Source organism: Manis pentadactyla, chromosome 5 (assembly GCF_030020395.1).
Source record: "Manis pentadactyla isolate mManPen7 chromosome 5, mManPen7.hap1, whole genome shotgun sequence".
NCBI lineage: Eukaryota > Metazoa > Chordata > Mammalia > Pholidota > Manidae > Manis > Manis pentadactyla.
The window spans coordinates 141,876,657-142,364,243 of NC_080023.1; the positions used below are offsets into that span (position 1 = coordinate 141,876,657).

The 487,587-nt window shown below is 39.1% G+C and overlaps 2 protein-coding genes and 2 long non-coding RNA genes across 13 annotated transcripts in view; 2 read left to right on the forward strand and 2 right to left on the reverse strand.

Moving 5' to 3' along the window:
• The window catches only part of LOC130683858 (uncharacterized), a 50,737-nt gene extending 25,101 nt beyond the window's left edge, over nt 1–25,636 (forward strand). The window contains exons 6-12 of one of the 3 annotated variants that reach the window (XR_008997893.1): nt 4,387–11,501; nt 15,049–15,184; nt 15,579–15,700; nt 15,814–15,850; nt 21,328–21,472; nt 23,425–25,337; nt 25,478–25,636. This is a non-coding gene — a long non-coding RNA (uncharacterized LOC130683858). The remainder of the gene's footprint in view (nt 1–4,386; nt 11,502–15,048; nt 15,185–15,578; nt 15,701–15,813; nt 15,851–21,327; nt 21,473–23,424; nt 25,338–25,477) is intronic. The other 2 variants (XR_008997892.1, XR_008997894.1) reach the window with 2 other exon arrangements.
• Nucleotides 14,996–38,433, reverse strand: ANKEF1 (ankyrin repeat and EF-hand domain containing 1). 7 transcript variants are annotated; one of them, XM_036880096.2, is made up of 10 exons: nt 38,296–38,433; nt 33,751–34,124; nt 31,299–31,498; nt 30,423–30,572; nt 29,214–29,337; nt 25,072–25,894; nt 23,409–23,635; nt 22,032–22,195; nt 20,653–20,790; nt 14,996–15,679 (listed from the first exon to the last, which is right to left on the reverse strand). In XM_036880096.2, the coding sequence occupies exons 2-10, from the start codon at nt 34,094–34,096 to the stop codon at nt 15,521–15,523; spliced, it is 2,331 nt and encodes a 776-aa protein (XP_036735991.2). In that variant the 5' UTR covers nt 34,097–34,124; nt 38,296–38,433; the 3' UTR covers nt 14,996–15,520. The 7 variants fall into 7 exon arrangements, with proteins under 7 accessions (XP_036735991.2, XP_057358714.1, XP_057358716.1 ...); XM_057502731.1 differs by having other exon boundaries at nt 33,751–34,119; nt 38,296–38,406; XM_057502733.1 differs by lacking the exon at nt 33,751–34,124 and having other exon boundaries at nt 38,296–38,408.
• Nucleotides 38,434–46,436: 8,003 nt separating this feature from the next.
• Nucleotides 46,437–83,010, reverse strand: LOC130683859 (uncharacterized). Its single transcript, XR_008997895.1, has 3 exons — nt 82,385–83,010; nt 58,384–59,484; nt 46,437–48,373 (listed from the first exon to the last, which is right to left on the reverse strand). It is a non-coding gene; the product is annotated as an uncharacterized LOC130683859 (long non-coding RNA).
• A 139,690-nt stretch (nt 83,011–222,700) lies between these two features.
• PAK5 (p21 (RAC1) activated kinase 5) lies at nt 222,701–487,240 on the forward strand. Of its 2 annotated transcripts, none has more exons than XM_036880104.2 (10): nt 222,701–223,021; nt 342,804–342,951; nt 397,679–397,893; nt 445,836–446,621; nt 461,486–461,977; nt 464,130–464,263; nt 469,417–469,543; nt 481,084–481,209; nt 482,797–482,931; nt 485,055–487,240. In XM_036880104.2, the coding sequence occupies exons 3-10, from the start codon at nt 397,690–397,692 to the stop codon at nt 485,208–485,210; spliced, it is 2,160 nt and encodes a 719-aa protein (XP_036735999.2). In that variant the 5' UTR covers nt 222,701–223,021; nt 342,804–342,951; nt 397,679–397,689; the 3' UTR covers nt 485,211–487,240. The 2 variants fall into 2 exon arrangements, with proteins under 2 accessions (XP_036735999.2, XP_036736000.2); XM_036880105.2 differs by lacking the exon at nt 222,701–223,021 and adding an exon at nt 223,052–223,518.
• Nucleotides 487,241–487,587: the final 347 nt, after the last annotated feature.

Genomic DNA, 487,587 nt, shown 5'->3' on the forward strand with positions numbered 1-487,587 from the left:
TCCGGCCCCAGGGCGGCGGCCCACGGGGGCGGCGTGGTGTCCATAGGCTCGCCCTCCGTGACAGAGTCCGGCCCCAGGGCGGCGGCCCACGGCGGCGGCGTGGTGTCCATAGCCTCGCCGTCCGTGTCAGAGTCCGGCCCCAGGCCGGCGGCCCACGGGGGCGGCGTGGTGTTCATAGGCTCGCCCTCCGCGTCAGAGTCCGGCCCCAGCGGCGTGGTGTCCATAGGTCCTTCGTTTGAGGCAGGCATGAGAATAGGGTACGAAGCTAGGGAGAGCTTCCAACTCCTTCTCAGGCCGAGCGCGCACTGAGCTGCCCAGCTAGGGCAGCCTCTGATAGGTCAGCCAGGGGACGCATCACAGAGCAGCCGCCCCGGCAACCGTGATGTCACCCAGGGGGGAGGCATCAGGGAGCCCCCACTGCCGTGAGCACACCAGCCCCACCCAGAGGAGACCCTGGCCCAGTGTCACAGGGCGTGGCCCCAACGCCAACCCCAGTAGAGTCCCCAGCCCCCGGGACTGCCCGCCGAGGGCCGTGCAGGTGTTTGGGCCAGCGAGACCACCATGCAGACCGTTTAGGGCCGCAGTGCTCGCGTCTGTCAGAGCTAGGCCCGCCCGGGTGTCGGCTCTGCACGCGCTCGGCACCCGGGGTGCGGCGGCCAATGCTGTGCCCCCGCGGTCCCTGAGGCCGGGGCTGCCGGGGCGCCGCCCGCCCTCGCCCCGGGCCTTCCCATCTTCTCTGGGAGGCCTGGAGCCAGACATGCTTCCTCTGCCATGGCCAGCCAGGCGGGTGACCGATTCCGAGGAGGGGACCGTCCGCGTGACTTCCCTTTCTAGCTAGCAGGCAGGTTCTTTCTTCGCTTCCCAGAAAGCGTAGGTCAGGGACCACCAGGTTTCAGCATAGCAACATTCCACGTCCTGACTGAGCCTGGCAGCCCAGATTTTCTCTTTGGTCTCGTTTTGGGGCCTGTGTCTGGTATACGAGTAACACAACACAGTAAACTGGGAAACACTTTTTACTTTCTTACTGTTATTTTTTTATGTTTACTCATTTTGTTGTCATTAATCTACAATTACATGAAGAACATTATGTTTTCTAGACTCCCCCCTTCACCAAGTCCCCCCCACAAACCCCGTGACAGTCACTGTCCATCAGTGTAGTAAGATGCTGTAGAATCACTACTTGTCTTCTCTGTGTTGCACAGTCCTCCCTTTGCGCGCACCCCCCCCCGCCCCACCGCCCCACATTATACATGCTAATAATCGTAAGGCCCCCTTTCTTTTTCCCCACCGTTATCCCTCCCTTCCCACCCATCCTCCCCAGTCCCTTTCCCTTTGGTAACTGTTAGTCCATTCTTGGGTTCTGTGATTCTGCTGCTGTTTTGTTCCTTCAGTTTCTCTTTGTTCTTATATTCCACATATGAGTGAAATCACTTGGTACTTGTCTTTCTCCGCCTGGCTTATTTCACTGAGCATTGTAATAATACCCTCTAGCTCCATCCGTGTTGTTGCCAACGGTAGGATTTGTTTCCTTCTTCTGGCTGAATGATACTCCATTGTGTATAATCTGTACCACGTCTTCTTTATCCATTCATCTGCTGATGGACACTTAGGTTGCTTCCATTTCTTGGCTCTTGTAAATAGCGCTGCGATAAACATAGGGGTGCATCTGTCTTTTTCAAACTGGGCTGCTGCACTCTTAGGGTAAACTCCTAGAAGTGGAATTCCCGGGTCAAGTGGTATTTCTATTTTGAGCTTCCTGAGGAACCTCCTCCATACTGCTTTCCACAGTGGTTGAGCTGAGATTTACATTCCCACCGGCAGTGTCGGAGGGTTCCCCTTTCTCCACATCCTCGCCAACGTCTGTTGTTGTGTGTCTTCCCGATGGTGGCCATCTTGACTGGTGTGAGGTGATACCTCATGGTGGTTTTAATTTGCATTTCTCTGAGGATTAGCGGTGTGGAGGATCTTTTCATGTGCCTGTTGGCCACCTGAATTTCTTCTTTGGAGAAGTGTCTGTTCAGATCCTCTGCCCATTTTTTGATCGGATTATTTGCAAAGCCAATTTGTTTTTGTTGAATATTAGTCCCCTGTTTTCCAGGTTTTTTCACTTAAGCCATACTACATGTAATACCTGCTTTTTTCCAATTTTTGTTTTTTTTTTTTAGTGGCATGCAAGGTTAGACACTGTTGGAGCAATCTTGAGTGTAGGATTCTTTTAGGTTTTTACTTTCCTCACTCTCCCCATTGTTCTGTAGTTATCTCTACCTCCCACCTGTGGTTTATTTTTTTAAACAAGTGGCTTTCATCTAATCTGTCAACTTTACTTTTAGTAACAAAGTAGTTACTAAATAGTAACTCATATTTCCTTTGGTTACATTCTGTTTAATTAAGGTATATAGCTAAAATAACATGTTTAAGTAGCATAAACATTTCTGTGATTAAATTGAGCTTACTCTTAGTAAACATGTGGCTCAGCTGAGAGCACAAGTGTGGACGTACTCAGTGCTTTATGTACTCACAGTGCTTTTGGGCATTTGGAAGGCCATAAGCATGTTTCCTGAATATGCATGAATGTGTTTCTATTCTATTTTCCTCAAGATAAATTATTTTTAAATTTCTTGATCATCCTACCCACATTTCTTCTCCCCTTAGACCAGTGATCTTCCTAATTTAGAATGGGATAGGAGTAAACCACGTTTAGCTGTCTTCCTGGTAACGTTCAGGTGTCTATTTCCCAAGGAAAAATATGAAATAATTGGGGGAAAAAAACAGGTAGCAAATATAAGTGGTCACTTTATTATAAGAATGTTCTAAGCATAAAATAATGGCAGAGTGTATCTTAATTTCTCTCCCCTTGAGTGTGATCTGGATTTATGACTCACTTCCAATAGATCGAGTATGCAGAGGGAAATAATAGTTTTGTTAGTGGAGAAACCTAGCAGATACCACCTACCAAGTGATCAAGGTTTCTGTCACCCGTATAGTAGAGTTAATCACATTGATAGCATATCCCCTCAGGATGTGATGAGGAGGGCCCTTCACTTCTTAGGGTCTTCTTCTCCCAATCCCATAACCACAGTGTAATCTTCAGAAAATGTCAGACAAACTTAAATTGAGAGATATTCTGACCAGTGCTCTTCAAAAATCTCAAGGTCCTGAAAAATAAGGAAAGATTGAGAAACTGACAGAGACCAGAGGAGACTAGGGAAGCATGACTCAGTGCAGTGTGTTATCATGAATTGGGTCTTGGAATAGAAAAAAGAGGCATGAGTGAAAAACTAGGGAAATCCAGATAAAGTCTCTCATTTTGACAAATCTTCCACAGTTGTGTAAGATGTTAACATTAGGGAAACTGGGTGAAGTGTATGTGAGAGCTAGGTACTATTTTTGTAACTTTTCTTTAAATCTAAAATTACTTCCAAATAAAATGTTTATTAAAAATAGTAATGTGAGAAATCACTGAAGAACGGATTAGGTGATTTGAAATTCAAGACATGTAAACCAAATTAAAAGGCAATAACACTGAGAAAATATTTATTGAAGATGGTAGACAAGGATGAATAATGTAGAATATATTTTTACAGAATAATAAGTAAATACTAATATGTCACCTCATTGGAAAATAGTCCTTGATCATGATTCACAAAAGAAGCACAGTGATTAATAAATATGAAAACCAGTTCAATCTCACCAGTAATTAAGAAATTGTTTATTAAAGTAGTATTGAGAAAATTGTCACCTATTACATGGAAAAGTGATATTCAATTCTGAAGAAGGTAAATGGAAGAATTATAGTTTGGTTTAACCCTTCCAGAAAGCAGGTTGCCAATACAGGTGTTGGGTTTAAAAATATGCATATCATTTGTGCTTGTAATCTCACACAAAATTTTTTTCCCAAGGAAATAGATACGTTCACAAGTTTTCTAGTAGGAGTGTTCATCTCTGGGTTCCTAATAATGAAAGACTCAAAAGCCAAATACCTAACCAGTGAGGGAGTGATCTGAAAAGTTTTGGCCTACTTACAGAATAGAATGGAGTTGTTGAATGAAATGACGAGAGCAAGAGGCAGTTTGTGTATATCCTCTGATCCAGACTTCTGAGCATGTGTACAACTGTGTCTCTTGAAAGGATACCAAGTAAATACATTTGCAAAGTAGTTACTTGCCCTTGGGTAGTAAGGAAAGAAGGATTTTTGTTTTCTTTATATCTCTCTTCATTTTCAGAACTGTGTGTACTAAGTGTATATTACTTTAGTAATCTGGGGGAAAACTAATATGCAAGTAATGCAGTTGAACAGTTTCTTTCATTTCCTCATTCTGATTTAATTTTTAAAATGCTACATTTCTGTTTTTTTCTGTAAACAGTAGATGTTCCTGTTCCCACTAGGAAGCTCCTCCGGGTGCTCCTGTTGCCGAGTGAGAACTGGGGAACTCTAGTTGGAGAATGGTGTTGTCATCCCCTTTGCTAATAACCCACTTTATCCGCAAGTGAATGACTGTTTTCTTGGAGACACTTTCTTCTTGGTGAATTTAAGAAGTGACTTGTGGCATCCAAGACCTGAACTAGCCCCAGCGGAGATGCACTTCTTTCTTCCGAGAACCATTTTAAAAATCGTTGCCAGAGAATTTTCATGTTAACATCTGATTATTGGTAGTAACAAAAGTATTGTTTGTTAAATTTCATTTAAAACTCATTTAATTTTTGTAATGAGAGCTAAGCTACTGCAGGAAATCCTCGGCACTTGGGTAGCTGTTTGGTTGTAAGTTAGTTTATATTATTATTTTCTATTTTGAGGAAGATTAAGGAAGTTCATCAAATACTAACATTAAGTTGTTATCAGAATTATTTAAGTGCCTTATTTCTCACCATAAACACAAATCCCTTTATCTAAGTATGGTTCATTTAAAATAATATTACTTTAGCCTTACATATTTTTAAAGGATAAGTGGTAAAAAGTTAACATATTTAATATAGTTATATAGTAAAATCATATTTTAATCTATATATACTAATATTTTACTGTTTTGTGTTTTTTAACTTTCATTCTTACCAGAGAGTTATACATTTTAAAAATATTTAGAAGGTATAAATGGAAGAAGAGGGAAGAAAAATTAAAAAAGAACACATATTTCCCTTTTTAGGCAAACTTTGCACTCTGGAAATACAATCTTCATATTTCTGTCTTTATCAGTTATGTGATGCCATTGATAAGAAGTTTTCTTAATTGTGAACAATCGTCCAATGTGTTAAAGGAAAGCCCGTCATATTAAGACATAATGGTTTTTAATATCAAGGACACTATGGGAAACTACTGTTATGACAAGATGCTGTTGACAAGATTGTTTTCAAGTTAGCCTAGACGGAAGCTTCACTTTAATTGCATATTGCAGCAGGTGGAAAGAGTATGCCTGTGACCAAAATAGTAACATAAATTTGGAGGGACTGCTTAAACAGTGTTCTCAAGGCTCCTGTGGGAACAAGACTGCTCTGTGCTGTTGAAAACCTATTTCTCCTGTCACCCAGTCTAGCCACCTAGCAAGGGTTTGAATGTCACATGGTGACACAGCATCCCAATAGTATCTCTTGGGAAACATTTTTTTGTCAAGACAATATCAAGGGTCCATAGAAATTGAAACAACACAAAGGAAAATAAAACTGAGGACGGGAGGCTAATCCACCTCTCTGAGCAGCAGTGCCGTCTCTCAGATACACTGATTCAATAGACCACAGCAATGTCTTTCTTTGATATTTGCTCCACAGAGTTCCCACATCAAGCTATTTCACTGCACAGCTTGCTTTATTATTTCTTTCAAACAAAGGTCAAGAAAATGCATTACAAGGCAGTTTCTCTTTAAACAAAATCAGAAGTGTTATATATTAATTTTTAAAATACCTGATCTTAGGAACAGTGTACACAAGCAGAAAGCCCGACTCTTACTTCTTTCCTTCAGTCCCCTAGAGTGTACGGTATGTTCTTTGTGCCTCTGTTAGGGTGCCAGTACATACCTTTTGCTTTTGAAAGATATCTACTGAAGATTTCCCTGTTGCATTTGCCAGTTATCTCTTGTGCTATTTTTTTGTGCCTACCAACATTATAAAAATTGTTAATCTTATAATAGGATGACGATGGCACCTCAGTCTTTTATAAGATTGATAATATTGTTCTAGACTTAGAAATATAGCCATACTATGACTTCATCCTATTTTTTAAAGAACAAATGAAATTGAACTTTGATTATATTATACCTGGCAAGTATGACTATGTTTTTTTTCTTTCCTGGGGTACTTAGCAATAGTTTTTATCTTAGTAATTTGTTTTGTTAAATTCTTAAGTATATCTTTTTCATTTTCTCAGAATGTGTTGAACTTTATAAATATTCACAAATATAAAAAGAATAGAATTATGAACTTCAGTATACCAACCATATTGATTCATAAAGTATGCTTTATCTTTCCCTTTTACTTTTATTTTCTTGCTGAAGTGCTTTAAAGCAAATCCCAGATACTATGTCAGTTCATCCCTATGTAGATTTTTCTTTTTTAAATAACCACAGTGTCATTTTTATACCTGGCAAATTTAACAATTTCTTGATGATAAAATACCAGGCCACATGCAGATTTTGCCAGTTGTGTTAGAAGTGCCTTCTACTGTTAGCTTGTTTGAATCAAAATTCACACATTTGGTTGTTGGAAGTAATTTGCTTTCATTGATCAGATTTTAAAATCCTTATTACCCATGTGTTGAGAAGGTCGAATCTTACTTCAAAACCGAACCAACAAAAACTACTTTTCCTGCTTCCTTGAAAGACAAAGCAAAATGTGCTGTAAGAACTATTATAAATGAAATACATAACAGAGCACCTGATGAAAAACTTTCTGCTTCAAATAGAAAAATTCCTTCTCAAACATTGCTACTCCAATACCCTATATTAGTTTTTGGTAAGATTTAATGAAGATGGTCTGATGTAGCTTGTATAAAATAGGATCCTTTAAAAAGTGTCTTTAATACCAATTTAGAGCCATACAGATAGATTTTATTGTAAGAAAGCATGAAGTGGCTAAAATGTCAAACATTATAGTTGAACATTCCTGGTTTCTGAGCTGTCTTCCTAACCTTGCCTGGACCTAAAAAAATTGATACCTCTCATGGTTTCTCTGTCTGTGGCTTTTGATATTTTTTTATCTCTAATTAAAGTAAGAAATATATTTTTTAATCAGGATCTGATAATACACACACAAACACACCTCAACTAAAAGTTTCTTGAAGCTGTACCCTGTAAATAGCACGGTGATATTTTCTATTCTATTGTATTTATTTATATGTATTCTTTTTTAATTGTAGGCTATACTCACTGAGTTGATTTTATGAATTGGTTGGAAAACATGGACATAGTGGTTAGAATCATATTTTTAGCATCTAAGGGACCTGGATTCAAATACCACGTCTGCCAGTTACTAGCAGCACCTCCATGGATCTCAGTTTAAATATGCTTCTCATGCAGGTTTTCTGGACATAAGTTATTTGTGCTAAGGGAAGTATGATTATCCTCAAACTTCTACCAGTATAATTAATATAACTAATGAGTCACTCCTTAGATTGATACATACATCACCCCACATCAGTGTTTTTCCTCTCTTAGACTAGCACTGCTCTGCCGTTGCTAGGAGAGGTTACCTGAGCTGTCCAGAGATGCAGAACTTCTCTGTGTCCACTATTTTTTTTTTTTGGTATCATTAATCTAGTCTTTATCCAGTAATACTGACAATAATGGCTCATTGCCAAAGGGTGTGTAAGCTTTAGCCTCGGCAGTAGGCCAATTACATCATCAGGTAGTTTAGGGTCAGGTGAAGATCCTGGCTGTAGCAACTTCCATTTTCCCTACAGGCACCCACCTGGGCAGTGTGCCAGGAGGGTTTGAGGGACAGCAGGAAGGCCAGTGTGAAGCCAGCAAAGGGGAAGATAATAGAAAATGTCAGGATAATGGAAGCAGGGACACAGTCTGTTGTTAAAAACAAGACAACATGCCCCAAATGGATCTGCTTACCCAAAACGGAGCCGCGTATCACTGAATCAAGACTTAATTACAGTTTGGCTCTCAGAGCTGGAATCCTAGAGTAGTCACTCAGAAAACACCAGCTCTAGCTCAGGGACCTGCCTGACAGACGCTGGCCAACTCCTACAGGAAAGTGACCGTGCAGTAACCAGTCCTTTTTTTGTTTTCCAGTGTGACTTCCTTGTTCCTGAGCCCTTCAGCTTATGAAAACCTTTCACTCTGTGCAGCTCTTTAAAGCTACTTTCCACCTGCTAGATGCGATGCTGCCCAATTTGTGAGTCATTGAAAACAGCCAGTAAGATCTTTAAAATTTACTCTAGTGGAATTTTCTTTTTGAACACTATGGAGGGTTTTCTGGCTCTTACTCTAAGATAGAAATGGAACACTTACTTATGTTCCAGGCATTGAATGGGTGCTTTCTTATGAAAATGTTTCCTACTGCTACCAAACAGATAAAAAGTAGCTCCTTTTCAGAAGAAGCAAGTGGAGCTGAGAATTAAATGTTAGCCCCAGATCGTACTGCTACAAAACGGAAGAACCAAAGAATGGAGGCCAGAGTCCATGAAGGGCAGAGCTTGAATGCATGCGTCCTGGAGGGCAGGTAAGAATCAGGAGCCTTGGGTAGAGTGTAACCCACTGAGTCACAAGGCTGCCGAAAAGCCATCCTGTTGTGAAACACTGTCATAAAGTGTTGCCATGGAATAGTTACATCTCTCTTAGACCCCAAGTTTCACATGCTCTGAAGCAGTTTAAATTATTCATAGGTTCCAAAACAGGTATGTATGTGAATCACTTAGGGAATTCTTTTGAAAATTCTGATTTCAGAGCCCTGCCACAGATAACTGAATCAGGAAATTACAGTCCCCCAAACTTTCTGATGATGGAACTAGTTTTTCTTGTAACACTTCATAGATAAAAGCATAAAGGAGAAGCCATTTCGGAAATGTAAGCACAATACAAATCTTCTTGTGGTATACAGACTTAGATGCCAACCAATTAAAGGAAATAAATAAAAATAAAAGCCTTTAGTTTGGCCTGGTTTGTTGTTGACTTAACGGATTTATTTCTTTATCCAGTTAGGTTTACATTCCTGAATCATAGCTATGCAGTGTCCAGTGTGCTTGTCTAACATGTTTTTGAAATAACCTTTGATCAATGTGACATTTTAACCTATTAAAAACAAATATGTGAAGCCAAGAAATACAATGGGTTTAAACTACTAGAAAGCTTTCATTACTTTGCCTGTAATTTCACCATAGTTATAAACAGAGAAGTAAATTCTGCTTTTTCAATAATTGATAGAATAATTTCCCAAGGACAACCAGGATCAGCAATTATTCTAAAAATCCCGACTGATGTACCTCTTTATGTTTCTTAACCAAAAATGTTTTGTCTTTTACGCTGATAACGATATGGCTTTGCCTTCTGGATTACTGAAATAGTGTCTGCTTCCAGTGGAATTATTTGCTTATGCCATAGGTGACCTGTCATTATTGTTCAAACAGTAGGAGGTGGAAGCCAGAGCTTTGATGGTTCACACTGTGGAGGAACCTGGAGATGTATGTGCCCTGAAATTGTCATGACCCTCATGCCTCTCCCAACCCCATCCTGCTGCTCAGTGGCCCTTCAGCAAATGAGCAACAGTCTCTAAGACAGTCCCCACCAATCCACTATGGGAGAATATTGGGGGCTTTTTATTTATTTTCTGTCTTAAATATTTGTTGCTGTAAGATCACATTGTGCTGCTTGACACAGAGCAAACATTCACAATCCCTGCTGATGAAAGATCAATGAATATTGTTTTCAAAATCAATTCCAGATAACATCTCCCACTTAAAATTTAAAAAACAATAATGTATCTTAATCAGAAATGATTAAAATCAAAGTGACACTTTTCTACTAAGCTGAAGGAATTTTAGCTTATAAAAACTATTTCAGTAAAAGAGTTATAGAAGTCACAGTTCAGAGTCTGAAAATAAACAGCAGTCTACCAAGAGTCTTAAGTGTGCCTGATACAGATTTGTAATACTCACAAAGTACAGTTCTCCTTCTTTGCAGTTAGGCAGGACCTGTGCCACATTCTGGTTGAGACTGGTGGATTGAGAGCGGACACATTTAACTGTCCAGGAAAGTCCTCCCGCATTCTCTCCCCTGATGCAGCAGTCAGAGCAGGTAGAGGTGATGGAGTCCTGAGATTGAAATAGATGAGTTCTTGGGTGACCATATGGAGGACAATTGTACAATAGCCCTGAAAAAGCAATCAGAGTTTCAACAGATTTTGCACAAATGAAAAATAACACTTTTGTTAATTAAGCCACTGAGATTTAGCTGCTATTTGTTTTTGTACCATAACCTAGCCTAGCCTGACTAATACAGTATGGACTGCAGGAATATGCTTAATAATGCCAGCAGTTTAACATCACAATAACCTCGTTATAGAGGATTCACCAACAAACCCTCTGTCCACTTAGGCCCTACTCACCGCCACCCCTTTTTTTTCCGATATCTGTGTATGTGGCCTAACATTTACAGTGTGCTTTTTTCATTGTCATCTCTAAACAGGTTCAACCTACACGTATTAGGGTTACAAAAATGTTCAATCTTTCTGGTCCCTTACTCCTTGATCCACTATATCATTACCAATCTCACAAAACCAGTCATTGATAAAACTGCGAGAGGAGCCGCATTTCTCAGGGGCCATGCTCACTGCTCCGGGTGTAGACCAGGCTGTCTCCTCACAGTTACATGAGGTACAAAAGAACATTTTCCTGGACACATGTTTTTAAAAAGCATTCAAAGGCAATAACTAAAAATCATAAAAATCTACCTATCATAGCTAGACAGTAGTTCAAAATACACGCTTATATTACATATGAAAAATTTTTTAAATTATATACTAAAAACAAATCAAGTTCACATAATCAAATCAAGTTTACTGACATTTCTTCTCCCTTTAATGCCTTAGCTCTTCAATCAAGTCTCCTGTCAGCAAAAGTTGTATCTTCTTGTTCATAAACTGGTTGGTAAGCTTTAAGCAATTTGGGGAAATTAATTAAATCAATGGAATGGAAATTTTTCTCTTTAGGTGTTACTTATTAAATATTGTAAAAAAAATTTTCTAGTCAAAGTCTTTAGCTAGAAACATGAAACAGTTACAAAGAAATAACCACTTTATATGTATTCTTACCTCCTGCAGGTGTTATATTTTGTTTTTCTAGGTTTCTTTTGAGGAATTTCCCATCATCCGAAGAACCCATTTAATAATGAATATAACCTTCAGAGACTTCACCCAGTTGATCACCAGAAACTAATTTATAAGAAAAAGTAACCGCCTAAGGGAAGGATGTTACTTTGAATTTTGAATGTGTTGGTTTTAAATTACCCCAGCTTCAGCTTGTGCACTCTTTTAAAAAATGTAGCTGATTTTAGTGAATTATTCCTGAAATGGTAAGCACCTCCATGTATGTATTAAAACTACCAATAAAGAGCTGCTAATTGTGATCTGAGGTAATTTTTTTAATGGCCACTCCTGGCAATTTTTTATGACTCCCAAGTGAATTTTAGTCTGAAAGGGTTTGGAAATCAAGGTGATAAAGAATATGTCTAATTGTTGAGGTGCAATTTTACACACCCTTAAATTTTTGGTTTCGTATCATTAAAATCTTATTTTTAAATAAACACATAACTGACCCAGGGCAATTGCCGATGCCAGTGACATCCCAGTTAGAAGAAAGGCCTGGTACCTGGGTGGCTGGAGCGGCACCTCCAGAGTTTCTCCACTTCTCGTGGGGACCTGCTCCATTCCTTGAACCAGAGAAATACAGAATGTACCTTGGGTAACAAAGCTTGAGTTTGTTTCTTCCCATAAGTGCTACCTACATTTCAGCTTTGGAAATAATATCTTTCTGGAACAAAAACAATCTTCCTTTTAAATTTATGACCTCCTTTAAAGGGCTTGATTGTCAAACTAAAGGTTAGTTCATGTCTTGGCTTCAATAAAACTTGATTAAAGCTGAAAGATACAATATTTACAAAATCATAAGAAATAGAAAAGTGGCATTAATTTTTAGCCTAAATCTCAGCAAATATCTGGACCAGGAGGATTTTCCAGAAACAAACAAATGGTATTTATTCCTTACACAATATATTTAAACTGTTTTATAATTCCCCTGCTCCAGCAGAAAAATTATTTTTAAGTTAGAAAAAGGCAAAAGATATATGTTCATTGTTGTTTAAAAGAAAACTCAGGGGATCATGTTTTGTAGAAAATATCTATTAAATAAACCATTTTGGACTTCCACTTAAAAATGTATTACGAATTCCCACATTCCCACACTTTACAAATAAATGCTATATTAGCTGGTACTTAGAATTATCATGTATATAAATGTTGAATCACTGTGTTGTACACCTGAAACTAATGTAATGTAATACTGTGTGTCAACTACCCTTCAATAAAAAATAATTATCTAAAAAAAAAAAAAAAAAAAAAAAAAAAAAAAAAAAACCCAAAAACAAATAAATGCTATATTATCTTGGAAGTTAAAACCCCAAATTTAGTGGGAACTGAAAGAGAAGCTGAGATTTTCTTTCTTTTTTTTAATGAACCTACTTAAAGTTTAGAAAAATGCATCAAATTAAAAACAACCCTCAATTTAGGCTGCAACACAAAACACCTACAGACCTCAGGAAATCACCAGCCTCATTCACCTTGCCCTTTGACCTCTCACACATTCTAACATTTAGCCTTCTTCTGTCCATCTGCTTGAACCATTAGTAAAGTTCTTTTGCAATGGCTAGCACAAGTCAGCTGTCATCAGAGCATATTTAAGCTCTGCCTCTTGGTTTCTCCTGAATCATGTGTTTGCCCACAGGTCTCATTAAATACAAGGAAGGGCAGTAGTGCAGTTTCACAAAGCTCTGGGGAAACAGACCATCTATATAGAAGTGTGGTCCAAAGGCCCTTAGACTAATTTGCTTGCTTGCTTTCATTTCCTTTTCAATCTACTGAGGAGATTTCTATGGAGAAATAAGACAAATGAGAAATACATGCTAGGTGACCTATAGCAAAAAAGGATGATAAGTACATTAGGAAAGAATAAATCATTCCTTTAAAAATCAACTTCAAAAAATAGTAATAACTCTTGCACGAATTCCCATTGCCTGATTTGATTTAGGAAATAAGTGAATTGTTCATGCTAATTTCCTATTCTTGCCACCAAGACTCCAGTAGAGGAGAAAATATAAGAAAATGGTTAGATGCCAAGTCAGAATTGTCAAACAGTGCTCAAAGGTTAATTGAACTGTCTTTAGTAAAGCCCAAAAATAAAAATGCATCCACTTCCTTACCATGAAAAGGACTAAAATGCCAGTCTTCCAAGTGAACAGGATATGAAATTTCAAGGTCCATTCTAAGGAGTAAGGCCAGGAAGCAATTAACACCAGGTAAACCAGGAAATTGGAGTGGATATCAGGGCATTTGGGGTTCCATTTTTCATAGGTGCAGTATCGGTATTTTGGCTGGTTTCCTAAATACCTTTCCTTTTCACTGGCATCAGTCCACTGAGACTAGGGTCAGACTGTAAAATCAATCATGATGAATATTAACCAGGGCATACTCTGCTAATGCCAGCCCATCAACAGAATGATCAGAAACACAAATCAAGTAGGAAGGCTAAGAGATTTGCGTGTGCGATACTGGAATGGCCAATACAGTCTACTTCAAAGGTAAAGTTAGTGGTATTCCCCAGGTCCCTGTGGGTCATACACAGCTCTAGTGGAGCAAGTTACCTCTCTTGGGCTCTCAGCTTTGGGCTCTCCCTCTTTGCCAGGCTCACTCCTGTATTAACACATCCCCAGTGACAGGGTACTGCAAAAAATAATGTGTCATTCATGTTTTCATAGGGAATTTTGTTTCACTTAGAGATTTTCTCTGTGCTAGACACACATTTTAATTTGAACTCTGTAGTTGTTTTGGGGGGTTTTTTTTTTTTGTACACATTGTTTTTCTTGATGACTTTTGGGATAAATCCTCAGTGGGAATTTTCAAGACTGGTTGGCAAGGGGGACCTACTTGTGCTCCTTTCCTCACATTTAAGCTTCTGCCCTTGAAAGCTGCACCTACTACGGGAGTGAGATAGCCATAGAGAAGGGAGATTTTCTCCCCTTTCTGGCCTTTCCCTACTTCAGAGAGACTGAATATACAACAGACAAGGCACAGACCATATATAAAAATAGAATTCTGACCCACAACCCACAGCAACCTTCCCAAGAAACCAATCTCTTCATCTGTAATAACCAGCCAGAAAGCCGTCCTGCTGTATGTTAGACTCGTAGGAAGTCAGATTGTTATTGCTACAACAATCCAGGAAACCAAACAATAACCCCTATAGCAATTGGCCTATCATGGCCAGGACTCGATTAATAACTCACAGCTTTTGTAATTTTTGTCTCTTTTTCCAACTTAGACCCAACCAAAGAAAGCCAAATATGCAACCCTAACCAAATATGATATTTCACATCTGTTTAGCCCACCTCCAGTCTCCCCATGCCAACAGCCTTCAGTCTGTCTAGCTGGTGTCCTGACTAAAGAACATTTTCCTAGTCTTTTCAGAAAAAACTGAATTCTTATAAAAAAAATAAGATCTATGTTCATTTCTTTTTTTCCTGCATGTTACTCCATCCGCTGAAAACCTAGAAAGGAGGAAAAGGTTATTCATCCTTTCCATAGATGCCAGAGGTACCTGGCATCTGAATGGGACACCATTCATTCACACATTCAGAAAATATTTACTGAATATATGCAACATGCTAGATATTGTTCTAAATTCTGGAGATAAAATGTTGAGCAATAACAGTCTTTGGAATGACAGACTTTGTAACTCTTGAGGGAAAATCCCAGGGCAAAATACATCTAAAAATAAATCAGTCAAAGGGAAAAATAAAGTTAAGAAATTCGTTTATTTCTTATAGTCATCCCATCTCTTTTGACCAGGCTGCAGCAGAAGAGTGCTTCACCCGACCTCTATGGTCCAGATAAATGCCCTTGTGATTACCTACTGATATATAAATGGGCTACTTCTCTCCACCCCTTGGAAACACCTATTGATATGGAGATGCATGAAAGCCAGGTGAGAGATTCTGGAAATACTGCAATTTTACAGACAGCCCACCCCTCCAGAAATCTTGCTTCAAAATCTACACATTCTCCATTTTCCACAGTGGCCCCTGGGTGAGAAAACTGGAGCATTATAACTATACTAATAACATAATAGGAACAGCAATAAAATCATGATAATCATCAACCCAGAGGCTTCAAAATATTTATAGTTGTTAAGGCAAAAGCAAAGATTTGGTTATAAATTCTTAATTTGAGGACTGCTTTGGCTTTGATGAAAGTATCTACTTTCTCCAAAGTTTGGTCTCTGGGCCTTGAAATGTTTACCCCAAGAAACAACTGCTGTGATTTAGGTCTTGAAGGTTGCTTCCAAGGCTTGAGCTTTCTCTGTGATGTTCTTCTGAAAGGGCATCATGAAGTCATCAAAGTCCACATCGTACGAGAACCGCTCCCGCCGCAGCTCCCTTTTTCTGATCAGCTCTGTTGTCGTGGCTTCTGGAGTCCAGAGCTTAAACAATGCAGAGGAGGTGTGAGTACATTGGCCAGTCAACATGTCAGGGACCAGACAGTTTTCAATATTGTTAATTTAAAACTATCAAATTTACTTCTAAATCTTTATTAATTTATTTTTCCCTCTTATAGGACATCAGCGGTGACCTGGACATCACTACTGCTGATGGTAACTATTTGGACAACGGAATTCTCTTAAGTTACCTCTGATGACCCTTGGGGTGGCTGTTGTTCATTTTTTCTTTTTGTTTCTTTGTTTTTTTTGCATTTTTGTTTATTATTATTTTTTTTTATTAAGGTCTCATTGATATACACTCTTATGAAGGTTTCACAAGAAAAACAATGTGCTTATTACATTGTTACATTCAACCTTATTATCAAGTCCTCCCCCCCATACCCCATTGCAGTCACTGTCCATCAGTGTAGTAAGATGCCACAGAGTCCCTATTTGTCTTCTCTGAACTACACTGCCTTCCCCATGACCCCACACACACCATGTGCACCAATCATGATACCCCACAATCCCCTTCTCCCTCCCTCCTTCTCCACCACCCCTCTTCCTTGGTAACCACTGGTCCCTTCTTGGAGTCTCTGAGTCTGCTGCTATTTCGTTCTTTCAGTTTTGCTTCGTTGTTATACTTCACAAATTAGGGAAATCATTTGGTATTTGTCTTTCTCTGACTTATTTCACTGAGCATAATACCCTCTAGCTCCATCCATGTTGTTGCAAATGGTAGGATTTGTTTCTTTCTTATGGCTGAATAGTATTCCATTGTGTATATGTACCACATCTTTATCCATTCATCTACTGATGGACACTTAGGTTGCTTCCATATCTTGGCTATTGTAAATAGTGCTGCAATAAACATAGGGGTGCATATGTCTTTTTGAATCTGTGATCTTGTTTTGTTTGGGTAAATTCCTAAGAGTGGAATTCCTGGGTCAAATGGTATTTCTATGTTCAGTTTTTTGAGAAACCTCCATACTGCTTTCCACAATGGTTGAACTAATTTACATTCCCACCAGCAGTGTATGAGGGTTCCCCTTTCTCCACATCCTTGCCAGCATTTTTTGTTGTTTATCTTTTGGATGTTGGCCATCCTAACTGGTGTGAGGTGATATCTCATTGTGGTTTTCATTTGCATATCTCTGATGATTAGCAATGTGGAGCATCTTTTCATGTGTCTGTTGGCCATCTGAATTTCTTCTTTGGAGAAGTGCCTGTCCAGATCCTCTGCCCATTTTTTAATTGGATTATTTGCTTTTAACTTGTTGAAGCATGTGAGCTCTTTATATATTTTGGATGTCAACCCTTTATCGGATATGTCATTTATGAATATATTCTCCCATACTTTAGCATGCTTTTTTGTTCTACTGATAGTGTCTACAGAAGCTTTAGTTTGATATAGTCCCATTTGTTCATTTTTGCTTTCATTTCCCTTGCACAGGGAAGTATGTTCATGAAGAACTTGCTCATGTTTATGTTCAAGAGAGTTTTACCTATGTTTTTTTCTAAGAGTTTTATGGTTTCATGACTTACATTCAGGTCTTTGATCTATTTCGAGTTTACTTTTGTGTATGGGGTTAGACAATGATCTGGTTTCATTCTCTTGCATGTAGCTGTCCAGTTTTGCCAAAACCAGTTGTTGAAGAGGCTGTAATTTCTCCATTGTATATCCATGACTCCTTTATCATATATTAATTGATGATACATTCTTGGGTTTATATCTGGGCTCTCTAGTCTTTTCCTTTGGTGTCTGTTCTTGTGTTGATACCAAATTGTCTTGATTACTGTGGCTTTGTAATAGAGCTTGATGTCGGGGAGAATAATCGACCCCTGCTTCTCAGGATTGCTTTGATGATTTGGGGTCTTTTGTAGTTTCATATGAATTTTAGAACTGTTTTCTCTAGTTTGTTGAAGAATGCTGTTGGTATTTTAATAGGAATTGCATTGAATCTGTAGATTGCTGTAGGCAGGATGGCCATTTTGACAATACTAATTCTTCCTATTCATGAACACAGGATGTGTTTCCATTTATTGGTATCTTCTTTAATTTGTCTCATGAGTGTCTTGTAATTTTCAGAGTATAGGTCTTTCACTTCCTTGGTTAGGTTTATTCCTAGGTATTTTATTCTTTTTGATGCAATTGTGAATGGAATTGTTTTCCTGATTTCTCTTTCTGCTAGGTCATTGTTAGTGTATAGGAATGCAATGGATTTTTGGCATTAATTTTATATCCTGCAACTTGCTGAATTCAGATATTAGATATAGTAGTTTGGGGGTGGATTCTTTAGGGTTTTGTTGTACAATATCATGTCATCTGCAAACAGGGACAGTTGAATTTCTTCCTTGTCAACCTGGATGCCTTTTATTTCTTTGTGTTGTCTGATTGCTGTGGCTAGGACTTCCAGTACTATGTTGAATAAAAGTGGGGAGAGTGGGCATCCTTGTCTTGTTCCTGATCTTAAAGGAAAAGCTTTCAGCTTCTTGCTGTTAAGCATAATGTTGGCTATGGGTTTGTCATATATGGCCTTTATTATGTTGAGGTACTTGCCCTCTATACCCATTTTGTTGAGAGTTTTTATCATGAATGGATGTTGAATTTTGTCAAATGCTTTTTCAGCATCTATGGAGATGATCATATGGTTTTGGTCCTTCTTTTTACTGATGTGGTGGATGATCTTGATGGATTTTCAAAGGTTGTACCATCCTTGCATCCCAGGAATAAATCCTACTTGATCATGATGGATGATCCTTTTGATGTATTTTTGAATTCGGTTTGCTAATATTTTGTTGAGTATTTTTGTATCTATGTTCATCAGGGATATTGGTCTGTTATTTTCTTTTTTGTGTTGTCTTTGCCTGGTTTTGGTATTAGAGTGATGCTGGCCTCATAGAATGAGTTTGAGAGTATTCACTCTTCTTCTACATTTTGGAAAACTTTAAGGAGGATGGGTATTAGGTCTTTACTAAATGTTTGATAAAATTCAGCAGTGAAATCATTTGGTCCAGGAGTTTTGTTCTTAGGTAATTTTTTGATTAACATTCAATTTCCTTGCTGGTAATTGGTCTACTCAAATTTTCTGTTTCTTCCTCGGTCAATCTTGGAAGGTTGTATTTTTCTAGAAAGTTGTCTATTTCTTCTATGTTATCCAATTTTTTCACATATAATTTTTCATTGTATTCTCTCATAATTCTTTGTATTTCTGTGGTGTCCGTAGTGACTTTTCTGTTCTCATTTCTGATTCTGTTTATGTGTGTAGACTCTCTTTTTTTCCTGATAAGTCTGGCTAGGGGTTTATCAATTTTGTTTATTTTCTTGAAGAACCAGCTCCTGCTTTCATTGATTCTTTCTATTGTTTTATTCTTCTTGATTTTATTTATTCCTGCTCTAATCTTTATTATGTCCCTCCTTCTGCTGACTTTGGGCCTCATTTCTTCTTTTTCTAGTTTCATTAATTGTGAGTTTAGAGTGTCCATATGGAATTGTTCTTCTTTCCTGAGGTAGGCCTGTAGTGTAGTATAGCTTCCTCTCAGCACGGCCATTTCTGCATCCCACAGATTTTGTGGTGTTGAATATTGTTGTCATTTTTATCCATATATTGCTTGATCTCTGTTTTTATGTGGTCATTGATTCATTTATTATTTAGGAGCATGTTATTAAGCCTCCACGTGTTTGTGAACTTTTCTGTTTTCTTTGTGTGATTTATTTCTAGTTTCATACCATTGTGGTCTGAGAATCTGGTTGGAACAATTTCAATGTTTTTGAATTCACTGAGGCTCTTTTTGTGGCCTAGTATATGATCTATTCTTGAAAATGTTCCATGTGCACTTGAGAAGAATGTGTATCCTGTTGCTTTTGGATGGAGTGCTCTGTAGATGTCCATTAGGTCCATTTGTTCTAATATGTTGTTTAGTGCCTCTGTGTCCTTACTTACTTTCTTCTGGTTGATCTGTCCTTTGTAGTGAGTGGTGTATTGAAGTCTTCTAAAATGAATGCATGGCATCATATTTCCCCCTTTAATTTTGTTAGTATTTGTTTCACATATGTAGGTGATCCTGTGTTGGGTGCATATTTATAATAGTTATATCCCCTTGTTGGATGGACCCCTTTATCAATAAAGGAGACGAACCCCTTTATTATGTCATGTCCTTCTTTGTCTCTTGTGACTTTCTTTGTTTTGAAGTCTATTTTGTCTGATACAAGCACTGCAACTCCTGCTTTTTTCTCCCTATTAGTTGCATGAAATATCTTTTTCCATCCCTTTACTTTCAGTCTGTTTATGTCTTTGGGTTTGAAGTGAGTCTCTTATAGGCAGCATATAGATGGGTCTTGTTTTTTTATCCATTAGTGACTCTATGTTGCTGTTCGTTTTTAGGATGTCCAAACAAGGAAGCAACAGAATGACAAGATCATTTGGGATTGCTACCTTTATGGGGAAACCAAAATTATTTTCCTAACTGAAGACAGAGGGGCTGGTAGTTTTTTATTCAGCATGATTGAATAAGTGGTCAGCAACAAGACCTCTCTTATTCTCCAAAGATGTCTCCACCTCTTAAGTTGTGAATATTTTAGGAAGCCACTGAATAAATCCAGTCTTGATTGAAACTCCCATGTAAGGTGGTGTTAGTGAGTACAAAGAGGAAGGATTAAGCCTTTGAAGTACCAAAAAAAAGTATCTGTAGAACTTGCTGCTAAATGGCTTTAGGGAATGTCATTGACCAAATATTTCAGTCTTTCAAGGAAAATTAAATATCATTGTAGAAATAATAGAGAGACCCAGATATTGGGAGGTAAATAAGTTCAACTTACTGAGTTAGAAGTAACAGGATCTAATAAAGGACACCTTCAAATAGTGACTATGAAAGATAGCCTTTGGACATTTGTTTACATGCTTTACATAAAAAGTATTTGAAAGGTGACATTATGAGTTTATACCATGTTATAAAGATCTTTCCCAAGTTCTTACCCTCTGTGGAATAAATGTGATATCCACTTTCTTGGTATAACCTCTGGTAATCAACGAGTTGAGATAACCCACATTATCCTTATGCATTTTCTTTTCCTCTGATATGGTTGGTACAGTATAAGTTGTTGAAAGGGGTTCCTGGGAATGAGAAAAAACTATCAATTGCAAAACCCTGTTTATATTTTCTAATATTATTTGTTGTTCTACATCTTACCCTGATGCCATAAAAAAAAAAACCCTAAGAATTCTACTATACAAATAATTTGAAATAAAATAGAATATTACCACTACTTTGAGTGGGGGAGACATAATTAGTTTGCCTGGTTCCACTCTACTTAATTACAAGTCACCTAAGTCCTTGGCCTGTGGCCATTCATTAATCAGAAGGATGTATTCCTGCTAAAATGATAATGATGTCTGCAGTAGGGTTTTCAGCTGATTGACCGTCCCTCACCTCTGTCCAACCTAACTGCTGTCCTCCACGTTTATTACTCTCTACTGTCTGCCTACAATCCCTTACCCTCCTCTGGCCAACCTAACTGCTGTCCTCCACGTTTATTACTCTCTACTGTCTGCCTACAATCCCTTACCCTGTCCACTTCCTCCCACCTACATTTCTCTAACTTTTCCAACTTGATAATATTAAAGCTTTTCCTTTTTGAATTTCATCCCCAGCCCTTTGTCTGCCAAGAATCTCCAGGGACCCTTCTGTTACCTAAAGGAAACATCCAGCCTAGAAAAGCACTTGGGCTTCCCGGCTAATTATCAAAGTCTTGGTATCTCAGTAATCCCTGTGGGCAACTATCTTAACCTTCTGCTGGTAGGTTGGAGGTACACAAATCACTCCCATTTACCAGGAATAGTCAGTTTTGTGCCTTCAAAACCTTCTACAATCATTTTGCAGGATATCCAACTTAAAAGTGGCCCCATATTCCACAGTTCGGTGGTAGTCATTAAAATTCCTTGCTAGGGTTATAGTAAGGTGGGTAATGAACTATTAAAGACCAAAATGAAGGAAAATCATGCTTTACTTCATTCCTCATACCCCTCTTCCCTGTCTGGGACATTTCATTAAATCTTTTTAATACAGGACCACATATATGCATACCCAATACTTGTTCTTTTTTTCAAAATTCTAACTGTATTTGGCTGAACCAACTTGGTTTTATGTGGACTCTGCTTGCCATGAGCACTTTTTAGATTGCTAGATTTCTTTGAAAGTATTGCAAAATGTTGCTGAAAATATAGATTGATTGCATATTATTTGCTTATGCTGTGTACAAATACGTAAACAACGCCATTGCCAAACACTCACTCCCAACCCAAACAAGTTTTTAAGAAGTTTGAATCACTAATGTGGGACCACTTGCTTTTCTCACCTCTTTTTTCTTAATTTCAGGGCCTTTGCTCTTCATTTTAAGAGGTGGCTTGCCTTTCAGTTTTTGATTTTCTGTTGGTTTTGTCAAGTTATCTAGCTTTTCTTTAATCAAACCAATTACTCTGTAGTCAGCATATGCCTCTGCAATATCCATAGCACTATGACCTGTTAAGAACAAATCGAGTTACAGTAAACTGTGAAATAATAAACCACATAGGAACATCTCAGTACGTCGGCCTAGAGCATGTGATAGTGTGAGTGACTACTGCAAATGGTATGTGTAAGGTCACAGAGCTAGATCAAACATTCTCTAAGATAGACCCAGCTCTAAAATTCCAATTTCAAGGGCCATTTACTAGCAAAACAACTTTTTCTTGTTAATTTTCTTTGGAGCATGCTTCTTAAAAAGTTGACAGGAAATATTGATAGGATACATTTGAGTATTTGAATGATGATTTTTTTTCGCACACACTGTGACCATTTCCTGTTATGTGACAGTTTTATATTATCATCCTCTTTCTGTGATTTAAGGAGGCATATTCAAAAAGTCCTGGGAAAGTGGTCACAAGTGCTCTATGCAGATGGCTGGGTATTTATGACACCTGTAATATATTCTTTAGGCCTAACATAGAGCAAACCCATGACTTAGAGGAAGCCTGAGGTGCCAGAAATATTAATGCACTCTCAGATCAAAAGGAAGCAATGGGTTCCACTATGTGAAAATAACACCTCTAAGCAAGAAGGTCAAATATTTATTCAACTTTTATTTATTCTTCATGTGTGATATTTACAACACAGGTAGGCCTCCATTTACCTCCTAGAGAGAACCTCAATTGAGGAATTACCTTATCTAGCTTTAGAAAGAACCCAAAGTCTATGGTTTTTAAACTATGCCAATTATTAGGAACTGGCAGTTATAACAATGTGGTAACTCAGGATGTGATCTACAAACTGGTTCAAGTTCACAAACTAATGGTTATTGGGCTACAATGAAATAAGTACAGAAAATTAAAAGTGTTTAGACATTTTTATAGTAATTGATAGAAGAATTTTTTGGCATTTTAATCTAATGATCAAAAAAAGTTGGGGTTTCTATTTCATGTTTTTTTCCACTTCATTTTTCTAGTAAATTACTTTTTATTGCATTTTCCAAAACTATCAGTCTACAACTGATTGCAAACATAAAAAACTGGTCCTTTCACACCAATGATTTGAGAAGCACTGAATATAAGAAACTTCCTGACATTTAACTCAGACTTGTGTTTGCAGCGGTAGCTTGGGGAAAAGATGTTCCTACAAGACTAGACTAAGAAGAGATTTGGAATCTAAAATAAATTCTCCTTGTCCAACCCTAACCATTGGTAACATGAACATATACCTTTTCTATTTTCCAGCTGAAATTTAGCACCAATGTCAAGTAGATATTTTACAGTATCAAGTCTACAGCTCTCAATGGCTCTACTTAAAGGAGTTGAGTTGTTGATTGACAGTGCATCTATCATGGCTCCAGATTTAACAAGAAGCTCAACAATATCTTGTTGTCCTGCATGGCATGCAAAATGAAGAGGAGTCCACAGAAAATTATCTGTTGCGTTCACGTTAGCCCTATAAAATGAGGTAGAAGCACAAGATAAAAATATGGGTTGTCCCAAGCATCAGAAGCTAAAATTGCAAAGTAAGATTTTATATGTTTTAGAGAGGTTTTCATCTATAAACCAGGGAAGCTCTGAGTAAAAAACTGGGCCATAATTTTTCTTGACTCGTGTTCTGCATTATCTGACAGCTTTAACTTTCTTTATGTATATGTATTCTTTTAGTTTTAAAAGGCCCTTCAATCCTAGGGGTTGCAATTTTTGCAAAGGCTAAGGCCAAGGAAAAGTATAAAATTGCATCGAAGGAAGATAAAAACTGACAGGAAATATAAATGTTACATTATTCCATTTTGTATCTATTTTCTCTGTATGTTATGAATTTTAAATGCACTTTCATTATTAAAATTCTAGGCAGTATAATGCATTATTTAAAATTTTAATCCTTTTTAAAAATTCACCACCCCAAAGTTCAAATTCTCATTACTTTATACTCCCTCTTCATAATATACAAATTTGAATCCTTTTTTGATATTAAACAAACATGGCAGTAATAACAATACCCTTTATATCAAGTATGCAATTACTGTGCTAGCATGTGCTCTATGTATTTTAACTCATTTAATCTTCAACAAATTCTGTGAGCTGAGCGCCATATAAATGTGAGAAGACTGAGGTACAAAAAGGTTAAGAAACTTACCAGGTTATTCAGCTATGGTAGAAAAAGGAATTAAACCTGAGCACCTGCTTTAGATTAAAAAGTTAAATCAAAATGTCATGCTTTGGTATTTTAAAGATATTTTTACAAATGAACCAAGGAAAAGACTGCTCCCTCTGAAAGAAGTAATGAAACGCTGAATGTTCTTGGTCTAATTTATGGCCACCACCCTGCTTATTTGAATTTTTTGGGGCACACAAAAGAGGCAGATGAAAAAGCAACTCAATGTTAAATGAATATGTTCTAGAGACCTGCTGTATAATATTGTGAATAATATTAATATTATTAATATTGTTAGTTAATACTGAACTGTATATGCAAATTTGTTAAGAGGGTAGAGGTTATCATTCTCACTACAAAAATAAGATTTTTTTAATTTAAAATAAAAGAAAAAGTGACTCCACATCATTTAGGTAGAGCGTGAGACCAAATTAAATTGTCTCGGGAGGCTAGAGATACCCATTCAGAAGGCTTCTTCTACCCCCAGAGTGAAAACTTCTTGGCCTTCACTTTGTGCACAGTAGTTATTGAAGAACTATCTTTGTGTACACGCCACTTCTATATTCCCATTAGCCTGGGTACCCACGTATCAGCTGTCTGTGACCTGGACTTTAGGAATGAAGCGCTTTCTGCTACTAGGAGAGTTCTGCAGATGAATGTATCTAAACCTTCCTTTCCCTTCTTTGCAATGTGAAGACATGAAAATTTAAGCTTCTGTCAACCAGAAAACATACCCTTTTTCAAGAAGAAACTTGACTGCTTCTATGTTTCCACTTGCACATGCCGTCATTAGCGGTGTTTTGTAGTAATTATCCTGTATATCCACAGGCATTCCTGACTCAAATGCCTTTTTCAGAGAAGCCAGGTCTCCCGCCTTGGTGATGAAATTAATGTTTGAAAATACCTTCCCTGGATCATCAGTGTACCAAGCCGAGTCATCCTGAATGGGATGTTCTGGTGGATGGTCTCTGTTAAACCGACTGCAGTCAGTTACGTTCTGGTAGGTGTCAATCATGTAATAGGGTGGCCCACCATTGCTCCAGTGTGGAAACACGTGGTCTGGGATGATGCAGATTGGGAGGGGTAAAACAAACGTGCCTTTCTTTGCTTTTTTGGCCATCCCTTTTTTCTTTTTCTTAGGCCTATAGGATCCCAAGACAAAAGACTTGCTTAAGTATTTGGTTCCTTTGAAGAAATCGTTAATGTTGACCCCAGCTCCCAGGATTTTTTCATGAAGTTGAGCGACCGCAGCCAGCTGTTCTGAGGTCACAAACTCTTGCCTCTCCTCCAGGGTCATCACAAAGTCCTCCTTGCTGACTGTTCCGTCGCCCCTATCCACAAGCGAAAAGGCTTCCCAAAGGAAAGCCTCACGTTCTACTGACCAATCATGAAGTCTAAGGGCCCAAAGTGGATTGGGATTTTTGGCTCCTGGCCTTGCTAGTTTATCAGCGATTCTCTCCGCCCGCCGAATTTCTTTGCTTGCCGCTTTGAAGCCGCCTTCCTTAGCCAAAGCCCTGGGTGTTTTGTGGTTTAAATTCCTCCATTTCAGCTCACATCCTAAAACAAGAAGTGCCATTATTATGAAGGGTCCTCAGGCATCTGCATGGTTCTACAAATCACATTCATCTGTTTTCTTAATTTTGAGTGATTACTCTTAAGTTTGTCCCCAAATTGTTCATATAAAACAATGAAGCTGTTTAAACTATTATAATTGCAAATTAAGCTGTGGTTTTTTTTTTTCTCTGTGAGCTTCACTTTGGTAGATTCTGAGGGAGATATGCCCCCAAAGGACTGGGACATTAATCCCTATAGTTCTTTGAAATAAATGTCATACTGGGATACTTGCTAAGGAGACTTCATCTAATCAGGAAAAGAATAAGGGTGACATTTGAATTTGGAAGCAAACTGGATTCAGATATCTTATGTAGGGATTTAGGAACTCAGGATGCCGAACAACAGCTGCTGCTTTGTGAATGATTGTGACTGTAAATTTGTACACAATCTTAAACTATATTTTGTTTGCTCCATGAAATTAATGTAATTTATGTTGAGCTGCTGTTTTGTGGTGAGGTCATGTAAACAACCTAAGAGAAGAATAAGTAATTTGGTCATCAATCTGAAAGGATTCCAGTATTTTATTTGTGCAAGTTAGACATTAAAATTCTTTTTCCTTTTTGGTCCTTTACTTAAAAATGATGAGACTAACATTATATGTTAGTATTCTCCAAATAAAGTTTTCTGAACTCATCAGGAGAGTCTTATTAGTGATACTAGGAGGGCTATGTTGTCTGTATTAAGTGTCTTGAGACATTAAAAATCCATTGTATATAAATAAATCAGACCGTGAAGAAACTCTTCCTAGTGTTTTGAATCTAGAAGGCTCTTGTTACTCTGCCAACATCACTTAATCAAAAGAGACTGCTGCCCAATCAGCATCTCTGGCAACTAAAACATATAAGCAGTTGTATTAAAAAATAAACATGCCCTTTCAACACTTTATAATATTATTCCTTGTCAAAAAGAAAATCACCAGTGCTGTCAAGATTAATCCTTCCTTTGGTATTGTCAATAATTAAAATTTTATTCTAAAGCTGCTTATATGACCAGTGAGAGAAAAACTCAAGAAGAATATTGGAATAAAAAAGGATTTTAAAATTTCTATATTAGACAGTTTTAAGACCGGTAACTTATTGAGAAAGGGACCTTGAGACTGGTCTTGATAGTGTAATTCCATAGTAATTACAAGTATGCCATTGTTACTTAACTTTTTTGCTTGTTCAGGTTGCCCTGGGGGTTATCTATATTCTCCCAAGCCACTCCTTCAATAATACCCTGGCACTAAGGAGCTAAAGACTTTAAAGCTACTTTGTCTTGCCTGCTTCTACTCCTAGTTTCCTCCTAGTTAGAAACCTTTATGCAGATGAAAGACTCCAACATCCCAGCTTGAAGATCTGAAGGATTTTTCCTCTCCTTTTGACTTGGGACTTTTGTCTCCTCCTCTATAATTAGTAAATAAAGGTCTATTCATTCCCTTTGTGATTTATATTCCTCTGTGGTTAAGAGACCCAACCTTCAGGAGACTGGTGCTGTAGAAGCCTGGGGTCCAGAGGCCCAGGAGGAGAGCTACCCCAGTCGCCTCCTCTGCCATGGATGCGGTGCTCACGCTACTTAACACTGACTTGTAAGTTGCTCCAGTAACAGGACTGGAGCAAAAGAAGAGCATATCAAGGAAGGTAGTTTCAAGTGGGAAAAGTATACCTTACATGAAAGTATGGAAGAGATTAGAGCCAGGGAGCGTACTCAGGAACAAGCATTTCATTGCTAATGGTTTCTTGCTGCTCTAACGGCCTTTAAGATTCTACAAGTGGAAAAGTAACTTTAACGCTTCTGCTCTGGAATTGGACCACCCACATATGATCTGGTGACGTGGTTGTCCTTCCCGACATGCTGCAGTGTTCCTGACATCTTCAGACATTTGTTTTAGAAACACAGTCCATTCCTATGATTCTGCCAGGAACGTATATCTTTTCTGTGTCACTGAGCAAGGCCTTTGTCATGGCCCAAGCTCTGGCCCCTTGCTTCTCAGTTTGCTTTCAATGACTTCTCCCGGGAGTACATACATGAATGACAGAGTATATGCTTGGTGATGTTTGTCCCAGTTGGAAAGCAGTCAACATGTTAAAGAAGCTTGTCTCAATCTGGGCAGATCTTTAGTTTGTAGCAATAGCACAATGTTCAAAATGAAATGTCAGAATAATGTCTGAGAGTGACAGATTTGAGAAGAATGATGAGATGGTTTGTGAAGGCAAAAATTGCATTTGTAGTTTATATTTGCTAGAAGTATTACTTTGGGGGATGGGGAAAGAGTATGAGCTTTGTATAAGTTATAAAAAATTAAAGTGGATCCATTACTACACTTCGAATTATGCAGGCAGACTAGTCTTATTTATAATATTAGTGGTTACAGTACAGGATCTCTAGGTCCTGGTGCCTTTAAAATCCTGTGCCTGTGTTGAAGACAAAAACAAAACCACTTTCTCTGCTCTATTTTAGAACAAAAGATTAAATTAAAATTTAATTTGGTTAACTAAATTTGAAATTCTATTGAAAAGTTGTTGGACTGAGTTCTTGCCTATTTCTCATAAACTGGGGTGGGGAGAAACCCACTCCCATAAAGTCCAGCAGAATGCAGTTCCATCTCTAAAAAAACAGTTAAGAACTTTCAATGTACATTCAGTTAGCATGGAATTAACACCAAATTGATCCATATCCTTAAATTTAGCTAAGATTATCATTTTAAGGAACATGGTAAGCTATCCATAACATAGCTTATATTCCTAAATTCACAAAGTTACTTAAAAGCTACAGGAAAATCTAAAATAATGCTTACTTACATTTCAAATTTTCTATGAAAATCTTCATTTTATTTCCTGTTTCTCCTCAAAATATTTCCCCCATAATCCCAAGTGATCCAGAAGAGTTATCTTTGCACTTGACACACAATATTTTTTTTAATAAAATAACTCAGACTAAACGATGTGGTTTCTGGTGTTTGCCCTTCTTTAGATTGATGTTGACACTTTTTAAGGAGTTTAATAACTCTAAGTATTTTAATAATTGGTTGACTCATGAAAAATCATCTTTAAATGTTCAACCCAAACCCAAAAATATTTGTAAAAATGGGTTTTCATTGCTTCTAAACCCAGATTCATGATTTAACAGACGGCAGATTAAGAAAAAAAATTTCCAGTTTCTTTCTGTATCTATGAGTGAGGCTGGCTCACTTAACTGACAAGTGACAGGCCCATATTCTCTGTTCTCTATGAAACGAGTAAATTACAAATACTTTAAGCATAAAATTGCTAAGCAATTTTACCTCGCTGAGCTATGTATTTACAGCAATCAGTAAAACCGCCCATGGCAGCATAATGAAGTGGTGTGTTCCCATTCATTGCAATCAGCCCCATGTCTCCATTATAGGCAAAAAGCAGCTTCAATATCTGCAAAATAAAGAGTGGATACTGTAGAAGAAGAGGAATATACATTTACTGAGTAAATACTGGCATGTAAGCTTGTGCTGTCCAATACATGTTAGCCCCGTGTGGCTATTTAAAATGAAACAAATGAATTAAATAGAAAATGAATTGTAAAAATTTAGTTCATTAGTTTCATTGGCCCTATCCAAAGTACTCCAAAGCCACATGTGGCTCCTGCATTGTACTGTATCATGCAGCACAGATATAGAACATTCCCAACATTGCCAAAAGTTCTATCAAGCAACAGTCATCTCGAGTACAGAAAACTTACTCAACCGGGCACCACCATGTTGGTGAATCTAGGCAATTTTAGAAAGCATCAGTCTATGGCAAACATTATCAGGAGAGCAGATTCTTTATTTTGGAGGGATAGGGAATGAGCTCCCTATACATTCATAAAAAGTAAAATGGATCAAATGTGATTTCTGTTGTGACACATACTTTTATTGCCAGGAAGAGACTCTGACAAAAGAGAAAGATGATTTGTTAAAACTCAAAGAAAATTGAGTAAAGAAATGTAATGTAATCCAGAATTTTAAAAAATATGATAGCACTGGTTCTAATTTTATTTCTACAATGGCCTGTACCTATGAGATAATCCTTTGCTGATATGCCCATATCTAGAAAGACTTAGAATTTAAAATTTAGGTGAGTCATCTGCACACAAAAATCAAAAAAATCAAAGAGATGAGAGCATGTTAGCATTATTCTCCCCACAATTAGACCATATTTTGAAGATGCTAATGTGTAATGGAGGCATAAAATAAAGTAGTCCTGGTTGGCTAAACTTTTTAATTATTGTAGTTAAGACAGAAAAAGCATTATTAGTCATCTTAAATGGATAAATTAGCAAAGCAGATAAAACTGAATTAAGAGCTAAAATATGTTTTCAAAAATAATATTTGGTATAAGATACAGTTTTTAGAATTATTTAGGGAAATTAAGATGGTAACTCTGAAAAAATTTTTATCACCTACACGATATTTAAAAATTTTGAGGAAATGGAAAATTTTCAGCAATAAATTTTAAAGCAAAGAACAGGTCATTACATCGAAAAAGCCTCCTTTGGCAGCAAAATGTGCAGCATGATGTCGGTCATTGTCAAATGCATTCACTTCACCTCCTCTTTCCAATATCCCTCTTACTAGTTCTACCACTCCTTCTCTTGATGCTTCCATTAAAGCCGTGCGGCCTGTGACCTAGGCATGAAACAGATCAAATGCTGTTAGATCCTGGCATATTAAACAAAATAAAGATGGTCTAAATTGGCCTTACATTCAGAGGAGTGACATATTTACTTTTCTACATTTTTATCAGTTTCATGTAACAAATATGACAAATGAAGCCGGGACCATGTCCAAAATGTAGAATTTCAAAATCTGTCTCAAGGTCACCCCAGATGTCTCTGAGAAAATCAAGCTAAAAAATGCCTTTCTTGCAAAGAAAAAAAGCAAAATGGAGAAAAAGGGATGAAGTATATACTGAAACTAGATTATGGGTATTTTCTAATGAGAAGAAAATCTATTTTGATGGTCTGAAAATGGCAATTAAAAGATAAGAAAACAATAAAATTAGCCAAATGAGAGGAAGCAAAATGAATAGAGACATAGCAGAACTAAATTATTTTCTTTCTAAGAAGATAATTTTTATTAGGCATCATTGATATCTTTTATTTCCTATAATGATCTTTTATTACTATCTTGTTTATTATGCATAATAAATACCGATTTCCAAATATAATTAGGAAATACACTGTGGAGCTGTGGCAATATAAAGACAATGGAAGTATATCATCTTAAAGCATTTTGAATATAAATGAACAGTCTATAGGCGAATGGGATACTTTTGCCATATATCAATGCAAAAATTAATATGATTCTATAATTGATAATAAAGAATATTTATAATCACAGGAATAGTCATACTGAGTTGATAGCATTTGGATTGGCTCCTTTTTCCAAAAATGTCAGGCACACGTCTTTAACATCATGGGCTTCTTCGCAAGCTCTAAGGAATACTGGCTTTCCTTCATAGGAAGAATTGTTGATGTCGGCGCCATGTTCCAGGGCAATCAGAGCACAGCGATAATGCCTCTTAGTAGGTAAAATGCAGTAAAACAAAATACCTGTAGAAAAATAGAATTCCCAAAGAGTACTTCATACTTTCTACATATTTGAGTCAGGAAGGAAAAATGAATAATTTTAAAATCCACAATTAGCTAGTTGAAGGTGGTTGAGCAAAGACATATACCTGTCTTGGTTTTCCCTCTGAAACCAAGACAGAAACAAACAAAAAAACTCAACCTCTGATAAGAGTTAGAAAGCAGACACAACCAGATGTGATAGGACCTGGTTTAGGAAAGAATCTGAGGGCCGGTATGTGAGCCCGTCCACCCCAGTATTTGGCATCTTGCAGTCTATACCTTAGGCATCCCTTGTGGAAATGTGTAGGACTGTGTCCCAGAGGGCTACTGGTGGGGGTCGCTCTGTTCCTTCTGAAACTGCAGAGTGGCAAAGGAGATAGTAGTGTATAATGAAATGCGCAGACTGGCTGAGTGTCTATGAAACAGGCTGTCAGCAGAGTAACTGTGAGAAGAAAAGTAGGTGGCCAGCAGCTCTGCCATTCTGGCAAATTGTTTTGTTCCACTGAAGAGAGGCACTCTCCACACCCAGGACTTCTGACATACGTGGCCTTGAAATAATGCATATTAAAAGTGTACTCCAGATCCGCTGTATTCTTATAATTCTGCAGAAGAAGTCAAGTAAACAACAGCCAAGTTCCACACTAACTTTATAATGGCCTCCCTCTAGACAGAGGCTTCTTTAAAAGAGGTACAGTAGCTAACAAGAAACATGATTTAAGCAAAAAAGGATGCTGAAAGAAAGGAAAGGCACCTGTTAATGAAACTAGGCAAAAAGTATACACTAGAAATATTATACCACATGAAAATTATTGACTGACCCATTTCCCAGATAATAAAGAAATGACAATTTAGCTTTAATTTCACAATTTTAGATTTTCATACCACAAAATTTCTCAATTTTTCTTTGTGATTTATATCTCTGTTTCAAATTCAAGGAGGTAAAGTGTTCTCCATTACAGTGGTTTCCCAAAGTATATTCCACAAAACTCCAGGTATATAAGATGCCATAAGGAAAAACTTTCATGAAGAGAATATGGAAAATGTCACTGTCTTTAGTCTTTCTGACAAATGTGAAATCAACATGTCTGCATTTGTTTTATCCAATGATTCTCTAATGAATTTGACAGTGGAACCAATTTTGAATGTAGCCCTTATCAACATCCCAGGGACTAAGGGGTCATGGAACACACTTTGGGAAATGATATTCTATAGCCCTTTGAGAGGCTTTTTTCACCCCAGAATTTAACATTTTAAAAGACATTTGACCTCTGAGTGCATCTGAAGTTTATTTTGTTATGTGATACCATTGAGTAATCAAATAATTCTTCCTTTTCTTTGAAGCAAGTCACTTATCAAATACTAAGTCTGGAGAAAATGACAAAAGCAGATTTTGTTCCTGGCAGAAATCATTAACATAATAAAATGGGATTTAGGTCTCCAATGTAGGACTGATGTTAACGGCTTTGCACTTGAAGCAGCTCTTTGGAACAACTGACTACATCTACTGATTTATATTAAGCCTGGTGGTAAATTTCTTAGTGATATTCCTGAGGTTGTGTCACCTCCTGCTGGAACCTTAAATTGTTTGGACAAGAAGTTCCCAGACTGTGGACCTGAGACGGGATAAAGGAGAACAGCATTGAGAAGTACGACTGTCTCACCTGAAGTCATGTAAATGCCCTGTCTCAAGTTTCAAGCCGTATTTCCAAATACACTTAAAATAACCCCAGGAAATTAGAGTTTCTTTCAGAGTCTACTTAAGTCCTACAAAGCCCCAAATGCACCTCCTTCCTCCATCAGACTGCTACTGAGAGGGGAGAGGAATCCTGAGTCTAGTACTACTTGAGGTTCTAAAATGTGGAAAAGAATAAGAAATGCTCTACCTCACCTTTTGTTCTAAGTAAGAATTCATATTTTATAATACATGGTTATGATCACAGTGATACATGTGTTGAAAATTCTCCATACCTGGAAAAAAACCCCAAATGCAGATTAATCTAATTCTAATTTTCTTTCTAAGTGAGAAAACTCTCAGTACTACTTTCCCTAAGATAGCCCTATATCGTTTTCAAATTATGGGGGGAGTGAGTCCTTAGATGCAGGAGTGAGAATCTGGTCTTTCCCTTGAAACCATGAGTAATTCACATGTACAGTCAGAAAGCAAAATGTCCTCTGCACAGATTTCTGGCCACCAGGTGAATTGCATCTGTGAAATAGAATGTTAGGATTTTTACCTTTTCCTTCATTATCAACTATCCTCATATCAGCCTTGGCCTTGGCTAATATTTCCATGGACAATTCATGGCCCAGTTCTGCTGCCCTCATCATCGGAGTACAGCCCATCCTGTCCTGCACGTCAGGGTGAGCACCAAGGTCAAGGAGAAAGCTGACCATATCGATGTCATTGGAAATGGAGGCTAAGTGCAGAGCACTGTGTCCACTGACGGGTTCTGTGAAATTGATTAGCTCGGGGTATCCAAGCCTGGTTAGCTTCTCTATCTGCTTCTTGTCTTTGTTCCGAACACACTGAAGAACTTTGTAGACCTGCAAGTTCTCAAGTCTCTTATCTGCTAAAGCCATACTTCATCAGCTTCTTAAAAATGCTTTTCTGGACCAAAACAAAAAATATAGCAGCAGAAACAAAAACATACAACTCAGAATTAATTTTGTCATCTTTACTTTGATTAAATACTACTAATAATGTAAGCCTTCCCTAAGAAGACAGGCTGTTCTTTATGAAACATTATTATTGTAATTTATTGCAATGATTTCATGAAAGCATAAATTACATAAAAGTACAAAAAATATTCAGCTAGCATGAAATTAAAATATTTCAAAACAAATCTCCCCTTGTAATGAACACTGGCCTTGTTATGCGGTTTTCTTGTTACCTCATTTAACATTCCTTCCTTGACACAGCCTTCACATTTTACCCATGAAGAAGGAAGGTAAATTGCCAAGGTAAGGACTTGAGCTCCTATTCTATGTCTCTGTACAGCATGCCCCCTACTATGTAGAGACCATACAGGTCTTAGTAAAACATGTAGAAGGCTGAGGTGCGGGAATCTACAGGGCTCTGTGAGATAGCAGAGACATGATGGAGGATTCCTGTGTTTCTTAACTGGGAATGATGTAGGTGAATAGTTGAGAGACAGCTGGAAATTTTCATAAATATGAATATTCATAAATATAAATATCTCATAAATGCTTTTCATTGTTAATTCTATGTATCTCCTTTTGTTATTTATGGATAAACAATCTTATGAATTGAGAAGTCAACCATGCTAGGTATACCCAACTTGTTTTTCTTTTTTCCCCTTTTCTGGGAAAAGAACCCATCATGCTGGGAACTCTTTTGGGGAACAACTATCCTAGGCCAAATCATTGCCACAGCCTTCCAATTTGTCTGCCTCCACAATGGCCCTCTAAGTTCCTTTCTCTATTCGGTCTTCAGGAAAATCTTTAAAAATGTAGATCAGGTGAGACCAAGCAAGCTTCCACCCCTAGCATCTTCAGTGGGGCTGCCCCTTCTATCCCCTGCGATGGGAATGAGACCCAGGCTTAGCCGGACTAAGTGAGTCCCCTTCCCGGCTAGTGAACGTCCCAGCATATGCTCAGCTGGTCAGCATCCTACAGGACCTTTCTGTGGAAGTAAACATGAAATGGAAAGACCACTCTTTCTGCTGTAGCAGTTAAGCATAGGGTGAGGGACTCAGCTGCAGGCAGCTGTCTTGGCTGTCATGAAACAGCCCGTAATGAAGGAAGACTCAGAGAGAGGCTCAGGCTGAAGGTAGCAGTCGCACTCAGGACTCAGCTGTGCTGGAATTCACCCACCACTTTAACGTGTATGGTTGCATAAGTAAATATATCCCTCCCCCCACCTTAATGTAGCACAAGCTAGTTAGCTGAGTGTCATTTACAGAAAAATTTCATCTTATGGAAATGAAACTGTACCATCTTCTTCCCACTACAGCCCTGCTCCCTCACCTACATTGCCTGTGGCCAGTGAGTGGCACTGTTGGCCACTCCTTCTTTGTGTCCCTCTGGGCAGCCCTAGCATCTCCATTGCCTGTTTCCTTCCTACCTCCTTCTCATTCTCCTTTGCTGGTCACCCCCCTTCCCCAGAGCCTAATTGTTAGGGTGCTAAACCTAGGGCCTCAGGACCCTCCTCTACGCTCATACACTCCCCATGATCTCATCCCATCTCATGGACTTCATCCCAATTTACAGCTGCTGACTGTTTACTCTCAAATAAACACAGCTATCTCTGGCTCTCCCTAAGCCAGAGTCATCCACCTGTCACCTTTTCATCCCCTTGTGGATGTCTAATACGTATCTAAAAAGTAACATGTCCAGAGCTGAATGCTTGATCTCACCTTGACCTCCTCCAGTTCTCCCATTTCTGAGAATGGCATCACCATCCACACACCTCCTCAGATTGAAATACTAGAAGTCAATTCTCCTTCTTTCCTCCCTTTACCAATTCTATGCTTTAAATCCATCAGCAGATACTGTACTCTGTCTCCAGAATATATCATGACATCAACTCCCAGTGGAACTGTCCTAGTAGGCCAAATCATTGCCACAGCCTTCTAATTTGTTTCTGTTTCCACAACAGCCCTCTGCAACCCAGTCTCTATTCAGTCCCCAGAAATATCTTTTAAAAAGGTATATCAGACAAGATCAGACAAGCTTCACCCCCAACATTTTAGCATAACTATGTTTAAACATAAAGAAATGCGTAATACCCATGTATCTACCACTGAGATCCTATCCTTGATGCTTTGTTATCCATACCTATGTATGTATCCCTCTATCCATTAATTCATCCTATTTTTTGATCCATTTCAAAATAGCTTGCAAACATTCTCTACATACATATCCTTAAACAAAGTTCAATATCTGTTTAGCTTTTTTCTCTTTGGTCTTTTGAATACATAATGATATGAATAATCATTAAATATACCATACCATCAGTTTTCACTAATGCACACATCTATGCAGCCCAAACCCCCCTCAAGATATAGAACATTACTTTCATGCCAGAAAGTTCTTTCCAAACTATCTCTTAAAAGCTTTCCATCAGAACCAGAATAAATTCAAACCCCTCATGATGATCCCTTAAGAATCCTTCTTCTGTACCTGACCTGACTTCACTCTAATATTGCACTGGTTTAGTGATCTCCAGACACACTGACCTTCTATTTATGCAACAAAAGTTCATTCCTGCCTCTTGAGCTTCTTGTTCCCTCTGCCTGGAGGGCTTTTTGCTCAGATTCCCACTGGCCACCACTTCTCACCATTCAAGTTGCAGTCAGCTGGTTACATCACCCCTTCATTTTATTTTCTTCATAATGAAATGAAACATTTCTATGTATCTATGCCATTTCTATAGACATGCAGATATAAATATATTCAATAATTGTGCATCTGCCCCACTAGAATATAGTCTTCATGGAACAGAAGACTTTATAATTTCCATTATTTCTCCATCACCCAGAACCTGACTCATATCAGGCATTCAATAAACAGTTGCTCAATAAATGATGACTGAAAGTTGAAAGAATTGAGGAGTGGAAGGAATCTGGAGTTTTCTGGTATGGACTAGGAAACTGGATGACACAGCTGTCAGAACCATGTGTATAAACCGGCTCCCAATACGTCCTGAGCTGCCTCAGAAGTCATCCACCTGCCTGCGCCATGTGGCTTGGTGGTATTATTTTAGCAGGTGCTTAAGGATAGTTTTTATTATTACCCTGGCACCTCATATGTACAGACAGAGACATCCTAATCAGACACTTCAGTGTTGTCTCTAAGGGCTCTCATCCCTGACATACAATTAGCAACATGTGGCTTGTCCACTCAAGCTACAATGATGGATTCATTTGTCAATGGGCCAGTTCTGTGGATCACACCCCTCCCAGCTAAAGCCCCCAAATGCTGTGGATAAAGCAGTGTTCTTTGCGACCAACTGCCAAGGCTGACCAGGATCCTCACCCCTGGAGGAAATAACAAGTCCTGCCTCCTTGTCCTGGGCTCTTTATAAATTGGTAGCACCTCTGGTCCTCAGGAGCACCACCACACAGACACACCCCCGACATGGATACTTCATCTCAGCATGGCCCTGGGGCTCCTTGGCATAATTCTCATCTAAACATCTATATGGGCAATTTCAAAACACAGTGGAAAAGAACAGGATTTCTTAACATGATGTCATGTTTGGGTCTGATTACTCTGAAATCGTAGAGAAATGTGTGGGAGGTGGGGAGGTGTCCAGGTGAATTTTCCCATCGGGAGAGAGCCATAGAGTTCATCAACTTCTCAAAGAAGTCTGTGGGTAGTTTGTTGAAAAGAGGAGCAGAAGGATACACTATGTACTTAGAAATAGTACGTAATAGCTTCTAATTTAAATAATTTAACAGTGGGGAGAGTACGGCTGCAGGTGGGGAAATCTGCTGTTTGTGATATGCCTCTTCTGCTTCATTATTTATACAAACTGGGTGGATAAATAAACCCAGACGCATACCTTCAAGGAGTACCCTTGAGGCCATGTGAATAGAAAATGAGGGATAATCCTTGTCCTTGGCCAAGTCCTTCAACACGGCTCGCTATGAATAAATCAGACTTGGGTGGATTTCAATTCCCCCCAAAAGCCACTTTTACATTGCCGGACCCTTTACTGTCCCTTTCAGTTTTAAGTTTCAAAAATAATCTGACGGGGTGTGGGGGTTAAGGTGTAAAGGGGAGGCCAGGTGGCAGGACCAAGGTGCTAAGCTCACCTCTCAGCGCTGGGGATGATCGGGGGCCTCCACTGCGCGCGGGCGGGCGGCCCCGGCTCCGGTTCCCCACGCCCGGCGCGGGCCGCAGCCGCCACCTCGGCTCCTGCAGCGCGGCCCGGGCGCTCAGGAGTGGCTGGCGTCCCCTTGGGCCGATCAGGCGAGCGGGCGCGCGGGGCAGCAGAGAAGTGGGTGTGTGTGTCCATGGGCCCCGAGTCAGCCGAGGGCCGGCGCGCGGCCAGGTGGGCGCAGGGGGCGGTGTGGCCGCCGCACAGACAGCGCCAATTGTGAGCTCCGGCCACGCAAGGCCCGCTGCCGGGGCAACGGCCCAGGTGCGCGGCGGGCGGGGCGGGGCTCGTCTCCGCCCACAGCCCGCCCCGACAGGTGGCAGTGTCCCCACGCTCCCGGGGGCCGGCCGGACCAGGACGCTTGCAGAGGGCTCAGCACACAGCACTCCCGGGATGGCAGGGGCGGTGCGCCCAATGCTGAGGTCTCCTGGGGCCCTCCTCTCCCCCTCGTCACCCACCTCCTGCTCCTGCTCAAAAATAATCCTAAGCTTTTTTAGAAAAGCTGCATAGAGTTCAAAAAAGAAATGTAAAGTAGTTTAAAAAGTAAAATTAAATGAAAAAATACAATAAATTATACAGAAAAATGGGAAGTGGAAAACTACTTGTCGGAGACAACGGCTATAGATTCTCTGAGTATATCTTCCCAGAAAGTTTCTTTGCATAAGCTAGGATGCAAGTATACTGTATTTCCGGGCCCAGAAATGTGCCCTTACACTCCAGCCCCCAAAACACACAGTTTTGGAGACAGATTCTGAAAGCTTTTATTTGTCTAGGTGAATGTAAAACATGAATGCTTTTAGAAATAGTACGTAATAGTTTCTAATTTAAAGCAAGTTTTTTCCCTCCCCAATCTATTGTTTTTCTACCCACAGACTCTGTTTAAAAATATTGTGAAAAAGGACTTTTCGTGAACACAAAAGAATATACTATATAACAAATGGAAAGTATGCATACCATACTTTCATAAAAAAAAAAGCATACCATGGCTAGAAGGAAGTCTGCCTTTACTGCTGTACTCCTTGTGCATTTATTTCTTCCTTACACTTTAGCCTCCCTGTCCTGTCCCCACAGTTAACCACTATCCTGAATTATGTATTTATCACTCCCTTGCCTTTTAAAAACAAGTTGATTTGTGTCAATGCTTCCCTTAAAAAAAGTGTATTTAGTATTGCATATTTTTAGAATTTATAAAAATGGAGTAGAATGGCATGTATTGCATTACTGATTTTTTTCTTCCAATCTCTTATCTTTGAAATAGATAAGAGATTTGTTTGTTGATATATATAATTATACAGTTGACCCTTGGGGAACAACTTGGGGGCTAGGGGCACTGACATTTGAATATCCACATATAACTTTTGACTCCCCAAGAACTTAACTATTGATAGCTTACTGTTGACCAGAAGCCTCACCCATTACAGTTGATTAACATGTGTTTTGTATGTGTATTATATATTGTATTCTTACAGTATAGTAAACTAGGAAAATATTTTCTCAAATTGTAACAAAACTCTAAAAAATTTTCCAATGTAGTTTTTGAAAAAATTCTGTGTGTGAGTGTACCCAGTGTAGTTCCTTTATCTTAACACCTGTATACCATTCCATTGTATTCCCATTCCATACTCTTTTAAAATCAACTCTACAGTTGATGGACATTGGGGGTCTCCAGTACTTCCTATTATAATTTATGCTGCTATAATCATGTTTTTCATGTCTTTATATATACAAGTTCAAGAGTTTCTCTGGGGTATATGCCTAGGAGTGAAATTTCTGGATCATAGGTTATTTATGACCTCAAAATAATGTCAACTTGTTTTCCAAGTATATTTAGCAATTTAGACTCCATCAACAGTATGCCTTAGCCAAATCTTAGTTTTGCCACACTTTAAACTCTTTGCCAATCTAGTGGCAGTAAACTGGTATTTCATGATTTCATTTTGCATGGTATGATTACTGATTATTAGTTTGAGAGCTCAACTCCTGCAGGTTGTTTGAGTGTAACCTTATTGGAAGGCTACATTATTCACCTTCAAGTACTTGCCACATAACTCTTTTAGATTATTTTAACAGAATAAGGGCACCATTTCTTTGAATTTCTGCTTCTCAGTTTAAGCAAAGGCTCATGTTTGAATCTGATCGTTGACCTGTGGGGTTTGTTGATGATGAGCAAGTCTCTTAGGTTACTTGGGTCTCAGCTTGTAAAATCAGAATAACATGAACTGCCCTTACAAGTCATAAAGGAAGTAGGTTCCATGCGTGATCTCATCTTGCCCATGGTGTACAAATGTGATTGACTTGGGGGGAATGCTTCTGTAGATGAACAGTTCTAACTCTGCATTACAGGTCATCAATGGATTTTCGTACTGATAGTCTTCCTCATTTTGGAGACAAGTTTGATGTCGATGGCAGCATTGTTTAATTCTGGAGAAAGTGCCTAAAGTTATTGGAGGAGCCCATAGATTTTGGAAGAAACACATCTAGAAGACTGAAGGGAAAATATTAGTAATGTGTAAACTACACTTGGATTTATCAGAACTATTGGTGCAAATATTTTGAATATAATTTAGGTAAACGTTTGTTAGTTAATTGAGACCTTGGAGATAAGCAAAACAGACTGACTCTCTCCTAGTTTTGTTTCAGGTACATATTTTCCCTGAAAAGGTAATTCTATTAGTTTCATAAAAAGTGTCTTTGATTTTATGAGCAGATAGCTGAAAAGTAGTCTTGCAATAATCATATTCAATTTGAAAGTTTTGATAGTCTAGGGAGGCTAGTTATGCTGAGATCTTTAAATGTCAGCTTCCTACTAATTAGGGGGCAGGCATAACATGGGTAAAAGTTTAGGAATCCCACAGATCAGTAAATAGACACCACCTTTCCCCTCTTTCACCAGAGGTGTTAAAACACTGCAATGTTCTTAACTTGTAACTTTACTTTTTTTTTTTGCTCATAACCATTTGGTAGTAGAATTGTCAGAACTTGGGCAACACAAAGGAAAAATGGGCATAAAGGGTATTAATAGTCCTACTGCTTAAAACAAAGTGAATTGAAAAGTGAGAGAAAAGTTTATGCAGTTCTTACCAGCACAAACTATGAGACAAACTGATGCACAAGCAAAATTCTCTATCACAGTTCTAATTAATGTTTGCATCTTTACTGGTAATAAATAAAATTTGATCTTTGAGTTTCAACTATGACAAGAGGCTGTACATTCAGTATTTCTCCCATAGTCCCAGGCTTCCGCAAAACACTTAGTAAATGAAAGTGATTCTGTTGAGCTACTTCACACATCTTTATAAAAATTATCATTAAAATCCAGAATTAAACTGCATTAGCTACCAGAGCTCTTAAGCTTTTATTTACTGACTTGAAAGGCAGGCCATAGAGTTGTTCCATAGCAATAACTGTATTAATTACATGTGAAAATAATTGAAATATGAATTAGTAACTCATATGGCATTCCAGCAAGTGATGGTACGTGTAATTGGAAATAAAATTTGTTGAATCATTATGGATCTTTTCATAAGACTGAGGCAAAATTAGTAGAGTTTTTGTTGTTACCTGTTCACACTTACAAAATTCATCCTTTATAATGCCTGATATTTTTTCCCTCTAAAAATAATTGAATCTTTCAGGGTGCCTCTGTGTTGGGAGGAAGGCTATTTACTATTTTTCACTGCATGTTGACTTAAAGCTTTATGTAGTACAAGTAAATGTTGGATTGATAACAGATACTGAGTTGTTCCTCTCCAAAATGGAAATAAAAACATGTCAAATAGCTTTGAAATAGGAAACAAATTAGTTGACAATAAAGAACACTGCTTAATACTTCCATTAAGGACTTATATTAATTTTTTATATTGTAGCAGTTACAAAACACCTCTTGAATAAATGAATGTTGAGCATCTATCTATTCCTTTAGAATTTGAGCTGTTTGTGGATAAATGTATCATTATAAGGTCTGAATTTTTTTATCTGGCTTAGAGTAAAGCCTTCTAAAATCATATGGGAAGAATTTTGTGGGTCTGAAATAAACATCTCAGAAGTCCTCTTGTTTCTGAGCATATTCTCATTATTTGTAGGCTATTGTGTATTATTCAGATTTCCTAAATACTTGGTGATTTTTAAATTTACTGTATCAATTTGATTCTTAGAATGTATTACATCTTCCACAGTAAGTATATTTTTTCAAGTTCTTATGTTTCTAGTAATTTTTACTGCCATACTTTTGTGCATATAGACTTACAACATATCTGATTTCTATTTTGCTTTTTATTGTTACATAATGTCTCTCCTTTTCCTAGGTAGTGTCCATAACCTTTAATTCCTCCTGGTCTAATATTAATTTCTTTTTATTTTTTGCCTTGCCTCCAATGTCTTATTTTTAAACTTTTATTATCAATTTATTTGGAATTTGTTTATTATAAATACTGTAACTAACTTTCTCTATTATTTAATCCAATTTGTCTCTGTTTTGGTGAAGGAATCTGATATATTGACATTCAGTGTAACAAGTGATAGGCTTGATTTTAGTCTTTTAATCTTATTTATTGCTTATTTCATTTATTCTATGACTTTTTTTCCTGATTTTTCTGGTTGGCTCAAATTCTTCCTGGTTAACTTGGGAAATCTGATGAACTTTTCCATCCCATTAATAATCAACTTCCATCAATCTAAAAAGAACATGTTCATTTCTTCATTCTACTCTTCCACTCCTTCATTTTAGGAATGTTACATCTCTCCACATCTCTTCAAAGAATTGAATCCAACTCTTGAGTTTGGCCAGGACAATTAAAAGCTTCTAATTCCAGACAATTATTATACTATTACAACAGTATAAATCTTCCATGTCAGTGCATATGACATATTCCTAGGAAACCAATCTTTCTTCATTGAAAGGAATTAGATAGCATTGACGGTTGCACAATTTCATGAGTATACAAAAAATCTACTGAGTTGAACACTTCAAATGGAAGAATTTTATGGTATGTGAATTATAGAAATGCAAGGCTGGAGTGGGCCGGGGATTCTGGTTTTCTAAAAGCTTTCAGGTGATGTTGAGGTGCCAGGGTCACAAGTCACACTTGGGATAACAAGGGTTTAGAGAGCTCGTCCTGAAGGCTGAGTGGGGCATACAGTACTCTACTTCTGCACAATATTAGGGATATGTAGTTGTATTTTGCTGGAAAGGAGAGTCCCTCTTATATCTCAGTGTTAAAGTGGTAACTCTGGACAACAAATCTTGGGTCAGTGTGTGATGTATGTATCTCACAAAGGGACATAGAACCCACCTCCTTAAGATGGTACGTATGCCACACATCCTAGCACCCCACCCATCTCTATTTTTGAGGATCAGTCAGAGCAGGCTCTAGTGAATGAACCTTAAGGATGTTGCATCTGGGAAACTACACAGTATATTAAGACTGTATCAAGTAGGGCCCTACCAGTGAAACAGAAACTGCAGTGTATTTAACACAGAGGAAATTTTACTGGGAACTGGTTGCACAGGTGATGTATGAACTGAGATACCAAATGGGATGGCAAGATACTCCAGAATTCAGCAACAGTAGAAACTACTAGGTGCCCTGGCTGGTTGGTCAAAAGGAAAAGACTGTATTAAAGTTGATGGGCCACCTCATACCCAGAAGCTGGAAGCACAGTGAGTCTGTCTCTCTGTCTTGGCAGCAGCTGGAGACCCAGATGGGACACAGACAGAGCCACTGCATAGGTAGGGAGAGTGAAGGGGAAACAACCTGGCTTCCCCCTTTCTCCCACTCTCCATGTCAATGTGGGCTGCTATAACAAAAATACCACAGACTGGGTGGCTTACACAGCAGACATTTATTTCTCGCAGTTTGATGGGCTGGGAATTCCATCATCATGGTGTCAGCTCACTCAGTTCCTGGTATGAGCTCTCTTCCTGGCTTACAGACAGATGCCTTTGGGTTGTGACATCCCAGGGCAGAGAGAAAGCTCATTTCTCTCCTGCGTCATCTTGTAAGGACACAAATTCCATTCACTTGGACTCCACCCTCGTGACCTAATTGCCTCCTAAAGGCCCCACCTCCAAATACCACCACATTGAGGATTAGGGCTTCAATACACAAATCTGGGGAGGACATAAATACTCAGCCCACAGTACTACGGGATCCTGGAAGGGCCTCTCATTGCCTGAAGTTCATTGGAAACCTGGCACAGGAGTGTGGGAAACAGAACCTATAAGGAGCAGCCCTCTGAAACGCACAGTGCAGAGTAGGAGAAAGAGGAATAGAGGGGAATGGATCAAAGACTGGCTAAAGTGTAAATTTGTAGTTTATCATCATAAACTCCATAAATTTTGATCAGATTTAATTTTAATTTAATTAATAAAGTAAAAACCAGAAAGGCCTGGTTGAAAAGCTTTTACCTTTCTTGCTCCCCAAATTTGGCTGGATGTTACTTAGAATCACCCAAGAGGTTATCTAAAATTCCCCCCAGGCTGTACCCCAGACCAATTCCACCAGGATAAACGGGCTGGGACCTAAGCATCCATGTTTTGTTAAACTAACCAGGAGATTCCAATATGCACTGCGGCTAAAGTAAAAGTTCTTATGGCCAGAATTCTCACCTGGCCCTGGGTGGCTATAGCTCACTAAACATATATATGTGGGCAATACATGTTTATTGACTCTATATTAAGAGCTCCACCCAGTGCTCTGGCTGACATGGTGGCACAGCCACAGGAGAGCAGGAACTAGAGTGGTGGCAGCTCCAAAGATGGCTGTGGTGGCAGAGAGGCCCAGAGGCAGAGACCAGCTTGCTGCATGCAGACTCGCTCTGAGTGGACGGGATTCTAGTGATTGACCTGCCACCATGGGAATAAAGTTGGATATAAACCTTTCACCCCAAGAATGTTCCACTGTCATTGTTTGGTCTCATTGAATCTATAGTGAACTTGTCCAGGGACGAAACCCACTGGCAAGAGAGCAACCAAGATTAAGAACCACTACTTTAGAAAATGTGATTGGGAAAATAATATTTTATGTAGTTTGGCATTAGGAATTATGATAATAGAAGGCATCATTTTTCTGTCAGCTTTGGATTCCAGTAGCAAAAGAACTGGAGCAAGAGAAGGAAGGAGATAAGGAGGACAGACAAGGAAACTTGATAAGTGGGGTCATTTTTATGATGACCGTAACATTTTAGAAGTCTTAAAGGAGAGCAAAGTGTTGACCTGGCAGTCTTGATCTGAGTGAGCAATTCAAAGAGAAGTCTGGTTAAGGGGAAGGAAAGCAGGGTGTTAGCCAGTGGGAAGAAGAGACATTAAAAAAATGAGAAATTAGACAAATCTGCAGACAGAGCCATAGCACAAGAGGCAGAAATGGGGAAGGGACTGAACTATTTTGATCATAAAAGTGAGGTGATCTAAGAGCATAATAGAAAAACTGGAAGTAGGTCCCTTCGATGGGCACAATGCTGTGCTGCTTCTGGTTTCCCAGGCAACTAGAGTCCTTTCCTCATTAATGACAGTATATTGAGGAAAACCACATGTAAAGGTAGGTCACAAATAATTAGAGGTGAAGTCACACCTGGTCCAGGGAGCTCCCTTTGGGGAAGGCTAGGTGGGAATTGGAGTGGGATTTCTGTGAGAGGTTGTAAAGGAGATGGATTAGATTTACATGTGCAAGCAGGAAGATGAGGCCTCTGTAGCGTGTGGATAATAAGGAATCGACCAGGTGGCTACTTCGCCACCTTGTCTCTTGATGCTCTGAGGAAGTTCACCTGGGAATGCAGAATCCAGACACCTGGGGCATGGCTGGCTCACTGCTCAGGAAATGGAAACGTTGATTTTTGATATAGGAGGAAAAAAATCACAATTCACCAACTTCACCCTCCCCTTTTTGAAGTATGTCAATGCCATTTTTTTGTTTTGTTCTAACTCAGTTGTCTTGCCTCCCTCATTACCAAACAATTCTAGTTTTATGTTTAGGTATGTTTTTAATATTGTGAAAGGATTATCTTCACAAATTATCTCTGGTATTTGAGGATCCTTTCAAATACTTTTCACATATTAGGAAAGACATTTAAATAAATATTTCACTTTTTAAATAGTTTCTTTTTCTTGACTTAAACCAAAATAAAAAAAATGCTTAATGGTTTGTAACTGATAGATAAAGCTGGGCATCTCTGCCTCCATATGGTATTTTGTCTCCTTTGCTGCCTTGACCTTTGGGCCAAAAGGAGGAAAAAGCAAAGCCCTCCTGCAGAGCCCTGCAGCCCTGAACTTAGGCTTGTTATTCATCAAAAGGAATTTTGCTTATGGTTTGAGATTTCTGCAAATAACTCCTTACCCAAAGCTTGCCTCCTCCAAGAGATATTGGGGAAATATGCATACAAATGATTGCCCTGTTTAGGAACATCATGACAAGACCTAGGTCAAGGAGAGTCAACTAACCAAGGACACAGACCTTCTCTGCTCTCCTCGGACCCTCATTGGCACCAGATGTCTGTAACCTTCCATCACCCCCTATCCTGCTCCTCCTTCCCTAGCATGAAAGAAGCTTGCAATCAACCCTGAGTTAAGATGTGGTTTTAGGCTGTAAGTCAGACTCTTCTTGGTCTGCTGGCTTTCTGAATAAAGTCACTTTCCTTGTCCCAACACCTTCTGTCTTGCCAATGGGTTTCAGCCCCGGGCAAGTTCACTATGGAGTCAGTGAGACCAAAGAAATGACAGTAAAATGTTCTTGGGGTGAAAGGGTTTATATCCAACTTTATTTCCAGGGTGGCAGGTCAATCACTAAAATTCCGTCCACTCAGAGCGAGTCTGTATGCAGCAAGCAGGTCTCTGCCCCTGGACCTCTCTACCCGCACAGCCATCCTCTGGGCAGCAGTCCTCTGGGCCTCTCTGCCTGCACAGCCATCCCAGTCTCTGTTCTTGGTGCTGCCACCACTCCAGTCCCTGCTCTGCTCTCCTGCAGCCATGCCACCACGTCGCCCAGAGCACTGGGCAAGGCTCTTTATATAGAGTCAATAACAATGTATTGTCCACACATGTGTAGTGAGCCAGCTAACCACGGCCAGGTGAGAATCCTGGCCATAGGAACCTTCCTTTTATCCACACCTGTCTCTTGCCTTATTTGCATGTTGGGCAGGGAGCAGCATGAGCCTGGACTTGGTAACAGTTTTAGAGAGATGTTTCTCAAACTTTTCTGTGTATGTGAATCATTGGGGATTTTGTTACAGATTCTGCTGTTCTGAGATGAGGCCAAAGATTCTGCATTTTCAACCAGCTCCCAGGTAATGCCTTTGCTGCTGGTCCAAGGACCTCACTTTGAGTAGCAAGATTATAATTCATTATAGTGGTTACCAGGAAATATAAATGAGAATTTGGCACTTCAATGTTCACTGAATATATTTCTGTTTCATGAACTTTTTCATTTGTGGAAACAATTTTTGTCAGGCTTATTTTCCTTTTATAAACTATACAAGTAATTCATACTTATATAAAATTCACTAATTATAGAAGTGGATGGAGTAAAAGAAAAAATCCCTCATTTTCCACCCTTCTCCTCCCTCAATCTCTTTGCTCCTGTGGGTAATGAATACTTTGGTATAATAAACATTTTACATATGTAAATACAAATAAATGGGAATAGTATAGTGGATCCATCAGTGTTTGTTGATAACATTTATGCCACAAAATACTACATAATAAATTCACCCCAAAATTCAATGTTTAAGACAGTAAACATTAGTCCTCTTGCTTGGGTGGAGAAGAATTGCTCTCACCTTTGGGTGCCTCCACCCTGCTGATGACCCGAAGCCATGACAAGTACAAGAGAATCAAAACACCCCTGATGGTTTCTTCCTGTTCATACAGGAACGAAGCAGTTGTTATTTAACATATTTCGGTGAGGTCCTTCATTTAGAGGCCAATAAATATGTTGATTTCCTTTCCAATTTTTTCTTCAGTAACGCTAAAGGGGTGTTCTTTTTAAGGGCTCTGTAGCTCCTAGCAGAAGCAGGTTCCTGGCCTGGGGTGAATAAATTGAAATCAGTCAAGGGAAAGGATAGTTTAGGAGAAACCCTTTTATTGTTCACAATGAGGCCTAACTCGGTTCGCGCACGTGCTCTCTCCTTTCTCCCAGTCCCTGCCAGCAAAAGCCCGGTTGGTGCTCTCCATCTCTTGCAGTCAGGGCACACACAGCACCCCCTTGCCTCTCCACCTGCCCCTTCAGGGAGGAACTCCTCAGTCTGGTTTCAGCTACTGATAGGTGCCAGGCCAATTATGCAATGGAGGAGAGGAGAAAACAGCCTCTCTCTACCCCTGGCCCCAGCAGGCTGCAGAGGTAAATACCTATTAATATGTAAATGGACTAAGGTCAAGAGGGAGATTTGGAAATATTGCAATTTAGGCACAGGCTCTAATGCTTTTTTGAAGTTTTTGTCCGGAAAGTGAATAAATCATTTCAGTTTCCAAGCTAATTTTAATTGCTCTAACCTTTTCCTAATTAACTATTCCTCTTTCTGGTTAGATGCCAGAAGGAGGTGGTTGCTATTGTTTTCCTCCGTTTTTGGACATTGTCCTTTGCAAAATAATCTCAAAGTATTTAGTAGAAGCTACTGATGCCCCAACCTATATCCTTTCAGCCAACTTCTGACCTCACTGCAGCTGGGGTGTACACCCATACCACCACCTCAGCCAACCACACCTCTCTGCTTATTCGCTGCAGGAGGCTTTCTTGGCACTAGGGGAGCTGGCACTGCCTGCATGCAGGGCAGCTTGGATGGGGAATGAGTTTTATGTTCCCAGTAGTTACCTTCATCTAAGGAGAACTGGAACCTATGCATAAACATCCCAACTTCTCTGTCTCTCAGGGAACACCCTCACAGAAAGACTAGGATGCCAATAACCTGCCCATGTTCACACTGCCTTTCCTTCCATACCTCATTCCCCACGCCTTGCAGCACTTCCTGGGGTCACCTCCCAAATAAACTACTTGTACGCACATCCTTGCTCCAGGGTCGGCTTTTGGGGCCTATGAGCAGAAAAAGCTGAGAGCTTTTCCTAAAATGCAGATAACTCAGAGCACCTAAAGCAATAACGTAACTTAATTTATGTGCAGATAAAAAAAAATGACTGGCAGGTAGCATTACTCTGGCAAGTTAAAATATATAGCAACAAAAGAACAAAAACATAAATCAATAGAAAGAAAAACAAACACTTCCTTGTCTCCTGAGGTGTTGGTCCATATTTGGACCACAAAGAAGGTGGATTTGGGTTCAAATGTGCCCACAATGCCTAGGCTTCTCCCATCTCCACCCCAACTAGTTTCTCTCTCTGGCTGCCCTTGGTCTGAGTGCCCCTTTCTCTGACTGTCGTCCAGAAGGGATGGGTATGATCCTGTGCTCATTATATCCAGAGTGGACAGATTTGCATTAGACTCAGGTGCTTCTAGATCAGATCTAGAAGCACCGGTTTGGTGAAGGTGTCACCTTAGAGCTCCTTACATCAGTGGTAGCACCTACATCTTGCTTTTTTTTTTTTTTTTTTTTTTTAATAATTATTTTTTATTGAAGGGTAGTTGACACACAGTATTACATTACATGAGTTTCAAGTGTACAACACAGTGGTAGAACATTTATATACATAATTCTAGGTTCCAGCTATCACCCTACCAGGCTGTTACAATATCTTGACTATATTCCTTATGCTATACATTACATCCCGGTTACTAATTTATTTTACCATTGGAAGTCTGTCCTTTTTTTTTTTTTTTTTTTTTTTTTTGTGAGGGCATCTCTCATATTTATTGATCAAATGGTTGTTAACGACAATAAAATTCTGTATAGGGGAGTCAATGCTCAATGCACAATCATTATTCCACCCCAAGCCTAATTTTTGTCAGTCTCCAATCTTCTGAGGCATAACAAACAAGTTTTTACATGTAGAACAAATTCTTACATAATGAATAAGTTACATAGTGAACAGTACAAGGGCAGTCATCACAGAAACTTTCGGTTTTGCTCATGCATTATGAACTATAAACAGTCAGTTCAAATATGAATACTCATTTGATTTTTATACTTGATTTATATGTGGATACCACATTTCTCTCTTTATTATTATTATTTTTAATAAAATGCTGAAGTGGTAGGTAGATACAAGATAAAGGTAGAAAACATAGTTTAGTGTTGTAAGAGAGCACATGTAGATGATCAGGTGTGTGCCTGTAGCCTATGTGTTAATCCAAGCTAGACCAGGGCAATAAAACATCCACGTATGCAGAAGATTTCTCTCAGAACGGGGGGGTGAGGTTCTAAGCCTCACCTCTGTTGATCCCCAATTTCTCACCTGATGGCCCCCCTGCGACTGTGCCTGTCTTAGGTTGTTCCTCCCTTGAGGAATCTTACCCGTCTCTGGCTAACCAGTCATCTTCCGGGGCCATACAGGGAAATGTGAAGTTGGTAAGTGAGAGAGAAGCCTTATTGTTTGAAAAGGTTAGCTTTTTACTTCTTTGCATATTTATGCCCTGTGGCTTCTATGCCCAGCATTTGTCTTGAGGTATCTTTACCACTTGGAAGAATTATGATACTCGGTAAATTTGATATGAGGCACGAATTCTATTTAAGGGTTGTAATTAGGAAGGAAGAAGAAAAGCTATAGAAGTAGCAGGCGGCAGAAAACATGGAAAGATTGATTATTTCTTTGATATATCTTCTTGTAGAGTAACTTCAGCATGTATAGGTTTTAAGCTACTACTTAAATTGCACACACACATTAACATAATAGGAGTATAGTTACATAACCAAAGCATATCTGTAATTACCAGCCATCTGCAGTGAAACCAAGAAAACCAGTTAGGCACCTTAGGCATTTGTGAAAACTTATCTATGATATGGTGGATATTGTCCAAATGAACTTGAACAGTCTGAGAGAAATCAGACAAATTAAAACAACCCATTCCTGGGGACTGTTCACATGCCATATGTTCTTTTAACAATAAATAGTTTGTAGTTGTAAGACTTTGGAGCGCTACAATTTGCACTTCTCCAAATTCTTGGTTGAGTTCCAACAGTATAGATCCAGTCCAATTTTGTTGTTTTACTGTATGCACAGGCCAGCTTAGATATCTCCTTCCTCATTCCCATGGCAGGTCCAGGAACTGGTGGGATGAGTGCATCTACAGCTGTAGCAGTGCGTGGATCTTTGTTGGGGTTTTTTGATGATCATCTTCTGGCATGAGTCTTCCAGAGGGTGCAGATGTTGGAAGTTCTTTTTCATATCGTATCTTAGTTCATTTTCGGGGTAGCCCAATTAGGCTTTGATCCTCTGTATAAACACAAACAGACCCTTTGCCTACACTTTTATATGCCCTTTATACCCTTGTGTAGAACTCGTTGGAGGTTACCACACAGGAACTGCCCTTTTTTTTTTTTTTTTTTTTTTTTTTTTTGCTATCACTAATCTACACTTACATGACGAATATTATGTTTACTAGGCTCTCCCCTATACCAGGTCTCCCCTATAAACCCCTTTACAGTCACTGTCCATCAGCATAGCAAAATGTTGTAGAATCACTACTTGCCTTCTCTGTGTTGTACAGCCCTCCCTTTTCTCCTACCCCCCCATGCATGTTAATCTTAATACCCCCCTACTTCTCCCCCCCTTATCCCTCCCTACCCACCCATCCTCCCCAGTCCCTTTCCCTTTGGTACCTGTTAGTCCATTCTTGAGTTCTGTGATTCTGCTGCTGTTTTGTTCCTTCAGTTTTTCCTTTGTTCTTATATTCCACAGATAAGTGAAATCATTTGGTATTTCTCTTTCTCCGCTTGGCTTGTTTCACTGAGCATAATACCCTCCAGCTCCATCCATGTTGCTGCAAATGATTGGATTTGCCCTTTTCTTATAGCTGAGTAGTATTCCATTGTGTATATGTACCACATCTTCTTTATCCATTCATCTATTGATGGACATTTAGGTTGCTTCCAATTCTTGGCTATTGTAAATAGTGCTGCAATAAACATAGGGGTGCATCTGTCTTTCTCAAACTTGATTGCTGCATTCTTAGGGTAAATTCCTAGGAGTGGAATTCCTGGGTCAAATGGTAAGTCTGTTTTGAGCATTTTGATGTACCTCCATACTGCTTTCCACAATGGTTGAACTAACTTACATTCCCACCAGCAGTGTAGGAGGGTTCCCCTTTCTCCACAGCCTCGCCAACATTTGTTGTTGTTTGTCTTTTGGATGGCAGCCATCCTTACTGGTGTGAGGTGATACCTCATTGTAGTTTTAATTTGCATTTCTCTGATAATTAGCGATGTGGAGCATCTTTTCATGTGTCTGTTGGCCATCTGTATTTCTTTTTTGGAGAACTGTCTGTTCAGTTCCTCTGCCCATTTTTTAATTGGGTTATTTGTTTTTTGTTTGTTGAGGCGTGAGAGCTCCTTATATATTCTGGACGTCAAGCCTTTATCGGATGTGTCATTTTCAAATATATTCTCCCATACTGTAGGGATCCTTCTTGTTCTATTGATGGTGTCTTTTGCTGTACAGAAGCTTTTCAGCTTTATATAGTCCCACTTACTCATTTTTGCTGTTGTTTTCCTTGCCCGGGGAGATATGTTCAAGAAGAGGTCACTCATGTTTATGTCTAAGAGGTTTTCGCCTATGTTTTCTTCCAAGAGTTTAATGGTTTCATGGCTTACATTCAGGTCTTTGATCCATTTTGAGTTTACTTTTGTATATGGGGTTAGACAATGGTCCAGTTTCATTCTCCTACATGTAGCTGTCCAGTTTTGCCAGCACCACCTGTTGAAGAGACTGTCATTTCGCCATTGTATGTCCATGGCTCCTTTATCAAATATTAATTGACCATATATGTCTGGGTTAATGTCTGGATTCTCTAGTCTGTTCCATTGGTCTGTGGCTCGGTTCTTGTGCCAGTACCAAACTGTCTTGATTACTATGGCTTTATAGTAGAGCTTGAAGTTGGGGAGTGAGATCCCCCCTACTTTATTCTTCTTTCTCAGGATTGCTTTGGCTATTCGGGGTCTTTGGTGTTTCCATATGAATTTTTGAATTATTTGTTCCAGTTCATTGAAGAATGTTGCTGGTAGTTTCATAGGGATTGCATCAAATCTGTATATTGCTTTGGGCAGGATGGCCATTTTAACGATATTAATTCTTCCTAGCCACGAGCATGGGATGAGTTTCCATCTGTTAGTGTCCCCTTTAATTTCTCTTAAGAGTGACTTGTAGTTTTCAGAGTATAAGTCTTTCCCTTCTTTGGTTAGGTTTATTCCTAGGTATTTTATTTTTTTTGATGCAATTGTGAATGGAGTTGTTTTCCTGATTTCTCTCTCTGTTGGTTCATTGTTAGTATATAGGAAAGCCACAGATTTCTGTGTGTTGATTTTGTATCCTGCAACTTTGCTGTATTCCGATATCAGTTCTAATAGTTTTGGGGTGGAGTCTTTAGGGTTTTTTATGTACAGTATCATGTCATCTGCAAATAGTGACAGTTTAACTTCTTCTTTACCAATCTGGATTCCTTGTATTTCTTTATTTTGTCTGATTGCCGTGGCTAGGACCTCCAGTACTATGTTAAATAACAGTGGAGAGAGTGGGCATCCCTGTCTAGTTCCCGATCTCAGAGGAAATGCTTTCAGCTTCTCGCTGTTCAATATAATGTTGGCTGTGGGTTTATCATAGATGGCCTTTATTATGTTGAGGTACTTGCCCTCTATTCCCATTTTGCTGAGAGTTTTTAACATGAATGGATGTTGAACTTTGTCAAATGCTTTTTCAGCATCTATGGAGATGATCATGTGGTTTTTGTCTTTCTTTTTGTTGATGTGGTGGATGATGTTGATGGACTTTCGAATGTTGTACCATCCTTGCATCCCTGGAATGAATCCCACTTGGTCATGGTGTATGATCCTTTTGATGTATTTTTGAATTCGGTTTGCTAATATTTTGTTGAGTATTTTTGCATCTACGTTCATCAGGGATATTGGTCTGTAGTTTTCTTTTTTGGTGGGGTCTTTGCCTGGTTTTGGTATTAGGGTGATGTTAGCTTCATAGAATGAGTTTGGGAGTATCCCCTCCTCCTCTATTTTTTGGAAAACTTTAAGGAGAATGGGTATTATGTCTTCCCTGTATGTCTGATAAAATTCCGAGGTAAATCCATCTGGCCCGGGGGTTTTGTTCTTTGGTAGTTTTTTGATTACCTCTTCAATTTCGTTGCTGGTAATTGGTCTGTTTAGATTTTCTGTTTCTTCCTGGGTCAATCTTGGAAGGTTATATTTTTCTAGGAAGTTGTCCATTTCTCCTAGGTTTCCCAGCTTGTTAGCATATAGGTTTTCATAGTATTCTCCAATAATTCTTTGCATTTCCGTGGGGTCCGTCGTGATTTTTCCTTTCTCGTTTCTGATACTGTTGATTTGTGTTGACTCTCTTTTCTTCTTAATAAGTCTGGCTAGAGGCTTATCTATTTTGTTTATTTTCTCGAAGAACCAGCTCTTGGTTTCATTGATTTTTGCTATTGTTTTATTCTTCTCAATTTTATTTATTTCTTCTCTGATCTTTATTATGTCCCACCTTCTGCTGACCTTAGGCCTCATCTGTTCTTCTTTTTCCAATTTCGATAATTGTGACATTAGACCATTCATTTGGGATTGCTCTTCCTTTTTTAAATATGCTTGGATTGCTATATACTTTCCTCTTAAGACTGCTTTTGCTGTGTCCCACAGAAGTTGGGGCTTAGTGTTGTTGTTGTCATTTGTTTCCATATATTGCTGGATCTCCATTTTGATTTGGTCATTGATCCATTGATTATTTCGGAGCGAGTTGTTAAGCCTCCATGTGTTTGTGAGCCTCTTTGCTTTCTTTGTACAGTTTATTTCTAGTTTTATGCCTTTGTGGTCTGAAAAGTTGGTTGGTAGGATTTCAATCTTTTGGAATTTTCTGAGGCTCTTTTTGTGGCCTAGTATGTGGTCTATTCTGGAGAATGTTCCATGTGCACTTGAGAAGAATGTATATCCCGCTGCTTTTGGATGTAGAGTTCTATAGATGTCTATTAGGTCCATCTGCTCTACTGTGTTGTTCAGTGCTTCCGTGTCCTTACTTATTTTCTGCCCAGTGGATCTATCCTTTGGGGTGAGTGGTGTGTTGAAGTCTCCTAGAATGAATGCATTGCAGTCTATATCCCCCTTTAGTTCTGTTAGTATTTGTTTCACATATGCTGGTGCTCCTGTGTTGGGTGCATATATATTTAGAATGGTTATATCCTCTTGTTTGACTGAGCCCTTTATCATTATGTAGTGTCCTTCTTTATCTCTTGTTACTTTCTTTGTTTTGAAGTCTATTTTGTCTGATATTAGTACTGCAACCCCTGCTTTCTTCTCACTGTTGTTTGCTTGAAATATGTTTTTCCATCCCTTGACTTTTAGTCTGTACATGTCTTTGGGTTTGAGGTGAGTTTCTTGTAAGCAGCATATAGATGGGTCTTGCTTTTTTATCCATTCTGTTACTCTGTGTCTTTTGATTGGTGCATTCAACCCATTAACATTTAGGGTGACTATTGAAAGATATGTACTTATTGCCATTGCAGGCTTTAAATTCGTGGTTACCAAAGGTTCAAGGTTAGCCTCTTTAGTATCTTACTGCCTAACTTAGCTCGCTTATTGAGCTGTTATATACACTGTCTGGAGATTCTTTTCTTCTCTCCCTTCTTGTTCCTCCTCCTCGATTCTTCATATGTTGGGTGTTTTGTGCTGTGCTCTTTCTAGGAGTGCTCCCATCTAGAGCAGTCCCTGTAAGATGTTCTGTAGAGGTGGTTTGTGGAAAGCAAATTCCCTCAGCTTTTGTTTGTCTGGGAATTGTTTAATCCCACCGTCATATTTGAATGATAGTCGTGCTGGATACAGTATCCTTGGTTCAAGGCCCTTCTGTTTCATTGTATTAAATATATCATGCCATTCTCTTCTGGCCTGTAGGGTTTCTGTTGAGAAATCTGACGTTAGCCTGATGGGTTTCCCTTTATAGGTGACCTTTTTCTCTCTAGCTGCCTTTAACACTCTTTCCTTGTCCTTGATCTTTGCCATTTTAATTATTATGTGTCTTGGTGTTGCCCTTCTTGGATCCTTTCTGTTGGGGGTTCTGTGTATTTCCGTGGTCTGTTTGATTACTTCCTCCCCCAGTGTGGGGAAGTTTTCAGCAATTATTTCTTCTAAGATACTTTCCATCTCTTTGCCTCTCTCTTCTTCTTCTGGGACCCCTATAATACGGATATTGCTCCTTTTAGATTGGTCACACAGTTCTCTTAATATTGTTTCATTCCTGGAGATCCTTTTGTCTCTCTCTATGTCAGCTTCTATGCGTTCCTGTTCTCTGATTTCAATTCCATCAATGGCCTCTTGCATTCTATCCATTCTGCTTATAAACCCTTCCAGAGTTTGTTTCATTTCTGCGATCTCCTTTCTGGCATCTGTGATCTCTTTCCGGACTTCATCCCATTTTTCTTGCGTGTTTCTCTGCATCTCTGTCAGCATGTTTATGATTCTTATTTTGAATTCTTTTTCAGGAAGACTGGTTAGGTCTGTCTCCTTCTCTGGTGTTGTCTCTGTGATCTTTGTCTGCCTGTAGCTTTGCCTTTTCATGGTGATAGGAATAGTCTGCAGAACTGGGACGAGTGACGGCTGGAAGGACTTCCTTTCTTGTTGGTTTGTGGCCCTCCTCTCCTGGGAGAACAGCGGCCTCTAGTGGCTTGTGCTGCGCAGCTGCGCGCAGACAGGGTTTCTGCTTCCTGCCCGGCTGCTATGGAGTTAATCTCCGCTGTTGCTGTGGGCGTGGCCTGGCTCGGGCAGCTACTCCAAAATGGTGGAGTCGCGTTGGAGCAGGAGCTGCTGGGAGGCTATTTATCTCCGTAAGGGGCCTCCCTGCTCCCTGCAGCCCAGGGGTTAGGGTGCCCAGAGATCCCGGATTCCCTACCTCTGGATTAAGTGGCCCGCCCTGCCCCTTTAAGACTTCCAAAAAGCACCCGCCAAAACAAAACAACGACCACAAAAAAAAACAAGAAAAAAAATTTTTTTAATTAAAAAAAAAAAAATTTTTTAATAAAAAAAAAAAAGGTGGTCGTTCGTTTTTCTTTATTCTCCGGTGCCAGCCTCAGGCCTCTGCTCACCGGTCTTTCTGCCCTGTTTCCCTAATATTGGGGTCCCTGTCCCTTTAAGACTTCCAAAAAGCGCTCGCCAAAACAAAGCAGCAAAAAAGCAAAAAAAAAAAAAAATGGTCGCGCGCTTTTCTTATGTCCTCTGTCGCCCAGCCTCCAGTGCCTGCTCACTGTTCTTGCTGCCCTGTTTTCCCAGTATCGAGGGCTCTGCACTCTGGCCCGGATGGCTGGGGCTGGGTGTTCGGCAGCCCTGGGCTCCGTCTCCCTCCCGCTCTGCCTGCTCTTCTCCCGCCGGGAGCTGGGGGGAGGGGCGCTCGGCTCCCGCGGGGCCGGGGCTTGTATCTTACCCCCTTCGCGAGGCGCTGGGTTCTCTCAGGTGTGGATGTGGTCTGGATATTGTCCTGTGTCCTCTGGTCTTTATTCTAGGAAGGGTTGTCTTTGTTATATTTTCATAGATATATGTTGTTTTGGGAGGAGATTTCCGCTGCTCTACTCACGCCGCCATCTTCCGCCCCAGTCTACATCTTGCTTTTTAACCTGGAACTTCTATTTTGCTGTCTGTTAAGATGCCTTCTGGAAACGATTCAGCTGTTCTAAAGCATGTACAATCCTGGAAATACATGTTCATGAACACCTCCCGGGGCAACTCTTGACCAATGGCAGAAGAAAGTTGATGCATAATTTTTCGTTTGTCCTCCTGGTGGACAATTTGGAGGTGTATTCCACACAGCTCTCTGAGCGCCCCCTGGAGGACTGATCCCCAATTGCCACAGTGTTTAGCTTGATAACCCACCTTCGTTTTACTCTCTCGTCTCCCACTCCAGTTCCTTGAGATGCAAGTACCCGAAGTAAATTTCCTGCATACACACCTTGTGTCCAGCTCAGCTTTCTGAGGAACTCTGTGCTGTTGAGGTCTGCATTCCAGAAAGTCAGCCTTCCCCTTTTTCTCCTTTTCCAATGGCTCTTCACACACTGGGATTTCCACTCCCAGCCCAACTGCTCTTCTGATACTTAACACGGTCTCAACTTTGCTTCCAATGAACAAAACTAGAATTTTGCTGCTGATTAATCACTCTTAAGGAATTAACCGTTTGTAAAGATATGAATAGATGTTTAGGAATCTAACTTCCAGACTTTCTCGTGGCATTTTTGAGAACGCTGATAAAATCATTTCTCAGCCAATGGTCCTCCTTTAATTTCTACTTTTCCTTGGAATATACAGTATTTATACCTGTATATATAATGTATATGTATTATATATTATGTGTATGTAATATGTACATGTGTAATTATAGATTTTATGGGGATTTATCGATTCAGAAAAATATTACTATTCATGGCACTTGGATGGACACAATTGAGAATACAGAGCAAAAATGTAACTTAATTTATGTGCAGATAAAAAAATGGCTGAAAAGCAGTTCCTAAAGTTTAAAAATAATCAAAGGATGAAATAGGAAAAACTTTACAAATAACCAAAGAAAGTCAAATACATAATGTGAGAAGTGTGATGAGCACAGTGTTGACAGGGTATTATGGTGGAAAGAGAAGTCACATTTAGTCAAATCTAGAAGGAAGCATAGACTTCACAGGTGGGGTATAAAGGATGCCCTACTTGAGCCATGCTAGATCAGTAAAGGCTCTGGTCAGTTTTGCTACAGTGACAAAAATGCTTACGTTTGGTTGGCTATGTCACTTTGAAGAAATATTTTCCAATTTAATTCTTGAACAGATTGGTGGCTCCGGGTATTTCAAGCTCCAAACGCAGCTCGACAGTTTTACTGCTATGGTTGAATAGCATGTTTATCCTCTCCAAGGTCGAGCTTTTAGAGTTATGAAATGTTTTCTACAGTTGTAATGTTAAATGCATGCATTTTTGGAAGCATTATGACTCTTCATGCCTTCTGAGTATTTCTGCTTGTTTAGGAGAATTTCTTTGTAATTCATGTGTAGATGGCAGTTTGAATGACCTAGAAAGAACAAAACATTTAAAAATGTTTACATAATTCTTGCACTCCCTAATTAACTATGCTTTATTTTCTAAGAGCTACAGATGTTGTATTACTCATAATAGTCTGTTCATCTATTATTTATGTCACACAAATTGGATGTTTGTTAGCTTGACACACTTAAGCAAATTCTGTGTGTTTTTTTTAAATTACTAAAGTGAGTGTCAGGGTATAGTAACCATTTTTTGTGTGTCTATAAAATGAGGAGCAAAATTAGTTGAGGGCTAAAGCCTTCCTAACTTAACATGTGGTCTTCAGACCATCTGGGCTCTTAGGAACATGGAATACTGGGCCCCACTCCAGAACTACTCATGCAGTATCCGCATTTTAACAAGATGTCCTGCAATTCAGAAGCACTTTATAGTTTGAGAGGTCCTGATCTGTTCTCTAGAGCTATAACTCTGCAAGTTTTAAGAGCTAACTTTGGCCTTAATTGCAATGATTTCTGACACATGGGACACATGGTAACCATGGCACTTAGGGTTTAGGATGTATCAATATGTTTGAAATATTAATTTATAGTAAGGATAATTTTGCTCCTTCTGTCCTGATCACGTAAGTGCTCCTGATTCACAGAGGAAAGTTTTAGATTTTAGACCCTTAGAACCCTGTTAGGAGTCATATATTGGGCATATTTCTTGAGGAATAAAAGAATGTTTTTCATATCTGCCCAAATGATAAATGTCCAAGCAGTGTATTTAATATTTAGAAAATTTTAAACTATTTTTCTTCTAAATATAGGAGTTTTTCTAGCCATCAGATTAAGTAATAAATGGCATCATTACTCCAGGGTTTTAGAAGGGGAAAACAGCTTGATGTACAACTGGTAAAGATATGATTTGACCTAAAATTTTGGGAAGACATATCTAACTTTTCTGTGGGCATACATTCTGAAAGAAAAGTTCCACATTAGAAATGTACTGTACAGATACATTTCCATGTGTTTGTAAAGAAACATGTATTAGAATGTTCAAAGCACCATTTTATATAAACATGAAAATGGTAAACCAACGAAATGTCTATCAACAGCAGTCAATGGTTTAATTAATTCTAGTGTGACCATACAGGAGAATATTACATAGTTATTAAGAACAAAGAGATAAATTGGTGTCTAGGATATATGTAATTAGATTCAGATATGTATAGAGATTACAAAAACAGATTTAGATGAGATAGCTCTATAGGTCTCTGCAGAGAAAATGCTTTTAAGGATAGACACCCAGCTATTCACAGTGGCTGCCTCTAGGAAGTGGTATGCTGGGAGAATGGAGGATTTTAACCTTTCTGTTATCTACTGTTCATTTTTTTTCTTTATTAAGGTATCATTTATATACACTCTTATGAAGATTTCACATGAAAAACATTGTGGTTACTACATTCATCCATATTGTCAGGTCCGCCCCATACCCCACTGAAGTCACTGTCTATCAGGGCAGTAAGATGCCACAGAGTCACTACTTGTCTTCTCTGTGCTACACTGTCTTCCACATGACCCCCCTCCCCACAACATGTGTATTAATCATAATACCCCTCAATCCCCTTCTCCCTCCCTCCCCACATGCCCTTCCCCACCCCTCCCTTTGGTAGTCGCTAGTCCCTTCTTGGAATCTGTGAGTCTACTGCTGTTTTGTTTCTTTAGATTGGCTTCGTTGTTATACTCGACAAATGAGGGAAGTCATTGGTACTTATCTTTCTCCACCTGGCTTATTTCACTGAGCATAATACCCTCTAGTTCCATCCACATTGTTGCATGGTAGGATTTGTTTCTTTCTTATGGCTGAATAGTATTCCATTGTGTATATGTACCACATCTTCTTTATCCATTCATCTACTGATAGACACTTAGGTTGCTTCCATATCTTGGCTATTGTAAATAGTGCTGCAATAAACATAGGAGTGCATATGTCTTTTTGAATCTGAGAACATGTTTTCTTTGGGTAAATTCCTAGGAGTGGATTTCCTAGGTCAAATGGTATTTCTATTTTCAGTTTTTTGAGAAACCTCCATATTGCTTTCCACAATAGTTGAACTAATTTACATTCCCACCAGCAGTGTAGGAGGGTTCCCCTTTCTCCACATCCTCTCCAGCATTTGTTGTTCCTAGTCTTTTTGATGTTGGCCATCCTAACTGATGTGAGGTGATATCTCATTGTGGTTTTAATTTGCATTTCCCTGATAATTAGCAATGTGGAGCATCTTTTCATGTGCCATCTGAATTTCTTCTTTGGAGAAGTGTCTGTTCATATCCTCTACCCATTTTTTAATAGGGTTATTAGATTTTTGGGTGTTGAGACATGTGAGTTATTTATATATTTTGGATGTTAACCTCTTGTCAGATACGTCATTTACAAATATATTCTTCCATATTGTAGGATCCCTTTTTGTTCTATTGATGGTGTCCTTTGCTGTACAGAAGCTTTTTTGTTTTATGTAGTCCCATTTGTTCATTTTTGCTTTCGTTTCCCTTGCCTGAGGAGATGTGTTCAGAAAAAGTTGGTCATATTTATATTCAAGAGGTTTTTGTTTATGTTTTCTTCTAAGAGTTTTATGGTCTCATGACTTACATTCAGGTCTTTGATCCATTTTGAGTTTACATTTGGGTATGGAATTAGACAATAATCCAGTTTCATTCTCTTACATGTAGCTGTCCAGTTTTGCCAACGGCAGTTGTTGAAGAGGCTATCATTTCCCCATTGTATATCCATGGCTCCTTTGTCATATATTAATTGAACATATGTGCTTGGGTTTATATCTGGGCTCTCTAGTCTGTTCCATTGGTCTATGGGTTTGTTCTTGAGTCAATACCAAATTGTCTTGATTACTGTGGTTTTGTAGTAGAGCTTGAAGTTGGGGTGTGTAATCCCCACAGCTTTATTCTTCCTTCTCAGGATTGCTTTGGCTATTTGGGGTCTTTTGTGGTTCCATATGAATTTTAGAACTATTTGCTCTATTTTATTGAAGAATGCCTTTGGTATTTTGATAGGGATTACATTGAATTTGTAGATTGCTTTAGTTTAGGCAGGATGGCCATTTTTTACAATATTAGTTCTTCCTATCTATGAGCATGGAATGTATTTCCATTTATTCATATCTTCTTTAACTTCTCTCATGAGTGCCTTATAGTTTTCAGGGTACAGGTCTTTCACTTCCTCGGTTAGGTTTATTCCTAGGTATTTTATTCTTTTTGATGCAATTGTGAATGGAATTGTTTTCTTGATTTCTCTTTCTGCTAGTTCATCATTAGTATATAGGAATGCAACAGATTTCTGTGTATTGATTTTGTATCCCACAACTTTGCTGAATTCAGTTATTAGTTCTAGTAGTTTGGGGTGGATTCTTTAGTATTTTTTGTACAATATCATGTCATCTACAAACAGGAACAGTTGAACTTCTTCCTAACAATCTGGATGCCTTTTGTTTCTTTGTGTAGCCTGATTGCCATGGCTAGGACCTCCAGTACTATGTTGAATAAAAGTGGGGAGAGTGGGCATCCTTGTCTTGTTCCTGATCTTAAAGAAAAAGTTTTCAGCTTCTCACTGTTAAGTATGATGTTGGCCATGGGTTTGTCATATATGGCCTTTATTATGTTGAGGTACTTGCCCTCTATACCCATTTTATTGAGAGTTTTTATCATGACTGGATGTTGAATTTTGTCGAATGCTTTTTCAGCATCTGTGGAGATGATCATGTGGTTTTTGTCCTTTTTGTTGATGTGGTGGATGATGATGATGGATTTTCAAATATTGTATCATCCTTGCATCCCTGGAATAAATCCTACTTGATCATGATAGATGATCTTTTTGATGTATTTTTGAATTCGGTTTGCTAATATTTTGTTGAATATTTTTGCATCTATGTTCATCAGGGATATTGGTCTGTAATTTTCTTTTTTTGTAGTGTCTTTGCCTGGTTTTGTTATTAGAGTGATGCTGGCCTCATACAATGAGTTTGGAAGTATTCCTTCTTCTTCTACTTTTTGGAAAACTAAGGAGGATGGGTATTAGGTCTTCACTAAATGTTTGATAAAATTCAGTGGTGAAGCCAACTAGTCCAGTGGTTTTCTTCTTAGGTAGTTTTTTGATTACCAATTCAATATTGTTACTGGTTATTGGTCTGTTTAGATTTTCTGTTTCTTTCTGGGTCAGCCTCAGTAGGTTGTATTTTTCTAGAAAGTTGTCCATTTCTTCTAGGTTATCTAGTTTGTTAGCATATAATTTTTCATAGTATTCTCTAATAAATCTTTGTATTTCTGTGGTGTCCTTAGTGATTTTTCCTTTCTCATTTCTGATTCTGTTTATGTGTGTAGACTCTCTTTTTTTCTTGATAGGTCTGGCTAGGGGTTTATCTATTTTTATTATTTTCTCAAAGAACCAGTTCCTTCTTTCATTGAATCTTTCTATTCTTTTATTCTTCTCAATTTTATTTATTTCTACTCTAATCTTTATAATGTCCTTCCTTCTATTGACATTAGACCTCATTTGTTCTTCTTTTTCTAGTTTCATTAATTGTGGGTTTAGAGTGTTTGTATGGGATTGTTCTTCTTTCCTGAGGTAGGCCTGTATTGCAATATACTTCCCTCTTAGCATGGCCTTTGCTGCATCCCACAGATTTTGCAGTGTTGAGTTATTGTTTCCATTTGTCTCTATATATTCCTTGATCTCTGTTTTTATTTGGTTATTGATCCATTGATTATTTAGGAGCATGTTGTTAAGCTTCCATGTGTTTGAAGGCTTTTTTGTTTTCTTTGTGTAATTAATTTCTAGTTTCATACCTTTGTGGTCTGAGAAGCTGGTTGGTACAATTACAGTCTTTTTCAATTTACTGAGGCTCTTTTTTGTCCTAGTATATGATCTATTCTTGAAAATGTTCTATGTGCACTTGAGAAGAATGTGTATCCTGCTGCTTTTGGGTGGAGTGTTCTGTAGATGTCTCTTAGGTACATCTGTTCTAATGTGTTGTTCTGTCTCTTAGGTAAATCTGTTTCTAATGTTTTGTTCAGTGCCACTGTCTCCTTACTTATTTTCTGTCTGGTTGATCTGTCCTTTGGAGTAAGTGGTTTGTTGAAGTCTCCTAAAATTAATGCATTGCATCATATTTCCCCCTTTAATTCTGTTAGTATTTGTTTCACATATGTAGGTGCTCCTGTGTTGGGTGCATAGATATTTATAATGGTTATATCCTTTTGTTGGACTGACCCCTTTATCATTATGCAATGTCCTTCTTTGTCTCTTGTGACTTTCTTTGTTTTAAAGTCTATTTTGTCTGATACAAGCACTGCAACTCCTGCTTTTTTCTCCCTATTAGTTGCATGAAATATCTTTTTCTATCCCTTCCCTTTTAGTCTGTGTGTGTATTTGGGTTTGAAGTGAGTCTCTTATAGACAACATATAGATGAGTCTTGTTTTTTTATCCATTCAGTGACTCTATGTCTTCTGAAATGGTACATTCAGACCATTTACATTTTGGGTGATTATTGACAGGCATGTACTTATTGCCATTGCAGGCTTTAGATTTGTGGTTACAAAAGGTTCAAGGGTAACTTCATTACTATCTAACAGTCTCGTTTAACTCACTTAGTATGCTATTACAAACACAATCTAAAGGGTTTTTTTTTCCTTTTTCTTCCTCCTCTATTCTTTATATATTAGGTATCATTTTCTGTACTCTTTGTCTATCCTTTGACTGACTTTGGTGGTAGTTGATTTGATTTTTCATCTTCTTAGTAGTTAATTGTTTACTTCAGTTTTATTTCCTCTGGTGACAGCTATTTAGCCTTACGAACACTTCCTGGAGCAGTCCCTCCAAAATACACTATAGAGCTCATTTATGGGAGGTAAATTCTCTCTGCTTTTGCTTATCTGGTAATTGTCTAATCCCTCCTTCAAATTTAAATGATAATCTTGCCAGGTAGAGTATTCTTGGTTCAAGGCCCTTCTGCTTCATTGCATTAAATATATCATGCCACTCCCTTCTGGCCTGTAATGTTTCTTTTGAGAAGTCTGATGAGAGTCTAGTGGGTTTTCCTTTGTATGCGATCTTTTTTCTCTCTCTGCCTGCTTTTAATACTCTATCTTTATCTTTGATCTTTGCCATTTTAATTATTATATGTCTTGGTGTCTTCCTTGGGTCCCTTGTGTTGGGAGATCTGTGCACCTCCATGGCTTGAGAGACTAAATCCTTCCCCAGATTGGGGAAGTTTTCAGCAATTATCTCCTGAAAGACACTTTCTATCCCTTTTTCTCTCTCTTCTTCTGGTGCCCCTATAATGTGAATATAGTTTTGTTTGGATTGGTCACACAGTTCTCTCAATATTCTTTCATTCCTAGAGATCCTTTTTTCTCTCTGTGCCCCCACTTCTTTGTATTCCTGTTCTCTAATTTCTATTTCATTTACTCTCCTCTACTTCATCTAATCTGCTTTTAAATCTTTCCATTGTATGTTTCATTTCAGATACTGTGTTCTTCAATGTTTGTATCTTATTCCTGAATTCCTCCCTGAGTACTTGAATATTTTTCTGTAGCTCCATGAGCATGTTTATGATTTTTATTTTGAAATCTCTTTCAGGAAGATTGATGAGTTCAGTTTCCCTTGGCCCTCTTTCTGGTGTTTGTTGTATTTTGGTTTGATCTGGGTTTCTTTCTCATTTTATATTTGTATGTGGCACCCTCTAATGCCCAGAAGCTCTACTCTCTGGAGCTGCTTAGCCCCTGGAATGATAGTGGGGGTTGCAGGTGAGTGCTGGTGACTGTTGGGAGGAAAGAGCTCTGTCCTGTTTCCTGGCTCAGTGCCTGTCTCCACTGCCAGGGTCAATGGGCTGAGCAAACAGGGGTAAGCCTCTATGCTTTGCACTTGTAGCTGCTGTAGGCAGTGCCACCCTCTAGGTGGCCTGGCGCAATGCTGGGGACAGCCGGTTTGTGAGCTGGTGCCATCTTGGGAGAAGGTGCAGCAGGCTGCCTATTGCAATGGGGGGCCTCATAACTGTGTTGCCAGCCAGGAGGATGGAGCACCTGAAGCTCCTGAAAGTTCCTAACCTGCTGGGCAGAGTGAAGCAGGACAATTTTGTCCATCTGACCTTTCTCCTGAGTAGCAAGCCCTGTGCAATCCTTGCCCCTTCAGCAGCCCTCTCACTGTTAGAAAGTCTCTCAGACTGCCCACCTTTCTACTGTCCCAGAGTGGCCAGATGTGAATCCCTGTTTTCCACAAGCAGCTGGAATCTCAGTCTCTCCAAGTATTCCACCTGTCTTAGCTTTCCAATCCCACTAATCTCCAGAGCACCATGTAATGTAGGTTTGTACTTCCAGAGCAGATCTCCAGGGCTGGGTGTTCAGCAGTCCTAGGCCTCCTCCCCTTCCCTGCTCAGTTTCTCTTCCTCCCTCTGGTGAGCTGTGTTGGGGTAAGGGCTTGGGTCCCTCCTGATCATGGCTTTGGTGCTTTACCCTTTTCCTTGAGGTCTTCTGGTTTCCCCAGGTGCAAACAGTCTGCCACAGCCTTCTTTCCTGTTGCTCTTACAGGATTTGATTTGTTTGCTATATTTTCATGTTATATGTGGTTTCTGGAGGAGGTTTCTGTCTCACCTCTCATGCTACCATCTTTAATCTCTGTTCATTTAAAAAAATGCATACTTTTAAAATAATTATGTTTTTCTTCTGAATGTCTTCCTCTGAGCCAAAAGAAAAAAAGTATACACAGCTACATTGAAAAGATAGGCTTATAAATTTCAGAGCACATGTGCCACCCAAAGAAATTGAGAAAAATTCAAGAATAGTTACTCAAGGAAAGATTTTTTAGCAATTCTCAGCTGTAGGGTTCCTGAGAAATGTGTGAGTTCTGAATTGTTTTCTCTTACTAGATTCAGTAAGTTCAGGTAATTTTTAAAATGCAAGTTGGCAAGAAGTTTGTCAATACTAAAAAGGTACTGATTTTCAGCAGTCATAAGTATGTACACATATAATGAACCTGGAAAAAATGTACAATTTTAACTGGAACAATCAAGTTTCAGTCTGATACACACAGCCTAGTAACCGTTTTATAAGGTAAGTGTATACATATTTCAGAATAAGCATGAGAAAAAAGTTGTGAAGGACAGATATCAAGCTCTTAACAATGGTTACCTCAAGGGCAAGGGATTCAAGAACAGCGTTTTGACTTTTTCCTTATAGGATTTTTTTTAAAATGACAATATGGTAGGATTTATTTTCACTATTTTCAAATTTTAAAACTGTAAGAGACCTCATGAAATTCATTAACTTAAAAACATACTCTACATCTTTGTCATTATTCACACAACCCCTCCTGAGTTTCAATCTCCTTTTGAGAATAAAATAACAAAAATAAAAACAGAATTTTCTCCTTGTAATTATTAGGTTTGTGAAAAAGATGTAAGGGGTGAACTTGGGAAGGGGTGTTTATCTTTGGTGCCTACCAAGCTGTGAACAAGGAAGTGTGTGGAATTCTGCACTGTATTCTCATTTCAAATTAACGGCACATGGAAGGGGGAAAAATATTAAGAGAAGAGATACAATATTGTCTGTTCCTTGATTCATGGGCATATTTTAAGTAAATAACTACTATCTTGAAATACTTTTATGGCACCCTTTTGAGGAACATATTTCAGAGTTCTATGCATTGGCCTTTTTTTTCCTGGGAGCTTTGATTTTAAAAATATTTTAGGAAATTAGATGCTTGAATCTGGAACTGGGAATAATGAGGTAAGGAGAAGCCGAGCCAGGACCATGACTCAAATAATTTAGCAAAAGATTTAATTTTTATTGTAAAGTAGGTTCTTTTAAAGACGGAAAGAGTTCTAGGACATTTTTACCTTTTAAGACACCTAGTGTATTTTTTTAAAAGGAATGAATAAATGACCAAATTGGGTTAAAAATTTGGGTATATTTTCAATGTTTACTTTCAAGAATCCAGGTGGTATTACCTCTCACCCCTTCTGCTCTGTCTGTGACTGTACATGTAAATATCAGGAATCCAAATACAAGGTCTACAATGAATGTGAACCTGAGACCTATCCCCACCCTCTGGGTGACACAGACCCTGATGGAGAAGCCTTACTATTTCTTCCATTGAGATATAGTTATACCCAACTGGAAGCAGTGCGCTCAACAAACTGTGCATGCTCTTATTCAGAAATGTTTGCCAGTATTGGTTTCCATATTTGCTACAATTATGAGACAAATAGTATCCTTGTATCTCACTGTCCCGAGAAAGAAAAAGAAAAAATAAGTCAAATGAAATGAAACATTCTTACCTGTTGGGAAAGCTAAGAGCAATATCCTATATAAAGAACCTGCAGATTTTTCTTTCTTTCATCTTCTATTGAGGTGTAATTGACATATAACATTACATTAGTTTCAAGTGTACAACAAATTGCACATTTTTCTTTCACAGATAAGCTGTAAGTTTTCTTAGGGATAAAGGCAATGATGAATACATAAAATAGTTTCACTTTTTAAAACACTTTCCTGGGCTATTTATGTGTCTCTAACATAGTGCCTACTAAATTGACAGGTATCTAAAACAAGACTATAGATTGAGAAGATAAATGAGCAAACATATGATGTGATTTGGAAGAGAGAATAGTTTGATTGGCTAACCAAGGGAATAAAAATCTGTGTTGGAGTAGGTTATTAAAATCTTATTTTAAATACAATATGCCTGTAGGGTATTTCTTATTCTTGGATATAAAGGAAAGCTATATTAGTTATCATGGCAGACAAACAGATCACCTTGGGGTCATGTGATTCATTCTTTTTCAACATTCAGTACTTCTGTTTCTCACATTACTTATTTGGAACCCAACTTTAGTCATATATATATCCACATGCCAGATGAAATGAGGGGTGAATTGGCATGTTTCAAACTGTGGCTCTCATGAATCAAACCTAATGGGAAAATCTAACTAATATTATTAATAAGGAGCAATTATTCCCATCAGAAAGATAATCACCCTGATGCATTAAAGGTACTTTAATTGACTAAAATTTGGGGTAGACCTAGCAAAGTTAGGTACTATTACAATCACTGTAGTCCAATATTGAATGCATAGACCAAAGTTTATAATGTAAATAAATTCCAGTATGACCTAGAAATATTTATTATATATTTAATTTCTAATGCATTTATCTTAATTTTGTTTTTAAGTCTACAACATTCTAGAGGCAGCAGATTCCTGGACCTGACCCTTGAAGAACCCATGGTTTAATGGGAAGAGACAGGGGGCAAATACAATCACAGCATAAAATTAGTGCTATGCTTAGGGATGTGAATGCACAGCTGTGGTGGAGATTTAATTTTGCCTGGGGTTACCAGGAAAACCTACCCTGAAACAGAAGTTTCATTTAATGTAAAAAATGATTTTGGACCTGCTGCAGGGAGAACAAGCTGGATAATAAACCCTGTTGCTCCAAGAACATTCTACTGTCATTTCTTTGGTCACATTGACTCCATAGTGAACTTGCCCAGGACTGGAACCCATTGGCAAGACACGGGTTCTCATTTGTGGATTATTGGACTGTTGTGTCTTGCCTTCTCTCTCATTTCCCCTCCTCCTGGTGCCTCTGTGTCCAGTTCAAAATCAGCAGGAGCTTTATGCTATGTGGAGCCTTGTGGTCCACTTTCTTCAACTGCAAACTGGAGAGACCTAACTATATAACACCTGCTTTCATCTTCCCTTCTGTGGTTCCACATTCCTATATTTGAGGCAAGTCATTTGAGTCTCTTCTTAGACATTTGGATATACAGACACTGATGCAAGGGGGAGAGGCCCCAGAGAAGACAGCAGAGTCTGGGTGATGCACCTGCAAACCAAGTATTTCCTCAACCACGAGAAGCTAGAAGGGGCAGGAAAGAATTCCACCTACAAGCTTCAGAGGGAGTCTGACCCTGCTGCTGTCTTGATTTCAGACTTCCAGCATCTAAAAGTGGTTTCAGTGACCTGCTGTCAACCATCGTCCATAAGCAGACGATCCTCCTTCTGATGTATGGTCACAAGGACAACGGAAGCTTAATGCTATGTCACAGTGCCTATGTTTCACCTCATTTCATCTCCTCACATAGACATTTTATCATCTTACATCACCACAAGAAGGGGTCCAGAAAAAGCAAAGTGGTAACTCATCTCTCTCTACAACGGTCAGGTCACAGTTGGAATTTTTATTCAGTTTGGAGTATTATAGCATCAGATGAACTTAATGAAACAGGAGTGGCCACTGTGATGAAGGGATGAAAAAGCTCTGCCACCATCCTCATTTCCACCCACGGCATCTCACTTCCTCGTTAGAGTTAATAGCCTCCTGCCTGGGCCCCCTGCCTCTGCTCCTTGCCTCAGTGTGGCCTCCCCATGCATTGTCCACCCTGCAGCAAGGTGCTCTTTCCAACACTACTGTGCTCATGGCATACCTGGCTGTTGTATCCCAAAGCCTTGGAGTGACATTAAAACCACCTATTGAGGCTTCAAGTCCTCAAGTTCTTGTACCCATTTACTTACACACACACACACACACACACAGCAGGATCTTGCAGATTCTTGCCTCCTATTCTTTGGGCATGAGACTTACTTTAGCAGGTCACTTCCCTACATCTGACTTCCTCTACCTACAACGCTTTCCCTCTACCCAATTCCTGCCTGCTAATTTCTGCTCATTCTCCTTGGAGTGACCTCACGCTTCACTTGATCTTGAAAGCCTTCCTTGACAGCTCTTGCTCTAGATTTCAGTTTGTGGGCTCTTTCATCATGCTTCCATAGCACCCGAGAGCTTGCCCCTGCCTTAGCACATATCAACGATAATTTTTTTTTTACTAATAGGAAGTTATTTGAGAACAAGGACAAAGTTTGTTTTCTCACTATTTTACCTCCACTACCAAATACAGTACTCAATGGATAAGTGCGCCTTGAAAGACTTCATTCTTGAATGACAGATGGGGGAATCTGAATAGAGTCAGGGTATTTGCAGATAAGAGTGTGAAGGCCATTTCCAGGGTACCAAGCAATAGACACTGATTTTTCATTGCCACCAATGGGTAGAAGTGGATTGAAAATGAATTTTCACTTAATACAGAAGAACTACAAACAATTAGAATACTCTGAAAATGTGGCATTTTGGCTTTAGAAATACAGGATTCTCTGTCATTGAAAATGTTCAGGTTGAGAAGCAGTTCCATGGAAAGCTAATAGGATACATTTTAAATGCCAGTAGATAAGTTGGTGGTGTTTTTAGAGATAAGAATGAGTTGAGAATGAATCTGAGATTCTGTGTAGGATAGGGAGAAAAAATTATTCAATTGATTATCAGTGTGTGTCAAGAGCTTTCTTAGGACTGAACAAAATATACAGCAATGTTCTTTATCTATCCTTCTACATCCCTGCTTCTCTCTTACCCATCACACACACACACACACACACACACACACACACACACTTATAAAATGAGAGGCGTAACAGGGAGACTATCATTTCTTCAGTCAAAACTCAGTCCTCTTGTTGGCTGTGCTACCTGGAAACTTATTTTGTTGTATCTTTTTTGAGTTAATGGGAAAATTTAATGTCCACTGTCCTCTCTTTTAACTGGAAAGTGGGAAGCTCATAATAGTTGGCACATCCCGATTCATTACTGCTTTGTCTTTAGACAGCAGAAAAGAGAAGGGGTTGTATAGCTGTGGACAGAAAAGATATGCTAGAAAGTCATGGATTCATAGGATACCCAAAGGCTCATACCTGAGCAGCAGCACCCAATAAGATTAGTAGATTTTGCTAAACAATGGGCTTAAGAAAAAAACAAAACAAAACAAAGCAGGAAGACAAGTCTCAGCACATGATATTTAAATTCTGCAATTCTTCAGAAAAGAGGCTAAAAGTTCACATTTTCCTAGTTAAGGCTTCAACTGTCCCCTGGTATTAAGGTACCATTCTGGGTCTCTGCATTTTGTACATTAAAGAAAGATCTTGAAGTAGTTAAAGAGAAGCTAGTTTATTAGTTGTGATGCTCTTCTCCTGTTAGCACTGCCTTCTCTCACCACGTTAATCTTTGGTGCACCACTAATGTCTTTTCTGCATCAAAGTCAGGAGGCCCAGCTGATGCAGGGGTAGTGAACTGTGAAATGTTTGGGTGGGTAGTATACTGGCTCTGGCAGCCACTCTTCAGAGGGAAAAATAAATGGGCTCCTTTCTTGCTTGTTGGGAGTATTAAATGCTTGGATGCAGGTGCAGTGGATAGATTTGACACACAACAAATATTAAACAAATGCTAGTTGTTATTATTGTCATATTATCTTTATGTACTGTCAAGTGTCAAGTCAAGGGCTTTGCTCTCAAAGTTCTACTTCTAGGACAATGATAGGACTTCAGTTTGTAGTTTCAGCACTAAATTAGCCAACACAAGGAAAGGAAGCAGCATCATTTAAGGACCAGGTACAGATTTTGGAACCAAATACTTGCATTTGAATCTCGGTTCATCTACTTATTTAGCTATGTGACCTCTGGCAACTTATTTGCCTTCTCTGACCTCAGGTAGTGATTGGATTAAGGTAAGATTTTGCATGTAATAAATCCAGCACAGTCCTTGGAGCATAGTTAAGTGCCTCTATTTGTAAAATAAATGTATTTAAAAAAAAAAGAAAAAAAAATGATTTTAAATTTGAACGTGGATTGGGGTTTATTGAGTAAAGGGTGGAAATGGACAAGTGAGTAAATAAATGTCCTGCTCATGAAAAACAACAAGAACAAAGACACGGAGGAATGAACACTCATCATGAGAAAAACCGAAAGAGGACACAATTCATGTACGGTTCTTCAGTGTCAAGTACTGCAGGCCATACGTATCTATTTGGCTTGTTTAAAATGTACTTTCAAATAGAAGAAACAACACAATTGTATTTCCACTACTCTGCCTCTTTCTGAATAAGGAACCGGCCCTTTCTCATCTCCTGTTGCAGAAAGAACAAAGGGGAATGATCCTGTTGGTGGCATACACATGCCCAAGAACAGGGAGCCCTCCATCAAATAATTTCAATACTCAGTTATTTTAAATATTTGGATTTTTTTTTGCCAAAATCAATTAAGTAAACATTGAAAAACAAACAAACACTTTATAGTGCATTTTGGAACTAAAGAGATTCTGAGAGATGGCCAGTGGGGTACCCGAGGAAGTGCTCTAAAAGGTGAGAGAGTAAAGGTAAGCCTCACGCAGGCCTGCCTGGATGCCTGGAGGTGCTCCCTGCCTACCCCTGGGACTGTTTTCATGCAGGTGCCCTGTGTGGACTCTCCCCTCCTGCTGGCTGGCCGCCACCTCCTGCAGCCTGCACCTCTTGGCTCAGTCCTTGCTTCCAGATGAACTTTGCCCAGAAGCCATCTTCTGGGTCCTTTGCCTCCCATCTCCAACTGCCACCACACCCACTTATCTCCAACCTGTGCCCTCTACTGGCAGTGTCCCTTTTATCTTTTATTTTTTGCCATTTGCATTAATACAAAGAAATACATAATCTCATTTCCTAGTGAGCCCAGAAAATAGATACAGATATGTAAGTATACATGATTATGGGTAAGGTAAATGAGCACCTCAGACTGTTTTAGGGTCTTGAGCATTTTTCATTAAAAGGAAGACAATTTCATCATTAAAAAAAAATGGAATGAAGTCTATTGTGTAGCCATTCATTTGGGGGCTTTTAAAATGTGTTGTCCTATGCCCTACGTCAGCATTTCCACTTTCAAGTTTTGAGATGGTCTTAACTCTGGGAGTATCGAAAATGTTTACATAGCATTTATGAACTTTGCAACAGTCTCTACTTTTCAGACTAAAAACAAATTCGAGAAAATTAATATTATTTCTGTATTGGTATTTATAAAACACTAGTATAACTTTGGAAAGATGGATTTTACATAGCTACTGATAGGTTTTATCATAGTCATGTCCAATTTCAAGAATCGTTCCTTTTTTCTGAATGATTATATGTCTGAGATTTGTGAGCATATACAAACAGTCTGATGATCCCATGAATGTTGTGTTTATGTTATTTTTCTTGATCATTCTATAGGCACTCTCCGGTTAAAAGAACCTAGCTGTAGAGGGCATAGCCCTTAAGAATAAAGACTTTCCAAAAATATTTGTCTAAATTTGGCAGGTCTGTTTCAGAAACAAATCTTGTTTCAAAGATCTGTGATTTAATTCTTTTGAAATTGTCAAGACTAAAAATGACATAAAATCATAATGTTTTATAAAGATGTTATTTAGGAAAACTTCTAGAGATCAAAACTTGAGGTGCAAAAAAAAAAATACCCAGAAAGTATGCACCAGTCATTTTGTTCCTATTCAGCAAACCATTAACATGAAAAGGGAAATGGAGAATTCTGGCAATTCTTAAATACTTTGAGTGCTATCTGATTGAATTTTACTAAGCCTTAAATTATATATTGGAATAGCTATCACATATAATAAAAATGAGGAAAAATTTCTTGCTTCAGTCCCTCTAATCTCTAATCCCTCTAATCTCCTTTGTGGTCAGTATCTGTTAGGTGATACTATGAAATGGAAATTTTAGAACAATTATGGTATCCCATATTATTAAAATCAAATTTAAATAATTACCTAATTGATCATTTTTATTATAATCTATTTCAGTGTTTCTAAGAGCAATTAATTAACACAAGAATGTTATTAGCTATTTATCTATATATAAAAAATTTTGCTCTGCTCTTAATGACACCAGCTACTAACTAAAGACAAATGAAGTAAATAAACACAGTGGAAGGGAACTAAAAACCTAAAGAGACCGTAGTCTAGACAAATTGTAAATAAGGACTTTTATTTTCTAGTTAATATGTGAAATGTACTTCCATTATTTTCTCTCACCTAATAAACACAGAAACCCATTTGTCAGCTTGGGAAAGTTTTAGTAAATAAACTGTAGACTTGTGAGTTTATATGGCTTGCCCAAGTTCAGAGTCAGTCTGTGGTAGACCTGGGACATTGCCTGCCCCAAAGCTCCTGCTCTACCAAGACAAAACTGACATTTGGCCCCATCTGTGTGCACATCTGGGGTAGCTGAGCCAGCAGCAGTTATGAAGGAGGTAGAAGAAGGAACTCAAAGGACACATGATAAATAATTTCCAGCCTTGAAATGTTGTCTGCAATTATTTTCTGCTGTCCCCACTCTGGTTCTCTATTGAAAGGAGCCTTGAAATGATGCCTTTACTTCATTGTTTCTTTTTTTTTTTTAATTTTTAATTTTGTTATCATTAATATACACTTACATGAGCAACACTGTGGTTATTAGATTCCCCCCATTATCAAGTAATTGTTCCTTAAAAGTGTTTGAATGGCCTTCCTAAGATTTAACAACATCTGAATGTCAAGTGATTTATTGACTCATTTGTGACTGAAAGCACACCTAATAAATATGTTCTTTAACTCTGTGGTGAGTTGTTTTCAATTTATGTAAGAATTTAAATTACTTGTTTGTAGGATTTCCATGATGGGGTTTAACAATATTGAATTCTTCATTATGCAGAGATAGCCAATCAATGGGGGAGGCCCCATGGATATTAATGACAAGAACAAATCAAATGATCACTGGCTAATAAAGGTAATTCAATGGTGGAGAGCCTAGGGAAATTGTTCCCAATTCTGATCACACATTACAATAACCTGAGGATATTTGTCTTAAAAGCCATATTAAGGCTTCCCCCGATGAAAGAATGATTATTTTTTACAAGTTCGCTGGGTGATTTTACTATGCAGCCAAGTACATATGTTTTATATACCCAGATGGGGCATATATGTTTTATGCAGTTTTTTAAAGCCAAATAATCTAGATAGCATACCTATAAAAAATGCCCCATGAAGAGCTTCATTTCTTATAGCCAAAATTTTAAAGCCAGGATAAAAACAAACCAAAATAAAACAAAATAAATTCACTCTAATGTGCACACTATTATAAATATTGATTCAGAAACAAAATACAATTATCAGATTGTGCCAATGTTACAATTCATTTCTTTTTTCTTTTTCTTATTATTTTTAATTGTGGTAAAATACACAAAACATAAAGTTTACAATCCTAACTATTTTTAAGTGTACAGTTCAGTGTCATTAAATATGTTCATATTTTTGTGCTACCCTCTGTTCACAGAACTCTTTTCGTGGTGCAAAACCGAAACTCTGTACCCCTTAAATAGTAACTCTACATTTCCCTCTAACCTTGTTCCAGGCACCACTGTTCTACTTTCTATCTCTATGAATTTGACAATTTAGGTACTTCATATAGGTGGAATCACAGTATTTGTCCTTTTGTGACTGGTGTATTTCACATAATTTAATATCCTCAAGGTCCATCCATGTGTAGCATATATAAGAATTTCCTCCCTTTTTAAGTCTTAATAATATTCTATTGCATGTACATACCATATTTTGTTTATCTATCCAGCTGTCAATTTACACTGCTACCCCTGGGCTATTGTGAGTAATGCTGTTATGTACAGGGATGTACAAATATCTCTCTAAGAGCCTGCTTTCAATCCTTTAGGAATTAAGTGGAATTGCTGGACCATGTGATAATTTTATTTTTGCATTTTTTAGGAACTGCCATACTGTTTTCTACAGGGGATGCACCATTTTGCATTCCCACCAAGAGTGCACAAAGGGTCCAGTTTCTCCACATCTTCACTAACACTTGTTATTTTCTGGTTTTTAATGTTAGCTATCCTAATGAGTGTAAGGTGGTATCTCATTTTGGTTTTTTGATTTATATTTCCCTAATAATTAGTGATGTTGAGCATCTTCTCATGTGCTTATTGACCATTTGTGTATCTTCTTCAGGTCTATTCAAATCCTTTGCCCATTTTATAATCGGTTTGCTTGTTTTGTTTTTTTTTTTCCTTGAGTTGTAAGAGTTCTTCATACATTTTGGATATTAACCTCTCAGCTGATACATGGTTTATAAATGTATTCTCCCATTCTGTAGGTTGCCTTTGCACTCTGTTGATTGTGCTTCTTTGCACAAAACTTGTCTGTGTGCGTATGTGCAGTTCAGTTTATTTATTTTAACATTTGCCCCTGTGTTTTTGTGTCATATTCAATAAGTCATTGCTAAACAATCCATTTACTTTTAGCAAAGTCTGTCTTCTAGGGCACAAAGATAATTTACAATGCAAATCAGTTGGATAACCTGGATTAATTTGCTCATTCAAAACACAGGATGTTAAAAATGAATAAAATTAAAATTGGCAAACTCTGAGGGTTTTATTGACACTTAAGCTTTTGAGGAAGCATGAAATTTTATTTGTTTAATTAGTTGATTACTTTGCCTAAGGCTTCTGATTCATGTCAATATAATGAATTCCTGCAAACTGAAACATAAAGGGACCACTTTTGAAGTCAAAGTCTATGTATTATGTGTTTTTGTTTTGCCAAATTGCCTAGGGGGTGACAAATACTCAGTAAACTCTTAATATAATGAAATACTAGCTCAGGAGTAGCTATTGACAGTATTTACACCATGTATTTGTTTAATGGATGAACAAATTGAGATCCTGGAGGAAAGGTACTCTAAGAGATCAAAATCGAATACAAAAGAGATGACTTGCTTTCAAATACTACTAAAATGCATGGGGCTTAGAAGTTTGGACAGCCTGTCTGAGCTGTGGGATGCAGGTGTGCCTATGATGTCACTCTTTAATTGTGAGCAGGTGGCACAGTAGGGACATGGGGATAAATTTTAGGTCTCTAAGAAAATTTATTCCAAGAGTTTTTCCCTCAGTTCTATAAATGCTCCTGAAACCCATCACCTTGTCTCCTGGGGGTTCCCACATTTTAGGCATCCCCCAGTTATTAACAAGACATTGTGAGAGATGCTAAGAAATCATTTGTACAAATTGCCATTTTGGCTGACCAAGTTCCGTATTTCTAGCTCGTTTTATTTTGTAAAATGTTCAGTGCTGTAGACCTGATGAAACTTTCTCAGTCATCGGGCTCGCATCCCCTTCCTTTCAGATGGGAAAACAGAGGCCAAGTAGGAAAGCAGTGATTCGACAGAAATAAACCACCCATAAGGAGCGTAGTCAAGATCCTAACTGGACTCACACATCCCAAAGCTTATATATCATCAGAAATGTCACTGGAAGCAGAAAAAAAAAGGAGCAATAGATATGTGTTTCAGTACTTGTGTTCTCTCTTTGTCTCATAGCTTCTGAAAGCCAGCTATCCCACTAAGCCCGAAAACCTTTGGCTCCCCAAACTCCTCCAAACCTGGGAACGAAGCCCTGGAGCTCCTGGCCATGGGAACTTCCCCTCACCGGCCCTAGACACCCTTTAGCTGTTCCCACTGCCACGAGAAATGAGACTGCTGGACCCTTTCCAACTTCTTCCCCTTTCAGCTATCTTTGATTTTAAAAGGGGGCCTCATTCCATAAAGTGTTACTTAACATACTTAGTGTTGCTGCTTTTGTATTCACAAAAAATTGTATTGACAAGACTGCCAGTTTTTCAAAATGTTCAAATTCATCTGACCTTCCAAATAACAACATCCACTGGAAAATTATTGGACATCTGGAGAGTCATCTGGGGTTGAATTAACTTTTTGATGTGCTGTGAAATTGGGTCAGTGCATCAGAATCACATTCTAATAGTTATGAATGTGCCAATAAAATGCTGTTCTTCAGCAAATTGGCCACACTCCCAGATTTCAGGAAGCCTTGGAGAGATGAATTTCAAAATTTCTGATTAACAAATATGTACAAGAAGTCAGAAAAGACAAATTAAGAATCCTCTATTAAAGCACACAAAAACCCTAGATTTAGCTTGCAAATTTATTATCTTAAATGGGGACTGTTTGTACTAGAAAGGGCAACATTGTTCAATGGTGTGAATAGCAAGTAGAAAATTCATGAAGAGAGAAGCTCCTTCTTAAAATTTGTAATTCTTTAGAATTTGTAATTCGTAATTCCAGTGAATTCATTGCACTTAGTCAACTATTTTGGAGATTGCTTAATAGAGCAAAAGTAGGACAAAGAGTTGGGAGTTGTGGGGACTCAGATTTCTGTTGGGTATTACAAAGAACTTCTGAAAAACATCTTGTGTGCATCTACCTTGTGTATCTCACAAAAAATGCTTAAACAGAAGTCGGACAACCATCTTTCAGGGTTATTGTGGAAGATATTCCTTAATTGGATGAGAAATGTACTCAAGGGCTTTCAAGGTCCTTTTGAATTTTAAGACTGATTCTCCATCCTATAAAACAAAGCCAAAGGGAGTCTTGGTTGAATAGCTGGTATATAATATCTCTTAAAAATGAATTCTCACATAACAGCATTTAGAACTTAGCTACACTAATTCTAAGTTTCTGGAGCCCACAACGAGGCTGAGGGAGAGTCATAGCTTTGGACATGAAGAGGAGCCGCAGCAGCCAGGCAGGGCTGTACGCTCAATGCCCTGCAGGGCCAGCAGGTTGTCTGAGAGCCACTGTAAGACAGGCATGTGGTGCAGGTTGATGGCAAGCCTCAAAAGTTATTCAAAACGTAACGCATTTTGGTTTCCTTTCTTATCAAATCATTACCCATGACCCTAAACCTTCATGCTGAACATGATGGAGAGAAGAGAACACTGGGACAGAAGGTAGGGATTGTGCTAGCAAAAAGCTGTGGCCTGTTATCTCTGAATGTTAGCACTATTGAGTGTAGACGTTTCTCAGGCATCCAGAAGCTTATTCAAGGCAAAATTGTATGCTTGCCTTGCTACCTTTCAGTTTTCTCACACCCAAGGATCGCATGCCATGCCCTCCTCCTTTTCTCCGGGCTCCTCTCCCTCTCCTCTCCTCTTAGCTCTTCCCCAGGACCCCTGACTTCAGGCGATGCCTCACATTCGAGACTTGTTCTTCAGCCTCCTCAGAACCAGAAATGACCTGAGCTGCATTTCCATCCCTCTGTGTGTTCTAGATATGGTCCTGAGTGAATTAAGAGTTAAAGACAAGTAGGAACATACTCTGTGTACCTCTTCCATGATATTTATAGGACAGTTCAGTTTTCCTAGAATTGAAAAACCATTTCACAAAATAATGCTTCTCTAACTGGAAATTCCATGCAGGTGGTCTACGGTCAGGAGCAGTAGTTTAAAGCATGGTTTCATCGTACACTGCACATCTCACCAGAGAGGTCATCCACTCTACATCTGTGTATAAAGCTGGAAACTATGTAATGGAGAATTATTTTTAAATCCCTTGCTATAGTCTATACTCATTCACAAAAGTGTATCAATCTATTCTGTGTAACAGTTATTATTGTATTTTTGAATTAATATCATGACTAAAATGTGGATACTATTATTATACTAAAAGTTAATTCATTGTTTTCTAAAAGTTTGAGTATTTTTTTTCTTTGTGCTTTTACTTATTTTAAGTTTTTGCTATTTTTTTCAGCTTTACTAATTAGAAACTGTATATTTAACAACTTGGTGTTTTATATGTAACATATATAATAATATAATTGTAACCTATAACATTGTATATAGTATATATTTAAGTATATACCTTGTATACATTATGAAGTAATCAAGTTCGCTAACATATCCGAGACCTCAAATAATTACCATTTCCTTGCTTTTTTCTTTTTCTTGGAGATATCTACTAAAGTTTAAGTATTTATTGTCCCCATGACTAAGCTTATTATTTTTCATTATTGAGTGAAATTTTGCTACTTCCTTTGTAAGGAGATCATTTAGAGTTACCTTACACATAGACTGAAATGATTTTCCAGTTTGTTCAGAAAAATTATGTCAAAAAGTTAAGATGTCAGAAGTCCACAAGGCAATGGATTGGAAGTAGGTGGACAAGGGCTTGATTTTAGAAGTTGTAATCACAACGGCTAGAACTGAACCAATTAACCATAGTCTTCTGCAAACTAACAAGATACTGTTCCTGGAAAAAATGTATCTACATGCCATAAAATATATGGATTTATACAGTAAAAATCCCAACATAGGGTATCGATGGTGGCAATATCTGTACAACACTGGGGACATACTTGTCACACCACCACCTGTGGTGGTGACAGAAACCAAGGCAGGACTGATCATCTGATTCCCTTGGATGAAAGCAGTGAAATAAAAAAATGAACCAGGTAAACCCAAATGAGTTGTTTTAGGATTTGAAGCGTGAACGGTTACATAGCCCTGAAAGTGTTTTCCCTTACAATCTCTAGTGCTCCCAGGACACCCGACCAAAAAGAGTTAAGTCTCCTTGCTGCCATTTCACATGCTCAAACATTGTTTCAGCTCCAAGGACCATTTTGGAATTACATTTCCCACTCAAGGACAACCACTTGATGTCAAGGAAAGAACCCATAGATAGAAAGAACATCCACTTTCTCAAGCTTTCTCTTCTAACAAGTCATTTAGTCAAACTGCTGGGGAAGACCCAAACAGAGGTCTCCACTCTTCTTTGACCTGTGTCTAACCAGAGGAGAGAAATAACACAGGTAGGATTCCCTGATTTACTGGGCAAATAGGCTTTCCAGCTGAAAACCAAAACTGTTTGTAGGCCCTATAGAGCTGCCAACTCCACTTTGGAAAAGTGGAAGGCAGTGAGAAAAAGCATTTGATTTTCTCCTTTCTCTTCAAGCATGCATGTTACTTTATCTTTCACAAACAGGAGCATTAAACTTGAACATTACCTGCTTTCACCTTAAGGATACCTCTCATATAGAAGAAAAGACACTGCTTGGTCCAAGTTCACTGATGAATAAGATATAATATTGTGCAAGAGGTGCCTTTATTTAATAAAAGGATATCACTCAGCAGGGGTGAACCCAGGGTTAATGGGACCAGAAGCTTATATGATTTGGGGGGCAGGATGTCTTTTTAAAACATACCTCTCCGTTGGGTGGGTGCAGTGTTCTGGCAAGTCTTCCCAGGCATGTCCTCCACCGCAGAGAGCTCGTGATTCTTTAGAAGAGAGAACCACTTTCTTTGGGCAAGAAGCCCCTTCTCTTGCTGCTGGAAAGGGCGAGAAGCATCCTGGAGCTGCTGATGTTGCCTGTAAGTGGCTTCCCAGGAGCATTGTTAGAATCCAGTACCCAGACACTGCCCTTGCTGAAGTCACAGTTTTTTTCCATCCCCCCTTTGAAAATATAAAGAAGGACTGAGATGAAAATACCTATGATTGCTATTAAGTAAACAGCATATAGGATAACAAAAATGGCAAAAACTAGTGTTAGATCCACAACGAAAATGATTAACTTTGCCAACATGTCTGCATTTCTTCTGGTTCACAGAAGATATCTAAAAATCCCTAAAGGCACACACCATGCAATTATGTCTGTACGATGTGGGCAGGAAAAAGGACATTTCTACACACATGCAAGAGTGTGTTGTAATCCCTCCAATTATCTACCAGGAGGGCTGTATAACGAAACTTTGATTTCCCAACTTACACAGAACAGTGGCTAAAGGTAAAGTATGAAATATGGCTTCACCATGAATATTCTCATGGAGAGAAGTTCAGGGGCTTATGTTATACCCAACTTGTAACCGATTCAATGGGATTGTAATTTCCAAGGGGTAGGGAAACACCAATGTACATGCAAATTTTGTATAGAAATCTGATGTTTCTTGGAAAATTAAAATATACCAGTCTAGTGTGAAAGGAAAATAAGGCCATTTTTAAACATGCAAAGACTCAGAAAGTTTGCCTCTCTTTCATGTGTTTGAAAAACAAAGAATTAAGAGAATATAATCCAATTCTTTATTGAAAGAGAAATACTTGGCATATAAAAAACCGTGAATTTAACCAAGAGAGCAATGAAATTAAATCCCAGAATCACAGCTCAGATGCAGACATACAGGGTAATAAATTCAAATTAGAAATGTAAGTTGTGGGCTATCAGAAACAGTCATTAAGAAGAGAGTCACCTTCCTGTATGAAATGGCATGATTAAAAAGCATGGTGATGTAAAAACAAAATTGCCAGGATATTTCTTAGTTAACAAGGTGAGTGAAATTTTAAAACATTTAAATAATTTAAAAAATCCAAAAGAGCATGAAGTTGACTAATAAAGTGATGGTCCTCAAATGAAGCAAACTAAACTGGAGCATAATTCTGAGTAAGTCATGAAATATGAGAAATGTCAGTCTATTTGTTCCTAATATTCAGGAACCTTCTGCTCCAAGTAGCTCAGAATAAGTGTGAGATTGTATTTTCAAGGGTTTAATCACACTGCTTGATTTTTCAATGAGTATTTCCAAACTCGTAGTATTCTAAATGTTCTACACTAGTTTTACATTTCTTTTATAGAACCTAAAATTTGACAGGAAATTTTAATGTATTATAGTGATAAAACAGAATGTATACATTACAAACCTTGACAGTTTAGAGCTGACAAAAGTTTGGAGGTATGTGAGGGAGATGGTCAGACAAAGGAATATTGATTTCCACATTTTGCATAGTTGGAATTCAAGGAAAACCTAATATGGGTGTAACAAATAAAGATTAGGATAGTTTTATAAATAATAAAGACCAATGGGAGAGCCAAAAATACAAATTTATCATGATTTGTAAGATAGAATGGGTAATAGAAAATGTTAAATTCTTCATTTTTATGGCAGGAAATCAACAGATACTGTTTAAAATCGCTAAATAACAAACTAGATTTTTAAGTATATCATCTAGACCTATGCCGTCCAGGATGGTGGCCAATAAGCACATATTGGTTATTGAACATTTGAATTGATATGTGTTCTAAATAAGATATACACTTAACATAAAAAAGAATTTAAAAAGTACCTCATTCATAGTTTTCATGTTGACTAGCTGTAGAATAATATTTTGGATATATGGGATTAAATAAAATATAACATTAAAATTATTTTCACCTTTTCCTTTTTACTTTTTTACATGTGGCTACTGGACTAATTAAATATGACTCACATCCTCCTATTGAAGAGTACTGGTCTAGAATTTTAGGGCTAATCGCCCAGAAAACCAAGACCATAAAATGTTAAAAAAGTTCTCTCTGGAGAGTAGGGTAGATGTCAGGGAGGAAGAAACTTGATATCTTCCTTTTGTGCCCTTTTGAATGGTCTGAATTTTTATTAGTAAGTCCATCTATTATTCTTTAAATAAACATCTAATGAAATACAAATAAAAGATCATGTACAATCAATAAAAATCATGACACATTTTTTAAAGAGTAGAGTAGATGAGTAGACTGGAGGCAAAAATCAACAGAATGTGAGGAGAGTAATTTGGATAAAATGTGAAAACTACATACCTTTCAATATATAAGAATGAAAGGAATAATAGGTAATTATAATTGGGGAGGAAGGTTAAAATTATAAAATGTAATAGATTGATTGATAGTGCTCTTTTCTGCTCAAAACTCAATTTTAGGAACCATTGGGTAGTTTCCTGCAGATTATATTAAATAATAAATGTAAAATAGCTAGTAGATGGTGGCACTGTGATTCAGCACAGGTGTATCTAGCTTTATTCTTAAAGTGATACATACCTGCTCCAGTTTAACAAAGAGACAGACTTGGTTGGGAATGCTCGCTTTACCAAAGAAGCTTATCCTTAACTAAAAGAACCAACAAAGAACTTCAGAATCAAACACACTTAAATATTGTCTCATAAATTCAACCTCCTGATTTTACAAAGCTGCTAGAGAAGTAACAACATCAGGGAAAGAATTCAGATTTTCTCTTATAATTGCCTTTACAGATAATTTAATAAAACTAAGTTTACAAGCAGTACTTAATAAGATAAGGTGTACATTCAGAATGTCTCAGGCACATCAGTTACATGAAATTAAACTAATTTTAGTAATAATCAGAAAATAGATGAGTTCAGTTTTCACAGTGGAGAATGTTTTCAGAGATCAGATTGGGAGGAAAATTCCCTCTCCCCTTAAGAATTTGTTCCATCAAAAATATCTGTAAAGTTTTTAAAGGGATGAGCAACAGTGGAACATGAATATGAACCAATTGTCCTCTTTGGATCTTTGCTTTTAAATTTTCTCCACTGTGTGATTTTATAAAAGAGGGGAATATATCCCACTTTTACTTTTAATTGTCTTTAATTTCCCATTAGACTATCATTTATTTGGCTAGAATTTTGTTTTTTATTAATATTTGCATAGCACAGCTTATGCTAACAGATTTAATTTCATGTCATTGAGGTATTGAGATCTGTGTAAATTTTAATTGAAATAATTTATTTTAAAGAATAGGTTTTAATAGGAAAAGAGAAAAGGGAGAGAGAGGCATTAGAGAACATCAGGAGATTCAAACAAAGAAGGATTACAGAAAGTGTTGGGCTCAGAGAAGATAATAGCAAACCTCAGTTACTTACAGGTTTAAAACTGACTGTGCCTGGCTAGTGTGAGACCTTGAGGGACTGTAGCTTTTCACATCCCTTGGTATAAAACCTGGGATGGTTTTAAATATAGATTGATTCATGCTTAAAACTAGAAGGATCAGAGAAATTCTTTCATCAAACACGAGATTGTTTCATTCTGGGTTCTTACCCTAAGGTAGATTTATGTAACAATCAGTAGAGTTAGAATTAGTTATAGCAGAGAACAGTGTTTTAATATATAAAGAAGTTTGCTGACATACTTTTTATCAATGCAAATCAGACCTTGCTTTGGCTGCCAAAAATCACATTCAACTCTTCATCCTAAGGTGCCCTGAAAATATATTTTCAATTATTTAAAATGCATTTCAAACCAGCAGCAATCCAGGTTTCATTCGATTTAAAACTACTGTAGTGACTCCTGAAGCTAAATCATATATTTAATATCACTTACCTTTCAGAGCATCAAATCCCAAAAGACTCACCATAAATCTTTCTACTTCCACCCCATAATGACTTGGGCAGAAACATCCTGAATTAAATAGTGTTATGACTTGATTTATGACCATCTGGACTTCCAACCCAATGGCTTCCCAGCACTCTATCAATCTTTATAAAGTCCTGGTAATGTACTTGAAAAGAACTGCAGTGCAGTTCACCTAAAATGAGGCCTGGAGTTTTGCCAGTGTCACAAGATAAGAAGCGGTGTGACCTGGCCCGTGTGGTGCAGCTGGTCCTGGCAGAGAGATTGGACTTTGAGCTCAGCAGCCTCTGAGCTCTGCTGTTTGCCCTCACAAGTCAGTCACCACGGCCTGAAATGACCACTGCTGGGAAAGATTGAGAGAAGCTTTGACACTTGAACTTGTTTAATATTTCTTTTAAGATGTTAAACTGAAGCTGCTAGAGCTTGCTTGCATTTTCACCCTATTCACTTACTCAGATAGGAGGCTCCCTGAGCCTAATAAAATACAATGCAATATGTCGGATGCTTATATTATTTTTCCCAATATTAGCTAACCATTTCTTCCTATCAGACCTTCCAGGCCTATTGACATCAGGATCTTCCAGGCTCATTGACTTTAGGCTTGGCCACGTGACTTGCTTGATGAATGAAATGTGATCAGAAATGCTAGATGCCAATTCGGAGCAAAAACTCAAAGAACGACTGTGTGATTTCACCATCATTCTTTTCCCACAGCTACTGAGCTGACAGGTCCCAGGTGGCAGCTGCTCATTCAACCTATGTGGGCTCCAGATAGAGGAACCAAAGCCAACCTATGAGGGCATGGAAAATGGGCAAGAAAGAAGATCTGTTGTAGGATACTAAGATTTGGGGTAGAAGGTTTTGATCCAACAAAATCAGCATCCTTTAAAGAAACTGTAAGAAATGTCTGAGCATTAATAAAGCAGAAAAAGGCCAGCCAAGCTTTTGCCAATGAGAGTGGTATCTTATTTCTTGAGATATTTGGTCTTCTGCACTCCTGGCCCACCCTCGTTATTTGTCCTTTGGAAAACATTGGAGACTGGGTGTGTTACTTTCTGGAATGTTAAATGTCTATACTTGAAGGGACCTGATCTCCCCTTTCCTTGACAGAAAGGAGATAGGCTTGGAGTCTTAAAGACTGGAGATCTTGATTTCCACTTCTTCCCTGAGGGCAGCATCAAGCCAGCCACAGTAGACTTCTCAAGTGAGAATGTATGTCTGGGAAGATTCTTGGGAGAGTGGCTGCCTCAATTTTTAGGGGAACCTACAGAAGTCAGTGAGCATGAAATGCCAAAGGGCATACTGGTTCAGTACCTACTGTGGTAGACCAGCTAGGCTGGCACAGTCTAGATGGCACTTCTATTCAAGGGAAATGTGATTTTTGACGAGTCTGAGATTGTCCAAATCAAAATGGGATGGAACTGGGGGAAGACTAGCAGGTCACAGATCGTTAAGAACTTAGTTCTAAATTCAACACCACTTTTAATAGTTTGTTATATAAACTTTATTGCCCATTTTTATCTCTAAAAAAATGATGACTTAGTGACTGCAGGATCTTTCAGTCTGTCTGGGTTTTAATTCCAGCCATGCTGCTTACTAGCCATATGCCCTTGGGAAGCTACTTAACTTTTTTGTACTTCAATGTCTTCTGTTGGGAAAAAAAGGGGACAGTAAGAGGACCTACCTCCTGGTCATTGCAAGGATTAAGTGAGGTAATAGAGGTAAAATGCTGAAATAGTTCCTTAAGTACTCAATTAATGTAAGCTAACATTATTAGCTACCTTGCCTATCTCAAAAAGTTGCCAGAGTATCAAGTGCCTTAAAAGAACTTTTTAGACTTTATGAAGCATTATTTCTGTCATCTCCTATTTCTCACTTTGTTGTACATCATGACTTATTTTTCTTTGCAATTCTTTGAAGGGCAGCAATAATTTAGGATGCTTAATGGACTCATTTAATGAGACAGGTATCTTCTTGTGAGACCACTGGAGTAAAAAACAATTAGTCTCCCCAAATCAGCCTTTAAATGCATGTCAGATATGGTCAAATTGCCACAATTTGGTTGATTCTTTGTGTTAAATTTTTAATCGCAAAGTGACTTTGTTTCTACACCTGGACCTCTTTTCAGACCATGAAGACTGATTTCACAGAATCAACACTAAGATAATGAATCCCATCACAGAGATAAAAGAAAAAAAACCCTTCTCCATGCATAAAACAATGCTTTAAAGATTCTTTACTTTTTATTGACTGTCCACATGGTCCTTTTCCTTTAACATGGCCAATGCTCCTTTGGAGAACAATTTTGAATTTCAAAAAACATTGAAAATTACCTGTTTTAGTTTAGGAAATAAAAAGCTCTTTTATTCTACTTTTCCAGAAAGATTGCTATATGGAATCATTCTACCAAAAGTTGTAGAAATCAGATGCACTCTGAGAAGCTTTCCACTATGCTCTATTTTTAAAGACCTCTGTCTTAGAGGGTATTTACTTTTGCATGTGGGTGAAGATGTTTTTTTTCAAGTGAGTTGAGAAACATCAGAGATCTATTGAATAGATATCCTTCACTTGTAACATCCATATGAAAAGGACGTATTGACCACAGGTCTGGCGTGGGACACAAAAATTAAGGACTTCATGCAACTCAGTGAGTTAATGATAAGTGATGGTTCAAGCTCAGACAAGACAGACAGAGAAATGACACAACCATCTCTTGAAGAATTCAGAAGCTAGGGGTATGTTTTTGTCCTGGGTTCTTTTTGGCAAATATTTTCCCCCAGCATTTTGACTTGTCTCTTTTGGAGTATTACACATAGCAATAGCACCATCTGTCGGCACATTCTATTTGTTTCTCTGCAGTGGTTATTTTGGTAACTACTCACCTGACAAGTAGGGAAAGTACTTCCGGGAGCTTAGGATTCACTTTTCTCTCTCAGTTCTGGTTTTCTATTGAGCAGCTTTGTGGTACAGCAATTTTATAGTTAGTCCAATAGCTCCCTGCTATTAAAAATTAATTTTAAGATGAGCAATTTCTTAGCTTCTAAACTCTCTCTTCTAAAATCGTTAAGTTGTGTAAATACCATAAATAACAAATTTTTATTAGTTTTTCAGTACAGTGTAAAAGAGCCATCTTAGAAGACACATAAAGTTAACTGTTTAATAACACTGGCTAATTAGCCTAATTCAGTTTTATTTCCTTAACCAAATATGTTTCTGCTTGCAGGAATTGACATAATAAACCTTGAGTTATGAGTTCATATTAACATCTTATTTAAATGGAACCAGAGAGTATCCTTGCTACTTGTATACAATATAATTTCAGAATAACTTTGCGAATATGTTATCCAATTAAAGATCTCACTTGCAGATAACATGGAAATTCTGTCTTATTCCTGTTTTTGCTGAATCGGGATATTGATCGACCAGACAAAAATACAAGATCCTTTTGAAGCTGGATGTAAAGATCTCCACACCAAGACTGAATTCTAAATAAATAATTAAAATGAATGTTTAAAGTCTTCACCATAGCTTCCTGATGTTTGCTATATAAAAAGGACATGACTCACACAGTGTAAGGGATTGAGAAATATTTGAAAAGCAGGAAGGGGAAGAAGGAATGAATTACAAGGACTATCAAATCACAGTGCATGTAGGTGAGGCTCAAAGAAGAGTGCGGGACAGGGCTTCATGTATATGTGATGTACCAAGGCAGAACTCCTCAGGAAAAACCTGTAATGAAGAGGACAAACCAGTAGAGCAAGGATGTAGTCTTAGGTAAGGTCCAGCCTCAGCCAGATCCCATGTGGGAGTTCTGGAGTATAAACCACATCACAGATTTGTACATCCCAATCAGTCAGTCATTGGCAATAAGTTTGTCCCTGGTTGCATAGGGGAAGACATAACTTCCCTGGCAAGACATCTCTTATTCATGGAGGGCAATGCTCTGGAGAAGGAGCAGCTGATAGCCATTCGCATCTCATATTTATAACGAATGGGAGATGGGCACTGGTTCATCTGGGGCAAATGGGTGGGGCTCTAAAAGTGTCCTTCCACAGTGTGCTGTTTTGGTCTTAGTTTCTTGTTTAAATACATCTAATATTCACCAGCAAATATTTTATTTTAATTTTCTATTCCTATGTTATTTTTGTTTATTGAACTCTGAGTTGCCTGGATTTCATCTCAAGTATTTCCTTTTCCCAAAAAGAATTCATGAGCATGACAGCTTGTATACCTGAAAATGTTTGTTTTGTCTTTACATTTGAAGGATAGCTTAGGGGGTATAAAATTCTTCAGTCCCTCTTTTTTCTTCTCAGAAGTTTATATATAGTGTTCTAGTCCTCCAGTATTGATTATTTCTGGAGAGAAGTATGAGGTAAAGTACTTTTTCCCTTGCAAATCGCTAACCTTTCCCACCTGTGACACCCATGAGATTTTAATTTTTTTGTCCTTGAACCTCTGTAATTTCAACAGGATAGATGTTGGGTCTATGGTAGGCAGAGTAATGCGACCCACCCACCCAGAATATGCCCACATTCTAATCCCTGGAGCCTGTTGTCTTACATGGAAAAGGACTTTGGTAGATGCAATTAGGGAATCTTGAGATGGGGAGATTAACTAGATTATCCAAGTGAATCCAATTAAACATGAGTCCTTTAGGAAATCAGAGGAGTTGTGAGGATACAAAGTGAGTCAGAGGGAAATTTGAAGATGCTACACTCTGGCTTTGAAGATGAAGGAGGGGCCATGAACCACGCAACTCAGGCATCTTGTGTAAGTCAAGGAAATGTTTCTCCCTTAGAATGTCCAGAAGGAATGCAGCCCTACAGACACCTGATTTTAGATCGATGAAACCCATGTTGGACATCTGATCTCCTGAATAGTAAGATAATGAGTTTGTGTTGGCTTAAGCCGCTAAATGTGTGATGTTTTGGTACAGCAGCCATAGGAAGTCAATTCAGTGTCCACCATTACTTCATCTCCTTTGTGTGTCTTGGGTATTGATCAGCTCTGTTCCAGTTTGTTTTGCATGATTTTCTCAGGCCTGTTCATCACGATCCCAATTACATGTTTAGTAGTGACTTTTAAAATTACTATTAATATGCCCTTCATTTCTGTAATACTTGTAATGTTTCTATTCCATTTCTTCCTGAAGTTCAGCCAACTGATTTTCATCAACTTTTGTTGTCTCCCAGTATCTTTGTTTGAATTCTTGTATATTTTATTGGATTCAATGCTCCTCACCAAGGGGGAGGGGACATTTTTCTTTTTCATTTTTTTTTTGAGTCAACATAGTGCATGTCAGTTCTTTGAAAATATGGAGAACTATATGCTTCTCTGGGATTCATCTTGTGATTTTTTTTTCATTTACTTTTTACTTATGTCATTTCCTTGCTTCATTATTTGATAGTATCTATCAGCAGGTGTCATGACTTTGTTAAATTAACATTTATTAAGTGAAGCACGGGATGCCAGTGGTAAGCTGTTCGACAATAGACCACAAGAGAAATTGAAATAGAGAAGTTTGTTACTCCAGGGTATGAGAGAATGTGCACAGCATGCCTCAGGGGGCTACACACTGAGGTCAAGGAAGGGTACAAAGAGAGAGGCGGGACCTGGGGCATGTGCTTTTATAGGGTCTGTGGGTGGAGTGCTTTGGAGTTTCCAGGCTAAGGCTGGATTGGTCAATTCAAACCAAGAGAGCAAGGTTTAGGTTAGGCCCTTACCTAAGGGATCTAAGACATACAGGTGCTGGGAGGCAAGGGAGACTGTCCATCACAAGGGCTGTTGGAGAAGTTTAATTAGGAACTTACATTTGCTTGTAATTCTGAGGGCTGATGTCTAGTGTATGTGCTTTCATGAAGGACTAGTGCCAGTTTAATGTCACTGCAGGCCACTTGACCAAACACAACGGACTCTGAGGCAGCAATACCCTGGGGAGCTTAGATAAACTCTCAAGAACAGATCTCAAGCTGGTTCCTAATCAACACTCATTTTGAACAGGGACAACTGTGTGATGGCTAATACTGGAAGGGCATAAAGAAGCAGTGTCCTGGAGGCCATCTGTGGTTCTAAGATGATTTGGTATTCCCAGCATTCTCTTAACAAATGTGTTTTGTCCTTGGATCTTACAAGTCTATCTGTATTTTTAGTTTTCAAGAAATTGGTGTGTTTGACAACCAAATTCCTGAAATCTAAGCTATCATTTGAAATTAACAATTTTTTTCTCTCTCTCCTTTAGCATTGCAACAGAGTTCTTGCATCTTGTTTCATGACTGTAATGCCTTGTCAAGTTTGTGTAGATTTCACTGTTTGGGGCATTATATTTCATAGTCTATGATTTGAGATTATAACTCCTCTTTTTTTTACATTAAAAAATATAGATATATAATTCACATATTATAAAATTTACCTTTTAAAGTGTACAATTTTTTTGTATATTCATGACATTGTACAATCATCACCACTAATTCCAGAACATTCTATCACACCAAAAAGAAGCTTTAGACCTGTTAGCAGTCACCCCCATTAGTCTTCCTCCCCCAAGTCCCTAACAACCATGAACCTGCTGTCTATATGGATTTGCTTATTCTGGACACTTCATATAAATGGAAATGCTTAGTATGTGGTCTTTTAGGTCTAGCTTCTTTCACTTAGCATGTTTTTAAGGATAAACTGTGTATCAGTACTTTATTTTTATTGCCAAATAATACTTCATTGTGTGGGCATACCATACAGTGTAGAAATGTTGAGTGAATGAAATATGTATTCCACTCATCTTCTGATGGACATTTGGGCTGTTTCCACCTTTTGCCTATTATGAAAACTGGTGCTATGAACACTCATGTGCAAACTTCTGTGTGGACGTGTTTTCACTTCTTTGGGTACTCTTTAGTCTTTGTAGAGGGAACATTTTGCCCTCTACTTATCATTCTTTCTCTGGTGTGTTTCAAGAGGGAGGTGAAATAAAAGTGCTTTTACTCTTCCATCATTAATCAAAAACACCCTTATCTTATCAAAACCATGGATATGAAAACCAAAGTAAAGGCTTACATAAATTGCTCAGGGGCACCTGCCAGTTAACAAGAGAGCTGAGAACAGAAGTCTCTTTGACTTTATAAGAGCTCTTTATTCCCATTCTCCCTTATGTTTCCATAATACCTTGATTCATTTTTTCCCCCTAAATCTTTTGGTTAGCTGTGGCTGCATAATAAAATACCCCAATACTTACTGATATAAAACACCAACTATTAATCATTTCTCTTGAGCCTCCAGGTCATCTGGTTTTGCTGATCTGAGCTGGGCTTGGTGGGGCCCTGCACTCATCCTGGTCAGCTGTGGGTCTGCTAGGTAGTTTATTGATTGTTGATCTTTCAGACATCTGGAATCTTGCTGGGACAATTTATCATTGCTTCTGGTGACTTCTGATCGATCCTCCAGCAAGTGAGCTTGGACTTGTTCTCATCGCAAAGGCAGGGTTCTAAACAGAGAAAAAAGTACACAAGTTCTCTTGAGGCTCAGACCTGGCACACAATCACTTCTGCTATATTGGCTCAAACAAGTCACAAGGTCAGGCCCTGATTCAAGGGAGAAGAAATAGATTTCCCCTCCCAGTGGGAGTTGCTGCAAGGGTGGGCATACAGGGAGGGGTGAAAAAATGGAGGCATTTTGCAATTCATCTGTCATAGCATTGTACCAAGAATTATTTTGCAATAATTATATGAAAGTTGACAGAGAAATAGCAAAAAGAAAAACAGTTCAGAGAAACATAAATAACACTGGGTTTAGAGTTCTTACTGGAGTAACATACTATTCAAGGTTTTCTATGAATACTTTCTCCTAGATAGACTAGTATACATGCTCTCTTTCTCCTAGAAAGACTAGTAAGTGTGTTCTCTTCAAATGTACTCCCCAGTTTTCCGGTCTCCACCATTGTTTTGATGTGAGTGTTCTATGGTGTGGCCTTTCTGCCTTTCTAAATTCCTCCAATGCTTTGAGAACCAGCTTTGTATTCTCATTAGTAACCAGACTATTCCCTTTATAGCACATTTCTATAATAAATTTATTATCTGCCCACCATACCCTTCCCCACTGGACTGAAAGCTATTTGAGGACAGGTCCATTGTGTAATGCAACTTTATATCATCCAGCTAAGTGCCTACCACATAGAAGCAGCTTAATAAATATTTATAGAATTAATTAACTGCCTTCTTCAACACAATGTGCCTTTTCTCAGATGATTTATTTTATGAATTATCTTTATCATTCACTTCACACTTTTCCCTTTGTGATATTTTATGCAATGTGTGTGTGTACATTTATACATACATATACATATGGAAACACATATATCTTTGTGTATATACATATGAACACACACATATTCTGTCTTATATGGTTATATGGTTATATTGCTGTTTAGCTTAATTAACTACCCAATAATAATTAATACTCTTTTTTATTGAAGTCTAGTTAATATGTTGCAGGTTAGGTTTGTTCTGCTCAGTTCTTGTCCCTGCCAAAACAAAGAATTGAAAGGCAGAGACACAACAGCAAAGCAGAGTGAAAGTTTATTTGAACTCCAAGAGAGAATATGGCTAGAGTTAAGGTAGACAAAGGCCCCAGTCTTTTATGGGTAGGTCTATTTATCATGTCCTTGCTGGGAGGTGCCTCTTTGATTGACAGGGTGAGGTCATTTGATTGGCAGTTCCAGTTATACACCCATTCCTTTTGGTGCCATGTCTTTTCCCAAAATGCACACAGAAAAGCCCACAGTGGCAGGTGGAGAGGGGAAAAACCACCGTTTTATTTTAATGAGATTATGATGAATTGTGGTTTTGGTGGTTCTTAGTTTTGTTCCTTTGGGCCTGCATTGGGACCTGGTTGGGACCCATCTGGCCTGGTCCCAATAGGCAAGAAGTTATCTCCCTGCAAAGCCTTTGTTGTCTTCACATGGAACCCCCTAACTGGGTGATTTTTTTCCCTTGTACCTTATTTTCCCCTTCCCCCACTGCTCATGTCTATTTTTTACCTAACAGATGTATAATATTTTATCAGCTTCAGGTGTACAACACGATGATTCAACCATTATATGTATTTTGAAATGATCACCATGAAAAGTTAGCATCTGTCACCATACAAAGTCATTATGTTATTGACTATATTCCCTATGTTGTACTTTACATCTGTGAGTTATTTATTTCATAACTAATTCTTAATTTATATTCCACTCTTTCAAAAAAAGAATTTTAGGTAACATGTTTTTCAAAAAATAGTTGAAAAAAATGTTAAACTCACAAAATAGGCCGAGTACATATTGAAAAGAATGGAGAAACCATTTTTTATATGGCTTCTTAGCCATTTCTCAAGCTATCCTCCAGTTAAACTGGAAGTATTAAACCACAGCTAATGAAGGTTTTTCTGTGGAGAGCTAAGCTGAAGTAGTCTAAGAGGACTTGTTTCTGGGATATGCCAACTCAATATAGTGACAGAATCTTGAGACTATAGGCTAACAAGGAATTGTTAAGTATCTGAAAATTTTGCCCTCAAGGGCCTGAAACCTTACTTGTCATTGGAAGGTTTCCAATATTAACAGATTTACCACTGAACTCCTTTAAATGTGCCAGAAATACAGGTTTTCATCACTGACAAAAATATGACCCACAAAAAAGCTTACACACAGATTATTAGGAAATAATACTGACGTATTTTTATGAAAACGAATTTCATGAGAGAGGGCTCACTGAAGAATATAAGAGAGTCAAGGAAATGCTTCCAAAGTATCTTTAACCAGGTATGTCCTCTCACACAACCAAGCAGGTGATTCTCTATTTGCCCACCCTCCTCCCCCAACCAGATCCATTTTCAGTCTTTTTCTGGCCAGATCTGCACCCTGGGGAGAGGGGTAATGATTCTTATGGACTTCCTGGCCCAATCTCTGATCTCTTCTGGATTCTGGGTGAATCTGGAAGATTGCAGCAGCTCATAGGACTGTAGGAGGAAAGTGAGAGGTCAGTGGATCCATTCCCCTGGCTCGCTCCATAATTTGCCACAGTTGTGGCAGTGATTGCCAAAAGGACCCACGTGCATTAAGCTCTGTAAATGCTTCTTCCTCCCTTGGCCACTTCAGGCCTAGGCGGCAAGAGCTTCCCACCGTTGCTAGTCCCCTGGAGGCTGTAACCTCCCTGTGGGTTCCCTTAACCCTGCACACACCTCTGTAAAATTAAAATCTCTTGAACAATCTGCATTGGCTTCTGTTCCCCAGAAGCATCTTGACTGATACAGTTGCTAACCCCTGTTCTTTAACTTCCCCTGAAATATCACCCTGATGAAGGAGATTTGAGAATGTCTCCAGGGCCCTGTGTATCCTACTCTGGCACTAATGCTGGGCATCCAGATGCCCAAGAGGTTTTGCATTTGGCACCAATTTTCCCCACTCATTCCCACTTCCTGAGGGCTTGGCTCTGTCAGCAAATGGTTCTACCCCTCACCCAGTTGTTCGAACCCAAAGGAACCACCTTGATTATTCTAGTTCTCTCAATTTCTACCCCCTATTCTATCAAGCACAAAGTCCTGTCCCCTCTTTCTCCAAAGAATATCCTGAATCTGTCCATTTCTCATCTCTACTGCTAACAACTTAGCCCGAGCCTCCATCATCTCTAACCTGGATTATTTCAGTGGCCTCTTAACTGTTCTCCCTATTTCTTTCCAATTTATTTTCCGCAAAGCAGCTAGAGTTAACCTAGTTAACAAGTAACAGACTACATCCCTCCCCTGCATCCTCTAAAGCCTTACATGGCTCTTAGATTAACATCAAAGTCTTAGCCGGAAGGAGAAGTCCCTGCATCATCTGGGCTCCCAGATAACATCTCTTACCTCCTTGTCTTTTTCACTGGGATGCACCAAGCAGGCTTTCCTTCCATCCTAACAGCATACCAGGCTTGTGTTCTCAGGGCATTTGCTTTCTCCTTCCAAATCTCCTTCCTGTCATTCAAGCCTCCATTTAAATGTCCATTTGTCAGGGATTCTCATCTTGTTCACCCACTATAAGTTACCATTTCTTCTCTGTTACTCTCACATCATGTGTTCCTTTTCTTTACTGTCTGGAATTCTCATGCATGCTTCTGAAGTGTCTTTGTTCTTTTATTAAGCTCTTGCCTCTCCCATTTCCCTTGAAATCTGTATTCCAAGGGAGCAGAGGTCTTTGTCTTTTTCACCACTGTACCAGCAGTGCCAGCCAGAATAAATGATCTATAAATATTGGTGAAGGAGTGAATAAGTAAATATTCTATAAACTAAGAAAAAGCAGAAAAGGAAACTCAAATAGCCAATCAGTAATTGGAATGAAATGCAATCGAATTAGATGTCAGGGAAATGCAAACAAAACAAAAATAGGGACAAAAAAAAGCCATTTCATCTGATGGGGAAAATTTTTAAAGTTTGTCAAAACCAAGTCTTGGTAAAATATTAGAAAAAAAGTGGAACTTTCAAGCATTACTCCAAGAATGTCAAATGATACACCCATTTTAGAGAGCAATTTGGCAGCATAAAATTTAAAATGTTCTTAACATTTGATTTAGGAATTCTTCTAATAATCCATGTTAGCTTGCATATTTGCATAAGCAGATATTATAAGTGTCTATTACAAGATTTTTGTATCAATAGAAAAGTTAAAGTAAAAAATTCTATTAATGAAAGAATAAAGTGTGACACATTCATATCAGGAAATACTATACAGCAGCCTGAAGAGATGCCTGTTATGTGTATGTGCACAAATGTACAAATACACATAAAATATAAAAGTCAAATGGTTACATAAAGTAAAAAAGAAAAGATGCACTTTGACATCATTTATGTAAATAAATCATGCAAACATTCTAGTCTAGACATTGTTCAGGGTATAAAACATGGAGTGGAAAGAAATTCACCATTGAGTCTTGTTACCTTTGGGAAAAGGGTTAGGGAGTAAGCCCGAGGGGATTTCTGATGGAAAGGGACTATGTAATGTTTTGTTTCTGAAAATAATTACAACCCATACTAACAATTCCTATTTCTGCCTGGCGACTATGTATGGGTTTTCCCCTATTATTTAAGTCATATTCAATAACTTTCCATTTCTAATATTTAAAAATCAAATAATAAAAATGAAGTCAATTATTTAGGAGCAGAGAAGCAGTGACCAAGCGAGGGGCTGAGTCGGCCTGCCTGCTGTGTGTTGAGGGGGCAGAGATGGGATACTGTTAGGATCTGTGCCTCAGTACCCTGTGCTGGTTGGCCCAGGGCTCCTGTGACCCTCTGTTGCAAGTGTTGGCTGCAGAGAGCTTCTCCTCTCCCCTGGAGAAGTGCCTCATGCCGCAGGCTCTGAGCTGTGCTGCAGACTGCAGCCAGGCTGTTCTCCGTTGGTTACTGTCCTCAAGGCCTGTGCAAAAGGCTGTTGGTATGACCATGGGCATCTTGACCTCAAATACTTTATTTCCCTCCAGTACTTAAGCACCATCTATGAACTTTTCCTGAGAAAAACCTAACCAGTAAATTTTAGAGGGAATAATTAGATTAAAAGTGGTTCAAATGATTAAAAATAAATCCTACACCAAAGAAGGGACAGATTCCCTACTCTTACCATATGCCCTCATCCGATCTCCACTGGCTGAGTTCCTTATTATGAAATAAACACACTCATTCTACAACTTGAACAATAACAGACCAAGGGTAGAATGCCAAGACCAAGGAGATGTCAGCACACTTAATAGTGTGAATCCACTCTTGCTAAAATGCGTGAATGATCCCCTGATGATCCACGGACAGGAGATGTGACCCCTGCAAGTGAGCTGGGCCCTGCGTGTGAGGGAAGCTGACTGCACTGCCCAGTAAGGCAGGCTGCATCTGCCAGAGACACACTCTAGATCATGTTGCCAAGGGCAAGCCCAACACATCTGTAATGCAAGGGGAAGAAAGCTGTGTCCAAGGGCTCCTCATCTTGCCTGGGAAAACATAGCAGGGAGCACATGCAGAGGTCCTCGCCTCTGCCCAGATCCATGATTATTTTGATATGGTTTAAGGAACTAGCAGAATTGGATGGGATTCCCAGTTCCACCATTGACGAGTCCCCATTGAGGGCCATGAACAAATTGCTTAGCCTCTCTAGCCTTTCATTTCCTTACACATAGAATGGGGTTACTGGCAGATTTCAATGAAATCATGCATGTCATGAGGCCACAGGAGGCACATAGTCTAGGTTAGAGCTTTTCCCTGAGCTAACCACAGGCGTGACTTGGCCCTGGTGGCAGCCCTTCCGCTCTATCTGGGGCCCACCTTCACGCTGAGAGGAGTGGCCTGTAGCAATGCATGGGCTCTCCCCAGCAGAGCACCCTGCCTTCCCACACTCACGAGGGTCCTAGCTTTACACCTGCTACCGACAGCCTTCACTACCATGGAAATGCAGCATGCCTAGGAGCCATGGCTAAAGGGAGGCTACAGTCTGTTATTTTGAGGCCATCCCCCAAAATTTCATCTCTTAAAAAAAAAATTTTTTTAAATATGTGTCTCACCAATGGAGAGCTTATAGTTGGTTTTGTACTCTATCCATATATAAAGTAGTACATTTGCTATAGCTTCTCACCAGCAGAGGTCAGAAATAATGTCTTGGAAAGAAATTCAGTTCTCTGCTCTCCTCAGCCCATATTCCAGTGCAGCTGCATGTTTGCTTCATATAATACATTTGGGGACAAACTGGTAGATGGAATCTAAGGTAATTTCGGGAGATTGTTTCATTAGTGGCTCAAATGAGAATTGGCTTTTCCATCCCAGTTTGTCACCCCCATGTTTACCCCAAATGTTTTCACTTTCTTCCTGTTCCATTCTACTCCTTTGCTGGAAATACTTTGACATTTCAACTTCCTGGCAACATGGATATTAAACATGCACATTTGTTTTCTCTCCCTCCAAGGTCCTATTAACATACCAGGAAAGCACTTTTTTTTCAAAGAATAAGACCTACTATACCTATGAGTACAAAGGGCAGGAGAGGCAACTATGCCACAAGATGTTGGAAGATGGAAAATGGATGGATGAGAGGAGCCTGACTTAGCAAACCAAAGAAGGTTAAACTATAAATCTGAAGCAGAGAAAGATGAGAAACAATCCAGTTAACAACCACTGGGCTCCATAGGCTCAGGAATTAGCAGAATTAGGTGCTCCTGTAAGTGGGAGTGAAGACGGTCCAAAACGGGATTGGTTGGAAGTCTCCTAAGGAATAGTGATTCCAGACCCTATTGTCTAGTCTATGGAGCTGGGCAATTGCCCTTTTACATCCTGGTAAAATAAAAGGTTAGCTATGGGAGAGAGTAACTTAAAGTCCTCTGGAGTGAAGGGCTCTAGGCACATTTGGGAGTGAAGGTAGACATCATAGTGAAAACAGAGAGCTTCAGACCCTCACCTGGCATTTGCAGAGCCCAGAGCAAGAGTGACCATGGGGGCCATGGTTCCTGTCCTGCGATCACCGTCTCTTCCCATCTCTCTTAACATTGTTCCTTGTCTCACCATCAGGGGCCTCAAATAAGCACCTATGGAGACCTAGCTCTCCTGTTCAAGCACTTAGAACCTGCAAATGGCTGCTTCTTGCCCATGCCTTGGCTTCAGGCATAAATGTCCTGGTGGGTATGATCATTCACCCTAAGGAGGACAGATTAAGAAGAGAGGCCTGTACAGTCCCTGGAGGTGGGCGTGAAGTCCTTTGGGCAGGAATTCTGAAGCTTGATCTACAAATGATGGACAGGTACCTTCAACCTTGGGGAATGACATTCCAAAGAAGGGCCAAAGCAGGGTCCTTTAAAGAATGTTTTCCAGGCTACAGTGATCAACTGTCCCAATCTGATTTTAGCACTGAAAGTCCCATATCCCAGGAAACTTCTCAGTCTCAGGCAAATCGTGAAGGTTGGTCACCCTAACAGGCTTAAGAGTGGTGTACTGTATTTGCATGCTTAACCTCTGAGACCCCCAGCCCTCTTTTCCTATGAATTTCGAGAGTACTGGCAGCAAGGTCTATGCCTTCCAGGCAGGACATTAGAAGTCTTCCTCTGAGGAATCCACTCTGCCCCAGAAGAAAAGAGCTGAAGACTCTGCCATTAATGATTCTCCCAGAGAACTCCCTTAAATGCCTCTAGAATAAAACCCAGTGTCAACAAAGACCACCCACTATCTTTAGAACATCCAATCAGCTTTTCAGAGAATTAGGCTTAAATATAAGCAGATAGTCAAGGATCACCAGACATTAAGGAAATCCTTAGTGTGAACAATTAAGAGCCAAAGAAAGAGGAAAAAAGAAAACCTATTTAGAGAGAAATGTATCATGCCACAAGAAATTTTAAATCATTTACATCAATATCTTCAGAATCATAAAGGAAGATATTACATTTATGGGCAAAAGAACAGGAGTTATAAAAGTCATGTTCAAGTAATAAAAAAGAGCTCTTAGAAATTGAAATGCAAGAACAGATATAAAAACTAGAAGTACTGGAAAATGAAGTTGAGAATATCTCCACAGAAGGAATATAAGGACAGAGATATAAAGTAAGAAAGAAAAAGAAAAAGAAACTGAAGTGCCAATGTCCAAAAGGCCTAGAAGAAAAAAAGTAGCGATTTCAGACAGATATCAAGGAAGCAGAGAAGGAAAACATAATTCAAGAAATTCCCCAGAATGGAAGGACATAAGTATTCAGATTGAAAGTATCCAGCAAGTACCAAGCACAATAGATGAAAATATTACTATGCCAAGACAGTGAGGAAATACTAAAGATGTAGGACAAGAAGAAGATACTGTATGAGAAAGAATACAAGTTGAGAACACTCTTGAACATCTTATGACCAATGCCAGAAGCTATAAATAACACTTGAGGCTGTAGACAACAGAAAAATGCCCTCAAAATCCCAAAGGAATTTGTCTTCAACTTAGCATTCTATTCCCTGGAAACGTGTTACTTAATGTGAGGATGAAGTATTTTCATACATGCAAGGTGTCCAAAATTTTTCTTCAGGAGTCAACTGGAGGATATGCATCGCCAAAGTGAATAAATCAACCAAGAGAGAAAAGATACAGGGTTTAAAAAGCAAAACTCAATGTAAGGGAGCAATAAAGAGAATCTCCAGGAGGATGATGACTCACCAGGCTCACAGGACATCTCTCTTGATGAAAGCATGACAGAATGCTTTGGAGAAATTTGTTAGAAAAATGAAATTATTGAATAATGATATATATGGATATGTGAAGAGGAATCTTATAAGTAATTGGCAGAGAATTTAGGGTTGAGTTGCTAAAAAATATACATGGAGAATTAAGGAAACACACAAAACATGATTATTAGTTATAAACAAAACAAAAAGTTTGCGAGAAATGAAAAGTCTATCAATGGATTAGCTGTGGATAGCATTTGTATAATTGCATATTATTCTAACCTAAATTGGGATACAACTATCCTCAAAGAATGAAAAGAGGGAAAAGGTGCATTTGGTGCAGAAAGGGGAGCAGGAAGTTACAGGAATCATCACTTCCGGTAATAGGGAGTAGATAATGCCCACGACTGAAAATTAAGAGGGAGCAATATAAACATGCAATTTTAAGCAATATGGATGCCCAAACCAAAGGAATAGTTGTGAAAGTTTGGAAATACTTGCCCATTGGAAGAGGGCCATGGCTACAGGAGCATAGAGGACTGCTATTTTTCATAACAAACAGTGGAAAACTATTTTTCTTCTTAACTATGTTCCTGTATAACTTCATAAAATTACTCTCTCAAAAAAATATTAGGGAATTAATTCTAAGTTATAAACTGTCTTCCTTATTTCATGCCTCCTTCTCATTTAAACAAATTAATACAACCATTGGAATATTTTTTTTATGTACATGGATTCAGTGGTATTGACAGAAGATCAGAATGGTAATGTTTAGCTTTAGATTACATGTATTTATTCAATAGAAAGAAATCCAATAATGTCATTTGAGCTTTTCATTAGGAAAAGTACTTTTTTTAGTGAAGTGTGAAGTTTATTTTAATTAGTTTTATGTTCATGAGCTGAATACAGTGAAAATTTTATTTATTTACAATTATAGGAAAATTAGACCTAATTAATAGAATATTCTGATTTTGTAAGTGTAAAAGATGGGATGTAAAAATGTCCCTAATTCTTCACCTTTCCTATGTGCATTTTCTATGTAACATGACTTCATAACAACTCCCACTGACAGGTGGATCTATTTCTCCACCCTCGCATCTGGACTGGTGCTGTGATTTGCTTGGCCAATGGAATGCCATGGAAGTGGTGGTGTGCTAACTCTGAGGGAACCATGTCTGTTCCCACACTTTCTCTTGGGCCCCTACCACTGCCATGAAAACAAGCCAGACTGTTTGGTTGGAAAATGATAGACCACACAGATGAGAACTCGGTAGGCTTAGTTAAGGCCACATTAAAATATCCTACAGTCAAGCATATGAGGGAGCCTGGATTAGTCAGTAGAGCTGTCAGTCAAACAATTGCAGATGGTAGACAGGAGTGAAATTAGATAAGATCATAGCTGCCTAGCTCACCTGAGACCTCATGAGCAACAAAGAAATGTTTGTTGCTTTAAGCCACTAAATTTTGGGGTGATTTGTTACTTATTACTAGCCTACTGGTATACTAAAAGTCATCAATTTGCACCATAAATGAATATTCAATTTTCAAAGAACTAGCATATGTATATATATATACATAAAAGTAGCCAAAGAAAACTTCCAGAGCATATGTTTATTTGTTTTGAAGACTTCCAAGTGACAGAATGAAATTCTATTTGGGAAGAACATTATGTTTTCATTTTAAACTCTCTTCATTTGTTATGACAGTTATCTGCCTCTAATCAATATATTTTTGCATTTCCACCTAGTTTAGAAATTAACTTATTAAGAGGGTTCTTACCCTGGGTTTATGCATTTGGGCTGGGAATTATCCAGTATATCTTAAACTCTAAATGGCTTGGATAGCTCTTCTAATCAGCTTCATAGTAAAGATTTGTAAAAACCAAACAAAACTGGATGTTGCTCTTTGAAATTATCTCTCTCAGGCTTTGATGAGAGCAGGAACTTTGTCTATAATGATATGGGCAATGTTATTTCCAGTGACATCTGTATTTGGTAACTTAAAGAGCAAATGGCCCCAAAATTGCATTATATGATATTCATTCTCATCAACTACTCAGGAACAAAAATAAACCAAGGTGAGCTGCAGGGAAAGCAAAAAACAAGTATAGCCTCATTAGCTATTTTTATGATTAATTTAAAATGTCTAGCACAAATTTCAGGTCATGTTTACTTAGGTCAAGGAGTAACCAAAATAATTCCCCATTTCAGTGAGGTTTGTATTTCAGCTCTTTTTTGGTAAGCTTCTGAGCAAGACTTTATTAGATTAGAATTTAGCAGTAGCATTCATTAGCACGTGACATCTGTTGCCAACTGGAAACAGAGCACTATAATGGGCAAAGACTACATGTGGTGTGGTGTGGACAGGCCCTAGGAATGATATCAAGGTCAATTAATTTAACTTGGAAGTTTTGATGATTATCAGACAGGCAAATCTCAAAGATTTCACAGGCAAGTTTTTAGGCCTCAAGGATATATTCTATGATATTAATCCTGGAAATTATTGTTGACAGCACTTAGAATGAGGGTTTTAAGTAACAGTTTGAATAACTGTTGAGAACATTTTCCTTGGTACATCATGCACTTTTTAAGTCACAAGAGCATTGTAACTTGTAAAATATTCAAACAATGTAAAAATATGCAGGGTAAAAACCAACATCTCCCTCTCCCCAGTCCCATCATCCTGGAGTATTTGTTAACAATGTAGCGAATATCCTTTCAGAATCTTACACACACACTCAAATCAGCAATGTAGATATTACTGGGGGGTTTTTTTGGAGAGAAATGGGGACGGATTGATTATATTTATTTTTTAATATTTTAAAAATGACATCTCTCATTTCTATGGTTCTGCAACTTGCATTTACTTTTGCTGATTTTCATGGGCTTTTTACATGATGGTCTTTATATATGTAGTTCTAAAAAAAATCTGCATACATTTCTATAAAATGATTGTTTATTGCCTGTCTGATGAACACTTATGTTATTTCTAATTATCTGATATGAAACCATGACACAATAATCTCTTTACACCTATTTCTTTTTGTAAGTGCAGATATTTCTGAAGGGCAGATGATTGCTGGTCGAAAGACTTTAAATGTTGATTTCTGATAACAAGTTGCCCTTCAAAAGTGGCAGGGGGAACTGTGTAAACTTACTGTCACACCACAGGTCAATAGGTCAATGAGAATTCCTTCTTCCTGCCATTATTAGGTATTAATTTTTATTTCAGCTAATCTGATTGTTTAAAAATTAGGTAAAGTTATTTCTTGATTGATAGTGAAGAGGAACATTCTTTTATAATATGTATGTTGTTTTTATTTCTTTTTCTGTGAATTCCTGTATAACTTCATATCATTCATTTAATCAGTTCATTATCCTTTCCTTATTAATTGATAGGCACTCTTTGCATATTAGGGATGGTGGTGGGTACAGTGGGTAGACTCATTTAATTTTCATTCCAACCCATTTCTGGCATGCAAATATGGAAAGGTAAAAAACAGATTTCCCAGATTTTTTCTGAAACTTGGCTACTGAACTTAATTTAGGAGCCACCAATTAGACACCCTTACAAAATACTTTGTTCAGAAGAGAAGGGAGAGGCAGGGCCCAAGTCAATTATTTCACAGATGTGACTTCTGGCAGAGGTGGTATGGTTTTGGAGTCAATGGCTATTGTGTCAACTTTCCAATCTGTATGCAGCTTCTTTATCTTCTTCCTTCATTAACGAAGGCATTCTCCTGATTTAGACAAATGTAGCATGAATTTCTCTTAGCAATAGCAGCAGGTACAAGGCTTGTTAGCTTCCTGCAGCAGCCATAGAGGCAGCTTTCCTGATCATATGTGGGGCAGAGTAGTTTTGAGGCTAGAAATAATTTCTATTTTTCTAGTTTCTATGTTGATTTTATTTGCATTCTAGTCCTGGTATTAGATTTTTGTGTGGATTTTGTTGTCTGCAACTGAAAACTGAGCATTACAGAAATACTACCTGTTTTTAATTGTTCGATATGTTATGCAGATTTTCTTATCTGTCACTCATCTTGTAAGTTTACATTCACATTACAGAAAGTTCAAAACATTTTTAAATAAAATCATATCTGGCCATCTTTACCTTTATAAATTTTGAAGTTTGAGTCTTATATAGGAAGAACTTCCTAATCTCAAGCATATTCTGCTATATTTCCTTACACTTCTATGTCTTTATATCCAGAAGTGTATTCCACCTAGATTTCACTTTTTCATGGAATATATAGGTAACTAATTTTATCTTATTTCCCAAAATGGATGGATGGTTGGCTCAACAGTAATTTATTTAATAGTCTAACTTTTCCCCACTGAATTGAAATGTCATGTCTAACAAATAATACTTTCTCATTTATCATGAATTTATTTCTGAGCTCCATCCCATTAGTTTTTTTATTCCTGCTTAAATATTACACTGTTTTATTATAACTTTACAATATCATTTTCATTTTTTAATTTAGCTATGATAAAAAATAATAACCATAACTTTAAGTAACTACTCAAGTAACTAAACTAGTGAGAAGAACTTCGGTGTCTGAAAGTTCCTTAAAGTCAATTCCACATTTTATTCATATGAGTCCTCATAAAGACTACAATGATGCTGGCATAAAACAAATATTTTTTGGATTAACAAATCAAATGACTCATCTCATTCATATAAACTGCACAAAAACTATAAAACTAATAGTCTGATTATTGTTAGTGACTATTTTTTGCAGCATGTTTTATACCAAGTGCTGTATTATCTGTATTTGTATGATAATCCAAATCACACAAGGTTCATTTCATCTTTGGTTCAACCATGCCATGTGTTAAAAGGCAGAGTTTAGAAAAGCTTCATGTATAAATTTGGATGAGTATCTTTAAAAGTAAAACCTCAAAGAGCCAATAATAGAACAAGACAGACTTAGTGTCTATCAAAGAAAATGGAAATTTATAACTGTTGGATGCCTCAAAATTTGTAGTATTGTGGTGTTAGCAAAAATTTTGAAGATAATTTAGCAGTGCAAATGACTGTGATATGGGATTAGGTTAAAAAAAACACCGGAATATGCTATGATATAAATAATATTTTTCCCTATATCTAGCCTTGCTTAAAAAAGGAATCTAAGGAGTCATTGCTGCAAAATTTTGTATCTATATAGAAGAGCACTAGAAAAGAAAATTGGAAAATAATGGGCTATTTGTTATATAGAGGGGACAAGACTGTGTAATATTTTATTTTATTTTTACTTTAATTAATACTAGTTTAATAGTACTTATAAAAAAAGCCTTTAATCCTATTCAAGGATGTTGATTAAAAAAAATAGACAATGTCATAGCCTGAGTCCCATAGAAAATAAAGCCTGAGGTGAAACATGTGCTAATGCTTCGTGATGGACTGCAAAACTGTCCTTAATTCTCTGTTCCTCATATCTGCTTATTTGCGACATTTCTGCATAACTCCCTTCACCCAGGGGTAGAATTTATTCCTGTACCCTACAAGTCCAGACTAGCTTTGTTAGGGATTTTTTTCCCAGGGAAATGTGGTAAAATGATATTTTGGCTGTTCTAGGGATAGGCTTTAAGAGGTCTTGGATGCTTCTTGCTTTCTTGGGCCCCTGCTCAGCTGACATGAGGACAAAGCAGGACCAGCCTGTTGGAGGGGGAAGGTACATGGAGCAGTAATGAGCTAACCTTCCTCAGCCAACTTTTAGCCAGCGTAGCAACTGACTGAACCGGAGACCCAAAGAATTGCCCAGATGAACCCAGCCCATATAGCCGACCCATAGAATTGCCCTAAATAAATACATATTGTTTTAGGCCACTGCATTTTGTCCTATAGCAGAAGCTAACCCTTCCATGCTTTATTGGGTGTGAAAAATCAGTGATAGTGAGAGAAGCAAAGAGAAGGGAGGCAAGGAAAGTGAGAAAGAAAGCACAAAGAGGTGTATTTGGGAGCTAGCCAGTTTCAAAAACAAAAGAAAACCATGGTGACTTGGCCACAGCATCCGTCTCCAGAAGGGACCTTATGGAGACACATCTTGGAACAGGCTGTCGGAGGGAACGAAAAGAATGTATTTGCCAGCTGCTTTCCTCTCCTGTTTGGTCCAAGTTAGCTCCTCTGGGCATCAATACCCATGCATTTCTGGATTGTGTTACACTGTCCTTCTGGTAGTCACCCTGGGGATGCCCCAGCTTGTGACAGTAAAGATGACAGCAGCATGCTGGGTGAGTATGGCATACCGATTACAAAAGTGGCCTCAGTCCTCTACTTGGCCTGATGTTTATACACTGCACTGTGACTGTGCAGCTCCTCCCAGTAAGTGGTAGCCCCTGTTTCCCCATGCCTTGAATTTGGGCTGACCTTTTAACTTTCTCTAGCCTATCGAATGTAACAAAAGCAATTTTGTGCCAGTTCTGAACTTAGACATGAAAAGGCCCTGCCTGCTTCTGCTCTCTCTCTTCAGGCCCTTGACTCTCTGTGTGAACAAGCCAGGATTGTCCTGGTGGCTGATGACCCAGCTGTCCCATTTTCTACCAGCCAACACCTGGGCACCAGCAGGAAGCAGAGCCACTGAGCTGGTCTACTGTTGAGGGCACCTGTGTAAGGGCGCCCCGCCAAGACTGGAATAACCCCTCAACTAAGCCTCGCCTAAACTGCTGACCGACTGATCAGGAGCTAAATACGTAACTCTTGTTTTGAGCTACTAAGCTCTGGCGTAGCTTTTACATAGCAATTAATTACTATTTTATGCAGCAGTAACTGATAGAGTGAGCTTACAAGCCAGTGATTGGGTCACATAGCATCAAAACTTGAAAAGGTTCATAGTTTTAAAGATTCAGGGCACACCAAGCATGCAAACTTGCCTATGACATTGTGTCTTTGAACTGAAAGGTGTTGCAGATTAGTTTTCTAATTAGTCAAGTTCCAATATAATGAGTTTTAAAACAAGTCTTTCTTTTAAAGGTTATATATGGTGCTGGCAAGCAGCTTTGATTGCTTTTTGTACTGAAAAAGTGTTAATAATCTGTTCTCATTAATTATTGCTTGATTTTCTGTGCAGTGGGGTGGATTGTTTTTTATAACAATAGTATCTGATGGAAACATGTACTTAGATCTGTCATCTATCATCCCAAACAATGGACACATGTTACTTGTTTTACAGGCAGAGAGGTCTGATGCTCCATGTCGAAAAAGCACACACTTTTGGGAAGAATTCTGACTTCTTAGTTTTATTAGTTATAATGGGTCTAATAGTAGGGTAGCATAATTAGGAATTTGAATCAAATTGCTTCAGTGTTTTCAGAAATGGCCCAAAGTTATCCTTTTGCTTTAGAACTGTATGATGAGGTTGAAGCTTCTGACTCCTGGCAGGGGAGAGAAATGAAAGCCAAGTATGTGAAGACCCAGTTGAGGGCCCTAGGGAGATCCCTTAAAGTGTTCTTTCCAGTTAGTTCTAGGCAGACAGTTAAGGCAGAAGAGCATGCTAGAGCAGCTGCTGAGAAATGTTAAATATCAGAGATGAACTCTATATTTTCTTCTTATAATATAGCAGAATATTTACATGGATATTGATTAACTTAGCCTCAGCGATGGAACAAATTACACCTAAGTGTTTGCATCTCTTTGAAGCTTGCTCCAGATCAGGGCTTCTCAGTCTTGGCAATGTTGATGTTTTGGGCCAAGGAATTCTTCATTGCAGGGACTGTCCTGTGTATTGTATGGAGTTTAGCAGTGTCCCTGGACGCCATCGGCTAGAGGCCAACATCCCCTCTGCACAGCTGTGACAAGAAATGTCTCCAGATGTCCCCTGGGATAAAAAGTGCCCCTCCTTCAGGATCACTCCGTGAAACCAGTGTCTTTATGCGGGCTCCAGGGTTGTGTTATGGCTCCTTGGGGGCTGCCGCACATCAAGGAAGGGAGGCTCCAGGTTCCCTAGTCTGGCTTCAACCACAGGAGCTCTAGTCTTGTTTGTTTAGTGAACCAGGTCATATTATAAAATTTGCCTGAAAATAAATTGGTGCAAAGTCAAAAGTTTTTTTTGTTTTTAAAATCGCTCTAAATCAGAAACAATGTTAGTACAGAGATTCAGATATCAGTAACTAAAAATCACTTTTCTAAAAAGAGTTCCTAAAAAGCATGCAAAAGCCTGTGCATCCTAACACTGTTGGTTTTACTTATGAGGAATCTTTTGGCCCACAAAGTTGTGATCCAGCTTTACGGCAGCAGCCTCATTTATGGTCAGCATCTCTAGGAAGAAATATAGTGACCTCTTAGATATTTGAATTATGAGTCCCATTCTGAAAAGGGAGACCACTGGCCACCAAACAGGCAAATCAAGAGAGTATGGAGGTTAGCAGAACCCATGACATCTGCCTCTACTGTGTGTTACTGGAAAAAACTTGAACCATACTCCTTTGTATGACTGAAAAGAATTAAAATACCCATTTCTACAGTGAAATTCAATCTGATTTTAGCTACAGACCTCCTTTCTGAATGAAATTTTATACACAATTTTAATAATATATAAAACAGATAAAAGAAGAGTTTACAGACTGGAACGGAAAGTTGTGTGCCCAGAGGCTCAGCCAGGCACTTAACCTAAGTACAATATTGGAAGATGGTCTCCACGGAAATATGGAAATGAATAATCTATATCAACATTTATACATTTGGATGATGTATAGCTAGGATCTTTACAAGGCACTGTGTATGGAATGGGTCAGTTCACTCTGCTAGAGCTGCACACCTGTACTCTATGCTTATTTGATTGTCTACAAAGTTTCACAGTGACTTTTTCATGAATTTTCCTATACAGGACACAAAATTGAGCAGTATTCCCAGTACAGCATACATAGTCCCCAACATTTATTTAGTGCTGTGTGTATTTGGATCATATCTGATCCCTTTCTGGCAATATTCTTTCCAGTTATAAATCAACTTTCATTCTTTATAATCAAAATAGCAAAGCTAAAATTATTCTTGAGTGCCTGTTTTTTTAAAATTGAAGTATAATTTACATAAAATGAAACATAGTTCTTAAGTGTTCAGTTTTGATGAGTTTTGACAATTGAATTGGGCTGTGTAACCACCACCCAAAATAGGATATAGAATATTGTCACTGCCCCAGTAAAGTTCTTTTGTGTCCCTTCCTAGTCAAATTCTTTCCCAGAAGTGATGGCTTCCTGAATTCAATCACCACAGATTAGTTATAATTGTTCTAGACTTCATATAAGTGGAATCATACAGTATATATTCATTTGAGACCATTTTTTTCCTTGTTGCAATGTCTGTACAGTTTATCCATGTTGTTGTGTGTGCCAGTAATCGGTTCCTTTTTATTAGTCAATAGTATTGAAAGGCCCCATGCATCCTTAAAAGATTCTCTTCATACACTGATTTGTGTGTATGCAGAATGCATTTTAAGAATGTAAAATCTCTACAAAAGTGGGAGTTTTGAGCAATCTTCATTCTGGTATAGGCTTCATATCACAAACACCCATTTAAAGTTAATTGAGCACTAAGAAAGGCTCTTTGCTTTTTTTTCCAAAAGCATTTCAAAATTACCTTTAAAAATATAAAGACACAAAATCTGTGCTTGTGGTTCAATGGTAAACATTTACACAATTTGTCACTGTCCTGATAAAATCGTCATCAGCTTTTAAGGCAGTTAGGCTGGCTAAAAATAACCAACATGAAAAAAGATAAATTCACATAAGTTGGTCTTCAAAAGCACTTCACTTTTGCATGACAATGTGATGTGGGCTTAATCAATAGATGTGCCTAAGTGAGAAAAATTCAACCTCTTTGAACTTGGGGGCAAAAATTATTTTGATACCTCACTTGGGACTGCTATAAATTTCTTACTGATAAAATGTGATGAAACCACATAGATTTGTAGGAACAGCCTGAATGTTATTTTGGGGACAAGTACTTAATCCAAACATTAATGTTGGCAGTGTCCACTTGTGTAAATCTGTCTTTAGGTGTGTTCATTTTGAGTCAATTGCTCAGCAAACATTTCTTGGTTACTTGCTACATTCCAGGCCCAAAGCTTAACAGATGTCAATAAAGATCATTGAGTCAAGGTTAGTGATAGATATCTATAAATTTGTTACATGTTACTTTTTAATTCACTTATTTTCCTCTGTGTAACTACCGAGGCCGTATTAATGTACTTAAACTAAGTAGAAAGCTAAGGTCCAACAAAAATTTACTATATGCCCTTTCTTTTAAAATTCCTGCTTACTTTATTTTCCAAGGAATTTGTAAGTAAAAATACTGTGTGTGTGTGTATGCAGAGGAAACATGTAGTTATTGAGCACAACATTCCTGGGAAAGAAGACGAGAAAACCAAATATTGCTAGAGACAACACAGACTTTGCAAATAGGATGAAAGCGGAGTAAGCTATTTCCTAAAGCTTTCTCTCCCTCTTGCAAAATAAGATTTCTCTCCCTCTTCAGAAGTAAAGAAACCAGTAAAGCCACAGATGTCTAATTTCAATACCCAGAAAATAAGACCAATCAGGTATATTTTCTAAAGCTAACTGGGGCTGAAAGACAAATCTCTGCATAGTCAGATTCCCATTTCTTTCTTGCCCTGAGAACATATATTTAATTCATTGAATTCTTAATTGTAAAAGGCACTATTTCATTAGATTTCTAAACATTTAGCATCTTCATGGCATATAACTGTCATCTTAGCAGAAAAAGACTACCCTCCAAATTCTTAATTTCTATATTGTTTATTAATCAATTGAGCAATAGTACCAATAATGAAATAATAATACATAGTAATACTATTGATCGGTCGACAGATGAATATAGAAGAAGCCATTTGAATTAGTTAGCTATTGCTACCTAACTTAGTGGCTTGAATTAAAAATCATTTGTTATTTGTCAGGAGTCCATAAGTGGGCTGCGTGGTTCTGCTGATAAGCCCAAGGCTCAGCAGGGCTCACTCATCTGTTGTCTGGTGTCAGTCATCTAGGCGGTTCTGATGATCTTGGCTGGACCTTTCGACATGTCTGGACCTTGGTTGTACTGAGGCAGCTCAGCTCGGCTACACGAATCTCTCATCCTCCCGCATGCTGGTACGGGGCATGTTCTCCTGGTGAAGGCAGAGTACTATGAGTGAAAGCGGAAATCCGCAAATGCTTTTTCAAGCCTCTTCTTGCCCCTATGTGTGCTAATGACCAAATGCAAGGCATGTGATTGAGCCTAAAGTCAAGGTCTCGCCAAAGCCAATGGGTACAGGAGATGATGAGAAAGAGAACTGTGACCTTAAGTGGAGGAACTTGGGCAAGCTGGAATTATTTTGACCTTTTCCTTCTATGATATTGAACTGGTCTCTCTCATTCCTTTAAAGCCCTTTCTCCAAAGTTCTCCCCCGCTTCCTGTCATTGCCCTTCTATGGTAGTTTGGGTTTCCCCACAACCAGGCCCTGAGACAAGAATTTGTGTGCAGGTACTTAATTTCAGAGGTGAACCTAGGAAACAAATGAATGGGAGTGGGAAGTGTGACAGGAAAGAGAAAAGCTGATAAAAGGTGCTTTCTCAATAAAAACACATTGTTATTATATGCAACTGGAGCTCAGTCCAACTTGGGGCTGAGAGACAGTATAGGTTGCAGCTCAGAGCTGTCCCAGCTGAGTGGGAGAAGGCTGGGTGTCAATCTACCAACACCTCCCAGTACTTGGTGGCTGAGGGCTTTTCCTGGGGACATTAACTCCCTAACATTTCCAGCCCTCTCACGGCCACTGTGTTGCATAGATAGAATGACCTCAGGAAAAGGGAACAAGTGCCAGCAGAGGAGATATGAAAGACACTGAAAATATCTGCAAAAGTCCCCTTCCTGCCTTTCCTTGTCTTTTGCCCTGTACTCATGGTCTCTGCTGATGTACCTCAGAAATGGCCATGCCTTCCATTACCTTCTTGGTCCTGAAAACTTCCCAATCTTTGGTTTTCCTCCTGTGATCTGGATGCTTATATTCATCTGCTTACTGTCCATCACCTTCTGGGGGAGTTTATGGTCCAGAAAATCACCCAATGTCTTCCTCCTCCCCAACTATGTACCTCTCCCTTTGGTGGCCACTTCCACCCCCAGCTTGGGTAATGGAACTGTGACTCTCCCTGTCCACTGTCCAGAAATCTGGCAGTCACCTTGGAGCCACCCCAGCATCACTTCTCAAGGTCAGTCATTTATTAAGACCTGTTCATTCTCATTCTTTTTTTTTTTTTTTTAGATAATTATTTTTTATTGAAGGGTAGTTGACACACAGTATTACATTACATTAGTTTCAGGTGTACAACACAGTGATTCAACATTTATATACATGATAATTCTAGGTACCAGCTATCACCATACCAAGTTGTTACAATATTTTGACTATATTCCTTATGCTATACATTACATCCCGGTTACTTATTTATTTTACAATTGGAAGTGTGTACTTTTTTTTGGTTGTTGTTGTTAGGGCATCTCTCATATTTATTGATCAAATGGTTGTTAACAACCATAAAATTCTGTATAGGGGAGTCAATGCTCAATGCACAATCATTAATCCACCCCAAGCCTAATTTTCGTCAGTCTCCAATCTTCTGAAGCATAACGAACAAGTTCTTACATGGAGAACAAATTCTTACATAGTGAATAAGTTACATGGTGAACAGTACATGGGCAGTCATCACAGAAACTTTTGGTTTTGCTCATGCATTATGAACTATAAACAGTCAGTTCAAATATGAATACACATTTGATTTTTATACTTGATTTATATGTGGATACCACATTTCTCTCTTTATTATTTTTAATAAAATGCTGAAGTGGTAGGTAGATACAACATAAAGGTAGAAAACATAGTTTAGTGTTGTAAGAGAGCAAATGTAGATGATCAGGTGTGTGCCTGTAGACTATGTGTTAATCCAAGCTAGACAAGGGCAATAAAACATCCACATATGCAGAAGATTTCTCTCAGAACAGGGAGGGTGAGGTTCTAAGCCTCACCTCTGTTGATCCCCAATTTCTCACCTGATGACCCCCCTGCGACTGTGCCTGTCTTAGGTTGTTCCTCCCTTGAGGAATCTTACCCGTCTCTGGCTAACCAGTCATCTTCCGGGGCCATACAGGGAAATGTAGAGTTGGTAGGTGAGAGAGAAGCCTTATTGTTTGAAATGGTTAGCTTTTTATTTCTTTGCATATTTATGCCCTGTGGCTTCTATGCCCAGCATTTGTCTTGAGGTATCTTTACCACTTGGAGGAGTTATGATACTCGGTAAATTTGATATGAGGCACGAATTCTATTTAAGAATTCGTTGTAATTAGGAAGGAAGAAGAAAAGCTATAGAAGTAGCAGGCGGGAGAAAACATGGGAAGATTGATTATTTCTTTGACATATCTTCTTGTAGAGTAACTTCAGCATGTATAGATTTTAAGCTACTACTTAAATTGCGCACACACATTAACATAATAGGAGTATAGTTACATAACCAAAGCATACCTGTAATTACCAGCCATCTCCAGTGAAACCAAGAAAACCAGTTAGGCACCCTAGGCATTTGTGAAAACTTATCAATGATATGATGGTTATTATCTAACTGAATTTGAATAGTTTGAGAAAAATCAGACAAATTAAAACAACCCATTCCTGGGCACTGTTCACATCCCATATGTTCTTTTAACAGTAAATAGTCTGTAGTTGTAAGATTTTGGAGCGCTACAATTTGCACTTCTCCTAATTCTTGGTTGAGTTCCAACAGTATAGATCCAGTCAAATTTGTTGTTTTACTGTATGCACAGGCCAGCTTAGATATCTCCTTCATTCCCATGGCAAGTCCAGGAGCTGGTGGGATGAGTGCATCTACAGCTGTAGCAGTGCGTGGATCTTTGTTGGGGTTTTTTGATGATCATCTTCTGGCATGAGTCTTCCCGAGAGTGCTGATGTTGGAAGTTCTCTTTCATATCGTATCTTAGTTCATTTTCGGGGTAGCCAAATTAGGCTTTGATCCTCTGTATAAACACAAACAGATCCTTTGCCTACACTTTTATATGTCCTTTATATCATTGTGTACAACTCATTAGAGGTCACCACATAGGAACTGCATTTTTTTTTTTAATCATTAATCTACACTTACATGACGAATACTTTGTTTACTAGGCTCTCCCCTATACCAGGTCCCCCCTATATACTCCTTTACAGTCTCTGTCCATCAGCGTAGCAACCTGTTGTAGAATCACTACTTGTCTTCTCTGTGTTGTACAGCCCTCCCCTTTCTCCCACCCCGCTATGGATGCTAATCTTAATACCCCCCTACTTCTCCCCCCCTTATCCCTCCCTACCCACCCATCCTCCCCAGTCCCTTTCCCTTTGGTACCTGTTAGTCCATTCTTGAGTTCTGTGATTCTGCTGCTGTTTTGTTCCTTCAGTTTTTCCTTTGTTCTTATATTCCACAGATGAGTGAAATCATTTGGTATTTCTCTTTCTCTGCTTGGCTTGTTTCACTGAGCAAAATACCCTCCAGCTCCATCCATGTTGCTGCAAATGGTTGGATTTGCCCTTTTCTTATGGCTGAGTAGTATTCCATTGTGTATATGTACCACATCTTCCTTATCCATTCATCTATCGATGGACATTTAGGTTGCTTCCAATTCTTGGCTATTGTAAATAGTGCTGCGATAAACATAGGGGTGCACTGATCTTTCTCATACTTGATTGCTGCATTCTTAGGGTAAATTCCTAGGAGTGCAATTCCTGGGTCAAATGGTAAGTCTGTTTTGAGCATTTTGATGTACCTCCATACTGCTTTCCACAATGGTTGAACTAATTTACATTCCCACCAGCAGTGTAGGAGGGTTCCCCTTTCTCCACAGCCTCGCCAACATTTGTTGTTGTTTGTCTTTTGGATGGCAGCCATCCTTACTGGTGTGAGGTGATACCTCATTGTAGTTTTAATTTGCATTTCTCTGATAATTAGCGATGTGGAGCATCTTTTCATGTGTCTGTTGGCCATCTGTATTTCTTTTTTGGAGAACCGTCTGTTCAGTTCCTTTGCCCATTTTTTAATTGGGTTATTTGTTTTTTGTTTGTTGAGGTGTGTGAGCTCTTTATATATTCTGGACGTCAAGCCTTTATCGGATGTGTCATTTTCAAAGATATTCTCCCATACTGTAGGGTTCCTTTTTGTTCTATTGATGGTGTCTTTTGCTGTACAGAAGCTTTTCAGCTTAATATAGTCCCACTTGTTCATTTTTGCTGTTGTTTTCCTTGCCCGGGGAGATATGTTCAAGAAGAGGTCACTCATGTTTATGTCTAAGAGGTTTGTGCCTATGTTTTCTTCCAAGAGTTTAATGGTTTCATGACTTACATTCAGGTCTTTGATCCATTTTGAGTTTACTTTTGTATATGGGGTTAGACGATGGTCCAGTTTCATTCTCCTACATGTAGCTGTCCAGTTTTGCCAGCACCATCTGTTGAAGAGACTGTCATTTCGCCATTGTATGTCCATGGCTCCTTTATCAAATATTAATTGACCATATATGTCTGAGTTAATGTCTGGATTGTCTAGTCTGTTCCATTGGTCTGTGGCTCTGTTCTTGTGCCAGTACCAAATTGTCTTGATTACTATGGCTTTATAATAGAGCTTGAAGTTGGGGAGTGAGATCCCCCCTACTTTATTCTTCTTTCTCAGGATTGCTTTGGCTATTCGGGGTCTTTGGTATTTCCATATGAATTTTTGAATTATTTGTTCCAGTTCATTGAAGAATGTTGCTGGTAGTTTCATAGGGATTGCATCAAATCTGTATATTGCTTTGGGCAGGATGGCCATTTTGACGATATTAATTCTTCCTAGCCATGTGCATGGGATGCGTTTCCATCTGTTAGTGTCCCCTTTAATTTCTTTTAAGAGTGACTTGTAGTTTTCAGAATATAAGTCTTTCACTTCTTTGGTTAGGTTTATTCCTAGGTATTTTATATTTTTTGATGCAATTGTGAATGGAGTTGTTTTCCTGATTTCTCTTTCTGTTGGTTCATTGTTGGTATATAGGAAAGCCACAGATTTCTGTGTGTTGATTTTGTATCCTGCAACTTTGCTGTATTCCGATATCAGTTCTAGTAGTTCTGGGGTGGAGTCTTTAGGGTTTTTTATGTACAGTATCATGTCATCTGCAAATAGTGACAGTTTGACTTCTTCTTTGCCAATCTGTATTCCTTGTATTTTTTGTTTTGTCTGATTGCCGTGGCTAGGACCTCTAGTACAATGTTAAATAACAGTGGGGAGAGTGGGTATCCCTGTCTAGTTCCCGATCTCAGCGGAAATGCTTTCAGCTTCTCGCTATTCAATATAATGTTGGCTGTGGGTTTTTCATAGATGGCCTTTATTATGTTGAGGTACTTGCCCTCTATTCCCATTTTGCTGAGAGTTTTTATCATGAATGGATGTTGAACTTTGTCAAATGCTTTTTCAGCATCTATGGAGATGATCATGTGGTTTTTGTCTTTCTTTTTGTTGATGTGGTGGATGATATTGATGGACTTTTGAATGTTGTGCCATCCTTGCATCCCTGGGATGAATCCCACTTGGTCATGGTGTACGATGGTTTTGATGTATTTTTGAATTCGGTTTGCTAAAATTTTGTTGAGTATTTTTGCGTCTACGTTCATCAGGGATATTGGTCTGTAGTTTTCTTTTTTGGTGGTGTCTTTGCCTGGTTTTGGTATTAGGGTGATGTTAGCTTCATAGAATGAGTTTGGGAGTATCCCCTCCTCTTCTATTTCTTGGAAAACTTTAAGGAGAATGGGTATTATGTCTTCCCTGTATGTCTGATAAAATTCCGAGGTAAATCCATCTGGCCCGGGGGTTTTGTTCTTTGGTAGTTTTTTGATTACCGCTTCAATTTCGTTGCTGGTAATTGGTCTGTTTAGATTTTCTGTTTCTTTTTGGGTCAGTCTTGGAAGGTTGTATTTTTCTAGGAAGTTGTCCATTTCTCCTAGGTTTCCCAGCTTGTTAGCATATAGGTTTTCATAGTAGTCTCTAATAATTCTTTGTATTTCTGCGGGATCTGTTGTGATTTTTCCTTTCTCATTTCTGATACTGTTGATTTGTGTTGACTCTCTTTTCTTCTTAATAAGTCTGGCTAGAGGCTTATCTATTTTGTTTATTTTCTCGAAGAACCAGCTCTTGGTTTCATTGATTTTTGCTATTGTTTTATTCTTCTCAATTTTATTTATTTCTTCTCTGATCTTTATTATGTCCCTCCTTCTGCTGACCTTAGGCCTCATTTGTTCTTCTTTTTCCAATTTTGATAGTTGTGACATTAGACCGTTCATTTGGGATTGCTCTTCCTTTTTTAAATATGCTTGGAGTGCTATATACTTTCCTCTTAAGACTGCTTTTGCTGCGTCCCACAGAAGTTGGGGCTTAGTGTTGTTGTTGTCATTTGTTTCCATATATTGCTGGATCTCCATTTTGATTTGGTCATTGATCCATTGATTATTTAGGAGCGTGTTGTTTAGCCTCCATGTGTTTGTGAGCCTTTTTGCTTTCTTTGAACAGTTTATTTCTAGTTTAATGCCTTTGTGGTCTGAAAAGTTGGTTGGTAGGATTTCAATCTTTTGGAATTTACTGAGGCTCTTTTTGTGTCCTAGTATGTGGTCTATTCTGGAGAATGTTCCATGTGCACTTGAGAAGAACGTGTATCCTGTTGCTTTTGGATGTAGAGTTCTGTAGATGTCTATTAGGTCCATCTGTTCTAGTGTGTTGTTCAGTGCCTCTGTGTCCTTACTTATTTTCTGTCTGGTGGATCTGTCCTTTGGAGTGAGTGGTGTGTTGAAGTCTCCTAGAATGAATGCATTGCATTCTATTTCCTCCTTTAGTTCTGTTAATATTTGTTTCAGGTATGTTGGTGCTCCTGTATTGGGTGCATATATATTTATAATGGTTATATCCTCTTGATGGACTGAGCTCTTTATCATTATGTAATGTCCTTCTTTGTCTTTTGTTACTTTCTTTATTTTGAAGTCTGTTTTGTCTGATACCAGAATTGCAACACCTGCTTTCTTCTCTCTGTTGTTTGCTTGAAATATCTTTTTCCATCCCTTGACTTTAAGTCTGTGCGCATCTTTGGGTTTGAGGTGAGTCTCTTGTAAGCAGCATATGGATGGATCTTGCTTTTTTATCCATTCTATTACTCTGTGTCTTTTGATTGGTGCATTCAGTCCATTTACATTTAGGGTGATTATTGAAAGGTATGAATTTATTGCCATTGCAGGCTTTAAGTTTGTGGTTACCAAAGGTTTAGGGTTAGCTTCTTTACTGTCTTACTGTCTAACTTAACTCGCTTGTTGAGCTATTATAAACACAATCTGATGATTCTTTATTTCCCTCCCTTCTTATTCCTCCTCCTCCCTTCTTCATATGTTGGGTGTTTTGTTGTGTGCTCTTTTTAGGAGTGCTCCCATCTAGAGCAGTCCCTGTAGGATGCCCTGTAGAGGTGGTTTGTGGGAGGCAAATTCCCTCAACTTTTGCTTGTCTGGGAATTGTTTAATCCCTCCTTCATATTTAAATGATATTCGTGCTGGATACAGTAGTCTTGGTTCGAGGCCCTTCTGTTTCATTGCATTAAGTATATCATGCCATTCTCTTCTGGCCTGTAGGGTTTCTGTTGAGAAGTCTGATGATAGCCTGATGGGTTTTCCTTTGTAGGTAACCTTTTTTTTCTCTCTGGCTGCTTGTAATACTTTGTCCTTGTCTTTGATCTTTGCCATTTTAATTATTATGTGTCTTGGTGTTGCCCTCCTTGGATCCCTTGTCATGGGAGTTCTGTGTACCTCTGTGGTCTGAGAGGCCATTTCTTCCCCTAGTTTGGGGAAATTTTCAGCAATTATTTCTTCAAAGACATTTTCTATCCCCTTTTCTCTCTCTACTTCTTCTGGAATGCCTATGATTCTTATATTATTCCTTTTATATTGATCACTCAGCTCTCTTAAAATTCTTTCATTCCTGGAGATCCTTTTATCTCTCTCTGCATCAGCTTCTCTGCGTTCCTGTTCTCTGTTTTCTAGTCCATTAATGGTCTCTTGCATCTCGTCCATTCTGTTTTGAAGTCCTTCCAGAGCTTGTTTTATTTCTGAATTCTCCTTCCTTAGTTCTTGCATATTTCTCTGCAAGTCCATCAGCATGGTTATGACTTTTGTTTTGAATTCTTTTTCAGGAAGACTGGCTAAATCTATCTCCCCAGATTCCTTCTCAGGGGAAGATGTAGCAGATGCCGAAGCTGTCTGGGTTAGTCTTGTCTGGATCATATTTTTTTGCCTTTTCATGTTGACAGGTGCTATTGACTGTCAGCTGGGAGGGCCAAAATTTTCACTTACTACTGGCCTTTCTTTACTGGGGCAACTGCGACCCCTAGTGGCTTGTGTTGGGTAATTGCGTGTAGAGTGGGTCTTTGTGTCTTGCCTGGCCGGGAGGGAGAAATTTCCCTTTCTGTGGGCGGAATTTGTCTCAGGCTGCTTCTCTGCTTTCGCAGCGCCCGGTGGGGTGATGGATGGGGGGGCTGCTTGACTGTTTGCCTCCGTGAGGGGTCTCAGAGCTGTTGCCCAGGGGGTTAGTGCACCCGGTTTTCCCTGTAATTTCCAGCTGCTGTACTGTGACCTGGGTTGTTTCCGTCAAGCTGTTAAGTCCCTGTCCCTTTAAGACTTTCAAAAAGCCCCCGCTTTTCTTTGTCACAGGGGCATCAGCTTCAGCACCTGCTCAGAGGTCTTACTCCCTGTTCCCCCAGTATCCAGGGCCCCCTGGGCATGTACTGTGTCTGCGCTCTGGCCCGGATGGCTGGGGCTGGGTGTTCGGCAGTCCTGGGCTCCGTCTCCCTCCCGCTCTGCCTATTGTTCTCCCGCCGGGAGCTGGGGGGAGGGGCGCTCGGGTCCCGCCGGGCCGGGGCTTGTATCTTACCCCCTTTCACCAATCGCTGGGTTCTCGCTGGTGTAGCTGCAGTCTGGCCACTGTCCTGCGTCTTCTGGTCTCTCTTTTAGGGCTAGTTGTGTTTGTTGTATTTTCAAAAGTATATATGTTTTTGGGAGGAGATTCCCACTGTCCTACTCACGCCGCCATGTTGGCTCCGCTTCCCATTCTCATTCTTTAAAAGCTCTTTAATGCATCTCTTCCACCATCCTTGTTATTTCCTTAGTTCAGGTTATCTATCATCTTGACTACTAAAATATTCTCCTATCTTGACCTCTTTCTGCCTCAATTTAAACTTCGTCCACTCTATGCCCTATGCAACAGGCAGAGTGATCTGCAGGTATAAATCTGGACACATCACTCCCCTTTTAAATTCTTTTAATGATGCTTGATTGTTCTACTCATTTTTAAACTCTTGTTTCAATTTCTCATTTATAGAAAGGCAGGCTTTTCACTTCTGGTAGTTTCTGGAGAAAGTGGTAAACAATAGGAATTAACCATTTCTCAAATATTTGGGAGATAATGCTTATAAAAACAGTAAGACCTGGGGTGTTTGAAAGAAGAGGTCTTTGACAACCAAATTAATTTCTTTAATTCTTACTGGTTCATATAGCTTTTCTTTAGTTTGATTACATTTGCAGTTACTTTACTAAGAATTTTTTCACTCCATCTAGGTGTTCAAATTAATAGAGTAGTTCATAATATTTTTTATTTTAGGTTTCTGTTGCATGTGTAGTCTTTTTTTCACATATCAACAATCTTTTTTATTTGTATTTTTACTTATTGAAGTATAGTTGATATACAATATTATATTTATTTCAAGTATACAACACAGTGACTCAACAGTTGCACACATTATTAAATCCTCACCCCAACTAGTGCAGTTACTGTCAACATGGAAAGATGTTACAGAATCATTGTTTATATTCTCCATGCTACACTTACATCCCCGTGGCCAACTTATATTATGATTGAGATTTTGTGCCCTTTTATCCCCTTCAACCTCCCACCCACCTACCCCAACCCCTCCCGCATGATAACGACCAGTCATTTCTCAGTGTTTATGAGTCTACTGCTGTTTAGTTCATTTTGTTTTGATTTTAGATTCCATATATAAGTAAAATCATATAGTATTTGTCTTTCTGCACCTGGCTTATTTTACTTAGCATAATACTCTCTGGGTCCATCCATGTTGTTGCAAATGGCAGGATTTCTTTCTTTTAATGGTGGAATAATATCCCATCATGTATATATACCACATCTTCTATCCTTCACTTTATAGATTTGTTTAGTTGTAAATTCTACTCTACCCATTGCTTCAAATATTTCTTACTAAGCTTTATAAAGAGCCAACTTTTGATTCTGCTTACTTATTGCTATTTGCTATTATTTCTATTATTCACAATTTCATAGATTTCTGTCATCATTTTAATATTTCTGTTGTCTTCGGTTTATTGGGATTTGTTCTCTGCTATTTTTCATATTTTTTATTTGCATGCTTAGCTTAATATTTTTACCCTTTTTGGTTTATAATATATGTAATAAAGCTATATATTTTCTTCTAGGTACTGTTTTTACATCCCTCAGAATTTGACATGGGAATAAAGGGGAAAACTTCATTTCTCTGTTACACATACCTCTGACACCAAATGTGGGTTTTTTTTCCCCATACAACAGCTAATTCTCTGACACCAGTTGAGTATGCTACAATTCCATTCAATTCTGACACTGTCTACCTGGAGTTAGTGTCAGATCCTGCAAGTTATGGATTCTATCTGACAAGACTGCCCCCATTTCAGATGCCAGTCACAAGTCCAGAATGCCCATACTTCTGATGGACTGGCTATAAACCCAGGTTTCCTGCAACTCCCTTATTGTTTTTGATAATTTACTTAAATGGCTCTCAGAACTCAGTAAATCACTTTGCTTACTATTATCCAGTCATTTAAAAGGATTTTGGAGATCCTAAGGGTTTTGGAGCTGTGTGTCAGGAAATGGGGTCAGATACCCAACACATATTTATCATGTCACAGGTGTTTCACTACTATTCATTTATAAATGTTTCTTAATTTAGATGTATTGTGGAGCAGGGAGATGGGGCTGCATGACCTAACTTCTTAATTCCCTGAATATTATCAAAGAAAGAATCTCCTTTGAGGTGAATTCCTTGAGCACAAAGCAAAGAGATCATAAGAAATACTAAAAGCTAAAATACAAATTTCATGTGTTCCAATGGAAGCCATGTTGATTCTCTATCTCCATCCCTGGAAAAGGAAAGAAAAGAAGCTTTGAATGAATCAAGGGTGACAGTTGAGTGACTAATTCATTTAAATGTTCACTAGACTGTTTCCTGGAAATATTGCCTTGTTCTGGTTACAAATCAGGGATAAAATTCCGTGATACTTCTTTCACATTTGTTGTTAAATGAAAGAATTACATTTCATCAAATAATATCACTAGCTATTTATCTTGATTACGGTAACCTTATCTGCTTTCATCTTATAAATGTCATATTGTTTCTCATGCAATTAAAAAATTAAATTATTGCTGGTTGTCATATCAATTTGTTTTTAACAGTTTATGCTCTTCTTTTAAATTAAATACACAGAGATAGTTTGATCATGATAGGTAATGAAATTTAAGAAATTTTCTAATTTTTAATTCCTAAGTCTTATTTAATTATCCTCAAAAACAGAACACCAGAATACCAAACACATACACATACACACACAAACCCACACACATACAAACATATATTTCAAAGAAAGACTATCCTTTGTATCATACTCCTTGTTTCACAAATAATCTATTTGTTAGCTATGTTTAATAATTACAGATTAAGTAAAGAGAAGCAGAATATTGATTTATCTTGTTTTTATAACATCATAAAAAGAATAAATTTTTATCATATTTCAGTAATATGCCTTACAAGATGCATTCTGTAGGGTAATATTTCAATATGCTTCATTACATATCTAGTTGTATGGAAAAATAATGTCAGATAAGGTGGGTTTGGCTGATGAGATTAAAAATGAGGGCTGGCTTTGCCAAGGTCACTCAGGGGACTTTTCCATGAATTGATGTCTAGCTCTGAGATTTTCATTTAAAAGAAAACTGCATTTAATGCACATAATACCTTAATACCTGCTATAAAAGTATTTCATTTGCAAAGGTGTATAAAAATCTGTAGTACTTTTATTTCCCCAGAATTTTCAGAGCATGTCTCTAATTGAAAGAGTAATAAGCCTAGTTAGTAGTATTTGATTATTCTTGGTATAGCCGTTTTGTTATTCCTCCCAGAAACTGAGAATTTGTAAATCCTAGTGATTGAGATAGATCTTTTGCAAGTCGGGGGATTTCCAATCATAAGCTTTCAGCAAAATTGAAGGAGGGGTTTGTCAAGTTCATAGCTAATAGAATTATTAAAAGATTTTTATGATAGATTACAATGTGATTTTGGCATATATTTAGAAAGTTCAAAAAACAATGCCATTGTTATGAAACGCTTGTTTATGAATATGAAATTCATATGCTTGCTTATGAAAACAAACTTTCATAGTGATTATATATACAAAAAAACAATAGAAATGAAATCCATGGTGAGACCCATGTCCTTTTAGCAATAAATATTTATGTTCTTCATAAATATCCACAAATACATGAATTGGGAAAAAGTCTCATTCATCTCATTAAGAGATGCACTTGCAAAAAGATTTTACTTTTATGTTTAATACTTACTTATCAAAAGTTGTAATAGATAAAAAATGTTTTATCAATTGTGAATTACCAATAATTGCAATGATATCAATAGATTTTTAACTATATTAACCTTTATGGAAATAGAAAAAATTTCAATTGATTCTACATATTGTTGGTGCTTAGAAGAATGTAAATGATCAATGAAAACTTTCAAACTAAAACAAATTAAGATAAAATTCTTTAGGGGAACCCTAATGAAAATTTGATTTCAAGCAGTAAAATAAATGTTGTGAATTTTCTATCATGGGAGAATTTCTTCTTTCTAATGAATGATCCTAAATTTCAAAATGCCATTTAAATTGAGATTCCTTTGACTATACTTGAAATATGATGTAACAGTGTTATTATATCATTGGATTCAACTTAAAATTTGTGAAGGGATCTATGGATTTTCAAAATTAGTTTTGGGATGTGGCAGCAACGCCTTTCAAGACCACTGTCTTGGGATGCCACTCGTAGGGGATCAGGCTCAGGTGTGGGCAGCACAGCATCCCAGCCACAGCGCAGTAAGGATGCTTTGAAACTGGTGTGAGCCTGGTAGAAGTCAAGGCAAATATCTCAGAAAAAAACCTTTGTCCAACTAGCTGTCAGCACAGCTAACCTCTCATCTTAACTAACATGGCTCTTCCAATGAAACTCCAAGTCCCTGCAATTCATGGCTTCTGCTATTAATGAAAATTATGCAAAACTTTGTCTTTTTGTGTCATAATAGAGTATTCTTTAACAAGCCTACTTAAGGTTTACTTTACTCTCCAGGGAAGTATGGTCCAATAGAACTGTCTGTGATAATGGAAATGTTCTGTATCTGAGTGGTTTAATATGGTAGCCCCACTTGAGCATTTTTGAAATACATCTTGTGCAACTGAGGAACATAACAGTTAACTTTATATAAGTTTAATTCATTTAATTTTAAATTTAAGTAGCCACAGGTGCTTTCCCACCATATTCGAAAGAGCTGTCATATACAGAGTTCTAGCAAACATACCTTCATTTGACTTTCTATTTACTGTTGATCAGGGCCTGGACTGTCCAAAGCTAAATGTTAATTTCTAAAAGACTGATAAGTTGCAAATTATTTCTGTCCTTTACTGCAGGGCAATAAGACTGTTTTATTGCCCTGTAATACATTAATATAACCAACTTTATATTTAATTAACAATCTTATTTCAATATTTTTTTCTTCCACTGACAATATGGGCTTCAGCCTTTTGACCTCTCCTTTGAACTACCGTCACCATTCTGTTATTTCTGCCATCAGTGATTTTTTTCTGCTATTAATTGACATATGCTCTCTATATATTTGTGAGAAAGAAGTGCTTTTGACGTTTTTGAAATTATACTCTGATGTTGCTTTCTATCTGACTTCATTTACTGCTTACTGAGTTCATCTATCCTTCAGCTTTTGTTCCTGGATATGATCCAGAAGCACCCTCTAATTATTTAGCTATTGTAGGGAAAATGGAAGTTCCCTGGCCAGGATCCTCACCGGACCCTGGTCTGCTTGCTCACTGCGTGTGTGCAATGCTGGCAGGTGTAGGCTTGTACACACATGTGCAATGAGTTATTATTGACTCTATATAAAGAGCTCCGCCAAGTGCTCTGGGGCTGCAAGACAGCACAGAGGCCCCGAGGCAGAGACCAGCTTGCTGCATGCAGACTTGCCCTGAGGCAGACGGCATTCTAGTGCTTGGCCTGCCACTACAAGAATAAAGCCGGGTATAAACCCTTTTACCCCCAACATTCCGTTGTCATTTCTCAGTCTCACCAAATCCAGATGTGAAACCTTCCAGCGAGACATCTATGTTTGGAACCCAATTCCTATTCGTATTTGCCAGAGGAAAGAACATGGATTTTAGAGTCAGATAGAGTGGCTTAAGACCCCAGCTTTGCCACTTACATCACTGTATAACCTGGAAAAAGCTATTATGGTAAAAACAATAGGAACTACTTGTTTGGTTGAGAATGCCAATGAAATGCAGGAGTCCAGATTGATGACAGCAAGGTTTATCAGAGGACTTCACTACAGAGGCAGCAAAGGGCTGAATTGGAGACTACAGTGCCAAAAGGAAAAAGTTTTGGGGTTTTATAGTAATCATTCTTTAGCCGAGTGGATGTCCCCAAGGGTCTGAGCAGGACACAGGTGAAATAATCTCCATCTCTTGGTTGGCAGGACTTGAGCCCCATGGATGTTTTCAGGGTCTAGGAGGATGTTTTCCAGGTCCTCTCCAGGCCTGCAGTTTCTGTAAGAATTAAACTCAAAATACCACAATTAGTTTCCTTGTTTCTGCCTTCCGAACACTACCTGTAAGGTTGTTGTGAGGAACAAATGAACCATCATAGCAATAAGCTCCGTGGAGTGCTGACCAATAGTCAGCTTTCGATTAAAACTAGTAGCTTCCCTTGTTTGGTTTCTAGCTGTCTCTCTTTCTCCATATTTACTGGCCTTTAGCCTTACAGAGCTGTTCCAGTTCGGAAGCTTTTGTCTGTTCCCACCCTTTACTGTGTGACATTCACTAAAGCCACCATTGTGGCTGAATGGTGTCTCTCAAAATTCATACACTCCTACCCCAGAACCTCAAAATGGGGCCATGTTTGGAGATAGGTAATTACCTTTGAAAGGGTAGTTAAGTAAACATGAGGTCATGGGTGGGGGGTTCCTAATCCAATATGAGTGACATTACCAGAAAAGATTGGGACATACACACATCCAGAGGGAGGACCATGGGAAGACACAAGCTGAAGACGGCCATCTACAAGCCAAGGAGAGGCCTCAGAAGAAACCATGCCTGCTGATGCCTTGATCTCAGACTTCTATATTTAAGAACTATGGGAAAATAAGTTTCTGCTGTTTTGCTTTCACCTAGTCCCTGGTACTTTAGTACAGCTGCCCTAGCCACTTAAAAACTATAAATTTAGCCACTTAAAAACCAAACACCTATCATCTTAGTTAAAATATAGAGGTCCCCAAAGAAGAAAAATATTTAAATCTTCTGTTAGTCTTTACCACTTTAGCATGAATGAAAGCCAAACATTGGGGAGACCATACTGGGGACTTTGGTATTTAATGAGTGGCTGAGGAACTACTATTTGGTTGGGAGAAAAGTCAAAGATAAATAAAAGAGACAGGAGCACCAGGTATATGCTTGTTACCAATCGCTGGCTCAGCATTCTAACTCAACATAGCATGGATTTCTCAAAAATACTATTGTATTAGTTAACTATGGCTAAGTAACAACTATCTAAAATTTAGTAGCTCAAAACATCATTTCTTTATTATTTCTAATGCATCTAAATTCAGGCTAGGTGGTTCTGATGATCTGAATTGAACTACTTCATGAGAACCTGGTCTATTGGTGGGTCAGCTTGAAGTTGACTGGTGTGGGATGGCTTTGACCTGGAAAATTCAGCTCTCTTTCTTAGTCTCTCATCCTTTGGCAAGCTATCTCAGGCTCCTTCCCCTGGTGGAGGCCAGGATCTAAGAGTGAGAATGAAAGAAAGCATTCTCACTGAATGTGAGAATTCTCTCAATGAAAGTGAGAATGCTCAGAATTGGCATATCACTTTTGCTTCATTCTCTTGGCTCAAGTCAATCCCAAGGGCAACCCAGAATCACTGGGTAGGGGGCTGCGTAGGGAGATCTCTTGATAGAAGGAGTAGCAAAGTCACCTTGAAAAGGAAGGGGCAGGGAAGTTGAACCATTTTTATAATATGCTCAACTGTAAGACTAGTTTATATTATATTTTGATGTTTCTGAAATTTTTGCACTTCATTTTTTGCATCACTGCCTTCTTGGGTTATCTTTACAATGTCCTCAAAGCAGAATTTGCATAAAAAATGCAAAATGTGGGAAATTAACAGTTACACGGGTTGAATTGTCCTCTTTGGTGTTCACCTAATGCAAACAGTTATTTTAAGTATAAAATAATACAAGAGGCAGTTTCTGTTCTCAGAGCTCCTACAACACTAACAGATCAGCCAAATAGATTTCCAAATATATATCCTCTCTGCAGGGAATATATCAATATTTGTGCATCACCTCCTTTTAAATGCTGCACATCTGACTGTCATCTCCCACCATTATCCCCTCTTCTTCCTTATTCCTCAAATGAGGCATTCCCTTTCCGGGACACCATGTTTAACTGTTCTCTTTAAACAACACACTCACATCTTCTCTGAGACAGTGCATCTTCCATTACGTAACAGTGATCACAAAGTATTTACAAAGCAATCAATGGTTACAAAATAAAAGATACAAATACCCCAAATAAGAAATATTCAAAATTTACATAACTGTTTTCAAATGATATGATTTCACACCTGCAACCAATGAGAACTTCAGTTAAAAATGCTAATAAACTTATTGAGAAAGCTCAGTAAAATGGGCGTATACATGATAAACATATATAAAAGTGTGTGTGTGTGTGTGTGTGTGAGATTAATTCCACCTCTAGTTAGAAACTCCATGAAATTTTCATAGACATTGGAAATAATTATCAATATAGTCAATGCTGCTTATTATTCAATTGTTATATGTTGTTATTTAATTTTGACCTTAATGATTCCCAGACTATAAGAATTTAATTAAATCTCTCATTACATGTATGGTCTTTTGACTTGCTACTCATATTGTTTATTTGTCTGTCTTAGGATTGACAGTTCATATAATCATATTCATGACTGTTATGACTTTCATATAAAACAACATTGTTTTATTCTGTAATTTTCACCATTAATTCTAATGTCCAGATACTAAAATTCCATTGTTTTCTTTTGTCAATATATATTTATCCACTTCTTTGCATCATTAACATAAGGATGTTTCAACATTAACATCCTTAGTAAGTATCTTATTTTTTTAGATTGAAGGGGTAAAAACTCACTTCAATAGATAATTCTCTCTACACAAATACACACACACAACTATTAGTCAACTAGAAGTAGAGGATTCTGCCCTAATTTGATAAATGGCACTTCCAGAAATATGTAATAATCATTACATGCTAGCAGTTTAGAATTTAACATTTATTCCACAGAATAAATTCTTGGAGTCTCATTGACCATTTGTAAGCCTATAGTTTTACAAAGCATTATCTAGTTTTCCAATTATCTCACAACATATGAAAGATGGAGTGAGTCCTGACTCTAATCCTAAAAGTGGGGCTGAGTGGAGGGCAGGCTGGATGGGTCTAAAGGGAAAGGAACTCAAAGGGAGACACCAGTGGCTGGAAGCCCTTAAGATGGATCCTGTTGTTTTACCAATGAGGAAGCTGCTGTTTGTGAAGCACAGGTGGCTTCTGCTCTCATGCAAACGGAGGCGACATGCTAGACAGGCCTAGAGACTTCACAAAAAACTCTGGAGACTTTCCTAGGGCCTGACCAGATGCAACTCCTGTCCCTGGATCTCTGTCCCAGTAGCATTTTCTACGGTTCTCCAACCTCACCCCAAGTCTTCTGTATCTCCACTCTTCCTCGCACCCTTGATTTTAACCCTTGATTTAACCCTATGAGTTTAACTGCTGCTCTGTGTTGCAGTTCTAACTGCCAAAGGATTACTAAATGAGGCAGAGTGGGACTGGGCATTTCTGGGCTGAAACAATGTTCCATTGAGAAATTAAGAATGTTAACGTGCAAAGACAGAATGTTAAAGCCCAAAGAGGTATACAGGAGATCAGAGAATGACAGCATAGTCAGGCACCATCCCTCTGCAGTGGAGCAAAGAGTTTCAATTGCTTTGATGAAACTCTAGGGCAAGGAGTCAGCAAACTGTTTCTATACAGCACCAGATAATAAATATTTTTGGATTTGCAGGCCATAGGGTCTCTGTTACAATACTTAATTCTGTCCTTATAGTGTGAAAGCAGCCACAGAAAATACATAAACAAATGGGCATAACTGTGTTCCAATAAAACTTTATTTACAAAGATGGTTGGTGGGCCAGATTTGGCACATGGGCTGTACTGTGCCAACCCATGCTGTATATGAACATTCTCTCACAGTCACTGAAAAATAAGAAACAACTTGGGAGACTCCTGGAATTGAAAACTCAAATAAATGAAGTGGATGAGGATAATTACCCAGCAGAGGAGAAACTAATAGGCCACCAGAAAATACAGAAATCAAGCTAAGAACTATTTGAAAGGTGATTCAGGCCTATTGAAAGAGAGATTTGTTTCTATGTGCCCTAAGAGACAACAAATACCGGAAAAATTCCAGAAGAGTCATGGTGTATTTTAGATGTGGAGAAAGTGATTCTTTCAGCCTACATAGGCCTGAAACACCAAATTCTGAGATGCTACAAGCTATGTTCTCTGGAGTGTGGGCCAGATTTGATTTTCATGAAGGGCCTTATGAGTCAATAAGTCATTGTAGCTATTGAGAAATTGTTCACTAGCTATTTTGTTTAGGAGAGGATTCCTTTCCATGAAGAGATGTAGATAAGTAAATGATTTATAGAACTCTAAAAATACCTTAAAGTAAATAAAGTTGTCAAATATGAACAGGAAAGGAAGGCAGCAGAGATTTCGTTTTTTTATGGGGATAAAAATCAAGATAAAAATTAAACATCTCTCTGAGGAAGAGAGTACATAAAATTCCCAATGAGAATATTTAAAAAAGGAATTGAATAGTAAATGCTGGTAGAAATTGTACAGGTTTGGGGAACCATAGAAAGTATAAAATACAAAAAACAAATGTACAACAAGATCAAATAGAACCAGGCATTGGAAGACAAGAGGTCTATGGAAATATTATAAATATTTTCAAGGAATTTTGTAAAACTTTCAAAGTGAAAAAAAACCTTAGGGAAGCTAAATTCAGCAAAGAGATGATGAAGGTCTCACTTCTGGCAGGTTCAAGAGAAAAACAATGAAGACCTAAGGAGAATATGGAAGCAGAAAACCAGAATAAGAGGACTAGTTAGTTGAGAGACCCAATCAAGTTAGTTTATTACAAAATTCATAAAGACCTCTAGAATCTCTTATTTACCAAAAAAAGGAATTTGAAGTTTTCAATAATTGCATTGGGCAGCTTAACTAAAGGGGAAATCACCAGAGTGAAAAGGTAAAATAAATCAGAGATGACAGATGATATACATATCTCCTGGATATAATTTTGTTAACAATAGCTGGAAAATATTGAGGTCATTTCCCATCCAGACTGAGTGATGAAGTGCCAACGACGCATGAGCTGGAAGAACAAATCAAGAACATGAGATTTGTTCACTATGTTGACTGAAGTTCTACTGGAAAATGCATGCAAAACCTTGCAGCACTACGTAGGGATCCTGAATGCATATAAAGAAGCTCTGTAAAAGCTGATTCAGGAGGAGAATAAATGGGGGGAGGAAGAGCAAAAGCAATTGGTTGCAGAGGAGATGAAAGCTTACAGGCAGGGAATTCAAGAAATAGAGGGAGAATTACAGAAAATGCAATTCATGTTAAGTGTGGAGTAAATGGAAGTTTTCACCCTGAATTTCCCACCTGGCCTTAGTCCACTTGCATACCAATGGATGTTTACCATAGCAGAGCCTTCAGTCCATCTGGGGCAAGGAGTGGGGAGAAAATGGCCATTCTCTCTTCCCCTCCATTCTTGGTACCTAATTGGTATGGTGCCCATCAGTCACCATGGACTCACCCATGGAGTTTCTGCCAGAAGGGGTGGACAGGGGGATCAGAGCATGCATCAGGGTCAGAGGGGACTGAATGTGGAGCCTGGCTAGCAAACCAGAGCAAGCTGTGAAAAATAAAACCCCTAACCCAACCTGCCCATTCCCTTGTCTTACTTCAGTTTCACCAAATTCATAGGGAAATTGTCCTAGGAGGGGAAACCCGCTACTCTGAGAGCTACATTAAGTAAGGCCATCACTGCTTAAGATTGAAGTTAATACCACTATATTAAAAGAGGAATGTAGGGGGAGTGTGGCACAACACAGAGAAGACAAGTAGTGATTCTATAGCATCTTACCACGCTGATGGACAGTGACTGTAATGGGGTATGTGGGGGGGACTTGGTGATGGGGGGAGTCTAGTAAACATAATGTTCCTCATGTAATTGTAGATTAATGATACCAAAATAATAATAATACTAATAATAAAAAGAGGAATGCTTCAAACACAGGGACTTAAAACCAAACCCAGGAAGACTTGGACTTGAAACAGCCTGGAAGAAATGTTCTATATTGGTGAGCAAACTACATCGCGCATTAGAATTACCTAGAGAGCTTGTTGAAACAAACATGGCTATACCCTATCCTTGAGTTTCTGATTCAGTCCATCTAGGGGTAGACCTGAAAACTAGCCTTTTAACAAATTATCTGGTTATGATGATGCCATTGGTCTGAGGATCACACTTCGAGAAACACTGCTCTAAACCAATCCTAGATGCATATTAGAATTGTCTTGGCTCCTTGTAGATTCATTCAGTTAGAATCTCTGTGTGTGGGGGGCTCAGGTACTGGTATTTTTTGAAACATTTCAGATGATTACAACACAACCAGGGTTGCAAAACAGTGCACTTAGCCAAGATGGTGTTTTCCACCAGTTCACTGACTTTGGCAACACACTACCACTCACCCTTACTCATGATGTTTTCACCTTAGATGTTTTTCTTTTCTATTAACAGAAGAGATTTGTCCAGAAATGAACAAGACCCAGGCATAGGCCTCCACCTAGTCTCAGGGAATAATCTAATCTTTCCATAGAATTGTAACTACCTCTTTTTGGATTCTGATGAAGCTTCATTGAGAAACCCATGGGGTCATTTTGATGATAGTTCATAGGTTTAATTCTGGTGCCAGAGGCTGCCACTTCCTCTTCCACCTCCTCTACTTCCTGGTATGATTTCACCCATGGAAGGATGCCCCCCACCCTCTGGTCCATTTGGACCACTACCTGAAGTCTGGGGAATTCCCTTGCTTTTTCTCTTCCTTCCAGCTCTGGCTTTTACTATGCATTCCTTTCTAGACCTAAGTAAATTACTGTATCTTTCACCCAGATTAAGGAACTTGCCTCTTTTGACTGTGCAGACAGACTTGGGCACCCAAGCTTTAAAATAATCAAACTCTCTGTTCAAGAAAGAGTATCTTATCTGGTCTCAGATAAAGAACTCTACCTTCATCCCCAAACCAAATCCAAGTAGCTCTTCACCTCTAGTTTCTGCAGGTGTATTCGGCTTCAGGTGTATTAACACCCTCACTACACATACACAAAAATATGCATGCACACAAACACACTTACTGCTCACAGTAGTGCACGAGACAATTCATAGGCTCTTCTCAGGCTTTCAGTGCAAGACAATGAGCAAACTAAAGATTTCACTCATTTCAAAATCTACATTTTTCACTTTTACTGAGGTAAAATTTATGGGCAGAATAATGCACAGCTCTTAAGCATAAAATTCATTGAGTCTTGACAAATGCAACATCACACAAATATTATGTAAGTATCACCATAGAAAGTTCCTTTATGCCTCCTTTCAGCCAGTCCAATAGCAATTCCATCCTGAGCTCTGTCACCACATATTAGTCTCACTTTTTCTTGAACTTCACTTAAATGAAAATCACACACTGTATCCTTGTTTGTGTCTACCTTTTTCTGCTCAGTGTAATGACTGTGAGATTTAGTCATGCTGTTGTGTCTTAGAAGTTTACTCTTTTGTGTTCTGAATGGTATCCCATTAGTTAAAAATAACAAAATTACTTTATTTGCATGTTGATGGACATTTGGGTTATTTTCAGGTTTGAGCTGTTGTCAGTAAATCTTCTATGAAGATTCTTATGCAAGTCTTCTTGTAGACATATGTTTTCATTTCTCTTGGGTACATTCTCTCCCAGGAAGGCAATTACTGTGTCATACCCATAAATATTTAACTCTATGAGAAACTTTTTTCAAAGCTGATTATACCATTTTACACTCCAAACAGCAATGCATGAGGTTTTTTACCAACATTTGGTATAACCAGTCTTTTTCATTTAAACCATTCTAGTAAGCTTGAGTAGTAACATTTACTATTTTTGCTTCCTTTTTTATCATTGTACGCTCATCTGAAGTTGTCCATATTTGAGCTGAGTTATTTAATTCTTGGGTTTGTATTTAATTTTTAAAATGTTTGCTACAGATAGAAATCATCTTTTGAGCTGTAGTCTCCTATAATCTTACCAGACTAGTTTATTTTTAATTATTTAGATCATGTAATTTTAGATGATTTACAATGTTATACAAATAAATAAATCCCTTTTAAATAAAAATAATTTAAATGACTAGAAAAAGAAATACTGGTTAGAAGAGAAATTTGGAAGATAGAGTGTGGATGGCCTTGATTTGTGGTTAGAACTTAAGAAGGAAACTGAAAAAAATTAAATAAAGGAAGGTTATGATATTCTAGATCGGTATTTAATAAACCACTATTCTGAGAATAACTGGCAAGTTTCTCATCAACATTTAGTACATAATCCAATTGTGTACTAAACTTCTTCTGTAGTAAAACAAAATGAAATACTACTTTTTCATTAGAAAAATACTTAAATTGCTTCCACCATTTTTTTTTTTGCAATATAAGCTTTTGATTTTCTTTTATTATTGTGTTTGGAATTAACTTTTTGGAGTGATAAAGGCATAAACACTTTTTCATAGGTGTTCTGCATTAAAAAATTGCCCAAAATATATGAGAGAAACTTGGTGTGTATGTAGCAGTTCAGTGGGTGTGAGAACTTGGTAAAAATGCAAAGTCCCAGGCCCCCTGTGCCATTTTGAGACACTTGCTCATGTGGGTCTTTATTAGTTCTCTAGGTGATTCTGAGACACACCGAAGTTTGATAACTACTGTTCGACAGCATACCTGAGCATGAGGCCACATTGAAAGAAAACAAAATGACTTAATTATGATGTAGTTGTCAGCAATGACCAAAAGGTGGCTCACTCGATCACAGCACTGTGTAGGGAAACAGGAGTTGGTTTGCGTATCAGTACATTTCCAGGCAAGTAAGTAGCAAATGGACCAAAGACTAAAGTTACATCTGCAGAATAATTCAAATGCCTTTCTTCTTCAATGTCTTTGAATGCATGACTCCTAATAAGTCTTCTAGAAAAACATGTAGAAACTTCCATTCTTGAATCTGAAAATATTTCTTTAGGCTTTTTTATGTTAGCCTGCATTCATTCTTAAGAAAAACTCAGTTCTGTTAAGAAAAAAATGATCAAGAAAACACTTCATATGTTATACTGCACATGACTTCACTAGAAGGCCAGGAACTGATTCATTCTGCTTGTTTTGTTATAAGGATATATACTTGGTAGATATCCTTAAAGGTTCACACTGGGAATTACTTCAAAGATTAAAAGTCTGCCTCTTAGGCTTAGATTTATTCACAGCTGATAAATTGAAGCGATTCTGGCTGCAAAGTTGGATTGTTTTGAGTTTACTGAAAAAAAAAACCATGCAATTTGAAATTGTACAGAGTATTCTTTCTGGATATCGGCTAATCAGGGATTCTAGTTCACTCAAATGCCCCCAGTCAAGGTGACATATTCCAAACAGGTAGTGATTTCTCAGATCTGTGCCTACAGGTAGAGCTTAAATGCCCAATTCAACTTGGATTTATTCCATGTGTTCACAATTTCCAAATAAATGGCTCCAAATAAACCTTGAGAATATACTTCATCACTGGTCATTGGTGAACATTTATTGAATGCCCACTCTGTGCCAGGTAATGGGTAAGGCCTGAGCATTAAGAAATAAAACATACCGTTTAGACTTGGAGACAGACAAATGGTCAACCTGTTTGTTATGTAGTTATATAGCTGGAGTTGTGTGATGCATCACACCTATAATTGTTGGTTGGCTATGTGCTTTTCTCACTACTGCACCCTTATTGCCTAGCACAATGCCCTGCCCATAGTATCTACTTAATATTTTCCCAACTATGTAATTAATAGGCTGGTAGAAGTCATCACAGGTCACTAAGAACATAATGGTCAGTAACTCAAATGAGGGAGAAAGATCTTTGGAGAACTTTCTTTGGGTTAATTTCCTTTGGCTGGATATGTTTACAGAGTAAGTTGTACATTTGGGATTTTATAGCAAAACTGACATTACCCTGTTCATCTTTCCTCAACATTCATTTCTATGCTTCAGGCAATTTATGGGGAATACCTATAATACCTATTATACCTATAACTCTCACCACCTGAGAGCTTTATTCTGGCCTTGGAACATACCCAATTGCTGTAAGATGTCCCCACAAGAGCAGCCTTCAACCAGAGCCTTCCAGGAGTGGGTAAATAAATATCCCAGCTTCCCTGCTTTACCAGTGAGGTAACTCTGAAGTTTTTCTACACTCTTGCTTTACCAGTGAGGTAACTCTGAAGTTTTTCTACACTCTTGCTTTACCAGTGAGGTAACTCTGAAGTTGTTCTACACTATTTCTTAGAGTTCCTTAGTGGGATAGGTTTTCTAATTGCCCATAGTGGTAACTGGCATGGTAACTTTTACTAGATTCTTCCCATTCTCTGTCTCACTTTCCTTTCCCCTATTGGTGGTTCCTGGCATCAACACCCAAATAAAACCCTACCACTCAAATCTTTGTTTTAGGAGCTATTTCTGGGAGAACTCACCCCAAGAATAAACATGAGCTGTCCATGTGCAGATGGGAGAGAGGTGGGGAGCAGTATAGGTGACATGTGCACAAACATGGAAGCATAGGGGAACTTGAGGCTGTGAATAGTGACAACTAATGGATCAGAGGGCACAAGGGGTGGAAGTGATGATAATGGATCCTGTATGCTAACCTCAAAAACCTGCTTTTTATTTTGAAGGCAGTAGGGACCCACTAAAATATTTTTAAAAGGAGGGGAAGGGAGCATATTATGGCCTAGGTGTAAGACACCAGTGTATCTGCAAGTTTAGATGAGGATTCAAGATTGAAAGATATCACCCAGGACAAGGGAATACTACATTTAGAGTCTGATAAAAATACAAACTCATCCACATAAAAATGCATATAAACACATACATACAATTCTGCAAATGAATTTCCAGGTGTTCACCAGTGTCCTTTGAACCATAGCCATGGACCTCCTCAAGGTTTCTGGAACAGTAATGAGGAGCTCCAAGTATGGAGTGAGAAGATAAGAGGGTTAAGGAATTGGAGCCTTGGGAACAATATTATTTAAGCACAGATGAGAAAAAAGAAGGTAGATTAAGAAGCTGTCTCTGGAACAAACAAAGACCCAAAACAGAGTTTTATAGGGAACAAAAAAAGATCCTCTTGGTTGAGCTATTTTTGATTAGCAGGAGAAGACAGACTGTTGGTCTCTAGTTCTTCCCTTTCTTGTTGTTCACTCAAATAGGAAACAATAGAAATAACCAATAGGAAATATTCCATGGCAGAGGATCTAAACTGAAGGTCCTCAGGTGAGTTACTTAATAAATATAGTGCTTAGTTCTGACAATGTTAGTTGTTTGGTTTTCTTTAAGTTAGTTGCCAACATGTAAAACTAAAGAAATTTATAGATTTTCTTGAAAAAATAATTCAAGACATCTAGACCAGCATTCCCACCTATTTTCTACTATCTGATTAGTTGCTGCCTCTGTAGGGTATTGGATAGTCTCTCCAACTAGCCACAACTCTTTCACTCATTTATGGTATCAGTCTGGCCCCAATACATCTTTAAATCTTTTGAACCTTAGGACTCAGTAAAATTTCATATCTCAATACTCACCTTCACTAATCATTCAGTTATTTATTAGCATTTATTGAATATCTGCTCTCTGCTGGGAACCATGCCAGAGGATGGAAATAGAAAGACAAACATGACCATTGCTGTTGCTCCAAGATATTCATAACACAGCCAATAGAAGGAAAAAAAATGTGGACTTAGAGAAATTTTAGTTGACAATTGTACAACAAGAGGGTCCCAAGGTGCTATCTTTAAATTATTATGCTTTGTTCACAAAATTCAGAGATCTATTCTCTCCTGATAAGTCATTGCTCATTCATAGAGTGGGTCAATTATTCAAGAAATAATGCAATCGTTCATATCTTTTAGGAGTAAAACAAAGAAGAGCTGAGTATTAAAGGAAAATAAGGGAATTGTGAGAGAATACTACAAAAGAAGACAGGTAGAAGATTTTCTGGATGAAAACAAGAAAGGAGAATGTGGTCAATGCTTTTGGATTGCTACTATCAGGCTAGTATATCCATGGGCCAGTGCACCCGTATCCCAGCTTCTTTAAATATTACTTTCTAATGGCTCACAAGCAGCACAGAATTGCTCAGTCAGTGGGACCTATCTTCTACAGTAGGTTGGAAACCTTTCTTCTAGGGAGGAGGACATCCTACAGCCAGTGACTGATAGACTGATAGAAAGACTCGATGAGAATGAAACAGCTCATGCTCCAGAACTCCCTGTAGGATCAGGCTGAGGTCAGATTCCAGGTGAGACCATATCCTTCCTTCCTTTTTCCCATATTCTGACCTGGTTTCTCTACTCCCTTTCTCTTGAGAACTTTTCCTCAATTAATCACCTACTTCTGAATCCCTGCCTCAGTTTCTGCTTCTAAGGAATTCTGACAAACATAAAACACAAATACCAATAAAACATTTATTACTAATTGTCTCATTAACAGACAATAGCAAAATATCACCCTGCCAGGGTGTGATCAGATTTTGCCAAACTATATCAGAGAACAATGATGTAGTAATGGCACTTTATGATTTATATATATATCATAAAGTCAAAACTCAGTTTGTAGTATTCTTTAGAGACAACAATATATTGATATTGCAAGTACCTACAAGTATTGATAGTTCCACATTGGAGATTAGAAGTTACTAACTTTAATTCCAATGATAAATATTAACAGTCATGATAGGCTTCTGAAGGATTTCCTGTGAATGATAATGAAAAGAAAGTTAGTTTCTGTTAGTTTTATGCTAGGCAGATGGATTTTAGTCCCAGGGCAAAGCCAAGGACTATTAACTCTGGACTTCTTATTTCTAGAAAATGTTTAACCTACAGATCATATGGATTCTCATTCATTCAGATGAGAAAAATGAAATCAAAATGGAAAAGGTTGCAAGTTTGTGTCTTTAAACATTGAAGGAAGTCTTCTTACACTTGTGCAAAAACTTTAACAGCTAAAGGTTTACCTTTAGCTTCCTCATTAACTTAATTTCTAAAACTTTCACATTGCCTCCTACTTCTCTTTCCACCTCCACTTATTTTTAGACCACATACATTGAGAATAATGTTATGCCTTGCATTTTAAGAGGACTGAGACAAATTAAGTTAGAATATTTGGGAAAATCAGTCTTTTGACAAAATAAATATCAGGATTATATTATCTATTCCAGCCCCCATTTTTGTACTTGCCTATCTGAGGTACACACCTATACCCCATGCACACTCAACTATTCACATTCTCTTCTCCAAGTTGGTTTTAATAATGTGTGATCCCATTTGAAGAAAGGAATAATTAGACTCCTGATGGAATGACACCACAATAATAGCAGAAGGCAAAGAAAACAAAAAGCAAACCAGTTATTGTCCATTTGAGATTATTGGACAACAAATGCTCAGGCAAGTCCACTGAAAGTTTTTCTAGTTCTCAAGAATACTGTAGAACCTTTTCAGAAATGTATCAATATTTTGTCACCAGGATATATGTTCATTCCCAAACTAAAAATGTATGTTGACAGCCATATATGGAAAACACACATTTCTTGATTTGTTTTCTCACCTGTTTCAGGCAAGTACCCCAGTCTTGGCAACTCTATCTTCTGTAATTATCTGACTTGCTATTTGTTTGTTCATTGTCTGTCACTCTCTCTCTTTGGTCCCAACAACTAACTTGTTCTGTGCTTAGTAAATATTTGTCAAATGAATGCACACAGATAATGACATTTTCAGATGAATTGCAATTCAGCATGCATTGCAAATGTGAAAAGTGTGAAGTACAGGATTATCAATAAATTCCTGTGACAGTATTCAAGAAATATCTTGAGGGGATTTCTCAAGATGGTGGTGTGAGTAGGGTGGGGGGAAATTTCCTTCCAAAACCATATATATTTTGAAAATACAGTAAATACAACTATTCCTAAAAGAGAGACCAGAAGATACAGTACCACAGCCAGGCTACATCTACATCTGTTAGAACTCAGCATCTCACGAAAAGGGTAAGATACAAAGCCATACAAAGATACTAGCACACTGGTGGGAGAAAAGAATCAGAGTGGGGAGGGAGTGGAAGCACGGGACTGCTAAATAACCAGCCCTAGTAATCTGCACCAGGAGCACAGACATACGTTACATGGTGTACTGGATATTAGAGAAATGGAAAAGTAAAATCTAAGATGGAGACTGCGAGTGGGTCCCACAGCTGGCTCCCTTGGGACAAAAGAAAAATGGGCACTTTAAAAGTCTTAAAGGGACAAGGGCTTAACAGGTGGACAAAACCAACCTGGCACACTCGGACCAGCAGGCTGGGAATTTTAAAACACTTCAGGCACCCTAACCCCTGGGTGGCAATGCAGCTCCAAAACCCCTCACAGCAATAAGCAGCCTGCCATTCATTACCCCCCCAACCGGCACTGCAAGCAAACTGGCTGACCTGCCATTGCTGCAGCCCAGCCAGGGAGCAGCCCAGCCCACAGCAACCACACAGAGTCTTCTCCCAGCATACAGCTAACCAGGACAGACCCAGGGGCTACTGCCTATGTGCAGCTACCCAGCACAGGCAGAGGAAACCAGTGCAAGGTCTGGAAGGCATGAAGGGGAGCTGTTCTCACAGGACAACACATGCCACTCATCTGGAACCCCCTGCAGTGCCCTACACCATCCCAAGGGCCACCCTACCCATGGCAGCTCAGGGAATTATCTCTGATATTTCTCCCTGTGTGTGGCTAACTGACACAGGCAGCAGAAGGACAAGGCAACCAGCAAGCAGGGGGGGACCTTGTTCTCCCAGCTGACACATGTGCTGCTCATGGGTGATCACTTCTATCACCAAGGCAGAAGAATCTGGTCCAGTCCAAAATCACACGGGCACCAGAGAGAGGGCTGGATGAGATAGATATCACCAATCTTCCTGAAAAGAATTCAAAATAAAAGTCATAACCATGCTGATGGAGCTGCAGAGAAATATGCAAGAGCTAAGGGATGAAGTCCGGAGGGAAATAACAGAAATGAAACAAGCAATGGAAGGACTTAAGAGCAGCCTGGATGAGGTGCAAGAAACTCTTTATGGAATAGAAATCAGAGAACAGGAATACAGAAAAGCTGAAGCAGAGATAAAAGGAGCTCTATGAATGAAAGACTATTAAGAGAACTGTGTGACCAATCCAAACAGAATAATATTTGCATAATAGGGATACCAGAAGACGAGGAGTGAGACAAAGGATAGAAAGTGTCTTTGAAGAAATAATTGCTGAAAACTTCCCCAAGCTGGGGAATGAAATAGTCTCTCAGACTATGGAAGCCCAGAGATCTCCTAACACAAGGGACCCAAGGAGAAAAACACCAAGACATATAATAATTAAAATGGCAAAGATCAAAGACAAGGACAGGGTATAAAGGTAGCCAGAGAGAGAAAAAAATCACCTACAAAGGAAGACCCATCAGGCTATCATAGACTTCTCAACAGAAACCTTACAGGCCAGAAGAGAATGCAATGATATATTTAATGCAATGAAGCAGAAGGGCCTTGAACTAAGAATACTGTATCCAGCAAGGTTATCATTTAAATTTGAAGGAGGGATTAAACAATTTCCAGATAAGCAAAAGCTGAGGGAATTTACCTCCCACAAACCACCTCTTCAGGGTATTTTAAAGGGACTTTTCTAAATGGAAGTACTCCTAAGGCTATGTATATATCACCAGAGAAAATGAAATCACAGCAAAGAAAGCAGACCAACCAAATACCAACTAAAGGCAAAAAAAAAAAAAAATCAACTTTCCACAAAAGCAGTCAAGGAAAACAAAAAACAGTACAGAATAAAACACTAACATATGAAGAGTGGAGGAGGAAGAATTAGAAGGAAGAGAAATAGTCACCAGACTGTGTTATAATAGCAATAAAAAGTGAGTTAAAGTTAGATGGTTGGATAGTAAAGAAGCTACCCTTGAACCTTTGGTAACCAAGAATTCAAAGCCTGCAATGGCAATAAGTACATATCTATAGATAATCACCCTAAATGTAAATGGAATGAATGCACAAATAAAAAGACACAGAGTAATAGAGTGGATAAAAAAGCGAGACCCATCTATATGCCGCTTACAGGAGACTCACCTCAAACCCAAAGACATGCACAGACTGAGAGTAAAGGGATAGAAAAAGATATTTCATGGAAACAATAGGGAGAAAAAATCAGGTGTTGCAGTACTTGTATCAGACAAAATAGACTTCAAAACAAAAAAGTAACAAAAGATAAAGAAGAATATTACATAGATAAAGGGGTCAGTCCAACAAGAGGATATAACCATTATAAATATCTATGAACCCAAAACAGAATCACTGACACATGTGAAACAAATACTAACAGAATTAAAGGAGGAAATAGAATGCAATGCATACATTTTAGGAGACTTCAACACACCACTCACTCCAAAGAACAGATCCACCAGACAGAAAATAAGTAAGGACACAGAGGCACTGAACAACACACTAGAATAGATGGATCTGACAGATATCTACAGAACTCTACACTCAAAAGCAGCAGGATACACTTTCCTCTCAAGTGCACATGGAGCATTTTCCAGAATAGACCACATACTAGGCCACAAAAACAGCCTCAGTACACTTATAAAGATTGAAATTCTACCAACTAACTTCTCAGATCACAAAGGTAAAAAACTAGAAACAAATTGTACAAAGAAAATCAAAATTCTTACAAACGTGTGGAGGCTTAACAACATGCTAATCAATGGTTCAATGACCAAATTAAAACAGAGATCAAGCAACATATGGAGACAAGTGAAACAGCACAATGCCCCAACTTCTGTGGGATACAGCAAAGGCAGTTCTAAGAGGAAAGTATATAGCAATGCAGGCCTATATAAAGAAGGAAGAACAATCCCAAATGAATAGACTAAAGTCACAATTATTGAAACTGGGAAAAAAAGAAACTGGCCTAAAGTCAGCAGAAGGAGTGACATAATAAAGATCAGAGAAGAAATAAATAAAATTGAGAAAAATAAAACAATAGAAAAAAATCAATGAAACCAAGAGTTGGTTTTTGAGAAAATAAACAAAATATATAAACCTCTAGCCAGACTTATTAACAGAAACAGAGAATCTATACACATAAACAGAATCAGAAATGAGAGAGGAAAAATCATGACAGACACCACAGAAATACAAAGAATTATAAGAGAATACTATGAAAATCGATATGCTAACAAGCTGGAAAACCTAGAAGAAATGGACAAATTTCTAGAAAAATACAACCTTCTAAGAATGACCCAGGAAGAAACAGAAAATCTAAACAGACCAATTACCAGCAATGAAATTGAATTGGTAATCAAAACACTACCCAAGAATAAAACCCCTGGACCAGATGGATTCACCACTGAATTTTATCAGACATTTAGAGTCGACATAATACCCATTCTCCTTAAAGTTTTCCAAAATATAGAAGAGGAGGGAATGCTTCCAAACTCATTCTATGAAGCCAACATCACTCTATTACCAAAAGCAGGCAAAGACCTCACAAAAAAAAGAAAACTACAGACCAATATCCCTGATGAACATACATGCAAAAATATTCAACAAAATATTAGCAAACCAAATTCAAAAATACAACAAGAGGATCATACACCATGATCAAGTGAGATTCATCTCAGGGATGCAAGAATGGTACAACATTCAGAAATCTGTCAACATCATCCATCACACTAACAGAAAGAAGGACAAAAACCACATGATCATCTCCATAGATGCAGAAAAAGCACTCAACAAAATTCAACATCCATTCATGATAAAAGCTCTCAACAAAATGGGTACAGAAGGCAAGTACCTCAACATAATAAAGGCCATATATAACAAACCCACAGCCAACATCATACTTAACAGCAAGAAGCTGAAAGCTTTTCACCTAAGATCGGGAACAAGGCAGGGATGCCCACACTCCCCACTTTTATTCAACATAGTACTGGAGGTCCTAGCCACGGCAATCAGACAACACAAAGAAATAAAAGGCATCCATATTGGTAAGGAAGAAGTTAAACTGCCACTATTAGTGGATGGTATGATATTGTACATAAAAATCCCTAAAGAATCCACTCCAAAACTGCTAGAACTAATATCTAAATTCAGCAAAGTTGCAGGATACAAAATAAATACACAGAAATCTGTTGCATTCCTATATACAAATGATGAACTAGCAGAAAGAGAAATCAGGGAAACAATTCCATTCACAATTGCATCAAAAAGAATAAAATACCTAGGAATAAACCTTAGCAGGGAAGTGAAAGACCTATACCCTTTAAACTACAAGACACTCTTATGAGATATTAAAGAGGACACTAATGAATGGAAATTCATCCCATGCTCTTGGCTAGGTAGAATTAATATTGTCAAAATGGCCATCCTGCCTAAAGCAATCTACAGATTCAATGCAAACCCTATCAAAGTACCAACAGCATTCTTCAACAAACTGGTACAAATAGTTCTAAAATTCATATGGAACCACAAAAGACTCCAAATAGCCAAAGCAATCCTGAGTGGGAAGAATAAAGTTGGGGGAATCTTGCTTCCCAAATTCAAGTTCTATTACAAAGCCACCGCAATGAGGACAACTTGGTACTGGCACAAGAACAGACCCACAGACCAGTGGAACAGACTAGAGAGTCCAGATATTAACCCAAACATATATGGTCAATTAATATATGATAAAGGAGCCATGGATATACAAAGGGGAAATTACAGCCTCTTCAACAGCTGGTGTTGGCAAAACTGGACAGCTACATTTAAGAGAATGAAACTGCATTATTGTCTAACACTATACCCAAAAGTAAACTCAAAATGGATCAAAGACCTGAATGTAAGTCATGAAACCATAAAACTCTTAGAAAAAGATAGGCAAAAAATCTCTTGGACATAAACATGAGCAACTTCTTCATGCACGTATCTCCCTGGCAAGGAAAACAAAAGCAAAAATGAACAAGAATGACTATATCAAGCTGAAAAGCCTCTGTACAGCAAAGGACACCATCAATAGAACAAACAGGCATCCTACAGTATGGGGGAATATATTCATAAATGACATATCCCATAAAAGGTTGACATCCAAAATATACAAAAAGCTCATGCACCTCAACAAACAAAAAGCAAATAATCCAATTAAAAAATGGGCAGAGGATCTGAACAGACACTTCTCCAAAGAAGAAATTCAGATGACCAACAGGCACATGAAAAGATGCTCCACATCGCTAATCATCAGAGAAATGCAAATTAAAACTACAATGCGATATCACCTCACACCAGTTAGGATGGCCACCATCTGAAAGACAAACAACAACAAATGTTGGCAAGAATGTGGAGAAAGGGGAACCCTCCTACACTGCTTATGGGAATGTAAATTAGTTCAACCATTGTGGAAAGCAGTATGAAAGTTCCTCAAAAAACTAAAAATAGAAATACCATTTGACCTGGGAATTCCACTCTTATGAATTTATGCAAAGAAGACAAAATCCCAGATTCAAAAAGACATATGAACCCCTATGTTTATCACAGCACTATTTACAATAGCCACTATATGGAAGCAACCTAAGTGTCCATGAGTAGATGAATGTATAAAGAAGATGTGATATATATACACAATGGAATGTTATTCAGCCATAAGAAGAAAACAAATCCTATCACTTGCAACAACATGGATGGAGCTTGAGAGTATTATGCTCAGTGAAATAAGCTAGGCAGAGAAAGTGAAGTATCAAATGATTTTACACATCTGTGGAGTATAAGAACAAAGAATAAACTGAAGGAACAAAACAGCAGCAGACTCACAGAACCCAAGAATGGACTAACAGTTACCAAAGGGAGAGGGACTGTGGAGGATGGGTGGGAAGGAAGGGAGAAGGGGTATAAGAGGCATTACGATTAACACACATGGTATGTGTGTGAGGGCACAGGGAGGGCAGAGAAACACAGAGAAGACAAGTTGTGATTCTTTAGCATCTTACTATGCTGATGGACAGTAACTGTAATGGGGTATGTGGTGGGGACTTGATAATGGTGGTAGTCTAGTAACCATAATGTTGCTCATGTAATTGTACATTAATGATACCAAAATAAAATTTAAAAAAACGAATATCTTTATCATATTTCCTTATTGTTTGGGGGTTGCTGATGTATTCCCACTTTCTAATTGCTGGATTTTCAAGGAAATCCTGGGAAGTGTTACTTTAGTACAGAAAACATACATATTTTTTCTTCTCAATAAGGGGTTCATTCTTGCAGCCCAACTAAGCAGAACCTGTAATGTACATATTATGCAGTTAGGCACTGAGGATAATAAGAAAATAGAACGTTGCCTAGGATCAAATCTTGGCAATATCTCTTCAAAGCTGTGAGATGTACTTCAGTTAGAGTAAGGCCAGATTGAGTGAAAGAAAATTCAAAATGCCTGAAATAGTATATATTCATTTATCTCTCAAGTAACAGAAGTTTGCAGCTAATAGTTCTTGAAAGTACAGCTTCAAGGTCATTAGGAACCCAGGCTCTTCCTAATTTTTTAACCATGCTAGTGACCTTCATTCCTAATATGGCTGCCAGAGCTCAGGGCCATGGAGGGGTCATCAGGGGCCTGCAGAAGGAGGAAAATCAGAAGGGTGACAAATAATTATATTTAAAAAATGCTTTTCTCCTCATAGTGTCAGCTCTCTTTATGCATTCTTAAGTTCTATACCACACTTATGCTTACATCTCATCAACTATGTCCCAGTACCTAGCTCCAAAAATGCTGGGAAAGGTCATCTTTTTGCTACTTGCATTGCTGTCCGAAATGGAACTGTGGTTTTAATACAAGAGAAGAAATGGAGAATGGGTGGCAACTTGTAGTATCTGATATGCCTCAAGTAAGTTCCTTATCCTTGTTAAGTCTCAGTTTTCTCATATGTGAAACAGGATATAGTAGAGTTGTGAAAAGTACTGCATGAAATAATGCATGTAAAGTCTAAGGTTCGATGCCTGACACATAGTATGTATTTGATTGTTAATTGATGTAGTTTTTATTATTACCATCTTTGACCTCTAATACTGTAACATTTTCTAGGGGAGACAAGTCAATCAAGGATATGCATAAACGATGGTGAAATTTAGGAGAAGATGATATCTCTAAATCAATAGGGCAAGTGAAAATTACAGATATAAGCAGGGACCATGAGGTTGGGAAGGATTTTAGCTGTGCCATGTGAAGTAGGTGGAGTGTAAAAGGCAGAGAAATTAAATGCCCTGAAATTTTTTCAAGGCACTTTCCATACACTTTTTAATTAAGGTATCATTAATATACAACCTTATGAAGGTTTCACATGAGCAACAATGTGGTTACTATATTCACCCATATTATCAAGTCTTCCACACACCCCCTCTCCAGTCACTGTCCATCAGCATGGAAAGATGCTATGGTCACTATTTGTCTTCTGTGTGCTATACTGCCTTCCCTGTAACCCCCTGATATTATGTGTGCTAACTATAATACCCCTCAATCCCCTTCTCCCTACCCACCCCCATCCCTTTGGTAACTGCTACTCCCTTCTTGGAGTCTGTGAGTCTGCTGATGATTTGTTCCTTCAGTTTTGCTTTGTTGTTATACTCCACAAATGAATAAAATCATTTGATAATTGCACTGAGCGTAATACTCTCCAGCCCCATTCAGATTGTTGCAAATGGTAGTATTTGTTTTCTTCTTATGGCTGAATAATATTCCATTGTGTATATGTACCACATCTTCTTTATCCATTCATCTGCTGATGGACACTTATGTTACTTCCATGTCTTGGCTATTGTAAACAGTGCTGTAATAAACATAAGGGTGCATGTGACTTTTTGAATCAGGGATCTTGTTTTCTTTGGGTAAATTCTTAGGAGTGCAATTCCTGGGTCAAATGGTATTTCTGTTTTTAGTTTTTTGAGGAACCTCCATATTGCTTTCCACAATGGTTGAACTAGTTTACATTCCCACCAGCAGCGTAGGAGGGTTCCCCTTTCTCTGCATCCTCACCAGCATTTGTTGATCCTTGTCTTTTCAATGTTGGCCATCCCAACTGTTGTGAGGTGATGTCTCGTTATGGTTTTAACTTGCATTTCCCTGATGATTAGTAAAGTGGAGCATCTTTTCATGTGTCTGTTGGCCATCTGAATTTCTTCTTTGAAGAAGTGTCTGTTCAGCTCCTCTGCCCATTCTTTAATTGGGTTATTTGCTTTTTGGGTGTTGAGGTGTGTGAGTTCTTTATATATTTTGGATGTTAACCCTTTATCAGATATGTCATTTATGAATGTATTCTCCCATGTAGGGTGCCATTTTTTCTACTGATGGTGTCTTTTACTGTACAGAAGCTTTTTAGTTTGATGTAATTGCATTTTTTCATTTTTGCTTTTGTTTCCCTTGCCCAAAAATATGTGTTCGGGAAAAAGTTGTTCCTGTTTATATTCAAGAAATTTTTGCCTATGTTGTCTTCTAAGAGTTTTATGGTTTCATTACTTACATCCAGGTCTTTGATCCATTTTGAGCTTACTTTTGTGTATGTGGTTAAACAATAATCCAATTTCATTCTCTTGCCATGTAGCTTCTCAGTTTTGCCAACACCAGCTGTTGACAAGGCTGTCATTTCCCCATTGTACGTCCATGGCTCCTTTATCATATATTAATTGGCCACATATGGTTGGGTTTATATCAGGGCTCTCTAGTTGGTTCCATTGGTCTATGGGTCTGTTCTTGTGCCAGTACCAAATTGTTTTGATTACTGTGGCTTTGTAGTAGAGCTTGAAGTTGGGGAGTGTAATACCCCCAGCTTTGCTCTTCCCTCTCAGGATTGCTTTGGATATTCAGGGTCTTTTGTGGTTCCATATGAATTTTAGAACTATTTGTCCTAGTTCATTGAAGAATGCTGTCACTATTTTGATAGGGATTACATCGAATCTGTAGATTGCTTTAGGCAGGATGGATATTTTGACAATATTAATTCTTCCTATCCATGAGCACTGTGTGTATTTCCATTCATTGGTGTCTTCTATAATTTCTCTAATGAATGTCTTGTAGTTTTCAGGGTATAGGTCTTTCACCTCCTTGGTTAGGGCTATTCCCAGCTATTTTATTCTTTGTGATACAATTATAAATGTAATTGTTTTTGTGATTTCTCTTTCTGCTAGTTCATCATTAGTATATAGGAATACAACAGATTTCTGTGTATTAATTCTGTGTCCTTCAAATTTGCTGAATTCAGATATTAGTTCTGGTAGTTTTGGAGTAGATTCTTCAGGGTTTTTTATGTACAATATCATGTCATCTGCAAATAGTGACAGTTTAACTTCTTCCTTACCTATATGGATGCCTTTTATTTCTTTGTGTTGTCTGATTGCCGTGACTAGGACCTCCAGAACTATGTTGAATTAAAGTGGGGAAAGTGGTCATCCTTGTCTTGTTCCCGACCTTAGAGGAAAAGCTTTCACCTTTTCACTGTTAAATAAAATGTTGGCTGTGGGTTTGTCGTATATGGCCTTTACTATGTTGAGGTACTTGCCCTCTATCGCCATTTTGTTACAAGTTTTTATCACGAATGAATGTTGCATTTTGTCAAATGCATCTGTAGGGATGATCATGTGAATTTGTCCTTTTTGTTTATGTGGTGTCTGATTTTGATGGATTTTTGAATATTGTACCATACTTGCATCCCTGGGATAAATCCCAGTTCATCACGATGGATGATCTTTTTGATGTTTTTTTTTGAATTTGGTTTGCTAATATTTTGTTGAGAATTTTTGCATGTATGTTCAACAGGGGATATTGTAATTTTCTTTTTTCATGGTGTCTTTGCCTGGTTTTCTTATTAGAGTGAAATTGGCCTTATAGAATGAGTTTATAAGTATTCCCTCCTCTTCAACTTTTTGGAAAACTCTCAGGAGGTTGGGTATTAGGTCTTCTTTAAATGTGTGATAAAATTCAGTGGTGAAGCCTTCTGTTCCTGGGGTTTTGTTCTTAGGTAGTTTTTTGTTTACCAATTCAATTTAATTGCTGGTAATTGGGTTGTTCAAATTGTCTCTTTCTTCCTGGGTCAGTCTTAAAGGTTGTAGTTGTCTAGAAACTTTTCCATTTCTTCTATGTTATCCAATTTGTTAACATATAATTTTTCATAGTATTCTCTAATAATTCTTTGTATTTCTTTGTTGTCCATAGTGATTTTTTCTTTCTAATTTCTAATTCTGTTTATGTGTGTAGACTGTCTTTTTTTCTTGATAAGGCTGCCTAGGGGTTTATCTATTTTGTTTATTTTCTCAAAGAACAAGCTCCTGCTTTCATTAATTCTTTCTATTGATTTATTCTTTAAAATTTTATTTATTTCTGCTCTAATCTTTATTTTATCCCTCCTTCTGCTGACTTTGGGCCCCATTTATTCTTTTTCTCATTTCATTATTTGTGAGTTGAGACTGTTCATTTGGGATTGTTCTTCTTCCTTGAGATAAGCATATATTGTTGTATACTTTCCTCTGAACTGCCTTCACTGTGTCCCACAATAGTTGGGATGTTAAGCTGTAGTTTTCATTTGTCTCCATATATTGCTTGATCTCTTTTTATTTGGCCATTGATCCATTCATTATTTAGGAGCATGTTGTTAAGCCTTCCTGTGTTTGTGGGCTTTTATGTTTTTATCACTCAATTTATTACTAGTTTCATACCTTTGTGGTCTGAGAAGTTTGTTGGTACAATTTAAATCCTTCTGAATTTACTGAGGCTCTTCTTCTGTGGTCTACTGTGTGATCTATTCTGGAAAATGTTCCATGTGCACTTGAGAAGAATGTGTATCCTGTTTCTTCTGTCTGGAGTGTTCTGTAGATGTCTGTTAGGTCCATCTATTCTAATGTGTTGTTTAGTGCCTCTGTCTCCTTATTTATTTTCTGTCTGGTTGATCTGTCCTTTAGAGTGAGCTGTGTGTTTAAGTCTCCTAAAATGAATGCATTGCATTCTATTTCCCCCTTTATTTCTCTTAGTATTTGTTTCACATATGAGATGCTCCTTTATTGGGCACACAGATATTTATAATGGTTATATTGTCTTGTTGAACGGACCCCTTTATCATTATGTAATATTCTTCTTTGTCTCTTGTTTTTGATTTGAAGTCTATTTTGTCTGATACAAGTACTGCAACTCTTGCTTTTTTTCTCTATTGTTTGCATGAAATATCTTTTTCTCTTCCTTCCCTTTTGTCTGGGTATATCTTTGGGTTTGAAGTGAGTCTCTTGTAGGCAGCATAAAGATGGGTCCTGTTTTTTTATACTTTCAGTAACTCTATGTCTTTTCTTTTGCATTCAGTCCACTTACATTTAGGGTGATTATTGATACATATGTGCTTATTGCCATTGCAGGCTTTAAGCTTGTGGTTACCAAAGGTTCAAGGGTAGCTCCTTTATTATCTAACAGTCTAACTTAACTAGCTTATTATGATTCTACAAACACAATCTAAAGGTTCTTTTTTCCCCCTTTTCTCCTTTATTTTTCTTTCTCCTCCACTCTTTATATGTTAGGTATCATATTCTGTACACTTTGTGTATCCCTTGACTGACTGTGGGTAGCTGATTTAATTTTGCATTTGCTTAGTAATTGGTTTACTTCATTTACTGTGGTTTTCTTTTCTCTGGTGACAGCTATTTAGCTTTAGGAGCACCTCCATCTAGAGAAGTCCCTTTAAAATACACTGTAGAGATGGTTTGTGGGAGGTAAAGTTCCTCAGCTTTTGCTTATCTGGAAATTGTTTAACCCCTGCTTCAAATTTAAATGATAATATTTCCAGGTAGCATATTCTTGGTTTGAGGCCCTTCTGTTTCATTGAATTAAATATATTATGCCACTCCCTTCTGGCCTGTAAGGTTTCTGCTGAGAAATCTGATGATAGCATTATAAGTGATCTCTTTTCTCTCTCTGGCTACTTTTAATACTTTGTCATTGTCTTTGACCTTTGCCATTTTAATTGTTATATATCTTGGTGTTGTCTTCCTTGGGTCCCTTGTGTTGGGAGATCATATACTTCCATGGCCTCAGAGACTGTTTCCTCCCCCACATTGGGGAACTTTTCAGCAATTATTTCTTCAAAGACACTTTCTATCCCTTTTTCTCTCTCTTCTTTTCTGGTACCCCTATAATCTGAATATTGCTCCATTTGGATTGGTCACAGAGTTGTCTTATTATTCTTTCATTCCTACAGATCGTTTTTTCTCTCTGTGCCTCAGCTTATTTGTATTCCTGTTCTCTAATTTCTATTCCATTTACCATCTCCTCTACCTCTTTTAATCTGCTTTTAAATCCATCCATTGTATGTTTCATTTCAGATACTGTATTTTTCTATGTTGCCGTCTCTTTCTTTAAGTTGTCCCTGAGATCTTCAATATTTTTCTGTAGCTCCATGCACATGTTTATGATTTTTATTTTGAAATCTTTATCAAGAAGATTGGTGAATTCAATTTCACTGATCCCCCTTTCTGTGTTTGAGAGATTTTGGTTTGTACCAGGTTCTTTTGCTGCTTCATATTCCTAATGAATAATATGGAATAATAACTTTGTGTAGGCAGCACCCTCCAGTGCCCAGGAGCTCTCTGTGTCTGCCCAGCCCCTGAAGCAATGGTGGGGTTTGCCAGTGAGCAGTGCCAGTGCCTGCCAGGAGGACAGAGCTCTTTCCTGCTTCCTGGCCACAGTGCCTGCTTCCACTGCCAGGGCCAGTGGGCCAAATGTGCAGGGAGGAGCCTCTGCATTATGTCATACAGCTGCCAGGGGTGGTACTGCTTTCCAGCTGGCTGGCATTAGGGGTGGTGGCAGCAGGTTTGTGAGCAGGTGTCAGCCAGGTGGGAGGAGCAACAGGCTGCAAGTTGCAGTGAGGGTTCTTGGTGCTGCATTGCCAGCTAAGGGGATGGACCATTTGAAGCTCCTGAAAGTTCCCAACCTGCTGGGCTGAGTGTGCTAGGACGATTTTGTCCACATGTCCTTTCTGCTGAGCAACAAGCTCTGTGTGATCCTTGCCCCTTTAGCAGGCCTCTCACTGTTGGGAATTCTTTCAAAGTACTCACCTTTCTTTTGCCTCAGAATGGCCAGTTGTGGGTACCTGTTCCCCCGAGCAGCTGGAATATCATTCTCTCTGAGTTTTCTGCCTGTCTTTGCTTTCCAACCCCTCTAATCTCTAAAGCACCAGATAATGCAGGTTTGAGCTCCTGGAGTAGATCTCCATGGGTGTGTATTTAGCACTCCTGGGCTTCTACTTCCTGCCTACTCTGTTTCTCTTCTTCCTGCCAGTGAGCTGGGGTTGGGGGAAGGGCTTGGGTCCTGCTGAATCGTGCCTTTCCTACTTTACCTTTTTCCATGAGGTCTTCTCTTTTCCCCAGAGGTAAGCCATCTGATGCAGTCTTCCTTCTGGTCCCTCTTTCAGGATTAGTTGTATTTGTTCTATTTTTGTGTTATATGTGGTTTTGGGAGGAGGTTCCTGCTTCACTTCTCATGCTACCATCTTTTGTCCATACACTTTTTATGCATGTAATTTTGATTGCTGAAGACAATTGATTAACATATTGCCATTGATGGGAGTCATATTTTCATTTCCAGCCAACCAGCAACCACTTTGTGGTGGATAAGAAGAAAAGTGTCATTTTGCTGCATGGGTTTCTCTCTCTGATTTATTCTGATCTCTAAAAGGAACAAAAAATAGACAGTGAGGGAGTTTCACTCAAACAGGGAATTTCTGTCTAGAAGGCAGTCATAAGAATAATTCGTATAATTAAGAGCCCATATTAAACAGCTGTGAGATATTTCACTTTGATAAATGATCTACCTAGATCCAGATCAGTGTTACTCATGTGGTCTATGGACCAACAGTATTGGCAATACCTGATATGTCATTAGAAATGTAGGTTCTCAGGCTTCACCCCAGACCTGCTGAGTCAGAATCTTCATTTTATCAGGATGCCCTGGTGACTTGTATTATTTTACTTCGAGAATAATATATGTATAGCACACTCCTGCTCTCTGAAAGTTAATAATACTTGGGGAGAAATAAACTATAAACCCAGTAAAATGAGCAAAACAGTGAATGCATGCAAAATTTCAAGTGATTCTAGAATAACAAGGAACTTGATATCAAACGTATGTGAACATTAAAACTGTGTGTCAGCCCAGGGGAATTTCATTAAGAACAGCTGTTTTTGTTTGCCTAATAACCCTTACTTAATCTGATAACTGTACCATCTCCTTCTAGCAACACTGGCACTTAATCCACCCATGTTGTCCTCATATTATAATCAAAGAAACTCTTTTATCTTACCTAAAATTAAAAGTCCCCAACCCTGTTCATTATACTTTCTAGGATGGGACTGTCTTTTGGAGAACATTCATTCATTATGATTAAGAAGTGCCAGGTCCTTATTGGTAGCTTCTTCTGACTTTATTAGTGTTACTTTCAATCCAAGTTACCCATGATTCCCCGTGCCTGCCCCAGCACCTACATCCAAATTTTGAGAACACAAAGCACTGAATTGTAAAAGAAGACTCACACAGTTATAGATCCTACTCAATACCTAAACTTACTGATAATTCAAAGGAATTAGAAAGTCAATAGTCAGTGGTGAAACATTCATTTCTTGGAGAAATCTAAGACAGTGAGGCACATATCAAAAATATAATTTTTCTCCCTAATGTAATTGAATTTTGGCTTCATGTTTAAATAGAGAAGATTCATTCTGAGAAATGTATATGTATATATGAAGGTACTACTCACACAAAATGACCCATTTCCATTTTTAGAAAAGCCCATTTTATACTCTGTTAATTGTAGTCTATGGCACAACTTTCTGTTCTTCAGCCATCCATGCCCTATAAATCCATAAATTCCAGTTTTGTGTATAGTAAACAATGAAGAAGGCATATCTTGTAGAAAAATTGATAGGTAAGGACTCCCTGGTATTCTTCATCCTATAAACACTATTAGTATGTTTACAAAGATATCTTGTCTTCAGGTTATTACTGCATTTAAATGGAGATTTGGCTGAAATCACTACTTCCAGATATCTCTGCTAAGAAGAGAATGGGTTACTCACCTGGTATTGTTTCTTGTCCACTAATAAACCTGTTTGAACTTCTGTATTTTTCATTTATCAGACAGTTTTGTCAATAATCTAACCTAGAAATATGAAAGCCATCCTCAACTCCATCTTCTTCTTCTCCATCCACATTTAATAAATCACTCTGACCTATATCCTATATCATGCTTGAATCTATTCTTTTTTTCATGATCATTGTAACTCAAGCTTTCAAGCTCTCTCAACTAAATATTGTGATCTCTTGGGTTGTCTGTCCACCTCTAATCTCTTCTCTCTCAAGTTTATTGTCAAAATGGATTCCAGAGTGATCTTTCTAAAATATGTAACTAATAAACTGTTCATCAGTTTCCATGATTTCTGTATGCCTAGCTATTACTGCAAAATCAACTGTCAAAAACTAAGGGACTGGACACAACAATAATTTATTCCAATAGATCCTGAGGCCAACAATGAGCTGGCCTCATCTAGGCTTTCTCACGCATCTGTGTTTCAGTTGTGGGTGCTGATTTAAGCTAGCTTGGCTGAGATAGCTTAGGTGGAGCAACTTCATTCCACTTGTCTTTCAGTCCCCTCCTGGGACCAGCAGACTGATTTGAGCATCTCTTTATGACAATGTTGGCAGCACCAACATTGTTCACAAGCTCCAATGTTCAAATTAGTCACATACCTCTGCTTACCTTATGTGCATTAATCTTCTAGAGTTAAGGGATGTGATGGGTGACTGCTTTCATGAAGTCATGTCAAAAAGTATACATGGGAAAAATATAAATATTGGGGCTGATAATGCAATCTATCTTCTAATAGCCAAAGGAAAAAATTCAGGCATGATGCTTATGTAGTCATTGCACATGGAAATTTTGTCATCTCCATGTTTTCCTCTCAGATGGTTGACTACTCCTTCCTCAGAGCCACTTCTCTCTCTGACTAAGCATATATGCTTAATTCTTACAACATACTGTTGTAGTGTATTTATACATCAGTCTCCTCAACAAGACTAGGAACTCCTTGAGAGCAGTCTTATGTCTCAGTAATCTTTATATTCCCAGGCTATAGTATGGGACCTGTCCCTGAAGTTGCTTAATAAATCTTTGTTGAGTTGAATTGACTTGAGTAGAATTGAAAGTATGTCACCTAGAGTCTGAACACATTTTGTGTTGTACACAATGTTTCTAGCAGGTCTGAGAAATTTAACCAGGTATCTAAGGAGTTGATGGGTTTCCTGGGGAGAAATCCCCAGTTCTTGGGAACTTTACTTATAAGGGGAAGTCAGATTCTCAGGTCCTAGAGAGACTTGACTATCAGGCAGTTTTCAGTGACACAGAACAACATGAGGCCCAATAGAAATAACTGGCATGGAAACTGGGAACCTGGCCTCAGGAAATAATTGCAGAAGTCCAATACCATTCAGATATAGAGCAGGAAGAATTTGACTCTAAGCACCAGAGAGTTCCAAACATTTTGAGTATCTTTTTTCTGAGGTAAAAATTGGCTCTAGAGGACTGACAGTGAACCCAAATGACCTCATCTCTGAAAAGAGGAGGCAAGTAGAGAAGACAACCTGATCATTTTATGGCAATTCTTAGAGCCATGATATTTATTAACCTTGCCATCAGCAATAACAGATGGTCTAGTGCCAGGGAATAAGATCAGAATCAAAAGTAATAAAGATGTTTGATGGCATGCAGAATCTCTGGTTGGCCTAGGGGTGAAATATGATCTACACAACATAGTTTGCCAATTCAGTAATAGAGAAAATAGGACTTAAAATAAAAGTTTTTTCTACACATACATATCTCAAACGCATTTTAATGAGATGACCTACGGTAATATGACCAGTTGGGCTTCCTGAATAGTATGTGGAAAAAGAAAGAAGAAATCACAGGACTTACCAAGTATCCATTAAATAATTTAATTTAATTATCATTCTAAAATATAAAATGGAGGAAAATAAGTCTTAATAGGAGGAAGGTGTCAATGCTGATCATTACTTAAAATTAAAAGAACAAAACACATATTACAGTCTTATTTATGTTACAATATTTAACCAGTTCTTTCTTGAGTTTATTTTTTTAACACATTTCTAATGGCTTTTTTACTTCCTAAGACATAATAATGAAATAAGAAGCTAGCTGTTTCCTTGGAATGAATTAATTTATTTAGATTACTGGATCATTAAATCCTTCCTGTGAAAAAGTAGTTTTGTAAGGGAAAAGGGAAGCAATTCACACATATTTTATACCTACAGTGTTGTAAACACTGTTCTACATGCTTTACTAATTTTGTTTCCTTTTAAACAGCTTTATTTTAAAGAGAAGTGATTTTTAAGTTAATTAATTCACTTTTACAAATAAAATAATGGCCTTTTTTTGAAATGCATAACCAACCAGAAAGGTGGCTCTACTATTAATTATATATGCAAAAGACTATAAGGAGTTCTAAGTAAAAAGAATTAAAATTGTGTCCTTCTTTCAGAGCACTTATAGTCTAGCAACAACTGTAATGTAGAGAGAGAAATTAACATAATCCATGAGAAAAAGGAACATGTTTTACAAATGAATATCTCTGCAAGTTCAGTAAAGTGAAATATGCCTTCTAGCTTGCAGTGTGTCAAGATTGATGTCATCAGACAAAGGAAAATTAGATTGACTCAAAGAATGAGTTAGATTTGGACATGAAGCAAATATTTCATTCAAGTCTGGGAAAATATATATACATATTTATATATATATTCACATACATAATATATATAATGTATGTTCATATTTCTATAAATATATATAAATGCAAATGTAAATATGCATACATATAAATACAACTGTAAATACCTATTTTACATGTATATATATATCATAGTTCTGTGCATGGAAAGGACCTGAAATCAGTGACAACTCAGTAGCAATGAGCACACCAAATGCCCAGATGTTGGTTTCTAAACAACCATTCTCCAATAAAAGGAATCAAGGCTCCTTATAAAAGTGGTTGATTCCATGGCTAAGGCAGGGAAAATATAAGCTTCCTGGAGAAAAGCCCAAGTCCTTGGACTACCTTGTAGTATAACAGTAAAGAAGAAGACATTGGGATCCTCAAGATGGCAGCCTGAGTAGGGTGGTGGAAATCTCCTAAAACCAAATATGCTTTGAAAATACAGCAAATACAACTATTCCTAAAAGAGTGACCAGAAGATGCATTATACCAGGCAGGCTACATCTACATCTGTGAGAACTCAGCGTCTTATGGAAAGGGTAAGATACAAAGCCGTGACCCAGCGGGACCTGAACACTCCCCCAACCCCAGCTCACTGGCCAGAGGAAAGGAATCAGAGTGGGGAGGGAGTGGAAGCACAGGACTTCTAAATAACCAGAAATTCAGGTGCCTTAAACCCCTGGGCAGCAATGCAGCACTGAAGCCCCTCATGGTGATAAGCATCCTGTTGTTCATTCCCCCTGCAGGCACTGCAAGCAAATGGGCTGATCCGCCATTGCTGTGGAGCAACTGGGGAGCATCACCACCCACAGCAAACACACAGAGGCTTCTCCCAGCGTGTGGCTAACCAGACCAGACCCAGAAGCTGCCCCCTGCCCTCAGTCAACTGACACAGACAGCAGAGACCAGTGCAGAGTCAGGAAGGCACAAAGGGGCTTTATTCTCATGGCAAACACACTCTGCTTGCCTGCAATCCGTGCCAGTGCCCAAGACTATCCCGAGGGCCACTCTGTCTGTGGCAGCTCAGGGGATCAATCCAGAGGCTGCCCGCTGCGTACAGCTGACCAGCACAGAAAAAGGAAGCATGCGCAGAGTCCAGAAAGCATGTAGGAGCTCTGTTCTTGGGATGAACATGCACTGATCACTTGCAAACACTGCCAGACCCCTAGGTCATTCCAAAGGCCACCCCACACAGCAGCTCAGGGGACTAACCCAGAGGTTTAGTGTGGAGCTGTGCAGCTGACTAGCACAGGCAGAACAAACTGGTGTGGCATCCGCGAAGCACATAGGTGCTCTGTTCTCATGGCAAACATGCACTGATTGCCTGCAACCACTGCCAGTGCCCTAGGCCATCCCAAGTGTCACCCCGTCCATGGCAGCTCAGGGGACCAACCCAGAGGCTGCTCCCTGTGTGCGGTTGCCTGACACAGGCAGCAGAAACTGGCAAAGTGACCAGCAAGCAGGAAGAGACTTTGTTCTTCCAGCTGACACACACACCACTCACTGGGTATCACTTCCATTGCCATGAAAAAGCAGAAGAACCTTGTTCAGTACAAAATCCCTCATACACCATAGAGAGAGCCTGGTGAGACTGAAATCACTAATCTTTGTGAAAAAGAAATCAAAATAAAAGTCATAAGCATGCTGATGGACCTACAGAGAAATATGCAAGAGCTAAGGGATGAATTCTGAAGGGAGATAACAGAAATTAAACAAACAATGGAAGGATTTAAGAGCAGACTGGATGAGGTGGAAGAGACTGTTAAAGAAATAGAAATCAGAGAACAGGAATGCAGAGAAGCTGAGGTAGAGAGAGATAAAGGGATCTCTAGGAATGAAAAAATATTAAGAGAACTGTGTGACCAATCCAAATGCAACAATATTTGCATTATAGAGGTACCAGAAGAAGAAGAGAGAGAAAAGGGTATATAAAGGGTATTTGAAGAAATACTTGCTGAAAACTTCCCAAGTCTGGGGAAGGAAATAGTATCTCAGGCCATGGAAGCCCACAGATCTCCCAACACAAGGGACCCAAGGAGGATAATGCCAAGACATACAATAATTAAAATGGAAAAATCAAAGACAAGTCCAGAGTATTAAAAGCAGCCAGAGAGAGAAAAGATCACCTACAAAGGAAAACCCATTAGGCTATCATCAGACTTCTTAGCAGAAACCTTACAGGCCAAAAGATAATGGCATGATATATTCAATGCAATGAAACAGAAGGGTCTTGAATGAAGAATACTGTATCCAGCAAGACTATCATTTAAATTAGAAGAACGGATTAAACAATTTCCAGATAAGCAAAAGTTGATGGAATTTGTGACACACAAACCATCTCTACAGTATATTTTAAAGGGACTTCTCTAGATGGAAGTGCTCCTAAGGTGAAACAGATGTCACCAGAGAAAATAAAACCACAGCAAAGAAAGTAGAATAACCAAACATTAATTAAATGCAAAATAAAATCAGGTATCCACAAAATCAGTCAAGGGAAACACAGAAGAGTACAGAATAAAACACCTAACATATAAAGAGTGGAAGAGGAAGAATAAGAAAGGAGAGAAATAAAGAATCATAAGACTGTTTTTATAATACCATAATAAGAGAGTTAAGTAAGATGGTTAGATAGTAAAGAAGCCACCCTTGAATCTTTGGTAACCACAAATCCAAAGCCTGCAATGGCAACAAGTACATATCTATAGATAATAACTCTAAATGTATGGACTGAATGCACCAATCAAATGACACAGAGTAATAGAGTGGATAAAGAAGAAACACCCATGTATATGCTCCCTACAAGAGACTTATCTCAGACCCAAAGATATACACAGACTAAAACTGAATGGATGGAAAAAGATATTTCATGGAAACAATAGGGAGAAAAAAGCAGGTGTTGCAGTACTAGTATCAGACAAAATAGACTTCAAAACAAAGAAAGTAACAAGAGACAAAGAAGGACATTACATAATGATAAAAGAATCAGTCCAACAAAAGTAAATAACCATATAAATACCTGTGCACACAACGCAGAATCACCTACATATGTGAAACAAATACTATCAGAATTAAAGGATAAAATATAATGCAATGCATTCATTTTAGGAGACTTCAACACACCACTCACTCCAAAGGACAGATCCACCAGACAGAAAATAAGTAAGGACACAGAGGCACTGAGCCACATCCTAGAACAGATGGATCTAACAGACATCTACAGAACTCTACACCCAAAATCAGCAGGATACACATTCTCCTCAAGTGCACCTGGAATATTTTCCAGAATAGACCCCATACCAGGCCACAAAAACAACCTCAGTACATTTATAAAGAATGAAATTCTACCAAACAACTTCTCAGATCACAAAAGTATAATACTAGAAATAAATTGTACAAAGAAAACAAAAAGCCTCACAAACACATGGAGGCTTAACAATATGCTCCTAAATAATCAATGGATCAATGACCAAATTAAAACAGAGATCAAGTAATATATGGAGACAAATGAAAACAACAGCACAATGCCCCAACTTCTGTGGGACACAGCGAAGGCCATTCTAAGAGGGAAGTATATAGCAATCCAGACCCAAAGACAGGCCTATATAAAGAAGGAAGAACAATCCCAAATGAATTTGTGTCTAAAGGCACAATTATTGAAACTGGAAAGAAAGAACAAATGAGGACAAAGTCAGCAGAAGGAGGGACATAATAAAGATCAGAGAAGAAATAAATAAAATTGAGAAGAATAAAACAATAGAAAAAAATAATGAAATGAAGAGCTGGTTTTTTGAGAAAATGAGCAAAACAGATCAACCCCCAGCCAGACTTCTCAACATAAAAAGAGAATCTACAGACATAAACATAATCAGAAAAGAGAAAGGAAAAATCACTACGGACACCACAGAAACACAAGGAATTATTAGAGAATACTATGAAAATCTTTATGCTAACAAACTGGGTGACCTAGAAGAACTCGACAACTTTCTAGAAAAATACAACCTTCCAAGACTGACAAAGGAAGAAACACAAAATCTAAACAGATCAAATACCAGCAAAGAAATTGTGTCAGTAATCAAAAAACTATCCAAGAACAAAACACTGGACCAGACGGATTCACCACTGAATTTTATCATACATTTAGAGAAGACATAACACCCATTCTCCTTAAAGTTTTCCAAAAAATAGAAGAGGAGGGAATACTCCCAAACTCATTCTATGAAGCAGCATCACTCTAATACCAAAACCAGGCAAAGACACCACAAAAAAAGAAAACTACAGACTGATATCTCTGATGAACATACATGCAAAAATACTGAACAAAATATTAGCAAACAGAACTCAAAAATACATCAAGAGGATCATACACCTCTTGATCAAGCGGGATTCATCTCAGGGATGCAAGGATGGTACAACATTCAAAAATCCATCAACATCATCCACCACATCAACAAAAAGAAGGACAAAAACCACATGACCATCTTCATAGATGCAGGAAAAGCATTTGACAAAATTCAGCGTCCATTCATAATAAAAACTCTCAACAAAATGGGTGTAGAGGGCAAGTATCTCAAGATAATAAAGGCCATATATGACAAACCCACAACCAACATTATACTTAGCAGCAAGAAACTTAAAGCTTTTTCCTGAAGACTGGGAGCAAAACAAGGATTTCCACTCTCCCCGCTTTTGTTCAACATAGTTCTGGAGGTCCTAGCCATGGCAATCAAACAACACAAAGAAATAAAAGGCATCCAGATTGCTAAGGAAGAAGTCAAACTGTCCCTGTTTGCAGATGACATGATACTGTACATAACAAACCCTAAAGAATCCACTCCAAAAACTACTAGATCTAATATCTGAATTCAGCAAAGTTGCAGGATACAAAATTAATACACAGAAATCTGTGGTATTACTATACACTAATGATGAACGACCAGAAGGAGAAATCAGGAAAACAATTCCATTCACAATTGCATCAAAAGAATAAAATACCTAGGAATAAACCTAACCAAGGAAGTGAAAGACCTATACCATGAAAACTACAAAACACTCTTAAGAGAAATTAAAGAGGACACTAATAAATGGAAATTCATCCCATGCTCTTGGATAGGAAGAATTAATATTGTGAAAATGGCCATCCAGCCTAAAGCAATCTACAGACACAGTGAAATTTCTTTCAAAATACCAACAATATTCTTCAACAAACTGGAACAGATAGTTTTTAAATTCATATGGAACCACAAAAGACCCCGAATAGCCAAAGCAATCCTGAGAAGGAAGAATAAAGCAGGGGGGATCTTGCTTCCCAACTTCAAGCTCTACTACAAGGCCACTGTAATCAAAACAATTTGGTACTGGTGGTACTGGCACAAGAACCGACCCATAGACCAGAGGAATAGAATAGAGAGTCCAGATATTAACCCAAGCACATATGGTCAATTCATATATGATAAAGGATCCATTGATATATAATGGGGAAATGACAGCCTCTTCAACAAAACTGGACAGCTACATTTAAGGGAATGAAACTGGATAAACTCTAAATGTATCAAAGACCTGAATGTAAATCATGAAACCATAAAACTCTTAGAAAAAAACATAGGCAAAAATCTCTTGGACATAAACATTTGCAACTTCTTCATGAATATATCTCCCAGGGCAAGGGAAACAAAAGCAAAAATGAACAACTGTGACTATATCAAACTAAAACCTTCCATACAGCAAAGGACACCATCAGTAGAACAAAAAGACATCCTATAGTATGGGAAAATATATTCATAAATGCATGTATGATAAGGGGTTGACATCCAAATTATATAAAGAGCTCATGCACCTCAACAAACAAAAAGCAAATAATCCAGTTAAGAAATGGGCAGAGGATCTAAAAGACACTTCTCCAAAGAAGAAATCCAGATGTCCAACAGGCATGTGAAAAGGTGCTCCACATCACTAATCATCAGAGAAATGAAAATTAAAACCACAATGAGATATCACCTCACACCAGTTAGGGTGGCCACCATCTGAAAGAACAACAACAAATGTTGGCGAGAATGTGGAGAAAGGGGAACCCTCCTACACTGCTGGTGGGAATGTATATTAGTTCAACCATTGTGGAAATCAGTATGGAGGTTCCTCAAAAAACTAAAAAAAGAAATACCATTTGACTCAGGAATTCCACTTCTAGGAATTTACCCTAAGAGTGCAGGATCCCAGTTTGAAAAAGACATATGTACCCCTATTTTATCACAGCACTATTTACAATAGCCAAGAAATGGAAGCAACCTAAGTGTCCATCAGTAGATGAATGGATAAAGAAGAGGTGGTACATATACACAATGGAATATTATTCAGCCATAAGAAGAAAACAAATCCTACCATTTGCAACAACATGGATGGAGCTATAGGGTATTATGCTCAGTGAAATAAGCCAGGCAGAGAAAGACAAGTACCAAATGATTTCACTCATCTGTGGAGTATAACAACAAAGCAAAAACTGAAGGAACAAAACAGCAGCAGAATCACAGAATCCAAGAATGGACTAACAGTTACCAAAGGGAAAGGGACTGAGGGGGATGGGTGGGAAGGGTGGGATAAGGGGGAAAATGGGGAATTATGATTAGCACACATAATGTAGCGGGGGGGGGCATGGGGAAGGCAGTACAACTCAGAGAAGACAAGTAGTGATTCTATAGCATCTTACTACGCTGATGGACAGTCACTGTAATGAGGCATGTGGTGGGGACTTGATTATGGGGGCAGTCTAGTATCCATAATGTTGCTCATATAATTTTATGTTGATGATACCAAAATAAACAAACATATAAATAAAATAAAAAAGAAAGTAAAGAGGTGCTGAAAAAGAATGGGTCATATTAAAAGACCACAGGAAACACCTGGATGAGCAACCCATAGTCAAAGACTGAAGTAGCTGATATGATCATATTGCATGATATTTAAGTATATATGTAAATGGGGGAGTAGGGTTAGTTCTTCATTATAATATAATTAATACTGAATTATCAAACATATTAATGTATATTGTAAATATACATTAATATGTAACATTTATGAATGTTAATTTATTATCATAATATAATAATATCATAATTAATAAATGTAGAAGAAATGGTGGAAATGCAAAGTCACCATTAAGCAAACACCACAGTCATCTTTGTTGCAGGCATAATTATTATGGATGTTAAAATTAATGGGTGAATGTTGAGAAGAAAGGATTTCTGCAGAGACTTAAAGCATCCCCTCCAAGATATTCATTAATTAAAAGAGGGAAAATAGTAACTTTATATAGTAGAGGACAATCAGTACAGATGCGTCTTGTACACAAAGGTTCACAGAAACATTATTTTTAACACTCCTAGCTCACCTTGTAACTGGTTCTCCAGAACTTTTTCTTAGTTCCAAAAGCAAACAAACATATTTCCAAAACATTCTTTTTTAATGTAAGGTAGCCTTACATGGTGGTTCCACCACGAAGCCAGCCACCCCAAGTCTCCCATAAGGCATCCCACACAGTCCTGCCCTCTGTCAAAACATTTCATTTCTGCACCAGCAAGCCTTTGGGTACTGCAACTCCTGCTTTTTTCTGTTAGTTGCATGAAATATCTTTTTCCATCCCTTCACTTTTCGTCTGTGTATGTCTTTGGGTTTAAAGTGAGTCCCTTCTAGGCACCATATAGATGGGTCTTGTTTTTTATCCATTCAGTGACTCTATGTCTTTTGCTTGGTGCATTCCGTCCATTTACATTTAGGGTGGTTATCCATAGGTATGTACTTATTGCCATTGCAGACTTTAGATTCATGGTTACCAATGGTTCAAGGTTAACTTTCTTACTATCTAAGAGTCTAACTTAACTCAATATGCTGTTACAATCACAATCTAAAGGTTCTTTTTCTCCTCCTTTTTCTTCCTCCTCCTTTCTTTATATATTAGGTATCATATTCTGTACTCTGTCTATCCCTTGATTGACTTTGGGGATTTTTCATTTAATTTTGCATTTGCTTAGTAACTGCTGTTCTACTTTCTTTACTGTGTTTTGTTTTTTTTTTTTTACTTCTGTCTGGTGACAGCTATTAAACCTTAGGAACACTTCCATCTGTAGCAGTCCCTCCAAAATAGACTGTAGAGATGGTTTTTGGGAGGTAAATTCTCTCAGGGTTTGCTTATCTGGAAATTGTTTAATCCCTCCTTCAAATTTAAATAATAAACCTGCCAGATAAAGTAATTTTGGTTCCAGGCCCTTCTGCTTCATTGCATTAAATATATCATGCCACTCCCTTCTAGCCTGTAAGGTTTCTGCTGAGAAGTCTGATGTTAGCCTGATGGGCTTTCCTTTATATGTGATCTTATTTCTCTCTCTGGCTGCTTTTAACAGTCTGTCCTTATCCTTGATCTTTGCTATTTTAATTTCTATGTCTTGGTGTTGTCTTCCTTGGGTCCCTTGTGTTGGGAGATCTGTGGATCTCCATGGCCTGAGAGACTATCTCCTTCCCCAGATTGGGGAAGTTTTCAGCAATTACCTCCTCAAAGACACTTTCTATCCCTTTCTCTGTCTCTTCTTCTTCTGGTATCCCTATAATGTGAATATTGTTGTTTGTATTGTCACACAGTTCCCTCAATATTCTTTCATTCTTAGAGATCCTTTTTTTTTTCTGTGCCTCAGCTTCTTGTATTCCTCTTCTCTAGTTTCTATTTCATTTATTGTCTCTTCCACCATATCCAACCTGCTTTTAATACCCTCCATCTTGCTCTTCAATGATTAGATCTCCAACCGAAATTCATTCCTGAGTTCTTGGATATCTTTCTGTACCTCCATTAGCATGTTGATGATTTTTATTTTGAACTCCCTTTCAGGAAGAGTCATTTAAATCTTTCTCCAGATTTATATTAATTTTACTCTGGAGCAGGTTCCTTTGGCATTTCATGTTTGTATATGGCACCCTCTAGCATCCAGTAGCTCTACCCTCCAGAGCTGCTCATCCCGGGAAGCAATGTTGGGGGTTGCAGGGGAGTGATATTGGATCCTGGGGGGAGGAAAGATCTGTTTCTTGCTTCCGACTGCTATGCCTGCCTCCACTACCTGAACCAGTGGGCTGAGCACACAGGTATAAGCTTTTGTCCCAGAGCAGCTGGATATGGATCCCTGCTTTCCACAAGCAGCTGGAATCTCAGTCTTTCCAGGAATTCTGCCTGTCTTAGCTTTCCAACCCCGTAATCACAAGAATATCATGAAAGCACTATGAAATGTAGATTTGTGCTCCCAGAGCAGATCTCCTGAGTTAGGTATTCAGCAGTCCCAGGCTTCCAATCCCTCCCTGCTCAGTTTCTCTTCCTCCCGCTGGTGAGCTGGGGTGCAGGAAGGGCTTGGGTCCTGCCAGCCACAGCTCTGGTACATTACCCTGTTCCATGAGGTCTGCTCTTTTCTCCAGGTGTATGCAGTCTGGCACAGTCCTCTTTCCTGTTGCTCTCTCAGGGTCAGTTGTATTTATTATATTTTTGTATTATATGCAATTTTATGCGGAAGCCTCTGTCTCACCTCTCACACTGCCATCTTTAATCCTCCCATCCATGGGACTTTCACTCAGCGAGCCCCTAGTGGGGAACTGGTCCAGGGTAAAGCATTTCCTAGATGGTTGGACCCCTCCAGGAAGGGTGGAGACACCAGAAGCTGTGGAATTAGCCCTGCATGAGAGAGAAGACTGCTTAGAGGCCCTGAGTGGCCTTGTGGCACACAAGACTGTGACATGTTTATTTCTTGAGATAATGGAAAGGGTTATTGAGGAGGGAGACAGACTTTGGTTGCTTTGGAGGACCTGGGTGATGACCTGTGGAATGCCCTTAAGAAAGAGACAGTTATTGAGAAGGCAGATCACACTCCTGAAAGATATGTTAGCAGTGAGGGAGGAGGCATCAAGGAGAATCTGCATGGCAGCAGACCACTGGGGAGGGAGAGGAAGGAGTGGCGCCTTCAACCCCTGAGATGGTAGAGGAGATATTAGGTGGAGGATTAGGGGGTGGGGCCGAGGGCCAATCTGTTGCTGAGGCCACCACCCAAGGCACCAGCCTCTCCCACATTAAAGGCTCACCTGGTTGTAATTAAGAAAATGAAAATGCAACACCTGTAGGCTCCTCAGGGGAGGAGCAGCATCCTCCCCAGGTTGTGGAGCACTCCATGCTCTGCCCCTATACCCGGGATGAGGTGGTGGACATGAGCATCCAGTTTTGGCAGAAACCATCAGAAACTCTGTCTCCGTGGCTTTTGCATCTCTGGGATATGGGTGGAAAATGTTTTAATATTGGGTTTTGAAATGGATAGACTGGCTTCCCTAATGACTCACCCTTCCCTCTGGCAGTGATTGTAATGTGTTCATCATACCTCAGGGAATCAGGTACTTCTGGATTGGCTGATGGCAGCCATCAGGGAAGTTTGGCCTAATCAGAGTGATTTACCATACTTACCCACTAGACGGGAAACATATGTAGAGCTCCAGCAGGTGCTGCAGGAGCTGGGCATGATAAATGTCACCTATAATATGGACCCCCCAGGACCCCAATGAGGAGTTGTTCACCATGGGAATGCGATGTCTGGTGATCCATACTGCTCACTCATCTCTCTTTGGGTCCCTAATGATCATTCTTGCCCCCCACATAGGGCAACCTGTAAGTGAGGCTACTAATACTTTATCAGATCTGGGGAAGGTTGAAACAATAAGAGCATGGAGGGAAGTATGGGCTTTGACTAAAAGGAGAGGTGCAAAGGGCCCATGAATGTCTCAAGGACCAGATGTAGGTTGATTTGAAAAGGCAGGGGTAGTGAAAGAAAAACTTGACGGGCAGCCCAATAAGATCTTGTTAGAACTGTGGCACCAATTAAAGCCAGACCAGGAGTTCCAGCTGCTGAGGGTCAGGACATGGAATCTGGAGGCAAAGCCCCATGTCCTGTGTCCCTGCAAGACTTCCTGGAGGACAGCGCTCAGGCTCTGTATGGGCCTTTGCTCCCAAGGGAATACAACTGGGTGTTGTGGTCTGACTAAGGTTGGGGTCTAGGCCCTCACCTTGGGGGATGTGGTGGGGACTGGAGGCCACATGTAGAATTAGCAATTCATTTGTCCCCGTGAATGTACAATGTGTCCTTCACTGGTGGACAGAGGAACTGAATGTTCTCTGTTTTCTGGCAACCCTGAGCATTTTCTTGGGACTCCTGCTGTGATAGATGGCTATAGAAGGAAGGCAATTAGAGTGAAGAAAGCCCAAATCCCAATGAGGATAGGGCATTTACCCTTAAAGGAGTATACTGTGTGCATTTCTCCAATCCCCATTTTGGGGGTGGATATCCTGCAGGGCCTGTGGTTAGAGACCATTGCAGGTGAGTTCAGACTGAGGGTACATGTGGTGAAGGCAGTTCTGAGGGGACATGAGAAGCACCTTCCTGTAGCCATGCCTATACCCTGGCAGGTGACAAATACTAAGCAATATAAATTGCCTGGAGGACACAAGGAAATTGGAGAGACTCTACAGGAGTTGGAGAAGGTGGGCACCATAAAAGTTGCTTATAGTCTTTTAAATTCCCCAATATGGCCAGTGAAAAAGCTGGGCAGGTCCTGGCGTATGACTGTGGACTATTCAAAACTGAATAAAATCACACTCCCATTGCATGCTGCTGTGCCCTCTATAGCAGCCCTGAGGTTTACCCTCAGTCATGAAATAAGGACGTATCATTATGTTGTGGACTTGCTAATGTATTTTTCTCTACTGACATAGCACAAGAAACTCAGGAAAAGTTTGTCTTCATGTGGGAAGGCCAGCAGTGGACATTCACTGTCCTTCCACGGGGATGCCTCCACAGTCCCACCATTTGTCACGGACTTGTAGCCCAGGACTTGGCCACATGGAAGAAACCACAAACAGTGCAGCTGTATCACTACACTGATATCATGCTCACATCTGATTCTCTTGGAGATTTATAAGGGGCAATTACTAGACTGCTACAACATCTACAGGAGAAAGGATGGGCTGTGAACAGCACCAAGGTTCAAGGACCTGGTTTCTCTGTAAAATTCTTGGGGGTTGTCTGGTCGGGTAAAACTAAATTACCACAGAAGCAGTCATAGTCAAGGTCGAGGCTTTCTCTATCTCTACCACTGTTGCAGTATTACAAGATTTTTTGGGTCTTTTGGGCTACTGGAGAGTGCTTGTCCTGCACTTGGCACAAATTCTTAAGCCCTTATAATGGTTGGTATGAAAGGGCATCAGGTGGGACTGAGATGACACATGTGCAGCTGCTTTTACTGCTGCTAAGTGAGGCCTTGAGTGTAGTGGACTCATCAAGGCCCTGTGAGCTAGATGTTCATGTAACTGAAGATGGTTATGGATGGGGTCTTTGGCAGCAGCTTGAATGGATGCACCAACCTATTAGATTCTGGTCACAGCTATGGAAAGGAGCAGAGGTCCAGTACACCTTGATAGAGAAGCAACTGGCTGCTGTGTACCATGCCTTGCTGGCTAAGGGGTCCATCACTGGAATAACTCCGACCAAGGTAATAATCACCCATCCCATCACAGGGTGGGTATGAGACTGGACCCAAAGACCACGGAGTGGCATGGCATAGACACCTACATTGGCCAAATGGGGCACATATTTACAACAGCATAGTGCCCTCTCCAATAGCCCCTTAAGTGGAGAACTCCAATGCTTATTGGGGCCAGTGATGTATACCCATGGAAAGCAGGAAGAATCTTGCTTTTGAGCCATTGATAGCTGAGACTCCTTATCAGGAGGGAAAAGCTCCTATACCTGAAGATGCTTGGTATACAGATGGCTCTAGTAGTGGGCAACCCCCAAGTGGAGGGCTGTGGCTTTCCATCCTAAGACTGAGACAATATAGATGGAGGATGGAGAGGGGAAGAGCAGCCAATGGGCTCAATTGCGGGCAGTATGGCTCATGATCACCCAGGAGTCTTCCCCTATAGTTGTCTGCACTGACAGCTGGGCCATCTGTTGGGGCTTGACTCTGTGGCTACCGACATGGTATCATGCCAACTGCATGGTTGGTCACTGGCCCCTTGTGGGCAAGAGTTGTGGCAAGACGTGTGGGCTTCTGGTCAGACTAAGACTGTTACCATACATCATGTGACTGGCCATTTGCCTTTGGCATCCCTAGGGAATGATAAAGCAGACACATTGGCCCAGGTGCACTGTTAGAAGGAAAGCCTGCCTCTGCTGTAGCCATATGGTTACATCAGTGTTGGTTGCATGCAGGGCAAAAGACAATGTGGGCTGTAGCCCATCGGTGGGGCTTGCTTTTGACCTTTGAAGAAGTCAGCAGAACCCAGAAGGAGTGCTTTGTGTACTATAAGAGGGATTTACACTGAGTCCCGCAGCAACATGGGACAATAGTAAAGGGGACGGTACCCCTTATCAGGTGACAGATAGACTATATTAAGCCTCTACCCATATTAGAAGATATTGGTGTGCCATGACTTGTGTGGACACAGCTACTGGACTGTTGGTTGCTTTTCCTGCATGTCATGCAGATCAGCAAACCACCAAGAGGGGCCTAGAGCGTCTCTTTGCTGCGTTTGGCCAGCCACAGGTGATTGAGAGAGAATGAGCCACCCACTTTACTGGACATGCATTACAAGAATGGGCACAGCAATTAGTAATAAAGTGGAAGTTTCATGTACCATATAACCCTACTGGGTCAGGCATGATAGAGAGGTACAATGGTTTACTGAAATCTGGCCTAAAGTCAGACACCAATAGTCTAAGGGGCTGGTCAGTTTGCTTATGGACAATGCTACAGCATTGGAATGAAAAGCCCCAAAAAGGAGCCTTGAGCCCTGTGGACATACTAACACACATTGCAGCCTCTCCTATACAACTGTATGTGCAAACAAAAGAGGAGTTATTGAAGTCAGGATATGACCAGCAGAGCAAAATCCTGCTGTCAGCCACAACTGCATTAAATCCTGGGGACACTGTTGAGTGGATGTGGCTCTGGACATTTTGACACATGAACCAGTGATGTGTGGCCCTTCTGCCACCTTGGGGAAAAGGCCTGGAAGCTGGCCTTGTGTGTGTTCCTGGAGTAACAGCAGAGTGGCCCCCAAAGATCAAAGTGGTATACTCAAAATGTCCAGGAAGTAAGAGCATCTTATGGGGATGTTTTGTTTTATCTTTATGGCCAGTGCATGTACCTCCTATAGCCCTCTGTATTGACCCATCTGTAACTCTCACAAGGAGGGGGGTAAAAGTCTGGTATGCTAGAACAAGAAGAGATCCCATTCCTGCCTATCATAGGACCACTCTCTTGCATGCATCCTACCTGATGGACAAGATTTCACTATGCTGGTATCATTAAAACATGTATCTTATTGCCCTTAATGTTATTTTATTCTACAGTCCCTGTGTCCTGGACCTACCCCCTGGCGGTAGCTACCACATGATGATTACTCTGAACTCTACCCATTCAGCTACTGACTGCCTGTGGAATGGGCGAGCTATGTACTAAATCTGCAAAGGACTTTGAACATAGCTGGACCCTCCAGCTTTAGGATTATCATGATTTTATTGCTGTTATTGTATGTTATTTGTCTGGTTACAATGCTCCAGTTCTCCACACAGGGGCCAGTGTGGAAGATGGGGATCAAGTAGATTGTGAGGTGAGATTCATCTAACAGTTCCAGAATCTCTCACCTGGCCTTAGTGAATCTCCATATCAATAGTTGTTTCCAAGGGGTGGAGAGAAGTAGTCTATCTACATATCAATAGGTACTTACAGGAGGAACGAGGGCATATCTGGACTGGAGTGGTTGGGTGGGATCCCTTTTTGCAGCTGGGTCATAAGGGACATGGGCAAGCAGCAGTACATCACTGCTTGTAGGCAATAAGTGGGTTTTTCCCACTTTATTTCTCTCTTTGATTGATTTGGGCTTCAAAAGTTATTTGCCCCAGGCTGGGAACATATTGTTCCCCTGGAGTTACAAGAACATACAGAGGAGGTACTTGAGATGATGTTGCTGTTCATCAAATATTAGTTCTTTCCCTTGCTACTGATACATTTATTTTAAGAACATTTTTCATAAGAGTTTTCATGAAGCCCACTATTCAAAGAAAGTCTGTTACTTTCCTGTTAAATCAACTTAATGCATTACCTAAAAATATTTTTTATGATTATTTAGATAAAAGAATACATAGCAGAACTTGTAAGTGAAGAAGTATTTAAGTTAGTTCCATAAAAGGAAGACAAGAAAATGGTGGAAAAGCTGTTCACCCAGTTGCCAAAGACAGGAATGCAGTACCATTTATATGCAGAATTCAGTTACTGTACTTTTCAACTCTAGAATTTCCATCTGGTTCTTTTTTATAATTTCTATTTCTATTTTATATTTGATGCAATGTTGTCATTGTACCTTCTTTTACTCTTTAATCACAGTTTCCTTTAGTCCTTTGAACGTATTTGTAATGGCTATTTTGAAGGCTGTTAAATCCAACATTTGGTTGGTCTCACAAGTACTTTCAGTTGTTTGCTCTTTATCCAATGCATGGGTCATACATTCCTGTTTCTTTACATGGCTCATAATATTTTGTTGGATGTTGGATATTTTAGATAATATATTGTAGGCACTGTGGGTACTTTTCCCCATTCCCCTCACCCTGCCTGCTTCTGGAGCTTGACATTTCTGTGTACCTTTTTATTTGCTTAGTGACTGGATGGATAATTTTATTGGTGTTCATTTCTCCCACATAAGTGTGAAGCCTTTGATGATGATACTCAGGTGTTGAAGCCTTGGATAAGCCAGTTTCAACATGAGAGGACAGAGATCTTAGCAGAACTCTCCATAACTTCCTTTCCAGACCATGCCCAGCTGTTAAGAGCCACGGTTTGCAGGCTGATTGCTCTATTGGTTCCAAAATGCCCTAGGGCATGAATGGCTCTACAAACTAATACTACCAAATGCAGGCTCCTTTGAAAGGGCAGTTACTGAAGTCAGTGTTTTAGATTTGTTCTGACCCCCAGAGGATCCCACTTCTCTCTGGCAAACTACCTCTCCCATAGGTTAATCCGGGCATCCAGAGAAACTATCTCTCTACCCACTATTACCTCCCACCACAGCCTCCACTGTTTTTGAGAGCACCTGAAAGCTTGACCTTTTCTACACTTTGTGGCAAATGAAGTCAGTTCCTTTGTGAAGAGATTAGGAGCAATCTGTTTTAAAGCTTGCTCTGTTCGTTTAGCAATATGCCTGAGTTTAGACTTTGGAGTTGGATGTACCTTTCTTTGAGCCATCCTTGTGCCTTAGGAACTGAACTCTAGGTAGATGGGAGGGCCATAGTCTCAGGCCATCCCAGCTTGCCTCTTCTGTCATGGAACCATGGCCTGGTGAGCTGAGGCATGGGACCCCAATATGCTCAGAGGTGCTGTGTCCTAGTAGAACCTCCCTCTCAGCTGGCAGAAGGAAGGACCCCCACCTCTTGAGTGAACTCTTCCAGAAATTAGTCTTAGCAACAGGTAGCTGAAGGAAGCATGAGAAACACTGACATCTTGCTCCTTCCAGTAAGAGCCCTCTAAACTGGAAACTGCAGGGGATTGCCGAGGGAGTCCTGTATTTTTGGCTGCACTGTTGCCAGGCAATCCAGTCCAGAGAGATCTCCCTGAACACTATGTGAGACCCTAACTGGGGAAAGTGTTCTTGACCTAACTGAGAAAGAACTTATGAGCAGATCGAACAGGTACAGCAAAGAGTAGTTTAATAAAGCAAAAGTATACACTCATGGAGGGTGGTGTGCTCCAGAGATGAGCAGCCCTGTGGGGTTTGGGTTGAATGGTCTTATGGCTGGAGTTTAAGCAGGGGGGTAGAATATTCATCAGGATAGGTGGGGTTTTCTTCAAATAGGGAGGGGATTTCTGATAAATAGTGTGATGCCCTGTTCTTCTTCTTAGATGTTCTGCCTCTGAACTGTCATGGTGCCAAGGGGTGTAATTTGTAGTATGCTAATGAGCATATAATGTATTTTGAGGTTTAACCAGTGTCAATTTCCATGATGGAACCAGTCAGTTTGGCAGGTCTGTTATCTATACCCTCATTCCCTACATCCTGAGAGAACAATTTACATGGAATATTTAGAATTTGAACAAACATCTAACTGAATATATTCCTGGCCTAAGTTCCCACCCCTCTCTCTGCTTATGTCTGGTTATCTACCTACCATAATAGCACTAGTTTGGAGTGAAGTTTTGTTTCCCTAAACTAGAAGGCAGAGAGGGAGTGGTCTCAATTCTAATACCACGTTTTTCGGTAGAGTTTCTTAAATAGATATTTCTTCTTTTGCTGTATACACTTGCTATTTGTATAGACTTTAAATATTGACAAACACACACTCTCACACAAACACAAATATTTCCCTGGGGAGCAGGTCCACAGAGTTCCTCAGCATCTCATCCTGTCTTGCTGGAATATAATCTACCTTTTATCTAATACTTTTGTCCATAAATTCACCTTTGTCTGATATTAATACTGTGAATTTTTCCAAATTAGGTTAGTATTAACTTTTTTATTCTTTTGCACATTATTTTTGTTATCCTGTTTTGGATCTATCTTGTATATTTTGCAGACAGTTGGATTTTGGTTTTTGATTCTAACATATAACATTTTATTTTCAAATTTTCTTTATATTTTCTGACTGGGACCATACCTGGCACTCATTAAAGGAAGGTTGTTTTCTCTCCTGAGGCCTGGGTAGGGAAGGTCCTCTGTGGCCCTGGGAGGAAGGGGGTTCCCCTCCGGGACAAGTTCCTTATGAATCCAGTGAGACCCAAGGAAGACAAGGGTGAGAGTTTGGGGAAAGGGTTTGTTTTATTTCTCATGGCTCTCTCTCTCTCCTGGCGTGCTCCCAAGCCTGGCTAGCAAGTCTGCTTCAGCAATCCCTGCAGCTGTTGCATGTGACCCACTTCACCCCAGCTCCTATCTCCAGGAGGAACTCTGTAGGTGAGTCCCTGGTGACTGGCAGTACCTGACCAATTACATACCAGGAACAAAGGGGAGGAGAGAATGGTCATTATTCTCCACCCCTTACTCCAGATGGACCGGAGGCTCTGCTAGTGGTTAACATCCTATTGGTATGCAAACAGACCCTTATATGCATATCACTCAGGGCTAGGGGAGGAGACATTCTGGTTGAAAACTTCCATTTACCCCACATCCTCCCAGAGCCTCCTGGGAAAATCCCAGTATTTGCCCAAATCCTGTGTCATTCCTGCTGGAAGCTGCTTAGGGATTACTAAGATCAGTCTCATTTTTAAAAAGTAAATTAAAAAGTAAATTTTACTGAGAAAAAAACACACATCTTTACTGAGGTTTAAATGGTACACAACAAATGGCCTATATTAAAGTATTTAATTTGATTAGTTTGAGATGTGTGTATACACCAGGAAACAGTCACCACAGTAAAGATGGTTAACATTAATTTTGCCCAAAAGTTTCCTGACACCCCTTCAGCTTTCCTGTGTTCCTTCCCCCAAAAGAAGCATAACTCTTGCCATCATGCAATTTATGTTCTAGTGTTTTTGACCATGATGCTTCACGCTTTATATCTAATCAGGCCCAGCTGAAGAAAACCTTTGTCAGAGATATCTGGCCCTTCAGTGTCTCTTGCTCTGTTTTATCCTCCTGTCACGGGAGGAAGCTGGAGACCCTAGCCCTTGGGCCTCCATCATAGAGGAGGGTTCTTGGTTATGCACCAGATAGAAATCAAATGCGAACCAGGTACAGCATGAAGCAGACTTATGAACAGGTAGAAGGTATAGATTATGTAGTCAAGTGAAGCAGACTGCTCCATAGGCCACTACCTCCCATCTCTCTTAACTCCCCATAATTTGTTAGTTCTTTTATTGAGAGTATAATAAGTATGCAAAGCGGGAGGCAGAGTAATCATAATTTCTTCAGGAAGATTCCTAGAAGAAGGGTGCTTTTCCTTATCAGGTCTCTTCCAGGGCTTGTTTTGACAATTATAAATTGCCATGGTGCTGATGGGCATGATTTTTACTATGTAAATGAGATTTTAATGAAGTTAGAGGTCTAATCCTGGTCAAATTGGACACCAACTTGGTCTGATCTAGTTCCAGCTGGTTCCTACTGCATCTGTCTTATCAGTCCCAGGCCACCCTGCCTGTTGCTCCTCTATCAGTCTAGTTAAGCCTGCTTATGCCTTTGTCTGTTTCACCTTGCCATTTCCCTTTCCTACCACACTGTTACTCCAATTACTTATCCTAGGGATTCAGGATATATTTCCCAAAGATCTTCCTTTGTACTGGATAAAATAAATAATGGAATTGTTCAAATAAATTCTAGGAAAACCAAATTTCATGTATGATCTTATTACTTACAGAATTACAATCTTTGTCTCTCCTGACTTTTCCATTGTTTAGTATTTTCATTTTCTATTCATCTGTCTTCTTTTTAAAATTTATTTTATTTTTTTATTTTGGTATTATTAATGTACAATTACATGAACATCATTATGGTTACTAGACTCCCCATATTATCAAGTCCCCACCACATACCCCATTACAGTCACTATCCATTAGCGTAGTAAGATGCTATAGAACCACTACTTGTCTTCTCTGTGTTATACTGCCTTCCCTGTATCTCCCTCCACTACTACATTATGTGTGCTAATCGTAATACCCCTATTTGCCCCTTATCTCTCCCTTACCACCCATCTTCCCCAGTCCCTTTCCCTTTGGTAACTGTTAGTCCATTCTTGGGTTCTGTGATTCTGTTGCTGTTTTGTTCCTTCAGTTTTTGCTTTGTTCTTATACTCCACAGATGAGTGAAATCATTTGATACCTGTCTTTCTCCGCCTGCCTTATTTCACTGAGCAATAATACCCTCTAGCTCCATCCATGTTATTGAAAGTGGTAGGATTTGTTTTCTTCTTATGGCTGGAAATAATATTCCATCGTGTATATGTACCACCTCTTCTTTATCCATTCATCTACTGATGGACACTTAGGTTGCTTCCATTTCTTGGCTATTGTAAAAGGTACTGCAATAAACATAGGGGTGCATATATTTTTTTCAAACTGAGCACCTGCATTCTTAGGATAAATTCATAGCAGTGGAATTCCTGGGTCAAATGGTATTTCTATTTTGAGTTTTTTGAGGAACCTCCATACTGCTTTCCACAATGGCTGAACTAATTTACATTCCCACCAGCAGCGTAGGAGGGTTCCCCTTTCTCCATATCCTCGCCAACATTTGTTGTTGTTTGTCTTTTGGATGTTGGCCATCTTAACTGGTGTGAGATGATGTCTCATTCTGGTTTTAATTTGCATTTTGCTGATGATTAGTGATGTGGAGCATCTTTTCATGTGCCTGTTGGCCATCTGAATTTCTTCTTTGAAGAAGTGTCTGTTCAGATCCTCTGCCATTTTTTAATTGGATTATTTGCTTTTTGTTTATTGAAGTGCATGAGCTCCTTATATAATTTGGATGTCAACCCCTTATTGGATATGTCATTTATGAATATATTCTCCCATACTGTAGGATGTCTTTTTGTTCTACTGATGGTGTCCTTTGCTGTACAGAAGCTGTTTAGTTTGATATAGTCCCGCTTTTCAAATTTTGCTTTTGTTTCCCTTGCTTGGGGAGATATGTTCATGAAGAAATTGATCATGTTTATGTCCAAGAGAATTTTGCCTATATTTTTTTCTAAGAGTTTTATGGTTTCATGACTTACATTCAGGTCTTTGATCCATTTTGAGTTTACTTTTGTGTATGGGGTTAGACAGTGATCCAGTTTCATTCTCTTGCATGTAGCTATCCAGTTTTGCCAACACCAGCTGTTGAAAAGGCTGTCATTTCTGCATTGTATATCCATGGCTTCTTTATCATATATTAATTGACCCCATATGCTTGAGTATATGCCTGGTCTCTCTAATCTGTTCCATTGGTGTATGGGTCTGTTCTTGTGCCAGTACCAAATTGTCTTGATTACTGTGGCTTTGTAGTAGAGCTTGAAGTCAGGGAGCATAATTCCCCCTGCTTTATTTTTACTTTCTAGGATTGCTTTGGCTATTTGGGGGTCTTTTGTGGTTCCATATGAATTTTAGAACTATTTGCTCTAGATCATTGAAAAATGCTGTTAGTATTTTCATAGAGACTGCATTGAATCTAGAGACTGCTTTAGGCAGGATGGCCATTTTGACAATATTAATTCTTCCTACCCATGAGAATGGGATGTATTTCCATTTATTGGTATCTTCTTTAATTTCTCTCATGAGCGTCTTGTAGTTTTCAGAGTATAAGCCTTTCACTTCCTTTGCTAGGCTTATTCCTAGGTATTTTATTCTTTTTGATGCAATTGTGAATGGAATTGTTTTCCTGATTTCTCTTTCTGCTAGTTCATCATTAGTGAATAGGAATGCAACACATTTCTGTGTATTAATTTTGTATTCTGCAAATTTACTGAATTCAGATATTAGATCTAGTGGATTCCTTAGTTTTTTTTAAGTACAATATATTTAAGTACAATATATAGGTTTTTTTAAGTACAATATAATGTCATTTGCAAACAGGGACAGTTTGACTTCTTCCTTAGCAATCTGGATGCCTTTTATTTCTTTGTGTTGTCTGATTGCCGTGGCTAGGACCCCGAAAACTATGTTGAATAAAAGTGGGGAGAGTGGGCATCCTTGTCTTCTTCCCAATCTCAAAAGAAAAGCTTTCAGCTTCTTGCTGTTGAGTATAATGTTGGCTGTGGGTTTGTCATATATGGCTTTTATTATGTTGAGGTACTTGCCCTCTATACCCATTTTGTTGGGAGCTTTTATCATGAATGGATGTTGAATTTTGTCATATGCTTTTTCAGCATCTATGGAGATGATCATGTGGTTTTTGTCCTTCTTTTTGCTGATGTAGTGGATGATTTTGATGGATTTTTGAATGTTGTACCATTCTTGCATCCCTGGGATGAATCCCACTTGATTATGGTGCATGTTCTTTTTGATGTATTTTTGAATTTGGTTTGCTAATATTTTGTTGAGTATTTTTGCATATATGTTCATCAGGGAAATTGGTCTGTAATTTTCTTTTTTTGTGGTGTCTTTGCCTGGTTTTGGTATTAGAGTGATCCTGGCCTCGTATAATGAGTTTGAGAGTATTTCCTCCTCTTCTACTTTTTGGAAACTTTAAGGGAATTGGGTATTAGGTCTTCACTAAATGTTTGATAAAATTCAGCAGTGAAACCATCTGGTCCAGCAGTTTTGTTCTTAGGTAGTTTTTTTTTATTACCAATTCAATTTCTTTGCTGGTAATTGGTCTATTCAGATTTTCTGTTTCTTTCTTGGTCAGCCTTGGAAGGTTGTATTTTTCTAGGAAGTTGTCCATTTCTTCTAGGTTACCCAGTTTGTTTCCATATAATTTTTCATAGTATTCTCTCATAATTCTTTGTATTTTTGTGGTTTCCGTAGTCATTTTTCCTTTCTCATTTCTGATTCTGTTTATGTGTGTAGACTGTCTTTTCTTCTACATAAGTCTGGCTAGGGGTTTATCTATTTTGTTTATTTCCTCAGAGAAGCAGCTCCTGCTTTCATCGATTCTTTCTACTGTTTTATTCTTCTCAATTTTATTTATTTCTGTTTAATCTTTATTATGTCCCTCCTTAGTAACTGACTTTGGGTCTCATTTATTCTTCCTTTTCTAGTTTCATTAATTGTGAGTTTAGACTGTTCATTTGGGATTGTTCTTCTTTCCTGAAGTAGACCTGTATTGCAATACATTTCCCTCTTAGCATGGCCTTCACTGCATCCAAGATATTTTGCTGTGTTGAATTATTGTTGTCATTTGTCTCCATATATTGCTTGATCTCTGTTTTTATTTCATCATTGATCCATTGATTATTTAGGAGCAAGTTATTAAGCTTCCATGTGTTTCTGGGCTTTTTTGTATTTTTAGTTTCATACCTTTGTGATCTAAAAAGCTGATTGGTACAATTTCAATCTTTTTTAATTTACTGAGATTCTTTTTTTGTCCTAGTATACGATCTGTTTTTGAAAATGTTCCATGTGTACTTGAGAAGAATGTGTATCCTGTTGCTTTTGGATGGAGTGTTCTGTAGACCCGTTAGGTCCATATGTTCTAATACATTGTTCAGTCCCTCTGTCTCTTTACTTATTTTCTGTCTGGTTGATCTGTCCTTTGGAGTGAGTGGTGTGTTGAAGTTTCTCAAAATGAATGCATTGCATTCTATTTCCCCTTTTAATTCAGTTAGTATTTGTTTCACTTATGTAGGTGCTTCTGTGTTGGGTGCACAGATATTTATAATGGTTATAGCCTCTTGTTGGACTGACCCCTTTATCACTATGTAATGTCCTTCTTTGTCTCTTGTTACTTTCTTTGTTTTGAAGTCTATTTTGTCTGATACAAGTATGGCAACTTCTGCTTTTTTTCCCTATTAGTTACATGACATTTATTTTTCCATCCCTTTAGTTTTAGTCTGTGTTTGTCTTTGGGTTTGAAGTGCGTCTCTTGTCGCAGATGGGTCTTGTTTTTTTTTTTTTATCCATTCAGTGACTTGATGTCTTTTGATTGGTGCATTCAGACCATTTTCATTTAGGGTGCTTATTGATAGATATTTACTTATTGTCATTACAGGCTTTAGATTCATGGTTACCAAAGGTTCAAGGTTAACTTCCTTACTATATAACAGTGTAATTTAACTCACTTCATATGCTATTACAAACACAACCTAAAGATTCTTTCTTTTTCCTCCTTTTTCGTCCTCCTCCATTCCTTGTATGTTGTGAATCATATTTTGCACTCTTTGTCAATCCCTTGGGTGACATATATTTAGTGTTAAGAATACTTCCATCTAGAGCAGTCCCTCCAAAATGTGCTGTAGAGGTTGTTTGTGGGAGGTAAATTCTCCTTGCTTTTGCTTATCTGAAAATTCTTTAATCCCTCCTTCAAATTTAAATGATAACCCTGATGGGTAGAGTATTCTTGGTTCGAGGCCCTTCTGCTTCATTGCATTAAATATATCATGCCACTCCCTTCTGACCTGTAATGTTTCTGTTAAGAAATCTTATGATAGCTTTGGGTTTTCCTTTGTATGTGATCTTTTCTCTATCTCTAGCTGCTTTTAAGTCTGTCTTTATCCTTGATCTTTGCCATTTTAATTATTATATATCTTGATGTTGTCTTCCTTGGGTCCCTTGTGTTGGGAAATCTGTGCACCTCCATGGCCTGAGAAACTATCTCCTTCCCCAGATTGGGGAAGTTTTCAGCAGTTACCTCCTCAATGACACTTTCTATCTCTTTTTTTCTCTCTTCTTTTTCTGGTACCCCTATTATGGGAATATTGTTCCATTTGGATTGGTTACAAAGTTCTCTCAGTATTCCTTCATTCTCAGATATTCTTTTTTCTCTCTGTGCCTCAGCTTCTTTGTATTCCTCTTCTCTAATTTCTATTCCATTTACCATCTCTTCTACTACATCTAATCTGCTTTTAAATCCCTTCATTGTATGTTTCATTTCAGATATGGAATTTCTAAATGATTGAATCTCCATCTTAAATTAGTTCCTGAGTTCTTGAATATTTTTCTGTACCTCAATAAGCATGTTTATGATTTTTATTTTGAACTGTCTTTCAGGAAGATTGGTGAGTTCAGTTTCATTTGGCCCTTTTTCTGGGGTTTGTGAGATTTTAGTCTGAACCATGTTCTTTTGATGTTTCATATTTCTTTGTGGTGACCTCTAGTGTCCAGAAGCTCCAGTTTCTGGAGCTGCTTAGCTCCTAGAGTGAAGTTTGGGGTCATATGGGAGTGGAGCTGTTGCCTGGGAGGAGAAAAGAGCTATTCCCTGTTTCTTGTCTGCCATGCCTGTCTCCCATATCAGAGCCAGTGGTCCGAGCACCCTGGTGTAAGCCTCCATGATTTGTGTCTCTAGCTGTTGTAGGTGGGGCCTCCCCTCTGACTGGCCTGACACCAGCACAGTGACTGCCGGTTTGTGAGCTGGTGCTATCAGGCCAGGAGGAGGGCTCTGCTACCTACCATACATCACAGTGGGCAGCCTCGGAGCTGAGTAGCCAACCAGGGGGATGGAGTGCCTGAAGCTCCTCAAAGTTCCCAACCTGCTGGGCAGAGCATGCCCAGACAACCTTGTCCCCCTATCCCTTCTCCCGCGCAGCAAGCTCCATGCAAACCCCACCCCTTCAGCAGCCCTCTTGCTGCTAGGAAGCCTCTCAGATGGCCGGCCTTTCCCTTGTCCCAGAGCAGCTGGGTGTGGACCCCATCCTCCACAAATGGCCGGAATCTGTCTCTAAAGCACTCCATCTGTCCCAGCTCCCCATCCTCCAGAGCACCACTCAATGTAGGTTTCTGCTTGCACAGCAGATCTCCAGGGCTAAGTACTCAGCAGTCCCAGGCTTCCACCCTCTGCCCGCTCCATTTCTCTTCCTCCCACTGCAGTGGGGGAAGGGCCTGGGTCCCGCTGGATCAGGACTTTGGTATGTTACCCTGTTTTGTGAGGCCTGCTCTGTTCGTGAGGTCTGTATGCAGCCTGGTGCAGCTTTCTTTCCTGTTGCTGTTTTAGGGTTAGTTGTACTAACTATATTTTCACACTGTCTGTGGTTTTGGGAGGAGTTCTCTGTTTCACCTCTTGTGCCACCTTCTTGAATCTCCTTTCTATCTGTATTATTGTTTAAAAGAGAACTTTTTATGTGGATAGGGGAAAAGAGGAACCCAGCTAGGTCCTGCCAGCTGCTTACTCTAGTTCTTTGAAGCCTCCAAAATAAATATGTTTTTAAAACCTTCCAGAACATATATTTGAGAAGCATCATGGATGGCTAAACTTCCCTAGTTGGAATAACAGATATTAATTTGTTTACTAAGAATAAAGTAAAAAATCTAAGTATATTTTTCATAGTGTCCCATTCAGATGACACACGTTAATTAGTCCAGAGTTTGTTTTACCTGAACATTTTACCTAATGTATTTTATATATGCTCAAATATTACAAGTTTATAGGGCCTTTTTAAAAAAGTTGTGCTTAATTTCATATCTCAATGGGAGTGGAGGAGAGAACTAGTATTTGAATTTATTAAGAGCTTAGACTTCAGATCAAGACTGTCTGTGATTAAGTACCCTGCCTATTACTAGCTGTGCGATCTTGGACAAATTACTTAACATCTCTGAGGAATGATTTCATCTTTAAAATGGAGATAATACTAGATGTCTTGCAGGGTAACAGGGAAAATGAAGTGTGACTGTATATATATAACTTACAACAATGTGTCTGGACCATTGCAAGTGCTGTTTATGTTAATTATTATTCTGCATATGAAAAATAATACCACTTGAAGTAAATGTCTCCCTTGATGTCATGAATCAAAAAGCAAACCAAATAGGTCAGAGGTGTGAATTTTAAATTTAACTTTAAATACACTGACATCCAAATATGATCTGATAGTTTACATTGCTGTTGAACATTTTTTCGTCACTTTGGAACAAAATATCAGCTCTGAGAATGTTAGCCAACAAAGGTTGAAAATAGCTCAAGCCTATTTGGGGAGAGCTCTGTTCAGGAATGTTAAGTGAGAAAAAGAAAGCGCACATTCATTGTCCCATGTCATTCTTCCAAATACTTCTTACTCATGTAAACTCTCAGTTTTGAGGTCAGAAGCCTTGTTGTAGATGGATCTGGCTTTTTAAAATGTATTCCATAGCCCAGTGCATACATATAAAGGGCACTCTGTAATCATCTGTTGACTAATTGAAGTAGAAAACAACACCAGCTGGTTTTCCTACCACACACCTTGACACCCAACCTTTGAACCCAATGTGGCACTGCATGAGACAATGTAGGCAAAAAGAGAAGGGCCATGATGGAGGATGTGGCAACGGTCACGAACATGTGCATGAGCTTGCTACTTCCTGTCATGATCATGCTCTGGAAATGGCCCGCTAATTCCTGAGGGCAAGTGTGTATTAAATGCACTGGGAGCCAAAACCATAAGCATTCACTCCTGTCTATGTTATCTCCTTTTTTTACTTAGCTTACAGCTACATTATATCTCCCAGCTTCCCTTTGGTCCAGCTGTAGTCACGTGGTGAGTTCTAGCCAATAGCATGTGAGGAGAGGTGATGGGTGCCACTTCCAGTTCTGACCCATAAAAAACTGGGACTCCTGGTACTCCTCCTGTTTTTCTCATCCACTGACTGAGAGAGTGGACTTTAAGGACCTTGATGAGAAATACTCATGGAAAGAGCCTAGATCACTTTATTAACTAATTAGGTGTCCAATCTTTTAAATGATGCCACTAGTTTATTATGGCTATAAAGGAGATCCTTCACAAGCCTACTGCTAGATAAAATTACAAAGAGGGCAACTTTTTTCCCCTGATTTTCTATTCCTCTTTCAACACCCTTTTCCCTTTGATGATAATACAGTTGACCCCTGAACAATATGGGTTTGAACTGTGTGGGTTCACTTATATGGGGATTTTTTTCAATAAACATACTGAAAAATTTTTTGGAGATTTGAACAATTTGAAAAAAAAAAAAACACAGAGAAACCACCTGGCTTAGAAATACCGAACAAATTAAGAACAAGTTAGGTATGTCATGAATGCATAAGATATATGTAGACACTAGTCAATTTTATATTTATCACCATAAAATCAATAGTAGGCCATTAGTAGTTAAGTTTTTGAGGAGTTGGAAGTTCTATGCAGATTTTCACCACACATGGGTCAGCACCTAACCCCAACATCGTTCAAGAGTCAACTGTAATTAATAACGTTTATTGAGTATTTAACATATATCAGAATTATACTAACTTGCATACTAATTATCGACACTATCTCATTTAACCTCCTTATTAACCTTATACAGTACAGTCTATTAATCCTTTTTCACAGTGGAGGAAATGAAGAATAGAAAGTTTAAGTTACAGATTCCTTGTACACAATGGAATCAAGATTTGAATTAAAATCACAATATTAAAGGAGTAGTATGAACGGTAATGGGCATAAAAAAATGTGTAGGTTTTGGTACCTGATGTCAAAAGGATTTCAGTCTCTTTATTATCTGGCCACCCTTCCCTGAACTGGAATTCAGCATGTTAGAAGTCCTGGGTAGGGGGTTTGGAGTATCTCTGACCTATTATTCTGAGGAGTGATATAAATCATATCCAAAGGTAATGAGAAATAGAGGGTCAGCAGTGAGTAGAGTGTCAGGAACATAGCTGATGAAGTAAGTAGGGATTGGAAAGCAGGAGGTGGGAGAACAAGAATATGGAAGAAGAGGTGGATGGGTTTGTCATAATTCTAGAAATGAGTCAAGTGTGCTCTCCATTATTACTGTATCCTAGTGTTTATCTCTGTGATGGATCTGGGTCTCTCAAAGGGGTTAGAACAGCCTGAAGTATAGGAAGATGTCATATCATCACACAGCCTGTACATGGGGAAAAGTAATACATACTGTGGGGAGTCAGATAACAGAGTGGGAGGCGTGAACACCTCAGACGGCAGGACAGCCAGAGATATTAGATGCAGGAAGTAACTGTGGTCTGGGCCTTCATGAATGCACAGGATTGGCAGTGTGGACATGGAAGGAAGGGTGAAAAAGGCCCACAGGTGGCAGAACCTCATAAGCAAAGGTATGGAGGGAACAAAGTTCAAGATGTGCTGGACAAACAGCAAGTTGTTACATTTTCAAGAAAGTAAGTTGCCCATGGGGTAGTGCTAGGAGATAAAGGTGAGAAGCAAGCAGGGAGAGGAAGAGTTCCTAGGTGACTGAGAGCAGAACTCCAATGAGAGAATTTAGGAAAAGAAGGAAGAGGACCAAGAATAGAAGAAAACTATGGAAGGAGCCATAAATGTTTTAGAAAAAAGACAAAGATGAAGGGCTCTGAAGTAGAATGAGGAAGGCAGTGGAGATTTTCACAAGGACTGGGGTGGGAAGAAGATAAATTGCAAAGTGTTGACTGGCTACCCCTCAACAAGCCATCAGTCATCGCCTATGAGGTGCCTGGAGCCGTGCCAGGAATGGAATAGAATATCTTATAAACCATATTTTTACGTGCAGCCTCTTCTATGGCAATACATAGCTAAGGAGGAGGAGGAAGGAGAGGGGTGAGTGGAGGTTATTTTTCTCTTGAGAGGCACTTAGAGACTCAGAGGAGTAACATGATGAGATCTATGGGACACCTGAGCAGGTTTTCAGCCATGAGCATGAAGGAATGATGAGAAAAAAACTTAACATGCAGGAAGAGGGTAGGAGAAAACAAGGCTGGAGGGAGAAGGAGGGATGGTAGTCAGATGGTGAGACTTAGAGAGATAACAGTAAGTTAATCTGGACATCCCTTTAGCAGAGAAAGTGAAAATGGGGGAGGGGGAGAGTCCAGATGATATTGAACTAAATGAAGTTGGACACCAAGTCCTTGTCAAAGAAGGAGTAGGTGAGGATGGGAGCCCAAGACAGTGGGAAAGTTTGGCGTAAGATCTGTGAGGAATGTCTACAAAGGTTGTACTAGATTTTAATCCATTAATCACAAGGTATTTATTGAGCATCTAGTCTATGCTCAATGGCGTATTAGGCATATTTTCACCTTCCAAAGTACTGCTGGTTGTTGCAACTTGGCAATACTGGCATATGTGGTAAAATATGTTCTCTACTCCATCATAGTGGTCACTAATAAAAATAAGGAGTAATTTTGGATTTAGGTCTTTAAGGCACACAACTTGATTTCTCTTTCCAGTTTAAGACCAAAGCACTGACAGCTACATTTGAGTATTTTAAAGTCAATATTATTTATAGTGCTATTTCGTGGCACTTGTATTTCGTATGCATGGCTATGAGTCCATGTTAGCTTTTCATCACAACTTTCCTACAATCATGCATGGCTTTATTCTTAATAAATTACTGTCTCATAAAAAAGATGTGAAGTTATGGGTGTGGAGTGCTATAGAAAGTACCATTTTAACTGGAGGTTCAAAGAATTTGTGGATCAATGATTTACTCAAAGTGTGGCAGTGAAAGAAAATTGAATAATAGACAAAGAATTGAAAAAGACAAAAGCATCAAGATAGAGTAAATACACTTATAGAAAGGGTAGAATTTAAAATATTGAAGGGAAGTCAAGGGCAACAGATTCTGTTCCTGCTCCACTAATATCCCTTAAGCATTCCCCTTTCCAATACACTCTGATGTCTTATTGAGAAAGCCTGAGGCTTCCTCCAGTTTCCAGAGCATTATTGGCCAGAGCACAGGACAGAGCTAGAAGTGCTGTGAATTAATGCTTTGGGAAGGCCCTTCAACCAATAATCTATAGAATTTGGCATATAAATATTCCAGATTTCTCATTCCCCAGGTGGGACAATTCAGAGACATGCTACCCATCCCCTTATATCCCTAACAGGTGAGCCCCACTTGCCCTCAATGTTGACTTGTCCATCAACAGCAAATGGATCCCTTTCCTTCCCTTATTTCCCTCTTCCTATTCATTTTCCATGTTTGTTCCCCCAAAACAATGACTTGCATTCAAATCCTTGCTTCCAGTGGAATTGAGTCTAACATAGAGTGAAATTTCCTTGAAAGACTAGAAAAAACTAGAATCCAACAACATAGACGGTCTTCTCTATGAACCACATCCAGTTTAACCACCATCTACCCAATTTCCCAATAGACAAACCTAAAAATTATCTCTGAAAATTCCCTCTTCCTCACATCTTATATTCAAATCATCAAATTCTGTAGGTTTACATCCTAAGAAGCTTCCAAAGCTACTTTCCTCCATCTGTTTGCACAACTCTAGGCCCATCTACCTTATCTCCCACTTAGTCTTTTGTATCAGCTTCCTAACTGATCTTCTGAATCTGTTCTGGGTCTCGTCCAATCCATTCTCCACTCAGAATGCCCAGGAGAACTTCTCAAAGCCAGGTCTTATTTTTTACATCCCATACACTGCTTAAACCTCTTCAGTGGCTGCTATAAACTTAATGTTTGTGTACCCGCCTGCTCCAAATGCATGTGTCGTTAAATCCTAATGCCCAGTGTGATGGTATTTGGAGTTGGGGCCTTTGGCAGGGGGTTAGGTCATGATGGTGAAGCCCTCATAAATGGAATTAGTGCCTATCAGTGAGACCCTTGAGAGTGTCTTAACCCCTTCAGCCCTGTTAGGACACATGACAAGACAGCTGTCTGCTTCTACCAGGAAGTGGGCCCTCACCAGACACCAAGTCAGCCAGTGCCTTGATCTTGGACTTCCCAGTCTCCAAAACTGTGAGAAATAGTTATTTTTTAAGCCTCTCCTTTGATAGTATTTTATTACAGCAACCTGAGCTAAGACAGTGGTTTTCCGTCTCCCTTTGCACTACAGCCAGCACCCCTTAATACCACCTACAAGATTTTGCATGATCTGGACTCTACTCCACTCCCGTGTCTCAGGTCTCATCTTAAATCACATTCCCCTTGCTTTCCACATTTTAGCCATCTACCCTTCTTACATTCAGTTCCTCCAAATTTCTTGCTCTCGTGTGTCATGGGATGTTTGTCATTACTGTTTTGTTCTACTAGGAAAATTCTCTGCAATCTTCTCCTTACCTAATCCCTTGCCTAGTTAATGCCTACTCTTCCTCAGATCTCAGGTCCAGAGTCACCTTCTCTGGAAAGTTCCCAGACATGCCTTATTAGGTTAAATCTTTCTATTACAGGCTGTTATAGAACTATGTAATTCTATGTTCAGTTTTCACTATTATAATTTTTATGTTTATGTACTCATTTTTAAAAATTAAAGTGGGTTTCATCTACACTGTACTTTAAAATGCTCAGGACTTTTTAAAAAAATCAGTTTTCAGTTTCTAGTTTTTAGCACAGTAATTTGTATCTAGTAACTGCTCTATTTGCTGAGTGAGTAAAAGAGGAGATAAGCCAATGAATCTATGCAATAACTTTCCATTTATCACTATAGAAGCAGATGTTTTTGTGGGAAAAGGTGACACAGCTCTTGGAGAATCAGGAAAGGGCTCATAAGAAGGTATCATGCATAAGCTTCCATGTGGAAAAGTATTGCCTTTCTGCCCTAATGTCAGTAAGGTTACAGAACATTAACTTATAGTAAGTCAATCTGCTTGCCTCTCTGATTTTCTTCAGCAATGTGATAACAGGGTAAAAATAAAGCCGATTATCTAGTGCTGAGGATAATCTAGAAATTAGAAGCCTGAGGGCATACCAAATGTTAAGAGGTTTTATATGGATCTCTGAAGCATCCTCAAAGTGTCTTGTTCTCTTTTTCTTCCTTCCTGGGAAGACGTCTTTCCTGAGCATAAAATTATCCCCAATCTGTGTTTTTAGAATTGGCCTATATTAACAAGAGACCATTTTGTTGAACCTGAAAACACTTTTTTGGGAACTAGAGGAATTAAAACCATCTCCAGAGGCTTCACAGTATCTGAATGACCTGATGAAAATTCAAGTCTATAGGGTGGGCGGTCCAGAAAAATAAAACCATGGAGGAGACGAAAAAAATATCAATGAGAGAGATACCACCTAATGCATATTTCACATGAACCCTGGAGGGACTGATAAGTTACTGATGAGTGACCTGCTGAGAAAAGTTGACCTCTATTTTTCACCAGAAGCACCAGCCTCTATTTATTTATGTGTATTTATGATCATCTAATAGTGACTTTGTCGTTACTGCCATTATCCCATATCTTTCTGTTCTTGAAATTTGGGAAGAAAACCAAGGGCTGCGTGGATGTTTATAATCTTGTTGAATGAATGCGCAAAACTAACTGTGGCCTTTTCAGTCAGCATGGAAAGGAAGTTTCAAAAGAAAGATTAAGGGTCTTGGTGAAGTGAATGGGAGTCTGAACTTGAAATAAGCTTCTTGGGAGAATGGGACAGATAGTAAGTAGATAAAGATTTGGAGGGAATTAATTTGCAGATATCATGAAAGCAATAGGAGGCTCACTCCTATTTGGTAAATATGTAATGTAAGGTGGAGAGAGAAGCAAGCAAATAGGAATGATGCAACTTATATTAAAGATGATGAAGACAGATGATAACAAGAGATACAGCGAAGAAAAACAATTTTACCTAAATCCTGAAGACTGCTGTAAATATAGATCTGGGTTCTATGATGATGATTTGGGGAAGTAAATAACTGAAAATAGGTGATACCAATTAATCTTCACATTTACTATATAATAACTAATGTATCACACAGCTGAGAAAGTTCATTTGCTTTAACCTGCATAATTTACTCAAGAAAATTATTGTTGCTGTTCATTAACATACACTTGTTTTCAAAGTGCCTACAAACAAGCCTTTAATGAATTTCTCCAGAACCTTTTCAGACACAGAAGGCAAGCTAGGTAGTCTCTCCTTATTTTTCCAAAGTAAAAAAAGAAAGTGCTGAGAGTATTTAAGGAACTTTCTCTCCTAATATGGCAAATGCACAGCCATAACAAATCTGGAGCTAAACCATAAGAAAAAATGATCTTCCACATCTCCAGAACTGTTACTGTTACAAAGAACACCACTAGTGGATTATGATAGAGAAAACAGCTTATTGTCACATGGTATAAACTCCATCTGCTGTCCTTTAGCAAATGTCCAGATGGATTCCATTTCTGGTCTCCGGAAAGATGAGGCAAATCAATATGAAAACACTGTCTTTGATTATCCATCACAATCACCCAAGGAGAATCACAGATTTTTGGTTTCTACCCTTCATTCTTGTCAAGAGACTCATGGTTTTATTTTTAGCCATGAAATCTGCTGCTGAATTTATGAGCAATAACAATGCCAGTGGGCTGCTTTTCCATGGGTTTGTTTCTCATAGTGACAGGAAAAGTCTAGCTTGTAAATGTCTCTCATTCTTTTTTAATATCTTTCATTCCATTTTCTAAGGAACTATTTATGTATGCTTCCAGTAATCTGGGGACTTTAAAATGCTTATCATATTATTACGGCTTGATAGATTCAGGAGTCAAATAAGTGGCTTGGATTGAAATACCCCGCTGATGAGAAATGAGACCTATAAAAACAAATTCATGTTTAAGAATTTCCCCTTATATGCTAATTGTAATTACATCATCTCTTTTTCACATAATTTAAAGTTGTATGAGCATGTTTATTAGGTTGTTAATATCAGAAAGAAAGGACTCCCTTTAGGATGTTAATTACACACACACACACACACACACACACACACACATGCCCTCCTTGGACTATGTCCATGCGATTTGCACACTCTATTTGATTTAACTATTTTTCAAGTTGTTAAGATTCTGATCTAATTATGAATTCAGGAGGGTCTTAGGAAAACCCTGGTTTTCACTTAAATTCAAATAGTCATTGGTTAAAACTAAGACTTTCTCCTGAAAGTTATTTAATTTTTTTAATTCATATTTTTTTAATTTGTTTTAAATTTTTTTGAAATTTTGTATTTTCGAATTTGTGAGCAAGAAAATGAGAGTTGTCTCAAATATCTCTTTCCCTACATCTTTTTTTTCTTCCTCCAAAGCTTCCATTTTAGTTGGATATGTGGCTTCTTGGAATAGAGATCTCTTTCCAGCTTCCCTTGCAACTAGGTCTGGTCTTGTGGCCAAGTTCTTGGCAATGGGAACAAGTTCTTGGCAAGCAGAAGTAGTGGATATGACTTCTGAGAAGTACGCTGCACCTCTTCTTCAAACCTCCATCCTTCCCTGAGGTGTCAGTAAGAGACTGGAGTGGCTGGAGCTCCAGCAGCCATAACAGACAATAAGATAACTTCGGGAGCAGAGGTCATGCCAAACAGGGAGGCAAGATAGTAGTAGCTTGGGTATCTTACACCATAGAGCACCATTTTAACCCTGGATTGACTGACTTCTTGAATCGGACTTCATGAATGTGAAAGCAGAATACATTTCTATTTTTAAAGCCTTACTATTTAGAGGCTTTCTATTACTCATAGGCTATCATATGTCTGTGTGTGTGTGTGTGTGTATATATATATATTTTAAATTGGATAGTGTCCTACTGATAAAAGTTGCCATTTCCATCGAAGATCTGAGTAGTGATATGTATAAATATAGTGGAAATTTTAAAGAAAAATCTTTAGGCAGTCAAGATCTTTTTACAAGACCAAAAGATGAAATTTTGTACATAGTTATTTTATCCTTTAAGATTTATTTTCTTATTCAAGTTCCTCCTTAGTATTTCATCTAATGAAACTGAACTTATATAAATATCTGACTTCCAACTGCCAGCACCTGTGACTTTATGCTAAGCGCTTGATCTGGCAACCAGAACCTGCTCTTCCTGCGGATGGCGCAGGCTGGGTGTGTTGGGGAGTTAACATGTACCCCCAACTCAGAAGTAGCCCTGAACTGGTGACTGAAAGTAAGTCGTTTATAAACCTCTCAGCTGCTTTGCTCTATCAGGTGGATTAACTCAAAAGGCATTTGCATTCCATACCACACCTTCTAACTAGATCAGTTTAAAATAAAGAGGCAAGGCCAAACATTGGCAAAGATGTGGAGTGACTGGGACTCTAATACACTGCTGCTGAAAGGTTCAGTTGATACAACCAGTTTGGAAAAATTCTCTGGCAGTAGAATTTACTAAAGCTCAACATACATATTTCCTATGATGCAACAATTCACTTCTGGGTATATAAGCAACTGAAGGGCATACACATGTTCACCAAAACAGGGGAATCAAAATATACATAACAACAATATTGATGATAATGCACAACTTGGAACAACCCAGATGTCCATCTACAGAAGCATGAAAACATAAATTGTGCTGCAGTCAATGGACTCTTCTATTCTAGAAATGAAAATGAATAAACTACAGCTGTACACACAACATGTATGACTCTCACAAACATAACATTTGAGTGAAAGAATCCAGATACAGAAGAGTACAGACTGCACAGTTCCAAATACATACGGTTCCAAAACAGGCAAAATTAATTTTTGCTATTAAAAGTCAGGATAGTTGAGAAGTGACTAGTGGTTACCATGGGGGAGGGGTTGGAGTGGGTTGGGGAGAAGGGCGAGAGGGCTAAAAGGGCACAGTAATTCGCAGTTACCATGTAAGTTGGTCATGGGAAGAGCATGGAGAATATAGTCAATGATTCTTTAACATCTTCCTACATTGATGGATAGTAACTGCACTAGAGTGGGCTGAGGATTTAATAATATGGGTAACTGTTGATTCACTGTGTTGTACATTTGCAACCGATATAAGATTGTATATCAATGATACCTCAAAAAAAAAGGATAGTAATTAATTTTAGGAGACATACTGATTTTAAGGGAGCAAGAGGGGAGCTGCAGAGATGCCACTGTCTCAGTGATCCCATGATCACCCACTAGTCTGGGGATTTGCTGGAAGGGCCAACATGACTCAACATAAAATTACAGTCATGTCTTAAGATTTATTCCAACAAAGGATATAAGGTAGGAATAACAGAAAAAAAAAATATATAGGCAAAGGCTAGAGGGGTCAATTGCAGGCTTTCTTATAGGACCTCTTGCCAAGAGTGCATAAGCACAATTTCTCCAGCTGTGAAGTTCAAGGACAAGTGTGAAATGCCCAGGAAAGTCAGCTTGAGTCTTGGGGTGCAAAGTTCTTAAATGGAGTTGGTCACATCCCTGCCACATGACAAGCCACGGTGCAAACCCCAAACCAGGCTCTGGGTGCCCATGATGAACCTTGATGTTTACTTTAAATGCTGATTACTTGGATCATCTTGACTCACTGCTTTGAGCATGTATACTAGTATCTTTACCTAGTCAATATGAGAACATCCCCTTAGTTCAGTTCTTAGAGTCAGCCAAGGGTCATCACCATGGCTGCAGAGATAAATGAGAACTGAGCAAAACAGACCTGCTTCATTAACTCCTGTCGTTCACTAGTGATGTTGGCTTTCTTGCTCTGGGGACTGATTATACAGGTATGTGTAATTTGTGCCTTGTTATACATATTACACTTCAGACATTTTTAAATAAAAATTAGGTAGCAATCCAGAGCCACCAATTAGAGCTCATTTGAGAAAATAAACACTTCCCCCATGTTCTTATAAGATAACAGAAAACCCTGGGAAGTTATCAAAATAACATTAGGAAACCAGTGGGGAAAAATAAAAACAGGAGTAACTTTAAGAATTACTGAAGATGTCAAGACAAGGAGAGAATGAATTAAATTCATGATGTTGAGTCTCAAAATATGTTTAAGTAAGTGCATAGCAGCAATTTTGTAAAACATTGGGTTTGGATGTTTGGGCTATTCTTTAATGCATTTAAGTGATTAAAATTACCATATTATGAACAACATTGTAATTCAGATATAAATTTTTATGGGTGTAGTATCTCTGACACCAAAAACCATGGTGTATTTTTTTACCTACGTGTATGTGTAACAGTAGCAATATTATACACAGCAATAATAGGAGTATAAGTCCACTTGGGTTCCTGGACCCAATTCCAATGTGTGTAAATATGTGGGAGGGGGTCTTCCCACACATGACACCAAGCAATTCTCGAATACCAGCAGGGTGCTGGAGAACTCAGCTCAATTCTGATGCTTTCTGCCCAGAGACAGCACCAGAAGGACTCTGTCCTACAACACTGCCCTCCACCCGCTACTCCAGACACAGGTCGTGCGCTCCAGGCAGTTACCTGCGCTTCTCACCTACCGGCTACAGATCGGAGGTTCCCATGACCTCCGCCTTAGGTTTGATTAATTTGCTACAGCAGCTCACAGAACTCAGGAAAAACACTTTTGTTTACCAGTTTAATAAAGGATACCATAAAAGATACAAGTTAACAACCAGATGAAGAAAGACATAGGGCAAGGTCCCAAATAAAGGAGCTTCTATCCGGGTGGAGCTTGGAAGGCCTGGCTCGGTGGCACGTGGAGGCGTCCTGGTGGCCCAAGCATAGAAGCTCTGCCTGGCTGAGAAGCAGGACCCAACCAAGCAGAGCAGGCAAAGCAGAGCTGAGAGTGAGAGCTCTTGCCAAGGGTTTTGTGAGGGTTTCATTGCATAGTCATGATTGACTAAATTATTGGCCATTGGCTGATTCAGCCTTCAGCCCCTGCCCTTGTGCGGGGGTCCAAAAGCCTCTCACTAACGTGATAAGACACCCATTTCACTTATAAGGGTCATTTAGATGATTGAATATATATTTCTTATAAGTCACTGTATCTCAGTCAGCCCCACAGGAAGCTTGGGGTGGCCCTTCAGGATTGCCCAGGCCTTGATAGTCCTTCAGGGATGGGTCACTGCCCGGGGCTGCTGGAGAAGGACTATGACCTGGTATAAAACAGCCCTCTGTGGCTGAGGCAATCCTTGAAGATGCTTAGAGCTCCAAGACCATCTGCCAACCACAATCCCAGTGGCTGGGCAGCAAGTTCTCCCTTGAAGGGGTAGCTGGGTGACACCTCACAGCATCCATGCTATCAAATGTGTGATTTAGAATCTCTCAGGGGCCTTTAGAGACATGGGTTTCACTCTGATTTGGTAGACATGGAATAAAGCCAGACACTTATTTTAAAGATACTTCTCAGATGATTTTGGTGCACAGAAGTTTGATAATTACTCTCTTAGATATTTATTGAAAACCCTTGTGTAAAGGCTCTGGGCCAGGACTATGTCCTTTGCTTGTAGGACATCTCTCCTGCCTCAAGGCATCTCCCTTTGATACTCACAACTCCATGAAAAAAGCAGAACTGACACCTGTATTTTTTAGATAAGGAAACTAGAAAGCATAAGTGACATACCCAAGGTCATATAGCTACTAAATATTACTCAGGCTCAAACTTGCCCATTCTTCCTCTAAGCCACGCCCCCCTTCTCTCTGTTCTCTCTCTTCTTTTTAAATATATTTACAATTTATTTCTCTGTATGTCATCTTGTTCTTAAAATGAAATGAATGCCCTCATTATCCTTATAAATTGGTCTGATGTTATATTAGTGGCCCTTCTTATAAAAATAAAAGTTTGTCCCTGTCATGGTAATAATAGATTTCCAACTATATTCTATCTGGCATAGATGATCACATGGTGCTGGCTTTGAGCCTGGCAATAGCTTTTGCTTTAACTCACAATACCAGATACTAAAAAGAAACTGCAACACTGTCCCATCTGTTTTCTCTGAATAAACCACTCCTAGATCTTTACAAGACAGAGTTAGGTTTTCCAGAAAAAGGAGCACTTATTAAATTCCCCTCCAATAGGCAACTGAGACTTCAGGTGGCATCAGTGAGGATGTATTTTAAATGAAAAAGCAAGTGAAGATGAAGATGGGGTGGGTTATTGGGCAAAGAACATGGTTTTTTGGTGTAAGGCTATGGCTTTTTCTTCAGATCTCTGATCAACTCTTTCATGAAGTCCAAAACACTAGTTTTGTGCAAAGTAAAGAGAAGTGGCCAGTAATCCTTTCACAAGAGTCCATGCTGTTCTCCATGCTGACAGCTTTGCTAAATGACAAGTGAGTCATAATCTTTCACCACCTGGGCACGGCCCAGGGACCATGACTAAGTCTCTGTTTTATTTGAGGATGAGGTTCTGCTTTATTTTCCATCCTTTAACCTTCGTACTAAACAGTGGCTTGGAAATGCATTAAGGGGTAGCCCTTACTTGGGGGTGTGAAGATAGTTTTTACAGACAAAAAATCTGGCATTGACATTCTACAGCATGCTTGAATTTTAGCAGGAGAGGAGCAATTATACACACTTGTGTACGAGCGATTTACACAAGCAAAAGTCTTAATTGTATGGCTGGCACACCTTATATTTTTTTAGTATACATAATATATTAACAGCGAGTTTTTTTTTGTATCATTAATCTACAATTACATGAGGAACGTTATGTTTACTAGGCTCTCCCCTTCACCAAGTCCCCCCAACAAACCCCATTACAGTCACTGTCTATCAGCATAGTAAGATGCTGTAGAGTCACTACTTGTCTTCTCTGTGTTGCACATCCTTCCCTGTGCCTTCCCTCACATTATACATGCTGATCGTAATGCCCCTTTTCTTCCCCCCACCTTATCCCTCCCTTCCACCCATCCTCCCCAGTCCTTTTCTCTTTGGTAACTGTTAGTCCATTCTTGGGTTCTGTGATTCTGCTGCTGCTTTGTTCCTTCAGTTTTTTCTTTATTCTTATACTCCACAGATGAGTGAAATCATTTGATACTTGTCTTTCTCCGTCTGGCTTATTTCACTGAGCATAATACCCTCTAGCTCCATCCATGTTGTTGCAAATAGTAGGATTTGTTTTCTTCTTATGGCTGAATAATATTCCATTGTGTATATGTACCACTTCTTTATCCATTCATCTATTGATGGACACTTAGGTTGCTTCCATTTCTTGGCTATTGTAAATAGTGCTGTGATAAACATAGGGGTGCATCTGTCTTTTCCAAACTGGGCTGCTGTGTTCTTAGGGTAAATTCCTAGGAATGGAATTCCTGTGTCAAATGTTAAGTCTTTTTTGAGCTTTTTGAGGAACCTCCATATTGCTTTCGACAATGGTTGAACTAATTTACATTCCCACCAGCTGTGTAGGAGGGTTCCCTTTCTCTACAACCTCGCCAACATTTGTTGTTGTTTGTCTTTTGGACGGTGGTGATCCTTACTGGTATGAGGTGATATCTCATTGTGGTTTTAATTTGCATTTCTCTGATGACTAGCGATGTGGAGCATCTTTTCATGTGTCTGCTGGCCATTTGAATTTCTTCTTTGGAGAACTGTCTGTTCAGCTCCTCTGCCCATTTTTTAATTGGATTATTTGCTTTTTGTTTGGTGAGGTGCATGAGCTCTTTATATATTTTGGATGTCAACCCTTTATCAGATCCGTCATTTACGAATATATTCTCCCATACTGTAGGATACCTTTTTGTTCTATTGATGGTGTCCTTTGCTGTACAGAAGCTTTTCAGCTTGATATAGTCCCACTTGTTCATTTTTGCTTTTGTTTACCTTGCCCAGGGAGATATGTTCATGAAGAAGTTGCTCATGTTTATGTCCAAGAGATTTTTGCCTGTGTTTTTTTCTAAGAGTTTTATGGTTTCATGACTTAAATTCAGGTCTTTGATCCATTTAGAATTTACTTTTGTGTAAGGGGTTAGACAGTGATCCAGTTTCATTCTCTTACATGTAGCTGTCCAGTTTTGCAAACACCAACTGTGGAAGAGGCTGTCATTTCCCCATTATATGTCCATGGCTCCTTTATCATTTATTAATTGACCATATATGTTTGGGTTAATGTCTGGAGTATCTATTCTGTTCCAGTGGTCTGTGGCTCTGTTCTTATGCTAGTACCAAATTGTCTTGATTGCTTTGGCTTTGTAGTAGATAACAGCAAGTATTTTAATTTTCCAAAACCTGTCATCTCATTCATAATTCTTAAGGTTGTTCTGGAGTGAAGATCAATCTAAACCATTCAAGGTGATTTTCAAACAAATTTCACTGAAACCCATGACCTTAAAGGTACATGGATTTCCCTTGCAGAAATAGGAGCATGCTCACTAAATTGGATAAATTAATTTACTGCTGCTTAAGGCCGCTGACACCTACAGCTCAACAGGACAGAACTTCAGCTGTATTCTTTTACCAATAGAAAACCATCTTTTCTCCTTGACTTACAATGCCACCATTATGAATGAAATTCCCATAAAGATTTGGGTTTATTTCCAGACTCTTCTGTTCTATGGACACTTATTTATTTCATGTGCTGATATGAAAAATGTATTCATTTCAATTTCTTTCAGGCCAGAAAAAAAATGCTTCTATGAATATTTGTCAATGTGGACACCTTCAACCTCATGGAAGCCATTGCCCCACGTTTCTTCTCTGGTGCTGCTCCTAGTTTTCCTCATATCATCCTTCTGGACACTCTTTTTCCCTTGCAGTCACTTCTTGCTTCATCCACTCTTGTCAGGTTGGTGTTTGCTCAAGTTCCATTCTCATTCAATACAGTTTTTTCAACTATATCTACTTTCAGCTGACACCCAAAGTAGTATGCCTCCCACACTCCCTTGTTGAGCCTCAGATTTATTCTTCTTATGACTCAACATCTCTGAGTTTGGAGTCCCTTCGGTCTCGATACATTAAAGAAGCTGAGCCATAGATTTACTCTTTGGGAAGATCTTCCTTGCATTCTTTCTCTTTCATCAACGATCTCAGCCAGTAGCACCACCATCCATAAAGTTATCGTAGTCGATTGCCTAGAAACCATCTCAATTACTTGTTACCCCTTATCACCTACAATCATTTGGATACAATATCCTCCTGGTTTTACTTCTTTAATGTCTATTTAATGTATTTCCTTCTTTCCTCTCCTACTTCCACTCCCATATTTGAACTTTTGATATTCTTCTCAGAAGCTACACCAATAGCTCCCTACCTAGAATCTTGCTCTCTTCCAGTGTGCTGCTGGGAGAACAATATTTTAAAGACGCAAACCGAATTAGGCCATCCTTAAACTACCTCCATGTCTCTCCATGAGCATGGTAAAATTCAAGGGCCAAGGCATGGCATTTCAGGCTCTTTCCCATCCAACCCCTTCCCATGTCTCCAGACACAAGGACTCTGCTCCAGTTCATCAAACACTTGCCTATCTGGATGGCTCTCAGGCCAGTGTATCTTTATAAATCCTGTTCCCTCAACTGGGGACAGTATTTCTCCTCCCCAAATCCTTCCTTAACTCACATGGCCTACTTTAATTGTCTTGAAGACTTGGCTTGAAGATTGTTTCATTCTGCAAGCGTTTCCTCATGACCTCTCTCACCATGGCTAGTTCTCAAAATGCCAATGAGCAACCCAATTCTGGTATATGGCTATATAATATTAATATTTTTATTAGCCCCTTTCAAATACACTTTTTGTTTCTGAAAAACAAGTGTTCATTTAAGGTCTTCTGGGCCTCACTTAGTGCTTGACATGCAAACTGTGCTGCCCAACATGGAAGCCATTAGCTACATGTGGAGATTTAGACCTAAATCACTTAAAATTAAAAATTCACTTCCTCACTCTCACAAGCTACATTTTAAGTACTTAGAAGCCATATGTGGCTAGTGTCCACTATATTGGACAATGTAGTTATAGAGTATTTCCATCATCACAGAAAGTTTTATTGGACTGTGTTAGTAGGAAGTGCTCAGTAACTGTTGGAAATTATGAATATATGAATTATTTTTTAATTGATTTTTTATTGAGGCAGTTGTAGAGTCACATGTAGTTATAAGAAATACTACAGAGAGATGCGTCTACCCTTTGTCCAATTTTTCTCAACCTCTTGCAAAACTATAGACAATATCACAACTAGAATATTGCCATTGATAGAATTCACTGATCTTATTCAGATTTCTCTAGTTTTGCTTGTACTTATTTCTCTGAGGGTGTGTATTTAATTCTATACAATTAAATGCTATGTATAGGTTCATGCATTTATTACCACAGTCAAGATGCAGACACTTTCATCACCAGGAAAAATACCCTTGTTGCTCTTACATAACCATACTGCTTCCTTCTGCACCTCTCACCGCCTCCCTCAACCCTGCAAGCACCAATCTATTCTGCAGTTCTAAAATGTTGTCATTTTAAAGATGTTATATAAATGGAATCATACAGTATGCCATCTTTAGGGATTCCTTTTTTTTTAACTTAGCATGATTCCCTGGAGATTCAACTAGGATAATGCATTTATAAATAATCTGTTTCTTTTTATTATTGAGTAGTATTCCATGGTATGCATATACCAGAGTTAGTTTAACCATTCACCTATTGAAAGATAGCTAGGCTTTTTCCAGCTTTTAGCTATTACAAATCAAGCTGCTATGACCATTCCTGTACATGGTTCTGTGTGAATGTGAGTTTTCATGTCTCTGTGATAAATGCACAGAGTGCAATTGCTAAGTCATATGGTAATTGCATATTTACTTTCATAAGAAACAACCAAACTATTTTCCAAATTGCTCTACTGTATTATACTCCACAAGCAATCTATGAATTATCCAGTTTCTCCTCATCCGCACCAGCATTTTTATGTTGTCACTACTTTTTATTTCAGCCAGTCTGATATGTATGTAGAGATACCTCACTGTGGTTTCAATTTGAATATCCCCAATGTTTAAAGTAATGACATTGAAAATTTTTTAATGGGATTATTTGCCAACTGTATGCTTTTTTTAGTAAAATACTTGTCCTTTTTTTTTTAAATCATTTTCTAATTGGATTTTTTCTTTTTTCCTTTTTTTATATATATTTTTGTATCATTAACATGGACTTACATGAAAAACACTGTGGTAACTAGGCTCCCCCTATTATCAAGTCCTCACCACATACCCCATTACAGTCACTCTCTATCACCATAGTAAAATGCTATAAAAACACTACTTTTCTTCTCTGTGCTATACTGCCTTCCCTGTGCCCGCCCCTACATTATGTGTGCTAATCATAATGCCCCTTTTTCCCCTTATCCCTCCCATCCCACCCATCCTCCCCAGTCCCTTTCCCTTTGGTAACTATTAGTTTATACTTGGGTTCTGTGAGTCTGCTGCTGTTTTGTTCCTTCAGTTTTTTATTTGTTCTTATACTCCACAGATGAGTGAAATCATTTGATACTTGTCTTTCTCTGTCTGGCTTATTTCACTGAGCATAATACCCTTTAGCTCCATCCATGTTGTTGCAAATGGTAGGATTTTTTCCTTTTATGGCTGAATAATATTCCACTGTGTATATGGACCACATCTTTATCCATTCATCTGCTGATGGACACTTAGGTTGCTTCCACTTCTTGGCTATTGTAAATAGTGCTGTGATAAACATAGGGGTGCATCTGTCTTTTCCAAACTGGGCTCTGGATCCTTAGGGTAAATTCCTAGGAGTGGAATTCCTGGGTCAAATGGTATTTCTATTATTCATTTTTGAGGAAACTCCATACTGCTTTCCACAGTGGTTAAACAAATTTACATTCCCACCATCAGTGTAGGAAGGTCCCCCTTTCTCCACATCCTTGCCAACATTTGTTGTTGTTTGTCTTTTGGATGTTGGCCATCCTAACTGGTGTGAGGTGATATCTCATTGTGGTCTTAGTTTGCATTTCTCCAAAGATTAGGGATGTGGGGCATCTTTTCATGTGCCTGTTGGCCATCTGAATTTCTTCTTTGGAGAAGTGTCTGTTCAGCTCCTCTGCCCATTTTTTAATTGGCTTATATGCTTTTTGTTTGTTGAGGTGCATGAGGTCTTTGTATGTTTTGGATATCAACCCCTTATCGAATATGTCATTTATGAATATATTCTCCCATACTGCAGGATGCCTTTTTGTTCTACTGATGGTGTCCTTTGCTGTACAGAAGCTTTTCAGCTTGATATAGTCCCACTTGTTCATTTTTGCTTTTGTCTCCCTTGCCTGTGGATGTATGTTCATGAAGAAGTTGCTCATGTTTATATTCAAGAGAGTTTTGCCTATGTTTTCTTCTAAGAGTTTTATGGTTTCATGACTTATATTCAGGTCTTTAATCCATTTCTAGTTTACTTTTGTGTATGGGGTTAGACAATAACCCAGTTTCATTCCCTTACATGTAGCTGTCCAATTTTGCCAACACCAGCTATTGAAGAAGCTATCTGCCCCACTGTATATCCATGGCTCCTTTATCATATATTAATTGACCATATATGCTTGTGTTAATATTGGGACTCTCTATTCTGTTCCACTGGTCTTTGGGTCTGTTCTTGTGCCAGTACCAAATTGTTTGGATTACGGTGGCTTTGTAGTATAGCTAGAAGTTGGGAAGCAAGATGCTCCCTGCTTCCTGCTTTATTCTTCCTTCTCAGGATTGCATTGACTATTCGGGGTCTTTTCTGGTTCCATATGAATTTTAGAACTATTTGTTCCAGTTCATTGAAGAATGCTGTTGGTATTTTGATAGGGATTGCACTGAGTCTGTAGGTTGCTTTAGGCATGATGGCCATTTTAACAATATTAATTCTTCCTAGTCAAGAGCATGGGATGAATTTCCTCTTATTAGTACCCTCTTTAATTTCTTTTAGGAGTGTCTTGTAGTTTTCAGGGTATAGGTCTTTCACTTCCTTGGTTAGGTTTATTCCTAGGTATTTTATTCTTTTTGATGTGATTGTGAATGGAATTCTTTTCCTAATTTCTCTTTCTACTAGTTCATCATTAGTGTATAGGAATCAACAGATTTCTGTGTATTAATATTGTATCCTGCAGCTTTGCTGAATTCAGATCTTAGTTCTAGTAGTTTTGGAGTAGATTAGGGGTTTTTTTGGGGGGCATTTATTTATTTATTTATTTGTATTATGGTATGATTGATATACACTCTTACAAAGGTTTCACATGAAAAAACAATGCGGTTACTACATTTACCCATATTATCAAGTCCCCACCGAGACTCCAATGTAGTCACTGTCTGTCAGTGCAGCAAGATGCCACAGATCCACTATGTCCCTTCTCTGTGATTCACTGTTCTCCCCATGATCCCCCACACCACGTGTACTAAACATACTTCCCCTCAGTCCCCTTCTCCCTCCCTCCCCACCTGCCCCCCCACGACCCTCCCCTTTGGTAACCGCTAGTTCATTCTTGGAGTCTCTGAGTCTGATGCTATTTTGTTCCTTCAGTTTTGCTTCATTGTTATACTCCACAAATGAGGGAAATCATTTGGCATTTGTCTTTCTCCACCTGGCTTATTTCACTGAGCATAGTGTCCTCCAGCTCCATCCATGTTGTTGCAAATGTTAGGATTTGTTTCTTTCTTATGGCTGAATAGTATTCCATTGTATATATGTACCACATCTTCTTTATCCATTCTTCTACAGATGGACACTTATGTTGCTTCCATATATCAGGTATTGTAAAAAGTGCTGTGATAAACATAGGGTTGCATATGTCTTTTTGAATCTGAGAAGTTGTATTCTTTGGGTAAATTCCAAGGAGTGGGATTATGGGGTCAAATGGTATTTCTATTTTTATTTTTTTTAGGAACCTCCATATTGTTTTCCACAACAGTTGAACTAGCTTACATTCCCACCAGCAGTGTAGGAGGGTTTCCCTTTCTCCACATCCTCCCCAGCATTTGTTGTTCTTAGTCTTTTTGATGCTGGCCATCCTTACTGGTGTGAGGTGATATCTCATTGTGGTTTTAATTTGCATTTCCCTTATGATTAGTGATGTGGAGCATCTTTCATGTGTCTGTTGGCCATTTGAATTTCTTCTTTGGAGAACTGTCTCTTCAGATCTTCTGCCCATTTGTTAATGGTGTTATTTGCTTTTTGGGTGTTGAGGTGTGTAAGTTCTTTATATATTTTGGATGTTAACTCCTTGTTAGATATGTTATTTACAAATATATTCTCCCATACTGTAGGATGCCTTTTTGTTTTGTTGATGATGTCCTTTGCATACAAAAACTTTTTAGTTTGATGTAGTACCATGACTTCATTTTTGCTTTTGTTTCCCTTTCTCGAGGAGATAGCTTCAGGAAGAAGTTGCTCATGCTTATATTCAGGAGATGTTTGCCTATGTTGTCTTCTAAGAGTTTTATGGTTTCATGACTTACATTCAAGTCTTTAATCCATTTTGAGTTTACTTTTGTGTATGGGGTTACACAATAATTCAGTTTCATTCTCTTGCATGTAGCTGTCCAGTTTTGCCAACATCAGCTGTTGAGAGGCTGTCATTTCCCCATTGTATGTACATGGCTCCTTTATCATATATTAATTGACCATGTATGGTTGGTTTTATATTAGGGCTCTCTAGTCTGTTCCATTGGTCTATGGGTCTGTTCTTGTGCCAGTACCAAATTGTCTTGATTACTGTGGCTTTGTAGTAGAGCTTGAAGTTGGGGAGCATAATTTCCCCTGCTTTATTCTTCCTTCTCAGGATTGCTTTGGCTATTTGACATCTTTTGTGGTTCCATATGATATTTTGGATGATTTTCTCTAGTTTGTTGAAGAATGCTGTTGGTATTTTCATAGGAATTGCATTGAATCTATAGATTGCTTTAGGCAGGATCGCCATTTTGACAATATTAATTCTTCCTATCCATGAGCATGGGATGTTTTTCCATTTACTGGTATCTTCTTTAATTTCTCTCATGAGTGTCTTGTAGTTTTCAGAGTATAGGTCTCTCACTTCCTTCGTTAGGTTTATTCCTTGGTATTTTATTCTTTTTGATGCAATTGTGAATGGAATTGTTTTCCTGATTTCTCTCCCTGGTAGCTCATTGTTAGTGTTTAGGAATGCCACAGATTTCTGTGTATTAACTTTGTATCCTGCAACTTTGCTGAATTCAGATATTAGATCTAGTAGTTTTGGAGTGGATTCTTTAGGGTTTTTAATGTACAATATCTTGTCATCTGCAAACAGGGACAGTTTAGCTTCTTCCTTGCCTATCTGGATGCCTTTTATTTCTTTTTGTTTTCTCATTGCCACGTCTAGGACCTCCAGTACTCTGTTGAATAGAAGTGGGGAGAGGGCATCCTTGTCTTGTTCCCAATCTTAAAGGAAGGAAAAGCTTTCAGCTTCTTGCTGTTAAGTATAATGTTGGCTGTGGGTTTGTCATATATGGCTTTTATTATGTTGAGGTACCTGCCCTCTATACTTTTTTTGTTGAGAGTTTTTATCACGTATGGATATTGAATTTTGTTGAATTCTTTTCAACATCTATGGAGATGATCATGTGGTTTTTGTCCTTCTTTTTGTTGATGTGGTGGATGATGTTGATGGATTTTTGAATGTTGTACCATCCTAGCATCCCTGGCATAAATCCTTCTTGATCATGATGGATGATCTTTTCGATGTATTTCTGAATTCAGTTTGCTAATATTTTGTTGAGTATTTTTGCATCTATGTTCATCAGGGATATTGGTCTGTACTTTTCTCTTTTTGTGGGGCCTTTGCCTGCTTTTGGTATTAGAGTGATGCTAACCTCATAGAACGAGTTTGGAAGTATTCCCTCCTTTTCTTTTTTTTGGAAAACTTTAAGGAGAATGGGTAGTAGGTCTTCACTAAATGTTTGATACAATTCAGCAGTGAAGCCATGTGGTCCAGGAGTTTTGTTCTTAGGTAGGTTATTGATTACCAGTTCAATTTCATTGCTGGTAATTGGACTGTTCAGATTTTCTGTTTCTTCCTTGGTCAGCCTTGGAAGGTTGTATTTTTCTAGATAGTTGTTCATTTCTTCTAGGTTATCCAGTTTGTTATCATATAATTTTTTATAGCATTCTATAATAATTCTTTGTATTTCTGTGTTGTCCATAGTCATTTTTCCTTTCTCATTTCTGATTCTATGTATGTGTATAGACTTTCTTTTTTTCTTGATAAGTCTTGCTAGGGTTTTATCTATTTTGTTTATTTACTTGAAGAAGCAGCTCTTGCTTTCATAGATTCTTTCTATTGTTTTATTCTTCTTGATTTTATTTATTTGTGCTCTAATCTTTATTATGTCCATTCTTCTACTTTGGGCCTTATTTGTTATTCTTTTTCTAGTTTCATTAATTGTGAGTTTAGACTGCTTATATGGGATTGTTCTTCTTTCTTGAGGTAGGCCTGTATTGTAATATACTTTCCTCTTAGCACAGCCTTTGCTGTGTCCCACAGATTCTGCAGTGTTGAATTATTATTGTCATTTGTCTCCATATATTGCTTAATCTCTGTTTTTATTTGGTCATTGATCCATTGGTTATTTAGGAGCATGTTGTGAAGCCTCCATGTGTTTGTGGGATTTTTCATTTTCTTTGTATAATTTATTTCTAGTTTCATACTTTTTTGGTATGAGAAACTGGTTGGTACAATTTCAATCTTCTTGAATTCACTGAGGCTCTTTTTTTGGCCTAATATATGATCTATTCTTGACAATGTTCCATGTGCACTTGAGAAGAATGAGTATTCTGTTGCTTTTGTGTGTAGAGCTCTGTAGATGTTTGTTAGGTCCGTCTGTTGTATTGTGTTATTCTGTGCTATTCTGTGCCTCTATCTCCTTACTTATCTTCTGTCTGGATGATCTGTCCCTCAGAATTAGTGGAGTGTTGAAGTCTCCTAGAATGAATGCCTTGCATTCTATTTCCCCTTTTAATTCTGTTAGTATTTCTTTCACATATGTGGGTGCTCCTGTGTTGGGAGCACAGATATTTATAATGGTTATATCTTCTTGTTGGATTGACCCCTTTATCACTATGTAATGTCCTTCTTTGTCTCTTGTTACTTTCTGTGTTTTGAAGTCTATTCGGTCTGATACAAGTACTGCAACTCCTGCTTTTTTCTCTCTGTTAGTTGCATGACTTTGGGGATAGTTCATTTAATTTTCCATTTGCTTAGTAATTAGCTGTTCTACTTTCTTTACTGTGGTTTTATTACCTCTGGTGACAGCTATTATACCTTAGGAACACTTCCATCTATAGCAATCCCTCCAAAATAGACTGTAGAGATGGTTTGTGGGAGGTAAATTCTCTCATCTTTTGCTTATCTGGAAATTGTTTAATCCCACCTTCAAATTGAAATGATAATCTTGCTGGATAAAGTAATCTTGGTTCCAGGCCCTTCTGCTTCATTGCATTAAATACATCATGCCCCTCCCTTCTGGCCTGTAAGGTTTCTGCTGAGAAGTCTGATGTTAGCCTGATGGGCTTTCCTTTGTATGTGATCTTATTTCTGCCTCTGGCTGCTTTTAACAGTCTGTCCTTATACTTTATCTTTGCCTTTTTAATTACTATAAGTCTTGATGTTGTCTTCCTTGGGTCTCTTGTGTTGGGAGATCTGTGGATCTCCATGGCCTGAGAGACTATCTCCTTCCTCAAACTGGGGAAGGTTTCAGCAATTATCTCATCAAAGACACTTTCTATCCCTTTCTCTGTTTCTTCTTCTTCTGGTATCCCTATAATGTGAATATTGCTCTGTTTGAATTGGTCATACAGTTCTCTCAGTATTCTTTCATTCCTAGAGATCCTTTTTTCTCTCTGTGCCTCAGCTTCTTTGTATTCCTCTTCTCTAGTTTCTATTTCATTTATAATCTCCTCCACCATATCCAACCTGCTTTTAATACCCTCCATCTTGCTCTTCAATGATTGGATCTCTGACCGGAATTCATTCCTGAGTTCTTGGATATCTTTCCATACCTCCATTAGCATGTTGATGATTTTTATTTTGAACTCCCTTTCAGGAAGAGTCATAAGGTCCATGTCATTTAAATCTTTCTCCAGAGTTATATTAATTTTACTCTGGAGTAGGTTCCTTTGGTGTTTCATATTTGTATATGGAGCCCTCTAGTGTCCAGAAGCTCTACTCTGGAGCTTCTCAGCCTCTGAAGCAATGTCGGGGGTCAGAGGGGAGTGGTATTGGTGCCTTGGTGTAGCAAAGAGCTGTTTCCTGCTTCTCGGCTGCTATGCCTGCATCCACTGCCTGAACCAGTGGATGGAACACACAGGTATAAGCTTTTGTCCCAGAGCAACCAGATATGGATCCCTGCTTTCCACAAGTGACTGGAATCTCAGTCTCTCCAGGAATTCTGCCTGTATTAGCTTTCCAACCCCATAATCACATGAGTACCATGAAAGCACCATTGAAAGTAGGTTTGTGTTCCCAGAACAGATCTCTGAAGCTAGGTACTCAGCAGTCCCAGGCCTTCCACTCCCTCCCTGCTCCATTTCTCTTCCTCCAGCCGGTGAGCTCAGGTGGGAGAAGAGCTTGGGTCCCACCGGGCTACGGCTTTGGTATGTTACCCTGTTCTGTGAGGTCTGCTCTTCTCTCCAGGTGTATGAAGTCTGGCTCAGTCCTCTTTCCTATTGCTCTCTCAGGATTAGTTACACCAGCTATATTTTCTAATTGTTTATGGTATTAGGAGGAAGCCTTTGTTTCTCCTCTCTGCTGCCATCTTTAATCCTTTACCTCTTTAGGGTTTTTTATGTACAATATCATGTCATCTGCAAACAGGGACAGTTTGACTTCTTCCTTACCAGTCTGGATGGCTTTTATTTCTTTGTTCTGTCTGATAGCTGTGTCTAGGACCTCCAGTACTATGTTGAATAAAAGCAGGGGAGTGTGTATCCCTGTCTTGTTCCTGATCTTAGAGGAAAAGCTTTCAGCTTCTCACTGTTAAGTATGATGTTGGCTGTGGGTTTGTCATATATGGCCTTTATTATGTTGAGATACTTGCCCTGTATACACATTTTGTTGAGAGTTTTTAATGTGAATGGATGTTGAATTTTGTCAAATGCTTTTTCAGCATCTGTGGAGATGATCATGTGGTTTTGTCCTTCTTTTTGCTGATGTGGTGGATGATGTTGATGGATTTTCAAATGTTGTACCATCCTTGCATCCCTGGGATGAATCCCACTTGATCATGGTGTATGATCCTCTTGATGTATTTTTGAATTCAGTTTGCTAATATTTTCTTGAGTATTTTTGCATGTATGTTCATCAGGGAAATTGGTCTGTAGTTTTCTTTTTTTGTGGTGTCTTTGCCTGGTTTTGGTGTTAGAGTGATGCTGGCTTCATAGAATGAGTTTGGAAGTACTCCCTTCTCTTCAAGTTTTTGGAAAACTTTAAGGAGAATGGGTATTATATGTTCTCTAAATGTCTGATAAAATTTAGCGGTGAATCCTTCTTGTGTGGGAGTTTTGTTCTTGGGTAGTGTTTTGATTACTGATTCAGTTTCAATGCTGGTAATTGGTCTGTTTAGATTTTCTGTTTCTTCCTTGGTCAGTCTTGGAAAGTTGTGTTTTTCTAGAATGTTGTCCATTTCTTCTAGGTTATCCAGTTTGTTAGCATATAGATTTTCATAGTATTCTCTAACAATTCTTTGTATTTCTGTGGTGTCTGTGATGATTTTTCCTTTCTCATTTCTGATTCTGTTTATGTGTGCAGACTCTCTTTTTTTCTTAATAAGTCTTGCTAGGGGTTTATCTATTTTGTTTATTTTCTCAAAGAATCAGCTCTTGGTTTCATTAATTTTTTCTCTTGTTTTATTCTTCTCAATTTTATTTATTTCTTCTCTGATCTTTATTATGTTCCTCCTTCTGCTGACTTTGGGCTTCCTTTGTTCTTCTCTTCCAGTTTCCATAATTGTGAATTTAGATATTCATTTGGGATTGTTCTTCCTTCTTTAAATAGGCCTGGATTGCTATATACTTCCCTCAAAGAACTACTTTTGCTGCGTCCCACAGAAGTTAGGGTGTTGTGCAGTTGCTTTCATTTGTCTCCATGTATTGCTTGGTCTCTGTTTTAATTTGGCCATTGATCCATTGATTATTTATGAGCCCGTTGTTAAGACTCCATGTTTTTGTGAACCTTTTTGTTTTCTTTGTACAATTTATTTTTAGTTTTATACCCTTGTGATCTGAGAACTAGGTTGTAGAATTTCAATCTTTTTGAATTTTCTGAGGTGTTTTTGTGGCCTAGTGTGTGGTCTATTCTGGAAAATGTTCTGTGTGTACTTGAAAAAAATGTGCATCCTGCTGCTTTTGGGAGGAGAGTTCTATTAGGTACATTTGTTCTAATGTGTTGTTCATTGCCTCAGTCTCCTTACTTATTTTCTGTCTGGTTGATCTGTCCTTTGGAGTGAGTAGAATGTTGAAGTCTCCTAGAATGAATGCATTACATTCTATTTCTCCTTTTAATTCTGTTAGTATATCCTTCACCTATGTAGGTGCTCTTGTGTTGGGTGCATAGATATTTATAATGATTATATCCTCTTTTTGGATTAACATCTTAATCATTCTGTGATGTCCTTCTCTGTCTCTCGTGACTTTCTGTGTTTTGAAGTCTATTTTGTCTGATACAAGTACTGCAACACTTGCTTTTTTATCTCTATTAGTTGAATGAAATATCTTTTCCAATCCCTTCAGTTTTAGTCTGTGTATGTTTTAGGGTTTGAAGTGAGTCTTTTGTAGGCAGCATATAGTTGGGTCTTGTTTTTTATCCATTTAGTGACTCTATGTCTTTTGATTGGTTCATTCAGACCATTTACGTTTAGGATGATTATCAAAGGTATGTACTTATTGCCATTGCAGGCTTTAGATTTGTGGTTATGAAAAGTTCAAGGTTAACTTCCTCACTATCAAAGAGTCTAACTTAAGTCATTTAGTATGGTATTACAAACACAATCAAAGATTCTTTTTTCCCTCCTTTTCTGCCCCTCCATTCTTTATATATTAGGTATCATATTCTGTACTCTTTGTCTATCCTTTTTATTTCCTAGGGTGACAGCTATTTAACCTTAGGAACACTTCCATCTATAGCTTTCCCTCCAAAATACATTGTAGAGATCGTTTGTGGGAAATAAATTCTCTCAGCTTTTGCTTATCTGCAAATTGTTTAATCCCTCCTTCAAATTTAAATGATAATCTTGCCACATAAAATTCTTGGTTCAAGGCCCTTCTGCTTCATTGCATTAAATACATCATGCCACTCCCTTCTGGCCTGTAAGGTTTCTGCTGAGAAGTCTGATGATAGCCTGATGTCTTTACCTTTGTATGTGATCTTATTTCTCTCTCTGTCTGCTTTTAATAGTCTGTCCTTATCCTTGATCTTTGTCATTTTAATTATTATATGTCTTGGTGTTGTCCTCCTTCGGTCCCTTGTGTTGGTAGATCTGTGCACCTCCATGGCCTGAGAGACTATCTCTTTCCCCAAACTGGGGAGGTTTTCAGCAATTACTTCTATCTCTTTTTTTCTCTCCTCTTCTTCTGGTACCCCTATAATGTGAACATTGTTCCATTTGGATTGTCACACAGTTCTCTCAGTATTCTTTCATTCTTAGAGATCCTTTTTTCTCTTTGTTCCTCAACTTCTTTGTATTCCTCTTCCCTAATTTCTATTTCATTTATTTGCTTTTAATACCCTCCATTGTGTTCTTCAATGATTGCATCTTCCTCCTAAATTCATTCCTGAGTTCTTGAATATTTTTCTGTACCTCCATGAACATGTTAATGATTTTTATTTTGCAAGCTCTTTCAGGAAGAGTCATGAGGTCAATTTCATTTGAATCTTTCTTAGGTGTATTCATAATTTTTCTTTGAACCAGGTTCCTTTGATGTTTCATAATTCGTCTGTGTTGCCTCTCTAGAGCTGCTGAGCCCCTGGAGCAATGTCAGGGGTCACAGTGGAGCAGTGTTGGTGCTTGGGGGGAAGAAAGAGCACTTTTCTGCTTCCTGGCTGCTATAACTGTCTCCATTTCCAGAACCAGTGGGCTGAACACACAGGTGTAAGCCTCTATTCTTTGTGTTTGTAGCTGCCATAGGCAGGGCTTCCCTCTGGCTGGCCTGATGCTGGTGCAGGGGTTCTCAGTTTACAAGCCTGAGTCAGGTGCAAGCTAGCTGGGAGGAAGACACAGCAGGCTGTGTATCATGGTGGAGGGCCTTGGAGCTGTATAGCCAGCCAGGGGGATGGAGTGCCTGAAGATTGTTTAAGGTCCCAAGCTGCTGCACAGAGTGCACCCAGACAATTTTGTCTACCTGTCCTTTTTCCTGAGCAGTAAGTTCTGTGCAATCCTTGCCCCATTAGCAGCCCTCTTGCTTTTAGGAAGTCTCTCAGACTGCCCACCCAGGTCAGCCAGATATGAATCCCTGTTTTCCACAACCAGCTGGAATCTCCATCTCTTCAGGTATTGTGCCTGTCTTAGTTTTCCAACCTCACTGAATCACCAAAGCACCATGCAATGTAGGTTCATACTCCCAGAGCAGAGCGGATCTCTAGGGCTAGGTGTTCAGCAGTCCCAGGCCTCTACTTCCTCACTGCTCTTTTTCTCTTCCTCCCACCAGTTAGCTGGGGCGGGGGAAGGGCTTGGGCCTCGCCGGTTCACAGCTTTGGTGAGTTACCCTGTTCTGTGAGGTCTACTCTTTTCTCCAGGTGTATGCAGTCTGGTGCAGTCTTCTTTCCTGTTGCTCTTTCAGGATTAGTTGTATTAATTGTATTTTCATATTATATGTGGTTTTAGGAGGAGGTCTCTGTCTCACCTCTCATGCTGCTATCTTTAATCTAATTGGATATTTTTTAATTGTTTATTTTTTCACTTTGAGTTTTGATAACTCTTTAGATATCCTAGATAGATATACTAGATGTCAGAAATGTAGTTTATAAATATTTTCTCCAGTCTGTAATTTGTCTGTTCATTCTCTTCATATGGGCTGTCACAGAGAATAGGTTTTTAAATTTGGATGGTGTTTAATTTATCAATCTTTCCTTTCATAGGTCATGGTTTGGTGTCAAGTTTAAGAAGTCTTTGTTGGACTGAGATTATGAATATTTTATTCCATGTTTTTCCAAGGGTTTTTGATTTTCATGTTTTGCATTTAGGTCCTCAATCCATTTTTTGAGTTAATTTTTGTATAAGATGTGAGGTTTAGGTTCAGTTTCGTTTTGTTTCATTTTTTCTTTAAATACGGTAAAATATATATAACATAACATTATCACTTTAATCATTTTTAAGTGTACATTATGTGGCATTAAGTACACTCATACTTTTTTGCAAACATAACCACTATCCATCTCCAGTTCTGAAAGCTCTGTACCCATTAAATAATAACTTCCTTTTCCCTGTCAACCCCTTCCTTTAGTCCCTGGTAAACACTATTCTACTTTCTGTCTCTGAATTTACCTATTCTATGTACCTCCTATAAATGGAGCCACCTAACAATTGTCCTTTTGTGTTTGGCTTACTTCATTTAGCATGATGTCTTTGAAGTTCATCCATATTATAGCATGTATCAGAATTTCATTCCTTTTTAAAACTAAGTAATATTCTATTGTATGTACATATTTTGCTTATACATTCATCTGTTGGTGCACGTTTGGGTTGTTTCCACCTTTTGATTGTAAACAACACTGCTGTGATTATTGGTGTGAAAGCATCTAAGTTTCTGCTTTCAATTCTTTTGGGTATTTATTGGATCCTATGAAAATTCTATGTTTAATATTTTGAAGAATTGTCATACTGTATTGTATAGTGGTTATGCCATTTTACATTCCCACCAACAGTGCACAAGGATTCTAATTTTCCCACATCCTTGCCAACACTTAGTTTCTCTTATATATAACCATTCTTATGGTTGTGAGATGGCTTTGATTTGCATTTTCCTTGAGCATCTTTTCATGAGCTTATTGTCCATCTCTACATCTTCTTTGGAGAAAAGTCAATTCAAATCATTTGACCATTTTAAAATTGGATTATTTGTTTATCTGTTGTTAAGTTTTAGGAGTTCTTTGTATATTTTGGATATTAATCCATTATCAGATATGTAATTTGCAAATACTTTCTCCCATTCTATGGATTGTCTTTTCACTCTGTTGATTGTATCTTTTGAACAGAAGACTTAAATTTTGATGTAGTCCAGTGTATCTAACTTTTCTTTTATTGTCAGTGCTTTTGATGTTATAGTCAAAAAATTGTCACCATATTCCAACCTCCTGATGATTTTGCTCTATTTTTTCTAAGACTTTTATAGCTTTAGCTCTTACACTTAGATTTTTTGACCCATTTTAAGTTAATTCCTGTATATGATGTAAGGTAAGGGTCCAATTTCATTCTTTTGTAAGTGGATATCCAGTTTGCCCCAGAACATTTATTGGAAAGACAGTTCTTTGCCCATTAAATAGTCTTGGCATCCATGTCAAAAATCATTTGACCATGTATGTGAGAGTTTATTTCTGGGCCCTCCATCCTATTCCATTGGTCTTTATGTCTGTCCTTATGCCAGTACACAATTTTGATTACTAGCTTTTTAATAAGTTTTAAAACAGAAAGTATGAGTCATCCAGTTTTGTTCTTTTTCAAGATTGTTTTTGGTTATTTGGGTGATTTGAGATTCCATGTAAATTTTAGGACAGATTTTTCTATTCTTCAAAAAAGTCATTGGGATTCTCCTAGATACTGCACTGAATTTTTAAATTGTTTTGGTAGTACTGGCATCTTACCAGTCTTCCAATAAGTCTTCCAAAACATGAACATGGGATGTTTTTCCATTTATGTATGCTTTCTTCAATTTATTTCAGTAATGTTACATAGTTTCCAATGTACAAGTCTTTCACCTCCTTGATTAAATTAATTCCTAAGTATTTAATTTTTTCATACTATTAAAAGTGGAATTGTTTTCCTAACTTAATGTTTGGACTTTCTTCATCATTAGTGTATACAAATGCAACTGTTTTTCATGTGTTGTTTTTGTATCTGAAACTTTACTAAATTCATTTATTAAGTCTACAATTTTTTTGGTATGTGGAATCTTTAGGGCTTTCTACATATATCACATTTTCTGAAAACAGAATTAATATTACTTCTGCATTTCCTATTTGGATGCCTTATATTTTTTTCCTTGTCTAATTGCCCTCACTATAATCTCCAATATTGTGTAGAATAGAAGTGGAAAAAGTGGCATTCTTGACTTGTTCCTAAGTTTAGAGGAAAAGATTGCAGTCTTTTACCATTAAGTATGATGTTAGCTGTGAGAAGGATATTTTTTTTCTTTTTGCATATGTCTGTTAAATTGTTCTAGCACTATTTCTTGGAGAAACTATACTTTATCTATTGAATTGCTCTTTTTACTTTTGTTAATAATCATTTGGACATATTTGCATGAGTCTATTTCTGAGTTCTTGATTCTGCTCCATTGATCTATGTGCCTATGCCTCTGCAAATACTACACTATCTTGATTACTGTAGGTGTGGAAAAAAACCCTTAATATTGAGAAGAGTGACTCTTTCCACTTATTCTTCTTTGTCAAATCATTTAGCTATTCTAGAACCCATGCCTTTCTATATAAATTCTAGAATAAATTTGGCTATGTCCACAGAATTTGGCTATGTCCACTGGAATTTTTGTAAGAATTTCACTAAATTTTAGGTCAATTTGGGGGAAATTGATATCTTTACTATACTAAGTCTTCTAATGTGTGAACACGGTATGGTATGTCTTTTCATTTAATCAAGTCTTCTTGATTAATTTGCATTTTGCAGTTTTTATCATGTAGATCCTGTACATGTTTTGTTAACTATATCCCTGGACTCTCACTAGTTTCCTTTTCATTTTGGCCATATTGTCTCTTCTTTCAATTCTTTTAGACACACTTTTTTTTTAGGTAGATTATATTTTCTTTAATTTCTTTAGGACTTTGGAGACATATTCCTCTGACCTTTTATTCTGTTCCCTGAGGATAATTTTTCTTCAAATGCATATTCTTCTTAGGATTTTTGTTTATGTTCCTTGAAATATGCATTTCTGTCCCCTGTTCTTCCTCCCATCTCTCATTATCTAAGTAAATGTCTTGTTCTTTCTGTAGACCATGCTGGTTCCTTTATAATTGTGATTCATTTGAAGAGATCCTAGCTATTTGCTGATGAATAGCATGGATAAGGATAGAAAATAAACTGGGGCAGTCTGAACCTTGATTCCAGGATGTCTTGAACATCCCTCTCAATTGATCCACTAAGTCCTTTACCCTTCAAGTGCATCTTTTCAGTTTTTGGTGCTAATAAGGTTGATTGAGATTAGTTTCTTGGGAAATATTCACTAGTAGGTAGCTATATTATATTGAAAAACAAATGCTTTTAGTGCTATTTAGGTTATTTTCCCCTCATAATTTAACACATTATGAATATAGATTGATAGTAGATAAAAATCATTTCTTAAATGTTGGAGAATGAATCCATGCCAGTTCAAGCAATCATAATTAATCCTTTTACATACAAGAAAATTGTATAGAGCCAGATACCTAAATAGATAATGAACTCCTGTTGGTTTCTAAACTTCAGAGCTTCTGTGAAATCTGAAATGGGCCTTCACACATGGAAGACAAAGAGAGACTGAAGAAAGAGGCAGGCCACCCTTGATCAGCAGATGGCAGGTTTAAAGAGCAAGAGACCGTAGATGGCTTGTCTAGTGGCCAAGAGAGAAGCAGCTCTCCACATCTGCCCACCAGAATCTTAAAAGTTTATATGGAGGTTTTAAAGCTTTCAGTTGAATATTCTGTCCAGATTGTCTCAACAACTCCTTAATCTTTAAAGTTGTGTTCCTGAAACTGGGTCCTACCGTGGGAATGTAAGGCAGAACGTTCATTCCAAGGACAGGGGAGGGGGTAAGCAGTCTCTAAGCTCTGGTCCAGCTAGAGGGCCAACTTGAGGTCATGTCCTCTTGGTGACCTCCTCCAACAACTCCCAGTTGCTAAGTACAGGTTATTTTCCAATTTTTAAATCTCCAACCCATGGAGAAAGTCTGTTACTTATTTAAAAATAAAGTTTTTGAATCCCTTTGACAAATCAGTACAGTCCTACTTTGGGTACAAAAAGTGTGAATTAAATAAATGTGTGTGCTGGACAAAGTAACAAATTGCCAGATCCCCCTTAAGTGAAGGACTTGTTACTGCCAGCTTCCAGAACTTTTTCAAGGAATGCCTCAGCTTCAGGGAGCTGCCTTGTCTCAAGTTCATGCCTGTCCCAAGGCTGCTCACACTCAGTGATTACTGTTAATATATGTAGAACTAGACAACTCAGACTGACTCGGGACAGCTCGGAGGGGTCATCCCAGCTCCAGAGCTCCCTGGAGGGCTGGCTATGGATGTCATGGGCCTGATTCATAACTTGACTTCTATCTCTGCTCATTTCTGCTTCCCGTAGCTTCCACCCATAGGGGTTGGTCCTTAATCAACATCCTGCCTGCTAAACTCTTAAGAAATGACATTATATAAAAAGAACCCCCCTTGGACTTAATACAATGCAGTATTTGTACAAATAGTATTGTTATTCATTTATGTTTACCTTGTATAAAATCTAACTGAATTTGAGGCACTTAACAATAATCACAGTATTTAACCAGTAGAAACAACCACACAAACATAAGCTTTATATATAACAGGAAAGATATTTTAAGTAATATTTTAAAGTGAAAGACATTTTCAGTGATATTTAAAGTTCAGCATTTCAAGGAATTTTAAATGACACCAATCAATCACAAATAAGCAACACCTGTATAACAGTATGTTCTGGCTTTTGCATCTGTGGACACATAGACAAGAAAGTAAAAAATAGAAGATATGCAAATAATGGTGGGGTGGTGAGTGGGTAGTTAGGGCTCTATGTGTGGTTAGATAATAAAGAGATGGAGGTAGGGACTCCTATTTCTTTAAAAAGAAAATATATGTTTATGGGGTATGATATACCAGGACATATTTCTCCTTTATACATAGGAGTATTCAAAACTAAAGTAATCACCCATTTATCCTATAGTTCTTGTTTTGATACAGCAGCTACTACTGAACTGTAAGGGTACTGAATGAAGGAAAACAAGCAAGAGGGAAATGATAACCTTTGTATCATTAACTGAAAAACTGTTTATAATATTTGAGTATAATAGTTAAAAATCCTTATTTTTAATCTGCTCTCCTGTTATGGGGATCCGATACCATATCACTAACTCATGAAGGTATTGGTGCAACTAAAGACAGGTTAGGATGGGATTTCTTCGTTTCCAAGGTTGAAAATCATGATTGGTCTTGTCAATGTCTCTCTGTGTGGTGTGGTCAGTGAATATTATTGGCAATACCAGAGACTTAAGGGGTTGAAAAGGGAGTGAAAAACTCCGGGATTTAAGGTGAAGTAGAAGATAGCACTGCAGGCTTCAGTTCGAACATCACTCATCCAAAAGCCCTGTCATCTCTTGGTGCATAAACACCCTACTCTTAAAATAATCTGCCAGTCTTCTTAATTGGGCAAGCCCAGCCTTGATGCCCAGGCTGAGTTTTTAATCTCAGTTCAGGAACGGCAGGGGACTTCAGACTTGAGTAGAGCAGCTGAAGTAGCAACTAGTTAGCTAGCCAACTAGCAAAGTGAGTGAGCATGGAAAGGCCTAGAACACATCTTCCCCAAGCTTCAAATGCTAAGAAAGTAGCCAGTTAGCGCTGGGTGCTCAGAGCCCAGTCCTACTGAGATTCATTCCAGGGCAGGCACAGCAAACCTGGCGGCATCTTCACTCGTTAGCTGCCATACCATCTGACTCTTGAGGACGCCAGAGACCATTTCTGGGTTTGCTGATTGAAGGATGGCCACACAGAGTTCACAGAGCGGGGTTCTCTAGATCCTCTCTACTCACAGTGGTGGGAGGACCAGCGACAACATCTTCTGGGAACTTGAATCTGCATTTTGATTATAGGCACGTGCAAGTTTGGGGAGCGCAGGTCCAAGGGGCAGCAATGAGGTTACCGGAAGGATCTGGCTCTCAGCTGCGCCCCCTCCCCCTCTTTGCCCTCCTCTAAAGCAAAGCTCAGCCCTGCATTGGTCCTGCACAAAATCTCTGCAAACCCCGGGTGTGTGCAGAGCGGGCGTGCAGGAGCTGCCCCCGCCGGGGAGGGCAGAGGGAAAGTGTGATTGGATTGGCGAAAAGATTGCCTTCTCCAGCTCGCGACTGTGCGAGTGTAGACACTCCCCCCGACCCTCCCCCTACACCTCTCCACCCCCACCCCCCGCAGCTGTTACTGTCTGCCTCCAGCCGGCTGCTACGAAAACCCGGAACAGCTGCGTGCGCTTCTGAAAAGTCCTCCTAGGGGCGAAGCCGGGCAGCTGGGCATGCTCAGTAGCTGGGGGAGGCTAGGGTGGAGAGTAGAAAGCTGTGGCTCTGCCTCCCACCTCCTCCCTCTGGTCCCCGCCCCCCTTGTCCCTACCCAGCCCGTAGTAGTTGCCCGGCGTGCGCCCGGGGAGACCGGGAACATGGCGCTCCGAGCGATGTAGCAGCCGTGCAAGAGAAGGGGATAAAGCACCGCCGCTTCACTGACAGCCAGCCTCCAGGTAGGCAAGCGCGCCTAGCGGGGCTGCCTGGGCGGATTTCGGCGCTGGGAGGGGCGCTTCGGGGATGCGCACGGCTAGGACCCGGGGCATCTTGCTTTGCCGGGAGAGGATGCGAAGCGGACATCTGTGACAGCGCGCAATTGTGCATCTCCTAGGAGATGCCAAAGGCTGGGGACCGGCTGGCTGAAAGGAAGGGATCGGCACCCCCCGCCCCCCACACCCATGCGCTACCATCCAGCCTGGGTTCTCTACGGGTCAAATAAAGGATCGTTCCTTTCCACTGGGCAGGAGGGCGTGGGAGAGAACCCCGAGACCAGTTGTGAGAGTGCCCTGGTCGCCCGGACCGCTAGCAAGCCCAGCGCCGGTTCTTTGTGTGTACAGCCGCGCACGCCCGGGGATGCCACGGTGCCTGCTTCTCCCGAGGAGTGTTGGACATATTGCCAGCGCAGGATTCCCGTATGGATTTTTGCCTCTTGGCAGGTGTGGTGGACTGGAAGGTGCAATAAGCTGAGTCTTTATGGGGCTGTGTTTTCCTTTGTTACTTGCTTGGTGTGTGTGTGTGTGTGCGTGTGGTGGGTTATACTGGGGAGAGAGAACTTCTCGTGGGCACGGGTGTGGGCAGAGCATGGAAAAGGATCTTGGTTCCAAACTCTGGTCAAAATTCCGTGCGACGTCGGCCTCCTGGAGGGTAAACTTGAAAAGTCCAGAGATCATAGTGCCCAGTTTGGAGGAGAAGCATGTTCGCCGTTCTTGAACCTGTGTGTGTGTGTGTGTATTTGGTGCTTTAAACATAGGACTAGTTTGAATTCAGCATTAGATATCAATCAACGAAATGTGAAGCATTAAGGCCATTTATGGAGATCTTTTAAAAGCCAAATTGATTAAAAAAAAAAAAAAAGAGAGAGAGAATTTGGCATAAACCCAGAGGAAAGTGTCATACTTAATAGCTGATGACAGCTTCGAAGGCTGAATACACATTTGGGGAAATCAGGAAACCTGGCCCTTGGTAGAATCTGGGTTCTACTAAGAAATGGCCACAGGGTTTTAGATAACCCACAAAATCTCTTAGCTACCTCCTGTTTTCTCCTGGGGTTTTGGTGGCATGTACACTCTCTTTCTTGAGTCCCTAAAGGAGGGAGTGCTCTTTAGAAGTCCTTCCTACCCTGGAAATTCTATGAAATTGACACCCCATAAGAATAGCTCTGCTACCTTGTATTTGTATATCTATTATATTCAGTAGCATAACAGAATGAATTAAGGAGAGAAGGTACATTTAGAATATGCTTTTATTTTTTGTTTTATAATTTGAAGGATGGGCATCTGTGACTATGAAGTTTAGAGATACTTCCCTCTGTGCTTACAGTATTTATTTTTATGGTCTCCTTAGGTGGCAAGAATGAGTCACTATCACCAAAATGAAATGGTGAATGCTTGAGGAAAATGCATTTAAGTAAATTAAAGCCATAATTGACCACTCTGATGATGATACCTTAGCTTGGGAAGAGCAGATGCATTGTTAATGGAAGCAAAGAAGTTGATGACGAGTTCACTGATAGCGTTGGTCTCAGAATAAAATTTTTGTGTTCCTCTGTGAATGGGAGTGACTGATTGTACTAGGACCCTACAACTTGTTGTTTTGTTAATAAATGTGAGTTTTAATTGCAGGCATTGAAAACAGTTTGAAAGTGCCTCACCTTTACTTTGTCAGTTTGCTAAAATGCTGCAGGCAGGTGCAAGAGGCAGGTGTTCTAGGGTGTGGCATTGTCTTGGTGATAAGACAGAGCTGAACTGCAGCTCTAACTTCCATTTTTGGCATTGTAATCTTGGGCAAGGAGCCCAACTTTCCCAAGCCTCAGTTTCCTCATCTGTAAAACAAGACTAGGAATAGTGAGATTTACCTAATGGGTAGGTATGTGGATTACTCATAAACCACCAAAAAAATTTGTGTAAGAGGAAGGGAAATGAATGTTTATTTAACTTGTACTATGTGCTGTGTGTTATGCAAATTCAAACATAGCTCACTTAATCTTCTAAACTGTATTAGTTTTCTAGGGCTGCTACAATAAATTAATAAAAACTAGGTGGCTTAAAACAACAGAAATGTGTTCTCTCACAGTTTTGGAGGCTACAAGTCCATAATCAAGGTGTAAACAAGGCCATGCTCCCTCCAAAGCCTCTAGAGGAGGATCCTTTCTTTCCTCCTCTGGCTTCTAATAGCCCCACGTTTTCCTTGATTTGTGATAGCATAACTCCAATCTCCGCCTCCACTTTGGAGGCAAAGTTCCCTCTGCTTATAAAGACATCATTCATATTGGATTTAGGGCCCACACCGACTCAGTATAACTTCATATTGATTACATGTACAAAGACCCTATTATCAAATAAAGTCACATTTGCAGGTTCTGGTTGGGAGTGAATTTGGGTCAGGGGTTGGGGAAGACACTGTTCAACTCAGTATGCCAGCATTTAATGACAATATTATTTCAACATATGAAAGAAGGTAAAGATTGTCCTATGGGTTCAAATAAGACTTCAAGGGTTATTTAATGCAGCTAATCTATTTGAGGTTTTATATGCCAACTCATGGTGAAGAGCAGCATTCAAAGATACCTCAGTCACACAAATGTATTTATCTGGAAACACAGACAGTCCAGGGTCTGAGTCTGGCACAGGTCCCTTACCTGACATACCCTGTCCCAGTGGATTTGTTAATATTGCCTTTCTCTCTTTCTGCCACCTCACCAACACAATGCAAACAAACAACAGAAAACCAAATTAAACAACCAAAATGGTAACTGCAACAAAAATACCCCAATTTTACTACCTCTGTAAGCTTTCTTAGCCTGGTAAATGGCTTAGAAAATGACTGTCCATGGAGTTGTGTTAGTCAAAAGTCAATAATCATCTTTGATACCTGCATTCCCTTTGCCCATGGCCAAAGTTCACAAAGTCTTATATATTCGTCTGCCTATCTCTAAATATATAGTGATAGATTCTTCTTTCCATCCTCATCACCACCGCCACCATCAAACTTCAAGTTGTCATCTCTCTCTCTAGGATCACTAGATACATTTTCTAACAAGACTCTGGGTTCCTTGCATGTCCCCTCCAATCTTTCTTACAGAGCAGGTAGGATCATGTCAGTTCCCTGCTTAAAGTGCATCACTTACCTGGGACAGATTCCACAGACTCCCGGAACCTTGGATTCTTGGCCACCTCATCTTAGGCAGCTCCTCTTCTTGCTGCTGTCACGCTAGCCTCTTGTCTGTTTCTGGAATATGCAAGCACTTCCCTTATATGTGGCCAGTCCCAGCTGTACTCATCCTTCGGGCCTCCTTGATCTCCTGTCCCCACCCACCTACATCTATCTTCATCTTTCTTCCACAGCATTTACCTCAGTGTTCAATTTCCTGTTTATCTGCTTGGCTATTTATTTAATGTCTGTAAGCTCCAAATGGTCATATATTTTGTCTTGCATATACTGAGTGTTTAAAGAACGGGTAAAGGAATGAATACTCTTCCTCATAGCATTTTTCTGTTTAAAGACATGTTTTTAGAACATTTTACTAGTATAAAAAGAGCAATTTAGAACCTCATTCTGACTTCAAAAGAGGAGTATTTTTGGCTTTAACAAATACGTCTTCAAAGAATGGTTTTAAATGAGCAGTTAAGAATTGAGTCAAAATATTTTTTGGGAACTGAAGTTTTTGTAACGCTCCATCAGTCAGTGAACAAATCTTTCACAAATATCTATTGCACATTTATATTTGCTCTGCTAGATCCTAGAAGACAGTGGACAACTAAACTTTCAGTGTTCTAGAGATTAATAATAATAAGCAATAAATAATCAGGTGTAATAATAAATAATATTATTTATTGAACTTATGTTATATGCCAGCTTCTCTTCAGGCTCTATCTCTACTCATTACTATAAATAGCTCTCCAGTCTTTCCCATAACACAGAACACAAACCAGAGGCACAACAAATATTTGATGACTTAATAATTAATAGGTACTATTATCCTGATCTTTCTAAATAGGAAATTTATGCTAATCTGGGGAAAAAGGAATCTGCTCACATATAAAAGAACACGCAGTTGCTTTCTCAATATATCTAGGTGGGTCCTGTTCTACTTTAAAAATTCTGCTTATTATCTCTGGAGTTAAAATAAGAGACAACTTCTCTTTATGTAAGAACAAGTTCCTGGTGTGTTTCTTTGTTTTCCGCAGTTGACAAAATTTTTAATTACCAGCTGAATTGTTTTATTCTGTTTAATCCAAGTGAGAAATGACTAATGTCTCTCTTATTCAAAACACTTTTGGATTAAGTTTTGAAAAGTAAGACTGAGTACTCAAGGGAAACAAATGGGGTAGAACAGAGTTTACATTTTGGATTTCTAGGGTGGCCTCAATTACCTGTCATTTTATTTGCATGCAAGGTGATTTTTAAAAATAAAAACATGATTTTATGCATATTCCTGTTTACTTTTCACCTAAGTAATGAAAAATCAGGTCATCTTGATTTTGTTTAAAAGTGATGGATACACAATTGAGTCAGCTAAAATCTAAAGGAACTAAGAAGAGATTTCAGTAAGGTGCTTGGTTAAAAAATACGTAATAAAAAAGCAGTGGCTACCCAAAATGTCAGAATTTATACCAGCTAAAAAATGCGATAGAAAATGATTTTGTTCATGAATCCATGAAAATATAAATTACTTATAATAGGGAATGTGCACAAAATACTTGGGAATAATAAGAAATATCTAAGGACTTACATAAAAAGCTGTAAAATTTTATTCAGACACATAAAATACAAAATGAACAAATGAAAACATACTTTATTCCTGGGCAGAAAGATGGATGTTATAAAATGATTGTTTTTCCACAATCAATTATTTAGTTTTATTGCATTGGGATTTGGGAAAACTTGACAAAGTGATTCTAGCATCCATCTGGAAGGGTAACTATATGACAACAGTCAAGAACATTTTGCAAAAGAATATATATGGGGGTAGGGGTGAGTTGCCCTACCAGAAATAAAAATAAATCTGATCATTGCACCACATTATGGCAGTGTAGTACTGATGTAGGAATCAATAGATAGCTCAATGGAATAGGGTAGCCTGAAAACAGATTCAGGTCGTTTTTGGAACCAGAACTGTGGTGGAGAAATCATTCTGAAACAGTAAGGAATACTTGACAAAATATTCATGGAAAATGTCTAACTACATAGGAGACATTCAACTAAGAACCTCTGTTTATGTGACTCACTAGACAAAATTCTAAGTAAATTGGAAAGTTATCTTCCAGGTGAGAAATAAAGCTAGAAGAAAATATTTCACAATTTTAGGGGAAAGACTTTTTAATATAAAATTAATGGAAATGGTCACAAAACAAAAGATAGATTTTAATGTATTTTAAACTTTTATGCAAAAAATAAAGTTTAAGGCAGAAAATAATTATGGAGAAAAATATTGACACCAAGCATGACAGAACAACTAATATAATAGTTGTACCTGAGGAATTCTTGCATATCAGTAAGTAGAAAATAACATTCCAATAGAATTGTTCAGATAGCTGATAAGTAATTCAAAAGGAAGGAATAAAAAGACTAATACCCATATTTAATATTTACATTTCTTTGATTAAAAGTAAGAATATTTAAAACAAAAATGACATGCCATGTTCCATGTATTACACAAGCAAAAAACCCAATCTATGTATATCTAAAATACTCAGTGCTGGCAAGGATGCAATGAGAGGGACATTCTCATTACTACTGGTGAGAAAATTACATGGTACCATCTCCTTGGAGAACAGTTTGAAAATATTTGTCAAAGCTTTTGAAAGTTCATTTGGCACAAGTATTTCTCTGGCTTTTCATTTTATTTTTATTTTAGCCTCTGCTTAGGAAGTAGATGCAGGCAAAAATTTATATAGAGAATCATTTATTATATTATACAATAATAAAAAGCAGAAAACCTACATAACTAAAAACTGGGGACTGGCTAAAGGTATTTTAAAGTCCCCAAACCATAGACTATTAAAATAGATATTAAAATTTATCATTTTGAAGATTATGTACTGACGTGGAACAACCTTCACAATTTTAAGTGGAAATAACCAAAAGCACTATTGCATTATAATGATAGGTATTTTGTGCAATGGAAATATCATACAGGCATATAAAAACTGGAATGAGAAAGTTGGGCAGTGTCTGGGTAGTTCAAATATGGACAATTTTCCTTTTTTTTTAATACCTTCCCAATTGTTTCAAAATTTAGTCAATGATACTATATTGCCTTATGTATGAATCAGGAAAAACCCCTCAATTTTACAAAATGGTTGTGAAAAACACATTCTGGTCATAATTATTCATTTATGTAATAAACATTCATTGATTATCTCTGTGTCAGGGGCTCCGCCAAGTGTATCAGTAACAACTCTTAGTTTATATGCCATTGAAAGAAGCTAACTGGAGCAAAAATAATTTGCTAGAAGGTTATCAGGTAACTAAAAGAATTGCCAGGAATGTGGGGCGGTGGGAGTGGGGGGTGACCTAAAAAACAACCGTCAAAAACAGGTTTGGAAATAAACTGAAACCTAGCTAGCTCCAGGTCTAGATATTAGGTGCTCGAGAAACAGGCTACAGCCAAGAATAGCCTGTTCGGTCTGGGTCATATTCCCCTGGTTGGTGTACTTGGGGCTCGCTCCCCACCCCCAAGCTTACTTGGTCTCAGGGAGGGGAGGTCACCTTGATTGGCAGGCCCACTGTCCCTTTTCCAATGAAAGAAACCAAAAAGATGGAATGGGTGCTAGTCAAAACAAAAGAAAAAGGATAAAAGTGCCTGTCTTGCCAATGGGTTTCAGCCCCGGGCAAGTTCACTATGGATTCAATGTGACCAAAGAAATGACTGTAGTACGTTCTTGGGGTGAAATGGTTACACCTAACTTTATTTCCACAGTGGCAGGTCAATCACCTGGCCACAGGAACCTTCATTTCATCCACAGTGCCTGTTACCCCAGGACTTAGAGGCCAACAGGGGTGAATGGCAGCCAGCCATCCCTCCCCTTCAGAGGGAATATCTGCTGAGGTGTAGAACCACAGCTAACACAAGGTTTGCAGTACAGTGTGCACAGGGGTGCCCTGCACAGGAGGTGTTTTTTCCTGGAGTCAGCAGGGACATGTCCTAAACGATGTGGCTTTTCAGACTTGATCTTCATGTATAGGCAGGATTTTTGAAGGGCAGATCCATTCTCAAGTGAGACTGGTTAAAAGGATTAATTAGATGATTCATCAGAAGCAAGAGGTCTGGTTTGGAAATAGATGGGGCACCATCACAAGTGTTGGCTTCTTTTTATTCTGAATTATCTTACATTTAGCAAGTCCTTTAGTAATGTTTGAGTTTAGGGCACTGTGAATACTGAGCTCTTGGTTCAAATAACTTTTAGTATATAATAGTAAAAAAGCATCCATAGGTCAGTGTGCATTCTTCCTGTGGTTCTCATTAGAAACAGAAATGTCTGTGGCTATCCAGGTAGTGTAATGTTCAGGTTCACATTGCTCTTATAACTGTTTACAAACTTTTCACCGAGGAATGAAGACTTGCAAATGGAGAGAAAAGTAATTCTTCAGTTGCATTAAAAACAAGACAGAGAAAATCTTGAATTACTGGGAGAAGCCCCTGTCCTGGATACTACATTATAAAGGGCTCGGCTGCCCCATCCTCCAGCCTCTGCATCTGTACAGCTGTGGCTTTCTTACCAATCAGAAAGCCCATGTGCCACCTGTGCACTCTCTGGGCATTTAGATTTCCCAGCTCATAAAGCTTCTGGGTCCCATGTGGGCTGAACAAAGACTGTTAGTGGGAGGAGCTTGGACACGTGGACACTGTACTCTACACGCAGGGGCTGGAGGCCAGGTTGGAAAGAACAACGGGGCAGAGTGGGAATTGCTTCTTCTTATTTGCCATTTTCTGGAGTTCAAGTATTCTAAGTTGAAACCTGGCCTCCAGGTTGTAAATGAAGGTGTATTTGTCAAGCTAGGTGGATAGAACATATTCAGCATTGTATAATAACTGGGACTCTGTGCTCTTTCCCCACCCAAGTGTTAGGATCTGGGCTGCTCAGTAACTGTTTTAGTAATGTAACAGTTTTTCTCTGTCTCTGACTATCTGTCTCTCTGTCTCTCACACACACACATGATTAGCTGTTTGCGCAACAGCAGTATAGAGTATAAGAAAAGTAGGTAGCACTGGGTTTATAGCTAATATGTTGAACAAGATGTGTTAAGTCTTCCACCAAGTATTTCACCTTTGTATTGTAACATTCATAAGGGCTAAGATAGGTCATCCCAGGCAAAATAGCACGCAGTTAGGTAGGGAGGCAAGGAGGTGTCAAGTCCTGGCTCATCCGAATCCAGTGCCCATAAACACTCTGGTATATGGCAACTCAGTAGATAGACAGTGAAGTTTTTTGGAGTCCTTGAACCATCAATAATTAAAAAATCCCTGGATTAATCAACCCCCTTGGACTCTCAAACCCTCTGATGTGGCCTTTCTGTTCATGCAAATTTCTTCATGAAAAGGGAAAGTAAAAGCAATTGACTGCCTTACTGTGTTCAGTCTTTCGATTAACTGAATGATCAAAACCAAAATCAATATTTGGTTGCTTGTATAAGAAACAAATTCAACATAACATGTGAAAACAGATATCAGTTACAGCATTCCCTTTCCCAGTTTTCAAGGGAAAACTGGGAACCTTTTGGTTCTTGGTGATGGAGGTGAATTGGCAATGAAGAGTACCTCTCTTTTCCCATAAAGCACTGGTTCATATCCCGAGGCCTCTGTTACCTCACTGTCCAACTAAATCAAGATGACTTTATACAAACAGTATTGGTTTCATCACTCTTTTAATAACAGATTACTGATGGAGGATGAGAGGGTGGACATGAGCTCACTCACTCACACCTTCAGTCCCAAATGTAAGATCTACGAGAGAGTCAACAGTTGCTAGGTTCACTTTTCAATTCAAACTCAAATTCAAGGTTGACATACTAATTAAGAAACTCTAGCTGTATTCCAGGTGGAACTTGATCCCTTTGCTTCTAAGGATGGTCATTTGAGTCATGCAAATGTTGGTATGAAACTCTGATTTTCTATCGAATTGTTCTTAACTGTCAACTGAGTGGTGCCCTTGACTAATTTATCTCCTCTGCAATTTATTGACTCAGGAAGAGAACTGCCTGGAAAAGAAAATTAGAAAACTTTGTTGGGTTAAAGGAAAGGTTATTTCTCTAAAGCAGGAACAGTTGCTACATGGGTATGATTTAACCTTTAAAAATGTAAACAGTGATGGGGGTCAGTGGGGTTAAAGGAGACAAATCTCAAAGACACTGAATGTAGAGTTTTCCCCATCTTTGTGGTTTTTAGGACCATGTCCCTCTCTAGGCTTTAGAGACGTGGAAACAAAGTAATAAAAGGAATTTTCCAATTAGTACTTGGACAGCTATTCATGACTTGAGGTAAATATTTTACCTTTTATGAGAGGTATTTAAGGTAACTGCTACCTCCAAGTTGGTTCAGTCTTACCACAATTAGCATCCACTCTCCTTCCTTCTCACAGTCAAGGAGCCCCTAAGTCTCATCAACTTAACAGTTTCATGCATATGTCCTTCCCTGTCCCCACTGCCAACTAGACATTGTGTCAGCCTCCTGACTTTTCTTTTTGTCTTCATTCCTACCCCAGAATGAACATCTGATCTTCTGTTTATGACCTTCTCATTGAAATATTCTCCCTACTCAGTTACCCTTTTCCCTAAATTCTTCCACAGAGTACTGGGTTATCCCTCTCAAAATATTCATCACAATGTTTTGTAGAGTTTTACTTGACTCCCTTTTGTACTAGACTGAGAACTCTTATAAAGCAGGTATCTTGTCTCTTTATCTTTGTATCCCCAGCACCTACCTTTATGCATATATATATGTCAGGTGTTTAATAAATGTTTGTGGATGAATGATTGTAACCTAGGCTAAAAAATAAGTCCAAATGCAAAAGGGCAATGCCATGGTTTAAAATTCTGGAATGAAACTACCAATGATCTAATCCATTTCCTTGAAAAAAAGTTCCACACTAACATTAATGTTCTGCTTTCTATAAATGACACATGGAAGGAAAGATTCATACTCTTTCTGGTTAGAGACTAAAATTCTAATATTGGATGTGAGTATAAATTAGACAATACAAATGCACTGAAGAGAGGAAATAATGGAGCAAACCATAAGCCAGGAGCCAGCTTTCTAGCAATAGTCAAATAAACCGGGCTTCTTGAAAAACATTACTAATAATTATTTGATTACCAGATGCAACTTATACCCACTGCTCTGTCATCCCTAACCTGATAGGAATATGGTTGGTTGGTGATGTGACCCCTGCCTGAACATCAGTTGATGTTTTTTATATTGAAAGCTGGGGTTTTATTCAGTTAGGCCCAGTCTTTGGCACCACTTGTTTCCATAGTAATGGATGCACTATAAAATGAGAAAAATGGGGAAAGCTTGGGAGAGAAATGAATCAAAGTAAGTGGTCCAAGTAAGGGTTCCCAGTGTGAGACCTGGAGTCTCTTCAGGCTCTGGCCACATATGTTTGTGGCAGAATTTCCAGAGATAGAACATTCAAGAGAGATACCTGGAAGGATTTTTAAAGGCAGTATATAGACACTCTCTGATAGCATTTACTATATTTATGTCAGCTTGGAATCTTGTGGAGGGTAACTGGATTGCTATATTAACAGTCTCACTGATTCAAAGAAACACTGAACCACCTAATGTCCACTGATAACTAGGAATCAGGGAACTACATCTGGACACTTTTACTATTTATGAAATAGAGTTGAGCCATCCTTCTAAAGCTAGAAGCTGTAGGAGAATACTATGAATTCTATGAGGTACTAAATATTTGACAATGCTGATTTAGAGCAGAGACTTGTGGTTTAGATGTGTTCTTTTTGGCACACATAGTGTGAAATTCCCCCCCCCCCCAATCCACACTTCTCACTTCCTATTCTTAAAAAAGCATGTATATACAAATACAAAATTTGGCAACCATCCCCTGTGGTTAATTAGCTGAAGAATAGCTGCCTCCACAATAGACAGATAATGGAGTCTTCACTTTGCCACAATCCCCATCACTCCCTACCATGTTCCATCAGGTCATTTTACTTGTTTATATTACCCTCTTGGACCTTGAAGAGTTTTCAATTCATCATCTTTGGATTATAAGAGAGGATTGTTCTGTGTTTGATCATTTTATCCTTATATATTGTTCCTTCTTATCTCATTTCCTGAAAATATGACCAAATTTATTTAACAATTTATAAGGCAAATGACATTTTAGAAAGAAGCATTTTAAAAATTCCATCCTAGAAAAAGAAAATCTAGAGTTAATAAGCCTGTGCTGTTATGAAGTTTACTTAAAGGGATAGAACTCTGGGATATTTGGTAGGAATATTTGCATAGTCATCGGCAACTAACTTTTTCAATATTTTTCAACATTGGATGATTATTAAAATTTTCCTCTTCAGTTTCATTTTAATCAAACCAAAATAGAAAAAAAAATCATGTTATCTTTAGCTTGCTGGAGGTAGGGATTCTTACAACTCAGACGTATGCTATCCTATTTCATATGATACTATCTGGAAAATACAAACCATACAGAATGCAAATATGCCCACTGAGGTGAAGTAGAACCTTATAAATTCTATAGAATAGCTGGAAAAATCTCAAAGTCAATATTGGAATCCCCTTAGGGCGAACTGAGAATAGCAATATCACTGTACCTTACCGAAAAAGTAATTAAAAACAAGTGAGAAAATTCTGGAGTTGTTCTGGAGTTTTTATTTGCTTGAGATGGGAGAGTGAGGGAATACTTTAGAGAGTGGGAAACACAGAGCACAGCCTGCCCATTGAAGGGGGTTTTCTTTCCTGTATCAACCAGGGCGGCCAATGCCTGTAGATTTCACTATAAAAAAGAAAAACCTTTAGTTCTAAGTTAATCAGTTAACTGGTAGGATTAAAATAAACAAAGATAACTGGATCTGTTAGGGTGGTGTCTGCTTGCTTCTGCTTTTGCCCTTTGACAGGCTAGGTTCCCAACCAGTCATTCATCCAACCAATCTTTATTGAGCACTACAATGTTTATTTGGAGCAGCACTTAAGCATGTGGGGGCACACCAATGAACATCGATAAAAATCCCTCCTATGCAGGAGAGACAGTAAACAAAAAACATAATAAAGGCATAGAATGTCAGAAGGGGAATCTCTGCCTTAAAAGAGTGGGGTCCAAATGGTGGGATGGTGGCAGGAAAGGGTGCAGCTTTAAATAGCGGGTGGGTGTAGACCTTACTGAGAAGGTGGCCTTGAAGGAGAGGAGGGAACTGCTCATGTAGAACTACTCTGTGGTCCCTATGGGAAAGCATACCAGGAGGAGGCAGTGCAAAGGCTCCAAGGTAGAATACCTGGCTTGTCTGAGGCCAGTGTGGCTGGAATGAAGTGAATGAGGGGGAGAGCAGGAGATGAGGTCAAGGAGGTGAGGGTTCAGAGCTGGTAGGGCCTTCTAGCCTTTTCTCTAGGCAAGATGGGGAGCCATTAGAGAGATTTGAGCAAAGGACAGGATCTGGCATATTTTACTGGAGTCACATTGGCCTCTCTGTTGAGACAGGGAAAGCCTGAAGGCAGGGGAGGCTGATTAAGAGGACATTGCAATAATTCAGGCAAGAGATGATAGTGATTTGACCAGACTTACAGCAGTGAAAATGGTGCATAGTGACCCAATTCTCATATATTTTTGAAGGCAGTGCTTCCTCAGGATTGGGTATGTGTTATGAGAGACAGGGAGGAGTCAAGTCTGACTCAAAGGTTTTGGACCTGAGCAGCTAGAAGAATAGGACTGTATTCACCTAACAAAGCAGAGACTGTGATCTAGGGGGAAAATCAGGAGTTCACTTTTGGACATCAGACTTCCCAGTGGATGTCTCCTTCTGGTGGAGAGGTTGAGGAGTCACTTGTGGGACATGTGAGTGTGGAGGTCAGAAGAAATGTTTGGACTGGAGGTATAACTGTAGGACTGAGCATTTCCAAATAATGGGAGATATTTAGAGCCAACAGACTAGATGACATCACAAAAGCAAGTGAGTTTAAACATAGAAGGAATCCAAGGACTGAATCCTGGCCAGTTCCCAAATGAAGAGTTTTGGTAGAAGAGGTGGATCCAAATCAGCAGAACCAGCTGTTCCAGGATAAACCCAGTCACATATGTGGTGGCTGACTGGCTGTACTTTGGAGCAATGAAGCTGACTGGGTCACATATCCCTTGTCCTCAGCAGGATACCCTGGGCTTGTTCACATGGTATGAACAGGGCTCCTAGAGAAAGGGGAGGCACACAGGCACCTTAAAGCCCAGGCTGGGAACCGGTGCCATGTCACTATAGATGCATTACAAACCAAGCCTCAGGACCAGCCCAGATTTAAGGGATGGGGAAGTAGACTCTACTTCTTAAGAGTTGCTGCAAAGTCACACTGCACTTAATACAATGAGAAGTGGAGATTGGATTCATTTTTTCACAGTTTACTCCAATTTGCATATGATTGGCCTTTTGCAAAGACCTCAAAATTTGTCATTCAGAAATAAAATTTTAGTGTTGGGTCAGACCTCAACTTCATTCTTGTGCTGCTGAGGACAGAATTAGCAGCCATGCTAATTCTCCTCTGGATTTTTCTCAGTGAAAATGGCTTTTCATACAGGTAATGTTGACAGAATTTGAACCATTACTCTGTCTCCTAGAGATTTAATATCCCCAGGATGAAGCCATGGCACATAGTAGGTGCTCAATAAATTGTCGGTTTTGTTTTGTTCGTTATAATAAGAAAAGATATGCCTCAGTTAGAACAATGATAGTAACAATAACTAAAATTCTCTGAACCTCTATATTATTACCAGATAGTATGTTATATGCATTGTATCCTGTCTCATTTAACCCGATAGGCTTATAAATCAGGTGTTGTCTTACTCCCATTTTATGACTAGTAAATGACAGATTTGGCCCGCCTTGCTCAGTTGATTAACATTATACTCCCAAGTATAAAATATATTTCCTCAAGTTCTAAAGATTATACTCTGACCTCCTCTGTTTTAGTTTGGGTTTCCACCCAGAAACAGAACCTTGTGTAAAGATTGAAGAGCAAGTAGTTTACTTGGAAAGTTCAAGGAACACCATTAGGAGAGAGGGAAGTAACATAAGGAAAATCCACCAAAATTGGAATTTACGTGCAAAAATGGGAAATGGAATAATACTGACACATGAATTTTACACTGTCTAAAGGGGAGGGAGCTGAGATATTTATGCACCAATTGCCATTCTTAATTGGTTGAAGTCTGTTCCTAGGGGGTGTTAATTCTTCTGTATTTCCAACCTTCCATAATTTGGAAGAAACTCCAGGAACATGGATACTAGCAGTTGGACATCTGTAGGTATATGGGTGTCACTAATAGGACTTGCTATATCTGTACCTGTTTCTTCCTGTGCATGTGCCTCCAAAACTTCAGAAGTCCTTGCTAAAAAAAAACGTAACAAGCTATCTTTTGCTAGCCAACTGTGAGTGTATTGATGGGACTATCTATTAGTGTAGACACAGACATTGTGTGTTTAATAGGTAAAAGGGCATTGTGCCAGAGAGTTAAGTTGCACTCAAAGACATTTCCAAATGAAAGAGATAATATAACTATATGTGCTGAATTGGAGTCTTAGATAATTAAGCATGCATTTGTTAAATGAATCTAATATTGAAAAATGGGACAGAAGTGAGGCTACAACTGACCTTGTGAGGAAACAGAAAGGGTAAAATATTCCCTAGGAGTAAGTCATTTATCCATGTAATGCAATTGCATTCTTGTAGGGCGCTAGTGGACCAGTTGGTAAGCCACCTCCTCCAAGGCATTAATGGAACTGTGTGTCCCAAATAATGTAGTTCACACCATATCATTTTTAGGAACAGATACATGACAGTAGGGAAAGTTGGAGAAAATATAGTAAAAGTTATATTGGCATGGATGATAAAAATTAATTTTAGTCTAGACCTTGCCGAAAACTGCAAACTAAAAATAGTCTGGGAGGAGAAAGTGTAATGGGTATGCTGGGGGCAGAGACACAAGTCTTGGTCATATTTATATGTGGGTGTACAGTAAAAGTTAGTGCATTTTAATTGGGTGTTGAAATGTACTAGGTCACCAAGAAGTGAGGAATGGTTATAAGGCATGAAGTTAGTAGCAGCTTGTGGTGGGATTTCAGAGATAACCCAGATGGTTTCCTTGATGATAATGTTATCAGTTGAGGTGGTTTAGGATAGTTGGGAAAATGTTTTAAAATTGGCCATCTGCTTCGAACAATGTAGAGCAAGAAGGGGAGCCAAAGTTGAAGAGGTCATATCAGCGATTGCTAGTAGGATATTCTGGTTTAGCGGGCCACCAATTATTGGGCTCTTAAAGGAAATAGCTGTTAAGCCTTGGGTGTGAGATATGGCAACTCATCATTGTGGGGATAAACATTTTTCCGATTTTTTTCACACCAGACAGCACCTTAGATATTGGAGTTTTCCACCTGCAATGGCAGAAAGGTGTAGAGGGGCCTTTCATAATTTCTGGTGTTCCTAAAGGAATGAAGAGAAGAAATTTGATACCTGTCAGAGCCAGAGGAAGAGTGGTCCTCAGTGGTTTTGGGTCCTTAACAGTGAGCCCTTTTTTACCATCTTTGGTTGCTCTGACTGTTCCTGAGTGGTAGAGCTTTGCCCTTCCCTAGCCAGAATGTCAGGGCTCAGCATTCATTTCCTTTGTATTCAGGACCTCTGTGTTGTTGGACTTGAGGGGGCCCCATTCACATCTGGCCCTTGGGAATAGTGCCTCCTGAATGGCCTTCTGCAGCAATCCCACTTATATTGTCCATTGATTTAATTCAAACCTGGTGAAATGGATCACTTGTAGTTATGTGTGTTTTCTGTTCTTCTTCTCCTCTCTCCCTCCCTGTGGTCTGTAAGAGGCTCGAGGGAAGAAGATTTTATGTATTTTTAATAAAGCATTTTACATGGTGCTCTCCACATAGGTAGATAAATAAATCTTTATGAAATACATGAATGAGCAGTAATGATGTGACTTGTGAAGCCTGACTCTGTGTAAAATATCTTACCTGTTAGTGCTCCTTAATCTAAACAGAAACCCCATTGGGTAGACATTGCCTTCATTTCTTCTCTGAGAACACTGAGATGGTGCACAGAGGTGAATGAGAGGAGACAGTCAGTGAAGACAATTCTTCCAAGAATTGTAATGTAAAGGACTGAAGGGAGTTAAGAACAGAAGATGTAGCTGCAATAGGACACTGGGTTGAAGGAGGATATTTTATATAAAGATGGTGAACATTTTATATAAAGATGGTTGAACATCTGTGCATTAGTATTGTCATACCAAACTAATAGGAGATGTGTGGACTCAAGCCCCTAACTTCTGATAATTTGTTTCTTTGGCTTTCTCTTCTAGAGTATATTTTTCCTCTATGATATTTGAATGTTGATGGGGAAGATTCAGTTTTGAAGGAGAAGGAAGACGTTATTTTTGAGAACTGATCATTGATACCATCCGGAGATAAATGCAGAGGTCCCATGAAGGAATGGAGAGGAAGATTGTTCTCTAGAACAAGGAGTAAAGGAGAGGATGAGATTAATTCAGGGAAACTTGGTTGTGGGAAGTTGAAAGTTCCTGCTTGAAGGTTTCTCTTTTTATCTTTAATGAAGGAGGCAAAATTATCATTCAATTTGAGGTGGTTGTGGCAGCAGTTTTAAGGAGTAGAGAAAGTACTAAATGGCCTCTGCAGAAATTCAGAAACTGAGTCCATCAGAGACCCTAACATTTCCATGTATTTCCATCAGTTTGTATGAAGGAAACCATGGCTGCAAGTTAAAATCCTAAAGCACACATTTTATTTGTATCTACTAGAAAAATAAGTTTGGCCCCATTTAGTTAGCATCTAAAATAAAAGAGGAGAGGCTTTCTGCACATAGAGGAAGTTTGAGTTTTATCAAATGCCTTTAAAGAAAATAAGCTTTCCTTCTCTTGATTCATTTCCATGAAAGTTGGTATTAGGAGGATGATATACTGTGTATATTCCATATGGGCTAACATTGTCTTTGCAGTCAGATGCTATGGGAACTACAGAGTGAGTGGCCCGGTTGGATTCTTTTGCTGAAAAGAGATCCAACTCAAAGTGTGCCATGCAAACGAGGAATTTATTTGACCTGTGTGGCCGAGAAGTCCAGAAATAGAGCTGGGTCAGGAGCTCAGCAGTGTTAGCATGGTGCCACTTCTTCCCCTTCAGCTCTGCATGCTTCTGTGTGTGCTCCATTCTCAGGCAGGTTCCCCCATTTTTTCTGGCAAGATTGAAGTTCCCTACAGTTCTAGGTTGAGAGCCTACTAATTTCAAAATGCAGCAGGAAATGCTTACTAGTTCAAGAATGCCAAAAACAGTCTCAGGGTTGAATTTCAGGGGTGCAGGTGTTACTTTTGGGGTCACCTGACAGTGCCCACTCTTTGTCTAATAACTGCAGTCTGAGGACTATGTTGCCCTTGGACCCCATCTGTGTCCAAACCTGTCTCTGAAGTCAGAGGTCAAAGGATTCTCCCAAACCACCCAGATCAAGAGTGAGGGTAGAGAGGGCTCATGGCGATTATCCGAATGCTGTTATCAGAAGCAGGAGCAATGGAGGTGCTCGTGAGAAAAAAAAAAGTTTTCCTTAACAGTGGATAAAAGTAAAATTGACTAACATACTTACATTCTCTATAGTTTTCTGGCCCAGTGAAATTCCTCTGGTCACATAGTTTTGGCTGTCATAATTTATTGTACTGATGGTATTTGAAGATATCTATTTTTCCTGGAAATAAATTAGCAGCTTCCAAAGACACTATACATAGATTCTTTTTTCTCATCCTCCTGTGATCTTTGCTTTTCATCTTCGTGTCCTAATTTTTCCATTGTATCGCTGCTTCTATTTTGGAATCTTGGTAAGAAATAGATTTGTGCGCATATACTGATTAAGTATGAAATTCAAATGAGAAGTCATCTGCATATTCAAAACGTAACTTAATGGGAGGAAAATTAGTGATAATTGCAACCTAAATGTTTCTCAGGGAAATGAACTTATGTGGGTTTGTAGAGACATATATTGTCATACTAAAATAATATGAAATGTATGCACCCAGGCCCTCAATTTCTCTTGATAATTTGTTTCTTTGGTTTCTCATGTGGAATTTATTTTCTCTCTACACCTTAAGGGATTTGGTCTCATGCTATCCTGTGCAGCTGCACATTTCATCAGGTCTATTCAACATTTGGACAAGACACGTTGGAAAAAACCTTCAGTAACTATTCTGCTGTTTCAGCTGTTATGATTTAGTTGAAACAATGTCCAATACCTTTGTATTTTTTCTGTAGCCTCATCTGCTGTCCTACATTCTGTTTTAACAATGTACACCTACCATTTTGTGGGGTTTTAGATGTTCATGCCTCCTTAAGAAAGTTGGCAAACTTAGAATCCTTGTCTATTGATTGCCTTCAGCCCCAATGGAACCATGTTTCCAGTCTTTTCCATGGAACATTATCAGATACATACTTTTTGGTAATTTAATCTGTCTAGAGATTAAATATTAGTGGCCTTAGGAACTTTGTGCCTCTGTTCGGACTAACTAATATGTTTGATCAATTTGCACAGCTAGAGTGGTCTGGACAGGAGCAGGTTTTGTGTGCATCTGTTCAGGTATCAGAGCTTTCTGTGCATGGTTTGGGTTCTTGGTTCTCACAAGATACTCAGCCCTGTAAGATGCTCTTCCTTTGTTAGGGATTGACAGCTGCAGATAACTCTTTTTCCCTCCCCTTTGGGTTGCCTTCTTGAGCAATCTGTATATTCCTCCACTTTATTCTCCAGAAGAGAGAAGCTCTAAGTCTTCCTGTCCTTCCAGGAAAAAAAATATTTTTCCCTAGGACAATTTTCCTGTAGACCAAAGGCAGAAAGAACAGTGAGTGGAAATATATTTGCATTTTTTCTTTTGTTTTTCTTCTCAAAAGAAACTCAGCTTCCTTTACTTTTCAGAACAAAAGCAATTGAGTGTTTACTTTGGAAATGGCAGTTGGATGTCCTGTGGCAAAGGTAGCTGACGGCCTGAGCTGCCTTGTGACCCTGTGTGGAAGGATACGCTACGGGGGTCTGGTTGTGTCTGGCCCTTACCTGGTTCAAGCTCATTAATTCAGAACTGACAGCTTTGGAAACTGATATCAATCATAGGGCCGCCCTGTACCAGCCATGATAGTAAACTAGGCAAAACCTCATTATTACAAAGGCATTTTGCATAGGGGCTGAGATACTGGATTCTGAACTTGGCAGACGTAGGTTTGAGCCCTTCCCAGACAATTACTGGCTGTCCAGATTGATAGAATTTGTTAGTTAGTCTGAGCATAAATTTCCTAAGCATTAAAAAATAATAATACTATTAAGTACCTAAATAGGATTGCTGTGGGTTACCAGCATCCTCACCCCAACATGTGGCTCTGGCTTACTTTTTACACATTTTTTCTTCCATCTGAAATTATCTTGTTCGTTTATCTGTTTTTTAATATCTTTCTCCCTTGCCATTAAAATGTCTTACCTGCAAGATCAAGGACCTTGTCTATTTTATTCAACCCTCTATCTGGCATATAGTAGGGGATTAGTAAATTGTGTTGAATTAAGGAATGAATAAAAAATAATATTTTAATGCAGAACAACGTACTTAGTACGAACTCAATATATGTACATTATGTCATTTGCTTATACCTGAGGTTCTCCTATGTGCAGACTTGAAAATCATCTGGATACATTATTTTAATTGTATATATTTTAAATTATGGAAACTTAGTTTGAAGTTATAGTGGTTTAGAGATTCCACTTCTGCCACAAACTGTTGTGCTGAATACCCTTATTTGTATATTCTTAAACTCAAACCAAGATTTTGCTTCAGTGAAAAAACAAAAACCAGTCAAGGATTTGTTAATTTGTAAGCAGTTAGTAGGAGATCCAGGATGAGATTTCAGAGGTCTTGTCTCCTATTATCCCCCCAATAACTCTGTGTAGTAGTAGGTGATAGTATTGGTAATGGCAAGTAACCTTCATTTCACTCTTACTGCTACAGGATATTATGTTCACAATAATCCCATGAGGTTAGTGCTTTTGTATCCCCTTCTTTCATGTGACAAAACTGAGGCTTTAGAGAAGTTACTTACCTTGGGGCTGGTCACACTGCCACCTCTGAACACAGGCAAGTCTCTCCAGAGCCTCCCTTCCAAGTTGCAAAACAGTGCTAATGCCCAGATACCAGTTCCTGTACTTTAGAACTTTTGTTAGATCGCACTGGCCTTCACACTCCATTTACTCGGAGCTTGGCATTTGCACTGTAGTGTGACTTTTGAGCTTTCTAAATGGCGCCCATGCTTTCTGTTTCGTAAAAGCAATCTTCACCTTGGACTTGAGAAGTTCAGCATCTGGCCTCAAGGAAGCGAAGACCAGAGAAGCAACTGGTTAGCTGACGTTGTTTCGAGTCAGGAGCTGTCGTCAAGCTTGTGAAATAGAAATGTATTGAATCTTCTTTTCCTCTGAGTAGGTTAGTGGGATTAAATTTAACTACCATTTTAGGAGGCAGAAGAAAGGAAAATTTTCAAATAGTAGAAACAAAAAGAATTGTTACAGTAGACCTTTAATCATAATAAGGACTTGTTTTTTAATCACTCGGGCTTATGGTAGGAATAGATAATTCAGACCTCAAGGAATTATAAGAGATGTACCTGAGCAAAATTATCCCTAAACAATGATTAGACATCTGATATTAATTGCTGTTCCTTGTAGGACCTGGGGGGAAGGGGTGTGTGTGGCTTAGGGGATGAAGCAGTAAGTATGGTCTAAACCTGAGTGCATGAATTTGGAGACTATTTGGAGACTATATTTAGAGAGCTGCTCCAGGAGGGAGGAATGGCCCAGGAATGTCACCTGGATTCCAAGCACTCCACAGATGGATTTCAGGTTTCACCCCCTGTGTTCCGAGGAATGGTGGCAAGTATTCATATTCACGTTTTTCAATGTATTTATTAAACCAGATTCGTATGGCTAACTGTAGATAGGAAAAGTATCACATGACTTCTAGGTGGCCACCATCACACCATGGCTATTGCCTATTTAGATGCTCAAGCCCTCGAATTGGGAGATTGATCCCCAAAGCAATTCAGAGCAATAAAATTCTGAGTGGGAAGGCATTTTAGTAAGAACTTATATTTTTACTTTATATATACCCTTAAAGAGGGATATATGATAACAGCTATGACTAAGTCCAAAGGAATGTTTTTACAAAGTAAACTAAAAATCTAACTGATAGAATAATAGTGCTAAATAGATATTTAATTGGCAATGTTTTTGTTTTTTCAGTAATTTATAAAATAATGATACATCTTGCAGTTCCTGATGTCTTAAGTTCAATGAAACATATTAATGTTAACCACAAGCAATTTCTGAAGGCATGTTAAGTACTTTGTGAAGACCTTGATATGCATTATATCATTAATTTTCTCATTCCCATTTCACAGATGTATGGATTAATTAGGTAAGAAAACTAAAAAAATACCAATAATTTCATAACATTTCCTACGTAGAACTTTTCAATGGCTTCACATTGGATCTGAATAAAATCTAAACTCTTTACCTAGCCTGTGGTGTCCTTTTGTGATACGTCCCCTGTCTGCTTCTCTTGCCTCATCTCATACCTCCCTTTGCTTGGCTCTGCTAGTTATGTTCACTGATATTATACTGGCCATTATCTCTGCTGGGAATGCACTTGACCAAGAATTTGACATATGTGGCTCATTTTTGTTATTAGGGTCTCGGCTGAAATGCTACTTGCTCAGAGAAGTATTCCTGATGTCCAGCCAAAAGAGCCAATCAATCCCTATCACATCATGTGCCTTCATTTTAATGCTATTGAAAATATTTTTATTGAAGCCTAATGTACATATAAAAAGTTAACAAATCTTAAGAACATAACTTGATGAGTTTTTGCAAAGTAAACACACCTGTCTGCCAGCACCCAGCTCAAGAGAGGGAATATCACCAGCACCCAGAAGTCCTACTTGTGTTCCCTTCTGTCGTTTACACCAAAGGGCAACTGCTATCCTGACCTGTATCAGCATTGACTAAAATTGGAATCATAGGGGAAGTCCTCTTCCATTCAGTACTTCATACATGAGATTCTTCCATGTTCTTATATGTAGTAATGGTTCATTCTCATTTTTACATAGTATCCCATTGTCTGAGTATACAACCATTTAATCTAGTCTACTGTTGATAGGCATCTGGCTGGGTTTCAGTTTGGGGCCATTACAAACAGTGCTGCTATGAATATTCTCAAATACATTTTTTGGTGAGCATGATGGAAATTGATTTTAATTCTATTAAAACTATGTGATACGTAGTTCAACTTTTTCTGTCTAGTTCTACCCCCATTAAAATGTAGTCAGATGCAGATAGAGATCTTGTTTATATTTTGTCTTGATTGTGTTTATTTTTCAGCTTTGAGAGATAATTGTCATATAATAATATATATGTATTTAATTTTTACAGTTTGAGTTTTGACATATGTATATACTCATGTAACTGTTACCACAATCACCTCCACAAGTTTGCTCTTGCTCCTTATATGACCTCTCTCTGCCTCTTCTCCCTGTATTTCCCATCCCAGGCCACCACTGATTTGTTTTCTGTCACTATACATTAGTTTGCACTTTCTAGAATTTTATATAAGTAGGATCATAAGTGTGTTGTTTTTGTCTTTCATTCAGCATAGTTATTTTGAGATTCATTTTGTTGCATGTATCAATAGTTTATTATTGATGAATAGTATTTTATTGTATCATATCACTTGTTGATCCATTCATCTGTTGATTGACATTTGAGTTGATTATAGTTTTTGTCCATTATAAATAATGTTGCTATGAACATCGATGTATAAGCTTTCATGTATATGATTTCACTTCCCTTGGGTATGTATCTAAGAGTGGAATGGTGGGTTGTAAGGTAGATGTATGTTTAACTCTATACCAAGCTGTCACTCTGTTTTCTGCTTAAGAGTTCCAGTTACTCCCAACCCTTTGATCAATTTTTTATTTTAGCTAATCTAGTGAGAGTAATGGTATCTCATGGTTTTAATTCATGTTGTCCTAACGAGGATGCTGAGCATCTTTTTTATGCATTACTTGCCACTTCCGTATATATCCTTTGAATTATCTGTTCAAACTTTTTGTTCATTTAAAGAATTGGGTGTTTTTTCTTGTTATTGAGATTATGAGGTTTTATAAATATTCTAGATGAAAGGCCTTTATTAGATATATATTTTACAAATATTTCCTCCCAGAGTGTGATTTAACATTTCATTCTTCTTGAGTGTCTTTTGTTTTAGTACTGGCACTAAACTAGAGCAGTGGTTGGCACATGTTTGTGCTCAAACATTGTTTTTGAAAAGCAGACTTAGTGAAAGGTGGTTCCCTAGCAAATATCTTAGATTCCAGGTTTGACTGACTCCACAGCCCCAAATTGTCATCAATGTACATCACACATGTAGGCAGGTATTGTATAATGAAGCATATGATGTATAAAAATTTATGAAGTACATATACTTACATACGTATATATATTTATGGTGTATATGAAGTATATAATTTACTTAAGGGAATTTCTCATATTAAGAGCAATAATAATAGCTAATGTATTTTGAGTAGTTACTATGTGCCAGGCCCTGGTGAAAGCACTTCTCATTCATAAACAAAAATATGTGAGATAGATACTTTAATTGCTATAATTATCCCTATTATGAAAATAAGGCATTTGAGGCTGATGGAGATGAAGTCACTTTGTCCAAAGTGACCAGGGGGGAAACTAGTGAAGCCAGTGTTTGAACAAGGCATCCTGACTCAATAGTCCCGGGAGGGTGGGCTGTATAGAAGGGCTGAAGAATAGTTGCATGGAGCATGGTAACTTTTCCATTACCCAACTTGGCATCGTTTCACTGGCTGTGAAAGCATATGGAGGGTACTTTAAGATAGTAATTTAAAAGAATGACATGTACTTAGGTGTTACACTACATGATTTAAAGACATAGAAATGTAGTTACAAGGCTGGCTAAGGCCCCAGGTAGAGACACCAGTTTGGCTGCCCTCAGCCATGGTCTTGAGGCTCCCTGGGCCATGCAGCCTCACAGCCACACAGCCTGTGCCTGAGCGGGGGTGCTCGCCTCTGCTCACAGTGCCGCCACTCCCTTTTCCTCTCTCGCTCCCTATTGCTAGACCTGATATCTGGAGATTACAAGCGGTTTTCTCTGCACCAGCATTTGACTGGCCTGCACTTTAATGTTTGTACTAGACCATTCTTTATTAATAAAACAAATGAGCTTTTCTCTCTCTCTCTCTCACCCCCTTTTTTCCTCCCCCCCAACTCACTTTCTTTTCACCCTTAAATTCTAGGAACCTGTTATTTTGGGGGAGAGAATGTTTGTATATGCATGTGTGTGTGTGTGTTTTAGTAGCATTTAAGAGTTATTGGGTGGTCTTTGGTAAATCGAAAGGGAAACTGAATAGGATAAGTACATTTTGTGAAATCAAATTTGATCAGATTTGGGGGCAGATTAATTTGTAAGGAGGAGATCATTGGACAGCACTTTGTAAACAATCTGGTGCTTATTTTACTCAATTTAAATATTCCACAGTCATTAAAAAGATATTCAAGTAGTGCTTAGGCAGCACAAAATGTATGAAAATGCACAGCAATCATGCTATCTATATAAACCATTACACAGTTTCCATTGCTGATGTGGCTACCAGATGGCTCTTTTGTGAGCTGACTTCCATAGTGTTTTCCATATCACTAGAGTTATTTGAAGACTTACTTCCTCAGTGTCTCCAACTGTGTGTGTGTGTGTGTGTGTGTGTGTGTGTGTGTGTGTGTGTAGTGAAACTTATCTTGCGCAGATCTTTGGTTCAGATCAAGAAATGGTGAAACCTAACTGCCAGTTTTTGTTACTCTGTGGTAAGAAACTGATTCTCCATTGGGGTACCAGCAGGTAGAGTACATTTACAAGGAGATGGTTTTAACTGGTCCTAGTGTTATTTCAAACTTGGTATCACAAAGTTGGAATTATAAATCATAGTACCTGGAGATGTCAGTAAAGCAAATCAAATCTAGTTAAATATTGCCTTTGATTGATTCTTGGTTTACTTTGCTGATATGGCTACATGCTGGATTACCTGGGGAGCTTTAAAAATACTGTTGTCTGGGTCCCATTCCAAGTGATTCTGGTTTAGTTGATCTGTGTTATGGCTAGGACATCAGGATTTTTGAAAGCCCTCTAGGTACTGAGATGGTTGAGAACCACTGACCAAAAGGTAAAGGAAGCAAGTAGGGGCCTCCATGATCATAGACAGCTTTGATCAACAAAGTTAACGTCATAAAATGAAGCCAGTGAGTCATGGGAGGAAGTGGCTGTCATTTTAGTTGGAAGGTAGAGCTATGGTGTTAGGAAAATGCTACAGAATGGAAAATCAGAGGAAAGCTAAATAGGATCCTGTGGCCAGAGCTTTCTAAAGTTTGAGAACTCAAGAGGACGAAGAGTCTTCTTCAGAATAAGATTCTGACCTTGCAACCTTTCAAGCAGTGTTTTCCAAAAGGTGGATCCTGTACTGTGTGTGGTACACAGGATGACAATGGGAGTTCACAGACAAACCTTTACGAATCATTGACTATGCATGTAATTTAAAATGTGCCAAATGTATGAGGCACATCAAACCTGTGATTTCATGAATTTATTTGCAATAGATTAGGATAATTTTTAAAGTGAGTCAATTTAAAATTGGTTTGAACAAAGTTATGAATAATTATATAGTGTCTATGGCAGAAATAAAAAGTATAGAGTATGAATAAAGCTTAAAATGTTTGAGAAACATGGAGCCAGGAAAGACCAATGGATCTTTAAAAAATGACAGCCTGAGTTCAGAATTTTGAAGGAATGGCACTTACAAATGTGAAATGATCAAAGGACAATGACAAAGTCTTGACATTTCAGCCTTCAAAAGCACTTTCAGCTGGTCTAAAGATTGGGCAGGGTTTCAAAAATACAGAGAGTATAATGAAAAACCTTGAACAAGTGATGTCCTCACTGAAAAGAGAAACCAGGAAGGGAATAAACCTGCTTCTGAAGGGGCAACTGGTAGAAGGTAGAGATGGCAGAGAACCCAAACTCTTCAAATTTCTCTAAGTCTGATTTTCCCATCAAGTTGAATGAACTAGAACCGAAAGTCCAGCATAGTTAAGACAAAGGATCCAAACACACACCAAATTTTGTCCCTGATGGGAGGATGAAAGGTGGGTAATTTGCCTGTGTGATCATTCAGCTGTCTCAGCTGTTCCTTTCCTTTCTGAAGGCAGACATTTGTGGCCTTGGCTTCTTCTTTTCACTTTTTTTTTTTTTTTAAAACATGGACTTATCCCCAAAGTCCAGTATCTGACTCATCATTATGAGGCTGCCAGAAACAGGAGACAGTCTTGGATTGCCTCAACTGGAAAGTATTACCAATTTCTCTATAACTAAATTGTTCAGCGAAACACCTGCCTCTTTTTCATGGTCAGTGTCACCATCCCAGAGTCTGATTTGATCTGGGGTGAGGCCCTGGTATCTGTATTTTTGGGTAGGCATCATAGGTGTATCTGGTGTATACTCAAAGTTTAGAATATTGGTTGAGAACTTGGAGGTGGTGATGATGAGATACCCTTTCTGGGAGCATCTTTTAAATAAAATTATTGTAAATAATTTATTCACACCCTAGATTGAAAGAATAATATAATAAATGCACATATACCCACCACTCAGCATAGGAAATAATTGCTAGTATAGTTGGGGTACATCTATGTACTTGTCCCAGAGATAATCTGGGACTGCATTGCCTTCTTTCCCCCAGAGATATTCACTCCTCTGATTTTTTTAAATTAACTGCTTTACTGAGATATAATTAATATTTCATGCAGTTGAAGTATACACTTCAATGATATTTACAGAGTTGTGTAACCATCATCACTATCAATTTTAGTACACTCTCATCACCTTTAAAAGAAGCCTAATAATTATTAGCAGTCATTCCTTTTTCTCCTCACCTTACCAAACTCTAAGTCCTAGGCAACCACAAGTCTACTTTCTGTCTTTATGGATTTACCTATTTTGAACATTTCATATAAATAGGATCATACAATCTGTGTTCCATTGATTGTGACTAGCCTTCTTCACTTAGTATATTGTTTTTAAGGTTTCTCCATGTGGTAACATCTATCAATATTTGATTCCTTTTGATGACTGAATAATATTCCATTATGTGGATATACTACCTTTTGTTTATCCATTAATCAGCCATTGAACATTTGGGTGGTTTCTACCTTTTGGCTATAGTGAATAGTGCTTCTTTGTGGACTACTTGAATATACATTTTTATGTGAAATATGTTTTCAGTTCTCTTGGGTATATAACTAGGAGTGTAATTGTTAGGTTATTTGGTCACTCAATGGTTAACTTTTTTTGAAGATTTGTTGTTTTCCGCAGTTGCTGTACCATTTTATATTTCTACCAAAGTTCTGATTTTTCCATATCTTCATCACATCTTGTTATGGTCTGACTATCTGATTCTGTCCATTCTAGGAGGGGTGAAATGATGTCTCATTGTTTTTAATTTCCTTTCAGTGATGACTAATGATGTGGAGGATCTTCTCACATGTTTATTGGCCATTTGTATGTCTTCTTTGGGAAATGTATCATTTTTAAAGTGGGCTATTTGGAAACACAACTCAATAATAAAAATAAGAACTGTTGATTTATAAGAGTTCTTTTTATATTCTGGATACTAGACCATTACCAGATAAATGATTTGTTAATATTTTCTCTCATACTATGGATTGTCTTTCACTCTCTTGATAGCATCCTTTGCATAAAAGTTTTACTTTTTGATTAAGTCAAGTTTATTTTTCATTTAGTTTGCTTATGCTTTAGGTGTCACATCTAAGAAACTACTACCAAATAATCTGAGATCATGCAGATTTGCCGTGTATATTTTCTTATAAGTGTTTTATAGATTTAGCTCTTATATTTAGGGCTTTGATCCATATTTAGTTAAATTTTGTAAATGGTGTGAGATGGTAAGGGTCATATTCATTCTTTTGCACAGAGATACGTAGTTGTCCCAGCACCATTTGCTCAAAATACTATTCCTTCCCTCATTTAACTGTCTTAACACCTTTCTGAGCATATCGTCAAACGAACTGAAATCAAGATCTCAAAGAGATGTCTACACTTCTGTGTTCATTGAAACAGTATTTGCCATAGCAAAGACATGGAAACAACCTAAATAGTCCATTATGAGATGAATGGATAAAGAAAATGTGGTATGTACATACAATGGAATATTATTGTAATTATTGTATATTAAGTTGCATCATGAGCACTTTGAAAAAGAAGGAAATCCTGCCATATGCCACAACATGGATGAACTTGGAAGACATTATGCAAGTGAAAAAATCCCACTTATATTTAGGAATCTAAAATAGACTCTTAGAAGCAGAGAGAAGAATGATGGTTACCAGGGGTTGAGGGGAAAGGGACTCAGGGAAGTGGTCAAAGGGGAGGTACATGGTTTCACCTATGCAAGATGAGTAAGTCTTAGGGATCTACTGTACAGCATATTATATATATAGTTAACAATACTGTATTGTAAAGAGTTTAAGAGTAGATAGTATATTAAATGTTAATTTCAAAAAAAGAAGGCAGAAACATTTCTTTCTGACAACTGAAATACTGCAATATGTTTTTAAGGAATCCTGTACACAGTATTTCTAGTGGCAAATTTATAAGATGCTGACACCAACAGTGATGTCTCATGGAGTTCCACCACTCATCAAGCAGCTGGAAGTCAGCCATCTCACTAGGGGAGGGGTTGGGGGGTAAGATGGGAAGGGAGAAAACTTTGAGAGGAAATGGTTAAGCTTATGGCATTGTGTATGGCAATGGTTTCATGAGTGTATACTTACCTTCAAAATCAGGAAGAAGTATATCAAATACACCCAGCCTTTTTGTATGTCAATCATGCCTAAATAAAAAATTGAGACATGTCCAGAGATTGAATTTTTAAGAAAAAAAAAATGACCATAGAGGTATTTTTTTTTTTTCGGGACTTATTTCTGTTTCATTGATGTGCATGTCTATCCTCTTGTGCTTGATTTGGAAGATTACCCAAAGTGCTTGCTTAATGTATCTGTGTGGGTGATTCCTGTAAATTGAGGATGTCTGAGAAAATGCTTGGAAATCTTTGTTTTACATAAGCACTACCAGGTGACTCTGGGGTCAAGACTGAACAACCATGATAGCACTTCTCAAACTTCCATGAATAGGTGACTCGTGGGTTTTCATTAAATGCAGGTTCTAACTCAGCAAGTCTAAGTTGGGGGCTGAGCTCCTGAATTTCTAACAAGTTCCCAGGTGCTGTTGCTTGTTCACATGCTACGCTGTTAGTGTCCGCACTAGGCGGTAGCCAGGACCCTCGTCCTCTTCGTGGGCCTCTGGGGACATTGTTAGGCTTAATTGTTCTTCCGCATTAGTCTTTGCCTTTATTTATTTTAATACTACCCATGTAATGAACTTCTCCAGTTTTATATGGTGCTTACATGTCAGATTTTGGGGATGGTTTTTGAAAAGGCTTCAGGATTTATTCCTGGTCTTACAAATACAGTCATGGGGAGGCTGAATGAATAATTAAGAAAGGGATTTATTGGTTTCTGAACAACATACTGACTCTAATGTTCCCATTTACTTTAATTCTACTTTTTCCCCAGAAGATGTCTATTGGCAGATTATTTTTCTCTTACAGTTGATACTTTAATGCAGATATATAATTGCAGCACGTTTGCCTAAAAATTGGTTTAGAAAAATCACAAGTGCTCTGTAGATTCCATCAGCAATTCCAATATCCACTTCATTTGCCTTTATCTCAGAGTTGGTCTGTTTTGAAGGCTGATACGCTATTCTTAGGATCTGCCTAATTTTTTTCTTTTGCTAACTGCCTTCAAGAAGTCATCCTAATTGGACATAGAACATGTCTGTTTGCGCGTAAGGAGTGTTTATCCCTTTCCTCTCTCAGGAAAACTGTTTTTTCTCAAGTATTTGGTGAGGCTTGCCCTTCACAGTCCCCAGATGTGTACTGGGATGTGTCCTTCCATGTCATCTCATGCTACCTGGGCTCAGTGTAGTCAGTGGTCATAGACTTCCTGGTAAATGGGCTTTGTAGTTTCAGGCAGCTGCAGCCATTAATTCTGGATGTCAGTTTCTAGTAAACCTGCATTTTGAAAATGAATTCTTGTGCAGTACTTGATTTCATAGCAGTGTCAATGCTCCAAGTTATGAGCACTTCAGTCTTTTGTTTGCCTGTCTTTGTCCTTAACTATTTTCTAAATGTTTCACAAAGCTTTGGTGCTTTTTCAGTAATCATGTCTTAGGGTTAGTGGTGATTTTCTGATTTGAAATCTTTTTTGGTGCAATTATTTCATGACCTCTGTATTTAGCTTGTATTTGAGACACGGATTAGAACTTGTATTTTTTTCTTTAATTTTTGCTAAATAGTGTTTTTAATGTAAGTAGTGCATGTGCATGCTAAAAATATCAAATGGTATGGAAGGGAATAAAATGAAAATTAGTCCCCCACCCCCTTCTAGCCCCATTCCTCATGCTGGTTTCTGCTTTGCTTTAAACAATATTTTGATACCTGTTTCTTGACAATGCAGAATCTCTTCAACCCCTCTTAAAAAATGGAGAGTTAAGAGCAATTATAATATCTCTTACTTTCCCAATCTTCTCCAACTCCCAATTTCTCTACTTCCCAAAGTTATATATTTCTTCTTTATGATTTAAAAATCTATGCCTACATTCCACTTCTTTTTCAGAGTTAAAAATTTTTGAATTTAGATTTTTTGACTAGGAAACACATTCGTGTGGTTTAAAATCAGAACCAGAATGATAAAAATCATAAGCCATTGAGGCTCCTTGCCCTCCCCTATTTACATTGTTACTGCCCCCACAGGTAACCAAAGTTGATAATTTCAGGATGACCCTTCCAGACACTTTCAATACATGTGAGAGGTGTATGTGCACACCAGCTCCTTTGCCCACATGACCGGTGATGTTGTGTGAAGCATGGTTTATATGCCTCTTCAGAACCTTGTGGCCTCACTTGTCTGCTCTTCTAGTCCCTGCAGGGACACCATCATAATCTCACAAGGACAGCCAGGCTTTACCTGACATTACACCTGAGCCTTATGCCTTTTGCCTCCTTCAAGTTTATATGCAAAACCTGGGACTCCATGAGATGCTGCTTATTGCACACAAATGCACCACCCAGAAATACGGGAAATTAGTGGTCCCCAGGGCTAATCTTTAGCTGATGGAAAACAACAGCCAGTTAAAAAGTTTTGCCCTTTGATTTCCCCAGATCGTCCTAAGAAACATTTCTGAGGGATTCTTGATGGCTCCATGAGATCAAGTGCAATCAGTCACCCTTAACAGGGGCCAGTACCATAACCCATTTTTGTATTGGCACTTTGTGTTTCCTGTTTGACCTCTCATGTCCCCTCCCTCTTGTTCCCCGAGATGGCACTTCCTCATTGAGTAGCAACACAGACCTTTGCCGCCAGCCCTCTTCTGTCATGGTATTTTGGTGGTCTTTGGGGATTACTTTTATATATCAATTTTAATTTATCACAAGCTATTTAGAGTTGAGATACTTTAATTTACACTGCCCTTTCCTACAGCTAGTCGGAGTTAAGGTTTTATTACATTCAAATGTTGAATTACAAATCTTGCCAATAACACATTTAATTAAAATGAATTTGAAATCGTGGTGGGGATAGAGAGAGAAGAAATTTTATTCTAGCTGGCAGAAATCATTTACCTGGTTAAATGTTTTAGATAGATAGATAGATAGATAGATACAAACACATACATTATAAAAATATCTGTCTTCTGTTTTTAAGGAGCTGAGTTTCAGAGATATTTTTCAAGTGATCAAGAAACTCTTGGAGAAGCTTTGTCCAAAGATTTGCTACCACTTTAAGTACAGAAGAGGAAAAGCCTTCATTCAGAACACAGCAGGACATTGTTGTCAGATATGTAGGGTGTCCTATCTAATTACTTTTGTCTCTAACAAATCAAACAATTTAAGACCGACGCTTGCATATACACTTAGAGTTTGAAATTTTGAGGAGACTTTTCGGGGCCGGGCAGAAGAGGAGGAATAAGTTGGATGTGCGATGCCTTACATTTTCATCCATGGCAAGTAAATGTTTATAGCCAGTGTCCTTTTCCTCCTTGCAGATTACATTGAAGGAAAGTATAACCCACTAAATTATGCTCAGTCATGACCTGAACACCTTCTTGACAGGGGTTACATATCAGGTTTTTAGAATTTGTTTTCCCATGGGGATTAATACTAATATTGAAGTAGGAAATCTCTCTTTTTTTTCCTGTTTACTGATTTCATGTCTTATTATAAAGGTATGTTTATGAGTTAACTGGTTAATGAGATAAACCCCCTCATCTAACTATCTACTGTTAAAAGACTTCTCAAAGTCTCCTGTAGTCTTTGAATTTTCAGAATATGTCTTTCCATTGATTTCTTTTACTATGTAATTTCTGCAACACATTTTGCCTCTCCCAGTAGTCTCTGCCCTGGAGCAGGAGTATGTAGATTCTGTGACTCCCAGCATGTAGATGAGTGGACAGAGGTGCGCAGATGAGAAAGGCCAGTTGCTTCTGTTTGTGATGTTGGTTTAATCTCTTTAGGAAAGGAGTAGGTGGACAGTAGGTTGACCTTTGTGTCTTAGATTTTATCTTCTTAGGAAGTAGCTTGTAGAGAGCAAAGGTGGTTAGGCCATAATTGGTCATTTCGTCAGCCGTGGAGGTGTTGGAAGTAGTAAATCTACCAAAAGAACCATAATGAACTGCATCATTATAAATTCAAACTCTAGGCATGGCTTTACGCATTCACGTCTCACTTGCTGGTCATGTTTATCATCCTGTCAAAACTAGTCCTCCTGCAGGAATATTGGAAAATAGCTCTCTGGGTATATTTTTCTTGCCATCCCATAGGCACAAAGTTCAGATAGATGTTCATCTTCATGATAAATAGTTGTAAATAAAAAAGTAAGTTTTTTTGACAGTGGTTGGATAGTAAACTCAAAATTTTAAAACTGTAAGTGACGTTTAGCTCCTTGCTTAAGAGAATAACCTTTAACTCCTTGCTTACAGCTAAATGAGAGACTCAAACCATGTGGTGGGAAAGAGGCTATGTTAGAAATTTAGGTAACAGAAACAAAGTGAGTTTATCTTGATAAAAATGGAGTTTGGAATCCTCAGAGCATCATAAATCTCAGTTAGAAAAGAAGGTAAACATCCTTGTTCAAGCCTTTAGCAAATGCCATTCAATCTCAGCCTGAACACCTAGCAGATCAGAGGAGGTGGTTCTATTTTATTTGGAAGTATTCTTAGACAGGCATTCCTCATTTTATTGTGCTCAGTTTTATGGTGCTTTGCAGATACTGCAGTTTTTACAGATTGAAGGTTTGTGGCAACCTTGTGTTGAGCAAGTCGATTGGAACCATTTCTCTAACAGCATTGGCTCTCGTTGGGTCTCTGTCACATTTTGGTAATTCTTACTGTATTGCAAACTTTTTCATTATTATATTTGTTATGGTGAGCTGTGATCAGTGATCTTTGATGTTACCATTGTAACATTTTTGGGGTGCCACGAACTGACTCCATATGAGAGGATGAACTTAATAATCATGCATGTGTTCTGACTGCTCCACCAACCAGGTGTTCTCTGTCTCTCTTCCTCTCCTGGGGCCTCCCTATTCCCTGAGACACAATATTGAAATTATGCTGATTAATAACCCGATGACGACCTTTTAGTTTTTCAATTGAAAGGAAGAGTTGCATGTCTCTCACCTTAAATCAAAAGCTAGAAATGATTAAGCTCAGTGAGGAAGGCAAGTCAAAACCTGAGAGAGACCAAAAGCTAGGGCTCTTGCACCAGTTAGCAAAGTTGTGAATGCAAAGGGAAAGTTCTTGAAGGAAATTAAAAGTGCTACTCACTGAACACACGAATAATAAGAGAGTGAGATGGACTTACTTGCTGCTGTGAAGAATGTTTGAGTGGTCTGGATAAAAGATCAAACCAATCATGATATTCCCTTAAACCAGAGACTAATCCAGAGCAAGGCCCTAAGTTTCTTCAATTCTAGGAAGGCTGAGGGGGGTGAAGAAGCTACAGAAGAAAAGTTTGAAGCTAGCAGAGGTTGGTTAATGAGGTTTAAGGAAAGAAGCATGATCTCCATGACATCAGAGTACAAGGTAGAGCAGCAAGTGCTGATGGAGAAGGTGCAGCAAGTTATCCAGAAGGTCTAGCTAAGATAATCAATGCAGGTGGCTATACTAAATAGCAGCTTTTCAATATAGATGAGCAGCCTTCTATTGGATGAAGAATATAATCAGGACTTTTATAGCTAGAGAGGAGAAGTCAATGCTTGGCTTCAAATCTTCAAAGGACTTTCTTGTCAGAGAGTTAATGCAGCTGGTGAGTTTAAGTTGAAGACAATGCTCATTGATCATTATGAAAATCCTAGGGCCCTTCAGATTTATGCTAAATCTACTCTGCCTATACTCTATAAATGGAACAACAAAGCTTGGATGACAGCACATTTGTTTACAACATGGTTTACTCAATATTTAAAGCCCACTGCTCAAAAAAAAAGATTCCTTTTAAAGTAACACTGCTCATTAACAATGCATCTGGTCACCCAAGAGTTCTTATGGAGATGTACAGTGAGGTGAATGTTGTTTTCATGCCTGCTAACACAACCTCCATTCTGCAGCTAATGATTGAAGAATTTCTGACTTTCAAGTCTTATTACTTAAGAAATACATTTTGAAAGGCTCTAGCTACCAAGACAGTGATTTCTCTGATTACTGGGCAAAGTCAATTGGAAAGCTTCTGGAAAGGATTCATCATTCTAGATACCATTAAGAACATTCATGATTCATGGGAACAGGTCAAAGGAACAATGTTAAAAGGAGTTTGGAAGAAGTTGATTCCAATTCTCATGGATGACTTTAAAGGGTTCAAGACTTCAGTGGAGGAAGTAACTGCAGATGTGGTAGAAATAGCAAGAGAACTAGACTAGGAACAGATCCTGAAGATGTGAGTGAATGGCTGCCATCTCATGGTAACACTTGAATGGATGAGGAGTTACTCTTATGGATGAACAAAGAAAATAGTTTCTTGAGATGGAATCTACTCCTGATGTAGATGATGTGAAAGTTGTTGAAATTACAACAAAGGATTTAGAATATTACATTAAATTTCTTGATAAAGCAGTGGCAGGGTTTGAGAGGATTGACTCCAGTTTTGAAAGAAATTCTATTCTGGGTAAAATACTGCCAAACAGCATCACATGCTACAGAGAAACTCTTTGTGAAAGGAAGAGTCAATTGATGTGGCAAATTTCATTATTGTCATATTTTAATAAGTTGCCACAGCCATGCCAACCTTCAGGAATCACCACCCTGATCAGTCAGCAGGCCATCAACACTGAGGTAAGATCCTCTATCAGCTGAAAGCTCAGATGATAATCAGCTTTATTTTTCTTTTAGCAATAAAGTATTTTTAATTAAGGTATACACACTATTTCTTTAGACATAATACTATTGCACGATTAACAGGCTATAGTATAGTGTAAGCATAACTTTTATATGCTGGGAAACCAAAAATTTCATCTGACTTGCTTTATTGCAATATTCAATTCATTGTGGTGGCCTGGTCTAAACCCATAATGTTTCTGAGGTACGCCTGTAGGTTTTAATAAGTTGTCTCATTATAAATTCTACCCTTGGATTGTTTTAAAAAGTTTATTATGATGAAGTCTACACTATTTTTCATTTGTCAATTATTCATATTTCTTTCAGTGTGTTAGTCTCTCTTTTCCCTACATTTCCTTTACTGCATGGAAGTCTCCATTTTAGCCCAAATATTTCCAAAATATCCAACTATACCTTATGTTCAGTGGTCTCAGGAAAGCACTTTATCGCTATAGTAGACATTTAGATTATAAAGCTCTTTCTCAAAGCATTAAATCCAGGACTGAATAGAAGACCCATAGGAATCTTTCCAGGTCAGAACTGAATGGGAATGTCATGGCAACTGAACGGGGTGCACATACCTATTAATAGAGCCATACCGTACTTGGGACTTCCTGCAGGTTCCAGTTAAGACTCCTGGGTCTTTTCTCTTATATGTTTTTGAAAGATACCTCCTTATTGTTCTTATACATTTAATTTTCAGGACATAAGTGCAATAAATGATGAGGAATAACACAAAAACAACAACCAAAAGATACCACTTTCACCTGTTAAATGAAAAACAATGAAAAAAATTGAGCAAGCATACAGTACTGTGGGTATTCTTTTGCTCTGCAGGCAGTTACATCAAGTCTTTGGAGGGCCATTCTACGATATGTATCCCCATTTAAAATGTGCACATATTTCATTTAAGAATACTTTTTAAAGATTTTTCCTAAAAGGGACCAAGATAACTGTAAAGGATGTCTTCACTGCTTATTCAGTTTTTATTCCCTGGACCGTCAGTATAATTATTCTTGCAGATACATTTTAACCCTTTTGCTCCCTTTCCCACCTTTGTATTTACATGGCAAAAAATAAAAAAGCTCTCCCTAGATTAGAAGTTTGAGAACTTCCCAGTGTAGCGGAATTACCTGGAAAAACAGACTGCTGAGCCCCACCCCCAGGTATTCCGGTATAAGTAGGTCTGGGGTGGGACCAATAATTTGCAGTTTTTTTATAAGTTATCAGATGAGGCTGATGGTGCTGGTCCCAGTAGCACACTTCTAGCACCACTTCCTTGATGAATCCAACCCTTCTTAAGTGTTACTTGAGAGACTCAGAGCTGGCAGATGGGCATCACTATAAATTCATGAGTCCCAGCTTTAAATAGAAGCAAAACACTACCTGGAATTGTAGCAAGCTTCCTTTTCCATGTTCATAAAGCATTTGACATCTTGCTTTTCCCTTTCAAACTTAGCTTTTATTCTTATACTTAAGTAGCACACACTTTAAGCTAATGAGTCTCCTCATGTTTTCTTGAGCAAATAGAAACCACAGGAGGGAGGGAAGATTCCTGACATTTTTGTCACAAAGCCATAAACCAGCTGGTGTCTGAATCCCATTTTCTCCTTCTTCCCTAATCTTTCCTGGAGGAAGTTGTTAACCTTAAAATTAAAACAGTTATCTTAGCAAAAATGGGTTGTTCAGGAATAGCAGAGAATTGCAGTGTGGAACATGTACAGCAGAACCATAGGCATGTCTGGAGGACAACTGAGAGGTACACTTTTTTAATAGAGGAAAATGGCTGATTAGGGGGCTCTTTCTAAGCAAAAAGTCCATTGCAGGAAAGTGGGAGTGCTACATATCATGGCTTCTCATTGGCTGGACTATTGGGGGGGAAGTGGAAGGCAGAAACCTTCTTGGTGCAAGTGGTAAAGTAGCTAAGACGGTATCACATCCAACTTTTCTGGTGGGATCTGAGATTAGTGAGGAGTGATGGAGGTGAGAACTTCCCTTACAGGCCTCCACATGCCATTTCAATGAGGTTTCCCTTAATTTCACAAAGTCAAAGACAAACCCTGTACTTTGTAACCTTTTCCAGAATCAATTGGTAGCTTTGTTATTCTCACTATATTGGATTCTTCCCATTAATACACAATCATGTGTTAGGTTTCCCCACATTTTAAAATTGTACTTGGGGCAACAGCTATGAGCCATATGTTTGACCCTGCAACTCCTATTCTTGCTCTAGTTTTCTGCAGACTTTTAAAGTAAAACTTCTAAGAATTGTCTTCCTATACTTTCTAACATCTTCCAGCAACTGCTCAACTCATTCCAATCTGGGTTTGCCCCCAAATGCCATGGAAATGGATTTCTGAATTGTCTCTCTACCTCTCAGTCTAGCAGAGCTCTTAGTTCTCATCTGCATAGCTTTGACCCAGTTAACCTGTTCTCTGCCTTCTTTGCCAGAGCAGCCATCTCTAAACATCTCTACAGGTTGTTACTTCTCTTCTCAATTCACTTTTCGTACATCATTTTACTCGTCTCTCCTTGGATGATATCCCCCTATTCATAAGCTGAGGAATCTTTTATTTTCTATGTAGCACAGACCTTTATGTTGAAATCCGAACTCTAACTTGCACTGAACTGGCATCTCTACTTGGTTGTCTAATAAACAATTCAAAATCGACATACCCTACATGGAACTCCCTAGGTTTTCCTCCAACTCTATTCTTCTCCCATTTTTCCTCTACTCTAGAAAACGGTATCACGAAGTTGTTCACAGTCCAGTGAGAGTCCTTTGGCAATTCCCCAACTCATTCATTATATCTAATCCATCCCCAAATTGTGACTTCAGTCTTTGATCTTCCATGCCTTTCCACCTCCACTGCCCACACTACAGACCAAGCCCCACCACCATCTCTTGCCTGTACCCTGTAATAACCCAGAAGTCTCCTTGCTTGCCTCTCCACAACCCATTCCCTCTAGATCAGTTAGTCTTTTTAAAATGCAAATCAGATCTGTCATATATCACTCTTTGGTAACTTCTTAAAACATTTGGAATAAAGCAAACTTTTTATTTAGCGTTCTACAAGATCCACTCATCTGCCTCTCCAGACTTGTCTTGGTCTATATTCCCCCATACTGTAGCCTCATTCATTGTCTTTCACTTTCTTGAAAAGAAGATCTCTCACTGAGGCCTTTGTTTTAGATGTTTCCTGTGCTTTAATGTCCCCATGCCTTTGCAACCTGCCTCATTTTCATCCTTCAGGTCCCAACGTACTGTTTACATCCTCAGAGGGACCTTCTTTCCCATCTGATAAATGCCATTTCTTTCTGGTTTCCCTCTCCTTCTCCCTCATAGTACAATTAAAATTTGAAAGGATATGTTCATTTTTGTTTTCTTGCTTATCAGTCTGCTCTAGTAATTCATGAACTTGGTGAGGTTAGAGAGTTTAGCTGTTTTGTTAGCATCTAAATCCCCAGCATCTGGCTTATTGGATGGCACTTGGGTGCTCAGTATTTGTTGGGAGACTGAATGTTTAGTAGAGCATTGCTCTTAACAGCAAAAAGTCTGGCCACAGTGTAAAGGTACATCAACTTAATGATTAGGTTACAGAACAATCACATGAAGCCTTTATAAAGAAAGAAGTAAATTTATATGTGTGGTTATGGGAAACATATTTAAGAAATATTCAGTGGAGAAAGCATATTGCTAAACATCATATAGAATAATACTATTTACTCATGAATGCACCTTTATATTTATATCTGCATATGTATCTTTCTCTTTCTCTGTGTGTGAGTTTCCAGGATTTCTACTGGGACTTCTTCCAGGCAATGGCAATATGGAGTGTGAGAAATTTCTCTTCATTCCTTTTTGAAATATTGGATATTTTTAATTTTTGTAACTTACAAATACTTCTTTTAAAACATCCTGTCTTGAAAACAAATAGTCTTTATATTATTTATATTGTATGTTTACATATTTGTAGTATATTATACTATATTCATTCCATCTGTAAATATTTTTCAGCATCTATGTACCAGGACCTGCTACAGGTTTCATATACAGTAGGATCCATTTTTTCCCCCATAAGTGGGTATTGAAAAAAGAAGGTAAATATGATGAGGCTTATCTTTGAGGAATTACAGTTAGATTTCATTGTGCTTTCTTATTTCCAAATTTTTTATGATAGACATGGTCAAGATTGTAATTAAGTTATTCTTAAAGGCATTTAAATGCTTCTATGGCAAAATACTCATTAATCATTTTAGAATAGTTCACTTGGCCAGGTGTGTACTTTTTACTTTGATGGGAAAAATTCATTGATTGTGTAAATAGATACCTTTGGTGCAGTTGCAGTTATAAAAATATGTGGCATACTTAGAGCTTAGAAAGTTTCTAAATATGCAGTAGTTCCCAGTAGGAAACATGAAGTTCAGTCTTGCTTTTCTTTGCCTAGAGACTTATTTCTTTAACATGGCCTAGTGATATTTTCATCTTGGAAAATGAGTCCCCAGGGGAGAGTCAGGGTCTCCTGGTAACTAGCTGATATTTGTAGCACACACCTGAGGGTATTCATGGAAGCCACGTCTTGAATCCTGAAGGACGAAGCTGTAGGGGTGGTGGAAGCTGAGTTGTAAGTGGAATGTCCCCGGTGGGGGACTGGGGAATGGAAGCGATATCATAGTGTCATGGGGAAAAAACATACAGTGTGTAGTAGGGAAGGGAAGGCCTGATGGAATGGAGTAAGAGGAAATGCCGTCCAGGGAATCTCATATGGTAACAGCATGATACTTATGAGTGAAACTTGGATAAAGAAAGACAATTATCAGATTTGGGAATGGTTGCCTTAAGGAAAGATGAAACGCTGGCTTTCAGCAAATATCTTTATGACCGACTTTCCAAAAACAGGGAAGCACTGTGTGTTTATGTTTCATCTGTAGGTCCTTCATCCTCTCATTTCCAGTGACCTTTTTGTGCACTTCACCTTAACTGCACTCTCCCAAGGTCACACCTTGGCTCCTGTTGTGACCAGAGGCACCACCACCTTTAACATCATGATTCCATACTTCCTACTCTCGGACCAGACCTCCTCTCCTAATTCACCTGCTGTTTTCTCCCATAGGTGACACTTTTCCTTCACCAGCACCATCAATCTATCAATCCACACTTTCCTCTCTCTTCTGTAGCCCTGTCTTATTTGCCTTTATTAGTTATGCATAGGGATTCAGTGATTTACATTCACTTCCTTGCACCTTCTTCAGCTCTGATGTCTTTTCATTCCTCTGAAACGTGTAATTCTAAAATGCTGAGTCAGCTTTCTTTCCACCATAACTGACTAACCTGTAGGTCACCTTTAGGTACCTCTGGATAACCTATTACTGTAGGTAGCTTGACCCACAGGTTATTTTGTACCAGCACATACTGATGTTCTTTACAAAATAGTCTTATCTTTTTAAAACATTTATGTGTTTACTCATTTGTTTTATGCTTTTGGTAGCAAAGCGTGATATTCACAAGGTTATGAATATAGTTCATATTCCCAGGAAGTTAGCCCAATGTCTTCTGCAGAGTTCATACTCAAATAATTGCATAATAAATTAATGAAGTTAGCTCTCACAAAAGCACTAAGAGGTAGAGTAGCCACTGTGTTGAAGTGATTTGTAAACTCTTCTGTTTTTCTGCTTATAAGAGAGAAAATAGCATCCTCATTGTGATGAGAAATTGATGAGGCACTATCACCATTACCAAAAAAAACTCTCCCTCTGTTTTCAACTCTTCCTCTCCTGATGGCAATGGAGCAAGCTTGATTGAGTCCCTGTTCTCTAAGCAAGCATCGTTTCTGCCAGTTAGCTTTCTGCCAGCATATTTGATTGACTGAGTCATACTTTGCTTTATTCCTACAAGGATTTCAGGTGCCAACTTCCTCTTGATCTGAGGTTAATTATACCTCCTACAACCTACAAATTTCTCACATAGTCTTGCTTTCTGAAAATACTGCATTGCTGGGATTACTATGATAACATGGAGTAAAGTATAAATGGGTTGTCAGTCATCTCTAAAATGGTAAATTATTCTCCAGCTTTCTATTCAAATATTTCTTTGGGTTTGTTTCCTTCAGGACTGTTATTAGGTATTCTCAAAAGGATTGCCTCCATTTATGCCTCTTGAAAATTAACTCAGAAATGTGTTCAGAGATGTGTCTGCCATAAATTAAAAGGGTCCTGGCAATTCTTGGATACATCTTCATGTGAAAATAAGTCTTTGTACTGTTCACAGGCTGAAGAATACAATTCCTAGAAACAGCACTTCTGTTAAACCTCTTGACTCAGGACCCCATTGTGGAATTACTGTGACTTCTTGATACAAGATACTGCCTCAGTCCAGGGGCCAGGACCAGGGATTTTGTTCACATGATTACCGGACTTCTTTTCCCCCTTAGATACTGTATCTTGGATCCTGTGACTTTTTATTACTTGGAATGGATCCTTTAAATGCTCAACACATCCTCATTGATTTTTCCTGCTAATGTAAAGCTGTCAGAAATATTTTTTTTTCATAAATCATTCACTCTTCTTTCTTATCTATCCATCTAATAATTATAACATGCACTGTGGGAGGATCCAAAATAGTCATCAAGCCCAGTCTTGCTTATGGGAGATAGGCAGACAAAGAAAGATAAGCCATAATATGATGGAGACTCTGAGATAGAAGAGACTCTTAGGTTTCACTTGGATCAAGTCCTCCAAGACAGAACCTTCCAAAGACATGGCAAGAAGCCGAAACAGGTAGAGCCAGCAGCTTGAGCTAAGCCATGGAGGTATGACCCAACAGAAGGGCCAGGTCCCTAGGCTTACCCACCAGATGTCTTTTTAAAGGAATCCTTCTTTGCTTTTTCACCAGCACATACACCTTAGATATAAAGCAGTTTATGCAAAGTGATTCTAAGAGTAGTTTGGCTTAGGAACCCACATTTTGTTTGAAGTCTTTTAAAAATGCTTTTTAAGAAGACTGTATTTTTTAAACAGATTGCTGAGTTGCTTATGCCTATGAATTCATCCCGAGTGCTTTGCGGCTCTTGGTAACACCCAGCCTGCTGCACAGGTGGGCAGAGACTCGATGGGAAGGGAGAAGTAGTGCTGGTATTTGGAAGTCTCATGTTTATGAGGAGTGGTGAAGACAGAGGGTACGAATGGGGCACACACCTGCCTCACTGATGTGCATCAGAATGACAGGAATCCAGGATGATTTTCAGGGGTTTCCTTTAAGGTGATTGTGTGAGTGGTGGGTTATTCAGCAAAATCACTAGTGGAAGACAAAATGGAGTAGGTTTAGGAGGACCTGTCTACCGTTCAATTGTGAAAGGATATGCAGACTGTGAGGTAGTTGATGGCATGCTGATGGATTTGTTCAGGAAGCAGGGAATTTGGAGTATATGCCTAGGGCTTAGAGGTGATGTCTAGACTAAACATTAAGATTTTTAAGTCATCTGCAAGTGAGCTGTGGCTAATGACAGCGAGTGAACACAAGACAGCAAGAAGAGAACACTGAGCGGACAAAGCTGAATATTGGATGCTACAGTCATGTCAGGGGAGGGAAATGAGATGGGCCTGAATACTGGTCTCATGAGGGGGGCAAAAATGGGAGAAGGAAGGTTTTGGGAGACAGGAATGCAACCCACCCGTTCCCAGTGCTGCAGAGAGGAGAGAGATGAGGACCACATCCCCTGCCTTTGCTAAATCGGGAATCAGAATCAACCCTATTGTATGGGAAGCAGCAAGGGGCAGTGGGAGTGGGTGACCCAGAATGGACGTCCCCAGTGGAAGCTGCTCTTTTATGGAACTTAGAGACACAGGGGAGGAAAAGTGGAGTGATGACCAGATGGGGTTTAGCAGAAAACCAACATTCAGTCTATAACATGCCAGGAAGTTGAGCGCAGTAGTGCCTATGGCTTGTGCTTGACCTTGTAGCAGTGTGTATCCAGCTGGAAGCTGTCGCTTGTTGGTCAAAGATGGCGATGCCACTGGATCGCAGACCAACTCGAAGTCGGGGCAGCTGATTTTGAAATCCTTTCCTCATCTTTGACCCAAGATCAGACTATAAACTAGAACTCTCCATACGTGGCTTATTTTAGGGACTGTTCTCCCTATGTAATGTTATGTAATGTTCCCATGCAAAGCCTTCTGTCCTCCCACTCCCTCACACCCCAGAATATGTTTCTCTCTCCTCTTTCTTCCTCTTCCCACACTTCACCTCAAAATAAAACCTTGTCTTCCCTGGGGCCCCTTTTGTACCATTTACTCTGTGACAGCCAAACAAATCTGATCATTTTATATAAGGTGCTAGGGCGTAATAATGGCATGGTACGGCTTGCATCTTAACCTTGGTTCTCAAAGCCTGGAGCCCGAGCAGTTGGCTGCAGGAATTTCAAACACAAGAGCAGAACCAGTAGAAGAGGTTTCAGGGGGTAGAGTTGCTTTGCCTAAGCATGAGGCAGGTTCTTCTAGCTGTCATGGAATGCTGTCTGGGAATTGGGGTAGAAAGCTCTGCTGGGGAGAAGGTTACTTGAGTTAAATTCTCTGACAGCTGACTCCTCACCTTCTTCAAGTGATGTATATTCATTTGCTTGCATCTTATGTACAGAGAGAGCCCTACTTTCTTGATTTGCATCAGCATCTTTTTGAAAACCCATATGGTTGTGATTATGGGGAAATGAGCCATTTAGGTTTACTGGTATCATTTCTGGGGCAGTTTTTGTCTGATGACAGTCCTTATGGTCTTCAGGAGTGACTTTGTAACAATCTCTGGAGGGTCAGAGGGAGGGGCTACTTAATTTTAGCCTTTCCTGAGCCTCAGTATGAAATCAAGAGGAAGTTCTTTTGCTTTCTTCAAGAAATCTTGGTCTTTCCAGTCTTCTCCAGGCTACCATAAATGGGGCCAGGAAAGGGAATTCATGCACAGTGCCAGCAATAGCCCCTTAAAGTAGTGAACCCTACCTAGTTTGAGGAAGGTCAAGCCTGCGGTGTTCTTGAAGTCACCTTTGACATCAACTCCTAATGATGGAAAGAATAAAAACTTCACTCAAGTGATGCTTTATGGGAAACAGAAAAGAGCGATGCAATGGAAGCTTTTTTTTTCTTCCTATTGGAAGGATTGAGAGTTAAGTGAGTTTTTAAACTTAGAGTGTAAATGTGCTCACACCTTTAGGAACTTAGTATTTATGTAGAATTTATTTAGAATTAGGATGTGTATTCTGAACAGAAGAGCAGTTTGATAGCCATCTGTCCCCAAGAAAATGCAGCCTTGACAGCAAGACAGAGCAAAAATGACACCTGTTTGGACTAGGAGTTGTGAATTAGGCACACCTGCTGTCACACAGCATGCTCTGTAAAGGAGAAAGACAGTACACCATGCAGAGGTTTTACAGAAATATTCAAATGTACTGGAATAACTGAAGGCTTGACTTCATGGCAGCCAGCACATACTTCTATGAATAATTGATTGATTCAGCCCAAACTGCATACTGAGACTGTCTACTACAGCTCAGCTAGGAGTGCTAGTAAGGCCTCCCAGGGGTCTTACTCTAATAGGTGCATTCTCTTCTAGAGGCTGCATTCTGGTTGGTGAATCTTGATCAGCAGATAGAGATTTCTGAGAATGGTGTCCAGGTCTTTATTCAATTGTATGTCTATGTCCTTGAACATCCTAAGTCTGTGTTTGATGGTTATTGATAACTCTGATGCCTGAAACTCACCTGCATGGCTGTGTTTCCTTGCTACCTGGCTCACAAGATTTTACCCCTCCCATTTAACTGCTCTTCTGTCTGCTTTGTGGTGATGGGATAACTCTAGGATTAAGCTGTATCTTGGCACCTTTTTGATATATAACACATGAAGAATAAGAAGAGGAACTTTGAGCAATGGATGGAATAATACATAAATTGGTTCAAATATCTAACTTCAACAAAGGGGAAAGTATGGCCGTGGCTTAGTTCTGAGGAGAGACTATGAAAAGAAAGATGCTTTCTATAATGCCTTTTGGTTTTTCTGCAAGCTGATAGATAACCAGGTTTATCTCTGCTCCGCATCTGCCAAACAATACCTTTGCATAGAGAAACCTTTACCTTCCCTTAGTTCTCATGTTGAAGCTAACGCTGTAGTGCTTCTCTCCCTGGTTTGATCATATTCCCCCTGCTGGGATTTTTAACACAGCTGAAGCTGATTAGCAGTTTAGGATTTGGGTGGTGGCATGGAAGGATTTCACCCTGATTTCAATTTAAAGCTTGCCTGGGTCTGTAATAAGTTAAGCACATGTCCTGACCAGCTATTCAGAAATTTGTCAGGGTGAGGTTTCAGTAAAGGGGCCAGGTATCTATTGTGACAAAATGCTCATCAGGGACAGATCCCTGCCATTTTATTGGGTACACGTTTTTCTGTGGTTCCTTGGTTGAGATTCCTTTGTAATTCTCAGTTTAATATGTTTCAGAGTTTCTGTGCGTTAGCATTGAGGTCATTGCTGCAGCCCTACAATTAAATCTATTAGCCATCACTGGTATAAGATCACATTCAATGAAGTCAATGCTTCTTTTAATTTGTGTCTGTTTAGAGAAAACAAAGCAACTATTGTAGCTTTTCTTTCCTGCAAATAACACTGGTTTTGGTTTATCCAGTGGTGTGTGTGTATGTGTGTGGGCCTGTGTGTGTGAGCGTGTGTGTGTGTGTGTGTGTGTGTGTGTGTGTGTGTGTGTGTATTCTGCCTGGATCGCTCCTCCGCTGGCTTTTCACATGGCTCCGGCTCTCACTTCCTTCCAGGCTCTACTCTTCACTCCTGTGCCAGCACAGCTTCAGTCTTCCCTAGCCATTCCCTATGCTAACTTATTTTAATGTTTTGAGACTTAGGAGAATGGAGATATGAGAGTGGTCCCTTGGGCAAGTCACTTAAATTCTCTAAGTCTCTGCTTCTTTATCTGTAAGAAAAACTGACACCCGTCTGCATGGGTATGGGAAGAGTTTGCATATCTGTGTAAGAGTATGCGTGTTCATTTACAGTGGTGTGCTGATAAATGCCTAACAACTAGTTCTCAAAAAAGAAAGATGCAGTTTGGGAATAAGTAAGTTATTGTTAGTAAAGGTATGCCACCGCTATGCCTCTATCAGTGCTCTTTTTTATTTTTTCACTTAAATATAATTTTAAGGAAGAATAATTTTTTCTTGCCATCTTTAGCAACTGCATGATGAGTGATTTGGAAATATTTAAATACACCCCTTAGAAGTACCTATATAAAATCCACAGTGCAATGCAGCTTAAATTCACCTGGGATTACTAGTGTCAGTCTTTATCTTATTGACAGCACAGTAGAGTGCTAACGAGGTACTTTTTTATGACCCTTTTCAAATGGTTAGTGTAGTGGATCATACAAGATTTTAAAAAACAAGAAAGAAAACCATTCTGTGTTTTGAAAATCCAGGTCTTTAGATTTTTACCAGTCTTCATTATCCATAGTCTAGGTTATGAAGTCCTCTTAGCCATGTATCGATGATACAGGTCTATCTTAGTATATAGTTATATAAAGGTATATAAACCTAATGGGCTTCTGTGATCTTGGTAATGTTCTGTTTCTTCTTACATTCAGTTTTTCAAAATTGAACAGGCTGTACACCTATGTTTCATGCACTTTTCTTTGTGTGTGATACTGCAGTTTTGAGGAAATTTTATTTAAAAGAATGAATAGGGTTTCAACAGAGGGGAAAGTATTTTCTCTACTGGGCCAAGAATGCAAGACACAAAATGAGATGAGGCTGGAGTTAAAATGGACATGGCATATGTGCTTCAGAGAAGAGACGGATTATTGCACAAAATGGAAATGTTGAGCACTTCCTGTGTTCCAGCTGGAAGACGCTGGGGCCTGTACCCTAAAATCATTCACAATCTACTTCTCCTTGGCCTGCCTTTTCCATCAAATACTCAATTTCTGTACTTCCCTTCCAGCTAGGTGTGGTAATCTGAAATTGCTGAATGGGCTTCCAGAAAAGCCTTTTAAAAGGGGTAGACTCACTGGGCATACCCCTTAGTCCTTCCATCTTTTGCTTTGTCTTTCTTCAGCCTGTTGGAATGTGCCTATGGCGCCAGAAACAGGTCAGCAGTCATTCCACCATGACATGATGAGCATCAGGACAGAATGGAGGATGAAGGATGGTCAGGTGGGACCAGTGAACTCCTCTGGACCAGTGCTTCTCATTGGTTGGCCGGTCTGCCTGACAGGCAGGTTGGATGGGTCAGAATGTGGGTCAGTCCATATGAGGGCACTGCCCTTCTGACCTTGTAGATGCCCAGAAAGTTGCCCTTTGGGAATTTTGACACCATCATCTGCCAACGTGCTCCTTTCTCTAACAATTATTTAGGTGTCTGTTTTGACATACTCTTGCAAGCAGCAACACATGATTGAGTTAATCAAAGTTTTGTTTACCCCAACTTTTTCAAAGTTACTGGCAGAAGGTTTTTACTGATTCAAACATTTTTCTTTTTCTTTCCTACTTTTTGAACTTTTTTTTTTTCCTTGTAAGAGGTTAATCTTAGGTCATCTTGGTCTTGGAGCAGTTTTCTATAAGATGCAACATTTTCAACATTTCCATATCTGGAGAGAATATTTTATCTTTACTTGGATGCTGATAACTTTCCAAGGAGATATATTCAGAGGGAAATGGAGGGATTGGAAGAGAATTTGATAAACTTGGAAAGTTGACCCAACAGATGCTGTGATTTTCAGCTGAGCTAGCACATTTCATCACAGGCATTTTGAAGCTGTGACATTAAAATTCTTTCCTTACTGTCATTCATCACCAGACTTTTTGTTTCTGTTTGCATTTTGTTGTTATATTCATGCTAGTCATATGTGAGCAGCCTAAGGCACAGTGATAATTTAAATAACACAAATATAGTTATATGTTAATTTGCCAATTTTGAGGAGAAAAGTGAATTCAATCTGTGTAATAGTTACGGATGAGTTTTTTTGTATCCTTTCCTTGAGTAATTTATTAATGTCAGGAATTCTCATGATCATAGGATACTGACTGGAATCATATCTAGAGATTATGATATTTAAAGTTATCACTTGATAGATGTGTTTTGATAGAAGATACAATGAAAGTAAAGGGGAATCTAGTATATGAAGACTTACTGAAATTATTGGAAAAGGAGTATTATATTAAAATGAAGAATGATCTTTATTTAAAACTAAACTGCATTTAGTTCAATGCAACAGGTATCTGATCAGTGTTCACCTTATTCATCTGCAAAGAGTAAGAGTTTAGGTAAGGGCGACTGTGAAACTCCAAACAATGGTGTGGCTCTGTGTCTTATGGTTTCCTCTCTTGCTTTTTATCATATGATCCTGTCGTCCACTTCAGAGAATGAAGTGCATCTGTGACTCAAGTCTCTGCTTCCCTCCCTCCCACTCTGAGCCTCATATCATAATAACACCAAACTTACTGTAAACCTTTGATCTCACCGACTCCCACCTGATCTAAGACTTTGCATCTCCAGATAAGCCCTACATTTCATAAATATATTCAAAGAGTTTCTTTCTTGCCTCCTTGTTCTCAACCCACAAATACTGTCAAGTCTCTCCACCACTTGCCTTTCCCCTCAAGCAACCGTCCTCTCAAGATGTTTCCCTCCGAACAGCTTGAAATGCTCGTGGATTTTCCCATTCTCTCTTCAGCCTTGCCTCATTCTCCCTTCTCCCAGAACTCCCCCTTAGCAAAGTTCTTAGTAAGAGTGAACCAATAGCATAAACATCCAAGAATATAAATTTAACCCTCAGGCCACCTGATCTCTGAAGATTCTCCATCACTCCCTTCTTGACTCTGTTCCTTCACTATTGCCCTGTGGTTTTCTTCACTGTCTTTGAAGAGGTTTTCTTCTGCTTTTCTCCATGGCTTACTCTGTCCTACTAGAATCATGTCCAGCCCCATGTCTCTCACAGTGATCTCTACAGTGTTTATCACCAAATCCATGTCTCCAAATCCAGCCTGTCCCCTGAGCATAAAAACTGTATTTCCAGCTTATGCTGGGTATCTCCATCTGAATGGTATCTTAAAAATATATCCCAAACTGAATGTGTTTCCAACCCCCTCTCATCTTTGAAGCCACTCCTCCATCCTCAATTCTGTATCTCAGCAGTGGCACTCCCACAGCACAAAATTAAACAATCTTCTCTATTGTATTATAGAAATACAAGGGCATAAGAAATAGCCCTTTCAATTAAAGTGTAAACCAGTAAAAATAAGTATTACCTATATTTTTGGTGTGAGATTCCTGTGGTTGGTTTTTGAGATACTGTAGATTTTTGAGAGGACACTGACACCTGCTATTTTATATCTTTTACCTTTCATGGGACTTAAATTATGATTTAATTGTAGAATTGTAGTTGATTGATGTTTCCATTTCTTGCCAAAGCATTACATTATAAATGCTTTGATTTATGCATTGAAGGACAATTGGGATAGTTAGAAGAATTTTACAGATGGAAGATTCTTAATATGATTATATCTATTAAGCAAAGAGATGAAAACTGTCGGCCTTGAGGATCTTTGAAAGCACTATGTTAAATGAGATCCAACCAGCACAATGTTTGTCACTCTTCTTACAGAGAGTTAACATTGTATTTCAAATTAAAGATCAAGTCCTAGAGTGAATAAAATTGGACTTGATTTAGCATATCAGATATACATTTTTTTAACCTGTGAAATAAATCATTAGACATTATTTTAACACAATGTTCTCTAACATGTCCTAGTAGGATAAAACAAAATAGACTTCTTTCCTGAGGGTCAAGGTAACCTCTTGAGAGTTATTTAGGTAATAATAGAATAAAGGAGCTGCTTGCTTAGAACTGATAAAACAAAATATCTGCTTAGAAGCAGAAATGGAAGAATAACCTGGTGCCTGAGTTCATACTTCAGGATGGGGTGGGGACAAGCAGCTATGTGAACTTGGAATAACTATATATATATTTAATGATACTTTAGTTGGGTATATTACTTGGTGCCTCTTATGTCAGTACTATGATTTGTACCACTTTCAGTGTGCAAAAAAATAAAAAAGGAAAAAGTAGACAATTATGCCCATTTTCTCTTTAGCTTTGGAAGTGTTTGATGACATGGGGGGCCTCCTCTGAGAAAATATCAGAACAGTTAGCACACTGTAAATCAATTTATGATTTATAGTCAGGCTTCCTCATTGAAGTTTCTTTTGAGAGCAGATGCTGTTCTTTATTACCAGATCCACAATGCTTGATGCAAAGTAAGTTCCCAGAAAAGACTTATTTAATGAATGAATGAGAATAGGAGTCAGAAGTTAGAGTCCTCAGTGGCTCCCCTCCTGGCATGCTGTTTTAAGTTTTGTGTAAGAGGTAAGGAAAGATACTCTCAAAATACTGCCTGCCACCCATATGTCATTGACTGGGTACTCTAAGGTACATATATTTTCACATTTTAACATCCCTGAAAAATCAAGATAGATTTCTTACAGTCAGTGTATGTCAGAATTTGGTGTGTCATAGCAGGATAATGGTATAACTCACAATTGATGGTGTCTGACATTTAGTGAAGTGTGCTGTGCTGGAAGGTGGTAAGTGCTTTGTAATGAAAATAAGGTAAAAGGCATTCGTGGGCAGGATTGGAGGAGGGTGAGGAAGGGACAGTTGCATATTAAATAAGTCAGGATGGTTATCATTGAGAAAATGGGATTTGAGAAAGACTAGAAGGAGGTGAAGGAGGGAACATGTAGATATCTGGAGAACATATAGAAGGAATAGACAGTGTAAATGCATGGGTGCACCTGACATCCTGACATCCAAGTAGCCCATTGGGAAGCAACTGTGGCTGTAGTAAGGGGAGGGGTAGTAGATCTCCTCAGAGAGAGATTGGGGAATGGGGGCATTCGATCTTGTAAGGTTCTGAAGGTCACTGTAGAGACAGACTTCTATTCTGAGTGACATAAGGGCCCATGCAGGGTTCTGAGCAGAAATTTGACATGATTTGGTTTGTTTTTGTTTTTAATCTATTCTGCTGGCTGAGAAGAGGCTATATAGGAACCAGGGGAGAGACTGTAAGGCCTGTTCTGAGGTTTCATATTGATCTGAGGGAGAGAGGATGGTGGCTCAGGACAGGTGGTGATAGTGGAGCAAGTGAGAAGAAGTTGGAATCTGGATATTTTATGAAGATAAAGGGACTAGATGTTGGTGTGAGAGAAGGAAATGGTCAGGGACAGTGCCAAGATTCTTGGCATGAGAAACTTTAAGGAGTTGCCCTGACTTCACTGAGGACAGCTGTGGATAAAAGTAGTTTGGGAGGAAAGGTCGGGAGCCCAGGTTTGGACATGTCGAGTTTGAGTTGTCTTTTGGGTGACTGATGGCAAGTGATTCCACTGATGTCGAGGAGGCTGTTGGATATGACATTCTCTGTGTTGGGAAAGAGATCAGGTCTCGATGCTACTTAACTCCAGCATTCTGATTTCAGCAAATACAGTTTGTGGTATCTGTATATCTGCTGAAACTCACGTGCTCCTCTTGGCTCCAGAACAAGCAAAAACAACATCCTCTTAACTTAGCACTCTCATGATAGCCTTCTCTGCGGGAACTGTCGTATTTAGACTTGACCCATATAAGCCTTTCTAAAATTTATCCTTCCATTTCTTTACACTTTATTTTAGATGAACTGCCCTTTCTATTAGTGGTAAATTCATAAAGGATCATATGCACCTTTCTTCCAAGCCTGCTCAATTCTGTCCCTGAAATCCAAAATTGTGACAGTGATGGAATCTGTTTAGAAATGTCATCAATTAAGATTCAATACTCTGAAAAGGAGGTATACCATTTGCCAAAATCTATGCAAGTTGTATTTGTGTCAGTAATAGCTGCCAATTTAAAATAAAAGCCAAATGGACAACATGCAGTTTTTATCTTTGTTGCGGAGCATGCTGCGTGAGGCGCTGTCAATTTCATGAAAAAAGACACAGAATCTGAAACTTCTGTCAATAAAGGAAAAATAATCAAAATAACCAGATGAATAAAGGAACAAGTGCATTAGGGTTTTGATGATATATGGGAAGAGTAAGTCCTTACTTATTCTATGATTATAACCTTTAAAGTACATGACGTATGGGTAGAACACACTCAAAGGAATAGGAACTCTCTCTCTGTTTAACATTCACATGGTTATAGCATATTAAAAGGCTGCTCAGAGGAAGCTACTATTATGGTTTAGATGAATAGTCTCCAAGGGTGTGTGGGTGAATTAGATGATACATAAGGGAGTGGGAAGAAAATAACCAAGATGTGCAGTTATACATAATTTTTAACCTAAATACAGAGATTAATCTGATATTTAAAAATGAATTAGTAGTAATATAAATATAACATTTCTAAGTAAATGTAAATATATTGATGGTATATACCCAGTTTTATTTGATTGGTGTATATGGCATAAACAGCATCCTGCAGGACCTGATAACATTTGCTTTTGATTGAGAAAATGTATTTTTTTATAATCAAACTGGAAATAGAGTTAGCAGAATAAATAAACTTTGCTTTGAATATCAAAGCTGAAGAAGCATAAAGTAAATAATCCTTAGGTAAATATTATCCTGACTTTCTAAATAGCACCCTTTTCATGTCATATTTTTCTCTTGATCTTATCTATAATTGTTCCTGATCTCATTTAGCAGCTTAGGGCAATGAACCAGAAGTGAAAAGGTTTCTAGAAGAGTTATCTAATGTGTATTTTTCATCTCATTTTGCACCACACTAACAGCAGCTCCCAAGGAGCTACCTTTTTTCCCTTTAAGTCTAGAAAAGTAATTTTTGGTACTTTGGCCTAGTCTCTAGATGGAGCAGAAAACATGCCTTGTGATGTCAGTAGGTCCATGAGAGATTCTCTTAGAAATGTTTCTCTTGAGAGTTGCAAATCTAGTTTAGTATGTTGAAATATGCATTTTACTATAGAACATAGAAATTGGGATGGATATCAAGCAGGAATCCTCATACATATTCAGAAATCATGCTTTTTTATGCTTTGAGGAGCATACCTATTGGTAAGGAGCATGTAATTATGATTGTTTTTAGTTAAGGTGCATTGATATATTTACCCTTCACTAATTGAAAATGAAGGTCGTTAGTAGATAATATGTTAGCAATGCTATTTAAGAAATAATGAAATGGCTGTAAGGGGCTACTATCACTTTCACCTGAAGTATTAAGTATAAATATATTTAAAAGAAAAGACATAAAGGTAGGTGTACATATGGGCACAAATATAAATATGCAAAGGTGGGAAGATATATAAAGGAGAGACTTTTCACCTTCTTCTCCCACTAATGTCAAGGTCTTAGAGTTAACAGGACGAAACATAATCTGTTAACTTAATGCATTGCTAACCAAAATCCTAATTTTTTCAACTATAAAATCTGATTACAGAGTTTATTTGGAAAAGAAAAATGCTTAAAAAGAAAAAATGAAAAGAGAGTGGTGAAGAGGGTTAATCCATCCAGATATCAAAATTTACTATAAAAATTCTAAAGTGAAATATAAATAAACTTAACTGTAGTGTTTAAGGATATATATATATGTATATGTGTGTGTGTATGGTTACCTGAAAGTTCAATATATGACAATTCATTAAACTGTACATATATATTGAATACCCTTTTCTGTGTTATTTTATATTTCACAATAGAAAAGAATGGCCTAGACACAGGAGTACATGAATATATCAAAGAATTGCAAGTCCAAAAATGGACTTATATTTATATGAGAATTTAGTATAGGTAGCATTTCCAATTAATGCAGAAAGGGTGAACAATCAAATAAAAAGGAAAACTGAATATGTAGAAAGATTATCCATGCTTTATTTTGTATACTAAATTAAGCATCAGGTTAAAGGACTAGAGGTAAAAATAAAATAAAATAAAAAATATTTAAACATAAAACTGGAGAACTTGTTCAGAGTGGTTAAGTTATACATGTGAGGTATAGGAGATGTTGAGAAAGACACAAAACCCCAAATTAGTAAATTAAAAATAAGTTTGAGTACCTTAGGGCTGTTTGGGTTAATATTTTAATTAACAGTTATATAATTAAAGTTAATGTGCATATTGCAAAGGAATTTTCCCTTACTAATACAAACACTAGCCAGAAATTCCTTCAGCTTCATGGAGCATCACAAACCTACCCTAGCACTCAGCCTCCCCAGCCCTTCTTGTCATGGTGCAAGAAATATTTCCATCTGATCCCTCAGTTTGTGCTCCAGATTACACATCCTTAACCTGGTCATTTCCTCTGTCACTGGGTTTCTCTCATCATCACGTATGCACTAATACCTCCCATCACAAAAGAGCAACATCCACCACCACCATCAGTAGGTCACTTGGATCCCATCCTGGCTTCCCCACCATTTCTTTTCTCCTTTCTAGCTAAGATTTTAGGAAGACCTATACTTATAATACTTTCACTTCTTCTTTCCATTACCCTTTATTTTACTTTAATTAGGCCTTGGTTTCCAATGACTGTAACTGGTCTTGTCAAGGGAACCAGCTACCTTCATGCTGCCACGTACACTTCTCTTTTCTCAGCCTTTATGTCTCAAGTGAAATATTAAACCCTCAGAGATGCCTGCCATGCCCACCGTACCCACAACAGCACTAATACCTTTCCATTTCTTCAGTCCTCTTTTTCTTCCTGATATGTTCTATTCCATTGGCTTATAATGAATGTATTTTTGTCTATTAATTGCTTTGTAACAAATTACCCCAAATTTATTGGCCTGAAACAAATGTTTCTTATCTCATAGTTTCTTTGGGTCAGGAATTCAGGAGAAGCTTAACTGGCTATCTCTGGTTCAGATTCTCTCATGAGGTCAAAGTCAAGGATACTGACCAGAGCTACAGTCTCTTCTAAAGATGTTGACTGAGGATCAGGGGTCTGCCTTTAAGCTCACTCCCATGGCTGTTGTCAGGAGGCCTCAGTTCTTCACCACATGGATCTCTCCACAGGGCTGCTTGAACATCCTCACCACAGGACACTGGTTTCTCCCAGAGCAAAGGATCTGAGAGAAAAAGCACAAAGAAAGCTGTGGTGTCCCATGTTTTCTGCCGCCTGCTACTTCTATAGCTTTTCTTCTTCCTTCCTAATTACAACCCTTAAATAGAATTCGTGCCTCATATCAAATTTACCGAGTATCATAATTCTTCCAAGTGGTAAAGATACCTCAAGACAAATGCTGGGCATAGAAGCTACAGGGCATAAATATGCAAAGAAATAAAAAGCTAACCATTTCAAACAATAAGGCTTCCCTCTCACTTACCAACTTCACATTTCCCTGTATGGCCCCGGAAGATGACTGGTTAGCCAGAGACGGGTAAGATTCCTCAAGGGAGGAACAACCTAAGACAGGCACAGTCGCAGGGGGGCCATCAGGTGAGAAATTGGGGATCAACAGAGGTGAGGCTTAGAACCTCACCCCCCCTGTTCTGAGAGAAATCTTCTGCATACGTGGATGTTTTATTGCCCTTGTCTAGCTTGGATTAACACATAGTCTACAGGCACACACCTGATCATCTACATTTGCTCTCTTACAACACTAAACTATGTTTTCTACCTTTATGTTGTATCTACCTACCACTTCAGCATCTTATTAAAAATAATAAAGAGAGAAATGTGGTATCCACATATAAATCAAGTATAAAAATCAAATGTGTATTCGTATTTGAACTGACTGTTTATAGTTCATAATGCATGAGCAAAACCAAAAGTTTCTGTGATGACTGCCCTTGTACTGTTCACCATGTAACTTATTCACTATGTAAGAATTTGTTCTCCATGTAAGAACTTGTTCGTTATGCTTCAGAAGATTGGAGACTGATGAGAATTAGGCTTGGGGTGGATTAATGATTGTGCATTGAGCATTGACTCCCCTATACAGAATTTTATTGTTGTTAACAACCATTTGATCAATAAATATGAGAGATGCCCTCACAAAAAAAAAAAAAGTACACACTTCCAATGGTAAAATAATAAGTAACCGGGATGTAGTGAATATAGTCAAGATATTGTAACAGCTTGGTATGGTGATAGCTGGTACCTAGAATTATCATGTATATAAATGTTGAATCACTATGTTGTACACCTGAAACTAATGTAATGTAATACTATGTGTCAACTACCCTTCAATAAAAAATAATTATCTACAAAAAAAAAAAAAAAAGCATGGAAAGAAATCCTTGCGGCGAGTGTAAATTCTTGTAAATTTGTAAAGGGAGAGTTGGAGATCAAAGTCTTTGTAAAATGTTGTAAAAATTGTAAATTGAATTTTGGGGACAACAGTCTTTATAAAATAGTGAACAAATGTATCAATGAATCCTATTAAAATCCTTTCATGCTGTGAAAAAAAAAAAAAGAAAGCTATGGTGTGTTATGACCTAGTTGCAGAAATGACACAACATTTCTGACTTACTCCATTTTCTACCATTAAGTCACTAAGCCCAGTTCATACCCAAGGGAAGGGAAATTAAGCTCTGCTTATTGAAAGGAGGAACATCCAAGAATACGTGGGCATCATTTAAAATAACCACATTCCCAAATAGAATAAAGGCTCCAAGAGTGCAGGGAATGGGTTTCTACTTGCTGTTAGTCCTTAGTGCCCGGAAATGGAGGCACTTTGATAAACATCTGCTGAATGAGTAAACGGATGGATGCCCAAAAATATAAGCTGCGGAGTTATCTAGACCAAGAATGAAATTCTAGTTCTGAACTTTGAGCATAGTCATTTTGCTGAGCCTGGGTTTTGTCATGTCATCTGCATTGCACTAACAATTACTTGGCAGGAATGCTATAAGGATTAAATAGGATTGCATATGCAAAGCATTCCTTCAGGGTTCAGGACAAAGTAGGCATTCAAAGTTTAGCTTACCTGATTTTTTCCCCTTCATTCCACTCTTCCTAACACCCCCCAACCATAAACATTTCTTTATATGTGATGTCAAAATTGTTCATTTAACTCTACGTATGATGAATTAATGTTTAATTTTTGGAGAAAAAGCAATTTACATTAGGTTGGAAGAACTTTAGAAGAAATACATAATCGCTGCCTAGTAGGTCTTCTCCAGAGAATTCTAATATGTACATGGGCAAAAATTAACAAATGTGTCTAATGGAAATACAGTTTTTTTAGTATTGGGAATATAGCTGTAATTTAGACCCAATATTCTGTCTAAAGGAAAGGAACCTGAAGAAAAGTCAAAGGATTCATCTGTAGTTACACCATTTGTTCCTGAGGGAAATAACAGCAGGATGAATTTGGGAAATTATTTTATTGAGGGAAATGAGGCTCTGGGGCCCCATGCATAGAAGGGCACTGCTTGACAACTTATCCTGTGAAATAAGTTGAATCACACAGCATTCCTGCAAAATTCCTGCAAATTGCAAGAGACTTCACCCCAGTGTCCTTAAACCTGATCAACAAGGAGTAATTCTACTGCTAGTTTCTATTTCCTCCTCAAAAAAATTCAGGGTGTAACTTACATTAAGTGAAAGGTGCAGATCGAAATTCTAGACTGCTCTGAGTTTTCACAAATGTATAACCCACACCCCAGTAAAGATAGAACACTTGTATCTCCCTAAAGTAGTCTATTCGTTATGTTCCTTTTCCATTCACCATCACCCTCAAGATAACTACCGATTAGATTTCTGTCATCATTAATTAGGTTAGCCAGTTTTAGAACATATGTACTGCCATACCTATTACTATACCTCTGAGGTCCATTGTTGTATATTATCAGTAGTTCCTTTTATTTTTGAGTAGTATCCCAATGTATGGAGATACCACGATCTGTATATCCACTCACCTGCTAAGTATTTGGGTTGTTTCTGATTTTTGGCTATTGTGAATAAAGCCTTTATGAACAGTTTTGCGTATCTTTCGTTTCTTTTGGGCAAATACTAAGGAATATAATTGATGAGTTATCAGTGAAACACCGCAGTTGGTGCTTAGTTTTATAAGGAAAAGTCAAGCCATTTTTCAAAGTGGTGTACCATTCTGTACTCTCAGCAGTGATGTATGAGAAGTCATAGTTGCTCTACACCCTCCCTAACATTTGGCAGTGATTGTCATTTCACTTTTAGGCACTTTAGTAGGTATGAGGTGGTAATTGTTTCTCCTGCTTACATGCATGCTCCAATTTTTCTCCAATCACAGCTTTGCTTTAGTTACACAAGAGGAGTGTTAGACCATCTTTACTCCTCCGTCCCCCAAGCTCTTCTAGTGGGGAGTGAGTGCTCCTGCCAGAGCATGTTACACTGAATGCTGGGTGCCACTCCAGGCAGGTCTGCAGCCTGCTGGGCACTTGCAGACTTGTACTTTCTTTGCACTGCAATGGCCTCAGCATTGGCCAGAGTCAGTAGGTCTGACCCCACATCCTGGTTTGCTCTGTACATCACCCATCTCCTCCTATGTTCACCCCCCATCCTCAGACCTAGCCTCCTGAAATATAACACACCCTAGCTGTCCATGACTTTGTCTAGCACAGGGAAGAGAGCAGTAGACTGGAGTAGCTGTAGGGCCTGGTCCCGGGATTCAGATGGCCCATGTGCACATCCTAACTCTACTGCTCACCCGTTGTTTCACCCTGGATATGTTTGCAAGCCTTGTTTTCATCACCTGCAAAATGGGACAATAATAACCACCTGGTAGTGTTAACGTGAGAATAAATGATAAAAAGTATTACTGTGAGAATAAAGTGTTTGAAGTACTTAGCCACAGGTATCCCAGGGCTCCTACTCTGCTGTCTGTTGGCTGTTAGAATCCTAATGTCTCTGTTGTCACTTCTGGTGTCTACTGACTTGACTTTTACCTCTGCCCTCGCCTGCCACCTGCCCTTATCTTCTTTCTTTTCTTTCTCTGTTTCTTTTCATGTACTTCCTGGCCACATCAATGTGTCATCTTTAGGCTTTGCACTTCTCTCTTTCACTTATGAAACCAGTTATAGGAAGTGGGATCTTCAGCCAAGTGGGAGAGAACAGCAAATATAATTTACCAGACTCACATGTACCATCCAATGCTTATCATGTAGAATTTAATGAGAAACAGTGCAAGGAAAGGTCACATGTCTTTTTATTATTGTTCAAGTGAAGTATGGTACACTTGCATGAGCATGGGGGCATGTTGTAGTTCTTTGGGAAGAGCCAGCTCAACTTTCAGGTGGATCCCTGTGGGTAGCCTTCCATTCCCTGTTGAATTTGCTATAGCCCTCATATGATTTTTGAAGGGCAGGGAATCTGATTTCTCAGTGTTCTGACTTACCTGTCTTAGTCTGAGTTTTCCCTGAAGACCTTTGGGTAGACAGTTTAGCATGTGCCTGAGTTTTCCCATAGAGGGGTAAGGAATTTGGAATATTTATCCACCCACACTTGTTTGGTTGAGAGTCATTCTTGGGTGTGAACTCTCTAGCACATCCAGCCTGCCTTGTACAAGGCTGAGCACCTCCCCTTGACCTTCATGCCAAAGGGAGGAAGAATGTCTTGGTGTGTGAGGAAAATCTCTGCTGGAGCCCCCAGAGTGGGCTCAGAAGATATGCATGGGCAGTGGCAGCATCTGCTTTGTTATTTCTCAAATACTGGTGCACATTAACCCCATTCACCAAGCACAGAGGCTAATGCATGAAAAGTAATAGCACCAATTTATTAATATTCAATGAGAAACATAACCATCAGCAATTCTGACTCTGTGATCTGACAGTGACAGCCCATCTTTGTGGTCATATTCTTGTGGGAAGTCAGATTATCCACACAACAATATTGGGGCTTTCAGAGTTGGTGACATGAGCTTCTTGGCTGGTGTCATTGAGCTCTGTAGACCAATGGCATCTTCCCCAAAGGTAGGGCTATTCCTCCATGAGACTGCGTTTTTCCTTTTATTTTGGACACCTGGCTGACCATTCTTCTCCTCTTAATACACAATGTAATTCCTTAGCCATAACTATTATACTCATAAGCATAATCCAATTAAAACTTTCCCAGGTCACCTTAATTTAGTTTTGAGGGTTACCAGTAATCTCAGAGCTCCAGATGACTGTTACCCATAACTCAACAATTCTTTGTCATTTCCTTACTGGAGTTTAACTTCAGTTTTAGGAGAATCTTTACTGTTCATTCCACATAGCTACCTGAAAACATTTTCTTGATAAAATTCAGAGAGTTAGTGAGGAACAAGTGAGCAATAGTTTATAGCTTTAAAAAATCGTCATCATCTGCTTATTCTTGACATTCTGCTATTGTGGAAAGAATGACCAAGTATATTAGGTTGAATGACATGAAAGTGGCAATATTCAACCATTTTGACCTATGAAATATCAATTTCATATGGTTCAGCCGAAATAATGACAATCTTACCTTTTAAAAAGTGAGCCAGGATGTCTGCATTATGGCTACGTGGCTTTTAGGCAAATCCTCCCTCGTTTTTGGGTCTTACTCTTCTGTAAAATAGGTTTGGCTTGACAAATTCTAGGGAGCTTTTCAATAATAACAGTCCTTGGTTTTATGAATCTTGAAGAGGGCAGGAAAGCTCCAGGATATGGCTCGTTGTGATGGCTGCCATACGAAATCTTGTTTCAAGAATGCTTTTCCTTCTCGTTGGTACCTTGCTGTCTTGTATATACCATCTCTAGATGAAAAGGGTGTTCCTAGGTATATGTTTACACCTAGGAGTTCTACTCCATCCTCTTCTAATCTTTTCCTAATATCTTCCTTAGTAGACAGTTTTATCTTTTCCTTCAGACAGCTCTAGTCTGAGTTGTCTGTTCCCACGGCAGCCCTAAACAATAAGGGCACTATCTCTGCTGTTTATCTATCCTTGACAACTTTCCATTTATACTAATATTGCAGCCCTTTGTGGCAGTGAGGACAACTTTTTGAGGGCCCTTGTACCCAGTAGCACCCCAACTTCATCAATTCTCTAGCTGTGACCTGGAATCCATTGATCTCACCCTATTCCACCATCCCTCACCCACTTTGTGTCCTCATTTTTCCTGATCTAGCTCAGATCTGGTCTTCATAATTATAATTACAGTTGACACTAGAACAACACAAGGTTGAACTGTGTGGATTTTTTTTCCAGTAAATATATTGGGGTGGTTTTTTATTTGAAGATTTGCATCAATTTGAAAAAACATTTTTTCTCCAGCTTTATTGTAAAAGTAAGACATATGCATTATATAATATACAAAATATGTGTTAGTTAACTGTTCATGTTATCAGTAAGGCTTCTGGTCAATGATAGCTTAGTAGTTAAGTTTTGGGGGAGTCAAAAGTTATATGCGAATTTTTGACTGCACAGGATGGAGGGAGTGTTTTTCAAGGTCAGTTGTACTTACTTGCCTATCTTTTGCACACAGTGCCCCCTTTCTTTTTTTGTATTCACTTGGCAAAGTCTAACCCTGATTACATTCAACTCTTCCCTCACTCATTGCCTGCACTCATCTAGCTAAACACAGCTGGAGAAAAGCATACCATGTGTGGGCTGGTTCCACTTTACATTCATGGCGGCAAACCACTCATGAAGCCTTAGAGCTGCTGCGCAGTCTGATTATATTCCCTGAGTAACCATCTCATACTTCCTCCTCTCTCCTCTGTCCTTCCCATTTGTAGCGAACATTCTTGCTTCTTGTTTTGTTAAGGAAAGAGAAGCCATCAGAATAGAGTACCCCCACATCCTCACCATCACACTCCCAACCTTGCATGTTCTTTGCCTTTGTTCCTTTTTCTCAGAATGACCCTCTAAACTGCTATCAGATCCGAGGGCCCACCCTTCCTCTAGGAAGGAGCCTGCCGTGCTTTACTGCCTGCTCCAGTGACTCCTCCCTCTCTCCTGAATCGCCAATACCACTTTTCTGTATTGTACATGCATATGTTCTCATTTTTTCCATCTAAAAAACTAGTTCCCTTGACTTTAAGACCCTCCAGCTATCACCCCATTTTTCTACTCCCCTTCAGAGCAAACCTCCTCATACACTTACTCGTACCTTTCTGCAAGGTCACGTCAATCCACAATCTCCCAGTTCTATATTCCTCCACTAAGTGCTACTGGTTTCTTTATACCATATTTGGTTTTTAAAGAACATCTTCCTTTAGAATTTTTTTTCTCAATACCAGAGGTCACATCATGTGAGGAAGGCTTGTTGGCTTCAAGCAGAAAAGAAAAGGAAAATATTTAGAGAAAAAGTGAAACTATTCCATTCCAACACCTTTACTGAACAATTTCAGTTTATTCCGTACCTTAGACATGCGCTCTCTGGCCCACAGCTGGGCTAAAGGCACATTAAGTCTGTCCAACAGGCCTTAAAAGAAAGCTTCAAACCATTTGTTCTCTTAAATCTCTTTGGTTTGCAATTGTCAGGTTCAGAGGGGAATGGTTCAGAGCTTCATTGGAAAGGCAAAAGAGGGGGAAAAGCTGTAGTCAAATCTGATAAATCAGGTCAAAGTCAGAGTCTTCACCTGGGAGCAATCATAGCAAAGAAGTATTTTTAGTCCTGACGGCTGAAGGGTAAAGCACATCACGGGGACACCTGTGCATTTATGCAGACAGGAAAGGATGTAGAGGAACTACTAGAACTACTACCTTGTGTTGAGATGGTGTTTTATTCTGTGGGCAGACTTTGCAGCTTATATTCATTCTACTGACAGTGAGAGATGTAAGTTCCATCTTGGTGCTCTTGGAAACATGTCCTGCTTCAGTGTCAGTTCATTTGTGCGGTGGGTCAAGTCATGCCCCCATTTGCCTGTGTTTTTACTTATCTAACAAATATTAATTGTGCTAGATTTGCTATGCTGTGCTTCTGATTAGCCAGAAGTTCCTAATAAGTTATGACTCTGTATTCTTCCTATGTTAAAAGGGATGCATGCCACTGTGTTATTTTGAAAATGTTTAAAAATTACAGTTAGAAGGAATTCTGGGATGGTGTCAACAGTTTGGGAGGCATAGTGTATTATGTTTTAAAATCCTCTTATAAACAGAGGGCAATTTGATAGCACAGTGGAAATTCATGGACAATGTTTAGCACAAAACTAGGTGACCAGGCATGCCTTTGAAACCCAAGAACAAGTAGGACGGGACAGACCCCAGCACCACAAGATCTGCCTGGTGTGCATGTCTAAGAGGAAGAAATGGAAGTAAGCAACAGGGTGACTGAAGAACACAGAACAGGGAAATACAAAACTAGCCAACAGGCACTCAGTGCAATGCTTGAATATTGCCTGGAAATGTGCTTTCCTTCTTTCTTTATCTAAAAAGCACTTACTGACTGTCCACACTCCACTAGGTCCAATTTTAGACACTAGAGAGGCTACATTGGGCAAGATGAAAAAGGTTTCTCTACTCTTATGTTTATTTTTAGGTAGCACTTATGTTCTAGAAGAGAAACCTGTAGACAAATAATATAATTTCAGAGACATAGGTGTGCTAAATAAAATAAAGGAGGACAATGGGAAGGAAATAGTCTGGGGTGAGGGGATTCTTTTATTACGAATAAGGACATATTTCCAAATAAATTCTGTTATTGAGCAGGTGACATTTGAGTAGACAAATGTGTCCTTACGAGACCCAATTTAGTAACTGGAATGATTAGGATAATTTGTGCTATGGTCTGAATGTTTGTGTCCCCTCAAACTTCCTATGTTGAAATCCTACCCCCCCCAAAGATGATGGTATTGAGCGGGACCTTTGGGAGGTGCTTACTTCATGAGGATAGAGCCTTCATGGATGGCATTACTGCCCTTATAAAAGAGGCTCTGAAGAGATCTTGTCACTTCCACCATGTGAGAACACAGCAAGAAGGTGCCAGTTTATGAGCAGGCTCTCACCAAAAGGCAGCCATGCTGGTGCCTTGATCTTAGGCTTCCCAGTCTCCAGAACTGTGAGCAATAAGTGTGTCATTTGTAAGCTACCCAGTCTGTAGTATTTTGTTACAGCAGCTCACATGGGTTAAGACAGCCTTGTTGACTGTTTGATGCAGTATTGAAAATTATTCCCTTAAACAGGTTAATCATTCTGCTTTGCAATTGTGATATTCAAATCGTTTTCTTTCTCTAATTCAAAGGCTGCCTCCATCCAAAATCAGAATGAATGATTATAATGACACAAACTCCCCTAGGCTAAACAAAAATGATATTTATTGTTTCCAAAACAAGATCTAGATGGCTCCCAAGACTGGTGCAATGATTCGACCTTGTGATCAGGGACCCAGCTCCGCTATCCTCGGTCCTGTTGGTCAAGGTGGCCACCATGGTGTTAGACACCCAGTGACGGTGCCTGCCGTCGAAGTCAAACAGCCCCGAAGGGAAGGTGCGGAGCTGAATATATGTACAAATCACTCTGAGAGGACGTCCAGTCAAGCTGGAACATAACATATAGCTTTTATTCTCCTCTTTTTATACACATTCAGGAAGGGCAGGTTAACCAGGGATCAAGAAACATATGCTTGAGTATTGACATACTTTTTTGCAAAACAAGCATATTCTGTCCTCAGGATAGATCCACTCAGACTCAACAACTGGGACCTGTTATTTTTCTTAGTGAGTTCCGTTATCCCTGACCGTTCTTTCACCCCAGTCCCTCAGCTGTGCCCTCTCAGTTCCCTTTGGATTTCAACCGTCTCCAACAACCCAGGTCTCACATGTCCATGTCTTAACATAGGAAGGAAAAACAAAGTCAGTCTCTCCTTTTCTTTTCTCTCTTGTCTCTTCCATTTTTCTTTAAAAAAAATTATTGAAGTATTTTATACATACAGAAAACTGTACATGTCCTAAGAATGGAGTTTGATATGTCTTCATACACTATATGCATCTGGCACCCAGGATCCAGATCAAGAAACAGAATATAACTGCCCTCAAGAAGTCTCTCATAGGCCCCTTTTCCATACTGCCTTCTGCAAGTGTAACTAGTTGTATAATTTTTAATTTCTAACACTGTAGATTAATTTTATCTGTTCTAAACTTATCTGAATGGAACCACATACTATGTACTGTCTTGCATTGGCTTCTTTCACTCATGTTTGTGACACTCACAGCTGTTTTTTTATTGTGTGGTTGTAAATTATTTTCCTTTCTTTAAAGTAGTTTATTGTCCCTTCTACCGCTGATGAGTGTTGGAATAGTAACAAGTGTTTGGTTATTATGTGTAGAGCCACAATGAATACTCTTGTACCTACCTTATAGTGATCATATACCTGCATTTATTTTGGCTATACAGAGTTTCATTTTTAATAGGGAAAGGAGCTGATGCTCTGTATCCAATTTCCCCTCAGGCCTTACTGGTCAATATTGAGTCTATGCTCACCTTGTATTTGTAGCAGAACCTGGGAAAGAAAATAGCCAGGGATACACTGTTAAACACATGACAACCAGCTCTCTGCATGGGATTTGGGAGATGGAGCCGATGGGTAGCATTGCCAGTTTCCTTGGTATAAATACTCCCACCATGGCCAGTTTCAAGGTAGCAGTGTTATATCAACCAGCTTGCAGAGCAGCTTTCCTAAACCAGCACAAGCTGGCTCAGCAACCACCAGCTCTCATTTTCACCCTGTATAGTTGAAGTTGGCTCTTCCAGAAGAAAAGGGTAGGGGGAAGGCAGAGCAGGTTGTTTTGTAGATAACTAGTGCTTTTGCATCAATTACTGAGTTATTCACGTGGGTAAATTATTAAATTGCATTCAATCTAAAGATTAGAATTTTACAAGAACGTTAATGAGAACGGGCTTTAGAGACAGTTAGGATAAACTAAATGTATGGTATGGTAATAAATAACCCCAAGTGACAGCAACTCAACACATAGTCTATTTCTCACTCATGCCAAGTCCACTGCAGGTCATGCAGCTCTTCTCTGCAGCTGTCTCCCTGCAGTGATGTAGCAGGCTAGGCTGCTTCTGTGTTATGACTCATTTCCACACTCAGTCTCCATGGTCACCTCTGATGCAAAGGAGAGAGATGAGGGTTATGCATGGATTTGTAGGTGCTTTGGCTCAGAAGTGACTTGTCACTTCCACTCACAGATCACTAACTAGAACTAGTTACCCTCCCAACTGCAGGACAATCAGTAAATGTGGGAGAACAAATGGATATTTGATGCACAGAGACCATCTACTCAGGGCCACTTGTTATTTTTAAAAGGCTAATATTAATTCATTTCTATATATTTCCTTCCTTGCATTTATCTGAGTTATTCTAGAAAAATAACTCAGAGCCGTACTCACAGAATTACCCACTAGTAATGCATTGTCTCAGAAAATAGAGAAGAAACTTTTTATTAAGCAATAAGATCAATTCTAATGAAGAATATTTTCTATATATTAGTTAATGGGCTTTTGTATTAGACTTCCTCCCCAGTATATATATAAAGCTTTAAGCATAATGCTTATTTTGCCAACATTGTAATAATTGATCAGGCAAGTCACCAATGGATGCTAAAACTACTGGGTTAAGGTTGTTGGACAAGAAAAAGATGGATCACCTGTCTTAAAAGTGTCACCCATAGATTATTTATTATGGAAGGGGAGATACTGTTTTAAAATGTAGAGTTTTAGCAGACATTACCTGGTCCAACTGATCAAATTTAATATTGTCAACAGTGGGACAAACTGAAACCATGTGCCCCATAAGATATATTGGGAAAGGATGGAATGTCATCTGTGCAGTATTTATGCCCAAACTGAATGTAAAATCTGAATGTTAATTCTGTATGTAATTATGAGGGAAAAAAAATCAGGTAAACTAAATTGAGGACCATCCATGAAAGAACTTGGTTGTACTCTTTTAACATGTCGATATCATGAAAATTAACATGTCCTAGATTAAAGAACTGTCAAGGATCATGATCAAATCCATGATTAAATCCTGGAAAAAAAGAACATAATTCCAAAAAGGGGGCATTATTGAGACATCTTAGAGATTTTTATTATAGACTATACATTAGATATTAATGTATCAATGTTAAACTTCCCAAGGGGTCATTGGTAATTGATTATGGGGGAGAATGACTTTAGTCCTATGAGAAAAGTGCTAAATAGTTGTAAGTGAAATGTCTTATCTGTAACTTTCAAATGATTTGTAAAAAAGTATGTGCATATATTTATATATATATATATGTGTAAGTGTGTGAGTAGTTACATACACATATAGACACACACACATGCACATGTGAAGAGGGGGGGGAGAGAAAGCAAATGTGGCCAAATATAAGTGACTATTGTACTTTGAGTAAATAATGTAGGTGAAGGTTATATGGGCACAAATCTACTCTTGTAAATGTCCTATAGTTAAATTTTTCAAAATAAGAATGTTGAGAAAAATATTGTTCGTTACATTTATTCTGCAATTCACAATTCAGTCCATATAGTACTTGGGCAAAATATCAGTCTTATTGGAATCAACTCCACTGTGTTGTTTCATCTGTATTTTCTAGTAAAAAGGTAAGAATTGGGCTTCAAGAGGGAGGACCCTTAGCAGTCATCACTGGAACAAGGAAAGAGCCTCCCCAAAGCACAGAAGGCCTTATGTGTACTTGGATTAATATGGCATCACGCCTGAAGGATGATGATTATTTTTCTATGAGAAACAGTGACATCAGGAAGGGTAAGCTAGAAATAACAGCCCCCTTCATCAGTCCTGTCAGTGAAAATCTTTGTCTAGTTCTTGAATAATGCTAGGGATGCTTTACATGCTTATGCTGTAAGGAAAACAATTTAGCATAATCTGTAGTACTAAATGAATGAGCGGTCCTTTGAGAACAGGCCCTGTGATTTTGTGGTGAGAGTATCAATGTCAGCTGATTTAATACAGATGATGAACTTAAAAAAGAAGCTAAACTCAGATAACTATGCATTTTCTCTAAAATGAAAACCTTGAAATCCTGTGCTGGGAAGTCCTAGGACACTTCCTGGCTGTTCTGTCAGAAGCAGACTGATGGAGAAGCAATATTGACACTCGGCATGCCTTTTATGAGTTCAAATCCAAATGGCAGAGCAGCAGATCTGTGTGGGATAGTTTTGCTCAGAATAAAAAACAAGAGCCTTTTCTTTTTTGGTTGGTCCCAGAATGGATTTTTGATCAAATTAAACATTCAACCCTCAAATATGGGAACTTCTGGTGAATAGCATGGAGAAATAAATGATAATATTTTAATATGTTTTCATTTTTTGTCATTGCCCTAAAAGTCTGGAAGGAGCTTTATAAACTTCTTTTTATTTTTTTCATTCTACTTTTTGAAACACATCTTAAAAAATGAAAGCCATTATTATTTGTAGTAAATATGCCTCATAACATAGCTGAAACAGTCTGGCAGTCGCAGCTGTGCAATGAAACCACATGGAAAGGACTTTCACACTGATTTCATTACAAAAATTTAAATACCTATCAATACAAGTCCTGGGAAGAAAATGAGGGTGGGGGACACCTCCTAGTGTAGTAGCTTAGTACAGTAAGGAGTTATATACTTAACTAAAAGTTTTCATTTAGTAAATGGCTTATAGGCAGATGTTAAATAGAAAATGAAATGGTTGGTATATACATTGTGACCTGAATGTAATCTTAGGCAAAGTGTTTAAAAACAGTCTCCTTGTGTTTTATAAGGTCCTCTTCTTAGTGACCCAACATTTCATCACCAGGCAACACTGCCCTCTTGCCTCCAGCTCCCAGATGCCTCCTGCCTCCAGAAACTATTCCCAGCTGTGTTTGGGTAAACACTGTAACAGTGCTATTTATGGGCTTAACAAAAGCCCCATGCATGGTACTGGAACTGCCTCCTTTCTGGACTTTGTACAGTGGGCATCATCTATCCTCTGGGTGTAGCATTGTGTAGAACAGAGCTACTCAAACTGAGGTCCACAGTCCAGTAGCATCACTGTCACCTAGGAGCTTGTTAAAGATGTTAATTCTGGGACCTACCTCCTGACTCAGAATCCCTCGGAGTGGGGCTCAGGAATGTGTGTTTTAACAAGCTCTCCTGGATAATTCTGTAAAGTCTAGCAAACTTTTATTTCTAATAGCTGAGAGACAACCATCAGACATACAGTTTTACATTTCTCCAAAGATAATCATGATCATCTGTTCACCCTGCCAAATGAAAGTTGTTACCCAAAATGCAAATGGTGAACACTTATCTATAATATATGATTAGGTTCTTACAGACGTAAATGTGCTACAAAGTAATTTCCTTAAAACATGGTATTATTATCAGATGTTTAGCAATGAAAAGAATAAAATAGGGAGGTAAAGCTAGGTTCTGCAGCATGTAGCATACTCCCAGGCTCTTTAGATTTTTACAAAAGAAATTTCCCTGCTGTGGGACACAATGTTAAGTGAAAGCTTCTCCATTTGAATGTTTTCCTATAATGGATGCTTGCTCGCTTTCTCATGAAGAATTCTTAGGACCTCAGCAAAGATTACATTAGTGTGAATTCCCCAAGGGACTGTGCCATGACTGGAGTCACAAAGCTTTCAGTCCCTTTTGGAAAGCAGACCTAGAACGAACTTCAGCCCTGAGACCTGTTTCTCTGTTGGTAAGAGCTTTGCTGCCTTTCTTGTCCCTAGACATGTTCTCCAAGCAAAAGATAAAGAAGACAGTTCATGGATAAGGGAGTCTGTGGACCAGACTGAGGCATTTCTTGTCCTTATAGAGAGTAGAGGTCTCTCTTATGTGAATAGAACACATTTTATTTTGAAAAGCTGCTATGTTCATTTTAGTTCCCCCAAATTCAGTGGCGAACTGGTAAATGTTAGCAACCTACTCCACAGTGGGGGCCACTCAGAATTGTAGATCGGCTGATTTTTGTGATGGTAGTACTCCCGCCATGCCACTGTCAAGCTACCAACATGATGTTAATGAAGTGGAGCTGGGGACAGCTGGGTGTCACTGTCCTGTGCCAGCTGGCCTCAGCACACCGCTGCTCAGAGTGCTCTACCCAGCTCTCCCAGGAGACTGAGGAAAACAGGAATTGAGTTAGCCTTGGTGGACATGGATGGGAGGGAGGAATCACTGTTGGTGCATAAACTTGGCATGTGGCAAATCTTTTGATCTTCAGTAGATGGGAAAATAGTCATGCATTTGAGCCTTCTCCTTCCATGCTAATGTGTTGGTCCCCTGCACTGAGAGCTTTAAATTGTTGTATTCTGTTTCTGTTGATAGCATGATAAATTCACCACAAAAGCATCAGGCGTGGAAGGATATGACACCACCTCAGATTTCACATAAATGACTTAGCAACACCCTTATTCCCAGTTAAGGCCACCCAAGAGCAAAAGGCCTGTGTGCACACAGTTCTTCATTGTCCTAGAAAGGGGCTGTATGCACTAGTTCTTATGAAAAGTGTAAAAGAGCCTGCAATCCAAACATGACTAGGAAATAGCTCCCAGGGCAGCAAGACTTCTGAAGCAAACCCTTCTTCCCCAAAGAACCCTGTTGTTCATACACCAAGAGCAGCAAATGTCCTTATTTACTTTTGCCAGTACCTGAGTTCGGTGTTTAACTCTTTCTGTCACTGTGGGACTTACGGCCTAAAATACTGCGATGATGGGTTACACACTGTTAGATAACAAAGAGTGGATGTATTTTATTTAGGGATTATTTATTTATTTATTTGTTTGTTTATTTATTACTACCAAGGTCTTTGGTGAAAAGAGTAATGGAATTCAAGTAAAAGTTTAAAAACAGACCAGCATGAAGGAAATCAGTAGAGCTGGGGATAAAAATGCACTTGGCAAACCTGGAATATGGAGGATTTGTTTCATTAGTGTGTTCATTAATGTACACAGTTCTTGACATCAGGCCATTTTATGTGGGGGAGAAAATGAGGAGGCACCTGGCCTGAAGATTTAAATCCTTGTTGAAATAAAACAGAATCCTCCATTACATCTCAGAATCTCTGAACTCTGGTGTCTCTTTAAAAAGTCAGAGCATCCCAAACAGAATCAGAGAAGAGAAGACAGCTACAAAATCTTAATGACTGGGTTGAGTAGAATCCAGTAAAATATCTAGGGGGAAAATACACTGAATTAGATTTGAGGAAATTTGATGTTCATGTTTTAGTTTTATATTCATATTTTTTTTTATCCTTTCTTGGCTAAAGCATGATAATGAGTGTGATAGCATTAGAAGATACTAGTACACCTTAGCTTTAATGAGTTAAGTTTACAAAGAGTTGAAACGAAACCTCTTGACAGATTAAAAGGTGAGGAATGTGCTTAGTAGATTTCTTTCACTTTTCATATCATGTGAATTTGGGTCTCCTAGATGCAGACCTTGCAAGAGGGTTCTAATGCAAGTATAGTTTCTTGGGAGAAGTAATTGCAGGAATATATGGACAAGTAGAAGTAAGACAAGGAAGGGAGAAAACTCACTGAAGAGGCTGTTACCAATGGAGTTGCCCTTAGGGACAACTGGTAGTCCATCCTGCTGCGGAACTCCAGGACATGCTGCAGAATATGCCTCTGAATTGTCCCAAATGAAAGATGAGAAAGCTGGTGTGTTTATTCAGCCCACACTCTGCCACTGGTTAGAGGCCGTTTTCAGGGTCATTTACTATTTGACACTATTGCTTGCCCTACAGAAGGGCCAAGTGTATTCCTTTAGTCTGGTAGGATCCCTCTGGACAGAAAGTTGCAGGTGTTGGCAACAGGAGGCTTCACCATGCAGCGGCAGGATGTAAGTTAGTGCAGCACCTTTCAAAGAGTTTAATGTGAATGACTAATGTGAGCTACCGATGAAATTTAAAATCTTCCAGGAGCCATATTAAGATGTAAAAAGACCCAGGTGAAATCCAGCTTACTTTTTTTGATGTATTAATGTAAAATATACATCATTATTTCAATCTGTAAACAATGTTAAAACTATTAACGAGCTGTTTCACTTTATTGCCCCAAATCTTTGAAATGTGATATGCCTTTTACATGTACTGTATATATTACATTTTAGTTAACAGTGGCCACTTTTCAAGTATATGAGGCTGATAGCTACTGTTGAGCAGTGCAGTTCTAGGAATGGTCCTGTGTTTGACTTACTATTCCTGCATTTGTGGGCATGTGTCAGTTACTCTCTGAGTAACACCCAAAATTAATTCTACCCAGTACATCAGGGAATCAAATACACAGAAACAGTTTTTGGCCCAAATGATGCTTTACTTAACCAGATAATGTTCCTCCAATTTCTCAAGATATGAAACCTGCAAAATGTAGTCTTCTGCTTATTTTATAGAACTGTTTTGATTATTGATATTTTGAAAACTGTTAGATTTTTTAAAGCCTTTGAAAATGTATTGCTGCTGTTTTTGTTAAAATACAGGGTTTTGTTAGTTAAAAATTAGGTCCTCATTTATCTTCTTTCCCTTTCTGCCTCTGCCCACCAAATATTGAACACCTTCTTTGGGCCAGGCACCGTTATAGGCCCTGTGCCCCCTGGGTGAAGAGCTTACATTTTGGTAGGGAACGCAGACAGTAAACAGATTATCATATAAATAAATGACTTGAAGAATAGGTTCTATATTTTCTTTTAAGGCTTTGTATTTTTTTAGAGAAGTTTTAGGTTCACAGCAAAATTAAGAGTTAGTTATGTGCATTTCCATAGCCTCCCCACCCCCACCTGTGCACAGTCTCCCCACTGCTAATGTTGCCCACCAGAGGGTACATTTGTTCTAGCAGATGAACCTCACTGATGCAGCATTAGCTCTCAAAGTCCACTGTTTACATTGGGAAGAATCCATCTTAGCAAAGTGTTCTTGCAGTGTGTTACTAGGCTTTTTCTTACTATAATCAAATGCCATATGCAAAACTCAAATATCATATGTAAAAATAAACAAGTTTGATAGTGGTTATTCAACAACCTCTTTAAGAGGTCTTCTCACTTTTCAGAACTTTTCGCCTCAGGGTTCCTTTAATTAGAATCTTGATTTAGATTCTTTCCTTGTACTAATTTATAGGGGACTTTTATGGATTTACCCGTACTGTAAAACAAGCTGCACTAAGTCTGGTTAGACGTTTGCACTGCCATAGTTTGCATCTCTTGGTACCTAATTTATGGCCAATTCAAACATCAGACTTTCCCAGGGGCTGTCAGATGCCTGGCTAGATCACTGTGTATGCCATCTTGTTGGTATAAACTTTATAGACTTTGAAAAGTGGCTGCCAGCAGGTCAAAGACTTTACATTTCCATATTTCCAGTTGAACCCTAGGAGGTATTTATTTGAGTTGCTAATGTGAACAAGGCTATGGGTTCTCTGTTAATTAAAGTTGTTTTATTCATTGGGTGAAATGTGAAAGCATTTAATAATTTAAAGATGTGATGTTTTCAAAGCATAATTGACTTTTGAGGTTTGAGACACTAAAATGTTAACTGAAGCAATGACACTTGCATAGAGTTTGCTGCAGCTGATTGCATATGCAGGATATTTCTGGAGCTATAATATATTATGCTATGAAGATTCAGTAGGATTTAACTGGCTGGGTATAATAGAGTGTTTTATTACATAATAATTGCTTTTAATGAGTGTGGGTATTTCATTTGGCTATTGGAATCATGCTAATGTAACTGTAATTGAAAAAATTACATTTACTTTTTAAACATCTTTAACATGTCAGATTAGGTCAGTTGATTTAATACTTAAGATCATATGTTTTGTTTTCACAGATTTAATTTTCTAGGATATATTGCTTCCTGAAACTTCTTAAGCCATTTCCCAGTATGCAAAGGGGGCTATTGAATTTCTTTCTATACAGCTTATTTCCTAATCTTACAGCAGTTGCCAGCAAACTAGAAACTGACATTGGCTATCTGGAGCAAAAAGAAACTTACTGGAAAGATAGTGGGGTTAAGAGGATAAATAGAAGCCTTGAGCCTCTTTGCAGGCAGGCAGGAGCCAAGGGCATTCTCAGAGTGGCTGAGGTTGGGGTCCCTAGAAGCAGAGCCTATGTGGGGATTATTGTGCAAATGACTTATAAAGGGAAGGCTCTGTAGACAAAGCTGTAAAGGAGTGAGGGAAACAGGATAGGCAGGAGTCGTCATCAAGCAAAAAAAAAATCAGGTTTCAGGTGAAATCTGACCTCAGCTTGATTCTGCAGGGGCTCCAGCTGAAGTATCATTAGGGAATTGCTAGCCTTCTGTGTTCTTGTACCAGTCACTGACTGTGGATGGTGTCTGGATGGAGTGTAGCCTCCCAGGCAGTGATGTCCTGGCTCTCTGGGGTAGGTGAGAACCAGATTTATACTGCTTGCCAATTTCTATGGTGTAAATACTCCCACCACAGCCTCTTTCAAGCCACCAGTAAGAAGCTATTGAATCTGGAATTGGGAAGAAAGGTGCATAATATGCTCTTGTCAGCTAGCATGAGGTGGACTCAGCAAATCACCACTCCCAGGCACTCCTGGAGAGGGCCTTCCTGTCTGATGAGGGCAGGTCTTTGCAGAAAGGGGCAATGGTAAGCTGTCAGCAGCCTGTACTCAGAGTGGCCCAGGAAAGGTGATCTGGGCAACATCTAGAGGCTAACTTGACATGGGGACTGTGGAGAGCACCACACAGCAGGAACAGGGAGGTGGCGGTAGGCTCCGGCTGTGCCCTGCCACCTCTTTGGTTATCCACTATCATCATCACTCACTGAAAATGCAAAGATCTGAGAGAAGGTGTAAATTGGTCCTGCCTCGAGGCACATGTGCCCCTCTGGTTCTACGGGAATGTATGAGTACAGATGTCCTCAGGGCTTCAGCAGTAGAAAGGAACTACTAACTCCTGTCAAGACTATAGAAAATGGGGGAGAGTGTGATTCCCTAGAGGAGGCTAGAGAACCGTTCTCAATGGGCAGTGGGGGCTGCATGACATCAGTGGCAATATTTACTACATACAGGGTGGAAGTTGGCAGAACTGTAACAAGAGAAGCTAAGATTTATTATTTTTTGCGTAATGTCAACACTGATTTGCCAGCAGCTCTTCTCACTGCTCCATATGTGGCAGAAACTGTTGGTTGCCAACCCACTAGTCTTTCTCCTGAACTTCCTCCCTGATGAGAGAATCCTACTGCCATTAAAGAAACTAAAAAATCCCACACATGGACATTCTTAGCATCCTTTGCGCATAGGGCACAGGCACGTGGCCCAATCCTGACTGGTGGGTCCTGAGGGGAGGCCTTGGAGGAGGTGAAACTTCTAGGAAAGATTTGCTTCCCTTATAAAAAGAGATTCCTAAAGCTATGTTACCTATCTTGTGATATTGAGGAAGGCTTAGAAAATCACAGAAAAGCTGACTTGTAACCCTGATGTACTATTAGAAAAACTCTAAAACCACCTATTTTTGGTGGCTTTATTACATGAGACTTTAAGCACTGCTATTTATTCTACTTTTATTTGGGGGTTCTGTTATTTCATATACTTTGTTACTTAATTTCACAGTGTCCTGTGAGGGCTATATTCTCATTTTCATTTCACCTACAGGGAAACAGAGGCAAAAATCATTAGTAACTTGACTGAGGCATGATAGAAGTTCAAACTCTTCTGACTGCAGGATCTGAGCTCTCTATAAATATTAACAACACTTCCTATTGGCTGTGTTCTGTATGACACAGACCTCTGTTGGTTCTTTTTCCTGCTTTGTCCCTATTTACATCCTCATTGGTTACTAGAGTTATCCAGAAATCAGTCTGGTAGAACTACCAGGCTGAAAATGAGGATCACATCTTTTTAGTGAGAAAACCATCTCTGGCAATAGAGAAACAACACATGAATATCAAATTCCACTGGAAGAACTCCGGACAAGAGTGGGAGCAGCCACTTGCAATGCAGGCTCCGGCCCGCAGGAGAAAATCTAATCCATGGAGGAGAGTTTCAGGTTTTAGCATTGGTGGCCTTCACTGCTCAATACTTCTCAGAATTCATGGTTAAAATAAAGGAATTGTCGGTACTTGGTGGGAAAGCTTTCGTTTATAAAGAAACTCAGAATTCCAGAATGGAAAACTACTCAATGATGCCAGTAGTCTGAAACTGTTCTGTACCTGAACACAAGTCCATAACTGCGGCCCTGTCTTCTTTGATTTTTGTTCTTGGTCGGATCTCCACTGCAGACTGAAATTTTTCCCTTTCTTTTTCCATTTTCCATGGTCATCCTGATCATGTAGGTAGAAACCAAGGCATCAGTCATGCCCTCTGACCACATACCCAAATGTGATATTAAGAAAAAAACAAAACCTTTAGATAACATGGGGATAATATGACAGTTGTTGGCATAAAAATGAAGACACTTAGAGAAAACATTATCAAGCATGTGACAGTGGCTAGAATTTGAGTCATGCAAAGTATTGAAAGCATGATGTGATTTTTATGTGCTCCCTCCCCACCAGTGGGTGGTTTAGTACCACCTCCCATCCTAATGACAGGGATACTTTTTTCATCACATACACTTTTTCTGCCTCCAGGAAAGTTAGTAAAAAATTTAACTTTTCCTCAAACCCCTTTTGCTCATTTTACTTGAATCTGTGTTGGGATTAATTGGAGACAATATTCTGAGGCTTTATGACTTAGCTTTGGAGTTTTCCTTGATGGCTTTATGTTGCACCCCACATGAATTATTGGATAGAAAAAACCAAAGAACTGTGAGCATGTCTGTTAACTAGGCATTATGCTAGATGCTCCTCGGTGGGAGTAACCTAAAAAAACAGTCTTGCTCTTCTGGTTATGCAATGTCGAAGTTGGGATGGTCATCAAGCCTCTATTCCCTTTTTGTAGATGAGTAAATTGTGATACAGATGATGAAATGACCGGTCCAGGGGCACATTATGGCCCACGTGCACATTTCTGTGGCCTTTCTCCCACACTTCTTCTTCTATAATAGTCTATAGACTAGCACTGATTTGGGACCATGTTTTCAATAGGCCTTGGCAGAACATGAAAAATGTGGGATGCTCTTCATAAGCTTTTTCCACTGGGATTTCTCTTTATGGAGCACCTTTCATGAAATGATAGGGCTAAGAGAAGTAGATAGCGATGAGTGTGTGTAGATGTAAGATATCCTTACTAAGTAAAATAAGAAGTGGTTGACTCCATGTTCATGGACACCTGGAATGAAAAGAAAAACTCCTCTGTGAAACTTATAACATGTAAACTCCTGCATCCTTACTTGGTATTATTAATTAATGTGAAATTTAAAGCACAGAAATTTTTATTTCCTGGCTTGTTGTATATCTTAATGTAGAGCTACTCTCCAATGATACATTATAGTATATGCTTGAGTAACATGGCCTTTCTCTTATTATAATAAATATTACCTTAGGGCTGCTTTTATTTATCACACAGGTCTGGTTGTTTTCAGCTGGTCGGCTTGAGATCAGGTGGAGATCCACTTGGGTCTGGCTGGTCTAGGATGTCCTCTGCTGGGCTGGGATGACCAGGCATCTTTCCATACAGTCTCTCACATTCCAGAAGGCTAGCCTCAGTGGGTTTTCATGTCAGTAACAGGGTTCCAAGAGAGTAGAAGCTAAGAAGTAATTTGAAACCCAGCCTTAGAACTGTTTTGGTGTTTCTTCTTCCTCATCCAGTTGGCCACAGCAAATCACAAGTTCCAGCCCAGATTCAAGATTCGGGGAAACAGCCTCCACCTCTGGTGGGCAGAGCTGCAAGGTTGCCTTGCAATGAGCTGGGGTACAGAGAGGGGTGGAGAATTAGAGGCTAGTTTTGCAATCTGCCACAGGTTGATTCCCCATGTTGAATCGGTCAGTAATTCTTATCAGTTCTATCACTAAAATATTTTTAAAATGTATCTCTAACTAAACAAAATTTAATAATTCACTAAAAAAAAAAGCCCCTCACTACCATTAATCCAAGCCACCATCTCACATGGTTGGCCACAGGAACTCCCTAATTTATCTCCCTGCTTCCACTCTTAGCCATCTCTAATCTGTTTTCCACACAGCAGGCATGGTGATCATTTAAAAATGTAAATCAATTCTTGTCGCTCATCACTCTTACTCTTAGAATAAATCTATACTCCTTTCCATGGCCCATAACCTCACAGCGATCTGACTTCTGCTCAGCCTTACCTGCCTCCTTTGAAGCCTCAGAGCATATCAAGTCTATTCTGTCTCAAAGATTTTTAATTGCTGGGCCCTCTCCCTGGTATGTTGCTTCTCCAACTTTTCATAAGATTTATTTCTTCTTATACAATCACATGTACTGGATGGTCCTTCCTTAACCACTGGTATCAAGTAGGACTCTCCCAGTTACCTTCCATCACACTGCTTTGTGCACTTCCTTAACAGTACTGCTTGGTGTGTTCATTTACATGTTTATTGCCTATTTCTTCTACCAAAATGTGTGCTTTATAAAGCTGAAGACATTATCTGATTATGCACATCATTGCATATAGCAATCCCTTCATAAATGTTTGTTGATCTACTATAGGGCAGACTCCTACATAAAACTTTTACTAAATAACAAAACTGAGAAATACTTGAAACATTCCTTTTAAGATGTAGGGTTTTTTTTCCCCCATATTTTCATGGCAGTATACTCAGTTACACATAAATAGGGATCATGACAAATGATCTTTTAATGTGGAAATGGAATTGGGGTGGATGACAGAATTAAAAGTGAATGCATCTGATACTGTGTACATAGAAGTGACATTTACAAAATAAATATTATTAGTATCTTGCTTGTTACTATGCAAGGGAACATTTTCAGAAAGGGGTCTTTGTCAGATGAAGGTCTCAGTAGTCAGGGTCTCATTTTCCAAATGGAGAAGAGAGTTCCCTGAAATTGAATTTTATTCATGCTTCAGAGAGAAATGAAATCTCTCCATCATGAAAAATGGGTATCAGGTGCTTTTGATTTCCTTTCATCAGCTGCTAATCAGAAGAGAAGAGAAGAGAAAAGCAAGCTAATGAAGCCAGCCGTTTCATAGGCAGTTGTATTGCAGGAAGCTTTGTGATTGTTAATTAGATGATGGCCTTGGGAAATACATTTTGAGAGGGAGAAATGGAGGAGGAAGTCATATATTGCAAAGCCTCTCCCTAGGTGGATAACGTTTAAAAGTGATTCGGCTAAAATGTTTTTAGTTGCAAAACCTACATTTTGAACAAGAGATATCTGGTGTTTTGAAGATACGAGAGGACCTTTTTACTTAGAGGTCATCTATATGTTATGTGTATCGATTCATTAGTAATCATATCATCTCTTAGCATGAATAGTTTGGAAACACATCACAATGTGCATTTGTAATTTGGGAGGGCTGCCAAATATCTGTAATCTGTTTTTTCAGCTGGGACAATTCCTTTCTTTGGGTATCTGTAGAAGCCAGAGAAGCTAGACACTCAGTTTTACATCCTCCTTTGCAGCTGGGGCACAGGCATGTGGCCTGTGTTTGGGGAAGTCAGATACCCTAAACCATGAGGTAAAGAAGCAGAGTGGGAGAAAGTCTATTTTATTGGTAGTGATAGTGACTGTTGGGGCCATCGGGCCAATAGGAACTATGACTAGTGCAGATGGTGATGGCATTGGCAGCTATATGACACCACATATATGTCTCACTTAGGAGGATTTAAAGTTTTGTTATATTGGTTTCCCAATTATTTTTTATTAATTAAAAAAATCACAGCCATAATTTAAAATTAGAGCCTCTTTGGTCAATGTTATATTTCACTCTTTTTAAAAAGCTGTCACTTTTTTCTTAAAATAGAGTTTCATTACATAGAGTTAGCCTATTAAACAGTTTCCTATTGAGTCTGATCACTCTCACTGTATGTTTTAGGAGGTATTGGGGAGGCAAGCATTTGCTGCCACCAGCAAGAGAATAATTCCCCCTGGTAGAAAGTCTGGGCAGAAACTGATAAAGGTTAATGTGTTAAATAGTTGAAGATCTATGTGGCTTAACAATTGTTTGTTTTAAATATATTATTGGATAATTGCTAAGAGCCAGGAATCATAAAGCACCGAGGAGTCAGAACTGAATAATGCTTGGGTGATTCCTCTTCAGGAAACACAGCTCTCAAGAGCTCATAGTCTAAGGCAACAGTACTCAAAGTATGGTCCACGGACCAGTGCCATCTGCAAACTGCTTGCTACTGGTCAACAATGAGTTAAAGAACTTGTGCCAGAGCATAAATTATTCAGCACACTGTTTAGTCCAGCTGATGTTTCTCTTGTATAAGACTTTCTTGAAGTAAATAGCAAACTGATTCATCTTTGTGCAAGTTGCTTATCTTGCTACTGATCAGAATAAAAAAATTTGTCTATTGGCTACTTTGAGAAACATTAATTTAGTGGCTAATATAAAAAGCAGGAAATACCAGGTGATTACATCAACTAATGGAACAGCAAAATGACCTCACATTAACAGGTATTTCAAAACAAACATTTAAATTAGTACTTATTTTATGATCTTTATTATCCTCCTCTTTTCATAAGTGAACCCTGGATAGGTGCTATATATATGCAAAACACTTTTCTTGATTTTGTGGTCCGTAGATAATCATGGTTTTTCAGGATTTTTCAAGAAGGTCCTATTGGACAGCACTGCATTAGACCTTGGTCTGGGTTTTTGTTATTTGGGTGTACAAATATGTCAGTATTCATTGAGTCTTATACTTAAGTTTTGTGCGCTTTACTGCAGTAAGTTGTACATCAATATAAAAAGTATATCAAGAAAAAAAATAGAGATTTGGCTCTGTTGACTTTTCTAATTCAGCTCAAGGGATGTCTGTGCCACTCCTGGATGTTGGGAAGTCTGGGCAAAGACTTACCTAGAGAGGATGCATTCCCAAGACCTGCACCACCACAGCAGAGGTAGCCCTTCATGCAGCAGGTGTCTAAGGTGTGGGAGGCGGGCAGAGGCCACCTCAGACCCACCAACCTAAAGGGAAGGGCCTGGAACCCCAAATGGAAGAGCAACATCGGTTTTTGGAAGGTCATTACCAGAGAAGGCCTTATTCTCTATGGGAGAGATTTGGAAACACTTTTATTAATGCTGGGCTTGCTCTGAGTCATCTTAAAACATTGCTTCTGCTTGGTGTAGATGTTTTATCACTGTTTTCTGGTGGGTGGGAGAGCCAGGGTAACAATTAGTGAGAACATGATATATTCTGTTAAACTAGACCCACAATTTTTTTCCTCTTGTTTTTACCTTGACATTTCCCCCACCCCCACCTTCTTTTTTCTCATATTTTTCTTTCCAGAGTTTGAGGATTTCAGCAGAGCTAATTTTCTCTTCCTTCAAAGCCTTGTTAAGGATGTAATCTGGGGAGCAGAGCATTGGTGTCCTGGAGTCTGTTAAAATGCAGATTTACTGGGCCCTACCCCAGATCTACAAAGCCAGAACCTGCATTTCAAAAGATTTGCATGCATATTGCTGCTAGAGAAGCACTAGTGTAGGTGTCTGAAATGAATGGGCGACATAATATAAAGCACACCCAGAACACTGAATTAACCACACTGACAAATTAGGTTGATCACTTTTTGTAGTGTCTTAGCCAAAATGAGTTATGGATATTAAATTGACCATCTATCTTCAGCTAAAATTTAACAGCTGTAAAGGGTGGTTTCCTTCTTGTGGATTTCTCATCTCATAGAGAAACTGAGTCATCAATGTTGCAGTCCCTCATGACAGTCATGTGAGATGTCAAATGTATTTTGTATATTAAAAATGAAAATTGCTTTTTGATGTGACATCACTCAGCATGAAAAATGACATATATATATAAAGATAAGTGCACCATTTTAAGCCTTTGGCTAAGGCAATGGTGGTTTAATGGGAAATAACTTAGTACTAACAGCTTTCAATTAATCTCTGAAATTGAGAGAAGAAAAAGAAAGAATGACCCCAGTTGTCAGATGATTAATACTACTTTGTTAGCTTTGTTATGTTTGTTCTGCTTACTTTTGACTAGGGATGACTTACTTTCAAACCAGCACTGAGGACATACTCTTGAGAGCCTGACTTGGGAGGAACAAAGGGTCTGTCTCATTTCCATTCACCTGCCACTGGACCATTTCAGCAGCTCCCCTCGTAAGCAAATAAATTGCACATTCCCTACGTGGCCTCTCAGCCTAGCCAGAAAGAGTTGATGTTGCTCAAATAACAGAAGCACAGAAAACAAAACTTAATACTGAAAGGGACACGGGAACAAAGCATTCAGGGCAGAGAGCTGTGGTGCACCAGCTGGTAGACCCAGACACACAATTAGGCCAAAGTCACAGAGGAGATAACGTTGGGCTTGGAGGGAACATCATTCAAGGTTGTCATTGTACCACACAGAGCTCCTAAGTGTGGAAGAGTTCTGCTGTGATGTTGCCTGTCATCAGGTATAGTCTACATGGTCTGCCAATCTTAAATTCAATTTATAGTCCACCTATCCATCCACTTAGTCACCCAGCATGAACCGATTTTTTTCCCAAACTCTTAATTTGTTAATATTTTAATTCTCTGATGCATTCATTGGACATATTTTAAATGTCCATAGAGAGCTGCATCCTGGGGATGCTAATGTTCAGAAAAGTCCTTGCTTTTAATAAGTGTACATGGTCTAGCTCTTATATTAGCAGTGCAGACCAGTTTTGCAGTTGAATGAGCTAATAGCATAAATGTTTTGTTCTAGAAAAAGCCATATTGCTTTCTCAGGCTTTTTTTTTTTAATTTAGTAAGCTGTTTCAGGCATTTATGGGGAAAATGGAAGTGCCAATGGCCAGGATCCTCACCTGACCCTAAACTACTTAATGATGTAATTGGTCTACTGGTAGGCTAATGTTTCCATACCTGTTGGCATTGAAATATTATTGACTGAATCACCATATAAAGAGCTCTGCCCAGTGCTCTGGGCAACACAGTGGCATGGCTGCATGGCTGCATGGCTGCAGGGCTGCAAGGCTGCAGGAGAGTAGAGTCCAGAGTGGTGGCAGTGCCAAGGACAGAGACTGAGACGGCTGTGGGGGCACAGAGGCCCAGAGGCAGAGACTAGCTTGCTGCATGAAGAGTTGCTCTGAGTGGATGGGATTCTACTGCTTGACCTGCCACCATGGGAATAAATTTGGGTATAAACCCTTTCACCCCAAGAAAGTTCCACTGTCTTTTTTTCGGTCTCTTTGAATCCATAGTGAACTTGTTTGGGGCTGAAATGCATTGGCAAGCCACCTTCGCAAGATCCTTCATCATTATCTGCAAAGTCTTTGCCATATAAGGTAATGTTTACAAGTACCAGGAATTAGGATGTGGATATTTTGTGGAGGGCCCATTCCTCAGCCTCGGCAGACTTCAAAGAATTAGGGAATTTCCCTTTAAAATGTTCATTGTTCTTAAATAATAGATATTGCATCTAGATTCCGCAATGAATCATGGAGCTTAGCCAACATCAATCATTACTAATAATTATTGAAGAGTATAAGCAAAACATAAACTCAATCTCAACATCCCAACATCTGTCTCTGAAGAGGCCTTAAAAACTCAGTGCAACTTCCTAAAGCTTCCTTTTTATGCACTGGGATGCATTTTGGTGTAGGAGTAACTGCCTAATGCTAGTTAAGTGTGATGTAAGTTAGTTCAGGCGAAACCCTTTAAATTTAGGGCTTCTCAGGTTTTTATACTTGATTAGTCACACAGGTAAAGAGACTATTTGACTTATGTCCATTCCCCAGCAGGCTGTATCCCATAAAACCATAAATTCCAGCTTAATTGCATGAAGCAGTCCAGGCAGAGCAGGAATAACCTGCCAAGACCTTAGGTAGGAAGTTTCTGGGTTGTCTTCTTGCTAGTAAATCCTATCACAGTGTTTACAAGAAGATATGATCTTGTCAATGTCAGCATTTCCTGGGGAACATCCTAAAAAGGAAGAGAGTGAGAAGTGGTAGACCCATAGTTAATTTTTTTCCCCACACATGAATTGTGTGAAATTTGAAAGGGGAAGTACATAAAACTAGTTAGAGAATATTCATTTTTAAAACTTTACCATTTGGAGAGCACGTACATAAATAAATCTAGAAAATCAAATTATTTTCTTTGGTCCATCCTGAAATGACTTTGCTGGTGTGTGTTTTCTATAGCAGGAGTATGGAGCAAAGAGCAGAAATGGAAGGAAATTATGTCAGAGCAAGGGTTGTGAGGCATAATGTCTGATGTTTAAAGAGAACTTGTATTTGCTTATACTGAAGATGCCTCAGGGACTTCAGCTAAAAGAATGATCATCAGTGTGTGTAATTTATTTATGGGATATTTAGATGCCTTTATTGCATGAGATTAAAAACAATTAAAAACGTACTTTGATCTGATGAGTGAGAGAATTACTTGGATGGAATAATGGGGCTTTGGTTTTTATTTATGGGCAGATCTACTTTAGCCTCCCACTTAACCTTTGCTATGGAAACAATAATAAAAGGAAGATGATTCTCTTTCACTTTTTATTTGACTTTTGCATGGAAGAAACAGTGTCTGCTTGGCACCTGATATTTACAGTGCCATCTGTCTGTTGGTTTCCTTGCTGTGAACAGATTCACTGTAACGTGTGGGTGTATAGGGAGGAAATCATCATTAGAATCTTTTCTAAGGAGGTCAACACTGTGTGGCATCTGAATGGCCTTGGGCGGTGAGGGTTGGATAACACATTGCTTTATTAAGCTCTCCTTTTTCCTCTGCCTCAAGAAAAACCTACTCATGTAAGATTACTGTGGACTCTAACTTCCCTTTATACTTCTTAAATGTAGGATTTAAAGTAAGGACCAAAGAACGAGATCTCTGGGTAGCTACTTCCAGTATTGGCTGGACACTCTTCAAAGTATTGCTTTCAGGAAAGGCAAGAGGGTGGATTCTTTTCTTTGCTGGAACACTGGGATCCTACTTAGTGTTGCTTTAAAAAGTGGGTATATCAAGGATTCCATGCAAGACCTCAAGCGACTCCCAGATCTTAACTGACTGCATTATCACTCCTTTAACAAAGAGTTTGTCCTGAGCAGCTGTGCTCATGGCAGAGCCTGGCATTTGTACAGCACCTTATGGTTTTGAAATTAATCTTATAGATGTTATCACATTTTCTCCTGGAATAACCCTCTGAGGTATTCTGGACAGGTATTAATCTTCAATTTATAGATGAGAAAATTGAAGCTAAGAAAGGTCAAGCAACTTGCCTGAGGTCATATCACTCTTAATCAACAGAGTGGAGTTCTTCCAGGAGCTTAATCAGAATGTCCTGTTAACCATGATAGGCATATTCAAATGCCTTCAAGGGGCTGTGGATAACATAATTGAGTGCAGTTGGGTGAGTATAGAAAGAGTGGTGAGCTCAGGTAAATCTGGAATGTGGACAGTTTATAGGGTATTATATTGCCAGTTTTCCCTTTCTTTCCTTCCTCTAATCTCATCAGCAAAATTGGAACCATACATTTGTTACTCCTGTCTTTCAACTTTGCAGACAGTTTGAAAGGGGAAGTACATAAAACTAGTAAGTGATGTTTATCCAATAAGGGGACCTTGCCTAAATAAGGTTAACTAGAGGCTGATTGGGGGTAGTATTTGGCCTTATAGTCTGATAGGTATGTCCAAGGTGACAGGGAAAAGATTTTGATGGGTCAACCCAAGACCTTGTGTGGGTTCAGTTGCAGAAAGCTGGGCTGTACAGGACCTGAGAAACTTCTAATTAAGCTCTCATTTTCAAGCTTTTCAGAGTGTGTGGTGCCACAGCAGTCACCTGCTACTGCGAAAATGCTGTATAGCAAATACAAAACCTCTGGCATATTGCAATAAATGCTTATTGCTCATGGATCTTGGATCAGCCAGGGGTCAGCTACACAGTTCTGATGATCTTGGCTGGCTGATGGCCGATCTAGGCTGGCTTCAACTGGAAAGTGGGGTAACTCAGCCCTGCACCATGTGTCCCTCATCTTCCAGTAGGCTAGCTTGGATATGTTCTCAAGGGGAGCATGTTCTCTAGTGCTGTAAGAGCACAGGCACAAACAAATGGGGTCTCAAGACCTAGCCTTGGAGTAGTAAGCTGTTAATCTGTTGGACAAAACAAGTCACTGAAGTAGAGAAATATAACTAATCCTTTGGGAGCAACTCCAAAGTCACAAGGCAAAATATGCGGTACAAGGAGGTTAATAACTAATTAATGGGGGTAATTACCAAATCTATTGATCTGTTACTTAACAGGTTAGAAATACAAATAGGATAGAGCCAGGCCCCTTACTCCCCCCACCTCCCTGTCTGGTGCACGCGCGCGCGCACACACACACACACACACACACACACACACACACTGCCTTTCACATTATTTCTAGAGAATCTGTTTGTCTTAGACATATCCCCAAATAAACCCCAGGTATTTAGATCCTTCAGTTTGCTGCCAGGCTTCCCTTTAATCCCCCAGTTGTGCTGAGGCCCTGTCCTCTGCGAACAGTCCCCTAATCCCTTCCACAATATTAACTCTTAATTAAGGGGTTTGCTGATGAAATCTGGGGGTGGCTCCAACATTTTTACCACCAAAGAGAAGTTTTAATTTCTTTCCCCTATAGACTCCACGTTTGGAAATTGTTTTGTAGCAAAGTTCTCAGTTATTTTTTTCCCTTAAAAATATGAAACATGTACAACTGCCAAAGAGAGCTTCTGGTTGGCATGAGAACACTGAAGTGAGCAAAAGCTAGACCAAATGAAGGCAGCCACTGCTTGAGTTAGCTTGGACCCATTTTCAGGGGGTAAATGGCCAACTGTTAGGCCTTTTGATTCCCATTTCCATGTTTACTAATTCCATACTGAGAGTCTCTGTGACAAACAGATGATAGGCTTCTACCTTGAGCCTATCAGTTTTCTTGTAACTGGACACATCTGAAGGTAAAACATTTATCCCCTCTATCAGTCATTCAATTGGGGATTCTCTTCAATTTGAATTGGAAAGAATCCAATTCAGTCTCAATCACAGAGGCAATTGACCGCTGATAACAAGGTGAGGCAGAGATAGGTTCATATATGAAACTGATGTCATTTAGCTCTTGGAAGACTGTAAAAATCAAGAGAAAGGAGAGAATGAATTAAAAAGAGCACTCTTGTGAGTAGGTAATTTAGTTAATCTGTTTCCTGAATTTTAAACTAAACTTCCATAAAATATGTTAAGGGTAGTGTTAGAACTCTTAGCAATTGTTGACTAGTGTATTTCACAAAGATTGTGCCCCAAATACATCCAAATTTCCAATTATCTCTGTGTCTAAGGAAAGGCCATATATGAATCATTTAACTGAGCTGAAATATTTGGTTCTTTCCATGACTGTAGCCAAGTAGAGAGGACAGTGGACACTTAGAAAATAGTTGCAAACTGTGATTAAAAAAAAATAGCAACAAAAAAAACAAAACAAAGAACTTGTGTTGCTGAACAAAGCATTTTTCAGTGTGGTGTGGCATCTGGATATTTGAAAGCCTTTGCATATATTAGAGTTCTGCAAATAATGGATGAAGTACTGAGATGTTTGTGAGAGGAAGAGTAATCCCTGTATGCTTTTTAAAATTTATCATTCACTTCTTAATTACAATATAGGAATTAGAATGGTGCTGTCTAATAGAACTTTCAGCTTTGATGGAAATGTTTTCTATCTGCACTGATAATACAGTAGCCATTAGCCCTGTAAGGTTATCAGGCTTATGTGTGGCTGGTATGACTGAGGAACTGAGTATCTTTTTTAAAAAAACACTTTTTGAAGTATAACTGACATACAAGTAACTTCCCATATTTAAAGTGTTCGATTTTGTATGTGTTGACATGTGCATGCAACTATGAAACCATCAACATAAGACAGTGATCATTTCCACCCCCCCCAAGTTCTTTGTGACCTCTTTTTTAAATTGTGTTTTAAATTAAAGTACAATTGACATACAATATTAGTTTCAGGTGCATAGTGATTTGACATTTATATACATTACAAATATTCATCACAATAAGTGTAATTACCATCTGTCACCATACAAGTTATTACAGTATTATTGGCTGTATTATGCTGTACTTTGTGTCCCCATGACTTATTTATTTTATAATTAGAAATTTGTGCCTCTTGATCCCTTTCATGTATTTCACCCATTCCATACCCTCTTCCCAGTGGCAACCACCAGTTCTTACTCTTGTGGATTTTTAAATGTCTCTCCCATTTTCCTCCCTATTCACTTCTGTCTCTATACCCAGGCAACCATGGATCTTATTTTTGTCACCGTGTGTTAGGTTGCATTTCCTGGAATTTTATATAAATGAGACCATATAGTATGCACACTTTTTTGGTCTTGTTTCTCTCACGCAACCTCATTATTCTGAGATTCAGCCAAGTTGTAACATGTATCAAGAATTCATTTCCATTTCATTTTAAAGCAGTGGTCTGTAGTACAGATATACCTCAGGCTGTTTATACATTAACTGATGAAGATTTGGGTGGTTTCCTATTTGGTTATTACCAATAAAACTGCTGCAAACATGCATGCACAAGGCCTTAAATGGACATATGCTTTGATTTCTCTTGAGTAAATACGCAAGCATGAAATGGCTGGATCACACAGTCGGCATTTTAATATTTTAAGAAACTGCCAAACTATTTTCCAAAGTCTGTATACCATTCTGCATTCCCCCAGGAATGTATGAGAGTGCCAATTCTTCCACATCCTTACCAAGACTTGGTATGGTTAATCTTTTTAATTATAGCAATTAATTCCAGTGAGTATAATGACACCACATTGTATTTTTATTTTATATTTTCCTAATGATTAATTAGGAATATTGATATTGAGCACATTTTCACTGTATTCATATCAATATATTCATGAAGTATCTGTTCAAATCTTGTTAATTAGGTCTCTTGGTTTTTAAGATTCTTTTTATATTTGAGGGTTCTTTATATATTCTCAGTACAGGTCCTTTTGTCAGATTTATGATTTTAAAAAGTTTTTTTTCCATCTTTGGCCTTTTTTTAATTCTCTTAATACAAATTAAGAAGAATAGAAGTCCTTTGACGAATAAAAATCCTTAGTTTTGGTGAAGCTTAACTTTTTCAGATTTTTCTTTTATGCCTTATCCTTTGTTGTTGTGTCTTAGAACTCTTTGACTTACCCGTGATTATTAAGATTATCTCCTATGTTTTCTTCTAGAAGTTTTATAGTTTAAGGTTTTACATTGAAGTCTATGATTTATCCTAAATTATATTTTTATTTGATGATAAGTATGATTGAAATTCATAGTTTTGCAGATGGATATGCAATTGTTGGAAAGCACAGCATTTGGTGGAAAGACTACCTTTTCTCTACTGCATTGTTTTTGCTTCTTTGTTGAAAATCAGTAGTCCATATATCTGTGGTTTTATTTTTCGACTCTATTTTGTCCATTGATCTATTTGTCTAAACATCATACTATACTATCTTGATTACTCCAACTTTGTTATTTTTCTACCTTGTTTTTAGCTATTCTAAGTTGTTTGCATTTCAATATGAATTTTAGACTCTTTTTCTTTTTTTTTTTTATTTTAAGGGCTGGGATTCTGATTGACATTGCATTTAATCTGTATCTCCAATTAGAAGAACTGATCTCTTAAAAATATTAGGACTCAAGACCCAAAAATCAAGACATATATCTTCATTTATTAGGTCTTTAATATCTCTCAGTAATATTTTACAGCTCAGAATGTAGTTTTGTCACCTTCCTAAGTATTTGAGTTTTGGAAGCTACTTTAAATGACATTTAAAATTTTCAACTTTTACTGTTCATTGCTAGTATATGCAATTTATTTCAATGTATTTATCTTTTATTTTTGATAATTTGTTTTCTGTAGTTTGTAGATTCTGTCAGACTTTTTCTGAATAAAGGCAGTTTAAATATATCTCTAGAATGATATTGAATAGTTGTGGCGAGAGTAGAGAAATCCTCATCTATTTTTTCCTCTAAGATGAAGAACAAATCAATCCTTTTATTATGAATATGATGTTAGCTCTATTTTTTGCATAAATGCCCTTTATAAAGTTAGGTAGTTCCCTTCTATTCCAAGTTTTCTGTGGTTTTTCATCAAGAATGGATGTTGGATTTTGTTATGGCTCTTTTTGCATCTATTGAGAATATAATTATTTTGGCTTATTAATATGGTGAATTACATTGATTTCTCAAATGTAAACCAACCTTGCTTTTCTCAAATATATCCCATTTGGCCATGATATATTAATGTTTCTACATACTGTTGGATTCACTTTCAAAAATTACTTGAATTTGTACACCTTTGTTCACAAAGGTTATTGGTGTGTAGTTCTTTTATTACAGTATCTCCTTTGGGTTTTGGTAACAGAGTAATGCTTGCTGAAAACAATGAGTTGGAACAGATTCCTTCATTGCCAGTTTTCTGGAAGAGTTTGTGTAGAATTGCTATTGTTTCTTCCTTAAGTGATTGAAAAAGTTCATCAGGGAAGTTAGGCATCAAGTTTTCTTTGTTGGAATGTTTTAAATTACAAATTCAATTTCTCTAATAGGTATGGTACTGCAGTTGAGTGAGCTTTGTAGTTTGTATCTTTTATGGAATTTGTCCATTTCACGCAAGTTCACAAATTCATTGTCATAAAGTTGTTCATAACATTTTTTATTATCCTTTCAATATTTGTAAAATCTGTAGTGATGCACCTTCTGTAATTTTTTTATGTTGGTCAATAAAAAAATCACAATTGGTAAATAAATCATGTCATCTCTTTTTTCCTGATAAGCCTTGCTATCAATTTTTTCAATTTTCTGAAGAACCAGGTTTTGAATTCATTAATTTTTTCCCCTTTTTATGCTATATATTGACCTTCACAGTGATTTGTATTATTCACTTTCTTTTGTTTTGGGTTTAATTGCTATTCTTCTAGTTTTGTTAAGATAGAAGATGGAGTCACTGGTTTGAGATCTTTCTTATGTTCTTTTATAATGAATATAAAATTAGTACTACAAATCATTAGCATTACAAACCTAGGTGCAGTAGTGCCTGCATACTATTGTAGTGGCATCCCATGAATTTTATATATTTAAATTTTTTTTCATTTACTTCTCAATACTTTCTAATTTCCTTTTTGATTTCTTACTTATTTAAGGTTTATTTAAAAGTGTGTTATTTAGTCTACATGTACTTGAGAACTTTTAAATATTTTTCTGTTATGATTTTCTAATTTAATTCCATTATACTCAGGTAACATACTTCGTATGACTGAATTTTTTAAACTAATTGAGACTGGTGTTGTGGCCCAAGATATAGTCTCTTTTGGTAAGTGTTCTGTGTGTTCTTGACAAACATATTTATTCTGCTGTTGCTGGTTGAAGTATTCTATAAATGTTAATCAGGCCAAATCAGTTGTTCGTGTTGTTCAAGTCTTCTATATCATTATTGATTTTCTGTCTGCTTATTCTATCAGTTATTGAGATGGCATTGTGTCTCCAACAATAATTGTATATTTTTTTATTTTCCTTTGCAGTTCTATCAGCTTTTGATTAATGTATTTTGAAACTGTTCTTAAATGTATAAGTGTTTAGTATTGTTGGGTATTGAATTTTCCTTATTGAATGTTTTTATCCTTGGTAATGTTCTTTGCTCTAAAATCTGCTTTGATTGTCATATAGCATTCTAGCTTTCTTTTGATTAGTTTTAGCATTTTTTTCTATTCTTTACATTCAATTATTTGTATATTTACCTATAAAATGTGCTTCCTTTAGGCAGCATATAGTTGTATCTTGCTTTTTTATCAATCTGACATCTCTGCCTTTTAATGGTGTATTTAGACCATTTACAGTCAGTGTGATTATTGATATGGTTAGATTTAAGAGACAATTGTCTCTTTTCTGTTTGTCTGATCAAGGTCATTTTTAGTGGGAGAGGATCCAAAATACAGGCATACCTCAGAGATATTGCAGGTTTGGTTTCAGACCAGCACAATAAGGTGAATATCATAATGAAGTGAGTCAAATGAATTTTTTAGTGTCTTAGTGCATGTAAGAGTTATGTTTGCAATATATAGCAGTCTGTTAAGTGTACAACAGCATTATGTCTGAAAAAAATGTATATATATAATTCAAAAATACTCTATTACTAAAAAATAGTAACCATCATCAGAGCTTTCAATGAGTCATAATCCTTTTGTTGGTGGAGGGTCCTGCCTCACCGTTGATCACTGCTGATGAACCAGGGTGGTAGTTGCTGAAGGCTGGGGTGGCTATGGCAATTTCTTAAAATAAGACAACAATGAAGTTTGTCACAATTGGTTGGCTCCTCCTTTCACAAAGAAATTATCTGTAGCATGTGATGCTGTTTGATAGCATTTTACCCACAGTAGAACTTTTTTCAGAATTGGAGTCAATTCTGTGACACCCTGCTGCTGCTTTATCAACTAAATTTATGTGATATTCTGAATCCTGTGTTATCATTTCAACAATCTTCACAGCATCTTCACCAGGAGTAGGTTCAATCTCAAGAAACCACTTTCTTTGTGCATCCATAAGAAGCAATACCTCATCCATGAAAGTTTTATCATGAGATTGCAGCAATTCAATTTCATCTTCAGGCTCCACTTCTAATTCTAGTTCCCTTGCTATTTCTACCACAGCTTCTTTAAGTTGAACACTCAGAGGTCATTGTAGGGTTATTAATTGGCCTAATTTCAATATTGTTGTGTCTCAGGGAATAGCAAGGCCTGAAGAGAAGGAGAGAGACAGGAGAATGCCTGGTCAGTACAGTAGTTAGGACACACACAACATTTACTGATTAAGTTCACCATCTTATGTGGATGTGGTTCATAGCATCCCAAAACAATTACAATAGTAAAATCAAAGATCACTGACCATAGATAGCCATAAGAAATAATAATTTAAAAGTTTGAAGCAAAGATCCAAAAATTTCTCTGGTTTTCCATTCTTCTGACTACAAAAAGCTGTCATAAGCTTTGCAATTACAGATTTTCTTTTAGCATATCTGAGGTCAACTTCACAGGCTGAGTGCCCACAATACTGTTAAAGGGAGACATCCCTTTATTACAATAGGAAGTCTAATAGAAGCTTCTTAAAGTCACTTTTTTCTCCATGGTGATCTGGAAGGAGTTCCATTTTTGTTAAAAGAGCCATACCCATGTAAATGACTGTACATCAGTAAGCTATTCAAAATTTGTCAAAACCAGTATAGAACTTTTGGTTCACCTCATTCTGTTTTAGTGTGTTTTACCATAGTTGGTATACTTCTGAGAAGAAGGATCAGTGCTGATGCAGTAGGCAAGAAACCTCTGGATCATCTTGGCAATAACTAAAACAGGCAATGTCATATTCTCCCGCTCAATATCAATGTTCATTGCCTTCATAGCATTGATTGCAATATGTAATTATGTATTTGTTTAGCTGATTGCAAACTATCTTCCTTACTACAGTATTACTTCTGTGAGACTAAAGGACTGTATCTGATTCATATACAGTTCACTATCCCATCCTCAACCCAATGCCAGCTCTTTAAGCACTTGATAAATGTTTATTGTTGAAACTAGTTCTGAGAAAAGTTCTTCCAGGCACAAAGTAAAGCTCAGTAAAATGCAACAAAGAGGTTTTGTTTATCAGCCAGGACCAACTTTATCAGTGAGAGATAGAAGACAATGTCCCTTCCAGATAATTCTACTGTTTTAGCATTGTAAATAAGCAAAGCTGGTAATTTGTGTCTCTATGCGAGCACCATCTCATCTTGAATAAGAGGATATTACAACCTTTGAGCTAACTGGAAGAAAGTGTGTTCAGACAGAGGTCTTCTTATAGAAGTTTTGTATGATTGAAAGGGATTGTAGGTATGATGTGGGGTTGTGATTGAGAGGGATGGAGTGGGAGGAAGGATGGGAAGATACTGACAGGTCAACCCCAGATTAAAGTGTCTCTGAATTCTGTACAACCTTTGAGTAGTTGGCTGTGTAGGAGAGGGGAAGTGTGTTGGTACAAATGTACCAAGTGGGATTATCAGCTCAGATCTACAAGAGAAACCTCATGAGTTTATTATGTCACCAAGACCTGGCAGTAATAATTATGTTAGCATAGTGTGTAAACGTACAGACTAAAATGTCAGCAATGTTTTGGGTGCTGGGATTCTGAGTGATTTTTTTCTTCTTTTTTCTTTTATATTTTGCAATTTGTTTTTAGAATGAACATATGAACAATATAGAGTCAGAGACTTTTTATTGTATAACTTTTGCCATTTATACTTGCTGCAAATTATTTGTTTCACAGTGTCATGGAATGCAAATTCAAATTTGCCCTATTCTTAGAATATTCACATATTCTTAGTATAATTGAGTTATTAGGTAATTTGACAGCCCTAAGGCTTGCAGTGTTTTATTGATTTTAGAGTATATAAGCTATTTTAAAATAATTGTTTTCATTTAAAAAACTTTTAGAAAAGTTTTTCATTTTCTCACAGCACTAATTTTTATCTAAAGATTTTATGCTTATTAACATGCAACCTAACCTCTGTACCTCTTATTTGACCTACCAAATCTATAGATTATTTTAATGAACTGATTTGACTCTGGAGAAAATCCTAACATGTCATTTTTAATGTAAATGAATTCTGTTTTAAAGACTAGTAATTGCATTGAAAGATGGTTATAAAGTTGTGCTGTTAATTTTGACATTTATATTCACTTCAGACTTCTTGTATTACTATGTTTTATTATATATGGTGCAGAATATAAATAAATGAGTTTCATTATTTGCTTGAGATGTTTAACTAACTAATTTGGCATACTTTAGTGTCCCAATAGAACTCTACCTGCAAAGTATAGGAGTTATAAGTGAGACAATTTCCAATGATGTACATCCTCTATAATGCAAAAAATCTGCTTTAAAACAGGCATATTTAAAAACTAAAACAAAAATCCAACTGCAGTTGTCCTTTCAATAACACAGGGTTTAGCAAACAATCCCACTTAATATTGAAACTTTGCACATAACTTTTGACTCCCCCAAAACTTAACTACTGATATCCTACTGTTGACTAGAAGCCTTACTGGTAAATGGTCAACTAATTCATGTTTTGTGTGTTATATGTATTATATGTTGTATTCTTACAATATAGTAAACTAGACAAAATATGTTTTTTCAAATTGTGCAAATCTCCAAAAAATGTTCCAATACATAAATTGAAAAAAATCTGTGTATAAATGAATCCATGCAGTTCAAAACTGTGTTGTTCCAGGGTTCACTGTAGTTGGTATCCACTTTTGTATTGCTAGTATAATTTCTATAAAATTCTTCTTGGAACTTTCATTAATCTATAATATTTGAAAGCTCATCCTTTTCTTCTCTAGTTACTGTCACTCCTAAGATCTTTAAATCATCACAATAAGTCATAGAGTACCCTAGACTTAATATGTTCAGTATGGGAGCCCCTAACTGCATGTGGCTGGTGGCTACTGAGAACTTCTTAAATGTGGCCATTCCAAATTGAGATGTGCTGTAAAGGTAAAGAACACTCTGGATTTCAAAGATCTGTTATGCAAAAATGAATGAAAACATCTCATTAATATATGATGAAATGATATTTTGGCTATATTGGTCTTAAAAAATTCATTATTAAAATTAATTCACCTGTTTCTTTTTATCTTTTCAATATAGCTTTAGAAAATTTAAAAGCACCTAAGCTTAGGAAATTTAAAATTACATGTGTGACTCGTATTTGTGGCTCACACTGAATTCTACTGGGCAGTGTTGTTTTAGAGTCTGCATCTTCACCAAGAGGATACCTTCTCCCAGAGCGGGCTGGTGAATGAACCCCTCGGTCCTTTCACACAACATCAAGACTTGGCAAAATGGTATCCATCCAAGCTCTCTGCCATTTTATGTATCCATGGGACCTCACTGAGTTCTTCTACCTGTATATTTCAGAACAGGAATTTTTCCGGTTCTGATTTTTTTTTTTTGAGAAACATTCCCTACCAACCTTTGACATACATGCATCGCAGTCATTTTACATTGGACAAGACTGAGTCCTTATCCATTAAATCATGGATTAGCAGAGAAAATCAGTTGACAAGAATTTGAACTCAACAATCAAGATCTAATGAAATAGACAGTCATTTAGTTGGACTGACAATGTTTGCTGGTGTCTGCAATTTAGTGTGGATCTACTGTGTATTTATTGCAAGGGAGTCAGCATGCTGTGTCAGAACACACCCATATCATCATACCTTTTCCAGGTTTTTGTTAAAAGCTCCTACCTTTTACAAAGAATCATCAGAGCTTAAGACACTCTTAAGCATATGCATATCTTCGGTTTTGTTAAAGATTTGTGATGCAGAATGAGATGATAAATACCTAATTTCAAGCATGGGCTTGAGATTCTTGAGATTCTTATGAAACTGAGGTATTGTCAAAAAGTAGAAATCTCCATAGGAGAAGTATCTGTTAGTTTTTTCTGAAAACACAGCAAGTAGAGTACCAGTTATAAACCAGTTATGAAGTATCTGTTTTTTTCTTCGTAAGTTTACAAATGAAGTGCTATTAGTTTTAAAAAGTAAATATAAAAGGACCAAGTTGAGTTGTATTATTTTTTATTAGAGATATAACCTATTAATTGTTGTTATGTATTTTAACTGATAGGTTTCACTTCTTATATATTTTAAACATTAACTATATTAATAATTAATTACATATGATACATATGTAACTAATTATTTTGCATGTTATTGTTAGGACTATTTTTAGAAGAATATGATTAGCATCTGTTTGAAACTTCAAATTCTCTCTCTCTCTGTAGCCATATGTGTGTGTGTTAAAGGAAACAATAGCCTGGATTTTCACATTTTTCTCTAGTAATGTTTGGAGCTAGATTAATACTGCTCTTTTCTAAGAGAAACATTTCATCTCTAAAGGAATTTCATTGAACTTCCAGCAGCACTTGGCAACATAGGGAGGCTGGCATGAGCTTAATGAACTTTAAAAGCTCTAAAAAACATCATTTCAATTATTTCTTTTGTCTCCCATGGGTATTTCCAATACTGTCCTGAGCCACAGTCCTATAGATCAGGTAGTTTGGGTATAGTATGAGATTTACAAAGCACTACATATGATTGTTCTCTAAGACACTTCCTTTAAAAAAAAATCTATTAAAGTAAATGAGCCTCAAAGTACCAAGTGAGAATGACAGATCATCATTCTTCCTCTGTTAAAAAAAATGTGGCTGTGGAGAAGTCACACATTCAAGTGCTACAGGGGCAAGGCAGGTAACATAAATGGGTGATGCATGATGAGTGGGATTGTAAAAAGTAGACAGTTTATGCCCTTTTTCTATCAGTTAGGAATTCTATTTGGTAACAAGTAAGACAGGCTGAAAATAGGGGTGGTGTAGTAAAGAAGGCTTTTTTTCTCTCTTTCTTATAAGGTTGATCTTAGGTAAGAAGTCTGAGACCACAGTAATGACTCCATGTTCCTCAGAGATGTAGGTTGTATCAGGCAGACCACCCCAAGTTCAGTGTCATAAAGCAAGAAGGAAATTCCTTAGCTTATGAGTCTACAGTACAGATCAGCTGGGAGAATTTTCTTGTCTTAGCTGGTGTTCCACCTGCATCTGTAGTTAGCATTAGGTTGAGTAAGTAGCTCTGTTCATCTTGACTGGGTGTTCTCATATATTTGGGGGCCTGGCTTTAGGATTTTCACAGCTAGGACAAATGGGTCCCACTCCATCTGACCCACCATCACTCTCTAGCATGGAATGTTTCACATATAAGTGGAAGGTTTCTGAGAGAGAGAGTAGAATCACTCAGTCTGTTGAGGTCTATGTTCACAACTGATACTCTGTCACATCTACCACATTCTCTTGGCCATATCAAGTCATAAGACTAGCCCAGATTAAATAAATTGGGGAACAGTTTCCACCTCTTGATGGGAAATGTTGACAAGGGCATAAACATCTTGATGAAGATGTTGACAAGGATGTGAAAAAGTAGGTCGCAATAAACCTACCATAAGCTGCTTCTATCTTGGATCCCTACCTGAAGTGAAGCTAAATGCATGATTTCTATCTTCACCTCATGGTCTAAGATGACTTCTAAAATGCCAGACATCACATTGATTTTCTGGGTAAAGAGCAGTAGAATGGGTAAGGGCTCATGCCAGCCTTCTGATCCATTCTAAGGAGCCTTCCCTAAAGTCTTACTAAAGCACTCAGGCTTATACATAGACCAAATCTGGCTATAAGATAGGTTAGGAAATATCTTTTAACTGATACTTCATGACAAACAAAATCAGGGTTCTGATGTTAAGGAAACCAATACTGAGTCAATACCAGCAGTATCAGACATATTAACCACAGGCCCCCAACTTTCATTTTACTTTGTTGGGTAATGTTATCAAGGACCCTGATTTTCAAAAAAACTCACAAATACAGAAATTTTATGTGAAATTTCCTATATTTTATATGTTAGCATCTAATTCAAATATCTTAATTTTTATTTTGAAATAATTTTAGATCTACAGAGAAGTTATAAAAATAGTAAGAGTTTTTGTACACTCTTCATCCTTAATGATAGCATTTCACATAACTGTCCTATAATTACCAGAAATAGGAATTTAAAAATAGTACAAGACAATAACCTACGCAATCTTTCTATATAAAGGACATGATAGTAACTATTTTAGGTTATGCCACTACTACTTAACTCTGCCATTGTAACACAAAAACACTCATGGGCAATATGTGAATGTGTGAGAGTATCTGTGTTCCAGTAAAATTTTATTTACAAGAACAGGTAGCAGGCCAGATCTGGCCCATGGGCTATAGTCTGCAACTCCTGCTGTAAAGTAAGCATCAGTTTTCCTATTAATGTCCTTTTTCTGTTCAATCCAAGATCTCAAATTACATCTAGTTGTCATGTCTCCTTGGACTCCTCCAAGACAATTATTCATTCTTTCCTTATTTTTCATAAACTTGACACTTCCTAACTTTATCCACTGAGAGAGTCTAAAATCAATGACACCCCACTGGCAAAGAACATACCTAGCACCCAGATTTTGATTTCTAAATGCCATTCTCCATGAAAGGAACCAAGACTTTTTTGAGAAGTAATTGGTTCCGTGGCCAGAGCAGGGAAAACATAAGAACTGTCCAGAATATTCTTGTATTTTTTGAGGTAGCTCTTAAAAAAGAAGAGCAGCCTGACAAAAGGCCCTATGAACCAACCTGGTGGAGTTCCAGATAGCCAATATGGGACAATTTGAGCAACAAAATCAGAATTTTGGATTAAATCTCATGGAATAAAATATTCCAAGTACGTGCAGATATAAATATATAATTGAATATGTAAATAGGGTGGCAGGACAATTCTCCTTTATGGAAGAATTCTGATTAAGTAAATGGAATTAAATGCCAACGGAAGAATAAGAGGATATAGAAAATTACCATTAGGCCAATACCATAGTAATAATTATTGTGGACATAGTCCACTGATGTATGCTAAAATTAGTGGGCTAACATTTGTGGACAACAGGATATTTGCATAGTCTTAAAGTGTCACCCCGATATACTTACTAATTACAAAGGGGGAGAAATAGTAACATTTTAGTACATAGATGATACTACCTTAATCAAATAATCCAAAGTCCTTCTGCTTTTTTCCTTCCAGCCTTATAATCAAAGTTCTATTCCTGAGTTCCATTTTTTCATGCATTTGGTTTGCATCAATTTCACTGAGAATCAGTTTTGCCCTTATCAGGATTTCAATTTATTGAACCACACCACCTGGTTGCAGATGAGTTCCAGAAATAAAATTGGTGTGTGTAGCCATCACAAAGACACACAGGGGTGTCGAAGCTGCTGCTTTTGACTCTGAGATTTCTAAATTGATTGAACTATAGTCATGCTTTGTATATATGTTTCAGTTGACTTTTTAAATTTAAACTTCTGAGAAGTCATACTGGGAAAAGTAGCCAAGGGCCTAGAAATCAAGACCCAAAAACCTAAAGATTGATGAGTTAGAAGGTGTGCCTGTGGATACAAAATTAAGTAGGAATGTGACTACTTAGAATAAAATAATTCATAACAATTTACAAAGTTAAAAATCCAACAATGCAAGAATCACAAAATCAGAAAAGCAATATATTTTTATTAAGATTACCCACCCCATTCCTATAATACCTTGACCCCAATATATTTTGGCTGAAAATGGTTTGATGAATGCTTTAAATACAAAAATTATTGAATAACATCCTTCTATACAGAGAATAGAAACATAACATAGCCTTTCCTTAAGATGTCTGGCTGAAATTTATTTTTTATTTATTAATATTTAGAAAAGCTTATTTTGGCATCTTATCTTGTTATCAGTAAGGGCATCAGTAAACTTTTTTAGGACTATCAAATTTTGGAAAACTTCCACCACATTTCTTGAATATGTGAGCCCTAAGATTTCAGTGCATTTGAAGTTGTACACTGACTAACAATTTACAAAGTTAAAAATCTAACAATGTACTTGTGTACTTAACACCTTTTAATTTGATAAACTGTATCACTGGTTACTTGTCAATATCTTTCTTGCTATGACTAAGATGAGTTTTATGTTATCTTCACATCTTAATTTGTGTCAAATCAGGAACAATTTAAATATTTCCCAGGGTTTGTATGATTCACTCTTCTTTATAAATTGAATTACCAAACCAGAACCGGTTGTTACTTCTTTATAAATTGAATTATCAAACCAGAACTGGTTGTTACTTCTATTCATAGTTATATTCAGGATTTCCCTCCTGAATGGAGGATGTGGTCTGAAAATTATTTTGGTAGAAGAGACTTCTCCCTGTCAGAATAAAATGATTTAATCCTTTTAATTGTTTCAGATTCCATTAATGTTTTCTTAGTTTTTCCTCTATTCTTTAATAAAAAGATATAAAGATGACATAAAAAGATACCCTTCTTATACAGTCAAAGCGGTAAAGTTTAATTTTTCACTTGTTTTAATGACACCTTCAAACAACTTCCCATATTGCAGTTAAATGGTTTATTCAGACTTCATCACCTTTCTAAACAAAATTTTTGTGAATCTTTGAAAATTCATTTTAGCATACAACATTTTGTGCCCATGTAACAAAGCACAAGAAGCTTTGTAAACTTTGCTCCCTGCACAGACATCTGGAGCTGCAGGGCACACTTATATTGCAATATGCCCTCAAGTCCTGCATCTTTGTGCCAGTGGTGATGGGTCAATGAGTACATGGAGGTGCTGGAAAATTCCTGGAAGCCATTGCCATATTGGAATGACTAACAATAACTGAGCTGTAATGCAAATTGACAGCAAAATGCATAAATATAGCCCACTAATTATATACCAAATGCACCCCCTTCTGAAGTTTCCCCTTATAGCCCCAAAATAGCTTTGGCTACCCCAGTTCCACGCAACACATAGAGAAGTGTGATACAGGGAGTTGGAAAGTAAAGAGACAGCTGTCTTAACCAGTTGCTGTTAAAACATCTTACTTTTTGCATATTTTGCAAAAATATGTCCATGTAAACATTTCCCCAGGGTCCTCCCCAGTGGCTTGATGTTCATAATGAGCCTTTGACTTTATTAGCTTCATGATAAATTTATCTCTGTTTTTTCCTGAGCAGGAAAGCTATCAGAAGCCCTGCCAAGGAGGACTTTGATGACAAATTAGTAGCTGAGTATTGGCAATTGAAAGAAATCCTGATATTCCCTGAGGTCTTGCACTGGAGAGAAGTTTCTGAAATGTAACATTAATCCTTCAAACTATCATACTCCACTATCAAAACTTAAATAATTTTTCTTAGACTGTAAATTAAAAAGGGTTATTTTTCATTCAACTAGTCTGGGCCTTTCTTGGAATGGGCCTGTACAAATGAGAGAGCCTGGGTTTTGTGATCCATTCATTGATGATTCTGTTATTAATTTCTCCTTACATTCTCTTAGTAACACACAAGCACCCTAGAATATTAAGAACAGTGGTCTGTCACTCACAGCCTCTAGGATTGGCTGGCACAAGGTAACACTGTGTTCCTCATATCTGGGTGAAGAAGGAAAATCCTTTGTCAGGCATCTATTGCCATGAAAATGCTGTGTAACAACCAGCACACAATTATTTATACATTTATTCAGCTTACATCTCTGCAGGGTTCAGCTGATAGGCTGAGCTTGCTCATGCATCATCAGTCCACTGCCGGTTGACTAGATGGCTCTGCTGATTTGGCTGGGTTTGCACATACTCATCAGGTGGCTGTTGACTTACCTAGGACGCCTCTGGCTGGGGTGACTGGGGCCACACTGTTTCTTCCTTGTGTCTCTCATTCTGTATTAGCTAGCCTGGACATGTTTTCATGATAACAGCAGGTGTGTAAGAAAAAAACAGAACTGCACACGTATTTCAAAATACAGGGAAGCTGCTAATGTCCCATTGGCCAAATAGATTCATATAGCTAAACCTAGAGTCAGAGAGGGAGAGACCTAAAAAGTTACATGGTAAAAAGCATCGATACAGTGAAAGATGGAGAATTGGGCTTTTTTTGCCACCACTCTGTCACAGTGTCCAAAACTGAACTCTTGAGTTTTGTGACCAACATATTTGCTATGGCCTGAATGTTTATGTCCCCAGAAAAAAGCATATGTAGAAATTCTAACCCCTAAAGATGATGATAGTAGGTAGGGCTTTGGGGAGATGATTAGCTCATGAGGGTAAAGCTCTCAGGACTGGAATATATGCCCTTCCTAGCCCCTTCCACCATGTGCAGACACATCTGGAAGAGGACCCTCACCCAGTCATGCTGGCCCCTTCATCTCATACTGGGAGCCTCCAGAGCTGTGAGAAATGCATAAATATTTATGAAATTTCTGTTGTTTATAAGCTACCTAGTCTGTGGCATTTTGTTATAGCAGTCCAGACAGACTAAGGCATCATTTAAATCTGTTCTCCAATGGCCTCCCAGTTCAGTAAGTGGCTCTGTCATCTCAGGCTGAAATATGTTCTCTCATACCATAGCCAACCCATCAATGAGTCCCTGATACTTCCCAAGTGAATCTGGAATGAGACCACTTCCCACTGCTTCAACTACCACCCGCCCTGTGCAAGCTGATATCATCCTTTGCATATGTTACCTAAATAGCCTCAGCTACTATTCCTGCTGTCAATCTTGCCCTCCTGCAGTGTTTTCATCATACCTACAGACACTTTTAAAATAGAAACTAGATCACCTTCTGCTTAGAGCTCTTTAGTGATCTCCCCATCAGATTTACAATAAAATGCACAATCTTTATCATGGTTTGTGGGGCCACCAATGGTCCTGTTATTGGCTACAGCCACACAAGCCTTTCATGTTGTTCCATCAGCGGTCATGACCTCAGGGCACTTGCACGTGCTGTCTCCATAGCCTGGACTACTGTTGACCCCACTGTCCATATTACTCATTTACTTATTTCATTCAAGCTTCTCTTCAAATGCCACTTCTTGGAAGTCTCTTTCTTGATCTCTTTTTCTAGTAACTTCCTGTCACTCATGTCTGACCAACTTTTTTGCTTCATAACATATGTTACTCTGGGGTATTGTACTACATATTTGTTGAATGAAAAAAAGTAAAAGGAAGTGGAATAAAGTACTAGAAGTGTCATACCTAACATGAAGATATTCCCAAAATAGGTCCCATGGAATATGGGGGAACTGACAACATAGGAAAACTTTATCACGGAAAGAGTAATGTCTACCACTTCTGGCCATTTTAAATGTATAGTTTGTTATAAAAGCTAAATATACCATCTTTATAAGTTTCTAGTCATTTTCTGTTTTCTGGAATATATCTCTAAGTGTATATTGGAAGTACATAGGGAAATATGAATACCCCAACCCCTTCCCTATGGTAACCATCAGTCACTTCTCAGTGTCTATGAGTCCTGCTATTCTCTTTGTTCTGTTTTGTTTTTAGATTTCACAAATAAGTGAAATCATATGGTATTTGTCTTTCTATGCCTAGCTTAATTCACTTAGCATAATATCCTCTGGGTCCATCCATGTTGTTTCAAATGACAGGATTTGTTTTTTTTTTTAATGGCAGAATAGTATTCTGTTGTGTATCTGTACCACATCTTCTTATCCATTCATCTATTGATGGCCACTTAAGTTGCTTCCATGTCTTGGCTATTGTAAAAAATACTGCAGTAAACATAGGGGTGCATATATCTTTTTGAATCAGGGATTTTGTTTAATTTGGGTAAATTCGTAGAAGTAAAATTACTGGGTGAATGGTATTGCTATTTTAGTCTTTTGAGGAACCTCCATCCTGCTTTCCACAGTGGCTATACCAATTCACATTCCCACTGACAGTGTAGTAGGGTTCCCATTTCTCCACATCCTTACCAACACTTGTTATTTCTTGTCTTTTGAATAGTGGTTATTTTAACTGGTGTGAGGTTATATCTCATTGTGGTTTTGATTTGCATTTCTCTGATGATTAGTGAAACGGAGCATCTTTTCACATGCCTGTTGGCCCTCTGTATTTCTTTGGAAAAATGTTCAGGTGCTCTGTCCATTTTTTTATTGGGTTATTTATTTATTTATTTGTGTTGAGGTGTATGAATTCTTTATATATTTTGGATGTTAACCTCTCATTGGATAAATTGTTTACAGGTATATTCTCTCATATTGTAGGGTGCCTTTTTGTTCTGCTGATGGTGTCCTTTGCTGTACAGAAGCTTTTTAGTTTGATCTAGTCCCACTTGTTCATTTTTTGTTTCCCTTGCCCAAGTAGATGTGTCCAGGAAAAATTTACCTCTGCTTATGTCCAAGATATTTTTGCCTATGTTTTCTTCTAAAAGCTTTGTGGTTTCATGTCTTACATTGAAGACTTCAATTCATTTTGAGTTTTCTTTTGTGTATGGAATTAGACAGTAATCCAGTTTCATTCTCTTACACGTAGCTGTCCAGTTTTTCCCAGCACCAGTTGTTGAAGAGACTGTCTTTTCCCCTTTGCTCCTTTATCGTTTATTAATTGACCATATATGCAGGGGTTTATTTCTGGGCTCTCTGTTCTGTTCCATTGATCTATGGGTCTGATCTTGTGCCAATACCATACTGTTTTAGTTACTGTAGCTTGTAGTATAGATTGAAATCAGGGGTCATAACCCCTCCAGCTTTGTTATTCTTTCTCAGGATTACTTTAGCTATCTGGCAGCTCTTTTGGTTCCCTATGAATTTTAGGATTATTTGCTCTAGTTCCTTGAAAAAGTAGCATATTTTTGAGGTTCATCCACTTTATAGGATGTATCAGTACTTCATTCCTTTTTATGTCTGAATAATATTCCAGTGTCTGGCTATACCATATTTCATTATCCATTTATCTGTTGATGAGCATTTGGGTTTCCATTTTTTGGGTATTGTGAATAATGTTACTGTAAACATTCCAGTACCAAAATTTTACTACCTGTTTTTAGTTCTTTGGGTTATGTATCTAGGAGTAGAATTGCTGGGTTACCACACTGGCAATATAATGTCTTAAAATGCATCAAATACAGTACCTAGGATTATAAAGGAAAGCACTTATGTTGACAAAGAGTTATCAAAACATTAAATAAAATACATTTGTACTATGTTGATATGTGTTTCTTTAGTTTGAAATATAATAGGGCTTACTGACAGATCTAATAACTACCTTATATTCAAAGAATTGGTGAGTGTAGATGATATTTCAAGGTATCTACAGCAGTTGTAATGTGATATGAGATAGTTTACACTTTCTTGGCCACAAGTACTTTGAATATTCCTGGGATATGTTGCCTGTTAAAGGCTAATGAAAATAATGGTATAACTTCTTTCCCATCCAAGTTCACAGAATCCATAATTCTGTCTACATGAGCCCAAGGACTTAAAGTTAAGACCCCAGTTAAGAAGCCCTGCTGTAGAGAGGGGAGTGGTTGGAAGTATGGACTTCATGGTTGGTCCCTTCTCTGTGTGTCTCTTTCCCCACCATTCTTACCACTGTTCCCCCATTTTCTCATCTGTCTTTGGAAATCTAAGCTCAGCAGGCTCAGCTTGAAAGGGCAGATCCATTGAAGTGGAGATTAGAGAACCCTCATATTCCAGAGACATTATCACCAAGTTTTGAGCTGTTACCTTTTATTGTTTTCTATGTGAGACTAAATTTATTTTCTGGATAATTCAAACACATAGGAATTAAAATGCCTCTTCTAAACCTAATGTCATTTGATGCTTCTGAGTATCTAAGTTTCTTAAATGTTTATCATCTCACTTAATCCTTTGGAAATTGCATGACTATGTGCCATGTGAGCACATGCAGTCATTACCTTGGAAATGAGCCCAATACAGAATGGTTTAGTCAATTAAGTTTGAAAAGCATGTACTTGCCAATGGGGTTAGAACCTGGGGCATGTAGCAAATAAAAACTTTAAGTGCTTTTTCTATTCAACTAGAAAGTCAATATATCCAAACTTGATTGTTCACTGGGTTTTTTAGCACAAAGAATAGTTACTCCTAAAATAAAAGCCAACCATTTAAATTGCTCTTCCAGATGAAGAGAGCCTCAAAATGAGATTATTACCAAGAGTTCACAGTCCTGAAAAGCTCAATCCTTCCCTTGTCTCAGGGGACATGTCTCATAAATAGAAGCCAAACATTCAAACAGGGTATTTTCCTGTAGGAAAAGATGAGATTGGATTTTAAAAATCAAGTTTCATTTTTGCTTGGAAAGAAAAACAAAATAGTGCTGCATCCATATTTGAGGAAATCCAGGCGGCACATAATTCTGTAGGCTCCCAAGAAGTTTCCCTAGAGACGATTCGGTGCAGTCGACAAGTGTGTGCATAAATAACCATTGCAAAAATGCCGTCCCTCACATCAGTTATCTTGCTTTGAATGAAAGAAAATGTGTTTTTGAATGGGTCAGGTTTTCTTATATTCCAAAGTTATGTGTTCAAATTTTTAGAGTCTCTATAATGTTGATTTCTCCTGTGGAGGCAGAACACACCTTATTCCTACAATGAAGAAAGGAGGGTATGCTGAGCTCTGGCTATAAATATTTTATTATATAGAGAGACAAAGATCACAGAGGGGCAGATGAGTAGCAGGAAACAAATGTGATGTTGTTTTCAAGTCCTCAGAGGTGGTTTATATTATGCTGTCTCTGCCAGCTTGTTTTCTGCTTGGCTTTTATACTATCAAACCTGGTAATGAAACTGTTTTGTGTATCTAGAGTTCTCCTATTAGATGACGAGTATAGCATCTAGCTAAAAGGATAGAATTATTCATGTCACAAAGTATACACAAAGAAAAAGCTATTGTAATATGGCACAGTGGTGAAGATATATTTTCAAGAACGATGATCCATTTTGATTTCCTCTGGAAAGGTTCTATCCCAGTGGGAAAAATAAAAGGCTAAAAAATAAATTGTGTGTTAGGTTTTCTCCATACAACCCATTTATTTTTCTCTGCTTACCCCAGTGCTTGAGGGTTATTGGAAAACTTGACCTGATGGGATTTAGCATTTTTCATGATTTTATAACCCATTGGAGTTCATTTGGTCAGAACTCAGTATTAATGAGGCCAAGGTCATAGCCTGTTCTTTTTGAAAGAGAGAGAGAAAAAAGTCCTGTTTTTCTACCATAATAACACTGACCACATATCAAAATCTACCATTTACATATTTGCATCTCTGAGTACAAGTGGGTGAAAAGGTGAATAATGCAACAGACATTCTAAGATTGTAGGGTTGATGACACCATTTCATCCTGTCTCTAAACCACTTTAAACTGTATCTGCAGAAATGCTCTCAGCCTTGAATGAGAGGAGACAAAAAAAAGTGTTCAGGGACTAGAACTGTTTGCATTAATATGGTTGATGCTAAATATTTGTTCTGTTTCATGTTAAATAGCATCTTAGAGTTTTTTAGTAATTCGCCAATGAGCCCAATCGTAAATCTCTATCTCAGAGTCAGATGCCATTTGTAATGTAGTTTTTTGGGATTTTGTTTGACCTAATGGTCAAGAGCTCAATATTGAGGGCGGATATACCAGACTATGCATGAAAATGAAATGCACAAAATGACATAGGCTTATGTGTTAAAAACTTAGTTATGCTTGTTTGATGGGTATATCTTGATTTTTATAACAAACACACACATCACAGCCATAGAGATGCTGATTGTGCTGCTAAGTCAAAATGTAGGGAAACTATAACTTAGTTTTTTGCAGTTCACAGGTGACAGGTCTCTGTTTTTTGGTTTTAAGAGCTAAATCCAATTATCTAAAATGCTGCGTGGATTGGTGTACTTAATAAAAACAAGAACTAACATTCTTTACTATTCACTATTGGCTAGGTACTTTATATTGGCCATTTTCACTTCATCCTAAGGGCCACTCTATGCCAGAGAAAATGGTGTCCATCTCCATTTTTTCAAATGAATTAATAAACTTGAGGAATAATGAATTGGCCTAAATTGTGCAGCTGTCTGTCTATAATGAATTGGCTCAAATTATCAATTCCAAAGCCAAGCCCTTCCTTTTAAAGGTTGGAAATGCAAATATTACATTTAACTGGCATCAGTACCTCATTTTAAGATGTACATTATCAACACATTCAGAATGATACAGCTCTTATCTGAGCACTGTCTACTGAACATTTGAATCTTCTTTTCTAGGTCAGTAGTGACAATATGACTTTATCAAAGATATCTAGATAAAGGTTTCTTAGTACATGTTTAAAGAGAAAAATATTTGAGAGTTTAAGTGATGATTTAGGCATATTTTAAAGTAATTTAATGGCAACTGATTTTTTTATTACTTATTTGCAGTAAAAATAGAAAATTTAAAGTAATGATTCTTACAAAGTAAGCTCAAAACATTGGTTAATTATATAGAAATTGTAATATAATGGTACTAATAAAATATAAGATGCATTTAATTTATTTTATTTTTCTGGATCAGTGTATTACTTCTGTAAAATATTTAGAATTTATGTGGTAGACCCATATGATTATATAAATCCTGAAATCTCACTTCCTAACAAGGTGACTTACCTTCTGGCACTCTGAAATATATGAAGAGACTATGCCAAGACTTTAAAGTGAATTTGTCTACTTATATTTTAGCTGATTTTTTAACTAAAAAGCATGTAAGAACTGAGTTTTCAGAGCCATTCTTCTAGTATATCTTGTTATTTTATATTATTTTTAACAAGTCTTACTGATCTTAGCCATAATTGTTTAAAACATAGGTTTTTAAGAATGGTAATAAAAACCTATGTTTTTTAACATGCTTTTAAGATGATTTTCCCAACAAATTACATTCATGAACTACAAATATATCAAGGTTAAACTTAACCAGGTTAAAATATTGAGAAGTAAATTTAACTGGAAAATCTTTGCAACAGCTTTAAAACAGAACTCTGTATTCTTAAGGAAGTCTTGAGCATTTTTCAAATGCATTAGGAAGTAGAAATGTGATACCTCCATTTTTTTTTTTTTAAATAATTATTTTTTATTGAAGGGTAGTTGACACACAGTATTACATTACATGAGTTTCAAGTGTACAACACAGTGGTAGAACATTTATATACATAATTCTAGGTTCCAGCTATCACCCTACCAGGCTGTTAAAATATCTTGACTATATTCCTTATGCTATACATTACATCCCGGTTACTAATTTATTTTACCATTGGAAGTCTGTCCTTTTTTTTTTTTTTTTTGTGAGGGCATCTCTCATATTTATTGATCAAATGGTTGTTAACGACAATAAAATTCTGTATAGGGGAGTCAATGCTCAATGCACAATCATTAATCCACCCCAAGCCTAATTTTTGTCAGTCTCCAATCTTCTGAGGCATAACAAACAAGTTTTTACATGTAGAACAAATTCTTACATAATGAATAAGTTACATAGTGAACAGTACAAGGGCAGTCATCACAGAAACTTTCGGTTTTGCTCATGCATTATGAACTCTAAACAGTCAGTTCAAATATGAATACTCATTTGGTTTTTATACTTGATTTATATGTGGATACCACTTTTCTCTCTTTATTATTATTATTTTTAATAAAATGCTGAAGTGGTAGGTAGATACAAGATAAAGGTAGAAAACATAGTTTAGTGTTGTAAGAGAGCAAATGTAGATGATCAGGTGTGTGCCTGTAGACTATGTGTTAATCCAAGCTAGACCAGGGCAATAAAACATCCACGTATGCAGAACATTTCTCTCACAACGGGGGGGTGAGGTTCTAAGCCTCACCTCTGTTGATCCCCAATTTCTCACCTGATGGCCCCCCTGCGACTGTGCCTGTCTTAGGTTGTTCCTCCCTTGAGGAATCTTACCCGTCTCTGGCTAACCAGTCATCTTCCGGGGCCATACAGGGAAATGTGAAGTTGGTAAGTGAGAGAGAAGCCTTATTGTTTGAAAAAGTTAGCTTTTTACTTCTTTGCATATTTATGCCCTGTGGCTTCTATGCCCAGCATTTGTCTTGAGGTATCTTTACCACTTGGAAGAATTATGATACTCGGTAAATTTGATATGAGGCACGAATTCTATTTAAGGGTTGTAATTAGGAAGGAAGAAGAAAAGCTATAGAAGTAGCAGGCGGAAGAAAACATGGGAAGATTGATTATTTCTTTGATATATCTTCTTGTAGAGTAACTTCAGCATGTACAGGTTTTAAGCTACTACTTAAATTGCACACACACATTAACATAATAGGAGTATAGTTACATAACCAAAGCATATCTGTAATTACCAGCCATCTGCAGTGAAACCAAGAAAACCAGTTAGGCACCTTAGGCATTTGTGAATGATTTGTGAAATCTATGATATGGTGGATATTGTCCAACTGAACTTGAACAGTCTGAGAGAAATCAGACAAATTAAAACAACCCATTCCTGGGGATTGTTCACATGCCATATGTTCTTTTAACAGTAAATAGTTTGTAGTTGTAAGACTTTGGAGCGCTACAATTTGCACTTCTCCAAATTCTTGGTTGAGTTCCAACAGTATAGATCCAGTCCAATTTTGTTGTTTTACTGTATGCATAGGCCAGCTTAGATATCTCCTTCCTCATTCCCATGGCAAGTCCAGGAACTGGTGGGATGAGTGCATCTACAGCTGTAGCAGTGCGTAGATCTTTGTTGGGGTTTTTGATGATCATCTTCTGGCATGAGTCTTCCAGAGAGTGCAGATGTTGGAAGTTCTTTTTCATATCATATCTTAGTTCATTTTCGGGGTAGCCCAATTAGGCTTTGATCCTCTGTATAAACACAAACAGACCCTTTGCCTACACTTTTATATGCCCTTTATACCCTTGTGTAGAACTCGTTGGAGGTTACCACACAGAAACTGCCCTTTTTTTTTTTTTTCTATCACTAATCTACACTTACATGACGAATATTATGTTTACTAGGCTCTCCCCTATAAACCCCTTTACAGTCACTGTCCATCAGCATATCAAAATGTTGTAGAATCACTACTTGCCTTCTCTGTGTTGTACAGCCCTCCCTTTTCTCCTACACCCCCATGCATGTTAATCTTAATACCCCCCTACTTCTCCCCCCCTTATCCCTCCCTACCCACCCATCCTCCCCAGTCCCTTTCCCTTTGGTACCTGTTAGTCCATTCTTGAGTTCTGTGATTCTGCTGCTGTTTTGTTCCTTCAGTTTTTCCTTTGTTCTTATATTCCACAGATAAGTGAAATCATTTCGTATTTCTCTTTCTCCGCTTGGCTTGTTTCACTGAGCATAATACCCTCCAGCTCCATCCATGTTGCTGCAAATGATTGGATTTGCCCTTTTCTTATAGCTGAGTAGTATTCCATTGTGTATATGTACCACATCTTCTTTATCCATTCATCTATTGATGGACATTTAGGTTGCTTCCAATTCGTGGCTATTGTAAATAGTGCTGCAATAAACATAGGGGTGCATCTGTCTTTCTCAAACTTGATTGCTGCGTTCTTAGGGTAAATTCCTAGGAGTGGAATTCCTGGGTCAAATGGTAAGTCTGTTTTGAGCATTTTGATGTACCTCCATACTGCTTTCCACAATGGTTGAACTAACTTACATTCCCACCAGCAGTGTAGGAGGGTTCCCCTTTCTCCACAGCCTCGCCAACATTTGTTGTTGTCTGTCTTTTGGATGGCAGCCATCCTTACTGGTGTGAGGTGATACCTCATTGTAGTTTTAATTTGCATTTCTCTGATAATTAGCGATGTGGAGCATCTTTTCATGTGTCTGTTGGCCGTCTGTATTTCTTTTTTGGAGAACTGTCTGTTCAGTTCCTCTGCCCATTTTTTAATTGGGTTATTTGTTTTTTGTTTGTTGAGGCGTGAGAGCTCCTTATATATTCTGGACGTCAAGCCTTTATCGGATGTGTCATTTTCAAATATATTCTCCCATACTGTAGGGATCCTTCTTGTTCTATTGATGGTGTCTTTTGCTGTACAGAAGCTTTTCAGCTTAATATAGTCCCACTTACTCATTTTTGCTGTTGTTTTCCTTGCCCGGGGAGATATGTTCAAGAAGAGGTCACTCATGTTTATGTCTAAGAGGTTTTTGCCTATGTTTTCTTCCAAGAGTTTAATGGTTTCATGGCTTACATTCAGGTCTTTGATCCATTTTGAGTTTACTTTTGTATATGGGGTTAGACAATGGTCCAGTTTCATTCTCCTACATGTAGCTGTCCAGGTTTGCCAGCACCACCTGTTGAAGAGACTGTCATTTTGCCATTGTATGTCCATAGCTCCTTTATCAAATATTAATTGACCATATATGTCTGGGTTAATGTCTGGATTCTCTAGTCTGTTCCATTGGTCTGTGGCTCTGCTCTTGTGCCAGTACCAAATTGTCTTGATTACTATGGCTTTATAGTAGAGCTTGAAGTTGGGGAGTGAGATCCCCCCTACTTTATTCTTCTTTCTCAGGATTGCTTTGGCTATTCGGGGTCTTTGGTGTTTCCATATGAATTTTTGAATTATTTGTTCCAGTTCATTGAAGAATGTTGCTGGTAGTTTCATAGGGATTGCATCAAATCTGTATATTGCTTTGGGCAAGATGGCCATTTTAATGATATTAATTCTTCCTAGCCACGAGCATGGGATGAGTTTCCATCTGTTAGTGTCCCCTTTAATTTCTCTTAAGAGTGACTTGTAGTTTTCAGAGTATAAGTCTTTCACTTCTTTGGTTAGGTTTATTCCTAGGTATTTTATTTTTTTTGATGCAATTGTGAATGGAGTTGTTTTCCTGATTTCTCTTTCTGTTGGTTCATTGTTAGTATATAGGAAAGCCACAGATTTCTGTGTGTTGATTTTGTATCCTGCAACTTTGCTGTATTCCGATATCAGTTCTAGTAGTTTTGGGGTGGAGTCTTTAGGGTTTTTTATGTACAGTATCATGTCATCTGCAAATAGTGACAGTTTAACTTCTTTTTTACCAATCTGGATTCCTTGTATTTCTTTATTTTGTCTGATTGCCGTGGCTAGGACCTCCAGTACTATGTTAAATAACAGTGGAGAGAGTGGGCATCCCTGTCTAGTTCCCGATCTCAGAGGAAATGCTTTCAGCTTCTCGCTGTTCAATATAATGTTGGCTGTGGGTTTATCATAGATGGCCTTTATTATGTTGAGGTACTTGCCCTCTATTGCCATTTTGCTGAGAGTTTTTAACATGAATGGATGTTGAACTTTGTCAAATGCTTTTTCAGCATCTATGGAGATGATCATGTGGTTTTTGTCTTTCTTTTTGTTGATGTGGTGGATGATGTTGATGGACTTTCGAATGTTGTACCATCCTTGCATCCCTGGGATGAATCCCACTTGGTCATGGTGTATGATCCTTTTGATGTATTTTTGAATTCGGTTTGCTAATATTTTGTTGAGTGTTTTTGCGTCTACGTTCATCAGGGATATTGGTCTGTAGTTTTCTTTTTTGGTGGGGTCTTTGCCTGGTTTTGGTATTAGGGTGATGTTAGCTTCATAGAATGAGTTTGGGAGTATCCCCTCCTCCTCTATTTTTTGGAAAACTTTAAGGAGAATGGGTATTATGTCTTCCCTGTATGTCTGATAAAATTCCGAGGTAAATCCATCTGGCCCGGGGGTTTTGTTCTTTGGTAGTTTTTTGATTACCTCTTCAATTTCGTTGCTGGTAATTGGTCTGTTTAGATTTTCTGTTTCTTCCTGGGTCAATCTTGGAAGGTTATATTTTTCTAGGAAGTTGTCCATTTCTCCTAGGTTTCCCAGCTTGTTAGCATATAGGTTTTCATAGTATTCTCCAATAATTCTTTGCATTTCCGTGGGGTCCGTCGTGATTTTTCCTTTCTCGTTTCTGATACTGTTGATTTGTGTTGACTCTCTTTTCTTCTTAATAAGTCTGGCTAGAGGCTTATCTATTTTGTTTATTTTCTCGAAGAACCAGCTCTTGGTTTCATTGATTTTTGCTATTGTTTTATTCTTCTCAATTTTATTTATTTCTTCTCTGATCTTTATTATGTCCCTCCTTCTGCTGACCTTAGGCCTCATCTGTTCTTCTTTTTCCAATTTCGATAATTGTGACATTAGACCATTCATTTGGGATTGCTCTTCCTTTTTTAAATATGCTTGGATTGCTATATACTTTCCTCTTAAGACTGCTTTTGCTGTGTCCCACAGAGGTTGGGGCTTAGTGTTGTTGTTGTCATTTGTTTCCATATATTGCTGGATCTCCATTTTGATTTGGTCATTGATCCATTGATTATTTAGGAGGGTGTTGTTAAGCCTCCATGTGTTTGTGAGCCTCTTTGCTTTCTTTGTACAGTTTATTTCTAGTTTTATGCCTTTGTGGTCTGAAAAGTTGGTTGGTAGGATTTCAATTTTTTGGAATTTTCTGAGGCTCTTTTTGTGGCCTAGTATGTGGTCTATTCTGGAGAATGTTCCATGTGCACTTGAGAAGAATGTATATCCCGCTGCTTTTGGATGTAGAGTTCTATAGATGTCTATTAGGTCCATCTGCTCTACTGTGTTGTTCAGTGCTTCCGTGTCCTTACTTATTTTCTGCCCAGTGGATCTATCCTTTGGGGTGAGTGGTGTGTTCAAGTCTCCTAGAATGAATGCATTGCAGTCTATATCCCCCTTTAGTTCTGTTAGTATTTGTTTTACATATGCTGGTGCTCCTGTGTTGGGTGCATATATATTTCGAATGGTTATATCCTCTTGTTTGACTGAGCCCTTTATCATTATGTAGTGTCCTTCTTTATCTCTTGTTACTTTCTTTGTTTTGAAGTCTATTTTGTCTGATATTAGCACTGCAACCCCTGCTTTCTTCTCACTGTTGTTTGCTTGAAATATGTTTTTCCATCCCTTGACTTTTAGTCTGTACATGTCTTTGGGTTTGAGGTGAGTTTCTTGTAAGCAGCATATAGATGGGTCTTGCTTTTTTATCCATTCTGTTACTCTGTGTCTTTTGATTGGTGCATTCAACCCATTAACATTTAGGGTGACTATTGAAAGATATGTACTTATTGCCATTGCAGGCTTTAAATTCGTGGTTACCAAAGGTTCAAGGTTAGCCTCTTTAGTATCTTACTGCCTAACTTAGCTCGCTTATTGAGCTGTTATATACACTATCTGGAGATTCTTTTCTTCTCTCCCTTCTTGTTCCTCCTCCTCGATTCTTCATATGTTGGGTGTTTTGTGCTGTGCTCCTTCTAGGAGTGCTCCCATCTAGAGCAGTCCCTGTAAGATGTTCTTTAGAGGTGGTTTGTGGAAAGCAAATTCCCTCAGCTTTTGTTTGTCTGGGAATTGTTTAATCCCACCGTCATATTTGAATGATAGTCGTGCTGGATACAGTATCCTTGGTTCAAGGCCCTTCTGTTTCATTGTATTAAATATATCATGCCATTCTCTTCTGGCCTGTAGGGTTTCTGTTGAGAAATCTGACGTTAGCCTGATGGGTTTCCCTTTATAGGTGACCTTTTTCTCTCTAGCTGCCTTTAACACTCTTTCCTTGTCCTTGATCTTTGCCATTTTAATTATTATGTGTCTTGGTGTTGCCCTTCTTGGATCCTTTCTGTTGGGGGTTCTGTGTATTTCCGTGGTCTGTTCGATTACTTCTTCCCCCAGTGTGGGGAAGTTTTCAGCAATTATTTCTTCTAAGATACTTTCCATCTCTTTTCCTCTCTCTTCTTCTTCTGGGACCCCTATAATATGGATATTGTTCCTTTTAGATTGGTCACACAGTTCTCTTAATATTGTTTCATTCCTGGAGATCCTTTTGTCTCTCTCTATGTCAGCTTCTATGCGTTCCTGTTCTCTGATTTCAATTCCATCAATGGCCTCTTGCATTCTATCCATTCTGCTTATAAACCCTTCCAGAGTTTGTTTCATTTCTGCGATCTCCTTTCTGGCATCTGTGATCTCTTTCCGGACTTCATCCCATTTTTCTTGCGTATTTCTCTGCATCTCTGTCAGCATGTTTATGATTCTTATTTTGAATTCTTTGTCAGGAAGACTGGTTAGGTCTGTCTCCTTCTCTGGTGTTGTCTCTGTGATCTTTGTCTGCCTGTAGCTTTGCCTTTTCATGGTGTTAGGAATAGTCTGCAGAACTGGGACGAGTGACGGCTGGAAGGACTTCCTTTCTTGTTGGTTTGTGGCCCTCCTCTCCTGGGAGAACAGCGGCCTCTAGTGGCTTGTGCTGCACAGCTGCGCGCAGACAGGGTTTCTGCTTCCTGCCCTGCTGCTATGGAGTTAATCTCCGCTGTTGCTGTGGGCGTGGCCTGGCTCAGGCAGCTACTCCAAAATGGTGGAGTCGCGTTGGAGCAGGAGCTGCTGGGAGGCTATTTATCTCCGTAAGGGGCCTCCCTGCTCCCTGCAGCCCAGGGGTTAGAGTGCCCAGAGATCCCGGATTCCCTACCTCTGGATTAAGTGACCCGCCCTACCCCTTTAAGACTTCCAAAAAGCACCCGCCAAAACAAAACAACGACCACAAAAAAAAAACAAGAAAAAAAATTTTTTTAATTAAAAAAAAAAAATTTTTTTTAATTAAAAAAAAAAAGTGGTCGTTCGTTTTTCTTTATTCTCCGGTGCCAGCCTCAGGCCTCTGCTCACCGGTCTTTCTGCCCTGTTTCCCTAGTATTGGGGTCCCTGTCCCTTTAAGACTTCCAAAAAGCGCTCGCCAAAACAAAACAGCAAAAAAGCAAAACAAAAAAAAAAATGGTCGCGCGCTTTTCTTATGTCCTCTGTCGCCCAGCCTCCAGTGCCTGCTCACTGTTCTTGCTGCCCTGTTTTCCTAGTATCGAGCGCCCTGCACTCTGGCCCGGATGGCTGGGGCTGGGTGTTCGGCAGTCCTGGGCTCCGTCTCCCTCCCGCTCTGCCTGCTCTTCTCCCGCTGGGAGCTGGGGGGAGGGGCGCTCGGCTCCCGCGGGGCCGGGGCTTGTATCTTACCCCCTTCGCGAGGCGCTGGGTTCTCTCAGGTGTGGATGTGGTCTGGATATTGTCCTGTGTCCTCTGGTTTTTATTCTAGGAAGGGTTGTCTTTGTTATATTTTCATAGATATATGTTGTTTTGGGAGGAGATTTCCGCTGCTCTACTCACGCCGCCATCTTCCGCCCCTCTCTGATACCTCCATTTTTATGTCCCAAAGTACTGGCATTTTGACAGAAAATACAAGTCAGCTAAGTGTGTACGTTGTGTACCTACAGTTAACTGATGCATGTAATGAAGTAAAAGCAGGTATTTATTATCCCAGGAGAAAAATGGAGCTGGCTTCTGGGAGCAGTTTGGGTTCTCCTGGAATGGAAGGTAGACTATCAACCTATAATTACTTTCAGGGAAGTTTTTTTTGGACTTGTCTGAAGATTGATGAGCCGTGATTCATATCAGGAAGAAAAAAAGGACTAGGATTTGGAATTTGTCTTTTTAATACGATAGGAGATAATAACTATATTCAGGTCCTGAATCTTTCATGAAGCATATGAAATCTGTATTTAGTCCCTTTCTGTCCTAATCAATAGTATTTATTATTTACTTATTTAAATGGCAGTGCTGTTCTGAATGAAAAGCAAGGTTAGAAACTTAGAGATCTACATATAACTTTGATTCAGCTAATTTACATACAGTCGATCCTCATTATTCATGGATTTTTGTATTTGCAGATCCACCTTATGGTTTTTCTATTTCTTCACTTTTTTGTTGTTGTTGTTTTGTTATTTGAAATGGCCCCCAACATAGTGCTGAAGTGCTGTCTAGTATTCCTAAGTGCAAGAAGGCTGTGATGTGCCTTATGAAAAAGATACATGTCTTAGGTGAGCTTCATTCAGGCATGAGTTTAGTGCTATTGGCTGAGTTGAATGTTAATGAATCAATATTATATATTAAATAAGGTATCTTTAAAGAAAGACACATAAAATACAAGGTTAAAAATCGGTTGATTAATGAGAATATTGAGACCAGAGACTAGCAGAAACCTAGTCCCCTAGGAGCAATGTTTCAGCATTCATTAATTTGGTGTTTGTAGCAACTTTGTAGAACATAACTACTGAAAATAATGAGAATCAACTTTATTAAACATGTATAATTATTAATTAGTGGTTAGTGGGCTCAGCCCCAGAAATTCAGGGACCAGAGGCAACAGCTTCTACCCCCATAGGGCTTACCGTCTATTGGAGAAATGGACTTCAATAGATGGTCAGTGGAATGATTAGAGAAGGTGCTGTGACAGATGCAGGCAAGGTTCTAAGGGGACCCGAACACTGCCTGGAGACCCTGATCATCATATACAGATCAGTAGCTGCACTCCTGAGAAAGTGATTGGAACAGTAAAGAAAAGATGTGTAGCATGTAGGAGAATATGAAGTAAATGAGGTTCTATATTTATTTTTAAACAGAGCGTCATGTTGGCAGGCTTCTGATTCACATTGGTGCCATGTTGTTACAGAAATACACTGTGACGAAATGCTTCCACCTCTTGCCAAAATGAACACTGAAGAAAAATGAAGAACACTAAAGAACTCCAACGAAAAGTTGCAGGACAGAAATAGCCACACTCCTCTGGAGTCTGATTCATCCACAGCCATCATAAAAAGGTAGGGAAATAAATTATGTTATGGTCTTGCCCTTTAAAATTTTACATATATATCAATGGAATATTATTCGGCCATAAAAAAGGAAATATTGCCATTGCAACTATGTGGATGGACCTCAAGTACATTACATGAAGTGAAATAAGTCAGATGGAGAAGGACAATTGCTGTAGGATCTCATTTACATACGGAATCTTAAAAAAAGAAAAAAAAACAGCTCATAGATGCAGAAGACACATTGTTGGTTGTCAGAGGCAGTATGTGGGGAGTGGGCAAAAGAATTAAAGATGGTCAAAAGGTACAAACTTTCAGTTACAAAATAAATAAGTGCTGGGGGTGTAATGTACAGCCTGGTGACTATAGCTAATAATACTGTATTGTGTCCTCAATAGTTGCTGAGTGAGTAGATCTTAAAAGTTCTCAACACAAGAAAAAAGAACTTGTAGCTGTGTGGTGATAGATTCTAACTAGACTTACTGTGGTGATGATTTCACAATATATGCAAATATCAAATCTTGTATACCTGAAACAAATCCAATGTTACATGTCAGTTATAGCTCAATAAAACAAAAATTGGCAAAGGAAAAAGCAGACAAGCACATTTATTCAACAAATATGTGACTTCTACATGTCTACAAACTGTTTAGGCTCTAGAGATATAATAGTAACAAAGTAGGCAAGGACATGGCCTTGACACTGTAGTGGGAGGAGATAAGCAAATGAATGCAGAGGAAACTGGCAGCCATGGCTATGGGGATGGAAAGCACGCTAATGAGATGAAGGGTGAGAGGCAACTGCAGTTCAGGTGTCAGGGCAGACCTTCCAGGGAATTTTGAGCTGAGAGTTGGATGATGGAGAAGTGCCAGAGGAGCAGAAGTTTAAAGGTAAAACCTTGCATGTGCTGTGAGGATCCAGACAGATGTTCAAGGCTCAAAAAGCAGGCATATATTTCTTTTGGTGGGGATTTTGAGAAGGATCATGTAGGAGGTGAAGTTGGAGAGCCTTTAGACTTGGAAAGGGGTCTTGCTTTCACTTCAGTAAAGACAGAAGCCTTTGGAGAGTCATTAGCAGAGGAATGAGTTTATATACTTAAAAAGCCATTGTGCTTTATTTAGCTGAAGAGGGTAGGGACTCAATAATAGGGGGAAACTGGCTGCTGTCACCCAATCAAGAGATGGCGATGAGTTGGCTTAAGGGCATGGCACTGAAGAAAGATGCATTTGCAGTACATTTTGGGTCTGCTCTAGATGACTGCCAGTGGTCTTTATGAATCCCCAAACACAATTCTAATTTCCGAAAGAAGGGTATGCTGCTTGTGTTTTAGTATGCAGTAGTGAAATGGTCATTTATCCTGTGGCTTCAGAGAAGAGCTGTACGTGTTTGTGGCCTGCTTCTGAAACTTAGAGAGGGTTAATCTCCAGAGGTGAAAAGAAATAAATTCAGCCCTGAAATTTCATGTTTTAGGCAGGTTATCTTGTAATACTTGGAGACTTGAGCCTTCCAGAGGCTCTTGCAACTTCTCTCCTGCTTCCAACATGGTTCCTGACTTATGAGGACATTATTACTCACATCACAGAGGGACAACCTGGATGGAGGTGCCCTTCTAGAGAAGAAACCTAAGCATTTTTAAAGGACTAATGGCTCAAGTCACTCAAGCATGACTTCAAGATGAAAACTTCCCTACTGGATTACTCCTAGCGGGAACATAGAAGGAACAACTAAAATACAACTTGCAGTTGGTATTTCAAAAAGATAAAGTGTGGATTTATGCAATGTTTGCCAGAGAAGTTAACACTCTTCCACAGTGGGGGCTTCATGTCTTGGGGTGTGTGACCAGTGTGCAAAGCCCACAGAGGAGGGGGGAGGGAGTAGGGAATTACATAGTGACCTTGGCAGGTAGATCTAAGATTTCAAGAAGCCAACAGCCACTGTTGGAGCATGGGTCAGCCTCAAAGTCTATGCTCAGAAGGATTTTCAAAACTCAGCAGAACAATATTTTTAGAGCTCAGCAAAGTATAGAGCCCTGCTTTTCAATACTCATAACTTTCTGAAATGGTTCTAAACTTGGGTGCTGTGGGAAGCCTTATTTCCTCCACCTAAGACCCTCTCAAAAGTCTTTGGCCATCAGAACAGCTTCAGTGCAGCAATTATATGGTGCCAGGTAACTGAAGACTTCAAGACTATACAAAGTAGATCCATGTAAGGCTGTAATAAAGGCAAAGGATAGGGTGCAGCAGAAGAATGAAAGCCCAGCAAACATCTGAGAGGACTTGGACTTCCAGGTATAGCTCCCAGAGCCCTTCCTCCATCATGTAAATGCATCTTTAGTCTTTAGATTGTGAACCACCAAGATGCATGTGTGACACCTTTGTCTCAGCAGAGCTTACTAAGCAGTGTATTCTATAGCCTAGGTAGCTAAATGAAGGCTTTGTGAACAGGTAGACAGATCTTCATAAACAAGTCATCAATCCATACAATTTCAATAAACATCATAGACAAGCTGGTACAGGATGCCTCTGGGGAAGCTTTGGACTTCTGACTGCACATTGTAAATCACTAACTAGTACATTTCACCTCTGCCTTGGCCAGGAATCAATACCCTGGTTCTAGGTGCCCTTCAAGATAGACACAGAACTATCCAAGATCAACTGCAAGTTAACCTTGTCCTCATATGTTCAGAGAATTGAGCTATGATGAAAATATCCAAGAAGACATTTTGTGGTTGGTTTTGTCATTCACTGCACTGGATACAACTATTTGATTAGCTGGACACATCATTAAAAAACTAAGCTCTCCAATGAAACAATGAAAGTCAAAGTCCCTGAAAAAAAAGTAATTGAATTCTGAATCAGTAATGATAAAATAAAACAAAAAGAATATAATGCTTTAAGTTGATTGCCATAGGATCACATGGTGAGACAAAAAGAATTGGCTATTGGTGTTTATTTGAAAGTGATGTTAGGATACTTTTGTAGTGGAGTGGGGATGAGATGGGGCAGAGAAAGAAAGCATAAAAGGTACCTTATCATTGCTGTGAGCAAAAGGCACACATGATTCCATTAGGTAATTCTGGAATATGCACAGAACATCCCTTGGATTTATCCTAATCAAGGCAAGGGAATTGGGGTATATAGCCAGCTTCTCCGATTTGCCTTGGTTGAGGGCTGCTCCCCTGGATAAAAGTGTAGGCTGTTAGCTTCCCAAAACTTGTAGCCTATCATAGATGGGTGTCAAGGGGACTCCAGCAGCAAGAGGAAGCCCTCAGTTAAAGAGCCCCACATGTTTGCCATTGGAACCCACCATCAGGTCAAGAATGCCAAGGGGATATGGGTAGAGAACCTAACAGTTGATGCTATGAGAAGTGAAAATGATGATGATCATGATCATATTAATAGAGCTATACTTTCTCAAGTAACCCTAAGCCATGTACTATATCAAGTGCTTTATGCTGTGTGTGTGTGTGTAAATAAATATATATACACACACACACACACACACACACACACACTATCATAAAATGATATAGTAAAATGTATACAGACATTTAATTACCACAGTCTTGCAGCATGTACATTATTCTAGCCTTCCTTTTATAAATGAGCAGATAAGGTTGAGCAAGGTTAACCAAATTCTCTGGAGTCATACATGTAGGAAATACAGTTGGGATTCTGACCCTGGTTTGCCTCCAAAACCATCCCTTGGGCATCACTGAAATCCTTAAATAACTAATTAATCATTGATATTTTTCTGACACCCATTTATTGAATAGTTGGCAGACACAATTAAGATGTTGGGGATACAAAACAAAAAATTGCCCCTGTTCCCAAGGAGAACAAGAAGAGAAAGATAAGACAACATGTAGTATTATAAGGCCTATAATGGAAGTATGTTGCTACTATTAAACAGGATAAAAAAGAAGAGTATCGATAATTCTGCATAACAAAAAACTTTGAGGCTTAAAACAATAAGCATGTATTCTTGCATGTGCATCTATGGTTGTGTTGAGTTCTGCTGATCTGGGTGAGGCTTGGCTGATCTGCACTAGGCTCACTCATTTGTCTGCCATCAGCTGACAGGTTGGCCACAGGATGGGTAGCCTAAGATGGCTTCATGCACGTATCTGGAGATTGAGCGAGTGTAGCGGGGTTAACTCTCTTCATCAGCAGGCTAGCCTAGGCTTCTTCACATGGTGGCTGAGGAAGATTTAAGAGGGTGAATGAGAGAGTGCAAGGCTTCTTGAGGCCTAGGCTCAGAACCATCACTTCTGCTGCATTAGATGGGCCAGAGCAATTCACAATGCCTGCCCAGACTTAAGGACATGGATGTAGATTCCACTTCTTAGTCAGAGAAGCTTTGAAGTCATATTGCAGAAGGGCATTGGTGCAGGGAGGGGAATATCTAGATTGCAGTCTACCAAGAAGAGAAACACCTGGATGAAGCGTACAGGGTGAGCAAGTGTTCCCTCACCAAATAAAGTTGGAAGCCAATTTAAGGTAAGAAGGACAGTAAGTATTCAAAGGCAAATGGTGCCCCATGATGCTGTCAGCTGACCTGGGAAGGAAGACAGGTGTTGAGGGAAAGAGAAGAGGCAAGCAGTGAGAGCAAGATTCAAGACTAGAAGTAAGTGAATGTATCTGAATTCAGGAAAATGGACATTAGTTTGTGGGAAGAATAATGTTTATGAAAAAAATGATAAGTACATGGGAAGATGAGCAAAATCAGGTCAATGAATGCACGAATAAATAGGCAGATGGACAGATAGCTACAGCAATATGGTTAGCAAAATCATAAGATTTTTCTCTTAGGAAATGATTTGTAGGATTTGTATTTATTTCAAAAAGAGGGGGAGGGATAAAGAGATACCTTGATGGGCTCTTGGAGGAAAATATGAGGTGAAGAGTAGACCTGAATGCAAGTGTCTACTTCTCAGCATACGACCTTTTAGCTTCAGGGAGGTAATGCGATGGAGCGGATAACAGGATAGAAACTCTTCCTGTGATGTGCCTTCAGTAAGCCTGCTAGGCCTATTGAGTGGTTTTTGAGGAAACTAATAAAAGATTTTTAGATTTCAGTCCCAAGCTAAAATTCTATGGCTTTGAACTCACACAAGGCCAAGTTCCGGGGCAGGTTTCTGAGATATTTGTGTCCCACTGACATCAGGAACATATTTATATAGAGATCTGTGCATGTTTCCATTGGGATGTATGTGTGAAATGATAATTTTCAGTTCATGGATTTCTTTGCTCTGAGACTGAATTGTATAAATTAAATAGAAGCCTTATTCTACAGTTAGTTCCTAGGAGATTTTATTGTTCTTCTGGGCCTGTGTTTATGTGTGGTGCTCTCCCAAGTGACCAGGTACAGCAAATTGTAGTGTGAGGCTTAACAGGCTGATACAAGTTAGCATCACTCACTCCTTGGGAACTTGACTGTGGAAGTGAATGCTGACTAGACCTGTGAATGGAGAACCAGGGGCCAAAATACCCTTGTTGGCTTGGAGAATGTGTTACATTCATTCTTCTCTCCCAAATATGTTGGTGATTCTTTGCTCCCTATTTCTAAAAAGTGAGATGGAGATGAATTTTTTTAGAGGTAAAATAAACAGAAAATAACAGCCAAAGGAAAATAAATGACATAGTTAAATCTTTGACAGCAAAGGTACAAAATCCGGTGAAGACTCTGGGAATCTAATCATTGATTAGTTAATTTTTCCTTGGGGAATATAGTGCCTCCCCTTTTCATCTCCTCCCCTCCCCTCTGAGGTAACCACTGCTCTAAATTTGCCATTTCCTACCATATCCTCCAAAATTGGCCCAAATGTGGATGTATTCTTATTTAATATGTTATTAATTTTTGCTGCCTTTTGAGCTTTGTAATAGTGATTTCATACTCATATAGTTTACAGACTTACTCATTTCATTTGAATGTTTTTGAGATTCAACCATGTTGTTATGTGTAGCTGTAGTTCACTTTCACAGCTAAATAATATTACTTTGTATGAATGTATAGCAGTTTATTCTTCTGTAGATTAACATTTCTATTTTCTGAAATTTCTACTATAGACAATGGTGCTATGATCATTTTTTATATATTTCCTGGTGTGCATGCAATTTTTCAGGACTATATACATAACTAGTGAATTGCTAGGATATAAGATATAGGTGACACACCATCCCAGTTTGCCTGGAAACTGACAGGTTTCCCAGGATGCAGGATTTTCAGTACCAAAACCAGGACAGCCTTAGGCCAACTGGCATGAATGGTCACCTTAAATGTGTAAGTGTTCAGCTTTACAATGTAATACTAAGTCTTTCGCAAAGAGATGGTAGCAATTTACAATCCCCACCAGCAGTAAATGATAATTCCCCTTGAGACCCGTTCTCCTCTTGCTTGGTGCTCTCAGTAATGTAATTTTTGCCAGACAGTTGAGTTTGAAATGATACCTTATCGTGATGTGAGTTCCCTCTCTACTAATGAGGTTCAGTTGTGTTTTCTCTCCTGTGAAATGTCTTCCATATCGTCTGTCTTTTTTTCTGCTGGGTTGTTTTGTCAGACACATCTCACGTACCTCTTCAGATTCTCTTGGCTGCACCATCACCTAGAATGGGGCTTGTCATCAGTAGCACTAACAACAACTCAGTCTGAATAATTCTTATTGTGGGAGATTGTCCTGTGTTATAGTATGTTTAGCGTTATCCATGGTCTCTACTCATTAGTGGCCAATAGCTTCTCCAGTTGAGACAAGAAGAAAAAAAGTCTATAAACATAAAAAAAAATCTCTAGTTAAATGTCACTCTGGGGGGCAAAATTATCCCTGGCTGACACCCACTAACCTAGATCCTTAGCAGTTTGCTCCTACAGGAGAGAGGAGGAAGCAAGGCAGATTAAATCCCCTCTCCATTTATTCTCCGATGACTGATTCTAAGGCATATGTCCTTGTACAGCATGTTTTCAGGTGTCCGCATCACTTAGCAGGTGCGTTTGCTGGGCTGTCTAGCTGTGCTTCATCATGGTTCATTGTAACACAGAGGCCAGAACAATAACATATCACCTTGTCTTGTTCCTATGCCTCACTGCCTCATTTCCTTTCTTATCTCTCTCCTGTCTTGAGATTGCATATTGTAATTAAAGCATTCGCACTTAATGCCTGTCTCAGGGTCAGTTTCCTGGGAAGCTAACCTAAAACAAGTGCTTATAGCAAGGACCATGTGGATAGATTTTGGAATTGGATTACTAACCTGTCTGAAAGCAATAGGGACCATGTTTCTTTTTTGTGGTAAATTGGAGTGAAAATAAATCCTGGTCTGCAGTAGCATCACCATTATTTAAGCTTTCACCTGTAGTAAATTGGCATAAGACTTGGGTGGAGGGTCAAGTGTTGGGACACCAAATAGCTGCAGCACATGTGAATATTAGAGCAAAGATGATTATATGGACTGTGGAGGAGGGTGACTACTTTTGACCAACAAAAAGAAAATGTTAGGCTGAAGGTAGTTAATTGCCAACTTAAAACATGCTCTGAAAGCCAAAGGGCATCTATGGCAGCTTTGAAAGACTTATCTTTGGCAATTGCAGGGCAGACTGTGATGCAATTCAGGCCTAGGGTGTGGCTATAATTTTGGCTGGTTTGAGAGTAAAATGGAGAGCTGTTAATTATATCAGGATAGCATTGGTAAGCTAGGACTGGTAGGCCGAAAAAATATATATTGTTTAAAAGTATCTCGTCTAAGTCTAAGCTAGGTGTGGGAAAGATGTTTTTAAAAAAACAATGTATACTGTGGTTCTAGCTTTTAAGAAGCCAGCGTCTGCATGGCAAGAGAAAGTTTATGAATTGGAATGGTGCAAAAAGTATAAACAAAAGACATCATGTTGGCAGATGTTGGATTGAGTAGGGTAGAGGTCTGGAGATTTGGATATGACTATGGAGACTCATAGTCTCATACGACCTTGAGTCCCTGGGGAGCCTTTTGAGAGTGGGAGAATTTAGCTCTATTGAGAAGAATGGAGGGACCTCAGTAGATTTGAAAAAAGTAAAGTAGAAGGGATGCAAGGATGGTACAATATTTGAAAATCAATCAACATCATACATCACATCAACAAAAAGGACAAAAGTCACATGATCATCTCAATAGATGCTGAAAAAACATTTGACAAAATTCAACATCCATTCATGATAAAAACCCTCAACAAAATGGGTATAGAGGGCAAGTACCTCAACATAATAAAGGCCGTATATGATAAACCCACAGCCAGCATCATACATAACAGTAAAAAGCTGAAAGCTTTTCCTCTAAGATCAGAAACAAGACAAGAATGCCCACTCTCAACACTTTTATTCAAAATAATACTGGAGATCCTAGCTATGGCAATACAAAACACAAAGAAATAATAGGCATCCAGATTGGTAAGGAAGAAGTTAAATGGTCACTGTTTGCAAATGACATGATATTGTACATAAAAAACTCTAAAGAATCCACCCCAAAACTACTAGAACTAATACCTGAATTCAGCAAAGTTGCAGGATACACAATTAATACACACAAATCTGTGGCATTCCTATATACTAATGATGAACTAGCAGAAAGAAAAATCAGAAAAACAATTGCATTTACAATTGCATCATAAAGAATAAAATACCTAGGAAGAAACCTAACCAAGGAGGTGAAAGGCCTATACCCTGAAAACTGTAAGACACTCATTAGAGAAATTAAATAAGACACCAATGAATGGAAATACATACTCATGGATAGGAAGAATTAATATTGTCAAAATGGCCATCCTGTCTAAAGCAATCTACAGATTCAATGCAATCCCTATCAAAATACTGAGAGCATTTTTCAATGAACTAGAACAAATAGTTCTGAAATTTATATGGAACCACAAAAGACCCTGAATAGCCAAAGCAATCATGAGAAGGAAGAACAAAGCTGGGGGTATTACATTCCCCAACTTCAAGCTCTATTATAAAGCCACAATAATCAAGACAATTTGGTACTGGCACAAGAACAGACCCACAGACCAGTGGAACAGAATAAAGAGTTCAGATATTAACGCAAACATATGTGGTCAATTAATATATGATAAAGGAGCAATGGACATACAATAGGGAAAGGACAGCCTCTTCATCAACTGGTCATTGCAAAACTGGATAGCAACATGTAAGAGAATGAAACTAGATTACTGTCTAACTCCATACACAAAAGTTAACTCAGAATGGATCAAAGATGGAATTTAAGTCATGAAACCATAATACTATTTGAAGAAAACATAGGTAAACATCTCTTGAATATAAATATGAGCAACTTTTGCCTGAACACTTCTCCTTGGGCAAGGAAAAGAAAAGCAAAAATGAACAAATGGGATTATACCGAACTAAAAAGCTTCTGAACAGCAAGGGACACCATCAACAGAACAAAAAGGCATCCTACAGTATGGGAGAGTATATTTGTAAATGACATATCCGACAAAGGGTTAACATCCAAAATATATAAAGAACTCACACACCTCAACACCCAAAAAGCAAATAACCCAATTAACAAATGGGTGGAGAATCTGAACAGACACCTCTCCAAAGAAGAAATTTAGATGGCCAACAGGCATATGAAAAGATGTTCCACATCACTAATCATCAGGGCAAATGGAAACCACAATGAAATATCACCTCACACCAGTTGGGATGGCCAACATCCAAAAGACAAGAAACAACAAATGCTGATGAGGATGTGGAGAAAGGGGAACCCTCCTACACCATTCGTGGGAATGTACATGCACCCCTATGCTTATGGCAGCACTATTTACAATAGCCAAGATATGGAAGCAACCTGTGTCCATTGGTAGATGATTGGATAAAGAAGAGGTGGTACATATACACAATGGAATATTATTCATCCATCAGAAGAAAACAAATCCATTTGCAACAACATGGATGGAGCCAGAAGGTATTATGCTCAGTGAACTAAGCCAGGCAGACAAAGACAAGTAACAAATAACTCCACTTATCTGTAGAGTAAAACAACAAAGTGAAACTGAAGAAACAAAACAGCAGCAGACTCACAGACCCCAAGAAGGGGTGCTATGATGCTGGGAATACCACAGTGAGAAGTATGGGGAGAGCTCCCTGCCTCTGAGGAGATATTAATCTAAAAAAATGGGTTTTAAGATCACATATCAAGATCATCTATCCAATGCCAAAGAAATGAATACTGAAAAAAAAAAAAAAGGTTCTTCAAGCACCTCTTTATGTATTCCCTTTATTCATACAGAACGAATAAAGGGCAGGTAGTTATTTTCCTTTCCCTATAATATAGCAAATTTCCTTGCTCTGATGATTGCTGTGTGTGCCCAACTCTTTGCTTCTGCAAATTTAATAGATGTCTGTGGCAACTGGGAATCATCAGTAAACAAAAAAGAAGCTTTCTCCCACATGTGTGTTGCAGAGAGTACTAGACAGTTTGTCATGCCATGAGAGGTCTAATTTGGAATATGTGAGGTGATAACCTGACTGTAAGGCTACACACCACCCAAAAATGCTTATGTTTCAGATCAGACAATATATTTATAATGTCCTAATACAAAGTTAATATCATTGAATAAAATGAAAATAACCCTGTTATTTCTAGCATTCTGGAGCACACATCAAAAATCACAGAAACACAGATAGCTAGACCTTTCCCTAGAGATTCTGATTCAGAAAGTCTGGGATGGGGCTGAGAACTGGCATTTCTAACAGTCCCAAGGTGATGCCTCTGCTGCCCATATAGAGGCTATATGTTGAGAACCACTGTGTTATTCTTTAAATAGGTGTCTATAATACAAATATAAAATTGATTGATCTATAATTTTTATGATTCATGTATCTGTCTATGCTTAGGTTGTCCAGGATGGTAGCCACTACCCACATTCAGCATTTGAGCTCTTGAAATGTGGCTGGTGCCACATGTTGAAATGAAATATTTTGGATCTTTTATGCTAAATAAAATATATACTTAAATTAATTTCACTTGATCTTTTTAATGTGGCTACTTGGAAATTTAAAATTAACATTTGGTGTTTGTGTTGTATTTCTACTGGAAAACACTGCTTGATCTTTTTAATGTGGCTACTTGGAAATTTAAAATTAACATTTGGTGTTTGTGTTGTATTTCTACTGGAAAACACTGGTCTCTGAAGACTTTCGAAATGTGTACACCAAGGATTTGGAGGGTGTTTTTGTTTTGTTGTAGAATTTGGATTTTTTCAGAATTTAAGGGTTACTAGCAAAGGAGAAGAAAGTATTGTACATTCTGTATAAATAAGTGGTATACTTTTCAACAATATCCTTTTCCATCTGTTTTAAATTACAGTGAAGAAGACTATATTCACTAGTGCATGTGTTCACTAGGTGCTTAACCATCTTTTTAACCTTAATTAATGTATAGCAATTGGATTAGTCTGCCCGAGTTGTCTTTAGCTCCTTGGAGTTGCTCAGAAATGCTCTCTAGAAGCAAAGGTTATAAAGGCCACTGAACTTCCCTTATTTGAATCCATTGGGACCCCTTTGGCAATACAAATAAATTAGTTACAGATGGATTATAAATCTAAGAATAGGAGAATATATTCATGACCTTGGTAGAAGCAAAGACTTCTAAAACTGGACATAGAAAGTTATAGATACAGTGAAAAGATATCAAAATTGGACTAATTAAAATTAAGCACATGTTCATCAAAAGCATTAGTAAGAGTGGAAAAGAAAATAATAAAGTGTGAGAAAATATTTCAATACATATATTTCAATATATATGTATATTTCAATGCATATGTTGTATCCAATACAATGCAACAAAGGACTTCTACCCAGAACTTATAAAGCATTCCATTAAAAGAGTTAGAAAAAGGGAGAGAATTCAGTGAGAAATGGGCAAGGGACTTGAAAAGATGTGGCCAAAAAGGAACATCCAAGCGATCAGTGCATGTGAATGATGCTCAGACTCATTAATCATTAGGGAAATGCAAAATAAAGCCACAATGAGTTGCCACTACACACCCACCAGAATAGCTATAATGAAAAAAATTGACAATAGCAAGTGTGGATGAAGATGTAAGTAATTCATAAGCTGCTGGTGGGAGTGTAAATTATGTAACCATTTTGAAAAGCTGATTGGAACTATCTACTAAACTCATATATACATGTGATCACGACCCAGAAATTCTACTCCTACATATGTATATATCCAACAGGAATGCATCATACATGTGTTCACCAAAAGATAAGTACTAGAACATTTGTGGCAGCATTATTTCTGATAGCCCCAAACTGGAAACCATGCAAATATACATCAACATTAGAACAAATTTATAAATTTGTGGTATAATCATACAGTGGAATATGAGACAGCAGTAAGGAAGAATGTGGCATACAACAATAAATCTCACAAACTACCAAATCAAAGACACTTGTCGTAAAAGAATACATGTGTGTGAGTCTATGCATGAAGATTTCAAAATCAAGTAGAACCAATCTCAGGTGGGGAAAGTCAGGATAATGCTTTATCTTTGGTAGAGTTGACCAGAGCACAGATTGAGTAAGGCATCTGGCACATTTCTCCTTGATCTGCACTGTGGTTTCAGGAATGTGTTCCCTTTGTGAAAATTCATTAAGCTGTACCCTTATAATTTTATACTTTTCTGTATGTATGCTTGTAGCTCTGGGAGGAGGGCACTCTTCACCTGGGGCAAGTTCTTTGTGAATTTGGTGAGACCAAAGAAAGGCAAAGGCTCAAAAGTTGGAAATGAAAGGATTTATTCTCATGGCTCAGTATCTCCTTGCTCAGAGCCCAGGCTGCTCATCTCCTCTGGCAGCACACCCTGCTTCAAACCCCAGCTGCTCCACTCTCTCTCCCACTGCACACTCCACTCCCTTCCAGCCTTGGGAGAAACTCTGTGGGTGGGTCCCAGTGACTCGTGGACACCTGACCAATTACATACCAGGAAGGGAGGGGAGGAGAGAATGGTGCTTCCTCTCCACCCCCACCCTGGACCAGCAATCTCCTCACTGCAAACATACCCTTATTATATAAACAGTGGATGCTATTAAGGCCAGGTGGGAATCCTGGTCAGAAAGTTCAATTTTCCCCACAATGCTATACTAAAATAAAATTATTTCTTTAACAAAAAGAAGTAAAGGTCAAACCTTCATAATTCTCCTCCAAAAAGTAACTTTCCTCTTTAAAATACACACAAACACATCACACCACACACCCCACATCCCCCCACCACACACAGCCATAGCTGTATTTCACAACTTAAAACTATAGGTTGCAACTATAGGTTACTGAAAATGTTTAAGCTTATGAGAATTTTGGAACTCTCAGTCCATTTTATTTACTCTAAATACATCAAATACCTATCAGTGAAAATAAAAAATCATGACCACTGGATTATGGAAGGTTAAAGTTTAGTGCATTCTACATTCAATCAGATGCTATCTAGCTTATGGAGATTTTATATAATTCAATTTGTCATTAAAAAGAACTAAAAAAATAAAGGACCTTGATGGCAGGTATGTACTGTAGATCATGGGATTTGAAAAATTCCATATTTTTCCAAAGATTTATAACAATTATATGTTTATGCAGCTGTCATCCAGTTATTTGCATTAGATTGAAGTGATAAATTACTTAGAGGAATTATTTTGGAAGGTATAATTTGTTCAGCACAGCTTATTCAGAAGACTTCGTGAGTATATTGATGTATTCTTCACCAGTAGGAAGTTAATCTTAATGCATATTTTTATAATGTACTAATGAACTAAAAAATCATATGATTCAAAACTCATTTTCTCAAATGCACTTCTGGTTTTAGTATCTAAGTATATGATTGCAATTTAGGGATATATAACATCTATTCATGACTACTTTGCAAGACTACTTTATTGACAAGTTTCTACTAATGTAAGGTGTTATATGGCTCTTTGAGTTAGAAATGATTATAATTACTGTTCTTTGGCTTTATTAAGATTGCACATTGGGGTATGTGAGAGTGGAATAGAGAGACACAACCAGGGAAGGAGGGAAAGGTGGAAATGGAAGGAAAAAAGACAGAGAAAGAATGGAAGAGGGAGATAATCTGTTATAATGAGGCTTTCGTTTCTGCACTCATTTCTTCATTTGGTGGAATTGAAAAGTCCAATCAATTTCTCCCTGATATACTGTGTTAGAGCATCATTTTAAATGAAGGACTTATCCCACTCTTAGATTATCATGAATAATGTCAGATTTACAAAGAATGAAACTTTTATCCCTTTTCTGACAAAGCAATATCAATTACCTACACAAATGGTCAATTACATTCTCTCATCATAAATGACTTATTTGTCATTCATGGAACCATATGTTGATTCACTCAGATTGCATGGTGCACAGAATAAAGTAGAGATGTGTTGTCAGATTGATAGGGAGAAACTAGAATTGCTACTGGGGTAGTCACTTCATGTACTTAATTTTATTTAATTCTGTTAGTAAACCTGTGAGATAGACTTTTTGTTTTGTGAATTTATGTGTTGGTGGTGAGTCGGGTAGGGAAGTGTTTCCCTTTATATGTTGCATTAAGAACTAATCCAGTGCTTGCCTGTCAAGTTTATCCAGCTGCTAAGCAGGTACTGACCTAGGTTACACTCACACTTGTTCTAGGATAATATCCAGCATTCCAGTTTTAGAGCTTTGTCGTGACCACACCATAATTTCACATAATTACACATTTCCAAAGTTTGGTAAGTGTACATTTTACAACTAGGTAGAAAGTCATCATGGATGTATAAGAACTGGTATAATGATTAATTCCCAAACAATGTCTTATTCCCTCCAAATAAAACAGCTAAATGAATGAAGTTGAATGTGCTACTTCAAAAAAATCACTGAGAGTTGGAATTCCTGTAGTATCAAATACCTTCATTTAAATCATATATGAAAGTTTATCCATGGAATAAAACATAGAGGAACTTCCAATTGATGTAAAATTATAACTGATCTTTACGAGGGCCCATAGGTAGATCTCTACATACAGTAACAAAGGTGGAAACTTAACTCTCCTGAATCCTGTTCCAGGAGTGTATTTGCATTTTAGATGGAAGATGTAATATGAGTAATTTAAGAAGGTGAATGCAGCAGTGATCTTAACCTTCTTATTGCTTTCACAAATGAATGTGGGTTTAGTATTTCTCGACATTAATGTCAAGTTAGAAGCAATACTGGTGAAACAGGTTCTGATATTTGGCTTATTTATTATATGTAAAATTTTTAAACATATGCTCAAGAATTCTGTTAGGATGAGGAATTACTAAATGTTGATTCTCTGGAAGGGAGGATATACATAACCAAAGTTTGAATACTTGAGTGATGTATATACCTGGGCAGTTCAGTGGTCTCTTTGCACGTGGATTTAAATTTAATTCTGGGCAGTAAGCTTAGCAACCTCAGAGTCTTTTAGAGGGAGGGACTGTTTTTCAAGGTAAGACACAATTGAGATTTGTGACCACCTGTCATATCTTTTGAAAACAAGTTTTATTTTTTAATCAAAGATCAAAATTAATTACCTCAAATAAAAGTGTTTATAAAAATAAAATATCTTAAATTGCAGACTAAATATGAGGTGCTCTTGAGAGGAGATAAGTGTTGTTCTATAACAAAATAATGGGCAATATTCTTTGGATATAAAGAAGTTAAGAGGGCATATAGTTGTGTGGTTTCATTTTTCTTTTCCTTGTAAATGATAGAATAAGATTTGTGGCTTAACATGAATCCTAATTATTAAAATTAGATGATCATTGTAATTGGGAGTGACCAAAAATCTATAGTGTCTTCTCAGATTCTTTGTTTTTGTCCAGAGTAAGGACCATACAAAAGAGTCTATTTGGAGTGGTTTTAGAAAAATAAGGTGATTTAAACTCTACCAAATTCAGGTCAATCAACATGTTACTGATTGGATGGATGGTTGAGAAAATGATTGTGGGTCCTTTTCTTTCTAGAGTCTTTGATTTTGGTGGCAGACCTGCCTAAGACCTTTTGGATGACTGTTAATTACAACAGCAATTCTTCTTTACCCTCACTCTTCCTTCCTCAACCCTCTCCCCCGCCACGTGAATGTCCTTGGTAATCAAGTGCATCCATCTTTTGATACAGATGTTACCCAATTTATTGTACCTCTGTGGATTTTCTCTCCATAACCCCAGAACCCCTGCATTTGAAACATCTATGGGTGCATCTCTTCTTAGGCATATCTACGCATGTTTCTGTGAAGCTGCCCCCCTGCCTGTCTCCCCTTTGCTTTCTCTGGCTGCTCAGCCTATATGTGGGGGGCAGACAGAAGTGATGAGGAAGGTTGTTAACCCCTGGCAGTTTCTCTCGACCGATGGTGGATAAGAATTCTTGGATAAATACTGCAGCTTCCCAGCTTCTGGGTGGGACATAGGGACAAGGGGTGGGAGACGACTCTGAAGCACCTTTACACTACCTTCCAGAGGTCCAGTAGGATTGAGACCCAGTCACCTGGAGCAGTAACTTGCTGATTAACTCCACTTGCTTTGGTGGTCCCCCCTTCCCTGAGTCATTCCCCTACTTCCCTGCCATTGCTTCCTGGGACTCCCTCACAGATAAGCCGCTTATACTCAAATCCTTGTCCCAGACCCTGCTTTCTAGGGGAGCCTAGCACCAGACAACATATTTCTCCTTTCAAAAAGGACATGATGTGCCATAGCAACCTTGTGTTTGATCAGAAGGTAATTCTCTTTGGGAAGTAGTCATCCACAGTATTAAGCTGTCACCACAAATCCCCAGGGAGGACAGGACTCCAGCTGCCATTCTGATTCCTCCTCTCATGACCACAGCTGTCCTTTGCCTTTCTGACCAGGGGCAGAGTTGCTGGCAATTTTTCTATCAACTGATCCAAGTGAATCATTTATAAATAGCCACCTATTATATGATACTTTTGTTTGATTCACTATATAAAGAGACAGTTTTCTGAGTGTGGAGTCAGGTGTGCTTTTTCAAAGATCTAGAATAGAGCATGTTGTTCTCAAACAAGAATTTCTTCCTGTGGGTATCTGTGTGTAAAGGTTCTTACAAGCTCTTATTGCCCACAGGGCCAGTTTGGTGATCATGTAGCCTTAGAAATGGCTTAAAAGCTCAGATGTATTCTAGTGATCTCCACACATGACTATAAATATACATGTATATGTTCTACACATGAATTCACAGATATTTGAGAGAGATTTGGTTATTAAATGATTCTTATCCTAAATTCCCATGTACTTTGAACCCAAAAGTAACGATTATGGGATACAAGAGATCTTAAAATCATTTTGGATAAAGACTTAGAATTTGAATAATAATCCATTTATCTAGTCCAAGTCACCAAAGATAGCTTTCTCCAAGCCAGTGTGCAGGATGTCCCTTGCTTACTGGAAGTTTCATTGCTAAGTTCCAAATCATTCAATTCTGAAAGGCTGGGGAAAGAAGTCATTGTTGGTTTGGTGGAGTTGCAAGGAGGTTAGGGAAACCAAGAGAGTTGGACTGCCAGATATAGACACAAAGGAAGACAAGGGGTAAAGAAGGAGGAAGAATTAAAAGTGTTTGAAACCAACTGGGTGTCCATCTGCTCTCGAACTTCATCATAGCACACTGATCACGGGTAATTGGTACTTGGCTGAGTACAGAATTTGGCTGGTCGCAGAATGAAAGGAAGCAAACGATGGTGAATTTATCCTGCATCCTGATTCCTTCCTCTTTCAGAAGCAGAGTTTAAGGACTGGGATGTGGCAGACAGAACCGCCCACAGCTCCTGCAGCAGGGAGGGTGTTTACAGAGCAGCGACACCTCCTGACGCAGAAAACAAATGAAGAAGTACCTGAGAAGGGAAAACTTCAGACCTTAATTATGAGAAACAAAGGCAATAAGGGTGCATGGTTCTATGGCAACAGTTTGAAATATCACTCCGATGTTATGAAGTTGTTAGTCTAAGGGAAACATTTTCTAACGATTTAGAATGTGTATCTACAATGCCTCCCGCTGTGGGACTCTATCCACACTGACACGGCTGTACTTTGTACCTGGTTGAGACTCTCAGTCCATGGAAGTCATCACTTTGTAGGACTGATGAGAAAAATAACGCGTTAAAATGTAGATAGCACTAATGTTTGCCAGGCAAAGTTGTTTTCATAGGATAACACGTTGAACAACACCCCTGAGAGGTTTTTTGCTGATGAGGAAGCTGAGGCAAGGAGACCCAAAGTTGAAATGTTTACATGCCCCTGACTCCCTCCTCATTGCTGTCCTGTGCGCAAGCTCTGTGAGCATCTGGGAGGAATTACCTGTGTTTCTTAGACTCTACTTGCACCAGGTTTTTCAGGGAGCCTAAGAGGAAGGCAGGGGCATTGCTGTGGGAAGGCGTTGCTAGGCAGATAAAGGTGCTAAGAAGCCCTTAGCAGGAGAGCCCTGTGCCTTCCCAGGACAGATGAGCAGCCCGCAGAAGTGGGGACCACCTGGGTTAGGGGTGGTTGCCAACTGTGTGAGCACACAGACATCTTCCCTCTGTTCCTAAAGGCCTGGGAGAGTCTCAACTCCCTTCTGAAGCAGCTCTCTCCTCTTCGCAGAGAACTCTTGTCTCCTAAAGGACACAAGTGGCACAAGGGAGAAAAGCAGAATTTGAAGCAAGCCATTTCACTCTGGCTGTTTGTGGGGCTCTCAGAAGAAGTCTAGTTTGCAAGTGGGAAGGCAGCAAAGTCGGCCCTCTGATGACTCTGCATCTCTACCCATGCCCTGCCCTCGGCTTCCACCATGGTTGCACTGCACCCAGTTTTACAGCATTTCCACCTTCTCAGAAGGCACCAGCCTCTCAACTTGGTGTCTGTTTACATATTTGGAGCATCCTTATCCCAGACTCTGCCCCCTGCAACCCCCAGTCCACATCTACCCCAGTCTCACCTCGGAGACTTCTTTGATGCAATTCTCAATTCTGGAATGGGTAATCTCACACACACCCCACACTCCCTACACACTCACATTCACCCACATAGCACTTGTCACGTTCCACTTCAATCATCTATTTGGCCACTCATGAGGACACAGACTTTATAATATGCTTCAGAACATTCTCAGGGCTGGGTGCATGGTGGACACAGCCTAAATGTTAACTGAATGGATAAGTGAATGCACCTTAGGGACCCTGGGAATATCTGGAGCCACAGTTTGCAGCATTTGAAATTAATCACCATTTATTTATTTTTCTAGCTTCTCAAAAGTCATGGAGAATCCCTGACCCAAATAATATTCAGAGTAGCCCCTGGATGATGAGAATCAGGTAAAGTAATATTTTCAGTGTGTAATAGAGGAAATCAGAATTCAAAATGATGTGGTAAAATTGGAAGTGTCAGAATAAAATCCAGTAAAGAAAAGCACAAGGAACCATATTTAGGGAGGAGAAAGTCATTTACAAGCAAGATGGAAAATGATAGACTACAGGTAAAAGTGTCATCTGATAATACCCAGGAGGGATGGATGACTGAAGCTCCCCTAAAACGAGGATGTTGGCAGTATGTCTAAAAGGAAACATACATAGACTTGATACATGCAGTAGCTGGACTCTGAGCACCACCTGTAGACACTGAGCTGTCCTGTTTGCTCCCAGCTGCCCGTTTGTGCAGATCTGGCACTGAAGGTTCTCTTTTCCATCCTGACAAGAGAGGCTGGCAGTTGCAGTGAATTAACACTGCCAGGAGTAACTCTCTGCCCATTGGTCTCTCAAGCAGACAGCTCCTTCACCTTTTAGGTGAGGCACGTGTTTTCTACCTTTTCTCAGAGATCCCCAGCAGGAGTGAGCCCCAGGCACACACGTTTTAACTGGCTAACTAACTTCCCCTTAGCTGGCTGTCTTCGCTCCCCTAACACTGGTCCCTGTACTTCTTAAACTTGCACTCAAACCTGGCTTCAGGGTCTGTTTAGGGGCAACTTCTGACTTTAAGAGTGTCCCAGTCAGGGAACAGGTAAGAAAAAAATCCGCCCCAGGTGGTTCAGATAAAGAGACTTCAATGCAGGGGATGCCCGCAGAGGTAGAGACAGGGTTCAAGAAGCAAACAGGAAGACTTTATGATCCCCAGGCCCAAGGACACAGGGGTGCAAGTACTTTTCCAGGCTCTGTGCTGTGATCATAGAGGGATGCAGCTACTTCCAGAGACAAGGTGCCAAAGCAGGAAGGTGAGAGGAAAGAAGTACCACCCGAGGTTCCTTCTACCATCATGTCATCTGACAGTGCCTCCCCAGTGGCCAAACCCATCCTGACATCAGTCACCAAGGGAGTCTGGGCCAAGAGGTCTGTGTGCTTCAGCCTCTGAAGGCATGGAGAAAGGCAAATACTGGATTTGGTAGAGCACACAAAGAATATATGCTCACATACTGCAATTTATCACGTTAAAATCTCAGTTCTTTCTGATACTATGTCAGATTTTACATTCTGTTACTGAAGAACTTGGAGAGCCTTTCTTAGCTATTAAAGAGATAATTAAAAATTAAGGCATTAAGACCCACTAAGAAAAACATAAAGGCTCATTTAGTGCAACAAAAAGAAGTCTAAAGGATCAATTAATATTGTTCATTGTACGTAACAACGCTTTGCTAATCAAGAAGATTGCTAATCAAGAACGTTCCAACAGAATAGATTTTTTTAATTCAGAAACTTCAAGGGCAGGAATGGAAATAATACAGGCAGAATTGGGCTGCACTTCAGAACACAGATGATGCAATAGACTGATTAAGTGTTCTATATGTAAGTAGTAGCAGAAGTAGTATTGGCAGCTAACATTTATTGAGCACTTACTATGTGCTAGACACTGTGCTATGAGCACCATAAGTATTGCCTCTTGAAGTCCTCAAAACAACGCTAACATTTATTGAGCACTTACTATGTGCTAGACACTGTGCTATGAGCACCATAAGTATTGCCTCTTGAAGTCCTCAAAACAACCTAATTACATAGATATTGTTGTCTCCTTTGAGTTAATTTGCTACGGCTGCTATAACAAAGTATCACAAATTGGTTGGCTTAAAGAACAGATTTATTGACTCGCAGTTCTGAAGGCTCCCAGTGTCAAAGTCAAGGTGTCGCAGGGTTGGTTCCTTCCATGAGCTGTGAGGGGGACAGTTGTCCCTTGCCCCTCTCCTAGCTTCCGGTTTGCTGGCATCTCCAGCATTCCTTGGCTTGTAGGTCTCTGCCATCATCTTCACTTAGTGTGTTCCCTGTGTGTATGTGTGTGTGTCCAAATTTCCCCAGTCTAGAAGGACACTAATACTGGATTAGGGCTGACCCCATTTTAACTAATTACATCTGTAAAACCTTATTTTCAAATAAAGTCATATTCTGAGGCACTGGGGGTTAGCACTTCAACATATGAATTTTGGGGGGAACACAGTTGACCCCTGAGCACTATTATCAGATAAGAAAACTGAGCCTGCAATAATTTAAGCAATATAAAGTTTACCCAACTAGAGCATTCTTAAGAGGTATCCAGTGTGCTCAAATACAGTGTTTGTCAGGAGCAGGTGTCATAGAAAAGCAAGGACGGAGTTGGATTAAGATCAGAGATATTAGGACTCAACTATCCCCAAGGAGGAAAGAGACTAAATGTAGGGCTGTTAGGAGAGCAGGTGTCCATAGACCCTGAGAGGTTGGGGCTGGCAGGAGGTCTTAGGAAAATAAAGGAAGAGAGTCAGGGTAATTCTCTGTACAGCAGCTCTTCCAAGAGTGAAGGGCATCTGCCATGGCAGGTGTGCCTCCACTCCTACCCCAAAGTTCCCCAAATTGCCATCAGGTCTGATTTCCAACTAGCTTTTGGTCAAAAGAAAATCTTCCCCCTATTTACTGGAAAAGTGGGGGAATTTCCTTACTTTCCTGAAAAGGCTTAAAAATACTCATGCCTGATTGAAGAAACATGCCACATGAATGAGTTTAATCAGTTTGATCATTAGTTTTTTAATGCGAGTGGAGAGCAGAGATGTATTTATAGAAAGCAGAAGAGGTCGTTCAGGAGGCAGTGTGAACATTCCTGGGAGGGAAAAGAGGGTTAGGATATTGCCTTAGCAAACCAATATGCCCAAAGTATTCATGAAAAAGAAAACTGATGACGTATCAATAGCTTCCTTTCTGTGCATTTCCTAACCTTGAATCTGCCCTTTCTTGAAGCCTTCCATGCCTTGATGAGTCTCCCATCTTCAGTGCCTTCTGATTTAGTCAGAGTAGGCAAATTGCTGTAATAGCTTCAAAACTCTCGGTGGCTTAATGCAAAAGTTGTTTGTTTCTTCTTCATTTCTCAGTCCCACAGGAGTTCTGGGCCAACAGCCTTTCACATACTCATTCAGGAAACAGAATCTTTAGGGAGTTTCCCAGAGTCACGTAACTAGTACAAGTGGCAGAGCCCTGATCTGAACCCAGGCAAGCCTATTTCCAGAGGGTAAATGTGCTCTTAACCACCTGCAGATTCTGGTTCATTTCTCTATAATGATAGCTGCCTAGCTTCTGTAACAAAAATCTAAATTCTCATTGACTAGCCTAGTACAAGTGTTTTTCCAGTCACTTTCCAGTTCACTGTGAATGATCCTGCCTTGGCAGTCTTCCACAAGTTCCATCAGGGACCTTCTGTCTTAAAAGTTCCCAACTAGAACATTCTTAAGAGGTATCCAGTGTGCTCAAACACAATGTTTGTCAGGGGCCAGTGTTACAGAAAACTGTCTTAAAAGTTCCACCCCTTTCTCTATTCAACTGGAATATGAGGGAAAAGAGTGCTAGGAATCACTTAAGGGAATTTTAGGGGACATGCCTGGAATAAAACAGGATAAATCAACCATCACCTTTACTTCACTGGTCTAAACTTAATCCTGTGACCACAGATGGCTGGAAGGGTGGCTGGAAAGTAACTTAATGGTGTGTTTACGAGAAAACAAGAAATCTGTCACAATTTCATTTCTTAGCTTAACCCATGTGTACAAAGAAAAAGAGGCAGAAAACAGATTCACCTAGGGTTGTAATAAGTCTTATTTATCTTCATTTGGTCCTGCATTAATGGAACCTATATTGCAGCTGCAAATATAGGCAGCTTTGCCGTCTGAAATTTCTGAGAAATAAAAATTCATTTTTATTTCAACATGAATGAGTATGTTGATAGGAACTTGATTCCCAAGAGTATGGCCAATTGAGGTCTCCCTCTATGTAAAAATATAATTATGCACAGAGTGTGGGACATGCAATTTTCCATTCCTTCTGTGAGCAGAACCTGTGGCAGGAGCCTAAATTGCAGCATGAGATATTTTTGGTTAAATGGAAGTTTGAGAGAGAGTATGTGAATATTTGAACAGAATTCCTCAGTAGGTTTGTGAAATCTCCTCTAGATGTTTCTAATGAACAAGGTAGGATTGCATCAGTCCCTAAAGGGAAGGGTATCATCGCCTACCTAATAGTACCCAAGTGTTTTGAGATTGTAGTTTACTTGAGTATGAAGTTTTAAACCATAGCAACCTAATGTCTAGAATGGGGTTAGAGTAAATGCCAACCCTATAGCTGCTTTCACAGAATCCACAAAGCTACCTCCTAGAGCTTGAACACAATTAGGAATTTATACTTGATCCATGGACCCTTCCATATGTAAAATGCTGTTATTCCAGTGGGTGAGGAGCTGTGGTCAAGATAGTAAGCACCTCTTTGCCTCATGCAAAGGAAATATTTGCAATAGACTTCCCTTCTTAAATCTGTATAAAAACATACCCAGCCTCAAGAACACAAGGTGGCACAGATGGTGGGGCTCACCTCACTGTGTTTCCTATTTCTTCAGGACCTTGGGTCCTCAAGTTTTTGTAGCCCTAATATTCAAGCTTTAATTCCCCAGGCTACTAAAATTTCAGTTCAGAGTCTTGGCCTTTTGGTGACTGATGTGTGCGTGGCTTTTGAGGGTTTGGACCTGTAATTTTTCTGTGTCAGGTAAACGCCTTCAGAGGGAATGAAACCCAGAATGTCACCACATGCACTCCCTTTCTCTCCACCCCCTGGCCTCTCAAGTTCTGGCTGCCTGTGTAGCTTTCTGGTGCCTGGAACAGAGTTCCATAATAATTTGTCAAGCTTTACTAGTTGTTTTAGGTGAAAGAGTTTGTCCTCTATCCTTTTCATAAATGAAAATTTTAGAAAAAATGTATATTTTAATAATGGATGCTAGCCACAAGAAAAGGTCAATGGTAAAAATGCTTATGATAAGGGAAACTTCTTTGAAATTTTCAAATCACACCCTGGCAATGACCAGTAGTTCTATTTATCTGCCCAGCCATCCTGGCTCCAATTTGCTGTGTACCGTTAAAAGAAATGCATGTAATAAAACTCTATAAACAGATAAAGCCATGGGCTAGTCAGATGCTGTATGACTTATCTTAAATTATTTACTAAGTGCCATTAGTATGCCGGGCAAAATACATTATGCATATTGGTCATTAAAATTAAACACCACCAACTTTCTTTGATCTTGGAAAATTTGTTAATTTTTAAGTTTGACATTTCTAAGCATAATGCTTTGGTAACAGAGTGGCATGGAATCTTTGTTCTGCCTGTGTACCAGCTGTATAGCTGCCCTATCACTTCACTTTTCTGTGCTTCAGACTATATCTGGAATGTAGGGATAATACTATGTATTTCATAAGATACCAGTACAGGCCCAAATAATACAATTATAAAATGTGCCTGAATCATTGTAGTTACTCAACAAATATTAGGTTCAATTCCCCTTCCCAAATTTCTCTCTCAAAGCAGTTAAAATAAATATCTTAGGGCTGGGAAGCTAAGGAACCAAGTGAGAAGCATCATCTGAAAGGGTAGAAAACCAATAGGAGCTTTCAATAGTCCCAGTTTCATGGGGCCTGACAGATGCAAATAAGAGTTCATGGTACACCAAGAAAAAGGGGCCCTATAAACAGAAGGACCTAGCTCAGGGATAAACCATCTGGGCTACAGACTAGCCATCAAACAACACACTCTGAAACCAGCTTACAGCAAACCCAATGCAGACAGAATTACCTTTATTGTCCCTATTGTAACTGTCTGCCTTAAAAAAGTCATACTTCAGTATAAGAAGATAATGTCAGCCACAGATTCAAGTTTTTATTAGGTTTCTTAGGGAGTGTCAAGCATTTAATAAAAATTTACCAGAAATGCTAAGAATAGGATCAAATGACTTAAAAGTTAGAGGACTAAAACAGATCATTAGAATCCTACCCACAGTTATTGGCACTATTCATATGGACTTTAACATAGTAGTGATTAGTAAGTTCAAGAAAATATATAAATTCCCAGATTTAAGAAGGAATCAGAATTCCAAGCAGAATAACTCAGAGATATGCACATGTGTGCACATTACAATAAAATTTCTTAATATTTTAAAGACAACAAGCAAATATTAATTTAAAAAAAGACATGTTACCTTCAAAGGTACCACAATAATACTGACAACTGATTTTTTGACAGAAGTGATGAAGAACAATAGACAATAGAATGACATCTTTATAGTTCTGAAAGGAAAACAAGTCTATATGGTGAAGAAATCTTCAAATATTAAGGCAAAATAAAGATGTTTGCAGAATAACAAAAGTGAGAAAATTTGTTACCAGCAGACCTGCATTGAAAAGAGAATTTTAAGCGGAGAGAAAAATGATCTCAGAAGCAAACACCAACATGCAGAAAGAAGATCAAGAGGAATAGTATATATAGTTGAATATTGACTGTATAAAATAATGATGTCTCAAAGGTTTTAAATTTGTACAGAATTTCAAAAGATAGTATAAATTAGGGAAAGTATCCTAAAATTCTTTCTTTGAATAGTGAATAGAAGTAGTAAAACTACTAACATACACTTATATTGTTATTATTCAAAACGATAAGGATCCTGTGTCATTATTTCTAGTGAAATGATTCAAAGAAGAACAAAATAATATGTAATTAATTCACTAGTAGAGAGTGGGAGAAAAAGAATGACAAGTACTTGATATATCCATAACAAGGCCAGAAAGCAGAGAAACAGGAACATAGCACAGGTGGAGAAAATACTTTTTCAGCAATATAGTTTATTTAAACCCAACTATATTACATTAAATATACAGGGATTAAACAATTAAAAGTCAAAATTTTAAAGAGTGGATTAAATACAAAGGAAAGTATTGTGTGATGCTAATGATGAAATACATTAAATATAATGATGCCCAAAGGTTGAAGTAATAGTACTAATAAAAAAGACTGCATAAAAAAATAAAAAGCTGATATAGCTATGTTTGTACAAAACTTAAGCAAATTTTAAGACAGAAAGCAATTTTAGAGAGAAAAATATATCATACTTCATGTATTTAAAGGGTCACTCCACCACAGAGATATTAAACTCTTTAATGTCATTGTACTGAATAATATACCATGTATATATATATTTGATAGAATATGATAGAGCTAAAAGGAGAAATTGACAAATCCACAACTCTTGGTAACTTGTTAAAACCAAAAATATGACAAAATAACTTGCAGACTTGAATTAGTTGACATAGGTAAAACATTGCACCTAACTGCAGAATAAATATTCTTTAGAAGTGGGCATGAAATGTTCACCAGCACTGATCATATGCTGAATCAGAAGTGTTCCTCTGTCCAGGAACCTCTCAGGCTTCCTGTCCTCTGGCAAACCTTCGTCAGCAGCACCCCCTCTCTGGTCTGGAAGACCCTGTTGGTGCTTAGCACTCTTCTTTCTACAAACACCTTGTATTCTCCTTTCTCTGGTCACAGGAACTTGCCCAGGCCACATACACTTCAGGCTGGAGATGCCAAGGAGTTGATGTGCTCAGTGCAGTTCCCAACCAGTGAACAATGGGAACAGCATAAATATACCACTTCCTTGCCTCAGGACAACTCTGGTGTATGTTCCACACCACCCTCAGGGATCCCCATCAGGACTGAACCCCAGTTGCTGACAATATAACCTGCTTGAAAACATACCCTGGATTGGCTGTTTTTTTTCTTCCTGTCTCGCTTTCTCACACACTCTCCATGCATCCTGGGATTACCACCCTAATAAAAGGCTTGCTCCAGACTCTGATCTACGGATCTGCTTCTGAGACTCCAAACTAAGACAGTGCCCCTGTTTGTGCTGCCTAACAGAGCTATAGACAAAATTCCAGTTACCCAGCTCCTCTGAGGAAGCCTTGGAGGACAGGGACTCTGCTTTTACCTCTGTATCCTAGACCAGGGCAGGGCACCTGGCACATTAGAAGTGTTCAGTGAGTACTCAGTAGTAGTTATCAGATCAATGGCTGAAGCTTTATTTGAAACTCATCATCAGCTCTCTCAAGACAGGGCTGCCTGAGTGGATCATGCAGGCAGGGTTTTTAAAAGAGTGGAAGTGAACTCTTAGAAGGACAGGCCTGGACTGCATGTTGCAGAGAGTATCCCTAGACATGCTAGGATATCAAAAGAGCCCTAAGAGTCTGCTTGGGAGGTATACAAGGAGCCTTTGTGGAAGATGGACAAGGCTGATGAGAAGGGGTGTCAGGGCTCCTGAGACAGGCTTCTGTCTTTCACGATTTTGCCTGGAGCCAGCCCTGCTTATAACATGAAGAGATGCTTTATTATACTGGGATTTATTTGCAATCAATCAGTAATTTGATTTCATGAGAAACAGTGATGCTGGTAAATGAGAGCACCATTTTATACTCAGAAATTGTCATTTCTGAGCAAGTGTATTCTGCCACATCACTGTATCACTCTGCTGTTGTGCCCTATGTTCAGCATGCTTTATTAATGTATTATCTCCTGGAAAATAGCCCTCCGCTTTATTTCTTAAGCATCTTTTTGAGTGCCTGCAGTGTGACAGTTACTATGCTGGGAGTTGGGAGCTGAAAAAAAAAAGGTATTTATCATCTTAGAGACATAGGTGTAATGGGAGGGACACACACAGACTCAAAATAGATCCATTCACACAGAAGAGAGATATTCAAACTCTGCCTGGTGACATCAGGGAAGACTTCATCAAGCTTGTTTTTCCAAAACATTCTTAAACACACATTTTCCATCAAAGATGAAGATCCCAAGAAAGGAACTATGAGATCAAGACATGAGGTCATGAAAGGAATGTGTTGGGTAGCACATGCATGTTATAGCAGAAGCATAGAGTAGGGAGAGGGAACCAGTAGAAGTAAGTCTGGAATAGGCTTTTAACTTCTGTTTATGCCATTGGGTAGTAATCTGGTGAAGGGCCCTTCTCAGAATAACTTCAGTTATATTGAGTTGCAATTATCAGAACACTGAAAAAAACTTGTGATATGAAAATATCTGTGATTCCTGAAAGTGAAAGTGTCACAGATACTGTTACTACTATTATGGTCTGTTGCTACATGGAAAATTTAAGTTTCTATGATTGGTTAATAAAAATAAAATGACAAATTTTCTCATCAAAGCTCCAGCCCTTCAGGGTTAGGTTAAGAACCTATGGGTGAGAAATTGGCTTGTGTTCAAAAGAGTTTTGACTTTTTATCTCCAAGGAAATGGGAGCTAGTAGATGCTTGCAGTGAGCAACATCATTTTAGAAGCATGAGTGTGGTCCCACATGCCCTTCCTGATAAACTCATGTCTAAGGCTGCCCACTGCTGTGTGGGTTCAGGCCCAAGCTCCCAAACATGGAAACTGGAATTAGGAAGAAAAGGTAAATGCCACGGAGGGCCTAGCAGCCAGAGCCTCTCAGCCTTGTACTCTGTACTCCTTCCCGTAAGTACAGAGCTCTGGGCTAGAGCTAGATGGCAGAAACCAAAGTACAGAAGTGTTACATCTTGTTAGAATGCCTAAGTAGATGAGATTTGTTAGCAGAGAGTTTAAGAGCAGAGGAAAACCTGAGCTTTGTATTCATGCAGAATATATTATGAAGTGAACGGCAGTAGTCTTACTTTCTAATATAAAGGAGAAGGTGCTTCTCTTCCCCTTATGCAAAAAAAAGAAAAAGAAAAAGAAAAAGAATACCTTTTTGGTGTGCCCCTAAGGATGTTGCTGTCAGTTCTTTTAGGAAGATATATTTGTTTTCCCCTGTCTGTAGATAATCTTCAGTGGTAAAATGTTAGTCTCTGAAACACTAGCTAACAGCCATTTGGACCCACTAACCTCTAATTTTATTGTTAGAATATCACATGTGCATTTAATACATAAAATAAACTACCTGAAAATAAATACATATGCAGTATACAAAATATAAACTAATAAACATTTTAAATAGCACCAAATATATAAAACTGTGAACAAAATTATGAGAGGTGATTGACAGAGTTTCTTTTGCCTTTGGGAAGTGAATCGTCCCCAGTCAGAATGATTTTATATCAAAGACAAGACACTGTGTTTCATATATATGAATGTATTTAGATGTCTGTGCCTATGCTAATCTACCCTTTCAATAAAAATTTTCTTTTATCTTTGCTTTTGAAAGAACTTTCATACTGAAAAGGAATATAAGAATTCAGAAGAAGCCTTTTCTCCTCTACCTCTCCTCTTTCTGGGAAGACAGTAATCTTAGTTTATTAGATCCTTCAAAAATAACAAATTGTGAAATTTTAATATTCATATGTGGTAGTTTACATATTCACATAAAAGATTTGGATTGATCTAATTTCAATAATTCATATATTGCTTAAAGCAGTTATTTCATTGTCTTGCTCTACTAATTTACAATTATAGCTGTGTTGCAGGGAAGTGTCAGAGAATTGAGAAATAAACATTGCTCATAACAAGTTGTTACCACATAGCCTTGTAACTAACAAAATAAGCAGCAAGACACAGGATGTTAGTTAACTGATTTGTTTATTATCCATAAATATTTTTGATGGCTGTGTAGTTAGCTTTTCTTCTTCCTCTGGTAAATTTTAATTTTAAAAATGTGAACTGAATAATGTAATGTTGGGAAAGGATTGGGAAATGAATATTGGGAAGGATCGATTAATTATTGATCTGTTTAGTTATGTTCATTCATTTGTTCATTATTATATTTCAATGTTAAACAAATATATAAAAATACCTACTATACGCCTTGCCTGGTACTGATCACCATTGGTCATATTTGCTCTTTCAATTTCAAACTAAATCCTTTGTCACTGCTAAGTGTTATACTGTCTCATTTTGTCACCTTGACATTAGGGAAAGGTCTTCTCTGTGCTCTGCAGGTGTTCAGCAGGACTGTTTTAACTCTTGCCCTCTCTTCTATATCATTTTTCAGTATCTGTATTCAAGTCTATCTACTTAAAAAGCCCCCAGGATCTCCCCATCTTTGGTCATTCTCAATCTGGGGAACTCCTTTGCTCAATTCAATGCTTACACTTTTTATGTTTAAGAAAAAAGTGTGTGGTGGGTTTTGGAAGTGTCCCACCCAGCTCCCCAGGCCCCCTTACCTGGCCTGAGTACCATCTCCTAGCTGCAGTGAGCATTGACTCCCTTGTCTGTGAGGCAACTGATATCCCAGGACTCCTCCAGGGATTAGGCTGAGACCAGATCCACCTAAGGCCACATCCTTCCTCAGCTCCTAGCCCTGACCTACCCTGGTTCCCTGAGAACATTCCCTCAAGAAATCATAAACTACCAAATCCCTGCTTCAGGCTCTGCTTCTAGGAACCCAACCTAAAACCACAAGAATCACACCAAGTTTTGCCACCCTCTGTGAGACTAGGATGGTCTCACTGCTTCTACATGCTCTCCCTCATATTCAAATAACAGACTTAATTAAGATTGCAGTGGCAAATGAGGTGTTTTTTTAAATGTAGCTCCTCTGTGATTTTCTTAGTCTATATATGAAGTATTGTTGCTAATCACAAAGTGGTTATACCGACTCTGTTTGTTTTATATCTCTTGAAATAAATGGAGCATCTACCTGCAGGTAGTAAAATTTAAGAAGAACTTTATAAGAATTAAGTCCTATGAAAATCTAAAAAGATTTAAAATATTTTTAAAAATATATGAAGATTCTTTCTAACATAAAAGAAGAGAAATTCCAGTGGCAAAGATGACTCTACAGCAATCTCTAGTAAGGGAAGACCCTCAAAGAGAGACATGTAGGAAAAGGCAACTCACCCTATAAAGCACACACCTTTTTTTTTTTTCCCTCTAGGATTGATCCCGGGATCATCACCTCTGGGACCTATGGAGTTTCAAGTTCTTTTCTTTGGTGGTGGTGGGAACGGTTCAATTCCACATGCATATGTTGAATCTATATACCTAAATGAACAGAGACTTTCTCAGGTTCCAGATAGCTGAGAAAAAAGAGTGAGGAATCATTGATAGATTTGTGGATCTCAGAAATATCTAAAACATAGTGACCATAGTGAAAACAGATTATGGGACTTGCCTTGCCTGTCAGGAGCTGACAGTTCTGTACTTCCTTTAGCAAGGCTGACCATCCCCATTCTGTTTCTGCTGCTGAGCTTTCTTGGAGCTTCTCCAATTCATGTGGGACCTTCAGGCTGTGCAGATCCTTCAGTAGCACAAATCATACTGTATTTCTTTGGTTCCATTTGCATGCTAACTAGTAGAATCACTGAGATTCCTGATTCCATATCCAGGTCTCCAATTAGCCCCTTTTAATTTTTCTCATTGGGTTTAAGTTACTAGTGAGCCAGCTTGTGAATAGACTGCACTGGGGTCATTACTCCAGGAGCACTGGGTTGGTGGAGAAAGTCAGATAGTCTGCAAGGATCAGATTCCCATTCAGTAGGACTGAGTGGAGGCAAATTGCCCAGAAGGGGTCTATGGGCAGAAATGTCTCACAAAATATGTAATAACAGTTCCTGATGGCCAGAAGGAGCTAGAGAGGAATTTTTAACTTGAGTATTATACAAACATATTTGGAAAAGTTAGGAAGCAAGTAAATCATCATGAAATCAATCAGATAAATTATAGGGGAATTATTTACACTATTAAATTACCTTCAGACAATATATAAAGTCCAGCCTTTAGAGATGTACTGTCCCGTGCAGTAGCTACTAGACATGTGACTACTGAAATTTAATAAAAGTAATTACAATTAAATACAGTTAAAAATTCCTCACCACATCAACACATTTTAAGTGCTTAAAAGCCACATGTGGCTCATTGCTACTCCACTAACAACTCACATATCTAACATATACCTCATTGTAAAAAGATACCTTTTGTTCAGGGGAAGAGATTTCAGAGGTTCATTTCATTTGAGTTCTTTATCTCTTTTCCAATAAATATGATAATAAACACATTTTGAGTCCCTTTCCTGGAAATTAGTTAAGGACAAGGTGCCAGGTTCTTTCCATCTGTTATACAGGAAGGACAACTGGTATTTTGTGTTATTTTTAAATGCAATAAGATTTCAAACACACTAAAAACATTCTTTGTCTGCTCCTCTGTGCTAAAATTTCTTTTCTTTAAAGGTATCTTTGATACACAATGTTATGAAAGTTTCACATGAAAAACACTGTGGTTTCTACATTCAACCATATTACCAAGTCCCCCCCCACATACCCCATTGCAGTCACTGTCCATCAGCATAGTAAGATGCTACAGAGTCACTACTTTGTGCTACATTGTATTCCCCATGACACCCCCAACACCATGTGTGCCAATCATAATGCCCTTCAATACCCTTCTCCCTCCCTCCCCAGCCACCTCCCCCACCCCTCATAGCTGCATGCCAGCCAGGGGGATAGAGTGCCTGAAGCTACCGAAAGTTCCCAACCTGCTGGGCTGAGTGTTCTGGGATATTTTTGTCCCCTTGTCCTTTCTCCTGAGCAGCAGGATCTGTGCAATCCTTGCGCTTTAGCAGCCCTTTTGCTGTTGGGAAGTCCCACAGAGTGCCTACTTTTCTTTTGTCCCAGAGTGGCTGGTTATGGGTTCCTGTTCTCCACAAGTGGCTGGAATCTCAGTGTCTCTAGGTATTCCACCTGTCTTAGATTTCCAACCCCACTAATCTCCAGAGCACCATATAATGTAGGTTCATGCTCCCAGAGCAGATCTCCAGGACTGGGTGTTCAACAGTCCTAGGCCTCCACCCACTTGCTGCTCTGATTCTCTTCCTCCTGCTGGTGAGCTAGAGTGGGGGAAGGGCTAGGGTCCCACCAGATCACAGCCTTGCTACTTTACCCTTTTCCATGAGGTCTTCTCTTTTCCCCAGATGTAGGCAATCTGTCACAGTCTTCTTTCCTGTCATTCTTTCAGGATTAGTTGTATTTACTATATTTTCATATTATATGTGGTTTTGGAAGGAGGTTTCTGTCTCACTTCTCTTGCCACCATCTTTAAGCCCCCAAAGATCTGTGTTAAGATTTCTTTCTTGCCCATGTAAGTCTTCCTTTTGTGTGGGGAATTGTTTGGCATGGAGATGAGCAGGTAGAAAGAGGAGGAGTTGGACATTATTCTTTGAGTGTCCTACACCTTAGATTCAAAAGAGACCCCATGGTTCTTCTTATCACCACCCCACCTAATGCAGAACTATTTTTGCTGCATCCTTTATAGGGTGAATCTGTTGCCATTCAAGAATTACCAAATATAGACTATGGCACAAGAGTCATCTCTTTGTATATATACAGGTTACCTGTATATGTGGACAGAGTGAAAAGAAGGAAAGAAAATTCACTATTATAAATTTGGGATTGAGAAGATACTGATTTCTAACTTCTGCTTTTTAGAATTTACTGAGTGTCTATTATGTGTGAGGATTTCACATATATTAAATAAAATAACCACAAGCACTGACATATGTCAGGCATCCAATAAATCTTATGTGCATAAATGGGTGTATTTCCAGTGACACTGGGAAAGTATTGTTTAGAGTAAAAAATGTCCATAAAAACAATTTTTAAAATTGTTGCATAAGGTCTTAGGCTGCCTTCACAAGCTAAATTTATCCATAGTGTATGACCATTTCTACCATTACTTCTATAAGAAAGTACAGTCCTTTCTCCTTCTATCCTTTGTTCCATCCCTCCTTCCTTCCAAATTCTACCTTCAAAGACTAAGAAAAAAGCTCTAATCTAGCTTTCTGAAAGATGTAGTTGATTTTCTATGAGTCCTGTGACAGAAGCAGGTTCCATTTTAAACTCAGGGCTACCTTGACAAGAACTTATGCTTGCCTGTTTCTCCTTATAGAGTAAATTGAAAAGGAAAATTGGAAACAGTTGTGTGGCCAATTCTCAGCTCCAAACCAAATCAGAGGGGCCAGTTCTCATCTCAAACCATGGCAGTGGTGCCCCACTTGGATGTTTCTTGATGATGATACCTGAAGTCCTTCCTTTCTTTGAGGAAAACAAAATCCTCTTTTAACACCTACCTACAAAACCAAAAGAAGAGATTTATTCAGTTTGTAATCCAAGAGGAAATTCTATTCTCAGGAAAATAGAGGAAGACACTTAATATGATTACACCTAAATATAGAAGAAAAGGTATATGTGAATCACTTAAAAATAAGGTAACTACTTAAAAGTGGAAGTAAAAATATAAAACTCAGTTTCTCCAAGGTATTTCTAGAAGAACACTATATATTTCACAATGCCATGTGTATAGATAAACATATAGGAAATAAAAAAGAGCATGTAAATATAATAATCCGAGTTACTGTTCTAACTCAGATTAGGAGGAACTATCCTAAATACACATTTTTAAATGAAAAATAACCAGACCACTTTTTACCTCCAAAAAATGGGTATTGCTTACCATTTGAATATTTTCTATGTATGTCTTAAACGGTATGTTGCACATGTATTGCAACATCTCCCATTACAATTTCAACCATGTTTATTCCAAATGCCCTTTGTTTTACACACTTCCACTGACTTCTACAATTAGTACAAGGTTGGATTTTGTGTTCAATGATACATTAAAAAATATCTTTCATGATGCTATAGATCCAAGGAAAGGAACTTTCTTGAATATGCTGTTGCCTTTGGGCACTGACAGGCCACCAAAGGAACCTGTGCTGATCTGCCAAGACGGCTCCACCATGCTTTCTCCAAGGAGTGTCCAGTATATAAGTGGACATTCCCTTTCACTTCAGCATTTAGGTAACTGTATCTTAGATGTGGTATCCCCAAATCAAATTAGCAATATTGAAGTGTCTCAATAAATTTCCCCAGTAGGATAGAGGTTGTTATATCATTGAGCAAATGTGGTCCTGGTGTCCAGATACAGCTTATTCAGCTTCTCAAAGATGCGTTTGTTTATTGGTTGAGTGTAGTACTAAAGATAATGTACAAAAATGTGGTTCTCACTGTCAGTGTATGCTCTGATAAAGTTCATGGTTTCCCTTTCCAAGAGGCCAGTTACCTTTTTGCTGATCTATCCATTGACTCCCCACCTAGTCCCAGCTATTTTTCTTCTTGGCCCTGAGAAAGGGAGAAAAAGTGAACAACTTAGCCTTCATGATGTGCCATCCTGCTGAAGGCATGTATGTAAATGTAACATTACGTTATTCTAGCCACGGAGGATTTAAATTTAGGCAGAAATAGGGGGTGGAGGCAAGAGGGCACAGTTAATTCTGTGCCACATTTGCTGCTCTATAAAGTAACTCAACTTTTGAATAACTGATACCCAATGATGATTATCCAATTGTTCCTCTACACCCCATAAGTTGTATTGCCAAGGTATGCCTCCTTCCCCATGCACATTTTCTGAGAGACTCTTCTTTAATGAAATAGTTTGACATTTATGGGTCAGGACATTGTCTCAATGAATATTTTTCAGATTTTAAATGTCCTTTAGCCTTGTGTTTATGAGGCTATGATACATAACAGGAAGCTAGGGGCTATGAACCATCTTTTTTAAAACAATAACCGTCATCCATGCATGACTACTGCCTTTGGTACTGCCAAGGATACAGAATGATAACTATAGGAGAATGTGGGAGGAAATAATTAAAACAACAGCAACAGGAAATACTCTCTTGGTTCTTTTGGGAAATGAAATGATATTTCATGAGATTTAAAGGATGTCTGACAGAGTTCCATTGCCTGACCAAAATGTTTGTATCTGGATAGATTATACTGTAAGATCATCATTTTCCAACCATTTTTAATATATATCCTGCTAATTATCAAAGTCTACATTCTCAAATTATCACAGAATCAGAATTTTAGAGCTAGACAGGATCTTGAAGGTCTGATTTACTATGGGAAACCATTGGATTTTTAAGAATCTCTTGTGATCACTTTGTTCATACACAAAAGAAGGCGTCAGTGCTTTGAACTGTTTGGAGAGAAGAGGAAACATTGGGCTTCCTTCATTTAGGATTAAAACATTGGTTGGTAGGGTCTACAGCCTCTCTTCCAAGCCTTGCTCAGCTGATACTTGAATCCCAGAGAGGAGTCTTCACGCTAAACCAGGCGTTCTGACAAATTGCCTGGGGCCCTTTCTACCCTACAGGGTGACTTTGCTGGAAGGGGCTCTTCTGCCTGAGTGTGACCTAAATGTAAAGCCTCTTGTCACAGGATGAAGTATGCAATTCACTTGTATGTCTTTTTTCAGTCAGTATGTCTGTGAAATTTATTAAACTTTTTTCTATTTCCTTGTCATTGCTGCATAGCATTCCATGGTAGGAATATACCACAATTTATGCATACTTTCTACTGGTGGGCATATGGGTAATTTCCAGTTTTGGGGCTCTTGAGCAAGTAGGCAATGAAGCCAGTTGTATATAGAAAAATAGATGTATAAAGCAATAACTTCATTCTTTTCATTCAAAAGCACCTCTCTTCTACTGTGGGAACATATTTTAAAAGTGACCTTCTCAGTGGTAATGTAAATTCTTTCTCTTTACTCAGAAAAAAACGTATGTGGGCTTCAAAGTGCAGCCTTCCCTGCTTTAGGTTTTCAAAGTGAAGGGCAGTCTTTGCTGAGTGTACATATTTCATTATTCTGATAGTATTGAAAGTAGGTACCATTAGCTCCTTTCCATGTTAAAACAGCCGGAAATCTCACTGTTCTCCAACAGACCACCCCAAATGAAACAGTAGCATTAAGTTCTTGAGGAAAATGCATTTTGGCATTTTTTCACAGATTTTCATTTCAAAGAATTATTATCATGCATAACAGAGAGAGGAAAATGACAATGCTATTTAAATAACCCTTCTAGAAACTTCGTGTTACATTTTAGACACAGTTTCAAGATACAGAAATTAAGACTTACTACTCTGGCAGTATTTCCCTCCTGGAGGTTACCCACAATGGAAATGTTTCTTAGGAACACAAAACGTCTAGAATAAAATCAAGGTTTGGCCAAAACAAAACATTGCCCGAAACCACTGCAGGTTTTACCATTGCAGTGTTTTTACCTTTATTAATTTTTGAATTAAAAATTATGTATAAGTTTATGTATTTAAAATTTCAGCTACTGTCATGACAAAAGAGTCCGTCTCCTAAAATACGCAAACATTTATTAACAACTTCGTTGGCAATCTTCCTGAGGGTGTAACCACTGAAATTTGGCATAGTGGCTATTAATCCCTGTTGTTGCTTTCTCATATTTGTGTGTCATTTTTTGGCTCACTAAATACAGTGTAAAAACCACACACCAGAGGCCAGAAGAGTTTGACATGTGTCCTATTATCTGTCTCCTTCTAGACGAGTGACCTTAGGCAAGTGATTTCATCCTAACACTCAGCTTTTTTCTTTTTGACAAGAGGCTAATACTATTAGCTGACAGCACACTGCTGTAACAGCTAAACCCCAACATTTCATTCGCTTACCCAATACATTTTATTTCCCTCTTGCATGAAGGCCAGTGCAGGTGCTCCTGGTCAGCAGGTGGGTGTCCTCCATGCAACAATTCCAGGACCTGGGCTCCTTCTAGCTAGAAATTTTACCACCTTATATTTCCATCTTTCTCTGCATCCAGCAGCAGGAAAGCCCTGATCTGGAGTTGACTTATTTCATTTCTACACACATTCTGCTGTCCAGAACAAGTCACGTGGCAATATCTGGGTACAAAGGGAGCTGGAAATGAAGTACCAGACTGGGCACCCACTTCATGGGGTGAGTTCCACATTACAAAAGGGGGAACCTGTCAAATCCATATACATCATGAAACATTTTGTTGTTGTGGCTGTTAACTTTAAGGTACTCTTGTCTAACATCGTCATTCCATATCAGCATCCCATAATCACACTGGACATGATCATGTTATCCTAGAATGGAGGACCACAGAGTGATTGCAGTAAGATGTAGAGTTGGTATTAATGCCAAGTGCATGGTATACACCACTGCCGATATTTTGCTGAGTTGACAAATAGTTCCCCATCTATGCTGAATCTTGAACTAACAGAGAAAAATTTCTGTGCTGCAGTTATTCAAGAGTCAGTGATGGAGACCTGCAGACAAACCCAGGCTTCCACTGCAGTATATTGGTATCAGATGGGCATTCTCTCTTCCAATGTATTGGTATCAGATGGGCTGGTCTCTTCCAGGACCAGCCACCCTCCAGAGAAGCTAAAGAGAGCCCCTAGAAGGCTATGCTGAGGGGGCAGATCCTACATGAGCATTTCCCCAACCTGTGGTCTAGGCAGATGAATCTACGTAGAAAAATTCAATCAGATCATCACTTCTTAACCCAGATCAAATATTGTTTCAGATCAAGACACCATAGATTCAAATTACCTGCTTAATCCACTCAGAGAAAAAAAATCCCAAATTCCTTGCAGTGGCAGATGATGCCCTAAACCACTGTATCTCAAACTTGAAGTGCCTCAGAAACATCTGGAGAGCTTGATAAAACACAGGTGTCTGGGTCCCACTCCCCAGAGTTGCTAATTCAGTGATCTGGGGTGAGGCCCAAGATGTTGCATTTTTAATGAACTGTGAAATGATGCTGCTTCTGGTCTGGGGACCACACTTGAAGAGCACTGCCCTGTGCCATCTAACTTCTCATTCTGTCTCTGTCCGCATGTCTCACTGTCCCCTTGCTCCTCCTTCTCCAGTTCATGAACCAACCTTCAGTTTTGTGTACCAGGCATGTCCACATATCTGGGCCTTTGAGCTTGCTGTTACTTCATACTAGAATTCTTTGCCCAGATATTCTTATGGTTTGCACCCCTCCTGTCTTCAGATCTTTGCCCAGATATCTCCTTCATAAGGACATCTTATCTTCCCTGGCTGCACAATTTAAAATTTCTATATCCCTACACCACCCCTCACTATCCCCCTTCCCTGTGTTTTCCCCCCCTGCCCAGGCTGTATCACCTTCTAGTATAATACACTAAGTAGTTGACCTATTTATTTGTATTTTACTTTTCTCTCCTGCCTGGAAAGAGCCCCATAGGGTGGTAAGGATCTTCCTTGTCCCATTGAGTCTTCAGCACCCAGAACAGCACCTACATATAGTAGATGCTCAATAATACACTTGATAAAGAAAAGATGGAATGAGGACTGAGGGAGAAAAAATAGAGACAAGTTAAAATAATGTTGCTCTACAACAGGTCTAGTGAGCTTGGAATACAAATCCCTTCTCATGTCTACACAGCTGGTCTGCCGTACAATTTGCTGGTATTGTCTTTGCCTCATTGCCCAACTCTGAAAACCTTTAGCATGCTGTTACCTTTATTCCCATTGCCAGCATGATCCTTGGGCTCTTCTGGGGTTTGAGAGCCTTGGATGGCAGGCATTCAGTGAGGTACTCTGGAGTACTCTTGCAGTAGAGTGGGCAACTTAGGGTTTGGAAGGGAGTTACATTAAAGGATTGAAGGCAAATTATTGTTGTTTTTGCTGCTATTATTGGGCCTCTCAGCTGATCTGCCTTGGCCTGCACAAATCAACCCTATTCTGGCTTTTTGCCTTTGGCATGCTTGCTGTCATAGAGAAGCAAATGTGAGGAGAAAAGCCAGAAGGTGAGAATTATACCTTAAGGCAGGGGTTTCTACACATGGAAACTTCAGTTTGAAGCTGACACTCCATCAGGAGTACAGTTCTTGTTTATTCAGAATGAGGAATTGTTTGAAGACACAACAATACCTAATGGTCAACTCCAGTGGTTTAATGTTTTAAAAAATATTGATTGTCTAAAACTGTACTATAAGTTTGTAGCATTTAACTGCCAAGGAAATTTTGTTCTTTACTCACAGCAGCAAAATCCCTTCTTGATGTTTTAGCCAATATTCTTCAGTAGGGAAAGAAGTTCTTAAACCCAGTCTTCTATTTGTAAACTGCATATGATTAGAGACATTAGATATGGCAGCTTGCCAACTTATTCTTCTGTAGACTGAAGCAGGTGCCCAACTCTGAGGTTTTCAGCTAGTGGCAATGATAATAACTTATTTTTGGAAATTAAGTACCATTGCCATTGCTCAGATGAAGCCCATATTCTCACCAGGAGGTGGTGTCAGCATATGACCCTCAGATGAGAAAGAGCAAAATTAGGCAAGTGTTTGTGTGACCCACCTGCCCAGTCTAAATAAAGCACAATTAAGGTCACTTAATGTTCTTTTGCTCAATGTGAAATTACGATGCACCAATTTTTATCTTCTTGGAGACTGAAGGAAATAAAGTAATCTCTAATGGTGTTAAACTTGACAGTGTTTCTAATTATGATTTATAGGAGATCTGATTCTCATCGCCAGTCACATATGTGGGTGTGTGCATGCACATGCATGATCCTATTTTCAATCACCTGAGAAGTTTGAGAATTAGATGATGGCAGCATCTATCATGTATCTCATGGTTTCTGTTACAAAGACCTCTGAAAACTCTATACACAATATGGGACCTGGGAGCCTTTGTCCATGTTGCTGGGCACATAGCTCCCTGCAGCAGCCTTTGAAAGAGAGGGCAGGGCTCTTGGTGTGCTCTGCTGATGGGCGAGTGCCAGAAATCAGATCATTCCATGACCTGCTCCCAGATTTAGAGGTTACTCTCTGTGAGGGGCTGGAGCTGGCTTAAATGGACCTGTAAGAAACAGTTATGCACATCTTTTAAAAATGATTTGTTTGCCAATGTCACTTTGGTAGCTTGAAATCAGCCATGGTGGGAATATTTGACAACACTACAATCAGGGCCCCCTGCCTGCCCCCTTCCCAGAGCCACTTGTTAAACATTTACTGGCATACTACTGTTACTAATTGTGGTGGATCCCAAACATGGTCCTAATTCACTACCTCTCCCTGTGGCCACACCCTTTGCAATGTGACTGTGCAGCTCCTTCCTTCAAGAGGTGGACTCAGTTTCCCCGAACTTTGAATCTAGGGTGGCCTTATGACTTTCCTTGGCTATAGACTATAGTGGAGTCAACAGTGGACCTATTCCTAGTCTAGGTCTCAAGAGGCCTCACTTCTGCAGTCTCTCGGAACCCTGGTACCACCATAAGAAGCCCATACCACATGCTGAAAGATTGGATTTCATGTGGCCAGCCTATGCCAGACAGTCTCCAGCCAGTACACAGCTGACAGAACACTTGAGCAAGCCCAGCAAGACCTGAATAACTGCCTCGTTGAGCTCGGCACAAACCGCCAGCCCACAGTACTGTAAGCTCAATATGTGGCTGTTGCCCTAAGTCATGAAGTATGGGATGGTTTGTTACACAGCAAAAACTAACTGATAAACGAAATGACTCACAACTAACAGTAAGTTTTAAGCAAACAAATGGCAGTGGTATTGCCAAGATTAATATAGGGATCAATGTCTGTTTGGAAACTCTACTCCACTTAAAGTCCCACTTTGGAAATAGTGTCTGGATCAAGTTTCTACCTGTCACCCTCAGAAAGTTGATGGAGATACTTGGGCATTCATGTCAATGGAGTAGAATGCAAAAGGACACTGGAGAATCTGGAGTTGTCTAGGCAACGGCTGTCTCAAGTTGACAGGCCACTCTTTTTCCCCTTCAATCAATATTGCTTTGGCCACATAGGCTGCTTCTGTTTCTTGATCAAGGCAAGTCTTTTTCTATCTTGGGGCCATTATCTTTGGTGTAATTTTGCCTGGAATGCTCTATCTCAGCTGTGTAAGACCTACATCTTCTTATCCATCCCTGTTCTTATCTGAGCATTCTTCAACAATATCTAAAAGTAGCCACATAATTACTCTCCTCACAGTTACTCTGTTACAGTGCTGTTCAGTAGAAATATAATACAAGGCATTTTAATGTTAAATACTTAAAATGTTTAATTCTAAATATTCTAGCAGTCATATTTTAAAATGTAAAAGAGAAGTGAAATTAGTAATATATTTTCCTTAATCCAAAATATCCAAAATATTATCATTTTAATACATACTCAATATAAAAAATTAATGTCATGACCATAAAACATCTGTATGCTATTGTTTACACCAGCTCTATTTATAGCAGCCAAATCCTGGAAACAACCTAAGTATCCCCCAATAGGTGAATGGTAAATAAACTCTAGTATCCCATCTCATGGAATATTATATAGCAATAAAAAGAAACAAAATTGTTTTTGTATTGAATCAAAAAACAACTTAGAGCTTGAGGGCATTATGCTGAATACAAAAAAACCCAATCTCAAATAGTCATATGCTGTATGATACCATTTATTTATGTCTCAAAATTACAAATTTATGGAAGTAGAAAATAGATGAATAGATGAGTGGTTACCAGGGTGGAGGATGGTCAGAGTGACTATAATAGGGTAACAAGAGGGTGGTCTTTGTGGTGATTCAATCATTCTGTGTCTTGGTTGTGCAGATGGTTCCACATGTCCACACATGATAAAATACATACTACTGCATGCACACATTGTACCAATGCCAAGTTCCTGGTTTTGATACTATGCTATAATTATGTAAGATGTGACTTTGGGGAGAAACTGAATGAAGGGTCATGGAACCTCTTTATATTATTTTGTGACTTTCTGTGAATCTGCATTATTTCAAAGTAAAAAGGACACACACGCACACACACACACACACACACATATGTGAAATACTTTACCTCTCTTTTATACTAAGTCTTCACAGTTTTGTGTATATTGTACACTTACTGCATATCTGAATTTGGACTAGCCCCATTTCTGGGGTTCAGTAGTCATGTGGCTAAGGCTGTTATATCGAATAGCACAGCTCTATTAGATAGAGACAAGGTCTATATCTATGACCTTATTTCATCAACTTCATAGTACTTTTTATGCTCTATAATGTTTTCTTTCTTTCTTTTGTAATAATATTACTGAATAATTATTGAATGTCCATTCTGTGTCTGGCGGTGTTTTATGTGCATAACAGACATTAACTCATTAAATACAACAATGCTTTGACATAGATATTATTAGTTGTATTTTATTGATGAGAAAATTGAAGCATGAAGAGATTAATTTGCCTTGGTAAAATGACAGAGCCAGGATTTGAACCCAGAAGACTGACTCCAGACATCATTACACCTGTGTTTTCTCCCGGCTAGAAAGTCTCTCACCTCTACTCCATAAAGTCTTGCCACTCCACCCCTGCTTTTCCTACAGTGCTTAGAACACAAAAAGTGCTTCATGAAATATAGTTGAAGGAGTGAAAAAACTTACAAGGAAAGTTTAAGGAACCCACATTCAGCCTGTGTTCTCTGTCCCACTCTGCCAATGCCATGCCCATCACATGCTGCCAATCTCACCCTGTGGGCTACCAATCTGATTTAACCCACAATTGTCACCAGGCATGGATAAATCAACTTGTGGGGCTCATGGCTGACTAGGCAAGACCAGATTTGCTTTCCAACAGCATTGGCTGGAGAGGAAAATGATCCAGGCTTTCTGAAAGCCAACTTGCTAGCACTGAAAAATTTTTAAACTTACATACTGTTTTAGGCTGAATTATACCACCGCCTACCCCCACCAAATGCATATGTTGAGATTCTAACTGCCTCAGAATGTGACTGTGTTTGGAGACAAGGTCTTTAAAGAGGTATTAAGTTAAAATGAGGGTATTAGTGTGGGCTTTAATCCATTATGACTGGTGTCCCAGGAAACTGGGAACAATTGGACACAGATGAAAGACCATGTGAAAACAGGGAGAAGGTGATCATCTATAATTCAAGGAGGGAGGCCTCAGAAGGAAGCAGCCCACTGAACTTAATCTCAGATTTCAAGCCTCCAAAATTGTGAGAAAATAAATTCCTGTTGTTTAAGCCAGCCAGTCAGTGGTACTTTATATGGCAACCCTAGCAGACTACTTATGCCTTTTGCCCATTATTTCCATATCTTACCTGTTATGCCACAGAACTGCTCATATTTATGCAGAATGATACCCACATGAGGATTCTCACTGGAATGTTGTTTTTAAGAGTCAAAAAAAAAACGACCACACACACTTAAATGTTAATCAATGAAGGAATCAATGGATGAATTACAGTATGTTCCATTTTATAAAATGCTATGGGACTTAAAAAAAGGTGAGTATTGATATGTGTACTGATATAGAAAAATAGTGGGTGGAGGTTTGCTTTTTTTTCTAAAAAAACATGAAAGCCAAAATAGGTTAAATGACACAAAAAGCAAATCCCACAACAGTGGACATAATGTAATGTATGAAAATACAGGTTGTGTGCAGGGATGGCACAATCAAACAGAAGGTTCAGGTTTGGGATTTTGTGATGGGAGCAGGTGTGGCCTGTTAGCTGTTATTCTGTGTGCTGCTTTATTGTTTGAACTGTCCACAACCAGTGTGTGTTCATGCATTACTTCTTTAATGTGAAATAATCTTTTTATAGCATAATAGTTATATAAGGAGCTGTGGAGAACATAAGAAGAAGAAATTCTGGGTTTCAAAAATGGCCTCCTTGAGGAAGCATCTGATCTAAGACCAGAAAGGAGACTTAAAGTAAGGGTCAAGATTGGGGGGGTTGATATGGTGGGAGGGAGGCAGAAATTGGAGGGGGCAAGAGCCTTTAAGGTAATGGAGGTGACTGAGGGTAGTAAGGCTTAATGAAGGGGACAAAGAGTTATGCAGTTAAAGAGGTAGGCAGGGGGTGGACCCAGGGAGCCCTGGGAGCTGTAATAAGGAGTAGGGTTTTGTTTTTAAGGTCAATGCAAAGCCATAGAAAAGGCTTAGGAGAAAGTTTGGTCTGCCTGCAAGGTGAAGGGCTGCTTGGAAGGGGGCAAACTTAATTGAAGGGAAACAGCTAGAAGACTTTGTAGTAGCTTAGGAGAAAGTGATGGTGGCACAGATTGTGGTAGTGACAGTCTGGCAGGCAGAGTAATGTCTACCTTGTTCCTGAAACAATGTTAGGTTACATTGCAAAGGGGAATTAGGATTGTGGGTAGCCTTATAGGTGCTACTAAACTGACATTAAAATAGGGAGGTTATCTGGATGGGCCCAATGTCATCACAAGGGTCCTTAAGAGCAGAAGAGCGAGGCAGAAGAGCAGAGTCAGGCAGAGCTGTGTACAAGGCACAGAGAGAGATGCAATATTGTTGGCTTTGAATGTGGCAGGAGGGCCAAGAGCCAAGGACTGCGGGTGGCCTCTATAAGCTGGAAAAGGAGGGGAAGTGGCTTCTCTCGTAGAGCCTGCAGAAAGGGACACAGCTCTGCTCATCCCTTGATTTTCAGCTATTGAGACCCACAGCAGACTTTGATCTCCAGAATTGTGAGATAATAAATATGTATTGTCTAAGCTTCTAAATTTGTGTTAGTTTCTTACAGTAGCAATAGAAAACTAATAAAGTGGGAATTCAGAGAGATACACAGATGCAGTGGACATTTGGGGAGCAGAGTGGAAAGGAATTGGTGGGAAGTGGGTGTGCAGGATGATAGAGGAGGGGACATCAAAGGGGATTCCCAGAACAGCTTCAGCAATTGGATGCAACTATACTAGGGTTGTATACAATTGTTTTGTATACTACTGTAGGCAGTTGCATACATTGATTTTATACTAGTGCTGTGTATGAGGATGGAGGGATCTAAAGAAGGGAACAAGTTGAGAAGTAGGAAGATCATGACTTACGTTTTGGAGATCCTGAGTGTCGGGAGTGCGAGGAACCCAAGAGATTTGGATGCCTAAATCTGGAGCTTAGGAGAGGGGTCTGGGTTATGGCTCTGTATTTGGGGTCATTGGCATTAAGGAGGAAGGGAACTTATGGTATACAATCACCGTGGTGAAATCGTGGCTTTTGACCATAACATTTAACACATTTTTCTGCAATTTTTTAATTTCTTTGAGTGCCTACTCTCTTGATGCTCCTCTACAAACCATGATTTTCTTCTACCATTTTAACATTATGTATCACTCTGGTCAGTATGAAAATGATGAAAATTTAAGTATGTTTTCCTCAAAGCATGCCTTGTGTGAGTCCTGGGGTATTGGGTAGTAAAATAGTAAAATGGATGAATTGAAGCCAGGATGGAAAATTGGGTCAGACCAGAGTGGTCTTGCATGGTTAAGGGCTCCAAACAGTGTACAGGTGGGAGAACAGATATGAGAAATACAACTGCTGCCACAGATTCCAGAAGAATCAGGACAGAATCAGAAAGCTTAGAGGAGAAGAAGCCAGAAGATCATTGAGATCCAAACAACTGGATCAGTAGCAAGTGCCTAAGTGATTCACACAGTTGAGAAGGATGAATAAGAAATGAGGAGTGAGGTATGAAGGCTCAGTTCACATCCAAAGGATAGAAACTGGAAGTCAGAGTGAGATCCACAGGAGAAAAAAGGGGGTTCCCTTTTTTTGAGAATGCAGGTGTAGCTGGATTAGGGTTCATGTCAGAAAAGCAGATGCCACTGGAAGGTGAGTGTCTATAATACAAATGGGGACCAGGTCCATAAATCATCTTTTTACTGACCCAACATGCTTTGAAGCAGTTTTCCTGGAGTGGGAAGCACCTTGTGGAACACAATGGCTGTGCCACAGATGATGTCCAGGAGACATGAAATAAAAGTACCCAGGAATAGAAACTGTGTCATTTACATATTTTTGGATACAATACTTTTTCCTTAGAAAACAACTTTATTTTTGGTTTATATATGTAATTATTGTTTATAGTATGAATGCTTTCCAAGTTTTTTTATATTATCCCCTGACTCCCCCACCTGAGTGACCTGTGTTATATTTCACCTGAAAGCAACGTAACTAAACACCTGGTGAATCTTCTGTTTCTGATTCTGGGGTTCTAACAAATGCGTATCTGAGCAATGACATCTCAACCAGGGGATGACATGGCTGGTGCCATGCCCTCAGCAGTACGAGTTCTCAAACAGCCATCTTTCTTCTACCAGTGACAGGCCAGTCATTAAGCCTAAATTATCTGAACATAGGCAGATATTTCTGAAGTACTTAAATATCCATTATTACAATGACCAAGTTCTTCAGAATAGAGCTGAGGCTAAGAAAAGAAAAATCGCTTCATGAAGAAGTCAAGGAGAAAAGACTCACTCCTGAGATGTACATTAAAGGCACTGTTTTTAAATTCTGTGGTCTTTCTCTAAGTATCCAGCTGTCTGGCTGAAAATGTTAATAGTCCAGAAATTACACTGAATCGTGACTTCAGCAAGCATATCCCTAAGTCACTGCCAGGGCCAAGGGGTAAACCAATTATCATTTTGGTGGTGAGCGGGGACGAGAACTAAAGCTGGTCTAACAGCTAGGCTCCAGCCCTGCTCATCTTCCAGGTCCCTCCCACACCCCATCTGCAACATGGCCCCCCTCTCTTAACTGCTTCCCCCCCCCCCCATGCAGGTCAGATCTCCTTCAACATATCCACACTGCTACCTATTGTTATTATTTTATTATTATAAAATATACTTAATGTAAATTCACCATTTTAACCATTTTTAAGTGTATAGTTTAGTGCCATTAAGTACGTTCATGTTGTGCAACCATCACCACCACCCATCTTCAAAACTTTTCATCTTCCCAAATCTGATCCATTCAAGAGTAAGACCCCATTTTTCTGTCCTCCCAGCCCCCATCAACCCCATTCTACTTTCTGTTCTTATGACTGACAACTTTAGGTATCTCATATAAGTGGAATCATACTTTTATCCTTTTGTGTCTGGCTTATTTTACTTAGCATAATATCTTCAAGTTTCATCCACATTGTAGCATGGGTCTCAAATACCTTCTTAATTTTGAATACACTAGAAAACTAGTATCTTGTGAGTTTATATTCTGTGGTTCCAACTCCATTCAAAACTCCTTATGAGCAAGCCAACATTTTTAAAATTGCAGATATTTCCCATCATTATACCACCATTTACTGAATAGTCCAGCTCTACACAGTAATAAACAATGGCAGAAGTGGTTAAAAATTAAATTACATATGTATCTATCTATATGTATTTAAACAAGTTAGACTTTGAACAAGGAAGTTGACAATAGAATTCAGTCTTGAAACTGACTTTTTGAGCCAAAAATATTCAGGAGAATAAAAAGTGTTAGTGGCAATTTTCTGGAACAGTAAGCATGCTTGCAGTCTGGTAGAATTTTGAAGTATACCTGCAAGGTCACTTCATTTTCTGCATAAACAAGAATGTCCTTATACATTCTCCCCTATGTGTTCATTGTCATTAATACTAAGTGTCAACTTGTCTGGGGTAAGGGATGTCCAGTTAGCTGGCAAAACATTATTTCTGGATGTGTCTGCAAGGCTGTTTCTGGATGAGATTAGCATTTGAAGTGGTGAGCTGAATAAAGCAGATGGCCTTCCCAAATGTGGGTGGGCATAATCCAATTCCTTGAGGGCTCAAATAGCATAAAAGACAAAGGAAGGTGAATTCATTCCCTACTTGCTTGAGCTGAGACATCTTCTGCCCTTGGACATTGATGTTACTGATTCTCTTGTTTTCAGACTCAGACCTGAATTAAGTAAACTTTCTTGGTTCTGCTTGCCGACAGATCATGGGACATCTTGACCAGTGTAACTGCATTAGTCAACTTCTATAACAAATCTCCTCCTATATATAGATAGATAGATAGATGTAAATCCTGTTGGTTCTGTTTGTCAGGAGAACCCTAGACAATACAATGCTTATACTATAAACTGAGGACCTTTGAGCTAAGAAACAGGTTCTAGAGAGACTAGAAATAGGGGGTATTCGTTTATGTCTTAACTGTCATACGTGGTTTCTTAACACGTGTCAGTCTGTTCATCCAATTGTAAATGTGCAATTCAACAGTTAAAGGGGATATTTCTTTCCTAAGCTGTACAACACTTCAGTGGTCATGGCTACCACAGAGTTAGGTAGGTTTTGCCAATACTCAAAATGTTAGCAAGTGATACAGAACAATTGAAAGAAGGATAAAGGGCCTATGATTGGGAATCTATTAGTGATTCACACACCTTCATGCATACTCATTTGTTGTGAACTGCCACTTCCCAGGCACGATGAGAGAATCTAAATGGGCTGATGCCATTTGGACACCTGAATTGTCATCTGCTATATTTCTCAAGGGCTAACAGCTACACCAATCATTTGTGAGGGCTCCTCTCTAGGCACAATTTCAAAATGATGATTGGTAGCTCTCTTGTTACTTGACTACCCTTATAAATCAATCTTTTTCTGAACATCAACCCAAAGGATGGATTTTTAAATTCTGTTTGAATATATTCTGATGCATGTTAATTCTAACAAGTGTTTGTTTTCAATTGGTTTAAAAATATTTTAGGAAAGAAATATACTACCCATGGCTTACAAAAAAGTAAAAGAAATCCAGTGGTTCCCTGATCTACCCCATTAACTCTCCACCCCCATGCAGGTCATATCTCCTGCAGATCCTGCAGATCCCCATGCAGGAAATATTGCAGGCCTTCTGTTTCCCAGAGGCTACCATGGCATTTCTTAAGTTCTGGACTTTTTCTTTTCTAATTTTTTATGTATGTCCTCCCACAAAAAATGTATGTATGCAGGTATATCAATTTAGGCATCTCCATCCTTTTATTTTCTGCTTTGATAGGTAGAATTTAGCTTTAAATTTAGCTTTTTTGATAGACAGATTTTAGCACACCTCTCCTATTTTCCCAATATAATTTTTGGGGGCTACTTTTGGTTTCAATAGTCCTTATATTTTGTGACTTTTGTCACTGTTTCCTGTTGAGCCAAGATTTGCATTATGATTATGTTTTATTTCTATTCCAGTTTCCCCCCCACCCCCAGTTTCCTGTTATCTCTCTCCTTTTCTGTAATGGCTTCTTTATAATAATCCTTTATTTTTTAAAGAGCTTACATCTTGCAGGGTGACATGTATTTTTGTTGTTCATCTCCAAATTCCCTGCTGCTTGGTGATGTCATGCAGGATTTGGGAGGCCCGCCCAGCCCCCCTATGCATGCCAGGCTGGTTCTAGGTACATGATTATTGGGTTTGCCTAAAATTCACTTTAAATGAAAGTAATTGCATACTGATAATGGAAGAAGATTTCTCAATGAGGCAGTCAAGCTCAGCCCTTCAAAACTGAGTCTGAGGTTAGGTAGACTTGGATTTCAGTCCATATCTGCCCACTTGTTAACCCTGTCACCTTGAGAAACCAAATAAATTAACCTTCCTAAGTTTCATTCCCTGCCCTTGAAAAATAAAGGTATTATCTCACAGAGTTATCAGAATATAGAGAATGCCTGTCATACTGAGCCTAGATAATGTCTGATTCCAGGAAAAACTCACTTCATGTTAGCTAGTATTTCTGTTGCTGACGCTGTTGTCAAAGGGTTTCTTCCAGGTCCTTCTTGTTTAGCTATCCTAACTGTTCCACAAACTCTGCAAATCCAGAATCATGTCCATGTAGACAGGAGAACTGTCTCTCAGGCCGCAGAGCTACAGGTATGTCATGTAGTGGAGGTGGGGCTGGTGTCCAGGTAGCAAGTGTAGAGCACTTCAGAGGATGTGGACTACCTGGGCTTGAGTCCCATTTTAGAATCCTCCAGAATCTCATAGTTACCTTATTATAGGATTGTAGGAGGATACTGTAACTCCAGGGGGAAAGTATGTTTCCACCTTGGGGCAAATAACCTTTGAAGCCAAAATCAGTCAAAGGGAGAAATAAAGTGGGAGAAACCCATTTATGACTTCCAAGCAGTTGTCTACTTCAGCTCACCCATGTCTCTTGCAATCCAGCTGCAAAAGGACCCCACTAAGCCTCTCCAAACCAGGTGCATGCTTGCTCACCACCCCTCTTGTAATTACCTATTGATATGGAGATGAACTACTTCTCTCCACCCCTTGGAAACACCTACTGGTATAGAGATGAACTAAGGCCAGTCAAGAGATTCTGGAAATATTGCAATTATACCCACAGGTACCCCCCATTATTTGATAAGAGTAGCTCCCAGTGACTGAACTGTTTATGCAAACCTTATGGTTTCTCTTGAACTTCTCCTTTCCTTCCAGAGTCTGGAATTTTGTCACAGGCTTGGCAGAGAGTATCAGCGTGACCAATATTGAATACAGGTCTGAGGCACTGAGTCTTTAATGAGCTTCCTTGGGAGACAGCATCTCATGTGTGTTGTTACTCTTCAGTGCTGGAGGCATTAACCATGTCCTTTGTGAGCCCAGTGGAAGAGGACCCTGGGAGCTTACACCTACTTTCCTCTAGACTTTGCCCATGTGCCTTTTCCCTTTGCTGATTTTGTTTTGTGTCTTTTCACTGTAATAAATCACAGCCATGAATAAGACTATATGCTGAGTCCTGGGGATTCTCTTAGCAAATCAAACCTGGGGATGGTCTTGGGGACCCCCAACATAGGGTTATTACAAGATTTAAGTGAGATCAGATGGATGAACATTTCCCTCTGTGCCTGGTACAGACTAAGCATAGAGACAACAGAGAGAAAAAGCAATTTATCAAACAAATGTTGGGATTTTAGGAGGGTTCTCTACCATGTGTCACTCTGCTTTGTGGTGCAAAAACCCTCAGGACTCTGTCTTTCAGTGGAGTGTGAGATTCCTCATTGCTATTAGACCAATGACCATCACTAATGGAGTATCACTATACAGCATGAAGATTCTCTCCCTGCATTTAGTCAACTTTGAGCTTCCTGGGAACATTGCTTTAAGATTTGGAATTTAAAAATTTTCCTTTTATGTTGCTTCCTTGGTAACTCCTTAATTCAAACTTAGTAGATATGTAGAACAATATTTATTACCATTTAAATTACAGTTGAATAGTATCACAGGATACAGCATAGGTAAATTAATTTAGCTATGGGTTTGCCTCTCCATGACTGTCTTATTTTAAAAAGAGAATAGTAATTGTTCATTAATATTTTCTTATTTATATTCTCAGTTGAATGGCATAGTGACCACTGGGAAATTAACAATCAGGAAGGAAATAGTGAGACATTTCTGTTATGGTTCTAAATATATTTGACATAGCATTTTCAGTGTTTGTTCAGGTATGAATACATGCAAAAAGAACTGTTCTCAAATGATTTTTCTAAGATAATTGCTACCTTGTTTTTTAAAATATGGTCATAAAATTTATCAAAATGCCAAGTAGATTCAGCCAGCACATAATTCAATTAAATTTTCTAATGTATTTTTATTTTCACTAAATAACACTGAGAGATGGTTCATAGAGCTACTTACTTGTGTGACATGATTTCCTGGCCACTGAAAATGTTCCAGGCCCTTATCCGACCAGTCAGTAGCATTACAATCAAGACTCCTTTGAGTTAAAACAATTGTGTACCAGCTAATACAGTTACCCAGGCTGGATGCTGTTACTTGAGATTTTGAAGCAGCTAAAACAGAAAGAGAAAAAATTACGGGCATCTAAAGATGCAAGGTATGGGATGATAAACAGGTCTTTGCTATTAGTTGATCTTTTTCTACTACAAAATAGAATGGTTTAAAGCAACAGCCATTTATCTGTGTCCTGATTCTATAAGTCAGCACTTTGGGTCTAGTTCAGCTGGGTGGTTCTTCTGCTGGTTTTGACTAGACTCACCTAGTGGATAGCTGCTGGTCAGCTAGGTGGCTCTGCTTCCAGAGCTGATTATTGGCTGGGCTCATGAGTGACTGGGTGCGTCGCCTGTCATCCTCTGTTGGGATAGCCTGGCCTTGTTCTCATGCTGGCTGCTGGTTCCAAGAGCAACAGGATGGTATACCCAAATGTGCAGGCACATTTCTTGCTGTGCGATGGATTCTGTTGTCTCATTAGCTGCAACCAGTTACACACCCAGGTCCAGAGACTGTGTGGGAGTCGCCCACCTAAGGGCATGGACACGGATGAAACCTCAGAGGCCATTCCTGTGACAGTACACTACAACTGGATTCTGTTACTCCTTTAACTCTGGCTTCCATGTTCTCAAATGTGTAAAATCAGTTAACCAATATTTATTAACCTACTTGTAGTAAGGTACTTGAAGAATGTTTTTAAAAAAGTATAAATATGTTTTCCGAGAGAGAGCATATCGAGGTATTTTTGAGCCTTTCTTATCCATCTTTCACTCATTTTTCATTACCACCTTATATCTGTTTTCCAAATTGGTCTGAAATAACAACCAGGATGAATGGGACAATGGATTTCAGTAGAGGCTGGGGGAGTTAATGCTGTGAAGAATCTGATTACTGTCAAGAGAATATATATCCAGTATTGTGGCCTGAATGTGTCCCTCTAAAGTTCATATGTTGAGCTCTAACCCCTAAGGTCAGGCATTAGGAAGTAGGGCCTTTGGGAAATGATGAGCACATAAGGGTGGGACCTCATGAATGGGATTAGTGCAGTTATAAGAAGAGGCCAGAGGGACTGCCCTTGTCCCTTCCACATACGAGGTTCCAGCAAAAAATACAGTCATCTAGGAAGCAAGTTGTCTTAACACATTTTCAATACCATAAAGCACACAATGACTATTTTCTAGAGGTGCCCTGGTCACAGGAAATGTTGTAACTAGGTGAAATACATTGTTTCACAGAGGTAAATATATTGTACAAAGTTCTAAATATAATATACAGTGCAAAGTGGGTCTTCCTCCCTGCCTTGTCAGCCCAGCTCCCCTCTGCGCAGGCAATACCAGTCAAATTTCTTGTATATTTATTTGTCCAAAAGAACACTTAATACAGCACTTACTTTGTGCCAGGTGTTTTTCAAAGTGTTTTACAAATGTTTACTTATTTAACTCTAATAATAATTTTAAGTGTTGAATATAATTATTAACCCCATCTTTATGTGTACACGTATTTGTTCATACACATGTTTTAGATTTCAAGTACATGTCAAACTTTGAGATGCTCCTTCCCATGTGCCAGTCAGCTTTTGCTTTGATAATACCACATAACAAACAAGTCCAAAATCTTAGTGGGCTAATTACAAGCATGTATTTCTTCCTCATGAGTCACCTGTGGCTAGTTGTGGCTCATCTGGGCTTGGCTCCAGACTGGAGCTCAGATTTGTGTGTGCTTCATCCATCTCTTCTTCCAGAACCAAGGCTGAGGGAGTATCATTCACCAGAAAGATCTTCATGCACGTGGCAGGTGCACAAGAGGGGAAGTGGAAACACACTGTGCCTTCAAAAATCACTCTGCACTGGCGTGCTTGCTCTTCCAAACATATTTCATTGATCAAAGCAGGTCACGTGGCCAAATCCAAAATCAGCAGGGCTGGGAACTGTAATCCACATGGCAAGTACAAGGAGAGAGCAGAATTTTTTTAAATGAAATAATCTACACACCCTGAAAACCAAACTTTGATCTTTTGCAGCTGATAAACAGAGGAATAATTGAAAACTGGGACTGATTTAATAATTTTTCTATCATCTTCTGCTGGTGAGATCTGAACAGCTGCTTCTTCTCTGTTTGTATTTCACAGGTTTTTGCATCATGTTTGGAAAGAAAAAGAAAAAGATTGAAATATCTGGCCCTTCCAACTTCGAACACAGGGTTCATACTGGCTTTGATCCACAAGAACAGAAATTTACTGGCCTTCCCCAGCAGTGGCACAGCCTGTTAGCAGACACTGCCAACAGGCCGAAGCCCATGGTAGACCCTTCGTGCATCACGCCCATCCAGCTGGCCCCCATGAAGGTATGGCGAGGGTTCTGTCTTTGAGTTGGCTTAAGTACATTCTCATTTGATGCAGTTACTATCCTTACAGGAAAGCTCTAAAATGTCTCAATCATGGGTTTGTTGTTAAATATCTAGATTATCCACAATTACTCTTCAGTAATTATAAAGTTCACCACTTATTGTAAATTGCAACACATGGAAAGGAACCTCAGCGTTCAGATGTGAGGTTTTTATTAAATCAGACACATAAAATGCAATCACAAAATAGGAAATTTTTATTTCTGCTTTAAATGGTATTGGCTAGTCCTTTTACTGAAGAATATTATCTATCCCCTATGGTAAATATTGGCAATAACCTCTGATTAGATGTCATATTAGACAACATTTTGTTGTTTCCCATTTGCCCTCAGAATGTTTAAACTTTTCTTTTATATGAAATTTAATACTGACAGATTTTAACATAATAAATGACTTCATGTATGTATGCACACATACATGTGTATACATATGTATGTACATATGTACATGTTTTACATATCATTGAATATATATTAATAAGTATACATATATACATATTTGTCTTTATAGTCTAGAGTATTTCAAATGAAAGTGAGTCATTTCTGTCCTAGAATAAGATATAATTTATCTTAAACAAACAGCTAGTTGATTTTTGGCAAGGAATGTTCATAAAAATTACTGCATTAAAGCAGAAATCAGACCCAGTAAGTTTGAGATATGTCAGGAGACTACGAAGAAATCCAGTCATTGCAGTTTCCCTTTGTACCTCAGAATAAGAGTTCTGTAGACCATCAAGCAATTCCCTGAAAGCTCCCTAAAGGAATTAAACATCACTGAAGTTTATCATCATGATATCCAATAGATAAGATTCTATTCTATATCTCTTAGTCATTGTATTAGTAGACAGCTACACAAATACTTTATTCTATGTTAACATAAATATTGGATACATTTGAAAAATAAAAGTGGGCACATTTTTAAAGGATACAAAGCAGAAGCCTAGCTGATAAATTATGGGGCATGCTTATAACACGTGAGCTAAGTAAGTTACAATTGTTATTCCATCATCTCTACATGGTCTTGGTCATTTTATTCTGATATTGAACATGTGGGTGTGTTCTGCTCAAAGATCAATACAGAATCTTCTCATCTTATATCTCGAGAATTTGATTTTGTGATAAGATTTTGAAACTTTTCAGGCTACCTAAAATGTAAAATACTCAAAAGATGGTTATATGAGAAGATAAATCTATAGGGACATAAAAAAGAACCTCACATTTAAAAACAGGTATTGATCAATATTTAATAGAAACTGAATGATTAACCAACCCGACTGGTTAATATTAGGCAGTGTCCTGCTATTAAATGTGTTTCTCCCTAAGAGCAGCTAATGCTTCACTAATGACCAAGTAATAGGGTGGGCCATGTCTAAAAAGAAGCTGGGATTAGAAAGAATTTGCTTTTTAGTTCCATTATTTTTCTCATATCCTAAGTTTTTATAAAACCCAGAAAATGGAATATGCAGTAAATCCAGAAGAATCCTCAGCTATTGATCATCATTGTGAATGAAAAAATGCCCACGTGAAACAAGGGCTTATTTTCTTACCCTTGAGTACATTTATCATTTGATGAGGAGCATTCTAGAAGGAGGCAGAGTCTTAGTGTGACAACCTAGCACAAGTCCGAGGTATGTACTCTTTTATTAGAGAGCATGTTTTTTCTTAGATAAGGACAGAGTGTGATTAATTTCAGCATAATTTTTCAATTTTCCAGATCCTAGCAGGTCCTGGCCAGCAGTGAGGGAAAAAGCTCCCATCTCAGTGATAATTCACCATGCTCAGTGGCTGTAGGAACCTGAGAGGACCTTCTAGCTCATTGTGTCCATCTCCTTGATGGGTTGGCTCATCCTCTCTGACAGAGTTAATGAGCCCCACCAAGAGCTGGAGCAAGGTTTCCTAACTGCTGAACTCCTGAGCCCCATGACTGTCTTCCTATGTGGGCTTCCAGCCTTGATGCCCATGTGTGAGCATCCAGTCTGTAAGAAATGGGAACGTTTGTTCTAGACACTGACACGCTAACTGGGAGATGACTGGAAAATACATCTCAAGTATCAATCGAGCCCTGGATTTCTGCAAATGGGACTTCAGGCACAGTTTTGCCAATGAGAAAAAAAAATAAAAACAGGCGAGGAGTGACAAAGCAGTAGTCAGCTAGGTTCAGTTTTCCCCAGGAAGAGTAGAGTTGATCAAATGCTTTTAACTGGAGAACATCCAAAAAACCCGTACTTCATACTCCCCCTAAACTCCATGCAGTTGATCCTTTCTGTTTCCAGGTGCTATGAGTGCAGGCAGTGGTACTGGCATGTGAGACAGTGTTGGTGGTCCGAGAGAATGCTGCTGACTACCAGCCTCTCAGAATAAGGAAATAAAGGGTTCCAGGCCAAAGTGTGCCACGCAGTTTGGATGATCCCACTCTTTGGAAATGCCTTCTCTGGAGATATCTTCCAAGTCACTTGAGACCATGTGTACTGTGTGCCAGGCAAAATAGATCTCAGAAGTCAGAATAATCCTTGAAATAAGAAGCTATGGGTGAATTGACAGAAAGGAGTGAATAGAGTTGTCCAGATTTAAAGCCCTTTTAGCCAAGTTGTCCAAGTAGAACCAACAATTCTAATTTGGTCAAGTTTTCCTTTAAAGGGAACAAAGAAAGATGGGAAAAATTCACCATTGTAACCCACACTCTCTTCTCTGATTTGAGTTTCAGTTGTTCCTATTTAGAACCCTCTTTAAATTGTTTGTCACATTTACAAGGACACACCTCTTCTGTTTCTCAAACTGGAGTCCATCAGAATCACCTGGAGTTTTATCAGGATTTGATAAAACAGATTGCTGGGCCCTCCCCATCTTCTGATTGAGCAGGACTGGGATGGGGCCCAAGAATGCATTTCTAACAGCTTTCCAGATGCTGCTGATGCCCTAGTCTAGGGACCACACTTTGAGAACCTTGATTTAGGTGATTATAAAGGAATTTATTCACATATGGTATAATCAGTACAAGTTTACACTGGCCAAAATTTCCAAAATTTCAGAAATGTAACTAGAAGACACTGATTAGTTTGGACCTGTGGCAAAAGTTAAAATTCATGTACCTAAGCATGTGGGCACACCACAATAACCTGAACACCCAAAATCTGGGGTGGGAAGAGGATCCCTTTAAAACATTTGACAAATAACTTTGAGAAACTCCATTTTATATCTAATGTCATTTTGTCCACAAGAACATCTTAAATAATATTATCAAAATTCCTGCTGAATTACATGCATTTATGCAAAAGGTAGGCTGAATGGTCACATTTGTTCTTGCCTGGTGGTTCTTGAATTTAGGCTTTTATTAGGATCTCCTGAGGTGCTTGCTATTAACACAGATTCTTGGGACCCACCCTAGAGATTCCAGTTCAATAGGTCTGGGGTGGGCCCCACGATTTGTACATCTAACAAGCTTCCAGATGCTGCTAATGGATGGGGGCACACTTTAAGAAATACTGTCCTAGGTGGACAGAAGTCAGAACTTAATGATCACCTTTGTAATAGCCTAGAAATCATTTGGAAAATGCTAAAAACATATATATTTATATAAAGGATAATATTAAAAAGCCTTTGTTACTTCTACCTAAAGTGAACAAATAGCATATCTTAATATTTACTTCAAATTTATTTTTCATTTTCAAGTAGAACTATAGAAATAATATTAATAGTATTATTTGGCATATTTAAATTGTATTAAGTGACAAACTATAATACTCTCTAACTTGCTTTTTTACTTACCATGAAATATGTTCATATTGTATCTTGTGAATGCAATATAGGTTATGAGATACATTCATATTGATATGTAGAAAATGAGCTTATTTAAAAATAATAGCTTTTTTACAGCTTATGTATTTCTCTACTAAGGGATATTGCCAAGTACTTGCTGTTTATAAATAATATTGTTGGGCACATGGTGAGAAGTAATCTTGCAGCAGTTCTCAAAGTGTGGTCTGAAACTTCTTGGGGTCCCTCAAACTCTTTTAGGGAGTCTGCAAGATCAAACCTATTTTCATAAAAATACTAATACATCATTTGCCTTTTTTCACTCTCAAGTATACAGTGGAGTTTCCTAAAAGCTACATGATATGAGTTGATGTCATTGGTCTGACTCGAAATGGATTGTGTGTTTTGTATTCTTATGTTTTAAATGTTTCTCAGTTTTAATTCCAAATGCAGTATATTTTGATAGATGTAACATAAGCCAAAGTATTTTGGGGTCCTCAATAATTATAAGAGGCTCTTGAGACTAGAAAGTTTGAGAACTATTGCCTTTGGACTGACATAAAATCTGATTATCTGTGGCTTCTACAACTCTACCCATAGTTTTTTTGTGTGTGTTTGTTTGTTTTTTTCCCTGAAAATAGAGACTTCTGTCATCTCCAATTGGCTGCTAAATTTCTAGTCTCTACAGCTGTCTCAAAGATAACTGAATTAGGAATATTCCATCCCTTTTTTAGGGTCATAGAATATAATTTGTCAAAACCAAGAGTTTTGAAGTCATTTAAAACACCTACATCCTTATTCACCATTCCCCTTTCTAATTGATCTTTCAAACCCTTTGTAGCAATCTCCTTTCTACCCTTTCAAGTTTGAAGGCTCACAGAAAACTGGCTCTGACTGGGTTTCCTCTATCTGTGTCATCTTCTATGTTTCATAATCTCCCAAAGCTGAGGTTCTCTTCTTCTTGTTTATCTCCTGCCACTGCATTAACATCTTTGCATTAAGAACTACCCTACTCACAAAAACAGGTAACATTGAGAGAGGTAAATGCCTCAGGTCTGGCCACCCCATTCTTGAAGACTAGTGTCACTATTTTGTTTTCTCTTCTGTCACAGTGTATGTTGGAAGCTCATCAAACAATGAATGCTTCCACCTTATGTGCTCTGTAATTCTTAACCCTTTCTCTCTCTTCATGGTTCACAGTTTTACATCAGGAATTAAATTTTTAGAGCCATGTCATCCTTCTTAGTGCTGTTTCCATGGACTCGCCCTTTCTTTGAATATTTTTTGTAATCAGCATTCCTAAAATACAGGACGACTATCTGATGTTTTCCAGCATTATTTCCCTTTGCCCCAGAGTAACAGTTTTTCCCAAGGTTTCTTCTCATTTCCACAGAACTCGTGCACTCTTCCTTACTGGCCAAAATTGAGTCTAGAAGGATGATTTGTTTTAGCGTCCCTCTACCGTATGAGGGCTGTCACCAAGAAGTGTCAAACATGCATCAGAGGGTTTTCAGGCTCTTAGCTGAATGAAACTCCCAGCAATTCCAAGCTGAAGGCTGTTTCATCCCGACTTTTCTGGCTCCTGTGCCTACTTCATGACTTGTAACAGGAGAGCCTCACCCTGACCTTCAGTTGGGCTGAATCTGGCCCTTTCTTTTTTCATGTAACTGTTCTCCACTGGGTATCCTCTTAAAAATCATGGACCCCCCATGATTTTCTTAGCCTCTGGAGTCCTTGTGGTTTTACTACCTCCCCCTCTTAGATGTGTTTCTACTAAAATATAATGTTGAGCATAAAAGCATCTTTCTTTTAGCATGAAATTCAGTGCCCTGATGTTTACCCAGTTGGACACTTAGAAATGGCAAGAGGAAGCCTGAGGAGTCAGCACATTGCATTCTAGGTCCAAAATCTGCCAGTTCATAAACTCTGTGGCTTTAGATAAGTCGCCTGCCTACTTCTTTGAACAGAAGTTGCCTCATCTGTAAAAGAGAGTGCCCATATTTCTTTTGCAAGCTTGTATGGCCAGATCCGAATTGTCTAAGGAGCTTTAGTGCATAGAGAAAAATACATTCACTGCTATTTGTATTTAGTTTAATAATGTGATAAAATTACGGATCTGTTAAGCAATATTTTTAGAAAAAAATATCAGTATCTACTAATTATTGAATTAATTGTATCAATCAAATTATATTATACATTTAAATATTAACTAGTCAGAGTCTCCCAGATATTTCACTGGGAGGCTGTATCACGTTGGCCGTATCAAGTCTGCTCAGCTTTTTCAACCTTAAAAAAGAGCAAACTCACATAAACGAAAAGTCAAGATAAAATATGTCCTAATAGTTGCAAAATATGTTGTTACACCTATATTTGGTGGCTAATAAAAATATTGATTGTATGATTTTGATTCATTTATTCATTATTTCACTATACGTCTTATAATTTCTCAGCTTATACTACAGTACTTATTTGTACCCCTTGCCTAGGGTGACAGAGCCCCAGCTGCATTTGGTTGCCCCACACCCTTTCTCTCCTCCTTCTGCATCCTTTTCCCTAAAAGGTTAATGCTTACTTTGTGTGACCCTCCACCTCCAAAGTATTTGCTTTTGATAACAGAAGCATAGGAGGAAGACATTAACTCCAAGGAAAGAGCCTTTATATATTACAGTACCAGACTGGTGAGTGAAGTGGTTGTATTTTTGAGCAGGGGAAATTCTCCAATTTGCTTCCAGTAGCACAAGAAAGATTGATTGGCCTTGAGAAGGCTGGAAATGAAACTCAACACCATATTCAGAGATGTGGATGATCCGTGAGGTCCTGATCAGGCACAGCCTGTGTTCATAGGTGCTTCACATATGCCGTTGGTGGAGGACGGAGTTATTGAACTCAGTTCTTCACTCTTCTCACCGCAACCTCTGAGGTCTGAGTACTTCCCCACCTCTTGAATTTGGTCTTGCCCGTGTGACTTGTGCTGGCCAGTGGGGTGATGTGAGCACAGGCTTGCAGTTTACAGCCGGAGTCTCTTTGTGCTCTTCCTCATCACTATCCATGCTGTGGACAGTTCAGTGATTCTGGAAAAGCTAGCAGCACGTGGGCCAGAATCACCTGCATCCCTGGTTTGAAGCAGCTGCCCAGGCCCAGGCTCATTATGGGGCACTGAGGGTGGAGTCATTTGTTACTCAGCATTATTGGGCAACTGACATGATCCTGGCCTCCAAATCAGGTGTTCAACTGGGTGGTATTTACTCCATCTTTTAGGTGAAGAGCGGTATCAGGGTTAAAGAATTTGCTGAAGGTCTCACAGTTAGTAACTGGAAGAGGCCTCTAGGATTCAAGCTCTAAACCTGACTCAAAAACCCATGTTTACAATGACTGCACCACCCTGCCCCCAACGATAAGGGTGTATTAGGGCTTGGGAAAATGTTGCATGCATAAAAGATGCTAAGTCAAAAAAAAAATCACTTCCTTCTAATCTCGTCCTACCTTTTCATCTAACTGAGACTCAGGGAGGGTAAATGATTCTCTCGAGGTCAGAGCAAGTTAATGCCAGATGTCAGACTCTCTCTGTGTACAGGGGATGCTTCTGATTCAAGCATTTAGAAAGCCTAGGTTTAGCCCATGAACTAGCACTCAAGAATCTGACATGGATATCATCTAAGTGCCTTCCTCACTACAATTTCTTATCAGTACTGCCATGACTTCATTTTCTAGTTGGACCTAAAGCCCTTCATTATGCATGTGATCCACAAGTCTACTCCAGTAAATTAGGCAAACTATTTAAACAGGAACTATCAGTGAAAGTGTGCACCAAGAAGCAAAGGAGTATATGTGCAAACACAGGCTGCTTGCTCTCCAGGATGGCTTACTGCTCCGAGAGGTAATCATATTTGAGGTCAAACAGCAAACCCTCAAATCACAACCATCTCTACAGAATTCTGTTGGTTTACCATTGAGTGGCCTGCTGTGACTTCCTGGCAGCTGAACTCATCCAGGGAGGATGGCTCTGCTTTTATAACAAAAATTCTATATAAAGGGAGATGATATTCTCAGAAATGCCTTATTTGCCCCAGCTCTTCTCTCCTGGCAGGAATGACCTAACTGAAAATAATCCTTCTAAATCAAAAGAAAAAAGTATGTGGCTCTCAGTGACTCCCACACATGCTTGGAACTGGATTTAATTTTACCTCTCCTTTAGCATCTCACAGAAATTGGGGCACTAGAATGGCAGCTTTAAGCTTCTTTGGGGGCACTGTCAGATCCTATAGTTTTTATCATTTTGTCATGTAGTTTTATATTTTTATTGAGGTACATACAATAAAGTGCACAAATCTTGGTGAAGAGCTCAATGAATTTTGACATGTTTACATACTCATGTAACCATCACCCCATGAAATTTTAGATACAACATGTATATTGTCAACTGTTTAAATGAGTGATAAAGTCATTTATCAATGCTTTCATGATTTTCAAGCAGCACACTGATCCAGTTGATTGGATGTTACTAATGTTCCCTATAAGCATATTAAAATCTCAGTGAAAAAAAGCTGTGCCAAAATGACACTCACCTAAGAGTCTGCCATCATCGCACAATCCTTTGCCTATGGAGAATCTTTGTATTAGTTTCCCATTGCTGCGTAACAAATTACCCAAATGGCTTAAATGAACACATACTTCTTACCTCACAGTTTCTTTGTCCGGATGTTTGAGGTACATGTTAACTGGGCTTAACTGGGCTTAATTCTCACAAGGCTACAGCTGGGGTCAGGTGGGCTTCATTGCTCTCTGGGGGCTTGACTGGGGAAGAATCCACTTCCAAGATCATTTCAGTTGTTGGCAGAATTCATTTCCTTGTGTTTGTAGAACTCATGGCAGCTTTTTTCTTCAAAGCCAGCAGGAGAGGGACACTACACAGCTTGGAGCCCTATGCATCTATCATGGCATAATCACACAGCGATATCCCATCACTCTTGCTATATCATCTAAAAATTCACGGGAGGGACATCCTGCACCTTTGCCATATTAGATTGGTTAGAAGCAAGCCTCAAGTCATGCCCACACTCATGGAGAGGGGATTACACAAAGGCATGGGCACCAGGGGGTTGGAGTATTGGGGGTCACTCTAGGGCTTGTGCACTCTGGTTCCCAGTGTCCCTCCCACGTGCAAAATGCACTCACCCCTGCCCCGATTCCCGAAGTGTCAGTCTGTTACTGTGTCATCTCACAGTTAAATCAGGATTGGGTATGGAAGAAGTGCTTCAGTATAATCTACTAAGTATAACCACTGGGGCACAATTCCTCTCCAGCTGTGGATTTGGGAAACTGAAGAGACAAGTCTATTCACCAGCTTTCCCAACTTATGATGGCTGATGGTGGGCAGGAATAGGATAATAGCTATAGACATTACAGTTCAGTACAAAAGAAATGAAAGGTGAAAAGGAATCACTGGTCCAAAGCTGTTCCAAAATCCAACCTGGCAAATGGTGGATGTTCCTTGATTGGGTTTCAGGACTTGGGAAGAATCCTCTGTGGCTCAGGCTCCACCCTTCAGGTTCTTGGTTCTGGCCTACTTTCTCATGAAGGGTAGCCCATGTTTGCTGCCAAGTAGTTTTATCAGCATGCTTTCTACTGCCAGTAGGATTGGGGAAGAGGGATCTGAAAGCCTCCTTTGTAATGTCTCTGTCCCTTGCAGTCCAAGCTATCAGTGTTTCTACTGAAACAATTTCTCAAGAACTTTGTAGATTGTGTGTGATTTCACTGTGGTTCAGTCTATTAGGCAAAGCAATATCCATAGATATTTTTAAGATAAACCCTCCTGTTCTGGCCTCCTGCTAAAATGGCTGAGGAACAATGTCTTAGGTCTGTTGCTGGACATTTATTTATGTTGAGTGCTAGTTTTCTTTAAATTGGGAAGTTCATTATATCCAAAAGGGTGAGAATTTCCATTCTTCTATGTAAAGGTAGAATTCTTGAATGCAAGGTACTACCTGTAGTTATTTGGCCTCTTTAGATTCTCACCTTCCAGTTTCAGAGCCCAATTAGCCCCATTAGCCAGTTCCAAACCTGTTCCAAAATCCAACCTGGCAAATCGTGGGTGTTCCTTGTGGCACATGTGGCATGACTGCTGTGATTTTCCACCTCCATATCCTCGGATCTTCATGGTTTGTCAGTGATTTGGCTTTAGGAACAATGAGCCTAAAACAGGAAACAATTTTTTAACCTGTCAGTTATGCTTCACATTTCCAAGTTAATGAATAAAAATAAAGCCAAGGGATTAACAAGATTTTGCAAATTAGCAAGAACCAGAGAGATTCTCCCAGAACACAGAAAAAAAAGCAAATAAAAATAACTTTCACCTGACTTTTGATAACTTCACACCAAAAATCTATGCTCAGAACTGTCTCCTCCCCCAGGAGTGAGCTTGGCTCAGTGAGGGCAGACATCCGGGTGCTAGTCATCTCTCTGTGGCATGATTTTAGCTGTAGGTGAGGACACATCCCTTTCTCGTGCTGGGTTAACATTCTGTCCACTTGAAACTACATCGTCCTGCCTTGTAAGGTTGTCGTATGGATCAAGTCAAACGAGAAAGAACTTCAAAATAAAAGAATCCTCTGCAAATTCAAGATGGTAGTGATGGAGATGATAGTAAAGGTGGTTGGTGGTGGCAAAGGTGGGGGGGCGGTCAGCAGTAAAATCTTTTAAACCTTCACGAAAGGCTACTTGTACATGTTAAAGGCTCACAACTATTTTATGCCCAATTACAAAATTCAGTTGTCTACAGGCCAGTGTGACTATTGGGTATGTGTGCACCTGACTTTCAAATTTGCTGGTAACAGATTCACAATTTGGTTTTCTCTATGGGTTACAAACTCACTCCGGGGCATGGAGCTGGAGTTATGATACTAGTACATCTGAGGAGACATGTCCGCATTGGGACCTTACTATGGGAGGGTAGCTTTTGTCATCCTTATTTTAAAGATTGGTAATCTGGGTTTAGAGAACACCAGAGACTTGCCAAATGTACACAATTATCCAATGGCAGAGTTGGAACACACCCCACCCAGCTCATGAGATGCCAGGGCCTTTCCAGGGAGCAGAGCTGTGTTTAAGATGGACAGTTGCTGAGGGAATAACGGCATTAATAGCATATTCCAAGGCAGAGATGTGAGGAGAAAACCTAAACCTTAATTTAAAAATATATATATAATTTGGAAGAAACTCTGTTTGCTTTATCTCTGTAATATTTCCACCCAATCCTGGGCATGGCAGGAAAACCCTTCCTGTAAGCGCCTTCTGAGTGTTCAAATACTATTGTTTTCTAATTTATTCACCCCAGCAATACCTTTGTTAGGTATTCAACATTTATTTGCTCAGCACGCTAGACATTGTGCCAGCGCTTGCTGAGATGTGAGATGTGTACATCCATGATTGACATACTGATAACTAACAGAGGCTTTAATTTTTTAGAATCGGACCAAATTTGAATTTCCTGATACAATTCTCCCATGCCTTATTTATTTTTACAGCAAAAATTCTCTCTCTCTGCCAAATTCTGAGAGAGAGATGTAAGTCCCTCTCTAGGACTGTGATTTCTAACATGCTTTCCGTGTGATATTTTATTCTCTAATGTTGGACCTCAGATGCAGCATTGAGTTAAAATTTTCCTTGACTACAGGGCATACTGTCACCCCAGAGTGGAATTGTTGGGTCATAAGACATATATACCCTTAAATTGAGTTGCCAAATGTCTCTCCAGACTGGTGATACCCATACAACCCACCATCCCCTAAAACTCACCCCACCCCCTGCCATAAATCTCACCCCACCCCTAAAGCCTTGGCATTATAAACCATTCTAATACTTGCGGTTCCAAGGAGGGGCTCATTGTGTTGTTCATTTCTTTTCTCTGACTGCTAGTCTGTTTGATCATCACCTGATATCACTGTTGACCGTTGGACTTCTTAGTCATTGAATTGCATGTTCAGATCCTTTGCCAAGTTTTCTATGGGTTTTCCTGTCTTTTCTGTTGTGTTTGTTGCAAGACATCGTTTTGCTTTAGTAAGCGTTTGTTCAGTGCATTGAACTTTAAATGCCCCCTTGTCTGATGTTTATATTTCCAAACCTGATTTCTTTTGGTTTATACTTATCTGGTATATCTTTGTCTGATGCTGTATTTTCCTTTGTGTGTGTATGTATGAACATTTTCTTAGAAACAGCATAGAGTTGTTTGGTTTTAAGTTACTTTGTCTCCACTCTGTTATTTATCAGAATTCAATACATTTACAGTTAGTAGCATGACTCATATATATTTTTTTCTTCCATATGAGTGTTTTTACTTAACATTTCCTTGTTATTTTTTTCCTTTTGCTTATTTTCTTGTTCATTTGATCATGTTGCTTTGCATTGTCAACTTGGAGGTCCCACTTTTCCACTCCACTAATGGATTCTCCTCTTTTCTCTACCCTTGGGATCAGATACCTCCTCCTTTACTATTTTGTAAACAAAATCCCAACTAATTCCCCTAATGAGATGTACTGGGTCCCCCTGCAAGGTGCTGTGTCCTCCCTATCCCCACTCCAGTAAGACAGTATATTTAGAAAATGTTCGCCTCTTCTTCCCCTTATCCACAGATACTTTTATTTTCCTCACATCTCCCAAACTCTTAGATTTTTATGAAATTATCTTATGTTTCTAGCACTAAGCTGTTAAAATTTCCATTATCTTAAGACCCTTATTTAGCAATATTATGTCTTTATCCATTCTTAGTTCATACATATGTATGTATAGAGAGACAGAGACAGAGCCAGAGTGCACACCCAGCTGGTTGCTCGACTTTCTCCTCTCCTTTCAAGGCTGGCCTCATCCTGAGGTCATTGTTCTGGATTGGTGCTGCCCAGTTGGGTAGCCACTACCTACTTAGAGATCCTGAGCTATGGAAATATGGCAAGTGTGCCTTAGGGACTGCATTTTAAATTTTAAATTAAATTGATTTGAATTTGAAATTAAATAGCCACGTATGGCTAGCGGCTACCATATTGAATAAGACGGGTCTAGGTCATTTGATGTTTGGATAGTGTCTTGACTTTGGTATTAGCTGTACAGTGACTGTATGAATGCTTCCCTTTCTTTTTTTTTTTTTTTTTTTTTTAAATAATTATTTTTTATTGAAGGGTAGTTGACGCACAGTATTACATTACATTAGTTTCAAGTGTACAACACAGTGGTAGAACATTTATATACATAATTCTAGGTTCCAGCTATCACCCTACCAAGCTGTTACAATATCTTGACTATATTCCTTATGCTATACATTACATCCCGGTTACTTATTTATTTTACCATTGGAAGTCTGTCCTTTTTTTTTTTTTTTTTTTTTTGTGAGGGCATCTCTCATATTTATTGATCAAATGGTTGTTAACGACAATAAAATTCTGTATAGGGGAGTCAATGCTCAATGCACAATCATTAATCCACCCCAAGCCTAATTTTCGTCAGTCTCCAATCTTCTGAGGCATAACAAACAAGTTCTTACATGGAGAACAAATTCTTACATAATGAATAAGTTACATAGTGAACAGTACAAGGGCAGTCATCACAGAAACTTTCGGTTTTGCTCATGCATTATGAACTATAAACAGTCAGTTCAAATATGAATACTCATTTGGTTTTTATACTTGATTTATATGTGGATATCACATTTCTCTCTTTATTATTATTATTTTAAATAAAATGCTGAAGTGGTAGGTAGATACAAGATAAAGGTAGAAAACATAGTTTAGTGTTGTAAGAGAGCACATGTAGATGATCAGGTGTGTGCCTGTAGACTATGTGTTAATCCAAGCTAGACCAGGGCAATAGAACATCCACGTATGCAGAAGATTTCTCTCAGAACGGGGGGGTGAGGTTCTAAGCCTCACCTCTGTTGATCCCCAATTTCTCACCTGATGGCCCCCCTGCGACTGTGCCTGTCTTAGGTTGTTCCTCCCTTGAGGAATCTTACCCGTCTCTGGCTAACCAGTCATCTTCCGGGGCCATACAGGGAAATGCAAAGTTGGTAAGTGAGAGAAAAGACTTATTGTTTGAAAAGGTTAGCTTTTTACTTCTTTGCATATTTATGCCCTGTGGCTTCTATGCCCAGCATTTGTCTTGAGGTATCTTTACCACTTGGAAGAATTATGATACTCGGTAAATTTGATACGAGGCACAGATTCTATTTAAGAGTTGTAATTAGGAAGGAAGAAGAAAAGCTATAGAAGTAGCAGGCGGAAGAAAACATGGGAAGATTGATTATTTCTTTGGCATATCTTCTTGTAAAGTACTTCAGCATGAATAGGTTTTAAGCTACTACTTAAATTGCGCACACACATTAACATAATAGGAGTATAGTTACATAACCAAACATATCTGTAATTACCAGCCATCTCCAGTGAAACCAAGTAAACCAGTTAGGCACCTTAGGCATTTGTGAAAACTTATCTATGACATGGTGGATATTGTCCAACTGAACTTGAACAGTCTGGGAGAAATCAGACAAATTAAAACAACCCATTCCTGGGGACTGTTCACATGCCATATGTTCTTTTAACAGTAAATAGTCTGTAGTTGTAAGACTTTGGAGCGCTACAATTTGCACTTCTCCAAATTCTTGGTTGAGTTCCAACAGTATAGATCCAGTCAAATTTGTTGTTTTACTGTATGCACAGGCCAGCTTAGATATCTCCTTCCTCATTCCCATGGCAAGTCCAGGAACTGGTGGGATGAGTGCATCTACAGCTGTAGCAGTGCGTGGATCTTTGTTGGGGTTTTTTGATGATCATCTTCTGGCATGAATCTTCCAGAGAGTGCAGATGTTGGAAGTTCTTTTTCATATCATATCTTAGTTCATTTTCGGGGTAGCCAAATTAGGCTTTGATCCTCTGTATAAACACAAACAGACCCTTTGCCTACACTTTTATATGCCCTTTATACCCTTGTGTAGAACTCGTTGGAGGTTACCACACAAGAACTGCCCTTTTTTTTTTTCTTTGTTTTTGGTATCACTAATCTACACTTACATGACGAATATTATGTTTACTAGGCTCTCCCCTATACCAGGTCTCCCCTATAAACCCCTTTACAGTCACTGTCCATCAGCATAGCAAAATGTTGTAGAATCACTACTTGCCTTCTCTGTGTTGTACAGCCCTCCCCTTTCTCCCACCCTCCCCCATGCATGTTAATCTTAATACCCCCCTACTTCTCCCCCCCTTATCCCTCCCTACCCACCCATCCTCCCCAGTCCCTTTCCCTTTGGTACCTGTTAGTCCATTCTTGAGTTCTGTGATTCTGCTGCTGTTTTGTTCCTTCAGTTTTTCCTTTGTTCTTATATTCCACAGATAAGTGAAATCATTTGGTATTTCTCTTTCTCTGCTTGGCTTGTTTCACTGAGCATAATACCCTCCAGCTCCATCCATGTTGCTGCAAATGATTGGATTTGCCCTTTTCTTATGGCTGAGTAGTATTCCATTGTGTATATGTACCACATCTTCTTTATCCAGTCATCTATTGATGGACATTTAGGTTGCTTCCAATTCTTGGCTATTGTAAATAGTGCTGCAGTAAACATAGGGGTGCATCTGTCTTTCTCAAACTTGATTGCTGCGTTCTTAGGGTAAATTCCTAGGAGTGGAATTCCTGGGTCAAATGGTAAGTCTGTTTTGAGCATTTTGATGTACCTCCATACTGCTTTCCACAATGGTTGAACTAACTTACATTCCCACCAGCAGTGTAGGAGGGTTCCCCTTTCTCCACAGCCTCGCCAACATTTGTTGTTGTTTGTCTTTTGGATGGCAGCCATCCTTACTGGTGTGAGGTGATACCTCATTGTAGTTTTAATTTGCATTTCTCTGATAATTAGCGATGTGGAGCATCTTTTCATGTGTCTGTTGGCCATCTGTATTTCTTTTTTGGAGAACTGTCTGTTCAGTTCCTCTGCCCATTTTTTAATTGGGTTATTTGTTTTTTGTTTGTTGAGGCGTGTGAGCTCCTTATATATTCTGGACGTCAAGCCTTTATCGGATGTGTCATTTTCAAATATATTCTCCCATACTGTAGGGATCCTTCTTGTTCTATTGATGGTGTCTTTTGCTGTACAGAAGCTTTTCAGCTTAATATAGTCCCACTTACTCATTTTTGCTGTTGTTTTCCTTGCCCGGGGAGATATGTTCAAGAAGAGGTCACTCATGTTTATGTCTAAGAGGTTTTTGCCTATGTTTTCTTCCAAGAGTTTAATGGTTTCATGGCTTACATTCAGGTCTTTGATCCATTTTGAGTTTACTTTTGTATATGGGGTTAGACAATGGTCCAGTTTCATTCTCCTACATGTAGCTGTCCAGTTTTGCCAGCACCACCTGTTGAAGAGACTGTCATTTCGCCATTGTATGTCCATGGCTCCTTTATCAAATATTAATTGACCATATATGTCTGGGTTAATGTCTGGATTCTCTAGTCTGTTCCATTGGTCTGTGGCTCTGCTCTTGTGCCAGTACCAAATTGTCTTGATTACTATGGCTTTATAGTAGAGCTTGAAGTTGGGGAGTGAGATCCCCCCTACTTTATTCTTCTTTCTCAGGATTGCTTTGGCTATTCGGGGTCTTTGTTGTTTCCATATGAATTTTTGAATTATTTGTTCCAGTTCATTGAAGAATGTTGCTGGTAGTTTCATAGGGATTGCATCAAATCTGTATATTGCTTTGGGCAGGATGGCCATTTTGACGATATTAATTCTTCCTAGCCACGAGCATGGGATGAGTTTCCATCTGTTAGTGTCCCCTTTAATTTCTCTTAAGAGTGACTTGTAGTTTTCAGAATATAAGTCTTTCACTTCTTTGATTAGGTTTATTCCTAGGTATTTTATTTTTTTTGATGCAATTGTGAATGGAGTTGTTTTCCTGATTTCTCTTTCTGTTGGTTCATTGTTAGTGTATAGGAAAGCCACAGATTTCTGTGTGTTGATTTTGTATCCTGCAACTTTGCTGTATTCCGATATCAGTTCTAGTAGTTTTGGGGTGGAGTCTTTAGGGTTTTTTATGTACAGTATCATGTCATCTGCAAATAGTGACAGTTTAACTTCTTCTTTACCAATCTGGATTCGTTGTATTTCTTTATTTTGTCTGATTGCCGTGGCTAGGACCTCCAGTACTATGTTAAATAACAGTGGAGAGAGTGGGCATCCCTGTCTAGTTCCCGATCTCAGAGGAAATGCTTTCAGCTTCTCGCTGTTCAATATAATGTTGGCTGTGGGTTTATCATAGATGGCCTTTATTATGTTGAGGTACTTGCCCTCTATTCCCATTTTGCTGAGAGTTTTTAACATGAATGGATGTTGAACTTTGTCAAATGCTTTTTCAGCATCTATGGAGATGATCATGTGGTTTTTGTCTTTCTTTTTGTTGATGTGGTGGATGATGTTGATGGACTTTCGAATGTTGTACCATCCTTGCATCCCTGGGATGAATCCCACTTGGTCATGGTGTATGATCCTTTTGATGTATTTTTGAATTCGGTTTGCTAATATTTTGTTGAGTATTTTTGCATCTACGTTCATCAGGGATATTGGTCTGTAGTTTTCTTTTTTGGTGGGGTCTTTGCCTGGTTTTGGTATTAGGGTGATGTTAGCTTCATAGAATGAGTTTGGGAGTATCCCCTCCTCCTCTATTTTTTGGAAAACTCTAAGGAGAATGGGTATTATGTCTTCCCTGTATGTCTGATAAAATTCCGAGGTAAATCCATCTGGCCCGGGGGTTTTGTTCTTTGGTAGTTTTTGGATTACCGCTTCAATTTCGTTGCTGGTAATTGGTCTGTTTAGATTTTCTGTTTCTTCCTGGGTCAATCTTGGAAGGTTATATTTTTCTAGGAAGTTGTCCATTTCTCCTAGGTTTCCCAGCTTGTTAGCATATAGGTTTTCATAGTATTCTCCAATAATTCTTTGCATTTCCGTGGGGTCCGTCGTGATTTTTCCTTTCTCGTTTCTGATACTGTTGATTTGTGTTGACTCTCTCTTCTTCTTAATAAGTCTGGCTAGAGGCTTATCTATTTTGTTTATTTTCTCAAAGAACCAGCTCTTGGTTTCATTGATTTTTGCTATTGTTTTATTCTTCTCAATTTTATTTATTTCTTCTCTGATCTTTATTATGTCCCTCCTTCTGCTGACCTTAGGCCTCATCTGTTCTTCTTTTTCCAATTTCGATAATTGTGACATTAGACCATTCATTTGGGATTGCTCTTCCTTTTTTAAATATGCTTGGATTGCTATATACTTTCCTCTTAAGACTGCTTTTGCTGCGTCCCACAGAAGTTGGGGCTTAGTGTTGTTGTTGTCATTTGTTTCCATATATTGCTGGATCTCCATTTTGATTTGGTCATTGATCCATTGATTATTTAGGAGCGTGTTGTTAAGCCTCCATGTGTTTGTGAGCCTCTTTGCTTTCTTTGTACAGTTTATTTCTAGTTTTATGCCTTTGGGGTCTGAAAAGTTGGTTGGTAGGATTTCAATCTTTTGGAATTTTCTGAGGCTCTTTTTGTGGCCTAGTATGTGGTCTATTCTGGAGAATGTTCCATGTGCACTTGAGAAGAATGTATATCCCGCTGCTTTTGGATGTAGAGTTCTATAGATGTCTATTAGGTCCATCTGCTCTACTGTGTTGTTCAGTGCTTCCGTGTCCTTACTTATTTTCTGCCCAGTGGATCTATCCTTTGGGGTGAGTGGTGTGTTGAAGTCTCCTAGAATGAATGCATTGCAGTCTATATCCCCCTTTAGTTCTGTTAGTATTTGTTTCACATATGCTGGTGCTCCTGTGTTGGGTGCATATATATTTAGAATGGTTATATCCTCTTGTTTGACTGAGCCCTTTATCATTATGTAGTGTCCTTCTTTATCTCTTGTTACTTTCTTTGTTTTGAAGTCTATTTTGTCTGATATTAGTACTGCAACCCCTGCTTTCTTCTCACTGTTGTTTGCTTGAAATATGTTTTTCCATCCCTTGACTTTTAGTCTGTACATGTCTTTGGGTTTGAGGTGAGTTTCTTGTAAGCAGCATATAGATGGGTCTTGCTTTTTTATCCATTCTGTTACTCTGTGTCTTTTGATTGGTGCATTCAACCCATTAACATTTAGGGTGACTATTGAAAGATATGTACTTATTGCCATTGCAGGCTTTAAATTCGTGGTTACCAAAGGTTCAAGGTTAGCCTCTTTAGTATCTTACTGCCTAACTTAGCTCGCTTATTGAGCTGTTATATACACTGTCTGGAGATTCTTTTCTTCTCTCCCTTCTTGTTCCTCCTCCTCGATTCTTCATATGTTGGGTGTTTTGTGCTGTGCTCTTTCTAGGAGTGCTCCCATCTAGAGCAGTCCCTGTAAGATGTTCTGTAGAGGTGGTTTGTGGAAAGCAAATTCCCTCAGCTTTTGTTTGTCTGGGAATTTTTTAATCCCACCGTCATATTTGAATGATAGTCGTGCTGGATACAGTATCCTTGGTTCAAGGCCCTTCTGTTTCATTGTATTAAATATATCATGCCATTCTCTTCTGGCCTGTAGAGTTTCTGTTGAGAAATCTGACGTTAGCCTGATGGGTTTCCCTTTATAGGTGACCTTTTTCTCTCTAGCTGCCTTTAACACTCTTTCCTTGTCCTTGATCTTTGCCATTTTAATTATTATGTGTCTTGGTGTTGTCCTTCTTGGATCCTTTCTGTTGGGGGTTCTGTGTATTTCCGTGGTCTGTTCGATTACTTCCTCCCCCAGTGTGGGGAAGTTTTCAGCAATTATTTCTTCTAAGATACTTTCCATCTCTTTTCCTCTCTCTTCTTCTTCTGGGACCCCTATAATACGGATATTGTTCCTTTTGGATTGGTCACACAGTTCTCTTAATATTGTTTCATTCCTGGAGATCCTTTTGTCTCTCTCTATGTCAGCTTCTATGCGTTCCTGTTCTCTGATTTCAATTCCATCAATGGCCTCTTGCATTCTATCCATTCTGCTTATAAACCCTTCCAGAGTTTGTTTCATTTCTGCGATCTCCTTTCTGGCATCTGTGATCTCCTTCCGGACTTCATCCCATTTCTCTTGCGTATTTCTCTGCATCTCTGTCAGCATGTTTATGATTCTTATTTTGAATTCTTTGTCAGGAAGACTGGTTAGGTCTGTCTCCTTCTCTGGTGTTGTCTCTGTGATCTTTGTCTGCCTGTAGCTTTGCCATTGCATGGTGATAGGAATAGTTTGCAGAGCTGGGACGAGTGACGGCTGGAAGAATGTCCCTTCTTGTTGGTTTGTGGCCTTCCTCTCCTGGGAGAACAGCAACCTCTAGTGGCTTGTGCTGTGCAGCTGCGCGCAGACAGGGTTTCTGCTTCCTGCCCGGCTGCTATGGAGTTAATCTCCGCTGTTGCTGTGGGCGTGGCCTGGCTCGGGCAGCTACTCCAAAGTGGTGGAGTCGCGTTGGAGCAGGAGCTGCTGGGAGGCTATTTATCCCCGTAAGGGGCCTCCCTGCTCCCTGCAGCCCAGGGGTTAAGGTGCCCAGAGATCCCGGATTCCTTACCTCTGGATTAAGTGACCCGCCCTGCCCCTTTAAGACTTCGAAAAAGCACCCGCCAAAACAAAACAACGACCACCAAAAAATAAAAAGAAAAAAAAATTTTTTAATTAAAAAAAAAAAAAGTTTTTAATAAAAAAAAAAAAAAAAAAAGGTGGTCGTTTGTTTTTCTTTATTCTCCGGTGCCAGCCTCAGGCCTCTGCTCACCGGTCTTTCTGCCCTGTTTCCCTAGTATTGGGGTCCCTATCCCTTTAAGACTTCCAAAAAGCGCTCGCCAAAACAAAACAGCAAAAAAGCAAAAAAAAAAAAAAATGGTCGTGCGCTTTTCTCATGTCCTCTGTCGCCCAGCCTCCAGTGCCTGCTCACTGTTCTTGCTGCCCTGTTTTCTTAGTATCGAGGGCCCTGCACTCTGGCCCGGATGGCTGGGGCTGGGTGTTCGGCAGCCCTGGGCTCCGTCTCCCTCCCGCTCTGCCTGCTCTTCTCCCGCCGGGAGCTGGGGGGAGGGGCGCTCGGCTCCCGCGGGGCCGGGGCTTGTATCTTACCCCCTTCGCGAGGCGCTGGGTTCTCTCAGGTGCGGATGTGGTCTGGATATTGTCCTGTGTCCTCTGGTCTTTATTCTAGGAAGGGTTGTCTTTGTTATATTTTCATAGATATATGTTGTTTTGGGAGGAGATTTCCGCTGCTCTACTCACGCCGCCATCTTCCGCCCCTCCTTTTCTGCTTCCCTTTCTTAATTCTAACATAGGATCATGTAGAGGTTGGGTTATGATTTTACTGATAAGTGAATTATATTTCGGTTGAGTACAGGCTTCTCGGTCCCTATCCCTCAGGGTGTGTTCCCTGGAACCTGGGATGGGATTCTTGTACAAATGATTAACTGAAGGGGAGAAACCCGTAACGATGAGATAAGAAGGACAGAAGAGTGAGCCGGGCAGATAGGTGGCTTCAGCAGGAGTCCGGCTCAGCTCGTTCCCACAGGGAGCTCTGAGGTGTGAATGGCTCCGTAGGGTCACCACACCTGGAGGTAACAGCTTTGACCTTTATTCCCACTTATCAATCAGTCGCTGGCTATAGGCCACCCCAAAGAAGGGCATGAGCCCTTTCAAGGAAACTGAGGGCAGTTCTCAGGAGAAGTGGACAGTGGGGTGCTGTCAGCACCAGTACTCAGCCCCCAGTAAAGGGGACATGGTCAGGCACCCCCGTGTGTGCCCCATGCCCGTTACACTTCAGGAGTTCAGAAAATAAGCCCTTTGATATTCTTCTTCCTCTCCTCAAAATATATAAATTATTTTAAAGTTAAGGAATTTTCCTGGATATGCTGAGGTGTGACTTTTTTTTTAATCAGTCCTGCCTTGAGCTCAGTGAACCCTTTTAACTGCATACTCAGGTCTTCCCTTAGCGCAGAGAAATGCCCATCTATTATTTGTTAAACTATGTCCTCCATCTGTTCTTTTTCATTCTCTTGGCACTCCTGTTATTTTGCATGTTAAATCTCTTTTTTCCACCTCATGATTTTCATCTCTGTATTTTTGCCATTTTTGAGACATTTCTCCCAAGTATCAGGCCACAGCAGTTCACCATCCTCTCCTTCAAACCACATGCAGAATTGTCTAGTTCTAGACATACTCTTCTGTGCCACACTTGAACCATCACAGATATTCTTGCTTTTTCCATCTAAGTTGTCCTCTGCCTCTTATAGTAACTGTTTGCTGATTATGATTTTAACTTGCTCTGAGCTGACATCTCTCTCTGGTTGCTGGACCCTTTAGTTGGAGATATATGTATATTATACATATTACACACATATGCATTTACACACACATTCATATTCCAGCTCACTGATACCCAGGCCTAGCTGTTTTCTTTCCAAGTGGCAGTGGTCCCTTGATTAGAGGAAGGTGGAGTGCTCTGCCTCTAGGGACTCATGCTGCAGTGCAGGCTGACCCATTCCCCACGGAGACACCTGGAGAAAGCCCCTCTCTTCTGCCACGGTCTCCTTGTATGTCCCCAGCCTCAAGGGCAGAGGCTCTGCATGGCTTTTCTGTCTGTATTACTTCTCCAGAGCTAGGCAGACCGTGCTGGTGAAGTCCCCCTCACTCTGGGTCCACGTGGTGCTGTGGGCCATATTCTTCCCAGGATCTGCCCCTGCTTTCCACCCATTCATTGCTCAGGGGAAGCAAGCCCACTAGCTCTCTCTGTTGAGATATCCTCAGCACCCGAGCTTTGCTGGTGTCCATCTGCCTGTAGTCCCCAGAAGCCATTTGGTGGAGAGAAGTAGACAGACCAGAATTGGACATGGAGAGGAAGGGAGTGATGCCTGGGTCACTGTGGTTCCCAGTTCCTCCTCCTGCTCCTGCCATCCTTCTGAAGAGACCCATATTCAAATTTTCATTCTCCCATTTGTTTCAGTACCTGCCTGCCACGGGCCAAGTGCTGGGCCGCATGCTGGGGACACAGCAGTGCCCAGCTCAGGAAGCCTCCCAAGAACATTTACTCCAGAGGGGAAATAACTACAGGTGTGATCCACACACTTCCCTGTAGGGTGCTGGGAAGGGGCACATAGAGGGTGGGCTGGAACGCAGTGGTTCTCACTTTTCTGTCGTCAGCACCCACCTGGTGTCCTGACCAAGCAACCTGCCATGTTAGCTGTGCTCTAAAGGTGCCAGTTTCATTCCGTTTCTTGCTTGGACAATGTCTAACAAGTGTATCCAAAGAAAGGTGGCCAAGATGCTGGGGAATCAAGAGCTGAGGCCATTGGAAAAAGATTGAGAATCCTGTGTCAAGGACTCAGTCTCAGAGTGGTTGCCCTGTGGGAGGGCACTTCAGGATCCTCTAGGAATCCCCTGGAAGGAAAAACAGAAAGAGACAAGTTAGAGGAAGGACAGAGAAGCCCCAGGACTGCACTCTCAGTAGAGCAGGACTTGGAAACTGTGTGTGTTCTCCGGCAGTGGAAGGGGCTGCAGGGAGAGTAGTGAGATACCCAGCAGGAATGTTCCAGAATCGCAGAAGGACTGGAGGAGAGAAATTTGTTAAGGACGCCGTGAGAGGGAAGAGTGTAGAGAGGAATGGGAAGGGGGTAGGAGGCATGAGAAACATGGCCATGGTTAGGCAGCTGTGTCTCCTTCAAGGAAAAGCTGGGGAAGAATGGAACTGCTTTTTATTACCTCTTGCCAAGTCCTAGATGGCATCTAAGTTTCCTAAGACTGAATACAGCCATGCTATCTTTTTTCTTCTATTTCCCTCTCTGATCTACCAAAAACAAAACAACAATAAAGAAGAGAGTCTGCCTTCCATTTAACCTCTGCTTACAACCTTCAGTCCTGAAGCATATGCTCTTAGGAATATGTACATTCATCACAGCTTTCTTGAATTTGCTAATACATTCTACTTATAGAACTGTTCCTGTCACCAGGCAGGCGCTCAATAAATATTTGATGATTGAATTAACATGTTCCAGTCCATAATAGCATATCATCTGTATTAACCTATATCCCAGCAATAACACTGAGCAAGGGGATCTTACCGGAAATACTGCAACCACGAAGAGAGCTGTTTCTCTACTCTGATTATACTGTAGTATGTTCATGAAATTTTGGAGGCACCTGATGTTTTTATACATGTACATAAAATGACTTTAAACTTTATACATTAGGCACTTATTCCATCTGTTAAAGTTTTATTTACTGTACAGCTACAGGCTCGTTCGGATGGTGTGAGTGCTGTGTGCCTTAGAGTATGCTGTCCTCTACTGGGAACGCAGCCACATTACAAGTCTACCATCTGTACAATATACTTACCAAAAATTATTCATGTTAATGCTAGCTCATTGAAGGTAAAATAATTGTGTAATTTCTTTTGGTAGCATCAGTATCTTTTTCCACGGTGTGTCTTCCGATTCAGAACACAATTTAGGAACAAAAGTCAGGTTTCTTGGGTCCTAGTCTCGACCTGGCAAACTAAGGATATCTCTGCTTCAGTTTCTTCATTTTTCAGTTAAGGGTTAACGGCGTCTGCTGTTTTTAATGCCTGCACATCAACCAACAGTTTAAAAAAATACACTTGGGAATTAATTAAAATACAAATCCCCAGAGACGCACCTTTGGAATCTGATTCAGTATCTCGAAGAACCACTGGTTTAACAGGTTTCTTTCTGTTGATTCCGGCTTTAAATTCTGGCTTATTCAAGAAAAATGCAAAGGTGCCACCTACTGTCCATGAACAGTTTGTACAGCCTCCTAGTCAGAATTAACTGAATCCATAATTAGTGGGTAACACCTTCAGCATGTTATGTTGCTACACCAGATATGGACATACTGAAGCTTAAACTTTCAGTGTTTCCAGTTAAAAATGCAAAAAAATTTGCATTTAATTAGGGGAGCCAGTGCTGTAGTGAGATAAGCAAATCCTACCTCATGAACTCACTTGGAATAATTGTTTTGATCTTTTGATTTATGAGTTGGCCTTTTTATGAATTTAGGTATGCCTCTTGGTCTTGTTGTGTCTGAATCACACACAGTTGCAGCAGTACAGCTTTTTGCAACCATCTGTATTTTTACACAACTCCAGAAAGACCAAAGTGAGAGAAAATGTGCTCAGAGGAATATGGGAATGTCTAACTCCTTCCCATTCTTACTGGCAATGAGCAACAGACTGCTAAGGGTTTCAACAGTGTTCCACCTCCACTCACTGCCCACCATGAGCTTCGGTCCTTAGGTTCTAACTAACTGTTCATAGAAAGCTCAAGTTCCCGGGCATCTAATGTGCTTTCCTTGGGTCACAGGCCTTGCCTGGCACTGTACCCCAGCGTGTAACCCTATCCTGCCATACAGCCTTGCCCCAGTACAGCACACAGGCCAGCAGCTTCAACATCTCCTGGGAGCTTGTTAGATGCAGAGTCTCAGGTGCACCCCAGACGTGCTGAATCAGAATCTACATTTTAACAGGACATCTAAGTGATAGGTGTGCACCCTGACGCTTACAAAGCACCATGATAGAGAACATCAAGATTTTAGCCAAAGAGAACTCATTTCTTTCCCTGTTGGCTGCTTCCCCTTGCTGTGTCCCTAGGAGCGTAAACTAGGACGAGCATCAGACAGATCTAGCTTTTGCATCAGAATTTGCTCCTTACTGCCCACGTGGTTTGGGCCAGTTCCTTGATCTCCCTCTGTCCCTGGTTCCTGTCTGTGGTAGGGGAGACATGATACTTGCTGCAGGAGATGTGTGCGCTGATGTCTGCCACGTGCCCGGCTTGATGCCTGTCTCACCGTCTGTCCCTGATGAATATTTATTTGTTCCTTTCTTTGCCCACCAACCCTGCTCCAGGTGAAGTGTAGTTGTATAGAGTTTCAACATTGCTTTGTGTGATTCTTGACCCTTTTCCAGTCCAAGGTGGTGTCTTCCTTCCCTCCTCTTCATCAGGCTGGGCTTCTGATTGGTGAGTAAGCGGGAAAATACGGAAGAAGCTCCGTAGCGGGACTCGCGGACCTGGGTGAGGAGAGGCCGTGCAGCTTCTGCGGGGTTCACTCTGGGGAAAGCCGCGCATCGTGTGAGAGCCAGCCACGCGGGGAGCCTGGTGCCCGGTGGGCAAGCCAGCTGAGCTCCCGGCCATGTGAGCCAGCGCACTGGGGGCCCACAGCCCCGGCCAACGTCTGGCCTCAGTTACAGACACTGCCCAGCCGACAGCCCTCCCAAATTCTCCACCCACATGCTTATGAGCAAAATAAAAACAGTTGTTGTGGGATCATTTGTTATGCAGCAGCGGAACGACAACACACTTCCTTACCCTTTCATTAATTCCCTCAACGCAGGACCTAGGCCAGGAGCCAATGAACTATGACCTAGTGGCCAAATCCAGTCTCTGCCATATGTATGGGGGACTTGATTGGTGTAGGTGTTATTTAAAGGATTCAATTTTAGAGCAGTTTTGGGTTTGCAATAAAACTGAGCAGAAAGTACAGAGATTTCCCATACACCCCATTGCCTGTATATAAATATGTACATACACACACACACGTATATACATCCCATTGGCCGTATATATAGGCAATATATATTTCATATAATGTATATAACATATAGTATACTAATACTAATTAATATTAAAACTATATGTGTAATATATATGTATATATTACATTATATATACAGCCTCTCCCACTATCATCCCCCACCCAAAGGCTGTATTTGGTCTAACCCATGAACCTACATTGGCACATCATTACCCTAGTTTGCCTTAGGGCTCACACTTGGTGTTGTTCCTATGGATTTTGAACAATGTACAAAGACAGTCTCCATCATTATAGTTTCATACAGAGTAGTTTCACCTCTCTAAAAGTCCTCTGTGTTCCACTCATTCATTTCTCCTTCCTCCCCAACCCCTGGCAAACACTGATCCTTTTACCATGTCCATAGTTGTGCCTTTTCCAGAGTGTCACATAGCTGGAATCTTACACTATGAAACCTTTTCCAATTGGCTACTTTCACTTAGTAACATGCGTTTAAGTTTCCTCCATGTTTTTCATAGCTTGATAGCTTCTTTCTTCTTAGCACTGAATAATCTACCATCTGGATGTACCACAGTTTATCCATTCACCTACTGAAGGACATCTTGGTTGTTTCCAAGTTGTAATTATAAATTAAGTTGCTATAAATATTCCCATGCAGGTTTTGTGTGGACATTTCCGCTCATTTGGGTGGAATATTAAGGAGCACAATTGCTGGATTCTATGAGAAAGTATGTTTAGCTTGGTAAGAAACTACCGAACTGTTTTCCAAGTGGCTTTGCATCCCCCCACCAGTGCATGACAGTTCTTACTGCTCCATGGCTTCACCAGCATTTAGCGGTGTCAGGTGTTGGGGATTTTGGTCATTCCAGTAAGTGTGTAGTGGTATTTCATTGTTTTAATTTGCAATTGCCTCATGCAATTAGGGAATTTTTAATTTGCTGTTCTATTAAGAAGAACAGAATGCTTTGACATATTTCAAAATGGCTTCTTTTCCTCCTCCCCCTGCTGGAAACACATGAGGATCTTTCTGATACTCACTGTGAGAACCAGATTGAGCTTCTGGAGGTAAAACTCACAGAAGTGTGTAGGCCCCACTATGACTGGGCCCTCCTGAAGTCTTTAAACTCTCAGGCTTGTCTATACTAAGCCTCCAGCAATTTGTTAATTGCAGATCAAAATTTTCTACCCTGTTACTGGTTCCTGGGGAAGTTTCTGCTCAGGAGCTTCAGCTCCAGCAAGTTGCGACTGTCTGTATTTCTCTCTCTATTTGGGGGCAGCAGTTTGTCCTGTAACCTCATTTCTCTGACATCACTAAGGAAAGTTGTTGATTTTTTAGTTTGTTCAACTTTTTACTTGTTATTAGGACCCAGAGGCAACTTCCAGGCTTCTTACATGCTGGACCAGAAACTGGAAGTCTGGTTTTTGTAAATTGTTTTAGAACACAGCCACACTCGTTCATTTACGTATTGTCTGTGGCCGCTTTTCATGCTGCAATGACAGAATTAACTGATTGCCACAGAGCCTGTATGTCCTACAAAGCCAAAAATACTTACTCTTTGGACATTACAGAAAAATTTGGCTGACCCCTGCTCTCGTTGGTAGAGACTTATGATATGTAAAAGGAAGTTCCAGATTTTATGGAGTTTCTAGTCTAGTGAGGGAGAGATGAAGTAAAAGCTAATAACTATCAGATGGTGATAAGTGCCAGGAGGAAAATAAAGCAAAGAATGGGGAAAGAAAGTGACAGGGACAGTAATAGAGAAAGTGCTGTGGGAAGATAAGGTGACATCTATGCAGACAGGGATAGATGAGGGAGCAAGTCTGGGAGTAGCTAGGAAAAGAACAGGTGTTAAGGTGGGAAGGGCTTACAGGGGCACCAGGCAGTAAGAGCAGGGGGCCAGGTGGGCGAGCTGAGGGCAGGGAGGCCTCCAGGGCCCAGAGGGTGGGCCTCAGTGAGAGCTTTGGATTTGGATGTTCAGTGTCCCTTCTGCTTCAGAGTTTAACACATACCCCTGGAGCATTCTCCAAAATGGACCAGTCACCTTTAGCCTGTGGGGCCGGGGGTGGTCTTGTAGCAGAATAACACTGCTCATACTTGTTAAAGAATTTTAAAAGAACAGGGCTGTGTCAGGAGGGGTCCCTGGGAGACCATAAGGTCTCCCACAACAAGCAAGCTGGCTGAGGATAACCCAGGAACAGGGTGGGACACAAACTCCCAAGCTCTACCACTATCTGTCTGTGCAGGCAGAGTGGTCCCAGTAGTCAGACAGTGGGAGGCACTCCTTTAAGGAGGACTTACAGGAATAGGTCATTAGCAGCAAAGTGCACAGAAGCCAGGGAGAGGCGTACAAGAACAGTAAACGGGACCCATGTGGACCCAAGCAGATTATCAACACTGTCTGCTACAAAGTCCAAAGCGAATACTTTTTTTAAAAAAGGAAATACCTTAGGATGTTGTAAATATGTTAGCACCTTATACTTGTCCATTTGTAATTGAAATATTAGGCACGTTTCCCATATTCTATTCTGTTAAATACATTAAACATACGATTCTAAGTAAGGATGTTACAAGCACTCTGCACCTTGCCAGCTGGCTCTCCGGTGGGGAGTGGCAGGCCAGTACTGTCCCCACCCCATGCTCAGCAACTTGCTTGAGAAAGCCAGAAAATCTAGCCGAGATAACTGACAGCACAGGCTGTGTGCAGAGCCACTGTCAAACTCTTCCAGGGGTAGCATGTAAGGGATGCGTTTAACATAAAATAGTCTATGTGGAGGGCACAGGCTAACTCTTCCATTCATTAGATACCCTCCATAGTGCTAGTCTAGATCTGAATATTCAGTGAAGAAACAATTTTGGACTTTATTAGCATCCCGTACATACTAGGTTTTGTGTATTATCAGGATGATTTCAGCCTTAACACCAACGTAGTTCAAAATCACCCTAAGTAGCTGCGGTTGCTTTTATCTATCTCCAACACCAGGGGGCAGGCTTGAGTCTTTTTGAAATATGTTGCCTGTAGTTAATAAAACAATGGCCGCGTCTAATTTACAATGATAGAAAAAACACCTACTACACTTGGCAACCTCGAGGGAAAATTCCCATTCTGCATTTTACTTCTTACATTGGTGCTTGCCCATTACAAACTTTCTGTGGTCTGGCTTTTAAAGTGTTATCTGTCCTGTTTGCGTTTCTTTGCCCTCCATTCGGGACGATTTTTGAGGATTCAATTGAATTTTAAACAGGAAAATATTATAATCGGTTTTAAAGATCCACCGGCTAGTATATGGGCCATGGTTTCCAAATTCCTAGAATAGAAAATCTGCCAGGATTGGTCACCTTTAATGTGTTTTTGTTTCGCTAATGTAAAATCTTTCAGTAAAGCATGCTTAATGGCCAAATGCAAAAAACCCCTGATGTCCCTTCCTCCGATGGCTTTGACCACTGGTGGTTGACCATTGGCCTCAGAGCTCAAAGACCATGGGTCCATTTGCCCAGAGCCATCCCTCACCATAAACGCCAGCCTTACAGAGGGACAGGAATGGTTTGCCTGGTCAGCCCCTTTCCATGTCTGCCTGGAAACTAGCAGTTTCACACTTACACTTCGCCCTCAGCTTGACTGTGTGGCCACCTGCACAAGAGTAGGTGTGATGTCTCTGATTCTCCTCAATCTGGTACCAGCTCAGGGGCTTAGGGTGGCACAAATGGGCTTCAACTGAGGATGACCTCTTCCTTTGACTCATTCTCATGGCTCAGACTCTACCTGAAGGCCAGCTAGTCAGCTGGCAGATGAGAGCCACTGACCTGGGCCTGGGGAAGCACAGGCAAGTTTCTCTTCATTACTAGCCAGGCTATGTAGAGCACAGTACCCCGCTCCCCATCCAGCACCGTGAGGCTGTCAGTACGCTGCCACACAGAGCCTCATGTCTGCCTGCAGAGGGAAGCCTTTCTCTGGCCCTGGGAAGGGGGGTTGAATTCATGCGTTCCAGATAATGGGCATAACTTGGTGAAGGGGTATCATTAATTTGCCAAATCTGCTGATGGTTTGTGTTATCCTTCACTGCACTGGATATCCTTCATTACTAGAGTTTTTCTTCTCTCTTTAGTCTTTGTTTCTGTTACCCGTTGTGTCGGATGAAGGAGCAGCAGCTGGACGGTTTAATTTACTAGCATTGTCAGGACCAATCTACCACCGGTAATAGAACACAGTGGAAGTGAACTTGCCAGCAAAGCAGATTTAATCTAAATGATTCAGATAGAGTTTCAGCAACCTATAAATTAATTTTTCGACACTCCCTATTAATCTTGTTTTCATTTGAGAATATGTACACAGTTGTACATGCATTTTTCCTTGAAAAATTCCCTGTTGGGTTTTGTGGAGAAGATACTTGATATTTAAAATATTTTCCCTCTGATTTTGAAAATGAGATTGAAAATCAAACAGAAAGACATTATAGAGGATCAGCAGTATCTGAGCACCTTGTCTCACACAGGAACAATTAATAATAATTCCACCAATTTGTAGGGTTGTTGAGTGGATTAAACTTGAAAATAGATGTTAAGTCATAACTCTTGGAAGATAGAGCATTTTTTTAAATGTTAGCAATGAGGATATGCCAGCTAAGACATGAATTCTGTGGCCACATGGCCTAGGTTCAAACACCCAGCTTTTCTACTTACTGGCTTAGGCCTCAGTTTCCACATCTATAAAATGGGTATAATAATAGTATAGAGCTGATAGTACTGTTATGCAGATTAAACACAGAGAGAAAAATAGAACACCCAGCAGTATGTAGGACATTAAAGAACTATAATGTTATCCATAAATCTAGAAAAGCAACTTGAATCCAGAAGCTGTTTGGTGGCAGGAAGGTGGAATGATGGAGTGCGGATCCAGACAGCTTTGGCTCACTCAAATGCAGGAGGGACATTGGCTGGTCAAGGAATACAATGTGAAAAGGCAGTCCTGAATTTTCCTCAGGAGCAGAAACCTGGGTGAGTTGGACACTAGCCAGGGAGATGCCAAACCCTTAGGTGTCAGGATCTGCTGATTCTCTGATTAAAGTAGGGCAGAAACTTAAAAGCTACAGGGAATGAGGTGGCTTAAGGAGAAAGGATTCGCAGAAACAGGAGGAAGAAAACAGAAGAGATGGAGTTGATAGAGGTCAAGGAGATGCATGCCCCCTCCCTACAGGTAGAGCTGGCTGCAGCTCACATGTCCTTCCTTCCTCCCAAAGGCACTGCCTAGGAGAGGCTGAAGGTTGCATGACTCCCTGAGAGCTTCATCTACCCGGAAAGCCATTGTGTCATTGGTCAGGTAGTTTGTGGGAAATTTGGTTGCTTATCCATCTAGAGGCATCTATGATCTTTCCTCTTCAGGCTACTGTACTGACCAGCTTGCTATGTTTTATGCTGCTTCTGTGTTGAAAGTGGTCTCCCCCAGCTTCCTGGGTTCTGTGCCAAGACAAAATGGAGCAAAATTAATCAATTTGGCTTTCTCATCAAAACCACCTCTGTCTCAACCGTCTGTGGCTTAGAAGAATAGCAGCTAAAATGCGTGACTGATGACACGTTATTTTTTGTTTGCTTGCTTTTTGATTTTTATTTTGTTGTTTTCTGCTTAAAAACTAGATTAAGTAAATTGGTATTTTTGCCTGCGAACACTCTATTACATATACATTCAGGCACAGTGAAGAATTGAATTCTTAGATTAAGTTCAGATTATTCCCTAAAAGGAAAGCCAACTTTGGTTGATAAAGAGGATCCATTCTGCATTTTGCTCAGATGCTGTGGTCACATTTGACTGATCTGGAGCGGCTCTGCATCTCAGCTCTGTAGAAGGTTGCATGTAAACCAAGCTTTTGACTAGCTACCAGTGTAGCATGGGAAAGTCCTTCAGTGCAAAATGATAAGAATAGAGTAAACTTCAGAAGGAACATTTAGTCTCAGGGCCTGATTGATCAATCAGCCTGGAGCTCTGTCCATAAAGATGATTAATGCATGGCAAGAGAGCATGTGCCCTAGGCACATCTCAGACACTGAGGAGCATTGTCCCCTGATAAGTACAATGGGGCTAGCCATGGGCAGTATTTTTCCCTAGATTGTGTATTAGGGAAGTTATAAGCAAGGACTCTGAATTCAGACATTCATGGAATTTAATCCTGACTTCACCACTGTAGGATTAGTCAACTCCGGTTGCAAAAATGCTGCATAGCAAACAAGCGTCAACACGTGTAATGGCTTTATAACAACAAACATTTATGTTGCCTGCTTGTGGATCTGCAGGCTGGTAAGGTCACTGTTTATTTAGTCTTCAGGACAGCTGAGACTGGCTACAGGTTTTAGGTTGGGTTCAAGTTTGCTGTGGATGCTTTTTGGCATGATTCTTGGATGAGCAACTGCCCAGGTTAGGTTCTGTTCAGGGAAGATCACAAGAACTCAAGGAGCAAAGCCAAACCATGCAAACACGTAAAAGCCTCTGCTTGTGTCCATTCACCAACCTTCCAGTGGCCAAAGCAAGACACATGGCCAAGCTCAAAGTCAACTGATCAGGTATACATCCTCTACATCCTCTACTGGAGCCACTAAAAAGTCACACACACAGAGTGGGATGTACAGTCATTACAGGAAGGGGGATGAAAAATCAAAACTACCTTGGACAATAATTGTAACTTCCCTTTCTCATTTGTAAAATGAGGTTTAGTAAAATTGTTTCCTAGGGCTGTTGGGAAGATGAAAAGCAAGCAATAGAGGATAGCACATAGCAAGTGATTAATAAAGCATAACTTGTTGTTATAGAATCCACCCTTTCCATTTTGGACCCTTTTTTCCTCCTGAACTCTTCCCTTCACCATCCCACCAGCAATTCTCTCCCCCAGTTCCTGAATTCTCCTATTTGACCTACTATCATTTCCAGGTTTATTATGCTTGCCCTGAGGTTAGGACAATGTAAATATCTTTGAGGATTTGCCCCTGTATTTACTGCAGGAAAGATAGATGCAATGCAGATATCAGCCTTATGATTGTGAAGCCCCATTTACTAATGAGGCCCTGGACTATACATACCTCCACCCCCAGCTGAAATATAAGAGCAAGCTCTGCACAGCTGACTTTAACTCAGGGGTTTGCAGGGGGAGTCACTTGCTTACACACTCATCTCCAGCCAATATTGGGTCAGAAAGGGACTGCTGACAAGAGAAGCTGTGGGTCCTTGCAACCTTGAAGTAGAAGAATACTCAGGCATACATAGGAAGATTGTCCAGAAAAGGAAGAGAAGGACCCTTGAGCTGTGGGTGTGCCCCAGCCCTCCTCCGTTCTCCCCTATCAGGTAAGTCATGCTCCCCGTCACATCCAGACAAATGAGTAGGGGAAGCAAGAGAGAAAAAGAGCATTATTTTAGTGGAAGGCCCTTCCTGAAGACATGAGGACAGGGGAGAAGCAGTCTCGCTGACAACCTGTTTTGCAATGAGGAAGGTTAATCCCTTGCTTGGAGTTTTTTAGCCAGTGAAGAAACAGTAGGTTAGAGTCCGTGGCTTGGACTAATCTCAATGAAGGGTCAGCCATCTATTATTGCAAGTAGAGTTAACAAAGCACTCCAAAGCGAAAGGAAAGACCTTAAAACACTCTCAAATCATTTCTAAAAGAAATAAAGACACAAATAAATGGAAAGACATCCCTTCTTGATTGATTAGAAGACTTAATATTGTTAATATGACTACAGAAAGTGATCTGCAAAGTCAGTACAATCTCAAAATATCAAAATCTCAACCTGGCTTTTTTGCAGAAATAGAAAAACCCATTTTAAAGTTCATACAGAATCTCAAGGGGCCCCCAAATAGCCAAACCGTCTACAAAAAGAACAAAGTTGGAGGACTCACACTTCCTTATTTTGAAACTTAACTACAAAACAACAAGAAAAATCAAATCAGTATGATGCTGGCATGTTGATAAACAACTAGACCAATGGAACAGAACAGAATATAGAGCCCAGATTAAACCCTCACATTGATGGTCAAATGATTTTTGATAAGGGCACCAAGACTATTCAATGGTGATAGGACAATATTTACAACAAATTGTGTTGGGAAAACTGGAGAGCCACATGCAAAAGACTGAAGTTGGACCCTTACCTAACACTATATACAGAAATTAACTCAAAATGAATCAAAGACCTGAAGAGCTAAAAGAACTATAAAACTCTCAGAAAAAAACATAAGGCGAAACTTCATGACACTGGATTTAGTAATAATTTCTTGGATATGACACCAAAAGCATAGGCACCAAAAGAAAAGAAGTTTAAACTTTATACATCGAAAGACACTATCAAGTGAAAATACAAGCCACAGAATGGGAGAAAATATTTGCAGATCAGATATCTGATAAGGTATTAATATCCAGAATATATAAAAACTACAAATCAACAACAGAGGTAAACAATTGAAAAATGATCAAAGAACTTTGATAGAAAAGATACACAAGTGGCCAATAAGTGCTTGAAAATCTGCTTAACATCACCAGTCCCTGGGGAAATGCAAATCCAAACTACAATGAAATACTGTCTCATACCCATTAGGATAGCTATTATAAAAGTCATTTCCATGGAAAATAAGTCTTTCAAGGATATGGAGAAATTGAAACCCTTGTGCATTGCTAGTGGGAGTGTAAAATGGTGCAGGTGCTATGGAAACAGTTCTGTGGTTTCTTAAAAGTTAAACACAGACTTACCATGTGATCTAACAATTCTGCTTATCACTATATACCCCCAAAAATTGAAAGAAGGGACTCAAATTGATACTTGTACACCAATATTCACAGCAGCCTTATTTACAATAGCCACAAGGTGATACATCAACAGATGAATGGATAAATGAAATGTGATATATACATACAATAAAATGTTATTCCACCTTAAAAAGGAATGATATTCTGATATGTGCACCAACATGGATGAACCTCGATATATACTAAGTGAAATAAGCTAGACACAAAGGGACAAATATAGTATGATTCCACTTATATGAGGGACCAAGAATAGGCAAATGTATAGAGATAGAAAGTAGATTAGCGATTACCAGGGACCAGTAGGAAGACAGAGGGGGAGGTATTTTTTAAGGGGGGTCAGTTTCTGTTTGGGGTGATTAAAAAGTTCTGAACTTGCATAGTGGTGATGGCTGTACAACTGTGTGGCTGTACCTAATGCCATTGAACTATACAGTTCAAAATAGTTAAAATGATAAATCTTACATTATATTTTATGATTTTTATTTTTGAGGAGCTTAAAACAAGTGATTTTGTTTCTCACAACACTGCAAGTTGGTAGTTTGGGCTGTGCTCAGCTGGCGGTTCTTCTCATCTCCTGTGGGCTCACTCACTTGTCCATGGTTGGCTGAGTGGGCTGGAGGCTGTCAGGACAGGGATGGCCTCAATTGGGATCACCTGTCTCTGGCCCACGAGTCTCTCATTGTTCTCCAGGCTAACTCAGGCTTGTGTGAGTGCCAGCAGGGGAGGGTCCAAAGCATGGCTGCATTCCAAAAGCCAGAGCAAATCAAATCATGTGGCCAAAGCCAGCATCAGGAAGAATGGAAACAGACCCCATGTCCTGACAGGGGGGAGCTTCAGTTGCATTGCAGAAGACCTGGATACAGACAGGAGAGGAGACTTGGCAACATTTTTGCCATCAACCTACCACAGTTCGACATTGTTAACAGAGAACTATAGGACACCAAATGGTCTGTGACAGGATGGGCTCATGCATCTAATCTAGGAGTTGTTTATAATAGAGGATCAGTGGTTGTTCTAGGAATTTAAAAGTATAGGGTAATATACACAAACTCAACTTTGTACACATAATTTTTTCTCTCAGGCATTAAGCACCTGTCAGATTGTATTTCAGTCAATCCAGTTACTTTGCACACTTCATACTTTGTAGGATTTCTAACTCTTTAGAGCAGCTGGAACATGGAAAAATCTTCAAAACAGCAGAATTTTGGAGTTGGAAAGAAGCCAGGCAAATCTCAGTACAGACAGGAACTAGACCGAGCAAGATAAAGTGGTTTGATGAAGGCTTCTGAGTTGCCAATGACAGAACTTGTCCTAGAACCAGATTGCTGAGCTCACAGTCCAGTGCTCTCTCATCCTATAGTGATGATTTCATTTTCCTTGCAAATGCAAACTGCAGCTCAGCCATCCAAGGAACTTGCTCTATTCTTTGGGATCTTGCAACTTGAAGTGTGCTCTGCAGACCAGAAACATCAGGTTCACCTCAGAGACTCAGAAATTCAGAATCTCAGGCCCCATGGCATACCTGCTGAAATAGAGTCTGTATGTTAAGAAGATGCCCCGGGCATTTGTATGCGTGGTAATACATAAGATGCACTGCACTGGGACACAGGTTTTCAATATTGGCTATCCTGGGAACGATTTAAAGCTACTGGTGCCTGAGCTCCCTCCCATGGATCTTATTTATCTGTTCTTGGGTGCAGTCTAGTTGTAAGGATTTTTGAAAGCTCTTGAGCCACCACTGCTCTGTAGTCTCTCTCTGATGTGCTAAAGATGTTGACAGCTTTTTATTAGGTTTTCCTTCTGTGCAATAAGCTAGTATTTTCTTAATAAGTAAAAACAACCTTGGAAAGACCCTAATGAACTTTCTGCAGGATCATGAGTTTCATTAAGAGATTTATAAATTGCTGAAGATTACTTAAATGTGTTTTTATAAGAGAAGAAGGTTAAACTGGTAATTGAGAAGAATTTTCAAAGCATACTTTGTTTCTGGAAAGGATTGACACTAATGTGCAATAAAATCCCACATAATGAAAGTTTAGCAAATTTTAATACAAAGATTGAGGAGCTAGAAAAATATAAATCATGAAAGAAAGAAAAGAAAAGAAAAAAGAACACCAATGTGCAGACATCGCATGTGAACAATAGTTAAGCCCAAATATTATTTCTTTCAAGCATCCTGGCAGTCCAGTTGAAACAATTACAAAATGTTTATCAATAGAAAAAGAGTGGGAGACACAGTCTTTCTTACAGGGAAGCAAAGCTTTCTAACTCTGATTAGTAAACAAATGTTTCATTCTATGAAGACACTGAATGACATGTGAACCATGAGAAAATCTGGGGGCAAAAGCAGGACTGGATTGCATAACATTTTTTTATAACGTGTTTTTATTAAATCTGTTGTCATAATATGAAACCTGACCGATGGATACAATTTTAGAAAAAAGAAAAATAATATTGTTTGAGTCTCTTCTGAGGTGTGTGTGTATGTGTCCAGCTTTGTCTAAAAAACTTAGGGAAAGGGAGTTGTTATATCTCCCTCTCTTTAAATTCGGCTAGGTCACGTCATCCCCCTTAGAGAGAGGGAGAGAAGGGGATCCTCTGTGCCGGTGCAAGGGCTCTTGCTATTCTGTTAATATCCTTGAATGAGTGAACAAGATTGTCCAGTAAACTCTTCTCAGACACCTGCATTCCAGCCTTAAACTTGCCCTCAGGGATATTTGAATGCAGTCATAATAGGATAAATATACTCCAACATTAAGTCCTAGAACAGGTTCTAGAAACATAACACCCCAGAGCTGCCCTTTGTGTTGTGAATCAATCATTTTCTCCATTCTGTTTTGGAGCACTCTTTCTTTTTTTATAAAACAAAGAAATGACCCTACTAATCTGGAGTTTAAAGATTAAAGAATATTTTTTCTTTGTGTGTGTGTGTATATATATATACACACACACACACATTCTAAACATACAAATAATATATCTAAATAAGTGTTTTTATATATCTCACAAATAATTGATTAAGAAAATTTCTATTAATTTGAAATTGTTCACATTATGAAAATGGAACCTCAGGCAAATGCTGTTCAGGCTTCGTCATATAGGTGAATGACCTGGAATTTTCATTAAAATGCGTGTCCTGATTCAGCAGTTCTGGATGGGGGCTGAGATTCTGCAGTCCCAGCAGACTTCCAGGTGGGACTGCTGCTGTGGGACCACACTCGGGGTAGCTGTGGGAGAAGGTCTACCAGCAGTGTCCTTCCCAACCTTGACTGCATTTTGGACTCACCTTGGGAGCTTCAGAAATTACCGACACCTGGAACCACCACGAGAGATAGAATTGGCCTGGGGAGAGGGCCCTGGCTTCCTGAAATGGTGTCATAAGATCAGCAGTGAGTCCAGATTCCCAGCTGTGGCTGAGAGCTGCTGCAGTTGAAGCTTCCCGATGAAGCAGAACTTCTCAGTGCCTTTCCTTTCCCAAGGGCTGTTAGAAAACCTCCAGGTGCGCTCTTAAACCTTGTATTGTGTTTCAAAGACAGAAACTCATTTAAATGTGAACCATCTTTTTTTGTCCTGGATGGATGGATAGGTAGGTAGATTGATAGGTACACTTGTGGAAAAAATTAGTCTCATTTTGCAATAAAAGGAAACTGCATGATTTTATGATACACATAGCTTATTTAAATCAAAGAAATGTTGGGTTAGCACTTCTGTGTGGAAGGAAAACCCCACAGACTTGCAGGCTTCTTTGGGCGAGATGAGTTGGGAGATGAAAGGACACCAGGTTCCTGTGGTGGGAATGGTAGGAATTCCCTTGAGCTTCTTGCCAGGAAACACCCTTCCCCTGGAAATAATCACCCTGACTTCAGTCACTAAGTAGACATGGATGGCTAATAAGTAGAAATGTTTGGTAAAGCTGACTTTGATATTGGGGTTTTCAGGTTTCACAGTTGTGAAATATTTGGAAGATCTGGAGCCCAGCTTTGGCCATTCTTTTTGTCCACAGGGATATAATGTTTTTCTGGCATCTAAGAGTAGTCCGTTTCTGAAATATTAAGTACATAATTACAGTACCAACTTTTATACTTTAAATCTTAATTGCCTAACAGTTTTATGTCTAGACTAACAAGTTTCTTAACATTTATTATGCCTTGAAGCATAATATTCATGTGTTTTAAGATTGCTTAAAATGTCAGGTTGAAGAAAACAGAAATGTAAGTTTCAGACACTCAAAGGTAAAATTTTGTTGGCCAAGTTTAAAATAAATATGCCTTGCTCTTCTTTATATAGTCTATAAGAGAAAACAAAAAAAATGACATTTAGCATTGCATATTAGCAATATTTCAAGAATCATTTAATTGGTTTGTTTTAATATGGGGAGGGTGCCAATTGATGTGTAGACTACACATTTTTTCAGCTGTTAAATTTTTAAATGTCAGAATCTTGAGCAAATGCGATATAACAAGATGTTTATTTTGTTGCAGTGACAGAATTTTGAAGTTGCTGTGAAAACTATTCCCAAGAGCAGTCAACTTCTTTTTCCCCCTCCCCTCATTCCCATATTTCTGAGTTTTAAACATTGTTTCTCAAACTTTGTTTCTAGAAATATTTTATGTTGTTTTGCCACAGTGCATGCTTACATTCCCTTCATTATATAAGAGTGGGTGGAGAGTGTCCTGGTGTGCTTTTGCTGTCTTTTCCACACGCTCAGAGGTTAAAGGTGAGGATGCTGTCAGGATGTGCTGTGATTTTTGTGTACATGGGGAGGCAATATTTGCTAAGAGACAAAAGCGGGTCTTGCTTTCTGACCTTTGTACTCCCTAAGGGTTTGAGCCCCGGACGAGTTCACTATGGATTCAGTGAGACTGAGAAATGACAATGAGATATTCTTGGGGTAAAAGGGTTTATTACCCAGCTTTATTCTCATGGTGGTAGGTCAAGCACTAGAATAATGTCTGTGTCCAACAGTCTGTAGATCTGCAATGTTTCCTCTCTGTCTCCACCCAGAGCACTAGGCAGAGCTCTTTATATAGTGACTCAGTTGCCTATAATTGCTCATTGCCTAGGTTGTGGAAATAGTAGTCTAACAATAGGCCCATTACATCTCTAGGTAGTTTAGGGTCAGGTGAAGATCCTGGCCATAAGAACTTCTGTTTTCCCCACACCCTTCACGTACTAGCTGAATGATACTGGATGAGTTACTTGGCCTCTCTGAGCCTCATTTCCCTCTTTTATACACTCAGGCAATAATACCATCAATCTCAGGGTCTTGTAAATATTAAATATGGGAAAAACATTTCTAATTATCTTGGCTTGCAGTGAGTGCTTCGATCAACATTAGTGACTAGAGGCTCTTTGAAAACAATACATAAAACTGTGGCAGTCATTTTATTTATCTCAAATTTTTTAATGCTCAGATCCTAGGTAGAGGAAGAGGGGTGCTCAGCTCTTATTTATGCCCATCACATCTCTGATGCCAGAGGTTGAGCTCCACCCCAAAGAACTCAACCAACTTGCCGTGCTGATGGCTCTTTAACATTCCTCTGAGAACAGGATATGGTCTCTTATTCTGGTGGATTGACTTGGCCCGCAAACTGAATTGCCTCAGGACTGAGAGACCTGTGTTTTGTGTCCCCTTCTGCCATAGAACCACAGAGCTGGGTGGGCCTTTGTGCCCAGGGAACCCCTCCCTCTGACCCAGCACCCTCATCTCACCAGGTGACTGCTTTCTTTTATGGCACAGCCAATGAATCAAATACTAGAACAACTCTAGACACCATCCCTCAATAAAAAAAGGATCTATACATCTGGAGACACTCTACATCAAGAGTCAGCGGACTTTTTCTGGGAAGGACCGTGGACCACATGGTCTCAACTCTTCAAGTTGTGGTGCAAAAGCAGCCACATACTGTATGTAAACAAATGGATACAGCTTATTTACCAGGAAATATTATTTACCAAAACAGGCCAGAATTGGCCCACAAGCAATAGTTTGCCAATCCCCACTTTAGATCAAAGCTATCCAGTAGAGATAGAATGCAAACTACGTCTTTTATTTTACATTTCCTAATAGTTACATTTTAAAAGTTCTTGATATATTAAAACATCTAAATTTTTTATGACTTTTAAAAGGTAGAATAAAACAAATTTTCCCGTAGAAAGGCTCAGATGCCTTACCTTATAAATAACCTAAATTTGCTGAAGCAACCTGATGTCTAATGGCTTAAGAAGTTTTAAGTGATGATATGAAACTTTGCATAATTACCAAAATGCCCATTTTTGACTGATTATTAAAAATAGTTTATGTAAATAGAACCAAAATTCTAACTATGAGGCTATACCAGTTACAAATCATTTTAGCCATAAAAAAAACTAAGGCTAACTCCAAGATAAGCCTAGGCCTGCCCCTATGGGAACATGCTGACTCATCCTTTATGAGCAAAAGCAGATATAGGGTGGCATAGTGATTAGTACGGCTTAGAGAAGACTGCCACCCCAGGACTTACCTCTAATGAGTTTCCTCATATAAATGCCCTGTTCTTTAACCACATCAAGGATTACCATTCCCTACCTACGGCCTTTAAACTGGAGGCTGGTTCACCTGCCCTAGTATAAAATGGGCCCAGATCCTAGCTTTCATACCTGCTTTCTCCTGTATCTCCCTGGCCAGCATGGAGGAAAGGGGCCCACAGATGAATTGGGGCTGGCTAATCTAGGTTGGCCTTGGTAGGACTGGCTCTTCTCTGATCCTCTAGCTGGCCAGCCCAAGCTTGTTCACCCAGGAGAGGCAGAGGACATAGAAGGCAACAGCTGGCAAGCCTTCCTGTGGCCCAGACTAAGAATTGGTACAGTGTCACTTCTGCCACTCTCTTTTGCCTAACCAGCCATGTGGCCATCCCAGATTCAAGGCTGGGGACATAGACTCCACCATCTCCAGATGTGAAGACTTGCAAAGTCATAATTGCATAGGGAGGGGATAATTGTGCCCATTTCACAAGCCATCTATCACAAGGACTAATACCAAACTGCAGGATTGGTCTGTGTGATACACTCTGATGAATGTGCCTTCTTTCATTCTCCTGCATGAGTTTCTATCTCATCATAAAATCATACAAAATAAAACATTTGTTTATGCATGTCACACTTCTACTGATACCCCAAAACCAAGCTGAGATAAGCAGTCCTATTCACAGCTCTTAGTGCTCCATCTGTCTCAGGCTTCAGGTGTCCAGTGTGATTTCTTCAATCAGGACATTCTCAGCGCCTGTCCCTTCATATCCATGGAGCTGGTGTGGATGTCTTGGGCTCCATGGCCAACCAATGCCAGTTATAGAGAGTTAGCAGGGGTACACTTGATAGGAACACCAAGATAAAGTCTTTCTCTGCTTACTCCTTAATTCATGATCTGCTTTCTAATTCTGGACTCGTTATAATCCTTATCATTATATTAGTTAAGGTAATTACAGCTGATATAAGATATCAGCCCTTACATCTCAGTAAATTAGTTCAGCAAAGTAGAAGTTTCTCACTCAATATGCAATGTGGCTTTTTGTTGCATTCCACATGGTTATTCAGTAATGCAGAGTCTACACGTGCCTCTGGCATCCCCTAGCAATTAAGAATATCCTGCTAGATTTTCTCCATTCAGCTGGCAGACAGGAGAATAAAGAGAAGCAAAGGCATTTCTTTGTAATGTTAGCCTAGAAGAGATACATATCAGTGCTCATTTTCTATGGGTAACAACTGACCCATGGTCTATGTAGATGCAGAGGGTTCTGGGAATGTGGTCATTGGTCTGAAACAGTTTTGCAGCAGTAACTTTACACCATGGAAGGAGAGCACACATCTTTGGTGACCACCTAACCTATCTGCTACATTGATCAAAAATACTGATATCCATGCCCATGGGCTCATGAGAAGGGGCCCCATGCGCTTTCATTTTTAATTTTTTAAATTGTGAAATATCTGTCTTTAAAAAGTGCACTGGACACCTGTGTGTCCTGTCTCACATCTTTTAGGCCAACCTTTTTCATTCCAGCTATTGCTGAGGTAACCTGCTGCTCCCCGTGGTTGCACTGCTTACTCCTGTTTTACTGCCACCTTGTGGGATGCATGTGGGAGTCCTCAGCCATCCTGACCCAGGATGTGGAAGCAGGTCCATGAATACTTCCATCTTCATTCCCTTGAATGGTCAGTTCTGTGACACAGACTTCATAACTTCTCAGAAGAACTGAGCACTGGTCCACAGATGGCCAGCTCAGGAATGCACCCCTTGAGTTGTATTCCTCCTTCTTGGGTCACCTTCCTCGCTAACCTTAACCTCACTTTCTAAAATAAACTACTCACGTGCAAGCCTTTGTCTCTGCTCTGCTTTTGAGGAAGCCAGGCTAAGTAAGACATGGATATGTAGCACATGGGATATTTAAAGAATAGTATTAAATTCTTATATCGGCTATCCAAGTTAAGAAATAGCTTGTGGCATCTTGTCTCATTCATCTGCAAGTACTCCCTGCACCTAGAAATGGTTTTTTTGTTGGAGTAAATGAGTAAATGAAGGAACAGAGATATTTCCCTAGACCCACTGCTGCCTAGACACTGAACCAGAAAACAGCAAGCAAGTAATAGTTCAGTTCCCAACTACAATACTCATAGTGTCAAACTGACTTTAAACACAAACGTAAAACACTTCTAACTATTAACTCTGGTCACCCTGACTTCAGTTGACTTGAGCCCAGTGGCCTCACAGGCTAAGCAGGGAGAACCAGGGCTATAAACTGTTCACAGTGTTGCCAAATTAACAACAAATAGAAAGTCACCTGCAGGGATTATCCTTGTATGGAACTGATCACTAATATGTCGGATTCATTGTGCGTTTAGATGTAGGGAAAATGGCAAACAGAACACTTTCCATTTAATGAGGAAATGTCAATTTCTACAAAATATTTCTTAAATACATTCTACTTTCTTATAATTTGTGCAGAACATAGCAATATTTTTAGATAGTCAAGAAATGGGCTTATTTGGCTTCCACATAACTGAGATTATTACATAATTTATTCAAAAGGTCTTAGTGGTTAGAAAACACCACCCCTGCCACTCTGAGATACCCTGCCATAATTCTCATATTTCCCAGAAATATATGATTCTTAACCACCACTCACCCAATTAGCCCCACCCCCTGTGGCTACCAAAAATGATGTATGTAGGTAATGGAAAGAAAATAGAAGATCTGGGGTATTTTGATAGAAAATCTGACTGAAGATTAGCATTTCTTGCCCTAAGGAGTCTAGTATACCAGGTCTGTTTGTTTAGTGCAGTCATGCATCCGGCTGTTTCCAGCCACATTTTTTTTTTATTGAAGTATCATTGATATACAATCTTATATTGATTTCAAGTATACAACACAGTGGTTCAACAGTTACACACAGTATTAAATTCTCACCCGCCACTAGTGCAATTACTATCTGTCAACATAGGAAGATGTTACAGAATCATTTCCAGGTACATTCTGTAATATAAACAAGGACACTACTTCTCTGCAAATGGGGTGAGGATTTAGACAAATTGTTTAAAAGTAGATACTTAAAGAGAGCGTCCTGGAATATTTAGTTTATTGACCTCCTAAGAAGCGTTTGCCCAGAGTGACAAAATGAAATGCATTCTTGAGGAGAGGACATTGTTTTTGAAAAAAGAAATGGGAGGTCTTATTAGGGCAAAGCTGTTAATTACACACTTCATTATTGTCAAGGTTAATACAGTCTGTGAGAACAGAGGCACTTTTTCATCTTTTCCCCAAAACAAAGAGAGACAGCTGTTGTTACGAACAGATCCATTATAGCTTATCGCTGGCCGGCAGCCTGAGGAAGGGGCACTATGAAATATGGCCGCTGTCACAGGAGCCGGAGCAGACGCTGAGCTGGTCCACATACAACGGAAAGACAATGGGAACCATGGCGTCAAACTCAAATAGATTGGGTCGCACTGATTTTTAATGCCTGGCTGTTCTGCAGCATGAAATTCACCAGTACTCTGACAGTTATTATATTATTGATCTCTATAAAACTGCACAATCTTGCTTTAATAAACATCAGGTACTGACAGCAATAAATAGCGGTCCTCACATTTTGCAGCCTGGTTAAACTGTGTTATAAATTTCAGCATGTTCGGATTTCATTATTAAAGCTTTGCTGTTTATGAATTCCTTAAAGGGAAACCCATGCCACAGAAACAAATACTCTCTTGGTTCTAGTTACCTGATGTTCCTGATAAAATAAGGCTTTTATGTACCCTTTTATTTTCATTCTTTTTTGGGCAGATTAACAATTTATTTTTAATAAATATTTACATTTGCAAGCCTCTGCTTGTTAACACTGATGTAATAGTTTTCATTGAAAGAGAGAAAAGCATGTGCCTCCTTCAAAAGTGATCTTTTTACAGCATCAGTAAACATTATCAAATGCAAAAAAGGAGATCATAGAAAAGGCCATGTCTTATGTCAACTATGCTTTAGGGTCTTTGGGTTTTTGTTTGTTTTGGGTTTTGTTTTACTATAGATAAAATGTTTTTCTTTTCAAATGTCTGCAACCACACCTCCATGTCCATGGTACACAGGTTTTATTCATCAATAATTTTAAGGCTTATAGCTTCATGTAGTTACAGATACCTCTTAATATAGATACAGATGGATCTGATTATAGATGCGTGTGCACAGATGGGCAAATATACATACATTATTTTCTATCTGTTCGCTGAGAAGGCCTGGACCATTGCACACGCCAGCACCCAGATAATAGTTTCTCATATCATTATCTAATCAAAGGAACCAGGGCTCTTTGGTGTAAATGGCTGATATTAGTTCAAGGGCAGAGAAAATGTGAAATGAGCCTAGAGCATCTTGTAGTGCAGAAAATAAGGAAGTGCTCAAAAAGTAAGAGGGTGGGGGCTTGTGAAAGGGACACAGCAGGCAATCTAAAAGAACTTTCAATTCTAAAACTAGAACAATTGGGACAAGAAAACAATTAGGTCATATGGGATTATAACCCAAAGTATAAAACAAATTTCCATGACTCCATCCATGCTGATACAACTAAATGATTGAATAAATAAATTGGGAGAATATAAAAGTCTCCTGTATGGAATTCCAAATACTTTTGTAGACAAGGGAGGTGGAGCTTTACTCCTCACCCCTTGAGCATGGGCTGCACTTGGTGATTTATTTCAAAGAGTGTAATGTGGAAAAGGGAGACAGAAGGGGAATCTAACTACAGTGTGGAAACCTGGCAAACATGGCCTCAGCCAGGTGATCAAGGTCAACATCATCAGTGATAAGCCATGCTGATGGTGTATGCTCTGAGGTGATGTGCTGAACTTGGTACCTAAATCTGTGGTGTTCCTTCCCCAAACCCATAACCCCAGTTTAACCGTAAGAGAAACATCAGACATAGCCATTTGAGGGACATTTTGCAAAATACCTCACCAGTACTCCTCAACATTGACAAGATTATCAAAAACAAGAAAATTGTCATAGGCCAGAGGATATTAAAGAGACATGACAAATAAATATGAGGTATCCTGGGCGGGACCTGGGGACACTATATATGAAGTTATATGTATTGAGAGCACTCTGTATTCTCTTTGCTATTCTGTATCTAAAGCTATTCCAAAATTAAACTTTTATTTAAAAGAGAAGGGCATAGGCCAAAAGTATTAGTCCAAAACTGATGGGGGAAACCATAACCTTGTCTTTCACCATGGATAGTTTGAGAAGCTCTGATCTGTAAAAAACATGCTCTAAGACAACTGACTTCTCCCTCTAGTCTGAAATTTTCTATCGCATAACAGATGATTTTGAACTTCTTGTTACTTGCTCAAAAGTATTTTTCTCTTAAAATCCTGAAAGTTTCAAGTCACAACCTGTTCTTTGTTCTCTTATCCACCCCCATCATCTTTTGCTGCAAACCTTGTCATCGTCAAGGTACAGCTGGCTGGCTTTGTAAGTGGTGTGTGATTTCTTTCTGTGCCTGGCATTCTGGTGTTATTTAGGTTCATTAAAGGGAACATTTGGGCTTGGCAAATTTGTCACTAAGACTCAATCATTACCAAGCCATCCAGAATTCAGTGATGATGATACAAAAGTGTGGCTATAACAAACATCACAGTCAGTTAATAAGAAAATCACATTTGATCACAAATTAAATCTCACAAGTCATCTTCTTGCTGTTCATCCTCTGTTTACAGTTTGGTAAGTGCCTTCCTCTTCTATAAAATCTGATAGCTTCAGTTTTTCTGTGTCTTCCCTAAAAGGGTAAAAAATGTGCATTTCTGGGTATGTTAACACTCACAGGACAATGCTTACTGGTTTTGCAAGTCATCTGAATAATGAATGTACAAAATAATAAATATGCTTTTTAAAGCTGTTGAAGTTACAATCATCAACTCGTTGTCAGATGGTGAAAGTTTGTTTTTAAGTAGAGGATCAGGAGAAGATATTCCCCATAAACTAGGAAATAAGACAATGATAGTCTGTATAGTTTTCTAAATGTCTTTAAAATATTTAATTGAGCTCAATTAAAGGTAAGGCAAAATCTGCAATTTGAGATTATTAATATTTGACTTACTTCACCACTGAAATCAATCAACAGCTTTTCTTTACCATTTTGTTACCCAACGTTCCTGTGGTCTTTTTTTCCTCTGCAGTTTAAATTGGATGGAGTGGGGGTGGAATTCTTCCATCAATTCAAAAGCATGAAATGTCCTCATTAAATAGTATTCTCTTTATTGTTCCCAGACAATCGTTAGAGGAAACAAGCCCTGTCAGGAAGCCTCCATCAATGGCCTGCTGGAGGATTTCGACAACATCTCGGTGACCCGTTCCAACTCCCTGAGGAAAGAAAGCCCACCCACGCCGGACCAGGGCGCCTGCGGCCATGGCCGAGGCCGCCGGGAGGAGAACGGCTTCATCACGTGCTCACAGTACTCCAGCGAATCGGACACCACTGCGGAGTACACCACCGAGAAGCACAGAGAGAAGGGTCTCTGTGGAGATGACTTGGATCCATTTTTTAAAGACGGCCATGCAGCCAAGCAAAATGGGCACGTTATGAAGATGAAACACGGGGAAGCCTACTATTCGGAGATGAAGCCTTTGAAATCCAGTATCGCCAGATTTACTGTCGATTATCAGGCACACTTGGACTCACTGAGCAAACCAAGTGAATACAGTGACCTCAAGTGGGGGTACCAGAGAGCCTCCAGCAGCTCCCCCCTAGATTACCCATTCCAATTCACGCCTTCTAGAACTGCAGGGACCAGCGGGTGCTCCAAGGAGAGTCTGGCGTACAGCGAAAGTGAATGGGGGCCCAGCCTGGACGACTATGACAGGAGGCCAAAGTCGTCGTACCTGAATCAGACAAGCCCTCAGCCCACCATGCGGCAGAGGTCCAGGTCGGGCTCGGGGCTCCAGGAGCCCATGATGCCCTTCGGAGCAAGTGCATTTAAAACCCACCCCCAGGGACACTCGTACAACTCCTATACCTACCCTCGCTTATCTGAGCCCACAATGTGCATTCCAAAGGTAACGTTCACCGCCTCCTTTTCGAGAGTACAGGAGCCTCCACAAAGGTAGTGCTAGCACAGCCTTCTTACTCAGTCAGGTCCTCAAGTTTGCCAGTTTGTTTTATAAGTCAGAATGCATATCAAAATCCTGATTTGTGTCCACAAGCCCCATGGCCAGGAGATATAGGGCAAGGCATCTTTATTCATTAAAATCAAAGTCTTTCTGGTTCTCCTGTAAGGCTTCTGATTAGGCAAATATATATATGAAATATAAATATGAAAGATTCTGACATACTTTGAGTAAATATTATATACTTTATTGTAGTAAGTTTTCTGTTAAAGAGTATATGATCATGGATCATTAGATGGAGTAATACAGTGGATCCTGAATTCTCACAAACTTTACATGGATCTGTTGGAAAGGAAAAAACATCAGGCAAATATGCAAGTTTTTAATGAGTTAATTTTATTCAACTCAAGGGACAGTCCTTCTCTCTGAGAGTACATACTGTCTACTACTTTCGTGTTGAAATACCTTTTTTTTTTGCATGAAATTTTGAGATGATAGAAGCTGGTTGTCAGACCTTTCTCAGTATGCTTTTTTATTTTGCTTGGTTTTGTTGTAATTCCTCTCTTAGCACCTTTTTTAACAAAAGGTGTTTGCTGCTGTGAATTTGCTTTGAAATTTGGTCCACGACATCCCAAAGTTCGGGAACCACTGCTGGAGAAGTCCCTGATCCTGAAAGCACACAGTTTGGAAAATACCTTGGAGAGCATGCAAGTGGTCTGTTCTCCCATGGTAACTTAGAAATGCTTCTACTGCCTCCTCTGTACAGCAAAGTGAAAATGGGGTATTTAGTTTTACGCTGTATGTTACACAGAGGTCACAAACCAGTTAAGTGGGACCCTACTTCAAGAGTGTGATCATGTATGATTCTACCAAATGCTCTCCCCTCAGAGGCTTGGTGTGCTGCCCAGCAAACTGAAGGCAAGCCTGCCTGCATTCATATGCTTTATTGATTGTAGGTAGTATTTTTTCTCTGCTAATGATTTCTTATAAACGCCGTCCAAAATACTGAAGAAAGTTTCTTCAGGGACCTGCTGGGAGTGACTTAAGCCATACTTTAGAAAAAACAAGGAACTGTCACTTTAGTTCCCAATATATAAAATGAAAATTAATTTTGAGCAAATAAAGACCTGCAGTATGTATGTCCAGTTAAAATGTAAATAGTGAGAATGTTTTTCATCTCACTGTGTTATTTATTTGAACTTCTACTGTCAGGGTATCATTACTGCCTCTATTTTCTGTTCTTCCCATGCAATTGTTGTAAAGAGGTCTGTCTCATTAACCAACAGACACAAGCTACATGAAGCCACACATAAGTTTCATGATGCACAAGATAGTTAATTTGATTTCTTGTGCATGTCACTTGACTGAGGGAACCCCTTCATAGTTCTGGAGTAAAAAAATCAAATGAACACAGTTCATACCTGAATCCTTCGGTATTGAACATCAGTGGTTACTTTATCTAGGAGTAAAGAATGTAATTTTTTTTCAGCTTTATTGAGGTGTAATTGACAAAAATGTAAGATATTTAAAGTATATAATAGGATGATTTGATATGCATGCATTTTTTAAAGGATTCCCCCACGTCAAGCTAATCAACATATCCATCACCTATTTATCTTTTTTTGTGGGAGAGGGTTAAGAACATTTAAGATTTACTCTCTTAGCAAATGTCAATTAGACAACACAGTATTATCAACTGTGGTCACCATTTTATCCATGAGATTCTCAGACCTTATTCATTTTAGACCTGAAAGTCTGTACCCTTTTATCAACCTCCCCTTCTTCTCCCTGCCCACACCCCCAACCATGGCAACCATTTTTCTACTTTGATTACATGAGTTTGATGGCTTTTTTTAAGACTCCACATATAGATGATACCATAGCTTATTTCACTTAGTATAATGCCTTCTAGGTTCATCCATGTTGTCACAATGATAGGATTTCCTTATTTTTTAAGGCTGAATAAAATTCCATTGTGTATATATTTTCTTGATTCATTTATCCATTGACCAACACATAGGTTATTCCATACCTTTACTATTATTAATAATGCCGCAGTGAGCATGGGCGTACAGATATCTTTTTGAGATGATGATTTCATTTCCTTTGCATATATATCCCAACATGGAATTACTGAATCAGATGGTAGGTCTATTTTTAATTTTGAGGGGAACTGCCATACTGTTTTCCATAGTGGCTGCACCAATTTGCATTCCAACCAACAGTGTACAAGGGTTCCCTTTTCTCTACATCCTCACCAGCACTTGTTATTTTTTGCCTTTTTGATAATAGCCATCCACAGGTGTGAAGTCGTATTAAGGTTTTGATTTGTATTAATCTCTTGAGTGATGTTGAGCCCCTTTTCATGTACCTATTTGACATCTGTATATCTTCTTTAGAAAAATGTCTATTCAGGTTCTTGCCCTTTTTTAAATTGGGTTGTTTTTTTGCTATTGAGTTGTAAGAGTTCTCTTTATATTTTGGATATTAACCCCTTATTGGATATATGGTATTTTGTCCCATTCCATAGATTACCTTTTCATTTTGCTGATGGTTTCCTTTACTGAGCAGAAGCTTTTTAGTTTGATGTAGTCACACTTACCAATTTTTGCTTTTGTTGCCTTTTGGTGTCAAATCAAAAAAATCATTTCAAGTCTGATGTCAAGGAGCTTACACCCTGTGGTTTCTTCTAGGTATGGTTTTAGGTCTTATATTTGAGTCTTTAATTCATTTTGAGTAGATTTTGTGTATGGTGGAGGATAGGAGTCCAGTTTCATTTTTTTACACATGGCTTCCAGTTTCCCCAAAGCCATTTATTGAAAAGACCACCCTTTCCCCATCGTATGTCCTTGGCTTCTTTGTTGAAAATGAATTGACCATATATGCATGGATTTATATCTGGTCTATATATTCTGTGCCATTGAGCTATGTGTCTGCATTTATGCTGATACCATACTGTTTTGATTACTATTGCTCTATAATTTAGTTTGAAATCAGAAAGTTTGATGCCTCCAGCTTTGTTCTTCTCTCTCAGGATTGCGTTAGCTATTCAAGGTCAAATATTATTTTCAAGGTCAAATATTATTACTTTTTTTATGGTATATTTGAATACTTGTGGAAGGGAGCTCTTTTAGATTATGATCATAGAGTTTTGTCCAGAGGCAGTAATCTTTCAGCCCTGGAGCCACATTTGGCCCATCGACATGTTTGGCCCACCCAGTAGTCCTTTCTAACATCTAAAAAAAATAAACATATTTCACTTTAGAAGCCTCCACTTCTGGGTTTCAGGGTTTTCTTGAGAAAAATAAGATTTTTCTGGTATCTTTGGGCCCACATGTTCATATAGCACTGGAAATAGACTTGTTTGGAGGCAAAGGCTGCCCTGTTAGAAGGGACAAGCCCTGCCTAGCGTACTTCATTAATTTTCCCCATTAGCCCAAGCCTTAGAGGCACTTAGGACTTAATATCATCACCAGCAACCTTTGCCCATTCATTTCCCAGAAGAAGAAACTGAGGTCCAGAAAGTCACATGGTACACTTAAGGTTTCATAATTAGCTGGTTACCAAACAAGAACAAAAATCCAGGTCTGGTGTTCTTCCAAGTCCAGGATTTTTCTCATTTTATGGGCATAAGTTATTTCCCATATGTCCTATTGGACATCTGTATATCTTCTTTAGAAAAATGTCTGTTCAGGTTCTTGCCCTTTTTTAAATTGGGTTGTTTTTAAATCGGGATTCAGCTGCATTTTCCAGTAAAACCCATGAGATGCCACAGTGGCCACCAGAACTTTAAGGAGAGAAATAGGAAGAGGGTAAAGAGAAGGAGGGGGTTAGGGAAGTGGTAATTTGCTTCATTCCTTGCTGAATCCTTCTTCCTATAGATCTCCAAATATAAGGCAAAGCAGACCTGCTCTGATATCTGGTTATGTCAAACCCAGAAACAATGGAGATATAACTGTGACTCAGAGGGAAAAAAAAAACAATCTATTTGCCCCTGGGGACTTCTACCCAGGGTTTTTCAGCCTTTATAATCAGGAGTCCAAAGAAGCAAGCTGCTAGTCCATGTTTCACAGGAGGCCCATGAGAAAGTCATGAGCAGGTTTTGTAGGAGGGTAGGAGGTAGGAGGCATGTTAGTAATTAAAACATTTACTTGATTAAAAATAAAACATTTCTAAAAAACTTAGCTAGGTGCCTGTGTCTTTAGAACTGCACTCAAAAATCAACCAATCACAGTTGGATTTCCTGCTGAGGGTAGAAATAGCAACCACGACTCAGATAATTTGGCTTTGCCTCATGGAAAATCCTAGAGGCTGGTGGGTGCCGTTCACATCTCTAATAAGAAGATAAAAGCACGAAACTTGTGTAGGTCTCCAGAGAGAGCAGAAGTGAGGAGGTGTGTGTACATAGGGTGACACCAGTTTTACATTTGGGCCTAAAGAAAAAAAAAGTGAAATGTTAGTCCACAGGAAAAACTCCTCCAGTATTACCTAATTTTCCTCTTGGCATCAGAGGAATCAAGGGTGTTATGAAGTCTGGAGAAATGGGCATCCATCTCCCTACTTTTTAATGTTTTTTGTTTGTTTGTTTTTTTGCTGAAAAAATTAAGCCAAACCAAATCTATATGGCACCATTCGCACCACAGAACTATAAGAAAGGCCAGATGCGGAAAGAGAATCTTTCTCTCCTCTCCTGCAGACAAGTCTGCCTTACAGTGAGGGAAACTGACTGGAGATACGGTTGACCATGCATTTGATTTTGCTCATTCTGGTGTTCAGCACAGACCAGGATGCAGCCGCTCCTGTGTCTTGGGTCAGCACCTCCATCCCTTGAGAAACCCCCAATGTAATCACAATTCCACCACTTCACTGAGCACTCGCTATGTGCCCTGCTTTGCCCTGTTGATACCTGCATTGCCCTGTTGAGCCTCACAGCCCTGCAGTGTGGCAATTCTCTCTCCCTTTGTACAGATGAGAAAACTGAGGCTTTGAGAGGTTCAGAACAGCCAGGTCAGTCAGCTCATAGCAGAGCTGGGGCCCAGTTCCCTGGGCTTTATCCTTCATCAGACACTGGATACACCCCTGATGGCACAGAAACAGCTTCTGCAGGCACCAAGCCTTCAACCTGCCTTCTTACAAGCTCCTTGTAATACCTGCCTCAGGGAAGTCCTCTTAGGTTCCTCAGCCTTGACACTGTCGACATCTGGGCCTGATAAGCCTTTGTTGTGGGGGATGTCCTGGTACTGTGGGATGTTTAGCAGTGTCCCTGACCTCTACCACTAATGCCAATAATACCCCTCCCTTGTAACAACCAAGAAATCTCCAGAGACTGCCAAGTGACACATGCGGCAAGAGGGAGCAAAATTGGCCCTCGCTGAGAACCACTATCCTGTAGCTCCCATTTGTCCGTACTTTCTGGCAGTTAAAGGCATGGGTTCTGAAGTACAGAGCACCAAGCCACTGCAGGCAGTGACAGATCGCAGGTCAGAGTAATCTGCTCTTGAATAGAGGATGCATTCTTCCGTGTTTGGAGCAGCAACCGGAGAGGGTTAAATGGATATACAATTCAGAGGTGGAGGAAAGCCAAAAATACTCATATTCTTGAGACTGGTGGTCGCAGATCTGTTCATTTCTCCCAATAACTAGGCTTTGCCTTTTTGCAGAGGCCATGAGCCACTCATTCAGACTCTCATTGTGTACTTGACATGTATTTGGTAAGGCAGGGAAGTATGTGACCCTTCAAACGTCGGGGCATAAGGTCTGAGTTCCCACATACCTAAATAGGAATCCAGTGTCATGGTGCTGGAGATTTCCTTGCAAAGTGCTAACTATAGTAAATGATTTTTTACTACATAGAAATCCAGCAAGTATCTGACCATCCAGTACTTGTCCTACTTCCCAGGCCCTTTGCATTAGGACTATAAGGAGGCATCTTAATTGTTTAGGTCCCACCAGGGCCTGCTCATGATCACTACTCATTAGCAGTAATAATGCATGCCTGCCTCTTTTACTGAAATTGGAAGTCAGCTCAAACTGTGTGCTACATCTCTTTGCCATCCAGCCAGGATGGATACAGTAGGCCATGAAATAGGGCCATTCCACTGAAAATATGAAATTCAGAGGAAACTAACTGTGGTTGGGCACTTGTCAAAGTTTTGCCTCAAGCAGAAGGAGCAGCTAGTTTTATTGGGATGCAGCTGGAGAAGGAACAGTTCCTTAACACCCTGCAGTCTGAGCGGCAGACTGGAGCGCTCAGAATGGCAGCCACCTCAGCAGGGAAAGCAGAAGTTGGAGACTCAAGGATGGAGATGCATGAGCCCAGCAGCCACAGGCCAGGCTGTCAGCCCCCCTGTGGGCAAGTGGGGAATCGCCCCCAGCAGCGGCATTCCTGCCCACCGTAGGGAGAACTGGAAATTCAGGGCACAAGCAGAGGGATGCACGAGAATAAACACACATTCAAGTCACAGGATTTAATGAATCACCTTCCAGTCTCTCAAATTCCCTGCAGAGAAAGCCAGTTACTGAGTCCCTATGGAATTCTTACAGGCTGACTGTTTTCATTTCCCAAAGCCATGACTGGTCCTGTTATGTTTTGCTTTGGGTCACATAAGGACAATTTAAGATGCCCTTTGCTTGCTCAGAGAATAAAGGCCCATGATTCAATTTTATCCCGCATTTGATTTATGTAGAGCCGGCAGCACTCAGTCTGGCATTTTCGTTTTTGAGATGAGCAGTCTCTCTGCTTTATTGTACTCCGAAAAGGTGTATTGGAGCATCACAGTCAGGCACTGGAACCAGCTGCTTCCTATCCCTATAGCTCTGTGGGATGTAGCAAAAAAGACTCTCCATCCTTCCCAGAACATTGTGCCATCCCCATTCTGTGCGCACGGACTTAGGCTATGTGCGCACACACACACACCCAGTCCGGCACAGTCCAGTGTGGCCTCCCTGTCACCAGCTCAGAAAGCCTCTGTGACAAATAGATGCTGCAGCACAATTGTTTTTCCTCCTTTTCTTTTTCCCACCCTCCCCCCACAAAGGCTTTTTTTCCAACCTTGACATAAAATGGTCAAATGATGTTCTACTGCAGAATTCAATTTCACAGTTCAGTTAGGTCCTTGATTACACTGCCAAATTCAGATTAATGTGCATTGAACGAACATGGATCAGGGGAATTCTGGCTGACAGCCAGCTGTAATCGGAGCAATTGATAGCTGTGTGGAGTTTTATGCCCTGTCCACCTCAGCACACTGCTGGTGAAATTGATTGATTAAATGAATTCATTGCTATAATTATTTATAATTTTGATACATCACAAGGCTGTGTCTGACCCTACCCTTGGAGATGTTAGGCTCCGTTGGGGAAGGGTAGTCCAGCTGAGGTGTTAACTGGAATTATTTATTTGCATATGATACAGCTTTTGTTTGTTTTTTTGGCCTTTGTCTTTGATTGGGTTTGAGTAGAGACATAAAGAAACACATTTCTTTGGGAACTAACTTATAGGTCTACTTAAAGGTGTCAGGAAACTAGAAAATGAATGTATGTTATCGCCATTTCAAAGAGGAAGGAGACCAAGACTGGGTGTTCTTCCAGGTATGTAAAGAGTCCTGTAGTGAGAATTCCTTCTTAGAAAGTATTTGATTTTCAGTGGCAATTAGTTGTCTCGTAAAGCTACAGCTAACATTTGGGCAGCCTGGGTGATAACTTGCAAACCAACCAATCTAATCTTCTCTTGTTACATCTTGCCATGTGGAAATCCCCCTTAAAAGGATGCACATCATGGTCTCATTTGTATGAAGTTACTTTTTCACACAATCAGAGGACTGTTCTCCTCAGGAAGAACCCAGGACTTCTCTTCAGGTCCCAGGGAAAAGACTTTCTGGCATCTCTTTAGTGTTCTCTCTCCTGCGTTGCAGCTTTCTACCCCAGCTCCCATCCCCATGTCCTTGCAATAAGGTCTTGGGAGGTAAACTACATGAATAAATATTCTGGGAATGGTTTGGGGTATTGGTGGTGCGAGGTACACTGGATTTGCTTATTCAATATCTGTGCCTTTCACTGGTAAAATTCCACCGCTGTGTGGTTTCACTAAATGATTAAAACCCTACATCCCCCCTCAAGATACTATAGGACTCCAAATGTACTCTTTTTGTTTTCTAGAATTTATTTGTAAGTCTGGTTGTAGAAAACGTTGTACAGTTCAAGGCTTACTCCTTGCGAGACTTGCTTATGTGCATGAAGGTGTGTGTGCGTGTGCCAACAGTATTATGGACAAATTTACCATTTACATTTTCACCCACTTCCAAATATAGGATATCATGGGAAAGCACTTTGGAGTAGGACAAGTAAATAATCATAACAGTTTAAGAGCCACGTAGGAAGGGCCAGAGGATTTGTTATAGAAGAAAGTGTGGGCTTGCTTTTTTAGAAGAACACATGGAAGAAAGTTTGGGTGGTGTAACTGAACAAAAGTTCTGCCCCAGCCAAAGCAAAACTGAAAGTGATGAATTATGTACACAGATGATCAACTCATTTTGCTGTGATAATTATTCCTTTTTGGTATATTTTGAGCTAATTTCTCTAAGCCAAGACTGTTAAAAAAAAAAGCCTTAATTTTTTTCTTCCATCCCCCTCCTCCAGGCATTATCATCCATCATTTTCTGGCCCAGTTAGTGCACTTTGTCCCAGGCTCCTCAGACATCTGGGCTCCCACTGAAGCACCCTCACCAGACTTTAGCTCTGTAGTTGTCACTCTGCACTGTGCCCACCTCTGTCCTGACTGTGCCCACCCTCTTATTATCAAAGGCTGTCTCTTTGAGCTTAATCAAAAGCCCATATTCTAAAATGATATGGGATTTGAATCACAGCTCTACTTATTAATAAGCTTTGGGACCTTTGCTTACCTAAACTCACTGTGCCTCAGTCTCCTTTTCTGTAAAATGGCACAATTCTGGGATCTATCTCATTGTGTAACTTGAGATCTAAATGCAACTTTGTATATAAAGTGCTTAATACAATCCTTGGCACATGGAAAGCACTCAGCAAATGTCAAGTATAGACAGTCCCCAATTGACAATGGTTTGACTTACAAGTTTTCAACTTTACAATGGTGCAAAAGTGATTTGCATTCAGTAGAAGCTGTACGTCACATTTTGAATTTTGATGTTGTCCTGGGCTAACAATATGGTGTGTGCTGCTGGGCAGAGCAGCAAGCCGCAGCTCCCGGTCAGCACATGATTATGAGGGTTAACAACCAGTACACCTACAACCTTCTTGTACCCAGACAACTGTTCTCATTTTCACTTTCAGCCCAGCATGCCACAAATTACATGAGGTATTCATCACTTTATTATAAACTAAGCTTTGCATTAGATGATTTTACCCAGCTGCAGACTAATGTAAGCATTCTGAGCATGTTTAATGTAGGCTAGGTGAAGCTGTAATGTTCAGTAGGTTAGGTGATTAAATGCATTTTCGATTTAGGATAGTTTCAACTGACAATGAGTTTGTCAAGATGTAACCCCATCAGAAGTCGAGGAATATCTGCATATTACTAACATCACAGTGTGTTATTCTTGGGAGGATAGGCTTCTAATGGAGCAGCTGGTTAATGGAAAGGACCCTTCTTTGGCTCTCAGGGAAAGGTTCCTGCATTTTTCTCAAGGACCAAGTGCCCCAGCCCTGATTTTGCAGACTGGGGAGGTGACAGCTAATCGTAGAAATACCAAGACAAGCAAGAAGGCAGTCTGTGGTGCCCAAGTGCTGAGTGCCTACCCCCCTGGGAGTGGAGGTGCCGACGCAAGCAGAAGAATTGGGTTGTGGAGTCCTCTTTGGGATGTGGGACCCTTTGCCTAGGATTTCTAGGGGGCTGTTTCACTTCCCTGAGCCTCAGTTTGATCAATAATAAATGGGGTAAATTGCTTCCGGGGAACAAAGAATGAGTCCTGCCACAAATGTGCAGGCCAGTGATCCTCGTCTTTGTAGAGAACACAGCTGGGTCACCAAGACCCAATTGAAGGACCGTGGGTCAGCAACACAGTGGCCCTGAACAGGGTCACTTAGGCATTTCACAGTCAGGTATTAATCTGTCATCTTCTCCTTGAATAGGTGGGAGATGAGAAGACCATGTATGTCCTCCCTGGAAGCAGTCAGTTCTCCTTTGAGGACTACACCATGAGTTTGTTTCCAAAAATTGTCTTTTGCAATAATGGTTGCTCCTCATCCATCACTTTTTTTAAGTGTGTGTGCCTCTTACTGGCAGCCGTGGAAGATAAGAATGGCGTTTTGACTCTGAGACCTAACTTCAAAGGTGTTTAGCTCCCAGTGAGCAACTCTGCATTCCATCTTTGACTGGAAACTGTCCCTTTCGTGCAGGCAAGTGTCCTCTTTATGCCACATGCCGGCTGTTAAGAGTAGACACTGATAATGCTGCTGACAGTCAATAAAGAAGAAAAGTAGCTTAATATAACATGGAGCAGTGTTTGCAATCCCTACATGATGCAGCTTTTTTATTTTTAATATATCTTCAGAGATCAGTTAACATGCTTGCAGGGAATGAATTCAATTTCACTTAAAGTACAGGAGCAAATCCTGCATGGAAGATACTGGCAGATGATGGCATGTGATGTCTCCCAGGACACACTTTAAAAAAATAAGTCATAGACCCAGCTTCCCCTAATATGCTGGCCTTGTAATTAGCCTGGGCTTGACTAATCTCAAGCTTCATTTAAAGGAAGAACCCAGTTGTTTAATTTATGCTGATGTTTTACTGCCTCTATCCCCATCACAGATATATACCAGTTTTCCTTGTATATAGTATAAATCCAAGGGCTTAGGAAAAAAATCAGCTTGATTTTGAATACAGCAGTTTAATTATAATACAGTCTTCCATATATTATAATTAAAGGCACCTTGTCTGATTATTTTGAAGGTTAATATATGGGTATATATATGCCACCAGTACATTGTACATCTTCAGTAAGTGCTAGTTAGTTTTATTAATGTTTTAGTTATAATTTATTTTCTTGTACATTCCCACTGCTGTGCTAAGCACTTCATATAATGGTATCTCCACCTAGAATTTACTGGCCAGTCATTGTTCAAATCCTCTGATGTGCATTCTACTCTTCAGAGTTCACAATGACCTAAGGAAATAGGTATTATCATTATTACTCCCATTTCAAAGATGAAACAACTGAAGCACAGGGAGTTTAAATGACTTGCCTAATGTCACACACTTACCTAAAGCCGTAAGTGGCAGAAAAAGTTTTTGAACCAAAAACTGTTTTCTTAAACACTAGGCTGCTGTAGGTTGCCACATTTGAGCCTCATAAAAGTTCTGTGAGGGAGGTATTATGATCTCCATTTTACAGAACAGGAAACTGACGCTCAGAGAGGCTCTTAAAAGCAGTGGATTCTCTCTGTTCTGTCAACTGGACAGGACCCTGGCTTAGCAGAATCCTGATCCCTGCCGGTTGGTGCAAAGGTCTTACGTGTGATGCTTGAGTAACTTATGGTGTTCTCAGGCTGGGAAGGGCTGCATGGCTGGACGTGCCTCAGGGCAGCACTGTCATCTGGGATCCCATGAACAGTGCAGAAGAACTGAGACTGGTGCCGTGTAGCAATTTTACAGAATCCATTGTATGAAAATCTTGCTCCTGGACCTGTGGATTTTAATCCAGTCCATCAGCAGACCCTGTCGATTCTATCTCCACACCTTACCCAGACCCACCAGTCTTGTTCCACTTACAGCCCCTACCCTAATTGCAGCTCACGCTGACTACAATAAGCTACCTGGCATCCATTTCCATTCTTGCCACCAGAATCTCTTCTCCAGCAACCAGAGAACCAAGGTCATGTCTCTCCTCTCTGTTCAGCAACCTTGAATGGCTTCCACTTCACTCAGAGCAAATGCCAGCACCCTTGCCCTGGGCTACATGATTGGTGTCTCCGCCTGCTTTTCTGTCCTTTCCAAGCTGCCTCTCCTTTTGCTCCAGAGGAGACTCTGTGCTGTTCCCTAAGCTTGTGTCTGCCTAGAATCCTGCATGTGCTGCATTCTTTGCCTGGATTACCCCCTCCCCACACAGTCATAGGGCTTGATCCCTTGCTTCAACCAGGTTTCTGCTTGAATGGCACCCCCTCAGAGAGACCTTCCTTGGCCGTTATACCCCAGATGGCACCTCCTTGCTCTTAACCCTCTCACTTTGCTTTGTTTTTCTTCATATCACTTCCTACAAGACTACATACTGTATATTTATTGGTTTCCTTTTTCACCATCTGCCTCCTTCTCTAGAAGGTAAATGCTAGGAGGGCAGAAATACTATCAATTTTGATTATTGCTGGACTCTCCCACAGCACCTGAAAGAGTGCCTAGTACATAATAGTCAAATATTAATTTATGGACTAAATAAATTAATGAATAAATGTACTACTTGGGAGCCATGAATTCATCTGGAGCAGTACCACTCAATAGAACTTTCCACAGTGGGGGAAATGCTCTACACCTATGCTGTCCAATGGGGTAACTAATAAATATTTAAAATGTAACTGGTAGGACTGAGGAACTAAAGTTTAATTTAATTTATATTGATTTTAATAAATAGCCACAAGAGTCCAGTACCCACCATATTAGAACAAATCTATATCCTTGGAGTGGATAGTGGGGAGTGAGCACTAAAGGTCATTCCATGTACATCCCAGTAGAGTGATAGAGAATTTCTGGTGCTCTATGTTAAGAAGGAGCCTGAGGTCCAATCAGAAAATCTCTTTTGAATACCTTCTGTGTACCCAGCTCACTTACACAAGAGTGCATTGATTGATTAGCACTTTGTCTCATGCAAAGAGGCCACCTTGGTTATGATATGGTATATTCACCATCCCTGACCTCAGTCACTCCAGGCTGGTCAGAGCTCCTTCCTGATCCCTTCCAGGAGGTGATGTGAGAATGTACACCTAGTGTCATAGAAGCCCCTTGCTGGCTTCCCTCTCCCCTGCTATTTCTGCCCTCCGTACTTATTCTCCTCCATTAAGTACCTGCAGTGCATTCTTCATAATCAGGTAGCATGTGCTTTGCTGGAATCCTTTTGAGGGCTGAACAATTTCCCTTTCGTACACACGTATTCCTGCAAATTTTGGTTACTGTCCATTATGTTTGTACTTATTTGGTGAGACTCTTGCATGTGTTTGCCTTATTATCCATACTGACAAGCTATTTAGCTCAGAGAGCCATGTTTTCCTTTTACATATATCTGCTAAGTTATGTGTGTTGATAGTACATACCACCATCCAGGATGTGAGTTCAAAAGCATGGGAAAAGGCCTCCTACCCCAAAAATTTCTCCCTGAAATGCTAGCCAAAGACTAATATTCATTAATGAAGAATGGAGTCTTTCATTCCTGAAAAGAAAATAGAGCCTAAACACCAAATATACCTTGGATTACTCCCCCCGTGGAGCACTGAGTTGGGGAAGGCCTCTACCCAAGTACAGTGAATACTCGTTGCCCCAGCCTCATCATCTATTTCTATCTGCCAACGCTGTTTTCCTTTGTTTAAAGCAGTGGTTCTCAGCCAAGGGCAGTTTTGCCCATATCCTAGGACATTTGACAACATCTCATGATATTTTTGACAATCTAACTGGGAAGAGGGCTGCTACTGACATCTAGTAGGTCGAGTCCAGGGGTGCCACTAAACATCCTGCCATGCACAGGAGAGTCCCCCTACCTCACAGAGAATTATCTGGCCCAAAACATCAACAGTGCCAAGGTTGAGAAATTCTTGTCTAAGAGCTTTCTCTGGCCACTGGAGCCTGCTTGGCCCAGGACACACACAGGCCAGAGGTTCCAGGAAATCAATATCCATGGGAGCAGACATTCAACAGTGTTTGAGGGGGGCTGGTGCATGAATACCCCAGCTTTCTGCCTTTCAGATGGGACAGTTATGAGGCACATGTTCTGCACAGCTTTTCAGGGCTTAGAGTTGCCCTGTAGGATTAAGTTCTATTGTGTTGGAGGTACTTGCTCTGTGTACTAGTCAGGTTTCACCAGAGAAAAAGAACCAATAGGGTTTGTGTGTGTGTGTGTGTGTGTGTGTGTGTGTGTGTGTGTGTGTGTGTGTGTGTACATGTACACACAGAGAGATTTTAAGGAATTGACTCACGTGATGGTAAGGGCTGGCAGGCAGAACTGGTCAGCCCATGGAAATTCCAGCAGGAGTTGATGTAGTCTTGAGACCACAGGTGGTTTGGAAGCAAAACTGCCTCCTCTTTGGATGACCTCCATTTTTTCTCTTAAAGCCTTCAACCGAACAGATGCAGCCCACCAGGATTATGGAGGGTAGTCTGCTTTATTCAAAGTCTACTGATTTAAATGTTAATCCCATCTACAAAAACCTTCACAGGAATATCTAGATCAGCTTTTGACCAAGCAACTAGGTGCCATAGCCTAGCCAAGTTAATATATAAAATTAACCATCATGCTCTGTGACTCACCCTTCACTGGCAGTCTCCCCTCCCTGTCTCACTTCCTAACTCCTGGCATCACCTCCTACAACCTTGCATTCACATCCAGGTCTCAGAGTCTGCTTCTGAGGATTTTAGTAATGAAAGGGGAAGAAAGAGGCTGGATGAGGAGGTTGGAGAATAGATAAAGCATGGAAGCAGGGGCAGCCTGGGACCTCATAAGGTGAGCTTCGCCCCTGGCCAGGCATGCGGTGGTGCTCTCTCTTCATTCAGGCCAGCTGTGGGGAAGGCTCACTCACTGACTGGCTGTGGCATTTAGATCTAGCATGTGAATATTCTCCATCCATGTCTATCTTCCCAGGTGGATTATGATCGAGCACAGATGGTCCTCAGCCCTCCGCTGTCAGGGTCCGACACCTACCCCAGGGGTCCCGCCAAACTACCTCAAAGTCAAAGCAAAGCAGGCTATTCCTCAAGCAGCCACCAGTACCCAGCCGGGTACCACAAAGCCACTCTGTACCACCACCCCTCACTGCAGACCAGTTCGCAGTACATTTCCACAGCTTCGTACCTGAGCTCTCTCAGTATCTCATCCAGCACCTACCCCCCACCCAGCTGGGGCTCCTCCTCAGACCAGCAGCCCTCCAGGGTGTCCCATGAACAGTTTCGGGCTGCCCTGCAGCTGGTGGTCAGCCCAGGAGACCCCAGGGAATACTTGGACAACTTTATCAAAATCGGAGAAGGGTCCACCGGCATTGTGTGCATCGCAACCGAGAAACACACAGGGAAGCAAGTGGCAGTGAAGAAAATGGACCTCCGCAAGCAACAAAGACGAGAACTGCTCTTTAATGAGGTAAACTGTGTGTTCAGATCATCCCTTCTCTCCTATGTAACATTTATTTCCATTTCAAAAATATTACACATGTACATTTCAGGGCATTAGAAAGCACTGAATATATAAATACAAAAAGAGTGCCCCCATAGTCCGTCCTTGTGGTCTTTCTCTGCATGTATGGCTGCTTACTCTATTAAGTACATCATGTGGATCAATGACTGTGCTAAGCACTGAGCTGGTTTGAGTCCCACAACAACCCGTGAGACAGAAAGATGTTATCACCTTAGCAGCAAGGAAATCTGGGCTCAAAATAGGTTAAGTGACCAGCCCAGAGTCATACAACAGGTTGATGGCAGAGCTGAGATTTGAATTGCAGCAGATTCCAAAGCCTTATGCTACACTGTCTACATGGGTATACATACATTTTGCACTGTTTTGATAGCATGTATACCCTTTGTAGCCATTGTTTTATATCACAATAAACAGAGGTGAGTTTACCAATGGACTATTATCACTCTTCAGGAACTTTAAAATATTTTTCCCTAACTATAGCAATAATGAATTATTCCTTTAGAAAACATGGAAAATATAAAAAATGTTCCATAAATCCACAAACCAAGAAATAACCTACATTAATTTCATTACTTCCTCTTTGTATCTTTTCTACTTAGAAAATGATATATAAGATTGATATCCAGAAAGTTTGTAACAATTTGGACCCCCCACTAATAGTCCTGATTCATCTTCAATGATATTGGATACTATCATTGTTATCTATTAATCTGATAGACATGAGTAAAATTTACTGCTTTAATTAACACTGTTATTACTAGTGAAGCTGAACTTACTTTATGTATTTATAGGTCATTTTTATTACTTCATCAAATTTTATGTCCTTTGCATCTTTCAATAAGGATGGTACATTTGTCTTACTGGAATGTAAGCACTCTTGATATATTAAGGTGTTAACACTTTTCTATATGTTTTCTACATATTTTCCACTTTCTCATTTGCTTTTTACATTTATTTATTGTTTGAGAGCTCTAAAATGCAAACTGGTGGAAAAACATGAGTACCTATGTCTAGGGACACAAAACATTTGAAGTACTGTCCATTTAATAATTTTATGAGCATCTAGAGGAGAGAGATATGCATTTGTGAATGGAAAATTAAAGTCTCAAAGATTTCAAGTCAGAATTCCAATACTAAATAATATGTTGTTCCCCAGCAAAGGATGTGCCACCCATGTCTCCTCACTCTCAGAGCAATAAACACAGACCCCATAAAAATGCAACCAGCTGTAATTTTGGATCCCTCCTCTCTGGAAGCTCGTGTGAAACCACCAGGAGCCTCCCACCCCTCTGGAGCCCTCAGGTCTTCATTTTTGCCGCATGCTTCAACCCTCACAGAGAGCACCAGGTGAAGGGGTTTCAGCTTCTCCTCAGTCTGCAATTCCAAATCATGATGTCAGAACAGACAGGGCAATATAATATACATAAACAACTCTATAATTTATTATTTCACACTCATTCCAAAAATGTCACCAGAAGCAGCCACAGAACAGCAATTATTGGAAGCTCTCTCAAGTAAGAAGGCTCAAGGTAGCTTTTTTATGACTAAGTCATATTTGCATTTTAGACCTATCCTTTGTCCCTAAACCTCTCTGTACCAATCCAGATCTTCTTCCAAGAAAATAAGCTGATCTCATGTGACCCCACCCCTACTAACTGTTAATTCACTTGTGAGACTCTCTTACCATTCACTCACCGTGAGTTGGTGACCCTTTTGCCAGGCTAGCCAACAGCAGAGTATGGATAGTTCATTTTAATGCAGACCCTTAAAGATTTCTGATCATATCCCACCAGACCAGTCAACTAACCTACCCATGTGAATGAAAGGTTTCCATGGCTCTGTTGTTTTCGCTCCTTATTCTCCTTGACCCAATGTCTGGTTGGCCTGACATTTCCTTTGAATTTACTAATTTGATTCCTTGTATTTCTGTTCTGATTCTATTCAATGACATCCTTTTGCTTATAGTAAGCTCCTAAATAAACCCCCCCACAATCTATACTTCTTCACCAATTGTACTCACAGCACAGATATGGCCACAAGAGAACAAAATGTCAAATTTCACCACCACAAGTTAAAAAGCATCTTTGCATTTGCCCAGGTTGTGATAATGCGGGATTACCACCATGACAATGTGGTCGACATGTACAACAGCTACCTTGTCAGCGACGAGCTCTGGGTTGTCATGGAATTTCTAGAAGGCGGTGCCTTGACAGACATTGTTACTCATACCAGGTAAATTTCTTTATTATGGAGTCATATAATTCAAAGTGTTTATTATTATTCTCCTGAGTGAGGCTCCAATGGCAATCTTTATTAACTCTTCATAAATTGTAAGCTCTCTGAAGTCAGGGAATGTATCTACCCTTCTCTATATTCTCCAAGTGTGTTTTGTAATACTACATATGTAAAGTTGATTCATTCAATTAACATTCTCCCCAAATAGACATTTTTCCAAAGAAGATGTTCAGATGTCCAACAGGTGCATGAAAAGATGTTTTATGTCACCGTCATTAGGTAAATGCAAACAAAACCACAATGCGATATCACCTCACACCAGTCAGAATGGCCATAATCCAGAAGACAAGAAATAACAAGAGTTGGTGAGGATGTGTAGAAAAATGAACCCTTCTAAACTGTTGATGGGAATGTAAATTGGCACAGCCACTGTGGAAAACAGGATGAAGGTTCCTCAAAAAACTGAAAATAGAAATACTATTTTAGGAATTTACCTGAAGAAAAAAAATTCTGATGCAAAAGATATATGCACCCCTATGTTTATTGCCACATTATTTACAACAGCCAAGATATGGAAGCAACCAAAGTTTCCACTGACAAATGAATGGATAAAAAAGAAGTGGTACATATATACAATGGAATACTACTTGGCCACAGAAAAGGAAGAAATCCTGCCATTTGTGACAGCATGGATAGACCTAGAAGGTATTATACTAAGTCAAATAAGCCAGGCAGAGAAAAACAGGTACCATGTGACTTCACATATATGTGGAATCTAAAAACAAAACAAAACAAACAAGATAGCAATAGACTCATAGACACTAAGAAGTGACTGGTGGTTACCATGGAAGAGGGATTGGGGTAGGTGAGTGAAATAGATGAAAGGGATAAAGGGGCATAAAACTGAATCACAATATAAATTAGTCACAGGGATGAAAATACAGCATAGAGAATATAGTCTATGGTTCTGTCACACCTTTCTATGTTGACAGATAATACCCCACTAGAGGGTCACTAGTGTAGTATTGTAGATCACTGTCAAATCGCTATGTTGTATACTCAAAACCAATATAATATTCTGTATAAAAAAATACTTCCTGCCTTCCAGAAGTTCAGGAATGCCTAATGATTTTAAGTCAGCAAGCTCCTGAAAATGGAGTTTTAGTGACAAATAATAGAATTTCCCATCCCTATATAGATTTCTAAAACTGAGTTTCATTTTCCTGAGTTTTCATGGCATTGCTATGTGTTGACACCACCAAGGGTACCTGGGGAAGGAAGAGGCAGATGGAAGAGCAGATGGAAGAGCAGCCCAAGTTTTGTCATAATAACAGATCTACCTAAGAGAGAGAAATTCTTCAATTATATTTATAAATACCTTTGCAGGTAACCATGGTTCATTACCTTTGTTGTATCAGCTGCTTGCTTCCCTGATTTGTCAGTTGTGGTCACTTCATCAAGTGTTTACTGGTCACCTTTTATATTCCTGGCTCTTTCCTAAGTGCTGGGGATACAAAAGATACAAATGAATAAGGCTCAGATACATCCCCTCAAGGAAGTTACAGAGTAGTAATAAATACATTATAAAACCTGTGCAAAAAAAAAAAAACCTGTGCAGAACTGGAATGAAGTATATAAGTAGCACAGAAGAGCACCTCAATATTCAGGAGAGTCCAGAAAGATTTCCAATACAAGGTGATACCTAAGATAAGTTTTGAGAGATGCATAGGGGTTTATTAAGAAGGCAAGTGGGAGAAAAAGGGCATTGAAGGCAGACAAAAGAGTACACGCTAAAACAATGTTTCTTAAAGTTTAATATGCATATGAATTACCTGTGGATCTTACTAAAATGCAGATCCTGATTTAATAGGGAGGGACATAATTCTCTTCATTCTAACAAAATGTCCCAGGCAATGCCAGTGCTGTTAGTTCATAGATCACACTTGGAAAAGCAAGGTTCTAAGGCACAGACATATAAAAAAAGTCATGATACATTTGGGAAACTAAGTTTGTTCTTGTTAGTAAAATTGCAAAAAGTTAAAAGACTGTCATGTCTGTAGTATCTTACTACACTAATGGACAGTGACTTCAATGGGATATCGGGGAGACTCGATAATATGGGTGAATGTAGTAACCACATTGTTTTTCATGTGAAACCTTCATAAGAGTGTATATCAATCATACCTTAATAATAAAAAAAAGACTGTCATGAAGGAGAGGCATTGGATATTAGATGATAACACTAAAATGGCACCCAAACCATAAGTGAATCAGATGAACAATACTAGGGAAACAAAGCAGCAAGGCATTGGGATACCCCAGGAGGGGCAGAATATGTTACTATTTCTCCACTAAAATGAGGCAACATTTCACCCATGACCCCATACATCCCTGAGTCTGTAGTAACCATCTAAAATCAAAAGAACGTGAGGGGAGACACTGAACATTTATCACCAACATTTCAGCTGGCAGATTCCTCTTGGTATCGCCATAGGACACAACCACCCTCAAAACAGACAAGATCGTCTTAATTCAGAGAAACAAATAGAATGAAGAGACCTAAGGATAAGACATGTGACTTACATATAAAACAAATACTAAAATTATATTTTTCTTGCCTTACGGAGCCTCAGATAGCTAAATTGTGCTCCCTTTTAGTCAAGGTTCTTTTCCATTCTTATTTTGATCAGTGGGATCTACTTAAGAGCTAGGCTTTCCATATTCATTCTGTTTTCCAGTTCTCTCCACCCAGTTTTGTCAACTAATTTCCTCTTGAAGGCAGAGTAGTTCCAGAGAGCAAGAAGAAATTGTATGTCAAGGAACACCATGAATATTTAGAATTTGAAATCCTTAAACTGGTCATTCAAAGTTTGCTGTACTAGATATCCCATAAATGCGTAACTGATTGATTAATTGATTGATTAAACATCTAACCTCTTGCTACTTAAAATGTGGTCTGGGGACCAGCAGCATCAGCTTCACCTAGGCACTTGTTAGAAATGCAGAATTTCAGACTGTATCCATACCAGCTAAAAGAATCTACAATCTAGCCAGATGCTCATATGTTTCTTAGGCACAGTGAGGTTTTAGCCCTACCAAGCATTTTGTTACATCATATTCTACTGATTTCCAGCAAGAGGGTTGTAGAGGAAAACGTAAAGTGCCAAGCAATGTCAAGTTCTTCATACATTAAGTTGTGTAACCTTTACACATCTCAGAGGTGTTGATGTGCCTGTGTTAAGTGATGAAGCTGTGACTCAGAGATGAAAAGCGTCTTTCTCAAGATCACATATTCAACAATTGATGGAGCCAGAATTTGAATTTGGAGTTGACTCCAGATTTGAGGCATCTTTATCCCAAATCTGAGCTTCCTCCATACAGAAGGAAAGCACCAGCCTTTCTACAGTGGGCTCTGTACATTACAAAGCCATTGAATTCAGAATTAGTTGCATTTGTCACATATTCCAGTTAAAGGTGAACTTTTTGTTAGTGATGGAGTCTCAGATTCAATTAATTTTTGTGATAGTTGACCTGTAAAGAATCCTTAGGCCTGCTTCAAATAATTCAAATCTCATGGAATCCAAACAAATGTTTTTACTAAACATGTTGATTATTGGTCCTGAATTAATTTTAAGGTATATTTGAGCATGTCTCTGCTGCTAATGTGCTAAACCTTCAAAGAATATGCTTTGGGAAGATGTGAAAATTGGCCATAGGACACATCTGAACACAGTTCATCACAATGACCATCCTTCTCACCACACAACCAAGGACACAGAAGTTGTAGATTTCCACTCTATTTCAGACAAGAACATTTCTTCTCTCCAGCCTCCATGAGTCCAGTTCATTGCAGGAGGAGTCCCCTTGAAAGGGAAGGGCATGTTTCTTCATACTCATTCACTCCATGTTTTCAACATTCTAATGGGCTACTTCCTTGGATTTTACTTTGCATCCTGATTTTACTCAGGGTTTTCTAGCATCAGTAAGACTGAAACACAAATTCAGGGCCATCCATGTCCTTATTCTGCTGAGCTAAGAGTTACTTGGGATTATTTCCCAAGTCAGTCCTTAAATTGGGGCTCTGGTCAGTTATACCCTCTGCGTCTCCTGACGGTTTCCTTGGTTTACACGATAGTTCACTTTGGGCCTTACAGTATCTCCAAGAGAGGGAAGTTTTATACGTAGAAGAGTTAGGCAAATGCCTGAATGGGTCATTTTGAAGGCACTGAACAGCCCCTCCTGTCTAAATAATTCTCCTACCTAGGTTCCTCCATGGCTGAAAATCCATTCTTTTGAGTTGCAATGGCAGCGTGATGCAATGGGGACAGTAGAGAAGCATGAGCTCTGAACTGAAAAAGAGATGGGGTTGGAATCACGATCTGGTCACTCTGTTAACTGTGTAACTTTAGGCAGGTCTCCTGACCTCAGTCTCCTCTGAAACCAGAAATATCTTCTTTGTGGGGGTGCAGCCATGAAATGTGGGAGCATGTGTCCAATGCTGTGCTTGCCTTCTTATTCCCATGGCCCATTTCTTAAAGTATCATCTACTAAAGTATCATGCTTAGTTAATAGTAACTAACTAGGTCCTGTTTCCTCCTTGACAGAGGGACTTGGAGCAACAGAAACCTCCAGCTCCTATAGGAGGGAGAGGAGGGCTAGTGGGGACAAGACAAGCCCCGGAGGGGGATATGAGAGACCCAGAGACCACTTTGCCTGAGTCCCGCCTTGAAGAAACCAATGGCTATCCCCATTTCAAAGATGAGGAAAAAAATCTGAGGAAGTTGAAGGACATGCTCGAGGTCACCTGGCAGCCACACCTAGAACCTTACTTAATTATTGAGTGTACTATTTCTGTAGGAGGTTTATCATTACCTAAGGAATTAGCCATCAGAGCTCAAGAAAGTATATTTTCATTAATGACCCAAAGGCCAGCAAATGGAGGTCTCTTTCTTTTGGCTTCTATCTGGCCCCTCATTCTCAGTGACAAGCTTAAGGTTCTGGGAATCAGATCCCAAAGACTTGTTTTTCTTTCAAACATTGGCTGGAGCGCATGGACTAGTTCACTGGGACCCAAGGCAGATGCTTTTGTTGATCATTTCAAAGATGTTCTTAAATCTGTCCTTGCTCCTTAAATGTCATTTCCTTTCTAGAATGAATGAAGAACAGATAGCTACTGTCTGTCTGTCGGTTCTGAGAGCTCTCTCCTACCTTCACAATCAAGGAGTGATTCACAGGGATATAAAGAGTGACTCAATCCTGCTGACAAGCGATGGCCGGGTAAGCTTTTTGTGTTTGGCCTCATCACTTTGTCTATCATGGGCATTATCCTCCTAAGAACACTTTCTCATAATCCTAAATTCCTTAGTCAGAAGTCGCCCACTGCCTCTCCCCAGCAGGCTTACAAAAAGGAAATCACAGTCCTGTGTGTCATCCTGTTAGTCAGAATTATCTGTGACCCGAATGTGATGGATAATTTTCCACCTTAACAATAAGTGCAGGAAGTAATAGGAGCTATGGAAATTTCTTTTCATTTTCTGCCATGCTCTTATTTTTGTTGGAGGAGATGAGGGGATATTTCTAGGACTTTGTCCACCCTATTCGTGTGACTGTGCATGGCTGCAATATCTCTCAGAGCCCCTGCAGGAAACAGATGACAAATACCAGTGGGAATTTGAGAAGAGTTGGATAAAAGTGTGGGTCCACTTAGAAGGGTCATAATTGCATGAAGATCTGTGCAGTACTTTAGGCAGTAGACCCACTCTACTACCCCATACCTGGGGAGGTGAGGCAGGGAACTAGTTACTCAAATCTGGAAATAGAGTTGTTGTGTGAAGAGTATGACCTAGCAGGAGCTCTGATCTGCAGCAAGACCCAGACTACAGTGAACCTGCAGGATAGGAGCTGGAGGAGTGAATACCCAATCTCACTCTGCTCCTTCCTTCTGGTCTTCTATGGTTCTCCCATTGGCTGAACCCATTCAGAAGCCATCTCTGCAGTCAACAAAGGTTGGCCTCCCAGAGTTCAGAGGAGGAGAATAAGTGGAGTTGGAACGACAAACAGAAGATACCCATCACACTAATGTATCTCCAGACCCATATTTCTGCATTTCCCATCCCTGTAACCTGCTCATGGAATTCTGTTGAAACTCATCAGCCACACCAGGGGATGAAACATAGAATACTACAGCCAAGGGAAGAATGAGCTGACATTCTAAGGAAGGCTTGGTTAGATTGGAAGACTTTTGAAGCACAGAGCTTTACCATGTAGGCCCTTTAACCTCCCTGAAATGCTTCCCTGAGGTAGTAGCCCTAGGACGAATGGAGCTGGCCATCCGTTTGATGTAACTATCTTTTACGACCACACCCATAGCTATTTGGAAAACATTCGTGTCACATCCACACTGGCCCAGGGTTAATCAGAGTACAGCCAGAAGAGACTGCCCAAGCTCTTTGGATTTTCTTTTTTTGTTTTAAAAAGATTGTCAATTTTATTGTGGAAAATTCAGCAAAGTATAGAGGCTAGATCACCCTGAATCTCAGTTCTCATTTTTCCCATATTTCCATGTATGTGTATACATAATTTGCAAATTAGGATTCTGTTTAATGGGCAGTTTTAAGTCCTGCTTTTTACATTACTCTGGTTGAAATTTTTTTAAAAAGAGGGTATGGGAGTATGTATTAGTCAGCTTTTGCTACATACCAAACCACTCTACACTTAGTGACTTAAAACAACATCCATTTAATCACCCACAATTCTGAGTTAGCGTTTGAGCTGACCTCAGTTGGGACAGCTCATCTCTGCTGCACGTGGCATCAGCCAAGCTTGCTCTTCCATTTGTGGTCAGCCTACAGCCGACGGCCTCACTCACTTGCTTGGCACTTGGCTGGCTCCCAGCAGGAACATGAGGTCACTGGGCCATGTGTCACTCATCTCTCAGCAGACTGTCCCAGGCTTATCCACAAGGCAGCCGTGCAAGGTTCCCAAGAGCAGCAAGAGAGGCAAACCACAATGCACAAGCACTTTGAACCCTCTGCTTCTATCTTGTTTTCTCATGTCCCTTTGGCTAGAGTAAGTCACATGGTCAAGCCTAGATACAAGGGGTAAGGAAAGAATCTACCTCTTGATGGGAGAAGGTACAAAGTCTCATTGTAAAGGGATGTGGAGATAGGTTGTGGCAGGATATGAGCCATTTTTCACAATGTCTCATAAAGCAGGGAAGCTATAGAAAAGGCCCTGGAACTCTCCACTAGCCTGATTCAGGAAAGCACCTCGACAAAGTGCTTTCAGAACTCAGTCTGCAAAGCATTGAAGTGGTCCACAAATTGTTTCTTGGGACTGGTGCTTACAAAATAAGAAAGCAAGGCAGTTTCAAGCCAGTCTTTCTTTCCTTGTTTCTGGAGATTGATGGCATAGGCTTCCTTTAAGTATATGTCAGATGTCAAAATCAGACATGGGACACGATAGTAATTTATAGTTTAATCAGCTTACTTAAAGATCTTCCCCACCCGCAATGTACAAAAGGTTATTAAATCATTCAGGGTCATTCTCGGGGGCAGAACCTACATTTGAAACATGTCCTGCATTTCTATGCACCCAGCAAAGAGCCCACAGAGACTGATACATCATGAGTGCCTTTAGTCTGATTGGTTTGTTCACTCCCTCATGCAGTAAATGTCAGCTGACAAATGTCTGCTGTGTGTCAGGGACGGTTCTAGGTCCTAAAGGAGGAACAGAGAAAATCACTACTTTCCATAAGCTTCTTTGGAGCATGGGGGTAAGATAATAAACAAATAAATACGCTAATAAGATCACCACCAGACAGGTAACTAGAGCGCTAAATTTTCTACAGTCATTTATTTAAGCAGGGTAGGAAGGGTGGAGAACAATTGCCGAGCGGGGTGGGGGCATGTCTCTTATGAGGCGGGTTGGAGTGGGCCCCTGGGAAGTGGTGACACTGCAGAAGAGACACATGAGGGAGCAGAGCCTCTGGCCGTCAGGGATGGCAGTGCTCCAGGAAGAGGGAACTAACTGCACGTTGAGCCGATCCTGCGGCTCTTGGCCATGCCGGTGGGAGTGTGATCATTCACATTTCAGAGCAACTTGCCGCAATGACCCCAGTGGGCTTCTGTCTCTACACAGAAAGGAAACCTTTTTTTATAAGAAGGAGAGCCAAGATGGACTGTGGCTACTCCGAGAAAAGGCTGAGAATACAGTTTATACTAATCTATCAGAGCATGGAGTTTTAGAGTACAGAAGACATTTTCACCTATCTGTTGTCATACAATCACCTCAACACTTCAGGTTTTAAATCAAAAGTCATTTTGGCGTTCTCACATGGCTCTGAGAATTGGCCAGGCTCCGCTAGTCAGTGCTGCTCTGACTTGTGGTTAGATGAGGCATCTGGAGTCTTCCTCACTCCCACATCAGGGCGTTCCTCCTGGCTGGTGGCCAGGAGCTCAGCTGAAGCTGTCAGCCCAGCCCCTTCAACATGGCTTCTCCACGTGGTCTTCCTCACAGCATGGAGCCCAGATTCCAAACGTGAGTGTCCCGAGGAAATAAGGTGGATATGCGTGGCATTTTCATGGCCTAACTTCAAAGCCTCATCATGTCACTTCCACTGTATCACAGCCCTTCCAGATTCAACGGCAGGGAATGTAAACCGTCCTTAATGTGGGGAGAATTGAGTCACATGGTAAGAAGAGCTCATGGACTGAGCAGTATGATTGTTGGCACTTCAGGGAAACACTACCTGTCACACAAGGTGTACTGGGTTCTCTTCCTGTTGGTAGATGTTTGACATCATGAGCCCTTAGAGAAATGCAAATTAAAACCGAGAGCTATCACCTCATACCTGTCAGAATGGCTCACGTGAAAAATAATGATAGTCCTACTGATTCACACACCGCTGGTGGGAACGCAGTATGGGGCAGCCATGCTACAAAATAAGTTAGGCAGTTCCTTTCAAAACTAGAAATGGACTTACCATGTGAGCAACAATTGCACTCTTAGGCACATATTCCAGATAAATGGAAATTTACTTCCACACATAAATGTACATACACGTTTACAGCAGTTTTATTCATAGTAGCTTCAAACTAGAAACTACACAGACAGCCTTCAAAGAGTGACCAGTTTAGCAAACTGGTGTAGCTATACTCAGAAAAGAAAAATGGAACTAACAAGTGATACATGTAAGAACTTAAACCTCAAGGACATTATGCTGAGTGAATAAAAGTTACTCTCAAAAGGATGCACACTACATAATTCCCTTTAGATAGCATTTGTGAAATAACAGAGTTATAGAGATGTGGAGCACGTTGGTGGTTGCCAAAGTTTCGGGATTAGGGTGTGTGGCTGTAAAAATTATAAAGGGGGAGTATGGGGAGTTTTAGGGTATTGGTACTGGTGGGTATGTTGACTGTGGTAATGTTTATTGCAAGTTTACAGTGTGATAAAATTGAAGAGTATACACACTAGGTGTACAAATGAGTCCATGTACAACTGATAAAATCTGGATAAGCCCTGTGGACTGTACCAACATCGGTTTCTTGGTGCAGTATGGCTGTGTAAGTTGCTAGCATTAGGAAGGACAGGGTGTACATTTCTTTGCAACCTCCCATGAACCTATGATTATTTCAGAATTGTAAAAAAAAGTTGATGAATTGCTCTGGTTTAAAAGGATAAATCCTTTCTGGCCTCTTCAAAGACTACAAAGGAAATTACTTGCTGTCAACTGAAAGCAAAGTGTTCATATTTGTCCATGACAGAAATAATATATAAGGAGTCACTAATTTCTGTTAAGCAGATGGAATGTGGTGTTTGGGCTTGAAAGGGAAAATGAAGAGTAGATCATAAAGGTTTGTGGGAATTACATGAAGTACAAGTGTTCTTTATGGTTTGTTTGTTTTTTTTTACTATAAGTTGATTGCCACAACTCAAGAATTGGGAGATTTCACATAATATTTCAGATTCTTGTCTTTAGAAAAGTCCAAGTATCTGATAGTACTACCTGAATGTTCACATGGCAGGAATGGAAGCGCCATGGTGGATGAGGGTAAATAGCACCACAGCTATGGTGCCACAGACATGGCTGCATGGACTTCCTATTTCAGCCCCCCTAGCTACACCTCAGATGCCGCCACCTGCGTCTCTTTGCCCAGGGACTTCTTCTGGCCATTGTAGTCTGCTCTTCCAGTACAGAGCATGCTAGAAACTTCAGGAAATTAACATCCACACTCCCAGAGCAGCCATGAAACAAGTGATGGGAATTGGTGTGTGGATATCCCGACTCTCTCACTCTTGGATGGAATACCTCCAAGGCACTTGCTCTGCACAGTCTCCCAGGCTTCCTCAGCAAAATGAAGCTCTTGTTCCCACACTGGTAGCTTGTTTGGTCACTCCCCACTTCCTGGTTGCCTTCCCTTCCCTGTCATACCTCCCCGTGTCACTGCTAGTGTTTCCCATATCTCCATAATAAATGACTTGCATCACATCCTTTTCTCTGGGTGTGCTTCTGGGGTGCCCAAACTAACATGGTACCCAGAGGCAATTCATTGGTGTGTGCCTCTCTCCCACAGGATTCAGAGTGAGGGTGAAGGATAGGTGAAGGGCCACAGACTGGCAAACGGGGCCATGTGACTATTCCACTTCCTCTTTACTGTACCCCTAACGATCAGCTGGAAGTCAGTGTCTCTTTACCAAGGGCATGTACCACTAGTTTTCCATTGTCTCTGCCAGGCCCATTTAATACACTGATAACATGTGCTAGGCTCCCTTAAGCATCTGAGCTTTGTTATCTTTCAGGTAACTGGAATTTTATAGTTGCGAAAAGACCTGATGATTATCTCCCCAAAGCTCTTCTTAAATAAACAGAGGATTGGACATATTAAATAGCTTGCTTAAATTCATTCCTTTCAAATAGTCTCTGAGATACACCAGACTTTCCCCCTCCTCCCTTTCCTGTTAGTCTACAGAGGTTACCTTGAAACACAGCATGAGAAGTCAGGAGATCCAGGTTTGTGTGCCCCTCCTTTACTGTTGTAAGTCTTGGGCAAGCTCTTACTGCTCTCTGCACTCTCTCGAATGGCAGTGGGGCAGGCCTCCATAGCCTTCCAGCTTAGCCGCTATGATGCCCACCCTCTCCTCTTGCATTAGGTAGCTGAAGAAGTGGTCCCTAAGCTGGAGGCACCATCTTCCGTCTGGTCCATTTTTGTACCTCTAGCTCCATTCCTTTATCTCTGGGCCCTAAAACAGAAGTCCTCAAACTTTGGTGAACATCAAAACCACTGAAGACCTAGGCAAAAAAAACAAATTCCTGGGGCTCCACCTCCTGAAATTCTGATTCGATCAGGCTGGGTGGTACCCAAAAACCTGCATCTCTAACAAGTTCCCAGGGGACGCTAATGCTACATAATTTGGATACCATTGCCTTATAGGAAGCATGCAGGAAACAGACACAAAAGCATCCATCTTTGCCTTAGCAAAAAGTTGCAGCAGACACAAGAATCCTTTAGAGTGTATGCAATTTACAGAATGAGGGTTTTACATTCTGTTTTAAACCTGTAGCTGTCTTGTAGATAATATCTTTTGTTCCTCCCTCCCATGTGTTTGTGGGGCCCCTTATGACACATGAGATGGATACATGAGATGGATAGGATCTCCTATTTAAATAGCAGCTTGATCTGAGCTCTGACTTCTCATTCCTTGTCTGGCCCCTGTGGAACAAGTTACATCTCCTCCATTAAGGGGGCGGTAATGTGCTAGCTGCAGTTTTCTTAGCCTAACCACATTAGTGAGACAAAGGTGGTTTTCTAAGTAGCCACATTGTGCAATTCTATCTAAAATACGGCTCAGCTTAGAGTCTGTGTGATTTGCTTTTAAGATCTGCCTGCAATGCTTTATTATACTCATTACTTGAGTTCTCATTATCTACTTGCAGATTTATTTGGATGAATGTTGTGTGCAATTATGTTCTTTTAGAAAATTGTCTCTTTTATGTACTTGGGTGAGTGGGAAAAAAAGATCATGTGAAAGTGCTTATACTTCCACAGCAGAGGAACAGGCTTAGATTCCAAGTGTCGAGTTTCAGTCTCTCATCTTACATTTTATCAGGAGATAATTATTAGTCTGTCAGGCTTGGGGTCTTTTTTTTTCATGTTTTGACAGAGAAAATCAACAAGAGATGCTGAAATTAAAAACTGCCAATTCCAAAATGCTGATACATTCACCTCTTTAATCATTCACATTTCTTAAATTTACAGGCAAACAGAATATATTGGCAAAAGTGTTCCTTCTCTGCTATCTGTATAGGGTTGCAAATTTGCTCACACTCAAGCTTTGGAAATAACCACACACATGTGCACATACAGATTTATAGTTTCTGTGTTTCTTAAAACTAACCTAGATTTCTGCACAAAGCCTTGCTGACTCAATTATTTTAAAAAAAACCTTATTTTAATTCAATTTATTACATTTAGTCTGCTTAAATAATTTAAACATTTTCTATCTAAGTTCAGCCACATTCATGTAAGGTTTAATGGATACCTTTAAAACCTCAGTATTTTGGCTGTGGGCACCACCTACTGCCTCTTCGTACCTTCTACCCTCATCTTTCTCAAGAGGGAGTCTGGGAGGATAAGGTACAAATGTGGCTTATGGAACCTCAGGGTGAAGAAGATAAGATGTATCTTCTTGATTCTCTCTGGTCGCTTCCCTGGCAGAACTGGCCTCTTCTGCTACCCAGCTTGGTGACCACTGAGGATTAACAGGACCTAACAGCTGCTGGACTTTTCAGGGAGGGCATCTGTGCAGTATTTACAACTCCAGTTTCTTGCCTCAAATCTTGAAAGCCATCTTTGAGGTTGCCTCCTCATGTCAACCATAGGCTTGTGCCAGGCACCTGCTCATTCCCTCACTGAGTTTTGGAGGAGCTTCTGGACCCCTACACACAAAGGCCATGGAAGCCAGTGGCCTGCCTCAAGTCCACTTTTACCCACCGTGTTGTGCCATTTCTCCAGGGAAGCCATGTTGGGCATAGCCAAGGCTGATGTTCAGCTGGCATTCCCTACTATATCTCTATCTACTGTTAAAATATTACAGTATTTTCATGTTTATTGGTTAATAGTCTCTGTTTGAAGTCATTGGAGTATATCCCCCATTACCCCATTTCTTTATTGGAATGTCTCATGCCTTATTAAAGATGTAAGGCCCCCAAGACAACTCAAAGACATTTTTCAACTTAATGTCTAGATTCTGATTGGTCTAGATGAATCTGGTTATTAAGTATTTTTAATATTACCTCTGAACATAGATGCATGTGGCTTCTCTTCTTCCTTCTTTGTATGGGGATATATGCTATCAGATATTTATGAAGCCTACCACCATCTGTTTGGGATGGTGGGAAATGATGTATAATGAAGAGTTGGCTACTGACACAATCAAATCAACTCTTTGTTTTCTTCTGCAAATAATCCCAGTCAAAAAGGGATGGACTATAGGATTTTCACTTCTCTGAATTATAGATTATTATTTTATAATAGGGCAATAAGACCGGCTGTGTGGCCACAGAGCTCTCTTCTTCATACCACATGGAAATTCTGTGTTCTAAGGCATCTGGTTTTGATTTTTGATATGCCAAAGCAATTGAGAAAATCATCTTTCCACTAAACCAGCTTTCTCTAGCATTCCATCTAGAGCAATCCAGTCTCCTCCCACCCTAAACCACACCACTGTAGCCTTGGCCTGATTAGAAAGAAGATCATGAACAAGGAAATGGAAAAAGAAAAAATATTAATAATTTCTAAAACATTACCCCCATTTAATCTGTGTTCCAACTTTGATTCTAGAAAGAACTGTGTACAGTTGAGTCAGTGATGGTTTCAGGAAGAGCACCAGTGTGTTTTCTATCCCACGATCTGCTGCCAAATATGTGTCAACATAAAATCAATCTTGTAGCATGTGTTTTTTTTTTCTGAGTATCTACTGTTTTCCCAGCTCTTAAGGAACAAAAGGTGGAGCTGTTGTCCCTGAGGAATGTCATTTTTAGTGGGAGGGACAAGGTTAGCATCAGAAAACAGTTCCAGACTGAATGAGTGCTAACTTCTCTCAAATTTGGAGAGGGGAGAGATCAATATGTGCTCCTGAGAAAAATTCTGGAAGAAGTGAAAAGTGATCAGGGCCTTGAGGTATGTTTAAACATTGGCTATGCTTTACCACTAAGATTAGGAAATGGGCAACAATATCCCCTCTCACCACTCCTTTTCAATGTCATTCTGGAAGTTCTAGCTAATGTAATAAGATAAAAGGCATAAAAGATATACAGATTAGGAAGAAAGGAAATAAAACTCTTTGTTCAGACCTGATATAATTGTCTATGTACAAGATCTGAAAGAATCGATAAAAACTCCTGGAACTAATAAATGACCATAATATGGTTGTAGGATATATGGTTAATATAGGCAAGTGTATGCTTGCCTGTATACCAGCAATGAACAAATGGAACTTAAAATTAAAATCACAATGCCATTTATATTAGCTCTGTATCTAAATGAGGAGAACTGCAATACTGTGAAGAATGAATTAAAAAACTAAATAAAGTGGGGATGGATGTGGTGACCACATTGTTTTTCTTGTGAAACCTTCATGGGAGTGTGTATCAGTGATACCTTGATAAAAAAATAAAAAAGAAAAAACTAAATAAATGGAGAGATATTTCATGTTCATGGATAGAGGAACTCAACATTGCCAAGAGATCATTTCTTCCTAAGTTGATCTGTAGGTTCAATGCAGTCCCAGTCAAAGTCCCAGCAAGTTATTTTTATGGATACTGACAACCAGATTCTAAAGTTTATATGGAGAGGCAAAAAACAACACAATAGCCAACGCATACTGAGGAAGGAGAACCTGTCACAAGACTGACACTACCTGACATTAGGACTTAATAGAAGGCTGTATCACAGCCTTGTTAATCAAGACAATGTGGTATTGACAAAAAAAAAAATGGACAAAAAGACCAATGAAACAGAATATAGGCCCCAGAAATAGATAGACCCATCATGAATAATAGTCAACTGATCTGTGATAAGGGAGTAAAGCAATACGCTGGAGCAAACATATCTTATCTTCAAGAAATGGTGCTGACAACTGGCTACCCACATGCAAAACAATGAATCTATACACAGACTTTATACCCTTCACAAAAATTAACTCCATGGGGAAACATTATACTAGATGGAAGTGTAGGTTTAGAATGGAGGAGAGAGGTCTGCAATAAGTATGGGAAGAAAAAGAGTATCTAGAAGAGTATGTGAAAAGAGAAGTGAGAGTTAAGAGCTGAGCCCTAGGAAACCCCAGTGTTTCAATTGTGAGCAGCAGAGACGTAGCCAGAGAAAAAGGTTGAGAAAAGTTCAGAGATCTGGAGAGAAGCAAGGGGAGAATTTGTGGTTTAGAGACAGTACCTTTAATCTATAGAAATCTTATCTTCAAATGGCCATGCTGAACCATGCCAACCAATGTCTGGGCCATGATTTTCTTTGAATGTATTCTACCATTATCAACAACCCTAAATGGCAATCCTCTTGAGAGAGGTCATCTGGAATATATAAATTGGCAGGGTGCCCGATGGTACAGAATGTGCATTCTTAAAAGCTCTGTGCAAGAGTTTCCAGGGTTATTTTTCTTTTTGATCATAAATTACATCTAAGATAAATAACATATGTACACAGGCTCATTAGGATGACCACCAAAACCTTTGGTAACCAAGTGCTAACATCCAGTTCCCATGACCGTATTTCCATTTGCATTGATGTTCACATTGACAACTTCAGTTATCAGCAGAGAGGAAAAAAGAAAGGAAAAAGGGATTCAATACTTAAAGTGATATCACAACATCCTACATAAATGAGGACTTAGAAGGTATTATGCTAAGTGAAATAGGCCAAGTGGAGAGAGACAAATACCATATGATTACACTTACATGTGAAATCTCAAAACAAAACAAAACAAAATGAACAAAACAGCAGTAGACTCAGGGACACTGCGAAGTGACTGGTGGTTACCATGGGGGAGGGATAGGGGCATCTGAGTGAAATAGGTGACAGGGGTAAAGAGGCACAAAATCTCAATCATAATATAAATTGGTCATGGGTCTGAAGTACAGCATAGAGAATATAGTCAATGGTTCCATAACCTCTTTCTATATTGATAATAACTGCACTAGTGGGGGAGAGCATTTTAATAATGTACACAATTGTCAAATCACTGTGTTGTATACTTGAACCCAATATAAATTGTGTATCAACTATACTTCAATAAAAAAATACATAAAAATATAAATGAGGTCTTGCAATAATTCAGATACAGAAATGAAGTTGAACCACCTCATGGTACTTAGAAATCTAAATGTGCTCAATACAGAACCTAAACTGCAGCAATTTATACAATTTATACAAATTTATAAATTTATACAAAATCACACTGAGAATAACAACTTACTTACCAAAGCGTCATCCATGAGATAAAAAAGTTGTGGGTTTCAATTTTAATGAATTTGTTGTTTGGGAGTATATTTGATGTGTGAATATTTTTTGGTTTTATAATTTTATAAAAGATACAAGCAGAGGAGTTTGAACATTTGTAAGTCAACCCTGGTGGAGCCCTAAGAGGTTTGTCCATTAAAGGGTCTTCCTACACCTCCTCTGGTGTCTCCAAGACCTGTTAATGAGACTATTCTGTTTTGAATTTGAAACTGCCTCTGTATTTCTCTATCTGGAAGCCAGTATTTTTAAATCATTAGTTTGTTGCATTCCTTTCCTTTTCAGATAAAGTTGTCTGACTTTGGTTTCTGTGCTCAAGTTTCCAAAGAGGTGCCGAAGAGGAAGTCACTGGTTGGCACTCCCTACTGGATGGCACCTGAGGTGATTTCTAGGCTGCCCTATGGGACAGAGGTAAGGGGGTGACTGTCATTGTTTGGGAGTGGCAGGGCCTGGAGAGGCTCAGGAATGCAGGGATTCTGAGCTGGCTAATGACCACAGATTAAGGCAATGACTTCTGACTCCATCTTTGAGTCCCGTCCACTAGACTTGTCACAAGTAGGTTGTGGCAGAAAGGAGACTGGCCACCACTGAGGATACTGCCACATCAATCTAGGGCTATTTGTTTAGGTCCTAACAATGGATCCTGGGAAAGAAATCATTTCAACTCTGATGCCACCCTCAGTGGCAGGCATACACGAAGCAGACAATGTGACTTGAGAAGTGGCCGGAGATACTCAGAGGAACAGGAATGGCGGTCAAAGCGTAGAGGGTCAGAAGAAGCTCCGCAAGATTGATGTGATCTTTGAGCAATAATGTTTTCCCACAGAAAAAAACATATACAAACATTATAACATACTTTAAAATAAGGTACAATTTCAGTTTCCTCCAGCAAGTAAACCATCATTCATAATCTAGTAAGAGATTAGGTTTGGTTTTGTGAAAATGAGGGCCCAGAAGGAGTGGAGGAAAAGCCTTCTAGGGAGGAAATGGTGTCAGCAGAAGCCCTGAGGCGTGCAAGACTCCACACACGGAGGCAGGGAGTTTTTCTGGCTGGGCACACGGTGTTTCCACACATTATGGAGCAGAAGGCAGATTCTAAGAGAGAAGCTTGGAGGAGATGGCATGGACCAATGAGCTAGGGTATTGGCATAAGTTAAGGTGGACTCTGGTCTCTTTCTCTTGTTTGCTTGACCTTGGATGAGTGCTCGACTTGTTTTTCTCAGTGTGGTTCCGAGAGCATAAATTCCCTTTGAAGGTCACTGCAAGAGTTGTAACAGGAATGCAGCTAACTGATAAGAGGTGTAATGAGGCCATTATGGGGAAATGACTGCAGCTGGGAATTTATAACACAGCTATGTCTTCTCATTGTCCTGGCTGCCCATTCTTTACTCAGGAAGAATTGCTTGTCATCTCCTCCTTTTCTTTTCTCCAGTTCCTGAAAATGGCTTTATAAAGCAGGGTTTTGTGTACGCTGCTTCAAAATGATAAAACAAAAAGAAACGAGCCCCAAAGTAGTGGGGAGAGAACTGTTTTTAAAAATCAAATTGATGAAAGAATCAGAATATACCATGTTGTGCAATGTAGCTCATTGCAATTTGTCATGAGTTTCTCAGAAACTTTCTAATTTTTTTATGGTTTAAGTGAATCTTTTTTCTCTATGTTCGTAACATAAAACTTTGGATGTTTTCTCATCTGCCTTCATAGACAGTTAACCCCCAAAATTAACAGTAGAAAAAAGTTCTAAACTTCAGAATGTTAAGCTATTCCTGTGTACCTAGTTAGCAGAATCTTCATTGAAGTTGTCTTTAAAAAACAATGATAACCATTAGCCAATCTCAGTGACTCAATAATTCAGCCTATAAATCTGTGTTGTAAATTTTGGGAGATTGCAAATACCACTTCCATTTATGAACGAGTGTGAATCTATTGGGTTCCCTGGGCACACCCATTTCAGAGCGGTCTCCTTGCCTCAGATAACCAGTGGGTTCTGCCTGACAGGTGGACATCTGGTCCCTCGGGATCATGGTGATAGAAATGATTGATGGTGAGCCCCCCTACTTCAATGAGCCTCCCCTCCAGGCAATGCGGAGGATCCGGGACAGTTTACCTCCAAGAGTGAAGGACCTACACAAGGTGAGAAGCAGCATCTGTTGCTGAAGTTGAGAATCATCTTAGATTTTTCAGTCTCTCTGTAGTTTTAAAGACTGGCCTATCATTTCCAGGAGTAGATCCTGGTTTATGGGCATGGACTTTGAGATTAGAGGCATTTGGATTCAAATCTCAGCTCTTCCGGTTCACTCATGGGGCAAGTGATTCAGCCGCTTGGTCTCTGAAGTTCGTCTGTAACATGGGGATACGACTGGCTCCTTCCCATAGGGTTGGTGAAAGAGGAAACCAGGCACTCCACTCAAAACTCCCTCACTGAGCACCTGTTATATGCTGGGAACTGGTCTAATTGCTGGGGGTGTCACAGCACAAGATCCCAGATTTCCTGACTCTCGGAGAGCTCGTATTCTAGTTGGGGAAGCAGATAACAAACAAATGGATGAAGACAATATAATTTCTAAGAATGGTACATGCTCTGAAGCAAATAAAACAGTGTGCAGAAGAGGGGACTGAGGGCTCATTTAGGCTGAGGAATGAAACAAGTCCTCACTGGGCAGGGATCATCTGAACCAGAATATGAAAAGAATGAAGGAGCAAGTCTTGTGAAATAAATGGGAGAACAATGTCCCAGGCAGAGGGAACAACAAGTGCAAAGGCCCTAAGCCAAGTTGGAAAGCTTGCCTGGCGGGGCAAAGTGAGCAATGGGAAAGGGTAAAACATGGCAGAGAGGCAGGCAGGGGCTAGATCATGCTGGGCAACGGAGGACATGACCAAGAGACCAAGTGGGGGATTTTCTGTTTCCCAAGGATTGCCAAGTAGAGCCAGGCTCCAAAATAATGAGACCAAGTCAAAGAACCAGCAATTTAGGGGCCCCCAGTAGGGGCAGAGCTTCCTGAGAGGGGCCATTTGCACAGGGTTAGTACTATAAACACTGACCATATGCACAGCTGCCCTCCCATCTGCCTCATGACATTAAGAGAGGGGATGAGGAGAATAGTTTGTAATGGTAGCATCTTTTCTTCCCTCACTCTTAGTGAAGAGCCCCAGTAGAATCACTCACATAGGTACGCAAAAAAAAAAAAGACTGCTTAAATTGAACAGGAGATTGAAATTTCTACTGCATTGGAATAAGTTTAAATAATGAAAAGTGGCTGAAACAGTATAGTAACACAATAGTCCCACACCCAAAAGAAATGAGTGATGTTCTTTCATATCATGTACAAGGGCAGCTTTAATTCCAGTTGTTGAAAACTGGAAGCCGCCCAAGGTTGTTTCCCAAATGGACAGATAATATATGATTTAATTCAACTGTTACTACCACACAGCATTGAAAAGAATAAAGCTTTGCCACACATATCAGGGATGAATTTTGCAGACACAGTGTTGAGTGAAAGAGTTGACAGCATATGACTGTATGACTCCATCTCTGTAAAGGACAAAAGCAGACAAAATAAATGTATGCTATTAGAAGTCAGGATAGTGGACTCTCTGCAGGGAGATGGGTATTGACAGGAAAGGGGCCCTTGATCACCTTGTGGAGTGGTACAAAGGGTCTATATTTTAAAAGGGGTGGAGAGTAAACAGGTTTACATATATGTAAAAAAATAACTGCTGTAAATCATATACTTAATATTCATGCACTTGAATGTATGATAAACCTAAGAAAGTAAATTATAAAAAAATAAGGAAAAAATGCTGTCTGTGTCAGATAACCTGACAGAGATTTGTTTCTCTTCAAAAAAGGGGATTCCACAAAGCCAAGATGGTTGCAGTTGCTAGAAAAATAAAGCTATTTCATGTTTATACCCAACTTTATCAAGCATGTGTGACCAGTGCCTGTACCTAGGAAGGGTTTTGCAACAGCGGCTATTATCACTATTATTACCATTATTATTTTATTTAATAAATAAATTATAGTTCTTCATGGCACTATCACGAAGTCCTATTAGGTCCAACTTGAAGAAGGTAAGGAAAACATCAGGTATTAGTAGAGGCGCTCTCTGGTTTTACTTCCGTAACATCTTTCTCTTCGAGCTGACTTTCATTGTCCACAGAATGACTTTTCTTGGGCGTTAGCTGGGAAACCATTTTAGGGGAACTGGGTTGGGTTTCTGTGCCAGTCCTTAGGATGGTGTCTTGTGTTCTCGCAGGTTTCTTCAATGCTGCGGGGATTCCTAGACCTGATGCTGGTGAGGGAGCCCTCTCAAAGAGCCACAGCCCAGACACTCCTTGGACATCCATTCCTGAAACTGGCAGGTCCACCATCTTGCATTGTTCCCCTCATGAGACAATACAGACATCACTGAGCAGAGGATTCACATAGGTGACAAAGCTAGATGAGGACGTGAGACTAATTCAGGAGGACACAAGGAAACCACAGGGCATGCAGAAGGCCTGTGCATTCAAACCAGCTGACAGGTGGGACAGGCAGGGTTGGACAGACCAGGGCATCTTCTTGTGTCTTAAACAGGCATCTCTCCACTGATAGCTGGCGTGGTCATTTGGAACACGGCTTTAATAAGTCATTGTTATATTTTTCAGCCTTTCATCCAGCAAATCAGAAGGACTTAGTATAAACTCCGTTATGATATATCCTAGCCACATGCAGGGTAACACATAGGATTTTCTATATTGAAAGAATACTTTTCTGGCAAAAAAAAAAAAAAAAAGAAAGGAAACAAAAAGCACTTTTTTCTTAATGGTAGCAGTGTAATGTATTTTGCAATGAATTTGTAATTTTTCTGTACGATAGTTTTGATAATTTATAGTACTTTGATGTCACGTAGCCATTGTATCAGTTGAAGTAATACTTGTTTACTAGTAAGAGTTTGAACAAAGCCTTTCCTACTTTTTTATCCCTTTCAGAGAACCAACGATTCTTTAGGAACTTTGAATACTGAATGACTCTCAGTCACCGTCAGCTTTAGTAGAATATCTTTCTTATCTTAACAAGTGTCTTATGTGATGGAAGAAGAATTAAGAGTGATGGTGATGGTGGTCCACATTTCATTTACCCAACCAAAAATAATAAAATTTGAGCCACAGTATACCACCAAACTACTCCTTGGGATAAAAAAAATTTGAAAAATCACATTTCCTTCAAGGCAATTCATCACGAAAGAACATTTTCCCTTACCCTCCCTCAAATAGGTACAGTGTCCCCTGTGGCCCAATTTCCCTCTCAAGGAATAATTTCATTGCTAGGATCATTAGACTCAGTACCCTAAAGTGAATGTTGCAATAAGGCCCTAAGAATTCCAGTCTCCCCAAGGAAAAGGCGAGAGAGTGGGGCAATACGTTTGGTTTCATTTGTCACTGTTTTTGAAGCTCTGTATGCTAGCACACCAAACTCTTGTCTGTATTCACCTTCGTACCACAGTATTAATCACTACTGTTTATGTTTTGTGCTGGAAGTCTGAACTAACTCTGAAGGATGAAGTAGGAAGGGGGTATTTTACCAGGTGTGATCTGACTTCAGTTGTGACCGTGTGATTATGTGTTTCCGATATAGGAGAGTCGTGCTGCTGACTAGATCTTCTTGAATGTTGATAAAAATGAATGACTACTACAATACCTTTTGTGTTGCTTGTTGGATGAATTTGCATGTTAACTGTAGGCCAATATAGATTTGCCTTTAAAATTCTGAAAGAGCTACATAGTCATCATTAGTTTCTGTTAATTATGCATCAGACAAAAGCCATGTGTTATCAAACTGGAAATCCAGAGGCTTTTCTTAATGACTTCACTTACTGTAACAAATACGGATTTAAATCTGTGAAAATGCTCTGGTTGCTCTAAGCATAATTAAGAATTTTTGTAAGTAATAGGTTGCTAATTATTTATTATAGTTAAGAAAGGAAAAGAAAGGCATAAAATGACCTGCTACTGATTAGATTATCAGTTTTCCCCCAAACTGGAAATGCCACATCATAAATAGGATCTATAATTTTGTTTCATAAACACAATGTTTTATGTAAAATATTAAAATATTAATATAAGTATGTAAGAAATAAAACAGTCTAAATCCAGAAAATGGCAGTCCTTAAATTTCATGGAACAGGTTGTATTAGTTTAACCAGGACTATGTAGAAGTAGAGAGAAAAGAAAGAGAAAATCTTTTTTTTTTAACCAGAACAAATATTGAAAACCACTGCAGAAAATAGTGGATTTTGGATTCCAAACATTTTCAACAGTGTAATGGAAATTTTTCTGTAATTTTCTTATCACTGGGTATTTTTTAAAGTGTTATTTGAGTTTACTAAAAGTTACTGTAGCTTAAAAGGTTTTGTGAGCACTGATGATTGGCAGAAACTGCACTTGCAAATAAAAATAAATGTTTGCCTTTTTCCTATTGTGTTATTAGAAACTCTATCTAGAGATTTCCCAAATTTGTTTTCTTGAGTAACCAAGAATGGCTTCTTTATGACCTTGGGGACTGAATTGGTAGATAGGTATATGTAACATCATGAGTTGTTATAAAGGTATATGTAACATCATTGTAACATGAACCAAGGACAAATATTCCCATCCCAGGAGTTGCAAACAGTATAAGACTATGGTGTAGATAACAATATTAATGGTAAATAATTATTAAATTCTGGAAAGCCAAGTTCAAGGAAAGCCAGATTCATGGCTAAAGCCTCCCACTCCACTAACCTGTCCCAAAGATGCTGAACTAATCTG

Coding starts and splice junctions, on each gene's coding strand:
- PAK5 (XM_036880104.2), top strand. CDS start 397,690: ATGTTTGGAAAGAAAAAGAAAAAGATTGAAATATCTGGCCCTTCCAAC. Junction 446,622..461,485: donor CCACAATGTGCATTCCAAAG/GTAACGTTCACC, acceptor CTATCTTCCCAG/GTGGATTATGATCGAGCACA. Junction 469,544..481,083: donor TGCTGACAAGCGATGGCCGG/GTAAGCTTTTTG, acceptor TTTCCTTTTCAG/ATAAAGTTGTCTGACTTTGG.
- ANKEF1 (XM_036880096.2), bottom strand. CDS start 34,096: ATGGCTTTAGCAGATAAGAGACTTGAGAACTTGCAGGTCTACAAAGTT. Junction 25,895..29,213: donor TAAATACATAGCTCAGCGAG/GTAAAATTGCTT, acceptor TTCTTGTTTTAG/GATGTGAGCTGAAATGGAGG. Junction 23,636..25,071: donor AAGTTTCTTCTTGAAAAAGG/GTATGTTTTCTG, acceptor CTCATTTTATAG/GGCTAACGTGAACGCAACAG.